Source organism: Loxodonta africana, chromosome 7, assembly GCF_030014295.1.
Source record: "Loxodonta africana isolate mLoxAfr1 chromosome 7, mLoxAfr1.hap2, whole genome shotgun sequence".
NCBI classification, from domain to species: Eukaryota; Metazoa; Chordata; class Mammalia; order Proboscidea; family Elephantidae; genus Loxodonta; species Loxodonta africana.
The window spans coordinates 7,361,253-7,922,600 of NC_087348.1; the positions used below are offsets into that span (position 1 = coordinate 7,361,253).

Genomic DNA, 561,348 nt, shown 5'->3' on the forward strand with positions numbered 1-561,348 from the left:
CACATCAATGGGTAATACTGTTTACAATCCTTCAAAAATAAAACTTATATGTAAATCTAACAAGATATTTGCGTGTTGTTTCTTTTTTTTCCTGCTAAGAATAAAGCAAAAACAAACAAAAAAAAAAGAGCTCAGATTTTGAAAATGTACTAGGTGGGTTACCATTACCCAGCTTGGTTACCGTTAACCCAGCCAAACCCACTGCCATAGAGTCGACTCGGACCCAAAGCCACCCCATAGGGTTTCCAAGGCCATAAATGTCTACGGGAGCAGACTGCCCCATCTTTCTTACGGAGCTGCTGGTGCTTTCAAACTGCCGACTTTTAGGTAGCAGTTGATCACTTTAACCGCTGCATCACCAACATGCATGCGAGGCCAATGGAAACTCTTAAAAAGAACCCAAAATCTTTCTCCTTCCAAAAAAGTGGGTCATCTAAAGTCAAACCTAAAATTAGAGTGACTTGAGTTCTCTCATTCTGAACGCTGCCCCCTAGCCCAGTGTTTGATCGTTTCAATGCTGTAAACACTTCCCCTTAAGGAGAACGCTTTAGATCCTGACATCTGGCTGTGGACTATTTGAGCTTTCCCCTTGTGAGTTTTCTTATCTTCATCTGCTTTCTCAAGTCTAACACGCTCAATAGAAAGCTGGCAAAAGTCCCTTTCATTCTTTAACTGCTTCAAATTTATGTCTTTTCATATTTGTCAAAATTTGAATTTTTGTCCTAAAATTATGCATATGCATTTATTCGTTCTATTTATAAGATATATGCATTTCTAGTTCCACAGGTAGTAGCACATGCAAGGAACATATGACACGCTTATAAGAACGGTTTAATAAATCATTGTGTATGCCCGTACAAACATACGTACACTTACTGATAAAGGTTAAAGACTACAGCCTTCAATATGGATTATGTCTAAACGTGAAGAAGGTGAAAATTCTCACAACTGGATAGATAAACATCATGATGAATGGAGAAGAAATTGATGTCGTCATCGATCTTATTTTACTCGGATCAGTAATCAATGTCCATGGAAATAGCAGTCAAGAAATCAAACAATGTGTTACATTGGGCAAATCTGCTGCAAAAGACCTCTTTAAAGTTTTAAAAAGAAAGATGTCACTTCGAGGACTAAGGCAAGCCTGACCCAAGCCGTGGTATTTTCAATGCTCTCAGATGTGTGCAAAAGCTAGACAATGAATAAGGAAGACCAAAGAAGAATTGATGCAAATCATGGTATTGGCAAATTATATTGAAGACACTGCAGACTGCCACATGAACAAACAAATCAGTCTTAGAATAAATTCAACGAGAGTGCTCCTAAGAAACAAGGATAGTGAGATTTCCAGTTTTTTACTTTGGACATGACATCAGGAAAGACCAGTAAGTACAAAAGGACACCATGCTGGTAAAGTAGAAGGACAATGAAAAAGAGGGAAACCTCAAAGAGATGGGTTGACCCAATAGTCACAACCATGGACTCAAGCGTACCAACGATCATAAAGACAGTGCAGGGCCCGGCAACAGTTCATTCTGTTGTACATAAGGTCGCCATGAATCAGACTCAACTTGACAGCAACGAACAATAACAATAACCACAATCCTAAAAGGAACTCTAGACAGTCATTCAAAACAGTGATTTAAAACTGAGGTCTTTGAACTGCAACCTACTGGCCAAATTTGACCTGCTCCCTATTTTTGTAAATAAAGGTATATTAGAACACAGACATGTCCATTTGCTTACGCACTGAGGGTGCTTTTGTGCTATACTGGCAGAGTTTGGTAGTTGCAATGGATACCATCTGGCCTTTATGGAAAAAAAAAGTTTGCCAACTTACTGCTTTAAAGAATCTTTAACGCCATTTGCTTCACAAATATTTCATTCACATAGAATAGATATAAAGCAAAATGTCTAAGACATAATGTTAAAGTAAAAGTGTAAGTTACAAAATGATCTGAATTAAAAAAAAAAATGCAATATATACAACAGAGCCCCAGTGGCGCAGTGGTTAACAGCTACGGCTGCTAATCAAAAGGTTGGCGGTTCAAATCCACTAGCCACTCCTTAGTAACCCTATGGGGCACTTCTACTCCATCCCATAGGGTTGCTGTGAGTTGGAATTGACTCAGTGGCAACAGGTTTGGTTTTTATTTATTTATTTTTTTGTTATGGATTGAATTATGTTCCCTCAAAATGTGTGTCAACTTGGCTAGGCCATGATTGCCAGTATTGTGTGATTGTCCACCATTTTGTTATCTGATGTGATTTTCCAGTGTGTCATAAATCCTGCCTCTGTGATGTTAATCCCCAGCGTGACTGTCTTTGTTGTACTGTGGGGCTTGCGTGTTGTTCTGATGTTGGAAGCCACGTCACTGGTATACCAGTAGGGTCACCCATGGAGGACAGGTTTCAGCGGAGCTTCCAGACTAAGACAGACTAGGAAGAAGGACCCAGCGGTCTACTTCTGAAAAGGATTAGCTGGTGAAAACCTCATGAATAGCCGCAGAACTTTGACAGATGTAGTGCTGGAAGATGAGACCCTCAGGTTGGACTGCCCGAAGAACGAACAAGCCTGTCTTGCAAGAAGTACAACCAGAATGCTCCTTAGAAGATGGTGAGACTACTTCTTACATACTTTGGACATATTATCAGGAGGCATCAGTCCCTGGAGAAGGACATCATACTTGGTCAAGAAGAACGTAAGCAAAAAAGAGGAAGACCCTCTCTAAGATGGATTGACACAGTGGCTGCGACTATGAGGATGGGGCAGGACCGGACAGTGTTTTGTCCTGTTGTACGGAGGGTTGCTTTGGATCGGAACCAACTCCACAGCACCGTACAACAACAACAGCATGATGTTAATAAGGCAAGATTAGAGGCAGTTACGCTAATGAGGCAGAACTCAATCTACAAGATGAGGTTGCATCTTAAGCCGATCTCTTTTGAGATACAAAAGACAGAAGTGAGCAGAGAGACATGGGGACCTCACACTACCAAGAAAATAGTGCCAGGAGATGAGCTTGTCCTTTGGACCTGGGGTTCCTGCACTGAGAAGCTCCTCGTCTAGGGAAGGACTGATGATAAGGCCCTTCCTCCAGAGCCAACAGAGAGAGAAAGCCTTCCCTGGAGCTGATGCCCTGAACTGGGACTTCCAGCCTACTACACTGTGAGAGAATAAAGTTCTGTTTGTTAAAGGCATCCACTTGTGGTGTTTCTGTTACAGCAGCACCAGGTGACTGAGACACCGTCCACTGTGGTATTTCTGTTACAGCAGCACCAGGTGACTGAGACACCATCCACTGTGGTACTTCTGTTACAGCAGCACTAGGTGACTGAGACACCATCCACTGTGGTATTTCTGTTATAGCTGCACTAGGTGACTGAGACACCATCCACTGTGGTATTTCTGTTACAGCAGCACTAGGTGACTGAGACACCATCCACTGTGGTATTTCTGTTACAGCAGCACCAGGTGACTGAGACACCATCCACTGTGGTATTTCTGTTACAGCAGCACTAGGTGACTGAGACACCATCCACTGTGGTATTTCTGTTACAGCAGCACCAGGTGACTGAGACACCATCCACTGTGGTACTTCTGTTACAGCAGCACTAGGTGACTGAGACACCATCCACTGTGGTATTTCTGTTATAGCTGCACTAGGTGACTGAGACACCATCCACTGTGGTATTTCTGTTACAGCAGCACTAGGTGACTGAGACACCATCCACTGTGGTACTTCTGTTACAGCAGCACTAGGTGACTGAGACACCATCCACTGTGGTATTTCTGTTACAGCAGCACTAGGTGACTGAGACACCATCCACTGTGGTATTTCTGTTACAGCAGCACTAGGTGACTGAGACACCATCCACTGTGGTATTTCTGTTATAGCTGCACTAGGTGACTGAGACACCATCCACTGTGGTACTTCTGTTACAGCAGCACCAGGTGACTGAGACACCATCCACTGTGGTACTTCTGTTACAGCAGCACTAGGTGACTGAGACACCATCCACTGTGGTATTTCTGTTACAGCAGCACCAGGTGACTGAGACACCATCCACTGTGGTATTTCTGTTACAGCAGCACTAGGTGACTGAGACACCATCCACTGTGGTATTTCTGTTACAGCAGCACTAGGTGACTGAGACACCATCCACTGTGGTACTTCTGTTACAGCAGCACCAGGTGACTGAGACACCATCCACTGTGGTACTTCTGTTACAGCAGCACCAGGTGACTGAGACACCATCCACTGTGGTATTTCTGTTACAGCAGCACTAGGTGACTGAGACACCATCCACTTGTGGTGTTTCTGTTATAGCAGCACTAGGTGACTGAGACACCATCCACTTGTGGTATTTCTGTTACAGCAGCACTAGGTGACTAAGACTGTATACATATATACAGTCTGATAGAAACCAACACTTCAATAAAAACCAAAAAACCCATTGCCATCATGTCAATTCCAACCCATAGCGACCCTACAGGACAGAATAGAACTGCCCCATAGGGTTTCCAAGGAGCGGCTGGTGGACTTGAACTGCTAACCTTTTGGTTAGTTGCCAAGCTCTTAACCACTGCACCACCAGGGCTCCCAACATACCAATAGGTTGATAGTTTGGTGGAAAGACAGGTGATTTTTTCTTTCATTTTTGAAGTTTTTTTTTTTTTTTTTATCTTTTTCATATATTGAATCTGTTAGAAAAGTTTTGGCTGCAAGTCATAAAAACCTGGATTACTAGTCTAAAGATGTGAAAATTTATTGTTCACTTAACAAGGAGCCGGGCATCCAGGGTTCATTCAAAGTTATAAAATGTCATCAGGGGCTGAGGTATGCTCCATACTCTTATAAAAACCTAATTTTAGAACAGGATGAATATTTAGGTAAAACGAAAAAAAGAATAGATTTGAAAATGTTCAGAGACCACAGACATGGCAAGATTTCAGAATAATTACATTTGCGTGTCAGCTTGGATTGTAGAGTCAGAATGACTCATCAAATTCGCCTTTCTTTTCCTGTGTTTGCTGGCTGTGGTCTTGACGGCTCCAACTCATGGTGGCCTTATGTATAACAAAGCTAAAATTTGCCCAGTCATGGGCCATCTTCATGATCGTTGGTATATATTTGCTGACAAACTTGGAAAATTTATTTACCTCCCTCAGTTAATAAATCTGTAAAATGAGCTTAACAAAAGAATGCCTTACAGATTTCCTTTGTGTACAAATGTTGGAGAAATGAAGAACAAACATCTTCCTTCGATTTCAAGATTTTTCTTGCCCAAGAAACCAAATGCTAACCTTGAAAAAACTCCTCACCACAAACTAATCCTGCCAGCTGTCTTTTTCACCTAAAGTTGCAAACTTTTTCTTTCCTGCTGAAGGCAGTCTTACTTAATTTAAATTTCAAAAGGGCTGCAGGTGGGTGGAGGGCCAGAGACCACCTTGGGACTGGGTTATCAGCTGGTCTCAGCAAAAAGGGGAGGCAGGGTTCAATCAGTCATGCTAAGATCAGCCAGCGGGTTGATCTGGTATTCTTCTCCCTCCCCTTCTCTTTATAAACCTCGTTGTAACCAGCCTACTTAGAGCCATTTGGTTTTTTGGGGGAATCAAAATGGCCTCCCTACATGTGTATAGAATAACTGCTCAGATTAAACCTTAGGTTTCAAGTTCTTTGAGTTTTGATTATCTTTAACAGTAGTAACAAGTTAGCACCAATAAAGTGCTTCTAAAAGTGCCAGCATGTAATAACCACTCAGTGCCTGTTAGGACTTATTAGTATTAATATAAATATTAATGAGAATAAATGGCTTAGTTTCTTAGTCTTCGTACAACAGAAATACCACAAACGAATAGCTTTAAAGAACAGAAATTTATTTTCTCACAGTTTGGGGTGATAAACAAAACCACTGCCATCGAGTCAGTTCCAACTCATAGCGACCCTATAGGACAGAGTAGAACTGCCCCATGGAATTTCCAACGAGTGCCTGGTGGATTTGAACTGCCGACCTTTTGGTTAGCAGCTGTAACTCTTAAGCAATATGCCACCAGGGTTTCCATTTAGGGTGATAGAAGTCTTAATTTAGGGCACCGGGTCTTGGGAGGGTAGGGAAGGGGTGTGGACGGCACCAGGTGACACTGTCAGAGGGGATGATACCAAAATGACTGTCCAATAAAACTTCCGTGGAGTGTTTCAGCAGAAATGTGTTATTTTTTATAAAAACATCTCTGTAGTTAGTCGTAACTGCAAAAACATTTTTCGTAAACCCAGCTTAGCCAAGCCCACTGCCATCCTGTCGAGTGGATTCCGACTCATAACAACCCTACAGGGCAGAGTAGAACGGCCCCAGGGTTTCCAAGGAGCGGCTGGTGGATTCAAACTGCCAAACTTTGGGTCAGCCGCCAAATGCTTAACTTCTGTGCCACCAGGGCCCCAGCTTACATGTACCAATACACCTACAAGGCTAAAACTCTATGCTAATTTACTTTGTGAAAGTTCTAAGGCCTTCCTGTCAGAGCTGTCAGTATTACCCAGTTAAATGACTCCTCAGATCAGGAGATTTCGGCTGCAGGCTGAAGCACGTGCTGTTGTTTTCAGTTGCTGCCAGTGTTTTTATAGTTGCTGATTTTGTCAAATTTTCTGGCATTTTAGCTACGATATTATGGTAATTAGTATTTGTGAACCTATATCAGTAAGTTTTTTTTTAGAATGAAGTAATAATTAAAGGAAAAGAAGCGATGTACGGGAATGACGATATACCGCTAAACATTCGTACAAAAAACATTACTAAGGACTCTGTATGACCTAGTAAGAGAGGAGGCCCAGCGGGGAGGGGGGATGACAGAGTTATGCCACTGGGTGACACCAACCCTAGCGACACCACTGCCCGCTCCCAGCTCTGCACTCTCGTCCCGCAGTGGGATCTCCTTACCCACTCTTGTGCCCTCTGCACTTCTTCCCCAAAGGGGTGCCCTGGGCCCATGGCACTCCACATCCACGCCAGGCCCCCAGCACCCCGGGCACTCACCAGCACTTGTCCCTTACGGGGATGCCCTCGACTCACTGCTTGCACTCTCGTCCCGCAGAGGGCCCCCCGCTGCACCAATGCCTGCCCACAGAGCCACACGCTCACCCCGACAAGGGTGCCCAGGGGCCCCACGGGACTCTGCGCCCACACCCAGCCCTGCATGTCTGGCGCACTCCCCCTGCTCATCCTGCACGGGGACGCTCCAGCTACACAGGTCCACTCCCAGAGCTGCACACCCCACGCACCTGCCCCTCAGAGGGCTCCCCTGGGACCCCTGCCGTCCCACTGCACGTGCAGCCTCTTCCAGCTGGACCACCCCTGACCTTTCTCCCGTGGACGATTTGCTAACTCCCCACTGTGGGGTGTGCGGACTTATGTTAAGGGGTGGGATCTGGGTTCTAGAAGTTCAGGGTGGACAGAGGCTTTGGGGCTTGCCTAGTCCCACCTAGTTCCTAGGCTTGGGTCACACACACAGACACTGGTTCCCACAGACAAAAGACACAAACCAACACTGTACAAAGACACACCCGCCGGCCTGGCCTGTACACACACACAGTAGGTTGTTTTTCCATAAACATCAGCCATTTGGATGCTACCTTCTGATTCTTGTCCTAGTCATGTACCCGGATACTATTTGCAGCTTCTTCCACTCAAGCTTGCTTTGAAAAGATACCTTGTTTCACTGCTTTGCCCCCAAATTGGAAAACCAACCTCAGTTGTTACAAGCAGACAGTAACTATACACATAGTGACAATGACAACAATAAGACAAAGGTCCCCAGGCTGCGGAAAACTCCACGGCCTCAAGCCACTTGCTTAGCCCATCCCAAAGCTTTACATTGGAATCCTGTTTCCTTTGTATGTCTCATAGAGTTTGGATGTGTCATCAGGAGGGACCAGTCCCTGAAGAAGGACACCATGCTTGGTAAAGTAGAGGGTCAGCGAAAAAGAGGAAGAATCTCAACGAGATGGATTGATGCAGTGGCTGCAACAATGGCTTCAGGTGTAACAAGGATTACAAGGATGGCACAGGACCAGGCAGTGTTTCATTCTGTTGTACACAGTGTCCTTATGAGTCCGAACTGACTAATACAAAAACAACCCTCCCCTCCCCGCCACAGGTTTGTATTAGAATCCTGTTTCCTTTGCCTGACATGCCCTGAAACTTTACATTAAAATCCCGGTGATGCAAATAGGGGGTCCCGGACAGGATTGGAGAAAAATGTAGAACAAAATTCTAACTCAAAAAGAAAGACCAGACTTGTTGGCCTGACAGACTGGAGGAACTTTGAAAGTATGGCCCTCAGACACCCTTTCAGCTCAGTAATGAGGTCACTCCTGAAGTTCACCCTTCAGCCAAAGATTGAACAGGTCCATGGAACAAAACAAGCCTAAGGGGCGCACCAGCCCTGGGGCAGGGACAGGAAGGCAGGAGGACACAGGAAAGCTGGTATAGGGAACCCAGGATTGAGAAGGGAGAGTGTTGAGATGTCGTGGGGGTTGTTAACCAATGTCATAGAACAATGTGTGTACTAACTGATAAGAAACTAGTTTGTTGTGTAAGCCTTCATTCAAAGTACAAAAAAAGAAAAAAAAAAAAATCCTGGCAACGCACGAAGTTGTAAGTAAACCCCATTGTGCCTGGGCGGTATGATTGAGAATGTTGCTGATGTAACTCACGTGAACTTCCTACTTGTAAAGTCCCTGAAAGTAACCTTTCCCCTCACTTTCTCTGGGCAGTCTTGGCGGCAGTAGCTCCAACTGTCTCCTTTCCTTGCGCAACAAAATAAAGGTGCATTTCTGCTCTCCCACCTCAGTCTCTTGTTTATTGGCCAGTGTCAGTCACACAGAGTAGAACCTGGAGTTTCCACCCAGCAACAACAAAGTCGTTTTAGAAGTCTGTCTGGACACTGGAGAGAGGATGGCCCTCTGTTTAAAAAGAAAAAAAAAAAAGCATTGTGGAGAAATTGGACATTGCTGATGGGAATGTAAAATGATGTAGCTGCCATGGAAAAGTTTGGGGGTTCCTCGAAAAGTTAAATATAGAATTACCATATGACTCAGCAATTCCGCTTATGGGTACAACTAAAGACAACGGAAAGCAGGGACTCAGACAGATACTTGTGCACCAATATTCGTACAAGCACTGTTCACAATAGCCAAAGGTTCCAACAAGCCCAAAGTCCCTCGACGTATACATGGAAGAGCAAAATGTGAGACTATTACTCAGCCATAAAAGGAATGAAGTTCTGACACATGCTACAACATGGATGAAACCTGAAGACCTCATGCTGAGTGAAATAACTCAGACACAAAAGAAAAATACCCTGTGATTCCACTGATATGAGATACCTGGAACAGGCAAATCCACAGAGACAGAAAGTATAATAGAGGTTACCAGGAGCTGGGGGAGGAAGTAACAGTCACTGTTTAATGGGTACGAAGTTTCTGTTTGCACTGATAAAAAATATTAGTGATGGTAACACGAGATTGTGAATGTACTCAACACAGTTGAATTATATACTTAAAAATGGTGGGATTTTTTGTGTATTTTATCACACACGCACACACACACACACACCACACACAAACACACCACACACACACACAAAGCATGAGCAATTGTTGGAGGTGCCTCTTACATAGTAGCACTAAACCAAGCCAGGTGCCTTGGTGTCATGGGGACTGAAGGAGAATTGCACAGTGCCAGGGCGTGGACTCGACGGCTGTGGTAGCGGGAGGGCGTGATTCAACGCTGTTTAACCCCACCTGTCTGCCCCAGAACCTAATTCCAGGGGATTCCCTCCCATATTCCGGGACCTCCTGACAGCAGTGGTGGAGAGCCAGGGAATGCGGCCAAGCTGCAGTGAGGGGTGGCCAGGCCAACGGTGAAGCTCCCTCAGCAGAGCCGTTGGCTGAGCCTGGAAGGGAGCCAGGCCACCACGGGGGAGATGGCCTGGGCAACTTCTCCACAACTGAATGGAAGCTTCTGGACTTGGTTCCTGCGTAGCTGTGATGACCCCAAGGAAAGAGGCTGTTGGGGTCCAGGGAAGAAGCTCAAGAGAGACCGAGGTGTCCCCTCCTTCCTTGAGCTGAGGGCTCAGGAGGAGAGGCAGAGCTGGGGGAGACACTATCCTCCCTGTCAGGCCTAGTGAGTCCAGGTGCCTGTGGGACAAGGGTGGGAGGGGGTTCCCATGAGGCAGAAAGAAAACCCAGAATGGGGCTCAGCTGAGTTACGTGGTAGAGTTAGAAGAACCTGACTCTTTCCAGAGGGCCGGGCCTCCTTTCTTCTTTGCCCCTCCCAGAGCACTGAGGAGGAAGCTTGAGAAAGCACCTTCAGTGTATATGCTAGTTTTTTATGTGGGCAATGAAGCAAGCATTCTCCTACTGACTCTGGGTGCAGAGGAGGCCTAGCCCCTTGGGGAAGATGGGTGGGAGGAGGCTGGCCCTGCGCTAAAGGGGCTGGCACACTCTGCCTGCCGGAGGGCCTCTTACAAGCTCAGAGGCACCCCAAAGGGCTGTGCCAGGCTGGTGGGGGTCAGACGTGGAGCTTTGGGGTGATGCCCTCCAGACTGGCTGAACCAGAAGCGGTCAGGGCAAGGACAGGCCTTCTGGCACAGGCAGCTCCCTGGGCCACAGATCGTTCTCCAGTTTCCAGCCTCCCCCTCTACTCCCTGGGGCCAATCACCACGTTTGGTTGGGCCTGGAGAATCTTTTGCCTCCCCTCCCCGCACACACTTCCTCCCTCAGGGCTCTCCAACACACTCTTTATCCCTTAACACCCTAATCCTCTTCTCTTTCTTCCGGAACAACTGAGTCTTCTCATTTGACTCCATTTAAAAGCAACAGGGAACTTTCCTTTGTCAGCCCTCAAGTCCTGGTATTCCATGAGCTACAAAAAGGCAAAGAAAAATAAATCCACATTTACACGTTCACAGAGTAAACATGTGAGTTTTCCCTTTCTGCTACATTCTCTCCTTTGAGCAAACTCTGAGGCCCTTTCTAAGACAACACCCCCCTCACACACGCCATCAGTCACACATCCACTTACTCACACAACCCATCCATGCTTGGACACACACACTCTCCGACACTCACTCAATCCTTTCACATACTTACACTATTACTCAAACACACGTTCACACTTTGACACACACTCACTGTCAAACACACTATCACACACACAACCCATTCGTGCACTTACACACTATCACACACACTCACCCAACCCATTCACACTGACACATTCTTACACAAACACACATTCTCACACACACACACACTCACAGGACAGGGACCAAAATCTTCCCGAAATGTCGCCAGACATTCCCTGCCCTCCCCGCACCCCACTTTGGGGATGGCTACTTGTTCTTGCAGGTTTTTTCTCACCCCCACTGCAGGGAACCCCTCTCTCCTCCTCTGCCCTTTCCTCAGGGACTTGATCCTCCCTCCCCCAATGCCCAGACCCCAGGTCTCTGTCTCTTCCTCACATCTCTGATTTGGCTGAGTGAAGATTAGCCTCATTCAGCCTCCCCGTTAGCACCGGGGTGTGTGGGAGCATTGTCCCATCCCACCCTCCGCCCTGTGCCTTGTGGGCCACAAGAGATTTCCATGGCTCCTTTAAACTTGTCCAGCCCTTCTCTCTTCCCCTGCCACGGTCACGGGGTAGTCCTGGCCCATTCCTCCTGTGTGTGTCGGACCCTCGTGTGTGTGTGTGTGTGTGTGTGTGTGTGTGTGTTGGAGGGGGAGGGATGCGTCAACGTGCTCCTCGGTTCCTGGTCGGTTCCAGTTCTGGGTCTGTGCGGGGCCCTCCTTTTCTCCCTGTGTATTTGTTTACTAACTTATGTGCTCTGTTTGCCCCCATGCCCCCTCCCAACCCCTTCCCCACCTCACAGACACCCGCCAAGCTTCCAGCGCCCACCACTGTACCTGACTCTATGCCCCTGTGCCTGTCCCCTCGCAGACATGCCAGCGAGTTGGTTCTGGATGTGTGCACAGGCGTGGAACGGCTATGTCCCGGGTATGTGACATTGGTTTGCATAGAGCCAGCCCAGACTCCCCAGCTGTGCGGGAAAGGCACCTCAGCCCCACATCTTCTCCAATGGGTGGCATTAGCAGCTTTGGGACACCTGCCAGTCCAGTGGGTATGAAGCGATGTGTTTTTTGTTTAAGTTGCATCTCTCTCATTACGAAGGATTTTGACCATCTCTTCATATGCTTATTGAATTTTTTTTTTTCTCTTCTGGAAATTGCCCATTCATAGCCTTTGATCACTTTCCAGTAGTATCAATGGGGGGGGGGTGCGTGGGATGTGGACCACACCAGGTAACAATGTCAGAGGTGGTGACACCGAAATGGCTGTCTATAAATTTTTTGTGCGGTACAAGCTGTGGGTGCTGGTGCGTGAGATGCTGGCGGGCCCCAGGCCAGGCTTGGGTGTGGGTGTCACGGCACAGCGGGGCCGGTGGCCAGGACAGCCCTCAGGCTTCCAGCTCGTGGCATACTGAAGCCTCTAGAGGCAGCCGCACTGAGGTCCTGGGGGCCTGACTGGATTCTGCGTGATCTGGTATAGGGGGAGGTCCATGGGGTGGGGGTGACCCCATGAGCTACCACACGGGGTGACACCAATCCTAGTGAAGCCACTGCATCTTCTATTGGGTTTGCTGCCTACTTCCTGTTGCCTTCAGTTGTTCCGGATATTAATCTCTTGTTGGCTTTAGACACTGCAAATACCTGCTACTGTTCTGTCAACTCTCTCTTAAGTTGTCCTAGGTGTCCTTCATTGAACAGAACCCCTTAATGTTAGTGTAATCAAATTCATCAGGTTTGGGGCAGGGGGAGGAGCTTATGGTTTGTGTTTTTGAAACTATATTTAAGTCTTTTATTACCATCCTGGATCACAACATATTCTCCTACTTTGTCTTCTATTAACTTTATCATTTTACCTTTTCACATTTATACCATTAGTCCATCTAGAGGCCATCTGTGCATGTAGTTTTAGGTAGAAATCCAGGTTTATCTTCCTCCACATGAAGACCCACCTTTCCCAACACCATCTACTGAATGGTCTAATTTACCATATATCACGGACTGAATTGTGTCCCCCCAAAATATGTGTCAACTTGGTTAGGCCGTGATTCCCAGTATTGTGTCATTGTCCTCCATTTTGTGATTGTAAATTTTTGTTTAAGAGGATTAGGGTGGGATTGTAATACCCTTACGAAGATCGTGTCCCTGATCCAATGTAAAGGGAGTTTCCCTGGGGTGTGGTCTGCGCCATTTTTTGTCTTACAAGAGGTAAAAGGAAAGGGAAGCAAGTAAAGAGGGAGGGACCTCATACCACCAAGAAAGCAGTACTGGGAGCAGAGCGCACCCTTTGGACCCGGGGTCCCTGTGCCTGAGAAGCTCCTTGACCAAGGGAAGACTGATGACAAGGACCTTCCTCCAGAACCGACAGAGAGAGAAAGCCTTCCCCTGGAGCTGACACCCTGAATTTGGACGTGTAGCCTACTAGACTGTGAGAGAATAAATTTCTCTTTGTTAAAGCCACCCACTTGTGGTATTTCTATTACAGCAGCACTAGATGACCAAGACACCATATGTTCAGTTCCTATAGATACCTGACTTCTTAACTGCTGCTTCCACGGGCAAGAAATCAAACGACTTATTGCATTGGGCAAATCTGCTGCAAAAGACCTCTTTAAAGTTGTAAAAAGCAAAGATGTCACTTTGATGATTAAGGTACACCTGACCGAAGCCATGATCTTTTCACTCACCTCATATACATGTGAAAGTTGGATAGTGAAAAAAAGGAAGACAGAAGAAGTGATATGTTAGATGCATTGTTGAAGAATATTGAGTATACCGTGGACTGACAACAGAACAAACAAATCAGACTTAGAAGAAACATAGCCAGAATATTCCTTAGACGTGACGGTAGAGAAACGTTGGCTCACTTACTTTGGACTTGTCATTGGGAAAGACCAATCACTAGAAAAGGGCATCACGTTTGGTAGAGAGCCAAGGAGGGATGGAAACCCTCAATAAGATGGACACAACGATGCAACAATAGACTCAAACATACCAATGATCATGACTGTGGAACACGACGGGGCAACGTTTCATTCTGTTATTCATAAGATTACCACTAATCAGAGATGACTAGGTGGCAACTAACAGCAATAGATCCTGGGCCTCTTTTCTCTTCCATTGGTCTGTTTCTCTGTTTTTGTGCCAGTACCATATTGTTTTTTACTATTACGGTCTTATAAATTTGGTAGGTATGAGCACTCACTCCGTTTTTTTTTTTTTTTTTTAAGGTTTTCTTAGTAATTTGTGGATCTTTATTCATCCATAAAAATTTATCACATTTTTCAAAAAACACAAGTTGAATTTTGATTAGGACATTTATATGTTAATTTGGAGAGAATTCACATCTCATAACATTGCCATCCTACCCTGTGTTATGGTTGTTGTTGTTAAATGCCATTGAGTTGATTCCGACTCATAGCCACCCTATGTACAATGGAACAAAACACTACCCAGTCCTGCAACATCCTCACAATCGTTGTTATGCTTGAGCCCATTGTTGCAATCACTGTGTCGATCCATTTCGTTGAAGGTCTTCCTCTCTTTTGCTGACCCACTTCTTTACCGAGCATGATGTCCTTCTCCAGGGACTGATCCTTCCTGATAACATGTCCAAAGTATGTGAGATGAAGTCTCGCCATCCTTGATTCTAATGAGCATTCTGGCTGTACTTCTTCCAAAACAGATATGTTCATTCTTTTGGCAGTCCATGGTATATTCAATATTCTTCACCAGTACCATAATTCAAAGGCATCAATTCTTCTTCTACATGACCTATTCATTGCCCAGCTGTCACATACGTATGAGGCAATTGAAAACATCATGGCATGAGTCAGGCACACCTTAGTCTTCAAGGTGACATCTTTGCTTTTCAACACTTTCAAGAGGTTTTTTGCAGCAGATTTACTCAATGCAGTGTGTCTTTTGATTTCTTGACTGCTGCTTCCATGGGTGTTGATCCGGGATACAAGTAAAATGAAATCCTTGACAACTTCAGCCTTTTCTCCATTTACCATGACGTTGCTTATTGGCCCAGTTGTGAGGATTTTTGTTTTCTTTATGTTGAGGTGTAATCCATACTGATGGCTGTGGTCTTTGATCTTCATCAGCAAGTGCTCCAAGTCCCCTTCACTTTCAGCAAGCAAGGTTGTGTCATCTGCATAATGTAGGGTGTTAATGAGTCTTCCTCCAATCCTGATGCCCCATTCTTCTTCATATAGTCCAGCTTCTCACATTATTTTCTCAGCGTACAGACTGAATAAGAATGGTGAAAGAATACAACCCTGATGCACACCTTTCCTAACTTTAAACCACGAAGCACTCCCATGTTCTGTTCAAATGACTGCCTCTTGGTCTATGTACAGGTTCCTTATGAGCCAAATTAAGTGTTCTGAAATTCCCATTCTTTGCAACATTATCCAAAATTTGTTATGATTCACATAGTCAAATGCCTTTGCATAGTCAATAAAACACAGATAAACATCTTTCTGGTATTCTCTGCTTTCAGCCGTGACTCATCTGACATTAGCAATGATATCCCTTGTTTCACATCCTCTTCTGAATCCAGCTTGAATTTCTGCAGTTCTCTGTCAATGTCCTCCACAACCACTTTTTGAATGATCTTCAGCACAATTTTACTTGTGTGTGATATTAATTACATTGTTTGATAATTTCCGCATTCTGTTGAATCACTTTTCTTTGGAATGGGTACAAATATCTGGATCTCTTCCAGTCAGTTGGCCAGGTAGCTGTCTTCCAAATTTCTTGGCATAGACAAGTGAGCTCATCCAGCGCTGCATCCACTTGTTGAAACATTTCAATTGGTATTTGATTAATTCCTGGAGGCTTGTTTTTCGTCAATGCCTTCAGAGCAGCCTGGACCTCTTCCTTCAGTACCATTAGCTGGACATCAACCAATTCTTTTTGGTATAGTGACTCTGTGTATTCCTTCCATCTTTTGATGCTTCCTGTGTCATTTAATATTTCCCCAGTAGAATCCTTCAATATTGCAACCCAAGGCTTGAATTTTTTCTTCATTTGTTCTTTCAGCTTCCGAAACGCCGAGCGTGTTCTTCCCTTTTGGTTTTCTTTCACCAGGTCTTTGCATGTTTCATTATAATACTTTGCTTTCTCAAGCCACCCTTTGAAATCTTCTGTTCAGCTCTTTGACTTCATCATTTCATCCTTTCGCTATAGCTACTCTACGTTCAAGAGCAAGTTTCAGAGTCTCTTCTGACATCCATTTTAATCTTTTCTTTCTTTCCTGTCTTTTTAATGATCTCTTGGTTTCTTCATATATGATGTCCTTGATGTCATTCCACAGCTCGTCTGGTCTTTGGTCATTAGTGTTTAATCCATCAAATCTATTCTTGAGACCGTCTCTAAATTCAGGTGGGATATACTCAAGGTCGTACTTTCGCTCTCATGAACTTGGTTCTAATTTTCTTCAGCTTCAACTTGAACTTGCGTATGAGCAATTGATGGTCTGTTCGGCAGTTGGCCCTGGCCTTGTTCTGACTGATATTGAGCTTTTCCATTGTCTCTTCCCACAGACGTAGCCGATTTGATTCCTGTGTATCCCATCTGGTGAGGTCCGTGTATGTAGTCACCGTTGATGTTGTTGAAAAAAGGTATTTGCAGTGAAGAAGTCATTGGTCTTGTAAAATTCTATCATGTGATCTCGAACATCATTTCTCTCACTGAGGACATATTTTCCAGCTACCAATCCTTCTTGTTTGTTTCCAACTTTCCCATTCCAGTCACCACTAATTATCAATGCATCTTGGTTGTACATTTGATCAATTTGACAATGCAGAATTTAGCAAAAATCTTCAGTTTCTTCATCTTTGGCCTTAGTGGTTGGTGTGTAAATTTGAATAAAAGCCGTATTAACTGGTCTTCCTCGTAGGCGTATGGATATTATCCTATCACTGACAGCATTACACTTCAGGATAGATCTTGAAATGTTCTTTTTGATGATGGCTACAATGCCATTCCTCTTCAAGTTGTCATTCCCAGCATAGTAGACCATATAGTTGTCTGATTCAAAATGGCCAATACCAGTCCATTTCAGCTCACTCATGCCTAGGATATGGATGTTTATGCATTCCATTTCCCTTTTGAATATTTCCAATTTTCCTAGATTCATACTTCGTACATTCCACATTCTGATTATTAATGAATGTTTGTGGCTGTTTCTTCTCATTTTAAATTGTGCCACATCAGCAAATGAAGGTCCCACAAACTTGACTCCATCCATGTCATTAAGGTCGACTCTACTTTGAGGAGGCAGCTCTTCCCCAGTCGTATTTTGAGTGCCTTCCAACCTGGGGAGCTCATCTTTCTGCACTATATCAGACAGTGTTCTGCTGCTATTTGTATAGTTTTCACTGGTTAATTATTTTCAGAAGTAGACCACCAAGTCCTTCTTCCTACTCTGTCTTAAGTCTAGAAGCTCAGCTGAAACATGTCCACTGTGGGTGATCCTGCTGGTATTTGAAATACCAGTGGCATAGCTTCTAGCATCACAGCCACACACAAGCCACCACAGTAGGACAAATGGACAGACACATGGGGACATAGATATATGTTGTTTTTAGGTACCGTCAAGTCAGTTTTGACTCATAGTAACCCTATGCACAACAGAAGGAAACACTGCCCGGTCCTGTGCCATCCTCACAATCTTTGCTGTGCCTGAGCTCATCGTTGCAGCCACGCATCAATCCATCCTGTTGAAGGTCTTCCTCTTTTTCACTGACCCTCTACTCTACCAAGCATGATGTCCTTCTCCAGGGACTGGTCCCTCCTGATAACACATCCAAAGTATGTGAGACGTACGTTCGCCATCCTGGCTCTAAAGAGCATTCTGGCTCATTTATGCATATAAAAATCCCTTTGCCATCAAGTCGATTCTGACTCATAGTGACCCTACAGGACAGAATAGAACTGCCCCATAGGGTTTTCAAAGAGCTACTGGTGGATTTGAACTGCTGACCTTTAGATTAGCAGCCACCACTTAACCACTGTACCACTGGGGCTCCGTTTGTGCATGTATGCGTGCATAAATATGTACAGGAAGGTATGTTGGAATATATGGATGTGCGTGTATAGATATAACTATAAAAAACAAAAAACCAAACCCAGTGCCATCGAGTCAATTCTGACTCATAGCGACCCTATAGGACAAAGTAGAACTGTCCCATAGAGTTTTCAAGGAGCGTCTGGTGGATTTGAGCTGCTGACCCTTTGGTCAGCAGCTGTAGCACTTAACCACTACACCACCAGGGTTTCCCGATATAACTATAGGCATATGTATATACACGTTTATGTTTGTTGCATATATTTTCAAATACAAAATAAAGCACATTGGGGCATAGTTATGGATACTTCCTAGACACAACCAATCACCTCACAGAATTCTTCTAGGTTTGAGGGTTTAGGACTATAGCTTCATGGGCAGCTCAGTTAATTAATCCAATACGTGGTCCCAGATAGGATAGGAGAAAAATGTAGAACAAAACTCAAATTCCTAAAAAAAAAAAGCCAGACTTACTGGACTGGTAGAGACTAGATGAGCCCCCAAGATTATCACCCTGAGATACTCTTTAAATTTGGATCTCAAACCACTCCCAGAGGTCACCTTTCAGCCAAATGGGAGATTGGCCCATAAAATAAACATTATCACTGTGAATACTGCACACCTCAAAATAATCATCTAAATAAAATAAAACCAAATGGTAAACACTTACCTTAGACCAAAGATGAGAAGACAAGGGGGGACAAGGAAGCTAGATTAATGGAAACGGCACATCCTGAATGGAAATAATGAGAATGCAGACATATTGTGAAAAATGTAACCAATGCCACTGAACAATATGTATAGAAATTGTTAAATGAGAACCAAATTTCCTGTGCAAAGTTTCACCAAAACCTACAATAAAATATTAAAAAAAAAAAACTGCCAAATTGTTTCCCAAAGTGGCTGTACCATTTTATATTCTCACCGTAAGTCTGTCAGAGTTATAGTTGCTACTCCTATTGTCAGTTTTGTTTTGTCTTTAGTCATTCTAAAATGTGTGTGGTGTTATTTAACTGTGGTTTTGATTTGCATTTCCCTACTGACTAATGATGTTGAGCATCATTTCATGTGTTAGTTTGCCATCAATATATTTTCTTTGGTGAAGTGTCTTGTCTTAGTCATCTGTTGCTGCTATAACAGAAATACCACAAATGGATGGCTTTAACAAAGAGAAATTTATTTTCTTACAGTCTAGTAGGCTAGAAGTCCAAATTCAGGGCGTTAGCTCCAGGGGAAGGCTTTTTCTCTCTGTTGGCTCTGGAAGAACATCCTTGTCATCCGTCTTCCCCTGGACTAGGAGCTTCTCTGAGCAGGAACTCCAGATCCAAAGGACACACTCTGTTGCCGGTGCTTCTTTCTTGGTGGTATGTGGTCCCACTTTCTCTGCTCCCTTTCCTTTTGTCTCTTTTAAGATACAAAACGGTGCAGGCCACACCCCAGGGAAACTCTTTACATTGGACCAAGGATGTGACCTTAGTAAGGGTGTTAGGATCCCGTCCTAATCCTCTTTAACATAAAATTACAACCACAAAATGAAGGACAACCACACAATACTGGGAATCATGGCCTAACCAAGTTGACACATATTCTTGGTAGACACAATTCAGTCCATGACATGTCTGTTCAAATCTTTTGCCCATTTTTAATTGGGTTGTTTGTTTTCCAATTGATGAGTTCCCAGTATCCTTTATATATTCTGGCTATCAGTCCTTTTTCAGATATGGGTTTGCAAATATTTCCTTCTAGTCTGTGGCTTGCCTTTGAATTTTCCTAACAGAACTTTTTTGAAAGAGCAGAAGTTGTTGATTTTGATGAAATAAAATTTATCAAATTTTTTTATGTGGTAGCTGAGAAATCTTTGCCTCATCCAAGAACAAAAAAATTTTCCTTTATATTTTCTTCTAGAAATTTATGCTTTTGGATTTATGTCTATGACCCGTTTTTAATTTTATACATGATCCAAAGTATGGGCTGAAGTTCTTTTTTATTTTCTTCTTCTTACATGTGGATGTCCAATTGTTCCAGCACCGTTTGTTGAAAAGACTGTCCTTTCTCTGTTGAATTGCCTTTGCAGCTTTATCAAAAATCACATGACCATACCTGATGTAGGAGTTCTCCCAAAAGATACGTTGAAATTCTAATCCCTGTATCTCTGAATGTGACCCTGTTTGGGGATAGGGTTTTCTTTTATGTTAATGAGGTCGTACTAGAGTAGGGTGGGTCCTAAACCTAATCACTCCTGAGTGGTATCTTGTAAAGGAGAGTACAGATACAGAGACAGACACATGGGTGGAGGGCGGGGGACGCCATGTGACCACAGAGGCAGACTCACCTATAAGCAACAAAGGAACACCAAGGACTGCCGGCAGACACCAGAAACTAGGGAATCAACATGGCTGTGACCCTGATTTGGGCTTGTAGTCTCCAGGACCGTGAGAACATAAATTTCTGTTCTTTAAAGCCACTCACTTTGTGGTATTTCATTAAGGCGGCCACAGGAAACCAAGGCAGTGGATCTATTTCTTGACTTCCTGTTCTGTGTCACTGATCTATGTGTTTATTCTTTTACATATACCATGCTGTTTTTTTTCCTGTAGTTTTATAGTGTCTTAAAATCAGGTAATGTGAGTCCTCTAACATCATTCTTTTTCAAAAATTTTCTGGCTATTCTAATTCCTTCTATTGTACAGATAAGTTTTGGAATAAGCTTGGGATTCTGATTGGGGTTACATTTAACCTCTAGCTCAATTTGGGGAAAATAGACATCTTAACAATATTGTGTTCTCCAATCTATGAACATGGTATACATCTCCATTTGTTCGGGCCTTATTTAATTTCTCTTAGCAGTGTTTTGTTGTTTTCAGAGTACAGATGTTATGTATAATTTGTTAAATTTATCTCTAATTATTTCATGGTTTTTGATGCTGTTGTAAATGATATCTTTTATATTTCTTTTTTTTTTTTTATTATTGCCGTTGTTAGGTGCTGTGGAGTCAGTGATTCCAGTCCAGTGTAGGAGCCATGGAGGTGTTCTTGAAATGTACACCCAGGTGAGCTGGGCATGCAGTGAAGTTACCTCACCCACCTCTAGGCAGATGGAAATAGTTATTGAGCTAACTACACTCAACTGGTTGAGAGCAGACAGAGCTTTTTCCTTCCCACTCTCCTCTTTAAACATGCTCAGTAGAAGGAGTCCTTCTCTCCCCCTGGAAGAGATTGCTGGTGGATCTCACATCTTAGCCAATCACTCAAAAGTCATGAAACCTATTCCAAGCATCTTCAGGTCATAGAAGGGTCTAGTCCCGTGTAATCTTCCAAGTTCTGAGCTCCTTTCCAATTTGAAGTTTCTTCCTCCCCCAACTTGGGTAGGACCCTGGCTCCTTTCCACTCACCACATCCAAGGGTGAGGTTCAGGGACTGCGGGAGCTGGTATAGTTGCCATCTGGCAGAGATGTCCCCTTGGGAGGAGGCTTTTGTGAGATCCTTGGACACACACACACATACACACACTTTGACATGAGTAATGCCTTTCCTCCACCTGGGTACTTAAAACTCTCCCCTCAGCTCCTGGGATTCTGGGGTCCACTGCCGTGTTAGGCTCACCTCTCTAGGTGGAGTCTGCATTCTCAAGACAATTTTGGCGCCAGCTATTGTAGGTTTGGTTCCCCTTAGGAAGCTCTGCAGCAAAAATTAGCATGAACCAGTAAACCAGTTGCTGTCAAGTTGATTCTGACTTATGTGTGACAACGTAGAACTGTGCTCCATAGGGTCCTCATGGTTCTGACCTTTTGGAAGCAGGTCATCAGGCCTTTCTTCTGAGGTGCCTCTGGGTGAGTTCAAACTGCCAACCTTTTGGTTAGTAGCCACCCAGGGACTCCTAGAAAGTAGCATCTTTCCCTGGTGTGGAGTTGATTCCGAGTCATAGTGACCCTATAGGACAGACTAGAACTGCCCCATAGGGTTTCCAAAGCTGTATTCTTTACAGAAGCAGACTGCCATCTCTCTCTCCCACAGATTGGCTGGTGGGTTCAAACCACAAACGTCTCGGTTAGTAGCTGAGCACTTAACCACTGTTCCACCAGAACTCCTAGAGATTAGCATACAGGAAGCTTACTAGGAAATGCTCTTGGGATCAACATCTGTGGAAGAGAAGGGAATAAAATAGGATTGGGCAGAGGGAGAAATTGTGTTGAAGCAGAGTATCAAGGAAGGCCTCCACCAGACCCACCGGGAGCTAGGAACCTGGGATGGTTCTGGAGGGTTGCTCTCAGTTGGACATTATATCCCTTTCTCAACCAGTCATTGGATATGGGCTACCTGGGGAGGGGATGTGACCTTGGTCAGGTGACTGTTGTCTAAAGAGGGCAGACAATTGAAGGCTGTTGTCCAGCAGCACTCCCAGGGGCTGGGCGTTAAGTCCTTCCATTCAGAATCAGGTGGCTCTGGGCAGTGTAGCACAGCATGCCCCCAGCTTAAAAAAAAAAAAAAAAACAGGACAAGAAAGAATTCTTGGACATTCAAAATGATTGCCAAAATAAAAATCTGATTGAAAGGTTGGAATGTAAGGAGAAATATATTTTTAAGAGGTAAAAAATAAGAGAAAAAAGACAAGAGACTCGGAAAAATAAACCAAGAGAGAACAGAGAAAATGAAATTATCGAAGAAATAATGTCAGAGAATTTTGTGGGCTAAAGGACTTGCACCTCTAGATTGAAAGGCCTCAAAAGTCCAGGAAAATGAAGAGAAAAAAAAAAAAAAAAAAAAACTTATACCTACACACATGCTTCAGATGTTTTAGAACCTCAAGAATAAAGAGAAGATTCTAAATGGTTCCCTAGAGATAAAAACAAGCTGTCTGTGAAACAGTAAATCAGACTGGCCTTAGGCTCCATTAAGGGTGAAGGTGAGCAGACCATGAGATCATGGCCATCTAGGTTCTGAGAGGGAAGATTCTCAACCTAGAATGTATACCCTCAGCTAAAGTCTTAGTCAAGTGGAAAGGTAGAGAATTTTCCAGATAGAAGAGTCTCACAAAATTCACTTCTTCCTCATTGTTTCTTAGGAATTTATTTATGGAGTGAAACAAGGGAGTGAAGCAAGAAAGCACAAGGCATGGGATCTAGGAAACAGTACAACCAGACCAGGGACATTCCTGGATGCAGCTGTATAACAAGACCAGAGAGTAAGCAGTCCAGGTAAAACAGAAAGCCTCAGAGGGAAGTTTCTGAGCAAAGGTGGACATAACAGAATATCTGATTGGATGGAAGGGTTGGACAAAAAAAAATATATATATATATATAATATATATATATTATATATATAATACACATAAATAGGACAAGAAAAAAAAGGCAATTATAAACTCCTGGAAAATAAAACGTTGTGTAACAAAGGAAGGGAGTGTAACAATACTTACACTCTGCTGTGAATGATACATGTCATGATACTGTGTCCACTGCTTATTGATATTTCAACTTTTAGAACCAGCTTATAGGCAAAGCACAGAAGTCTTAATTATGGTTATAGAACAGATTATCACTGTTATCAATCTTGACTGTGTAAAGAGTTAATGAAAGAAGTTGGCCAGTGAAAGCTGAAAGGAGAAATAATGGCAAAAATAACTTTGCCTTACAAAGTAGAGAGTTATAAAATAATAACTGTAGTTTACAGTATAAGAAATAAAGTAACAATCTAAGTACCTGTTTCATTTTACTTGGATCTACAATCAACACCCATGGAAGCAACAGTCAAGAAATAAAAGATGCATTGCATTGGGCAAATCTGCTGCAAAGGACCTTTTTAAGGTGTTGAAAAGCAAAGATGTCACCCTGAAGACTAAGGATTTTCTGACCCAAGCCATGGTATTTTCAATCCCATCATATGCATGCAAAAGCTGGGCAATGCATAAGGAAGACCTAAGAAGAATTGATCTCTTTGAATTGGGGTGTTGGTGAATATACTACTGAATATAATATTGAATATACCATGGACTGCCAAAAAGAACAAACAAACCTGTCTTGGAAGAAGTACAATCAGAATGCTCCTTAGAAGCAAGGATAGCGAGACTGCATCTTACATACTTTGGACGTGTTATCAGGAGGGTTCAGTCCTTGGAGAAGGACATCATGCTAGGTAAATTACAGGGTCAGCGGAAAAGAAAAAGATACTCAACGAGATGGATTGATACAGTGGGTGCGGCAATGGGCTCAAGTATAACAATGATTGTGAGCACGGCGCAGGACCAGGCAGTGTTTCATCCTGTTGTGCATAGGGTCGCAATGAGTCAGAACTGACTCCATTCATCTGTTGATGGGCACTTGTTGGCAACAACAACAAACACCCATCAACAGATGAATGGATAAGCAAACTATGGTACATACACACAATGGAATATTACACAATGATAAAGAACAATGATGAATCTGTAAAACATCTCACAACATGGATGAATCTGGAGTGCATTTTGCTGAGTGAAATAAGTCAATCACAAAAGTTCAAATACCGTATGAGACCACTATTATAAAAAACTCAAGAAAAGGTTTACACACAGAAGGAAACAATCTTTGGTGGTTATGAGAGCAGGGAGGGGTGGGGAGGAAAAAACACTACCTAGATAGTATTTGAGTTGTAACTTTAGTGAAGGGTAAGACAGCACACAATCCTGGGGAAGTCAGCACCACTTGAGTAAGGCAAAATCATAGAAGCTTCACAGAGACACCCAAACCCTCTGAGGGACCAAGTTATTGGGCTGAGGGCTGGGGACCATGGTCTCGGGGGACATCTGCTTAACAGGCATAACACAGTTTATAAAGAAAATGTTCTACATCTACTGTGAGTAGCACCTGGGGTCTAAAGAGCCTGCAAGTAGCCATCTAAGGTATATCTACTGGTCCCATCCCAGCTGGCGCAAAGCAAAATGAAGAAAACCAAAGACACAAGGGGAACATTAGTCCAGAGGGCTAATGGACCACAACCTCCACCAGACTGAGCCCAGAATAACTAGATGGTATCAAGCTACCACCTTTGTCTGCTCTGACAGGGATCACAATAGAGGGTCCCAGACAGAGTGGGAGAAAAATGTAGAATGAAATTCAAGGTCACACACACAAAAAAAGACCAGACTTGCTTGTCTGACAGAGACTGGAGAAATCCCAAGAAAATGGTCCCCAGATGCCCTTTTAATTCAGTACTGAAGCATCTGCCAGGCGCTCCTTGGAAACTCTATGGGGCAGTTCTACTCTGTCCCATAAGGTCGCTATGAGTCGGAATCGACTCGACGACACTGGGTTTTTTGGTTTTGAAGTCACTTCCGAGTTTTACCCTTCAGCCAAATTTAGACGGGTCTATAGTGTTGCTGGAAACCCTGGTGGTTAAGAGCTACAGCTGCTAACCAAAAGGTCAGCAGTTCAAATCCAGGTACTCCTTGGAAACCATATGGGGCAGTTCTACTCTGTCCTATAGGGTCTCTATGGGTCAAAGTCGACTCGACGGCAATGGGCTTGGTTTTTTTTATAGGGTTACTATGAGTCAGAATAGACTCGACGGCAGTGGGTTTTAGTTATAGGGCAATCAATAATACATGTGAGGAACATACTTCATAGTTCGATCACGTACATGAGACTAAATGGGCACACCAGCCCAAAGCAGAGGAGAAGCCAGGAAGGGACATGAAAACTGAATGAATGGAAACGGAACCCAGGGCGGAGAAGGGGAGAGCGTTGACACATCGCTTCATGGGGTTGGCAACCAATGTCACAAAACTATGTATTAATTGTTTGATGGGAAACTAATTTGCTCTGTGAACTTCCACCTGAAGTACAATAAGAAATAAATAAAATTTAAAAGTTGTTACAAAGGCCCAAATGAAAAAATAAAGTGGATTTGTTGGGAAAGAAATAAAATTGTTTTTAAATATAATTCTGCAGGAAATAACACTAAATAAGAAAGACAGAGTGGATACAAGGATCTCAGTCACAGTAACCCAGCAAGGAACTAAAAATAGTCTAACTACATCGGGAGGAGGGGTGGCAGCCTCAATGAAGTACATGTTCACCTAATCAAGCAGGAAGTCATTAGATAATGCCCCAAACTAATGGCTTAAGAAATAGCAATCCGAGCACTTATTTAGAGGTAAAGGGGAAACCACCAGAAGAACCAGATAAAACAGCTGAAGTGTTTGCCCCTGGAGAGAGCGCTGGGGAGGAAGAAGTGCTCAGGAAGAATATTTCTATTCGTTAGCTCCTCTATACAATTTGGTTTTTTATAATTATGTTCTAATTATTATTCTGTTTAATTATTTTTAATGTTCTAAGAACTCGTGGCTTTGGGTAGGAATATTGAATATACCCTGGACTGCCAGAAGAATGAACAAATCTGCCTTGGAAGAAGTACAGCCCGAACGCTCCTTAGAAGCAAGGATGGCGAGACTTCATCTCACATACTTTGGACGTGTTATCAGGAGGGACCAGTCCCTGGAGAAGGACATCATGCTTGACAAAGCACAGGGTCAGCAAAAAAGAGGAAGCCCCTCAGCGAGATGGATTGACACAGTGGCTGCAACAATGGGCTCAAGCATAGCGACGATTGTGAGCATGGCGCAGGGCCGGGCGGTGTTTCGTTCTGTTGTACATAGGGTTGCCGAGTCAGAACCGATCGATGGCACCTAACGACAACAATAAGGGCAACAAGAATTTCTGTATTATTGACACAGTTGTGACCTGGTTGGACATGGCTGCCGGTGACAGATGAAAGAACTTGTCCCCAAGGCTCTGTCTTGGGTCCGGTCATCAGGTTTCCCGGATTCGCTGCTCTCCAGAGGCCTCAGGAGGCTGCATGTGGGAGCAGGGTCTCCTCCCGGGTGCAGTGAGCAAAGTGCCAAGACAATTCACATCTTCTTAGGCAAAGGAGCAGGCCCAGCCTAACCCACCAGAAGGACTTTCACTCTCTAGCTTTGCTGGAGCTGGGCCAATGATCCTGGTCTGTCTGCCCGGGGCCGGGATGCTGCGTATCCATCATGCGTGGGGGGAGGTAGGGACAGCCTCAGGCACCACTGACCCCCACATTCCTTCACACTGCTGCCAGAAATTTCCAAACAGACCCACCTTGGCCTCCGCACCGGCTCTCAGGAACCCTGGCCAGTGTTCCACCTGGTTTCCTAAAAGCCTGGAAAGATATAATTAGGGGCCTTAGCTGAGTATCTCCTCAGTGAACTAAGGAGAAAAGAACAAGATAAACAAGTCCCTGACCCCATGGCACTTACACTACTATTTGGCATCAGCGTAAAAGCCCAGGGTCTGGGCCAGGCGGCCCAGGTTCAAATCCTGGGCTCCTCTCTCAGCCCCAGTGACCTTGGCCTTGCCCCCTTGTGCCCACTTTCCTCATTTGTCCACTGAGGATAAAACATGAGGATTAAACGAGTTGATACTTATCATATAAAGAGCACTCAGAAAACTCAGAGCCCTGCTGAGCCCTGCCCCACCAGGAGTGAACCATAGCTTCTCGTCTTTCTGCTCAACCAGTTCGCCACAGGGAAGGTGGTCCAAATCCACTGAGCTGAGCTAAGGACTCTCACCAGGACCTCCGATCTCAACCTGTGTGAGTTATTTTTATATGTCAGTGTTTCTAGGCTACGGTGCCCAGTTGCTTGGTCAAACCCTAGTCTAGTCTGTTTCTGTGAAGGTACTTTGTAGATTAACATGGACAATCAGTTGAATTTAAGTAGATAATCTTTAATAATGTGGGTGGGCGGGCCTGATCCAATCAGTTGAAAGGCCTTTAGAGCAAAAGTGAAGTTTCTCTAAAGAAAAATGCCACTGGTAGACTGCGGTATCAGTTTCTGCCCAAGAGTTTCCAGCTTGCCAGCCCGCCCTACAGATTTGTGCCAGCCCCTACAATTGTGTGAGCCAGTGCCTTGAAATAAATCTGTTTATACGGAGACCCTGGGTGGTTCAAACTGTTAACATGCTTGGCTGCTAACCGAAAAGGTTGGTGCTTCAAGTCCACCCAGAGGTGCCTTGGAAGAAAGGCCTGGCAACCTACTTGTGAAAAATCAGCCATGAAAACTCTACGGAGTGCAGATCTACTCGACACACACGGGGTCACCACGAGTCAGAGTCGACTCAATGGCAACCGGTTTTTCAAAAAAGCCAAACCCATTGCCATCAAGTCGATTCCGACTCATAGCGACCCAATAGGACACAGTAGAACTGCCCCATAGGGTTTCCAAGGAGCGGCTGGTGGATTTGAACTGCCAGCCTTCTAGTGAGCAGCTGAGCTCTCAACCGTTACACCATATATACGTCTGTATGTATACTTTGTTGTTGTTGTTGTTAGGTGCCCTTGAGTCAGTTCCGATTCGAAGCAACACCGTGTACAACAGAACCAAACACTGCCCGGTCCTGCGCCATCCCCACAACCGTTGCTGTATTTGACCCCGTCGTTGCAGCCGCTGTGTCAACCCATCTCCTTGAGGGCCTTCCTCTTTTTCTCTGACCCTCTACTTTACCCAGCATGATGTCCTTCTCAGGGACTGGTCCCTCCTGACAACATGTCCAAAGTACATGAGACAAAGTCTCGCCAGCCTCACTTCTAAGGAGCACTCTGGCTGTAATTCTTCCAAAACAGGTTTACTTGTTCTTCTGGCAGTCCGTGGTATAGTCAATATTCTTTCCAATGCCATAATTCCAAGGCATCAATTCTTTTTCAGTCTTCCTTATTCCTTGTCAAGCTTTCACGTGTATATGTATATATAGTTAAGAACTTGGCTGCTAACTAAACGATTGGCAGTTCAAATCCACCAGCCACTCCTTGGAAACCCTGTGAGACAGTTCTACTCTGTCCTGTAAGGTCACTGAGTAGGAATCAACCCGTTGCTATCAAGTCAATTCTGACTCATAGCTACCCCATAGGGAAGAGTAGAACTGCCCATAGGGTTTCCAAGGAGCGGCTGGTGGATTTGAACTGCCGACCTTTTGGTTTGTAGCCATAGCTCTTAACAACTGTGCTACCAGAGCTCCCAATATATGTATATACACCAGTTGGAAAAACATACCTGTATCTATATCCTACTATTCCTGTTTCTCTGGTAAAACCCTGACTGAGACACCCCGGGATATTCCCAGGTACCCTCTGTGCTCCTAGGATCTCTGCTTCCCCAGGCTGGCACCAGGGAGCGAAGGGTCTGGCATGCTCTGGGTGGCTCTAGTCAATCCCGAACTACCAACCGAGGATCCTCCCACACCTGCTAAGGTCCTGTGGCTCCCTTTGGTATGATGGGCTTCACCCTAGAGTGAGACAAGGAGCTGGGGGTCCGGACTGAAGGCCCAGGCAAGGCTTTTCCCTACCCCTTGCTGACACACAGGGGCTGTCAGGTGCTGGCCTGGGGTGACATCCCACCCACCGTAGGGATATAGTTCAACTTGTTGGCGAAGGCTGTGGAGAGCATCCATTTGGTCACCTCCTCTTTAGGGTGAGGTCCCAGGCATCATCCGTCTCAGACTCAGTCCTGTCTGCCTCCCATCACCCCAAAACCAGACTCCAAATTTCTGGCACTATCTAGAGGCAAAACCAGAGAAGGCAGAGGCCAGGAAGCCAGCTCAGCCCAGAGCTCTGAACCTCGAATGCCTAACGTCAGAGGCATCCGTCATCTCCCAGCTAACTGAGTCAGGAACTTCACTTTTGCTTGAATTGGGTTTCCGTTGCTTGCAACCAGAATCATCCTGACTAGTGCAAAAAGAAGCAAGAGCATTTGGAGTGAGCCCCGCCACTCCTGGGGCATATGACAAGTTGCTGGCTGCAGGAGGTGCTCCTTGCAGGGGGGAGGTGGGGAAGCAATCTATGCTGTTAATCCTGTAGTGTGTCCTCACGGAGTTGGAGTGGGCTAGGCAGACTACCAGAAGTTTCCCCAGGGGCTAGTATGTAACACCACTGAACTAAATCAGCACTGTTGGCATTGACTCGACGCCAACAAAGCAACAAGTCGATGCCAACTCACGGCGATCCCATGTGTGCAGAGTAGAACTGCTCCATGCGGTTTTCAAGGCTGGGAACTTTCAGAAGCAGATCTCCAGGCCTGTCCTCTGAGGCACCTCTGGGTCCGTTCAAACCTCCAACCTTTCAGCTAGTTGTTGAGCTCTTAACCATTCGCACCATCCCAAAACCTACTGCCATCGAGTCAATTCCCAACTCACAGCGACCCTATAGGACAGAGCAGAACTGCCCCATAGAGTTTCCAAGGAGCGCCTGGCGGATTTGAACTGCTCACCTCTTGGTTAGCAGCTGTAGCACTTAACCGCTACGCCTCCAGGGTTTCTGCCACCCAGGAACTCCTAAATCAGCAATAGGGGTCAGCTTACTCACTCCCCCACCCCTCACGATTCCATAAATAAAATTGGCTGAATAGAAATTGCTCCCTCTCCGCCGAAGTACTTAAGAGGAAAGAAAAAAAGGCTTCTTGGAGTATTTTGCGGTACATATTCACTAGAAGTCATTGCCAATTGAAAGTCATAAATTCCAAACCAGATACTGCATGAGGTCATACTGTGTCCTGTCAAGAAATGAGTTATTTCTAAGAAAACATTCTGCATCCCACTCTGGTGAGTGGTGTCTGGGGTCTTAAAACCTAGCAAGCAGCCATCTAAGATGCGTCAATTGGTCTCAACCCACCTGGAGCAAAGGAGAATGAAGAACACCAAAGTCACAAGGAAAATATGAGCCCAAGAGAAAGAAAGGGACACATAAACCAGAGACTCCATCAGCCTGAGACCAAAAGAACTAGATGATGCCCGGCTACCACCAATGACTGCCCTGATAGGGAACACAACAGAGAATCCCTGAGGGAGCAGGAAAGCAGTGGGATACAGACCTCAAATTCTCGTAAAAAGACAAGACTTAACGGTCTGACTGAGATTTTTTTTTTTTTTTTTGAGACTGGAGGGAACCCAGAGGTCATGGCCCCCAAACTCTCTGTTAGCCCAAAACTAAAATCATTCTTGAAGCCAACTCTTCAGACAAAGATTAGACCAGACTATAAGACATAAAATGATGCTAGTGAGGAGTATGCTTCTTAACTCAAGTAGACACACGAGACTATGTGGGCAGCTCCTGTTTGGAGGCGAGATGAGAAGGCAGAGGGGAACAGGAGCTGGTCGAACGGACACGGGAAATACAGGGTAGAGAGAAGGAGTGAGCTGTCACATTGTAGGGAGAGCAACTAGGGTCCCATAACAATGTGTATATATATATATATATATATAAAAGAAATGAGTTATTGCAAACCCTGGAATATACCTCCTGCTGTGGATTGAATTCTGTCTGCAAAAAATATGTGTGTCAACTTGGCTAGGTCATGATTCCCAGTATTGTGTGGTTGTCCTCCATTTTGTGATCTGATATGATTATCCTATGTGTTGTAAATCTTAGCCTCTGGGCCTGTGGTTTCAAACTGCCAAAATGTCGGCAGTTCGAATCCCCTAGGCTCTCCTTGGAAACCCTACGGGGCAGTTCTACTCTGTCCTCTAGAGTCGCTATGAGTCAGAATCTACTCGACGGCAACGGGTTGGTTGTTTGGTTGGTATGTTTGTGGTCATGATCTTATTTGAGAGTGAGCTGTCCATTATGTTAATCAGGCAGGACTCAATCTACAGGATTAGGTTGTATCTTGAGTCAATCTTTTTTGAGATATAAAAGAAAGAAGTGAGGAGAGAGAAGTGGAACCTCCTACCACCAAGAAAGAAGAGCTGGGAGCAGAGGGCATCTTTGGACCCTGGGGGTTCCTGTGCTGAGAAACTCCTAGACCAGGGGAAGATTGATGACCAGGACCTTCTCCCAGAGCAGGCAGAGGCAGAAAGACTTCCCCTGGGGCTAGCACCCTGAATTTGGACTTCCAGCCTCCAAAACTGAGAAAATTAATTTCTTGTTTGTTAAAGCCAGTCACTGTGGTATTTCTGTTATAGAAGCACTAGAAAACTAAGACACTTCCCCAAAAGGTATGGTTCAGAGAACCGCCTTCCTGGGGGCCTTGGAGGGCAGCTGGAGACAGCCTCGGAGCCTGTATCTCAGACGGCTGCCATAACAATATCCCACAAACTGTGTGGCTTAAAACAAGGGAAATTTATCGTCCCACTGTTCTGGAGGCTAGAAGTCTGCAGTTAAGATGTCTGCAGGACCATACTTTCTCTGAAGGCTCTAGGGGAGGATCCTTCCTGGCCTCTCCCAGCTTCTGATGGTTGCTGGCCTTTCTTGGCATTCATTGTGGCCATGTCACTCAAAGCTCTCCATCGTCACACAGCTGTCTTCCCTTGGTGTGTCTGTCCCTGTGTCTTTTCTCTTCTTACAAGGACACCAGTTATACTGGATGAGGGCCACCCTACTCCAGATGTAAAAGTGGAGTGGAAGAGGCGTCTGACCTCCTCTAACATCACATACACACACACACACACACACACACACACACACACACAAAACAAAACCCAAAGCCATTGCCATTAAGTCAATTCCAACTCACAGTGACTCTATATGACAGAGTAGAGCTCCCCCATAGGATTTCCAAGGAGCAGCTGGTGGATGCAAACCTCCTACCTTTTGATTAGCAGACAAGCTCTTAACCACTATGCCACCAGGGTAGAAGGAAAATCAAGATCAAGGGCCCAAGGCTGATTCCTATGAGGCAGAGGTCAGACATACCTTCTCCCTCCACCATCGTTACCAATTCTGACACCAGCCATCCCTCCCATGGCACTCTCTACTTCTCTGCTGAGTTCAATAATTCATTGCAATGGCCACACAGAACTCACAGACTATACTCACGGTTATGGGGTTTTTTAGGGAAGTAACAGGTTGCAGTTCAGATTCAGGAGTGCTCAGGGTACAGTTCTTCCATCAGGGCAGCTCTTCTCAGCCGTGTTCCCAGGCACAACTCTCTCTGACCATTGGCCTCTGCCCTGCTCGGGCAAGTGCCTCAAGGCATCCCACTCCACCAGTAAGCCTCGGCCTGACGCACTCAGCTCTAGCTCCATGAGTCAGCAAACCCAGCTCCACCAAGTGCCCACAGGTACCCTTCTCTGTCAGAAAGCCTCCTGCCTGAAGGTAATCACTTTCTCGCCCCGTGGGCCAGGAAGCCCACAGCTCTGTCTCTTGCCTCTGCTGCCACTGTTTCCTGCCACCGCTTCTTGCCGTCTTCAGTGTTACAGCTCCGTCTCTCAGTCTCTTGGTTCCAGGAGCTTCTCAGCATCGGGATACTGGGTCCAAAGGGTGCACTTCGCTCTGGTACTTCTTTCTTGGTGGTAGTGAGATTCTCCCCTCCCACCTCTGGGGTGGCTGATTTTAAGCCTAGAGGATGGCAAAACTGACCAATCCCTTTGTTAGGCTTCCATATACCTTATTTGCAAAGTCCCACTCAATCACTGTGTGTAAGTCACAAAGACTATGGCTAAAAAAAAAAAAAATGGCTAGAGGGGCCATATTAAGTAATTCATTGCACTACAAGTATGACCTCGTCTAAACTTGATTACATCTGCAAGGATCTTATTTCCAAATAAGGTCACATTCATAGTACAGAGGGTTAGGACATCAATATCTTTTTAGGGGGCACAATTCAACCCATAACAGTCCTTAACGCCACAGGGAGACCACACCAGCCCTGTCCAGATGACACTGAGCTTCTAGCTGAGTGAGAAATAAGTTTCTGTCTTGTTTCACCTGGTGTTGATGGGGTCCTTGTAACCACAGTTGAATTTATGTCTAATTCATACACAAGCTGAAACGAGAACAAGAACTATAGAGAAGTAAGAAAACCGTAAGAGGACTTTTTTCAGCCACTGGAAGTGCATCTGTTTCTCTAAACAATATTTTTAGAAAAGCAGATTCTACATAGTCAAACCAAATCCATGTTGAGCAAATATTTAAAGACTTTGTTTTGAAAGAGAAGCAAAAAAATTGTGATTTGGTCATACATCATACAATAATGAACAAACAAATCTGTCGTGGAGGAAGTACAGCCAGAATGCTCCCTAGAAGCAAGGATGGTGAGACTACGTCTCACACACTTTGGCCATGTTATCAGGAGGGATCAGTCCCTGGAGAAGGACACCATGCTTGGTAAAGTAGAGGGTCAGCGAAAAAGAGGAAGACCCTCAACGAGATGGATTGACCCAGTGGCTGCAACAATGGGCTCAAGCATAGCAACGATTGTGAGGATGGTACAGGACCAGGCAATGTTTTGTTCTGTTGTACATAGCGTGGCTATGACTCGGAACCGACTCGACAGCACCTAACAACAACAACATGGTCATACAACGGAATATTCCATAGCACTGAAATAGGACAAACTAATGTTATGCACAGCAAAGGTGAGCCCTGTGGATGTTGTGTTGTTGTTAGGTGCCATCAAGTTGGCTCCAACTCGTAGCGACCCTATGGGTAACAGAATGACACTTTGCCTGCTCCTGTGCCATCCTCACAATCGTTGTTATGTTTGAGCCCATTGTTGCAGCCACTCGTTGAGGGACTTACTCTTTTTCACTGACCCTCTACTTCACCAAGCATGATAGTGAAAGGAGCCATACAAAAGAAGACATAGTATATCACTCCACTTATATGAAACTCAGAAACAGGTAAAACTATTCTGTGATGTTAGAGTCCGAATAGATGGGACCTCGAAGGGTGTTAATGGGGGGTCTGAGGGTACCTTCTGCAGTGTTAGGCACATTCTATATCTTTACCTGGTGGTGGTGGCGCAGACATATAAACACCCATAAAAACTTACCGACACGTCTGCTTAAGATCAGTGTACTTTATGGTAGGTTGTTAGCTGCTGTTGAATATGTACGTTATACCTCGATATAAATGCTTTTATAGTTGTTGAAAATGAACACAATAAAACATACACTGGTTCAACAATTTCTACATGTATAATTCAGTGACATTGATTACATTCCTCAAGTTATATAATCATTCTCACCCTCCGTTACCTAATAGCTCCTCCCCCGTTAACATAAACTCTCTGTACCCCAAGCTTCCTATCTAACCTTTTGAGCTGCTCTTGTCAATTTGATCCTGTACAGACAATTCTTTAAAAGAGCATAATTCTCAAGGCAGACATTCTTTACTAATTAAACTAAACTACTGTTTGGTTTAAGGAAGACTTCAGGGAATATTTTTGGTTTAAGTTGGTTCCAACTCATAGCGACCCCACGTACAACAGAACAAAACACTGCCTGGTCCTGCGCCATTCCCACAATCATTGTTATGTCTGAGCCCATTGCTGCAGCCACTGCGTCAATTCAATCTTTTTGAGGGTCTTTCTCTTTTTTGCTGACCCAAGCATGATTTCCATCTCTAGGGCTTGGTCCCTCCTGATAACATGTCCAAAGCATGTGAGACCAAGTTTCCCCATCCTTGCTTCTAAGGAACATTCTGGCTGTACTTCTTCCAGGACAGATTTGTTCGTTGTTCTGGCAGTCCATAAAAAAAAAAAAAAAATTAAAAAAAATTTTTTTTTTCTTTTTTTATGTCCATGGCACATTCAATATTCTGTGCCAACACCATAATTCACAGGCATCAATTCTTCTTTGGTCTTCCTTATTTATTGTCCAGCTTTCGCATGCATCTGAGGCAATTTAAAACACCATGGCTTCAGTCAGGCACGCTTCGTCCTTAAAGTGACATCTTTGTTTTTTAACACTTTAAAGAGGTCTTTTGCAGCAGATTTGCCCAATGCTACGTGTGGTTGGATTTTTCGACTGCTGCTTCCATGGGAGTTGATTGTGGATTATATAATTACAATATAGGCTGTCTTTCCTCCATTGAATTGTGTGAAAATAATGTGGTGGGGGAGATGTCTGACCTCCTCTAACTTCACAAGAGGGAAGGGGAATCAAGATCAACAGCCCAAGGCTGATTCCTACGAACCAGAGGTCAAACATGCCCCCACCCTCCAAACTTTTTACCAATTCTGACACGAGCTGTCCCTCCCAAGGTACTCTCTACTTCTCTACTGGGTTCAATAATTCGTTGCAATGGCCACACAGAACTCACAGACCATATTCACAGTTGCAGAGTTTATTAGGGAAGTAACAGGTTACAATTCAGGTTCAGGAACCCTCAGGATACAGGTCTTTGATCAGGACACTTTCTTCTCAGCCGTGCTGCAGACGAGCCTCTCTCTGGCCCTCGGCCACTCAACCTGGCCTCTGTCCTGCTGGGGCAAGCATTGCAAAGCTATTTAGATCCACCAGTAGTGTCTGGAGACATCCCACTCCCACCAGCAAGCCTCCTGCCCAGAGGTGCTCAGTTTTCTCACTCTGGGGGCCAAAAAGCTCACTGTGCGTTCTCTGGCTGGTCTCCTGGTTCTGGTTCCTCTGCGGCTGCTGTTTCTCTGCTGCTACTTCTTGCCATTTTGCCATCTTCAGTGTTACAGCTCTCTTCTGGATCTAGGAAAGTACCAGTGCAGGGATCCCGGGTTCAAAGAACAGGCTCTGCTCCCGTCTCTTCTTCTTGGTGGTAGTCAGTTTCCCCTCTGCTCTGGGATTGGCTCTCTTTTAAGCCTAGCAGATGGCCGAACTGACCAATCCCTTTGTTAGGATTCCATACACCCCATTTGCATGGTTCCACCCCCACAAGGGTGCCATGCACCTTATTTACATTTATTAGCAAGCTATCCAATCCCCTTGGTGGGCCACAAGCACCTTATTTGCATACTCTTACCCAGTCATTTGGTAGAAGTTACAAAGACACTGGCTGTTGTGGTTGTTAGGTGCCATCTAATCAGTTCCAACTCACAGTGACCCTAAGCACAACAGAAGGAAACACTGCCTGGTCCTGTGCCATCCTCACAATTGTTGCTATGCTTGAGCCTACTGTTGCAGTCACTGTGTTAATTCATCTTGTTGAAGGCCTTCCTCTTTTTCACTGACCCTCTGCTTTACCAACCATTATGTCCTTCTCCAGGGACTGATCTCTCCTGACAACATGTCCAAAGTATGTGAGACGCAGTCTCGCCATCCTTGCTTCCAAGAAGCATTCTGGTTGTACTTCTTCCAAGACAGATTTATCCATTCTTTGGCAGTCCATAGTGTATTCAATATTCTTCGACAACATCATAGTTCAAAGGCGTCGATTCTTCTCTGATCTTCCTTATTCTTTGTCCAGCTTTCGCATGCATATGAAGTGATTGAAAACCCCATGGATTGGGTCAGGCCCACCTTAGTCCTAAAGGTGACATCTTTGCTTTTTAACACTTTAAAGAGAACTCTTGCAGCCAATTTACTCAATGCAATGTGTCTTTTGATTTCTTGACTACTGCTTCTATGGGTATTGACTGTGGATCCAAGTAAAATGAAATCCTTGACAACCTCAATCTTTTCTCCGTTTATCATGGTGTTGCTTATTGGTCCAGTTGTGTGGATTTTTGTTTTCTTTACATTAAGGTATAATCCATACTGAAGGCTGTGGTCTTTGATCTTCATCAGTAAATGCTTCAAGTCCTCTTCACTTTCAGCAAGCAAGGTTGTGTCATCTGCATAACACAGGTTGTTAATGAGACTTCCTCCAATCCTGATGTCCTGTTCTTCTTCATATAGTCCAGCCTCTCAGATTATTTGCTCAGCATACACATTGAATAGGTATGGTGAAAGGATACAACCCTGACACACACCTTTACTGACTTTAAACCACTCAGTATCCCCTTGTTCTGTTCAAACAACTACCTCTAGATCCATGTACACATTCCTCACGAGCACATTTAAGTGTCCCGGAACTCCTATTTTCCTCAATGTTATCTATAATTTGTTATGATCCGCACAGTCGAATGCCTTTTCATAGTCAATAAAACACAGGTAAACATCTTTCTGGTATTCTCTGTTTTCAGCCAGGATCCATCTGACATCAACACCACGTACCCCTGGTTCCATGTCCTTTCTAAATCCTGTCTGAATTTCTGGCAGTTCCCGGTTGATACACTGCTGCAGCCCCTTTTGAATGATCTTCAGCAAAATTTTCCTGGCACATGATATTAATGATATTTTTTTATAATTTCCAGATTCGGTTGGATTACCTTTCTTGGGACTAGGCATAAATATGGATCTCTTTCAGTTGGTTGGCCAGGCAGCTGTCTTCCAAATTTCTTGGCATAGACAGGTGAGCACTGGCAGTGCTTCATTGCTTTGTTGAAACATCTCAATTGGTATTCTGTCAATTCCTGAAGCCTAGTTTTTTGCCAATGCCTTCAGTGCAGCTTGGACATCTTCCTTCGTGCCATCAGTTCCTGATCACATGTTACCTCCTGAAATGGTTGAACATTGACCAATTCTTTTTGGTACAGTGACTCTGTGTATTCCTTCCATCTGCTTTTGATGCTGCCTGCAACGTTTAATATTTTCCCTGTAGAATCCTTGCGTATTGCAACTCGAGGCTTGAATTTTTTCTTCAGTTCTTTCAGCCTGAGAAATGCTGAGTGTGTTCTTCCCTTTTGGTTTTCTATCTCCAGGTCTTTGCACATGTCATCATAATACTTTACTTTGTCTTCTCCAGCCGCCCTTTGAAATCTTCTGTTCCGTTCTGTTACTTCATCATTTTTTCCTTTTGCTTTAGCTACTCAATATTCAAAAGCAAGTTTCAGAGTCTCTTCTGACATCCACTTATGTCTTTTCTTTCTTTCATGTCTTTTTAATGACCTCTTGCTTTCTTCCTGTATGATGTCCTTGATGTCATTCCATAACTCATCTGGTCTTCGGTCACTAGTGTTCAACATGTCAAATCTATTCTTGAGATAGTCTCTAAATTCAGGTGGGATATACTCAAGCTTGTACTTTGGCTCTCGTGGACTTGCTCTAATTTTCTTCAGGTTCATCTTGAACTTGTATATGAGTAACTGATGGTCTGATCCACAATCAGCCCTTGGCCCTGTTCTGACTGATGATATTCAGCTTTTCTTTTGTCTCTTTCTAAAGATGTAGTTGATTTGATTTCTGTGTATTCCATCTGGTGAGGTCCATGTGTATAGTCACTGCTTATGTCGGTAAAAAAAAAAGGTATTGGCAATGAAGTTGTCGGTCTTGCAAAATTCAATCGTGCGATCTCCAACATCGTTTCTATCACCGAGGCCATATTTTCCAACTACCAATCCTTCTTATTTCTAGCTTTCACATTCCAACCACCAGTAATTATTACTGCATACTGATTGCATGTTTGATCAATTTCAGGCTGCAGAAGTTGGTAAAAAATCCTCAATTTCTTCATCTTTGGCTTTAGTGGTTGGTGCATAAATTTAAATAATACTCATGTTAACTGGTCTTCCTTGTAGGCGTATGGATATTATCCTATCACTGACAGCATTGTACTTCCGGGTAGATCTTGAAATGTTCTTTTTGATGATGAATGCAACACCATTCCTCTTCAGGTTATCATTCCCAGCGTAGTAGACCATATGGTTGTCCCATTCAAAATGACAAATGCCAGTCTATTTCAGCTCACTAATGCCTAGGATTTCAATCTTTATGTGTTCAATTTCATTTTTGACAATTTCCAATTTTCCTAGATTCATACTTTGTACATTCCAAGTTTCAATTATTAATAAATGTTTGCAGCTGTTTCTTCTCATTTTGAGTTGTGACACATCAGCAAATGAAGATTTACTCCATGTACGTCATTAAGGTTGACTCTACTTTGAGGAGGAAGCTCTTCCCTGGTTGTATTTTGAGTGCCTTCCAACCTGAGGGCCTCATCTTCTGGCACTATATCATACAACGTTCCACTGCTATTCATAAGGTTTTGACAGGCTAATTATTTTCAGAAGTAGACTGTCAGGTCCTTCTTCCTACTCTATTCTTAGTCTTGAAGCTCAGCTGAAACCTGTCCACCGTAAATGGCACTGCTGGTATGTGAATACTAGCAGCATAGCTTCCAGCATCACAGCAACACACAAGCCCCCACAGTACGATAAACTAACAGATGTGTGGGGGCTTGTGTGTTGCTGCGATACTGGAAGACTATTACTGGAAGACTATGGCTAAAAGACCCATATTAAGTAATTCACTACCCTGCAAATTGCTTACGCATCTTTGCTAAAAATTCCATCGAGCGTTTTTGTAGTTTGTCTATTTACTTTTAATTGCTAATACATTTGTGTTTAAATCTATCTTATTTTGTGCTACTTGTCCTGCCTATACTGTTCTTTCTCTTCTTTCTTGGCTTCTTCTGGATTGGTTGAGTGTACCAATTCATTTTTCCCTTCTACTAGTTTACATGACATACTCACTGTATTATTTTAGGATTACCTTAAAAGTACCCGAAGCCCTGGTAGTGTAGTGGTTAAGAGCTACGGCTGCTAACCAAAATGCTGGCAGTTTGAATCTTGGAAACTCTATGGGGCAGTTCTACTCTGTCTGATAGGGCTCTTATAAGTCAGAATAGACTTGAGGGTAACAGGTTTCTTTTTTTTTTTTTTAAAGTACCCACATATTCACCTCTTTTCTTTCTTTTTGCATCTATGTTCTTCCATTTGTGATCACTTACCTTCCACCTGAAGAACATTAGTTACAGTTTGCAAAATGACCACAAATTCTCCCCATTCCTGTACGTAAGTCACTTTGCAATGTGACTTTGCTGTTCCTCTCGTCAAAGAGTGTTGCTCTACCTCCTGAATCTGGGTTTGACCATGTGACCTGCTGGGGTCAACGGGATATTAGTAAAAATGACACAACAGGGGCTTGAGGCTTGCACTCTCATGCGGCTGTAAAACCTTCTGCCACCACGTGATCAAAGCTTAGGCTGACCTCCTGGAAAATGAAAGACAATACGGAAAGAGGTCCCACCCATCCAAGCTGAGGCCCGAGACAGGTGTAAGAGCAATCTAGACCAGCAAGCTCCAATCAAGCTGACCCAAACCAGAAGAGCCACCTGGCCAAATCACAGAAAAATAAGAAATTGTTGTTTTAAGCCACTACATTTTGGAGAGGTTTGTTATATAGCAAAAGTTAGCATAATATTTCTCTTTAGTGCAAGTGAGCTGGTGGAGGAATAGAATTATATTTTCCATTGTGGATGAATCAGTATTGCCACTCTGTCACTCCTTTAAAGCTAACCTGGCCTTTTTCTCTGGTTGCATTTAAAATTTTCTCTTTGATCTAAATTTTCTGAAAATTCACCGTGAATTACCTGTATGTGTATTTCTTTTTATTTATTCTGCTCAGGATTTTTTGGTTTTCAAAAGTGAATTATAAAAGTCTTTGTTTAAAAGATCTTTACTCAGTGAATTGCATCTCATCAGATTAGGAAAATTCCCAGCCATTATCTTTTCAAATATTATCTCTGACATATACTTTCTCTCCTTTTAGGATTCCAATTATACATATTTTAGACTTTTTCACTTTATGTCTCTTACATTCTTTCCTGTATTTCCACCTTTTTGTCTCTCTGTCCTGCATTCTAGATGATTTTTTTCTGTCCAATCTTCCAGCTCATTAATTCTTTCTTCAGCTGTATCTAAACTACTGTTAAGCCCACCCATTAAGTTCTTAATTCAGGTACTAACTTTTTCACTTCTAGAATTTATAGTGGTTCTTTTTTTAAATCTGCTAATATAATTTTATACAGTTTCCTTTGTCCGATAAAAATTTCAAGATTTTCTTCTAGTTTTTGAGACAGAGTAAACACTGTTATTTTATATCCCATGTTTGATAATTTCAAATCTGAAGCATTTGTAAGACTGTTTCAGTTGTCAGTATTTCTGTCAGCTCTTGTTCATAATGTCTTGTTTCTTTGTGTGCATGGTATCTTTGACTATGTTCTGGATATTCTATTTGAAAAGTTATTTAAAGGAAATTTTTGAGGTCTAGGATGAATTAGGATGAATATTTCTCTTTCCAAAGAGAATCTTCATTTTCCTGGAACTGCTACCACTCTATGATCACCTTAATTCAAGTTCAAGGCTTGAGATTCCCTGTATTACCCAGGCAATTTGAAACAGGATTAAAAATCTATGTGAGTGCTGGTTTACTTCTACCTTAACATGGAAGAAATTATCAGATTTAAGGTTTGGCTTTTGTCTTTAACACTCAACAATACTACCAAAACCACAGCTCAGTGTCACAGATGTTTATTCCAAATAGGTAAATCCCCTCGAGGCAAAATGGCTTTGAATTCTGGGTTTTCTTGCCCAGCTCTCACTTCTAGGTTCTTGTCTAATTATTCCATCCTGTTTTGTTAGCTAATCGCTGCTTTTAAGAAAATTCTTTTTAAATTTTTCAGTCAACCTTTTCAGTTTCCTCAACAGGAGGGTTGTCCTGAACTATCTGACCCACCATTACCCGAACAGAAATCCCAGTCAGGAAGAATCAAAGAGAAGAAATAAACTTACGCAACTAGAGAAAGCAAGAAAATCTTGCATTCTGAGTGCTGTCAAAACTTTACTTCCCGTGAGGTTGAGTATAAGACAATGATATCTACTTTCAGCACTTCTATTAGTTAACCAGAAGAATTACATACCAAGGGCCATGTCTGAAAAGATGGCTGTTCAATCTCTTTGATGTGATTAGAATAATCAATTTGATTTTCAGTCTTAAATAACATGTTGGCTTTCAAAATCGAGTAATAAACAAAAAACATTAAGAGAACTTTGCTTGGAGAGGAAATTGCATCCTAATAATTTTTCTTTGTTTCATTCTAGACTCCAATGCCCAATTGATGACTTGGCTGAAAATTTCAAACTTCAAGTTTTTCAAAAAGTCAATTCACCACGTTCCCCTCCCTGCCTTTTGTTTTACTATTTGATGAGATGAATGTGTTAAAGAAGCACACTATGCTTGATTGATTATTTGTATAAAATATATGGCCAAAGAAGAGGTGCTGTTTTCTCAAGCCTTGGAGATAACACTAAAGCTAATGGTGGTGATAGTGTCTTTGAAGCTGAGTTTTTATAAAAATTTATTTCAGTCATTTATTGAGCAGATTGTGTTCCAGGAACTGTGTTAAGTGTTTTTGATGTATTATCTTGCTTCTGTATCTAGCTCAAGGTCATAGAGAAAGTGGCAGAGTTGGCCAGGTCCATCCAAGGTCAACACCTGTTCTCCTAACCACCTTGCTTGCTGACTGACCTTTTCAACATGAATGAGCTGCACTGGAAAACTAATTGTTGGAACATTTCGTCATTGGTGCTCCAGCCACGCTGGGTTCATGATTAGGAGTCTGGGACATCATGAAAGGAAAAGACTCCTGTTTGAAGGATGTGCCTTTATCCTAAGCACTGACCAACACTTCTGCTGAGGGACCTCCGTGAAGACCTTGCCCTCAGAAACCAGAATCTCTGGAAAACAGCTCATTAAACAACACGGTGTCTGTGTTGTTTTGTGAGCCTTGCAAGTCACTCACCTTCTGTCCCATACTGAGGCTTGGTGGGTATTGGGTTGGTTCAGACTCTATTAGTTATCTATTGTTTCATAACAAATTACCTCAGAACTTAGCAGCTAAAATCAAAAAGCATTGATTGTCTCCAGTTCTCTGAGTCAGAGATTCAGGAGTGTTTTAGTGGCTCAGGGTCTCTTATGAGGTTGCAGTTAGGATAGTGGCTGGGGCTGCGTCATCTGAAGGCTTCACTGGGACTGGAGTATCTGCTTCCTACATGTCTCACTCACACAGCTGTTGGTGGGAGGCCACAGTTCTTCATCACATGGGCCTTTCATAGGCCGGCTTGAGTATTCTCATGGAATGGAGGTTAGCTTTCTCACAGAGCCCGTGATAGAAGAGTGAGAACAAGAAGGAAGCCACAATGCCTTTTATAACCTAGTCTTGAAAGTTGTGGACCAAAACTTCCAACACACCTAAGCAAGTCAATAAAGCCTGGCCCACACTCAAGCAGAGGGGAACTAAACAAAAAAAAAAAACCAAATCCATTGCCGTCGAGTCAATTCCGACTCATAGCGACCCTATAGGACAGAGTAGAACTGCCTCATAGAGTTCCCAAGGAATGCCTGGCAGATTTGAACAGTTGACCTTTTGGTTAGCAGCTGTAGCACTTAACCACTATGCCACCAGAGTTTCCAGAGGGGAATTAGGTTCCACCTTCTGGGGGGAAATTGTCAATGAATTTGTAGACATATTTTAAAACTTTCAGACTCTTTGAGCCGAAGGACAAAAACTCAACTTGGAAAGGGAGGTATTTATGGGCCCACATGACCAAATCATGGGAAGGGGAGAGCAAAGCCAGCCTTTCAGGGATCAAGGACCTAAAAATAAAAACCATCTCTCTCTCTCTCTCTCTCACACACACACACACACACTGTTGTGGGTTAAATTGTGTCACCTCAAATATGTGTTGTAACCCTGGTGGCACAGTGGTTAAGCACTTGGCTGCTAACTGAAAGGTCAGTGGTTCAAACCCACTAGCCGCTCTGCAGGAGAAAAACGTGTCAATCTGCTTCTGTAAAGATTACAGCCTTGAAAACTCTATGGGGCAGTTCTACTCTGCCCTATAGGGTTGCAATGAATCTTAATCAACTGATGGCACACACACACAAAAATTTTTTAAATCCTGTGGATGTAGTCACTTTCCATAGTGCAATTTAATGTAATATAATAAATTCATCGAGGTGATACCAGTGTAAAGTGGATCCTAAACCAATCACTTCTGAGTTATACAAACAGCAGCATAGACGAGGGACACGCACACGTGCATGGGGGAAGACAGACGCCATGTGAGGATTGCCTACAAGCCAAGGAGCCAAGGAACACCCAAGACTACTGGCAAGTAAGGAATCCGCACAGCTGAGGCTCTGATTTGGACTTTTAGCCTCTAGGATTGTGAGAAAATAAATGTCTGTTCTTTAAAGCCACTCACTTGTGGTATTTGTGTTACAGCGGCACTAGGAAACAGACACACACACTCAGACACCTCCTTTTTTCTCTGTCTGGGCTCCACTCTCTCAGTTACAACCCACACCACAATCTGCTCTAGACTCACACTCTCACAGCCTCTTGATCAGAAAGGAAAGTTCCCATCCCAGTGGGAGCCCTGGTCAGAGAAGAACTGTGATAGGTCCAGCCGGGTTCATGTGATCACCCCTTGGACCAATCACTGTGACTGGGGCTGAGACTCCGTGATTGGCTGTGCTTGGGTCACATGTCAACCACTGTGTCTGGAGGGCAGGGCCTGGTACCAGTGGGGAATGATGAAGGCTGATGGGAGGTGGAAGATGAGGTGCTCACAGACATTGTCAGACAGAGCTGGTGACCATCCCAGTTGTTGTAGAATTGTTGCCTCGGCTGGATTTATAAGCCCAAGGTCACAGTGGCCCTATTTTTGGAACAGCAAGAAAAAACAACTGCTTCCAACTCTCAAAAACAGCCACTTCCAGCAGGAGTGAGCTAGCTGGGAGCTCTGTCTAAAGACGTGGATGTCCCAAGCCAAAAATTTTGTGAGACCTTCTCACAGTGACACACTTCAAGCCAGAATCCAGCTGGGGACACAGCAAATGGGTGGTAAATAAAAAATTTCTTTGATAAGGATCAGCACGAAGTTGGTTCCTAGGCGGTGGAGGTTAAAAAAAAAAAAAAAGATGTCCCAAATATCCAATGTTTCCACTCCATCATCACTAACGTCAACTACTACTCCTCTCCTCAGCACTCTCCCTCCCATCTTTGGGTTCCTTAATTCACTGCAATGTCTCACAGAACTCACAAATCGTATCAAAGAAATGGCTCATGTGGTTGTGGAGGCTGGCAAGTCCTAAATCCATGGGTAAGGCATAGGCTTCTCTCAACCCACGCAGCTGCAGGGGCTTACAAGCCCAAACTGGCAGGTCAGACCACAGGTTCCTGGCTCACAGGCTTCGGAAGCCGGCAAATCAGATCAGACAGGGGAGGGAGGGCCAAGATGGCAGATGAGTCAGATGCTTCCTGTGGTCCCTCTTACAAAAAAGACCCAAAAAACAAGTGAATCAATTATATATGACAATCTAGGAGCCCTGAACATCAAACACAAAGTAGAGGAGTCAGACTGCGTGGCAGGGGGAGGAAGAGACAGTTCAGAAGCAGCGAGGAGTTGCCAGACCTGACCCAGTGGTAACCAGCATCCTGCAGGCTGGATCAGCTGATGAGCACGGTGAGGCAAGCAGTGGTGTTCGGGATGCCTTTTCCACATCAGGAGAGACCAAGTGGCGGAGAGTCTGCTCAACCCTCCAGAACCAGTGAAAAAAAGTAGCCCTCAATTGGCAAAAGATAAGTATGTGCATCTAACCTACCACACGGGTCAAAAAACACCATGTTTGGGAAGAACCTCTCTCCCAGCTCCATCCCCGCTCTGTGCTGGGTCCCGAGCTGGCTTCAGTGATTGCCAAGCCACACTTCCCCTGGGCCAGAAATAGGCCCTGTTATGTACCCTGAACCATTCTCTCAGCCTGGGAGAGGGAACAAGTTAATAAACAGGAAAAAAATAATCTGCTAGTTCCCCTAAGCCATGAACTCAGGGCAGGTACAACTCCCTTGCCTAGGCACAGGTATAAGGGCTCCACAGAATTTGAATGCCTTTCACCCCTGCATAGAACTGTGTGGGTCCATTTCAACAGCATAAGCCCTCATTAGCACAGTACAACAAGGCATATACCTGAAGTCTAACTTCAGTGTATCAGCTATCTGGTAGAATGGCAGGTTCATGACATTTGACACTACTCTGCCCATTAAGCAGGGTCCTTACCTACCCACATCAGGGGCCTGAGTACTGGTGGCTCCACCCATGACACTAGCCACCTGAAACAGGGGTCCAAAAAGAAGTGATGCCACTCAGTACTTACAGCCAACTGCATTGGGTGCCCATAGTCCAGCTGCAAAACCCACCCACCTATGCACTATAGGGAACAGGAACACACTTTCCTTCCAGGCACTTGGGGCAGCCATCAGCCCCCTGCCTTGCTCAGCGCATTACCCCTTACTACAGCCAGATACCTGTGCCTACTACAATCACCCCTGCCCATTTAGGATGGTAAGTAAGAGCTTGCACCACACACTTGGTGACTGACTATCTGAACACCTGAGCTGAATTCATACAAGAAAAGCAAACGGACTCCTGGGCTCACATACCTAGTAACAGCTCTAACCACCTGGTGACAGTACGTTAGAATGCCAAAGGCACCAACAATCAAACTAGCTCACACAAGCAGCCTACTTGGGCATATCAAAAGAAAACAAAATAAAAACCTAGGACACAGTAAGCAAACATAAAAAGAATAAATATAATAACTTATTGAAGGCTCAGAGACAACAGTCAATATCAAATCACATAAAGTGGCAGACCATGATGGCTTCAGCAAGCTCCCAAAACAAAGAATCAAGAAGTCTTCCAGAAGAAGAGAATTTCCTGGAATTACCAGAGGTAGAATACAAAAGATGAATATACAGAACTCTTCAAGAGATCAGGAAGGAGATCAGGTAAAACACAGAACAAGCCAGGGAACACACAGATAAAGCCATAAAGGAACTTAAGAAGATTATAGAAGACCACAATGACAAATTTAACAGGTCACAAGGACCCAAAGGGAGACAGCAAACAGAAATCCAGAAGATTAACAATAAAATTTCAGAATTAGACAATTCAATAGAAAGTCATAGGAGGAGAATTGAGGCAATAGAAGTCAGAATTAATCAGACTGAAGATAAAGCACTTGACACCAAATTATTTGAGGAAAAATCAGATAAAAGAATTTGAAAAAATGAAGAAACTGAAGAATTACGTACGACTCTCTCAAGAGGAATAACCTACAAGTGACTGAAGTACCAGAACAGGGGTGGCAGGTGAGGGGAGAAGGGGATAACAGAAAACACAAAGGAAATTGTTGAAGATTTGTTGCACGAAAATTCCCAGGTACCATGAAAGATAAGAAGATATCTATCCAGGATGCTCATTGAACCCCACACAAGGCAGATACCAAAAGAAAGTCACCAAGACATATTATAATCAAACTCGCCAAAACCAAAGGTAAAGAGAGAATTTTAAGAGAAACTAGGGATAAACAAAGTCATCTACAAATGAAAGTCAATAACTCTAAGCTCAAGCTACTCGGCAGAAACCGTGCAGGCAAGAAGGCAATGGGATGACATATATAAAGCCTTAAAGGAAAAAATTGCCAGCCAGGAATTATACGTCCAGCAAAACTGTGTCTCAAATATGAAGGTGAAATTAGGATATTTCCAGATAAACAGAAGTTTAGAGAATTTGCAAAAACCAAACCAAAATTACAAGAAATACTAAAGGCAGGCTTCTGGTTAGAAAATCAATAACATCAAATAACATCTGAAGGCTAGAAGACAGAACAGAGCAACCAGATATAAACCTGGATAAGGAAGTCACAAAAATAAATCAAAGCAAAAAGCTGAAAATAGGGAAACAGAGATGTCAATATGTAAAAGATGACAACATTAAAACAATAAAGAGGAACTAAAAAATGTAGTCATAGATCTTTCATATGGAGAGGAAGTCAGGGCAATGTAAAGAAATAAAAGTTTGGTTTACACTTAGCAAAATAGAGGTATAAGATAAACACAAAGGAAACTAGCAATCCTACACATCAAAATAAAAAACAGGAAAAACATAGCAACTCAGCAAATGCAAAATCAACAACAGTAAAAACATGAAAAGAAAATACATAAAGAAAAATGACTCAGCACAGAAGATTAAGTGGAACAAAGAAACTGTCAACAACACAAAAACAAAGACATCGAATGACAGCACTAAACTCGTACCTATCAACAATTATGCTGAATGTAAATAGACGAAATGCACCAGTAAAGAGACAGAGAGTGGCAGAATGGATTAAAAAAAAAAAACACGATCCATCTCTATGCCGCCTACAAGAGACACACCTTAGACTTAAAGACGCAAACAAACAAAAATTCAAAGGATGGAAAAAATATATCAAGCAAAAAAAAAAAAAAGGCAGGAGTGGCCATATTAATCTCTGACAAAATAGATATTAGAGTAAAATCCACTACAAAGGATAAGAAAAGATGCTTTATGATGATTAAAGGGTCAGTACACCAGGAGAACACAACCATAATAAATATTATTCCCTCACCCAATGACAGGGCTCCAAAATACATAAAACAAACTCTAACAGCATTGAAAAGAGAGAGACAGCTCCACAGTTACAATAGGTGACTTCAACACACCACTTTCAGTGAAGGACAGGACATCCAGAAAGAAGCTCAATAAAGACATCGAAGATCTAAATTCCCCAATCTACCAACTAGATCTCATAGACATATACAGAACACTCCACCCATCAGCAGCCAAGTATACTTTCTTTTCCAACGCACATAGAACATGCTCCAGAATAGACTACATATTAGGCCATAAAGCAAGCCTTAACAGAAATCCAAAGCATCAAAATATTACAAAGCATCTTTTCTGACCATAAAGCCATAAAAGTAGAAATCAATAATAGAAAAAGCAAGGAAAAAAAAAAATCAAACACATGGAAACAGAACAACGTCTTGCTCAAAAACTGCTGGGTTATAGAAGAAATTAAGGATGGGATAGATTTACAGAATCAAATGAGAATGAAAACACATCCTACCATAACCTTTGGGACACAGCAAAAGCAATGCTCAGAGGTCAATTTATAGCAATAAATGTACATATCCAAAAAGAAGAAAGGGCCAAAATCAAAACATTAACCCTACAACTCGAACAAATAGAAAGAAAGCAGCAAAAGAAGCCCTAAGGCACCAGAAGAAAGCAAATAATAAAAACGGAGCAGAATTAAATGAAATAGAAAAACAACTGAAAGAATAACAAGAACAAAAGCTGGTTCTTTGAAAACGTCAACAAAATCGATGAACCACTGGCCAAACTAACAAAAGAAAAACAGGAGGGGAAGCAAATAACCCGAATAAAAAATAAGTTGGGCGATATCACAACAGATCCAATTGAAATTAAAAGAATCGTAACGGAATACTATGAAAAATTGTACTCTAACAAATTTAAAAACCTGGAGGAAATGGACAATTTTCTAGAAACATGTTACCTACCTAAACTAACACAAACAGAGGTAGAACAACTAAATAAACGTATAACAAATGAAGAGGTTGAAAAGGTAATTTAAAAAACTCCCAGCACAAAAAAGCCCAGGCCCTGACGGTTTCACCGGAGAATTCTACCAAACTTTCGGAGAAGAGCCAACACAACTACTGCTAAAGGTATTTCAGAGCATGGAAAAGGACGGAATACTCCCAAATTCGTTCTATGAAGCCAGCATAACTGTGATACCAAAACCAGAAAAAGACACCACAAAAAAAGAAAATTACAGACCAATATCCCTCATGAACATAGATGCAAAAATCCTCAACAAAATTCTAGCCAATAGAATTCAACAACATATCAAAAAAATAATTCACCACGACCAAGTGGGATTTATACCAGGTATGCAGGGATGGTTCAACATTAGAAAAACCATCATTATTTATGTAATCCACCACATAAATAAAAGACAAGAACCACATGGTCTTATCAATTGATGTAGAAAAGGTGTTTGACAAAGTTCAACATGCATTCATGATAAAAACTCTCAGCAAAACAGGAATAGAAAGGAAATTCCTCCACATAATAAAAGGCATTTATACAAAGCCAACAGCCAACATCATCCTAAACAGAGAGACTCTAAAAGCATTTCCCTTGAGAACGGGAACCAGATAAGGATGCCCTTTATCACCACTCTTATTCAACATTGTGCTGGAGGTCCTAGCCAGAGCAATTAGGCTAGAAAAAGAACTAAAGGGCACCCAAACTGATAAGGAAGAAGTAAAAGTATCTCTATTTGCAGATGATATGATCTTATACACAGAACACCCAAAAGAATCCACAAGAAAACTAGGAGAACTAATAGAAGATTTCAGCAAAATCTCAGGAAACAAGATAAACATACAGAAGTCAGTTGGATTCCTCTACACCAATAAAGAGAACTTGGAAGAGGAAATCACCAAATCCATACCATTTACAATAGCCCCCAAGAAGATAAAATACTTAGGAATAAATCTACCCAGAGACGTAAAAGAACTATACAAAGAAAACTACAAGACGCTACTGCAAGAAACCAAAAGAGACCTACATAAGTGGAAAAACATACCTTGCTCATGGATAGGAAAACGCATCGTTGTGAAAATGTGATCTACAGATACAATGCAATCCGGATGCAAATTCCGATTGCATTTTATAATGAGATGGAGAAACAAATCACCAATTTTGTATGGAAAGAGATGAGGCCCTGGATAAGTAAAGCATTACTGAAGAAGAAGAGCAAAGTGGGAGGCCTCACACTACCTGATTTTAGAACCGATTATGCCAACACAATAGTCAAAACAGCCTGGTACTGGTACAACAACAGATACATAGACCACCTATGACCAGCTGGCATTTGACAAAGGCCCAAAGTCCGTTAATTGGAGAAAAGACAGTCTCTCTAACAAATGGTGCTGGTATAACTGGATATCCACCTGCAAAAAAATGAAACAAGACCCATACCTCACACCATGCACAAAAACTAACTCAAAATGGATCAAAGGCCTAAATACAAAATCTAAAACGATAAAGATTATGGAAGAAAAAATAGGGATAATGCTAAGAGCCTTCATACATGGCATAAACAGAATACAAAACATTACTAACAATGCACAAACACCAGAAGAGAAACCAGGTAACCGGGAGCTCCCCAAAAATCAAACACTTACACTCATCGGAAGACTTAATCGAAAGAGTAAAAAGACAACCTAAAGACTGGGAAAAAAAATTTGGCTATGACAAATCCTATCATCGTCTAATCTCTAAAATCTACAAGATACTACAAAACTTTAACAACAAAAAGACAAATAACCCAATTCAAAAATGGGCAAAGGATATGAACAGACCCTTCACCAAAGAAGACATTCAGGTGGCTCCCAGATACATGAAGAAACGTTCACGATCATTAGCCATTAGAGAAATGCAAATCAAAACTACAATGAGATACCATCTCACCTCAGCAAGGCTAACATTAAAAAAAAAAAAAACACACACACACACAAAATAATAAATGTTGAAGAGGTAGTGGAGAGACTGGAACACTTATACACTGCTGGTGGCAACGTAAAATGATACGACCACTTTGGAAATTGATTTGGTGCTTCCTTAAAAAGCTAGAAATAAAAGTACCATATGAACCAGCAATTCCACTCCTCGGAATATATCCTAAAGAAATAAGAGCCGTCACATGAATAGATACATGCACACCCATGTTCATTGCACCACTGTTTACAATAGCAAAAAGATGAAAACAACCTAGGGTGTCCATCAACAGATGAATGGATAAACAAATTATGGTATATTCACACAATGGAATACTATGCAACGATAAAGAACAACAATGAATCTGTAAAACATCTCATAACATGGATGAATCTGGAAGGCATTATGCTGAGTGAAACTAGTCAGTCCCAAAAGGACAAATACTGTATGAGACCACTATTATAAGAACTCAGGAAATGGCTTAAACACAGAAGAAAACATTCTTTGATGGTTACGAGGGTGGGGAGGACAGAGAGGGGTATTCACTAACTAAATAGTAGCTAAGAATTATCTTAGGTGAAGGGAAGGACAACATACAATACAGGGGAAGTCAGCACAACTGGACTAAACCAAAAGCTAAGAAGTTTCCTGAACAAACACAAGAGACTGAGTAGCAGGGGTGGGAGTCTGGGGACCATGGTTTCAGGGAACACCTAGGTCAATTGGCTTAACAAAGCTTATTAAGAAAATGTTCCACATCCCACATTGGTGAGTGGCATTTGGGGTCTTAAAAGCTAGCAAGCAGCCATCTAAGATGCATCAATTGGTCCCAGCCCACCTGGAGCAACGGAGAATGAAGAACATCAAAGACACAAGGAAAATATATGAGCCCAAGAGACAGAAAGGGCCGCATAAATCAGAGACTCCATCAGCCTGAGACCACAAAAGCTTGATGGCGCTCAGCTACCACCAATGACCACCCTGACAGGGAACACAACAGAGAGTCCCGGATAGAGCAGGAGAAAAGTGGGGTTCAGAGCTCAAATTCTAGTAAAAAGACCAGACTTAATGGTCTAACTGAGACTGGAGGGACCCCGGAAGACATGGCCCCCAGACTCTATATTAGTCCAGAACTAAAACCATTTCCGAAGCCAACTCTTCAGACAAAGATTAGACTGGACTATAGGACATAAAATGATACTTGTGAAGAGAGTGCTTCTTAGCTCAAGTAGATACATGAGACTAAATGGGAAGCTCCTGTCCAGAGGTGAAATGAGAAGCCAAAAGGGGACGGGAGCTGGCTGAATAGACATGGGAAACCTGGGGTGGAAAGGAGTATGCTGTCACATTATAGGGAGAGCAACTAGGGTCACATAACAATGTGTGTATAAATTTTTGCATAAGAAACTGACTTGAACTGTAAACTTTCACTTAAAGCACAATTAAAAAAAATAAAAATACATCAGATGGTAGGCCAATGGCCCACGGAGCTACAGAAGCTGGCAAATCCTGGAATTGGCAGGTCAAAAGGCAGGCTGCTGTCTGACCGGAGATGAACCAGATACAGGATCCAAAGTGAGGGAGAGAGCCCTTCCAGAGCACCTATATATGTACATTGGATGCACGCCATATCCCAAGGAAGAGCCTAACTTGAGTACTGGTGGGACTTGAGCCACACCGTCCTATAAGGCTGTCACTCAAGATATACTCCATACTAATCCAGCCAGAATGCTCATTAGAAGCAAGGGTGGTGAGACTTCGACTCACATACTTTGGACGTATTATCAGCAGGGACCACTCCCTGGAGGAAGACATCAAGCTTGGTAAAGTAGACAGTCACCAAAAAAAAGGAAGACCCTCAACGAGACAGATTGACACAGTGGCTGCAACAATGGGCTCAACCATAACAACGATTTTGAGGATGGCACAGGACTAGGCAGTGTTTTGTTCTGTTGTACGTAGGGTCACTATGAGTCTGAACTGGCTCAATGGCACCTAACAACAACTAATAATCTTGCCTGGAGGTTAGGATTTACAACACATAAAATGGAGGATAATTACATCAGATCACAAAAATGGAGGACAACCATACAATACTGGGAATCACGGCCTTGCCAAGTTGGCACATAACCCCAACCATCACAGGTTCCACGTACCTTATTTGCGTTGTCCCATTCAATCATTGAGTCACAAAGACCACGGCTGGAAGGGCCATATTAAGTAATTCATTGTACCACCCATTAAAAAAAAAAAAAAAAAAAAACCCATTGCCACGCAAAGTCTTCGTTTTATTTTGTCCACTGTATGGAGCTCTTAAGAACAAGGCTTGTGGAAATAATTTCAAGAGGAAACAAAGCTCACGCAGGAAGAATTCCAAAATCATTTTCCTGAACTCATGACAGAAAAATCACATGTGGGAATGCGGACAGCCCCTCCCACGCCCTGTCCAAAGTGAGTGGTTTACTTGCCAAAAACAACTTCCAGAAAAAGACTCTGCAGTTCTTGATGGTGAAATGTCTCCGTGGGTACAACAAAAGACTTCCTTCTGGCTGCGTGTCTTCCTTCTGGCTGCGTGTCCTGGCCCTGATTTCACCCGCACACATCTGCAGAGCTGGTTTCCAGCCTTCCTGGCCGGGAAAGCAAACAACAAACCAGGCCGGAGGCTGGACAGGCCCTGTCCTTGTACTTCTAGAGTCGCCACGGCTGCGGCTTGATTTCACTCAGGGTGTTTAACAAACGGCAGCGTCTTAGGTTGTAGGAGGCCCTGGTTGGTACAAACGGTCGGCTGCTAGCCCAAAGATTGGAGTTTCAGGGCCACCCAGAGGGGCCTTGAAAGAAAGTCCTGGGAATCTACTTCCGAAAAATCATCGATTTGAAAACCTTATGGGGCACAGTTCTACTCTGACATGACAGCAACTGATTTATTTGGTTGTTTGTTTTAAGGCAGATGTGAGATTTCGGGTTCATCACAAGAGGACATTGGGCTTTAAAGGCTTGAAGATTGGTCCCGAGAGACCGCATGTGCTTGGCCACTTGATCACTTCGTTCGTCCAGAGTGCTTTCCAAGGGTCTTCCCGGGCTGTCTGGGAAAGAATGGAGGCTCGGTGGCCAGCCTGCCTGGGTCGCGTTCTAGCTCTGACCTCAGTTTCCTCATGTGTCAAGGGAATTCTAAGATCAGCCGAGGAACCCTGGTGGTGCAGTGGCTAAAGCACTCATCTGCTAACCGAAAAGTCAGCGGTTCAAACCCACCAGCCACTCCACGGAAGAAAGATGTGGCTGTCTGCTTCCGTAAAGGTTTACAGCTTTGGAATCCCTATGGGGCAGTTCTGCTCTGTCCTGTAGGGTCACTGTGAGTCGGAATCAACTTGGTAGCAGTGGGTCTGGTTTGGTTGGTTTTGGTGTAAGACCAGCCAAGTGTCTGACATGTAGCAGGTGCTGGGTGAACAGCATGGGCACTTTGTGACCACTGAGGTTGTCAGAAGAAGACAAGGACCCACAGACGGCCAGTCGCCTGTGCAAGGCCAACCAGGCTGGGAAGAGAGTCCTTGGGCAGGTCTGGCTGCTGACACAGCGGACCCCACTGAAGCAAGATGGGGCCTCCTCCGGCTACCCAGGCAGGAGAAGGGAGGGGCAGGAGCAGGTAGAGCCCAAGGTGGACCTCTCCCTCTGCCCAAATGGACCCAGAAGCTAAATGGAGCAGAAAAAGGGTCAAAGAGGCGAGAGACAAGGCTGGGAAAGTTCCTGCAGCCTCTCTGCCAGGGAGCGAGGCCTCAGGTGGAGCCCTGACCCCTAAACCCCAGGCCCCAAAGAGCCTCAAGTCCTACCCTGAGGCCTTGGGTCACTCCCCACCCTGACCCCTGGCTGCTGGGCCTGGCCTTTCAGTCCCAGGGCTGCCACTAAAGAACAAACCCCTGGGTGAACTGATGCCAGTCTCCTTGAGTCTGCCCGCTGACCCATCCTAAACGGCCACTGGCCCAGGACCAGGCACTCCACTGACATGAGACCAGAGAGCTTTGAATCTATAACTGGTACATCCAAGTTCTACCTTCCCAGCTGGCAAGCAAATGTGGTCACAAGGCTTTCAATGTCAAACCTTCAAACTGGAACCAGACGGAGCCCTACCCTCAATCCACCTCTGCCCTGATTGGCGGGAAGCCCAGCCTTTCTCTTGGGGTTCCTGTCCCCTGTATAATTAGGAGGGTAACCAGGGCTACTAGCCTCACAGTCACCCTGTACCAGAATACAAAAAATAGTAGCTGGAGCCCCCACCTTTGGCAGAGTCATTACAAACACAGGCGCTGGAGAGGCAGGTTCAAATCTTGGCTCTGCCGCTCACCAGCTGTGTTACTACTTCACCTCTCTAGGCCTCGGTTTCCTCGTCTGTAAAATGGGATGATAATAGCATCTGCCCTGTGGATTCTTTACCAGTTGTCATCAAGCTGACTCTGACTCATGGCAAACCTAGAGTAGAACTGTGCTCCAGAGGGTTTTCGATGGCTAATTTTTTGGAAGTAGGTCACCAGACCTCGCTTCCAAAGTGCCTCTGGGTAGACTCGACTGTTTGTATCACCCAGAGACTCTTTGTTATTGTTGTTGTTAGGTGCCATTAAGTCGATTTAGACCCATAGCAACCCTAAGTACAATAGAACGAAATCCTGCCCGATTCTGTAAGGGTGTTCAATTAGGTAGCTCAGTGGTTAAGAGCTGCAGCTGCTAACCAAAAGGTCAGCAGTTCAAATGCACCAGCTGCTCCTTGGAAACCCTGTGAGGCAGTTCTACTCTGCCCTACAAGGGTCAGTATGAGTCAGAACCAACTCCACAGCAACAGGTTTGGTTTTGAGTTTTCAGGCTTCCTGAGCACTAACAAACAGGTTGATTTCTACAAGTCCTTGTTCATGTCACCTCTTGTGCTCAAGAGCCTGCAATGGCTCCCCACTGCCGTGAGAATCAACTCCACCTCCTTAGTCCAGGTAGCAAGGCCCCCACAGTGGACACCCCATGCCCTGGCCCACTCCACCCCCCACAAGGAGCCTCCAAGTACCCCTCTGGCTCCTGCCTGTACCTGGTCATTTCTGCCACAGAGAGCAGCCTCCTGCTCTCTCCCTGGCCCCAGTCCCCTCCCGTCCTCTCTTTCCAAGAACCACAAATGGAAAAGCCTGGGAGTCTCACGGGCTCAGCTTGAACTCCTCTCTGCCACTGACAAGCTGTGTGGCCTTAGACCAGCTCCCTCACCTCTCTGAGCTTATTTCTACCCCCACTAGATGAGATCATGGTCTCACTCCCCAGTGTGAGGCACCAGACAGGAGACTCGTGTGAGAGAGAGAGAGAGAAACAGAGAGCTACTGAAGCCTGGCAGCCTCCCCTACAGAGGTAGTAAGGTGCGGACATAGACTCTGCTCTTGCCGGGGTTTGCAGACCCATTTCGTGACAGGTAAAGTGAGTCAGCCACGTTGCCTGGGGGCAGGGAAGACAGAAATAAACCAGACTCAGTCCCTACCCTTACAGAAGGAGCATGCAGTCTCGGAGGAGACAAGCCGGAACCCCAAGGAGTGGGGCCCTGAGAGAGGTGGAGGTACCCGAGGCACCTGGGCATTGCAGGAAGACAGTGCTGAAGAGGGGATTAGGTCAGTGGGGGTAGGTAGTAGACGGGCACTGGACAGAGGGACAAGGGCTGGGAGGATGGCCCTGGGTCTCTCTGGAGAGCAGAGTAACAAATCATGGCTGTAAGGGTGAACTGGACAGGGAGGGGTGGAGAATGTTCTGGAGAGCAAGGAGCTCTTATCAGAGAGCCTGGCAGGGCGTGTCAGGACACAGACTGCCCCAAGGGCAGCAGACAGCCACGGAGGGATTTGTACCTGTGAGGTGTTGAGGGACCAGGCAGGCGAGGAGACACTACAGCAGTTCAGGAAGGAGAGGAGGGGGCTTGGACTGTGCGGGCAGGGGCGGGTGGGGAGCTGCAGGAGCCTGCCAAGACCTTAGGGGAACCCCCAAGGGATGCTGGGAGCTGACAGAGGTTCCCCAGAGCTGGTCCAGGCAGCCTCAACCCACCTGAGACCCCCAGCAGCAGGAGGTGGCCGAGGGCTCCAGGCCTGCCTCTCAGCCCCTCAGACTGGCCCCCACCTGCAGCACCAGCTAGGGGGTGTGTGTGTCTGTGAACATGGGTAAAACATGGGAGCAGGCAACATAGACATGCATGTGAACACCCCCCCAAGTGTGTGCCCCCCCAAGTGTGTGTGCACCATCCGGCCAAGTGCATGGGGACCCCATCAGGCCATCCGTCTGCTCTTCTAGAGCTGGAATCCGTCGTTGCTATTATAATCCTGAGTTCCCCATGAGACCAACCTCCTCCTATAGGAAGTCCTACAAGTAGATCCTCGAGGTCTGGAGCCTGACCTTCCTCCCTGGACTCGGAATTCCGGGGGCAGGGTCTTCAAGCCTTCCCCATTCCCCGAGGCTGCCTGGGCAGAGGCAGAGGGTCCCCTAGGTGACACAGCACAACTTTCCTCTCACCGGTTTATTGGTCCCCTGGCGGCAGCCCCTCCCCAGCTGGAGGCCGAGAGGGGCTCATATCTTCTTGCCTCCGAAGACTGGGTGATTCACCTGCTCGGGGGAGGCCAGGAAGGCCTCGAGCTTGGGCTGGGAGCTGAGCACTGAGTTGCACCACATAGGCCGAGAGCAGAGGCAGGGCATCCAGGCAGTGAGGAAGCCCAGCAGGTCGCAGTCGGCAGGGGAGATCTTTGGGGCAGAGGGTGAGGGGGCTTCAGCCGGTGGGTAAGAGTGGGGGCTGCCAGGGCCATAGCGTGGGCTGCTCCAACAAACAAGGCAAGGCCCTGCTGTGGGCTCAGTTTGTCCTTCTGAGAAATGGGCCTGCTTGAGCCTTATGCTCTTTTGGGAACTATCTATACGGGATCAAAGAGGAGCCCTGGTGGCACAGTGGTTAAGCGCTTGGCTACTAACTGAAAGATCAGTTGTTTAAACCCACCAGGTGCTCCACAGGAGAAAGATGTGGCCGTCCACTTCCATTTACAGCCTTGGAAGCCCTATGGGGCAGTTCTCCTCTGTGCTATAGAGTCGTTATGGGTTGGGATCGACTCAGTGACAATGGGTTTTTATATGAGATCAAAATGACAACAGTAACTGGAAAGATTAGAGAGGAACTTCAGGGAGCACTGAGTTTATGTTAACGGAGGAGGAACCACTCAGAGAAGGAGGGCGAGAATGGTGCACAACTTGAAGAATGTAATTAAAGTCACTGAATTGTATGTGTAGAAAACTGTTGAATTGGTGTATGTTTTGTTGTGTCTATTGCCAAAAACAATAAAATAAATTATAAAAAAAAAAAAATCCTAAAGGAAAGAAAGAAAGAAATGGCCTTGGAACGGGGTGGCAGGGCTGGCCCAGCACTCACCTGGTCACCCTCAGTGAAGGCTCGGCCCCCTGGTTCTGGCCCAGCAGGGTCTCGAAGGGCTTCAGGCACCCCGGCAGCTCCTGAACGTACCAGGCCTTGCCCTCCTTCTGCGGACAGTGATGCAGGCTGGGGTACAGCGTAACTGTCCAGGCAACCCCAACACCCACCCTGCGCACCCCGCAGCCCACTCACGTAGTTATGGCAGATGAGGTGGCCATAGAGCCTGTGCAGGTCTTCCACACTGTCGCTCACCATGTCCTGCTGTACAGCCCTGGTCAGCGGCCAGGCAGTTGCCTCAGGTCCCTGCCTTGCCCTCTCCCCCAAGCCCACAGACCTCAGCAACCCTGCCTCAGGCCTGGGTACTGGGACCCTCCCTGGGCCTTGGCTTTAGAAAGCTCACTCCAGCCTCCACTGCTGCTCCCGCTTCTATGGGGTGAGGGGTCTGCAGGGCCAGGGGGACATGCCACCCCCCAGATACCTGGGCTCGGGAAGTCCTCGCCAAATCCCTGAACCCGCTCCCAGGTCTCTCCTCCCGAGAGTGGACCAAGCCTCTGGTGCTCAGGGACAGCTGTGGGGTCTGGACAGACTTGGATGGGTGGACTGGTATGTCCATATGGGTGGAGGTGACAGGATGGTGTTGGGGCAAAAGGAGGTGACAGGTTGAAGCCAGAGGTCTCTGTCTGTTTCCTCACCCAGGGTTCTGCAGATGTGGGGGGTACCCCCCTTTCCTGGTTGCCACCCCCCCGGACCCTGGGCTTTCCCCAGGCCCCCAAACCTGACAAAGAGGAGGCAGCCATTGCCCTCGGCCAAGTTCCTGGCACCTTGAAACCAGATGGCAGGCCGGCTCCCTGGGCACGTGGGCTTTCCAGCTGCAGTGGGGCCAGAGCAGGAGGGCATGGGAAGGGAGGTCTTGGAAGTCAGGCCCCACTGGGGCCTCCGGCTGACACCAGCATACTTGTGGGGATGGGTGGCCCCCTCCAAGCTGCTGTCCAGGAACTGGACTCAGAGAACCCACCTGGCGCTGCCTGTAGCTCCTGGAGTCCACACCTGGGTTTTTCCAGGCCCGCCTGCTTGCCCTTCAGCTGGCAGGACACTGGTGGCTACCTGTGGGCTGCTCAGGCCAGGGTCATCCTGTCAGGGCCAGTTAGGGACCTCACCAAGGGAGTGGTCCAGGTGCTGCAGGATAGCATTAGACCCGTACAGGGTAAGGTCTCCGTCCAGGAACTTAGGGAGCTGCCCATATAGCTGGGGGTGGGAGTACAGTGCAGTGACAGGCACTGAACTCAGCTGCCCCCTCGCAGTCGCAGCTTCCTGGGCCCAGCCCTGTCCCCACCCCCCACCAGGCACTCACCCTGGCAGCCTTCAGCGGGCCCTGCAGCCGCTTTTCCGTGGTCACCACCTCTTCCTGCCAGCTCTGGCCCTAGTCAGCCAGCAGCATGCCCGTAGCCTGGCAGCACCCTGGGAGACACAGGGGTGTGGGGACAGGCCTCCCATCCCACAGCACACTGGGAGGGGGGGTCTGGGGAAGGGGTGGATACTCCGGCCTTTGGGAGCCTCTGAGCAGGGGCCAGGGAAGGAGGCTGGGGCTCAGAGCCACATGAAGAGGGATAGGGGGCCTGGAGTCTCCCTGAGGTGGGTGAGCTGTCCGTGGGCTGCAGTCCCCAACCCCTGCCACCACTCAAAGCTCCCTGGGTGAGGGGAGAGAGGCACAGAGGTGCAGGCAGGGGGCAGAGGCCCCAGCCCTGCATTACCCGGGGGAGGAGAGGAGTGTAAGAAGGGAGATAGCCTCGGGGTCTCCTGGGGAGGGGGCAAGGAAAGAGTGGAGACCACCAACCCACAGTGCCTCTGAGAGGGGGATAAGGCAGAACCCGTTGCGGTAGAGTAGACGTATAGCAGCCCGATAGGACAGAGTAGAACTGCCCCATAGGGTTTCCAAAGAGCAGCTGGTGGATTCAAACTGCTAATGTTTTGGTTAGCAGGCAGCTCTTAACTTCTACATCACCAGGGTTTCCTCCTGCTCACTGGTGGTACTGTACAAGTGCGGCAGGAAGTTGGGAGGAGCCAGGGCTCTGCTCCACTCCCACCACTCCCCTCCCACCCCAGGAATGCGGCAGGCTGGGTGGGCCTGGAGGCTCTGCTAGTGGTAGGCCCACCTGCCCACCTGAATGGGTGGAACTGGCCTTTGGGCAGTGGCTTTGCAGGAGGCACCCACACTTAGCATCACACAGTCACCCACCCCACCACTAAACACACACAGAGCCAGAGGAGGGTACTTGCTCAGAGCTGGGTCCCCAGCACCAGCATACAGTAGGTGCTCAACAAATAGTGGTTGAATGAATGAATGCAATTTCAATCAACAGGCATATCTATTTACACACCCTCTTCCCTTGACGATAATAATAACAAAGCTTTAGGTGGCCAGGAGTGCGCTGAAGATACTGTATATATTACAGCCCTCCGACTAGGGACTGCTCTGATCCTCATTTTACAGGTGAGGCAGCTGAAGCACAGAGAGATTAAGTGACTTGCCTGAGGTCACACAGCAGCAGAGCCAGGATTTAAGCTTGCGTCCGCCTGGATCTGGGAGCCTCGCTTTTAACCCCAATTGCTTCCTCTGCAAGGCTGTAGTCTACAAACCACTTCTTCGACCTCATCTGAGTACTCCGCACCCTCCAAACGCTGGCTGGGGATACGGGTGGATGGAAAGATGGACAGTCGGGAAGAGTCAGGGCCTCCTGGACCTGGGAGGGCTGTGTCCTTCCAGGTAGAGCCCAGCACCCGCCTCAAGCAGGCCCACCTGGCACTTCCAGCCCGTTCTTTTCCGGATGCCCCCTTCCCAAGGGGCTCCCACTGGCCAAAGCCTGATTTTCCTGTCTCCAAGAGAGAGGAAGGCATCCTTCCCAGGTACAGAGCTACACCCCCTCCCCCAAAGCATGGGAAAAAAACAGCAAAAAAGCCAGTGAAATCAGGGGCATCTCTGTGCCGCAGGGGCTGGGGGCCAGGGGTTCTCAGCCTGCTGCTGCCATATTTGAGCCTATAGCTGCCTGGGGCTAGACCTCGGGTGGGGGAGGTGGTGGCTGAGCTGGATTACCTATCATCCCTGACTCACAGCTGGATCAACATCTGCCCAGCAGTTAGCAGCTTACGAAGAGCTTTCATATAAATGATCTCATCTCCCCAACAACCCTGGGAGGTCAGCATCCTTGTTCCCATTACATAGATGCGACATCAAGGCTCAGAACTGGGATTCAAAGCCATCTGGCCAGCCTCCTGCCTGCTCACACCCTCCAGCCATCCTGTAAGGATACCCTGAGTGGGTCGTCCACCAGGATGGCGTGACTGTGTAGTGCTGCTTCTGGCTGCTTTTCTTTGCCCACAGTTCTTCTGGCTCCACAGACCCAGCCAGGCCACTCTGTGGACACCCTCATCTGGAACCCAGAGTGATAGATTTCCCAGCCCAACATGTCAGGCATCTTCCGTTGTCCATCAGCGACCTCCAGTCTTTGTATCCATTGTACCTGTGTATGATGCTTTATTGAGAGAGAATCCACAGATCATGAACTTGACCCTTACAAAGTGTACAACTCCATGGTTTTTAGTATTCACAGGTTGTACAGCCATCACCAGTAATTCCATTTTCATCACCCCAAAAAGAAACCCCACACCCATTAGCAGTCACACCCATTTCCCCCTCCCCACAGCCCCTGGTAACCACTAATCTGCTTTCTGTCTCTATAGATTTGTCCATTCTGGACATTTTATATAAATGGGATCATACAATCCGTGGACTTTTGTGACTGGCTTCTTCCACTTGGCACAATGTTTTCAAGGTTTACCATGTTGTGGCATATTACAGAACTTCATTTTTCTTTACGGCTGAATAATACTCCATTGTGTAGCTACACTTCATTTTGTTTATCCATTCCTCAGCTGGTGGAATTTGGGTTGTTTGCACTTTGTGGCTACTATGAATAATGCCATCTTGAACATTTGTGTACAAGTGTTTGTGTAGTCATGTTTTCATTTCTCTTGGGTAGACACTTAGGAGAGGACTTGCAGGGTCATATGGTAACTCTGTGCTTAGCTTTTTGAGAAACTGCCAAGCTGTTTCCAAAGTGGCTGCACCATTTTACAACCTCACCAACAACAGGAAAGTAGTTGCATCTTCACAGATACTTGCCATGGTCTGTTTTCTTTACTTTGGCCATCCTACCGGGTATGAGGTAGTAGCTCACTGTGGTTCTGTGTATGGTGCTTACCAGTGCTGAATGCTGGGTTTAACTTGTAGAAAACACAACGAAGAGAGAGCCATGATCTTTGCCATCTGACGAGTCACAGTCCAGAGATGAGGGTGATAGATAGACAAATTCTTCATTCATGCACTGAGTAGTGTGAATCAGGCACTGAGTGGGCCAGACACCATGGGAGACATTGAAATAGGTAAGCTATGGTCTCCACCCTAATGCACCTAGTAGCTTACTCAATTAATGAAGATAAGACCTTCACCAGCAGTTCTTCAGTCTAGCTAGCCGTACACCTGTCCATCCGTCTGTTCGTCTATTCATCCATCCACCCAATCATCCACCCAACAAAAATCAGTCACAATCCCATCAAGCCACAAGCCCAGCCATCTACCCACCTATCCACCCAACTGCCCATCTATCCACTCAATCAACCATCCATCTGTCAATTCATCTATCCATCCGCCTGTCCATCCATCCATCCATTTATTCATCCATCCACCCATCTGTTCATCCACCCACTTATCTACCATTCAACTACCCACCCAACCATCTATCTGTACAATCATCCTTCTATGCAACCATTAAGCATTTAATCACCAGCCCGTCAAATCATCTACTAATCCTTCCACCCAGTCAGCCGCCCACCTCCTCATCATTCCACCCATCCATCCATCCATCCATCCATCCATCCATCCATCCATCCATCCATCCATCCATCCATCCATCCAACTTCCCATCTACCCACCCAACTCTCCATTTATATATCCATCCATTCATCCATCTGTCCATCTATCCATTCATCTACTCAATCATCCATCCTTCCAACCACCAGCCCATCAAATCATCCATCCAACCACTCATCCACCCACCCATCCATTCACCCATCTGTCTGCCCATCAGTCACCGCTGATCCACCCACCCTGGACACTGGGCTGGGACCCCAGCTTGGCTGAGTCAGGCTGGGCCAGTCAATGGCCCCATGCTGAGTCCTCTAGGATGCTGTTCATTGAACATAAGCTAAGATAGATTTCCAAGACAGCCTTTCTCCTCCATCTAGACACAAGCCTTTGCTCCCTGGATGAAACTCTTTTACTCACTATGCCCCGACCAGCTAGAGCCCCCAGTACTTTGGAACACACTTTTCCCATACTCCCCACCTTCCCTGATGGCTCTTTGGACATGGAATCATTCTTCACATGTGCAGTCACCATTTTTTGAACACTTCCTATATGCCAGGTCTTTTATCGCTTAATCACAATGGCACCATGAGGTAGATATTGGGGCAACCCCTGATTTTCCAGATGAGGAAGCTGAGGCTCAGAGAGGTGAAATGTCCTGCCCAGGGTCACGCCGCAAGTACATGTTGGAATCCAGGCCTACAGACCCTTTCCTTTGCAGAAAGCAAAGGAGAATCCCCATCCATGGGGGATGTCATACAGGTACTGCCTGGGGTGCAGAGCAACCCTGGCATCTGGGCGATGTGACCCAGGGTACAGAAGAGCTGAAGGGTGCACTGAAGGCTGAGCCTCCAAACTACAATAAGCCCTCTCCTCCTTTTGCCATTTGGCCAGTATCTACTCACCTTTCAACACTGGCCTTCCCTCAGGCCCTTAAACCTACCCGGGGACCTTGTGGAGGCTGTTCCCTTGGCCTGAGTGCCCACCCCTCCCCTTCACTTGATAACTTCTATCATCCTTCCTCAGCACCCCAGTCACTGTGAGGTCCCATTCTCCTTCCTCTTGACACACTTAATGCACTTATCTACCTGCTGTAACTCTGGGTTTGCTGAATATGCATCTCCTGCCAGGTGGAAAGTTCCAGAAGGGAGGGATGGTTCCCAGGACCAAGAAAGACTCATAGCAGATGCTCTACAGGCATCGGCTGAAGATTCAGACCTTCTGAAATTTTTTCCAACTTTTTGCCACCTATGCCTGCTCCGAGGAGCCCTGGTGGCACAACAGTTAAGCTCTAGGCTGTTAACCAAAAGGTTGGTGGTTTGTACCTACCCAGCGGCTTCTTAGGAGAAAGACCTGGTGACCTGCTTCTGTAATGACTACAGCCTAGAAAACCCTAGGGGCAGATCTACTCTGCCATATGGGGTCATTATGAGTCAGAATTGACTCAAGGGCACACGACAACAATACCTCCTTCAGGGGCCTCCAACCCCGCCTTCCCTCCCTCCTGAGGACCGCCACCCACCAGATTCCAGACACCCAACAGCCCTGCCAGACTCCAGCACCTGGGACATTGACCCCTGCCGGGTCCCCAGCGCTCACCCAGAGCCAGGTGTGGATTAAGCACTCATGGGCAATGCCCAGAACTTTGCCCTACTCCCCACCTCTTCCGCGAAGCCTCCCTGAGCCTGGAAAGATGCCTTCCAAGCCTTGGTGGCTGTGAGAGGGCCCTCTAGGTAGGCCTCCGAGACATCTGCAGATGGCATACATGAAAGGATGGCTGAGCGGCCGAGAGCGGCCGGAGCCACCAGCTCAGGTGGCAGGCGTCTGGCGGGATCTGGTTCCCTGGGACAAAGGCCAGTGCGGGGGCAGGTGAATAAATCATGAAGGGCCTGAAGCTAGGCCGGAGCAGGACAACTGACCTCATTCTGGGAGGTGAGGAGCAGGTGGCCAGTGGTGAGTGGGCTGGGGCCGTGGAGGGGGCACGGGAGGTGAGGGGAGCTGTCTGTCCCACCTCCACCCTTTCTGCCTGAGAAACAGGAGGCTGGAGGTCAGCAGGACCCCAGTGGGGCTGCTGGCAGGAGGTGGGGACATGGGAAGTACAGAGGTGCCCTGGGGCTCTGGTGGGACAAGGAGGAAGGTCTGGAGAGAGGGACCTGCCTTTCCAGAATCCTGGAACCACAGGGTTGGTGGGTGGGTGGGGGTATAGGAAGAGACATGAGAAAAAACCTCAGCGCAGCAGACAGAGGGCCACAAATGGGTCAGAGACCCACAGAAACACTGCTAGACAGAGACAGTGGCAGCAGGGGGCATGGAGAGGGGGACCACAGTAACCAGACATGAAGCCACTGCGTAAAACAGACAGAGAGAGACCTCCATGGAGCAGAGGGAGTGCAGATGGAAGGCAGAGCTCAAGACAGAAACCAAGAGTAGGGAGGAACACAGACAGAGTGAGGGAAAGAGAAGAGGAGACCGAGAGAAATAGAGCCCGCGAGCCCATGAGGTAGAGGCAGAAGAGCTGGGGAGGAAGAGGTCAAAGCCCTGGGCAGGAGGGCAGGGGGCCAGGAGTCTGTGAGGATGGTCAGGGGTCCCCGAGGGAGGAGTCTGGGCTCTGGAGGGAGGAGTAAGGGCCCCAGGGCTGGACTTGGAGCGGGGAAGAGCAGGGCCAGCTTCTGGGCTGGAGGGTGGCCACATGGGATGAGGCTAGGACTTTGGGGAGGGGTTGGCCAGGCTGGTAGGGCTGTCCAAGGGACAGTGGGGACTAGGGAGGAGTCGGGACTTTGCCTGTGGGGCCATGGAGGGGAGACAGGGAGGAGAGCAGCAGGAGTCTTGGGGCCATACCCTCAGCTCCCCACTAAGCCAACCTCCCACAGGACCTGGGACAGCAGACAGGGGCACCGCCCCCCCGCCAGCAGGAGGTGCCAACTCCTCATCCTCATGGCCGTGCCCCGGGGCCCATCCAATGGCAGCCTCCCCACTGGGGACCCCAGCCCTTCAGAGGGCACTCCAGGGCCCAGCCGCACCCAGGACAGTTCCGCAGTCAGCAGAAGGCAGGCACTCCTCCAGGAGCTCGAGGCCCAGGTGCAGGCGGCCTACGGGCAGGTAAAGGGTACCAGGGTGGGCCGTCCTCAACTGCAGGGCCCTGCAGGGTCAGCAGAGGTGAGGATAGCCGGCTCCCCACCTCTGCCCTCACTGAGCTGGCTGCTACCCACAGGGCCCAGAATCGGCTCTCTCTAACTCCCCACCATGTACAAAGGTATGGGGTAGTCAGGCAAAGTGCCAAGGGCAAACAGGCTGGTGAAGCCCCCTGGGGTGGGAGGCCTGGGGCAGAGCCAGGGGCTGGCAGGGAGCAGCAGGGGCTTCCTGGGCTAGGCCGAACAGGCCAGTCAGTGGGAGGAGGGTCTGCCATGTTCACATCACTCAGTACCATCTGACATTCTGAGAGGGGAGATACTCCAGCCCTCCCTGGCACACCGGGTGCTTGGTTTCCTTCTCTCAGGACCTGGCCCTGCTTCTGAAGACATTACACCTCTCCTGATTGGGTGAGATTAGGAGTAACGGGGAGGGTTAGAAGGATGCTGGAGGGACAGTATCCAGAAGACCCTCAGGAGTGAGCGTGGGGAGACTGTGCCTTCCTGGGGGCCTTGGGCCCCAAATGGCTCCCCTCTGCAACAGAGATGCACAGAGATTATCCCGGATTAGGGCCCAAGCCCCCCTGCCCAGGGCCCGCCTGCTGCCCACCCGCCCCCAGTCTTCCCCACAAAACCCTGGGAAAATCCCCTGCAGTCCTCTGGGTTCTCAGTGGGAGAGGCTGGGGGCCGGAGGGAGCTGCCCCAGGCCACCCACAGACTTTGGGCCTGGCATGGTGCAGGGGCCCATGGGCAACTGTGCCAAGCGCCCCAGGCGCCATGGGCTTAAGGTAGGAGGGCTTGGGGGAGGGGCCGGGGCCAGGAAGCTGGCTGGACCCCGGAAGGGGTCAAGTGGGTGGGCAGAGGCCCTGTGTGAGGGTGGGTCTGGGCTGGAGGTGGGACACAGCCATGGGATGGAGGGGAGTTGCCCACTGAAGCCCCCAGACTCTGACTCACGCTGGTCTTGGCTCCCAGAGGCCTTTGGGCCTCCCTTACCCGCCCTGCCAGCTCACCAGGCCCTCAGCTGCCCATCCAGCTTCCCCAGCTCTCCTGCGGGTCCCTGCTGCCTGCTAGACAGCCTTGGCCAGAGGAGCGCAGAACCTGAGCTCTAGGTCTCTTTCTGCCGCTGGCTTGCTGGATGATCTCAGTCAAATCCTTTGCCTTTCCTGGGCCTTGGTTTCCCCAACAGTCAGAGGGTGGACCCTTCCAGCCTAAAGTGTCCATGGGTGAGGGCCCCTGTGCGCTGTCCTCCCCACCTCTAGCCTCCGTCCTGTGCAGGAGCCCTGATGGGTGGGTTGGGGAGGGCCGTTGGGCTCATGGCTGGATCTGCTGCAGGACCTTGGCCAGTGGCCCTGCTCTCCCTTGGGGGGCTCCTGCCACAGCCCCAACCCCGAGGACCAGAGGGGCCCTGAGCCTGGGGTACAAAGCTACTCGGTGCTCAGCAGCCTGGTGGGGCCCGCCTGCATCTTCCTGCGGCCCAGCATCGCCGCCACCCAGCTCGTATGTATGGCCGCTGCAGGCCTGCCGCCCAGCCAGTGGCCCCTCACATCGTCTCTGCTTGAGCAGGGACAGAGGACCAATTGGGAACATCACAGCAAGGGCTCACAGCTCCAAGGGTGGGGGGCAGAATGGCGGAGAGAGAGGACCCCAGAAACAGAAACAAGATCAAACATGGGGAGACCTAGGGAGAGACCAGGAAAGAGAGGTCCAGAAAACATCGGAAAGAACCACCAAGGGGTATGCCAGGGAGGTCCCAGGACCCCCAGGGACACAGAGAACAGGAGAGATATCCAGTGGCAGTGAGGCCACCAGGGCCAAGCCTGAGGTTCTGCCCAACCTCCAGGCTCATCTCTGCCAAAGGGAATTCCCAGAGTGGTGGGGTGGGTGGAGGCCCCAGGGAGAGGCTGGGTGTGTGCTGGGAGGGGAACCTGTACCAGGCCAGTCAGCAGAGATAGTGGGAACCAGGTCTGAGCAGCATCAGGCACACACAGGCCCTCTGCATGCCGGCTGTGCAGGGCTGAGTGGGGAGCCCCAAGGAGCAAGAAGGAAGGGGTGCAGGTGTCTGGGTGGTCCAGGGAATTCCTAACCCCTGTGTCCCTCCTCAGGACCGGGAGTTGCGGCCAGAGGAGGTTGAAGGTAAAGGTCTGTGGGATCAGCACAGGGTGGGGGGACAGGATATGGGGGTATCAAGGGCGGGCCAGAGAGCCTTAGCAGTCTCCAGGCAGAACTGGGAGAAGGAGGCTGTAGGCACCCCTGAGGGGAGGTGGGGACAAGACTGAGTATGCAGGGACTGACAGGGTCCCCCACCTATCAGTTGTGCCTGGCCCTGTGCCGAGCCCTGGGAAACATGGCAAATGGACAGAAACAACCCCACCCTCTGAGACAGGCATAATAAGTCAACTCACAAGTACAGAAAACAAACAGTGCAAAGTGCACCAAAGAAAATGTACCAAGGGGTTGGAGGGAAGTGGATTCAGAGGGAAGGCTTCCTGAAGTAGGAGACATAAGGACCCAGGAGGAGGATAGAGTGTAACAGAATGTGAACTCCATGAGGGGGGATTCATTTCTCTCCCTTTTCTTTATTCACTAAAGTGCCTAAAGCAGAGCTTGGCACAAAGTGGGTGCCCCTTAAATATTCGCTGAAAGAATGAATAGAAGGAGCAGCATGTGCAAAGGCCCTGAGGCACCAAAGAGAAACATGCTTAGAAGAAGGCAGTGATGGGACCAAAGGGGGAAGGGTGGGTTAGCCCAAGCCAGTGCTTGGGGGCATATGGGGAAGGACTAACCCCACTCTGCCCCGCAGAGCTGCAGGTGGCCTTCCAGGAGTTTGACAGAGACCGGGATGGCTACATCGGCTACCGGGAGCTGGGCGCCTGCATGCGGACACTGGGCTACATGCCCACAGAGATGGAGCTCATTGAGATCTCACAGCAAATCAGTATGTGCCTCTGACCCGCCTGCACCCCCCCAGTGCCAGGCTGTGGGTAGAACCAGGGAAGCTGGCAGCTCAGACACACAGGTGTCTGCCCAGGTAGGCGTCCAGAGTCCAGGTCCCTGGTCATTCTCAAGGCAAGATCTCTGCCTCCAGAGACTCTCACCATCCTCTATGAGATGGATGAGAACCATTATTCCCACTTTAAAGATGAGGAAACTGAGGCTCTGAAAGGTTAAGTAATTTGCCTAAGATCACACAGCAAGAAAATATTGGGGTCAGGATTTGAACTCAATTCAAACTCTTCAGGAAACTTATTAAAAATAAGGAAAGTCCTAGGAAGTTTCAAGAGAGTGGTTTTCCTGTCATATTTAACCAAATCTATGCTTTGCTTGGGTAGTGATTCCCATTAGGAAACACGAATGACCCAGCCTGTCGGTGCAGGGGGATGTAGGGGCCCAGTTAGTGGGGCAGAGGAGAGGGCCATCGGCCGGGAGCGGAGGGCCAAGGAGGGCCAGGGGTTGGGCGCTTAGGTCTCTGGGGGCGTGTCCCCAGGCGGCGGGAAGGTGGACTTTGAGGACTTCGTGGAGCTGATGGGCCCCAAGCTGCTGGCGGAGACGGCGGACATGATCGGCGTTAGGGAGCTGCGGGATGCCTTCCGGGAGGTGCGGCCGCTGGGGCTGGAGGGCGGGCGGGGGGCGCGTGTCTGCTGTGGGTGAGGGGCTGAATGAATGAATGAGGCCGTCAGCGAGCCAATGCCGCGCCCCACGCCACCACAGTTCGACACCAACAGGGACGGTCGCATCAGCGTGGGCGAGCTCCGCGCGGCGCTCAAGGTCTTGCTGGGGGAGCGTCTCAGCCAGCGGGAGGTGGATGAGATGCTCCACGACATGGACCTCAACGGGGACGGCCTGGTCGACTTCGAGGGTATGCCAGCCGCTGAGTACCACACCCGGGGAAGGTGCCTTATTGAGAGCTCACTGTGTGCAGGCTCTTCGGAGCACTCCTGTGTCCTTTCCCAGTTAATCATCACAAGAACTCAGGAGGAAGCAACTATTATCCCCATACTCAGAAGAAGAAATTAAGTTTTTAGGAAAAGTTTGGGTACTTGGGTAAGGTCACAGAGCAAAAGAAAGTGGGTGAAGCCCAGATTTGAATCTGGGCCACGTGGCCCAGAATCCAGGTTTTTCTCTATGCAACATCCTCATAAAGGAAAAGCAAAGATTACATGATAGTATGAAGCCAAGAAAAATTAGTACATAGAGATGCATGACTTGGTTGATGTAGGCCCCAAAGTTGCTCCTGAGCTTCCTAGTGGCCAAAGCAAAAAGGAAAACAAGTTCAGTTGCAAGGCTTATTTTGTCCATAAGACAAAGCCCCAGTCTTCCCTGGCCCTGAGGCATAGTCCCTAACAGATCCAGGGGGTTCCCTTGAAGGTCCTCCCCTTGACCGCACTCCCTCTCCCTCAAGGCTGTCAGATTGGCCTCACCTCTAGTGGGGCCTAGAGAGCAGACCCATAAACCTCGGCTTTGTCCTGGCAGAGTTTGTACGAATGATGTCCCGTTGAGTCTGGACAGAAACTGGCGGGAGCACACAGGACTCAAGGACTATAACTGATGTCCACCAGGGTGCTTCTTGAAGGTCAAGACCTACAGCTTGGACCCTCCTCTTCTCTCCACCCCCACCGATGTGCAATGCTTCTACCTGCCTTCACCCGCTCCCACTCCTCCACCAGGGCCCCCCTACCCCAACTCTGTTTCTCTGAAATAAAGCATCTGCAAACCTGGGTAGATGGCTTTCACATCTCACTTGCTCACCCCGGAGGCCCCAGGATTTGATCCCCAAAAGATCCAAGTCCTGGGACTGTCCTCTTGGGCCATGGCCAGTTGCAATCAAGTCGATTCCTACTCATGGTGACCCCATGGGTGTCAGAGTAGAAGTGTGCTCCATAGGGTTTTCAGTGGCTGCTTTTTGGAAATAGATTCCCAGACCTTTCTCCCGAGGTGCCTCTGGGTGAACTCAGCTGTCAACCACATTAGATGTTTGCACCACCCAGGGATTCCTCTTGGGCCATAGCCCCCTGGATTATGAGCTCCATGAGAGCAAGGACCCTCTTTACTTTCTCCTGTGGATCCTGGGCCCAGCCCAGAGCAAATGTCCTAAAGGAGTAGGCCAAACCCATTTCTTCCAGAGCACAGGTGTGTGCTGGCCTCAGCGTTTCCTGCCGCTTATCTAGTGAGTGGCTCCTGCCAGATCAATTATGAAATAGAAGGTGGGGAAAGTGCTTTCCTGAGCTTTATGACATTTGCTCCGGCAGCAGTCTTGGGAGTACGCCACTCGGAGTTGCCTTCGAGAAAGAACTTGCTGTTCAGCGTGGGGAGTGGAGGAAGCGGGGTGTGCAGGTAGCTGATGGCCCCCAGCTGTCAGCCACCTTTAGGATAAGCTTTAGCTATTAGACTGATGCCACGCGCTTCCCTGGAGGCCCCCCGCCAATGACTGAGCAAGGTGGGGGGACAAGGACCTGGGGGTTTCTCTATGGGCACTCTGTGTTGCCCTTTAGGTTAGGGGAGACTGTCAGCTTCGTCTCGTGGTCTGAGGCTCCCCTGCCCATCCCTGCCTCCTCACGCTTTATTTTTCTTCTATTGTTAACTTGGCTCAGTGTTTGCTTCCTGGAGGACCCAAGCGACACACCTCCTCACTCTAGTCCTGCCCTCGTCTTCAGCTCCATTTTACAGATTGAGCAAACCAAGGCACTGACGGTCTATGTGACCTGCACGCGCCACCACTGCCACCTCACCCTTCTTAGCTTCACAGCACACGCTGCCAGGTTATTCTTCCTGAAATTCCGTGCGCATTTTGTCATTTTCCTGTCCAGAAACTGGCAATGATTGCCCATCCCCCTCAGGTTAAAGCAGCCCCTTTACCTGGCCCCTGAAGTCCCTGGGAGGGTGAGGGACTGGCATAAAGTCACGTGAGTTGGATGAGGTGGAGGTGGGACTGCACCCAGGCCAGGAAACTCGAAAGCCTCAGTGCAAACAGGGTGGACAGGAACAGGCCTCGGATTATTCTAGCAAAGGCCCAGTCTGCACAGGCATTGACTGACCGACAACAGCTAGGAGGGAGGTTGAGCCCCTGACATCCTGCTCAAGAAGTAGGGGAAGCTTCCAGCACCCCCACCTGGTCCTCACCATCACTCCTGCCAACTAGAGGTCTCTGGGAGAGCGGAGGCAGACGGCTGCTCACGGTGCCCTGACCAGCCTGGGGCCTGGATGCCGAGGTGCCAGGGCTGGCTGTAGCAGCCTCTGCACCACTCGGCCTGGGAGATCCCAATTAATCCCTAATCCTCGATTAGGTGATTTCTCCTGCCAATCTGGCAGGCCTTGGGGATAAGGATGAGTTCTCCCTGGCCCCAGCAACTTCTCTGGGAGCCATGGCCCACCCTCCCTCCATGACTGGCACAGGTGGCATTGCTGCTTCCCCCTCTGCAGTCGAGGGAGGAGTGCTGGCTATGTGCCAGGGGAAGACCAGACCCAGCTCAGGGTCAGCCTCTCCCTACTTGCCCCTAGCCTGGGAGGCTCTGTTGGGAGGCAGTTGGCAGGATGGTCTGAACCAGCTGTAGTGCGTCTGTTGGCACCTGTAGTGCCCACAGCTTCCCCAGATCTCACATACACTCTCCCACCCCAAAAGGACTCTTGGCCCAGAAGGTGCCAGCAGATGATAGCTAGAGCAGGAATTAGGGCTGGGGCGAAAGAGCAGCAAAGTGGAGACTGGGGTAAGTTGAGAGCTCCTTCCCCACCTAAAGGGGGCACCTGCCGCCCAGCCCTGCCATCTAATGCCAGTCAGAAGCAGGCTGGAGCTAGGAGATCTTCTGATTTCCCAAAGGAAGCCGTAAATTCACATTTTTAGATTCACTTCACATTTTGGGGGGTCATTACATAATTCAGTAAAGTCTATAAATCTTAAGTGGACAGCTCAATGAATTTTTACATGTGTATGTTGCTATGGAAACCCTGGTGGCATAGTGGTTAAGTGCTATGGCTGCTAACCAAAAGGTCGGCAGTTTGAATCTACCAGGTACTCCTTGGAAACTCTATGAGGGCAGTTCTACTCTGTCCTCTAGTGTCACTATGAGTCAGAATTGACTCGACGCAATGGGTTTGTTTTTTTTTGTTTGTTCATTTTTTGGTTTTATGTTGCTAAGATGCCAAATAGGTTTTCAGCAGTGCTTCCAGACTAAGATGGACTAGGATGAAAGGCCTCGTAATCTACTCCTAAAAATGAAAACCCTGTGGATTACAATGGTCTGATCCACAACCGACCTTAGGGATGGCCCGGGACCCGGCAGCATTTTGTTCCATAGTGCAAGGGGTGGCCATGAGTCAAGGGCAGCTAACAACAACAGCTATATACACCCGATAGCCATCACCCAGATCAAGATATTACATCCATTTATTTTCAAATAGGAAACGCTGGTGGGGTTGTGGTTAAGTGCTGTGGCTGCTAACCAAGAGGTCTGCGGTTCGAATTCGCCAGGCACTCCTTGGAAACTCTATCGGGCAGTTCTACTCTGTCCTATAGGGTCACTATGAGTCAGAATCGACTCGATGGCAGTGGGTTTGGTTTTTTTTTTTTTTTTCCTACTCTGGTGAAACTGAAGAAAATTAGAACAAGTCCACAAGAGCCAAAGTACGACCTTGAGCATATCCCACCTGAATTGAGAGACCATCTCAAGAATAGGTTTGACGAATTGAACACTAATGATCAAAGACCAGATGAGCTGTGGAATGACATCAAGGACATCATACATGAAGAAAGCAAGAGGTCATTAAAAAGACAAGAGAGAAAGAAAAGACCTAAATGGATGTCAAAAGAGGCTCTGAAACTTGTTCTTGAACATTGAGTAGCTAAAGCAAAAGGAAAAAATGATGAAGTAAAAGAGGTGAACAAAAGATTTCAAAGGGCAGCTGGAGAAGACAAAGTAAAGTATTATAATGACATGTGCAAAGAGCTGGAGATAGAAAACCAAAAGAGAAGAACACGCTCAGCATTTCTCAAGCTGAAAGAACTGAAGAAAAAATTCAAGCCTCAAGTTGCAATATTGAAGGTTTCTATGGGGAAAATAATAAATGATGCAGACAGCATCAAAAGCAGATGGAAGGATACACAGAGTCGCTATACCAGAAAGAACTGGCCGGTGTTCAACCATTTCAGGAGGTCACATATGAATAGGGACTGGCAGTACTGAGGGAAGAAGTCCAAGCTGCACTGAGGGCATTGGCAAAAAATAAGGTTCCAGGAATTGACAGAATGCCAATTAAGATGTTTCAATAATCAGATGCAGCGCTGGAAGCGCTCACTCGTCTATGCCAAGAAATTTGGAAGACAGCTACTGGCCAGCCAGCTGGAAGAGACCCATATTTACGCCTATTCCCAAGAAAGGTGATCCAACCAAATGTGGAAATTATCGAAGAGTAGCATTAACATCACATACAAGAAAAATTTTGCTAAAGATCATTCAAAAGTGGCTGCAGCAGTATATTGACAGGAACTGCCGGAAATTCAAGCCAGATTTAGAAGAGGACATGGAACCAGGGATATCATCGCTGATGTCAGATGGATCCTGGCTGAAAGCAGAGAATACCAGGATGTTTACCTGTGTTTTATTGACTATGCAAAGGCATTCGATTGTGTGGATCATAACAAATTATGGATAACATTGCGGAGAATGGGAACTCTGACACACTTAATCGTGCTCATGAGGAATCTGTACATGGATCAAGAGGCAGTCATTTTAACGGAATAAGGTGATACTACATAGTTTAAAGTCAGGAAAGGTGTGCGTCAGGATTGTATCCTTTCGCCATACCTATTCAATCTGTATGCTGAGCAAATAATCTGAGAAGCTGGATTATATGAAGAAGAATGGGGCATTAGGATTGGAAGAAAACTCATTAACAACCTGTATTGTACAGGTGACACAACCTTGCTTGCTGAAAGTGAAGAGGACTTGAAGCACTTACTGATGAAGATCAAAGACCACAAGCTTCAGTATTGATTACACCTCAACATAAAGAACACAAAAATCCTCACAACTGGACCAATAAGCAAGATCATGATGAACGGAGAAAAGATTAAGGTTGTCAAGGATTTCATTTTACTTGGATCCACAATCAACAGCCATGGAAGCAGCAGTCAAGAAATTTGCATTGGGCAATGCTGTTGCAAAAGACCTCTTTAAAGTGTTGAAAAACAAAGATGTCACCTTCAGGACTAAGGTACGCCTGACCCAAGCCACGGTGTTTTCAATCGCCTCATATGCATGTGAAAGCTGTACAATGAATAAGGAAGACAGAAGAAGAATTGATGCCTTTGTGGTATTGGCGAAGAATACTGAACATACCATGGACTGCCAAAAGAATGAACAAATCTGTCTTGGAAGAAGTACAACCAGAATTCTCCTTAGAAGCAAGGATGGCAAGACTACGTCTCACATACTTTGGACATGTTATCAGAAGGGATCAGTCCCTGGAGAAGGACATTATGCTTGGTAAAGTAGAGGGTCAGTGAAAAAGAGGAAGACCCTCAACGAGATGGATTGACACAGTGGCTATAACAATGGGGTCAAGCATAAGAACAACTGTGAGGATGGCACAGCACTGGGCAATGTTTCCTTCTGTTGTTCGTAGGGTCACTATGAGTCGGAACCAACTTGACAGCACCTAACAACAACAACGACCCTGGTGGCACAGAATTTAAGAGCTATGGATGCTAACCAAAAGGTGCTCCTTGGACACTCTATGGGGCAGTTCTACTCTGTCTTATAGGGTCGCTGTAGTCACTATGAGTAGGAATTGAAATTTGTTTGATTTTTTTCTCATGGTTAGACTGGGGTGATGTGTTTTGGGGAGGAAGATCCCGGATGTAAACTGCCCTTCTCAACACATCACATCAAGTGTTTATGCGTGACTTATCACTGCTGATGTCAGGGTTCTGGTTTGAACCCCTGCTGATGATTTCCATTTCTAACAAGCTTCTAGGAGATGCTAATGCTACTGGTTAGGGACCAATTCTGAGAAGCACCAGTGCAGCAGTGGTTCTCAATTTTTATTACACATAAGAATCACTGGGCGATCTTATTAAAACGTAGATTCAGATTCAGTACATCTAGTGTGGAAATGCGAATTATCAGCAGGCATTCAAACCACAATGAACCAACTTGATGTTGACCTTGATCACCTGGTTGAGGGAGTGGTGGTCAAGTTCCTCCAAGGTAAAGTTATTGTCTTAGTTCTCTAGTGCTGCTATAACAGAAATAACACAAGTGGATGGCTTTAACAAATGGAAATTTATTCTCTCACAGTCTAGTAGCCTAGAAGCTCAAATTCAGGGTGACAGCTCCAGGGTGAAGCTTTTTCTCTCTGTTGGCTCTGTGGAAAGGTCCTTGTTTTAAATCTTCCCCTGGTCTAGGCGTTTCTCAGAGTGCAGGGACCCCAGGTCCAAAGGACATGCTCCCCTACTCGTTCTTCATTCTTGGTGGCATGAGGTTCCCTCCTCTCTGTGCTCTCTTCTCTCTTGTATATCTCCAAAGAGATCAACTACAACCTAATTTTACAGATTGAGTCCTGACTCATTAACATAACTGCCTCTAATCCTGCCTCATTAGCATCAAACAGGTAGGATTTACAACACACAGGAAAAGCAGATCAGATGACAAAATGGCAGACAATCACACAGTACTGGGAATCATGGCCTGGCCAAGGTGACACACATTTTTGGCCGGCACAATTCGATCCATAACAGTTAAGTTTTTTCTCTCCCTTTCCATTCTGTACTCTTTGGAAGAAGGTCACTATGCACAGCTCACATGTAAGGAGGGAGAAGTTATTCTCTGTCTTAGTCTGGGTTCTCTAGAAGAGCAAAACCAGTGAGGCAGACATAGATATATATAGAGAGAAACTGACTTCAAAAAAATGGGTCACACAACTGTGCGGGTTGGCAAGTCCCAAATCAGCGGGTCAGGCGGCAGGCTGAAGGCTTCTCGAACCAGAGACCTGGAGGTCAAGCGACCAGATGAGAAGAGTACAGGATCAAAAAACACCAAGCTTTGCCAGAACATCCATTTACATACTGGAGGCAGGTCCCACTCCCAAGAAAACTGCCTTTTCAACTGATTGGCTACTCACATCGGATCACAAAATGTAAGATGATTAAAGAAAAAAAAACCAAACCTGTTGCCATCAATTCCGGCTCATCAATTCCGGCTCATAGCGACCCTGTAGGACGGAGTAGAACTGCCCCATAGTTTCCAAGGAGCCCCTGGTGGATTTGAACTGCTGACCTTTTGGTTAGCAGCTATAGCACTTAACCACTACGCCACCGGGGTTTCCCATGATTACATAGTGTTTGCCAAACCACTGAGAATCATAGCCTAGCCAACTGGACACATAGCATTAGCTATCACACGCTCCTGGAGAGCAGCATCTCTACGTAAATTATTTCGAATTATTTCTACAGGTGATTTCTCTATCCTCTCCCATTTGTTTATTTATATCACTATGGACTCACGGGTGTTTATTTTATACTTTGGGTTATAAGGAAATATGTAAAGGAAATATTAAGTAGATGGAAAGACCCTTGAAGAAGTTTCATGCACAGATGACGTTTCGGAAACACCGTATGCAGATATCTCTGCTTCCTTATACGCTTGCCACCCAGGTTCTTCTCTTGCCCCTACTGTTATCTCGGCTGCCCTTCCCTGCTTTCCAATGAACCCTCCAGGGAAAAACTGACCTGCTGTTCCCCTATTACCTGTGCTTTCACAGTGCCACACCTTCGCGTGTACCAGTCCCTCCACCTGGGAAAAAGGGGTAGTAATGGAGGAGGGTCAGTGTGAGTCAGAATCGACTCGACAGCAACAGGTTTTGTTTAATGGAGGAGGAGGTCTGAGATCTAGGGTCATGAGAAATGAGATTTGATGGGTACGGGAATGAAAAGGCTTTGAGGTACTGGAGTGAGACAGGGACAAGAGAAATGAAAAAAATAAGCACTTCACATACATCCATTTAATCCACACAACATAACCCTATGAGATAGTTATTTTACAGACGGGGAAACTCAGCCATACTAAGATGAGATGGGTGGTGTTGAGATTTGAACCCAGGCAGTCTGACTCCAGGCTGTGCTCTTGTCTGTGATCCTTTAGTACAGGCATCACGTGCACCAAGTATTCAACCAAGGTCAGCTGTTACTGCTGTTGTCGTTATCTGTAGCAGAGGTGTGGGGTGTCTTGGGTGCAGGTTGAGAGGTCTGTGAGGTTGCCCTGGGATCCAACACCAGCCTTGAACCTGTTGTTGTTGTTAGGTGCTGTCAAGTCAGTTCCGACTCATACCCGAGCCAAACCAAACCCACTGCCGTCGAGTCGATTCCGACTCACAGCGACCCCATAGGACAGAGTAGAACTGTCCCATAGAGTTTCCAAGAACTGCCTCGTGGATTCGAACTGCTGACCTAATCAGCAGACATAGCTCTTAACCACTACCCACAGACTCATAGCAACCCTAAACAAAACAGAAGAAAACACTGCCTGGTCCTGTGCCATCCTCACAATCGCTGGTATGCTTGAGCCCACTGCTGCAGCCACTGTGTCAATTCATCTTGTTGTCTTCCTCCTTTTCACTAACCTTCTACCTTACCAAGCATGATGTCCTTCTCCAGGGACGGATCCCTCCTGATAACACGTCCAAAGTATGTGAGACGTAGCCTCACCATTCTTGCTTCCAAGGAGCATTCTGGCTGTACCTCTTCTAAGACAGGTTTGTTCGTTCTTTTGGCAATGCGTGGTATACTCATTGTTCTTCGCCAACACCACAATTCAAAGGCGTCAATTCTTCGGTCTTCCTTACTCATTGTCCAGCTTTGACATCCATATGAGACGACTGAAAACACTATGGCTTGAGTCAGGCGCACCTTAGTCTTCAAGGTGACATCTTTGCTTTTAAACACTTTAAAGAGGTCCTTTGCAGCAGATTTGCCCAATGCAGTCCCTCTTTTGATTTCTTGACTGCTGCTTCCATGGGTGTTGATTGCGGATCCAAGTAAAATGAAATCCTTGGGAACCCCAATCTTTTCTCCATTCTTCATGATGCTGCTTATTGGCCCAGTTGTGAGGATTTTCCCTTTCTTTACGTCGAGATGAAATCCATACTGAAGGCTGTGGTCTTTGATCTTCATCAGTAAGCACTTCCAGTCCTCTTCACTTTCAGCAAGGCTGTGTCATCTGCATAACGCAGGTTGTTAATGAGTCTTCCTCCAATCCTTGAACTGAGGACCTGCCAATCCAGAGAAAAAGGCTTGGGTGGTGGCGTCGGAAGCTGGACCCGTTGCCATGGGAACGAACGAAGGCTTTAGGCAGCCGCATGCGCAAATCGGAGAGAGGTTATTGAACCGGGAAAAGGTGACGTAAAAGCGCACAGGGTGGGGCGCAGGGCTCGGAACGTCAAAGCCCTGAGTCCTTCGGCGTCCGGAGAGGGGGACAGGCGCGCTTGGCGGCGGCGACCGCGGCGACAGCAGACCCAGCCGAACCGAGACTGGGCCGAGGTCCGGGCGGCCCGAAGCTGACGCGCGAAGCAGCGCTAGTAAGGCGCAAGTAAGGCGCCGAGAAGACCCCTCTGCGCGATCCGCGGCGGCCCAAACCCAGATCCAGGTTCCGAGGCCCCGCCCCGGGAACCCTGGGACTAATCGGATTGAGAGCGCGCCGGCCCGGGCCGCGAACTCGCCAATTGTGGAGGGCCTCTGCCGCCACCCAATCCGGAACAGACAGGTGCGAGGTCCGGAAGACAGAGGCCAATCAACAGCGGTTGCGGCCTGCTGGGGCGGGTCTCGGCCAGTGAGGAGGTTTGAATGACATTTCGGCCTGCCAATCGGGAGTGAGAGAGCCTTCGAGCCCGCCCGCCCTTCCGGCCAGCGCTCTATTTACCAGGGGCGTGCAGCCCGCTTGCCAATCAGCGCGCAGCTGAGCGGCCAGCAGCCAACCCCGGAGCAGCGGCCGGCCGGCGTCCGCCCGCACCCGAGAGTCGGGGATGTCCTACAAGCCCATCGCCCCCGCCCCCAGCAGCACCCCCGGCTCCAGTACCCCTGGGCCCGGCACCCCGGTCCCTACAGGTGAGGACCCAGCTCCACCCCTGCTCGCCTCCCCGGGCGCTCGAGGTCTCCAAGAGAAGACGGCCTGAGTTCTGCAATACCGGGCCTGCCGCCTACCCTCCTGGAGCCTCAGTTTCCTGGCCTGCGAAGTGGGCGTGGTGACGTAAGGGCTTGTAGGTGGGGCGCAGGGGGTGGGGTTTGTCCCTGAAGTTGACCAGCCTGGAATGAAGCATCCTTTTGGAGGGAATCGGAAACACTCGGCCCGGGGCTTGGAACGTTGGGAGGAGGCGTCCCTGCCCCGTGCTGACCTCTTCCTCGCGCCCGTTGCAGCCGGAAGCGTCCCGTCGCCGTCGGGCTCGGTGCCGGGAGCCGCTGCCCCTTTCAGGCCACTGTTCAACGACTTTGGACCTCCCTCCATGGGCTATGTGCAGGTGAGTGGGACGGCCAGCTTGCTTAGGGATGAGGGCTGGTAGCCCACCCGGGGCCTGAGCTCACTGCCCTGTTCTCTTTGGCTTAGGCAATGAAGCCACCGGGCGCCCAGGGCTCCCAGAGTACCTACACAGACCTGCTGTCGGTCATTGAGGAGATGGGCAAAGAGATCCGGCCCACCTATGCTGGAAGCAAGAGTGCCATGGAGCGCCTGAAGAGAGGTAAGCAAGCTCAGGCGCACCCTGCCCTGACGCCGAACAACCTCTTAGGGAAGGAAGGCCATCTGGAGGCCACCTGAGTGGAGCCTAGACCTCGAGCCAGTGTCACTATCCAGAGAGGGGTTTTGAATTAAATTTAAATCGAGACCATTTCCAGGGAGGGGCCTGGGTGTTGGCATTTTAACAAGGAAAATTTGGGGTTTAGCCAAGCCTCCCATCTCATCCAGTCTCTTACTGAAAGGAGGCGCCCTGGTGGCACAGTGGTTAAGACCTTGGCTGCTAACCAAAGGTTTGCCTCTTTGAATCCACCAGCTGCTCCTTGGAAACCTAATGGGGCAGTTCTACTCTGTCCTATAGGGTTGCTATGAGTCGGAATCAACTCCACGGCAACAGGTTTGGTTTTGTTTTGTTTTTTTTAACTGAGAGGAAGGAGCCCTGGTTGCACAATGGCTAACTATTCTGCTAATAACCAAAAGGCTGGTGGTCCGAACCCACTAAGTTTTTCTGTGGAAGAAAGATCTAGTGATCTGTTTCCATAAAGATCACAACCTAGAACATTTCTTTGAGGCAGTTCTACTGTGTCACATGGGGTCACTATGTGTCAGAATTGACTGGAGGGCGCTCAACAACAATAACTACAGACGGGAAGAGGGTGGAGGGGCAGGATCTTCCTCTGGAGGTTGGGGTGGGCTCTGGAGGGTTGCTGAGACCCCGTATGTTACTCCCCCACCCCTCCCCACCCCAGGCATCATCCATGCACGGGCCCTAGTCAGAGAGTGCCTGGCTGAGACAGAGCGAAACGCCCGCACGTAACAGGAAGCGCCTGCACCTCAGCGTCCGGACCCTTCCAGCCACTGCAGAGCACCAGCTTCTCCCTGGCCTTCACCCCGAGTTGCACTCCCCATCCTGGGCCTCCTGTCCTGTGTCCCTTGGTGGGTGCCCTCCAGGAACCAGGGGCAAATCCCACTCCGATCAGCAGCACTAACTGAGGCCCCGTGCAATAGTTAGCAGCAGGGTCACTATGAGATCCACCCATGACCTACCAATAGTGTTGATCCAGCTGGAACGTTCTCCTTTCTGGGGCCTCCACCACTCAGCACTTATCCAGCACTGCTGACCACTTTGTGTCCCATCCCCTTGTCCCCCAGCAGGTCTCGGAAGGCCTGTCACCTCCCTGCCTTGTCTCCTGGGCCATAGCAACTCTTTTCTCAGTGTGTCTTTTGCTAAATATGCCCTTTTTGTATAAAATAAAGATGATTTGAAGTTGTTCTCTCAGCTTTGAGCCTTTCTGGGTCTGGTTCCTCTGCCAAGCCTGGGTGGGCCAGACAAGGAGGGGAAGGGATGGGGCGGGGAGGTGGAGTGAGATGGGGCAGAGACTGACTGAACCTGGCCTGGCCTTGCTTCTGCTGCCCATTGTCCCTTGGATGGGCCCCAGCTCAGGCTCTTGGCCTTCCAGTTGTAGGTGGTGGAAGGGGTTGCAGGAGTTGAGAGCCCTGCACCCCTTCGTGTGGTGCCACGAGGGGGCAGCACAGGGCCTTGGCTGCCCGTACAGCTAGCGGGCACTGCTGCTAGCCTGGGCCTACAGGGCTCTTCTTTGGATTACAAGTAGTGCCTGGCCGGGTGGCCAGTTCACTTCTGCCATTCCGTCATATGCCTTAATGCCCTAACAACATCCTCCACTCTGAATCTGCCCTGGGAGGCTCTGAGTACACCCCAGCCCCGACTCCTTAGAGGAGAGGGGCACTCTCCACTGCCCAGCACTGTTTTCCTGGCAAACAGGGTCAAGGGGAGAGGACTGGCCTCCAGCCTGGGTGAGACCCAGCTGGGTGCTGCCATCCACTGGCCCAGCACCTTCCAGTGGTGCCACTCTGCCTTAGCCTGAGGAGGGGTCACGCCCTGAGTGGATAGTGGGGCAGCCCGTAGACGAGTGGAGAGGCGACGGGGCCGGGGGTCCAGGAAGGATACTGGGGAGGGGAAGTTGAGGCCCGGGCTGCCGGCCAGGCAGGGAGGGCAGGTGGGGACCAAGGGGCGGTCTGACCCTGGAGGTAGGGGCAGATGGGGCTAGGGACCCCGGCAGGGATGCTGACGGGTGGGACGCGCAGGTCTGTCCTCGGAGAGACGCCCGAGGAGACAGGGCTCTAAGAGGATGTCCGAGTGGGGGACCCCGGTGAGCCCACCTGCTGGCCATCTGCAAGTGTCTTGGCCTTTGCCCAGGGTCTGGTATCTGGGTGGCCGGACTTGTGGACCCGGAAGGTACAGGTGGAGAAGGCCTTGGAGTGCCATTAAGGGGCTGACCCAAGAGTTTGGAGTGGCAGCCTATGCCCCGGTCCTAGAGTTGAGCGGGCCCTGAGACCCCAACCCCAGGCAGAGGCAAGTCAGAGTCCCCAGCTTCTGGCAGGACTTGAGGGAGGCACTTCCCCTGCCCTGAGTCACAGGTTCCTGGGGCTGCAGAGGGTGAGGGGCTTCCTGTGGGGATGGTGCAACGCCACAGCAAACTCCACCACTTCATTGTACACTGGAGGGCTGGGCCGGGGTGGCCTGGAAAGCAGGAGTACCTTGGCGGCCCCAAGCAGCACCCAGGAAGTAAGTGCCAGCGTTTGGCGGAGGGCCTCTCCTTGCTGCCTGCTAGTAGGGAAGGAAGGGGCCAGCCCTCCGACGTCGTGGGGAGGGCCAGCGGGCCCAGGAAGGGGGTGGGGCGGCAGCAGTGACGCGGCGGGCAGCGGGGAGGTGACTGCAGGGACGCCGGCAGGCGGACCGAAGGAAGGTCGGAGCCATGGGCCCGCGCTGCTCCTCCGGGGAGGCCGGCCACTGCTGGAACCCGAGGCCGGGGCGGGGGGCGCTCCGGGCTCCTACCCACGGCCCGGCCGCCTCCGCCCGGGTCGGGTGAGGGGCGCCGCTCCCCAGCTAGAGGTGAGCTGGGACGTCAGCGGGCGGGCCAGGAGCTCAGTGAGGGACGGGGACGCCGGGGAGCACAGGGAAGTGGAGACAGCGGGGCCTCCAGCCTGTTCGCTGGGTGCGAGATAGGGAGTGGCGGGGGTGGGGGGAAGTGCCTGCAGCTGAACCGCCGCGCCGGCCGGGGAGCAGGTGGGGGGAGCGGCCCCCAGATTCCGGGGCCGCTGGGGTACCCAGTGGTGCCACTCTGCCTTAGCCTGAAGAGGGGTCACGCCCTGAGTGGATAGTGGGGCGGCCCGTAGACGAGTGGAGAGGCGACGGGGCCGGGGGTCCAGGAAGGATACTGGGGAGGGGAAGTTGAGGCCCGGGCTGCCGGCCAGGCGGGGAGGGCAGGTGGGGACCAAGGGGCGGTCTGACCCTGGAGGTAGGGGCAGATGGGGCTAGGGACCCCGGCAGGGATGCTGACGGGTGGGACGCGCAGGTCTGTCCTCGGAGAGACGCCCGAGGAGACAGGGCTCTAAGAGGATGTCCGAGTGGGGGACCCCGGAACCCCACCGACCCGGGAAAGGGTTCGGGGGGCGGGCCGCCAGGGAAGGTGGGTCCAGAGGACCGGCCAGGGCACCCGGGGCTAGGTTCCCAGGATGCTGCAGAGAGGGGCTCCAGCCGCGGTCACGGCTGAAGGGGCGGGGCTTCCTGGCGCCCGCGGGTCCGCGACGCCGCTCCGGGGGGCCCGCGTCAGCGCACGGTTGTCATGGTGACGGCGGGCGGCGGGGGGGGCTGCGAGGAAACGAGGTCAGCGCTCTGCGGGCTGCGCCCTCGGCCCCCGGCGGTCCGGCTCGCCCCCGCCTCCCCGCGGCCGGCATGGGGTCCGGCGGCCCGAGCCCCCCGGGACGCGCGCAGGGCTCGTGGCCGCGCGCCGCCCCGCACTGACGGCGGTGCCTACGCCAGGCGGAGCGGAGGCCGTGGGCCCAGCGCTGAAGATGCTCATCAAGGAGTACCACATCCTACTGCCCATGAGCCTGGACGAGTATCAGGTGGCCCAGCTCTACATGATCCAGGTGAGGGCAGGCGAGGGGACAAGGGGCCTGCGGCATGACGGGGACAGCGACGGGAGCGCGCAGGCTTGGCACTATCCAGGCGCCGCACCCTGAACGCAGCCAGTCCTGCCCCGGCTGAAAGGGCTCAGACAGAGCCCAGGGAGCAGAGAAGCCCCTCTTCCACGTGGGGTAAGGGCTGTGGGAAAGGGGCAGAAGGGCCAGTGGCGCCTCCCTGCCCCCCACGTGCCCAGGCCAGGTTGGACGCTCAGCCCACGCATGAGCTCTTTTAATCCTCCTCGGAGTCGGTAATCCTGTGGGGGAAGGGGAAGGAGCTGAGGAGGAGGCAACAGTGAGAGGTGGGGGGAGAGGGGGCCAGGGTCCTGGCAGCTGCAAGAGGTCAGGGACACGGGATGAGAGTCAGGCCCCAAAGCTGTGGGGAGGGAAGGGGAAGGCAGGGGCCCCAAAGGGTGAGGGAGCGGTCTGGGCTAAGAGGAAGGGGGCTGGGGCAGGCCTCAGAGAGGCCAAGGCGCTGAGGTCTGTTCTCCAGAACTGTAGGATTGGAGCCTGAGGAGGCAAGAGGGCCCAGATGGGCCTCAGGCAGTTGAGTGGGGGCAAGTCCTGACTCCAGAGATGTAACTGGGAAGGGCCTGGGGTTCTCCAGCTACTAGGGGTATGGTAGGAGCTGGGAGGAAGGGAATCAGGGTCAGGTCCTCAGAGAAGTGGAGTTGGTTAATCGCCTTGATTCTTCCATTCCAGCCCTCTCTAGCCTCCTTGCTGCTACTTGAGCCTGCCCGACACCCTCCCACCTCACGGCCTAGCAGGGGCTTCTTTCTCCTTTGCCTCCAGTACTCAATACCACTCTGGTCCCCCAGCCTGCAGACGTTTTGATGTCTGCATGGCTCACTCCCTTACCTTCTTCAAGTGTTGGGTCATGTTTCTTCTCAACCAGGTCTCCCCTGACCATCATATTAAAACTGCAGTCCTCAATCCTTGAGCCCCCTTTCTTTGTTCCACAGCGCGCATCACTGTTTAACATACCGTAAACCAAACCCGCTGCCATCGAGTTGATTCCGACTTACAGCAACCCTATAGGACAGAGTAGAACTGCCCCATAGGGTTTCTGAAGCTCTAATCTTCACAGAAGCAGACTGCCCTATCTTTCTCCCACAGAGCTGCTGGTCAGTTCAAACTGCTGGCCTTTCAGTTTAGCAGCCAAGCGCTTTACCTCTGTGCCACCAGTGCTTCTTAACACACCATATAATCTGCTTTTATGTTGTCTCTCTCGCTCCACTTGGATGTAAGTTCCGCCAGGGCATGGATCTTTGTTCTGTTTGATATATCCCAGTCAATATAATCCCAAACAATTCCTGGCACAGAGTAGGCACTCAATAAATGTTTGAATGACCGAATAAGTCCCCACGGGGGACTGGGCAGAGGCTGTTGTGATCCTGATCCCAGGGAGCTGAAGGGGCCAGGGCCAGGTTTCAGGGAGTTAAGAGGGCTGGGATTGGGGCTCCAGAGCTGTGCGGGGGGCCAGTCTGAGTTGGGGGTGCCACAGGATGAGTTGGGAAGGGCTTCACTCCTGGGTTGAGATCCCTGTTCTGCTGTGCCCTGGGCTGCAGAAAAAGAGCCGGGAGGAGTCGAGTGGCGAGGGCAGTGGCGTGGAGATCCTGGCCAACCGGCCCTACACGGATGGGCCGGGCGGCAGCGGGCAGTACACACACAAGGTGTACCACGTGGGCTCCCACATCCCAGGCTGGTTCCGGGCACTGCTGCCGAAAGCTGCCCTACAGGTGGAGGAGGAATCCTGGAACGCCTATCCCTACACCCGAACCCGGTGAGCGGGTGGAGCGGGCACGGGCCTGTGGCCACAAGGGGCATGGCCCTGGAAGCCACAGTAGTAACCCTCATCCCTGCCTAGGTACACCTGCCCCTTCGTAGAGAAGTTCTCCATTGAAATAGAGACCTACTACCTGCCTGATGCGGGGCAGCAGCCGAACGTCTTCAACTTGAGCGGGGCTGAAAGACGGCAGCGCATCCTAGGTGAGGCCTGGGGTTAGCAGGGGTGAGGGTGACTCTGGAGCCCACCCCGGGCCACTTGCTGCTTCGATGGGCAGCTCTGGAGAAGTTCCAAGCACTGGCTGAGTGCTTGCTGTCCCCCACCCCAGACACCATCGACATCGTGCGGGATGCAGTGGCCCCAGCCGAGTACAAAGCAGAGGAGGACCCCAGGCTCTACCGCTCTGTCAAGACGGGCCGAGGACCTCTGGCTGATGACTGGGCACGGACAGCGGCCCAAACGGGGCCCCTCATGTGCGCCTACAAGTTGTGCAAGGTGGAGTTCCGCTACTGGGGCATGCAGGCCAAGATTGAGCAGTTCATCCATGATGTCGGTGAGCACCCAGCACATCCCCTCCGCTGGGGAACACCCACCAAAAAGCCCTCATTCCCATTTGATATGGCAAGCGGTGAGCCAGAGGGGAACAGTGCAGCCTGGCTGGGGGTCAGGGGAGCTAGCCTGGAGGTGCAGGTAGCAGTCAGGAGGGCAAGAAGCTGGCCACGTGATCTCTGAGATCCATTCCAGCCTTTGGAGATGTTGCTTCTTCCATGAAGATCCTGAGATTCCATCGCTCCATGAACGGAGCAAGATAGAATCTCAGGGTCATCAGCTCCCAGAGCCCCATCCTCTGGCCTGGGTCTCCAGGACCTCCTGTTCCGCACCTCCCCTTAAACATGACCCCACAGCCCCTGCCCCACCTCCAGGTCCGATCCCTGGATGGGGAGTCCGGGGGCCTGGGTTCTGCTCCACTACTGATCCCTGTGGAACCTGCAGCAAGCCACCTCCCACCTCCACACCTTGATTGTCCCTTCTGGAAATGAAGGTGAGATACTAAGAGTTGTTATTGACTGAGCAATCACAACACGCCCAGTACTTTGTGAATCATTTTACACGCAAGATCTCCTGTAGGTAAGGACTATCGCTATTCCCGTTTTACAGATGGCAAATACAGAGAAGCACAAATAAAGAAAATTAAAATCACCCACATACAATCACCACATATAAATTTCTGATACATTTCGTGCTAAGAGGCCCTGGGTGGCGCAAATGTTTACGTGATCGGCTACTAACCGAAAGGTTAGAGGTTCCAGTCTGCCCAAAGTTGCCTTGGAAGAATGGCCTGATGTTCTCCTTCTGAACAGTCAGCCATTGAAAAATCCTGTGGGGCACAGTTATACTCTGACACACATGGGGTCACCATAAGCTGGAATCGACTTGATGGCAACTGTTTTTTTTTTTTTTTTTTCCTTCCGGAATCTTATACAGTCGTGCACCGCATAATGTTCCTTCGGGCAACGTCCGACCACGTACGTGTCTGTGGCCCCATAAGGTTATGAGAGAATTCAGAGTGGGTTGTAGCGGACGTAAGCAGATGCAATGGGACGAAAGGAATGCGTTGCTTCTCACAGCCAACACGTGTATCTCATGTCTCTTGTGTACAAAGCAATTGCGCTGCCAGACGTATGCAGTAAATCGTAGAGAGAGGCTATTTGTCCCAGCAAATAACATGATATTCACACAACGTCCAAATCACACAACATCCTATTTCACAGCACGTATCGTGGACGTTAAGCAACGCATGACTGTAATTATAACCCAACCGTTATTACTTTATTTTCTTGGATATTGAAGGGTTTCTAACTTTATTCCTCTGCTTAAGATGAAAATATCCCAGAATGGGTATCATCTTTGACTACAACCTTCATTAAGTGCCAACGCTGCCATTAACTGTTAACACCTTCATTAACCATCAATAATTTCATTAACTGTTAACACGTCGAGGAAGTCAGCGGGAAGCCAGCTGAAAGAGAGCAAGAACTAGCATTGCTTCCAGCTTCTGGGGTGAGGGGGTGGGGTCACTGCTCAGAGTTGGGGTGTCCACAGGGATGGAAGAGGCAGTGGGCGGGGAGGGAGGTGGGGCAGGAAGACAGATGCCCCAGTTCCCACTCCCATCCCCTGGGTAGTGCTGGCCCTGCCCTACTTTGTGGCTCTGGGCAAGTGGTGTCCCCAGGGGAGCCATTACCCAACCTCAAGGGCTGGGATGTGACTGTGGTGGCTGGAACCCGGGTGGGGGGGGCTCTGATGCCTCCGCGTCTGCAGGTCTGCGCCGGGTGATGCTGCGAGCCCACCGCCAGGCCTGGTGCTGGCAGGACGAGTGGACCGAGCTGAGCATGGCCGATATCCGGGCTCTGGAGGAGGAGACAGCCCGCATGCTGGCCCAGCGAATGGCCAAGTGCACCACGGGCAGTGAGGAGCCTGAGGCCCAGCCCTCCGGGAAGCCAGGCACCGAAGCCCGGTCTGGGGCTACCCATGCCAGCACCCCCGATGGGCCAGAGTCCCCTCCTGGCCCCGATGCCTCGCCCGACACCAGCTTCGGCAAGCAGTGGTCCTCGTCCTCCCGCTCCTCCTACTCGTCCCAGCACGGAGGTGAGGCTGGGGGCCGGGCCAGGAGGGAGCGCCCCTCTGCAGACTGGGCTCCCAGGCTGTGGCTGAGCCGGCCCTGCAGGGGGCGTGTCTCCCCAGAGTCTGTCCGAGTGGCGCATGCAGAACATCGCCCGTGACTCCGAGAACAGCTCTGAGGAGGAGTTTTTTGACGCCTACGGTCAGCACCAGGGCCCTGGTGGGGGGCGGAGAGGTCATCCCTGGGCAGCTCCCCTCTCTGTGACACAGCCCCCTGTTTTCTCAGAAGGCTTCTCGGACAGTGAGGAGGTCTTCCCCAAGGAGATGACCAAGTGGAACTCCAATGACTTCATTGATGCCTTCGCCCCTCCCACGGAGGCTGAGGGGGCGCCAGGTGAGGACCCCGCATCAGGCCATGGCCAGCGTTGTACACAGTGGGAGGGCTGGGTCCTTCCCATGGCCTGTGAAAGGGACAGTCTGCATCTCGGAGAATTCAATTCAAGTCAATAAAGATTGATTTATCTCTCCCATGGCTGGCTGCCCTGGACACTGGGGACTCCGAGAACAGGTCAGTCATAAGTTTAATGGGGTCCTAAGATGAATGTAAAGGAGCCCTAGTGGCGCAGTAGATAAAGCCCTCACCTGCTAACTGAAAGCTCCGTATTTCGAACCCACCAGCTGCTCCGAGGAAGAAAGATGTGGCAGTCTGCTTCCCCGCGAGGCAGTTGTCTGTCACTTGGGGTCTGTTCTTTCACTTGAGTCAGAATTGACTTGACCGCACCCAACGACAATGAGATGAATGTAGGGGTTCCTCAGCGGCACAAACGGTTTGTGCTTGACTGCTAACCTAAAAGTTGGTGGTTCGAACTCACCCAACGGTACCACGGAGTAAAGGCCTGATGACCTGCTTCCATTAAGATTACAGCCAAGAAAACCCTATGGAGCAGTTCTACTCTGTAACTCATGGGGTCATCATTAGTCGGAATCAGTTCAATGGCAACTAACAACAGCAACGACCCACAAAATAAATGTCAACCAGAGGCAGTGCTCATTAAATACAAAAGCGAAAAATGAATGGACAATGGGTGGAGGGATGATTGAGTGTACACTGGTCCCCCTTATACGTGGGGGATATGTTCCAGGACCCCCAGAGGAGGCCTGAAACTGCAGATAGTACTGAACCTTGTATACACTGTGTTTTTTTCCTATACATACATACATGTGATAAAATTTAATTTATAAATTAGGCACAGTAAGAGTAATAATAACAATAATTAATAATAATAGTTACAACAAGAACTAATAATAAAATAGAACAATTATAATAATATACTGTAATAAAAGTTACGTGAGATGAAGTGAGGTGAATGAGTTAGGCACTGTGACATAGCCTTAGGCTATTATTTTTGGACCATGGTTGACCAGGTAACTGGACCACTGTTGACCAGGTAACTGGACCACGGTTGACCAGGTAACTGAAACCACAGAAAGTGAAACAGCAGATAATGGGGGACTACTGGAAGGGGGACTACTAGATCCGAGGTTCAGACAGAACACAAAGGACAGAAGAGTTAATGTAGAGTTGGGAAGGCTGCATGTGGAAGGTGATGGCTAAGCTGAGTTTTGGAGGACTGGGCCATTGTTATCCAAAGGAACTTCTGTGATGATAGAAATCTTCTATATTTGTGCTGCCCAATCCTTGGAAACTCTATGGGGCAGTTCTACTCTGTCCTATAGGGTCGCTAGGAGTTGGAATCGACTTGATGGCAGTGGGTGGGTCAATATGGTAGCCACTAGCCATACGCGGCTACTGAGCACTGAAATGTGGCAGGTACAAATGAGGAACTGAATTTTTAATTCATTTCAATAGCCACATGTGGCTAAAAAAAAAACAAAAACCAAGCCTGTTGCTGTCAAGTCGATTCCAACTCACAGTGACCCTATAGGACAGAGTAGAATTGCCCCATAGGGCTTCCAAAGAGCAGCTGGTGATTTCGACTGCCGACCTTTCAGTTAGCAGCCAAACGCTAACCACAGTGCCACCAGGGCTCCAATGTGGCTAGTGGCTACCATATTGGTCAGGGTGGAATTAGAAGTGTGTCAAGCAAACAAAGCTTTGTGGGGCAAGGGCCCCCTGACAGCAGGCCCCACAGGGGCAAAGACCTTACAATGTGAAATGATCTGTGAGAACCAGGTGTGGGGAGCAGGTCAGAGAAGAGGTAGGGGGCTCAGGCAGACACCAGAGCAGGGGTGCCCCAGGGCTCCCTAAGCACCCTCTAACTGGCCTTCCCCTGCCCTACAGACCCTGGAACTGAGGCCACTAAAGGCACTGGGGATGCGTCCCGAGCAGCCAGGGATTCAGAGGTGAGCATGGTGGGCCCCTTCAGCTCCGCAGGAGAAAGACCTGGCGATCTGCTTCCGTAAAGATTACAGCCTAGGAGACCCTATGGGCTAGTTTCTTCTACTCTGTCACATGGGGTGGCTATGAGTCAAAATCAACTCAATGGCACTGAACAACAACACGGTTACCACCCCAAGCCCCACATCGCGGTTCTGCCACCTGCTAGCCATCCGCTCTGACACACCTGGTGCCCACTGCACCCCGCAGGGCACAGACGGCAGCGGGGAGCTGGGGGCCGAGGCCTGCGCGGTGCATGCCCTCTTCCTGGTCCTGCACAGCGGCGGCATCCTGGACGCGGGCCCCGGGGACGCCAACTCCAAGCAGGCGGACCTGCAGACGCTGAGCGCGGCCTTCGAGGCTGTCACCCGCATCCACTTCCCCGAGGCCCTGGGCCATGTGGCGCTGCGCTTGGTGCCCTGCCCGCCCATCTGTGCTGCTGCCTACGCCCTTGTCTCCAAGTACTGCCCGGGGGGGATGGGCAAGGGATACACAGGGCCCATAAGGCAAGGACAGCCACCTGGGGGCTTCTAGGATCAGGGAGGCTCCATGCCAGTGGGGGAGGAGGCTGGGAAGCTGGACACCTGAGGTCTTGGCCTACCTGAGCAACCTGGGCCAGTCACTCACCTGCTGGATGTCAGCTTCTAGGCAGTGGCTCCTTTGCAGGGGCCTCCCCAGTGCTGCAGCTCCCCACCACAGCCCACAGGGCAGGAACTTGCTCAGTGGGCCGAGGGGAACTGAGGGCAGTGGAGCGGCTAGAGGCTTCCCACCCACCTGCCCCCTTCTCTTGCAGCCTGAGCCCCTACAGCCATGACGGTGACAGCCTGTCCCGCTCCCAGGACCACATCCCACTGGCTGCCCTGCCGCTGCTGGCCACCTCATCCTCCCGCTACCAGGGTGCTGTGGCCACAGTCATCGCCCGCACAAACCAGGCCTACACTGCCTTCCTGCGCTCACCTGAGGGCACCGGCTTCTGTGGGCAGGTCAGAGTGTAGGGACGTGCCCAGGAGCGTGCTGCCGGAACAGCCCCCGCCTGCCCTCTGCTGCAGCCCCAGGCATGGCCTGGCCACAGGCCCCTCCTGAGATTGCCCCCCCCGACCAGGTGGTGCTGATTGGGGACGGAGTTGGCGGGATCCTGGGCTTTGATGCACTCTGCCACAGTGCCAGTGCGGGCACGGGGAGCCGGAGCAGCAGCCGCAGAGGGAGCCTGGTCAGTGGGGGGCTGTCTCTCTCCCTCTCCAGGTCTCTGCCCCGGAGTGTAGCCTCTCTGTGGGCAGGTCTGCCTACGGCCTTGTTCCTGTTCCTCCCCAGTGTTGCTCTGCCCAACCCCCGAGCCTCTCTCCTTCCTGTTTCCAAGTAAGTAGAAACTGAAGGGTCTCCAGGCCTGAGAATGTTTGTCTTCCTTGTTTCATCTAGAACAACGAGCTGCTATCCCCTGAGGTCGGCCCAGTTCGGGACCCCTTGGCAGACGGGGTGGAGGGGCTGGGCCGGGCCAGCCCAGAACCCTCAGCCCTGCCTGCCCAGCGCACCCCCAGCGATGTGGCAAGCCCTGAGCCCGAGGGTGCTCAGAACAGGTGATTTCCCTGTCCGGTCACCCTGCTATGCGCTGGTGCTGAGAGCAAAGGCAGCTGAGCTAAGCACCTCCCTCCCCCACAGCCTGCAGGCTGCCCCAGCCACCTCCTCCGGGGAACCCTGGCGGCCCAGCACAGCCTCCTGCCCCCCTGCTGCTGGCTCCGAGGCGCCCGATGGCCCCACCAGCGCTGCCCGCCTTGACTTCAAGGTCTCTGGCTTCTTCCTCTTTGGCTCCCCACTGGGCCTGGTGCTGGCTCTGCGCAAAACCGTGATGCCCGCCTTGGAGGGTGAGCCCTCAGTGTGGGGCGGGAACTCCTGGTCCTCTGTCTGATCAGCCCCCACCCCCATCCAGCCAAACTCATCTGAGCTTCCATCTCACCTGCGATCCCCCACTGTACAAATTAAACGACCTGGCTAATGGAGGGGAAACTAATGGAGGCCCAGAGAGACGGGAACTGCCAAGGCCAAGTTTCCCAGAGGAACTTCATTCCTTGATGCTCTGCCTGAGAAGGGGTCCAACAGGTTTGGGGAATGTTGAGTCCTGAACCACGTAAGCCTATCACAGGCTCTGAGAACACCTTGGCCAGGAGACTTTACACAGGACCCTAGTGGCCACCCAGGGAGTGCTGGGTGGGAACGCTGGCTCAGTGCCACAGCATGTCAGGGCGCCACTTCTCACACACCCTCCTCCCAGCATGCATGCTGAGCCCCTCCCCACCTTTCTCTATCTTCTCGGTACCCAGTGGCCCAGATGCGCCCAGCCTGTGAGCAGATTTACAACCTCTTCCACGCAGCCGACCCCTGCGCCTCCCGCCTCGAGCCCCTGCTGGCCCCCAAGTTCCAGGCCATCGCCCCACTGACAGTGCCCCGCTACCAGAAGTTCCCCCTGGGAGATGGCTCATCCCTGCTGCTGGGTACGCCCCAAACAAGGAGAGCACCTGCAGGGAGGGACGTGGGTGGGTCCCCTTCACCGAAGAGGACATGAGGTAGTTCCCACATCATCAGTAGCCCTCTCAGTCACCACTCCCAGGACCAGAGAGCCCTACCCTGGTCCCTTGGGGGTTCTGGAGCCTCAGTTCCCTCTGACATTTCTCTGTCCAGGAGTAGGGTGCTGTGCAGTGACTGAGCTAGACAGAGGAGGCAGAGCGTCCCTGGTGTGCCAGTGTCTGAGTGTATGCCACTGTGTGTGTGTGTGTGTGTGGCTGCTGTGGGGGGGCTGCTGTGTGTGAGGGGGGCTGCTGTGTGTGGGGGGCTGCTGTGTGTGTGTGTGGCTGCTATGTGTGTGGCTGCTGTGTGGGGGGGCTGCAGTGTGTGTGTGTGGGTGCTGTGGGAGGGCTGCTGTGTGTGTGTGGCAGATGTGTGTGTGTGTGGCTCCTGTGTGTGTGTGGCTGCTGTGTGTGTGTGGCAGATGTGTGTGTGGCTGCTGTGTGTGTGGCTGCTGTGTGTGTGTGTGTGTGTGGCAGATGTGTGTGTGTGGCTGCTGTGTGTGTGTGGCAGATGTGTGTGTGTGGCAGATGTGTGTGTGTGTGGCTGCTGTGTGTGTGTGGCTGCTGTGTGTGTGGCTGCTGTGTGTGTGTGGCAGATGTGTGTGTGTGGCTGCTGTGTGTGTGTGTGTGGCAGATGTGTGTGTGTGGCTGCTGTATGTGTGTGTGGCAGATGTGTGTGTGTAGCTGATGTCTGTGTGTGGCTGCTGTCTGTGTGTGGCTGCTGTGTGTGTCTGGCTGCTGTGTGTGTGTCTGGCTGCTGTGTGTGTGTCTGGCTGCTATGTGTGTGTGGCTGCTGTGTGTGTGTGTGTGTGGCAGATGTCTGTGTGTGGCTGCTGTGTGTGTGTGGCTGCTGTGTGTGTGTGTGGCTACTGTCTGTGTGTGGCTGCTGTGTGTGTGTGGCTGCTATGTGTGTGTGTGTGGCTGCTGTGTGTGTGTGTGGCTGCTGTGTGTGTGTGTGGCTGCTGTGTGTGTGTGTGGCTGCTGTGTGTGTGTGTGGCAGATGTGTGTGTGTGTGGCTGCTGTGTGTGTGTGTGGCTGCTGTGTGTGTGTGTGGCTGCTGTGTGTGTGTGTGGCTGCTGTGTGTGTGTGTGTGGCTGCTGTGTGTGTGTGGCTGCTGTGTGTGTGTGTGGCTGCTGTGTGTGTGTGGCTGCTGTGTGTGTGTGTGGCTGCTGTGTGTGTGTGGCTGCTGTGTGTGTGTGTGTGTGGCTGCTGTGTGTGTGTGTGGCTGCTGTGTGTGTGTGGCTGCTGTGTGTGTGTGTGGCTGCTGTGGGGGGGCTGCTGTGTGGGGGGCTGCTGTGTGTGTGGCTGATGTGTGTGTGTGTGTGGCTGCTGTGTGTGTGGCAGATGTGTGTGTGTGTGTGGCTGCTGTGTGTGTGGCAGATGTGTGTGTGTGGCTGCTGTGTGTGTGTGTGGAGGAGTGTACTGTGTCTCCATATGCGCTCGTGTCCATGTGTTGGTGTAGAGTGCGTACAGGTATGCACGCAGTCAGCTACCTGTGCAGCCCCATGAGACAGGTGGGCATGTGCTTGTGTGACTGTGGCAGCATTCTGACAGGAATGCAGCTGGCTGCTGGGGTGAGCTACGAGGAGGCTGCTCCCTACTCTGCACCCCACCCAGACACAGGGCAGTCCAGCCTCAGCCAAGCCCCGGCCAAGAAGGGGAGGGCAGGCAGGGTGGTGGTGGGAAGACAGGAGGGCAGGCCTGGCCTGGCTAGGGGGGCTGCTGAGGCTGCCCGTCCTCCCCCAGCCGACACTCTGCAGACCCACTCAGGCCTCTTTCTGGAGGAGCTGGAGATGACGGTGCCCTCAACGCCCACCTCGGCCAGCGGTGCCTTCTGGAAGGGCAGTGAGTTGGGCACCGAGCCACCTGCCCAGCCAGCTGCCCCCAGCACCACCAGTGAGGTGGTCAAGAGTAAGTCAGCCAGCCCTACCTGGGCAGTGCAGTCTGTTGGGGTAGGGGACACTTCCTTTGTTCCCCCAGCACCGAGCCCAAGCTCGGCAGAGAGCAGGTTTGGCCAGAAGGAGGGAGGGAAGAGCGCCCTGGCCGACAGGGGGTCACGGGCGGGAGGCCCCTGACTCACTCCCACCGTGGCCGTACAGTCCTGGAGCGCTGGTGGGGGACCAAGCGGATTGACTACTCATTGTACTGCCCCGAGGCGCTCACGGCCTTCCCCACCGTCACGCTGCCCCACCTCTTCCACGCCAGCTACTGGGAGTCGGCCGACGTGGTGGCCTTCATCCTGCGCCAGGTGGGCCGGGGCGAGGGGCTGAGATGGGAACGGGAGGGGGGACGGAAACGCGGGCGGGGTTGATAGGGGCAGCCCCGGGCCCCGTTCACGTGGTCTCGCCCCGTCCCGCCGCAGGTGATCGAGAAGGAGCAACCCCAGTTGGCCGAGTGCGAGGAGCCGTCCATCTATAGCCCGGCCTTCCCTAGGGAGAGGTGGCAGCGCAAGCGTACGCAGGTCAAGATCCGGGTACGCGCCCCGGCCGTTCTCAGTATCCCCCTCGTCACGACCGCGGTACCCGCGCTCCGGCATCGGCCCTGTTTCCTCATGACCTCACTCCCTGGCACCACGGTTCCCTTCTTAAGTCGGGGTCCTCAAACGGGCGTGCAAATGGGCGTGCATCCCCGCTCCCAGGTGACCAAGCCCCTGAGATCCTGGCCCCGCCCCCTCCGGGCCAGGCCTCGCCCCCTGAACGAAGTTCCCCTCCCCAGCTCCCCTGCATCCCATTCTCTCCTGGCCGCGGCCTCACCCCGTCTCCTCCCGCCAGAACGTCACTTCCAACCACCGGGCGAACGACACGGTGGTGTGCGAGGGCCGCCCCCAGGTGCTGAACGGGCGTTTCATGTACGGGCCCTTGGACGTAGTCACGCTTACCGGAGAGAAGGTCAGGACCCTGCGGCCTGTCCCCGCAGATCCACCCCCATTGGACCCTCCTGTCCTCGGAATGGCTCCGGTCTGGCGGAGTTGAGCACCAGCCCACCCCCGACGACAGGCTTGCCCCCCTTCTGAGTCGGGGGTGCCCGGGGCACCTCCTCATTGGCCCTCCCGCATTTCCCCGCCAGGTGGACATCTACGTCATGACGCAGCCGCTGTCTGGCAAGTGGATCCACTTTGGCACTGAGGTTACCAACAGCTCGGGGCGCCTGGCCTTCCCGGTGCCCTCAGAGCGCGCGCTGGGCATCGGCGTCTACCCCGTGCGCATGGTGGTCAGGTGAGCGAGGGGCGGGCCCCTGGGGGAGGGCCTCCACGGGGCCCGGTCCCTGCGCTCACGACCTGTGGGCCGTAGGGGCGACCACACTTACGCCGAGTGCTGCCTGACCGTGGTGGCCCGCGGCACGGAGGCCGTGGTCTTCAGCATCGACGGCTCCTTCACCGCCAGCGTCTCCATCATGGGCAGCGACCCCAAGGTGCGCGCCGGCGCAGTGGACGTGGTCAGGTAGGAGCCGTCCTGCCCCCGCGTGCTCGCCCCGCCAGGGCCAGGGCTGACCAACGCCCCGCCCGCAGGCACTGGCAGGACGCGGGCTACCTGATCCTGTACGTGACGGGTCGGCCCGACATGCAGAAGCACCGCGTGGTGGCCTGGCTGTCGCAGCACAACTTCCCCCACGGAGTCGTCTCCTTCTGCGACGGCCTCACTCACGACCCGTTGCGCCAGAAGGCCATGTTCCTGCAGAGCCTGGTACAGGAGGTGCGCGGCGGGGAGGGTCCCGGCCCCGGCCCGCCTGTAGAACGGGAGGGCCATCCGGTCCTGTCCCTTTGCTGCCTGATGGGCCTCCTGCCCGACCCTTCGGTCCGAGGGCCCCTTGCCCTGAGTGCCATCGCGGGAGATCGGACGGGCCCCTCCCCGTTGGGACCCGGCGAGTTGAGCACCTTGTGGCCCCGCCTCTGTCCTACTAGCCCCGCCCCACACAATCAGTCTCGGGGGGAGCCCGGCAGACCCCACCTCCGGTCTCAGAGCCCCGCCTCCTGCGGCGCTGACGGGCCCCTCCTGCTATAGGTGGAGCTGAACATTGTGGCCGGCTACGGGTCCCCCAAAGACGTGGCGGTGTACGCGGCGCTGGGCCTGCCGCCCAGCCAGACCTACATCGTGGGCCGCGCAGTGCGGAAGCTGCAGGCGCAGTGCCAGGTGAGGGCCACGTCGAGGGGACAGGGGCCCTGCAGGGAGCAAGGACGGACTCCCAGGCCATAGTAGTAGCACCTGTGGGCGCGGCTCTGAGATGCTCTGCATGCCAACCCTTTGTGTCTCAGGCCTCAGGGGATCTGTGGTCCTCCTAGGGCTGGGGTCATGAGCAGCTTGGAACTGTGTGTCAGAGCCGGACAGTTGGTGGGGGTAACTAGAGTGTGCTGGAGAGCCTGAGTGCTGGCCGCACTCCAGAATGGCCTCGACCTGTTTCCTCTCTAAAATAATGGCACCTACCATGCCTCCTCAGCTTATCAGGAGGATCCAATGATTTACCACACCTTAATGTCACAGAACTGAGCCAAGGCAAAGCCCAAACCCAAACCACTGCCGTCCAGCGGATTTGGGTTCACAGCGACCCCACATGACAGTGTAGAATTGCCCCGTAGAGTTTCCGAGGCTGTTACCTTTAGAGAAGCACACTGCCACATCTTTCTTCCCCTGGAGTGGCTAGTGGGTTCGAACCACGGACCTTTTGGTTAGCAGCCCAGCACTTTAAACACTGCGCCGCCAGGGCTCCAGGTCAAAGGAGGGGCTTGCTAAATGTTAGCTGCTGTTATTTTTCCCCTAAGATTCCATGTTACAGATGAGGAAACTAAGGCCAAGCGGTAGGAGTAAACCAGTGGTGCCCTGGCTTCCAGCCTGGGGTTCCTACCAGCTGAGAAGAGTCCGGCTCAGGCTGTGCATGGCCAGCCATTCCACCAGTGCTGACAGTCCCCACGCTGCCTCAGAAGCCTAGGAAGGACAGGTGGGGACAGCGTGTGGGGCCAAGGCCAGCCATCCCCTCATGCCTGCCCACCTCTGCCTGCAGTTCCTCTCCGACGGCTACGTGGCTCACCTGGGCCAATTGGAAGCGGGTTCCCACCCTCATGCCCCCACGGGACCCTCGAGGGCCGCCTTGGCCAAGAGCAGCTACAGTGTGGGCGCCCCTGTGGACTTCTTGCGCAAACAGAGCCAGCTACTTCGCTCCAGGGGCCCCAGCCAGGCAGAGCGCGAGGGCCCAGGGACGCCACCCACCACCCTGGCGCGGGGCAAGGCCCGCAGCATCAGCCTCAAGCTGGACTGTGAGGAGTGAGGCCACACTGGCCAGACCTGGGTTATTTATTCACACCCTGCGGGGCCCACATGGCTGCAAACAGGAAGCTGGGGCACAGCCTGCCAGCCCCGCCCAGCCCACCAGCCCCACACTCTGCATCCATCTGCCTCTCCGTGTTTCCTCCTTTCCAGGTGGGGGACCCAGCCCCGGGAGGGAGGAGGGTGTGGGCGTTGGCTAGAGCCTTCCCAGTGTGTGTGTGTCCACGAAAATAAACCACCTGCATCCCACGGTGTGCCCACCTGCCTGGTGTCCCAGGGCAGCTGAGCACAGCTGACCATTTGATGGGGAAACAGAAGTGCAGAGAGGGTTGGGGACCTGCCCAGGGTCATTGAACAGGTCAGGTGGAGCCAGGATGGGGGCCCGGAACTCCAAGATCTCAGGGTCCTACATAGTCACCCCACCTGGACCTTCCCCTTGGCCCAGACATGGCATCTCACAGAATCCCCTGCCCCCAGAAGCCAAGTCCAGGGAATGATGGGGTCAGAGGTGGTGTGGAGGCTACACTGGAAGAGCGCCTCACTCAGGCACCAGCCCCCCCTCTTCTCTCCTTCCCACCCCACCCAAGTTTCCAGTGGAGACCCCTCCAGCAGCCACCTCTCAAAGCTCTTCCTCCCCAGCAGGTCTCTAATGTCCTCCCCACTGGCCAAGGTCCCCCCATCCCTGCATGATCTGTTGGGTGTCCACCCTCCTCTCTGAGAACCCCTTCCTCTCCCACACTGGCCTTGTCACAAGGCTCAAGCCCCAGGCCAAGAGGGGACCTGGATGTACCAAGACCACCCTCCAAATGTGGCCTGCCCAGGCTGTGTGTCCCACATCTTACAATCCCTTGGCCTACCTCCCCACAGCCCCTGTCCAGGGCACCCTCTCCTCCAATGCGCCTTCCTCAGGTCCCGGTCCCAGCTGCCCAGGCCACATCCTCCCCACAGCTCCCCATGATTCCTGGGACAACCCCAGGGCCCTCCCCCGGCCCTGAAGTCCATCCAGTCTGGGCCCCAGCCCCCACATCACACAGACACAGTGCCACCATTCTGCCCCTCGCCCAGTACTCTCTTTACCTCCCACACCCTTCAGGACACTGCTCAAGTCCCTGACCCTCCCAGTACGAAGCCTCCCCAGCCAGCCCAGCCACCTGGCTTGTGCCAGTTCTAGCTCCCCTCCAAGACTGGGGGCTCCCAGGGCACCCCAGCCCTGACCAGCCAAAACCACTTCCTCCCCAATAGAGAGCACTGTCCCCATTTCTCTCTCAGGGCCCAGATACTCAGGGCTGGTGACTGGGGAGCTGGGACTAGAACCCTGGTCCTTTGCCTCCCCAGGGCCACCCAAGAACCAGGACATACAGGGAATGACCGCAGATCTCCAATGGCTCAGCTCAGCAGACCAGAAAGAGATAAATAAGGCCTTTATACAGAAGAACTGAAGTGTAGTCGGGGCAGGTGGCCTGGTGGGAACAGCATTAGGGTGGGCAGGGCCAGGGACCCTGTCAGTGGGAGAAGATGCCCCGGAAACGGGCCTTGTCCTCCTCGTCCTTCTGCCGGATCCGTGCCTCCAGGGCCCGAAGCTCACGGCTCACAATTGGCCCCAGGGCTGGGTCCAGCTCCAGCACCTTGGCAAAGTCAGCCTGGGCCTCCTGGGCATTCCACACGGCTGCATGGGCCTTGCCCCGCTTGAAGTAGGCTTTGACATTGTCTGCAAGGTATACCAATGCGCAGGAGGCAACAGCGTGAGCCTGATGCCTGGCTGCACTTCTGCCACCACGTGCCCATGGAGAGCGTGCCCTCCTGACCTGAGGACGCCAGCCTCCCTCCCTGTTACACCATTCAGACCTCACTGGCACAGCAGGGCTCACACCAGAGATGTGGGCATTTGGTGGGGCTCCTGTGAGACCTTGGAATGGGGGGATGCCAAGGCTAGGTCTTGAGCCCAGTGCTCAGTAGTGACAGGGAGGGGGAGGTAGCTCACCGACTGCCCGCCACCCACCCCGCAGCCCAGTGCTCACCATCATACTTGTTGAGGATGGAGGAGCAGTGGTCCAGCACCTCGTAATACTCCTCGGCCACCAGCTTGCACTGGCAGTAGTTGAGCAGCAGCGGGGTGATCTGCTGGTCCAGCTGGATCCAGTCAGGGGACCCAGGCTGTTCCTGGGGGCACGGGGCCCAAGAGAAGAAGGGGTGAGCCCACAGCTCCCTGGCCCCCCCTGCCCCACCCCCAGCAGCCTCCGGGCAGCACCTTCATTTGCAGGTTCTTAAGGCAGGCGATGGCGTCGTAGTACTTGGTGGCAGCCTCCTTCACGTGCCCCTCACGGTACAACCGGTTGCCCTCCTGGTGGATGACTGGTACTGCCTTGGCCTTCTCCTCATCCGTCATGGCCCATGGGTCCTGCTGGTATGTGCCGGGGTTCTCCACCTGCCAGGGCGCGGGTCAGGTCAGCTTCTCAGCCCCAGACTCACCAGCATCTGAGCCAGCAGGTCCCTAGACCTCAGACACTGGCGGCAGAACCCCTTGTTTTTTCATCGACTAGTTAACCAACACTTGTTGAACAACATCTCCTACGTGCCCGGCACTGGGCTAGGTGTCAGGAACAGAGCAGTGAGCAAGAGGGTCAAAACCCCTGCCCTCGCAGAGCTTCAGTTCCCTGGGGACCACCCCAACAGACAAAGAAATGCATACTCCTAGGTGATTTCAAATCATGGCTGGGCCATGAAGGCAGTGACCACACAGGGACAGAGAATACAGGACCCAGGGCGGGAGGCAGTCCTGTTGGAGGTGGTGTATTGGAGACCTGGAGGAAGAGGGGCACCAGGTGGACTGCCAGGGGTCCCAAGCAGGCCTTTCTTGCACCTGCCTCTGCCTGCCCCCCTCAGCAGTCCGTCCACCGATTCCACTGCCCCGGGCAGGCCGGCAGGGCCGGGCAGTGGTGGCCTGGCGGCCCTCACCTTCAGCATTTCAATGTCAAAGATGAGAGGCCGGGGGTTCTGCTGCAGGGCGTCCAGGTCGGCGTGGCCCAGAGTGCTGTGCTCGTGCATCTGGGCGATGCCACAGCAGTGCCGCTGCCCCTCCAGGGGGTCCTTGCCGGCAGCAATGTTGCGCAGGCTCTTGGCCACCAGTGGGTACAGGACCACGTGCTGCAGGAGGGCAAGTGGACGCAGGGGCTGTCAGTGCAGGTTGGCTGCTCACCGCCCCAGAGGCCAGCCCCCGCCCCATCACCGTCTGAGAAAGGACGCAGGCCCAGAGAGGGGAAGCCAAGGGCTCAGGGCCCCCTGACCATGTGGGGGTGGGGGCCCTAGGACTCCCCACCTCCCAGCCTCTCAGTGAAGCCCCAGCTCCTGGCATACTCTGGATGGCAAACCAAACTGAGTACCTACCACACACTCTCACACACACACACACACACATATTCCTACCATCCTTCAGTCTCGCCTGTGCTTAAAGGCCCATTGAATTCTCACCTTACCCTCCTCTTCTTCCCTGGGATGCAGACCACAAGCCAGGTTCCTCTGCTTTACTGGCGTCCCCCCCACGTTCTGTTCCCTGCATCTCTTCTGTCTCCCCACTCCACCCCACCCCACTCAGGGCCTAGCTCCGAGCTGGGTCCAGGGCAGCCACTTCAAAACCCTCGCAGAAGGGCGTAGGGACCTGGGCTCTGGTCTCTCCCCTGAAACAGCTGTGCAGATGGTGGCAATCAGTCTAACTGAGCCCTCTCACTTGCCCACCATCTGCACAGAAGCTGACTGCTCAGCTATGGGCCATCTACACAGCAGGCATTTCCTGAGCTTGGCTCTGGGTGAAGCCAGAGGTGAACCAGGCCAGCTCCCTGCCCTGCAATAGCTCAGGACCAGGCAGGGGACCAAATCCTGGCCATGCAGAGCATGAAGGCCTGGAGGACCCAGAGGAGGGGTTCAAGCCTCCCACCAGCAGTCGAGGAGGGCTTCCTGGGGTGGTGATCCAGGAACTGGCCTTGAAGTATGGGGGAGGATCTTGGCCAAGAAAGGAAAGGCAGGGAGGTGAGGGGACGACTGGCAGGGGCCAGACCCACAGAGCCATGAGAACAGCTATAACTTCCGCTCTATCCTGCCAGCAAGGAGCCAGGTTGGTTTTAAGCAAGGGGTTGTGTGGCTCATTTGCATTTGACAATGAATCCCCTGGCTGCAGTCTGGCTAATGGACGGGAGAGGGCAGGAGAGGCCAGAATGCCAGCCGGAAGGCAGGTGTGGAGCTGGGGGCAGCCCAGCCAGGGCGGGCGCTGGCAGGTGGGCGTAGGCCAGGCACCTTGACATCGCAGAGGAACTGGGCGATCTCCCCTTCGCGCATGGTGCACACGATGGTCTCCCACACGGGCAGCTTGAACTTCTTGCCAATGATGAGCTCCATGGGTTTGCCACGCGCCCGGCTGTCGTCCAGCACGGTGCCTTCATCATCACTGTGCAGTGTCCGGTAGTGGAAGGTGGCCTGTGGGCCACACAGAATCAGCAAGGGCCCCACCCCACCTTGTGGGGACACGTCTTACCTAGGGTTCTCCATCTGACCTTACACTTGACACCACCCCTCCCACGGGTAAAGAAACTAAGTCATGTAGTTAGTGGGTGGCCGGGCTGAGACTAGACACCAACCCATCTACCTCCAACCATTCCTTCAACAAGCATTTACGGAGCACCTACTGTGTGCTGAGCTCTGTGCTACATGCCAGAATAGAAAAAACCAAGGCCGTTGCCATTGAGTCGATTCCAACTAACAGCACTCCTATAGAACAGAGTAGAACTGCCCCACAAGGTTTCCTATGCTGTCATCTTTACCTTTCTCCCAAGGAGTGGCTGGTGGGTTTGAACCGCTGACCTTTCAGTTAGCAACTAGCTCTTTAACCAAGGTGTCACCAGGGCTCCTTTGCCAGGATATAAAACCAAAAAAAAAAACAAAAACCAAACCCAATGCCGTCGAGTCGATTCCGACTCATAGTGAACCTATAGGACAGAGTAGAACTGCCCCATAGAGTTTCCAGGGAGCGCCTGGCGGATTTGAACTGCTGACCCTTTGGTTAGCAGCCATAGCCCTTAACCACTACGCCACCAGGGTTTCCTGCCAGGATACAGTAGTGAGCAAAACAGACAAAAGACCCTGCCCTTGTGGTGTCCACGTCTAGAGAAAAGAGACGGCATCAAACAAGGCCGTGTATGACGTCAGGTGGAGCTCAGTGCTATGGGTCAAACCACAAACTACAGCAGGATGAGAGAAGCAGGAGGACAGGTCTACACCAAGCTGTCAGGGACGGCAGGTCTACACCGAACCGTCAGGGAGGGAAGGTCTACACCGAGCCATCCGGGAGGGCAGGTCTACACCGAGCGGTCCGGGAGGGCAGGTCTACACCGAGCCGTCCGGGCGGGCAGGTCTACACCGAGCCGTCCGGGCGGGCAGGTCTACACCGAGCCGTCCGGGAGGGCAGGTCTACACCGAGCGGTCCGGGCGGGCAGGTCTACACCGAGCCGTCCGGGCGGGCAGGTCTACACCGAGCCGTCCGGGAGGGCAGGTCTACACCGAGCGGTCGGGGAGGGCAGGTCTACACTGAGCCGTCCGGGAGGGCAGGTCTACACCGAGCCGTCAGGGAGGGTAGACCAGAAGGGAGGAAGGAACAGAGACATCTGGGGCAGAGAGGGATGTGCACCTTCTAGGCCAAAGGGATAGCAGGTGCAAAGGCCCTGCAGCGAGACTGTGTTTGGTGTGTTCAAGCAGCAGCATGGCAGCCAGTGTGGCAGACGCAGAGGGGAAGGGGGCACAACAGGGGTCGCCAGGATGGACCCTCGAGGGCCCACAAGCTCTGGCCAGGGCTGTCCTGACGCAGTCAGATGGGAGTTTCTGGGTGGCACCGAGCAGAGGAGGGCCTGGGCCCACCTGAGTTCTGCTGTTGGAATGGACACAGATTGTAGGGGAGCAGGCAGGGCAGAGAGGCGAGTTAGGGGGTCGCTGCAGCAATCCAGGGAGAGGCGACCGTGGCCGGAACCAGAGTGGCAATGGTGGCTGTGGTGAGAAGTGGCTGGATGCTGGCTGTATTGGGAGGACTGGCTGTGGAACGGGGGAGAACGAGGACCCACCGGGACTCCGAGTTGGGCCTTGGAGAGCAGTTTTTGCTTTCACTTGGAAAAGCTGCCAAGTGGTGGGAATCAGACCACCCCCATCCCAATCTAACCAAGCCCTCTCACGCCCCGCATGGAGTTTCTAACGACCCTGGGTGGGATCATCTGAGCGTGAGCACAGACATACGGGCGACAAAACATGCAGAGAGGAGCCCACACTCCCATCCACCACACCAGCTGCCCCTCTGAACTCGGCTTCCACATCAGTAAACGAACTGACAATAGTACCTACCACCGATGTGGGAATTCCAGGGAATACATTTGTGAAGCACTCAGCGCAGCGCCCCGCACACAGCGCGTACTCATTGGGGGTTGGTTATGTGCTATCACCTGTGCCTGTTCTTACGGAGCCCTGGTGGTTGAGCCCCTGGCTGCTAACCAAAAGGCTGGCAGTTCAAACCCATCAGCCACTCCACAGAAGAAAGTTGTGGTAGTCTGCTTCTGTAAAGATTAACCAAACCCAGCACTGAGGAGTCGATTCCGACTCGTAGCGACCCTACAGGACAGAGCAGAACTGCCCCATAGAGTTCCCAGGGAGCGCCTGGTGGATTTGAACTGCCAACCCTTTGGTTAGCAGATGTAGCACTTAACCACTATGTCACCAGGGTTTCCTCTGTAAAGATTACAACCTTGGAAACCCTATGGGGCAGTTCTACTCTGTCCTATAGGGACACTGGGAGTCGGAATCACATTTGGGTTTGGTGCCTGTTCTTGTGATGCCTCTGTTCACAGACCTTCACCACCCTTACAGTGTTCTCTCCTTTTGTTTGCTGTGTCCAGTTTCGCCTCTGTCAGGCCCCCAGCTCCACTCCCTTCTTCCAAGACCATCACCCCCCAGCATGTGTGCCCATGCACACATGCCCGCACACCTCTCTCTTCTCCAAGAAGTTCCCTGTTAATATACCAATGATCCATAGAGCTGTGGAGCTCGCTCCCGTCTAGGGCATTCACACCAGGTAGAAAGCTTCACGTGCCAGCCCTTGGCACGGGGCTGGACAAGAACATGCATCATTCACCAAAAAAAACAAAAACACAAACCCACTGCTGACCAGTCAATTCTGACTCATACTGACACTGCAGACTAGAACTGCCCATAAGGTTTCCAAGGCTGTAATCTTCATGGAAGCAGGCAGCCACATCTTTCTCCCGAGGAGCAGCTGTGGGGTTCCAACCGCCGACTTCTTACTTGGCCGCCAAGCGCTTAACCACTGCGCCACTAGGCCTCCTTTTCCGTCATTCGCAGTAGCTGTTTGTTATCTTTTATGTCCCCAGTACCTGCCAGGATCTTGATCATTAGTTCAAAAATCGTCTCGTTCGTGACTGCGCTCCTTATTCTACCGACAAGCATCAGCAGGGAAAGGCACTCCGGGCGGAGGGAAGGGCACAGGCAAGGGCAGGGAGCCCAGGGGAAGCAGGAGGCTTGGGGAAGGGGCTGTGAGGGACGGGCTGGGGGCCTGGACACAGAAAAGGTGAGCGGTTCTTCACTACCAAGCCCCCATTTGTCACCAGCCGCGTCACGTAGCAAAGCTGGCCACGGGCTCCCGGCGGGCAGATTGGACTCCTGGGCCCATCTCTGGTTTGCCTTAGGGCCTCAGTTTTCCCATGTAAATAATGCCAGTTGGTCGAGGTGTTCTCAGGAGGCCTTTGCATAATAAAAGACCTCGAACCTGAGACCCAGAGGACCCGCGGCCCCTCCCCGGTCCAGAGTTTTCGCCCTACGGTCTGCTCCAACCCTGAGGGTCAAAACGCCGCACCGTCTTTGTGATGACTGACGGCCTCTCCGACCAATGAGGCCACACGGCCAAACCTGGGGGCGGGGCACACGTATCTGACTTTATCCTCCACTTAAATTCAGACCAATCAGCGTCGAGCGTCGCACGTGAGTGGTAGGGTCAGTGCCCGCCGCTATCTGGGCATGCGCAACCTCTCGCCTAAGGCCTCCTCCCGCTTCTCAGGCGCAGCGCGCCGCACAAGGGAAAAGGGGAAGGGGGTAAACACGAACCTTGGTTCCATCCTCAAAGTCAGGGAGGTCTCCTCGGCCCTCTTGTATCACACGCTTTTGGATCCCGTCCTCCCGGAGTCTTGCGATGATATCCGCCATCCTCCTTCCCCGCTGCTCTCTTTCGGCAACTTCCGGACTTGCTCGGTAGCTTCCGGACCCGCTTCGGTAACCTCTAGGGCTTCGGCAACTTCCGTGATGGCGCCATTTTAACTAAGGGAAGAAGGCAAAAAGGGACTGAACGCGGGGAAACGTATTGTGACTGGTTCTCTGCGCTGCGGCTGCGCGAACGGACTGGACTAGGCGGCTCTTGAGAACGTCTAGGGGAAGGACGGGAGCCGTCAGAGAGGCGGGGCCTCGGTCTGCCCGGATGGGCGGGGCAGGGCTTCCCTAGCGATTGTGTGTGCGATTGAGTCGTTTTAGACAGCGTTTGGTATGCTGCTCGATTTAAAATTGTAAAAGTAAATATAACGACATTACAGAGAGTTAGGAAAATGAAAATATAGCCTAGTCGTAATGCCACACGCTAAAATAACTCTCATTTTTGTGTATTCCCTTCCAACTTTTTTAAAGTATAGTGACGTTATGCATCCGGTATTTTTCTCTCAAAAAACAGGAGGTAGAGGGAGGGAGGGGAAGGGGAAAGGGGAGGGGAATTTCTGTATCTCTGCAGGACCCGTAAACTTCCCAAAACACTAAGAGTCTTTTGTGGGGTCGGGGGAGACATAGGCGCCCAATGAATATTGGAGAATGAATGATAGAAATGAGGTCCTTTGGGGGCTAAAACAACATTTCTCCCCGCTTCTGGAAACTAATTGTACAAAACAACTATAGGAGTCTTCTCTTCCCCTTTCAGGGTTTAGGTAACGGAGTAAGAGGAATGTCTTGGGGCCTCTGCCTCTGCGCTGTTTTCATCTCATCATCATAGAGCTGTCAAGGATTAGTGCCCGTCGCCTGTGACCCAGGTGTTAAGCGCTTTGGGTATTTATCGTGGTTAATTTTCCAACAAGAAGCTCCCTGAGACAGTCAAGAGGAAACATGTTTTTGGTTTCGTTTTTTACCAGTATAGAAAGTTTTATAGGCAAGTTCTACCAAATTTTGAGGGAACAAGTATTCGGTATCTTATACAAATTGTTCCAGAAACTAGAAAAAGAGGGAAAATCGGCCAACATATTTTATGAGACTGGTTTAATCTTAATTTCTAAATCAGATAAGCATACCACAAGGCAAAAAAAGTATACATCTGTCTCACAAATATAGATATGAAACATACTAAATTAAAATATTAAGTTAATTGAATTCAGTGTGTATTTACAAGTACATCAAGAACTAGTAGGATTTTTTCCAAGAACATAAGAGTGTTGCAACATCATGGACTAAAGGATAAAACTTGTGTTTTTATCATAAACAATACAGAAAAAAAAGCATTTGATGAAGTTCCATGACTTTATGATGAAAACTCGGAGGAATAAAAAAGAACTTCCTCAGGTTGATAAAAGTTTTGTACAACTAAGTGTGATAGAGCAAGTATTCATATCCTCTTTAAAATCAGTAACAAGACATGGATTCCGCCCTTTCCGTGATGCCATTTGTCATAGCGTTAAAAGTCCTGGACAAAGCGGTAAGATGAGAAAAGGAAATAAGTGTGCACTGTCATTATTAGCAAATTGTATAATCATCTACAGAGAAAAATCTAACAAAATAAGCAGGCTATTTTAACAAATTAGAGAGCTCAGCAATGTTAAACGTTGTCATTGTTAGATGCCCTTGAGTCTGCTCCAACTCATAGCAACTCTGTGTGTAACAGAAGAAAACACTGTGCGGTCCTGCATCATCTGCACAATAGTAGGTATTTTTGAGCCCATTGTTGCAGCCACTGTGTCATCCATCTCTTTGAGGATCTCCCTTTCTTTCCCACTCACCCTCTACTTTACCAAGCATGACGTCCTTCTCCAGGGATTGGTCCCTCCTGATAACATGTCCAAAGTAAGTAAGACAAAGTCTCACCATCTTGGCTTCTAAAGTTACAGGGATTTAAAATAACAAAACTTAATAACATTCTTCCACATCAATTCAAAAATATCATTCCCGTTGCCGTCGAGTCAACTCCGACTCATAGTGACCCTATAGGACAGAGCAGAACTGCCCCAAATGGCTTCACAGGAGCACCTGGTAGATTCAAACTGCCAGCCTTTTGGTTAGCAGCCATAGCTGTTAACCAGTATGCCACCAGGGTTTCTTTATTCAAAAATATAGTAGTCAATAAAATAACATTCACAACAGCAAGAAAACCCATAAAATATTTAGGAAACCAAAAGACAGCACAGAATTTTTTGGAGGAAAAAAAATATTTTAACTTTACTCAAGGACATAAAAGAAGACATCGATAGTTGAAGCGATATCCTTGTCAACGAATAAAACAACCTAACATTTAAAGATGTCATCTCTCCCAGTACTAATCTAGAAATTCAATGAAATCCCAGTAAAAATTGAGATGATTTTTGGAGAACTTGGACAACATTTTTGTAATATTCCTATAATAGAAGAATAAAAGTCCACAGAAAGATAAGTGAAATTTGAAAGAGATGACCAAATAGGAGTGGTTTTCCCTAACATATTAAGACACACTACAACCCATAGTGATAAAAAGCTTGTGATACAGGCCTAGAAATAGTCCAACAGATGAGAGGAAGCAAAAAAAAGTGCTTAGAACAGATGTGTAGATGAGCAACTATATAGCTGATATAAAGGTGGCACCACAACTCAAAGGAAGAACTGATTGCCAGGTGGTGGAAAACTGGCTCATGCTACATTGAAAGAAACCTAGATCCCTCCCGTCATATCCACAGATGGACTCCACAGAGTTAAGGACCTTATAGTAATTGGAATAATACCTAACATTTATCCAGTGCTCACTATGCGCCAGGCACTGTTCTGTGCTTATTATGCATTAATTCATCTAATCCTCAGTTAATGCTATGAAAAAATAATTTGTTACCGTGGAGTTGATTCTGATTCATGGTGACCCCATGTGTTAAAAAAAAAAAAAACACAGTAGAATTGCTGTATAGGATTTTCTCGGCTGTAATCTTTATGGAAGCAGATCACCAGGCCTTGGTTCCGAGGCACCACTGGATGGGTTCAAACCACCAACCTTTAGTTTAATAATCGAGTGCAAACCATTTGCACCACCAAGGGACCTAAGGGAAGCACTATTATTAACTCCATCTGACAGATGAGGAAATCGAGGCACAGAAGAGGTTATGGGGCTTGTGGAAGGTGGGTGAGATGAGTCCTGTAAGTGCAGGGTGAAACCTGTCTTTATTTAGCATTTGATATTTTGCTTATCACAGATTTTTGCATTTATTTGCATTTTTAAATATCATTGCATTAAGATATTATTCATCTTGCTTACTCAGTTTTTTGTGTCCCCTTAAATTTTGAACCTGAGGGGAGCGTCTCATGCCCTGCCCCCAGCCCCACCTCCCAAAGCTAGTAAGGGAAAGAGTTGGAATTCCAGCCCAGGCAGCTTGGTTCATAACTACTTTGTTGCAACTGTCTTTCTAGATAAGTAAAACAATGGCAATGGAATAAGATGTTAGAGGACATATTTGTGACCTTGGAGTGAGGAACCAGTTTAAGCAAGACTCAGAGAGCACATACCATGAGGCGAAAAGAATATGGATTTGGCTGTACCAAAACTAAGGACTGATATTTAACAAAGGGCACTTTAGACAAAGTAGGGAAACACAGACAGGGAGGAGATATTTGCAACATCAAAAACCAGCAAGGGATTTAATAATTAAATATGCACGGACATGCAGATTAGCAGGAAAAGAACTGGAAACCCAGTAGAAAAAATGGACAAGGAGAGGAACAGCCAGTCCACAGAAGAGGGAACTCAATGGCTGGCAAGTGCAAGGGCTGCTTGAACTCTCCACAGTGGTCAAAGAACCCGGGAAGAAAACAAGGGACCAGTTTATATTCATCAGATAGACAAACTGTTAGAAAACTAGGTGATATAAGTGCTGAGGGAAAAGCAGACCCCTCGTAGTGGGTGTGTGAACTCAGGAGAGCATCTGTGGTATACTTTATGAAGTCCTGGGTACGTGCATTCTATGGCCCTGGCGTTCTGGTCCTGGGTGCCTTACTCCAAGGAGAATTCTCCCACCGTCCATAAGGGGGCAGTATGAAGAGTCGCTGGGCAGTGCAAAGGGACCAACGTGCTCTGCTGCTAACCGAAAAGGTAGAAGTTTGAGTCCACCCAGGAAAAGGTAGAAGTTTGAGTCCACCCAGAGGCACCTCAGAAGAAAGGCCTGGCAATCTACTTCCGAAAAATCAGCCATTGAAAACCCTGTGGAGCACAGTTTTACTCTAACACACACGGGGTCACAATGAGTTGGAGTCAACTCAACAGTAACTGGTCTGGTGTACGAAGACATTCATGGGGGCAATGGGGGTTCAATGGTAGAGTTCTTGTCTTCCATAAGGAAGACCCAGTTTCAATGCCCAGCCAATAAACCACTTGTACGGCCACCACCCATCTGTCAGTGGAGGCCTGCGTGTTGCTATGATGCTGATCAAATTTCAGCAGAGCTTTCCAGGCTAAGACAGACTTGGAGGAATGACCTGGCGATCTACTTCCAAAAATCAGCCAGTGATCCACAGCTAATCATGGGGCTGGCTCAGGACAGGACAGTTTCCTTCCTTTGTGTATGGCATTGCCATGAGTCGGCGGACTCCTCGACAGCTAACCGCAATGACGGTGAAGATGTTCACAGCAGTGAAGCATGTGATAGGGTGTCGAGACCAACTAAGTGTGCATCACTGTGGGTGGGTGGGTGGGAGGGGTGGTGGTTAATAAAAGTGGTGGATGTTCAGCATGGTCTACCGTGCCTGCAGCTAGTAGAAGCAACAGACGAGATGCACGCAGAGAACCTTAGTGCCGAGTGGAAAAACGTAAACGACAGAATAGGTTTTACATGATGACATCCTGTTTGTAAACTGGAAACACATCTACATGTGAGACAATGCCACGTGCCATACCGGGCCAGGCAGCACACAAGGATGCAGACTGAGCACGCTGAGGTGGGGTCTGATGGAAAGGAGGGGAGAGGACAGGAGGTGGGCAAGGTGGGCAATATAAAAAGCAATGAAAGAGGAAAAATGAATGAACAAAACCAGAGAGGAGCCTGTTTCGTTGTGATGGTGTGTCACATACTGAGAAGTAGGATTGACTCAACTCTCTGATCTGAGGAAGGGTGAGGAAGAGGAGGGTCCTCCTGGGAGCTTGGGAGATCTGGGTTCAAATCCCAGTTCTACCACTTGCAAGCATCTAGGGCTTTGACAAACCACTCAGTCCTTCCACAAATATTAATTGTGCATCTAGTGCCACTGTTCTGCGCTGTAGACATTATGGTGAATAAAACAGTGTAAAATAAGATAATTTCAGGTTAAGTGCTGTATGATGCAGGACTGACGTTAGACTGCATTGTGGGGACAGCCTTTCCAAGAGCGAACATTTGAAGAAAGGAGCCAGCTGTGAGAAGAGCCAGACTAAGAGCTTTCCAAGCATAGGGAGCAGCACGTGCAAAGATCCTGAGGTGGGCATGAGCCTGGCCTGTGAAGGAAGACTGAAAGAAAGCCGAAGTGTCTGAGTGGGGTGAGTGAGGGGCAGAGGGGGACTTCATGAGGTTAGAAGAGGCAGGCAGGGGGCAGAGCATTCAGGGCTTTGTGGGCCTTAGTAGAAGAGCTTAGATTTATTCAAACTGCAATGGAAAACCAAGATTTATCCCAACTCAAGGAAAGATTTTAAGCAGAGGAGTGACCTAGTCGCCTACTTGGGAAAAAAAGTTGTATTTTTAAGAATAACACACACGGAAAAAAGATCAGGATTGTTTTAAAAGATCACTTTGGCTGCTGCCTGGATTGGAGAAGAGAGTGGAAGCCACACAAGATCTGTGAGCCTGTTTCCACGTCCGTAAGACGGGGAGAATACTACTTTCCTGCAGGCCCGTGGTAAGGAAGGGTAGGGAGACTGAGTTGCTGGAAGGCTCTTTGGCCCTCGGGGGCCCCATGTCCGGCTGGGAGACATACGCGGGAAGCCCCTCCGCGCCCATTTTACAGACCGAGCGGTTGCGCCAAAGGGCAGCACCCACTGCTGGTCGCCGAGGCGGCCGCTGGGCGGGGCCGCGGGGCCGACCTGGTCCGAGCAGGAGGAGGCCCCGCCCACCAGCCCGCTCTGCGCTCGGCAGCTCCAGCCTGCTGCGGGCGGGGGCCGGGGCCTGGCCTGGGGGCGGGGCCTGGGCGGGGTGGGGCCTGGGCGCGGGGGCGGGGGCGGGGCCGCGGCGACGCGGGGTAGGCGGTGCGCATGGCGGCGGCTCTGGGCGCCTGAGCGGGCCGGGGCCATGAGCGCCGCCCGGCCCCAGTTCAGCATCGATGACGCCTTCGAGCTGTCCCTGGAGGACGCGGGCCCTGGGCCGGAGCCCAGTGGGGTCGCCCGCTTCGGGCCGCTGCACTTCGAGCGCCGGGCCCGGTTCGAGGTGGCCGACGAGGACAAGCAGTCCCGGCTGCGCTACCAGGTGAACGGCCCGGCCCACCTCGTCCCCCGCCCGGTCGGGCCAGACCCCAGGCGGGACGCGGAGAGCCCGTCTCTGGGGAGGATCTGCCGGGAGACCCCCAGCCGGAGCGGGAGACCCCCCGGACGACCCGCAATCTAGAGCCCTGCCCAGACCCTCCCAGCTCAGACTTTGGTCCCCAGCCAGCACTGGACTCGGGGGCTCATCTCCCACCCCCCAGGTGGAGATCCCACTTAGAGTCCCTACTCACCCTGGACACTGACTCCTCCCACCCACCACTGGGCTTGGGGAGCCCCTCTGTACCGTTCGGAGTCAGAGCCTTGCTCATACTCAGTAGCACCCATTCATTCCCAGGCCAGACCATCTAATGGGAACGTCTTTTCCCCCTCCTCAGTCGTGAGAGTCCCCTCCTCATCTTCCCTCCACAGCTGGAAGCCCCCTCTCACAAGAGGAGTCATTGCCCACCCCTTGACTCCCACTAAACAGGGAATCCCGACTTTCCCAGGAGACTTCCACCAGCCCCGGGATCCTTTTCTTGGACACCTGGACCAGATATCTGTGACCCAAACCTGGGAACCCTGAGCCTGTCCAAACCCAGCCCCCGAAAACCAGAGCCCCTGCTCTGGACCCCTGAAATACCATCCTGAGAGCTTCACCCTGACTCTCCAACTTGGGAGATCATCTGGTCCTAGAAGCATGCTGGGAGACCTCACCCAGCCCTGCCAGCCCCTACTCCCCAAGCCCCCCAGCACCATCCTCCCACCTGGGTTTCGGTTTCTGTGAGTCACCAAACCCGTTCTGCTGGGAGGGCCCTGTGAGCAGCTGTCAGGCCAGTGAGCAGCCTCAGGTGGAGGAGGGCAAACAGCTGTGTGGACCTTTCCTCCCCACCCACGGTCCCCAGAGGGGAGTGGGGAAGGGGCTGAGCCTGGCAGCCTCCCTGACTCCTGCCTTCTGGAACAGAACCTGGAGAATGATGAGGATGGAGCCCAGGCCTCTCCGGAACTGGATGGGGGAGTCAACACCAGGTCAGGGCCAGGTGGGGAACCGCCCTTGTACCCCCCAGCTCCACACCTCTGGCTCCTGGCCTCCCAGGAACCCCACCCAGCCTTGCACCCCACCTCAGCTCTCTCACATCCTATCCTGCGCTGGCTCCCACTCCTGGGCCCCCCTGTCCTATAGAATCACCCTACCCTACTCCCCAGCCTCGTACACCCACCCCCACCAGGCTCCCCATCCTGAAGGAACCCCTAGCCCTAGCCCCCATCCCCTCTCGGGGCCCCTTCTCCTGCAGGGACACCCTGCCCCAATCCCTGCACTGTCCCAACACTTCATCCTGACTCCTGCTCCACAGAGGCACGAGGCCCCAGGGGCCTCTCCTCACCTCCCTGTTCTCTCACTGGGGCCTCTGCCCTGCAGGGATTCCACCCGAACCTCCATTCGCAGCTCCCAGTGGTCTTTCAGCACCATCAGCAGTAGTACCCAGCGTTCCTACAACGCCTGCTGCAGGTGAGACATGGCCCTGCTTGGGCCCCACCCCCTGGGCTCCCTGCCAACCCAGCACACGAGGCCTGGCTCCCCCCGCTTCCCTGCACCCCTTTCACAGCCATCCTGCTTTCCTGCCCACCAGCTGGATACAACACCCTCTCATTCAGAAGAACCGCCGGGTAGTGCTAGCCTCCTTCCTGCTTCTGCTGCTGGGGCTGGGTGAGTGCCCTGGGCCCCCTTCCCCCCAGGGGGGGCCCACCCTCCTTTATGTGCAGGTTCTGAGTCCTCCTGGGTGCCCTGAGCCTCCCAGCATCCCAAGAAGGCAGCTGGCATCACCCCACCCATTTTACAGGGTGCTGAAAGGACCAGGTGCTGAGAGAACCGGGCCCCGGTTCCTGGTCACACAGCCAGGAGATCAAGTATAACTGGAAATGGGACCTGGCTCAGCTCCAAAGAGCCATGGACTTTTCCTTTTTAAAAACATAGCTTATTTATCATTCAGCCAGCACAATACTCTGAGCACCTGCTGTATTCCAGGCCCTGTTTCAGCCCTGGGGATACAGCAGAGAGAAGAACAGATAGAGACAGAGTGGTCCTTGCCCTCAGGAAGCTTTTGTTCTGGTTCACCTTGTGATTGATTACACTGTGGTAGACGCAAGGGGTTACGGAGGACAGACAAGTAATAACTAGAAGAACGACAAATCTGTCCGGGAAGAAGTACAGCCAGGTGCTCCTTGGAAGTGAGGATGGCGAGACTTCATCTCATGTACTTTGGACATGTTATCAGGAGAGACCAGTCCCTGGAGGACAACATGCTTGGTAAGGTAGAGGGTCAGTGAAAAAGAGGAAGACCCTCAACAAGATGGATTGACATGGTGGCTGCAACAAGGGGCTCAGACATAACGATGATTGTGAGGACGGTGCAGGACCAGGCAGTGTTTCATTCTGTTGTACGTGGGGTCACTGTGAGTCGGAACCAGCTCGATGGCTCCTAACAATAACAACAACTCTGTGTCTGCTCTGGGCCAGGTATGAGGCAGGCTCACTTTCCCCGCCTTACAGACGGAGACCTGAGACTTAAGTGAGAGGGAGGGCCGCTACCCAGGACCCGAGGCGGGTGGAGGGCTGCTCAGTGAGTGCCCTCCCAGCCTCATCCACTGGGGCACCTGTCACTTCCCCCTTCCTGGAGTCTGAGACCCAACAGGACCTCCCTCCCACCCCCATTGCCCAGACAGGAAAACTGCAGCCCAAAGCAGGTAGATCTCACAGCCAAATGTTTTCTGACTCCTAGGCTCCTCGTTCTTTGGGGCTAAGGAGGCAGGCTCCCCAGAAAAGATCTAGGGTTAGGGTCAGAGGGACCCATAAGGAGGGGGCAGGCTGTGGCTCCTGCCGCAGCTCTGCCTCTCTCCCCGAGGAAGGTCCAGGCCCCCAACCAGCCAGACCTCCTGGCCAGAAGGGCAGGCAGCATCCATGCCTCCTCCCGTGCTCCATGGCCTGAGCCCTGGGTGTCTGGGTACAGGGGAGGGAGCTACTCCCCTCCCCCAGCCCTGGTCATGCTGGCTGCCTGCCTGTCCCTCACCAACCCAGCAAGGCAAGCAGCCTTACCACCTGGTTTCACACATGGGAACACAGGCTCGGGCCACGGCTGGGAAGTGGAGGAGCTGGGATTTGACCCACAGGAGTGAGATTGCTGGGCTGTCCAGGGCCTTCGTAGGAACTACAGGGAAACTTGTGGGAGCTGGAACTCGACCGACTGCCTTGTTTTTGCGGGTCTGGCAAGTTTTCCGCCTTTGACAGGATGCAGTCTTCCTGCTTTTCTATCGCTCTATTGTTGTTAGGTCAAGTGGGTTCCGACTCGTAGCAACCCCACGTACAACAGAACAAAACACTGCCAGGTCCTGTGCCATCTTCAAAATCATTGCTATACTTGAGCCCGCTGTTATAGCCACTGCGTCAATCCATCTTGTTGAGGGGCTTCCTCTTTTTCACTGACCCTCTACTTTACCGAGCATGGCGTCCTTCTCCAGCCAAAGTACATGAGACTATTATTAGTGGAAAATACTGAGTTTTCCTTCTCCGACAGGTTTCTGCCTTACACAGGTTCTGGCTTTCGTAGGTTTTACCTTAGAAACAGGTGCCCCCTGGGTGCGCAGAGCCTGCAGGCAGCCCTCAGCCAGGTACAGGGAGCAAGTGTCAGCACTGAGCAAGCACGAACCACATGACAGTCCGTGGTGGCCCCACAGCCTCCACACTGTACCCCATGCTCGCATCCTGCAGCCCAACTCCCCACTTCGCCCTGTCCATCCTCTCACTAGGGACTCAGACTCTCTGGGTCTGAAGAGTGGATCCAGCCGTGGCCTCTCCATCTTCCCCAATGCCCCTGTCACATCCAAGTCTGCATCCCTCCCTGGGGCTTCTGGGCCAAACTCCTCCAGCTGGACCCTTGCCTCTCCAGTCTCCCCAAATGCTGGCAGCCCCTAGAAAGCCCCGAGTTCCCTCCAGACTCCAGGCCTTTGCCGTCCATTCCCTCTGTCTGGAATACCTCTCTCCCCCTCTGCTGGATGAGGCCTGTGCAAAGCCCTAGGGCCAGACCACTTCCACCCTCCACCTGGAGCAAGTCACTAGCTTCATTACCTCTTTGGCTAGATGGGCGTCATGTACTACCTATCTCACCGTGCCAGGGGACTGTTCATAAGCCAGCGCACGTACCACGCTTACTCCAGTGCCTGGCTGCCCTGGTAGGTGGCCAATAGATGCTAACTACTAGTGCCACTGTTACTACCACTATACAACCACTATTATTACCACTATGCCGATTACACTACCACTATGCCGATTACACTACCACTATGCCGATTACACTACCACTATGCCGATTACACTACCACTATGCCGATTACACTACCACTATGCCGATTACACTACCACTATGCCGATTACACTACCACTATGCCGATTACACTACCACTATGCCGATTACACTACCACTATGCCGATTACACTACCACTATGCCGATTACACTACCACTATGCCGATTACACTACCACTATGCCGATTACACTACCACTATGCCGATTACACTACCACTATGCCGATTACACTACCACTATGCCGATTACACTACCACTATGCCGATTACACTACCACTATGCCGATTACACTACCACTATGCCGATTACACTACCACTATGCCGATTACACTACCACTATGCCTATTATACTACCACTATGCCTATTATACTACCATTGCACCGCTGTTACCGTCAGTATACGGCCACTGTTCTACCACTGCGTCACCGCTGTTACCGTCAGTATACGGCCACTGTTCTACCACTGCGTCACCGCTGTTACCGTCAGTATACGGCCACTGTTCTACCACTGCGTCACCGCTGTTACCGTCAGTACACCGCCCCTGTTCTACCACTGCGTCACCGCTGTTACCGTCAGTACACCGCCCCTGTTCTACCACTGCGTCACCGCTGTTACCGTCAGTATACTACCACTTGGAAACCCTGGTGGCCTAGCGGTAAAGTGCTACGGCTGCTAACAAAGAGGTCGGCAGTTCAAATCCACCAGGCGCTCCTTGGAAACTCTACAGGGCAGTTCTACTCTGTCCTACAGGGTCGCTATGAGTCGGAACCGACTCGACGGCAGTGGGTTTGGTTTTGGTTTTCTTTAGACTACCACTGTTTCTACCAGCACATCACCACTGTGCTACCACTGCACGACCACTGTGCTACCACCGTTACTACTACACTGCTGTTACCATCACTGTACTACTGCTGTTAACTACACCACCACTATTACTGCCACTGCACGACCACTGTTACCACCACTATGAGTATCACGCTCCCATTACTACCATTATGCTACCACTCTTACTGCTACACTACTATTACCATGATGAGTATGCTACCACTATGACTATTTTGCGGCCCTGCCGGCGCAGTGGTTAAGTGATACCGCTGCTAATCAAAGGTCGGCAGTTTGAATCCTCCAGCTGCTCCTTGGAAACCCTATGGGGCAGTTCTGCTCACTCCTACAGGATCAATGGCTATGGATCTGTTTGGTTTTATGACTATGGCACTACCACCGTTATTACCACTGTGCTACTGTTACTATCTGTATACCACCACTGCACCACCGTATTATTGCCACTGTCTCTGTACTGCTGCGGCTGCTGCCACCCCTGCCCCTGCTCAGCCTTCCAGTCTCAGCTCAGATGTCACAGCCTCCAAGAAGCCCCTCCCTGGTCTCTGAGGCTGAGGAGGGCCGTCTCCCTGGGTTTTCTTCCTCCACTGTATCCTGATCACCTGGGTGTAACTTCAAGGTTGGTGTTGGTCTCTCAGCTAGTCTGTGGAGGAAGGGCCCTGAGGGCAGGGGCCTTATCTGCCTTTCCGAGGAATCCCCGGTACCAGACGCACAGTAGGTGCTCTCTGAATGTCTGTTGAGTGAATGAAAGGCCACACCAAGGGACAGGCAAATCTCTCCTTTCATAGACCTTTCCCAGGGCCTGCTGTTCTGAAATCCGAGCTTGGGGGGGAGGGGTCTCTGCCAGAGGACCCTCATTCCGCTCAGGTGGGGGACCATTCCTCAGGCCTGAGCTGGGCTGGGGTCGGGTGGAGGCCCCAGCCCAGACGCCTGTTCCCCCCTCACCCTTGCGGCTTCGTCTGTGTGCAGTGCTGATCCTGATCGGCGTGGGACTGGAGGTGTCCCCTTCTCCAGGTGAGGTCCCCCTGCCACCTGCACGCGCAGCGCTCACCCCTCCTCTCTCGTGCCCAGGGCTCCCTGACAAAACCGCCCACGTCCCAGCGAGCACTACCGTCCCAGCGGGGCTGGGGAGCCCCGGGACCCCCCACGGCCCCGCCCCGGCGCCCTGCCCTGCCCTGACCTGACCCGGCCCCTTCCCTCCTCCCGCAGGTGTTTCTAGCGCCATCTTCTTCGTGCCAGGCTTCCTGTTGTTGGTCCCGGGAGGTGCGAGCGGGCCAGCGAGCGGGACGGGCGGGCCGAGATGAAGTGGGCCCTGGGTGGGCGGGGCAAGGGGCGGGGCGGGCGAGGGGCGGGGCCCTGGCACTGACAGGCCCCGCCCCACAGTCTATCACGTGACCTTCATCTACTGCGCCGTTAAGGGCCACCGCGGCTTCCAGTTCTTCTACCTGCCCTACTTCGAAAAGTGATCGGCGGCAGGGCGTCGGCCCGGAGCGCGCGCCCCTCGGAACCTCATCTCACGGGAAGGACCCTTAAAACAGCCCCCTTGGGAGTTGGATCAGGAAGTTCCATCGGACCTGGAAAGATGCCCCGCGTCTGCTCTGTGCCTTAACTTATTCCCGGGCCCGGGGCTGCTGGGTCCGTGTTATTTTGTGCTAATAAAAGGATGGTTAATTGTAGCAGAGATAGTTGCTCTTTCCTTCCTGTCACCCTGGCCAACCATCCACCCTGGCCATGGCCCCCTTCCAAAAAGTTCCTCCCTCCTTCACTCATAGGACTTTCCCCAGGGCTGAGGGCCTTCAGGACCACAAACCTCCCCATAGTAGAAAAGAACCCTGATGCTCCAAGACTTGCCGAAGGTCACACGCATGTTAGGGACAGAGCTGGATGGAACACACGCCCTGTCTCTGCCTGGAAAGGCAGGTTGGCGCTTTCCCTGGTGGCCCTGACCAAGGGCACTTGAAGATGATGCAGGCCTGCGGCTTGGAGGCTGGTATCCCGGCTTCAGCCCGGCTCTGGAGCCCTGGGCTGCCACAGCCAGCCCTGAATGTGGGCCATGACAAGGCAGCGGCCCAGCCACCTCCGCCCCATTTGCGGTGAGGTTGGGAGAACTGGAAGGCAGGGCCCTCCATGAGCAAAGAATCCTGGAACCACAGAATGTTAGAAAGGGCCATCTCAGAATCTAGGGAAATGAGAGCACCTTGGAATCTCAAGAACCAAGAAAGAGGCTTTGCAAGAATCCCAAAATCTGAGATTGTAACATTATTTATCAAGTTCTTATAAGGAACCAGACCCTCTGCTAAGCAATGAATCCTGTAATCCTTACTACCTCAGTCTGTTTTACAGATGAGGAAACTGAGGCTCGGAGAAATTTGACTTGCTCAAAGGCAACCGTGAGTCACATATAGAGTTAGGAACAGAACCCAGGGCTCCAGCTCCCTGGTTCGGGGCCTTTTCCGTGGCACTTGGGGGAGGGAGGAGAGGGGCATACAGCCAAGGTGCTAACTGAACAAGCAGCGCAGGCCGACGCGATCCTGTTCATACCCACGTGTTCATCTCCCTCTCTAGAAGATAAATGCCATCAGGATAGTCCACTACCCATCAGTTTGTCATACTGTAGTGGCTTGCATGTTGCTATGATGCTGGAAGCTATGCTACCAGTATTTCAGATACCAGTAGGATCACCCATAGTGAAAGCCTAGGAAGGCCTGACAATCTACTTCCAAAACTTAGCCAACTGAAACCCACAGAATATTGTCCGATACAGTGCTGGAAGATGAGCCTCCTAGGTTGGAAAGGACTCCAAATGCACAGTGGCTGCAACAATGGACTCAAGCACACCAACGATCTTGAAGATGGCCCCGGACCAGGCAATGTTTCATTCTCTTATACAGGGGGTTGTCATGAGTGGGCGCTTACTCAAAGACAGCACTAACAAAAACGACCAGAAAGGGCCTTGGCCTGGCCTGGCCGGGCTTCCCCTGTGTCCACAGCAGCCAAGCTGGTGCCTTTCGAGTTTGTGACTCTTTGTCAAATGAACACTTAGACCCCTGCTCTTGCTTCTGCTCTCTGGCCCCCTACTAGTGCTTCCTCAGTCAAGGCACTTTTGGTGGTACCGTCTGGAGGCCGGAACTCCTAAACGGGTAGTTCTCAAGCTACGTATGGCAAAGGGCCCGTTTAGTTTCCAATCCGTGATGACCAATACTTTTGGAAAATAAAATAAAAACTAAAAACAAGGAAAATGAAATAAACAACATACAGAATACACACCCAGGTTTTTTGTTGTTGTTTTTTTTTTTTAATCAGATAGAAAACCACGTTTCAATAATCTGATCACAATAAACACGAAAAAGAAAAAGAATTACAAAAGCCATTCATTGAAAGTGAGCAAACAGGCAATACAGAGGGTCATGAGGACGCTCACTACTTGTCACCCCACACCCTTAACTAAGCAGAAAGCTGTTCCGGAAGTGGTGATTCTGCCTGTTACAGGCCTCTATTAGGTGTCAGCAAACTATAGCCCACAGCCCAGATATGGCCACAGCTAAGAATGTTTTTTTACATATTTAAATGATTGGGAAAAAAAAAAGTCAAAGAGCAATAATATTTTGTGACTCATAAAAATTATATGCAATTCAAATTTCAGTGTCGATCAATAATGTTTTACTGGAACACGGCCACCCCCACTTGTTCACGTGTCTGCGGCTGCTTCACGCTAGAAGCCGCAATTGCAGAATCGAGTGGCTGCTGCAAAGGCAGTGTGGTCCTCAAAGCCAAAAATATTTACTATCTGACCCGTTACAGAAGAAGTTCGCCGACCCTTGTTCTAGGCCTCCCCCTTAAATGTGTATTTGAACACACCGAAGGAGCCCCGTGAATATCACGTGAGTTTTAACGTGACCAGTGAGCTTGCTGCTCGTGGGTGAATGTATCTCAGCAGCTTGGACTGGCAGCAACACTATTCACAGGGAATAACGATGCCTAAACACCCTCACTGTACCTAGCTGTATATATTGTGAAAGACATTTTGTTTTTAGTTTGAAGACCCACTCATAGGACCTTACAGACTAGGAACGTTAGATTTCCTTAATCAATTGTGACTCAGTTTATCCCTAATGCCTTTTGCCTCAAAGTCTGTTTTTGTCTGGTATTCCTGTCGTTGTACTAGCTTTCTTTCGGTCAGTTTTCTCCTAGTAAATCTTTTACCCAAGCCATCAATTTTAACCTTTCAGTTGTCACTAGGTTTTGAGTGTGTCTCCAATATCCTGAGTTCAGCTGTGGGGAAAAGTCGGCTATCTACCCCTTGGTATCCGTTCTCCCCTTCCTCCATAGTACAAGAAACCTCGGTTTTTAGCTGGGCACAGGGCCACCCAAAATGAAGAGTACATTTCCCAGCATTCTTTTCAGCGAGGCATACCGCATGCTAAGATCTGCCTAGTGGAGTAAGAGTGGTTCATACTCTTTGCCCCCTTTCTTCTTTGTTCCTACCTCCATCCTGCCACCTGGAAAACAAATATGACCACACCCTAGGATGGCAGAGCAGCAAATCAGAGGAGCCTGGGTCCCCAAAGCCCAGTGTATAGCTGCACTCCACTTCCAGACTTTCCCTTTCATGGAAATAAACTTACATCCAGTTCAAGACATTGTTATTTGGGACCTCTGTTACTCACAGGGAACCTAATCCTAATTCTGATATTAAAAAAAGAAAAAAATCTGAGTCTCTCTGACTTTTAACTAGAGAACTTTATCTGTTTGTATTTATTGTAAGTATTGCTTTTTTAAAGGATTATTTCTGCCTACTGTTTTAACTTTACTCTTTTTTTTCTCTTTCCCCGCCTTCTATTGGCTTAATCCTGAATTCTTTATTTCCCTGTTTTCCTCCTCTATTGATTTGACTATTGAAGGGAATATTCCATCCTGTTATTGGTCACCCTTACGTGGTTAACCGAGTCTAAGGTTAATCAATGAATCCTCTAGAACAGCAACAACCAAAAAAATAATTTCGGCATGCCTAAAGCATCCTCTCCCATCTCCTGTTTGATTTTTGCCTATTTTAGTCCCTCCTTGTTTTTAAAATCTTCCAAATTAATTTTTTACAGTTAATGCTTCTTCAGCTGTACAGTATGTTTACCAATGTGTTTCCTAACCATGGTTTATCATATACCCCGCCTTCCTTCTAGATCCCACTTCCTTCTGGCTAAAGCCACCCCCTCAACGAGAGTGCGCAGGTGGGAAACCCTCTCAGCATCTGTTGAAAAAGATCTATATGTCACCGCCTTTCTTGAAGAATAGTGACTGAGGTGGGTATAACCTTCTTGACTGACAATTATTTTCCCTCTGCACTTTGACCAATTTATTCCATTTCTTCTGGCATCTATTGTTGCCAGTGAAAAGTCTTTGGTAAGTTGAACTGGTGTTTCTTTGAAAGTAATCTCACTTTGCTCTCAACGTTTTAAAAGGTTTTCTTGTTGTATTCTGTAGTTTTACTAGTATGTATCTAGGGAGAGACTTATTTTTATTTATTCTGATGTGGTTTCAACATGCTCCTTCAATCTGGGGACTTAGGTCTTTGTTCAGTTATGGAAAAATTTCACCATCATCTCTTTGAATATTTCCTCATGTCCATATTTTCTATTTCTGAGATCCCTAATGACTTTTAACTACCTTTTAATTTTTTTTTTAATATACTCCACTTTTTATCCCTTCAGTGCTACATTTTGGGTGACTTCTCTGATGTACCTTCCTGTTCATTAAGTTTCTCTTAAATTGTGTTTAATCTGCTATTTAACTTATCCACAGAAATTTTTTTTGTTTTAATTCCATTGGCTATAGCTCTTCTTTCTAGAAGCTCTATTGGACTCTTTTTTTAAATATCCCTGTTCTTTTCTCATGCTATTCTGTTATCGCTTGTTGGCCTCTCTTCCTTCTCAAAAATTTTTTTACATTTATTTATTTGTACTTACAGTTAAATGGTTTAACTCAGGATGAGGATCAAGAGGCTACAAGTGAGGATTAGGAAGCAGGTAGACAAAGTCTCCCTTCTTCAGTGCAGGACAGTTCTCTCTGATCCAGCCATGCAGGGCTCCTCTCAGTTACCCGAGGGCAAGTTTCTCTTGGCCCCTTGAAGATGGGCCTCCTCTCGGCCTTCTCAGGACAGGTTGCTCCCAACCCCTTCAGGACAGGCTTTTCCTGGCCCTGCCATTTGTCACCCCCAACTCTGCCATTGGGCCCAGAGGGCTTGTTCTTTTGTCTAGGTTGATTGACATTTCCTGGGTAAGATGTGAACAATTTGTGGTTTGATACTTTTTGTCTGATCCTAGGCATTTCCCACACTGAAGCAGTAGAAACTTTTATTAATTTAGTTTTGCTTTTTTTTTTTTCAATTGTGCTTTAAGTCAGAGTTTACAATTCAAGTCAGTTTCTCATATAAAAACTTATACACACATTGTTACGCAACCCTAGTTGCTCTCCCTACAATGTGACAGCACACTCTTCTCTCCACCCTGGATTTCCCTTGTCCCTTCAACCAGCTCCTGTCCCTCTCTGCCTTCTCATCTCCCCTCCAGACAAGAGATGCCCACATAGTCTCATGTGTCTACTTGAGTTAAGAAGCACACTCCTCACCAGTATCATTTTATGTCTTATAATCCAGTCTAATCTTTGTTTGAAGAGTTGGCTTTGGGAATGGTTTTAGTTTTGGGCTAACAGAGAGTCCCGGGCCATGTCCTCTGGGATCCCTCCAGTCTTAGACCATTAAGTCTGGTCTTTTTACTAGATTTCGAGGTCTGCATCTGCTTTTCCTTCTGCTTCATCAGAGATTCTGTTTTTACATTTATTTTATGGTCTCTTTAGGCTGTTCTATTATTTACACCTTGGGGTGCTAAATCTCCTGTTTGCTGTATCTGCTGAGTCTCCTTCATGGTGGCTTATTGCCTTTTGTGATTTATAATTTTTAATAACGACTTCATCTTCAGGGGTGGTGGGATTTTTTTATTTTTAGTTTTAGTTTTTGCTGGCCTGGGTTAAAACACTGCCCCCTCCTTCTTAGTTTCCAATTTCTTCAGCTTTTCACACCATGGAGGTAGATTACACTCCTGTTTAGAGTTTCAGGTTTTCTAGGGTAACTTTTTCCCACCTAAGGCCCTGGACATCTAGGCAAGCTTCTTTGCCACTTCTCAGGCTGTTAGGTGGAGACGTACTTTAATCCTCCTTGCAGGAGCAGGGTAGCCCTTTGAGGCCCTGGGCTGCACTCAGGAGGTCCATTTCTGGCCTCCTGAACTCTTACAGGTCAGAAGTCATGTCCAGCTTGCAGAGCCTCTATCCAGGTCTGATACCCCTAATGCATCAGCTCTCTTCTACCACTCAGCTTTCATTTCTCTCTTTGTCTTTCGTACCTGGGGTCACTCCTTTCTTTCAAGTTTAGCCATTTTTTACATTTCTAAGTTGTGGTCCCTCTGGGTCAATCCTTGAATGCTGCCAGTGCCAGGGGACTTCCCCTCTCCTAAGGGGCTGGAGAGAGAGAGCCACATCTTGCTCACACTGGGTGTTATGGATTGAATTGTGTGCCCCAGAAATAAGTGTTGTAAATCCTAACCCCTATACCTGTGGTTGAAATCCCATTTGGGAATAGGTTTTCTTTATTATGCTAATGAGGCAATATTAGTATAGGGTGTGTCTTAAATCAGTCTCTTTTGAGATATGAAAGAGCAGATTAAGCAAACAAGCAAGCACAAATGAAGGGAAGAAACACACCACATGATCACCAAGGAACCTAGGAACAGAAGCAGAAAAGAGACAAGGACCTTTTCCCAGAGCCAACAGACAGAGAGCGAGAAAGCCTTTCCTTAGAGCCTGGCCCTGAATTTGGACTCCTAGCCTTCTGAACTGTGAGAAAATAAATTTTTGTTCATTAAAGCCACCCGCTTATGGTACTTCTATTACAACAGCACTAGAGAAGAAAACTCTGGGGAATGGAGGGTGGCTGAGGGCGAGATCCCTCCAGGCAGCTCAGGTGGGGAAGTTGGGGTGAGAGTGGGCAGTGACCTCAGGAGCAGACGCTCTGGCCAGGGTGGTCAGGGGTAGAAGCAGGGGGAGCCGGGTCTCTTCCATCCCTGCGGTGGTGGGTGTTTGCCTCTCGGAGGCTCCTGAGCACCAGGAACCGAGCAGCTCTCTGGGACAACGCCGGCAACCGACTCGGCCTCCTGGAGCCTCAGTGGGTGGAGAGCATCATCACAAACTCTGCAGGAGAAAGGGGGCGGGGCTTGGCCCGAAGAGGCGGGGCCTGGGCCGAAGAGGTGGGGCGGGGGGAGGGTCCGAGGACCCTGGAGGCGCTGGGCTCACCCTGCCAGCAAGGGGAGAGGGGGCTGGCCGGGAGGGAGACTCACCGTCAAAGTCTACGATGCCATCCCCATTGAGGTCTACCTCGCGGAGCATCTCGTCCAGCTCAGTACCCGCCAGCGGCTCCCCCAACAGAGCAGGCGCTGCCTGCCGCAGCTCCGCCACCGTGATCCGTCCGTCCCTGTCCCTGTCAAACTAGGATCCCGGAAGGGCTCAGCGCTCCCACCCAAAGGGGCCTTTGCCTGCACCCGTCTCCACTCCTGCCACTTCCTCTGCTCAGATGCCCCCATCTTTGCCCATCCAAGCCCTCCCCGTCCTCTCACGCTAAAACAGGGTGCCCCCTCCTCCAGGAAGCCTCCCTGGATGGATTCCCCAGCTGAGAGTAAGCCGAACCCTCTCTGACCCCTCCCTGCAGGGCTGTGACCCCACCTCTCGGAAGGCGACGCGCAGCTCCCGCACACCCAACATGTGGGCCGTCTCTTCCCGCAGCTTCGGGCCTATCAGTTCCACGAACTCCTCGAAGTCCACGCGGCCACCCACTGTGGACCCAGGCAGAGCGTCACAATGGTAAGGCCTGGGGCCCAAGGACAGAGAGTCACAGGGCCAGTGCTTCCTGGCTCTGCATCCGGGAAGGAACAGGTCGGAGTCCACACCCGCAGGGCGCAGGGACTGGAGCCTCCTTACCCGAGCTGCGGGGGCCATAGCTGTTTCTGCTCTCAGGATAGGGGAAAGAAGCCAGGCTCTGAACCAGGCAGCCCCAGGCTCGAGCCCTGGCTCTGCTGCTGACCGTGCATGACCGTGGGTAACTTACTAGACCTTTCCTGTGCTCGGGTGGGGCTGATAGAGCCTGCTCCTGGCGGTGTCAGAATGAGAGCTCATGGCTATAAAGTGCCAGAGCCCATTAAACCAGCTGCCTTAGAGTCAATTGGGACTCGCAGCCACGCCCTGTGTGTCAGAGTAGAACTGTGCTCCATAGGGTTTTCAGTGGCTGATTTTTCAGAAGTAGGTGGCCAGGCTTTTCTTCCGAGGTGCCTCTGGGTAGACCCGAATCTCCAACCTTTCAGTTAACAGCCAAGCGCTTACCCATTGGTCCCACCCAGGGACGCCTGGAACCCATTAGGCCATGGGCACGGAGTCCCTCGGTTCTAAGATACCATCAATTGTAAAAAGCACCAAAGGCCCAATTACACGGATGGGAGAGAAAAGCAGTGCTGCACTATGTTCCCATCAATTGTAAATCACACTGATGTTGAAAAGTGTAAGGAAAACAAATGCAGGATTCCCAGGATGCGTGAATAGGACCTTTATCTTGGGACAAACTAGCAGATGAGAATCACATAAGTGCCCACCAGGCATTTAGTCCAGACAGCCATGGTCCGGCTCAACAGGCCCACCTGCACCCCCCTGCCCCAATTGCCAGCCTGCCCATGGGCCTCTGTGACCCCAGCATTGCCCCCTGGGTGGATTAGTGGGAGCTCCAGAAATGGGGCTCATGGACCCTCAGGAGACACTTTTCTTCCACCCAGGGTGACTTCAATTCAGGCAGCAACCACCAGGGCACGGAGAGTGGGAACACGCTGGCCCACAGCCTCCTCAGGAAGAGACCCAATAGGCAGGGTCACAGAGGAGGTGGCGGGAGAGAGAAAGACAGTGAGAAGGAGGCAGATGGCTGGTACAAGCCAAGAGAGCACTGGGCCAGTGTGCCGGGAAGGGGCCCGGGGGGAAGGGAAAACTAAGCAGTGGCGGACCAATACCCGAGCCTGAGGCCCTTCTTGAATCACCTGGATGCCTTCCTTACCCCCTTGTAGCACCAGGTGGCGGGAGCTTGGATGCTGGTGTCCCCGCCTCTGAGGGACCCCTGGAAACTGTCACCTCCCTCATCCCCATCACCACCCATGGTGGATCCCAGAGCCACAAGGGCCCATCTCCCACCCCCCAGCTGCCCCCCGGAGGTGGGAGAGGCAGAGAGGACAGGGCTGCCTGACAGGGGCCACACTGACTGCGCATCTTGACATGCTGTGAGATCTCAATGAGCTCCATCTCCGTGGGCATGTAGCCCAGCGTCCTCATGCAGGCGCCCAGCTCCCGGTAGCCAATGGAGCCGTCCCGGTCAGTGTCGAACTCCTGGAAGGCCACCTGCAGCTCTGTGGGGAGGCGGGGAGGTCAGGCCCCAGCTGCTGGGCTCAGGGACACCCACCACCAGCCCCAGCAGCAGCAAAGGGCCACTCACCATCCAGTTCCTCTGGGTCCAGCTCACGGTCCTGCAGGGGGACAGCCAGCAGGTCCCCAGGCCAGCCACAGCTCTGTCCCCACTGCGTCCTTCCCCCGCAGCCACCACCCAGGCCCTGTCCATGATGGCCTCAGAAAAGCCCACTGGCAAGGCCATCTCATAAAGGCAGAGGCGGGGGCTTGGATGCTGGTGGGCCCCAGGAGGACAGAGCCCACCATTTCTCCCTGACAGAGCCTTTCGCTCTTACTCAGCCCTGCTGCCCGGGCTGGCCGGAGACCTACCTCCCATAACTGCAGTAACTCTGCCCTCGGAGTCCAGGCTCCCCCAGTCTGGGCAGGAGGCCTGAAGACTGGGGCCAGCAAGGGCTGAGCTCAACGGCAGGAGTCCCCCCCTCACCCAGGCCCCAGCCCCACCCAGGTCCTGCCTAACCTTCCCGAAGACCCGGTTGAGCAGGGGCCCGTACATCCTCTGGGCAGCTTCATGCTGGGGGTCAGGACGGTGCCGGCGGGACTGGCGGCGAGGAGGAGCAGGCCTAGGGGCTGCAGGGAGTAACTCCTCCTGTCCCTCCCCAGGCCTAGGAGGCATCTTGCTGCTGCCCAGGGCCTCGGGGCCCTGGATGGCGGTCTGCTCCCCAGAGCCGCCAGTGCCCTTCCAGGACCCTCGGTGCCTCCTCTCCTTCTTGCTCCTCCTCCTGGTCAAGGCTAGACCCTCAGCACCACCCCTGGGGTCCACCACCCCCGCAGGGGGCTCCTGGGGGCAGGGAACTGAGCCCAAGCCTGGACAGCCCCTCGCCTGCTTTGTGGCCATGAGGGGAGGGTGGCAGGGCTCCAAGATGTGGCATGAGGGGCACCCTTGGCTCTTAGGACCCACAAAGCCGCTTATGACCCCCTACTCTGAGAGCCAAAGGGCTGGGATCAGCCCTGAGGGGGATTAGGGTAAGCGAAGCTGGCAGTCAAGGCCCTAATCCCGGCCCTCTGCCGGGGGTGACTGGGGCAGAACCAGGTAGGTCCAGAAAACTGTTCGAAGTTAACAGCAAGCGGCTGGGTGGGGGGGGGGTGGGGGGGGGCGGGGAGAGAAATCAGCCTCGAACTCCAGCTCTGCTCTGCCACTTATTCCCTGGGAGACCCAGCAAACTAACCTCTCCAAGCCTCAGTTTTCCTCATCTATAAAATGGGGAGAATATTTCTGAAGAGTCAGGGCCTGCTCCTTAGGAACTGGGCAGGGCTTCGCCAGGAGAGAGGACAGCATCTCAGGCAGGTGGAAGAGTGTGGGCAGAGCTGGGCGGTGGGAAAGGACAGAGCCATTAGCCTACTGGGACCCCTCATGGGTGACATCCTGGCTGGAGCAGAAAATAAACAAACAAAAAACTAAACCGGTTTCTGTGAAGCTGGTTCTTACTTGGGGCAGCCCCATGGGTTTCAGAGCAGAACTGTGCTCCGTAGGGTTTTTTTTTTTTATGCAGTAGGTCACCAGGCCTTTCTTCCAATGCACTTCTGGGTGGACTCAAACTGCCAACCTTTTGGTTAGAGGTTGAGCACTCACCCTTTGCACTACCAGGGAGTCAGCTGGAACAGAGGATGCGTGAGATTGAAGAAAAGAGGCCCGTTCACAGTGCCTGGAATGGAAGTTGAGGGGTATGGGGTGAGGTCAGATGAGGTGGGTGCTTGGGGCCCCAGAGCATGCCCTGGGTTGGAGGCCCCAGGGTGAGGGAGTTCTCGCCGGCGCTGTTGGGGGTAGGTGGGCCTGGCTGGTCACTTGGCCCTACTGGCCGGGGTTAGGGTTTCCCAGAGAGCAGCCCCATGAATGATTGATGTCCCGCAGGCTTGGGTTTCATGCCTGCGCGACTTGGAGCCACCGGGAACCACGTTCCAGGCCCCGGTGTGGGGCCATGTGGAAGGCTGGACCTCTGGGCAGGCAGGCATACCCTGCTTCTTCCGGCCATTGGCCTGCGCCTCACAGGTAAGCCAGGCCTTGCCACTCCAGGCCCAGGCCCCACGTTTCTGATCCAACAGGGGCTGGAGCTTGCGGAGTGAGGTCTGCCTAAGGGAGAGCCCTGGGGGGTGCTGGGCTGAAGGCCAAATGGCCAGAGCCAGGGCTACAGGGCAGGACACAGTCTTTCTGGGCCATCAGCTTCCTCCCCCCTCAGAGGGTGGCTGAGGCAGCAGATCACTTGGGTCCCAGGCCTGGTGTCCCTCAGCCCCCTTCACCCTCGTCTTGATGCTGAGCAACTGCCTCCTTCTCTATTTAGTAGCCCCCCAGCAGGGGAGAGAAAGTCGCAGGGAAGGGGGGCTCACCCTGAGCCCATGAGTTGCATTTGCCGTGGGGGAGGGGTCTGCTGCTGCCCCAGACTTCCGGTCCACCCTCAGACTCCTATGGGCCCACAGGACCTCTGGCCTTCCCCCTGGAATTGCAAACCCTTGAACCCCAGGGTACCAAAAAAAGGGGGCTTCGCAATGAACTAGCCAAGTGTCTTCAGACTGTTCCCTGAAACCCTAGCTGGGACTCTCTCCTCGTTCAATCTGCACACCCCGTTTCAGTTCATATATGAGTCCTCACTTCAAGAAAAGACTCAACAGCTTTACAAATACGTGTGAAAGCCTCTGGTGGAGTCTAGCTGGGCGCCCTGGGTTTCACGTGGCAGATGGTCAGGTCTGGGTTTGAGTCTTGGCGTCTCCCTTCTTACCTGTGATCTTGGGCAGGTCACTGACCCTCCTCTCCTCACCTGGATTGTATGAGGCCTGTTTAAAGTTTGTGGCATACACTAATTAAGGTGATGAAGACAGCCCAGAGAGGGGCAGCCACTTGCCTGGAGACACACAGTGCCCTCTCTCTGATAAGCATTCATTTACCCTCTAGGTGCCCACTCCATGCCCCGCTATCTGCTGGGGACCTCAGATGAACACTGCTATGGGAGCCAGCCTGGGCGCCACTGGCCGAGGGCCCCGCACAGAGATTGAGGACGAGGACTCCTACCCCCAGGGTGGCTGGGACATGGTCTTCCTGTTGGCCCTGCTGCTCCTGGGCCTACCAGCCAATGGGCTGATGGCGTGGCTGGCCGGATCGCAGGCCCGGCATGGAGCAGGCACACGGCTGGCGCTGCTCCTGCTCAGCCTGGCCCTCTCTGACTTCCTGTTCTTGGCAGTGGCGATCTTTCAGGTCCTGGAGATCCAGCAAGGAGGGCACTGGCCGCTGGGGACGGCTGCCTGCCGCTTCTACTACTTCCTGTGGGGCGTGTCCTACTCCTCTGGCCTCTTCCTGCTGGCGGCCCTCAGCCTGGACCGCTGCCTGCTGGCACTGTGCCCGCGCTGGTACCCAGGGTGCCGCCCGGCCCGCCTGCCACTCTGGGTGTGCTCGGGGGTCTGGGTGCTAGCCACACTCTTCAGCGTGCCCTGGCTGGTCTTCCCCGAGGCAGCCGTCTGGTGGTACGACCTCGTCATCTGCCTGGACTTCTGGGACAGCGAGGAGCTGCCGTTGAGGATGCTGGAGATCCTGGGGGGCTTCCTGCCATTTCTCCTGCTGCTGGTCTGCCATGTGCTCACCCAGGCTGTCGCCTGCCGGCCCTGCCGCCGCCAGCCCAGGCCCCCGGCCTGCCATGGCTTCGCCCGTGTGGCCAAAACCATTCTGTCGGCCTATGTGGTCCTGCGGCTGCCCTACCAGCTGGCGCAGCTGCTGTACCTGGCCTTCCTGTGGGACATCTACCCCGGCTACCTGCTATGGGAGGCCCTGGTCTACTCTGACTATCTGATCCTACTCAACAGCTGCCTCAGTCCCTTCCTCTGCCTCATGGCCAGCGCCGACCTCCGCGCCCTGCTGCGTGCCATACTCTCCTCCTTCGCAGCGGCGCTGTGTGAGGAGCGGCCCGGCAGCGTTACACCGGCCGAGCCACAGACCCCAGTGGACTCTGAGGGTCAGACGCTGCCAGGGCCCACGGCTGAGGCCCAGCCACAGCCGAACGCCACAGGCCAGCCACAGGCAGATCCCACGGCCCAGCCACAGCTGGATTCTGTGGCTCAGCCTCAGCTGAATCCCATGGCCCAGCTGCAGGCGAACCCTGACACCCAGCGGCAGGTGACTCCTGAGGCCCGGACCCCTGGTCCTGATGCCAGCTCAGCAGCCAGCACCGGTGATGAGACCTGTCCTGCCCCATCCACCCCAGGGGGCCCTGAGACTTCAGCCATGCTTGCTGCCTCTGAGGGAGAACGCCCTGGCAGTGCCCCCCCAGAGGAGGCCCCCAGCGCAGGGCCCACGTGAGGGCTTAGGAAAGCCCAGGTCACCAGGGCAGTGAAGAGCCAGAGGGAGACAGAGAACAGCCGGCCACTGGAGACAAGGCCGTGGATGACGTCACTGTGGAAAACCCCACTGAGTCTCTGGGCCTGGGAGAAGGACTTGGGGAAGTGAAACCAAGGCAGCCAAAAGTCCCAGACAGCCTGGGGTGAGAGTCTCCTGTCCTGGCCCCCCAGGCTCTTCCCTAGTTGCCCCCAACAAACCCCTTCGCCCAACAGCCCCTGAACCACAGCTGACAGTATCCTACTGGGTTCCGCCCTCCAGCACCCTAGACCCCATTGGCAGTTTCCCCCTTAGCCGGATCCTGCAGCAGGAAGATAGAGAGGAAGGACTTCCCCTGGGCTTAACCTGACCTCCTTTCATCCTTCCTTCCTCCCCTTCCTCCCCATCTGTGCTCCAGACTGAGCACAAGGAGACTAAACTAGAAAATCTCTGCAGAGAAGAGAGACAGCCCTTCTCAGCTCCAAACAGGAGCCTGAGGCCCTAGTGGTCCACAAGCTGAGCTGGTATGCTCAAACCCTCTCCACCAGCTCCCTACCCCTGGTGAGACTGGGGCGGGACTTCCCTCAGCAAGGTGGCTGGGAGCAAAGGCAAGAGCTACCAGGTCTGGATTCAAATCCGGCTCTGCCACATCCTTGCTGGGTCACTGTGGGCAAGCTCCTTCACCTTCTGAGCTCCTGTTTCTGCATCTGCAAAGTGGGCTGTTGTGAGGATAAATGAGAACATGCGAGAGGCGCCCAAGAAGAGCCCAGCATGGGGGACGGGGGGCTCAGTGAACAGCTGACTCTTCCATCTTCATCGGCACACAGGGCTGCCCTTCAGGGACTGAAGAAGGGACGGGCTGGGGGAGATGGCCAGGAGAGCCATCACCAGCCTGAGCATCTGGGATCCTGTGAACTTCAGGACAGATCACCTGTGCCCATGGCAGACACCCAGGTGGCCTGAGGGAGGGTGGGACTACTTCTGTGCTTTGGGGGAGCTCCATAGGACTTCAAAGTCTGACTCTAAGGCTCAGCCGGGGTCCACTGCCCCACAGCCCACCACAGTGGGTGCAGAGTCCCTGGTCTGCTGGGGTGGCAACCCACCCTCCATCCAGGCTCCTATGCACACAGTCCAGGATGTCCAGACACAGAGAGCTCTATGTAGCAGGGGGTCCAGAGAGGGCAAAGCTCCCCTCAGAGGTCACACGGCATTCCCAGGCAGAGCCCGCCTCTTCCTGCTCAGGCTGCTGATGCTACAGTAAAAACTAGAAAGTGCTGAAGGTGCCACTCTACTTCCCTCTCCTGGTACCCACCCCGCTCACTTCTCTCAAGCCCCAGTGCTCCAAAATCATGTCCTTTCCCCCGCCCTTGCCACCAGCACCCCTTCCCTTCCCATTATCTAGTCATCATGACTCTCAGCAGCTGAGAAATGCCCTCGCTGCAGATGTGATCGATGGTGACATTCTGTGCACTGCCTTCCCAGGGGTATTTCCATCTTAAAAAGGCAGCCAGCTGGGCAGGCAGCCTGGAGCAGTGCAGTCTGGTCTGGGCTCAGGTGCCCAGCTGTGTCAGAGCCTCAGTTTTCTCCTCTGTAAAATGGGCGTGATAGCGTTTACCTTGCAGGGCTGCCTGTTGTGATCATTAAAGGGGCTCCTGGATGGAGAGCTGCTGGTTGGTGGCGGTAGTAATCCTAGGAGCACTGTGGTAGCACTTCCTAATGGCGGAATTTTAGGCACTGAAGCAGGCAGGAGAGAGATTTCTTGACAGGCATGAATTTGTTAGTTCAACAAATCTTTATTGAACACTTCCGTTTTGGAGGCATGTGAGTAGGGCAAAGGATGTGGTCTCTGGTGCCCTTCAGGATTCCTCTGAATCGTGGCTCCACCTCTCACTATCAGTGTGACCTTCAGCTTGTCACTTGGCCTCTTGGTGGCTCTGTTTCCTTATCCACAAAATTGTTGTTGCTGTTGTTGTTAGGTGCCATTGGTTCAGCCCCAACTCATTGTGACCCCATGTTCAACAGAACGAAACATTGCCCCGCCACGTGCCAAACTCACAGTCATTGCTGTTTGAGCCCATTGTTTCCGCCACTGCGTCAATCCACCTTGTTGAAGGTCTCCTTTTTCGCCTGCCCTCTGCTTTACCAAGTGTAATGTCTTTCTCCAGTGATTGGTCTCTCCAGATGACATGTCCGAAATAAGCAAGATGAGGTCTCACCATCCTCCTTCTACAGAGCATTCTGGCTGTACTTCCTCCAAGACAGATTCGTTCGTTCTTCTGGTAGTCCATGGTATATTCACATTCTTTACCAACGACACAGTCCAAATGTGTCAATTCTTCCTCAGTCTTCCTTACTCATCGTCCAGCTTTCCCATACATATGGGTCCTTGTCTGGCACATAGTACCGTTGCTGAGCCCATTGCCACCGAGTCGGCTCCGACTCATAGCAACCCTATAGGACAGAGTAGAACTGCCCCATAGGGTTTCCAAGGCTGCAAATCTTTACGGTTCTTTTTGATGATGAATGAACCTTCCCTGGAGAAGGACATAATGCTTGGTAAAGTAGAGGGTCAGTGAAAAAGTGGAAGACAAAATGGACTGACATAGTGGCTGCATCAATGGGCTCAAATTTAGCAATGATCGTGAGGATGGCACAGGACTGGGCAGTGTTTTGTTCTGCTGTACATGGGGTCGCTATGAGTTGGAACCAACTCAATGGCACCTAAAACAACAACAATCTTTAGGGAGGCAGACTGCCACATCTTTCTCCCACAGAGCAGCTGGTGGATTCAAAACACTGACATATCATTTAACAGCCAAGTGCTTAACTCCTGCGCCACCAGGGTCCCTGGCACATAGTAAGTGCTCAGTAATTGTTAGCCATTAGCTTGATTTCACCACTGGGCACCCCCAGTCCTCACCTAGGCATGGGACCAGTGCTGACCCACAGACCAGAGCCCACGTGGAAGGTATCCTGTCTACCAGAGTTGTCCTCCTGACCTCACTGCCTCCTCCTGGACGGTGGACACTTTCATCCTCCACCTGCTCCCTTGTTGGAGTGCATACTCCCTGAGGGCAGGGCTAGGGCTACGCCCCCCTGTGGCATTCTGTGGTGCTCCTCTTCTTCCTGGCAGGAGCCTCAAAGCCTTTTCAACATGGCAGGCAGACGAAGCAATGAAACTTCAGTGCCAGCTGCCTTCAGCTCTGGTCCACACTCCAAATCATGCCCCTGGGGAACAGGCCAGCCACACCTCCAAGGTCCCTGAAGGGAATCACACCCATAATGGTTAATTGCTATGCAGGGGAGAGCAAGAGCAGCAGCTAGAAGAAATAGTGCCCTGCAGGGTTTTGCAGGATGAAGAGGAGTTCTCCTGGTGGTCCATGGAAGAGGGCTTCGGGTTGGAGGAAACATGTGCACCCAAGCTCAGGGTGCATGAAGGGAAGAAGGCTCACCTCCAAGACATTTCACAGTCCCACTTCACCCCCAACACACCCCATGGAGCAGGGTTCCTGTTGCCCTCTGAGAAGCTCACCTCCCTCCAAAAAAAAAAAAAAAAAAACCCAGTGCTGTCGAGTTTCCGACTCACAGCGACCCTATAGGACAGAGTAGAACTGCCCCATAGAGTTTCCAAGGAGCACCTGGTGGATTCAAACTGCCAACCCTTTGGTTAGCAGCCGTAGCACTTAACCACTACACGACCAGGGTTTCCCACCCCCCTCCAGGTGACAGCAATCCCTCTCTCTCCATCATCAGGACAAGACACTGATTCTGAGAACTGTGAACATGAACATTTTTCAATTCCGCATTCAAGGCTGCTGTTCATTCATTCGTTTGACATCCATTAATTGAGTACCTACTACGTGCGGGGTCTTGTTTTAGGTGTCGGGTATATAGTAGGGAACAAGGCAAAGTCCTTGTCTTCAGTTTGCTGATATCCTGTGTAGTGAGACAGACAAAAAATAATAAAAGTAAATACACTAATAATCATGTAATGTACCGTCATAATGTAAGGTCTAGAGAGTGACCAGTTGAGGGGGATGGTCAGAGAGGGTCCTTGAGGAGGTGACATTTGAACAGAGACCTGGAGGAAGTGAGAGATGGAATCTTTTCAAGGTCTGGGAGAACAGCTTCCAGGCAGAGGGAACAGAACGTGCCAAGGCCCTGGGATGGGAATGTGGTTGGTGTATTTCAAGGACAGGAGGGTCAGTGTTGCTGGACCACATGCAGGAAAGGGCAGCAGTAGGTGATGAGCGTGGTAGACAGGGATGTGTTGGGGTGGGGTAACGGGGCTGTGGATTTGATTTCAAGTGTGGCAATGGGGAGGCATTGCAGGGTCTGGAGTAGGGGAGTAATGGGATCTGGTTGGGCTTTACAGACTTCTAGGTGTTACCTGGAGACGCGATGGAGCGGGAGGCTGTCCCCTTTTCCCTCCTCTGTTCCCAGGATTTATGGAGCAGTGGGAAAAGCGAGGACTTTGGAGCCAAACAGATGGGGACTGGATCTGGACCAGGTCATCCCAGGCAAGCACTCGACTCCCTGAGCCTGCGCCCTCAACATGGCCTGGGGAGGGGAATGAGCCTGGAATTTGAGCCCCAGCCACAGGAGGACACACAGTCGGGCGTTTGTGCAGCACCAGGCCAAGTTCTTTGACTTCTGCTCTCCCCTGCTCTTTAGGGAAAGGGGACTGGCCTATCAGCCCTTGATCACCCAGGCTGGTGGCCGCTCAAGGAAGGAGAGAGGGAGGTGTGGCCAAGTGCCCCAGGGCCCTCAGCTCCAGGGGGAGGGGGCAGACTACACCTGTGGGACCTACTGTCGTCACCATTAGCTGCCGAGGAGTCGACCCTGACTCATTGCAACCCCAGTCACAGGACGGAACAAAATGCTGCCCCATCGGGCACCATCACCACGATGGTTGCAGATCCGACGATTGTGAGCCGTAGAGTTTTCATTGGCTGATTTTCGGAAGTAGATTCCCAGACCTTTCTTCCTACTTCATCTTAGCTTGGCACCAGATTTTTCTTCCCAGTTCACCTAAGTTTGGCCACCCGTCTCCTCTGAAATCTGAAGCCTGTGCAGCACCGCAGCAAGAAGCAAGTCTCCGCTGACAGACAGCGGTGGCTGTGCAGGAGATTTACTGGCTGGGAATCCAACCCGGGGCTCCCTCATGGAAGGCGAGAATTCTTCCAGGGAACCAGCACTGCCCTCAGAGCCGGTTGTCATGGAGTCGGCCCCAACTCATGGTGACCCCACGTGTGAGAGAGCAGAACTGTGCGTCACAGGGTTTTCAACGGCTGATTTCTCAGCAGATCAGGAGCCTTCCTTCTAGGACACCTGGGTGGACTTGAACCTCAAGCTTTCTAGCTAGCAGCCGGTGGGTTAACCATTTACACCACCGGGGGAATCCTTGGGACCTCCAGGGACACCTAAACCCACCAGGGTAGGACGGGATGGGGCGAACGCCGATCCTTTTCACAAAGAGCTGGCTAGAAGGAGAGGGTCGTGGACTGGCCGCCCCATCCTCCACCCCGGCCTATGAGGAAGATGTTGAGGAAAGAAAGAAAGGTTTGGGCACCTGGGGGGCAGGACCCCGTCTATTTATAATAAGGAGGCCAGCAGGACCCACCCCTGTATACCAGGAAGAACGGGGTGCTGGGGGCTTCCGCTCTCTCCTTAAAACACTGCTGTTTTATTCACCTTGTTAACCAGGAGAGTGTACGCTTATAACTTAAAAAGAGGCCCGTGAATACATAAACCGTCGGTGTAGACCTTATTTTGGAGTCGGCGGTGGACTGGGGAGGCCCTAGAGGTTTGCACTGGGGTTGGGGATGGGGAGGAGGAGCTCGACCCAATCCGATGGAATCCCGAGGCTGCCGCCCTGGGGTGCTAGCAGGACAGGGGAAGGGGCCCGGGGTCCGCGGCCAGGCAGCACCCCGCCCCCGCGACCCCGCCCCGGCCCCGCCCCTCCGCTCCTGGGGCTACCGAGGGGCTTCCACTCGCGACTTCCGGTTTAAAAGTGCCGCGGGGCCTGGGTCTCTGCGGGGGCGTGGCCCGATCAGGCCCCGCCCCGGTCTCCCGCCTCGGCCCCGCCCCCCCGCCCCCGACTCCTCTGTCACTTCCTGATTCCCGCTTCCTGCCTCCCAGAGGCCGGGATCCGGAGCCGTCCGAGGCCGGTGCTGCAACCCACGGCTCCCCCGGTGAGCGCGGTGGGGCCGGGCTGGGGGCACGGGCTGGGGGCTAGGCCGCTGCAGGGCGGAGGGCAGGGGCCCGAGGTGGGGGTCGCGGGGCCGAGGAGTCCTCTCCCGGGCGCCCCACCCTCGGTCCCCGCTCTCCGTGGCCGCCCAGACTCTCCCCTCCTGGGCCGGGATCCCTGGAAAGTGGGCGCCCGGTTCCCCTTAGGCCGGCCCAGGGATGCTCTGCAGATGGGAGCGGCGTCCCGATCCCGCCCCGCCCGCCCCCCCCCCCCCCCGCCGGGCTCCCTGCGGCCCCGCACTTCCCTGCAGCCGGGACTGGGACTCAGAACTGGGGCCTAGCTCGGCCCACTGTGCAGGCCTGTCCTGCCCCCTCCCTCCTTCCTCCCCATCACCCGGCCTCCAAATCCCTGGCCAGGAAGGAGCCCGCTCCCGACTGGGATGGTTACAGAAGAGTTAAGCTTCCTCTGGCTTTGGCCCCTGTGCCTCCCACCTCCCCACTCATACCGCAGCCTGGGAGAGGCCAGCAGGCTTCTACAAACCCCCTCGGGACTCTGCAGTGGACAGGGCCAGGGGTTAGTGTGTTTCCCTCCAGATGCCCTCGGTCCGCCCCTGTGACCCCATGCTGTACCTGGGAACACTGAAGCCCAGGCCTCCAGCTGCCTCCTCCCCACTCCCTTCACACCACCCTGGGAGGGCTGCTGGTTGTTGGGACAGGCACACTGATCCAGGCCTCTCCTCCCTGCAGACATGTCCTTCCGCAAAGTGGTTCGGCAGAGCAAGTTCCGGCATGTGTTCGGACAGCCGGTCAAGAATGACCAGTGCTACGAGGACATTCGAGTGTCCCGTGTCACCTGGGACAGCACGTTCTGCGCTGTCAACCCCAGGTTCCTGGCAGTGATTGTGGAGGCCAGCGGCGGGGGTGCTTTTCTGGTGCTGCCGCTGGGCAAGGTGGGCCCCTCGGGAAGTACCTGGGCCACACCCTCTGGACTGTTCCACACACCTCACACCCCCCATCTCACCTGTCCCCATGCCGCACAGCAGGTGTCATAATCAGATTTATTGTTCAGGAGGTGTTAACCTAGAGCAAGTGTTTTATTGCCTCAGTCAGGGTCAGAGGCAACAAGCCCTTCCTGCTCAAGTGGCAGGCTGGTAGGGCACAGTCAATCATGCCCCAGTGACCCTCAAGGGGGCCACCTGTGGGGCAGACCAAGCAGGTCATCCCTACTCCATGGAGGGGAAGACTGAGGCTCTGGGAGGGATGAAGCCTGGGGGTCTTGGGTCCCCCATGACTGTCCCCCCGTGCCTGCAGACGGGTCGCATTGACAAGGCCTACCCAACGGTATGCGGACACACTGGCCCCGTCTTAGACATTGACTGGTGTCCCCACAATGATGAGGTTATCGCCAGCGGCTCAGAGGACTGCACCGTCATGGTGAGGCTCAGGACTGATGGAACGGGCGGCAGGGGTGTGGCAGGGGCAGGCAGAGGCCTCAGCCTGACATCGTCGCCTTCCCCCAGGTCTGGCAGATCCCCGAAAATGGGTTGTCCTCACCGCTGACGGAGCCGGTGGTGGTGCTGGAGGGGCACACCAAGCGAGTAGGCATCATCACCTGGCACCCGACAGCCCGCAATGTGCTGCTGAGCGCAGGTCAGCACCCCACCCCCACACGCGCTGCTTGAGACATCCCAGTGGTCCCTCCCAGGACCATCCGACAGAAGTTGAGGGGTGGGGTCCGACCTAGGAGGGTGGGCAAGCCTGGCCTGGCGAGCTGACTGTTCCCACCACCTGCCCACCAGGCTGCGACAACGTGGTGCTCATCTGGAATGTGGGCACAGCGGAGGAGCTGTACCGCCTGGACACCCAGCACCCGGACCTCATCTACAACGTCTGCTGGAACCGCAACGGCAGCCTCTTCTGCTCTGCCTGCAAGGACAAGAGCGTGCGCATCATCGACCCCCGCCGGGGCACCCTGGTGGCAGTATGTAGCCCCGGGGGTGAGGATGGCGGTGGCCAGGCCCAGGGGCCTGATGGGGTGCTGCACTGACCACCTGTGTCCCACCCCCAGGAGCGAGAGAAGGCTCACGAGGGCGCCCGGCCCATGCGGGCCATCTTCCTAGCGGACGGCAAGGTGTTCACCACCGGCTTCAGCCGCATGAGCGAGCGGCAGCTGGCGCTCTGGGACCCAGTGAGTGGCTGTGGCTGGCCCAAGGGGCAGGTTGAGACTGGGTCCTACCTGGGGGCTCCACTGGTTCCCCGCCTGACACTCAGGCCCTCAGGAGCCCCCTGTTCTCTGGCTGTCTTTGACTCTTCCCCCGTTGCCCCCAATCTACCTCTGTGTCTTTGCCCATGCTGTTCCTTTGCTTGCTTGTTACCATCTGGCCCAGCAGAGGCCCCCTCCTCCAGGAAGCCTTCCCAGCTTCTCCCCTGAAGTGCTTTGTCCCACAGCCCTGTGCTTCTGCACTGTGGCCTCTGGGGACCCCCTGAGGTAGGGGCTGGTACTGCCTGGTACCTCCTGGCCCCGTAGGGGGCCCTCTCAGCCCTGGCTCAGTGGTTCTAAGATCTGGAGCAAGCTTGGACAGCCAGCCCTGGTTTGGGCAGGAGCTGGGAGGGCCTGGCAGGGCACACTGGGTGAGCAGAGGCTTAGTGTTGGGAGGGAGCAGCCAGCGTGTTAAGGGCTGACATGTAAGGCTGGCTGGGGCCTGTCCTGACATGGGGGGCTCCCGGCCTGACTGCCCCTCCCGTGTGCCAGGGGAACCTGGAGGAGCCCATGGCCCTGCAGGAGCTGGACTCGAGCAACGGGGCCCTGCTGCCCTTCTATGACCCCGACACCGGTGTGGTCTACGTCTGCGGCAAGGTGGGGCTGGGGCTGGTCAGGGGTGGGGGCAGGAACGGAGGGGCTGCCGCATGCTGATGCCCCCCCACTGCAGGGCGACTCCAGCATCCGGTACTTTGAGATCACAGACGAGCCCCCCTACATCCACTTCCTGAATACGTTCACCAGCAAAGAGCCCCAGAGGGGCATGGGCAGCATGCCCAAGAGGGGCCTGGAGGTCAGCAAGTGCGAAATCGCCCGGTAAGAGGGGCACCTGGTAGCTGGGGAGGTAGGGTTCAGCTCAGCTCAGGACCGGGGCAGCCTGGGGGCAGGCCGGGTGAGAGGTCAGCTTGTGGGAGGCGACTTAGGAGCAGGAACAGCCTTCGGAAGGGGCCGGGAGACTCTGGGAGCCGGGAGTCAGGATGCAGCCTGGGAGAGGGGCCTAGGGGTCAGAAATCAGCCCTTAGGAGCTGCCCAGAGATCAGGGGTCAGTCTATGGGAGTGGATGATGGGGGAGGTTGGTAGATCCAGTGGGGCTTCCTCTCCCTTCTCCAGGTTCTATAAACTGCATGAACGCAAGTGCGAGCCCATTGTCATGACTGTGCCAAGAAAGGTGAGGCCACCCCACCCCCTTCTCAAGCAGATGGGTCCACAGGTGGCCTGGGCTGAGGCCTGTGAGTGGGAGGTGCGGCCAGTGGGCGGGCAGATGCCAGCATGCCCTGTGTCCAGCCCAGCGTTTGTGCTGGGTGGGAGGCCAGCAGGGAAGGGAGGTGGGGTAAGCTGAAGGGCCCTGTCCTGGGGGAGCCACAGGAGGGTTGTGGAGGTCATGCCAATCATGGAAGTCTTCCCTTAGGAGGAAGAACCATCCAGTGGGGGTGGGAATGGAAAGAGGGATCGTGAGGGGCGGGGTCTGGCTGGAGGAGAGTCCTGTGGCGGGGAGCTGACCTGCACGTGACCTGTGACCTGGGCGAACTTCCATGAGTCTTGTGCCGGTGTTTACTGAGGGCTTCAGTCAGCGAGCCACGCACCTTCTCAGTGAGCAGATCATGATCGAGGCTGGTGGGGCCTGCCCCGGGAGTTCCTCATCCATGGGACGCACACATGGCTCCCACAAAGCCCTGGAGCTGGCCCTGCAGCCTACAGGGGCAGATGTGTCACAGGCCCTGCTCAGGGAGGCTAGGGGAAATTTGGGGGAACTGTTGGTGATGTCCAGAAGGGAAGTGAAAAGACAGCTGAGCTTTAGAAAGGTTACTGAGGGCCAGGCCATTGTAGGGTGGGTAGGCAGGGTGCCAGCCTGGAGGCCAGGAGACTGGTGAGGAGGTGGCCACCCAGGGTCCCACTGAGAGGAGATAAGGCTGGAGCCAGGACAGGGGCTATGGGTCCAATGGGGGCTGGGGAAGGCACCTGGCCTCAGGGACCATAAGGAGACAGAAGGGGCACAGGGCCCAGTGGCTGAGGTTCCCCTGCCACCCCCAAGATAAGCTCAGGAGAGGTCAGGGCTGGGAGCCAAGACTGCTGCAGCCAGTGTGGTTGGGAAGAGAGCTGCCACTCCCCCACCCAGGGTGGCTGGGCCTCCAGGGACCATGGTGATGGGTGAGTGACAGCATTGGTGGTGGGGGGGGACATGGCTCCCTCCCTGCGGCTCCTTACCCAAGGCTGCAGGACCCCAGCTGATCCTGCCGCCCCCCCGCAGTCCGACCTCTTCCAGGACGATCTATACCCTGATACGGCTGGGCCAGAGGCAGCCCTGGAGGCGGAGGAGTGGGTGAGCGGGCGCGACGCTGAACCCATCCTCATCTCCCTGCGAGAGGCCTACGTGCCCAGCAAACAGCGGGACCTGAAGGTCAGCCGGCGCAACATACTATCCGACAGCCGGCCCGCTGCCACCCCTGCCCGCTCAGGGGCCCCCACACCTGCAGCCACCACTGCTGTGACCGCTGCTAGTGGCAGCCTCACCGGAGCAGCGGTATGTGCCTGCGGTCAGGTGGGGGTAACGGGTGGGCCCTGGGTGCTAGGTGGGTCTGGACCACTGGCTGCCCTCTAGGCCCCAGGCCCTGCCTGGTGGTCGGTTTGAGGAGGGCTGGCCTCTGACCCGCCGGCCCTGCAGGAGGCCTTTAAGCTGGAGGAGGTGATGCAGGAGCTGCGGGCCCTGCGAGCGCTGGTCAAGGAGCAAGGTGAGCGCATCACCCGTCTGGAGGAGCAGCTCTGCCGCCTGGAGAACGGGGACGCTTAGGACTCTCCCCGCCGAGGGACGCCATCCCACCTTCTCCTCTGCCCCCTTCTCACTCAGCTTCTGCTGGCAGGTCACACGGGGCCTCCCTGGCTGCCAGGGCCTCTGAGGCTGGTTTAGGAGCTGTCCCCTGCCCCGGGCCACCCTGTGGGCCCCAGCTGCAGCCCCTGCCTGGCTCTCGTCATTGTTACTGTGGAAGATTTTTGTACCAAGGCAAGCTCACTTGTACTCTGAGGGACCATCTCCTCATCCCTGCCCGGCCCCCCGCCCCTCCCCGGAAGAAGTGGGAGGGATGCGCTCTATATTTTCATTCCAAATAAAGTTCTCTTTCTAAAAGCCAGGTCTGACCTCCTGCTGCAAGGGTGGGGCTGGGAAAGGAAGTCTGGAAACGTGGGGACAGGTGAGGCCCACAGGAATCAGAGACGGGAGATGCACCTGAGGGCCGCACACATTCCCAACAGTTACCTCCCAGAATCCTGCCAGGCAGGAAACTGAGGCAGGAGACCTGTGGACGCCTCTGAGGCTGTGCCCTGCTCTTGGCTGGGTGCCCAGTTCCTTGTGCCCAGTTCCTCCTTCTGGAGGCCTGGCCACAGGCCCTGTGGCCCTAGCCACAACCTTTGAGGCACATACCGATCAGGTCATTTGTGGATCCAGATGGGCCTTTGGGGCCCCGGGGACCACCATCAGGGTCCTGAGCAGGGAGGGCGGGGCCGGGTGTTTGGGCAGGAAGCGGAAGAGTTGGGGCACCCCTACACACTCTACATCCCGGCGGGGAGAACAAGAGCTCACTTCTCGCTCAACACTGCCAGGGCTGGAGGTGGGCGCCCGGCGCCAAGACAGCCGACCCATGGTGAGCGTGGGAGCCTGCAGGGATCCTGGGGTGTGGGCAGCAAGAGGTCAGGGCCCAACTTTCTGGGCCCCGGGAACTAAGGAAGGTGCCCCATGGGGGCCCAAGGGCAGAAACAGGCAGGGCAGAGGCAGAGACCTAGGAGGCGAGTGTGGGGCGGAAGCCAGGCCTCCTCCCTCCCGGCTGTGCGTGGCACCCACTTCCCACTCTAGGCCCCGGGATGGGCCTTCTCACCCCTCCCCTTGGGAGCTGAGACTTGGAGACAGTTTCAGCTTGCATCACTGTAGTCGGGGCAGGCAGGGCCCAGGGTGGGGGGGGAGGTTTGCACCCAGCACCCCTCCCCACAACACCCCCACCTGCCTTGTTCCAACCGCAGGCTTCCTCTGGCAGCTGCGTCCGCCCCCCAGCCCCCAGCGCCCCTGCGCACCGAGGGCCCCGGGGACCTGTAGCTGAACGGAAACGCTGCAGCTGGGGCAGCCCCGTGCCTGGGAGAAAAGGAAGAGGGGCCTTGGGGACCCCCACTCTGGGAGCTAGCTAAGCACGGGTGGAATGGTTTTCTCCGTCCAAGGTCTCAGGAAGAGCACCTAACACTGGCCTGTAGGGCTCCTTCCTTCCCTCCCCTTCCCAGCACCCCCCAGGCAGGCAATCTCAACCCAGTCAACCAGTATTTACTGGGCACCTGCTAGGTGCCAGGTGTGGGTGTAGGTGCTCAGTGAACAAAACAGACCTGAAACCCGTCTTCCTGCTGGGGGCTCCTTCCTTCCACATTCTGAGAGGGGACGGGAGACAATCGGCAATAGATAAACAGGATGATCTAGTGGGTTAGTGCCGGGGGAGAGAAGAACAGAGCAAGTTAAGGGGCCTGAGGGCAGGTGGGTGGGTGGGCTGCAGACAGAGACCAGGTGAGTAAGGGAGAGCAGGTGAGGCTGCGCCAAGGCAATGTCTGAACCAAACCTTGAAGGAGGTGGTGGGTGGCCTGTGGCTGTCAGGAGAAGTGTCTGGGCAGAGGCACAGCCACAGCAAAGGCGCGGGCAGGAGCAGGTTCAGTGCTGGGACAGTGAGGCGAATGGTAGGAAGGCAGCCAGGGCCTTGTTGGCTGGGGAAGGACTTGGGCTTTTCTGCTTGACTGTCCCCTCTCTGAGACAGGAAAGTGGCAGGTCACCCAGACAGCCCATGGCTTGGTCCCCACCCCAAGTGATGAGACCCCCTGTCTCCACAGGCTCTGCCCGGCGCCCTGGGGCTCGGGACCCTGCTGGCCCTGCCGGGGGCACTGGCCTCAGGCGACAGCACAGAGGATGTGTCAGGCTCCAGCTCTGTCACCATCGTCTTGCTGCTGCTGCTACTCCTGCTGCTGGTCACTGCCCTGGCACTGGCCTGGCGCCGCCTCAGCCGTGACTCAGGGGGCTACTACCACCCGGCCCGCCTGGGGGCTGCGCTGTGGGGCCACACGCGTCACCTGCTGTGGGCCAGCCCCCCAGGTCGCTGGCTTCGGGCCCGGGCTGAGCAGGGGTCCCTGGACAATGACCCCGAGCAGCAGGAGGATGAGGAAGACGCCGAAGACTACATCATGGATGGCGGCCTAGGGGTGGCCGGACCCCAGGAAGAGCAGCAGCTGTTTGGAGGGGGGCCCAGCCCAGGGCAGGCCCCAGAGAGGGCGGAGGAGGCCCATGACGGCGATGCCGAGGGGTGCCTGGGCATCCAGGGGCCGGTGGGCTCGGGAGGCAGCGCCGAGGCCCTGCTCAGTGACCTCCACGCCTTTGCTGGCAGCGCAGCCTGGGACGACAGCGCTAGGGCAACTGGGGGCCAGGGCCCCCACGTCACCGCACTCTAGGGGCCAGGCTTTGTCCCCATCACACCCAAGCTGCCACACCTGGACACAGCCTGCCCTGGACCCACGTCACCCACACCCCGCAAGGACTCTAATGCCCCCTACAAGTTCCTGTCCCCATTCCCCCACTCCCCATCCCCAGGATAAGAGAACAGCCTTTAGAAATAAAACTCTCGTTTCCAGCCCAAGGTGCTGTGGTCCTGTGGCCACCCCTCCAACCCCCAGCAGGGGCTCCTCCTGGCACAACCCTGCCCACTTCTGCCCGTGTCCAAAGGAAGAGCCAGGTCAGTGCCATGATTCATACTTTAATTCCCCAGGGGCACAGCTTCGCCCAGATGGGCAGCAGTCCATCCCCGCAGCTGTGGCCTGTGGCCTGTGGCCCTCCACACTCATGATTCAGGAGCCACCACCACCCTGACAAAGACACACACTCTCACCTGCACTTACTCCCCTCCGCCAGACATGCCCTAGGTCTCAGCAACTGGCCCAGAGTTCCGCTGCCCTCAGAGCCTGCAGGGAGGGGCCTCCCCACCCTCCCTCCTAGCGCCCAGAGTGCCCACGGCCCCTCTTGGACTTCTTGGTTCCTGAGGGGGGACGGATAGGGAGGGGGGCAGTGCTCGAGGGTGGTGGTGGTGGTGGCAGGAGTGGAGGTAGAGTTGGCTCCATGGGCTCCGGTGGGCCAGGGCTGGGCCGGAACCCCTCAAAGGGGGAGAACTTCAGGGGGCTGCAGGGGAAATCAAGGCAGAGTCAGAGCCCCACAGGCCCAGGCAGGGGCCTGCTGGCCCGGGGTCAGAGAGGGCAGACTTCCCTACCCATTCTGGGTACACAGCTGTAAGGCTCCCACACTGCAGGGACTGAGGCCTCCAGGCACAGATGAGGAAACCAAGGCCACGGGCAGTAGCCCAGCGGCTCATGGTAGAGCCAAAGCTAGCCATGGCCTCCTGCCCACCAGCGCCCCCACCCCAGTGGCATGACCCTCTGCGTGCAGTACCTGATGGGGGTCCGGGGGCTGCTGTTGAGCCGCCTGGGGGAGCGCAGCTTGGGCTGGAAGGAGAAGCCCTCCTTGATGCTGTCCAGGACGGAAGGTGCCACGTACGTGAAGCCCTGGGGCAGAGGCCGGGCTGGCTCAGTGTCCCGCCTTCAGCCATGATCCCTGCCTGGTCCTCATCAGCCTCAGGCCCCCAGGACTCACCAGGAAAGCCTGGTTGGCACTCTCACTGAGGGCTGAGTCGTCAGGACTGTCCACTGGCGTCTGCCGCGTGAAACGGGTGTCAAACTGACTCACATCCTCCTCTGACTGCTGTGGGCCGACCACGGGGGCAGGGGTCAGGGGTCTCCGAGACAAGGGTCCTCAGCCTGCCCCTGGGCTCCCCACTCACCAGACAGGGCCTGAAGGGAGGGTCCACACGGCGGGCTAGGAGGTCGTCCCAGTGGATGTGCCGGAAGAAGGGGTGCCTCTGTGGGTGGAGTGACCCCAGATACACCAATAGGTCAGGCTCCTGGCTCCCTCAGTAACTTGCTGCCCTCAGTACCACAGCACCCCAGCACCCCAGCACCCTTGGAGACAGCCCTGCCCCCTTATGGTGGTCCCAGGCCCACCTGCACGTCAGCGCCATCCCCTGGGCCACCCCCAATCCGCTGGCTGGGATTCCGCTTCAGAAACTAGGGAACAAGGGCAGAGGGTGACGGCCAAGGCGAGGTGGTGTGCTCCCCCCATTCCCAGGGACTGGCAAGGGAGGAGGAGGGGGAGGGTAGGGAAAGCTCAGCGGCCCCTTCTCCAAGAAGCCTTCTCACCACCCCAGAGCACTTTACTGGAATTCCAGCTCCACACCTGGACAGAGCACCTACTGGGTGAGCCTCCCCTGTATACTGCCAAGAGCTGCTTTTTGGGGGATGTCTTAGGATGAATGAGTAGTGAGCTCCTTGTGAGTGCTATGCTGATTGGGCTTAGACGAGGGCCCATCCAGGGTCAGCAGCCAGTCCGGTCAGAGCTGTGCAAGAGGAGTGCCCGTCCACTCCCCAAGGGAGACCACAGCCAAGCAGGGGCAGCGCCAGCTCCCCCACAACCAGAGACTAAGGAAGCCACACACAGCAACAGGCAGGGAGAAGTGGCGGGGCCCTGACCAGAGGCAGGAGGCAGTCCCACCTTTTTGACGAGGTCCCGGGCGTCTGGGGTGAGGTAGGGGGGCAGCACTAGCTTCCCCTTGACGATCTTGTCCATGGTTTTCTTCCGGTTCTCTGCGGTGAAGGGTGGCTGGAGGAGGCAGAAGGTGAGAGGGGCCTTGTGGGCCTCCCACCAGGCCCTGCCGCTGCCCGTGCCCTGGGATGGGGGGGGGTCTCCTCCCGCTCCCCCCAACCATGAAGGGGCTGGACTTGCCGATCCAGTGAGCATGTCGTACATCAGGGCCCCCAGGCTCCACCAGTCCACCGCTCGGTTGTGGCCACTGCGTACCAGAATCTCTGGGGCCCTGGGCCAGGTGGAACCCTCAGTCAGGCCAGGCCCCTCTGGCTGTCCCCCTGGCCCCTGGAACTAGCCAGCGGCTGCTTACATGTACTCGATGGTGCCACAGAAGGTGTGGGTGACAGCACCCTCATGAATCGACTCCTTGCAGAGTCCAAAGTCTGTCAGCTTGATGTGCCCTGAGGAAGCAGATGGAGGGAGGGTCGGGCCAGCCTTCCCAACCTGGCCCGTGGGGCTCCGCAGCCCTCCCCGAAGTCTTCGGACCAGTAAACAAAGCTGCACGCGCGCACGTGCACTCGGGCGCACCCTGACTGTTGAGCATGATGTTCTCAGGTTTGAGGTCGCGGTAGATGATGCCTTGGGAGTGCAGGTGGCCGAGGGCCAGAGTGATCTCTGCCAGGTAGAAGCTGCAGGGCCCAGACAAGGTGAAGGGCAGCGTAGGGCAGCAGCCGGGCCTGGGCGTCCCTGGAGCCCCCTCGGAGGAGATAGAGAGGCAGGAAGGCACACTCACCAAGCTGTGTCCTCCAGGAAGATGCCTTCTCGCTCCAGATGTGTGAAGAGCTCGCCGCCTGTGACACAAACACCGCTGTGGCTCTGTGCCAAGACCAAGACCCTTTTCTCTCTCTGAGTCTGGGTTTCTTCTCGGGAAGAGTCGGGCACGGAAGTCCCGCCCTACCTGCCTCCCAGAGCTGCCGTGGGGATTCAATTCAATTCAGCAAACATCTACCGATGCCTACTCGGTGCCTGGCCCTGTGCTGGGTGAAGCTGGGGACAGAGATGAAGAGACCCAGCCATTGCCCTCAGGACCCTCAGTCAGAGGGGAGACAGACATGCACGGACTGCTTGGATAGGCCCAGACCGAGGCAACGGTCCTGAGAGCTTAACCCAAAAAATCTCAGGCAGAAGACATGGGGAGACAAATTAATCCCAACACAAGGGAACAGAGAAAGTCTCATGCAGATGAAGGAGCTCTGAGGGGGACGCTGAAATGGCAGGAAGCGTGCAGCGTGTGGAGGAGAAGCTCACGAGGCTCGCCTGGTACAGACAGGACAGGTGGAAAACACAGGCCTGGACCACTTCATGGCGACCCAGCATGCCAGGCTTTGTCTGGGTGGTTACAGAGAGCCATGGAATTCTAAGCAGGAATGGTGAGAGTAAGCCGTGCTCCAGAAAGACCCTGGCAGCTGGTGGAGGGGACGTTAGAAATGGGTGAGCTGCAGGCCTCGAGCCCGGTTAAGAGACAACTGCAGCTCCCGTTCCCCTGCGAGAGTGCAGAGGATGGAAGGCGCTGCTGAGAATGACCCGCTGGACTGGGACCTAGCTGGATGCAGGGCACAAAGCGGAGAGGAGCAGGACATGAAAGTACAGGAGAAATGGACAGAACAAGCCTCCAGGCATCTACACATGCCCCCACCACTCCCCGGAGCCGTCTACCCCACGACAGAGGTGAGGGACACAATAGGCCCTGGACAGACGTTTGCTGAATGAATGAAGGGAAGGACGGGCGGATGGATGGATGGATGGATGGATGGATGGATGGATGGATGGATGGATGGATGGATGGATGGATGGACAGAGGGGAGTGTGGGCCCCTAACCACTCTACAATCATGCCTCCTCAGGGCTTCCCCCAGAGCTCCCATACTGCCTGCACCCAGCCTCCTGCCCACACCCCTGGCTGGGCCCCCACTCCTACCACTGAGGCACTCCAGGATGAGGTAGAGCTTGCCACCAGTCTGGAAGGCATAGACCAGCTCCACAATGAAGGGGTGCTTCACAGACTCTAGAATGTTCCGCTCTGCCCGTGTGTGTGCTGTGTCCTTAGCATTACGCACAATTTTGGCCTGGAGAGGTTAAGGGCCAGTCAGAAGGAGTGCTCCTTCAGGTCCTCCAGCCATCACCCTTCTAAGTTATCTCTCTCTAGGTTTTAGTTCTGTGTAATTCCGCTGCTCTCAGCAATCGTTCTTTTCCAGCCTGGTCTATCCTCTAGCACAAGGTCTCTCAGCCTTGGCACTACTGACATTTGGGACCAGACGATTCTGTGTCATAGGGGACTGTGCTGTACACTGCAGGGTGTTTAGCAGCACCTCTAGCCTCTACCCACTAGATGCCAGTAACATTCCCCAGTCATGACAATCAAAAATGTCTCCAAATGTTGCCCAAGGCAAGATCACCCCCAGCTGAGAACTACTACAGAGCAATATATATCACAATAGACAATAAGCCAGCAAATGCCAAAAACACGGGTCACAAAGTCAGGGACCAGCTCCGTCATGGCCTTGCTGTTCTCCCAAAGCCTTGGACGGTGCATTGGGAATGGCAAGCGCTCAGTAACTCCATGTTGGCTGAACCAATGACTCACCTTCCTCAGGACTTTCATGGCATATATTTTCCCCAAGTTGGTACCTTGTACTTTTCGCACCTGGAACACCTGTAGAGCAAGGGAGACTGGATCGACTTCCCTCTCCACATCTTTTCTTCATGAAGCCCCACCCTGAAGCTCTGGCATTAGGACCAAGAGGCCTAGGCCCACCTACGGGTGGGGCAGGAAAGGTTTCCAGTCAGATTCTGAGAGGATCTTCCTTCCCTTTTTTGTTTCTAGCTCTGAATTCCATCTGAGGCTCTGCTGGCTGACAAGCCTAATTCATCCCAAGAACCCTTTGCCGAGGCCACCCTGGGGCTGTGAAGCCGGCGGCTAGGAGAGGTGCTGGTACCTTGCCATAGCCCCCCTTGCCCAGTACACGCAGCAGTTCAAAGCAGTGGGGCCCAATGCGCTCAGGGCCGGGGTTGACGCTGGTCTCGGTCAGCTCCACCTCCTCATAGTGTCCCACAGGCCTGTGGACACAAAAATGGATAGGGGCAAGGCTCCAGTACTCCCAGGGTCCCTTCCCCGGCCAACCCCTCCCCCAACGCGACCCTCACTCACTCCAGGCCAGCCGACCTCAACTCGGCAAGGGGACACACGTCCTGTGAGAAACCGAGGGGGTAAGCGCCAAGGGAAGTGCCAGGATACCGCTCCCTGCCCGCAGCTGGACTGCTTGGCCCGGGGGGGGGGGGTCCGCGATGGGAGCTGGCAGGATAGGGGCCAAGGAGCGAGGAGGAGAGGCGGGGGTCAGGAGAGGGAGAATCGGGGGACAAGGCTGGGGAGAGGTGAAGGTGGGGTGAGACAGGGACTGGGGCCTGAGAAGGACCGGAGTCTGCAGGTGTCGGAGCCCACTCCGGGTGCGGGACGCCGGCTGCGGTCGAAATCGAGTCGCGCCGAGCGGGGAACTCACCGCGGGGCTGAGCTCTGGCTCGCCCTCGCCCTCGCTGCCCTCCTCGGTCTCCAGGTCCAGGTCGAACACAGCTGCCATGGTGGCGCCGGCCCTGGGGGCCTCGCGGCCCGTACCTGGCCGCGCTCTGACTGACAGTCGGAGGACACCCCGATCTATACGTCATAACTCCGCGACGGTGGTCGCGCGCGCCGATGACGCACGCGGGGCGACTCCCTCCCACGAACAGGCCGCTCAGCCGGGCGAGGAGTAAAGATGGCGTCCGTCACAAGGTCTTTCGGGAGTTGTAGTTGCAGAGTGCCGCGGAACCAAGCCTCCAGCCTGCGGAAACCCCTTCCGCGGGATCCTCTTAAATCATCCCTGCTTCACGGGGGTCCTCACCGGACACGGGCGGACTGAAAGGCGCTCGTCTTGGCTCTGGAGATAATTCGGGTCTAGATGGGGCAGGGTCGGAGGTGCATGCTGGTGGGACTGTAAATTCAGTCCCCATCCCTGTTCGAGCCGTGCGCGGCCAGCCTGGCTGGGTGGGAGAGGCGATCGCGACCGCGTCCCCTCCCTGTTCGCCCCTGAAAGGCTGGCGGCTGCATCAGGCTCCCCCTAACGTGCCTCCCGGCGCGAAGACTCTACAGTGAGAGCGTTTGCAGTGAGAGCAACTCACGAGCAGGCTCTGTTGCTAGGTTCCTGCCCGAAAGGGGTTTGGGCCTCATTCCATACACCCGCAGATAAGGATTTGTGCCGGAGTTTGTTCCATTGTCAATTTAAGCACATTTAGTAAATCCGCCGCCTGGTAATTAGTTAAAAATCCAAACGCAGACGTGGAGTGGATTCCGACTCATGGCGACCCCACGTGTTACAGAGTAGAACAGCTCCACAGTGTTTTCTTGGCGGTAATATTTACAGAAGCAGACTACCGAGACTTTCTTCTGCAGCTCCACTGGGTGAGTTCAAATCGCCAGGGATTTGCACCACCCAGGGACGAGGGACCTAGTGGAAACCCTGGTGGCGTAGTGGTTAAGTGCTACTACGGCTGCTAACCAAAGGGTCGGCAGTTCGAATCCGCCAGGCGCTCCTTGGAAACTCTATGCGGCAGTTCTACTCTGTCCTATAGGGTCGCTATGAGTCGGAATCCACTCGAGGGCACTGGGTTTGGTTTGGTCTGGGTTAGGGACCTAGTACACAATAAAGACCAAACCTGTTGCCATGGAGTTGATTCTAACTCATACCGACCCTATAGGGTTTCCAAGGTTGTAAATCTTTACTGAAGCAGACTGCTATATCTTTCTCCTAAAGAGCAGCTAGTGAGTTTGAACCACCAACCTTTTGGTTAGCACCTGAGCGCTTAACCACTGCGCCACCAGGGCTCCTTGGTACACGATGTTGTCAGATGCTGAGTTGGTTCTGATTCGTAGTGACTGTTATGGACTGAATTGTGTCCCCCCCGCAAAATATATGTAACAACTGGACTAAACCAAAAGCAAAGAAGTTTCCTGAATACACTGAACACTTTGAAGGCCAGCATAGTAGGGGCGGGGGTTTGGGGATCATGGTTTCAAGGGACATCTAAGTCAATTTGCATAATAAAATCTACTAAGAAAACATTCTGCATCCCACTTTGGAGAGTTGTGTCTGGGGTTTTAAACGGCAGCAAGTGGCCATCTGAGCTGCATCAATTGGTCTCAACCCACCTGGAGCAAAGGAGTCTGAAGAACACCAAAGACACAAGGTAATTATGAGCCCAAGAGACAGAAAGGGCCACATAATCCAGAGACTACAGCCTGAAACCAGAAGAACTAGATGGTGCCCTGCTACTACCGATGACTGCCCTGACAGGGAACACAACAGAGAACCCCTGAGGGAGCAGGAGAGCAGTGGGGTGCAGATCTTAAATTCTCATAAAAAGACCAGACTTAATGGTCTGGCTCAGACTAGAAGGACCCTGGAGGTCATGGTCTCCAGACCTTCTGTTAGCCCAAGACAGGAACCATACCCAAAGCCAACTCTTCAGACAGGGATTGGACTGGAATATGGGATAGAAAATTATACTGGTGAAGAGTGAACTTCTCGGATCAAGAAGAGACATGAGACTATGTGGGCAGCTCCTGTCTGTAGAGGAGATGAGAGGGCAGAGGGGATTGGAAGCTGGGTGAGTGGACACGAAAATAGAGAGTGGAGGGAAGGATTGTGTTTCTCATTAGAGGGAGAGCAACTAGGAGTATATAGTAAGGTGTATATAATTTTTGTATGAGTGACTGACTTGATTTGTAAACTTTCACTTAAAGCAGAATAAAAGTTTTTTTTTTTAATGTGTGAACTTGGTTAGGCCACAATTCCCAGTATTCTGTGGTTGTCCTCTATTTTGTGATTGTAATTTTATGTTAAAAAAGATTACAATAGGATTGTAACACCACCCTTACCCAGGTCACGTCACTGATCCAAGGTAAAGGGAGATTCCCTGGGGTGTGGCCTGCACCACCTTTTATCTCTCAAGAGATAAAAAGGAAAGGGTAGCAAGCACAGAGTTGGGGACATCATACCCAAGAGAGTAGCACCAGGAGCAGAGTGCATCCTTTTAACCCAGGGTCCCTGCACCTGAGAAGCTTCTCGACCATGGGAAGATTGAGGACAAGGACCTTCCTCCAGAACTGACAGAGACAGAAAGGCTTCCCCTGGAGCTGACGCCTTGAATTTGGACTTTTGCCTACTTTACTGGGAGGAAATAAATTTCTCTTTGTTAAAGCCATCCACTTGTGGTATTTCTGTTACGGCAGCACTAAATGACTAAGACAGTGACCCTATGTACAGCAGAATGAAACACTCCCAGTCCTGTGCCATCCTCACAATCATTGCTATGTTTGAGCCCATTGTTTCAGCCAGTATGTCAATCCATTTTGTTGATAATCCTCCTCTTTTTCACCGACCCTCTATTTTACCAAGCATTACCTCCTTCTCCAGGGACAGATCCCTCCTGATAACATGTCCAAAGTTCCTGAAATGAAGCCTCACCATCCTTGCTTCTAAGGAGTATTCCAGCTGTACTTCTTCCAAGACATAATACATAATTAAAAAAAAAGTAACTAGGAGGCAGGGCCAAGATGGCGGAGTAGTCACACACTTCTGGTGATCCCTCTTACATCAAAGACCCCCAAAAACAAGTGAAACGATTATATTTATGACAAGCTAGGAGCTCTGAAGATCAAACACGAAGTTAGGAAACGGACTGAGTAGCAGGGGGCAGGGAGAGACGGTTCAGAAGAGAAGAGGAGTTGCTAAACCTAAACCTCCAGGAACCCTCAGGCACCATTCCCCGGAGCAACCATGGTGGGGCATTATGGGCACAGTTTCCTCAGGGAGAGACAGCCAGCCACACAGCCTACTCACACCTCCAGAACCAGAGAACAGCACTCTCAGCAAAAGCTAAGTACTTGTGTTTATATTACCATGTCCCTAGCCCCCAAGCTGGCTTCAGTGGCTGTTGATTTCCCTGGTCCTGAGATAGGTTCTGCTGCATGTCCTGAGCCATTCTCCCAGCCTTGGAGAAGATAAATTCACAATTGGAGGAAAAGATAATCTGCCAGCTTCACTAAGCTGGGGAGCTCAGAACAGAAGTGGCTCCTGTCCAGGCACAGACGGTCCATGGACTTTGAATACCCTTCCCCCTTGCATGGACCCATGTGGGTCCATTTCAGGAGAATAGGCCCTTGTTGGCAGACTACAAGTGTTTCAGGGGTGCGGTCGAGAGGTGGGTGTTTGATGTTTGACACTGCTTTGCCTATTAAACAAGGTCCTCACCTACCCACATCAGGGGCCTAAGGACTGGTGGCTCCATCCACGTCACCTAGCCACCCGCGACAGGGGTCCAAGGATAAGGGGTACCTTCCGGTCCTTACAACCAAAAGCATTGGGTGACCATGGTCCAGCTGCAGAAGCCACCCGCCTGTGTGCTCTAGGGCACAGGGACATGCTTTCCTCACAGACACTCAGGGGATGGTTGTCAGCCCCTTGCCTTGTTCAGAGCATGACCCCCTGCTGCAATCAGATACGTGTACCTACACCAATCACTCCTGTCCCTCTAAGACTGTAGGACAGAACCTGTACCAAACACTTGATGACCAACTACCTGGACACATGAGCTGAATCCATTACAAGAAAACTGAAAGGACTTCTAGGTTCATATACCTCGTTACAGCTCTAGCCATCTGGTGACAGGACATTAGAGCTTCAAAGGCAAAAATGATCAAGCTAGCTTACTCGAGCAGCCTAATTGAGCATGTTGTTGTTAGGTGCCATCGAGGCAGTTCTGGCTCATAGTGACCCTATGCACAACAGAATGAAACACTGCCAAGTTCTGCACGATCCTTGCAATTGTTGTTATGCTTCAGCTCGTTGTTGCATCCACTGTGTCAATCCACCTTGTTGAGGGGCTTCCTCTTTTCAGCTGATCCTGTATTTGCGAAGCATGATGTCCTTCTCCAGGGACTGATCCCTCCTGACAACATGTACAAAGTATGTAAGACGCAGTCTCGCCATCCTTGCCTCTAAGGAGCATTCTGGCCACAGTTCCTCCAAGACAGATTTGTTCGTTCTTTTGGCAGTCCATGGTATGTTCAATATTCTTCACCAACACCACAATTCGAAGGTGTCAGCTCTTCTTCAATCTTCCTTATTCATTGTCCAGCTTTCACATGCATATGATGTGATTGAAAATACCACAGCTGGGGCCAGGCACACCTTAGTCTTCAAGGTGACATCTTTGCTCTTCAACGCTTTGAAGAGGTCCTTTGCAGCAGATTTGCCCAATGCAATGAGTCTTTTGATTTCCTGACTGCTACTTCCATGGCTGTTGATTGTGGATCCAAGTAAAATGAAATCCTTGACAACTTCAATCTTTTCTCCATTTATCATGATGTTGCTTATTGGTCCAGTTGTGAGGATTTTTGTTTTCTTTATGTTGAGGTGCAATCCATACTGAAGGCTGTGGTCTTTGATCTTCATTAGTAAGTGCTTCAAGTCGTCTTCACTTTCAGCAAGCAAGGTTGTGTCATCTGCATAATGCAGGTTGTTAATGAGCCTTCCTCCAATCCTAATGCCCCATTCTTCTTCATATAGTCCAGCTTCTCAGATTTTTTGCTCAGCATACAGATGGAACAGGTATGGCAAAAGGATACAACCCTGATGCACACCTTTCCTGACTTTAAATCAATCAGTATCCCCTTGTTCTGTCTGAACAACTGCCTCTTGATCTATGTAGAGGTTCCTCATGAGCACAATTAAGCATCCTGGAATTCCCATTCTTCACAATGTTATCCATAATCTGTTAAGTTTCACACAGTCAAATGCCTTTGCTTAGTCTATAAAACACAGGAAAACATCCTTCTGGTATTCTCGACTTTCAGTCAGGATCCATCTGACATCGGCAATGATAGCCTGGTTCCACATCCTCTTCTGAAACCGGCGTGAATTTCTGGCAGTTCCCTCTCAATATAGTGTTGCAGCCATTTTTGAATGATCTTCAGCAAAATTTTGTTCGCGTATGATATTAATGATATTTTTCTACAATTTCCACATTCGGTTGGATCAGGTTTCTTGAGAATAGGTATAAATATGGATCTCTTCCAATCAGTTGGCCAGGAAGCTGTCTTCCATATTTCTTGTCACAGACGAGTGAGCACCTCCAGCACTGCATCCATTTGTTGAAACATCTCAGCTGATATTCCGTCAATTCCTGGAGCCTTGTTTTTTGCCAGCGCCTTCAGAGCAGCTTAGATTTCTTCCTGTAGTACCATCAGTTCCTGATCATATGCCACCTCTTGAAAGGGTTGGACATCAACTAATTCTTGTTGGTATAACAACTCTGTGTATTCCTTCCATCTTCTTTTGATGCTTCCTGCGTCCTTTAATATTTTCCCCATAGAATCCTTCACTATTGCAACTCGGGGCTTGAATTTTTTCCTCAGTTCTTTCAGCTTGAGAAACACTAAGCATGTTCTTCCCTTTTGGTTTTCTATCTCCAGCTCTTTGCCCATGTCTTTATAATACTTTACTTTTTTGGGGGGGGGGGCATATCAAAACAAAATAAGCAAGAAGCTAGGATACAGCAAGCAAACACAAAGTAAACTAATACAATCACTTATAAAGGGCTCAGAAACAACAGTCAATATCAAATCACATAAAGAAGCAGACCATGATCGCTTCAACAAGCTCTCAAAACAAAGACTCAAGGAATCTTCCAGATGAAGGTATATTTCTGAAATTACCAGGTGCAGAATACAATTAATATACAGAACCCTTCAAGACATCAGGAAGGAGATCAGGCATTATGCATAACAAGCCAAGGAACACACAGATAAAACAGTTGAAGAAGTTAAAAAGGTTATTCAGGAACATAATGAAAAATTTAATAAGCTGCAAGAATCCATAGAGAGACAGCACTCAGAAATTCAGAAGATTAACAATAAAATTACAAAATTAGACAACTCAATAGGAAGTCAGAGGAGCAGAATTGAGGAAGTGGAAGGCAGAATTAGTGAGATTAAAGATAAAACACTTGGCACCAATATATTTGAAGAAAATCAGATAAAAGAATGAAAAAAATGAAGAAACACTAAGAATCATGTGGAACTCTATCAAGAGAAATAACCTATAAGCAACTGGAGTATAAGAACAGGGAGGGATAACAGAAAATACAGAGAGAATTGCTGAAAATTTGTTGGCAGAAAACTGCCCTGATATCGTGAAAGACAAGAAGATATCTATCTAATATGCTCATCAAACTCCACATAAGGTAGATCTCAAAGGAAAGTCACCAAGACATAATCAAACATGCCAAAACCTAAGCTAAAGACAGAATATTAAGAGTGGCTAGGGATAAACAAGAAGTCACCTACAAGGGAGCGACAATAAGAATAAGATCGGACTACTCAGCATAACCCACGCAAGAAGGCGATGGGATGACTTGTATAAAGCATTGAAGGAAAAAAAAGGAGTTCTCTGGTTAGAAAATCAATAATATCAGATATCAACCCAAGACTAGAACACAAGACAGAGCAACCAGCTGTCAACCCAGATAGGGAAATCACAAAAATAAATCAAGATTAAAAAAAAAAAAATGTTCAAAACAGGGAAACAGCAATGTCATTCTGTAAAACGAAGACAACCTTAAAACAATAAAGAGGGATGAAGAAAAATGTAGTCACAGATCCTTCATGTGGAGAGGAAGACAAGGTGATGTAAAGAAATAAAAGTTAGGTTTAAACTTAGAAAAATAGGGGTAAATATTAAGGTAACCACAAAGGAGACTAACAATCCTACTCATCAAAATAAAATACAAGAAAAAAATAAAGACTCAGCAAAAACAAAATCAACAACAACGATTAAAAGGAAAAGACAATATAAACTCAGCACATAAAATTAAGTGGGAAAATGAAACTGTCAACAACACACAAAGAAAGACATCAAAATGACAGCACTAAACTCAAACCTATCCATAATTACACTGAATTAAATAGACTCAGTGCATCAATAAAGAGACAGAGAGTGGCAGAATGGATTAAAAAAAACACAATCCGTCTACATGCTTCCTACAAGAGACACATCTTTGACTTAGAGACACAGACAAACTAAAACTCAAAGGATGGAAAAAAATATAGCAAGCAAACAACAATCAAAAAAGAGCAGGAGTGGCAATATCAATTTCTGACAAAATAGACTTTAAAGCTAAATCCACCACAAAGGATAAGGAAGGACACTACATAATGATTAAAGAGACAATATTCCAGGAGGATATAACCATATTAAATATTTATGCACCCAATGACAGGGCCCCAAGATACATAAAACAAACTCTAACAGCATTGAAAAGTGAGATAGACAGCTCCACAATTACAGTAGGAGACTTCAACACACCACTTTCAGTGAAGGACAGAACAGAAAGAAGCTCAGTAAAGATACGAAGAGCTAAATGGCACAATCAACCAACTTGACCTTATAGGCATATACAGAACACTATCCTCAACAGCAGCCTAGTATACTTTCTTTTCCAGCACACATGGAACTTTCTCTAGAATAGACCACATATTAGGTCATAAAGCAAGCCTTAGCAGAATCCAAAACATCAAAATATTACAAAGCATCATCTCTGACCATAAGGCCATAAAAGTAGAAATAAATAACAGAAAAACGACTGGGTTATAGAAGACATCAAGTGTGGAATACAGAAATTCATAGAACCCAATGAGAATGGAAACACTTCCTATCAGAACCTTTGAGACACAGCTAAAACACTGCTCAGAGGTCGATTTATATCAATAAATTAAAAAAAAAAATGCACACATACAAAAAGAACAAAAGGGCCAAAATCAAAGAATTGTCCCTGCAACTTGAACAAATAAAAAGAGAGCAACAAAAGAAACCCTCAGGCATCAGAAGAAAGCAAATAATAAAAATTAGAGCAGAATTAAATAGAGAACAGAAAAACAATTGGAAGAGTTAACAAGACCAAAAGCTGGTTCTTTGAAAAAATTAACCAAGTTGATAAACCACTGGCCAAACTGACAAAAGAAAAACCGGAGAGGAAGCAAATAACCTGAGTAAGACACAACTGAAATTAAAAAAATCATATCAGACTACCATGAGAAATTGTACTCTAACAAATTTGAAAACCTAGAAGAAATGGACAAATTTCTAGAAACACACTACCTGCCTAAACTAACACAAACAGAGGTAGAACAACTAAATAAACTCATATCAAAAGAAGAGATCGAAAAGGCAATTTAAAAACTCCCAACAAAAGAAGCCCTGCCCAGACAGCGTCACTGTAGAGTTCTACCAAACTTTTGGAGAAGAGTTAACACCACTACTACTAAAGGTATTTCAGAGCATAGAAAAGGATGGAATACTCCCAAACTCATTTTATGAAGCCACCATATCCCTGATACCAAAACCAGGTAAAGACACCACAAAAAAAGAAAATTATAGACTTATATACGTCATGAATGTAGATGTAAATATCCTCAACAAAATTCTAGCCAATAGAATTCAACAACATATCAAAAAAATAATTCACCAGGACCAAGTGAGATTCATACCAGGTATGCAGGGTTGGTTCAACATTAGGAAAACAATGAATGTAATCCATCATATAAATAAAACAAAAGACAAGAACCACATGATCTTATCAATCGATGCAGAAAAGGCATTTGACAAAGTCCAACACCCATTCATGATAAAAACTCTCAGCAAAAGAAGAATAGAAGGAAAATTCCTCAGCATAATAAAGGGCATTTCTACAAAGCCAACAGCCAACAACATCCTAAATGGAGAGAGCCTGAAAGTGTTCCCATTGAGACAGGAACCAGACAAGCATGCTCTTTGTCACCACTCTTATTCAACATTGTGCTGGAGGTCCTAGACGGAGCAAATAGGCTAGATAAAGAAATAAAGGGCATTCAGATTGATAAGGAAGAAGTAAAATTATCTCTATTTGCAGATGACATGATCTTATACACAGAAAACCCTGAAGAATTCATCAAGAAAACTACAGAAACTAATAGAAGAGTTCAGCAGAGTATCAGGTTACAAGAAAAACATACAAAAATCAGTTGGATTCCTCTACACCAACAAGGAGAACATCAAAGAGGAAACCACCAAATCAATACCATTTACAGTAGCCCCAAGAAGATAAAATACTTAGGAATAAATTTTCCCAGAGATGTATAAGACTTATAAAAAAAAAAAAAAAAAAACGCTTCTGCAGGAAACCAAAAGAGACCCACCTAAGTGGAAAAACATACCTTGGTCATGGATAGGAAGACTTAACATTGTAAAAATGTCTATTCTACCAAAAGTGATCTGTAGATACAAGGCAATTCCGATCCAAATTCCAATGACATTTTTTAATGAGATGAAAAAACAAATCACTAACCTCATATAGAAGGGAAAGAGGCCCTGGATAAGTAAAGCATTACTGAAAAAGAAGAAAAAAGTGGGAGGCCTCACACTACCTGATTTTAGAACCTATTATACCACCACAGTAGTCAAACAGCCTGGTACTGGTGCAACACATACCTAGACCAATAGAACAGAATTGAGAATCCAGACATAAATCCATCCACATACGAGCAGCTGATATTTGACAAAGGCCCAAAATCAGTTAAATAGGGAAAAGACAATCTCTTTAACAAATGCTGCTGGCATAATTGGGTATCCACCTGCAAAAAAATGAAACAAGACCCATACCTCACACCATGTGCAGAAATGGACTCGAAATGGATGAAAGACCTAAATATAAAATCTAAAACGATAAAGATCATGGAAGAAAATTAGGGACAATGTTAGGAGCCCTAATACACGGCATAAACAGTATACAAAACATTACTAACAATCCACAAACACCAGAAAAACTAGATAACTGGGAGCTCCTAAAAATCAAACACCTATCCAAAGACTTCACCAAAACAGTAAAAAGATTACCTACAGACTGGGAAAAGTTTCTAGCTATGACATTTTCGATCAGCATCTGATCTCTAAAATCTACATGATACTGCAAAAACTCAACTTCAAAGAGACAAATAACCCAATTAAAAAATGGGCAAAGGATATGAACAGGCACTTCACTAAAGATGACATTCAGGTAACTAATAGGTAAATGAGGAAGTGCTCAGGATCATTAACCATTAGAGAAATGCAGATCAAAACTACGGTGAGATTCCATCTCACTCCAACAAGGCTGGCATTAATCCAAAACACACACAATAATAAATGTTGGAGAGGCTGTGGAGAGACTGGAACACTTATACACTGCTGATGGGATTATAAAATGGTACAACCACTTTGGAAATCGATTTGGCACTTCCTTAAAAAACTAGAAATAGAACTACCATACGATCCAGCAATCCCACTCCTTGGAATATATCCTAGAAAAATAAGAGCCTTTACATGAACAGATACATGCACACCCATGTTCATTGCAGCACTGCTTACAATAGCAAAAAGATGGAAGCAACCAAGGTGCCCGTGAATGGATGAATGGATAAATTGTGGTATATTCACAAGATGGAATACTATGCATCAATACAGAACAATGATGAATCCTTGAAACATTTCATAACATGGAGGAACCTGGAAGGGATTATGCTCAGTTAAATTAGTCAGGTGCAATAGGACAAATATTGTATAAGACCACTATTATGAGAACTCAAGAAGTAGTTTAGGGAAGAAAATACTCTTTGATGGTTACCAGAGTGGGGATGGAGGGAAGAGAGGGGTATTCACGAATTAGATAGTAGACAAGAACTATTTTAGGTGAAGGGAAAGACAACACACAATACAGGAGACGTAGGCACAACTGGACTAAACCAAAAGCAAAGAAGTTTCTTGAATAAACTGAATGCTTCGAAGGCCAGCGTAGTAGGGGCGGGGGCTTGGGGACCATGGTTTCAGGTGACATCTAGGTCAACTGGAATAATAAAATCTATTAAGAAAATATTCTGCATCCCACTTTGGAGAGTGGCATCTGGGGTCTTAAACACTAGCAAGGAGCCATCTAAGATGCATCAGTTGGTCTCAACTCACCTAGAGCAAAGGAGAATGAAGAACACCAAGGACACAAGGTAATTATGAGCCTAAGAGACAGAAAGAGCCACATAAATCAGAGACTACATCAGCCTGAGACCAGAGGAACTGGATGGTACCTGGTTACAACCGATGACTGCCCTGACAAGGAACACAACAGAGAACCCCTGAGGGAACAGGAGAGCAGTGGGATGCAGACCTCAAACTCTCGTAACAAGACCAGACTTAATGGTCTGACTGAGACTAGAAAGACCCCGGAGGTCAAGGTTCCCAGACCTTCTGTTAGCCCAAGACAGGAATCATTCCCAAAGCCAACTCTTCAGATAGGGATTGGACTAGACTATGGGATAGAAAATGATAATGGTGAGGAGTGAGCTTTTTGGACCACGTAGACACATGAGACTGTGTGGACAGCTCCTGTCTGGAGGGAGATGAGAAGGCAGAGGCGGACAGAAGCTGGCTGAATGGACACAGAGATCAGGTTGGAGAGAAGGAGTGTGCTGTCTCATTATGGAGAGAGCAAGTAGGAGTATACAGCAAAGTGTATATAAATTTTTGTAAGAGAGACTGGCTTGATTTGTAAACTTTCACTTAAAGCACAATAAAAATTAAAAAAAAAAAGGAATCAAACCCAGTGCCATCCATTTAATTCTGACTATAACAACCCTATAGGATAGTGTAGAACGGTCCCATAGGCTTTCCAAGGAGTGGCTGGTGGATTCAATCTGGTGACCTTTTGGTTAGCAGCTGTAGCTCTTAACCACTGCGCCACCAGGGCTGCTAATACACAATAGGCTCTTAGTAAAACTTTGTGGACAGAAGGAGGGTATGAGCACACCAACAGTGGTCTGTGACTTTAGATTTGGGAGTGGATTCTTGTTGAATGAAGCTCTCTAGGGGTGAATTTGGGCCAGACCAGGCTCTGAGTGTGAGTTTTGATTGTTGGAGCTGTCTGCATGTACATTCCAAGTGGATGTGGGAGGCTGGGTGTGAGTGGATGGAGCTCGGGGTATCCAGGCTTGCAGAGGGTTACCTGGTTGAGTATGGCCCTTAGGATGTAATTCCTGGTACAGGTGTAGGGCAGCCCCAGCTGAAGATCAGCCCAGAGGGTTGGCTGGCGGAGTGGTTTGTTCTTGGCTCCAGATGCTATAAGCGCACGCTGCCCGCATCTCAGCACCTCCACCATCTAGCTGAGCCTGGAGGCATTGTCCCAGTCAAGAGAACCTACCCCAGACTCGAGACACATCACTAGTCTATAAGCTTTATTGGGGGTGGGGGGTGCGTGGAGAATGCCCATGGAGCTGTCCACAGCTCCTGTGCTGCACGGAGACGGGAGTTCTCACAGCAGCCTCCCTGAATCTGGAAGGGTGTGTAGACTCTGCTGCCAGCTGCTGCTTCTTCAATGCTAGTTAGGTGTGCCAGAGGCCAAAGCACCAAAGCTTCATGGGGATGGTGCATGGGAGGAGTGTTCACGTGTCTCAGGGCAGGGCGGGGAGAAAGGCAAGGGAGCCTAGAAGCTGAGTGGGCATGTAAGACTTAATTAAAGCAGAATCCTGGACCTTGCACTGTACCCCTCGGCCCTCCACCCACTGTGGTGTGACCTTGGGGCAGTCATTTCTCCTCTCTGAGCCTGTTTCCTCATCTGTTAAATGGGGACAACAGTGTCTGCATAGAGGTGTGACTGCTGACCCCAGGCCACCGCCTTCTATTGCTCAGGCCAAATGAGCCAGGCGGGGCACTGCCAAAGGGCATTGGCAGCGGGTTCTAGAGCTATCCTGGAACTTGTTAAATGAGGGAGTCAGGGTAAAAGGGCAGGAGGTTTAGTCGAGGGCTTTCTTGGGATTTGTCTAAGGCCAGGGACCCAGTCAGGTAGGTGGCAGGAAGAGAGAGAGACCTGGAGGGGTTAGGGGAGGGTCTGGGTTGGGGCCCACTCCCACTTCCCAGGGGTTAGGGGGTACAGCTGTTGTTACTTCTCCCAGGCCTGAGTTCTGGGGCCACTGTGGGCTGGGCTGGAGACTTTGGGAGGGCAAGAGGGCCCTGCGGTGTCCCCACCCCAGATCCTTTCTTCTGAGGCAGATGAAATCTTGGTGTTGAAATGGCTCTGCTGACCTGGCACTGACCTGAGGCCTTGCAGTGGACCAGGCCGGGTGGGGCAGGGCAATGGGGAGATAGGCAGGGAGAACCTCAGGAGCAGAGAGCACCACAGCCCCCTCCCCCTAGGCACTCTGCCCCCTGCCCCCTTACCCCAGCGCTATTTGAAGTGGGACAGGAAATGGGCGATGGGGTAATGGGGTCCATCGATGCCCAGGCCCTGGCAGAGGCCCAGCAGGCGGATGCGGGCCTCAGCGGGGCGGGGCCCAGCACAGGCCACACTGCAGTAGGGCTCCTCGTACTCGCCGGACATCAGGGACTCCTCCAGCATGTTGAAGCGCAGCACACCCCGGTCGTGCAGCGCCTGCAGGGCCTCGCGGCTGGCGGTGGAGCTCAGCGCCTGCAGGTGCTGGGATACCAGGCACATGACTCCCACCAGATGGCCTCGGGCGCGCGGGTGAGCAGGCAGGGCAGGCCGGAGGCCACAGGCCACCATGGCGGCAGCCAGCAGCAGGTCCACGCCATAGAGCTCCAGGATCCAGTCCCGCAGGTAGAAGCCGCCCATGCGGGGGTTGATCTCGATGAGCCGCGGCCCAGCCCCAGTCAGCTTGAGCTCGACATTGAAGACCCCATCCAGCAGCCCACAGCCCAGGCAGCAGCGGAAAGCTGCCTGCACCAGCTGCGCCTCCTGCTCGGGGACCAGCCCAGTGGGCATACAGGCTGCGGTCTCGGTAAAGCCGGGCAGCCGCGTGGGGCCATTGTCGGAGACGAAAGCTGCCAAGAGCTGCCCACGAAATAGCACCAGGTCTACATCGTGCTCCGTGCCCTCCACGAACTCCATTAGCAGCATGGCGTTGCCCCAGCCCAGCCCGATGCCTGGGTGGTCAGCTTCGCCCTGCAGGTCGCGGGCGATCCGGGAAAAGTGCTCACGGCACTGCGACGCATCCTCCACCAGCCGCACGCCCACCGCGCCTGCCCCAAACTCCAGCTTCATGACGCCGGGCAGAGGTACCTGGCGAACAGCTCGCTCCACGTCTGCCTCACTCTCCAGTGGGCAGCAGGGCACTGCATGCAGAGAGGGCGCTGGCCAGGGTGGGCCTCGGCGGCACAACAGGTGCAGCTGGGTGCGGCTCTTCTGTTTGGCCAGGCGCATGGCGGCCGGCGGGCTGCAGGGCAACCCCAGCTCCTGGCAGAGCAGGGCCGTGAGCACCAGGCAGTCGTCCCAGTAGGAGAAGCAGCCGTCAAGTTGCAGGCCGCGCGCCCGCACCAGCTCTGCTAGCAGCCGTGCATTCTCCTCATCCCTGCGGTGTTCCGTCATATCGAAGTGGATGAAGGTATGCACCAACTGGGAGGCGAAGTGGTTGGGATCTGACTCCACCAGGTGCAGCTGCAGAAAGCACAGGAGGGGGTGCCAGGGACACACCCAGGTCAGCCCATGTCGGGTGCCGGCAGGAGGGAAAGGGGCCTAGGACTTGGCCTGGGACCTTTCCTGCCTTGTTCTCCGCAGCATTCCTCATGCCTAGTACACCACCTGGTACACAATAGGTACCAATGAATAAACGGAAGGTGCAGAGGTGGGACAACTAACCCAGCTGGAGGGGAGGGAAGGCATCTGTGAGGAGGCAAGGCTTAAGCTGGGAGCTGAAGCATCAGAGTCAGCCTGAGCAAAGGCCAGGAGCAGTGATCTGAAAGGCGCCAGAGGGAGAGGGCGAGACCTGGGTGGAGTGGCCAAAGTGCAGAGGAATGGAGCCCATGCCCACAGCCAGCCTCTCCCTGGCCTGGGCGTGCAGAGAAACCAGTTGGTCTCTTTAAGCATCATGCCCTTGGTGGTCATCCACTCGCCATGCACGGACACTGGGAGGTGTCTGCAGAGGAATCCCATGGAGTCCCAGACACAAAGAGGCAGGTGCCCAGGGCAGAGGCAGCCCCTGAGGAGGGAGGGTAGGGTGACTGACTGCATTGGGACTATAATGCTTGGCAGCTGAGGAGTGGAGTGATGTTCTAGGGGAGAACATAAGGTCTCAGGCAGGGAGCAAAGGGGAGCAGGAAGGGCTGGAGGGTAGGGTTTACCGAGGGGTGTTGTACTGTGGGAGGGGAGAGGAGGCCACTGTGGGCAATTAGGGCTGGTCTGAGAAGAGTGTAGACATTTGGCCTCAGTTTTCTCATCTGTTCAATGGGAACAAGAATGTCTACCCCATCTGCATGGCTAAAGATTCTGCAATGTGAGGCCACTGCTGTGAAACTGGGTGACAAGGGTCAGGAATTCAACCTCAAGGATCCACCCTTTCCCCAGGATGGAGCTAGGATCCTTAGCCTGGCGTTTCAGGCTTCGGCTCTGAGGCTAAACCTAAATGCTGTCACCGCCTCCCCAGCTCGTCCACCCCGGGCTCCTCTTCTCTCCCGAAGGGGTCTCTCACATCTAGCGGGGACAGAATTCATTGAGAGGCCAGGGTGAGTTTAGCCTCCCACTCCCTTTAGGGTAGAGGACCTGGCTCCCACCCCAGGCTCGCGTTCTTTCCAGGACATTCCTGCGCAGACCCCGCCCCTACCAGCGCAGGCCCCACCATTACCAGCGAAGGCCTCTCGCCAAGGCCCCGCCCCACCCCCTGGACAGACCCCGCCCCTCTCCCGCCCCTGTCCGCCCTCGCCACGCCCTTCGTCCCGCCCCGCCCCGCCCCTCGCCCGCCCCCGCCCACCTTGAGCCCGTAGTCGCGCGCAGCATCCCACACGAATTTCTTGCTGACGCCGCCGGCGCCGACCAGCAGCAGCTGCTTTCCCTCCATGAGGCAGCGCGCCGAGCGCCGGAGCATGGTTTCCACGAGCGGCGCCGCCGCCGTCGCCTCGGCCGCAGGCCCCATGCGCGGCGCGGCCCACAGCCCCTCGAGCGCGCCGCACGCCTCCAGACACAGGGCGCCGTTCAGCTCCAGGGCCACGGGGGTCAGCGCGCGGCCGGTCACGGTTAGCGCGAAGTCCACGCCTGGCGGGCGGAAGCGGGCTCAGCGCGGCGGCCGCGGCTCGGCCCCGGCCCCGGCCCCGTACCCGTACCCGTACCCGTACCCGTACCCGTACCCGTACCCGTACCCGTACCCGTACCCGTACCCGTACCCGTACCCGTACCCGTACGCCCGCGCCCGCACTCACCCAGCACGTCGGTGCGGACCTGGCGCCCTCCGCGCTGCTCGGCGCTCAGGCCGGCCTCCAGGGCCAGCACGGCGGCCAGCGCGGCCTCGGCCGCCGCCTTGACGCTCTGCTGCACGGCCTCCACCTGTGCCGCCTCGCCCAGGCCGCACTGGGCCAGCGCCACCTCCAGCGTCCGCGGCAGGGAGCTGTGGTGCCGCAGCGGCCGGTCTCCACGACCCACGGCGCACACCACCTGGGCAGGGCACGGCTCTGGGGCATTGACCCGAGAGGGGCCCTCCGAGGACCCTCCTCCCCCTGCACACACACACCTCCCCTAACGCCAAGACCCAGGCCAGATCCTTCACCAGACATTCCAAAATTCCCATCCCCCAATGCGACTTAAGCTACACAAACCACCCACCCTTGTTGCGCCCCAGACCTCTTCAGGGTTCTACCCAGGCTTCCAGGCCCAGCTGGGGTTCCTGCTCCTAGCTCCTGCAGCCCTGGGGGCCTGAACCACCCTGCTGTGCCCCAGCCCTAGCATCGCCCCGGGAACCCTCTCCCTGACTCCCGCTTGGAGCTCCCTCAGAGCAAGTACAAAGCCCCCTCGGTTTGGAGAGTCCCCCAAGCCTTCCTGGAGCTCCTGGCTTGGAGACCCTCCTACCGGGCTCCGGGCACTGGAGTTGGTTGGGGACGCTGGGTCGGCCTCCCATGAGGGCAGGAGCTCCCTGGGAAGAGGCTTCCCCTGGGCCCTGGGCCTCAGCTTAGGGCTGAGCACAGGGGCAGGGGATCCCGATACAGGAGAAGTGCAGGAAGGGTTGCAGGAGAGGGAGAAAGTGTCAGACCCAGGAGGCCCCCCTGCAGGCAACCAGGAGCCCCCAAGATTTTGCCCTCCCCTCTCTGCCCAGAGACTGCCCAGGGCCTTCATCAGGTGAGTAGGGCTGGGCTGTGATGTGTCAGGTAGGGCCCCCACCTAGCCCAGGCCTTGCTCACCTTGCTCAGCAGGGGCCTGTCCCCCTGTGTGCGACATACCACAGCACAGATGCGAACAGCCAGCTCAGGGCCTGGCAGGGTGCTGCCTGGGGGAAGACAGGAGGCCTGAGCCCAGCCCAGAGCGGCCAGGAGGCTGGGCCCCGCCCTCACCCCAGAAGCCCACGAGGCTCTCACCTGGGCTGGGCAGCCGGACAGGTGGGCACACAGCCTCCACCAGGACACTCTCCTCCTCCTCCAGCTTCTCCAGTAACGCCAGCACCGTGTTCACTACTGCACCCAGCTCCACCCTTGGGTGCAGACGCAATGCCTGCTGCCCCCGCCAGCGCCAGCCACTGAGCTTCACGGCCACCTGCAGCAGGGAGGGCAGAGGGGCTGCCTCACCACCACCCGTGTGCTTGCAGGTGGGATGCTCAGACCCCAGGAGCCAGGAGTAAACGGCTAAAAAGACAGGGGTTGCCACAGCAAGATGGGGCCACCTTCCCAGGAGGACTTGGAAACCATCCCTAGGGCCCGTATCTGCCCAGGCTTTAGGGTGGGCAGAGACCTGTTACCTGCAGGGTGTCCCCCAGGGCCTCCGAGTGCAGAAAGGCCTCCACTTCCTCCTTCACTAGGACCTCCTGGCCCTCTTTGCCGCTCAGCTCTACCAGCCGCAGTCCTGGGCTGGCCTCCCCACCCCACAGCAACCCCAGTGGCTTGTAGGTGAAGGCCAGGGTAGCTGGCACAGCCACACCCCCCTGCCGGCTCAGCAACCCCCTGGTCAGCAGCCGGTCCTCCAGCAGCCGGGCCATCTCGGCCGAAGTGCCTGTGGGGCAGGCCAGGTCACGGGCCAGCTCTGCTGCCTCTCGACTCCGGCCAGGCCCTGGCCCCAGGTCTGCCAGAAAGTAGGTGACCCGGCGTGGGGGCACAAAGTCGTCCAGGAATGTCAGGCCCCCCTGGTGGAAGCTCACAGCTTTGGAGACCAGCAGGGCCGCCTCTCCCGGCTGCCCGGGCACTGGCACCTTCGTCAGCCAAGCAGGGGACAGGCAAAGGAGCATGTTTCCTGTGGGCAGAGGGGGCAGGCAGCTGGCCAGGAGAGGCCTAATGCCCCCACGTCCTCCACCTCCAGCCCAGGCCCGAGGAGTTGGGGGGCAGCTGCTCTCAGAACCCACCCCCACCCAGAGCCGGGCAGCTGTCTGCTGGAATGCAGGCCGTTGCCAGGGTCGGAGGGTATTTTGGGATGCGGCCGGGCCAGGGCAGGGCTGCCCTTTCTGTAGGAGGGGGTGGGGGAGCTCGGGCACACACTCACCCGGGCTCTGGACCCCACCGCCCAGCAGCACAGACAGGAAGGTGCTGGGGGATCCCAGAACGCACAGGGTCACCTCTGCCCCTGGGCAGCCTCGGGGGAAGAGAATAGGGCCCAGCTCACCAGGGGCTCTCCTTGCTGTCTTTCTGCCCGCCTCCCCCCTCCATCCCTCTGCTCTCACCCTTGGGCCTCTGGTCCTTCCTGGGATTGGATGAGAGGCATATGGGGGACAGAAAGGAGACTGGATAGGGAAGGGGGAGCCCTCCACACCTGGAAGGCTGGGTTCCTTCTCTGCTGCCCATCTGGACGGCTCTGGAGACTGGGTGTCAGGAGACCTGGATTCTAGCCTGGGCTCTGCCAATACTTTCTGTGTAACCTTGGAGGAGCCACTGTTCCTGTCTGGGTCTCAGTTTCCCGGTCTATACAATGGGACTAACTGGGATTCTCATGTGTTCTAGCTGTGAACCCTCTGTCCAAGCAAACTCTTTTGTGGCCATCGGCTATAGCAAGCAGATGAAACAGGGGAGGAGCCTGGGGTCCTAACTTCACAGCTGCTAGAAGCTTCAGCTCCCCCAGAACCTGGCTGGCAAATCACAGGGCTGGATCTTCTGGGGTGGATGGGGGACCTCAGTCACTGCCTTTATTGGTGCCCGGTGTTCTTGGAAACATGGCCTGCCTGCCCAGGGTGAATGGCCTTGCTGCCCTGGCTTCAGACAGACCCAGAGCAGGGGAGAGGCCACTCTTGGCAGGCACCCCTCTGCCCCTCTGGAATGGGAAGCAAGGTGGGTTGAGGGCACCTCCCTCCTCCCCAGAGTGCCCCCCTCCGTGGAGCCCTTGGGCACCTGTGCGGGGCACCTGGCTGCGGTCCTGGGTCTCGGGGAAGCCAGCGTGCTGCAGGCAGGTCTGTAGGAGGCTGTAGTAGTAGGCCGTCCAGGCCTGGGCCTCGGCCCCCTCAGGGGAGCCCTTACAGTCCAGGCCCACGTCCTGGCACCAGGGACCAGGGAGGCAGCCTGTGGGCGGCAGACCAGAGGCCCCTCTCCACGGGCCTTCCTCGTCCTCCAGGTCCTTGGAGCCCAGGGGGCTGTCCCAACCGGGACACAGCGGATCCAGGGAGAGCTGAGGGGGCAGAACGAGTGGGCCTTGGGTGGGCAGGGCCAGGGGGCACATCAAGTCACCCCAGAGCCCAGATCCTCCCCCTGCCCCTCAACCTCGAGTTATATTGGGGACGGACACTGCCCAGTGGGCCAGGAGAGGATGGAGTAGATTGGGGGAGTGGAGGCTTGTCACTAGGTCAAGCGTGTGGGAGTGCTTTGTAAACTGTTGCCTGCAGTGCCCTGGGTCAGGGGAGGACAGCCGTGTCCTGCTGTGTGGACCACTGGGTCCCTCCCCACACACAGGCGCTGCCCTGGCTTGGCTCACAGGTGGAGCTTTTTGTCTGTTTTGTTCACTGAGGCAGCCTCAGCACCTCAAACCGTGCCTGGCACACAGGAGCTATTCCAGAAATGTTTGTTGAGTGAAAACTAAATAAACATACACCAATTTAATGACCCTGGGCCGCTCACTGTTCTTGGGGCCTCAGTGGCCCATCTGGCATCATGGAGTTCTGTGGGACCAAGTATCCCCGGAAGCCCCACTGCACACCCAGCCTGGTGCAAGGCATGGGGAGGACAAAGGCGGGTGCCCCTGTTTTAAGATGGTTCAAGTCAAGGGAACACTTTATGTCAGTGAGGTCTTAGCCCCTTGCCCCTCTCTGAGATATGGGGTGGCTGTTCCCTGGCTGACAACCTCACAGGACTGCTGGAGGCTTAGTGCGAACACAGGTGGGGACACGTATTCCTTGCTGTCCCCCAGCCTGGAACAGGAGGCCTGGCAGCCGGGCACGTTGCCACCTTGGGCATGTTGAGAGGTGGGTACCTGGCGCCTGCCCTGTCCAATCGTGGGGTGCTGTGGCTTGGACCAAGATCACCTTGGTTGCTGTGGCTGGGAGGACAGAGGTCTGGACCTCAGGCCTAGGCTTGAATCTCAGCTTGCCAGAGCAAACCTCTGAGCCTCCACCCTGCTCAGAAAGTGGGCTCCCTGCTGTGCCCCCAAACCTAGAATGCTGCTGGGTGCACAGTAGGTGCTCAGGACGTGTTGCTGGATGAATGGGTATGCAGGGAGACTAACGGTGCCCACCTCCCAGGGCTAGTGGAGAGAAATGAAGGCTGCTGCTCCTATGGGAGGCAGAGCGAGGAATGACAGGGCAGCCGCAGGGTTAGGCTCTGGGTGTCAACCGCTGCCCTCTGGGCCCTCCCTCTGTCCATGGTCTTGGGTCTTGGGGGGAGGGACCAGAGGGGACTCACCATCTCGCAGGTGGAGAGGCTGAGAGACTGATGGCAGAGACAGAGGGACAGAGAGACAAAGGAGGGGGTCAGGGCATCTGAGTCCTTACCCCACCACCCAGTCCCAAAGAGTTTGGGGGTAGACAGGTGGCTGCCACCATGCCTCTGTCCTGTCCCAGCCAGGAGGGTTCCAAGGCTGCCCTACCCCCACCCTAAGGAGGCAGAGATTTCTGTGCCAGGACCCCAAGGTCCTGCACCCCAAGGGTTCTGCACCCCTGAGCTCACAGATCCAGGGCTACACAGGGCAGCACAGGGGTCCCGACCCAGCTGAGCCCCTCGAGTGGGGGCACCCCGTCCCTCTGTGCTGAGGGCAGGGCTGAGGACCCTTCTGGGGCCGGATGCTCGGGGTCCCTGTCCCCACAGCCCCTGCCCCAGCAGCCCCCCTTCCTGGCTCACCCGTGCTGGGGGCCGGAGCTGGGGTACCTGCGGGTGCAGCGGCTCGGTGGGCAGCAGGGCTCGGCGGGCGGGCAGGCAGCGGGTGGCTGGGTGACAGCAGCGGCGGCACAGCACCGAGCTGGGGCGGTGCCACCTTTTATAGCAGCCCCTGGGGCATGCCCAGTGCGCCGTGGGCGGAGCGGGCTGGAGGGGTCAAGTTCAGCCCTGCCGCCGGCTGGACAAAGGGACCACGCCCGGGCCAGCTCAGATCCCTCCCGCCAAAACCTTCTCAGCCAGTCCTGAGACCTGGGGCACTGGGGGGCTGGGGGACCTCGGATAGGCCAGGGGCAGGGCGCCACTGCGAGAGACAAACTTGGAGGGACAGGCAGGGATGTTCAGCAACAGTGAGGGGAGATGCGGGACCAGGTACAATGAGCAAGGACTGTCCGAGAGGGTCACAGACACAGGTCTGGGGATGGAAAAGACAGGGCTAGGGCCAAGGACAGTTTATGGGAGACAGAGGTGGGAGGGATGGAAGCGGGAGGGTGGAGGGAGGGGGCAGGGAGAGTCAGAGGCTGGCGCGGGCAGAGACTGGTACTAGAACCCGCCCTTGGGGGTGAGGTGGCCCTAGGAGCGGGTGACCAGGGCACACAGTCAAGCCTGCTCTTGGACCACAGCTGTCTGACCAATGAGCACTTGGCCCCATTGTAGCTGCTCCAGGAAAGACCCCCCTCTCCAGGTCCTCTAAGTCTGTGGGGTCCCCTTGCCAGAGTGGGGGTGTCTCAGTTCAGTCCGGCATGAGGGCAGTTCCAGGTCCCAGGGACACCCTCTGCCTTGCAGGGGGCCAGGCGAGGGACTGGCCAGGCTCACAGGGATCCCAGTGGGTCTGAGCAGAGAAGGGGGTGTCTGCATGATCACCTGGCCAGGAACACACAGGTCAGCTGCATGCCGCAGTCACACCCACAGTCGCCACAAGACACGACACTTCCACCCAGTTACACCCACCCGTATACACAGAAGCACACCCCAGAGACCTGGCTCACAGCCACCAATTCACCCAAATAAACACACCTGGAGATGCCCACCTTCTCCTGGAGTGTGTCACGCCAGCTGGGTTCCAATCCTAGCTCTGTCTGGGGGCCGGGGCACCTCCCTTCCAGATCTAAACCACACTTTCTTGTCTCACAGGGTCTGGCACCCCACATGTGAGTGGTCGCAGCTTCCCCACCACACACCCACAGCTCCCACTCTCCCTGACCGTTTCGGACTTGGATCCCCTTGGCCTGTCCTCTGTGAGCCTCCTGGGCTAGGGGAGAGGACTGAGGGGCTGGGGACAAAGCCAGCCAGCCCAGGGGCACCTGTGGCACTTGTGGGGTGCAGGAGAGGGGCCAGGTTTGGGTGCTTTCTGCAGCTATATACAGATTAGCTTCTGAAGACCCACCCCTGCCACCACTGAGACAAATCGAGGGCCCTCCCGGCCCCAGATCCATACACAGCCTTCTTTGTAGGGGGCCTGGCTCCTGGATTGAGGTGCAGCCCCCTGGAGATCCACTCCCAGCCCCCCAAAAGATCCATGGCCTGCTGTCTGGGTGGCCTGAGCTCTAGTTGATCTCACGGGGGAGGGGGGCAGGGTCGTTGCCCAGCTGCACCCAAAGAGCATGAGCTTTGACATCTAACAAGCTATGCAGCCTCTGGGGACCTCAGTTTTCTCATCTTTGAAATGGGGATTACAATGCCTACTTCAGCCCAGGCTCAGGTGGGCAGGGCGCCTGGCAGGTGGGCGCTCAGTGGTAGTATCAGCAGCTGCTGCTTGAGCTTGTTCCAGGCCCTGTGCAGAGGACTCTATGGGAGTGTGGCATGTGGCCCCCTGAGTAGCAGTTATTCTCCTCTACCTTTTACCTCTTGTCATCGAGTCAGTTCCGACTCAGTGATCCTATAGAGTAGAACTACCTTAAAGTGTTTCCAAGGAGTGGCTGGTGCATTTGAACTGCCAACTTTTTGGTTAGCAGCCAACCTCTTAACCACTGGGCCACCAGAGCTCCCTCTGCCTTTTACAGGTGAGGAAATTAAGGCTCAGAGAGGTGGTGTGACTTACCCAAGGTCACATAGCTGGGGAGAGCCGGAACTGAGGTCTTCCCTCTGCCAGAGCCTGTGTGAAGTGCTGGGTCTGTCCGCCTCCAGGCTCCTGCCCCGCACAGCATCCAGTGCAGGCCAGGAGGCCGAGTGTGTCTGCTGGCTGGGCCCTGGGTGCCCCCACCCGCCCCACTCTCTCCCCTGTGCACACACACTGTGCAGAGAGGACAATGGGGTTTGTGCCCACTCCCAGGTCGCCCTGGCTGGGCACTGGCATGCTGGTGGTTGCCCTGTGGACCCCTCAGCTCAGGCCCCCCATGGAGATGGCTGAGAATGGAACTGGCAGAGGGCTGCCCAGAAAATGCTTCCAGAAGGCAGAGTCCCAGCCCTAGATGGGCCCAAATGCAGGGCCCTGCTGGAGACCACCTGCCCCTAGGGTCTGTACCCAGGTGACCTACTGCCACCAGGGCCTCCCTTCCAGCCACATGGCTGTATTCTCTGTCCCCTACTCTCCAGCCAGGCAGGAGTGGCACAGGGGCTGAGTGCTGGGGGGCAGGGCGCTTATGGCAGACTCCAGGGGCAAGTCTCCCCCTAGCTGCGATTGTGCCTGGAATCCCACCCCTAGTCCCCCTCTAGAGCTGAGGCTTTGTCTCTAGAAGGCACAGAAGGTCTGCTTCGTGGCCAGCTATGCCTCTCACCATGCTCCTGGGCTGGCACCCAACCTCTCTGAGCCTCCATTCCGCCTTCCTCTACTACGGCTCTCAGGGCCAGCCACAGAGAAAGGGTGCCGTGGGGGGTCGTTTGAGAAAGGATTTAGTGAGCTGCAGAGAAGCGAGTTTTTAAGTGACAGGTACCCCAGTGGATGTGGAGGAGCAAGGGAGGGCTTTGGAGCCCTCAGGGGCCTCAGCTGCTGCCCACATTCAGGCGAGGTGATGCAGGGCTGCAGAGTGGGGGGCAGGAAGGAGAAAGCCCCAGCAGGGAAGGCCAAGGTATAGCGGGAACTGCTGATGGTGAGGGTCAGAGGAAAACTTTGGGTCTGTTAAGGGACGTGAGGCCTTGGCCAAGTCCTTCCCCTCCTGAGCCTTGGTTTCCCTCAGGGCTGGCTCTCTGCAGATATGGGTCGGGAAATACCCGTGATTCCCTACTCTAGACCGCAGGCTACTTGGGAGTGGGACCGTTCTTCTCCGGGCCCAGGGCTTGGCCTGGCACTTAGCGGGTACCACAGAACTCGTGTAGAGTGAGTGTATTCTGGAAGCCTGTGGCCCTGTCGTTAGAACATTCCAGATCTGGGCTCACTGCCTTCCAGGATTTGACAGGCGGCCATGCCAATGTTCCAGCTCCGTCATCGGGACATTTGGGATGAACACTCCACCTAATGGTCTGCCACTGAAGCGTGGGACTCTACATGCTTTCTGGTGGTACTCTAGAGTCCTGCCATGTGCCCCCACACCTGCCGGAGAAGGTGGCCTTGGGAGGCAGGGACACTGGGCACCTGGGAATGGGCACTGCAGGGATGCAGCCTGCAGCAGAACCAGCGTTGTCCTGGCAATGGCTCACGTCCCAGGCACCCCAGGGCCCTGCGGGGGCAATTAGAGAGTGTGGGAGGGGGTTTCCATGGTGGCAGTCCCAGGGGGGTGCAGCTAGGGCTGAGGGAGGGGCAAGGGCCGGCGGGGCCTTTCTCCTTTGTCCTGGGCACACTGGGCCTTTGTTCCTGCCTCACTCCCTTGGAGAGGCGGGACCAGGCCCATGGGTAGGGGGGTGTGTACTTGAGTTACAGCCCCCCACCCCTAGGGGCCCTGACTGGCCTGGGGAAGAGAAGGAGAGGCAGAGTAGGGGATGGGGCCCCACTTCTGGGCCCAGCATCCACCTGGGGCACTCTCCCACAACAGGTTTGACAGCCCTACCTGCCCCCAGAGGCTGGGCAAGGCGGCCTACCGCAGGCTCTGGTAAACACCTTCCTGTCAGCCACTGGGCAGTCTCCTGGCACTCCTGGGTGGGGACCAGGTCTGGGCTAGGGTGGGGCGAGGCTACAAGGGGGGAGGGGGCAGCACAGGGGACATTTGATTCAACCTAGGCTTCTGCTCAGTCAGACTTTATTCCAGGCCTCCCGGTTGCCCAACCAGCTGCCCTCACCCCACCTTCCATGGATGTAGGAGCCCAGGCACCAAGACAGCTCCGTGGGCAAATGGCGCTGGTCCCAGCAAGTCCCACTCTGTTACCTTCCTTCACCCTTGTGCCCGGTGTGGGGTCAGGTATGAATCTGTGAAATGGGAAGCCCCTGCCCTGTTGGGTAGGGAGCTGAGGGAAAGCTGACTACCATGTAAAATGCAGTCCCCGCCTTTGGGGACCGCCATTCAAGGGCCTCCAGCTGGGCACAGAGTTCACAGAGCCCTCAGAAGCGAGTGTCCAGGAAGGAGGCTGAGCCCCGGTGAGCCCTGGAGGGGCCCTCAAGGGGCGGGCCCCGGGCCCGAGTCAGGAGCCCATGAAACGTCTTGCCACGGGTCTGGGGCTTGCGCCGAGGTGTCCTGGGCTCCTCCGGGGGCTGCACCACGATGCGGGGCACCTGAGGGCCAGGCCTGGTACCTCCCCGTGCCCCTGCCAGCTGCTGGGCCTCGAAGATGGCTGGGGCTCCCGCGAGGCGGGCCTGTGGCCGAGGTGGGGGACCAGGAGCCGACTTGGGCAGCTGGCCCAGCTGAGCCCGAATCTCACGCTGCAGGTCACGCTCAGACAGGGCCACGCTGTGTACCTATGGGAGAGGCTGGTGCTGAGTTCGCCCAGGCTGTGGGGTGGGGGCAGGAAACCAGGAGGCCCCCTCGGGTAGGCAGGACACAGCTCCAGGAAGTGGCTGAGGGCTGAGGGGCTGACAGACACCCTTGCACAGGGAGCCACAGAAAGCCACTTGAGGCCTGGGGCTTTCACGTTTTCTGCAGCTCAGAGGACAGAAACTGAGCCCCGGTCTTCACTTTGGTTTCCTGCTCTGTGGCTCAGTTTCTCCAGTTGTGTGACAAGGGCTGGGCTGTTGAACAGGGTGGCCAGGGAGCACCCACCTGGGACATGAAGACCTCTTCCTGAAGCTGGGTGGGGGGAATGGTCCGAAGGGCACCGAGCGTCTCCAGGAGCCCCGGGCAGGCCAGGCGCTGCTCAGCAGTACCCAGCGCCAAGCGCACCAGCGTTAGCCCCACACGGAACAGCACCTTTGCACCTGCAGGCCAGGGGCTCCATCAGCAGGAGGCCAGCCTGGCTCCTCCTGCTGTACCTGAGCCCACCCTCAGACAGACTCCTCCCACCTGCCTGCAGCTTGGCCCGCCCAACTCAGACCAGGAGAAAGTGCTGAATTGGACTGCAATTTGGGGGTCACAGGCCTCTGCACTGGCTGAGCAGTTTCAACAGCCCCAGACACTTATCGGCAGAATTGCCTACCAAGAACCAGAAGCTACTGAGAAACTTCAAGCCTTCTCTATCTGGGCCTCAGTTTCCTCGTCTCTACAAGAAAAGTTCAAGTGGGTGCCTTTAAGGCCTTTCCAGCTTGGGCCTATGACCCTGATTCTAGCCAGAGTCTAGGTGGAGCTCCTTACCCCTAGATCAAGGGCATAGTGGGTGTGTGTGCATGTGCCTACACACGCATACGTGTCTGCACACATGCACGCATGTGCACAGATGTACGTGCACACATAAGCACTCATGTACACACATGGGTGTGTGTGACCCTGGGCCAGTGCCCCTCTTGGAGCCTCAGAACCCCTTCTGGCGGCATCAGGTCTGCTGGGAAGAGCAACCCGGGAAACAGAGAGGCCTAATGACGACAGCAGCTTGTGACCAGAGAGACGTGAGTACTAGTGCTGTTGTTATTAAAGGGAGTTTGTGGCAAGGTTTGGCTTCAGCCCCTCCTTGTCACTGCGATGAGAAGGTGTCAGGGATCAATCAGTTCAGCCACACTGATCAGGCCCCACTTGCCCGGCCCTCGGGGCCTAAGGCTGCAGATGACTTGTAGATGGCGACTTGGACACGGCACAGCTCTAAGCCAGCTCGAAAGTCTCTCCCTGGGGAAAGGCCTGGATTCAGTGAGTGTGCTGATTGATTTCTACCCTTTTTGAGGTGTATCCACTGGACATTCCATACAGATCAGAGTGAGGTTTACACGCAGGGGGCTACTGAGGGGGTGGCAGAGGGTCCAGCTCAGCTGCCCGACTCCCCCCATTCTGTCCCAGTCCCCGACGTTCACCTCTGGCTTCACATCTCTCCACCCCCCTTGTTCTCTGTCATCTGGTGCCTAGGCCCGGCACACACCCTCCTCCCCGGCCTCCCCAGAGTGGCCAGAAATGCCTCTAAAGCAGCATGGTCGCCACTGCTCCCATGACAGTCTGTCCTGTCCCCTTGTTTTATTCTCTTCCTGGCGCTGAGGATGACCTATAAATATCTTGGTAATGTGGTTCTTGGCGCCTCCCACCCCCACTAGAATGTAGGCCTTGCTCCCAAAGGTGGTCCCAGCTCCCAGAGCAGGGCCTGACCCCAGAGAGCCTCAGCAACGCCACGGGCTCTGAGGTGAGGGCCTCATTGGTCTGCTGAGCCCGCCGCCTGCCCCCATCCTGGAGCCAGCCATGCCTCACGCCTTGGCACTCGTAGGCTCCTGCCCCATCGGCTGCCTGTGGAAGCTTCCCTGGCCCAGCCTCCCATGGTCGGGGGGAGGGGTACGCGTCATTACACTGCCATTGCCTCCCCCGCGGGACCAGGCACAGGGGCAGTGAAGGCGGAATAAATGAGTCCAACAGATGGGCTGCGGCACCTGCACTGCCACCGCCATCATCCCAGCTGGCCCCTGGGTTTCAGGGCCCACGAGGACCAGGGTTGGCAGCAGCAGAGCTGCTGGACCCCGAGCTGGGCAGCTCACTCCCTGTGTGCCCCGCCAAGGCTTCCCCGGCCAGCGAACGCCAACCCCACTCACCCTCGCTGAGGAAGGCGTCCCAGATGCGCAGCACCGTGGGGAAGGGCAGGGAGCGGGCGAAGAGGCACAGGAACCACTCGGGCAGGTAGAGCAGGGGCCCGACGCCCACCTGCTGTAGGTGCTTGTGCACCCTCGGGAGAAGCTTCCGCAGCAGAGCCGCAAACACCTCAGCATCCAGCTGCACTGCCTCCTGCAGCCCCGTTGTCAGCCAGCCATCAGTCCCCCACCCCAGCCCAGGCCTCCTCTGCCCCCAGGCCCTCCCCCGGCCTGCCCGGCCCCTCCTAGCCATGCTGGCTCCCCATCGCACCCTCCCCAGCCTCGGGGGCCCCCATCCCACCTCTCACCATGTGCGGCCCATAGTAGCCGGGGAGGTAGACCTCACAGATCTGCACCAGGCACCAGAAGGCCTCCTGAGGAGGAGGGCCAGCCATAAGTGTCCGCCTCAAGAGGAACACAGGGCAGGAGGAAGGGGAATGGGGCCTAGAAACCTAGGACTGAGGGACTCAGGGCTGCCCTTACCCTGCTCAGTGCCTGGTGGGCTCTTTCCCAAAGCCTCCCCCTGTGCCTAAGCTAGGGGCCTGATGATAGCTTTAAGGGGTTGGAAGTCATAGGGCTCAGGGTGTTGAATTTGAGGGTACCGTGGTTGGAAGGGTCCCAAAGTTCAAGTCCTGGGTTCCTGGGGTCAGGGATCATGGTCACAGGGTCACAGGAGTCATGAGGTCAAGGCGATAAGGCCCAGACTCCTGGATCACTGGGGTAAGGGTTAGGGCTCAAGGATCCCAGGTTCCTGGAGTCAAGGTCATTGGGGTTGAAGGTCCCTAATGTTGGTAGTCATGATGCCTGGGCCACGCAGACAGGGTCTGGGAGTCAAAGATCCAGGTACCTGAAGCCAGAGGCCCCGGGGTTGGTGGTCATAGGTCCAGGGCTCAGGACCACGGGGGGCCTGGATCACTAGATTTGGGGTCAGGGTCTCAGGTCCCTGGAGCAGGGCCCAGGGCCACTCACCTCCGGAGGCAGGTGCATGAGCAGGACGGCCGCCACAGGGCCCTGGGCCTGGCAGTAGCCCTGTTCTGGCCGATACAAGGTGTAGGCCTTGAGGACCTGCAGGAGCCCCTGCTGCCTGTGCCAGGAGACCTCGTTAGGGCCAGTCCCCAGACACCCTTCCCCCCCGGTAGCCTCTCCCCAGGCCTCAGCCTTCCTGGGCCTTGCCAGCTCCCCTGAGATGCAGGGGCAGGGGGCTGGGGTGGGGTTCCTGGACATCACTGGTTCGTACCCATGACCCTGGGGTGAGACAAACATCTCGTGCAGAGGGAACTGGCGGTGCAGGTCCCTACCGATGGTCTCCATCCACTGGGGGTCTCCAGGGGCCGAGGCCAGCTCCTGCGGTGGGCAAGCAGGCAGGTGGGTGTGAGGGCTCAAAGGAGCTCTGGGAAGGGGAGGCAGGAGCTCAGCCAAGTCCCTCACCTGATAGGTTCCAGGGCTGTTCTCCTGACAGATGTGGGCCCCGCACAGCAGGGGCCAGCACCTGGCCCTCAGGGCTGAGGGGATGCCTTTCCGGCACTGTATCTTCACCTGTGGGCAGAGGCTGATTAACCAGTAAGCAAGGTACACGCTGGCTTACAGTAAGCAAGGTATCCCCTGGCTTAATTGTGTTTACTTACTAATCTTTAGTGCACAATCTCACACAGGTTTCACATGTGAAGTGGCAGAAAGGCCAGTGCTCTGTACAGAGACCCAGCCTCATGAGAAACTGAACACTACAGATTAGTAAATGAGCACCAGTAAGCCCGTGTGTATCTTTTTATTGGGTAATCCGTCCCCTCCTGTGGGAGAGGCCTGGGGTTCCATGAGGCCACATGACTTGTTGTTGGAAAGGGGCCACTTTGGGTGGTTGGGAGCAAAGATAGGAGACGCTGGGTCACAGGATGGGTACCTTTTGTGGGGGTGGGGGCAAGTGAAGCATAGGGGGTCGGATAAGGAGGCCTGGGTGGACCCACTGTCCCCCTCACCTTCTTGTACCGCCGGGACATGGTCTTCTCCCAGTGCGAGGTCATCTCCACCCACTTCATCTCCCGCTGGCGGATAAGGTCTGCAGGGGGTTGGCCTGGCCTGGGGGCACATGGCACAGTATCCAGACGCTGGACAGCTGTTCCCAGGAGCCCACACCACCTGCCACCCTCTATGCTACCTGGGCAAGCCCAGCTCCTGGGCCTGGGATCTCTCAGGAGCCCCAGGGAGTGACCTGTGACCCAGGAGTTGCCAATGGTTGTCATGGGGATAGGAAAGGATGTGGCTCTGATGTGGGCGGAAACAGGAGAGACTGAAGGGGTGTGGGAGTGCCTGTTGGGGGAAGGGTTGTCTAGCTTTCCCCCCAGGACAGGGACAGATAAGTCACAGGGGAGGTGAGTTGGACAGAGCCCTGGACTGGATGCCAGGAGTCCTGAGTTGGAGAGTTTAGGTCTCTAATCTACTGTGTGACCTCAGGCAAGTACCTGTCTCTGGACTGGTTTTCCTGTCTGTACGTTTAGGGGAAGGAGGAAGGAGATATTGTGGGTTCTTTGGTTTGGATCTGGGATTCTTGTGCCAGAGGTTAAAAGCAGAAGGATGTTCAGCCCCAGTGGTGGGTGTCAACCCTCAGAGATTTGGGAGGGTACAAGAGACATATAGGGATTTCCTCCCAGCCATTCCTGCCTCAGGGTTCTACCTGGAGCTTGAAAAGAGGTGATACCGACTGAGTCCCATTCCCTACTGCCAGATCCTCCCAGGATGCTCAAAGTTGGACGTCATTCCAGAATCCAGCCCTCAGGCCCCATCCTCAGCCCCGGCACTCTATACCTCCCGCCCCCCCGCCCCCCCCCCCCCCCCACTTACCATGGCTCTGCTGAGCCTCCGCCGATGAAGCCATAGCGGTCAGCCTGGCGATATGGGCCGGGCCCACTCAGCTCTGAGTCGGACCCCAAGGAGCTGGAGTCATCCTGCAGCTCGGTAGGCTGCACCAGGTCCTCCCCTAGGGCCTGGGCCATGCTGCCCCCGACCCCAGATGCCACCGGCTGCAAGATGCGGGGAGAGCCAGGGTAAAGGGCAGTTCCCGACCCATCTGGGTCCGGGGCTCACAGCCAGCCAGGCCCCAGCCCCAGGGCCTAGATGTTGAGTCGGAGGGGTAGGTTTCAGGGTATCTCACCAAGGCCCCTGGGTTCCCTCTTTTTCGGAGTCAGGGGCTGGTGACTAGGCCCTGAAATGGCAGCAAGGCCAGACCTCTGTACAAAGATCCAGACCCAGGCCCAGCTGCTGCCCCCACCAGCCCAGCTCACCTCTGGGCTGCACCTCACCTCCTCCTCTCACTTCCTCCTCAACCCTAGCTTCAGCAGCGCGCTGAGGGGCCCCTCCCAAGTAGGGAGGTCACCCCTTCCTCTCTGAGGCTCTTCCTGCCTGCCCTGGTGCCCTGTGAGCCACGGCCCCTCCCAACCTCCCACGGGGCCGCAGATGTGGGTTTCTATGCCTTCTGTGTGGCGCGGGTCTGCTAGGTAGAGAGGTAGAGAGGAGGTGTCGCCTCCGATTTAGATTCCTGGCATGTAAGACGTCCAAGGTGGGGCTCCAATGAGAATTAGGGCTTATTTACTGTTTGCTCTTTACAAAGTTACGCTTTTAACACGTACATAATGCGTGCACATTGTTTAACTGTGCTACTCACAAGGTAATTACTCACAAGGTAATTACAAGACTTTCATTTAGCCAGCACTACTCTGGTTCGGTGTGGACAAGAATGGGTTTGAAGGTCAGTGACAGGTGGTCTTCGGGCTTGGTCGGCCGCCCGGGGGTTGCCAGGGAGACTTAGGAGAATGAGACCCTCCGTGAATGTGAGGTCACTGTCTCAGGTCAGCCCTTTGCTATCTCGAAGCCTCAGTTTCCTTTTCTGAACTTCTGGGACTTAACCCGCCACGTTTGGGGAGACGGACAGGGCTGGGTTTGTCGCGGTTATTAATGCGCTCGCACCACCCTCGCCCCAGGGCCAAACCACCACAGGGCAGCGGTGGAAAAAGGGCTGTTCAGTCTGAAAGGGAAAAACAACTTCCATAGGACTTCTGGTGAGAGACCTCAGAACCGGGCTCCGTGACTCCTCGGGGGGCGGGACCAGACGTGGCCACGCCCCACAAACCACGCCCCCAAGCCCCAGCCAGGCTCCACCCCACCCCGCCAAAGCCCGCCCACCGCCGAGGCCCGGCCTCCAAGGCCGTGGCGGCGCCGCGCCTCCCGTCCGGAGGGGGCGCTAGAGCGCGGGGCGCGGGCGCGGGCGCGGGCGCGGGCGGGGCGGCGGCCGAGGCGGGGCGGGAGGCGCGCGGGGGCGGCCCGGGCGGGCGGAAAGAGCGCCAGGCCGGAAGGAGGCAGCAGGAGGGCGGGCGGCAGGAGCGGGCCCGGAGCGGCAGGGTCGGAGCGGCGGCGCCGCCATGTCCGACACCGAGAAGCTCAACTTGGACTCCATCATCGGGCGCCTTCTGGAAGGTGAGCGGGGGCCGGGCAGGGTCGCGCCCGCCCCGCCTTGGCCCCCCGCCCGGCCCGGAAGTGGCGCGCGGCGAGCCTGCCCCTCCCGGGCCTGCGTAGCCTGGGCGGGGACGCCCCGAGGTCCCGGCCCACCGCCGCTCCCCCACGCGCGGGCACGCCTGGGGGGTCCGAGGCCCGCTCCGGCTCGCGGAGCAGCCCCCTCTCCAGGGCCGGGGGTCTCGGGTGCGTGCGGGACCTGAGGCGCCTAGACCGGGGTGGGGTCCCGCGCTCTGAGGTGTGGGGCGGCGGGCCTGGCGCACAGCAACCCCATGTACAAGGGCCCTGAGGGTAGTGGGGTCCTGTCTTGGGGGGCTTGAGGCCGAGGTCCCAGGAGACAGCAACATCTGTCCCTGGGCCAGGAGGGGTACCGTGGGACCCCGTGTCGCCCACCCTCCTGCCTGAAGACCCAGAGTCCTGACGCCCTTTTCTCCCCCAGTGCAAGGCTCACGGCCTGGGAAGAATGTCCAGCTGACAGAGAACGAGATCCGTGGTCTGTGTCTCAAGTCCAGGGAGATCTTCCTGAGCCAGCCCATTCTTCTGGAGCTGGAGGCGCCCCTCAAGATATGCGGTGAGCCCCCTGAAAGTGGCATAGGCCCCTCAAGTGTCTGGGTCCCTCCTCTCTGGAGCCTAACCTGACCCCGGTTCACTTGCAAACCCTGCACCTGGCACTGACGCGATTCCCGGGGTCACAGGTGACATCCACCGCCAGTACTATGACCTTCTGCGGTTGTTTGAGTACGGCGGCTTTCCTCCGGAGAGCAACTACCTCTTCCTGGGGGACTACGTGGACCGGGGCAAGCAGTCTCTGGAGACCATCTGTCTGCTGCTGGCCTATAAGATCAAGTACCCCGAGAACTTTTTCCTGCTCCGTGGGAACCACGAGTGTGCCAGCATCAACCGCATCTACGGCTTCTATGACGAGTGTGAGTGGTCCGGGGTCTGGGCACTGCCCAGCTCAAATGCCCTCCTCTCTGTTCAGCGGAACCCTCATATTGGCTTGGCGTTAGCCATACTGCCTGCCAGATTCCCGCTAGACTGAGCTCCGCGAAGGCAGGGTCTGGTTCACGGCATGTCTGCCTGGCCCGCCCTCCCTGGAGGGGATACACTCAGGAGGGGCTTGGTGAATGGTTGCTGGCAATTTGAATTCTTACTGCTTTTCTTGGAGGCTCTGCCTGGTGACACTCCCACCTCCAGTGCACCCATTACTTAAATACTCAGGACGTCTAACTGGCTTGGACTCTGCTGGCCAGAAGCTGAGCTAAACCAGATCAGGTCTTGCCTGGCCCTGGTCATGGGGTTGGGGTGGGTGGGTGTGTGTTAGGCGGAGGATGTACCAACCCTGAGGTTCTGGATTGGAACTTAGGCGTTCCTGTGGACTCTGCTGTTTTAGAACTCCATCCTGGAGGAGTGGTAGGCAGCGTGGGGAATGTTAGCCCCCTTGCCTTTCACTCTCTTCTCCCAGCTGGGTCTGGATGGCCCACGCAGCACCCTGGGGGGCCCAGAGACCCAGGCTGGGGTGGGGTGGGGTCAGTGAACAGCCTCCTCAGAGCCAGCCCTTTCCTCCAAGCAGGCAAGAGACGCTACAACATCAAGCTGTGGAAAACCTTCACCGACTGCTTCAACTGCCTGCCCATCGCGGCCATTGTGGATGAGAAGATTTTCTGCTGCCATGGAGGTGCGGGCCTGGGGGCTGGCGAGCGCCTTCTTACAGCCGGCGTCGTGCTGCTGAGGGAGTGAATGCCTGCGAAGGCAGGGCCAGCCACACCGCCTTGGGATGAAGCATGGTTCGCTGGAGGGCGAGTGTCCTGTCGCCTGGAACGGCTTGGGTGTTGTCTTAGATGTCACTTTTTCCAAGAAGTTGCCTCACCACCCTCTGTTAGGGTGCACTGTGGTGGAATTTGCTTATCTCCTTTTTCCAGAGAGCTGTGGGCATTCCTTGAGGGCAGGGAATTCTTGTTTGTTTGCCCCTGTGCTCAGCGATTGGTAAATGCTGAGGGGAGGATGAAGAGGCCTGCCTGGGCCTGGTGGTGGTGGTGGTGGTGGTGGGGAAGGTGAGGTGGTTGGTGCAGCTGCCTGGAGGTGGGCTCCCTTGTGGAGGCTTGTTGAGGCATCGAGCCGCGTGTGTCTCCCAGGCCTATCCCCAGACCTGCAATCCATGGAGCAGATCCGGCGGATCATGCGGCCCACCGATGTGCCTGACCAGGGCCTGCTGTGCGACCTGCTGTGGTCTGACCCCGACAAGGACGTGCAGGGCTGGGGCGAGAACGACCGCGGTGTCTCCTTTACCTTCGGGGCCGAGGTGGTGGCCAAATTCCTGCACAAACATGACTTGGACCTCATTTGCCGGGCGCATCAGGTGGGCGGACAGTGCTGGGTCCGCAGGGGGTGGGAACGGGCAGGGCACTTCCGCACCAAACTCCTTATCCCTGCCCTTGCCCAGGTGGTGGAAGACGGCTACGAGTTCTTTGCCAAGCGGCAGCTGGTGACACTTTTCTCAGCTCCTAACTACTGTGGCGAGTTTGACAACGCTGGTGCCATGATGAGTGTGGATGAGACTCTTATGTGCTCCTTCCAGGTGGCTGTAGGGAGAGGGGGTGACCTCATGTGCTTCTCCCGGGGGGGCGGGGAGTGATGGGCTCTCAGGTGCGTCTTCCAGGTGGCTGTAGGGGTGAGCACTAGGCCCTGTGGCCCAGCCCGAGAGTCTGACTGGTTCCGTCTCTTGTAGATCCTCAAACCCGCCGACAAGAACAAGGGGAAATACGGGCAGTTCAGCGGCCTGAATCCTGGAGGCCGGCCCATCACCCCACCCCGCAATTCTGCCAAAGCCAAGAAATAGCCTCCCTGTGCCCACCCCTCTGCCCCCAGATGTTGGATTGATTGTACAGAAGCCACGCTGCCACGAGGGGCCAGACCAGCCTCTTGGGCCCACCCATCACGGGAACACGGAGCCTTGGTCTTTTTTCCTTTTTTTAATGAATCAACAGCAGTGTCTGATCCCCAGGGTTCCCTCCTGCGTGCGCCCACAGGGGCTGCAAGCCGGATCCTGGGGCTGAGGCTGCAGCTCAGGGCAAAGGCAGGCCAGGTTGTGGGTCTCCAGCCGTGCTGGGCCTCCGGGCTGGCAGCCGGATCCTGGGGCAACCCTTCTGGTCTCTTGAATAAAGGTCAAAGCTGGATTCTTGCCACGGCCTCTGTCTCCCTTGTCCCAACGCTGGGCCTGGCAGCCCTTCTGCCCAGAGCCACTGGGAGGGAAGCCTTGCTGGGCACCAGCCCCACGGAGGCGGTTGGAATTCCTAACGAGGGCCCGAGAGTACTGGAAAACCAAGAACAGCAGTCTGTGTGGACCACAGGGGTTGCCAGTGTGTCCAGGATGAGAGCAGTTGAGTCATGATCGGCTTTCAGGGTCCCAGGGCCAACAGCCCTTCTGGGACTCTTTGTGGAGGTGGGCCTGAGGCTGCCTCCAGCCCTGGCCAGATGGTGGAGTCCGCCTGAGGCCTGTGGTGACTGAGATGTGGGACCTCCACTCAGGTGGCAGCTCAGCACCAGGCCTGGGAGCAGGTGTGATTGGCTGGGGCAGGGGGAGAAGACAGGACCCAGCACTCGATAGCGGATGGTAGGTGCAGCCCCAGCACAGCCTGTCACCACCCCCCGCCTGGGCCTGGACTCTGAGTGGCTCTCCAGGTGGCCTAGCCACTGGGCTGGGGTGGGCGGTGGCTGTGCTTCATCTAGTCCAGGGAACCTGGACGCAGCCTGGTCCCGGCTCAGCCCTCACCCTCACTGTCTTCAGCCAGCACAGGGCTGGGGGCCTGGGGGGAGTGTACGGGGGCCAGGATGGAGCCAAAAAACAGCGAGCGGAACTGGAAGAACAGAGAAGGCCCCAGTGAGTTCTGGAAGCTGCTCCCCCTCCCCTGACCCTCTCCTCCCCCACCATACCTTCTTCGGTGGGGGGGTCCCAGGAACTGTGCTGGGCTCAGCCTCATCGTCCTCTGAGTTTGGGCCAGGGCTACAGGGGGGCTGGGGGCCTGGTGAGATGGAGAAGGAGGGCAGTGCCCGAGAGCCCTCACTGGCCAGGGTGGTTTCCATGGCGATCATGTAAGAGTCAATGTCATCGTTGGTGAAGTCGTCCAGGTTGGGCGTGCTGTAGGCAGAAATGGGGCATTACGAAGAAGCAGAGAAGAACTACAGAGGCAGGGCCCCACCTTGAGGCTCCGAAGGGGCTGTGGGCTGGGACCTCTTTTGGTTTTATGACTTCCTGATTCATTTGGAGGGGAGAGGAAACGGGGGTTAAGTGGTGGCTTCCTGGAGGGAGTAGGCCTGGAATCTGTTTGATCAGAGTTTAGGTAGGGGTCTGGGGAGAGGTGGTCTGGGGCTGGTCTGGCCTAGCTGGGGGAGGGGAACAGCAAGCCTTGCTAGCTAGGCCACCTGGGGCCAGAGCCCGCCCCTACCCCTTTCCCAGGGGACAGAGCTGGAGCTCGCTGGGGCCCAGTGGACATGCTGGGCGGGCGGCCAGGCCAGACTTCCTCTGCTTTTGCTGCACTGGGCCCAGCCTCCCAGCCCACCTGCCAGTCCAGCCACCTGCCTCTCCACCCCGGGCGGCGCCCTGCCTCCCAGCAGCCAGCTCCCTCCTCGGCCTGGGAGGAGGTTCACCGGGAGGCCTCAGCCAAAGAAGGAAGCAGCTGGGCCTTGGGGACGGTCCCTGGGTGGGAGGGGTCTCTGAGCACAGCTGACCATGATGAGTCTGCAGGGCTGGAAGCTAGGAGCTCCGTGGGGCCTGACAGGAAGTATGTGTGGGGGAGGAGCAGGGCTGGCAACAAGGCTCGGCCAGGCCAGGGTGCACAGCGCAGGGGAGAAGAAGGCAAGCGTAGCGGGGCCCTCACCTGTGAGCCTGGAGTGGAGGCTCTGGCTGGCGGGGCTGCTGGGAGCTCAGGTCCTGGGACTGCAGGTCTGGCTCTGACAGCGTGGCCAAGACAAAGTGGCCGTCAAGCAGGGAGTCCTCGATAGTGAAGATGGCTGGCCTGGGCAGGGGACCAGCCCAAGGACAGTCAGAACCTGTAGGCCCGACATCCCCTGTCCCCTGTCCCCTGTCCAGACGTAGGACCTACCTGCCCGGAGTGTCAAAGTGAATACTGAGAGACAGATTTGCTGACTCAGCAAAGCTCAGAAGCCCCTGGGAGGGAAGAAGGAGGGTCAGGCCCTGTGCTGGGCTGGGCAGGGAGGTCGGGACAACGCGTGCATCGGGGACACCTACCCGGAATTCCTTGAGGCAGAAAGTGACGGCCACCCCTTCCTGGGCCTGCAGCTGCTGGAAGTCTTCCTCCGCGATGCTCATTTCTGTCACCATGGCTCTGACGGTGCTGTCTGGGGTGGGAAGGAACAGGAGGAACCTGGGTCCCGGCCCCTGCCCTTGCCTGCCCAGCTCTGCTCCCAGCCCAGGATGTGTCCCTCCCAGGCTGGCTCCCTTACCTGCCTCCTCCTCCTGGTAGCTTCGCAGGATGACCCTGCGGCCATGGCTAACACCCAGCGTCACTTCAGCCAGCGCAGGGGGGAATGGCAGAACAGCCTCCCCCAGGACCCTGTGAGGACAGGCAGTGTTATCCCCAGGCCAGGCCAGCCCTGCCCGGCAGCCTTGCTCTCAGAGGACTAGAGGACGGGGGGCTACACACACACACTGGCATCTAAGGAGAACTACACCTGGGCCAGGCCAGCACCCTGGGAAGGAGAGGGCAGGATGAGCAGGCCTGGTCCTTCCCTGCCACAGCCCAAGTCCACTGAAAGCAGGACGGGGTCGGGGGGGGGTGGGGGGCGGCGGGACAGACAAAGGCCCACACAGGGCGGGCAGCACCAGCATACAGGATGGGAGAGGGCTCTCCCGCGGGGAAGGAAGAATGGGGTCCAGAGGTGGGAAGCCACACCCATACCGTCCCAACCAACCGGCCTTCAGAAAGAGCCCCTCCCTAACTTCTTGTCTTTGACCAATACGTGTGATAAATGAAATAACACCTGGAGTCCGCCTCAGAACAACGGGACACAAGCTGGGGGTGATGGTACAAGGAGTCAGCATACTATGTTCTACTTTTTTACGTGTTTCAGACTGTCCATAAGACAAATGTTCATTAAAAGGAGTGATTTAAATTGTCACAAAACTCAGACCAAAAGGGACGGCCTTCCCCCTTTCTCTATCCAAAGGAGCCCTGAGGGGAGCTCTCTCGACAGAACTCAGGGAAACAGACTCTCAGACCCAAAGGGAACCTCACACAACCATGTCCTAAGGCTACCAAGAGAATGAACGGGAGCTCGGCCACTTGGATGCAAGCAGTGCCCAGGGGCCACTCCTCTCTGAGGTGGTACTTGTCAGGGACCCCTGCCTTCCCTGGCATCCCCACCTCCCTCACCCTGCAGTGCCCAGAATACTCCACTCTCCTGGACCACAACCTCCCCGTCTGGCCTTCTGCCTGGGCCTGGGGACTCCACGAGCCAGCGCCAGGGCAGGCGATAGTCAGTGCCCACGCTGAAAGGGGGAAGACCCCCAAAGTACGACTGGGCCCTGCAGGGAGCTGAAACCCTGAGCCACCAAGGTTAGGGATGGCCCTTCAGCTGCTCAGGCTAGAGAAAGTGACTGCTAGAAGAGACATCAGGCTAGGTCTGAGGCTCCCAGAGAGCCAAGTCAGGCCTGAGGTGTGGAAAACACAGGGGTGTAGAAATAGTAAGGAAATGGAGGAAGGGACACCGATGCACCCCCTTTGCTCAGCCCCTACCTTCGAAGAGTCAGACAAGGGCTGGAGAGCACACAGGGCTGGGATCCACAGAAACCCTTTACGGAAATGGAGAAGGTGCCTCTCAAAGAATCCAGATGGGGGACTGTGCTCGAGGTGAGGGGGAGGGGGTGTGCTCACTTGGCCGGGGCACGGAGCACATGGGGGCATGAAGCTGGGTCGAAGACGGCCTGTAGGGACTCGCAGTCCTGGAAGGACAGGTTGTGAATCTTCCTCACCCCTGTGTGGGCAGACAGGGTCTCAGGGGGGCTTCTCAACCCCCCATGCCACACCCCAGGGCCCCCGAGTCGGCACTGCCCACTCACCATACTTGCAGTGCAGCTGGACCACTAGGCGGCTGCTCCTGCCATTCAGGGAGATGTAGCACTTCTCCACTGTCTTCTCCAGCAATGCCAGCGAGCGAAAGACTGACAGGAACGACTAAGGGGAAACGTAAGCCAGCGCTATGCCTCCAGCTTGTGAGCCCCAGCCCAGCCCATCAGCCAGGACAGGGACCGCCACAATGTGCGTATGTTCACACGCGTCCAGGCCTTGGTTCTGGCTGTTTGCCCTGTCTGGAGTGGCCCCACCCTGCAGGCTCACTTGGATTCCCCATCAGTCTGCTGCTGTTCCATATGCCCCCACTACTCTCCGAGAAGGTCTTTACTGAGCCCCTTTCTCTACCCGGTTAGCAGCTACTGAGTGCCCAGAGTGGAGGCCCTGCAGGTGGGGGTTCCTGCCAAGAGGGGGCCTTACCTTCATCAGGATCTTACAGCGCACGGGTTCCTGGGCTTGGGTGGCTGCCTGGTACTGCTGGAAGAAGAGCGGGGCGAAGAGGAAGCAGGCATAGGCAGAGCGGGAAGAGTTCACCGTCCGGAGGGAGAGCTGGGCCAGGTGAAGCAGGGTGAGGGGGACGGGGGACAAGGTCAGGGGCAGTGACAGGCTGGCCCCATGGCCTGCCTCTGCTTACAGAACTGCCCTGATGTCCTCCACCACCACCACCCCCGCCGCCAAACCAACCAAACCTACTGCTGTGGAGTCAATGCCAACTCATGGCAACCCCATATGTTACAGTGTTTTCTTGGCTGTAACCTTTACAGAGGGAGATTGCCAGGCCTTTCTTCCTTGGTACCACTGGGTGGGTCTGAACTGCCAACCTTTAGATTAATTGTTGTTGTGATGTTGTTATGTGCCATCGAGTTGATTCTGACTCACAGAGCAGAACTGCCCCATATAGGGTTTCCAAGGAGCTGCTGGTGGATTGGAACTTCCAACCTTTCAGTTAGCAGCCCAGCTCTTACGCATTGCACCACCAGGGCTCCTCAAGCGCAAACCATTTGCACCACCCAGGAACCTACCACCTCCACCATCACCTGTTAGATCTTCCCTCTCCTTCAAGGACAGTCTCAATGGGTCCTTCCTTGGGAAGCCTTCCCTGACCCTTTCTCAACCCTGCTCCCACCTTCAGCGCTGTCCCCACACTCTGCCTTTCTCCCTGCTTATCTCTAAGGCTAAGTCGCCCCCAACCCGTCACCGGCCACTCCAGGGAGGGCAGCTGCTCTCCGCTCACACACCAGGCTGGGAGGTTGACAGGGCCCAAGACGAGCTCCAGCAATGGGGCCGAAACTGAAAGAGCTGACAAGCCCGCCCGCGGCCACCGTGCCCGGGGAGGCGGGATCCTCCCCACGCCCCAGCCCCTCACCCCGTCCTCCAGGGGCTCCAGGTAGAGCTCGTCTCCGATGCGGGACAGGGAGTGGACCGCCTTGCCAAGCACTGCAGGAGAGCAGAGAAGGGTTAGGTAGGTGTCTTGGCCTGTCCTACGTGTCCCCGCCGCCCAGACTCACCCTTTACGTTGCCGCCTGTCACCAGACACTTCATGCTGCCCCAGCACCGCACCGGGCTGATCCTGCAAACCCACCCGCGGAGCCCCCGCAACCGGCCCGGCTCGGGGCCCCCCCGCCTCCACGGAAGCCTGGGCGCCCTTCCCGCCGCCGCCCCGCCGGCCCCGCCCCCGCTGCCTCATTGGCCTGCGAGCGCGCGCCGCCGTCACGTGAGAAACGCTCCCGGCCCCTCCGTCACGTGACGCAGCCGTTCTCAGGCGCAGGCCCCTATCACGTGGGCCGGAGCGCGGCGGCGCTTGCTGTGCTCGCTCCTTGGAGCCCTCCCGGCCCCTCCGTGCCGTTGGGTGCTAGGCCACTTGGCGGGGCGCACGAGCGCGGGGACACTGCTCCAGGGCGGGAGGTGCATGGCGCAGTGGAGCGAGCCCCGGGCTCGCAGGCCAGAGCCCGGGGACGAGCCCGCCGGGGCCCTTATTTAGTACAGACTTTCGGGCGTGTCTGGGGATACAGGGTGGAAAGCAGACCGTCCGCACCCAGTATGGGCTGAGGACTCGGACACACGCAGCAACCACCACCTCTCAAAAGATGTGAACGCGACGCGCTGCAGGAGCCAGGGGTGGGCGGTGGCTGCTCGTTCTGGTTTCAAGGGGTGGCACCTCATTGATTCAGGAAGAGAAAAGATTCTCCTGACAAAGGGGTAGAAGAGCAAGAGCGAAGCGCGTGGGGATTGGCACCGGGGAGAGGGAAGGGGCGCCACCAGACGATGAGGCCGCTGCTGGGAAACACAGGAAAAGGTTGACGAGGGTAGAGTCGTGGTTTTGAGACTATTTTTTTAAAACCCAGCATTGTGCGAAAGGAGGCGTTCATCAGCCGGAGGTCCTCCCCTTGCCCTGCACCTCAGTCCCACGTGTATGGAGTGGAAGGCAGGCCAGGGTGGGAGCCCTGACCTCTAGCTCCCGGCAGCACCGAAGTTTGGCCGTTCGAAGGGTCTTCTGCTTCCCTTTAGGGTCAGCCAGTGCTTGCCCCCCTTGGCCCTGTCTGTAGGGACGCGGCTCTTTTGTCTCCTGGCGCTGCACTTCTGCACCCGCTCTCCTTGCCCTCAGCTCCCCTGCCTCACCAGCCCTCACCCCCTCCCTAGAGCAACGGGGCAGGAGATTGTAATTCCCTTTCTCCTTCCCGGGGATCAGTGTCAATGACACTACCTCCACCTGGGCATACAGGCCAGTAAACGGAGTCCCTGTGGACACCACCCTCTTCCCAGATGGGCCAATCCTGCAGTAAGTCTTGACAGTCCTAGCTCCCAATCAGATGGCAAATTTGCCCCCCTCCCCTGCCCCGGTTCTGTCCCTGCTGCCACCGTCCTGGTTTGGGCCACCATCCACTCTCCCTGGATGGCTGTTAACAGCTCTCTGAGTGGTCTTCTGCCTCCACACTGTCCCCCGCCCCCATCCACCCTCCATACAGCAGTTAAAGTGACCTTTCTAAAATGTCCATGGAATCATGCCACTCCCTGTTTAGATCCTGCAGTGGTTGCCAACTACTATACTTAGCGTAAGATCCCAAATCCTTACCCAGCCTGTAGGAGCCGGCCCAGCATCTCTCCACCTATCTCCTGCCTTTCTCTCAGTCACCCTGCCTTGCCCCACAGGCCCTGTTGGTTCTCTGAAAGGGCCACATCCTTTTCCCCTCGGGATCTTTGCACGTGTGTTTTGGTCATAGCAGTTATCACAAGTCTTGTACATGTGTTTACTTATTTAACGTCTGTCTTCCTCACTAGTACATGAGCTCCACAAGGGCAGGGACCTTGTCGGTTTTGTTCATTGCTGTTGCCCTGTCTCTCACACAGGGCCTCAGTGGATGGTCAGGAAATAGGTGTTAGTGAATATGCCATCCAGATAAAATGGCGCTGCCTGTGAGTTGCCCTTAGCATGGTGCTAGGGTAAAAGCAGCAGGCCAACCTGACCTGCCTAATTCTTCTCTTCCCATCTCCACTCTCTAGCAACAAAACAAAACCCAGCACCAGCTATTCTCTTTCTTACCACCCCCTCCCCCCACCCCTAAGGTAAATCGGCACAGCCTCAGGGCTTCTCCACCTCCACCCTGTTACCACTGAAGACCTATTACCTGGAGTAGGAGAGCATCCCAGTGCTCCTGTCTCGAAGGCCAAAGAGGGGACAGCTGTGGATATTCCCATGGTCAGGTTAATTTCCCTGACCCCTGTGGGTCTGTAGGGCCCTGTGGCCTTGGGGTTTTGCATCAAGGCCCAAGGGAGAGAGAAACACAAGCTCTCTAGGGCTATTTTTTTAAATAATTAATTTTTGTTGTTGAACACACCAACAATTTCTCCATTTACAATCTAGTGGCATTGACTACCTTCTCTGTAGGACTCTTTAATGAGTCTTCATTCACCCTCCCCCCAAAGTCAGGAATCACTGGAAAGCTCTCAAGGACATGGAGCTAGGCACCAGGAGGCTGGGTCTCTGTCTGGGCTTCAGCGCTGATTTGCTGTGTGACTTTGTGCAAGTCCTTCCCTGTCTCTGGAGCTGTTCCCTCGTCTAGTCAAGGTGATGACGGAGCGCTGCTGGCACAATGGTTAAGCACTGGGCTGCTAACCAAAAGGTCAGCAGTTCAGACCCACAGCCTCTCCAGGGAGAAGGATGTGGCAGTCTGCTTCTGTAAAGACTGCAGCCTCGGAAACCCTATGGGGCAGTTCTACTCTGTCGTGGAGGGTCACTGTGAGTCGGAATCCACAGCATCAGGTTTATAATGTGTTTGATGGGGGGTGAGATGCCCTCAGAGACCCTTCCAACCCTGACACACTGAGGTTCCCTGTGCCCCTCATCTGTCCACAGCACTGGAGAGGAGCTGCCATTGGCTAGTCTCACCAAACTAATGTAGCTATTACCATTAAGCTGCACAACAGGAAAAGAAGGGGGGGGGGGGCAAAATGGCAAATAAAGCATTTTATATAATTTATAACTACAACAGCAGCCAAAACAAAACGGGGGAGGGGAGCTGTGCCTGTTGATGCTATCCACTGCCATAGACTTGGTTCTGACTTAACAATCCTGTAGGACAGAGTAGAACTGCCCCATAGGGTTTCCAAGGGTGTAAATCTTTACAGAAGCGGGCTACACATCTTTCTCACACGGAGCAGCTGGTGGGTTCAAACTGCTGACGTTTCGGTTAGCAGCCAAGTGCTTAACCTTGCTGAGGGTTCCTTCCTGTTGATACTACTTAGGTACAATGAAAAACTTCATTAATTCTCTTGGTTCAAAAGTTTCGGGTGGTGGCTTTGTGGGTCCATCCAGTCAATTGGCCTAACATTGTTTTCAGAGTTTCTGTTCCACCTCCTAATTTGGTGAGTAGCACCTAGGGTCTTAAAAGCTTGTAAGCAGCCACCCAGAATACCACAATCGGTCCCTATTTGCCTGAAACAACAGAAAAGAAGGAGATTCAGGAATAGGAAAAGGAAATGGACTGCAGGTTTAACTGTCTCCATCAACTACTACCTCTGTTACCATGAGACCAGGAGAAGTGAATGGTGCCTGGCTACCGTTACTGAACATTTTGATCAAGGACTCAACAGCTGGATCCTGATCAAAAGGGGGGAATGTGGAACAGTCCTCTCCCGTGCTGGAAGGCTACGGAGCCCCTCTAGGCTTGCACTTGCCAGAGGCAATGAAGCATTGCAGGTCCAGAGGGAGGAGGGCACAGAGAGGGATGAGAGACATGGAGCGACCAGGGCCCCTTTGAGAGCAAGGGGAGGGCTGGGCAGGGGACGGGTATAGGGACCCAAAGTGGATGTCGGGTCTGCACTGGAAGACGGGAAGCCTGTGGGTGGGAGCTCCAGCCCTACTCTGGGCCTCAGTTTCCTCAAAATGAAGGGCTGCATGAGATGCTCTCTTAGGACTCTTTAAAACCCAAAGTTTGTATACTCTTTGCCACCCCTACGTTAGAGGTGGCCACCTATCAGTAGGTAAGTGGGAGGGGGGAGCCGTGGTAGACACTAATGGAGGAAGGTGACAGTAGTTACTATTTCAAGCTTTTAAAGTAATTATCTGTTGGGAAATTTCTTCCCTTCAACCACCACTTCTTAAAGCCACCGCCCAACTAGTTAGGTTTGAAGTCACAGCAATCACCACTGCTGGGGATGTTAACAACAACAAACCCCACTGCCGTCGAGTCGATTCTGACTCATAGAGACCCTATTGGATAGAGTAGAAACTGCCCCATAGAGTTTCCAAGGAATGCCTGGTGGATTTGAACTGCCGACCTTTTGGTTAGCAGCCGTAGCCCTTAAGCACTATGCCACCAGTGTTCCCGATGGGGACGTTGGAACTCAGTAATTCATTCATTCCATGCGTGTTTCATGCACTTTTCTAAGCACAGGAAATGGAGTACAGAATAGAAAATCCTGCTCTCAAGTGGCTTCTACTGAGTGGAGAAAGAAAGACAACCAAAGACACAAATAAATGTATGTTGTTGTTGTTGTTGTTAGGTGCCCTCGAGTTGGTTCTGACTCACAGTGACAACAAAACAAAGCACTACCTGGTCCTGCACCACGCTCCCAATCGTTGTTATGCTTGAGCCCATTGTTGCAACCACTGTGTCAGCCCTTCTTGTTGAGGGTCTTCCTTTTCTTCGCTGACCCTCTGCTTTACCAAGCATGACGTCCTTCTCCAGGGACCAATCTTCCTGATAACAGGTCTAAAATATGCGAGATGAAGTTTTGCCATCCTTGTTTCTAATGAACATTCTGGCTGTACTTCTTCCAAGACAGATTTGTTCGGTCTTCTGGCAGTCCATGGTACACTCAACATTCTTTGCCAACACCACAATTCAAAGGTTTTAATTCTTCTTCGGTCTTCCTTACTCACTGTCCAGCTTTCACATGCACATGAGGGATAGAAAATGTATGTTAGAAGGTGATAAATGGTATAGGGCAAAACATGGCTGGGAGGGAGGGAGACAGGAGTGTGGAGAGAGAGGGCTGCAGCCAGATGCTTACTGAGAAGTCCCCATTTGAGCAAAGGCCAGAAGGAAGGAAGAAAGGAAGGCAGGGAGTGAGCCCTGCAGACTCTTGGGCAAGCACATTCCAGCACAGGGAACAGCTGACGCCAAGGCTGTGCAGAAAGCTTGCCTGGCTGTGTAAGGACCTGTACCCCTGGTGGCAGGTGCCATGCTAGGCCCTTCTGGTAAAGTGGGGAGGGCGCAAAAAAAAAAAAAAAGAATTGAGGCTCCTGAGCTCAGGGGGTACAATCTAGTGAGGAAACACATTAGTCAAAGAATCACCAAGGTAAATATAAAATTACATCTTTGAGAAGGACCAGGAACAACGAAGGCCTGGGCTATGAGAGCTTGTCATTAGGTAGACAGACCTGGTCTTGGCATTGGGGATGGCTTCCTGGAGGAGGGAGCCAGCCAAGGGAGGTGTGGCATGGAGAGTTTGTTGGCGAGGAGAGCATATGCACTGAGGAGCCATTGGTGGCGGTGAGGATAATTCAGCAGGTACCATCTGTCCTGCCTGGGCACCCTCTGCTGCCCTCCCTGTAGATACTAGAGCAGAGGTGGGATTACTCACAGCTGGGGTTTTGCCAAGTTGGAGTAACTGAAAAGCAGAAGAGTAGAGGAGTCTGGGGTTTGGGAGATCACTCTGGTTTGTCCTGATCTGGTCCCTAAGGCAGCACCTCCCTGCCTTCCCAAGACACTGCACGCACAGGAAATGGTACTTGCTGGGGGGCACTCGCTGGCCCCTTGTGTTGCCTTTGTGGCACATGGGGGTGCCGCTGGCTTCCTATTGGCAAGCTCTGCCCACATCTTTCTTGTTCCCCAGCGTTTATCCCCACGACCAGAACAAGGCTTGGCCATTGTTGTTATTGGCGTTGTTAGGTGCCAGTGCCATCGAGTCAGTTCTGACTCATAGCGACCCCATGTACAATAGAATGAAACACTGCCCAGTCCTGCACCATCCTCACAATCATTGCTATGTTTGAGCCCATTGTGCTTGGCCATAGTAATGCTTTAATAAATATGTGTTGAATGACTGAGGAAAATGGGACTCAGAGAGGCTAGCAGATTTGAACCCAGGATTATCTGATAAGATGGCAAGGGGCCCTCGGCCCAGCCTGCCTGGGTCAGAATTCTGCCTCCATCACTTAAAAGTTGTATGAAAACTGGAGACGCTGAGTATGTTCTCTGAGCCTGAGTCTCCTCGTCTGTAAATTGTGGGTAATAGTAGCAGTCCCCACCTCAGAGGACTGCTGTGAGGATGATACCTAATGTATACGGCTCTAAGAACACACAGTTATTGTCGCTGTTATTACTGCTGGGTCCTCCTCCTTCTGGAAGGGCTCCCACAGTATCCCAGGGTCAGTACTGGGGAGAGAAGAAACCATCAGCTTGGACCAAGCCCGGCAAGTCTACATGAGGGGCCTGGAGGAAAGGCCACCCAGAGAAATGTGAGAGATGAGGCCTGGAAATGTGACAGAGTCTAACCAAAACCAAACGCCCTGCCGTTGAGTCGATTCAGACCCATAGTGACCCTACCCAGAACCTAGAAAAGACTGAAAGGACTCTTGGGTGGGGGCAGAAGAGCCAGCCCAAGAGGAGGAAGTGGCATGGGGGAGAAGGCTGCTGTGAGCCCCACCATGAGCCAGCTCTGCCATTCTGGCCTTCAGTATCCTCATCTGAGTGCCTGGCACCGTGCTGGGCCCTTCCCGTAAATGATGAGGAAGATAAAGAGTCCAGGGGAGGAGGACATAAGCTCTGGCTTTCCTTGCCTGAGCTGGTAAGTGCACTCGTGGCTGAGCACTGCGAAAAGCTGAGAGAACAGGCCTCTTCAATCTGCAGGATGGAGGGAACAGGGATGGAATTTTTAAATCCACAACTGGAATGGGAGAGGGAAGCTCAGGCTTGTTCACCAGAACCTGGCATGCTGGAGTTATAGGGCCCCCTCAGAGCACAAGTGAGGTAAGTTTAGGACAAATCAAAGGCAGCGCACTTCACCCAGCAGGGGAGGACACCGATGGAACTCATTACCCCAAGATGTGGGCTTGGCTGGCAATAGAAACTGCTTCACAAAAGGTTTAGATAAATCCAAGGATGACAGCTCCATTCATGGGCTCCACAGGGAAGGGGGCTGTTTGAGGCCTGTTGTTCCCTGGGGATGGCATCAGAGAGGCGACCTGGCCTCCCTCAGACCAGCCCTTGGTACCCCTGTCAGAGGCAGGCTCTGGCTGCAGGGACCCTGAGAGGCAGTGCTGCTGTTCCTGTCACTGGAGCCTGGCCTGAGTCCCTGGGCCCTGTCCTCATACCCAACTTCCGCATGTACTGTTTGGGGGTGACGTGGGCACCACCAGCTGTGGGAAAGCATCCTGGCCAGGCTGTCCCCTCAGGGACCAGCAGAGGGAGACAGACACCGCGTCCAGTCCCGGCTCCCAGGACTGAGGCCTGGCTGCTCCCCCTCAGGTGGTAGGGTTCAGTCAGTCTCTGTGGGTGCCAGCTTTGTGTCCCACGCTAGGCTAGGGGCCCGCAATGGGGATGGCCGCATCCCCCCAGTTGAAATGGGGTGACTAGTCGTGTCAGGGTACAGAGATTTCAGGGATGGGCAGGTACCAATTAAAAGCAGGGTAGCTCTGAACCAGGACTGCTGGCTCCATCATTCACTAGTGTGACCTTGGGCAAGTAAGTTACTTAACTCTGTGCCTCAGTTTCCCCATGGCAAAATCGCAACTACAGCAGCAGGAGAACTGTGGGATTGTCTTTGTGAAGTATGTCAATGCAGAGCCAGGCAATTAGTAAGTACTTAGTGAATTAAAAAAAAAAAAATCTTTTTTTTTTTTTTTTTTTTTAGTAAATAGCAGCTGTAGGACCTGGAAGAGAGACCAGAAATTTCTCTGGGCAACTCAGAGCTTTGCAGCTTGCAAAGCCCTTTTAGTCCTTTGCCTCATCTGAGTCTCCCAACGAGCCTGGAGGGGTGGCGAGGCTAAGAACCTCACTTATAGGTAATTCTGAGGCCAAGGATCTTTCTAGAGTTTCCTGCTAAGTGGAGGTGGAGATAGTTGCCTCTGGTGCCCTGGTCTTCAGTGAGCCTCCCCGCAGGCCGCCCACACCTCTGGTCAGTACTGATGTCTCACTGGACTCCAACCAAGCTCCTGGTAGGCAGGGCCTGCATCTCTGTCAGTCCACACGACGCAGCAGCCTCGTCTGTACACAGCAGGTGCTGCCTAAAGCTTTTAGGACTTGACTTGCCCCACAGCCTGAGTGCAGCCTCTCCCAGCCCCAGCCCAGGCCAGGGAGGCTCTCCCTTCTGCCACTCACATTCTCTCCAGCCGCTGGGAAAGCCTTCTCTAACATCTTCTACCTTCTTGCGCTGCCCTCCTCTCTCTCGGTGCCACAGCCCTCTGTATCCCTTCTAAAGTGCCCGTTTCGCCTAAACACATCAGCAGTGGTCAACCGCCAGAACTGAGATCCATACAAGCTGCTCTGGCAAAGCCCAGGCGATGGGCCTAAGAAGACACCTGGGGGTGTGGCGAGTGGCCAAGCTCTTCAGGTCCAGACCATCGTGTCTTCAGACAACAGGAAGCCTGGATGGGGGCTAGCAAGAAGGACGGTGGGGATTTTTGGACCCTCTTCTCATCTCAGAGCTGACTGTGCCCTGAGGACCTGCCCGCCCCCTCCAGCCCTCCTTCCACACCCTGGACTCCAGCTCCCACGAGGATGCTGTCTGGGATGCAAAGTCAAATCCTCAAGGGTGTTTATGGCTGGAGGATGGCGCTCATAATACAAGAGGACGGTGGTAAGGACCCTAGGAGATCTGTCTGTGTCCTGTGGTGGGGAGTCCCTGGGGGTGATGAGACAGGCTCCAGAAGAAGGCAGAATAGGAAGAACAGTTTAGATGTGTAGGCAGAGGGGTTCTGGTGGGAAGGGGAGAATGGCACTCCAGAGAGAGGGGACAACATTAGCAAAGACAGGGGGACAGGGCATGATGGCAGGTGGCAATAATATTCAGCATGACGGAGTGCTTCCAAGTGCCAGGGACTTGACCTGTGCTGACTCAGTTGTCCCCCACGTGGAGGAAGGTGCTAGTATCATCACCTCCTTTTGTAGACAGGGGTTAAGTGACTTACCCAAGGCCCCACAGCTAGTGAGCACAGAGCCAGCAGGCCCTGTCCTTATCCTTGAGTCCCCCCACCCCACTCTCCCAACAGCGCTGCAATGGCAGGCACGTGGGGTCGGATGGCATCTTGGGATGGCCCCAGGGAAGGTGACATTGGTCCTTTGCCCTGCCCCCCTGCCCCTGTGGAGGAGCCCAGACAGTCTGGAGGAGGCTGTGAGAAGCCTGAGGGAGGGAGGCTGGTGGGGAGAGAGGGGAGAAGGCGGGAGGAACCGGCAGTGACTCAGCAGGGCAGGATAAGGATCTTGAAGCCCAGGGAGAGGTAACCCCACTCCTCTGCCAGGGGATACGGAGTCACGGGGCCCGGGGCATGGGTTGGCCAGGGCAATGGAACATCCTGGAGAATAGCGGTAGGGCTCCTGGCGGGCCAGGGTGGAGCTGAGCACCTGGGGGTATCCCTTCTGCCTCTGCCCTCCCCACACACCCATCACCCAGACATCCTTGCAGATGGGGAGATAGAGCCCAGGTTGGGCAGGCGAGAGGCACAGCAGGCCTTGGCTCCTCTCGGCTCCTCTCTCACTTCATAGGAAGGCAGAGGGGTGTCCTCTGGGAGGGCCTGAGCTGGTTCAGGTGTGGGTGGGGGACCCAGGGCAGGGCAGGCCTTTCTGCCCTGGGGTTTCCGCTGACATCACAGCCAGCTCAGGGTGAGCCAGGGCCCTCTGGGCTCCTGCCCACTGAAAGAAAAGGGAAAGTGCACGCCTGCTGCCTTCCTTCCCCGCCGATGCTCCGCCTGGTGTCTGCCCACTGCATCCTGGAGCGCACACACTGGCAGAGAGGAGGCGGCCTCCTAGGGATATGGAGTCCAGGGGTATCCTAGGTTCATGCCTCCAACCTTGGGGGGGCCTCTGAGCCCACCTAGATCCTCTCTCTACAGACACACAGCCAAAAGTAGAGGGAATCCCTGGGGGGGCTGGAGGGTGGCCTCTAACTCCAGGGTCACCGCTCATTCCGGGATTCCAAACTCCCTGCTAGTGGAATCTATAATTCCAGCTGAGGGGACTCAGTGCTCATAGTCTTGCCCCCACCAAGCTTGGAGGGGGTGATGTGGGCAGCTGGCCAGCATCATACAGCCAGGTCCTGTCAGTGGTGGGTGGCAGGAGAGCCCAGTGCTCCACTCCAGGCAAACAGGACCCTCTTTGAGTCCCAAGAAAGGACCAAGTGTCCTGAAGAGACCCACTGTGCCCAGGCTTTCACTGAAGTCTGCTCTCTACACCCAGCCTCTTCGCTGCCCAGGAGCCCCCTGCCTCCACGCCCCACCCCCAGGCCTGCCGCCACATAATGTAGTTTAAAGGGCTGAAGTCAAACAGCCCTGAGGCTGAGTCCTGGTCACTTGCCTGTGGGACCTTAGGCCAGTGACTTCATCTTCCCAGGCCTCAGCTTCCTCACGTGTGAAATCCGGAAATAGTCGTTCCCGGTCTCAGGGTCATTGGAAGAGTTCAATGAAAGCGAACATGGAAAGCTTAGCACAGTGCCTGCTACAGTCCTAGAGCTCAATACATTTAAGCTGCCATTGCTCTTTAAGCCTTTCAGGTCCAAAAGGGCAAAACTCCCATGCGAAATGCGGGCACCGACAGGCCCCTGGCATGGAATAGGCACTAGGGGAATGTTCGGTGAACGAATGAATGAACTAGCAAGTGTGCTTACTCAGCTCCAACGTCCAATGCCAGGCCTCTGCTCATCCGTTGGGAGGAGACCAGACTAGAGGCTCCCCATGTTCAGAAATCCAGGAGGCCCTGGGCCTGGGCCCCACAGCAACAATTCTGCAGCTGCAAAGGACCAGGAGTCCTGGGCATCTGGGGAGCCTTTCCTGGGGATGCCAGCTGTGGGGGACAGAGGGGAGGAGGGAGGGTGGGTGGCCACCAGCCCCTCCCTGAGCTGACACTGACTCCCCCCCACCCCCTAGGAGGGCAGCTCAGTCATCACCTGGTACCAGCCCTGCCCCCACCTGGCCACACTCCTTGGGGGCACCTGCCACCTACAAAAGCTCTGGCGCCTGTGGCTTGTCAGCCAGCACCTGGAAGGCCAGAAGTGGCGGCTGAAAATTCATTCCCTCCTCCTCAGCTTGCTGAGTACTCTCACTATCCTGAGGGCTAGGTGGTCCACTGAGGGGTGAGGGGGAGTGTCCCAAGGCCATCCTGAGTGAACTCCCACTGCAGGGAGCCACAGGAGCTCTGCCTGGTCGTCTCTGAGCATCTCTGCCTTCAACTACCAGTCCTCCTCTTGGAAGCTCTCCTACCTCACCACCCTCTTGACCCTAAACACATGCTGCCACCTAGGGCTGGGCTCAGACAGTTTAATGCCTTTCCAGATGGAAACTCTTGAAGGCAGGGTGGGGTTTTCCTTGGCCTCTCTGCCCTGTGCAGGACCTTTCACCCAGGAGGGACTTGGCAAAGGCCTGCAAAACGTACTGAGGAACAGATGGGTGTCCTCCTCCTGAGGATGCTTTTCTGGAGCTAGCTAAGTGGGGTGGTATCTCCTCGAACCTCTGCTCGCTCCCTGCCAGTAACCCCAAACTGTTAGAGCTGGAAGGGCCCCTAATAAGAATCCATTTCCAAGGCCCAGAGGGGAGCCACCTGTCCCAGCCCACCCTGCACAGACCCTGGAGGTGGGAGTCCTGCTCTGCCTCTCCTTTCTTCCTTCTCTAGATTCCAACAGCCCACCCCTATTTGGGGATTTGGCAGAATAAAAGCACAGTCTTTATTCCTGCCCCCACCCCAACCCAATTGGCAGCTCCCAGCCCGCTGTCTTTGCCCAGACATGGCAGAGGGGCACTGGCAGCTTGGAAATGGAGTTGATTTTCCCCTTGGCAGGGTGGCAGGTGGGGGAGGGGAGAGGCTGGGCCCCCACTAGGTGAGGGGAGAGGGCAGGGAGGCAAGTCCAGACAAGAGGCAGAGGGAGAAGACGACGTTCCCAGTTTGTAGGGTCACAACACCAAGGTTCCAAGACAACCTGGGGGTCTGGAGCTGTGTGTACAGCCACTGGTGCCCATACTCACCTGGCCTGGGTCCCCTTTCAGAACTGCAGCCCCCAGATCCTGCAAACTCACGCTTTCTATACTCCCAAAGTGAACGTTTGCAGGGGGTGGGGGCAGCATTGTCAAACTTCCCCCTTCTGCTTCAGAGCCCCTTCCTCTTCCTCAGCTGCTTCTCCCCTTCCTCCCTCTTCACCCTTGCTCCCCTGTCCTCCCACTCCCACCCTGTTGCCTCTTTTTGTCTCCTTTTCCCCTCCCTGATCCCCTCTCCTTCTCACTTCTCTTCCCAGTCCCCCCACCCTCTTTCTTCAGCTCCCCCTCTCCCCTCTTTCCCTTTGCTCTCCCAGCCCCCTCCTTCTCCCCCTCCTGTGTGGGGGCTGCTTTCTCCCTGACTCAGCAAGGTGCTTTATAAGGTGCTGAGGGGCTCAGCCAAATCCAAACCACATTGTCTGTGTAGGCTGTCTCTATAAGGAGCAGCGGCTGCAAACCAGAGAAGAGAAGGCTGGGGCCACCCCCCTGCTTCCTCTCCCCTTCCCGGCTCCCTCTCTCCCAAAGGACGGCTGCAGGGCTCTCCTGGCCAGCCTCAGTGCCTGTCGCCCACTGGACATCTGCCTTCTTGACCTTGGCATGGGCATCAAGAGTTGGTCAGGCTCACAGGCCTAGTGTCACTGAAACCCAGAGCCCTGGTTTATTGGGTGGGGGAGCGGGGAGGAGGCCCAGAGCCCTTCTCTAAAAGGCCCTCCAGTGTAGGTTTCATCAGAGATGCTACTGGTGTCCCAGGAAACCCCTGTCCCCAACCCCAGGCCAGCTCTCCTTTCCCAGCCCTTTTTCTCCTTGTTTAGGGGAAAAAAAAAAAAAAAAAGAAGAAGAGAGGGAAAAAAAAAAAAAAAACCAACAACAAAGGCTGTCCCACTCCAGTGAGGTAATTGAAAACAAACTTCTTCCCCACCCCCCCACCCCCCCACCCTGTTCTTGAAGTGCAGAAGAGGGAAGCGCTGCCCCAGGGGCCCAGGCCCAGCTCTGACCCAGGGGCTGAAGGGGCTGCCATCAGGCTGGCAAGGCACCCCCTTTCTTGGGGGGCACTGGAACGACACTTCCCTCTCCTGGGCAGGAATGGGGGACAGACAGAGGTCTCACCTTCCAGGTCTGGTCCACCACCCACCGCTTGCCATTCGGAACAACAAATCAACAACAAATGCACCTTCTTACCGAATGATTTAATTGGTGGCCTGACTCTACAGCACCCAAGCCTTGGAGACCCAGTGTCTCTCCCCAAGAAAAGTCATGAAGTGGCTTTGTCTACAACCCCAGAGTAGGAGAGCTGCTTCCTCTCATTTCCCTGGCAGCCCTTTATGGAGGCAGGGCCGGAGAAGGGAAGGAGACCCTCCAGGGAAGGTCCAGGTTTATTGGTCCCTTAGGTATCCAGCCCAAAGGCCCAGCCCAGGCCTGAGGGAAGGGAGCGGGGAGGGCACTCCACAGCCAGACCACCCCTACCCCACCACCGGAAAAAGCCACAACCCGAAACCCCAAAGGAAGGAGAATGCCAAATGGCTTTGCAGGGAGGCAGTTCACAAAGGTTGGGGGACGGGGCTCTGGGCCATCCATCGCTGGAATCGGGAGAGTCCTCGCTGAGTCACCCTCGAAGCCTCTGGTGTTGAAACTGGTCCGGTGCCTCGTGCTGATTAATGAATTACAAATCCCCCGCCCCGTGTGCACTCCATCGCCCTGGTCACTGAGAAGAAGAATGAAGAACCTTGTGCACTGGAGAGGAAAGCCTCGCCAAGTGCCCTCTTTCCTCCCCCACCCCGAGATGGGCAGTGGGCCTGCAGGGCCTTTGGCCTTCCCCCCAGGGGGCACTGTGGGCCGGTTAGTCACCTGCCCCAGCCCCAGCGCCTCACTTAGCCCAGTTTCTGGAAATGGGACAAGCGGCGGGACAATAGGCAAGGGGGGCGGTCGGCCCAGACAAAGGGCAGCAGGAAAAACACCATCACTTGCTGCGAGGCCAGCTCGCTGGCATTTGGGAAAATGTGTCATTACATTTACTCAGGGGGAGGGGAGGGAAGGTTGGCGATGAAGAGGGCGAGGTAGGGTGGGAGCAGGGGACAGCACCGGGCCATGGCCGGGGGGCAGGCGGCCCTCGGCCGACACCGAGGGAGAAGAAAAGCAGGGGACCGGCGCACCCCCTTGGCTCGCTGCCGGAGTTTGCAGACGGACTGATGTCCTCCCCGCCCCCTCCCCCAGGAGGCCCAGGGTGGTACCGCCGCCGCCTCGCCTCACCTCACCCCCCCTCGGTGCTGTGGGAGGGAGAGAAGCCCCAGAAGCCCTCCCTTTCCTCCTCCCCTCCTCCCCCCACCCCGGGGAGGGCCGCTACAATTTGTGGTTACAGCTTTACACGTCAGAAAAAAAAAAAAAAAAGTTTGCAGAATGTCCCACACCGAAAAAAAAATCCGAAACCGAGCGAAAAAAACCTGCGAGTGGGCCTGGCGGATGGGATTATTAAAGCCTCGCCGGAGCCGCGGCTCGCCCTCCCACTCCGTCAGCCTCGGGAGAGGAGCCGCGCCCGCCGGCCGCCCCCAGCCCCATGGACCTCCGAGCAGGTAGGAGCCCGGGCGAACCCCGGCCGCCGCCCCCGCCCCGCGCCGAGATCCGGGTCCGTCCTCCCCCGGGAGCCGGGTCGGGGCCGGGCCGGAGCTGCCCGCCAGCCGGGCTCGGGCCGGGGAGGCGCGGCCGGGCACCCCTGAGAGGGGCCGGGCGGGGACGCGGCATTCCGAGAGTCCGCTCGGCGGGGCAGGAGGTGGCTCCGGGCGCGGGGAAGCCCGCGAGCCGCAGAGCGAGAGGCGGCAACCTGGAGCCCCGGCGCGGCGGGGTCCCGGGGAGGCCGGCGGACTGAGCCCCACGCAGAGGCGCGAGCGGGTCCGGCGGGCGAGGGCTCGGCGGGGACCGCGCAGGGCGAGGGCACGGCGGGGGAGGGGACGCGGCGGTGGCGGTGGCGGCGGCAGAGGCCGACACCTCGGGCTGCGGAGCGAAGCCGGCGGGGGGGGGGAGAGGGCGGAGGGCGGAGGGCAGAGCGGGCCGGGCCGGGCGGGCCGAGCCGCGGGACTCGCACAAGCCGCCCGAGCCCACCGTGCAGCCCGTGGCCGGCGAGCAGCCGGCGGCAGGTAGGGTCCGGGCGGTGGGCGGCCGCGGGGGCCTGGGAGTGATTAGTGCGGGGGGCGGGCGCAGCCCGGCTGGACTGGCAGGAAAAAGTCCGTCACCGGCCGGGGAGCGGCAGCAGCGCCGGCGCCGGAGCCCTTACGCGGCACGGGCCGGGCGGGGAGCGGAGGGCGGGCTGGGCAGGGAGCTGGCGCGCGGGAAAGGGCAGCGACCGGGCCGGGCCGGGCCCGGGAGCCCCGGAGCCGCCCCCGCCGCCGGGAAGGGAGCGACCAGGCGGGAGCGGGCCAGGGGTGCTGGGGCCACACAGGGGGAAGGCGCCGCCGCCGCCCCCCGGGGTGGGGGCCGGGAGCGAGAGGTCACCACAGAGAGGGCACCCTTCGAGGAAGCCCGGGTTGCCAGGTCCTCCCCATTTCTGCTTGCCCTCCCTTCCTAACAGGCAACGCAACACTGAGCTCATGGAGCCTTCCCTGCAGACCCCTAACCCCAGGGGCCACTGCCCTGTTTCCTCAGGGGCCCCGCCTGGCCGTCCCCTGTGGTAGGAAGGGGCTGCCAGGAGAGGAAGGGATTGGACTTAGTGGGCAGCAGCTGACTGAGTCTTGGAGGGGTACTAGACAGACTTCTCTATCGTGGTCACTCTGACCCAGACCCAAGCAGATGTCATTTGCGGGCTTTCACTGCCCTGACCCCTGACCAAACATGACACAGGGACATGGCCCTGTGTACCTAACAGGCCATCCCCACTCCTCCCACTGGCTCATACTCGCAGCCTTCAGCCACACAGCTAACCAGGCACCAGGCGGACATGACGGCAGCTGTCCCCCCCTCCACCCCCGCCACCTCAGACTGGTGTGATGGCCCCTCTCCCCTCCACACACACAGCCCCACTCGCCTGTCCCGTCCCACATGTGCACACCTCTGCCCCAGCTCCTCAATTACCACACTTCACATTCCGCCCCACAATCCCACCTGCCTATTCCCACCTGGCTCTGACCTTGTCCCTCTGAGCCCCTCCCACAGCCTCCTGCACAGTCTTGATAACAACACCCTTTCACATGCCCCCACACACTTCCACTGCTTCACTTCACTCCCCTGCGCTGGCTTCACGCTGCTTGTCCTGGGCCACCCAGGGTTCCTCCCAGGCCCAACAGAGGACACTCTCATTCAAATCAAAGCCCACTCCTGTCTCAGTTACTGACTTCCCAGGGCAGGAGCTTGGCCCGCCCTCTGCTTCTTCCGCTGGGCCTCAGTTTCTTCTTCTGTTTAGTCTGGAAGAGCAGGGCAGGGGGGATGCTGAGGAGATGGAGCTCCACATGTCTCAGCTGAGAGGAACTTTGGCGCACAAGTCCAGCGTTCCCCGGGTTTGGTAGCACCAGCTGTCTCCAGCCTCCAGGCCCTTGTTTCCCCACTAGCCTCTAAGCCACTGCTCAGCAGTCTGGGGAAAAGGGAACCAAGAAGAGGCTGGTAGGGAGAGAAGAAGTGAGGGGGAGAGCAGCCAGCCCAGAGGAGCAGGATAGGTGGGTGTTTTCTGTGGGCCCTTCCCCTCTGCCCCTCTTGGGCCTTCCCTGAGAAGGCAAAGTGCCTGGATCTACACCACAGGGTACATAGCACCCCTCACCCACTCTCCCCCACTTCCCCTCAATACACCTCTCCAAGGTCACCCACATGCTAGTCCTGGCTGGCCCCATCTTTAGCCCAGTCTGCAGCTACCGCACCCACACCTCTGGAACTCTCTCTCTGGGGCCTCCCTGGCTTAGCTGCCTGTCTGACGCACCCTGGCATGTCTGCATTGCTGAGCCCCCACCCCACCAAGTGAGGCTGCCTGGGTCGGGGGCGGTATGCAGGCCAGGCACTGAGGGCGAGTGCGCCTGCCTGGGCAGCAGGGTCAGTGGCTGTGTGCTTTTGTGGGCCGAGTGTGTATGTTCATGAGAGGGGCCAAGGTTCCCAGGGCCCAGGGATCTGGATGGAATTAGGGGCTGGCTGGGCGGGGGCCAGGATGGGGATGGGGGGGCTGCAGCAGGAAACGTGAGCTGCACTCATTAGCTTCTCACGTGCTCAGCAGATTTATAAACACAGGGAGAAGACGGATGTAAACAATCGGTGGGCAGCAGCCAGAGCAGGGCCGGGGTGGGCGGGCTGGGGGCCAGTATTGGGGGAGGGGGCTGTGACAGGCCCCGCAGGCCACCTGCGAGGTCCACCTGTGTGTGCCCTGGAGAGGAGTCTGCCCACCACATACTCCCTGCAGGCACACTCCCTCCTGTCTGGCTCCAGGCTACACCCCAGGTGTTTGCTGCCCAAAGACTATAGCGTGCCCAGCCCCTCCCCCCCGCCTCCAGCTAGGGGGACAGGGACTGGGATGCCTCCTGGCCCTAAAGTGGGAGCTCGGTAGGGGGGTGGAGGCAGCGCCTGTCCTTGACTTCCCACTCTCCTGCTTCTTCTCCCTCTGGCTTCTTAGACTCCTTTCTCTCTGGTGCTCCGTGGGACAGTCAGTCGGCTCCTCTGCTCTCTGCCCTGCCCCCCCCCCCCAACAAGCCTGCAGTGACACAGTTACCTCAGAACTGAAATATTCCTGGAAACACCGGCCTCGTCTGGTTAATTTCATGAGCCGTTTTTCTGCCCAGATGACTTAGCTCTTGTTTATCCAAAGGCCTCTCCCCCTGCTGTCCCATGTAGGGAGCTGGTCCCCCCAGGATGTCCCACAGGGCCCAGAAAGGGAGGGGGCAAGAAGGGCCAGAGAAGTTGCTGACCACCACTCCTCTGTGAGAGAGGCAGAGCATTCCTGAACCCTGGCTGGCAGGGCTGTCCCAAGGCAGGGTGGGGACACAGGGGAGCCCAGCTCCCAGCTTCTGCTTCACCAAGCCCCCAACATTGCCACTAATGGTGAGCTAGGCCAGACTCGGTCCTGAGAACTACCTCAAGGCTGGCAGGGCTGCTTCCTCCCTTAGCAGGTCTCCACCCTACAAAACTAATCCCACGTGGTACCCACAGGATCTTGGAGTTAACCCAGCCAGGTCCCCAGTGGAGCTGGGCTGAGGAGGGCCCGAGGCTTCTTGCATAGGAGGATCTAGAGCTGGTCTTGAGATGTGAAGAACAGGGAGAAGAAAGGAACTCAGACAAGAGCTAGGCATGGAAAGGAAGGATGAGAGGAACATTCAAGAAGGAAGCCACAGGTTGCAGATAGGAAGGAAGAAAGCAGGGCAGTTATGTGCCTGGCCCTGGTCTCTCTCCTAAATATACACACACAAACCTACTCTCTCTCTCTCACACACACACACACCCTCAAACCAAGAATGCTTCACCTAGAGAGCAGTGTCCCTGTGACTGGGAACCCCTACTCCCACACTGCGTCAATAAAGTCAGCTAGTCAAGCATCTGAAAGAGTCAACTTGGCCCAGTTGGCCCACTGCAAAAGCCTCCACCTGACCCCTATACTCTATTTATAAGGGACATCGTTATACAGTTTGAGTCCTAAACCTCTCCTAGTTTGTGACCATAACTAAAACCTTAAGCTAGCACTATGACTAACCTAAAGTCCAACTAGTCTTAATTCTTTCTTAACTCCAAACCCTATGCTAACTCTGTTGTTATTGTTGTGTGCCATCGAGTCGATTCTGACTCATAGCGACCCTATATAATAAAGCAGAACTGCCCCAATTGCCTAGGGTTTCCTAGGCTGTAATCTTTACAGGATGGAGTCCTGGTGGCACAGTGGTTAAAGACTTGGCTGCTGACCGAAAGGCTGGCAGTTCAAAACCACTAGCCGCTCCACAGGAGAAAGATGTGGCAGTCTGCTTCCGTCAAGATTTACAGGGTAGTTCTCCTCTGACTTATAGGGTCACTATGGGTCAGAATTGACTCAATGGCAATGAGTTTTTAATCTTTATGGGAGCCGATCGCCAGGTCATTTCTCCCACGGAGCTGCCGGGTAGGTTCAAACCGCTGACCCTTCAGTTAATAGCCAAGCGCTTAACCGTTGCGCCACCAGGGCTCCTTGTCCTAACTCTCGTGTAGTCAAATTGCAAACCTACCAAACTGATTTTTAATTATCAAAGCAATCTCTGTCATTGCAGAAATATTTGAAAGTACAAAATATAAACTAGAGGAAAGAAATCACCCAGAACTTCACACCTATCCAAGCTTAAAACCCCAGCTAGCCCTTGTAATGACATGCCAAGGCAAAGACTTAGCCCCGGCTAACCCTCTGCCTGCCCTCTAACCTAACCACATCCCCTGCTGGACTCAAACCTCAACCAAACTCAATCAACCAAAGCCCAAGTCTAAAACCCTGAAACTTTAAAAAGTAACCCAGTCCTTAAACCTAACCTAGCCAATGCCAATTTTATCCCTACCCTATCCTATCCCTAACTGCCTTTACCCAATCTCAATGCCCACTGAATCCGGGCCTAGTGCTCTTGACCTTGGACCTCACCTAAAAGCCTAGAAGTGCATGTTTCCCAGCTGCCTACATCCCTAGCCTCTGGCCCCTTTCAAAGACCTCTAACCTCTGGCCCCCTGCATTGACCCCTGGCCCCCTGCACTGACCCCTGACCTCTGGCCTCTGCATCCTGGATGTCCACGCTCTCCAGCACCATCAGCTGACAAGCCCAGTTCATCGAATGCATCTGTCTCTGTTCCCTCTCTCCCCACCCCCTCTGTCTCTCTCAGTCCCCACTGCAGGCTGATCGAAAGGCCTCACTCAGGTCGAACTTTCCTCCATCCAAAACCCTAGGTAAGAATGGGGCAAACCTCCACACTGCAGCTAATCCCTGAGAGTGCACACAGAAGATCCTTCAATCTAACACTACCTACACTTCCCACGCCCAGGAATCACATTCTAGAGTATACCCGCCACCAACTCCAGAAGCCAGCCCCAGTGGTCTCTCCCTAAATCTGCAGCCCCTCTGTTCTGTTCTCAGCCTGCGGCCCTCCCTGCCGCACCCCCACCCTCAGCCTCAGGGTGGACGCCTCCCTTGCCAGCTCTGAAAGGTGCTGTTTCCCCTCTGCTTGGATCCCCTCATGCTGCCATGGGATGGTGAGACTGGGAGAGGAGGCTGAGGTACACAGGGAACCCAGGAATGGTCCCAGCCCGCCTTGTACACACACATACATGTTGGCACACATGCCGTGGCAGACATGCCAAAGAATCTTTCTTAGCTGCCACACAAACATACTCTTAAATATCTGTTGATACACACAGATACACACACACAGACACGGACACACACACACACCAAGCCCCATCCTCAAACACATACATGCCTCCACACACACACTTTCTCAGGCCAGGAACAGTCCACCTCCTCCATCCCCTCCGCCTCCCATCTGGCGTCCCCCCTCCCTCTCACCCCAGCCCAAGGTGGGGACCGACACTTGAGGGGCTGCCAGCTGCCTCCTCGCTGGGCCTGGCCACCTCATGCCCCTGCCCTCCTGCCCACAGGGGACTCGTGGGGGCTGCTAGCTTGCCTGTGCACTGTGCTCTGGCATCTCCCTGCGGTGCCAGCCCTCAACCGTACAGGGGACCCAGGGCCCGGCCCGTCCATCCAGAAAACCTACGACCTCACCCGCTACCTGGAGCACCAACTCCGCAGCTTGGCTGGGACTTACGTGAGTATCAGGGCAGCTTAGGGGTCTTTTTTTTTTAGGGGTCTGGGTGCTGGGCAAGAATGAGAAGAGGAGCTGGGGGGAAAAGAGGTGATGAGGGGCCTGGTGAGTGATGGGGTGCTGAGGAGGGGCCCTTTGGCTCCAAGCAGTCTCCCTGTCTGGCCTATCTCCTGCCCTTCCCTCTTGGTGCCCCCCTCCTCCCTATCCCTGGCCCCAGGACTAGGCATGTGGGCAGGCCTCGCACCCGCCTTGGCCCATTGCCCCACTGGCTGCCAGCCCAGCCACCCACCTCCCCCTGGGGGCTGGGGAAGTCTCCTCTGTTTACACCGTGTTGTGGTGTCTCTCACACGGGCGGGGCTGGGTGGGGATGAAGGGGCCCCACCTCCCAGGCCTGTGTTCCAGCTCGCCCCTGCCCCCAGTCCTGGGCCCCTGCTGCTCGGGACCCCTGGGCCTCCCTTCTGTTTGCCTCTTCCATCCTGGCTGGGCTTCTACAGGGGTCCTGGGGGAGGGGGGGCTGCAGGGACCCAGGCTGGTGTTGGCAGGGGCGTAGGGTGGGGATGGAGGCTGTGCTGGAAGTGCTTGGGGATGGTCCAGAGGTGTTCAGACAGCCCAGGAGGGAAGGAAGAGGTCAGAGAAGCCAAGGACCGTGGGGAGCTGGCCCCTCTTCCCGAGTTCCTCTTCCAATCCCAGACCCTACTCTGGAGCCAGGGAAGGAAGGGGAGGAGGGTGGCGGGGGAGCTGGCTCCAGCCCCAGGATACACCGAGGAAATTAGTTTGTCTCTGTGCTTGTCAGCGTGTGAACCTCCCCCTGGGCCCTCGCCTATCCCAGGCCTCGCCCCTCTCTTCTCTCCCTTTCTCTCTGCTGACAGGGCCCTCGGCCCTTTGCTTGGGCCCCAGGCCTCTCCCTGAGGACTGGCAAGGGCCCTGCCCTCCTCCCTATATGCCTTCCAGACCCTTCCTCCTGCCCCACTCTTGGAGTTTCTTCCTTCTGCAGCCCTGCTCCTATTAGCCAAGCCCCTCCTTGCAGTGTCAGTGAGTACCCATCTGTCCCCTGTCCCTGCAGGTGAGTGGGACCTGCACGTCCACGCTGAGTGAGGCTGCGCGATGTCTCCCTGGCCAGGAAACCTCTGCTTGCTTCTACTACCCCCTCTAGTAGCCGACCCTGTTTCTCTCCTGGTTTCCCCTGCCAAATTTCTCCAAGGAGTGGTCTACACCCTCTGCCTCCACTTCCTCTCCACCCACTCACTCCTTAACCCCCTGCAGTCTGGCTTCCAGGCTACCACGGTGGCCCTCTCCAAGGTCTTCAGTCAGGCCTTCTCCCGCCTCCTCTCCTCATTCTCACTCTGTTTTGCAGCCACACTGTTGCGCTCTGCTCCCTTCTTAGGTCCTCTTCCCTGGCCTCTGCCTCTCCAGCCTCACCACCTGGCGCCTTCGGTGGTGGCTCCTCTTCCTCTCTAGCCTGCCCTGACGGGGGCCCCCACACACCCAGCAGTCAGTGTGTCCTGACTGAGCATCCACTGCGGGCTTTCTCTTTCTGTACCTCTCTGTAGAGCTCATCATCCCCGCTGCTTCAACTGTCACCTCCCTACAAATGACATCCTGGTCGGAGAGACTTAGGGAGGCCTGAACAGAGAAGCATAGCGTTGCCGGGGCCAGTCAGAGCAGATGCGAAGTAGACACTTTGGGGCAGGTGGCCACTCACGGAGCCGCTGCTCCGCCCTCCCTCCCCATCGCCCTCTCCTTTCCACAGCTGAACTACCTGGGCCCCCCTTTCAATGAGCCTGACTTCAACCCACCTCGGCTGGGGGCAGACACTCTGCCCAGAGCCACCGTTGACCTTGATGTGTGGCGGAGCCTCAATGACAAACTGCGGCTGACCCAGAACTACGAGGCCTACAGCCACCTTCTGTGCTACCTGCGCGGCCTCAACCGCCAGGCTGCAACGGCCGAGCTGCGCCGCAGCCTGGCCCACTTCTGCACCAGTCTCCAGGGCCTGCTCGGCAGCATTGCTGGCGTCATGGCAGCTCTGGGCTACCCATTGCCCCAGCCCTTGCCTGGGACAGAGCCCACCTGGGCCCCTGGTCCTGCCCACAGCGACTTCCTCCAGAAGATGGACGACTTCTGGCTGCTGAAGGAGCTGCAGACCTGGCTGTGGCGCTCAGCCAAGGACTTCAACAGGCTCAAGAAGAAGATACAGCCTCCAGCTGCTGCGGTCACCCTGCGCTTGGAGGCCCACGGCTTCTGATCTCTGCCTTACCACCCTCCTCCTACCCCTCCCCACTGAAACCGTGCTCCCTTCTGGGAGAGAGAAACCTGTATGCCAACATCTGTTGAGCCAGGAGACAGAAGCCATGAGCTTCTGGCCCTCCCCTGGATGAGACGGGGTGTGATGCAGTAGCCCCGTCTCCTCCCCGCCTCCCCAAGTCCTACAGGTCTGGGGAAGAGGTGCAATAGGCCCTATCCCATTTCTACAAGAAGTACTGCTCAAGGGAGCCCCAGGTGGTCTAAGTTGGCTCGCAAAGGTCTCACCATCTCCTGTTGCCGGCCCACCACTGCCAGTGCCTCCCAGCCTCTCAAGTGCACTTCCAGGAAGCGTGACAGTAGGTCAGGGATCGGGGCCACCACAGCAAGTGCCTTTCTCGGGTGAAGCCCTTTGGCTGGCCCACTCTCCTTGGATGTGTGTTGTTTCCCTACCCCCAAATAACTCTCTATGTCCAGTTCAGGAAACAAACATGGTGGCGCAACTAAGCAGGAAGAAAACGGGATTAAAAATAGAAGAGGTGGGCTCTGCATTGGAGGTGGCCTGTAAACCAGACAGGTAATACCGAAAGTGGAGGGGTGGGGACAGACGTGACCCAGGGGCCACCAAGGCAGTCAGTGGTCCAGGGTGGCAAACGAAGCCATGGTGAGCATCGGCACCTTGCCTTGTGGTATTTGCCGGCATCACCATGCCTCCTCTCACCCCTTCCCCAGGGTATCTGTGGGTTGCCCAGGCTTGGGAGGGCAACTACAGCCACAGCCACAGGATTTCCTGAAAGTTTACATTGCAGTAGCATTTTGGGGTGTGGGGGGCAGCTTCCCCTGGCCTGGGCCCTCAGCCCCACCCACTCATGACTCTAAGTTTGTTGTATTAATATTTATTTATTTGGAGATGTTATTTATTAGATGATATTTATTACAGAATTTCTATTCTTGTATTAACGAATAAAATGCTTTCCCCAGAACTTATGCTCTTTGGTGGCCTCGCCCCTCCTCCTGTTTCTTATTCCTTGGTTCTCCTGGCCCTCCCCAGCCCCTGGCTCCCATTGCCATGAGTGGAGGGCCCAGAGCCCCAGGGGCTCACCCAGGAAACACAGAGCTGGCGGGGAGAGACTCTCCTCTCACCCTCCCTCCCCATGGAGAGACGAGCAAACGCATCTCTGCTCCTGCTCCCCCAACCCTCCTCCTGCTCCCCCTACCCTCTTCCTGTGCCCCCTACCCTCCTCCTGATCCCCCTACCTTCCTCCTGCTCCCCTTACCCTCTTCCTGCTCCCCCAACTCCCCTCCTGGTCCCTCTGCTCCCTCTACCAACCCTGTCAGGTAGTCCTCCCACATATCTCTGTCTGTCCCTTCCTTTCTTCCTCCCTGCTTTTGCTCTGTCCTCCTCACCCCTCCGGGTCACTTAATGGTTTTACAGGTTTGGCTCCCCGCTATGAAATTCTCCTTTCCAGCCCACCCTCCACATCAGAGCTGTTTACTTGCTCCTCTGGGGCCCTCTCCTAAGTGGTCAGCCCCTGAGCACTAAGTCCCAGTTTCTCCAGGACCCCCATCTGCTGCCATCCACTTGGGACCCCAGAGCAGTGCTCCTCACCTTCTCCTCTATACCTTCATTTTCTAGGGAGAGTGACAGACAGCAGCTAAGTCACAGTTCTCAGCTGTGGCTCCATTCTCTCTCTAGTGTAAGGAAGTATGGGGCGGGGGTAGGAGGGTGGGAGACCTCCTTCTGGGCTGGAAGGGAGTGAGATGGATTGATTCAAGGGATGACCTAAGCCCAAACTGCAGCTTCATAACCTTTTAGCTGAATAATCTCAGACATTACTTACTCTCTCTGAGCTTCAGTTTCCCCATCTGTGAAGTAAGGGTAGTACCCTGACAAGATCGCTGGGACGGAAACCAGAAACAGTGAAGGCAAGTGCTAGGCTGCAGCAACAGCAGCTGTGGCACTTACAGATGATGTGGGACATAGTGTGTCATGACACTCTAGTTAAGAACCACTGGGTAAATGAATGGGTTACCTGCCCCCCGGGTAGTCCCTGGATGTTTTACAAGGGCCTCCTGCGACAGTGCCTTAAGTCAAGGGAGCAACAAATGATGGTAATGTCAGTTGACAGCTATTTTAAAGCCTTAAGGACCTGCCCATCACTGTGCTAACTAGAATAGGAAAGCCAGGAGCCCAAAACTGAGCTTGGTTCCTGCCCTTACAGCGCTTTCCATCTACTTGGGAAGAAAAGACCAGCTTTCCTGAGACACTAAGAGGGAAAAGCATACCCATGTCAGATGGCCTGGGAGGAACCAACATGTGTACACCCCATTGGGAAGAGGAGGCCGGGGTGGAGAGGGCGCAGGAGGGGCTGGACCTGCTTGTAGGCAGAGCATATCAGGCTCTGCTGAATGTCCCTGGGTCACCTGGCCCAAGGTGGAGGGCACCTTCCTGCCCTGAGGGGTCCAGGCTCCTGAGGCAGAGACATCTGCTGGCCATGGCCAGGGGGACCCTCAGGCCCTGCGTCCTGCCTAACGACAAAAGAGGGGCATCTGGAACTCTCTCCATGCATGAGCAAAATATCTGTCATATGTAAGGCACAATACAAGGGTCACGAGGAATATGGAGAGAAATGCTCACCCCCTCACCCAACAGTGAGCTTCTTGAGGGCAGATTCTGAGTCCTCCTCCATCTCCCTATCTGCAGCACCCAGCTAAGGCCCTACCCAAAGAAGGCGCTCAATAAATGTGTGTTGGACAAAATAATCTAAAGGGAACAGGTCACTCTCCGGCCATCCAGTGCTGAAACACACGGCAGAATTTGATTAAGTGCAGAAAGAAAGATGCAGGAAAGTACTATGGGCATCGAGAAGGTGTGACCCCAGCTGGCTGAGTGAAGGCCCTGCTGGTCTGCCAGAGGGGAGGAGGTCTCCAGTCTTCATGTTTCCAGAACCTAGCTCATAGCAGGTACCCAATAATCACCTTTTGCATAAATGCATGAGGTGGGATTAGACACTGGTCTTGGAGGGTGGGCAGAATTTTGAGAGATGGGACAGGATCATGGCTAGCTCAGTCTGCCTCCCAGTCAAGCAGACAGTGTCAGAGGGCAGGGGCCAGCCAGGACTTACTCATCTCTGCACCCCCCCAGCAGTGGGCACAATAACTGGCACCCAGTAAAAGACTTGGTAGTTTGCTGAATTAAAGTAATTTAAAGAGTATCAAGGTCCTTGGATGGCACAAACAGTTTGTGCTCGACTATGGTTGGCAGTTTGAACCCACCCAGGGGCCCTGTGGAAGGAGGCCTGGCAATCTGCATCCATAAAGATTACAGCTAAGAAAACCCTATGGAGCAATTCTATTCTGTACCACATGGGGTTGCCATGAATAGGAACCAACTTGTCGGCAATGGGTTGGTTTTGGTTTGAACAAGTATCCAGGTAACAGTGTAGTAGAAGTCAGGAGAAGAGAGTTTTAAGGAGCCGTCTGATCAACAGTCTCAGCTGTCCCCGAGAAACTGAGAGAATACTAAGAGAAATCCACTGGCTTTGGTCATTAGGCAGTCACAGGTGACCTTTGAAAGCAGTTGTGAGGCAGACACAATTATGAGATTAAACGGTACGGTGGAAAAGGAAGGGGGTCACTGTATTCACTCAAGAGTTTGGGGTAAAAGGAATATCTAGCAGGACCAAGGAAGAGTTTTTTTTTTGTTTTGTGTTGTTTTTAATCCAAGAAGCTGGACTGTATGAAGAAGAACAGGGCATCAGGATTGGAGGAAGACTCATTAACAACCTGTGTTATGCCGATGACACAACCTTGCTTGCTGAAAGTGAAGACGACTTGAAGCACTTACTAATGAAGATCAAAGACCACAGCCTTCAGTATGGATTGCACCTCAACATAAAGAAAACAAAAATCCTCACAACTGGACCAATGAACAACATCATGATAAACGGAGAAAAGATTGAAGTTGCCAAGAATTTGGTTTTACTTGGATCCACAATCAACAGCCATGGAAGCAGCAGTCAAGAAATCAAAACACGCACTGCACTGGGCAAATCTACTGCAAAGGACCTCTTCAAAGTGTTGAAGAGCGAAGATGTCACCCTGAAGACTAAGGTGCGCCTGACCCAAGCCATGGTATTTTCAATCACATCATATGCCTCTGAAAGCTGGACAGTGAATAAGGAAGACCGAGGAAGAGTTGACGGTTTTGAATTGTGGTGTTGGCGAAGAATATTGAATATACCATGGACTGCCAAAAGAACAAACAAATCTGTCTTGGAAGAACTGTGGCCAGAATGCTCCTTAGAGGCAAGGATGGCAAGACTGTGTCTTACATACTTTGGACATGTTGTCAGGAGGGATTAGTCCCTGGAGAAGGACATCATGCTTGGCAGAGTACAGGGTCAGCGGAAAAGAGGAAGACCCTCAACGAGGTGGATTGACACAGTGGCTGCAACAATCAGCTGAAGCATAACAACGATTGTAAGGATGGCGCAGGACCGGGCAGTGTTTCATTCTGTTGTGCGTAGGGTCGCTATGAGTCGGAACCGCCTCGACGGCACCTAACAACAACAACAAACATGCCACTGGCTAAGTGCAGGGTGGTGGGTGGGGAAGAATAGAGAGGCCTGGGGACTAGAATAAGGAGACTACTGGAGGAGATTACAGAGGGCTGCCAGTCAGCATGGAAGGTGACATTCTCCAGTAGCAGAGAAGGGACAGGTAAAGATAAGGCATCATACAAGGCCTGAGTTACTCGCAGGGCAGGAAAGACAGAGAACCATCAGGGGTGAGGGGTTCTAGGGTGCTGGATTGCTGGCTGGCTGTGAGCCACAGAGTGCTGGCAGGTAGCAGTGAGGGAAAACTGTGGCAGATAAGGGTGCTCCAGGGGGAGGGAGGGGACGGCCGGAGGGAGGGCCGCAGAGGAGAGTGCCACTTGAGAGGGCATTTCCGAGTTTTCATTCGAAGTCTCCCCCAGACAGCTCCCTAATGAGCTGTTGGGGGTATGAACCCTCCTTTGAGTTCTGCCACTGTGTTCCCTGGGCCTTCTGTGAAGATGCTAGCTAGCTCTTTGGCACAGGTCTGCTGGCCAGGGATGGCTCATCAGTCTTTTCTGTGAGTGAGTTTGTCCTTAGTTCTCTGTCCACAGCTGTCTTAGGAGATGCAGTGAGGGGCCGAGTGAGCTTCCCTTGGTTATCTGAGGTTCCACCACACAAGTATGGCCTTACAGTCAGGGGCCCAGGTATCCTAAGAACCTTGGCTACCTGGTACCCTGCAGAGTCCTGGGGGATGTTATCTCTAGAAGTCTATGTTCCCAGGAAGGCTTGGGAGAATGGCGCGAGGGAGAGCCGGCCCTCCTCACTGTCCTCTCCAGATGCCATGCACTGGGGATTAGTTGCACTATCATCTAGGGTGCCCAGAAGTGCACCTGTGCTCAAGAGGATGAACAAGATGGGGGTTGGTTCCCTGAGGGCAGTAGCTCTGCTGGGGTGGGGTAGGAGTGGATATGGAAGAGGGTTCGGTGATGGTGGGAACAAGGTTTGCTGGCACTTGGCCCAACACCCAGGACTCAGGGATCTCCTCGGTATGTGAGGGGATTAATTCAAGCATTCATTTTACATACACACACACACACACACACACACACACACACTCTCTCTCTCTCTCATCTACCCCAAATGGGGAAGAGCAAAGCAAGGTGTCTGTTCCCCTTAACCTAGAGGGCAAGGGCAGTGATTCAGGCCCCCGAGCACTCCAACAGGCGGCCCCCTCTCAGCCCCCCTTCTTCTCTGGAGCCACAACTGTCCCTGCCTTTGTCCCTTCAGTCCTTGAGTTCCCTGACTCTGTCTGGGTCCCCCCTTTACGAGCAGTGGACAAAGCCCTTGTCAGTGGGGTGGGGCGGCAATGGAGGGACTGTGAGAAAACTTCAGGTCCAGCCCTTTCTCAGTCACAACTATTGTTGGGTCCCTCAGCCTCGCCAGGTCAGAGGTCACCCCTAGGCCCCTCTCCAACTATATCTGATCTCCAAGACCTGGCTGATGGGGTGGAAACAGTTAAGGAGGACCTTCCTTCCAGCTAGACCAAGTCTGACACCTGGTGGCCAAGGTGAAGAATGGCCAGAAGGGCCCCAGGACTTCTCCAGAGCAGGATGGTCAAGGTAAACCGGGAGGGGACTGGAGGAGGTATGGAGGGTGGTAGTTGGTATGGGACAGAATAGACATCCTGTGGCAGAGAGACCCTGAGGAACCTTTACCTCGAGCAGGCTCCCACTGGCCCTTAAGCCCACTCGACTCGGAGGAGGGGTGTCTGGGAGTGCAGTGAGGAACTAGGAGGAACTGCCAGGAAGAATGCTGGCCCACAGGGCGAGGAATGGGGCCTCAGGCATGTGAGTATGTTGGGGGCTGAGATATCAGTCTGGCTGCCCAGAATCCCCTGAGCTCAGAGTGGGTGGCAGGGCCTGGGGGCCTGAGCAGGGGCTGCTGCGGGAGAGGGAAGAGCAGGGTACGCCCCACAGCCTCTGGGCCACAGGCAGCTGCTTTCCTCCCTCACCTGCCCCCACCTTCCCAGCTCTACCTGGAGTTCCCCACAAGCCCCATCGTGAGCTGGGGGCAGGGAGGGAGCTTACCAGGCGCAGGCGCAGCGCTGAGCCCCCCCTCCTGTCCTGCCACATTGTCTGAGCTAAGTCAGGCCTAATCCCCTTCCCCTCAGAGCAGCCAGCCGCAGGATTCGGCTCTCAGGAAGGTACTGGGCCCCTTCACGCTCCAGCTCTTTTCTCTCCTGGGCTCCCCTTGAGGGTTCCCAGCCGAGAATCAGCGGTCACTCCCGTCAGTCCCATCACCAGCCTCTGGGTGTCAGGGTGAGCCAAGGAACCTGAGCTTGAGTCTCAGGACATGCCTCAAAAGAGAGAGAACTTAGTCCTCAACTCAGACCTCAGCTGGCCCTTCAGCCTGAAGCTGCCACTGTGAGAAGCCCCAGGCCAGCAGTTTCGGGGATGGGCCTAGGACGCTGCCTGGGTAGGAGAGGAATTCAGGCAGGTAGGTGATATGAGGCAGACAGGTAGGGGGCAAGGAGGAAAAGACGGAGGTGGCAGCTGGGGGCTGGCCTAGTTGCCAGCGAACCTTGGGGTCCAGATGCCGAGTCAGGGAGTAGGCCCAAGGGACAAGGATGACTCCGGTCATGAGTGCACTTTGCCTCGGGGCTATCCCACTGATTGATGGAGCAAGGCCAAGGGACAAGGATGGCTCTGGTCCTGAGTGCCCCCTCCCCTTGTGGCTTATCCTGCTGTCTGATGGGAGGAGAGGCCGCTGCTGCCTGTGGAGAGTTCCCTCACTCTGGCCAGAAAGCCGGGCCTCAGAGTCCTGTGCTCAAGCTGACCACTCTGATTCTCATTCTTGTGGCTGGGGGGCGGGGGTGAAACCCAAGGGAGACATCTTCTGGCTGGGTGCAACAGGCCAGCAGGGTCTGAGCCAGGCAGAGCTGGAGGCTGCTGGCAGGGACAGCCCAGGCAATGCCCACAGAGCAGGCTAGAGAGCCAGAGGCTGCAGACGGAGAGGAAGGCATAGGCCCAGGCTGCAGGAGGAGTCGCTGTGGCTGCCCAGCGGCACACCCCATTTCACGCTCCCTGGGCGGTGGCAGGGCCCCACGGCTATCAGCTTTCAGGGGTGGGAGGGATCAGGAATGAGGAGGGGTCTGCCCCACCCATGGCTCCCTACTCCCTCAGGGCTTTGTGGACTCAGGAGGTGGGTGGTGGCAACAGCTGGGACCCTGGGTGCAAGTGTACCTCTGGGAGCAGTCCAGGAGGTTCTTTCTGAGGCCCCCAAGAAGGGGTGGCCAGTCCCCCGGAGCCTAGCACTGTCCCTCCACAGGGCACTCAATGCGCAGCTGGACACAACACCTGAGCCCTTCCCAGCCCTGTGGAATGGGCTTCCCTGCTCCCGCCCCAACTCTGCCGGGCCCCTGCCTCCCTGGATGTGGGCCCCACTTAGTCCATGAGGCAGATGGGGGGATTAGATGGCCCAGCCCAGACAATAAAGGAGGGAAGGGCCTCCACCCCGGTGCAGTGCACCCACAGTGCTCACTCCCCGCTCAGCCCCCCTTAGGGAAGCTGATGGGGAGCCAGGCAGGAGGAGGCCCCTGAAGGATGGCCTGCTCCTCCCCACTCCCCCTTCTGGTGTTCCCTCCAGAGCATTCACTTCTCCTACTTCTACAAAGACCACTGGCCACAGGTCCCCCAGGGCCCAGCTCTCTTCCTCACACAGTGCACCCAGAACCCAGAGCCTGGGAAAGCAGAACCAGAGTCCTCTGAGCTGGCCTCACCCTCCAGCCCTTTCTGGGGAGTGGAAAGAAGGGCCCATGGGATCCCCCCAGGGTGATTAGAGCTGTGCTGGGCCTGCTGCAAATTCCCAGACTCCCACTGGCTAGCACTTTCACCCGCTGCCAGGAAGTTGGTGAGGGGGAGGCGGGAGTAGGGGTGAGTCAGCGATGACAGGAGACCGAGGGACAAAGGTCATGGGTGGAGAATTGGGAGACACTGTTTACAGCAGCTCGCATCCTCCAGGAGGTCTTCGGATGCTAGCCCAGCCCTGGGTTCTACAGTCTCTGACACTCCTTTTCTCTTTTTTTTGTCTGTTAGGAATCATATCCTGGCCTTGATGATTTGCATGCTTTGATCGCCCTGACGGCCTGTGAGCTCCTGGAGGGCATGAAGGCCCGTGGTTAACAGCAGTGACCATAACGTATCCACACTTCCTACTTTGGAAAACATTCTTACATCTATTTAATTAATACGTGGGAAAGTGCTTGGAATGGGACTTGGCACATTGTTAGGACTGTTGTATTTTCTGCTCGCTTCCTCACCTGACTGCGAGAGACGTGGCAGCTTTCCCCAGTGAAGGCCTGGGGACCCAGGCAAGTTAGGAGAGGACTAGCACCTCAGCTCTGCCTCCTGCGCAGTATGCCATTGTCCTGACTAGTGGGGCGGGCGGGCTGGGGGCCCCAGGAGGGCTGACAAGACAGGCGCTGGACTGGACTGAGGGTGGGCAGTCTCTGGGTTCAGACTGTGAGAAAGGAGCTCCAGAACCCGCGGGCTCTTCCAGCCAGGTCTCCTGGGCCCATGGGAACGGGGTGGGAGCAGAGAAGGGGCTGGATTAGCGCGGACTCTCCTCGGACCTCCAGAACTGCCCCCACAACGCGCCTGGGCCAAGAGGCCGGGCGGAAGCCTCGCGTGGGGCTCTGGGGAGTTACAAAACGGCCACGGGGATTACTGAGGCTGAAAAGATTTGCCTAGGAAGGACAAACGGGAAGTGAGAGGCCGAGGATAACGCTCCGCAAGTCCCTGGAGACCCCGCTGCGGACAAGCGGGGACAAGGGGGGCAGGCCGAGGTGGGGAAGTCTGGGGCATCTGACAGTTCCTTTGGCCCAGCCAACGTGCCCCCTCCCGCGCCGCCCGCCATTGGCTGGAGCCAGGGCTCCGCCCTGCAGAGGCGGCCTGCCATTGGCTCAGGCTTTTCCTGTTTGCGTGCCTGTGGGGGTGGTGAGGGGCGTGATCCCTGGAACCTGCCGGACTTCCTCCCTCCGCTCGTCTGGGTCACCGTGTCTGCCCGTCGCTGGCCGCTTCTCCCTCTCCGCAGCTGTCTCTCTCGCCCTGGCCTGTCTCGCCCCTTCCCCGCAGTCGCCTCCTTCTCCGCCTGCCTGGGTGGCCGCCATGGGCCGGAAGCGGCTCATCACTGACTCCTACCCCGTAGTGAAGAGGCGGGAGGGGCCCGCCGGGCACAGCAAGGGGGAGCTAGCACCCGAGCCAGGTCTCTGAGGTGTGGGGCGGCGGAGGAGGGGGAACGGGAGGGAGGGAGGGTGTAGAGTGTGGGCCACTCCCCGCTCCCGGTCTGGCTGCAGGATGGCGGGGGCAACGGGCTGGAGAGGCCTGGGGCAGCAGATGGCCGGGAGGCAGGGGCGGCCTGGCCTGAGTACGGTTTCGCCTTGCAGGCGAGGAGCCCCAGTCCCCCAGCGGGGATGTGGACGAAGAGGAGCTGGAGCTGCTGAGGCAGTTTGATCTGGCCTGGCAGTACGGGCCCTGCACAGGTGAGCACCCACTCAGGCCCCTCGAGGGGCCCTCCTGAGCCAGCCCTGAAGCCACCCGAGCCATGCCTGCCTCTCTGGGGCACTGCTTCCTGGGACTAGGGTGTGAGGCTCTGGACACACCCCAACACACATTCTCTAGCCCTGACTCTCCCCTGCCCCGTGAAGTCCCTGTGTCTTCTTCCCATTGGCAGGGATCACACGGCTGCAGCGCTGGCATCGGGCAGAACAGTTGGGCTTGGACCCTCCCCCAAAGGTGCATCAGGTGCTACAGACCCACCCCGGAGACCCCCGCTTCCAATGCAGGTCAGAGACAGGTGGTGGGGGACACCCAAGGGAGCCAGGACCTTCTCCAGGCCCACTGCCCTGTTGGCCTGGGTGGGGCTGCCTGGCCTCAGGAGAAGGGGATGCAGGCCAAGGGACAGGACCCTCCAGTTGTTGCTGAGCATACAAGAAGGCCCTGAGGTCGTGGCTCAGGAGGGCAAAAGGTTGAGCTGATGTTGGGGGAAAGGGTACACCCAGGGCCCAAGGACTGTTTAGGACTGAGGGGCTGGTCAAGGGCAATAGCCAACGGTCAAGGACTGGAACTGGTCAGGTCAGATCACCAAGGGACTTAACTGACTCTCTCTTCAATTCCCCTCCCTCCCACGCACCTTGCCCAGCCTCTGGCATCTCTATCCCCTTTGAGGCACCGCCTGCTCAGGACCGCCCGCCCAGGACCTCCTGCCCTTGGCAATCCTGCAGCCATGGAGAACTTTGGGACAGATGGAAGAGGCAGTTGCTGCCCTCGGCTCAGCGCTGCTGTGGAGGAACTTGTGGCAGGAAAAGCCTCACGGGGAAGGCAACATGCTGAACCTGGAGGTCTCCACGGCCCAGCCCCTCCATGTAACCATCAGGCTCCAGGAGCCCCCCTCAGAGACTATGCAGAAGAAGCTGCACCTCTCCTAGATGGAGGCTGGTCTGTCTGGACAAGGACCTGGCCATGACCCTCCTGAGCCTGCCACATGTCACCCTAAACACTAGGGCTCCTGGGGACAGTGTGGCAAATTAGGCACAGCCTTGGCGGAAGCAGACTTGGGCGGCTGAGGCAAAGATGCACTTCCTGATAAGGTTGGCATCTAAGGGCAGAGACTGGCTGAGTTCACAGGGCAAGGAGTTCACTAATGCTTATCAATAAAGAACCTGGAATCCTGACCTCCAGTCCCTTAATGTGACCTTGCTTTGGCTGGCAGTTCCCAGCAAGTGGGTAGGTGGGAGCAGGCCCATACCAGGCCTTCTCTTTTTCTCCAAGTCTCCTGGGTGCCTATACCTCTATGCTGCCGAAGCCCCAGGGCTTAGAGGGAAGGAAGAGTGCTTTAGGAGACATGGTCCAAGCCAGAGCTGAGCAGCCTCTGGCACCCCCTAGTGGTGCATAGGGAAAGTACTCTTCTTTAGTCATTTCATTGACCAGCCAGGGGAAACCTGACTTGTGAACTACCTAGCCCTGCCCAGTGTTGCCCACTCCAGAGGTAGGTAGCTCCTTTGACAGAGAAAGATCCATGGACCCATGGCTCACACGTCCAGACAGATCTACACATTCCCAGCATGCACCTCTGCTTCCCACGTTGGGGCCTACCTGGATCCAAAGCAGGGGTGGGGGAGGGTCTCAACCTGCAGGACCTGCTCAGAGGTGGCCACCATCTGAGGGGGCTATGGTAAGAAACTGGCTAGAGCCAGAAACAATGATTAGGGGGCCCTAGGACAGGGTCTGACAAGGAGAATGAATCAATATCCCTTATATAGTGCTTCCTTCGTTTGACACATCTGCCCTCCATCCTGGGGCAGAGAGAGATGAGATTATTAACTCCTTGGAAACAGGCCTACAGAGAAGCTATGTGGCCTCTGTAGCCTCCATTTCACTGAGTGTTGACTATGTCTCTGGTACTTAAAACGTATTACCTCTAATCCTCCTAAAAAACCTTCACAGTAGATTTTACAGAGAGGGGAACTGGAGATCAGAAAGGTTAAGTAAAGTCCAATATCACATAGCAGCGAAGTGGCAGGGCAGAGACTAGGGTCTTCACTCAGGCTCTTCCAGGCTACATACCATGTCCTCGGCCCATCTACTGAATACCTCCTATGTGCCAGGCACCAAAGGTCCTCTGTGTTATTATTAGTGATGAGGAAGTGAACAAAAACAAACATGTAAATATCAGGCCAGTGGCAGTTAGTGGTAGGAAAAATAAGGGCTAGGGACAGAGGGTGCCAGGGTGCCATTTCAGAGTGGTTGAGATGGCCTCTCTGGTAAGGTGGCATTTGAGCAGACCTGGAGGAAGTAAGGGAGTGAGGCTACACCTACCTGAGCCCTCCAGGCAGAAGGAAGAGCAAATACAAAAAGCCCAGGGCAGGAGTGCTTTCGTCCTGCTCATGGAACAAAGCAGAGGCCAGTGTGGCTAGGCAGAGTGAGCAAGGAGAGCGCAGTGGGAAACGTGGCCAGAGGTAACAGGGCTGGTCACAGCAAGAAATTTGGATTTTATTCTGAGGGAAAGGAGAAGACGTTGGAGGGTTTTAAGCCAAAGAATAACATAATCAAACTCTGAAAACATGACTCTGCCTGTGGGTGGAGAATAGATTGCAGGGGTGGAGGAAGAAGGAGGCAGTGAACCCACTCAGGAAGCACTGGGTTTGCCACGTGGGAGGTGATAGTGGTCTGAACCGTGGCAGGTGGAGGTGGTAAGAAGTGGCCTCATTTCCTGTTCTGAAGGTGGAATTGACTGACAGGATTCGCCAATCTGTTCAGCTCTGAGGTTTAAAAAAGAGAGGAGACAAGGACACTCCCGGGGTTTTGGCTTGAGCAATTGGAAGGAGAGATAGTACCCAATACTAAGATGAGAAAGTGGTGGGAAGGGCAGGAGCTGGACCGATGAGTCTGGAATGCTGGGGAAGGTCTGGATTTGAGACATAAATGTGGGCATTTTTTAGACAGCATTTAAAGCCACGACAGTGGAGGAGATCACCTGTGCTCTAATGTAGATGGAAATGAGAAGCAGTGGGAGGACAGCCCTGGGCCCTCGACTCTCAGAGGTGAGGGAGAAGGAGGAGCAGGGTTGTCCAGCACAGGAAACGGAGGACTAGCCGGTGGTAGGACTGGAGGAAATCCAGGACAGTGCGGGTCAGGGGGGTCTGGGCAGAAGGTGCTTTAAGGAGGCAGGACTCATCAATGGTCTCAGGTGCTGCTGAGAGGCTCAGCGATATGTAGCCTGAGGACGGCACGCTGGACTTGGCAATGGGGAGCCCATTGGAGACATTTCAGCGGAGTGACAGGGATCAAAGCCTGAGTGGAGAGGGCTCAAGAGGGAAGAGCAGTACAAGTGGGCGCAGTGCATATGCTAATTCTCTCAGGGACTTTTTTCACTGTAAAGGGAGCAGAGAAATAGAGTGGTAACTAGAAGGAAGGTGGGATCAAGGGAGGGCTTGTTGTTCAAGTAGAGCGATATTACAGCATAATTACACGCTGAAGGGAGGAAGACGGACTGTGCGGGATAGTGTGGAGGCAACTGCATGAGTGGGGCCTTGGGAAGGTAAGAAGGGCCAGGGACTAGCCCACAGGGAAGAGGGTGTCCCCCACACCCCCTGGAACAGGAAGGAAGGCAGAGCATGTGGGTGCAGATGCCAGGTCTAGGAGGTACCTGGAGGTGGGACATCCTGAGGTACATGTTTACTGAGTGCCTGGGGCTGCTGGGGAGAGATCTCATGTCTACTAAGTGCTTGCCAATGCCATCTGCTGGGCTGAATGTGGCACATACGATATCTAGTTGAATCCTTAAAACCATCTCATTAGGGAAGTATTATCCACAGTTTAGAGATAAGGACCAAGGCTGAGAGGTAAAGTGACTTGCTCAATGAGTAAACACCAGGGCCTGAATTCAACCCCAAGTCTATCTTCCACTGTATTATAGCCCCGCCCATTCTGTGCTCCAGGTGCTTATAATTTTATTGAAGCGATAAGCCCTACTTACGTGGGAAATTAAAAGACAAGGTAATACAATTGCTACCTGCAAGAGGAGCTCCTGGGTGGTGCAAGTGGTCAACATGCTTGGCTGCTGAATGAACGGTTGGCAGTTTGAGTTCACCCAGAGGCGCCTCTGAAGAACCATCTGGCGATCTAATTAAAAAAGCCAGCCACCGAAAACCCTATGGAGCACAGGTCTACGCTGACATGCAAGGGGTTGCCATGTACTGAAGTCAACTCGACAGCAACTGGACTTGGAACCTACAAGAGGCAACTGACGAGTGGGGTAGACACAGAGCCCTCTGAGTCCTTGGGAAGGAGAGGGTGCCATGGGCTAAAGGGACCCTCCCAGCAGATGCAGGGGGCTGAGTCCAGGACTGGCACCATCCCTGGCCACCCTCACACATGCTTGGTCCTGGTGCTGACGATGACTGGGCTTCTCAGGCCTTTCCCTGCAGACCCCACTGGGGTGGGGGTGGCCCAAGATGCCACCACTCTGAAAATTTTTAGTAGTTTTTGCATTTTATTCTAAAAATCTTTCGTCCGTTCTGTACTCTACTCCATGAGCTGTCTGGAGTAGTTGTTTTAACATAAAAATAGGGAAAATTACTTAGTAACAAATAAAATTAGCCTTCCATGTATGGCCTGCGGCTGGCTTCTCTCAGAAGAAAATGGGAGGTAACTGTCCCGTGAAGGATGACTAAGAGTCAGCATTCTAGACCAAGGGAATGGGCTCAGCAAAGGCAAGGAGGAGGGGAACAACGAATGCACCCAGGGGGCAAGTGCGCAGAGAGGTGGGGGGACAGGTGAGCAGAGAGCTGGGGGACAGGTGTGTGGAGAGATGGAGGGACAGTGTGCAGAGAGGTGGGCAGTGGGCAGAGCACTCCCTCTCTGAAAATCACTGTACATCATAAAAAGCTAACATCTGAGTGCTTACTATGTATCCAGCACTGTTCTAAGTGCCTTTTGACCTCATGGCTACTTTACCCCACCCCAGTGCCGTCGAGTCAGCTACCCTAGAAATGATTATTGTCCCCATTTTTAAGAAGAGGACACTCAAGCACATAGAGGTTAAATACGTGCCCAGAGTCACACAGCATCTTTCTCCCCATGGCATCATCATTCTCTCACCCACCCAAACTCAAAACCTGAGTCATATATGACGTCTTCTCCCCATTCATCCTTTCCAAGCACAAGTCTTGTCAGCTTCCTTCGTAACATCTCTTGCTGCTCTATCCTTTCCATTCTATCTGCTAAGCCAGGGTCTCGGGGATAGGATTTGGTCCCAGAGAGTCTGGCTCCAGAGCCTACACTCTTAATCACATGAAACAATGTCAGTGAGGCACGCAGGCATCAAAGGGTCTTGGGCCTAAGCCAGGGAATATGGACTTTATCTGTGGTGATGCAGAGCTCCTGAAGGTTTTTGAACAGGAGAGACAGGATTAAAATAATGATTCTGGAAAATCAGTCTGGCCAGGTATGAAAGAAAGACTAGAAGGAAAGCTATTTCACATTCACGGCATGGGTGTTGAGACCCTGGCTTAGCAAACAGAATGGAAACAACAGAGCTGTAAGAGACATTATAAAGGAAGTTCGCAAGACTTACGCTTGGGAAGGACGAATGGGGAGGAGGCGCCATATATGACTCAAGGTTTGAACTTGGGTGGGTGAGAGAATGATGCCATGGGGAGAAAAATGGAAATTGGGAGGGGAAAGACAGTTCAGTTTTCTATATGTTTAGTGTGAGGTGATGGCAGGACACCCAAGTGGAAACACCTAGTAGGCAATGAGACATAGAGCTCAAGTCCAGCAGAGAGGTCAAGGGGAGTGTGGTACCCGGGGCTGAGGGAATCACTGGCATAGAACTGACTCTTGAATCTACGATCATGGATGAGTTCTTGGAGAGTAAGAGACAGGCAGAGGGTGCACAGAGAGGACCAATGATGGCACTTTGGAAAATTCTCTCTAGAAGAAGGTGAAAGGTAGACGCAAAAGGACAAATACTGTATGATCCCACTTATGTGAAATATCTAGAACTGGCAAGTACATAGAGACCAAAGTCTACTGTTGGTTACCAAAGGTGGGTGGAATGGAAAAGGGGGACTTGTTGCTTGGGGACGCTGAGCTTCTGTTCAAAATTTGGAAACAGATAGTGGTTTCCAAACACAATCAATGTCACTGGACTGTACGTGTGAAGAATGTTGAAAAGGCAAATGTTTTGTTACATATACATTTACCACAGTAAAAAAAAGAAGAAGAAAATGAAAAGGTTAATAATACGTACACTAAAAAACTTACGATAAATGGACTTTTCATATTGAGAGAAAAAAGATTAAAAAAAGAAGGTGGAAGAAGGTCCAGCAAGAGAGCTCAGGGCTGTCAGAGGGCAGGAGACTTAAGGTTGAGCAGTGCCAAATGGACGGCGGGGGGAGGCCTCCGCGTGGTGATGTGGTGCTGCCGAGATTGCAAGGAGAAACGAGGAGGAAAGTCAAGGGCCTCACAGGCAGAGGATGGCTCACCCTGATTCTGTCCCTGGGTTTTCTACTTCCCCCTCTTCCAGCTGTTCAGTTCTCCCTGGGCTCCCCGGCTGTCATAGTAACTACCAGTGCCACACCCATCAGTGAGGGCCACACTGATTCATGCTTTATTGACTCAGGTGTGGCAACATTTATCCAGCCTCAGACAAACTCACTAGTAGCTTGAAGGTTTACGAAGCTAATTTACCAAGAAACTAAAGTAAACGTGGGAAAAGAATAAGTTTCTGAATTGGTCTAGAAGCCGAACAAAGCTACAACAGTGCCAGCTTGAGGCAGACGTGGGGTAACACCACCTCAAGGACGTATAGGATCCTCAAAATGATTCCTGGTTTTCTTTGCAGGCAGGTCTCTGGTTCATCCACCTGAGTCCTAAACTAGAAAACAACTTGTGCTAGTCATTGCAGGTGCCAACGACTTGAAGCCCAGTCTCTAACCCCGACTGGTCGGTCGGCTGTAGTGGGAGAGAGAGAGGGAAGACGTGGAAATAAATTCCCAACACCATGAGACGGGCGTGAGCTTGACACAATGACACCACGGGGACTCAGCGGCTTCCAGAAGATGATTCTTTAACTGAGTGTTTAAAGTAGGGCTTTTCACACATGGGGTCAGTGTGAGTGGGAACTGACTTGATGGGAACCAGGTTTTATTTTTAGGGGTCTTCCTATAGGGTCGACTCGACGGCACGGGGTTCCCAAGGTAGACAAGTGACTGCGGATTAGGTGTTGGGGAGGCGTGGGTCATGGATCCTTCTTGAGCCCTACTCTGGCCCTTTGTCTCTTGACGGAAAAGGCATTTCCTAGAAACTCTCGTTTGGGGTGCGAGCCTTCTCGTACTGACCATCTCACCTCGAGGTTCCCATGGTTCCTAGTCCTGGAAGTCCTCCCCGTGATTGCACGATGTGGAGTCTCTCTGCAGCACCTTCCCTAAGGGGAGTTAAGGGTTCCTCTTCTGTTCCCCATGATAGCTTGTTTACAGTTTATTATATCGGGTCACATTGCTACAACAAGAAGCTTCACTGTCTCCTTGACAAGTATTTTCATCTTGTCAATGTCTACCTAGCACAGAGCAGGCTACACAGTAAGCATGCAAAGCTGACAACCTTCCCACTTCATTTGCACCTCTGTTTTGGGTCTTTGGTCCTGTCCAGCCTATGGACATCACTTATGTACCTGGTGTGAAGGCCAGTCCTAAACTCCAGTGAACTTTGGGCTCTCTCTGTCACTTCTCTTAGGGGTGTGGCCTGGGTGGTAGAGCTGTCTTTTCCTAGAGCCTCTCGGCAAGGCATCAAAGCTGTCCACTTCAGATGCAGGTCCTTTTCATTTCCTGTTCTGAAGCCTGTGTCTCTGTTGGACTAGCCCCCTGAGCGCCCAGCTGAGGCCTTCTCCAAAGCAGAACAGATCATCATATCAAGAGTTCAGCAATCATCTGGCCCACTTTTCTACATGTTCTCAGGATGGCTGGTCAGAATCCTACTATAAAAATCCTATATTGCTGGAGTGTAAACTGGTACAACTCCAACTGACCAAATACGTATAGGTCTACTGCTAAACTCTGTTGTGTTCCACTGGTGATTGTCCATCCTTATCACAATGTCATACTGCCTGGGTTAGTGTAGCTTCGTGATACATCTTTAAATCAGGTAGCATTAGTCCTCCAACTTTTTGTCTTTTTAAAAATTGTTTTTGCTCTTCTAGATTCTTTTTATTTCCTATAAATTTTAGAATCTGCTTGTTAACTTCAACAACAACAAAAATCCTCCTTGCATTTTCATTGAAATTACATAGAATCTATAGATCAATTTGGGGATAACTCCCATCTTAACAACATTGATTCTTCCAAACCATGAACATGGTATACTTCTACATGTATTTAGCCTTCTTTGGCTTCTTTAATTTCCTCAGCAACGTTTTGTAGTTTTAAGGGTAGAGATCTTACCTGTCTTTGGTTAAATTTATTCCTAAGAATTTAATTTTTGTACTACTGTAAATGGATTTTTAAAAATTCATCCTCCCATTATTCGCTCCTAGAATATAGAAACAATTAGTTTTTATTATGTTGACCTTGTATCTTATGACATTTATTCTAATAGTTTTCTTAATAGATTCTCTGGGGTTTTCTGTGTAAACAATCATGTCATCTGTAAATTATTTTACTTCTTCCTTTCCAATCTGTATTCCTTTTATATCTTTTTCTTACCTCAACAACCCAGTACAATGTTGAACAGAAGTGCTGACAGTGGCTATCCTTTCATTCAACATATCATGATTTAATATGATGTTAGCTGTTTTTCATAGATGCCCTTTAGCAAATTAAGGAAGCTCCTTCTATTCCTGGTTTGCTGAGTTTTTGTTATGACTGGATGTGGCTTATCATTAAATGGTTTTCCTTCATCTATGAGATAATAAAATGAATTGTCTCCTTTATTCTGTTAATGTAATATATCAATTCATTCACTGATTTCTGAAAAATGAACAAACTTTGCATTCCTGGGGGAAACAACACTTGGTCATAAACTTTTATTCTATTATTGTATTTTATTTGCTAATATTTTGTTGAAGATTTTACACCTATGTTCATAAGAGATGCTGGTCTATAAGTTTTTCTTGAAATGTCTATATTTTAGGTTTTGATAATCAGGGTTTGCTAGCGTCATACATTGAGTTGGGAAGTGTTTCCTCCCCCTCTATTTTCCAAAGGAGTTTGTGTAAGTTTAGTATTTTATTCCTTAAATATATAAGTAACTAGTGACATTATCTGGGCCTGGAATTTTCTTTGTGGGAGGAGTTTTTTAAAATAGAAATCCAATTTATTTAATAGTTTAAGAGATATTTAGATTTTTATATCTTTTTGTGTCAGTACTGGCAAACTGTTTTTCAAAAATTTGTCTATTCATCTAAGTTGTCAAATTTATTGGCACAAAGTTGTTAATGATATTCTTTTATTAACTTTTTGGAAACCCTGGTGGAGTAGTGGTGAAGTGCTACGGCTGCTAACCAAAAGGTCGGCAGTTCGAATCCGCCAGGCGCTCCTTGGAAACTCTATGAGGCAGTTCTACTCTGTCCTACAGGGTTGCTATTAGTCAGATTCGACTCGAAGGCAACGGGTTTGGTTTTTTTGGTCATTAACTCTTTTTTAATCTTGCTTTGTTTTTTTGATTCCTCTGTGTGGGTTGACTTCTGATTGCTCTGCCCAGTGTTCTAGTCTTGGGTTGATACCTGATATTATTGATTTTCTAACCAAAGAGCTTCCTTTAGTATTCCTTGTAGTTTTTGTTTGGTTTTTACGAATTCCCTAAACTTCTGTTTATCTGAAAATGTCCTAATTTCACCTTCATATTTAAGAGACAGTTTTGCTGGATATATGATTCTTGGCTGGCAATTTTTTTCGTTCAATTTTTTAAATATGTCATCCCATTGCCTTCTTGCCTGCATGGTTTCTGCTGAGTAGTCTGAGCTTATTCTTATTGGCTCTCCTTTGTAGATGACTTTTCGTTTATCCCTAGCTGCTCTTAAAATTCTCTATCTTTGGTTTAGGCAAGTTTGACTATAATATGTCTTGGTTACTTTAACATCTACCTTATGTGGAGTTCGATGAGCATCTTGAATAGATATCTTCTCATCTTTCATGATATCAGGGAAGTTTTCTGCCAACAAATCTTTAACAATTCTCTCTGTATTTTCTGTTACCCCTCCCTGTTCTGGTACTTCAATCACTCATAGGTTATTTCTTTTGAGAGTCCCACATGATTCTTAAGGTTTCTTCATTTTTTTGTTTTGTTTTGTTTTGTTAATTCTTTTATCTGACTTTTCTTCAAATATATTAGTGCCAGGTGATTTATCTTCAAGTTCAGAAATTCTGGCTTCTACTTGCTCAATTCTGCTCCTCTGACCTTCTATTGAGTTGTCTACTTCTGTAATTTTATTGTTAATCTGAGTTTCTGATTGCTGTCTATGGATTTTTCCAGCTTATTAAACTTTTCTTTATGTTCCTGAATAATCTTTCTAATTTCTTCAATTGCTTTATCTGTGTGTTCCTTGGCTTGTTCTGAATATTGCCTCATTTCCTTCCTGATGTCTTGAAGGGTTCTGTGTATTAATCTTTTGTATGCTGCCTCTGGTAATTCCAGGAATGAACTTTCATCTAGAAGATCCCTGGATTCTTTGTTTTGAGAGCTTGTTGAGGCAATCACGGTCTGTTTCTTTATGTGACTTGATATTGACTGCTATCTCCGAGCCATCTATAAGTCACTGTATTAGTTTACGCTTGCTTACTGTGTCATAGCTTCTTGCTTTGTTTTGTTTTGATATGCCCAAATGGGTTGCTTGAGTGAGCTAGCTTGATTATTTTCACCTTTGGAACTCTGACATCCTGTCCCCAGCTGGCTAGAGCTGTTATCAGTTTTAACAGTCTAGGAGTCCATTCACTTTTCTTGTATGAATTCAGCTCAGGTGTCCAGGTAGCTGATCATCAAGTATGTGGTACAGGCTCTGTCCTACAGTCTTAGAGGGGCAGGGGTGATTGGCGTATATAGCAGTATCTGATTGCAGCAGGGGGTCAGGCTCTGAACAAGGCAGGGGGCTGAGAACCAACCCGCGAGTGTCTCTGAGGAAAGTGCGTCCCTGTTCCCTAGAGCGTGCAGGTGGGTGGGATCTGCAGATGGACCATGAACACCCAGTGTTTTTGGTTGTAAGGACTGGGAGGTACCAGTTATCCTTGGACCCCTGTCAGGGGTGGCTGGGTGACCTGAGTGAAGCTATCAGCCCTTGGGCCCCTGATGTGGGTAGGTGAGGACCTTGTTTAATAGGCAAAGCAATGTCAGACACCCACCTCTTCACTGCACAGCTGAGATGGAGTCTGCCAACAAGGGCCTATTCTCCTGAAATAGGCCCACATAGGTCCATGCAGAGGGAAAAGGTGCTCAAAATCCACAGACCGTTTATACCTGGACAGGAGCTGCTTCTGTCCTGAGCTCCCCCAGTTAGTGGAGCTGGCAAATTACCTTTTCCCTCAATTGCAAATTTTTTCCTTCCCAAGGCTGGGAGGATGGCTCTAGGTGCTTAACAGTGCCTATCTCAGGCCCAGGGAATTCAGCTGCTGAAGCCGGCTCGGGGGTGGGGGTGGGGGGGCAGTAAAATACACGCAAGTCCTTAGCTTTTATCAAGAGCGCCATTCTTCTCAGGTTCCGGAGGTGTGAGCAGGCTGTGTGGCTTGCTGCTTCTCCCTGAGGAAACTGCGGCAGAACGCTAGTACCAGCCCGCGGCCACCGCTCCGGAAATGGTGCCTGAGGGCTCCCCGTGATTCAGGTCCAGTAACTCCTCTCCGCTTCTGAACAGTCTCTTCCTTCCCCTGCCCCTCAGTTCATTTTCTAAGCTTGCCTTTGATGCTCAGGGCTCCCAGCTTGTCACAAATACATTTGTTTCACTTGTTTTTTTGGGTCTTTGTTGTAAAGAGGGCTCGAAGGAAGCGTCTGTCTATTCCGCCATCTTGCCTCCACCTCCTGGTCATTAACTTTTTAGTGGCTAACTATCTACAGTGGTATCTACTCTCTCATTCCTGATATTTGGTAAATTGTATTTTCTTCTTCTGAATCAGTTTGGCTAGTGTTTTATAAATTTTATTAATTTTTTCCAAGAATCAACTTCTGGCTTTGCTGATTTTTCCTATTTTTTGGTCTGTTTTTTGTTTCATTAATTTCTGCTCTTCCTTATTTCCGTCCTTTGGGTTTAACTTGTTCTTTTTCTAGCTTATTTTTATTCTTTCATTGAGATACTATGCACATAACATAAAATTCATCATTCTACAGTACACAATTCAGTGATTTTTTTTTTTTAGTATATTGACCATGTTGTGCCATCATCACCACTATTTAATTCCAGAATATTTCCATCATCCTAGAAAGAAACCCTGCACCTATCAGCAGTCAGTTCCAATTCCCTTCCCCTCGCTCTCTGGCAACTACGAATCCACTTTCTGTCTCTTTGGGTTTGCCTCTTCTGAACATTTCATATAAGTGGAATCAAACAATATGTGGCCTTTTGTGCTTAGCTTCTTTTACTAAGCATAACATTTTCGAGGTTCATCCATGTTTAATATGTAACTACTTCATTCTTTTTTATGGCTGAATAATATTCCATTGAATGGATAAACCATATTTTGTTTATCCATTCATCAGCTGGTGGACGTTTGAGTTGTTGCCACTTTAGGGCTACTATGAATAATGATGCTGTGAACATTTATGTAAAAGTTTTTGTAAAAATATGTTTTGTATTCTCTTGGGTATGTACCTAGGAGCAGAACTGTTGTATCCTATGGTAATTCTACATTCAACTTTTTGAGGAATTGCCAAACTTCTTCTAGTTTCTTAAGGCAGAAACATAGAATATTGATTTTTAGCTTTTCTCTTTTTTCTGATATACACATTTAAAGCTACACACTTTCCTTTAAGTACTTCTTTGACTGCACCACACAAATTTTTAAAAAAATTTTATTGTGCTTTAAGTGAAAGTTTACAAATCAAGTCAGTCTCTCATACAAAAATTTATATACAACTTGGTATATACTCCTAGTTGCTCTCCCCCTAATGAGACAGCACACTCCTTCCCTCCACTCTCCATTTTTGTGTCCATTCGGCCCGCTTCTGACCCCCTCTGCCCTCTCATCTCCCCTCCAGATAGGAGCTGCCCACATAGTGTCAGGCGTCTACTTGATTCAAGAAGCTCACTCTTTACTAGTATCATTTTCTATCTCATAGTTCAGCCCAATCTCTGTTTGAAGAGTTGGCTTTGGGAATGGTTCCTGTCTTGGGCTAACAGAAGGTCTGGGGACCATGACCCCTGGGGTCCTTCTAGTCTAAGTCAGACCATTAAGTCTGGTCTTTTTACGAGAATTTGAAGTCTGCATCCCAGTACCACACAAATTTTGATGGACCGTGTTTTCGTTATCACTCAGTTAAAAATACAGTGAAAACTATGAAAGCTGAACTTAACGGGACTGCCTTGTTTTTCCAGGTCTTTCAAGTTTTCCGCCTTTGACAGCGTGCAGTCTTAGCACTTTTCTATCGCTATTAGTGGAAAATATTTGCATTTTCCTTCTGTCAGGTTTGCGGCTTATACAGACTTGACTCTATTTTCTAACTCCATTTGTGCTTTCTTCTTTAACTCAGTTATATAGAAACATATCGTTTAATTTGCAAATATTTGGTGATTTTCTAGGTATGTCATTATTATTTACTCCTAATTTAATTCCACTGTAATGAGGCAGTCTCAATAAATCTTTTGAAATCTATTGAGATTTATTTTATGGTTCAGGGTATAATCTATCTTGGTGAATGTTCCAAGTACGCTTGAAAAAGAGTGTGCATTCTACAGTTAGTATGTGAAGTTTCTTTAACGTCAAATATATCAAAGTGGTTGATGATACAGTTAAAAATTTTTATACTCCTACTGCTCTTTTGTCTTAATGTTTTATCATTTATCAATACAGAGGTTTCCAAATTTCTAAATGTGATCGTGCATTTGTCTGTCTCTCCTTTTAACTGTCATTTTTTACATTATTTTTTGTAGCATATAGATTTAGGATGGCATCTTCCTGCTTGATTGACCCTTTTCTGATTATGAAATGTCTCTACCTCTCTGAATACCCCTTGTCTTGAAGTTTACTTTGTCCGATATTAATATAGCCATACCAGGTTTTTTGTGCTTTTCATTTGCATAATGTATCTTTTTTTTAATCCTTTTACTTTCTATCTATCTGTGTCTGTATATTGGAAGTATATCTCTTTTAGATATTATACAGCTGGATCTTGATTTTTTATCTTGACAATCTCTGCCTTTCAATTGCAGTGTTAAATTCATTTATATTTAATGGAATTACTGATATGGTTGGGCTTAAGGCTTATCAGATTTATACCATATGGCTTTTGGGCCTGTTCCTCTTTTCCTGACTTTGAGTAATTTAATGTTTTTTAATATTATATATTATTTTCTCAATTTGCTCTTCTTTTCCCCTTGATTATGGGCCAGTTGGCGCACAGTTTGCATTCAACTACTAACCGAAAGGTTGGCAGTTCAGACCCACTCAGCAATGCCACAGAAGAAAGGCCTAGTGATCTGCTTCTGTAAAGATTACCACCAAGAAAACCCTATACAGTTCAGTTCTACTCTATAACATGTGAGGTCACCATGAGTTGGAATGACTCAACAGCAACGGGTTTGGTTTTTGGGTCTTTCCTGCTCCCTTGAATGTCTAGCAATTTTTTACTGTTTGATGGACATGTTGTTGTTGTTAGGGGCTGTGGAGTCAGTTCCGACTTATAGTAACCCTATGCATAACAGAATAAAACACTGCCCAGTCCTGTGCCATTCTCACAACTGTTGCTATGCTTGAGCCTGTCATTGCAGCCACTGTGTATTTAGGGTCTTCCTCTTTCTCACTGACCCTCTATTTTACCAAGCATGATGTCCTTCTCCAGGGATTGATCCCTTCTGATAATGTGTTCAAAGTATGTGAGACATAGTCTTATCATTCTTGTTTCTAAGGAGCATTCTGACTGCACTTTTTCCAAGACAGACTTGTATGTTCTTTTGGGAGTCCATCGTTTATTCAATATTCTTCACGAACACCACAATTCAAAGGCATCAATTCTTCTTTGGTCTTCCCTATTCATTGTCCAGCTTTCACATGGATATGAGGTGATTGAAAATACCATGGCTTGGTCAGGTGCACCTTAGTCCTCAAGGTGACATCTTTGCTTTTCAACACTTCGCAGACGTCTTTTGCAGTTGATCTGCCCAATGCAACGCGTCTTTTGATTTCTTGACTGCTGCTTCCATGGGTGTTGATTGTGAATCCATGTAAAATGAAATCCTTGACAACCTCAATCTTTTGTCCATTCATCATGATGTTGCTTATTAGTCCAGCTGTGAGGATTTTTGTTTTCTTTATGTTGAAGTGTAATCTATACTGTAGGCTGTGGTCTTTGATCTTCATCAGTAAGTACTTCAAGTCCTCTTCACTTTCAGCAAGCAAGGCTGTGTCATCTGCATAACACAAGTTGTTAATGAGTCTTCCTCCAATCCTGATGCCCCGTTCTTCTTCATACAGTCCAGCTCCTGGGATTATTTGCTCAGCATACAGATTGAACAGGTGTGGTTAAAGGATACAACCTTGACGCACACCTTTCCTGACTTTAAACCATGAGTTATCCCCTTGTTCTGTTTGAAAAGCTGCCTCTTGATCCACATACAGGTTCCTCATGAGCACAATTAAGTGTTCTGGAATTCCCATTCTCTGCAATGTTATCCATAATTTGTTATGATCCACACAGTTGAATGCCTTTGCATAGTCAATAAAACACAGGTAAACATCTTTCTGGTATTCTCTGTTTTCAGCCAGGATCCATCTTACATCAGCAATGATATCCCTGGTTCCATGTCCTCTTCTAAATTTCGCTTGAATGTCTGGCAGTTCCCTACTGACATACTGCTGCAGCCGCTTTTGAATGATCTTCAGCAAAATTTTGTTTCCATGTGATATTAATGATATAAAAATGATATTCTTTGCTAATTTCCGCATTTGGTTGGATCACTTTTCTTGGGAACAGGCATAAATATGGATCTCTTCCAGCCAATTTGCCAGGTAGCCGTCTTCCAAATTTCTTGGTATACATGAGTGAGCACTTCCAGCACTGCATCCATTTGCTGAAACATCTGAATTGGTATTCCGTCAATTCCCAGAGCCTTGTTTTTTGCCAGCGCCTTCAGTGCAGCTTGGTCTTCTTCCTTCAGTATTATCGGTTCCTGATTATATGTTACCTCTTGAAATGGTTGAATGTTGACCAATTTTTTTTTGGTATAGTGACTCTGTGTATTCCTTCCATCTTCTTTTGATGCTGCCTGCGTTGTTTAATATTTTCCCCATAGAATCCTTCAGTACTACAACTTGAGGCTTGAATTTTTTCTTCAGTTCTTTCAGCTTTAGAAATGCTGAGCATGTTCTTCCCTTTTGGTTTTCTATATCCAGGTCTTTGCATATGTCATCATAATATTTTATTTTGTCTTCTCAAGTCACCCTTTGAAATCTTCTGTTCAGCTCTTTTACTTCATCATTTTTTCCTTTTGTTTTCGCTGCTCGACGTCAAAGAGGAAGTTTCAGAGTCTCTTCTGACATCCATTTTGGTCTTTTGTTTCTCTCTTGTCTTTTTAATGATCTCTTGCTTTCTTCATATATGATGTCCTTGATGTCATTCCACAACTCGTCTGGTCTTTGGTCATTAGTGTTTAACGCATCAAATCTATTCTTGAGATGGTACTCAAAGTACTCAAGGTTGTACTTTGGCTCTCCTGGACTTGTTCTAATTTTCTTCATTTTCAACTTGAACTTGTATATGAGCAATTGATGGTCTGTTCTGCGTTTGGCCCCTGGCCTTGTTCTTACTGATGATATGGAGCTTTTCCATTGTCTCTTTCCACAGATACAGTCAATTTGATTCCTGTATATTCCATCTGACAAGGTCCATGAGTGTAGTCGCCATTTATGTTGGTGAAAAAAGGTATTTGCAATGAAGTCGTTGGTCTCACAAAATTCAATCATGCGATCTCTGGCATCATTTCTATCACCGAGGCCGTATTTTCCAACTACTGATCCTTCTTCTTTGTTTCCAATTTTTGCATTCCAATCTCCAGTAATTATCAATGCATACTGATTGCATGTTCGATCAATTTCAGCCTGTAGTTTGATCAAATGCAGAAGTTGGTAAAAATCATCAATTTCTTCATCTTTGGCCTTAGTGGTGGTTGGTATGTAAGTTTGAATAACAGTCATATTAACTGGTCTTCCTTGTAGGCGTATGGATATTATCCTATCACTGACAGCACTGTACTTCAGGATTGATCTTGAAATGTTCTTTTTGACGATGAATTCAACGCCATTCCTCTTCCAAGTTTTTGTTCCTGGCAGAGTAGACCATATGATTGTCCAATTCAAAATGACTAATACCAGTCCACTTCAGTTCACTAATGCCTAGGATATCGATCTTCATGCGTTCTATTTCATTTTTGATGATTTCCAATTTTCCCAGATTCATACTTCATACATTCCATGTTATGATTATTAATGGATGTTTGCTGCTGTTTCTTCTCATTTCGAATCGTACCACGTCAGCAATTGAAGGTTCTGAAAGCTTGACTCCATTCATATCATTAAGAAAGGCTATACTTTGAGGAGGCTCTTCCCCAGTCGTATTTTGAGTGCCTTCCAATCTGAGGGGCCCATCTGTCAGCACTGTATCAGAAAATGTTCTGCTGCTGTTTGTAAGGTTTTCACTGGCAAATTCTTTTCAGAAGTAGACCGCCAGGTCCTTCTTCATGGTCTGTATTAGTCTGGAAGCTCAGCTGAAATCTGTCTGCCATGAGTGACCCTACTGGTATTTGAATACTAGTGGCATAGCTTCCAGCATCACAGCAATACACAATCCCCCACAGTACGACAAATTGACAGGCACATGGGGTTTGATGGAATTGTCTGGATGATAACGTCTTCCTTTAAAGAACATTGAGTTTTGCTCTAGCAGGCAATTCATTTCTGGCAATTCTCCTTAATCTTTCTGAGACTTGGTTTTAGACTTTATTAGGCCAGGTAAAAAAAAAAAAAAAAAAATTTTTTTTTTTTTTTTAGAGTGCTCTGAGTTGGAATCAGCTCAATGGCAATGGGTAGAGTAGCCCTTACTCTAAGGAAGAGGTCGTCAAAGAGCTGACTTTGTAAAGAGCTAGATTGTAAATGTTTTCAGCTTTGCAGGCCATATGGTCTCTGTCACAACTCAGCTCGGCTACTGTAGTATGATATCGGACATAGACAATATGTAAACAAACAGGAACAGCACTGTTTGGCCTATGATGGGTAAGATTTGGCCTGCAGGGCATGATCATTACTCCTAAGGCATGGCCTTTCTGATATCTCAGCACTATGTCTGGATCTTAACGAAGTATTTTCACTCTGGTTAGGCCAGAATTCAAAGTCTCACTGTCTAACTTTTAGTATGTCTGTTCTACTCCCTAGCCCATAGCAGCAATTCTCTGCTAGGTCTTGCAAAGTCTCACCTTGCACATCTATAGCCCAGAGCTCAGCTTAGGACCAGAGAACCCACATACAGACTTCTAGGCATACCCACTGTGTACAGCTGCCTCCTCTCCAGTTTCCTGCCCTACAATTTCCAGCTGTTTCAGCAGCCCTCAATTCTGATCTCTGCTTTATCAGCTCAGCAGAACTGCTGTGCTCTGCTTGGGCTCCACTTCTGTGCTGTGGACAGCAAACTGTCCCCAGGTAGGAGGTCAGGGGCCAGAGTTAATGTGGGGTTCACCTGAAGTGTTCTCCTTCTCTAAGGAAGCACAGTCCTGCCTATTGTTCAAAGCCTAATAATAGCTGCCTTATCTTTTTTATCCAGTTTCATAGTTGTTTACAATGAGACAATTCCAACACAGTTAGAAGCAGAAGTCCTGGAAATCAATGAGTAAAGACAAACAAATAAAATAATCCATTTTTTTCCACTGAAAAGGCCTGGAAGCAATAAAACCCTAGTAGCAATGAGCACAGCTAGAACCCTGATTTTAGTTTCTAAATATCTTTCTCCACTTGAAGAAACTAGGGCTCACTGGACAAGTGGCCGGTTCCAGGTGCATTTGGAAAACTATGTTGTGCTAGAAAGCAACGAAATGCTCAAAGACTAATAGGAACATGACAAAAAGACTTGGGACCAGCTTGAAGGCGCTCCTGCTGGCCAAATATGAGAAAATTCAAGGATGAGAAAGAATAATGACAGTAATGGCTTATAACACATTGGATTAAAAAAAGAACACATGAATCTAAAAGGGGGAGAGGAAAACTCTTTACTGAAGAATAATAGCTTATTATACTAAATGTACAAATACATGTAGAAAGAATGACATAATTAAAAAAAAAACACAATGAAGTAATTTAGGCAAAGATCATCAATTGATGCTGAAATCAATGTTGTTGGGGAATAGGATATTCACATGATCTCAACTCACTACCCAGCAGATTACTTAAGGGTTCTTTGACAATGGAGAGATCTAGCAGATACCATCTTAACCAAGTAATCAAACTTAGTTATCACCAATAATCGGATAAAACATTATATGACTATGGAAGTAATGCAACAGCAAGAAATGTCATTTATGTAGTATTCATGCAAAAAGGTTTAATCTGAATCTAATTGTGAAGAAACACTGAAACAAACTGAGAGATATTCTGCAAGACAACTAGCTTAGACTCAGTGTCATGAAAAATGCCGATGTCATGAAAAACAGAAAACGCAGGAGGACTATTCTAGATTAAAGAAAAAGAGACATGACAACCGAATGCAATCTGTGATTGCTGACTGGATCCTGGGTCAATTTTTTTTTTTTTAAAGCTATAATGGAAAATTTGGGGTAAGTTAATTACGGTCGTAGTCTCAATAATACCACTGCATCGTTGTGAAACCTTCTGCATATAATAAGGATATTGTGATGATGTAGCAGAATGTCCTACATTCAGGAGATATGTGCTGAAATGTTTAGGGGTGAAGCATTATAACATGTGCATCTGATTTTCAATTGGTTCAAAAAAAATACAAGACAAAGAAATATGGCAAGAGATTCACAACTGGTGGAGCTAGAGGTAGAGTACATGGGTGTTCATTATACTATCCTTTCAACTTTCCAATAGGTCTGCAATTTTTCAAAACAAAAAGTTGGGGAGAAAAAGAGCTTACAGCCTAACAGACCCCATAAGGGCATTACAGTACGGCTTCAGTACGAATGACTACGTGGAAAATCTTCAGAGTACTTCCACCAATCTAGTTTAATCATTAAGAGACTACTGATAAATGCAGTAACGCTGAGTTTTCTACATTGTCTTATATGAGGTAGAAACCAACTGCATGGTATAAATGTTTGCCTATAAAAGGAAAATACGTATTAATATTAAAGTTTCAAAAAAAAAGACTAGTCCTTTATTAAATTTTAATATTAATGTGTATTTTCCCCAGAGGAAAACGGTATGTATTTTCCCTAGAGGAAGCAACTAGGAACAATTTAGTGGATGACACGGTACTTAATCAGGGTGCTGAAGAATGGCTAGGGTTTTACTATGTACAACTGGGGCCGCCTAAACTCCCTTGGCAACACTCCCATCGTCCCTTCCTGATTTTTCTCCACGCCACTTATCGCCATCTATTTCCTCTCAGTAAGGTCCGTGAGGGTTTTTGTTTGTTTAGTTCTATATCCCTGGCACATAGCAAAGTGCCTGGTAAACAAAAGATACTTAATAAATATTTTTAAGTGAATGAATGCAAAGGGACCCTCCCAGGTAGAGAGAACAGCATGAGCGAAGGTAAAGAAATGGAAAAACAAGGGGTGCTTTGGGGGAACAGTTAGTAGCCTAATTAATTAGAGTGAAAGGTATATATTAGGATGTTCTGGGAGATAAAGCCAGAAAGGTAGGCTGATGCCAGATGGGGAAAGGCCATGAGCACAAGAACAGAGTTTGTCCTGTACTTGGCAGGCAATGGGGAGCACCACCAATGGCACGTACCACGGGAGTCCCATGTGTGAAGTGATGTAATCCTTCTGGCAGATTAATCTAGTCATGCTGTCCTGGACAGTGAGGGTAACCAGGCAGGAGGCTATTACAATAGTCCAGGCATGGAGACCAGGAACTTGGCTAGGTGCAGGAAGTGGGAGAGAAAGGCAGTTTTGTGAGAGATCATCAGAATTTGACCGTTGATTAAATGTGGAAAGTGAGCGTTATCACCCCAAGGCTTTCACCTGGGTGTAGGAGGATAGAGGTACCATTAAAGGAAATGGGAAAGTCAGCAGGAGGGGCTCAGGACTCAGAAAGATGAACTGTGAGAAAAAAGAATGAGTTTCATTTCATCATAGCCTTCCTGTCAAATGGCTCCTTCAGTCCCTTAGGCTGTCAAACGGGGGTCCAACCACAAGCAGCTCTCCTTTCAAGGACAGCTCCTCCTACAGCCTCACCTGACCTGCGTCCATTCCAGGGACCAGCAGGCCGGACAGCTATCACAGGTGCCTGATATCTACAGCTCTTCTCTGGAGCATCCCTTCAACCCATTTCCTTCCCACGTAGCCTCCATGTAGTTCCTAGCCTCCTTGTCCTGACCTCCCTCTCTTATCTGAGTCCTTCTTCCTTCATAAAAGAAGAAGAATTAGAGATATCTGCCCAGGAGTACCAGTCTTGCTGGCTGCAGGTCAGATGGGCACTCCTAAGAAGCTCATGTGTGGTGGGACAGGCGGAGATATGCCCCTATGGTCAGCAGCTGTTGCTGGCCCTCCTTAGAGGGAGAGCAGGAGGAGGAGAGGGAAGACATGAAAGAACAGGGCTGAGGTGGAGGGTGGGGCTGCGGCAGGACGCTGGGGTGGGGCAGGCATGGGGCAGACAGATGCCTACTGCTCCTCGATCTCAGCCTGCAACTGTGGGCACATCTTGCTGCGATCAGATAGCGGAGGCCATGCTCTGTGCCAGTCCCACCCACCACACAGGATACACCACGCTACCCAAGGTTGGGGCGGTCTCAGCTTACCAACAGGGCATCCTACTGACCCCAAACCACTTACTCTATCCTCATGGCACTTAGCCTCCCCCTCCCCAGTGCCCATTTCTGTATAGAAAATAAAACCTTTAGGCTGGCAGAGTATGGGAATTCTAAGGGGGCAGAGTTCAGCCTAGCAGAGGGACATTTGGGACACTGAGATAACTGGATTGTGGAGAGGGCTGGCGGAAGCATCTGGCTGAGCTTCAGTGAGGGTGGAGGGTAGAGAAGGTCCCCTGAGGACCTTCAGAGGAGGAGAGCCAGTCCACCAAGCGCTGAGCTGTGCGGCAGTGCTGTGCTGCCTGGGAAGACCAGGGCACACCTGCCCAGCTCCGAGCCTTCTCAGGCCCATGTAAAGACAAATCATGTAGGATATGTACCATCAGCTCCCTCTCCCCACCCCAGCCTCCAGGAGCATCCTCCTTCATCTGGGCCTATCCTCCACCCCGACAATGATCTCTGGCTTGAGTTAGGCCAGCACTTGGGGCCTAGTTTTAGCCTGGGCTTGCTCCTTGTTGCCTCTCCCTGCCACACCTACCTCCCCACCCTCACCGTTGAGTCTCACTGAGCTGCTGCCAGGGGTGCCAGTGGGGTGGGGTGTGGCATTACTACCTAGGGCAGGGAATACCACTGGGCAAAGTTTCGCCAACTTCCCTCCCTACCAGTGCATCAGCTTTCCTCTGCTTGGTCCTCTCACCTAGAGACAGAATCCCCTAAGTATCCCAGCTCTCCAGGTGCCTGCCTGGAGCCGCCAGACTGGCAGGGTCAAGGGGAGGAGCACTAGTACTCTGAAGGGAACCTGCTGCCATGAGAACAAGTCAGTCTCAGCAGTCAGTCTAGTGGGGGCATGAGAGCAAGAGACTGTCAAATACGTCTGATGACAGAGAGAAGGTGGGCTGGGATGGAAAACAGGCAGGAAATTCTGGCTGAAATGGGAAAAAGGGAGAGTCTGGGCCTAGCTTCAAGTTAGCAGAGGATGAGGCTTCACTAGTTGGCAGATGGTACTCCTTCCATGATAACTGAGGCAGTGGAAAGGTCACTGGTCTCAATGCCACCATTCAGCTCTTTGGCCTATAGCCTAATAACTCGGACCCCACATCGAGAAAAGTAAAGTTGTGATAAAAGAGCTTCCAGCTGTTGCAAAGATAAAATGAGATCTCCTGCAAGTGAAAGTGTTCTGTCAATTGTAAATGATGGCAATCCCCCCAATGTAGGCAGTGAACGGCTGTAATCTCCTCTCAAGTGTCAGCTCTGGAGTTCTTAGGCCCTCGCACAGCACTTAGCTAAAAAGGAATCTGGGACACCCAGATGGCACTTACCTGTAGCCAGTGAAGTGGGAGCGAACTGGAGAGGCAAGATGGAGAGGAAGAGGTTCGGGGGTGGGAGTGTGCGCTGCCAGAAGGTTGGGTACAACAGCTCACTTTGGGTCATGTCTCCAGGAAAAGGGACTTTTATGGCCCCCAGAAGTCCTGCAGGGCTCCACGCCTAGGGATGCAAAAGGCAGTCAGTTGTGTCCCATCCTTCCCCTGGCTGTACTCACTTAACTTCTCCTCACTTCCTTGTTCTCAGGGTGGCTGCACCCTCTATGAACAACAGGGGGTCCCAGGGGAAGCCTAGGCCTTTGGTGAGTCCCACAGGGCTTGGGAAGCTCTGCCCTGTTCTCAAGCCATTCTCCTTCCAATCTTCCCTGCTTGTGCCCTCCTCAAGAGTACCCTCATCCCAGGCCTTCATCCCAGAAACGACGGCTGAGACTTGGAGCAGCAACTATGTGCAGGCTCTGTGCTAAAAACTTGCCATGCATCCTCTCATTTAATCCTCAAAAACCCGAGGTAATAGTAGCATTGCCTCCCATTTTGCAAACGAGGAAACTGAGGTTCAAGAGATGCAGTAACTATGCCCAACGTCACAAATCTGGCTTTCGCTGACTCTAGATCCTCAGCTGAGATTCTTGGTCCAACATTCCCAGTCCCCTTTTTTCTTGCAGGGCCGTCGAGTCGACTCCAACTCATAGCGACCCTAGCCGTATGTAAAACACAGCGCTGGAAGGGACTTTGAGGATCACCCACTTACCGAGAAGGAAACCTGGGCTCCTAGCGATGAAAGGACACGTCCCCCAGGTCACACAGAGCTAGGGCTGCTCTGCAGCGGAGTCGCCACGTGCGCTACAATTCCAGACAAGCCCTCATTTTACATGGGGGCCCCTGAAGCCCAGAGGGGCTGGGACCTGCCCAGGCCCCGAATCCGTTCGAGACCGGAGGGAACCCCGGCCACGCTCGTGGGCCTGCCCGCCGCGGCCTCCACGTTCACCTGCAGCGCGAACCACCCCGCAGGCGGCCCCGGGAGTACCTGTCGGCGGCGCAGGCCCTCGGCTGGGGGCGACCAGGCGCTGGCGCTGAGCCGGACACCGGCCCCGCCACCTCGGGCCTCCGGGCCGCTCTGCCTCAGAACGCTGAGGCCCCCAGAGGGCGCGGACGCCGGGACGCCAAGGAGAACCGGGGAGCGCTGGGCCCGGGAGGCAGGCCGGCCTGGCCTCGTGCCCTCGAGCCCCCTATTTCGCCCCCCAACCGTCTGCAGACCCCGCCGTAGCTCCAGCGCACCTCAAGCCGAGCAGCTCCGGCGCGCCCCGGAGTCTAACTGCCCCGACTCCGGGGGCGAGGTTCCCATGGAAACGGGAGGAAGCCTTCTGCGCCTGCGTCGACGCGCTGGGTACGCCGGGAAGTGTGGTTTCCGAGCTGTTACCGGAGGCCGGAGGCACCGACGCAAGATGGCGCCCGAGCGTCGCGGTCGGATCCGACCTGCCGGCCTCCCCGCCCCGGGCTTTTGCGGGCGCTGCTGCCGCCGAAGGACAGGCCGCGGAGGCCTGGAAGGTAGTTTCTCTCTGCAGCCGCGGCTCTGAGACGCCTGGAATGCGAGGTGAAGGGCCCTTGGGAAACTCGTCCTAACGAGGGGCTGCCCTCGTGCGGCGCGAGGGGCGGCCGCGGCGAGTTCGGCGGAGGGAAATTTAGAACGGCGGGAGCTGCCCCGGGATGGACCGACTGCCCGACGGACGGGAGCTCCTCGTCGCAGCTGGCGTTCAAGTAGGGCCTGGGCGACCTCTCCCGTCCCGCAGAGCTGTCGCGTCGCGTGGGGGTTGATTTCGAAGCCCTGTCACCCTGACACTCCCTCCGGGAACTTGGGGTCTGTTCCCGATCCGGGGCCCGCCATGGGGGGCTGAGCTGTAGTGTCAGCGAGCTGACTTCCCCGGAACCAGCGTCTCCACTTTCAGAGCTAGGCCCCTGGACTGAGAACCTAGAAACCTAGGATCTAGTTCAGACCCTGTTAGAGACTCAGTTACTTCTCATTTCTAACAGGGAGGTGAGTATGACGTCTGCCCTCTCTCCTTCTGGGAGTCTTACCGGGTTCTTATGAGATGTCATTGACGGGGAGGCCCAGCAGTCCTTTAAAGACATAAACACACATTCCATTCGCTGTCAGTTTGGGGCAACTTCTTTGGAAGGAAATGAAGCAATGCCTTTCAAAATAAAAAATGATTCAGCAATTCTAGAAACATGCCCTACGGCTTTAGTGGTCATGTGTGCCTAAGAAAGTATATACAAGGGTTATTTCATGATCCATTATTTGAAATGGGGGAGAAAAATCCAACTTGTCAACAACCTAAATGTTTATTGACGAATGACCACTTAAATAAATGACAGAACCTCCATAAAACGGAATATGTGCTGTTATTTTTTAAATGAGGCAGACATTTATGTACTGATGTGGAACGCTTCAGGTTATGAAGAAATTTTCAAAGCATACAACAGTATGTTCATATACTCTCATTTATATTTAAAAAAAAAAAAGATTACACACACAACTATTTGATTACATAAGTATGGAGTGTTTTGAAACAAACAAAAAAAAGCCCAAACCTGTTGCCCTCAAGTCGATTCTGACTCATAGCGACCCCATAGGATGGAGTAGAACTGCCCCATAAGGTTCCCAAGGAACCACTGATGGATTTGAACTGCTGACCTTTTGGTTCCCAGTCGCCGCTCTTAACCACTGCGCCACCAGTGCCCCAGAGCGTCTTTGGAGGGACTGAAAAGAAGCTGGTAATAGTTGCTGCCTGTGAGGGGTGGAAGTGAAGGAGTGGAGAATGGGAAGGGAAGCTTACTTTGCATTTTATACTCTTTTTTTTTTTTTGTCCCTTTAGCAGTTTGTGAGCTTTGTATACATGTAGAGTTCTTAGTCATTTGCTTGCCCTTTTTTATTACTTGTTTTCTATTATGGTGAAAACACATACCAAAACATCCTCCAGCCCAGCAGTGTCCACATGTACAAGTCAGTGACATTGATTACATTTTTCGTGTTGTTTGCCTGCATTTTTGGTGCGAGTAGTTTCCCCTGGAGTGCTCGTTTCCCAGGGTACTGAATTCTTCTCCAAGTCCTCTGTGGATTCTCCTTGGCAGATTGGACCCTGCCTTCTGAGCTATACAGTCTGCAGGAGGGCAGGACCTGGCCTTGGCTTCTCTCTTGACACCCCCACCTCCAGCAGTCCCAGCCCCAGCCGAGGACTCCTAAAATGGCAGGCTGAGCAAGAGTCCCAGCTGGCTGTAGGGTAGCAAGCAGTCCCCAGTGTTTATCCAGCAGGGTGGGCCGGCCAAGTGGATAAAAAATCAGAACTAGCTTCTCTGGGCCCACCTAGTGACTCTAGGCATGCTGCCCATAAGCCCCTTGACTTCTAGTTGATTCCAACTTGTAGGACCCTATAGGGCAGCGTAGAACTGCCTCATAGAGTTTCCAAGGCTGTAATCTTTACAGAAGCAGACTGCCACATCTTTCTCTTGTGGTTAGCAGCTGAGTACTAAACCACTGCGCCACCAGAGCTCCTATGCTGCCCACAGACAGGTGCAAATGATTCCTGTTCTAGGGAGCACGCAGAGGCTGAATTCTAGCAGGCGTTGGTGACACAAACGTACTGCCATTGAGTTGACGCTGGGCACTTTAACCACTGCTCCACCAGGGCTCCTTGTAGGTGACATGCATTGTTAAAAAATATCAAAGTTGGAGGGGCAGTAGGGATTTCCTGGTCTAATCCCTTTGTTTTACAGAAAGAGACTCAAGGTGAATTACTGGTAAAGCCAGGACTAGAAGCCAAGTCTTCTGTCCCCCAGGACTTCAGGGTTAATGCTGGAGGCACACCAGGGTCGATGAGAGAATCATTCTTAAAACTGTGTATGTGGCCTCGACCAGTGAGGAGGTTTGATGCCAGCTTGTACCTCTGAGTCGGCTTGGAGCAGTACAGCCCCCTCTCCCTCCATACACACAACCCGTGTAGTGTGTCATAGGGCAGAGGGTATGATCCTGGAAAGAGGGGACAGAAGTGACAAAGAGGGAGCCACTTAACTCTCCAACACTAAAATTCAGCAGAAGGACCCCCCCCAGGGAGAAGGGGTGGGGCTCACAGAGGGGCCTTCTTCCCTGGCAGCAGTGGGCTGGCTTAGAAGGTCAGGCTCTCTTGCCTATAGCAGGAGGCAGGAACCAAAGAACTAGGGTCAAGTGTCCAAGTGTCTTCGTTTCTGGAACAGGCTTGGTCCTGTCCAGGCAGGCAGCAGTGGCAGTGGCAGCTTCCCCTTCCTCCTGGGTATCTCCCCTCAGCCAAACACACCTGCTACCTGGTGCCTGGGGCTGTGTGGGCAGCTCACTGTTTGCTCAGGCCCTGCCCTAGGAGATGAGGGAGATGGCGCCCAGGCTCCTCTCTTGTCTTCTCTTCTCCCTTCCATCCCCTCCCCAAGACAGCCACTCCCTAAAAACAGGTCTGTCTGAGACACCCAGGAACTCTGAGGAGTCTTTACTCTGAGGAGTCTTCCTTCGAGGGCCAGGAGAGGCCAACCTCTTCCTGTAACTGGAGAAGGACCTGACTGACAAATCATGGCTCTGTCATCAAATTGAAACAATTTAATATGAAAATGATTTTTATTTCTAAGTACAAAGGCAGATGCTATCAAGACTATGAAAAACTGGCCAGAGGCCGTGAAGAACAAAAAGAAGACTGTTTGGCCCGGTGTTCTGTGACCCTGTGCAGTGCTGTGGGCTGGGGCTTGGGCCACAGCAGAAGACTCGGCCAGTTGTGAGGTGTACAGGGAGGCCAACCTGCCAGCTCCCCAAAGGGGCCCAGCTCTTGGCACCCTAGAGCCTCCCTGGATTGGGGACTGAGGTACCATCTGCCTCTGGGGTCCCCAGGAACTAAGGGAGCAGGGGGTGGGTAGATAGGACTGGGGCGGGGAGGGAGACATGAGCCTTCCCACACAGGAAAACTTTCTTTTAATTCCTATGGCTGCAAGTGAGTGTTTAGGGCAGGGGTTGAGAGTGAAACTAGGGTGCTGTTGCCCCCAAAGGCACCTTCAGGCTCTCTACCACATCCCAATCATAGAGAAAAGTCTTGAGCCCTTGGACAGGTGGACATGGATCTGAAATTTAAGGCTATAGGTGGTGAGGCTGTGGGGACAGAGGCCTAGGGACCCTGGGGGGCGACTAAGAGAAGCATGTACGGGCTGACAGAAGTGAAGAATGTTGGTTGAGAAGCCGTGCTTCAGTTGTCTCTGTTTAGTGTCTAGGGAGTGTGGGCATGTGGGGGGCTCAGGCCTCACCCTCCTCGCTGCTGCCATCCACACTGGCCTGCCTCACTATCTTCCGGACCCTAGGGGTGGAGGGACAGCCAGCCTCCCCCTGCTCCTGCTCCTGCTCCTGCTCCTGCTTCTGGAAGGCCTGGGTCCTGCTGGCTACCAAGGCAGCGCTATGGAGGGCAACCACAGACTGGCGGGACTTCAGGGCAGGCCACGGCCCCTTCTGGGCCCTCTGACGCCCCCAGACCCCCTTGGCCCTTGAGGGCTGAGGGAAGGGCTGCGGAGGGTCTTCATCTGAAGACTCACTGGAAGAAAAAACCTAGATGGTGAGAGGACAGGGAAAAGTCATGGGGACGTCTCTCAAAGGCAGGGCCTATCCTATTTATTGTTTTGCCTGAACATGGAGCACAGAGCCTGGTAAAGGGTAGGCACATAATGTTTGTTGAATGAATGCAGAAAAACTGAGCTACTTGTGGGTCCCACGTGCTTAGAGGGAAGGCAGCACCCAGCCCTACTGGTCCTGCTCCTTACCTGCCTATCACTTTCTGCTGGCCCCCAGCTCTCCTCAGTTCCTCCTATATCTGCCTCCCTGCCCCTCTGCTCCTTCTCTTGCCCTCCCCCGCACCTTTGTACTTGGTCCAGTGAACCACATATGATATGCCTTTTGGGTACCAGGCCCTTAACTGGGCTGCGTGTGTGTCTGGCTGGGTGATGAGTGAAGACACCCTGCCTTTGGGAACATCCACACCCATCCATCCAACCTATCCTTCCACACACAGTGCTCCCTCCACCAGGAAGCCCCTTCCAATCTTCCCATCCTCCTTGAGCTCCCCACTCCTCCCTGTGGGTCAGCCACCTTGGCTGAGAGTCATGTGTGAGGCAGGTGTCCTGAGGCAGGTGTCAGCTTCTGAGGTCTTATACTTGGGCCCTGCGGCACTCAGCTTGGAGAGTTAGCTGGCTTTAGAGGGCGGGTCCTTTGGTCACACTGAAATCTGCTGCCTCTCCAGCCCTGGATGGGTTGGCCTGAGGAGCCCACTCAGAACACTGCCTCTCTTCCCTGACCCCTGACCACGCTTCTGCCCTGAGATGGTGAGGTGCCTGCCACCCCTGCCCAGGATGTGACCCTGTCTCTTTAGAGACACACAGGACATACTTGAGAGGCCTGGTGCTGCAAGGTGTGGATGGACAGGGAGGAGGAGGCAGGACCAGCCCTCAGGGGCCCCGATCTCTCAGGAGACCAGGAGGGGAGCCAGGTTGGGTCCAGATATCCCCCTGCTCAAGGACTAAAGTCGAGCCCCAGTTCTGGTCTTTCTCCATCCTCCCTGCTGTCCTCCTTTTGCCCCCACCTCCACCCCATCCACCTCAGATGGGGCTTCTTCCCCGGGCTCAGTCTCACCTCTGACAGGTCACCAGACCCTGAGGTGCTTTCCAGCTCCGAGGGAGGCTCCAGAAGACTGATGGACCTCATGACCCCGCGGAGGTTGATACGGGCCCGGGGCCCAAGCTCTTCTTTTGGGGCTGCCTGGTTCTCCTCCAGCCCTATAGCCTTTACCTCCCCACTGCCCCCAGGTTCTTGCGGAAGAGCTGGGAACAGCGTAGAGACTTCTGGGGCCAGGGGCTCCTCTGAGGAGACCCCACCCACTTTCTGCTCCCAGACCTGGCTCTGCCGGCTGTAGAGGGTGGCTCTGAGTCAGCTTGAGTGACCCAGCAGCCACCCCCCCGGGCATGTGCCCACACACCTTTTCTCCTTGTCTCCCTGTCCCGTACCTGGCAGTCAGGATGCCCTGGTAGGTTTGCAGCTGGCGCAGGAAGCCGGGGTTGGGGCGGGCGATGGGCCGGAGCTCCTGTACATGCCGTAGGGCCTGCTCCAGGCCCCAGCCGTACTGCTTCATGGCGTAGGCCATCACCGTAGCAGCTGAGCGGCTGACGCCCATCTTGCAGTGGACTAGCACCCGGGTACCCTGGGCTCTGTTGAGGCAGGACAGAGTCAGCTCAGCCCTTCCCACCCAGTGTCAGGACAGAACTGATGGCGGAGTGGGCAGGAGGAGGGTGCCGGGACCACCCAAAGCCCAGGTGGGGTGGGCAGCTGGAGCAGGTGGCCCTGACCTGGCGGCCTCAATGAAGCGGTGGGTCTCCTTCCAGTGGGGCAGCAGCTGGGCCGACTCCTCGTCCCAGACGCGTACATTGTGGTAGGTGAAGCGCTCAGGGTAGAAGTTGTCGATCTCCCGAGCCATGTTTAGGATGTGGCTGACCCTGTAGCAGAAGGGCCAGGCTGACGTGGGCAGGGCCACTAGGCCCAGTGGCCACTGGAGCTGGTGGCCACTGGGCTTTTCTGTTTGGTTCTTGGTTAAGAGTGTCAGGTGGAGGCCATGCAGGTAGAGTGGGAGGAGGTGGAGCTAGATCTCAGGTGACTGTGACCGTGAGCAAACCCTTTTGCTCAATGGGCTTGTTTCCCGCCTAGCCCACTAAGCCTTGTGTTCATCTCTGACATTCGTTAGAGAACAGTTTTTGAGCTGGATCTGTAGGCGCCGGGTGAAAGGGTCATACGGGTTTCCCAGAAGCACCAACAACAGGTCCTATCAGGGCAGGCAGCCGGGTCCCTACTGGGAGGGGAGCAGCCCCTTCTCCTGAAACAGGATCGGTAGAATGGGGCCCTTTTTGATTGGAAAAGACATCCCTGGCAATGCAGCGCCTCATTTCTGCATGGAGGAGGCTGTTTTATTTGCTCTTGGTCTCCATGCAAGAGAACAGCCCTGGGCTGAGATGGGTCCAGGCTACCTACTGGGGGGAGGCCGAGAGAAGCGGGGCACAGAAGGGCAGTCCTGAGGGGGTACTACGCTACCTGTTCCTCTGCAGCTCCTCCAGGTTGGCTGCATTCCACTCGGAGCCCTGTGGAGATGGGGAAGGAGAGGCACCGTTCCCCTCCCTCCAGCCCCTGCCCTCAGCACCACTCAGTTCCCCCCTGCCTGGCTGGCCACTCACCAGGTAGAGGTGGGGGAAGATGCGGGAGGCCCGGTCTTGCTGAGCCATGAGCAGCAGCATCTGGTTGTCAATGAAGTCGCGGTACTGCTGCAGCGGGCGGCCCAGGCGCAGCTCCAGGGCCTGGCGGATCTGCAGACAGAGCAGAACGGGGGAGGGTTCAGGTGGCTTTCAAGGATCCTGACTCCCTATCCTTCCCTGTGGGCCTCAGCACCCTGTCCCGTGGAGGCAGAGGAGCCGAGACCAGGACTGGGCCAAAGCCAGGACATCTGGGTTGGGCCCAGGCCAGGAGGAGATGGGTGGGAAGCCCCGCCCACCTCCTTGGAAGTGATACTCTCCAGGTCACTGGTGTCCAACACCTCCCACAGCTCTGCCCGGATCGCCTGCTCCATCTGCTCCTGCTCCAAAGACCTGGGGGCCGGGCCTGTCAGTTAGGACTTACTCCCGGCCAAGCACGGCCCCCACCTGCCGCCCTCCCCACCCACACTGACCGGCCAGGCTCGGTGCTGGGAGGCCGCAGAGACTCCAGGTCAGTCATGGCCATCCACTCGTTGAGGCAGCTCTGGTCAGAGCTCACTCTCTCCTGGTAGTGGGCAGCCCAGGTGAGGGCAATGCCCCCTGGCACCAGGCCGCTGCCTAGAGCTGCCTCACATGCCTGGTGCAATACTTGGAGCGTGGCCCTGGGGACAGGAGGAGGGGCTGGGCTCCACTGTCCTCCCTGCTGCCCCTCCCCAGGCACGCTGACATCTCCCAAGACAAAGCCGGCCCAAGTCTGGGCGAACCCCCTCCCAGCTCATCCTTACCACATGGTTTGGATGGAGATGGGCTTGAAGATCCGGCTCTGTCCGCCAGACGTCACACTGAAGCCCCTGCAAAGACCAGCGGCAAGGAAGTCAGAGGCCAGAGGCCCACCCACTGCCACCTCATGAGCCTGCTCTCAGAATAATGGCCACAACATTTGCCAGCTATGGGGAGTGAGCTGGCCTGCCCAGGATCACAGAGCAAATCTGAGGTAGGGTGGAGTGGGCCCCAGACTCCTGGCCTAGGGGTCTGCTGCTCCCCAGTGCCCCACCACCATTGCACTGGTCACACTTGGTTATTACACCCTCTTGGCCCCTCCTCTCCCCTTGCTCCTCCCTCCAGTTACCACCTCTTACCCGTCCCCATCCAGATACACCTGGGTGTCACTCCAGAGGGGCAAGACCAGGCCCAGGGTGCAGCTGAGGGAGCTGGCAGGGGACAGAGGAAAGCCATCATCCCCCAGCACCTCAGTGCCTTGCCCCCTCCCTTCTTCTCCCTGTTCCCACCTGCTGTCAGGGAAGTCTACCCCCAGGAGGACTGTCTCCTCCTGGCTCAGCTCTTCTCTTGTGGACACTACCAGCAGGTAGCGGAGCCGGGGCGGCCGGGCTGCCTCCAGCTGGACCGCCTGGGGGAGATGGGGAGGGAGAAGCCCAGAGTCACAGTGGTCCGGAGCACCCTGCTGTCCCCAAACCCCTGGACATACACCCAGGCGTAGAACAGACATCTAACAGCTAAACTCTCAGACCTGGCTGTACCCCCTCCATCCATTTCTGCTCTTCCCAGATACAAGATCCTCGAATCCAGTGGTTCCCAGCCTTTGGATCTCATGGCCCCACAAACATAATGTTTAAGATTTTTTCTTAAAGAGGAGGGTATATGGTAAAAAGGGACAGTGGGACTGACATAGAATCCCCATTTTTTATTTCTGCCTAGTAAAAAGGTTAAAAAACACACACGCACAAACTACCCTAACTCTTGCTATCGTCATTTCATTAAAGAAATGTTTTGTCACCAGCGAAACAGTAAGGACATAATCTCAAAACAAAGGCCAATACTTCCGTTGAGTGGGTTCAGCTTTAGGAAAGACTTGTTGCATCTTATTTCCACATTTTGCTGCAGACAGCGAGAAGTCTGCACAGGCGTTTGGGAACCACCATCCCGGATGTGGGACTCTCCCTTCCTTCTGTCCCCAACCCCCAGCACATCAGCTCCCAGTGGGGGCCTGCTGAGCCCTCCCTAAGCTCTGGTCAGTTTATGGACGACTCACACGACCAAAAAGGTCTTCTGTTGGTTGAACAGAAATTGACCTCTGTGTAATTCCCAACTCTGGACCTAGCTTGGCCCTGTGGGCTCACAAAGAACAAACCTCCCTGTCCTTCTACAGCCCCCAGACACCTGAAGCCATGAGCTCGCCCTGTTAACGCTTCTCTGGCTGAAAGAGCAGGGTCCATCGGGGTTTAAGCAACTCCTATGCTCCCCAGGGTGTGCCCGGCCTCACCCGTTGTTCCCCAAATACTCACGCGCACACACTCCCTGTGCTCCCCCGCCCCCTCATGGTGGCTCTCCTCTCTGGGGCCCCTCACCAGGCGGATGTTGTCCTGTGGCCTCAGCAGCTCCACCATGAGGTGCAGGTGCTGCCTCTGCTCCTGCTTCTGGGGACTCTGGGCCCCGTGCCCGTCATCCGTCTGGTCCCCATGGGCTTGCTCCACGCCTGGGGGCTCCTCCGAGGGCTCAGGGCTGGTCTCGGCTGCATCTCCATCATCCCCTGCGTCCTGCAGTCCCAGGACAGCCCCCCGGAGCACTGCAAAGCTCTGCCTGGAAGGGTGGTAGGAAAACCAGGATGGCCACTCCAACCTCCTAGAGCAGGGGTTCTCAAACAAGACAGAACCGCCTAGAGGTCTTGAAAAACAGACTTCTGGGCCCACACACAGAGATTCAAGAGCTCTGTAGTGGAGACCTGAGAATTCTCATGTCTAACTGGTCCCCAGCAGATGTTGCAACCACACTTTGAGAACTGACCACACTTTGAGAACTGACCACACGTTTTGAGAACTGCTGCTTTAAAAAAAAAAAAAAAAATTGCTGCTTTAGAGGCTCTCAAAGCTGCCAGCCCATCTAGTCTCACTTGTCTGGTAGGGAGGAGGTGCTGCGCCTTTTCCTTCCTTCCTAAGTCAGGAGATGCTGTAACTTGGTGAGGGACCCAGGAGTCCTCAGGCTCTGTCTTCGCATTATGCTCTTTGGCTTGTGACCATTGGCCTGAGCCACGTCCAGCTTGGTGAGTGAAGGAGCCCCAGCTGACCAGGGGGAGGGTAGAATCAAAGGCAGTCAGCCATGCCCACCAAGACTGACTTTGGCTGCAAGTCCTTCAGGGGGCCTTCTGGCCCTGACACCTGGAGTCCAAGATGGCAATGGCCAGGCCTGGGGCTGGATAGGGGTGTCTCTGTGTGTGGGAGCTTACCGTCGCTGCAGCCGGCTTCTCCGTTTGGATGCCCGGTCCTGCTGAGAAAGGAGTGCCCAAGAAAGAGTGAGAAAGGCAGGAGGGCTCTTTTCCCCTCTCTCTCTCAGTGGTACTGGGGGATGGGGGGCTCAGGGGATTCTCCCGCCCTTCCTACAGGGGCGAGGCTTCTCATCAGGGGCCATTGGCTAGAAAATGTGTCCGACGCCGCTCCTCTTCCAGCCCCAGTTCACACGGCTCCCGGAGGAGCTGGGGGCGCCCGGCCCAAGTCCAGGTCCAGGGAGGGAGACAGGGAGGGGTCCGTGGGGCTGGCCCAGATTCTGGGCCCAGAAAGAGGGCGGGCTCCGCAGGCCAGACTGGCTCAGGGCTCCGGATCCTGCCTCGGTGCCAGTTCCAGGGAGCCTCAGGAACCCCGCCCCCTCCAGCCTGAGTTTGGAGTCTCCCTCCGAGCCACCCCCAGGCTCGAGGAGAGGCTTCGCGTAGACAGGACGTGCTCCCCAGGCCCAGCTGGCAGCCAACTGCATGGGCAGGACCACAGCAACGCCAGACTCACCGTGGGCCCCACGGGCGTAGAGTGACCGCTGGCGGGAGGCGAGCGACTCACTGTGACCAGGGCCATGGGGCCAGGCGGGGGCACCTGGGTTGGCGTTGGGCACGGCCACCTCCCTCAGCCCCACGTACAGTCCGTGCCCCGCAGGACCAGGAAGGAGAGACCGGAGCCACCAGGGCCTGGTACCTCCCCGGGGGCGGCCCTTAAAGGGCCAGACGCCTGCCCAGCCGGCCCGCGGAGCCGGCACCGAGCGGCCGCGGCCCCTCCCTTCGCGTCTCTGCCGGGTCGGCCGCCGCGCCCCGCCCCACTTCACCTCCGGGGGCGGGGCCGCGGCACAGGTGCGGAGCTGGGGGCGGGGCGCAGGTGCGGGCCGGGGGCGGGGCGCAGGTGCGGGGCCGGAGGCGGGGCCGGAGTCTGGGCAGGGTCCGGGCCGGGGCGAAGGAGCGGCGCCGGCGGCTGGGAGGGACTCGCCGGAGGTCCCCGCCGCCCTGCAGTCCTTCCCTGGTTCCTTCTCTGCGCCCAGGAATTGCCCTGCCCTGGCCTCCCTAACCCGCCATTAGGTCGCCCGGGCACGGCTCCACGACTCCCCTGTTCTGCTACGGAGCATGGTGGGTCTCAGAGAGGATCAGATCCCGCGGGTCGGTGGGCCCGCCCAGAACCGATTGCTCCGCGCCGGAGGACCCTCATACCCACAGCGTCTCCTCTCTGCATTTGTCACTGGGGAACCTCGAAGCGTCAGGGGAAAACAGGCGGGGATTTAGAAACCACCCATGAAGCGCACCCTGGATTCCCGGGACCGCCCTGGAGGTCGGCAGGGCAGGGCGGAGCCGCCTTACAGAGCGGCAGGGGGTGACTCGTCCAGTCCCTCCGATGCAATATACTGGAGCCAGGCCTGAGCTGGCGGGGTGGGGGGGAGAGGGAGGGGGCCGGGGGGGTTGGGGGGCGGTTTCCAGCCGGCTGCGAGTAGAACCTGGAGGCCCAGCCGCCCTCCTCTGGTTCTGGGAAAGCAGACTAAGTGGCAGCGGGAACCTGGGCCTGGAGTAGGTGGCAGGGCTCAGAGGAGGTGACGCTGTGGAGCACTTGCTCTCTAGGGGTACGTCCCCATGGGCTCAGCTCAGGCTCCCAGCAGCCCTGGGAGGTGAGGGGTGGCCTCCTCATTCTACTGCTGAAGAAACTGGCCCAGAGAGACCAGTAGGGGTGAAGCCAGGATTCCAGCCCAGGTCTGGCCCCCCCATGCCTGCCCCTGGCTGTCCCCTCAGCACCTGCCCCCCAGCTGTCCCCGGGCTCAGGCCCATTGAGCAGAGCAAGCCTGCTGCTGAAGGTCTCTTTATTTCCATCTTGGCCTCCATCACGCACCCGCCTGGGCTCCAGGCCCCAAGCCAAGCAGCAGACAGTTTATAAATAAATAAATTATAAAAGCAGAGGGACAGCGGTCCAGCCCCCCAGGCCCAGTGCTCAGTGCTCCGTGAGCGACAGCTGCAGGATCCGCTGCAAGTCTTCCTCCTCCTGCTGCCCCCGCCGTTCCCGCTCCTCCTGCTCCCGCGAAGACAACTCCAGGGCCAGGCGTAGCTGCTCCTCAAAGCTTGGGGGTGCTGGGGAAGGGGGCGTCCTGTGCGGGGATCCTGGGCCCCCGGGCTCCGTGCACAGTTGCAGGCTTTCCTGGAGGGCCCTTCCAGGTTTGGAGGGAGAATGAGAGCAACTGGTGAGCCTAAGGCTGGGGGAGGTGGCTTAGGGCCAGGCCAAGGGGCTGGGAACAAGTACAAGGACACAGTAGCTGGCTGGAGGAGGGAACAGACAATCCCTCACGCTACCTGTGATGGAAGGCAGCACTGCTGACGAAGGCAGCCTTGGAGAGGGCGTGGGGTCCTGGGCCCACCACCTCCCTGCTCCCCACCCACCCTGTCAGCCGCTGGCTCCTCCAGGCACAGTGGGGCCGAGCACAGCCTGAAAGGTCCTCAGGGGGCCTCACCGCTCCAGCTGAAGCTGCTCCTCATACACTGTGGACTGGGGAGGAGGGTGGGTGCCGGGCCGGGCATTGGTCAGGGCCTCCCAGACAGTCACCTGCAGCAACGGAAGCCCAGAACTACCACCTGTGCCCTGTGGCTGCAGAGGCTGGGCCCCCTGCTCACACCCACCTGCTCCGCTTCTGTGCCAGCCTCCAGCAGGCTCTGTTGGATGGCAAACTGCAGCAGGTCGTCGTCCTCATCTCGGAGGGGCTCATTGCGCTCTGCACCCAGCACGCTGTAGCCCTCAGGCACCTCAAACACGGCAGGGTCCACCTCGCACGGGAAGGGGCTCCCTGGGCAGATGGTGCCAGGCTTAGGCTGGGGCTCAGAGGCCACTGAGCCGAGTCTCCTGCCCCCTTCCGGCAGGGTACCTGAAGCTGCAGAGCCAGGGGCTGGCACCCACACGGAGCTTAGGGGCTCATCACAGCCACACAGATTGCTGAAGGTGATGCGGGCATTGAGCACGTGGAAAAGTGGGATCTCTGTGGGAGACAGATGAGCTTGATCCACACCCCAAGAGACCCAGACACGAGTGGTCTGGTCTCCTGAAGCCCCTCATCCACCCCTCCTGGCCAGAAACCACCCTGAGGGGAGGGTACCAAGCCTGGGGTCCTCCTGCTGCCCGGCCATCCTGCCTCTGGCTGGCCCTCTCACCAATCTTGACGGGGAAGCCAGGTGGGAGGCGCAGGGTGATGAAGTCACGCAGCTTGGCAAAGTGGGCGTTGCTGATGGCCATGAGATCGATGATGGGCGTCACCTGGTCCCCCAGGGACAGTGGGTGCTCCTCGCTTAGCCAAAGGGTTGCCTTGAACCTGCCCAGCCAACCGCCAGGTGAAATTGAGGCCCCTCTGCTGAAGGCCCCACCCTGCCTGGGGCACCCTCATCTCTGTTCGGCCACCTCACCGCCCCCAAGAGCTAGTGTCCTTCCATCCCGCCAGCCCAAGCTGCCCCCAGACCTGGGCCTGGACTGAGGCTCATGATGGTTTTGTGCCATGCATCTGAGTGAGGAGGGCAGGAGCCAGGCAGGGGGCTGCCCTCTGGCCTCGTCCACACCTCCAGCCTCTTCCTCAGCCTGCAGCCACCAGCGCCTCACATTCTGCTGTAGGTTCATGGACAGCACAGCCCAGAGGCCAGGACTGCTGGGGTTCAAATCCTACCCGGCTCCACACTGGGCAGCAGAGATAACCCATGTGAGGCTGCCAGGACAGGGCTCGGCCCGCAGTAAGCTCTCGACGTGTGGTGATGCCATCACCGTTACGGCTCAGTGGGCCCTCACGATGCCCACGTGAGGCAGGTGGCCAGTCTGTTCTCACTTCACTGAGGAGGAAACCAGACTGGAGAAGGGAGGCTGTCTCCTTGGGCAGGGCTGCGGTTCCCGGCACCGAGCCCAGTGTCTGTCCCCCTCTGCCACGTGCTGGCCCACAATAGCAGCTTAAAAAAGACACACTGAATTGACCCGAAAACTAAACATGGGTTTTTCATTCATTCATTTACTCATTCGTTCATTCATTAGGGAAGGGTGGCTAGTTCTCTCGGCCATGCCCAGGCTGGTGTTGGGGTCACGGATAAACCAGACCTGGCTCCTGCCCTCAGATGTGGCATCTAGGGGAAGCCACCTATATGAGCAGGTCCCTCATTCCACTGGGCCCCATGAGTGACAGGAGCCTGAGGGGTTTAGGAGGTCAGGGCGGGGTCCCCATCGCTAAGGTGAGTCCCCAGCCAGCCCCAGGCCTCACCTCTGTACTTTGCTGGACATCTCGATGGGACGGCCGATGTTCCGTGACTCCAGACTGAAGCTGGGGTCGAAGTACTCGTCGGGGGAAATGGCTGTGGGGTTGGTGGGGCTGGCTGCCTGCTGCACAGAAGCCTGGGGGGACCCCCGGACCCAGCTGAGCACTCAGGAGGGGACATGTCCAGCCCAGCCCGTCCTGCCTGATGCTCCCCTCCCCAGTCCAGCCCCGTCCTGGCTCACCCCATTGTGGGAGTGCTGCTGGGCCATCCCGAGGAAGGATTGGAACGGAGTCTTCCCTCCTGAGGAGAAGGGATGTGAGCCATGAGGGGACTTTGGGCCACTGTCCCCAGACTGCCCCTACCCCCCTTCCCATGGGCACTCTAGGGTGCCAAGATGGAGCCTGGGAGCCTCCTGTTGGGTGGGAGAGGGACAGACGGAAATGGGTAGGCCTCCCAGCTTGTCCTGGGATACTCCGGCCCCTGACCTCAGACCAGGGTGACCCCACCACGTGGTATGACTGGGCAGCAGGCAGGCGCACCTGGGTTTACCTTTGCTCCTCGACTTGTCTTGATCGGAGAGGTGCTCGGTGCGGGTGCGTGTCACCAGCTCCACATTGGTGGCACTGTACACCTGGGGTGGGGGGACACAGGGGAAGCTGGGGGCTCAGATCCTGTACCCACACTCAGCCTCAATGACACAGGATCTGAGTCCTCTTATTCCCAGAGACAGGTGAACTCTCGCTCTGATGATGAAGGAGGTGGCAGGGCCTGAACCCTGGGGGTCACCAACAAGGAGCTGCAGTCCCTGGCCCCTTCCCGGTGCCCTGGGTGGGGGCCCACGTTGGGGGTGATCCTGCCATGCTCAGCAGGGGCTGGGCACCCAGGCCCCATTGAGTTCCCACAGCCGCACAGGGCTTCTGGAAGCCCAACGGCTCTTCTGTCTCTCCCCTTGCACTCTGAAGTGGATGTGGGGAAGGAGACGAGTCCCCAAGCCTCACGTCTCCCACCCTGAGGTCCCTGCCGCTAGTTTCTCCTGCCTTGGCCTCGTAGCCGCTAACGGTTTCCATCTTCTCAGACCGCCAGCCCCAGATACCACATTTGTTCCTGAAACAGACCAAACAGGAGCTCGTGAGGACCCATACCCCTCACCCTCTGGCCAAAGCCACCCTCCCCACTCCAATTAGCCTGCCCTGACTGCTCCCCTACCCCTATGCCAGCCCTGAGGTCACTTCCCATTCTGAAACATGCAAAGGCCTTGAAAAGGGTGTCTGGACAGCTGAAGAAGGACTGCGGATTAGAGGCTGTTGAGGAATTTACCAATAATTTTGGTAGGTGTAATAATGGTGCCAGGGCTGGGCTAAAAAGCGTCCTTATCTGTTAGTGTAATGTGCAGGAGCATTTAGTGTTGAAATGATACGGTGTCGGGGATGTGCTTTAAAATACTCCAGAAAAGAAAAGAAAAAAAAAAAAAAGATGCACAAGGCTAGATTAAACAAGATTCATAAAATATTGATAAGTGTTGAAGCTGGGGAATGGGTTCATGATACTATTCTCTCTTCTTTCCTATATGTTTGAAATGTTTCACGATAAAAAGTTAAAAATAAAAATGTATCTGATTCAACAGTAATAGCTAGTCTTCCACACCCCACTTTCAATGATGGATAGAACAACTAGATGGAAGATCAACAAGGAGACAGAAGACTGCAACAACTCATAAGCCAGCAGATATTTATAAAACCCTCCACCCAACAACAATAGGACATATATTCTTCTCAAGTATACATGGAACATTCTCCAGAATAGACCATATGCTCGACCATAAAACAAACTCAGTACATTTAAAAGGATGAAAATAATACAAGGTATGTTCTCTGACCACAATGCAATGAAGTTAGAAATCAATGTTGTTAGGTGCCATCAAGTTAGTTCCGACTCATAGCGAACAACAGAATGAAACACTGCCTGCTCCTGTGCCATCCTTACAATTGTTGTTATGCTTGAACCCATTGTTACAGCCATGGTGTCAACCCATCTCACTGAGGGTCTTCCTCTTTTTCTCTGACCCTTTACTTTACCAAACATGATGCCCTTCTCCAGGTACTGATCCCTCTGATAACATGTCCAAAGTATATGAGACATAGTCTCACCATCCTTGCTTCTACGGAGCATTCTGGCTGTACTTATTCCAAGAAAGAGTTATTCATTCTTTTGGCAGCCCACGATATATTCAATATTCTTTGACAACACCATAATTCAAAGGCATCGATTCTTCTTCGGTCTTCCTTATGCATTGTCCAGCTTTCACGTGCATATGAGGTGATTGAAAACACTGTGGCTTGGGTCTGGTGCACCTTAGTCTACAAGATGACATCTCTGCTTTTTAACACTTTAAAGAGATCTTTTGCAGCAGATTTGCCCAATGCAATGCGTCGTTTGATTTTTTGGCTGCTGCTTCCATGGGTGTCGACTGTGGATCCAAGTAAAATGAAATCCTTGACAACTTCAATCTTTCCTTCTTTTACTATGATGCTTCTTATTGGTCCAGTTGTGAGGATTTTTGTTTTTTTTATGCTGAGGTGTAATCCAGACTGAAGGCTGTGATCTTTGATCTTCATCAGGAAGTGCTTCAAGTCCTTTTCACTTTCAGCAAGCAAGGTTGTGTCATCTGCATAGCTCAGGTTGTTAATGAGTCTTCCTCCAAGCCTGATGCCCCGTTCTTCTTCAGATAGTCTAGCTTCTCGGATTATTTGTTCAGCACGCAGATTGAATAGGTATGGTGAAAGGACACAACCCTGACGCACACCTTTCCTGACTGTAAACCACACAGTGTCCCCTTGTTCTCTCCAAAGAACTGCCTCTTGATCTATGTACAGGTTCCCCATGAACACAATTAAGTGTTCTGGAATTCCCATTCTTCGTAATGTCATCCATAACTTGTTATGATCCACACAGTCAATAAAACACAGGTAAACATCCTTCTGGTATTCTCTGCTTTCAGCCAGGATCCATCTGACATCAGCAATGATATTCCTGGTTCCACGTCCTCTTCTGAAACCGGCCTGAATTTCTGGCAGTTCCCTGTTGAGATACTGCTGCAGCCTCTTCTGAATATCTTCGGCAAAATTTTGCTTGCGTGTGATATTAATGATGATGTTCGATAATTTCCACATTCGGTGGGATCACCTTTCTTGGGAATAGGCATAAATATGAATCTCTTCCAGTTGGTTGGCCAGGCAGCAGTCTTCCAAATTTCTTGGCATAGACGAGTGAGCCCTTCCAGCGCTGCATCTGTTTGTTGAAACATCTCAGTTGGTGTTCTGTCAGTGGCTGGAGCCTTGTTTTTCACCAGTATCTTCAGTGAAGCTTGGACTTCTTCCTTCAGTGCCATCGGTTCCCAATCATACGCCACCTCCTGAAATGGATGTACATCAACCAATTCTTTCTGTTATAGTGACTCTGTGTATTCCTTCCACATTCTTTTGATGTTTCCTGCATCGTTTAATGTTTTTTCCACAGAATCCTTCACTATTGCAACTTGAGGCTTGGATTTTTTCTTCAGTTCATTCCACTTGAGAAATGCTGAGCGTGTTCTTCCCTTTTGGTTTTCTATCTCCAGGTCTTTGCACATCCTTTATAATACTTTGTCTTCTCAAGCTGCCCTTTGAAATCTTCTGTTCAGCTCTTTTACTTCATCATTTTCTCCTTTCACTTTAGCTGCTCAATGTTCAAGAGCAAGTTTCAGAGTCTCTTCTGACATTCATTTTGGTCTCTTCTGACATTCATTTTGGTCTTTTCTTTCTTTCCTGTTTTTTTAATGACCTCTTGTTTTCTTCATGTATGATGTCGTTGATGTCATTCCATAACTCGTCTGGTCTTAGGTAATCAGTGTTCAACGTATCAAATCTATTCTTGAGATGGTCTCTAAATTCAGGTGGGATATACCCAAGGTCGTACTTTGGTTCTCATGGACTTGTTCTAATTTTCTTCATTTTCAGCTTGAACTTGCATATGAGCAACTGACGGTCTGTTCTGCAGTTGGCCCCTGGCCTTTTATGACCGATGACATTGAGCCTTTCCATTGTCTCTTTCCACAGATATAGTTAATTTGATTCCTGTGTATTCCATCTGGTGAGGTCACATGTATAGTCACCGTTTATGCTGGTGAAAAAAGATATCTGCAGTGAAGAAGTCGTTGGTCTTGCAAAATTCTACCATGTGAGCTCCAGCATCATTTCTATCACCAAGGCCATATTTTCCAACTACTGATCCTTCTTCATTTCCAACTTTCATATTCCAATCACCAGTAATTATCAATACATCCTGATTGTGTGTTTAACCAATTTCAGACCGCAGAAGTTGGTAGAAATCTTCAATTTTTTCATCCCTGGCCTTAGTGGTTGGTGTGTAAATTTGAATAATAGTCGTGTTAACTGGTCTTCCTTGTAGGTGTATGGATATTATCACTGACACACTGTTATGAACATGGACATAAAAATCCTCAACAAATCCTAGCAAAGCAAATCCAGCATCAAATAAAAAAAAATTTTACTCCATGACCAAGTGGGATTTATCCCTGGAATGCAAGGTTGGTTCAACATCCAAAAATCAATTAATGTAAAAGAAAAAAAAAAAAAAAAAAACTTTTCTTTTTCATCATATCAACAGAATAAAATATAAAAATCACATGATCATCTCAATAGACACTGAAAAAGCATTTGACAAAAACCAACACCCTTTCATGATTTATAAAAAAAATACTCAACAAACTAGGAATAGCAGGATCTTCCTTAACCTAATGAAGGGCATCTATGAAAAACCCACAGCTAATACCATACTTAGTGGTGAAAGACTGGATGCTTTCCCCCTATGATCAGGAACAAGACAAAGATGTACACTTCTGCCACTTCTAATCAACATTGTATGGGAGGTTCTGGTCAGGGCAATTAGGCAAGAAAAAGAAATAAAAGACATCCAGATGGGAAAGGAAGAAGTAAAACTATCTCTATTCACAGACAATAAGATCTTATGTATAAAAAATCCTAAGGAATCCACTAAAAAAACTATTAGAGTAAAAGTTCAGCAATGCTGCAGTATTCAGGATCAATATACAAAAATAAAAAATCAATTGTATTTCTATACGCTTGCAATGAATACAAAATAAAATAAAATAAACCCACAATTCCATTCCCAATACCATCAAAAAGAATAAAATACATTGGAATAAATTTAACAAATCGTAAAAACCCATTACCATTGAGTCCAACTCATAGTGACCCTATAAGACAGAGGAGAACTGCCCCCCAGAGTTTCTGAGGAGTGGCTGGTGGATTCGAACTGCTGACCTTTTGGTTAGCAGGCAATCTCTTAACCACTGTACCACCAGGGCTCTGTAATTTAACACAGGAAGTGTAAAACAAATATTCTGAACACAACACAATGTTATTGAAAAAAATAAAATAAATGGACAAACATCCCATGTTTATGGATCAGAAGACTCAGCATTGTTAAGATGACCATATTTTCCAAAGTGATCTTCCGATTCAATACAACCCTAAACAGAATCTCAGCTAACTTCTTTGTAGAAACTGACAAGCTGATTCTAAAATTCAGATGGAATTGCATGATACCTAGAATAGCCAAAAGAATCCTGAAAAAGAAGAACAAATTAGGACTCACAAACCCAGATTTCAAAACTTACTACAAAGCAATGGTAGTCAGGCAACGTGGCAGTGGCGTAAGAAGAGACATACACATCAGTGGAAGAACTGAGAGTCCAGAAACGAACCCGTACATCTATGGCCAACTGATATTTGACCAGGGTACCCAAGACCATTCAACGGAGAAAGAGTAGTCTTTTCAACAAATGGCGCTGGAACAACCGGACCTCCACATGTAAAAGAAGGAAGTGGGATCCATACTACACAGTATATAAAAAGTGGATCAAAGACCTTCGAAGAACACACAGGGGCAAATCTTCCTGACCTGGGATTTGACAAAGGATTGTTAGATCCGACACCAAAAGTGCAACCAACAAAAGAAAAAAATAGATAAATTGGACTTCATCGAAATTAAAAACTTCTGTGCTTCAAAGAACATTATTAAGAAGTAAAGACAACCCACAGAGTGGGAGAAAATATTCGCAAATCATACATCTGATAAGGTGCTTACATTTAGAATATATAAAGAACTCCTATAACTCAATAAAAAGACAAATAATCTCATTTAAAAAATGTGCAAAGGATCTGAACAGATACTTCTCCAAGGAAGATATGCAAACGGCTAATAAGCACATGAAAAGATGCTCAACATCATGAGTCATCAGGGAAATACAGATGAAAACCACAATGAGGTCCTACCCCACACCGCCTTGGACAGCTAGAACTAAAGTCAGATAATTTTAAGTGTTTGCGAGAATGCGGGGAAATAGGATCCCTTTTACACTGTTGCTGGAAACGTAAAACGGTGTAGCCACTTTGAAAAGCCATCTGGCAGCTCCTCCAGTGATTATACACTACCCAACAATTCTACTCCTAGGTATCTACTCCAGAGAAATGAAAACGTACGTCCACACTAAAACTTACATACAAACATTTATGGCAGCGTTATTCATAACAGCTAAAAGGCAGAACCAACTCAAATGTTCACCAAAGGGCAAATGGATACACGAAACGGGGGCTGTTCATACAGCAGGATATTCTCAGTCATAAAAAAAATGAAGTACTGATTCATGCTACAACATAGCTGAATCTCGAAGACACCACGCTCAGTGAAAGAGGCCAGCCACAAAAGGTGACGTATCGTACGATTGCATTTACACGCTCAGACCAGGGAAATCCACAGAGAGAGAAAAGTAGATTAGGGATTGCTCAGAGCTGGGGAGCCGTGGTGGGATAAGCGGGTGACAGCTAAAGTGTACGGGGTTCCTTTTGGAGGAGATGATAATGTTCTAGAATCGTAGTGATGGCTGGACATATCTGTGAATATACCAAAAACTGGTGAATTGTACACTTCAAATGGATGAATTGTATGCTATGGTATGTGAATGGTATCTCAATAAAGCTGTTTTTTTAAAAAAGTGTCTGTAATACAGGGGATGTCAGCACAGCTGGACCAAAGCAAAAGCTAAGAAGTTTCCTGAACACATCCAAACACTTTGAGGGAGAGAGTAGCTGGGGCTGGGGCCTGCGGGACGATAGTTTGTTTGTTTTTTTAAATTGTGCTTTAAGTGAATGTTTACAGTTTGTTAGTTTCTCATACAAAAATTTATACACACACTGTTATGCGACCCTAGTTGCTCTCCCTATAACGTGACAACACACTCCTCCTTTCCATGGATTTCCCATGTCCATTCAACCAGCTCCTATCCCTTCTGCCTTCTCATCTCGCCTCCAGACAGGAGCTGCCCATTTAGCCTCACGTATCTACTTTTTTTTTTTTTTTTATATATACTTGAGCTAGGAAGCACACTCTTCACAAGTATCATTTTATGTTTTAGAGTCCAGTCTAATCTTTGTCTGAAGAGTTGGCTTCGGGAATGGGTTTAGCTCTGGGTTAACAGAGAGTCCGGGGGCCATGTTTTCTGGGGTCCCTCCAGTCTCAGTCAGACCATTAAGTCTGGTCTTTTTACAAGAATTTGAGTTCTGCATGCCTACTCCGTCAGGGACCCTCTGTTGTGTTCCCTGCCAGGGCGGTCATTGGTGGTAGCCGGGCACCATCTAGTTCTTCTGGTCTCAAGCTGATGAAGTCTCTGGTTTATGTGGCCCTTTCTGTCTCTTGGGCTCATATTTTCCTTGTGTCTTTTGATGTTCTTCATTCTCCTTTGCTCTAGGTGGGCTGGGACCAATTGATGCATCTTCGATGGCAGCTTGCTAGCTTTTAAGACCCCAAATGCCACTCACCAAAGTGGGATGGAGAACATTTTCTTAATAAACTTTGCTATGCCAATTGACCTAGATGTCCCCTGAAACCATGGTGCGGACCATACAAGACTACAAAACAAAAAAATAATACACGTGAGGAGTGTGCTTCTTAGTTCAGTCAGATACATGAGACCAAGTGGGTGGCTCCTGTCCAGAAGCAGGATGAGAAGACAGAAAGGGACAGGAACTGGCTGAATGGACACAGGGAACCCCAGGGTGGAAAGGGGGAGTGTGCTGTCACATTGTGGGGACTGCAACTAATGCCACAAAACAATATGTGTGTAAATTTTTGTATGAGAGATTAAAATAAATAAAATAGCTATAGGGGAGAACAACAGTAAAAAAAAAAAAAAAAAGAGGTCTCAAGTCTGTTACTGGATGGGGGCATATGTTCTCAGAGAAATGGCCCTTTTCCCAGAGGTCAGGCTCCCAGGTCCGAGAAGGACTCTGCCCCAAACACCGTCTTACTGACAGGAAGCCAAGCGTTGGTGCAAACAGTGCTTAGGGGGCCAGCTGCCCTAAGCCACAGCCAAAATCCTTGTTATGGGAAAGAAGGAGAGGTCAGAGGTCAAGAAACTGGGGATACCCTGCCCAACTCCCTACCCAGGAGCACAGCTGCTAGGATAGACAGGCACATGGTGGATCACAGGGGCCCAGGAGGCCCCATCACCCACAGGCAGTCTGGGTGAGACCCCTGGCCTCTGGTCACCCCTCCCATCTGAGCCACCTCCGGTGACCATCCCAGCCTCCTGGAGGCCTGCTGTCATTCCTAGAGGCCACTGTCACCTGCCCCCTGTCCCACCCACGATGGCCAGGCCCAGCTGACCTCTCGAAGGCCACGTTGCGAGTGTCCAGGTGGGTGGAGACAATAGGAGAGGTCAGGCGGCTGGCCACATGCTCCTCACTGGGCCGCATGGCTGCCAGCAGCACTTCTGGGTCGTGAAGGGTGAGCCCCAGCATCTCCGTGTGCACCACCTGCCGGTCATGGTCCACCTCCATCACCAGGGCTCCTGCCTCTGCCGGCCAGCATGGGTGGGATGGGGTACCAGTCAGTCCAGGCCCCAACCAGAGGTGAGAGGGCCATTGCAGTGCCCTCAGCCCCCCTCCACCCCTGCCTCAGTTTCCACATCTGGGGAGTGGAGAAAAAGGACAGCATCATTCTGGAAAGCCCAGTGGCCCTGGGCTCACCCTGGCCCTTGAAGATGAAGCTCCTCCGGCCACGCTGCCAGGTCATGTGCTCGAAACCCAGGAGGCTGGTATCCACCCTCAGGCTCTGGCCTCGCTTCCACACGCGGTACACGTCGCTTGGGCACATCTTAGACACGAGCGGCACTGTGGGGCACCGGGGTCACTATGCTGCTGCCCCAAAGCCCACCCCGAGCTCCCAGGGCCGGGTCTCACTCACCCCAGCTGGTGAACTCCCACTTCATCTCCACGTAGAAATCAGGGGCCTGAGATGGACCAGAGTTGCCGTCAGGGCCCCTCCTGGTGCTCGGTGGCCAGTGGGCTGAGGGCTCCCTGTCCATACCCCCTTTCTGGAGCCAAGCCCTTCACCTGGCCCTGATGTGACACCCCCGCCCCGATCAAACCCTGCCTGGAAAAGAGGGACCAAATGGTGCCCTGAGAGGGTCTTTGGGGATCAGGCTATAGCAACTGGTGGCCTGGGGGTCAGTCTCAATGGCCACTAGTTGGCTGGGGGTCCTGGGGGGCTGCCCCTCTGGGTCTGAGTCTTTCTCTACAAAGGGGGCAGAATGACCTCCTCTGGGCCTGGCCCTGGGGTGGGGAGCATGGGGGTCAGCATGTGCCCTAGCAGTCGGGCCCCTCTGCCTACTTTGAGATGAGTGGTCCCCAGTGTCTGGCACAGGATCTGGCCTTCCAGGAGCGCAGGCCACATCAGCCGAGTTGACCTGACGCTCCCCCTCCAGGGAATCTGCACTTGCCAGAAGGCCAAAGGCCCGAAGTGCCAGTGCTAGGGGACCCTTGACACTGGCAAAGGCTTTCCTTCCAAAGGGTCCAGTCTCATCCTCAGGTCTCCTACATGACCCTGGGCTAGGGGTCAAGAGAGCCAGACCTCGTCCACAGTGGTGGGAACACCAGGCCCAGCACAAATGACCGGGGTGGCCCCCTACACCTCTGTGCCCACTGTACCTGGCGGAGTTTGTTGAGCAATTCTGGAATGCCAGCTAGCCTCTGTGTGGCCCGTTGGTAGTCACGATACTGGAGCACCAGCTGCACCATCTCAGGGTCCCCTGTGCTGACGGCCTCCTGCAGGACTTGGGGGCACCAGGCTGCTGAGGGGGGCTGTCTTGACAGCCCCAGGCCTGCCAGCTCACCCCTACCCATCCACCCTGCTGCCAGCTTCCTGGGGAGCCCCTTTGCCTTCTGCAGTACCTGCCCAGCCCTGGAGGCTCTCTTTGCCCACGTTGGCATTGTGTCGAAGGAGGACTCTTACAGACTCCAGGTTCCCCAGGGACACTGCCAGCTCCAGAGGGGTCCGCCCCCGGGGGTCCTCCTGTTCAATGTCATGCTGGGGGTGATGGGAAACTCAGCAAGGTAAAAGAGGAGGGGCTGAGGCAAGGGGGGCACTGGGCTGAACAGGGTTGGGGATAACTACAGGAAATAAGGACAGCTGACAGGCTAGGGAAATGGCAGAGGGTGGCCGGAGTGTTCTGGCAGGGAAGGGGGAGGGCCTGCCCACCGCTCCCGCCCTCTCCCAGGGGTGGAGGTGCTGGCCAGGCAAAGGTGCAGGTACTGGGTGTTAGGAGTTTGGACCAGCCTGGGGACCAGGACCAGATTGGGGACCGGCCAGGACCGGGTTTCTCGTTCCCAGCCTAGCTCAGGGGCGATGCGAGTCGGGGGCTTAATGCAGCGAGAGGTGGGCAGGCGAGGCGGGGAAGGCCCAGCCGAGGGAGAGCCGAGCTGGGAGCCAAGGCCAGAGGCGCGCGCGGGGCAGGTGGCCTAGGTTTCGGATCAGGCCGGCAGTGGAGCCCGGCTGCGGCTGCTGAACTCCATGGGCCGGCGGCCTCCAGGAGGGGCGCCGCGGCTTGGGGCATGGGCCCAAAAGACGGGCCGGTGCCCGGCGGGCCTCACCTGGCGGCTGTGCAGCGCGGCCTCCAGTTCGCGGTGCCGGTTTGCCCAGACGAGCCGGTGCAGCGGGAAGGTGGGGCCCGGGCCGGCCATGCTGGCCTCAGCGCCGCATCGTGGGCGGGGGCGGCCCCGCCTCGCTCCGGGCCTGCCGCGGCCCCTCGCCTTCCTCCGAGCCGGCGGAGCTGCGCCCCCAGCGGCCCCGCGCCCCCCCCCCCGGCAACAGCGGCAGCGGCGGCTCGGGCGGCGGGAGGCGAGGCGGGGCCGGGGGCGGGGCCGCGCCTGCCGGGGCGGGGCCGAGGGCCGCGCGTTCTCGCCCCCCCGCAGCCATGGCAACCGCTGCCGGGCAGACCAGCGCTGCGGGGCCGCCGGGGCCACGGCTCGCGCGGGAGAAAAGCCCGGATCTGGGTCTCCGAGCCGCCCGGACCAGCAGGGGTCTGAAGGGAGGCGGGCCGGGGGCGGGGCTGGCCTGCAGCTCCGCCCGCGACCTGCAGGGGGCGCCCCAGGCCCGGTGCAGACCCCTCCTAGTGAGTAGGGAAGGGGAAGGCGGGGGCCGGGGGCGGGGCGGCGGGCCGGGGGCGGGGCGGCGGGCCGGGGGCGGGGCGGCGGGCCGGGGGCGGGGCGGCGGGCCGGGGGCGGGGCGGCGGGCCGGGGGCGGAGATCGCACCTCCCCCGGGAAGTGTGCGGCGAGTGCGCGTGCGTGCGGGCGGGTCGGGGTCCTGCGGCCTCGGGCAGTCCGGGAGTTCACGCCCCAGCGCGCCTTCTCGCCCCTCCCTTTCGGGGCCCGACCTCTCCACCTAGCAGGTGTGTGCGGATGAGGCGGGGGCCCTGGCTCCCGTGCCGCCCCCGGGTTGCCCGCCGAGCGTCTCGCTCAGAACTGGGCGCCCCGCAGATGCCCCCACATGCTGGCATGAAGCGTCCTCCCCCAGGGACCCGGGCTGTGTCTGGAGGCCGCCACACCCCGGGCTGGGCCCCGCGATGCGGGAGGCGGCCCAGGGCGCTGTCATCGGGGATGGGAGTACTGGGTGGGAGATAGACCCGGCCAGGGCCTGAGCTCTCCGATGGAGGCGGGTCCGCGGTGACAGCCACCTTTTCACCGCTCGCAGCCCTTTGCGGAGGCTGCACTTTGCTGCTGGTGTCAGGAGAGGAAGGAGCGTTTCGAAATCGGGGCGGCCTCCACCCACACCGGAACCAGTGCAGGCCTCCTTCGGCTTACTTCCTGCCTGGCCCTTTGGTCACCCAGACCTGGCCTGGGGTCTCCAACCGTGGTCCTGTTAGGCGGTGAGTCAGCACTAGGCAGGAGCTTGGTCAAGGCTGACCCTCTGGCCTCATTTTCCCTATCTGAAATGACTGGATAGTTTGATCTGGAAGGGCTTCAGGTGGTTGGACTGTGGCCTGAGGTCACCTCCTGCCCAAGGTCTTCTTCCTTTCTGAGTCACTGGGCTAGGAGGCTGCATTCCCATTGTGGGCAGGTGGCTTCCGTGCCATCTGGGGTCACTGCCACCCCACTCTGTGGTGTCATCAGGTCACCTGTGCTGTCCTGGGGTCTGCAGCAGCTCAAAGGCCTCAATGCCCAGAATGCCAGACCCCGCTGGCCATCCCTACCGCACCCTCTCTAGCCTCCAGCTTTCTTACCCTTCCCAAACCCTAATCTAGCGGATTTTTTCAGGCCTACCTTCTGATTTCTGCCATCAAAAATACATCTCCCTGCCGGCCTTAATTCCATGACATCACCTTCTCAACCCCCTCCCCTCTTGCTCCCTGCCCAACACCCTCTCTGTCCCCCATCACCCTCATGCGGCCTCCAGGCCCATATCTCAGATCCTGGCGGTCATCTCTGTGGCCAGGTATCTGAGTAACCCCACTCAGTGTGTCCTGAACCAAATCCAACCATATTCACCCCGTCCCCTCACATCAGCTCTGCTTCCTGGCTGTTCTCCCTCAGAATGGTACATGGACCTCATCACCCAGCTCCAGCCCTGAGTGCCACCCTGGGCTCCCACTCTCTCCTCCCCAAGTCTTGCCCATCCTGCTGGGCCATGTTCTTCCCATCTGACCTCTTTTAGTCTCTTCCTTCACCACCACCATCTTGATGCCATCTCTGGCCTGGGCAGAAGGAGTAGGCTCCCAGTCTCCCTGCCTCCTGGCTCTGCCTCCCTCCACACGCCCTGCACAGTCATCAGTGACTTGCTTTAGCGCCAGCTCTCACCACCCCAGCCTGTTTGGAGCTTTCATGGCTGACCCAGAGCCTATCAAATAGAGGTCAGCCTCCTTGTCCACTCATGTCTGCCTTCTGTAATCACTAACTACACGCCAGGCTCAGCTTGATTGATTCTGGCACTCGGGACTCCATGCCATGGCTCCTCCCACCGTGTTCCTGCCAACCAGAGCCCCTCTTGACCGCCTGGCCCCTCCCCACTGCTTCTAGAGCCTGCAGCATCCCCAGCAGCCTTCCCTCTCCAACCGGGATGCTGTGCCCTGGCCATGGGTCCCTCAGCCTAGCTGATGAAACCCTGCATGGGGTGGGCGGCCACACACACCCACTCCATTGCCTGTGGGGGAGCCCGTAGGGCAGCGGCAGGGGGAGAGGGAGTGCGGCAAATCCTCAGGTGGTTTAGAGGCCTGGTGCTCCGGACCCCTCAGACCTCAGGGACCCTGACTGGGGCGCTAAGTGAGGCCATAGGGGAGGCCAAAGCCAGTGGGGGCCAAGGGTCCAGGGTCTGCAGGGAGGCCTGGAGGCCAGAGGACCCAGTTACAACTGGCCATGGGGGAGGGGTCCTCAGCACAGGGCCTGGCATGCAGGGGTGCTCGGTCAGGCTAGGAGGGTCCTGGTCAGCCCCAGACATGACTGTTGGCACCTCCTGCTTCCCTGGGAAGTGGGCAGGACACTCCGGAGGAGGGGGAAAGGGTATTGCACAACCACCAAGAGGGGACGGGGCTGCTGGGTGCATGGTGGAGGGGCGCCGAGGGAGAGGACCCTGCCCAAGGAGGGCCTGGCCCCCCGCGGGCTGGCCCTGGATGCCCACCATGCGGTGGAGGGCCCACCTGGCCTCCCGGCTGCCTGCTGGAAGACCCTGTTCCCTCAAGCCCCAGCTCAGTGGAGGCCGAAGAGCGGGTCACTGGGCCCAGTAAGAGTCGGATACAGCCAAGGAGTCAGGCACCATTTTTTATAAAAACGCATAGTCTCATTTTCCACTCTTTAAAATCACATTCAAAAATCCGCAAAGAGACGCACCAGGGAGTAGATGGGGGAGGGGCGCCGCCCCAGCCCCGGGGGAGGCGGCACCACACAAAGTATCGCGACTGGCACGAGGGGGCATGCGGCGAGGTGGCGCTCTGCGGGCGTGGCACTGACGGACGGGGAGGGGGGTAGACAGCCCGGGGAGGCACATGGACCATGGGGAGAGGGCTGGTCCCACCGTGTCCCCTCCCTGCTGTTGCCTGGCCCCAGGTTGGCCCCTCATCCTGGGCAGGGGAGGCTTCGGCCCAGCCCAATGTTTGGCACGTTCCGTAGTGGCCTTTCTCTGGTCCCTGAGCCCGGGCCTGCAGGGAGGGCAGCAGCACCCACTGCCATGCCACCACCTGGCCGAGGCCCACAGTGTCCAAGGAGGCAGGAACAGAGGTGGCCAGGGACACAGGAGCTTTTTCCAAACAAGGGCAATGGAGCCCAAGTCACTGTGGGTGGCCCTGGGACCAGGGAGACACGGGCCTTTTCCTTCCTCCAGCTGGCCGGTGTGCAGTATAGCGCGGGCCTCCACCGCTCTGGGGTTGATTCAAGTAGCATCCCTGTGCCTTGCCCTCCCCTGGTTGCGCCTCCCAGCGTACCCGAGGCACAGAGCTCGTGGGACATCACCACCAGGGAAGGGGCTGGAGGCTGCCCAGGGCCGTTGCTCTCCCCCAACAGGAAGACACTAGAAGCAGGCGACCCCTGGAGGGGCCAGGCTGGGGGCGGCTGGGTGGGTGGCAGCAGGAGCTGAGGCAAGCGGACCCCTCCCAGGGGGCTGGGCCAGGTTGGGGCCACAGGAAATCACAATAATTACAAAATAAAACCTTTCCGCTTTGCGGGAAAACAAATAATAAAAATTGAACAAAATAAATTAGAGGTTTATAAAAGGCGGGCGGGTGGTGGGCAGGTGGTCAGAGGCCATTGGCGCTGCCGCGCTGGATCAGCGGCACCTTGCTCAGCTCCACGACCGGCGAGCGCGGCTTGTTCTTCATCTTGGGTACCCGCTGCACCAGCTGCTGGGCCTCGCGATAGGCGTCCCGTAGCTCCTTCTTCCACTGCACCAGCTCGGGGTCGCTCTGCATAGCGCCGCGCGTAGTCAGATGGGGCGACCCTGCAGGTGCCCACCCGCCTGCCTGCCAGCCCAGGGCCCACTCACGTCACACTGCAGGACAAACTGCTTCCCGCCGCGGATCTTGAGGAGCAGGCACTTGCGCTCCTTGATCTGCGTCTCCTCCACCGACTGGATTTCCTCCATGGTGAGCAGGCTCTGCTGCAGGGCAGAAAGGGCAGTGAGGGGCAGAACAGGGCCGCCAGCTAGCTGCCCACTGCCCTGTCCCCTGCCGTCCCATCTACCAGCTGCCCTGACCCTTGGCTGCCCTATCTCCAGGCCCCACCATCCCAGGCTCCCCACTGTCCCCATGCCCCACGTCCCCAGGTCCCCGTCCCCAAACTCCCCCTGTACCAGGTACTTCCCCCCCCCCGCCCCTGGGCTCCCCACTCCTTACTGGGGCCTCGCCCTCGCCCCGCCACTCCAGCCGGTTGGGGAATAGGTAGAAGTACCGCCGCTGCCACTGGGTCAGGAAGGGGTTGCCCATCTTAGACATGTAGCCATGCATGATGCAGTCCTTGCCCAGGGCGTAATCTGACCGACAGAACAGAGACAACTCAGTCCCGTAGGCTGCTGCTGAGCCACGTGCACCCATAGCAGCGACAAGCCCTCACCCTCCTCGTGGCCCAGCTGCTTGTTTTTAGCTTTCTTGCGGGCCTCCAGCCGGTCTGTCTCCACATTGATGGTGTCAAACACGGTCTCCGCCACCTCCTGCTGCCACCGCTCCGAGATGGTGAGGGGGAAGTTGCGGTAGAGCTCCTGGTCACTGTCCAGTAACTTCACCCAGACGGGCAGGGCAGGGACACACACACACAGGAAGGTCCCAGGACACCCATGAGCTGCAGGCCTGGCTGGAGCCCGGCCCAGGGCTCTGGGGCAGGGAAGGTCTGGGCCAGAGCCACCCCAGGGACATTTGGGGAGGAGGGACAGAGGCCCAGCCATCAAATGGGGCTGGTGAGGGGTCCGACCCTGCTGGGCTCAGGGCTCAGGCAAGGCCCAGTACCTTGATCCCCTTTGTGTCCTCTTCATCAAAGGAGCCAATGTCGAAGGCGTCGGCCGCGTTCACCTCCCCCCGTGGGGGGATCAGCGGGGGTGGGTACTGAGAGAACAGGGGTTGGCATTAGGCTGGGGAGGGGCTGCAGGCTGCCTTCCTGGCACTGCCGCCCGCTCAGTTACCTTCTGCAGGAAGACCATCTGCCAGTCCAAGGAGCGGAAGAAGGGGCTCTCCTTCACCTCCTGAGCCCTGTGGGGAGATGCCTGTCACCTAGGCTGGCCGCTGCCTGTCATGGGGGCTAAGTCTAGGCCACAGGGCTGATGGCCCAGGTCTCCATCCTGGTTCGGCTGCTTTCTGGCTCTGCAACCTCGGGCAAGTTCCTTAGACCTGTACCTGTTTGCTTGTCTCTAAATGTGGTGAACAGTCATTCCTACATCCTGGGGTCAGGTGAGTTTCAATACTTGTAACTCCTTCAACACAGTGCCCAGCTCAACATGCGTAAAGAGCTCCTATCATCCTTGTCATCATCACATTGTCTCCTCTGTTACAAGCCACCAGCTGGCTCGAGCAGCCCCACCCCAGGCTTCCCCTCCACCCTAAGAACACTCAGTGGGGCTGTCCCTGCCCCCTCCTGTAAGCTGGGCCCACAGAAGGTGCTCCAGGTGACAGAGCCAGCCCTTGTCCTCAGGGGGCACAGGTGGAGGGCTGGACGCAGCAGCCTCTGCATGCCCGTGGTGGGCTGCATGCTCACCCTCGGCCCAGGCAGCCCAGTCTCCGGTTGACATCCCGCTGAAGCAGCCCCTCCAGCAAGGAGCGGAGTTCGGGGGAAAAGGAGTCAGGCAGCTCCACAGCCTGCAGGGAGGAGGAGTGGGCCGTTGGCAGGGCCCCCGAGGCTGCCCGGGGTCTCCAGGCTCCCAGCATGGGGCACCCAGGCCTAGCTTCCCACTCTGACCCCGTCCAGTGTGTCCAGCCACACAGGGAGACAGATGCGGGGCAGGGGCTCAGGCTCCCAAGGCCAGAGTGGGGAGCAGTGCCTGAGAGCTTGGCTGGTGGGTTGAGATCCAAGAGTCTGTGACCCTGGAACCTGAAGGGGGATCCCAGCCCCAGTGTGGCCCCCCAAGGGCTCCATCCAGTGTCCCTGGATGGGGACCCCACACTCACCATTGTCAACGTCATCCGATCGATCTCGTGCTTGTCTTTGGTCTTGTGTTGCCGGAAGGGGCTGTGCCTGCAAGAGGCCAGAGCCCACGGTCAGAGAACAGGCAGCATGACTGAGCCTTGTCCAAAGCCAGGACTGGTGCCAGCCCTAATACCCAGGATCGGAGGACAGCCCCACTCTGCCCTCTGCCCACCTGGGGACCACTCACCCCCGGAGCAGCTTGAAGAGCATGCAGCCCAGAGAGAACCAGTCGGCACTGCTATCGTAGGCCACGCCCTTCTGCAGGACCTCGGGGGCCATGTACCCGTGGGTGCCCCTGTGGAGTAAGGAGGCATAAGCAGCTGGGTGGGGGTTGTGGGAGGGGACGTGGGAGCGTGGGGTGGGAGGCAGTGCTCACACGCTGGCGTGGGGCTTCTTCTTGGAGAAGTCACAGGCCAGGCCCAGGTCCGAGATGCGCACGTGGCCATGTTCGTCCAGGAGGATGTTGGCTGGCTGTGGAGGGAGCCCATGAGCTGCCACCCAGGTAGCGCAGATGGAGCCCTAGCTGGCCAGCGGCAGCCAGGCCAGCGTCTTTGTTGCAGGGGATTATGGGTGCCTGGGGGCCAGGCGTTGCGGGGGGGGTCTCCCTTCCCCCAATTCCAGCCTCAACACAAAGGTGGCTCAGGGTGAGAGGGGAGGGTGAAGAGGGGAGCAGTCCAGTTGGCCCTGTCCCAGAACAAGGCTCTCTTGGCCTGGTGGGCCAGGGCCTGGAGGGGGGCTGGCCAGTGGGGTGGGCAGGCGGGTGGGCTCCGACCTTCAGGTCCCGGTAAACGACGAAGCAGTTGTGCATGTGCTCCAGGCCCAGGATGATCTCGGCCGCGTAGAAGCGCATGTCGGCCTCAGAGAAGACCCCATGCTGGGACAGGTGGTAGTGCAGGTCCCCACCTGAGGGAGGAGGCAGCCGGGGAGGTGCTCAGCTCCTGGCCCTGCCCCCTGGGCTCCACCCCGGGCTGGGCCACTGGTGGGGCACTCACCGTTCATGAGGTCAAGGATGAAGCTGAGTTTGTCAGGCGTGTGGAATGCGTACGACATGCAGACGATGAAGGGACAGTCCTAGGAGGGCAGGGGTCAGCAGAGTGGGTCTCGGGCTCTGGGGCTGGAGGCTGCCCCACCAGCCTGGCCCCACCCGGCTCACCCCGGTGCTGACGAGGGACAGCATGATACGCTCGTTCAGGGCCAGTGTCTCCCCCTGTTTCATCTTGATGCGCTTCTTGTCCAGACACTTCATGGCATACCTGCATGGGGGATGGAGGTGCTCAGGCCAGCAGCTTGGCACGCAGAGCCCAGGCCTGGCCAGGCTGGGAGGCAGGCAGTGCGCTCAGCTCTTGTCTTGGGGGCCCTTTGGGGGAAGCTAGACTCCACTACAGATGTGTGACACACCTCAGAGACTCAGGGAGGGTGGGGAGCACCGGCAGGCTGGGAGCTCTAGGAGGGACCTGCAGGAAGGGTACCGCACAAGCAAGGACAGGAGGGAGGGAGACAGCGGTGGGAGGGAACAGTGTAGGCAACAGCTTAGGGAACAGCATAGGAGCCTGTGTCGGGGAGACACTAGCCTGCCCATTTAGGACTTGGCCCTGCCACCTGGCTTAATCCTGCAGCACTGATCCCCTCAAAGCTCTTCCCATGGGATGTTCCTGCCTTCTGAGCACCCCCAGGGGATCCTCCCACCCCCAGGCACCCCACCAAATGCCATGGAATGGGGTGCTCACATCTTGCCCGTGTCAGCCTTGCGGCACCCATAGACCTCGCCAAAGCCGCCGCGCCCGATAATGCGATGGACACTGAAGTCGTTCATGGTTAGCTGTGGGGGAGGGGTGGGGAGCAGTGACCACTGGGGTCCCTGCAGGCTTTCTTGGCCTGGCCCCAGAGCAGAGGCATCCAGGAAGCAGGATCCTGTGCTAGGGGTCCATCCTAGCTCGGTGGGTCCTTCCTGGTCAGCGACGACTGCCCCCTGCATATACCCACCCGACTACGCTGCCCCTACTGGGACCCTGGTGCCAACCCCACCCGTGGCCAGCCCCATGCCCGGCTCCCGGAGAAGACGAGCAGGGAGCTGGCTCCCCACACCCGCCACACTCACATGGATGTTGAGCTCCACGTTCTTCCACTGACAAAACCGTGTGAATTTATCGCTGTAAGAGAGAATGCCAGCTCAGACAAGCCTCGGGAAGGGGGCAGAGTTGTGCTGCAGGAAGCCTGTCCCCCCTCCAGTGCCACTGCCTGGGGTCCCTGTCGGGGCATATGTGGCAACACCCAAGCCCGAGTTTCTGCATCTGCAAATAGACTGGCTCCCAGCTCTGGGTCAGCCCGGGAGCTCGAGCACTGGGCAGCCCACCCGGAGCATCGGCTTACGCTCTGCCGCCTACTTTTGGGTTCCTGCTGGGATCAGACAGACTAAAGAGTAGGCCGACCAGTCTAGCCCAGAGTTGCTGATACCAAGTCCTCGACAAGTGCCTTCTCGTCCCTGCTCGTGTGCCTCCAGCAACAGAGCACTCACTCCCTATGAAGCCATGCTGCAAGGCTGAGTGGCTCTGACCCTAAGCCAGCCGTTCCTACAACAAGCTGAAATCTGCCTGCAACTCTCACCTGGCCAACCAGCTCTGCCTGGGACCCTACACCCAACCCACCACAATCTGGATGCTTCTCTGCCCATGTGGGTCTAGCAAAGGGGAAGACTGTCCGTGGGAGGGAAAGGCACATATGGGGTCCCGGGACAGACTCTGAGATGCCTGGTACTGACGAGGGTGGGATGGGCCATGTGGAGGAGGCGGTGACTGGGAGCCTTCCTGTCCTCCCGGGAGTCCCTGCCCCAGGGACCAGACAGTGCCAAACCCAGGGCCCAGATACCACCTGCCCCGGGGCCCAGGTACCGTCTGTCCCCAGGCCGAAAGCAGGCTGGTTTCGCTCCTTCTCCATGCCATCTGTGCCCCTCCTTGCTCAGAACACCTCCTCCTCCCCTTGCCCTGAGCCCTGTGCCCAGCACTCACCTCTCAATGAACTTTTGGAACACATCCCCACGGAGATTCTGACAGATCTCTTCAATATAGGGCTGAGGGAGAAAGCCGGAAGTTGGCCAGCCCGGCGCGTGGCCCAGCCCCTCGCCCACGGATGCCCCCAGGTGGCCTGGCATGTGGCCCAGCCCCTCACCCAGGGCTGCCCCCAGGTGGCCCCGGCGTGTGGCCCAGCCCCTTGACCAGGGCCGCCCCCAGGTGGCCCGGCATGTGGCCCAGCCCATTGCCCAGGGCTGCCCCCAGGTGGCCCTGGCTGGGCAGGCGGAAGCTGTGAGGGGGCAGAAAGCAGTGGGGAACGAGGGCAGTACACACCTGGAAGAGGTCTGGAGGCACCTGCTTCTTCACCAGGTGGCCCTGGACGTGCTCAGTGGCACTTTTCGAGAAGGGCTGGGGAAGACAGAGGGGCTGTGAGTTGTCAGCTGGGTCTTCTTCCCTTCCCAGCTCCCGATCCCCTCCAGGCCCACCCTCAGGTTCCGGCCTAGGGACCACCCAGCCGGTGGCTACTCACGTGCGAACAGGCCAGCAGCTCCTTCATGATGTAGACATCAAAGATCTCCCGGCTCCGAGCCAGGCGCTCCTCCTCGGTCTCCAGCTTCTCGTATTTCTTGATCTAGAAGACAGGATTCCCTGGTGTGGCCTTGGGCCCTACAGTGTGAGCCCCATGTCCCAACAGCCCTCCAGCACCAGGGTGTCCCCTCTTACCTCCTCATAGAACTCCACCAGGGGCCTGGCCTCCTCTAAGTGGTTCAGGCAGAAGTCTCGGAAGAGCAGGTACCCTGAAAGTAGGTGGTTGGGGGGGGGTCACACGGTGCCACACCTCCACCCAGAGATACCCTTCACCCTAAGCAGGGCCTGGAGCTCTGTGGCAGACCTGATAGGCAGACAAAGCACCCCTCTCCCAGGGAGGGGCGCCAGAAGCCCGCCCAGAGCAGCCCACTGCTGGAGGGCAAGTAGAGCTAAGGGGCAACCAGGCTCTCACTGGGTGGCGTCCTGCGCCTCCTAAGGCACTGCTTGGGGCACGCCCTCCAATTCCTGGCACTTTGGGCAGAGTTGGTGGCCATCATATCTGGAAGAGGGGCCTGACCTTTCAACACAAGGACGGATGGGGACCTTGAGTAACTTGTGAACAGGGCTTCCCATGAGATGACCTGCTTTCACAACACCTCACCTGACCCTCCTACAGTCCTGGGCAGCAAGTGCTTTTCCCGCATAAAGAAACCATAGGGTTCAGAGAGGGGAGGCAACTTGCCCAAGGTCACACAGCACGTGCCCGCGACCCAAACTGTGCTCCCCACTCTGGCACACAGGCTTCCCAGGGCGGATCACCAACACCTGAGCCCCCCAGGCCAGGCCAGGCCAGACCCTCCCCTTCACTGAGCAACACATCACAGCCAGAGCCCTTCTCTGGAAGGCCAAGTCTGAGCGGGTGTGGGCCACAGCCTGCTCCCCTGAGGCCCACCCGCCTGCCCCTGCCCCACGGGCCGAGACCACAACATGGGCGGCAGGACACTTCCAGGATAGGGGGTACCAGGAGGAGTAGGACGGAGGGCCCAGGCTGCAGGGCGGGGCAGGCCGACCACAGCTCCGAGCAGGCGCCACAGGAAGGGCCCCGCCCCTTCCTGTCAGTTCCACCAGCAGCCCAAGCAGCTGTGGCCTGGGCCAAGGGGAAGCTGCAACTCTCAAAAACAAAACCCCAAACGAGGAACTTCCCTTGCGGCCCTGGAAGTCTGCTGGGCCCCACCCCCGCATGGGGCTCCCAGGGCCTGCAGCCAGGGGCAGGGAGGTGCGAGGGTCACGGCCCTGAGCTAGAGGAGGACCTCCTTTATGGGGCTGGGCAACCAGAGCCCTCGGAGAGTGGGCACAGCTCACGGCTGGAGTAGGGGCAAGGGTCAGCCTGGGGTTCCCTGGCCTGGGCAGCAGGAAGTCTTTGGAGCTGGCAAAGCCACCCTCTGTACTCACCCAGCTTCTGGGAGAAGATCTTCTCAAAGGCCACCTCGCCCCGGTCCTCTAGGTACTTCTGCATGACGCTGCGGATGCTGCCAGAGAGGGACAAGGTGAATGGAGCCCAGGAGCCCCTATGCCTGGCACAGCTGCAGTCCTCTCCTTGGCTGGCCGCTGACACCTTGCCCAGGGACTGGAGCTGAAGGCTGGAGGGGCCTGCTGGGTCACCGCTCCCTCCAGGAAGGCAGGGCACACAGTGGCACCCAGAGAGCTGATACCTGCCATCAACGTCCTGCCCAGAGCAGCCAGGATCGGGCCCAGGTCCCCGGAAGCCCACCACCCACAGAAGTCTAGTCCTAGCACTGCCACGTGCCAGCTTTGGGAACTTGGCCAAATCCCCAAAGCCAGGCCCACTGGTGAATGGATAAACACAGTGTAGCCCATCCATACAATGGGATATTTATTCAGCCGTAGGAGAGAACGAAACACTGATATATACCATAACACAGGTGAACTTCGAAAGCATTACGCTAAGTGAAAGAAACCAGTTACCAAAGATCACAAATCGGATGGTCCTATTACACGAAGTATCTAGAACGGCAAATCCATCGAGACAGAACAAGACTGGGTTGTCAGGGGCAGGGAGGAGGGAATGGGGAGGGACTGCTAATGGGTTTGGGGATTCTTGCTGGGGTAATACGAATGTTCTGGAATTAGATAGTGGAGATGGTCGCACTACGTAGTGACTATACTAAAATCACTGAGTTGTACACTTTAAAATGGTGAACTTTACGTTGTGAATCACATCTCAATTATAAAAAATGGAATCATGAAAAAAAAAAAAGACTAGGCCTCAGCTCTCTTGTCCCTAACACCCACTGGTGTTGAGTCGATTCCAACTCATGGCGACCTCACCTGTCACAGAGCAGAACTACACCGTAACATTTTCTTGGCTGTAACCTTTATAGCTTGGGTCACGTGCACCTTACGTCCTCAATGTGACATCTTTGCTTTTTAACACTTTAAAGAGATCTCTTGCAGCAGATTTGCCCAACATATATTGCCCAAATCATATTGGTATATGATTTCTTGACTGCTGCTCCATGGGCAATGATTGTGGATCCACGTAAGCCATGGTATTTTCAATTGTCTCAAAAGCATGTGAAAGCTGGATAGTGAATACAGAAGGTCAAGGAAGAACTGATGCCTTTGAATTATGGTGTTGGCAAAGAATATTGAACATACCGTGGACTGCCAGAAGAACGTACAAATCTGTCTTGGAAGAAGTGAAGCCAGAATGCTCTTTAGAAGTGAGAATAGTGAAACTTCTCCTTGCTTACTTTGGGCACATTATCAGGAGGGATCAGTCCTCGGAAAAGGACATCATGCTTGGTAGAGGGTCATCAAAAAAGAGGAAGACCCTTGATGAGATGGACTGACACAGTGGCTGCAACGATGGGCTCAAATATAGCAATGATTGTGAGGATGGCACAGGACCAAGCCGTGTTTCGTTCTGTTGTACATGGGGTTACTATGAGTCAGAATGGATCTGACAGTGCCTAACAATGACAATAACAATCTATATGAAAGCAGATTGCCGGGCAGTTCTTCAGCAGCACTGCTGGGTTTGAACTGCCAACCTTTAGGTTAGTAGCCAGTGCAAACTGTTTGCGTCAATATTGATTAATGACATACCCTTCCTCCACCCGACTCCCGGGGTTGTGGGGGTACCACAGGGGAGCAGCTTGTCATATGACCATTGAGGCCCAAACTCCCTGCCTCCCACTTATGTCACCCACCCACCCACCCACCACAAGCACACTCTGGGCCTTAGATCCCACCAGCACATCTGGCCCTCGCTAGCCTGGACTCCTGGCGTGAGGCTCACAGCTGCCCACCTGTGGGGTCACCAGCAGGCCCCCAGGAAGGGATGGCAGCTGGTGGTCAGTGACCTGCCCCGGCAGAGGCAGGATATGGGTACGGAAGTCCGTGCCCCCTGCTCCGCACAAGGCCCCATCTCTTCACATCCCTGCCCTCACCTCCAGGGCCAGGCTCCGGCTGGATGCTGTCCCCCAAGCAGGCCCCTGGGGTTCTATGGTGTTAGACAAGCTGTGACAAGCCACGGGCAAGACTGAGAATGTACAGGAGATATGGGAAGAGGAAGCGTCTGGGCTTTCGGAGAGCTATGCGGAGCAGGCAGGGTGTCACCTGGTTGCTGCAGCACAGACAGGTGTCAACAGGTGGTGGGGCTCTGGGCAGGTGGTGGGCATGGGAGGGCCAGGGAGGCCCACCAGGGACGAGTAGGAGGCTGCCTGGCCAGAGGGCTCAGCCAAGGACACGGCAGGAGAGCCAGCGGACGGGAGCAGGGCTGGAGTGCCCAGGGATGGGGCCTCTGAGCCAGGGAGGCAAGCAGACAGACTCCACTGGCAGTACCCATGGGAGGAAGAGCAGGCAGATAGGAACCTGGGTTGGGATGGGGGCGCAGGGTGAGGGTCAGCTGCGCAGATGGATGGGGAAGCAGCCCCAGGCCTACTGGGAAGGCCAGGTCTCAGAGGCTCTGGGCCCTGGAGTCTGGAAGAATGGTGGTTCCAGGGTCAGAAAGGGGCCTTGAGCTCCAAGGCGGCGGGGGGGCGGGGGGCCTACCCTTTCCGCTCGGCACTTTCCTTCTGAGAAAGTCTGGGGTGAAATCCTAGGCCCCAGCCCTCCCAGGTCCTTGCTTGGGTTCGAGCACTACTCAGGAAGGCCACACAGATAGGCTGAGAGCAAGCACAGCTGTCGTCAACACAGCCCTAAAGCCATGACCCCACTGCTGCCCCACCAGAGGCTTGGCCCTGGCCTGGGAGATGGCGTGACCTCCTTGGAAAGCTGAGTCCAACAGGAAGTCGGACGGCTGATGACAAGGACAGCCCTTGGTGAACCCTGTGTTCCCACCCTGCAATTCCTTCAGGCCAGGCCCTGCCCACCAGCAAGCGACAAGCCCTGGCCTACGCCCAGCCCAGCCCAGGTGCATGTCCACAATGTGGCTGCTCCAGAGCCGGCCCCTCTGAGACAGAAGGACCCTCCACAAACCAGCCCTGTCCGCTCTGGGACACCCTCGCCTGCTGGAGCCATACACCAGCTCACGTCCAACGGCCAGGCCACGTTCCCCTGGCCTCATGGGATGCATGGGGACACGGGAGGCAGAGGACAGATCCCGTTCACACATGGCAGGAGCTTGGAGAAATCGCAAGATGGAGGCTGACACAGTCCTGCCTTGGGGCCCACAGACTGGAGACCTGGGTCCAGAAGGCCCGCCTTCAGCTCTGTGGCTCTGTGAGCGCTGGTTGGGACCTCCTGGCTGAGCCATGAGAGTCGTAGGCTGGGCAGAACCCGGGATAGGCCAGCTGGGCTGGGTGGACCGGTTGTGAGCAGGCCCTGGCCACAAGCAAAGGCCTGGTGGCTCCCACCGAAGACCAGGCAGCAGGGTGCAGTGTGTGGGGCGTGGAGCCCAGGGACCCTAAAGGCCATTGCCCGGACCCAGCTCTGAGGTGGTCCGTGGCTGGGCCCGCACCCCCTGCTCAACTCTTGGCACTCTGCCTTTCAAGAGCATTTTGACCCCTGGACAGGGATAAAATAAAGCAATAAAGAGGGAAAATATCACAAAGTGTCAACCTCCCATGAAGGTGCGTGGTCTAAGGTACAAACAAGCAGGTGCAGGTGACAGGCAAAGAGAGTCACCCACCAGGTGTGAGCCCTCCAGGTAGCTGGGCCCGCTCACTGTGAAGCCCATGAGCCCCAGACTCCCTTCCTGGGGGTAGGCTAGACCAGTGCCAGCTTGGGAAGGGCTTTGAAGTAGGAGGGCCTACCCAGGGAGTAGCCGCTCTACCACCAACCACGACATGGTGCAGCGGACCCCAGAGAAGCAGGCACACTAAAGGGGCAATGTTCCCAAATGCTCCCAGAGAGCCTGCCTGTGCAGGTTGGGCAGAGCCTTCTTCCTCCTGGCCACTCTGCTCAGGAGCAGCAGGACACCAGGCTGGCTCCAAGGTGGCCTTGTGGCCCAACCCTCAGAAACCAGCCTGGCCTCCATGCTCTTCCCGGCCCACAGCATTGCACTTTCTTCCTTAAAAAGAAAAAAATGTGTTTTAAGTAAAATAAACACTCCCCCGCCCCCAAACCAAACACGAGGTCAAGCCCAAGTGGAGTCCTGTAACAGGAGGTCCCCGAAGTAGCAATGTTGGGGTTTCCTGTCTATTCCCTCGGGGCTGGTGACCAGGGGAGCTGGCAGATTGGAAGGAGGATGCCGGGGTGGCAAGTCCAGGCTGGCATGGAGGCAGTGGTGCCTCCCGGTGGGGTCACCTTCATCTCAACACCCTCTCTCGAATACCAGCAGAGTCTGAATGGCAAGGGGCCTAGAGGCCACATTCCCACCCTCACTGGTGAAAAGCCCTGGTCTGCGGGAGGATGGCCTTTGAATATCACTCTGGATTTTCGAGAAACAAACGCCAGAATATTCCCAGCAGAGGCTCCTGAGAGCCCCGCCCTTTGGGGAAGGACCTCACCCCCTCTGGCCTGCAGTACCAGGAGCCCAGGCCTGGCTTCCAGTGGGCCTCTCCCCACCTCTCTCCCCAGGAAGCCTGGCAGAGCCACCAACCTTAAATGCCTAGTTTCCCCATTTGCAAAATGAGGATGTTGACAAAATGCTGAGTTGCCCCAAGTGCACCGGCCATCTAAGAAGCCTGAGAGGCCACAAGCAGAGGGAAGGTCCTAAGATGCCTGTTTTGCTGAGATGGCCTCAGCTGGCGTCCACTCCTGCAGGGGGCACTCCTGAGTGTGATCCTGCAGTTCGCTGATGGCTGTACCGACCCTTCTAGAACGCAGTCACGTGCTAGGCAGGCTTGTCAGATGTCTGCTCCACACACATCACTTTCTCAGGATGGGGCCTGTCCCGGGCTGACCCACGACACTCGCTGAGCCAGGCTACGCAGCTGCAGCTCCACTCTGCTCAGACCCACCTGAGGCATGGCGTTGCTCAACGAGAGTGGCCTGGTGGGTAGTGCCCTATACTTGCCCTGCCACAGTATTGAGGGCAGCTTGGAAAGTGCTTGGTGCTGGGAGGCCCACCAACCCGGGGCCTCGCACCCCTGCCATCAGAGGGCTGAGCACACCGGCTCGGTGGAGCAGGCCTGACACCTGGGGAGAGAAGGCTTCCTCCTACCTGGCCCCGTGTGCAGCTGAGGTGTGAGGGCTAGGTTGAGTAGGCAGGCAGAGAGGAGGTGAGTGCTGAGGGGGAGAACTTCTAGCACCTTCTGGTACCACGCGGTCTGGAGGGAAAGCCAAGACCCACGCTCTGTGGTGCAGCAGTCTGGCACATTGGTCTGGGCCCACACAGGTGACCCCACTCAGGCCAGAGACTGGAGCTGGTGTGGGTAGAATGGGGCCTCAGGGGTCAGAGGCAAACATGCTCATTTGGATAGTGAGGCAATGGAGGCAGGAAGAAGCTGAGCAGCCTGCCCAGTACCCCACCATTGGTTAGCGGCCAAGAAAATACCCAAACCTCCCTGAGAAAACAGCCTCCCTCCAGGGCAGGGGCTCAGGGTGTGGGAAAGCTCAGGCCCAACCTTTGCCCTGGGTGCCTGCACGGGCCCATCCCACCCCCACCAGTGGCTGGGAGCCCACCAGCCAGCACCCAGCAGGCCAGTGCCATGCTTCCCACTCATCATTTGACAGCAATGCCAAATCCCAGAACACTGTGAGCTGGGTCTGGCAGCCATGCTGGGTACCGCCACACTCCGGGAGGTGACAGTTAAAGAGGCCAGCAGAGCAGAGCCGTGGCTGCAGCTGAGACGTTCCTCTGTGGCATTTCCGAGAAACCTAGCACGGAGACAGCAGCTGCAGGTGGAAGTCCCCTGGGGCCTCATATTAATATTTCTCAATGACTCTCCCTGGGGTTGCCAATGTCCTCAGGGCTCAAGGACGGGGCCACATACCAACGGCAAAGACCGACTCAAACCACCAAGTCTAGAGCAAGGCGAGGGTGGGAGAGAAAATGACAGCCCCTCCCACGTTGCACACATGAGCCACCACAATGCCTGCAGCGACCGGTTCCTGAGGGCCACGTGTGCTGCAGCAGCTCCCTCGCTGGGGGTGTATGGGAAGGGACACTTTAGTGGCTTGTCATGTATCTGGGCTCCTGAACGAACATGCCACGAGCACAACCGCCCTGTGACTCCGTGCAGACATGGAAGCCACAGTTGCCGTCACATTAGAAAGTACCAAGAACAAACTTCCAGAACTCCTTGCCCTGTAGTCTGAGGGGGGAAGAGTCTGTCCCCCCTCCACTAGGATGGCTTCCAGGGTTAGAAAACCCCCTCTGTGAACAGGGCTGCTAGCAACCTGACACCTGAAAAACCACTTCTTAGAGCCTCCTCTTCGCCAGCACACTCTACCCTGCGGAAGTGGCGATGTGGAGAAGGACGCTGTTGTTTTAGAAAGACGCTGCAGCCCAACATCTCGCTTTCGGCATCTCTGGTTTAGAACAGATGGGCACCGACTTGAGTGCCCATGGGCCGTGCAGATGGGGAGGGGGCCTGGCAGAAGGGGCAGGAGGGACGGAGGCGTTGGCTCCCCAAAGCAGATCACGTGCTCTTCTCTCAGAGGCAGGAGCGGAACAACATGGAAGCACCAGCCATGCGCAGCCACGGAGCCCAGCTCCCCAGACCCCTCCGCAGAGCAGGCCCGGGTGGGGAGGCAACGCTGGCAGCCTGCGGAGTGTGCCGGCACCTGACGTCACTGGGAATTTACTACGAAGCTCACCGTGCATTAATAGGACGCATTATTCCTGGGCTGACAGAGCCCAGGTTCCTTTGCACGGATTCCACCCTGAGGGTTCTGTTCCCTTCAAATCCATTTACCAAGGGAACAGCCGCCAGTGGGCGGTGAGCAACTTAATGGCACGTCTATGAACCGCGGAGCTCTGGAAGGGAGAGCAGATGGGAAAAGGCATCCCAGAGACCCATTCCTGGGGTGAAGCAGCGGCTTCAGCAGTCCAGAGGGAGTGACTACCGACAAGGAGATAATTTGGTTTTCGGGAGCTGGAGGGGGGAGTCAAGGATGCTACTGGGGTGGAAAGTTCTGGGTGGAAGGATGAAGGCTGCAGACAGCAGGGGTTCTGCTGTGATGGACAAGGAAGGGAGGGGGAAGGGAGGGAGCCAGTCCCTGCACCCTGCACCCCTAGGGCCTCAAACCAAGGACAGGAAGTCCTGGATGCAAAGGGTTAACAGGAATGAAGATGCAGCGAGGAAGAGGAAGAGCCAGAGCCAGAGCCGCAGGTCTGGGGAGGCAGGAAGGAGGAAACACACAGTGGGGGAGGGACCAGGAAACAGCCAAGAACATGGGGCTGCAAAGAGGCCCGCTCCAGTCAGTCTCTGGGGCTGCCACTGCCCCGGGAGAGCAGGGCCTCTCCTGAGGCACCCCGGGCGGCCTCCTCAGCCAGGAGCCCAGAGAGCAATTACCCAAGGCCTCGGTGGTCATATTAAGCGAATGACGATAATTACAGGACTGTCGCAGCTGCTGGAAAAAGGGAGAGCGCTGCTCCTTCCAAAAGCCCACGCAGAGCGCAGAGGGGCACTGAGAGGTCACGGGGAAGAGCAGCCTCCTCCCATTTTACAGAGGTGCAAAGTGAGGCAGGCCGAGAGAGAGTAAGGGTCTTGCAGGGGGATTACAAGCCAGGTCTCCTGTTTCGCAGCTACGCAGCCCTGCCTTCCTTTACGAGACAGTCGAGAAGTGGGTCCCTGTCCTGGGCTTCTGTAGGGTGACACCCTATAGAAAGTAACACCATGCCCACCAGATCCCACTCCCCAGGGCTGAGAAGTGAGAGCTGTGAAGCCAGGCTTAGGGCCCAGCCAAGCCACAACCCGGGCACCAGCCACAGAGAGGCTGCCAAGATGTACCATCCTGAGGTGGACACAACTCCAAACAGCACCTCATGATGCAAACAAGCCACGGCCTTCCTCCCTGACTCTGACCTTGGGGTGGGGGGACCCCATGTCTGTGAGACCCCCAGTGCTGGGCTGCCTCCTCCATGTCCAGCTTGGCCAGGGCAGCTTTGCTCTCAGCCCCGGCCGACGGGGAGGGGGCTGGACTCCACAAACCATGCCAGCTGATGACACTGGGGGCTGCCCTGCTGCTTCCAGGCCCCCGCCCTGACCCATGGCTCTCAGGACAAGAGTTGTCAGCCTCACACTGCATAAAACGTGGGCCGAATAATAAAACCTATTAAGAAAACATTCTGCATCCCACTTTGGAGAGTGGCATCTGGGGTCTTAAATGCTAGCAAGTGGCCATCTAAGATGCAGCAATTGGTCTCAACCCACCTGGAGCAAAGGAGAATGAAGAACACCAAGGACACAAGGTAATTATGAGCCCATGAGACAGAACCAAAAAAACCAAACAAACCCACAGAAAGGGCCACATAAATCAGAGACTACATCAGCCTGAAACCAGAAGGTCTAGATGGTGCCTGGCTACAACCCTGACAGGGAACACAACAGAGGATCCCTGATGGAGCAGGAGAGCAGTGGGATGCAGACCTCAAATTCTCGTAAAAAGACCAGACTTAATGGTCTGACTGAGACTAGAAGGACCCCAGTGGTCACGGCCCCCAGACCTTCTGTTTGCCCAAGACTGGAACCATTCCAAAAGTCAACTCTTCAGACAGAGATTGGACTGGACTATAGGACAGAAAGTGATGCTGGTGAGGAGTGAGCTTCTTGGCTCAAGTAGACACATGAGACTATGCGGGCAGCTCCTGTCTGGAGGGGAGACAGAAGGCAGAGGGGGTCAGGAGTTGGCTGAATGGATGCGGAGACAGAGGGTGGAGAGGAGTGTGCTGTTTCATTGGGGGAGGGTGGCTAGGAGTATATAGCAAGGTGTATATAAAGATTTGTATGAAATACTGACTTGATTTGTAAACTTTCACTTAAAGCACAATCAAATAAATAAACAAACGTGCGCCGAGGTGACAACAGAGGTGTTCGGGGTGGACAGAGAAGCATAGCGGGAAAGCAGCACTGGCCAGAGGTCCAGAGAGCACGGTTCAAATTCCAGCTCTTCTCTGATACCAAGTCTCTCTCCCTCTGAGTCTCAGTTTCTTCAGCTATTAAATGGGGAGAAAACCACCTGATGTGCTGGCTTCCCACCGTCGTGGAAAGGATAAAATGGAGTCAGAGCGCTTTGCAAACTGGGAAGTGCCAGGCAAATGTGAGCTATAGTCACATCGCCCCTGAGGGCCAGGAGACACTGGACCCACTGGCTATAGTGTCATCACACACCTAGGCCTGGACTCCTGGGTGTCGGTGCCCTGCCATCCAGAGCTAGCGCCTCCGGCCACCTCATGGGTGTGGGGGATGTACCCAACATCCTGCTGCCAGATGGTGACCCTATATGAGAAGCCACAGCACCTGGCTCTCAGCCTCCAGCTGCTCCCTTAGCACTGCCTGCCTGGTCTCCACTTAGGAACAGGGCAGCCAGAACACAGCCCTCCGGGATTTCCTGAGCAACTATTCCATGCAAGGCACAGGCCTTGCCAACTTCACAGGTTTTTTTAGAGCCAACTGAGATGACAGATGTCAAAATCAGTAACAACTTGATTATCATTTCCATCCTGATTCCTATCACCACGACGATCACCACCCTGGACGGCAAAGGAGACAGGAAAAGAAGAACGGCTTGTTTCTCAGGGTTCTAACACCTGCACGGCCAACCCAAGGCGGGGCCCCATCATGAGCAATGCATTCTGGGGTTAGATTACCCAAACACAGAGAGTTCCAGAAAGGGCTCCACCTCACACTTCGCAGAACTCCAGCCTGCAGGAGGGTCTTGAGGCTGCGGCCACCGCGAAGAGCCATTGCGAGCCCTCGAGGTTGGCTCCCCCCATTTCCTCTCTCGTGGCTTTGTCATTTCTGAACTCATTTTGTTCTAACTGTCTCAGCTCCCTGGTCAGCCCCCAGCTGACAGTCAGTTCTGGTTCCTGTTTTGAGAAATCTGATAGCAAACGTCTTAGAAAAAAAGGGGCCCTAACGGCCTTTTCAAAGCGCAGGCCCATTTTCCTCTCTCTCCCAAGCTTGGTGTTCAGTCAACGTGAAACCCAGCAAAAGGGCAGGGTGGAGGGCACCATTGGGAGACTCCTGCAGCTCCAGGCCGAGGCAGCTGCGGCCCTGCTCGGGGGCCTCAGGACACCACAGAGCCACAGCCCTCATTTCACGTCATCCACATTTCACAGATGAGAGAACCGAGGCCCAGACATGGGAAGGGACTTGCCCAGAGTCACAGCAGGCCCGCTCCCAGGCATCGGAGGAATGGCTGGGACTGGCCACGTGACATAAGGAATCACGGTGGGCACACAGCCCTCACAGATGCAGCGTGTCCAGGCAGTAGACGGAACGTAGAGCTAGAAGCTAGAATCCCTGAGGTGGTGGCCGGGTTCCACCCTGTGTTATCTGTGTATCAGTGGGCAGGCCACTCACCTCTGGAGCTTCTGTTTCCCCACCTGTTCCACAGGAATGAATCCACACCTGTCCTACCCACCCCACGAGCTGCTAGGAGGCCCGTACAATGGGAAAGCCATAAAGTGCTGGACAGACTGAGCCCTCTGCATACCCTGTATACCTGCAGCTACATCCTGAAAAGTTTTAAACTTTGATACCAAGCATGGTGACATCAGCTGTCTTACAGAGGTGGCAACCCTGGCCCAGCTGCCGCAGGGCTGCTGGAATGTCCCCTGGTCAACAGCACTCAGCAGGGCACACCACACGCAGGGCCCACCAGAGAAGGCATGCCAAGGGGAGAGGACACAGTGGGCAGCCCAGCCAGCACCCGAGCACAGCCCACCTGGACACCGTGCACAGATCCCACCGGGCTCCCCCTACACACCTGCCCAAAAAGCACTCCCAGATTCAGCCCCCGGACAGTGGTCCCATGACAGGAGTGGGAAATATCCCCAGGAAGCAGCCCCAAGACTTGTTGCCCCCCACCCCAACCTCCAACAACTGGCAGGGGTGGGGGAGAGGAAGCGGTGCTGGGGGTAGGAGCAGTCCAAGCATGGGCGATAGCTGATAGCGCCGGCCAGGCAAATGACGGCAGGCCGAGGAGACCCCGCGGGGACCAAGGGCTGCTCAGAGGAGTAAGAAGGGGAGAAGGCAGCAGTGTGGGGCTGACAGGGAGGGAGGGAGCCCGGAGTGGGCCACGGGACGCTGGGAGCGCCTGGGAGACAGTTGAGCTGGGAGCCCGGGGGCCCCAGGTTCAGGTGCACGGGGCCTCGGGACCCAGTCGGAGCCGCTCAGGGCTGCTGGCCCGCGAGCAGCGGCGGGGCAGAGGGGGTCCCGAGGGCCAGCGCTGGGGGTCTGGGGCTGCGGGTCGGGACTCGGGGCACGGGGCTGCGGTGGGGTCGAGGCAGGGGCGCCCCGCGCGCGGCCTCACCTGGGCTCGGGCAGCAGGATCTTCTTGCTGGCGCGCGCGGCCGGCGTGGCCTTGCTCTTCTCCATGGCCATCAGGTAGCTCACGTCGGCCAGCACCGCCTCCAGGTCCGCCATCTTGGCGGCGGCGGCGGCCTCCTCCCGCCGCTCCGCTCCCTCGCTGCTCGGCGCGCTCGGCCGCCCGGCCGCTCCGCTCGGCTCGGCCGCCGCCGCCGCCCGCTCGGCCCCGCGGCCCCGCTCGCCCGCTCACAGGCGGCGCCGCCCCATAGCGCCGGCTCGGCCCGGCCGGCTCGCACTCCGCTCCCGCCGGGACTGCAGTCGGGGCGCCGCCGCCGCCGCCGCCGCCGAAGCCGCCGCCGCCGCCGTCGCCGCCGCCCGCGCCCCGGAGCCGCCGGAGCCACCGCCGCCTCCGGCCCCGCCTGCCGCGCACAGCGCCAGGAGCCGCGAGGGGCCGAGCCGGCGGCGGCGGGGCGCCCCCTGGAGGCTGCGGGCCGCCTGGCCTGACCCCGAGCCAGGCTTGGGACCAGGAGCCCAGACCCCGACCGTGACCTTGGCTCCAGGCCCGAACACCACAAGGGCCTGGGACCGAATGGGACCCCAGACCCAAACCTTGACCACAACCTCAGATCCCAACTCCAGACTGGGCTCCCCAGGCTTGGCTCTGACACTGACCACGACCTCAGACCCAGACTTCAGAACATGATTTCCAGGACTTCAGCCTCAGACCCTGACGGTAGCCCCAGACTCCCTGACCCAGGACTCAGTCCATGACCTGGATAGCAGTCCTGACCCCAGACTCCAAAACAGGAACCCCAGACCCAGACCTTGGGCCAAGACCTCACACACTGACCACAGCCTGAGATGACAACCCTGGGCAGCCGACTCCACACCCAGACCTTCACGCTGACCCTAGAGTCCCCAGTAGGACCCCCAGATCCAGACTTTGGACCATGACCGCAATCTGGTTACTGACCCCAACCTTGATTTCAACCCCAGAACCACACCATTACCGTAACCATGATTCCTGGACTTGATGTCAGGGCCCAGACCTGGATTTGAACCATCAAGACCGGACCAAGGTCCAAGACCCAATGCCCGGGACTCTAGACACACAGGACACAGGACATTCAACCCGGACCCAGAACCCTGAACAGGTCACCAGGACCAAGGACCTGGGACTTGACAACTACAGCCAGACTCCAGACTTCTCCCAGCCCCATTCCGGCCTCAGGACCCCCAGACAGGATCAAGGACCCTGCACCCAGCTCCACCCACTCTGGATGAGCCCAGCCCCCTTCCCTGCACCCCATCCTATCCAGAGGCTGCTGTTCATTCAGATGACTCCACAACGTGGGATCAGACAGACAGGGCACAGGGGCTTCAGCACTGCCTGGCAAAGGAAACCCACCACGCTGAGAGCCCACTCCCAGGTAGGGAGGAGCCGTGTGGCTCCAGGTAGCACCACCATCTCAATGTTCCCCTCTTCAGAGCCCCTCTGTCTTTCTCAGGTGACAGGACCCACTCCCAGTCCTGGACATGTGGAGCTCAATCTTCAGGCCAGTTCAGCAATCAGGACCCTCTTGCAAAACAGGGGCCCCCTCCCCGGGGACTTCTCAGGGAAGGAGGAGGCCACAGCTACTTTCTCAGATCAGCCCCAGCAGAGCCTAGAACCAGAGCACCTCAGAGAGGGCAAGGTCCCGTTCTCAACGAGTGACACCCCCATGCACCTAGATACCCAAGTCAGGACTCCAGGCATCATTCCTTGATTCACTTCACCATTTTTTTAAATCACCATACCCTCTTATCTGGCCCCCTGAGAATCTCCTTGAAGCTGTTCGTGTCTCAGGATCCCCATGACCACTGCCCTGGTGCAGGCCCTGACCAGACTTGCCTCTCCCAAATCTATATCTAACCAGGTCACCACCTGCTTAGCATCTAGAAGTGGATTTCTAGGCCTTCTGGGGCTGCTGAGAGTCGGGGACCCCAAGGGAAACTGCAGACCCCCACTCCACTTTGTTCAAAGCAGACCAGGTTAAGATGCTCTTGAACCTGCAAGTCAAGGTCTTGGGTGACTGGGCCCTGCTCCCCTTTTCCCCATCCTCTGCACCTGGGGTCCCTCCATCAGCCTACCTATGACTCCTCACCTCCGTGCCTTTGCTGTTTCCTGTGCCTTCTTCCTTGGCTAACTCCTGCTCATCCTTTAAGACCCACCTCCTCCAGGTAGCCTTCCCTGACCCCGTGACCTGAACTGGGTACATCTCTGACTCTGCATTTTTACCACCTGTTGTTGTTGGATGCCTTAGGGTCCATTTCAACTCATAGTGAGCCCATGTGACAGAATAGAAGAGCTCCATAGAATTTTCTAGGCTGTAATTACTACATAAGTAGATCCCCAGATTTTTCTCCCGCAGAGCTGCTGGGTGGGTTTGAACTGCCAACCTTTGGGTTAGCAGTTAAGTGCTTAGCTATTGTACCACCAGGGCTCCTTACTTACTTATGAGAACCAGTTTCCTTGATTTGAAATCATCAATAGCAAGGTGCACCATTTCACGTTTTTGACCGTGGGGGTGGGCTTTATCAAATGTTTGCATCAAGTGGAAAATGCATCGTGATGTTGGGAATGCTCAGTTCGAAAAAAAAAGGAGACACTGCATCTCCCGTGGTACCGAGGCTCCAGGTTTATCTCTTGCCCCCGGTATCTGGCACAGGGCCCAGCACAGGGACTGACACAGACAGGACGTTTGTCAGTATCTGATGAATAAATGAGCTCCCTACCCAAGGTGTCGTGTGGAATTGGGGGCAGAACAGGGCCAGGGGCACACCAGGAAACCACAACAGGAGGCCCTGAACCCTCTCCCTGACCCCAGCCCCGAATCATGAGGACTGTGAGTACAGCCGTGTGCTGGCCTGGGTTTTCTGGGACAGGCTCCGTTTAGGAAATTCCTCCTGAGGAACTTATCAGACCAGGGGCTGCACGTGGGTTCTGGGAGGCAGCCCTGCCTTCCTCCACCACTTGAGAACCCAGATGGCCCCTCCTGCCCGCCCACAGCTCAACCCACATCCCGGGCTAGGCCGGAAGCCCTCGAGGGAGCCTGTCTCCTGGGTGCCCCTCAGTGAGTCCAGGGGCCCAGGAAAGTGGGTCCTGGAAGCCCGGGGTTAGGAATAAAGTGGTGCCAGTACCTGACCCCAGGGAGGCTGATTTTTGGAATGGTGCTGCCCTCTGGTGGTATGGGAAGGCCGGTTGCTAAGCTTGCCTTATCTCACAGGCTTCAGGCATTCCTTCTCTCAACAAACCTCGCTGGTGCCCAGAAAGTGCCAGGCTTTAGCTGGGATGCTGGGAGTGCAAAGAGGAAAGGAACCCCAACTCCACCCAGCTGGCAGACTCGTAGACACATGGTTACTTGGTATCTGCACCGATGACTAATGAAGTTTTGCAAACTTAACACATCCCACACGGGGCTCTGGCTCCCGCTGCCCAGCTCTTGCCTAGCCTGTTCCTCCTGCCTCCGCATCTCAGTCATGGCTCCTTCACCTTCCAGAAACTCTGGAGTCATCCCAATTTCACGGTTCCTTCATCTCCCGCTTCACCTCACATACACGCACGCTGTCAGCCAGCCTGTCCTGTCGGCTACCTGGTGTGTCTGTCTCTAAAATATACCCTGAATCCTTCCACTGTGGCCTGTGAAACCCGGGCCTGAGTCCCCATCACCTCCCTCCTAGATGCCCACACCTGCTCCTGAGGTCTCCCTCTTGTCCTCGAGCCCATCCGTCCACTCCCCCAGCAGTCAGCCAGAGTTTTCACAGACCACAGTCAGACCTGCCTCCAATAGCTGCTCCTCGCATGTAGGGTAAAGCCCACCCTCCTTTCTGGGACCTGTAAAAGCTGTGTGGCCTGGCCCCTGGCCACTGCTTTAACTCCTTCCCCCTTCCTCTTGTTCCTTGGTGTCTGACCTCCCTGGTCTTTCTGTCGCTAGGACAAGCCGAGCTCAGGTTCACCTCTGGGGCCTTGCCTCTATGGCTCCCCATGCCCAAACACCTTTTCCCCCACTTCCGGCATGGTGGGCCCCTGCTCAAAGCTCTCCCTTGGAACTTCTCTCTGTGGTGGTCACCATGGCACCTTTCATACCCAGCATGGCCCCTGGCACAAAACTGGGGCCACAGAGAGAACAGGACTCAGTGTCAGCCCAGTCCAGTGGGGAAGAAGATCCTTAAACGCACACCTCCAATTAACCAGGCAAGAGCTATAATACAGGTAGGTGGGACACTCAGGGGAAAAGTGTGGTCAGCTGGAGGGTCAGGGAAGGCCTGAGCGAGGTCTTGACTGTGTGTGCACAGATGAGGTCTGGGATGAGGACCAGCACACACCAAGGTCCAGGAGGGGGTGTTCCCGCCTGCTGGAGCCTCATGTCTGTCTCTCCATCCCTGTCCTGGGCTTTGAAGATCTGGGAGGGTGAGCTTGGGGGTGTGCCTGTGAGCCTTGGCTTGTCATCTCTAGAAGGAAGTGTCTGCCTCCGGAGGGCGGGGTGTATGTGTGACATGCAATGGTGTGTACGCAGAGAGGCTGGGTAGAGCAGTGGATAGGGCCCACTCTGGAGCCAGAGTCTAGGTGTTACTAACCAACTCACTTTGGGCAAATTATTTGACGTCCATAACTCTCTTTCTCCTCTGTAAAATGAGGGTGCGCAGGGTGAATCACCACCTCACAGGCTCACTCATTCATTCGACCGTATTTGTTGAGCACCGACTACATGGCAGGCCACTGTGCTTGGTGCTGGGGATCCAATCTGGGCAGAGTTGGACAGTGAACTAACTTGTGGACGAACTACACATAATAGTAATAACCACTGACATTTATCAGGAGCCTGGGTAATCTCACTGAGTGCTGGAAACACCCCTATAAGGCAGTGACAAGTTACTATGAGCAGGCACCTCCGCCCACAGGGAAGTCAGGGAAGCCTCGAGGAGGGCGTTTCTGCCAGAACCAGAAGGATGGAAGGGAAGAGGCTGTTGGGGCAGGACCAAGAGCTTTGCAGGCATGTGGAACAGCAAGTGCGGAGACCCTGAGGGAGGGGAGGGCCCTGGTTATCTAGGGGGCTCCCCCGCATTGCCAGGACGCCGTCCTTTGCGCTGCCCAGGGACTTTCAGCGGCCCCTTAACCCCTCAGGCGCCACTCGCATCGGGCTTCGAAGGCCGTAGCTCCGCCCGAGCGCTGTCCTGGAGCAGCGCCTCTCCCCGGAACTTTCCGGAAGATCGCACAGTCCGCGCCCCGCTCCGGGCCCCACCACAGGCCAGCCCCGCCCCGTCAGCCCAGGCCCCGCCCCGGGACACGCCCCGCAGACGGCAGCGCCCCGCCCACAGGCGCCCGCATGGAGCCGACCCAGTGCGCATGCGACTCGGCGCCCTAGGTCAGCTTGGCCCGGAGCCTTCTGTGTCTCCCGGCGCGCGCGTTTGTGCCTTGACGCCCCCAACCGGCCAGTGTATCTGAGTCACGGTCTCGTAGCCCCTACCAGACCCACACTGTGGCCCCTGGCATCTGCCATGTGGGGGTGGCGGTGGTGGAAAGCCTTGAGCTCGAATCCCAGCACCACCTCTTACTGCCCCAGCTGAGTGCCCTGGGCAAGCTCCTTAACCTCTCTGAGCCTCGCCTTTTCATGTGGACACTGGTTTGTTTTGAGGATGAACTGAGAATGTGTGTGAAGGGCTGGGCTGAGGGCCACGCCCACTGAGAGTGTCTGAGCCTCCGTGTGCCTTCCCTAGGCGTCCTCCACGGGCTCTTCCTTCATTTCTCTTCTCCCTTCTCCCTTTCTCTACCTCTTTCTCTGCCTTTTCTTTTCTGGGTGTTTTTCTGTCACTGCATCTCTGTTCTGTGTCTCCCTGTGTCTCTGTCAGTTGCTGTCCTTCTGTTGCTGGCACCCTCATGGCACACCCCTAGGGGGCAGCAGCTGGCGCTTCCTGCCCCCTGTGCATATCGGGATTGGGGTTGGCAGGGGGCTGCAGAAGCTGGGTGACAGCGCCAGGCAGAGGGGAAAGCCAGGTGCTCCCCCCCACCACCACGCCTACTCTCGCTGTTTCCTGTCCATACGTGGGTGTCTGGGTGTCGATGCTGAAGTTTCCTTCCGGGCCTGGGCTCTGAGAGCTGCTGCTAGGAAAGGTGGTGGGAGGATGGGTCTCCCCAGCTGGCAGGTGCCAGGCCTGCTCTGCTGCTGGCCACCCCACCCAGATGTGCTTGGCACAGAGCCCGTAGGGGAGCTGGGAGTGCCACTCCCCAGGACTGGCTACATAATTTGCAGGGCCCAGTGCAAAATGAAAATGCAGGCCCTTGTCAAAAATTACTAAGAATTTCAAGACGACAGAGCATTAAATTAAGCATGAGGCCCCTCTGAGTGCAGAGTCCATGAAGTTGGCTTACCACCTCACCTCCCGTACACCCACCTTTCATCGCGCTCACTGAATTTCCTCATACCCCCACTCCTGGGGCAGATGGCAGGGAAGTGGGGGTGGAAGTGCTAGCTACGGCCAGCTCCAACCTCAAGGAGCTTCAAGTGCCGTGGAGCAATGGTGCAGGGCAAGCACCTGGCTGGGCCACTCAGCAGCACAAGAGGGCTCCGGAGTCACAGGCCGAATGTTCAGGGATATCCCAGCTCTGCCATGGGCACTAGGACCATACTTTCACCTCTCTGAGCCTGGGCTTGTCCACTCCAGAAGGAAGACATCTGCTTCCCAAGGGTGGGGGTGTACGTGTGACATGCGATGGTATGTATCAGAGAGGCTGGGTAGTGGATGGCTAGGGCACTCCGGAGCCAGAGTCAGGGTTTTACTGACAAAATCCTTTGGGAAAATTATTGAATGCCCAGGACTCAGTTTCTCATCGGTAAAATGGGAGTGATCTTAGCAAGGCTGTTGTGAGGGTGAAATGAGTTACTCCAGGTAAAGTGCTTAGAATAGCAGTCAACACACAGTAAGGCCCAGTGGATGGCACCTGTGACTACATTGTCGTTGCCTATGTGGAGCAGACTCTCCAGGTTAGTCCCTTCTGAGGGAAGAGAAACGGGACAGGCTGCTAGAGGAAGAGGTATTTGAATAAGGGACAGATTTTCACGGACTGCAGCAGGGGTGCCACAGCCTAAGCACAGCAAGCTTGGGGACCAGACGGGTGTCCGTTAGCTAGAAGCACCTACTACATGCCAACCACGGTGCCTTTCATTGTACAGATGCCAGTGGTGGGAGTTTGCTGTGAGTTTAGATACGGCCACGGAGGGTTATTGAAGAACTTTGTGTGTGCCCAAGGAAGATGAAGTCATAGCAGAAAAAAGAGCCTGGGGGTATTGACACAAAAAAGGAGGAGAAAGATGTATGAGGGGGAAGAAAAGGTGGATTTGGAGACCCTGGTAACAGGCTGGGTCTCTGGGGGAGGGGGGGGCCTCTGGTATCTGGGCTGCTGGGGATGACATGGTGAGCAACACACACCCATCTCTGCCCTCATGGATGTCTGGGTAGCAGGGGAGACAGGCTTTAAGGAAGTTTTAAAAACCAGCAGGTACTATGGGAGCATGCCATCCAGTCTTGAGCAGAATGCGAGATGGTGTCCCAGGCAAAGGGAATTATGTATGCAAAGGCCCAGAGGGGAGGGGAGAGCAGTCAGCTCTGACTCCTGGCGACTTTGTAACAGAACAGGAGAGGGGACATGGCCAGCAATGAAGCAGGAGGACTTGGCAGCCTCTGGTCCACGTTACAGTGCATGTTCAGACTTTATTCGGAGATGAAGGTGCTGAGGAGTTTTAAGCAGGGGAGGGAGGCAGTCAAATGCATCTTTTAAATGTTCTGGTGGTCAACATGGAGGACAGGGGTTGGACTGGGAGGCCACTCAGTAGACTGACGATGCGGTCTAGGTTCTGAACAATGGTGACTCAGACTAGGGTGGCAGTGATGAAATTACCAAGAAGATGGGTTTCTGAGATATTTAAGAGGCAAATTTGACACTCTTCCTCTAAACATGGCCACATTCACATCCATCCTCGAGAAAGCAACATTAAGTCAGCGCATCACCAAGGCGTAGCTCTTAACCACCACGCCACCAGGGTTTCCAAAAGATGGGCAGGGGTCCTGCATTAACCTGGATCCCCCTGAAAGCAGCGATGAAAGCCTGCTCGGGTCCTTCCAGGTGGGACTTGTCTTTGGAGACAGCTGTGATCGGGTGAGGGAGTGCTTGGGTGGCACGCTGCTTCCTGGCCAGATGAGGTTGAGGTTGTACTCAACATGCCGAGTGACACACACACAAGTGCGATGTGATGGGAAAATGCCGACTGGAGCCCGATATGCCTAGAACCTGCTTGGTGCCCTTGAGGACTGCACGAGGTGTCTGTTCCACAGCTTTAGCAGACAGAAGTTGGCCTCAGTGGGGACAGTGGGGATGGAAGATTCAAAATCCCCAGGCCCATTCTCAGGAGAGCAGAGGCCCCTTCAGCCCTGTCTCCAAGCACCGTTTTTTTCTTTGCGATGGTGGGAAGGGGAGGAATGAGGCAACCTCAGACTTTAAAATTCTCACTAGACATCCATTAAAAAGTTCACCGCATTGAAGTAAACTTAGTTTCTAGAAGTAAGTGCTACTTTTTGATGTTAAGGAAAAAAAAAAAAAGAGAGAGAGAGACAAAGACTGTAGGTTCACAGCAGGCCCACCGCAGGGTGTCCTCGGCCATGGCCACTAGCACTGGAGAGTCTGGGTGACCTTCTGACTCACGTTCTCGTGCACGCACACACCAAGGCAGAAAAAGTTTTGTTCTTGTTTTTAAAGCCTTTTTATTAAAAACAAAACAAAACAAAAAAACCCAAATCAAAGTATTTCCCACTGGAGGCTATTTCTTTTTTTGTCTTTTTTAAAAATTTTATTACACAAATATCTCCCATTCCCACGTGTCAGAGGAAAGATGTCCTTGCTCTTTCTAAAACCAATAGTGGAGAAGCTTCCCTCCTTCCCTGGCCCAAAATAACCCCGATGTGTCAACTGAGATAGTGTAAGACTTACCCCCTTAATGCTTACATTTAATTTAAAATTTTTAGCACAACATTGGAGATGGACTCTAAATCAGCAACAAAAAATATATATTTACAATTTCTCCGAAAAACAAACAAAAAAACACAACCAAACCCTTTAAACATAGTGACTTTAGGAGTTTTATTTATGGAGCAGTTATTTTTTTAATCACCAAGTGATTTTATATTATATATATATAAATTTTCTTCCTTTCCTCTGTGGCTTTTCACACCGGTGCTTGGAAAGATGGAGGCAGGGTGTCTGGTCCTGTGCTGGGAGGGCAACCTCTCCTGGCAAGGACGGAGCTAAGAGCAGACCGCAAGAAATGCCCGGAGCTCCCCAGGTTCCTCTTCTCTGCGCAGACCAGACCATTCTCCCCTCACAGTCCCAAAGAAAAGTACAACCCAGCAGGGCATCGGTCCAGCTGCCACTCCCGGGCTCCCTTTTCTGCTGACCAATTTACGTGCACGGAAAAATGCTTGTTTTTCCAAACCAAAAAACAAACAAAACTCAAAGCAAACTATCAGCTTGGAAATTTCTGCGGATGAAACGTCCCAAAGTCAGAGGCACTCTCCCGGCACAATCCCTGCTCTGAAGGGGTCTCTCCACCTCCCCTTTTATCAAAAGACAAAAAAAGCAAATGAAAAAAAAAAGGTCATCTTTTCAGTATTTTCCACAGGAGCAACCAAAACAAGGCAGGAAGCTTCCAATTATAGGTCATTAACAATAATATTAATAAGGTTTTTGCTCAATACCCAGGGTTCTTTACAGAGAAGTCCCCCTAACTGAGGCACTCTGGAATAAGTCACTGGCATTTCCTCGGAGTTACAGCCCCAGATTGCTGGGGCCTGGAGACCAACGGAAGGGGCAGAGGGTCGAGGGAGCAGACTGGTGTTTTTAAGGTGCAGCCGAGATTCAGCAGATCGGAAGGAACGGACACAATGCGCCCCCCTCCCCGACCCATTTTTCTCTCAGGAAGCCGGTCAACGCCAGGGTCACAGCTGGGCGAGGTGGCAGAGGGGACTCTGCTGCTCTCACTTCTGGAAGGGTGTGGTCGTCTCTCCTCTGACGCGGCTCCTGGCTCCCCATCCCACAGGGCTCAGAGGGGAGGAGAGTCTGACACTGGGCTACGGGACAGGCGAGGAAGGGCTGGGGCTGCAGGACGAGAAGGCGGGGGCTGTGCTATCAATACCCTCACAGATGGGAGCAGAGTGCAAATTGGCATCTATTGTCTCTAAGCTCTTGCCACAGGCTGCTGCTATGAGCATCTCCTCACACACTTAAATATTGACCCAGAAGAAATTCCGACCTTTCTTTCTTTCTTTCTTTTAAAGTGCAAAAAGCTCTCTGCTGCCCTAGAGAGAAGATCTTTGGACAGGCCGTTCAATGCAAAGTAAAAGGGGGCAGCCATGGGGACTCACACAGGGCGGTGGAGCGGGAAACACAAGTTCCCTCCCTCCCCAGACACACACACACACACACACACACACACACACAGAGGCACATGCACACCCCCTTCCCTGGCTGCAGGCAGAGGGCAGGTGACTGGCTTGTAAGCAGGACCCTGCCCAGAGGTGCCAGGTCAGTGAGCCACTGGGGCAAAACACAGCCTGGGCCCTGGGAGTCCCCAAATCGGAGGCCTGGGGCCTGGATGGGAGGCAGGTAGCCTCACCCAGTCCCCTGCTCCCTGAGGCCATGCATCTGCATCCTGGGAAAGCCCCACACAGGCAGAACCAAGGACACTGGCAAGGGGTCATGGGGGGCAAAACAGGGAGATGGTGCCTGTCTCAGAATCTGCCTGGGAAGCAATAGAGTGGGGGTGTCCCTGGGGCGGGCAGTTTCAGCTCCTCTGAAGAGCCTCAGCCCCAATAAGTGCAACACGGACCTCAGAGAGACTACTGGGGAAGTCTAGGGGTGGGCACAGTGGGCTTGGGAAACCTCACTGTTTGAATTACCACGAGCGTTGACAGCATCAAGCTAACGGGAGAGGAGGAGGGCGCACACAGACGTGGACAAGAGATCTAGACATCTCAACAGCACCAGTGTGATCTGCATGGGTCTGGCATTCCTGGGGCTGCTGGCCCCTCCTACGTAAGCCGGGAGAGTGTGACGGAGGAGAGACACGCGCTGGAGACCATAGGAGAGCCAGTCCTCGGCGACAGGGCCACTTTCTTCCCTGGAGACCACGGGAGGAAGGGCCCAGGGCCCAGTGCAGATGAACCTTGCACAAACACCCCCAAACTGCGACCCCGGCCTCCTGGCGGGCTCGCAGGCACCTTGACAGCACACAGCCTGTGCTTTCTTTCCCACTGGATCAATGTGCCCTCCTTTTTCCTTAGGAGGGAGAGGAGCAGGCAGGTGAGCCTGGTGTCCATCACCCTCTCTGCCCCGCCTGTAGGGGACGGGCGAGCAGAGAGGGAGTGCGACGCTGGCCTTGGAGCCCGTGCAGGGTCAGAGCCCGTGCAGAGTCGGGCGAGAGGCCCTCCTGGCAGGGAGGCGGGGAAGGCCGGCTCCTGCTCAGTCTGGGCTGGGTCGGGCGAGAGGCCCTCCTGGCAGGGAGGCAGGGAAGGCCGGCTCCTGCTCAGTCTGGGCCGGGTGCGTCTTAGCTGATTTTCTGGATCAGCTTCTCATCAGACAGGCAGTAGAGGCTGTTGATGGACAAGTCTGAGATGAAGTGCTCGCAGGCTTTCCGAGTGATCTGCTTGCATCCTCGAAGGTCAATCAAAGTGACATTGGCGATACGCCGTAGGTAGATCAGGGTCTGGTCTGTCAATTTATTGCAACCTGTGGGGAAAGGGATGAGAAGAGAGCTCAAAACGTAGCCCTACAAGCCTTCCTCTGCCACTCGTTTCCCCTCGCCGCCACTGCTGCCTCCTTCCCTCTAAATGCTCAACAAAAGCCCTCCTTGTCCCTAACCACCCGGCTCCTAGGCCAGAGTGCTGTCAACACTGTGGCCCCACTGCCCCCTGCCGCCTAGCACCATGTGACAGAGAGCACAAGGGCCACATGGCTGCTCCAGCTGCACCTGAAGGGTGGCTGTGCATATCACGCCAGCCCCAGGCCGCTTACCTGCCATGTTGAGCTCAGTGAGGGAGTAACGAGTGGAAGACCCGACGGCGGTGAGCAAATTGGAGGACTGGTCTGTAAGGTGGCTGCAGTGACTGAGGTCGAGTCGAGACAGGAGGGGCATGTGGCGGATGATGAGGCGAAGCGTGGCATCCGTGATGTCAAGGCCTGCCAGCCGGAAGTCGGTCATGTTCCGGAGCTTGCTGCGATTGTCCTGGCCTGCACGGGCAAGAAAAGGAGCCTGAATCAAAACTCTTAGCTCTCTAATCCATCTCCAGAGCTTGGGGCAGCTTCAGCTTCATCCCCTTGAAGCCACCAGTGTTGAGCAGAACTGCCCACACCCAGCCCTGCCTTCAGGGCGTTAGCAGTTTCTAGGAAACCAGGCAGCTTTTCCTTCTTCCCAGCTGCTAGGTTATGTCCCACTCAGACCCCAAAAGGGTAGGTGTGGCATGCCCCGGCCCTTCCCAGGCCCCCACTCTGCTCCAGATTATGCCCAACTCAGAGGGCAAGAGGGTAGGTGTGGCATGTCCCATCCCTTCCCAGGCCCCTACTCTGCTCCAGACTTTCCTGCCAACAGCTTTTGACACTCCACGTCAACCAGGAAGCCTTCCCAGACTTCCTCAGGCCCCAAACTCCACTGACCCACAAAATGGACTCACTCCCTTGTTTGGAGAAAGTTATTTGCTTGTAAATAGTTAACCTGTACTTGTACACAGTCCACCACTCTGCTCACGTTCTATTCTTGCACAGTGCCTTTCTGAGACTGCTTTAGCTTCTGAGGACCAAGTCTGTCCAAAAACAAAGCTACCCCAAGACCAGCACAGAGAAGTCAGGCCCAGAGTCTACCTGGTTTATCAGCTGGTGGAGTTAGCAAGTCCCGAATTTGAGGGTCCTTGATTCCTACTGCCCACCGAAGATCCAGGGTCCTGAGAAGGGGGCAGCTGGACGTGCTGAGGGCTGAGACGGCAGACCAGGAGCAGCCCGCCAGGAGGAGGTCTTTCAGTCCTGCCACAGTTGAAAACAGCAACACACAATCACATACTCTGTCATACTTTGTCTACCAACACGTTCAAAGCCTCCACAACCAGCTGATCCTGGGAGGCAAATGGATTTCCAGCCTGATGGGAGATTCCCAGGGTTTCTACGTTACATCCCACAGCTGCCGTGTTGAAGCTGATTCCTTGTTGCTTAGTTCCTACCAGAGCAACGCAAGTGGGAGTGACTGTCTATCTTTCTGAGACATCAAAACGCTGAAGGAAACGAGGGCTTGCAAGGGGCTAATGAAGGTAACGTGTGCCTCAGTATCCCCTCCAGGGGCTCTGCTAAGACCTGCAGACTGGCAGCAGCACAGGGTCCCATGCTTTTTGTTGTCTAGTGCTGACGCCTTGTAGACTGGCAGTGAAGGTGGCCCCAGGTAAACCTCTAAGCAGAAAGGCAAACGCCTGAGACCTGAATTGCCCTAAAGCAATTCTAAGAAAGGTGCCAGTGCTGCTGCTTTCCTGGCCTGCTTCCTCTGAGCCCCTGGCAGGACAAGGGTAGGGCTACTCACCTGGCAGCCTGTTGACAAGCCACGTCAGTTGCTTTTTGGAGATGTTGGTCCAACTGAGGTCGAGGCTGACCGGCTGCCTCTTGATGATGCCGCTGAGAGCCTGGGGTACAATAGCCTTACACCTGCTCAAGTCAATTTTTGTCCAAAGTCTCTTGTCGCAGCACCTGTAACACAGGGGAAGAGAGCTAGCTGTCACGAACCTGATAGCCCTGTCAAAGGTGCTCCCATCACAGATTGCTGGGAACTTCTGGGAAAAGCAGAGCACCTGGAGCATCCCACACACCAGGCTTCTACCACGATTGTGTCCTGTCATCTTTTGCCCCCTATAGCAATGAGACACCGTGGAGCCCTATATATTAGTGTATAACATGACCAGTTTACCCTGACTGACTGTGGAGAACACGACAAACAACATACCACAGCCCCTTTATCTACACTAAAATGGGAAGGCTCACAGTGTATACAAGGAAGCATTTAAAAGTTGCTTGACTTCTTATGCTCCTAGGCTTGCCTCCATCTCTCCCTTGTCAGTTACCCCCAGCTGCCTGAGACACAGCGTGCTACTCAGCACACCACAACTCACCCTACCTTGAGCTCTAGAGACAGGGTTCAAGCCTGGGTCAGGCCTAGAGAGGCTTTGCCGTCAGCCTAGAGCCTCACCCACCATGGCTTTCTGCCTCAGTGCTCTCTAACTCCTTGCCAGTTCACACCAGAACTGAAAGGGAGGGGCCGCCTTTTGGCTTCAGCACACAAGTCCACAGGCCACAAACAGCACTGCCCTACTGCTGCAGCTGACGACTTTACTGCCCCGCCCTCGGCCGGGCTCGGAAGCTGGCTGGCAGGGACAGGGAGTGGGCAGATAATGGGAGTCTTACATGCTTCAGCCTGGACAGCAAGGCCTACTAGCCCTACAAAGAGAAATATTGAGAAAATTTGGGTGGATCACATTAATTCATATTTGGGATATAAATTCATGTTGCAAAGAATAGGTTTTTTCTTTAAAGACTGCAAAAATGTCACCAATCACACCTGAAAATTCTAGGGTAGAAATGAACGGCTTACAAGAGCAGTGGTTCTCACATGTTAGCATGTATCAGAATCACTTGAAAGCTTGCTGAACAGATTGCTGGGCCCCACCCCTGGAGATGCTGATTCCAGAGGCCTGGAGCAGCCCGCGAGAATCTGCTAGGGAACCACAGTGAGAGCTACTGCCACAGGGTGCTACCCCAGTAGAAAGGGTGTATATTTTCTGGCCCAGAAGATTAAGGAACGGCCCAGCAATGCCCCAGGGAGACCTCTGGGAATCATCACTAGGAATTTTTCCCTCTAGGTCTCTGCTGAACCTGAGAAAAATGACAGGTCTCGGTAAGAAGGAGATCTAAGTCTTGGGAAGCTTCAAAACTCGATTCTGCTTATTGGAGAAGGGGACTCTGACCATCCAGGTTTGGGGGATGAGAATTAAAGTCATGAGCACCTTCACATGTTCATTTCGGAAAGCACGTTTACTTCTCGTTAGATAAGAGAGATAACTGAAGGTAGAGACTTAACCGTAGACACCTGTGTCACGAGCACAGGAGCGTGATGGGCACATCACAGGCTCTCACAATATGTGCCGAGTCCAGCTGACTTGGGAGAAAACTTTCAGCCCTTAGGCTCTGCAGTTTTGGCACTATCCCCCCAAATAAGCTTCCCACCCCCAATAATGACAGAGGTAAAGTACAAAGCAGGGAGAGGAGCAAAGGCTGAATTTCTCCAATGATGGCATCTTTACAGGACCCACTGTCTGCGGGCAAAACCGGACCTGTCTTTACAGGACCCATTGTCTGCAGGCACAACTGGTCTCGTCCTTACAGGACCCAATGTCTGCAGGTACAACCAGCCCCGTCTTTAACAGGACCAGGACAAATGGTCTGGGAAACAGACGGAGGTGATTCCCTCCGTACAGGACCTGGCAAGTCTTCAGATGCCAAGGGGCATGCTGTCCTCTTATGGAAAACCTTCAACCTGCTCCCGTGCCCGCTCCTGAGCCCACGTATCCCTGCTCACCATTTATACCACGTCTTGCACACGCGCATACATTCACAAAGTTCTCTGCGGCTGAGGTAGCGGAAGACAGACATCCAGACCTCCCGCTGCATCCAGCTCTCGTCTCCGTCCTGAGCCCAACTGCCCCGGCCGTTCAGCCTGGCCGCACCCCCCTCCTCGGCACTGTCCTCATCCTCTTCCGCCTCCTCCTCGTCCTCCTCCTCTCCCCCCAGCCCCTCCTCATCCCCACGCTGGGGGGCTCGGGCTGGGCAGTGCTGCACCAGCACACGGGGGGAGTGGCGAAGGTTGGCAGAAGAAGCCGTGATGGCCTGCAGCTTGGGCACAATGGATGTCCCATGGAGCTCTTTGGTGGGCCTCTGTAGCGTGACAGTTAGGTACGATCCCCGGATCTTGGCTTTCTCAACTTCAGACAGCTCCTTTTTGCCACTGGGATTGTTCTCCTTTTCCCGTACCATGGTGCGCTCTGTGGCCTGCAGTCGCAGCAACTGCCGCCGTTTGAAGCGCTCATCGCGGCTGGCACTGTGGTGGTCACTGGGGCCAGCCCCAGGTGATGACCGAGTCACCATACCCCGGGGAGAAACCGGGTCATGGATGAGCTGCAGCATGGAAGTGGGTGAGTGAGGCGGGGGCGTGAGGGGCTCATCGCAGCTCCGCAGAGGCCGCAGGACTTTGGCTTGCACGGCTTCATCGTCACTCTCTTCCATTTTCCGCTTCTGCAAAACAGGCCCGAGAAAGCAACATCAGGGCCTCCTCCCTTCCAAACCCTCAGGATCGACAGGGTGAGTCTCACTGTGGCACTCAGGGTACCCAACAGAAGACTGACCACTGGTTCTCTAGCAGGGCGGGGCATCGGATGCTCGAGAAAGCTGATTATGGAACAAAAACCTCCAGAAGGGTCATTTGGGAAACCTACCTGTGACAAGGAAGGCCCGTGTCCAACTACACAGGATGGGGACCCAGATTTGGGGCTACTGGGTTCCATACCCATTCCATCTTATTCACCTCTTGACCCAACTTCTGAATTTTAATTTCCTGAGTAAAAATCTTCTTTAAAGAGGCCGCAACTCTACTACTACGTTACCTGGCAATTTTCAATCCTGTCTCATTTCAGTGGTGGCGGAAAAACAGCAGTCCACATGTACCGTGTGAACCAAGATGCCGAGTCTGGTAGCAGTCAACACTGCTGACTTTCAGCTCTACTCTTGCCATCAGCACCTACCCTGTCCCTAGAGAGCACCCACGTGTGAGAGAGAAAGCAGAGAACGAGAACCTGTGAGAAACCGCACTGGCACCAGAGGACGTCTACTCAGGATGAGAATGAGGAACTAAGGCCAGCACTCCCATGAAGGACCACAACCTTGGCTTGGGGCCCACACGCTCCAGAACTCCTCTTTTCCCAGGGCCCACCCTGGATAGGTTGTGACAAAGTCTCATCGCCGTGTTCCACCATGGACCACATCGTAGATCAGATTTTCCTTAAGGAGAGCCTTTATGTCCCTAACCGGCAACCCTGGTTTCTATTCCTTTCTGCTTATATTCTTGAGGTCATTATGGTGGGAGGAGAGGGATCACCTGTCAGCCATGGACTTTTATAAGCCAATACTAAAACATAGCTCTTGCCAACCCACCTGTGAACAGCAAGGAAGCAAACACTCATCACCAACAGTGACGATAAGTGTAAAGCCACTGGAATAACAACTTGGAGTAAGGGGACCTTGAGCACTAGTGGACTCTAGAAATTCTTGCCCTGAAACATATTTAGACTGAAAATTCAACTACCTCAGTTGCCAAGTGGGAAGAAGTGGCAGGAACACAGGGCAAGTCCCCGAGCCCCTTGTCCACTCCCACGCAATGCACCTGGAGGAGTCCTGCGGTGTAGTGACTGACACTAGTCAGCCTGCCTTTCTGCATGTGTCCTTAGCAGGTCTTGTCCTGACAGGACCAAGTAACCAGAGTCTTTCTGGCCTTTTGATCTTACTGGTGGCCATTATGGCCAGCAACAGCAGCTGCTCTGGGCCAAGGTCATGGCATTGGTCCCCTCTGGGGGAGGGGCTGCCCTCATAGGACTTATCCAGGCACACGTGCAGGGCTTTGTGCAAGGCCACTAAGGTGAAGACGACAAAAACGTGAACCTGCTTAACTGGAAACTCCAGTACACCCTTGTATTTACCAGCTGCCTTAGGCCATGGCCTCCCCTCAAGTTTCATTCCTCAGAAGCTGAATGTCCCTCAACAGCCCAATTGGGGTCTCTTTCTAGGGTCCCAGAGTATAAAAGGACTCCAGGAATTTGTAGATCCCAAGTGGAGTGATATTCAGTAGTAAAACAAAACAAATCAAAAACAAAAACATTAAAACAAAACAAAAAAAAAACAAACCCAGTGCCGTCCAGTCGATTCCGACTCATAGTGACCCTATAGGACAGAGTAGAACTGCCCCATAGAGTTTCCAAGGAGCGCCTGGCGGATTTGAACCGCTGACCCTTTGGTTAGTAGCTGTAGCACTTAACCACTATGCCACCAGGGTTTTCCATTAAAACACAAACAAAAGAAAAACATGAATTAACCAGGGAATAAAGAAACAAAACAAAAAACAATCTGCCCACGTCAGAGAAGCCACGTCCATGACACTGCAAAGGCAAACGCAGAGCAGCCTCCTCCACTTGCCACTTCCCCTCTCACAGGGCAGGGGTGGCGAAGTCCCCTCACCTGGGCTTTCTCAGAGCTGTCCTCCTGGTAGCATTTCGGACACTCCCAGCAATTTGGCAACTCCTCGTTAAGCAACCCCTCTCCATCCATCTGTAGGAAAAGAGGAATGTTAAAAAACTCGTCTCATTAAGAAAACAGTATGCTTTTTCAGCCTTCTTTATCAAACGATAACACAAATCACAATGACAAAACCACAACCATTCCTAAACACACTGGTCCATAAAGGGAGAAAAACTGAGAGCCATTCCCGGGTGTGTCAGCTGTTGGGCCTCATGGAGGGGCCCCAAAGGGCATGAATACCTATTCCCAGCCATTGGGAAACTGGTCACCCTCATGCTTGGCTGCTCGATCAAAATTAGGCTCCATGAAGGGAATCCCAAGAGCCTAGGTCAACCGATGCCTTCACGTCACTTTGCAAAAGAATCTGGACACCCAGGGTTTACAGTAGCTACAGGGGGCATGGGAGTTATGACGGCTTGGGTCCAGAGGCCAGTGGCCTAGTCTATGACTTGCTGTTGTCAGCTGTAAAATGGGGATAAGTAACAATATCTACTTCATACGGTTGTGATGAGGATGAAATCAATCATGTATTATGTAAAGTGTTTAGAGCAGTGCCTGGCTCACGGTAAATATTTCATATCACTGTCAGGTGGCAGTCATGACACAGTTGACACCTCCTGGGAAGGCCAAGAAAGCTCCAGCATCAATGCACTTTAAATAAACATGCAGAAATTAGGTAGCTCAACTTCATAAGGGCGTCTGAAAGATTCAACCAGAGAATCCATGCAAAAGAGCGGTTCTCCGCGCTGCCTGCACATTACGATCACCAGGAGAACTTTTGGAGAACACCGACCAGTTGAATCAATCTCAAGCTGAGGTCTGAACTGCCTCATGTTTTTAAGCCCCTCAGGCGTACACTAAGCTGGATACAGACTGAACACTCATTAAACGTTAGCTCTTATCTTTATCCTCACCATCTTTCAGGAACTATCATTCAGATGTATGCTATGCTAAAGTTAGCAGCGATCAGCGATACCTAAAGGGTTGAGACATCCCCAAGTAGACTAGGCAGTTCCATGATGGCCTGAGGACTCCAAGCCAGGGTTTCATTCCATTTTGCACCACCGCCCCCGCTGAGAATTTGCATTTCCACCCAGATACTATGAATCAGAATCTCCATTCTAACACGGTTCTGGGAGTGATTCTTATGTATAAATAAGGATCACCTGGCAATCTTGTTAAAATGGAGATTCTGAGCCAGTATATCTCGGCGGGGGGTGGGGGGGTGGGGGGGTTGGGGGGTGGGGTGGGGAATGCAAATTCTCAGCAGGGGCAGGAAGCAGAATGAAATGTTTAGAGGCCCTGCTCCAAACACACCCTCCAGAGGCCAGACAATAAGCTCCAGGAGGGCTTTACTGTTCTGTCCTTGGGGCTGAGCACAGTGTATGACGGATAACAGAGAACTGAATAAAGGGCTGATATTAGACCTCTCCAGAATCACAGAGCCTACTTCCCACAGGAGGGATGCTGGCAACCTCTCATTAATGGTGGCCCACTCTTTTGTTGCTCCACTCAGTATCTTTAGACGGTCCATCAGCAGAGACTTCAGGGGCCTCTTAGGCCTCTGCTCACCTGGAGGCAGCCAGGATGAACTATCTCGTTGCAGATACAACATTCCATGAGTTTCTTCTCAAAGTCCTGTGTCTCTTCATTCTGATCCACCTCACCACAGAGGGAACACGTGACGGAGTGAGGCAGTCTAGGCTGAAAAAGGAACAAAGATAGAAACTGAGGAGACTTAGATCCTTATCATTTAAGTTTTCCTTTAAACTGAAGGTGAGTGAATTAGTTCTTGTAATTCTGTAACCAAAAAAAAAAAAAAAACAAACTACCAAACCAGGTGCTGCTGCGTTGACAGCAACTCCTGGCAACCCGATGTGTGTCAGCATAGAACTGTGCTCCACAGGCTTTTCAGTGGCTGGGATCTTTTGGAAGGAGATTGCCATGGCTTTCTTCAAACGTGCCTCTGGGTGAATTTGAACTGCCAACCTTCCAGTTAGTAGCCAAGTGCTTAACTCTTTGTGTCACCCAGAAACTCCAGTAAATACTTTGTTCGTAGGAAAAATGAGGAAGAAGATGGGGAGAATCAGCTGCCTGGGCATTAGAGACCACCAGGGACTAGTTTATTTTTCAACTGTCGTTTTAGTTGACCTGTCCTTTGTCTGGCAGGTCCTTTCTAATCCATTTAAAGAGGGGACAGAGGGCACTGTTTGCGCTTCAAATGCTGGCCTCTTGTTTGAAAACTGGGTGAGTAAGACCAAAAGATTAGATCATCTTTAGTGCTAGATACCTCCCTTTTGAACCCAGGGAGCTGAGGGGCAAAATGAAGAAAGAGAAAACAAAACAAAACAAAAGAACATAATCTTTCCTTTTCAATTCTGAATGTGTCAGAGTCTACACTATGTGCTTTTCAGCCCCCTTGGCACTGCCACCCCACCCCCAGATTCTTTACCCAGCACATCACTCACTGCCAAGCATTGCCGGAGGACACAGGACTGCTTCATGCGACCAGGCCCCCCAAACTTCTTCATGTCCCTGCAGTAGTGGCAAACGCCACATTCTCCTTGCACACAGGCTTTGCATTTTCGACACCGCACTCGTCTCCGTCTGGCTCCTGATACAATGGGGGAGGCAGCAGCTGGCCTCACAGGTGTTAACCGCGGAGCTGGCTTCATAGTGTGAGGCTTTGTGATGGGGATGGTAGGAACCCGCACCTTTGGCCGGGTGGGGAATTTAAGCTGGAAAGAGAAAACAGTGAGGTCAAATGTATCAGGTGGCTTTACAGACTGGAGAGGGTAGATTACATGGTAGTATACCTTGCTCAGGAGCAGGCAAACTACAACCCAGGGGCCAAATTCGGCCAACCACCTGTTTCTGTAAATGAAATTTTATTGGCACATAGAGAGGCTTGTGTACATACTTGTCTATGGTTGCTTTCATGCTACAATGGCAGAACCGAGATGTGGCAACAGAGACTGCATGGCCTATAAAACCTAAAAGTATTTACTATCTGGACTTTCACAGAAAAAGTTTGCCAGCCCTGCCCTACCCCTTCAGTCTACTACTTCAGTCCCATCCCTCTTACTCTGCTAAGCTGTAAGAGTCACCCCTCCCTGAAGCTTTCTGGATAAGCACTATGTACTGTCACTCCAATATTTCCTTATTCTGAATATGACGACTCCGAACTTACTCCTAAACGAGACAGTAAACTACTGGAAGGTGAGACTGGTCTCGTTCATCTCTTTAGTTCTCTGAGCCCAAGCATATGACCTTGAACATAGCAGACACTCCAATAACACTGAAGTGTGGAATAAATCTCTCCACTATTTTTAAAACAATTTTAGCACTTATATTTACCCTTTTCAAGGACAAGGACCATGTCTGTTATGAGTTCTTTTATTTCTAGTCATGTCTTAAACACTTTTCTGACACAAAATACTAAACAGCCAAAGGTGACTGGATTGTTTTGAGGCAGGTCCCATGTGGCCAAGCAGAAGCCAGGTGGGACTCCTCCGTCTAGGAAGGACGACGTGGTTCTAAAAAGACATCTTTCAGCCACACAGCTTTACATTCTGCCTAAACCCCCTTGGAATGTGATGGCTTTGCAAGTTTCTGCTGCGGAACACCAAAGAGTGGCCTAATTTACTTGCCAGACTCACAGCCAGGATCAGAATGCTATCACTTGCTTTCATTTAATAAATAACCTTGATGGAGGACAACATGGGAAAATATTACCCAGGCTCTACCTGAAAACCAAAAAAACAAAACCCCAAACTCATTGCTGTCGAGTCAGTTCCAACTCGTGGTGACCCGACAGGATAGAGCAGAACTGGCCTTGTAGGGTTTCCAAGAAGAGGCTGGCTGGTGGATTCGATCTGCTGACCTTTTGGTTAGCAGCCATAGCTCTTAACTACTACGCTACCAGGGCTCTGACCTGAAGAGGCCTTAAAATTCACAACTGACAATTTATCAGCTGATGGGTTAACTCCTTTCTTCTCTCTTTTAATTCCATGCTGAAAAGTTCAAATTCTGGGGGCTCTCAAGAGCATGGACTCACCACAACAAAGAAAAACCCTGGCCTTTTTAATAGATAAGTAATTAACTCGTTTTAAACCCTATCTATGAGGATAACTGAGTCACCGGGTCAGAGGACAGAAACTGGTCCATTGTGGGGACCAAATGCACACCTTGGCATCTGAATCTGGAAGGAGGCCTCCCAGTGTGATAGTTTTGTTAAGACAGTCACCTCCAAAGATAGCCAATTACCCTGACCAAAGAGTCATCGCTGAACGGCTTAATGATTTTCTGTCCGTTTCTATTAATGCGCCAAATGCTGTCTGCTCTCTAGTTGTTCTTTTTCTTTCTGGAATGGCACTGGTCGGCCAGCAAAACACTTAAGCAGCCTGAAGATCCAGCAGAATAGTTTCTTACCTTATCCCTTTTTGGCCACTGTACTATGGGGACTCCAGTGAGGGCTAACTTGGGATCACTGTTGGCAAGCTCCTCCAGCAAAACCTAAGGGTGGGATAGCAGAGAAGAGGGAAAAGCAGGCCATGGTGAACAAAGAGCCAACAGTCCCAAGAGGTGACACAGCATCAGTCCCCCAAGCACCAAGAGGAGGGCAGGCTGTATTTTCCCTCTATATAGAGACTGACTGTAAACAAGGAAATCAGAGGTGAAATAGAAAACACAAACTTAGACTGGTGTGGTCCTACCAAGACTGCACTTCCCTTTGCTCCCAACCCCTTACTTGTGCATTCACTGTATATTGTATACACTTATACTCAAGCAACCAGGTACTGTGGTGAAAAGTGCTACTTCTGTAGCCGACAATGAACCTTCATCCGCATCACCCCTTCACTTTTCCACATCACTTAATGAATGTTATCAGGTAGTAAGTAGTGCCCTCATTTTGTAGAGGGAAGCAAAGTGGCATAAAGATGATTGGCTAATACAGAATTAACGATACGAACACCAGAGCCTTAACATCCTGATTCAACCCAGGCCTGTTCCTCTAAGGCTGATTACAGGTATCTCAATCTCAAAGCAACCTTTCTCTGCCTCCCTCCCTCGTTCCCTTCCTTCCTTTGCCTCTCGCTCGCTGAAACACACACACACACACACACACACACACACACACACCACCACCACCCCCCCCCCAGCTATTTACCTTTATTCCTATAAGTGGGGCAGGAACGATCTTTGGGGTAACAGTTCTCACGGCTTCAGCCAATCTAGTCCGAATGACTTGAGGAGCAACGCCACAGTAAGAAATGCCACTTAAGTGAATCACACTCGCTGAGTGTTATTTTGAAACAAACCTTTTATGTTTTAGACAGAAATTTCTGAAGCCTAAACCTCCTAGCCACTGAAATCCCTCGTCCTCTGACCTCGGGAGCCCTAAGGCAACGGCATCTGCCACACCGAAAGAACGCCGACCAGGAGATGAGTTACACCATCCCCTTCCCAGCTGCCTTGGGTGTGTACAGGATATTAACTGTTTCAGAGAAAACTACCCTTTGATCCTGGACAGGTCAGCATGCCTGGGCCATCTCTAACAATCATTCTCCTAGTCCTGTGGGCTCTGCACCTGGAGACCAAGACTTCCTGAAGCAGGAGGTATTCCCCTACCAAGCTCTTTCATCCAAAGCCTGAGGATCAGGTCCCAAATCCAAGCCGGGACTGGGAAAGACCCTCTAACTCAAACGCAAGAAGCTCCTCCACGAAGACTTCCTTTGCCAAGTCTCCAGATGCCTCGCCCTCCCCCAAACGGATTTCAATTGCAGCCCTTTTATTTACTTGGAGTTGCTATGGCACCCCTATTCTGGAGCCTCCCGTTAGCACCACACTGCGTGGGGGTGAAGAGGTGGGGTGTGTGCCACGTGGGACAAGGCTCTGGTATGGGCTCCCGAGCTCCCTAGGGTGAAAATCCAGGTCCATTCAAAATGTGTGCTGGGAGCGCCCAGCTCCCCTCCCCCTCCGCCTGCCCATTTCCTCTGCCCGAGAGCCGCGCTATCCACAAACAGGGACTTTCCACTCTCAGCAAAACAGACCGCACAGAGTGGGAAGGAACTTCGCTGTTCTCACCAAGAGCGGTCTAACTTTACCTGCAGAACTGGCGGGGGATTGGGCCGGTGGGTGGACAACTGTCTGCTGGGGGCAGCTGTGCACACACCCACGACTCAGTGACGGGGTGTGGAGGGGAATGCAGGTTTCCTCCCAAGCCCGATTTCACTGGGCCGTTCAACCAAGCACGCCCTGCTCTCAGGAAAAAAGGCAGACTCCAGCTGAGGCCCTTCCAGAACCATATAAAGAAGCCACCACCCTCACCAGAGGAGGCCTGGGGTGGGGGCATGGGGGAGGAGTGCGGAAAGGCAGCCGCCTGTCTAGCCTCCCGGCATCTGGGAGAACATTCGAACCCAAGCTCACACACCACAGATCACAGGAAGGGGACGAGACAGAGGCTGTCTGGGCAGGGAGGGGGAGAAAAGTCCCCAAAGCTGAGCAACCCAATTCAAAAGCACATTCCACCAGGTGAGGAACAAGTGCAATGACGGCTCGACCACCAGAAGTCACACAGCATTGTCCTGGACCAGCCCAGCAGGCAGTTCTTCCGCCTCTTCGCCGAGACACAGCCCCCACAGTCACACACAACACCCTGAACCAGAAAGGGCTGCCGCCCGCCTGCCTGACCTTGCGTCTCGTCACTCCGGAGCTGCCGAGGCTCTTGGTTGAAGTTTCCCCAGCGTCTTTGTTTTGTTTTCTGTTATCGGAAGTTGTGCTGAGGAGTTAGACTGTCTGCCTCCAGGAAAATCCTGCTTTACTTGAACATTCTGGAACCTCCCGGAGCACCAAGGCAGGGCAGCCCAGCTTAAGCCCTGCAGGCTCCCAGCAGAGCAGCGCGCAGCCCAAGCTCCCTGCCAGCCCTCAGCTCGCGCGGCTTCCTGTGCCTGCGAACAATGCTGCTGCGTCACCCACATGCAGCTCCCAGAAATGCTTTGCAACGGAAGGCGGCAGGCGGGGAGCCGAGCGAGCCGCGGCCCAGGCTGCTGCAGCCGGGAGGGGGAGGAGGGGGAGGAGGGGGAGGAGGAGGGCGGCGTGCTCAGGGCGCCCCCTCGCCATTGGAGGAGCCACGGGAGGGGCCCGCCCGCCGCCGCCCTGCAATCGGAGAAGCCGGCGGCCGGGCTTGGCCGACTCCACCAGGCGCCAGCGGGGAAAGGGCTGGCTTTAACCCATTCCGCATCTCGTCCCACATTCGTCCTTGTCTCGTCCACACACTTCCCCTCAGGGCCACCTCTTACTGTCACAGCTACAGCTTTCTGGTGGCTGTACACACTCACTCCTCTCTTCTCACACACCTGGAGGTGCCCAAGTCCAGCTCCCGAGGGCGAACTAGGCGCCCAAGTCCGGTCCTCCGTGGGTAAACTAGCTCCTGAGCTGCCTTCTCTTCCCGGGCACACACACTGGCTTTGCCTGCCCACACTGACTCCGTCCCTTTGCCGCGGCCCAAACTGTTCCAGAACTGGCATATATGCCTCCGGAAATACCTTCAAAAATGACATTTCAACCAATATTGACATATTAAAGAAAATGTCTATTTAATATCAACGACCTCGACAACAGATGCCTCTGGTTATGACTAGGACTTCGACCTCCCTGGGAAAGAGAAATGCCTGTGCAGTGCTCAAGGAGCCCTGGTCGTGTAGCGGTTAAGCGCTTGGCTCCTGGCCGGAAGGTCACTGGTGGTTGGAACCCAACAGCGGGAGAAAGATCTGGCAATCTGCTCCCGTAAAGATTACAGCCCAGGAAACCCTATGGGGTAGTTCTAACTCTGTCACATGGGGTCTCCAAGAGTTGGAATCAACTGGGCACCTAACAACAACATGGAGCTCTTCTCTCGAGGTTCTATCATGACAAATTCAGATGAGCTGGGGCACCGTGTAAGGTCTAGCTGGCTCAAGAACGTGCCCTCTGACCCTGACACAGGAAGCCAGGGAACAGGCACTCCCCAGTCAGCCTCCTCTGACCACAGTGTAAGATGTTGACTTTCCCCACCAAATCATCCCGCCCTTCAGGACAGGACTCCCAGGATTTCCTGTTCTATTCAAATGCATTTCTCTTCCCTCAGGCAAGGAATTCCCTGCATTCCGTCAGGCCCCTCAACACCACTTTCAGATAGCCACTTGACAGACATGCGCTCACAGCCAGGACGGAGTCCACTGAGGTTGGCACTGTGTCTGGGCTAGCGAGAGAGGAAGGTGCCCCTCAGATGGAGTTATAACCTGCTGCGATCTACAGCGTCATGTCGGTCAGTATGGGAGAAGCTCAGCAGGAACAGAACTCTGGGAGCAGCATTTTGACCCCAAGTTTATGTAATCTTTAGACCCTCACAAAAGTAACTTGGTTTTTTCTGGAAATTACAGATGCTGCTTTGACATAAATCTCCAGCATCAAAGAGCCTAGCTTTTACCACTGGCAATGTTCTTATTTATTTCCAAGGCAGTTTGTTGTCTCAGCAAGTTTCTGGTGGCAAGTTTAGAAGCCTAATAAGCTTTCTGGGGCCTGGGGTCTTCCGCCAGGCAGGGGCTGTTAATTTTTACAGTAGTTTACCAGTGTTAAGGGTGACTTCTGTGCTTTTCCACTGAGATCTTCCTGGAAATGTTTATAGGGTGACCTTATGCCTCTCCCTTGCACTTTATCTTAAGGCGCAAAGACCCAGGTGCAATTAGCCTACTTACTATGCTTGAAAAACTTATTTTTCACCTTAGTATTGATAGGTCTTCTCGGAAAATGCTTGTTTTGGTGCTCAGTGCTATCCAGAGCAATGATAAAGTACAAATACTTAGGAGAAACGTCACTCCAAGACACAAGAAAAGTTCAAGTTGTAGCAAGTGCAAATTCTACAGGCCATCAGGAAGAAACAAAAACCAGGTAGGGCACTAAGAAGCTCTCGGTTTTCGAATCACAATGTAACAAGGCCTAATTCCTTACTCCATCACTTTTCTGTCAGTGTGTCCTACTGGCTTGTGAGCTGCTGTGATGCTGGAAGCTATGCCACCAGTATTTCAAATACCAGCAGGGTCATCCATGATGGCCAGGTTTCAGCGGAGCTTTCAGACTAAGACAGACTAGGAAGAAGGACCTGGCTAGCTACTTAAAAACTGGCCAGTGTAAACTTTATGAACAGCAGCGGAACACTGGAAGGCACTCAAAATACGACTGGGGAAGATCTGTCTCCTCAAAGTAGGGTCGATCTTAATGACGTGGATGGAGTCAAGCTTTTGGGACCTTCGTTGGCTGATGTGGCATGACTCAAAACGAGATAAAACAGCTGCAAATATCCACTAATAACTGGGACATGGGATGTATGAAGTATAAATCTAGGAAAATTGGCAATCGTCAAAAATGAAATGGAATGCATAAACACCAATATCCTAGGCATTAGTGAGCTGAAATGGACTGGTATTGGCCATTTTGAACCGAACAATCGTATGATCGACTACGCCGGGAGTGACGAACTGAAGCAGAACCACCGCCACATTAATTGTCAAAAAGAACATTTCAAGATCTATCCTGAGGTACAACGCTGTCAGTGATGGTATCATATTCATACGCCTACAAGTAAGACCAGTTAATATGACTATTATTCAAATTTACCCACCAATGACTAATGCCAAAGATGAGGAAACTAAGTATTTTTACCAACTTCTGCAGTCTGAAACTGATCAAACATGTAATCAAGATGGACTGGTAGTTGCTGGTGACTGGAATGCAAAAGCTGGAAAAAAAGAAGAAACAGCAGCTGGCAGATATGGCTTTGGTGACGGAAACCATGCTGGAGGTCATGCACTAGAAATTTGCCAGACCAACAACTTATTGACTGGGAACAGCTTTTTTCAACAACATCAACAGCAACTATACATGTGGACGTCACCAGATGGCATACACAGGAATCAAGTCCACTAAACATACCGAAAGAGATAATGCAGCAGAACAAGGTGAGGGGCCGACTTCCAAACAATCAGTTGCTCATATACAAGTTCAAGTTGAAGCTGAAGAAAATTAAACAAGTCCATGAGAGCCAAGGTACGACCTTCAGTACACCCTACCTGAATTTAGAGACCATCTCAAGAACAGATTCGAGGCACTGAACACAAATGACTGAAGACCGGAGTAGCTGTGGGATGACACCAAGGACATCATACATGAAGAAAGCAAGAGGTCATTAAAAAAACAGGAAAGAAAGAAAAGACCAAAGTGGATGTCAGACTGAAACCTGCTCTTGAACGTAGAATAGCTAAAGTGAATGGAAGAAATAAAGAGCTGAACAGAAGATTTCAAAGGGCAGCTCAAGAAGACAAAGTATTGTAATGACATGTACAAAGTATTATAACGACAAGTGCAAAGACCTGCAGTTAGAAAACCAAAAGGGAAAAACACAGCCAGCATTTCCCAAGTTCAAAGAACTGAAGAGAAAATTCAAGCCTTGAGTGGCAATACTGAAGGACTCTGTGGGCAAAATATTGAACAATGCCAAGAAGCATCAAAAGATGGTAGGAATACAGAGAGTCACTGTACCAAAAAGAATTGGTCAATGTTCAACCATTTCAGGATGTAGCGTATGATCAAGAATGATGGTACTAAAGGAAGAAGTCTAAGCTGCACTGAAGACACTGGCAAAAAACAAGGCTCCAGGAATTGATGGAATACCAATTGAGAGGTTTCAACAAACGGATGCAACGCTGGAAGAGTTCACTTGTCTATGCCAAGAAATGTGGCCAACCGACTGCAAGAGATCCATATGTATGCCTATTCCAAATTAAGGTGATCCAACAGAATGTGGAAATTATAGAACAGTACCATTAATATCACGTACAAGTAAAATTTTGAGAAGATAATTAGAAAATGGTTGCAGCAGTACTTTGACAGGGAACTGCCAGAAATTCCAGCTGGATTCAGAAGAGGACGTGGAATGAAGGATATCATTGCTGAAGTCTGATGGATCCTGGCTGAAAGGAGAGAATACCAGAAAGATATTTACCTGTGTTTTACTGACTATGCAAAGGCATTCGACTGTGTGGATCATAACAAATTATGGATAACTTTGTGAAGAATGGGAATTCCAGAACACTTAATTGTGCTCATGCGGAACATGTACATAGACCAAGAGGCAGTCGTTCAAACAAAACAAGGCAGTACCGCGTGGTTTAAAATCAGAAGAGGTGTGCGTCAGGGTTGCATCCTTTCACCATACTTGTTCCATCTGTATGCTGAGAAAATAATCCGAGAAGCTGGACTATACGAGGAAGAATGGGTCATCAGGACTGGAGGAAGACTCATTAACAACCTGGGATATGCAGATGACACAACCTTGCTTGTTAAAAGCCAAGAGGACTTGAGGCCCTTACTGATGAAGATCAAAGACCACAGCCTTCAGTATGGACTGCACCTCAACATGAAGAAAAAAAAATCCTCACAAATGGACCTATAAGTAACATCATGATTAATGGAGAAAAGACTGAAATTATCAACCGTTCCATTTTACTTGGATTCACAATAACGCCCATGGAAGCAGCAGTCAAGAAATCACAAGATGAACTAAAACGGACAAATCTGCTATAAAGTGTTAAAAAGAAAGATGTCACTTTAAGGACTAACGCATACATGACCTAAGCCATTTTCAATTTCCTCATATGCATGTGAAAGCTGGACAATGAATAAGGAAGACCAAAGAAGAATTGATACCTCTGAATTATGGTGTTGGCCAAGAGTATTTTATCTACCACGGACTGCCAGAAGAACGAACAAATCTCTCTTGGAAGCACTGCCAGAACGCCTCTTAGAAGTGAGGATTGCGAGTCTACGTCTCATGCACTTGTTATCAGGAGGGACTAGTCCCTGGAGAGGGACATTATGCTTGGTAAAGGAGAGGCTCAGTGAAAAAAGACCAAGACTCTCAACCAGATGGTCTGACACAGTGGCTGCAACAATGGGCTCAAACACAACAATTGTGAGGATGGCCTAGGACTGGGCAGAGCGTTTTCTTTCTGTTGAACACAGAAAGGGTTGCTAAGAGGTAGAACTGACTCCCAGGCACCGAACAACAACAACTCTTTTTTTCCTATTAATTTAGAATTAAAGACAGGCAAAAAAGATCAGAATTAGCAAAAACATGACATAATATCACACAGGAATATAAAGAAAATATTTTAAAGAATTATAAATATTTTAACCTAATCTTATATGTCCCACAGTTGAGTTAGAGTACTTAAAACTTTCTACTCAATAAAAATGTGTGAATTATTACCTTGTTAGTAAAATCCATAAATGAAGTTCTATTTATACAGGCTACTTTTTTTCTATAAAACATCTGGTTTAATGGATTAAGAGCTCTTATCCTGGGTCTTCCGCTAGTTCTTCCCTTTATTAATGCCACACTCACCCCCTAAAGTATCAGATGAAGAAAATTTCTGATTAGTATTTCTGTATATACTTATTACCATAACTGCTTCAGTCTCATCATACTCCTGAGATGAAGCCCAGTGTAAATTTTTAGATCACAGTTACAAAATAAATGGTTAGAGTTTTGCGTAAAAGCAGCAGTAGCCTATTGTACCACAAAGAACAATTTGCTAGTTTATAAATTGAGAGCTTTTCCCATTTACATAATGCTGTAGTCGTCAACTGTGTCATCTAACAGGTAAGTTTATTAACTGATGCATTAAGCAGGCTGGCGTCCCCTCTCTCAGGACAGAGCTGACCACCTTCCCCTGAGTGTTCCCTGGGCGCTCTATGTCACGTACAGTACCTGAAAACCTCTGATGCTATTTCAATACCTGTTCCCCCCACTGGACTGTGAGCCCCCTGAGGGCTGGGACCACAGCCTTGTTGCCTATTTCCCATCAACTCTAAGCCTAGCTTCTGGCACAGAGTAGACAGGCATCGCAGTGGCGGAGAAGTGAATTTCTTAGATTTGTAACTTTTTTCTGTAGTAATGTTACCGTTTAGTAAGCACCTTATTAACATCATCAGTAATTTTCACACTAACTCCACTGAGGCAGATACTGTTTTATAGAGGAGGAAATAAGCTTTGACAGCAACACAGTATCACCGGCAGGCTCCTCCAAATGTTCTAGAGAAAACAGGAAGTAGTAAAGGAGTCAGGAGCAGTGAATTTGTTTCATTAAGTGAGCTGGGTGGCCAGATACACTGACACATTAAAAGCTTCTTTTTATATATGTATATATATGAAAGACTTCTTTATTATCAAAATAAACACGAACAAAACAATAAAGTCTGATCAAAAACGCAAAGTCTTCCAGGTGCCACCCGCCACCCTGCTGCGACTGCTGTCAGAGCTAGTGTGCACCGCTCCCGGCGCCCTGAAATGCACGGCAAACACAGCTTCCTTCCTTCTGTCAACGGGACTGCGCTATCCGTCCTGCTCCATGCCCTGCCTCTTGCTTCAACTGGCATCCAGGACACAACCTCTCCCATTCTACTTTCTGTACACTTTTAGGAGACAAGGTCACCCATGCCCCTCCCAAACAGAACTTTACGCATCCGATTACTTTCTTCTGAGCTTTACCCATTAGTCAATACTTTTTAACGTCCCATGTTTCATCTAATCCCTTTCCAATTCTGTATTCCACAATTCTTTCTTTAATAATGCAGAACTTAACATTTTAGTATCTTCAAAGCCCTTCTACCAGGTTATTAAAATTTCTTCTAGGGTGTACGTAAATACGGTTATCCCACTGCACCGATCTTCCTTTCATCTCTTCTACTAGCTATTTCTGAGAGCCATACAGGTTGCAACAGGAAACAATCCCTCTCTCTGCCGGAGAGAAGCGGCTGTGCTTGCTTGCCTCTTCTACGGCAGTGTCGTCTTCAGTGCCATCGGCTCCAAGTCCTCCAGCACTGCAGAGCCCCCAGCTGTGCCAGGATTCGGCACCTATCCAATCCAACGCTTTTTTCTTCTGAGTGATCCTCAGATTCTCTAAGTATTCAAGCTCTGAACTCACTGTATCTGAACCTCAGGTTAAACATGACTAGTCAAATGTTGGAATAATGAATTCACTGAAGTGCAACTACTTGCAGAGCTCGGTCTTCTCACATGGCTGTATTCTGACTAGGGCACGGGATGAACAAAAGAAGGTGTGACAAGTCTCTGCAGGGAGAGTCCCAATCTAACCCCACTGGCCGCTTGTCCATCATGGTCCAGGCTCCTGTGCCGTGATAGCTTAGTGATGGCAGCCATCCTTTTTGGTGATCTCAGATAAACACAGGGAGTTCTTCACAGTGCTAAGAATCCTCTTTATATGTTTCTTAACTCATTCCCTTTCTCACTGCCTCTTTTTACTCTGCTTAATATTGGATCCCCGTTTGTCTGCCTTTTCTGCCCAGTATACCACTGTACAATTCTGCTTCTTCAGAAACCCCTACTTAATTACGCTGGTTGAACCACCTCAATGACTTTACTCAAGGGAGTCTGTGTATTTCTATCATGACACTTGGCCCTGCACAACTGATTAAACCAAACCAAACCTGTTGCCACTGAGTCAATTCCGACTCCCAGCGACCCTAAAGGACAGAGCAGAACTGCCCCATAGAGTTTCCGAGGAGCGCCTGGTGGATTTGAACTGCCGATCTTTTGGTTAGCAGCCGTAGCACTTAACCACTGTGCCACCAGGGTTTGCTCTAGTGGACCGTAATATGGCTTCTGCTTCCTACAACTGCTATGGAGTCAAATCCATCTATAGATGCCCTTTAGGACTAAAAAGATATTTTTCTTTGTTAAGCATTAGAAATACAGGTATCCAGGCCAAAACAATGTTAGTGTGATATAAACTTCGAACTCTTTTCTTTTAGGGTTCCTAAAGGTGATTACCCAAGTTAACAAATTCTCAAAGTCACGAAGTCACAAATTAACTTTTTTTTTTTTTAAAACAGGCATCCATAATGGAACAGCTACATAAAAATAAAGACTTCTGCAGAAAAGACGACCTTACACCCTTCCAAACTCCCAGAATTATAAACGCCCTATCACATGGAAAGGAAAAAAATGTAAATATCCTTTGCTCACTCAAGGGCAGGAAGTGAGTTTGGGACCTAGTCTGTGAGTCTAGAAAAGTACAGCTACGTTTGTCTTGTTCTCCATTAATCATTATAGAAATGGGACCACACCTACTTGGAACTTTGTCATTTCCTCCCCTATGCTAACAAGCCATGGTGCCACCATATGCTTCTTCTACAGCAAACCTTATAAAAACAAACTATAAAATCAACTGTCCAGCTTCTATCACTACTGAAGCGGACCAACCTCACCAGATTACCAGTACTTTTTTTAGCCTCTTTAATTTTTTAGCTTTTCAATGATGTATAAATATCAGATAAAATTAAAATGTCAATTATAAAAATAAAAAAATTTAAACGTCAACTGTAGCTAAATAAGTTCGAGTCACACCCCAATCTTTGGAATTCTTTCCTGAGCTGGCTGGCAAAAGCTGGGGTGCACCTCAGACGATTATGTGACGGTCAAGGAAAACCTGAACCAGAAATGAGGGATGGAAGGGACCAACTATAACACATTTAGTATGTTTTCCTTGAGGTCGCATAAAATTATTCCCCATAAATTCTTCTGGGACTTAAAATAATCTATGTGACATGTTTTTAAAATAATACAAATTACAAATTGTAGACTAGCCTTCTAATACACATAGTCATGTTCTGCACCCAAGACACAGTTCCAAACACCTAGTTGATTTAAAAAGAAAACTGTTATTCCCAGCTTTACGTTTTCTGGTGTTCACATTAATGGTCCCTCCCTTATGAGGAAACCTCAAAAAAAAGAAAAAAAAAATTTTTTTTTTTTTTTTTAATGAGGAAAGACTTAAAAGAACTCCCTCCAATTCAGACAGCTCAAATATCTGAATTTCTGACAAATAAGCTCATTTCTTTGAGAGCAGTACACGAGGAGTGGGCTAGGCTGTGGTGATTACAGATGCTGGGGGACCTCTTGAAAGAGAAAAATATACAATATGAAGAAACTTCCTAAAGTAAAAGGATGGAGTATGCTTAAAATACTTTTCTCAGAAGTTATTCCCATGTATTTAACTCTTAAAAATAGCTAAATTTGTAACTAAAAGATGCTAAACCTACTCTTAATGTAAGCCTGCATAGAACAATATCTTTCCTCTCAGTCTGCTTGGGGTAAGACAGCTAGAGACTGTTATCAGCTACTTTTGCCCTGAAATAGGCCTCTTTATCTACGGGTAACTTAAGTTTAAATGAATATTTCTTACTACAAACACTTCCTCTGGTTCTCCTTTATTTGGCAGGTCAGCCTGAAATCTGTTTTTAGAACGAAAAATTCCTAACTGAAGATACAAATGTTATTATTTTCACAATGAGGAACTGAAACACTGAGCAACACTAACACACAAGCATGTATTAGCTTCTCTCTGGTTGAATCAAAGATAATCTAAATTTCTGTACCTTCTCCCTCTAAACCCTAGCGAGTCGGGAACTGTCACTCAGTACAACAAGCCCTTACCTTTACATCCGCAATGAGGGCGTCTTCATCTTCTATCCCCGTGGGGACACACTTCTTGTGCAGTGGCAGAGACTCCAACTTATCTACAAGGCAGCGAAGCCCTTCAAGCTCAAAATGGGTCAGATGCACCTGCCTGTCCTTTCGGGGGCTACACTGGGGGTCCCACACCTGGCCATTGTGGGAACCCCGGCTAGAGTCAGAGGATGTGTCACCGGCCAAGGTTTTCTTCAGGCTTGGAAGACTTCGGCTGGCTTTGCCCAGTCCGTCATAATCCAGGTTGACCCCATTAGCTACAGGGCTCGTCAGAATAGAACGCCTACTGCTCAAGCGCCGGGGTTCTCGATCCGCTGCAGCGTCCTCATCCCCATTTCCGGACTCCAACCCATTTAACTCCAAATCTGCAATGGGAAGGAGAAAATGCAGTAAGAACATGCTGCTTGGCCATACGACCAACCAGACAAATAGATGGCATAGAAGGAACTTGGACCTTATGAATGACTAAGTGGTCCCACTGAAAAAATCGCTCTTCCTTATTCCAACCCATTTTCCTAGGTGGCTTTTTTCTCCCTGGTTTCACATATCTTCTGCATATTCCTAAAGCATTCATAGGTGCTGTTTAGTCCAGTGCTGAAAATCACAGTGAAAGGAAGAAGTGGGCTCCTGACTTGGCAGGACAACTGAAGTAGTGGTCAATTGGATTTTTCAAAGGTTGGGAAGGGCTCACTCTTTGAACTGTGTACTAGGAGCAAGTTACCTATGAAGGTGGCTATAAATAAGTTTCAAGCTTAAATTTGGGATTATGATTTCATTATCTCTTAAAAGAGTAGACAGTATGAAGCACACAGATTTAAAAAGTAGCTCTGTCCAAAGTTTTGGTCATAAAACTTAAGCTTTGGAGTTTGGCAACACAGGTAACAAAACAAAACCAAGTGAATATTTTTGAAAAGGAAGATTTTGATATCCAAAAGAAGTAAAAATAAAAGTTTTATGAAAGAATTTGAAAATGTTCACCGACTTTTTATGATGATAATGATGAAAGTAATACATGTTCACTATCAACAATTCAGAAAATGGAGGGAGGTGCAAAGAAGTAAATACATCCTCCCTTACCACCTCGCCCCGCCCCGTCTTGGGGGGAGAATTAAAGAGTGTGCTGCATTTTCTTTCCATCTTTTTCTATGCATATGTGTATGGCTATGATTAGACATTTTTAAACAAGATTGGGATCATGCAAAATGCACAATTCTGTATATTGCTTTCACATAGTTGGGTGAACATTTTTACTTACAAATGAGAACATAAACATGAGTAAAGTTATGTAGTAAGAGGAAAATACTAGGTCAAAAAAGTACATTGCTTGGGCTGAAGATTCCATTGAAATATGTGACTACAGGACATTACAATTTTGGCTCCTCTCCTTTTAAGGCATGGAACAGCCTAAGTGAAAAAGTGTTGTTGAAACAATCCTGTCATCCAATAGGATATTTTTCTTGATAAACGTGGGGAAACATTAAAGAACAAGGGTTAAGAGCATAAATTTTAAGGGGCTGACCAACCTGGGTTCAAGTTATTTATGGCTTTGCCATTTACTAAAAGTAGGATTATGAACAAGTTTTTTAACCTCCTTGAGCCTCAATATTCCCATCTGTAAAATGGGGATAGTAACACCTACATCATAGGTAATTATACAAATTTAATGTATGTAAATTGCTTAGTGTAGTGCCTGGAATATAGTAATAAGAGTTATTACTATAATAACACAACCCTCTTTTTATTGTGCCAAATACCATTCTTAATCCAACAAAACACATTATAGACAAATGATCATCTTTTTAGAGGAGCTAAGTACTGATAACTCAGACAGAGATAAGATCCAGAGAATTTAATTTAGTCCAGTAATTCACATCTGGGTAGGAGATCAGCTATGACTAGTGCTCAGTTCAAATGAATGAATTTTGACACTTCTGAGTAGATTAAAAAAAAAAAGAAAGAAACCAATAGAAAACAAACAAAACTAAGCCATCGAGCAATGTGGCCCACTCAACATTCCCGGTCTCACCTTCAGTCCTGAATGTTGTAAACAGTGTCTTGGTGTGGAAGTTCAGGCAGGTGGGGCACTTACCCATGCTAAGGGACTCTTTCTGAAACTCCTTAGTGAGGTGGGAGCGGTTGGTTATGCAGTACACGTAGCGTTCCAACACGTACCAACACATCTCATAGTAGAATGGGTAGCGGAACTTATTTGGAACCTACATAGGAAAAGAAGAGTAAGAAAAGTCAGCCGGTGACAATTTTCAAGGAAAGAGAGTAAGACAAACTAAGCCACTGCAATAATTAACCCAGGAAGAACTTTTGTCTAGTCAGCCTGTTGGCATTTGAAGCAAGAATTTACGTGGATTGGTCACCTTAGAAAATGTCGGTCTTGGGACACGTTCACTAAAGGTAAGAGGTACCTGGAAAGACCATTCAAAGCCACCAAGATGTTGTTTAGATTGAATGGGCAATCATTAAAAAGAAAATTCTGGGTTTTTGGACAGAGGAAAATATTGGAATAAGGTACAATATACTTAATAGAGAAAATTGTTTTAGAGTTCTTAGGACACAAAGGCAGGACATGCGCTCTTGCCTTTATTATATGGCTTTACCCTGAATCAGAAGGCAGCGGAACACAGGAACTAATAGAAAAACAGGACATGAGTTGCAGTTCTATGTTCTTACAATGTCCTTACATATACGAAAATACAATTAGAGACTCTGTCTCAAAATGGGTCAAGTCTAGGACACGAGACTATTTTCCCCACTATCGACTCTCAGCTTGTCTGCCTAGTACTTTGTAGTTTGCCAAGACGGTGTGTTCACAAATCAGATTAGGGTTACATATGACCTAGTCAGTCACTGCCTTTAGTGTTCTCTTTTCCTTCTCCCCCAAAGTAGCATGAGATTATTCCAGCTGAATAATAATAATAGCAAGTGCCTTTTAGATCTGCCAGTCAACGACAAGGAAAATCAGCTGGACTCATCAATGAGGAAGACCAGTGATGGGGATTATCCTAAACATATTGTGCTGTCTTCTTCTAGAGAGAAGCCAAACAATTCATTTCAGATTGCTCTGAATATGCAGCCCTTGAGAATATTCCCATCTCCTCCCATCTTGAAGAGATGATTTCACCTACCCCTTCTCAAAGCCCCATGTCAGGTAGTCTTCCTGAATCAAGGAGAACTGGATGGGAGTCCCTTTTCAGAACCCTTCACCAGGTCACAGGGCAACACTGTGGAATGAGGAGACCACTTTCCTCATCGCGAGGCAGGAGAGGTATATACTTTTCATCATCAGCCTCGTTAGTTTTCCAATGCAGAGTAGCCAGGCCCTGAGTCTGGGGCTCTTACATGGCTACAGCTGTAACAATTAAGTTTCTCCTCCCTTACTTTAAAAGTCAAATTGATTTATTTCTGGTAAGTGGGGACAAGAATTAATAGGTATTTGGTTAAAAAATATATATATATCTATATTACACACTGTGCCTCTCCACTAGCCTTTTAAATATATCAGCACTTTCCTAGAAGGATCTCTATTAGGAGTTCAGGACAACTCCAATCTCTAAAGCCCTCTGGAACTCTGTTGAGAGCTTGGTAATAGAAAGGAAAAAAAAATATATACATATATATATAACAAAACCACTGCCGTCAAGTCGATTCTGACTCGTAGCGACCCTATAGGACGGAGTAGAACTGCCCTATAGGGTTTCTAAGAAGCGCCTGGCAGATTTGAACTGCCGACCTCTTGGTTAACAGCCATAGCACTTAACCACTACACCACCAGGATTTCCATATATATATAAGGGCATTAAACTTTTGACTTTTTTACTTCGAACTCATCAGACTGTATTAACAACAGCCAAAATATTGCACACCCGATCTGTTCCCACTACAGTTTACCTATACTGGTCAAACACCACAGAGCAGATCAATTTCTAAAACTGGGTTAGAATTTCTTGACTTTTTTTTTAAATCTTCATACAAAAACTTTGAGATGTTAAACATTACCAGTTGAATAATTACCAACACTCAAGTTAAAATAATAAATTTCTACATTGGTATGACTAAACCATAACACTGCCTTGAATTTACAACTTTTTATATTTCTTCTGTAAGATATTCTCTATATAGTTTCTTTTAAATTAAACTGTAAGTTTACAGATATTAGTATCAGTTTTGGCATATAAAAGTTCAGGGTGGAAAACCTCTAAAAAACCAAACCCGTTGCTGTCGAGTCAATTCCAACTCACAGCAACCCTATAGGGCAGAGCAGAACTGCCCCACAGGGTTTCCAAGGAGTGGCTGGTGGATTCGAACTGCTGACCTTTTGGTTAGCAGCCGTAGCTCTTAACCATTGCGCCATCAGGGCTCCTTGGTGTGGAAAGCAATAAAAAAAAAAGAAAGAAAGAAAAAAGCTGTGTGTGTGTATATACGTAGGGGATCCAATGAAATTTTTTTAGAAAAACATAAGAATTCCTTTTTTGGAATGAAAGAATTAAGCCATACTTAGGAAAAATAGAATAATATGGTGGTTAGATACGGAAATTTGACATTTTCTGATATAAAAAGTCTAGAAATGACAGAAATCAAGATGTGTTTTTACCAGTTTACCAGCCTGCAGGAAGCTTCATGCAAAGGTAAGATGCCCATCTTATCTCTGACACTGACATGTATCTCCCTGCAGTGCTTAGCTACACCCTACAGTAAGGCCTAGTGGGTATCCTGGTCCCTGAGACTGAACAGCCAACTAAGCCACAGGTACAACAATTACCTTTAACCACAATGGTATGCTTTCTAAAAACTGATTTTCAGACCACATCTCACTGCAGGTAGGTGATATTACTTTTTAGAATGATTCTGAGTTAAACAACAAAATTATATATTTTTTCTTTTGAAACATTTTGACTCTTTTTATAGATACACCTTTACTACCACTTCGAACTTACGGAACCACTGATTATCTCTGGCAGTTTCATTACTCTAACAAACAAGCAGCAATGCACTTTTATAGAATTTATTGCGGAAGCACTGATTCCTCTAACTCTACTACTGGGGTAATCCCCCTAACATCACCAATAATACCGGCCTGTGTATAAGGGGCTAGCTAGCTCCTAAACTAAGAAGATGCTTCAAAGAAAGGCACCAGATGGTTAACTGATCATGTTCACAGCATATGAGTAAGTGAGCATTCCTTCTGAAAGTTGTGAATTCTCACTAATTGCTGTTTTTTAATTCTGAAAACTCAAATTTACCAAAAAGTTTTACAGTATCATGAACACTTGTATACCCTGTTCCTAGATTCGCTGCCAACATTTCTCTCCATTTGCTAATCTCTATTCATAATATAGTATTATTACTTTTTTCTTGAACTATCAGTAAGTGAAAACACCAGGACTCCTAAATACTCTATTGTTGTTTTAATGTCAATACCATCTAGACTTTCATCGTATGTTATTTAGCCCTTACCAACCAGGATTCTGATAGATAATTAAGCTATAATTCCCTAAGCCATGGCTCAGCAAACAACAGTTAGTGGATTTGGTCTGCTGCCTGTTTTTCTAAGGTCTCTGAACTAAGAATGGTTTTCACATTTTTAAACGGTTTAAAAAAATTAAAAGAATAGTTTGTGACACCTGAGAACATGAAATTCGAATTTGTGTCCATAAATAAATTTTGTTGGAACACAGCCACGCCCATTCGTTTAAGTACTTTGTACAAGGCAGCATTAAGCAGTTGTGACAGATGCCGTGTGGCCCACCAAGCCTAGAATATTTGCTATTTGGGTCTTTACAGAAAAAGTCTGCCAATCACTGTCTTAAGGCCTCCATTGTCTGTAGTGGATTACCTTCTCCTCTCTGCACCTAGAAAGGTAGGCGCTGTATTATATCACATCCTTGGGAAAACAGAGAAAATAAAGACACGCAAGTCATTTCCTGAAGGCCTTAATTTTCTCATGGAACCCCAGTTAAGAAAGGTATGTATAAATGTACATATTAAAGTAAGACAGTTCAAATGTTACATAGTAATCAGAATAAAGAAACATATGAATTTAAAGTTGTGAATCTTGAGTTGATAAATCCCATTATACCAAATTATTCTAAGAGCATAAGAATGAAAAATACATGGTTCAAGAGATTACCAAGAACCTCAAATAACTGGAATCCCCAAAACCAACCACGTAGATCCCACTAAATTTAAAATTTTTCTCAGTGTTCCCAAAATGCGAAATTGCATTTTAACCCAGAAAAAAGTGACATTTTAATAAACTATCAATGGATCTCTTCACATCTGTCTTAAACGGAGTAAACCTCTTCACAACCGATTGTTACAGAGAATTACTTACCCGAGTCCGATCTTCAATGTTGTATATTTTTAATTGCATAGGGATATTGAAGCTATGCAGAAAATTGCCTCCAAACACTAATGTATCTGTAGGAGTATACACAGCATGAATCCATCCTGTAAGAAAGGGAATGGAGAGCGGTGGCTGAAAGTACGCATTATAAGGCGGCTCCCTCAGAGTACCAGTACTAGACTCCTGGACCACACTCTCTTCTGATTCTGCCTCTTCTTTTTGGCTGGTCAAGTTACTTAATCTTGCAAAGCCTCTATAAAACCAGGATAAATTATATCTCAACTGGTTGCTGGTGAGCATTAAATGAGAAAACGCATATGAAGTGCTTAGCACGTAATGAACTTTTAACAAGTGCTGCTACCATTAATTGGAGCATCTACCAGACTGTGCAAGACAGTTTACACACACTCTTATTTTCTCTTCACGACAAAACGAGACACAGAGATTTAAGTATTTGACCAAAATGGTCTATAGCAGGTGAACAGACAATCAGAATCCTAACACAGGTCTGTGACTCCAAAACCGGGGCTCCTTACAGTGTTTCTTTTGTAACCGGTGACTTGATCGAAATTATCACTGACTCAGCATGCTAGCTCTCACAACCATGCCTTTGTTGTTCAGTGCCGTTCAGTCGGTTCTGACTCACAGCAACACTAAAGGACAAAGTAGAACTGCCCCACAGGGTTTCCAAGGAGCGGCTGGTGGATTTGCACTGCCGGCCTTTTGGTTAGCAGCCTAGCTAGTTAGGTGGTTCTTAACAACGGGGTGTGTATCACCTGTAGAACTAACTGTCCCTATTCCTCGAGATTCTAAATTACTAGGACGAATGTGGGGCCCACACGTGTAGATCTGAAAAGCCTCCATTGGTAATTCTGATGTACACCTTCCGTGGAAAATCACTGCCTTGTTTTTTGTTTTTAAATAAGTTCTCAGCATCTGTTCCATAAAGACAAGAGAGGATACCATTGTTTTTTCTGCCCATCCCAGCATCATAACCATTCTTGGTGGTAATCTACCAATTTCTTTAAGTTTAAGAAAAGACAGTGGCTAGAGTAGATAACTACTTTTCCCCAACCTGCTTACCTGAGGGAATGACGAAGGTATAGCCCTGCTTGAGCTCAATGCGCTGGCAATCTGACACCCGGTCACCCAGAAAGATGTCTCCCTGTTTCCCTGACAGCAGCCAATTCTCGTACAGCTCCAGGTTGTGGGCTGTAGGGGGGATGAGCCAGAAGACCTGTGAGTTAAAAAACTTCAGTCTGTTAACAGCCATTGACATGACCCAGTCGTCTCCCTTAACTGATAAATAGGTACAAAGTTAAGACCACCAGGTAGAAGAGAAGGAAGCAATTCTCCCAGCCTACAGACCTTGACTATTTGAGAAACTTTAGAGGACACAAAGAGAAGATATTTCTTGTCTTCCACTTGATCAAACAGCATTAGGGCTTCCCTGCAGTTTAACTTGTAGAACCCAGAACCCACCCAGGATTCAGAGAAAAAAGGGTCATTTGGCTTGTTACCTGGGCAGGACCTTATACGCCCTTGGCTCTCTGGCCTTTATAGTCCTACTAAGAGGCACAGTTAGTTCAGTACAATATCTTCAAGAGACTGCCCTGGGTTGCTTTGTTCCAAGGTGGTAATAGAGACCACTAGGACAAAGCTTCTTAAGGTACCGCTTGAATGCATCCCGAGTAAACAAAATGACTTTTGTATTCAAAGGTACAGCTGTACTAGATTAGGACCTCCCATTCTAAATGCATTATCTACTTTCATTCAATTTCTACTTTCTCTCAAAGTTCGATGCACAAAAACGCATTCACTTTTATGAAGGAAAAAAGGTAACAATAGAGTATAATACTGTAAAACTCTGCTGTTAATTCTGGAGTTCCATTTTCACCCAGCATCCAGAAACACTCTGACATTCATTCCGGATGAGGATGATCTGTCAAAGTCCACTGACACCCTCAGAGAGAACACAAAGGCTCCCTGTGGCTGCATTTTAGACCAATGCCTCTAAAAAGGCAAAGAACCTCATTTGTTGATTTCATTGTGAATCCATCCAAAATTTGTGTTCCTTTCACCATTTTATTATATTTCCATGTAGAAAAATTATCTTGTCCTCCTAAAAACAGCTCCTTGCATTCATGTGGAGAACCCTGCTTTGGGAATCTAGAAATAGACTATTGAGGTTTACTAAGTACTGTGCCAATACTGGTGTCACGACAGTAGTCCAGATGAATATTAATGCCTACTGAACTCTAGCCAGGAAGCTGAACTTCATCTATAATCCTCCAGTAAGGGTTGGGACAATTTCCTAACAGATTCATTTTCAGGGTATATTAAGCATGCATGAACTGAAGCCAAGCCATAAAACCAGCTTCAGAGTCCAAACCCCATTACAACTATGACCGTACCTTTCCCCCTTGATGGATATGGTACCAAACAGAGGTACCACCAAAGTCCACGTGGAAGTCAGTATAGCAGCCTCGAACACTCATTAGACAGTACCTGACCCAAAGAAAGCAGCAGCATTAGTGTACTGATGAGAAAAAGAGGTCCTGCCCCACCACAATGCCGTATACTCTCCCTGTGGACGCCTCCTCTACCTTGAACCCAGTCACTTCCCAGTGTGTGAAAGGAATGCAGTTTTGAGTCATCCCATTGCCAGAAGGATTCATTCTGGTGCTCTTACATACACTCTTCCCTTTGGAAGGTAAAGCCTACTCTTTCAGTAGTCATCTTTTGATCATTTGGGACATGGAAAGAGGCTCCTGAGGTAGCAGCCACTCCTCGCTGTCACTGTGCTCTCTGTCACTGCACTCTCCCAGAGCACCTTACGGAGACACAGGGAGTCACTCACTTCTGTACTTTTGGGTACTGCATCTCCAGAATGGCGTTTGTTGATTCAGTCTGACTTTCCTTCAAATGCCGTGGCCACATGTTGTCTACCCAGTCAATGAGATCCACCTTTAGAAAGAAAGAGAAAGCATTTAGGGTTCGAAGGAAGGGTTAGAGTTACAGAGAATTTAAAGTTAAGAAAAATAGAATCTCTCAAAATATATATTGAAAGACTACAATAATAAGCAAATTAAAACATCTGTTGGTGAATCTTAGTGTTAATAGTCAAACGTTCTAGAAATAATTATTGAATGAGGATCAGACCAATGGTTCCATCAACATGATTAAAAAGACAGTATTAATCAAAATGGAGTAATTAAATGATGCAGTCACGTCCAACCAGGGCCACTCTTCTCTATCAACATCAGTATAATTTGTTTCTTTTTTGATCCAGTAAAAGGTGCTGTCTGAAAGGTACTTGTAAAGTTACCAAAAGACATACCACTGTTAGTGCAGTTAAGGAAACTCAAGGTAGAGAGAGCAGAAGAAAGAGCAAGAGAGAGAGAAGTTCAACAGTTCGAAACCATCAGCCACTCCTTGGAAACCCTATGGAGCAGTTCTACTCTGTCCTATAGGGTAGCTGTGAGTTGGCATCAACTGGACAGCAATGGGGCTGTTTGTTGTTTGTTTGTTTGGTAGGGGCAATGGGAGAAGCCTTAGGGGCACTGTGGTTAAAGTGCCTTGGTGGCATGGCGGTTAAAGCACTCAGCTACTAACTAAAAGGTCGGTGGTTAAAACCCACCAGCTGTTCTGCGGGAGGAAAATGAGGCAGTCTTCTTTCATGAAGATTTATAGCCTTGGAAACCCTATGGGGCAGTTCTACTCTGTCCTTATAGGGTCGCTGTGAGTCAGAATTGACTCGACAGCAGTGGGTTGGGTTTTTTGGTACGGGCACTGGCCTAGAGAAACTACTAGGTTAGGAATCAGATACCCCAGGTCTATAATGTTTCCTCACGATCATCCAGTTCCCTGAAACTCATCTGTACAATGAGGACAAATACCTCAAACGGATGCTGGGAGAATGAGATGTAAATATATGTAAAAAAAAAATTTGAGATAATGTTATTAGTACTTGGGAAACTGTTTTAAGCAGTATTTGCTGAAAGAAATGAGAAGGAAAAACAGTAACCACTTAGGTGAATGCTTTACTCGGAATTGTAACACGTCCTGTATGTGCAATGTCAGTACCCAATCACTGAACTCCAAGGGACAGTCTCAGGTGGATAAAGTGTGCAAGCCAAATACCACGAATCCAGTATAGTGTTGATGTTGCAAATATCTAACTTATGGCCTTAAGAAATATGTACCTGGTGAGCTTTACAAGAAAATTTATATATTTGAACAATTATTCCTTACAACACATACCTAGACAAATGCATATGATCTGGTCAAAATGCTATGATGCAGGAGTCCAGTGGACACCCAGGTGCTAACCATGGGCATGTACAGAAGGGAGCACCAATGGCTTGGAAGAAGCAGGCAAGGCGAAGATTAACTACTAAGGTTAACCTGCTGCCTCATGTCAAAGGATTTCTGCTCAGGGAGCCAACAGTTTTAACCTAGTATCCACTGGACCTGACCCACTGTGTCTGTATAAGGAGAAGATGGGTTGGGGACACAGAAATTTTTTTTTACCAAGTTATTCATTTAGAGAAAGTGAAATTTATCTGGCTAGAATTTCTAAACTGTAGCAACAAGCCAGTCATTCTGGCCTCTCTATCTGACACTATCAGTATCATCTGACTACAAAGAGAATATTATGGTAATGCATTCATATTTTTCTTCTTAGGTTAAACTTTAGTGTTTGGATAAGCCTGTTTTGCTAAATGGCCTGATCCATATGAAAGCTAGTCTCCTCTAAGAATAATCACCAGTTTCTACCTGTTCTGCACCAATACCATGACTAAACTGGGAAGAAGTTCAATACCCTGGACTTAATATACCCATAAGGAGACCTGGTGGTGCAATGGTTGAGCACTTAGCTGTTAACCAAAAGGTCAGCAGTTTGAATCCACCAGCTGCTCTGCGAGAGAAAAGACCTGGCGATCTGCTTCTGTAAAGATTTCAGCCTAGGAAACCCTACGGGGCAGTTCTACTCTGTCCTATATGGTCGCTATGAGTTGGAATTGACAGCACGTGAACTATAACAATATACCCAAGTTGTTGTCGTTAGGTGCTGTCCAGTCCGTTCCGACTCATACTGACCCTATGTACAACAGAATGAAACACTGCCCAGTCCTGCGCCATCCTCACAATTGTCATGCTTGAGCCTATTGCTGTAGCTACCTCGTCAATCCATCTTGCGGAAGATCTCCCTCTTCTTCACTGGCCCGCTAGTCTACCAAGCCTGATGTCCGTCTCAAGGGACTGGTCCCTCCTGATAACATGTCCAAAGTACGTGAGACGAAGTCTTGCCATCCTCAGTTCTAATGAGCATTCTGGCTGTACTTCTTCCAAGACACATTTCTTTGTTCTTCTGGCAGTCCATGGTATATTCAATCTTCTTCTCCAACACCATAATTCAAAGGCATCTACTCTTCTTCAGTCTTCCTGATTCACTGTCCAACCTTCACATGCATATGAGGCTACTGAAAACACCATAGCTTGGGTCAGGCCCACCTTAGTCCTTAAAGTGACAATGCGTCGTTTGATTTCCTGACTGCTGCTTCCACAGGCATTGTTTGTGGACTCTAGCAAAATGAAATCCTTGACAACTTCAATCTTTTCTCCGTTTATCACGATGTTCCTTACTGGTCCGGTTGGGAGGATTTCTGTTTTCTTTATGTTGAGATGTAACCCATACCGAAGACTCTAGTCCTTGATCTTCATCAGTAAATGCTACAAGTCCTCTTCACTTTCAGCAAGCAAGGTTGTATCATCTGCAGATTGCAGGTATATGGTCTTCCTCCAATCCTGATGCTGTGTTCTTCTTCACATAGTCCAGCTTCTCAGATTATTTGCTCAGCATATAAAACGTATATAACCCTGATGCACACCTTTCCTGACTTAAGCCACTCAGTATCCCCTTGTTCTATTTGAACCACTGCCTGCTGGTCTAAGCACAGATTCCTTGTGAGCACAACTAAGTGTTCTGGAATTCCCATCCTTCGCAATGTTATCCACAGTTTGTTAAGATCCACACAGTCACATGCCTTTACACAGTCAATAAAACTCAGATAAACATCTTCCTGGTATTCTCTGCTTTCAACCAGGATTCGGCTGACATCAGCAATGATATCCCTTGTTCCATGTCCTCTTCTGAATCTGGCTTGAATTTATGGCAGTTCCCTGTCAATGTACTGCTGCAACCCCTTTTGAAGGATCTTCAGCAAAACTTTACTTGTGTGTGATATTAATGATATTGTTGGATAATTTCCCCATTCTGTTGACAAAATATACCCATACACTGTGCAAAAACATTTTATGGCCTTCTATGAACTAATTTCTCCCCATCACTAAATGAATTTGCATATTATATCTGTTGCCATATTCCGTCTCCCTTTTAGTACTGCTGGAATAACAGTAAATGATCTCGCCTCTCACCAGGAAACTCCACTTTATGCTACCACCCATAATGAGCAATTAAAAGTTGCCAACCTTCCTTTCCCTGCACCTACTTTTATACATGCTATTCCTTCTGCCTAGAGAGTTCTATTCTCCATGCTCTTTGCCTCTTTATTTCCTTATGTCAAACTTAGGTACCATTTTCTCCAAAGAGCTTCCTCTATTCTCCTCCAGTTTAGGTTAGGTGGACAATTCCTATGCACTCCCACAACTGTTGTTCTTGTTGTTAGGTGCCATTGATTTGGTTCCGACTCACAGCAACCCTAAGTACAACACAACAAAACACTGCCCGATCCTGGGCCATCTGGACGATTGTTGAAATGTCTGAGCCCACTGTTGCAGCTACCATGTCAATTCACCTCATTGAGGGTCTTCCTCTTTATTGATGACCCTCTACCCTATCAAGCATGATGTCCTTCTCCAGGGACTGGTCCCTCCTGATAATATGTTCAAAATACATGAGATGAAGTCTTGCCATCCTCGCTTCTAAGGAGCTGTACTTCGAAGTACTTCTTCTGGCTGTACTTCCAAGACAGATTTGTTCGTTTTGGCAATTGATGTTATAGTCAACATTCTTCGCCAACAGCATAATTCAAAGCCATCAATTCTTCTCTGGTCTTCCTTATTCATTGTCCAGTTTTTGCATGCCTATGAGGCAATTAAATACCATGGCCTAGATGCACCTTAGTCCTCAGAGCGACATCTTTGCTTTCGAACACTTTAAGGAGGATTTTTTGCACCAGATCTGCCCAATGCAATACATCATTTGATTCTGTGACTTCTGTTTCCATGCACGTTGACTGTGGATCCAAGTAAAATGAAATCCATGACAACTTCAATATTTTCTCCAGTTATCATTATGTTGCTTATTGGTCCAGTTGTGAGGATTTTTCTCTTCTTTATGGTGAGGTATAATCCATCCTGAGGAGCCCTGGTGGCACAGTAGGTAAGAGCTCAGGCTGCTAACCAAAAGGCTGGCAGTTTGAATCCACCAACCACTCAGTGGAAACCCTATGGGGCAGTCCTACTCTGTTCTACAGGGTCGCTGTAAGTTAGAATCGACTCGATGGCAATGTTTTTTTTTTTTTTCCCTTGTTTAATCCATACTGAAGGCTGTAGTCTTTGATCTTCATCAGTGAGTCCTCTTCATTTTCTGCAAGCAAGGTTGGGTCATCTATCACAGGTTGTCAATGACTCTTCCCCCAATCCTCATGCCATGTTCTTCTTCATATAGTGCAGCTTCTTTGATTATTTGCTCAGCATCGGATTGAGTAAGAATACAACCCTGACACACACCCTTTCTGATTTTAAACCACTCAGTATTCCCTTGTCCTGTTCAAACAACTGCCTCTTGGTCTAAGTACAGATTCCTTGTGAGTACAACTAAGTGTTCTGGAGTTCCAATTCTTTGAAATGTTATCCACAATTTGTTATTCTTCAGAATATTATCCACAATTTATTATGATCCACACAGTCGAATGCCTTTACATAGTCAATAAAACACAGGTATTCTCTGCGTTCATTCATGATCCATCTAACATCAGCAATGATGTTCCTCATTCCATACCCTCCCCTGAATCTGTCTTGAGTTTCTGGCAGTTCCCTGTTGATGCACGGCTACAACCGGTTTTCATTTATCTTGAGCAAAATTTTACTTGTGCATGATATTAATGACATTGTTGGGTGGTTTCTGCATTCTTTTGGATTGCCTTTCTTTGGAATGGGTACGAATATGGATCTCTTCCAGTCAGTTGGCCAGGCAGCTGTCTTCCAAATTTCTTGGCATAGGGAAGTGAGCGTTTCCAGCGTCGCATCCATTTGTTGAAACATCTCAATTGGTATTCCGTCAATTCCTGAAGCCTTGTTTTTCACCAATGCTTTCAGCGTCGCTTGGACTTCTTCCTTCAATACCGTCGGTTCTTGATCAATTTTTTCATCTTTGGCATTAGTGGTTGGTGTGTAAATTTTAATAACAGTCATATTAACTGGTCTTCCTTGTAGGTGTATGGATAATACCCTATCACTGACAGCGTTGTACTTCACAATATGCTGTATTATTTATTCACTTTTGAAGCATTTACCATACCTCCTAAAATGGTTGAACGTCGACCAGTTCTTTTTGGTACGGTGACTGTGTATTCCTTCCATTTTTTTTTTTTTTTTTTGTTGTTGTTGCTTTCTGCGTTGTTCAATATCTTTCCTGTGGAATTCTTCAACACTGCAACTCGAGGCTTAGATTTTTTTTTTTTTGCCCCCAGTTCTTTTAGCTTGAAGGATGCCAAGCATGTTCTTCCCTCTTGATTTTCTAAGTCTAGATCTTTGGACATTTCATTATAATACTTCACTTTGTCTTCTCAAGTTGCCCTTTGAAATCTTCTGTTCAGCTCTTTTACTTCATCATTTCTTTCACTTGCTTTAGCTACTCTACATCCAAGAGCAAATTTCAGTCTCTTGTGACATCCATTTTGGTCTTTTCCTTCTTTCCCGTCTTTTTAATGACCTTTAGCGTTCTTCATGTATGATGTCGTTGATGTCATTCCACAACTGGTCTGGTCTTCGGTCATTAGTTTTCAATGCATCAAATCTGTTCTTGAAATGGTCTTTAAATTCAGGTGGGGTATACTCAAGGTTGTACTTTGGCTGTCACAACAACTTGTTTTAATTTTCTTCAGTTTCAACTTTAACAGGAACTGATGGTCTGTTCTGCAGTCAGACTATGGCCTTGTTCTGACTGATGATACTGAGTTTCTCCATCAACTCTTTACACAGATGTAGTTGATTTCATTCCTGTGTATTCCATCTGGTGAGGTCCACATGTATTGTCGCTGTTCATGTTGCTGAAAAAAGGTGTCTCCAATGAATAAGTCATTGGTCTTGCAAAATTATATCATACGATCTCTGCTGTCGTTTCTATCACCAAGGCCATATCTTCCAAGTACTGATCCTTCTTTTTTTTTCAACTTTCCCTTTCCAATCACTAGTAATTATCAATGCATCTTGAGTGCATGTTTGATCAATTTCAGACTGCAGTTGGTAAAAATCTTCAATTTCTTCATCTTTGGCATTAGTGGTTGGTGTGTAAATTTTAATAACAGTCATATTAACTGGTCTTCCTTGTAGGTGTATGGATAATATCCTATCACTGACAGCACTGTACTTCACAATATGCTGTATTATTTATTCGCTTTTGAAGCACTTACCATACTGTAGTTTATATAAACACTTATTTTCTTGTCTTTTTTCCCCACGAGATGCTAAGCGTTTTGAAGACAAGATGATTGTGTTTTCCACTGTCTCTTTAGCACCTAGCAGTGTGCTTAGCATCTGGCAGACACTTAGTGAACTAATAAGCTAACTCTTATGGGGGTGGGGGGAAGGTGAGGATCATAAGAAATAAGTCAATCTAGATTTGAGAAATACCAATAGGAAATTTTCTATATCTTGATGGTGGTGGTGGTTACATAAGTGAATACATTAGTTATAATACACTGAAGTGTACACTTAAAATGGACACACTTTATCGCATTGTCAGTGGTACCTCAATAAAGCTGACTTCTATAAAAGCATTACTGAGATCCATTAGAGAAGGCCGAGATAAACGGAGGGATACACTTTGGGAAAACAATACCAGTACCATAAGCATGTTACTGCTTATATAGCACGGTCATAAAAAGCCTGCTTGCTTTCAGGAGCTAGCCTTGCCAACAGCTCACTCAATCTTATTGTATGTGTTTAGGAACCTGAAAGATACCAGCGCACTGTGGTTTCCGTCCCCTAGATAATTTTCTATTTCCGACCCTTTCATAAGTTCTGATGCTCGATTTTTATAATTTTACAAAACGATGTAGCATTTTATCATTAAAAGTAAGGGCAAAATGAACAAACTCAGGATGCTACAAAGAAGGCAAGTTGTGAGTCGTCATGTATTTCTAAAATTTAAGAAAGGATAAGTATGATTCAGGTCATTTTTTACTTCTATAGTTATGTTCATTGTACTTTTAAACTGAGATTCAACAAATACATATTTTTCCATAGATTTACTTTTTACTGAATTTGTTACTGTTACAGAGTTCTCGCATTGCCAAAATCAAGACTGAAAATCCAAAGAAAGAAATGGTACAATGAACACCCTCATCTACCCATCATGTTGCTGTTGTCAGGTGCTGCCGAGTGAGTCGATTCTGACTCATAGTGACCCTATGTACCACAGAACGAAATATGGCCCAATCCTGCACAATGCTCACAATTGTTACTATGCTTCAGCCCATTGTTGCAGTCACTGTGTCAATCTATCTTGTTGAGGGTCTTCCTCTTTTCTGTTGACCCTGTACTTTACCAAGCATGATGTCCTTCTCCAGGGACTGATCCTTCCTGACAACATGACCAAAATATGTAAGACGCAGTCTCGCCATCCTTGCTTCTAAGGAGCATTCTGGTTGTAGTTCTTCCAAGACAGATTTGTTTGTTCTTTTGGCAGTTCATGGAATATTCAATATTCTTCGCCAACACCACAATTCAAAGGCATTAATCCAGCTTTTGTAGGCACGAGGTGACTGAAAATACCCTGGCTCGGGTCAGGTGACATCTTTGCTTTTCGACACTTTAAAGTGGTTCTTTGCAGCAGATCTGCTCAAGGCAATGTGGCTTTAATTTCTTGACTCCTGCTTCCATGGGTGTTGATTGTGGATCCACATAAAATGAAATCCTTAAGAACTTCAATCTTTTCTTCGTTTATCACGATGTTCCGTATTGGTCCAGCTGTAGGGATTTTTGTTTTCTCTATGTTGAGGTGTAATCCATACTGAAGGCTGTGGCCTTTGATCTTCATCAGTAAGTGCTTCAAAGTCCTCTTCGCTTTCAGCATCTGCATATCACAGGTTATTAATAATTCTTCCACCAATCCCGATGCCCTGTTCTTCATACAGTCCAGCTTCTTGGATTATACAGGTTGAATAAGTATGGTGAAAGGATACAAACCTGACGCACAACTTTCTCGACTTTAAACCACACACTATCCCCCCGTTCTGTCTGAACAACTGCCTCTTGATCTATGTACAGGTTTCTCATGAGCACAATTAAGTGTTCTGGAATTCCCATTCTTCTCAATATTTTCCATAATTTGTTATGATCCACACAGTCGAATGCCAACTGCACAGTCAATAAAGCACAGGTAAACATCTTTCTGGTGTTCCGTGGTTCCATGTTCTCTTCGGAATCTGGCCTGAATTTCTGGCAGTTCCCTGTCAATATACTGCTGCAATATACTGCTGCAGCCGAATGACCTTCAGCAAAATTTTGCTTGCGTGTGATATTAATGATATTGTTCGATAATTTTCACATTCAGTTGGATCACCTTTCTTTGGTATAGGCACAAATATGGATCTCTTCTAGTCGGCTGGCCAGGTAGCTATCTTCCAAATTTCTTGGCATAGATGAGTGAGCACTGCCAGCACCTCATCCATTTGTTGAAACATCTCAATTGATAATTCATTAATTCCTGGAGCCTTGTTTTTTGCCAATGTCTTCAGTGCAGCTTGGACTTCTCCCTTTGGTACCATTGGTTCCTGATCACATCCTACCTCTTGAAATGGCTGAATGTCGACCAATTCTTTTTAATACAACTCTGCATATTCTTTCCATCTTTTTTTTGATGCTTCCTGTGTCGTTAATATTTTCCCCATAGTATCTTTCACCATTGCAACTCAAGGCATGAATTTTTCCTTCAGTTCTTTCAGCTTGAGAAATGCCGAGCGTGTTCTTCCCTTTTTGTTTTCTATCTCCAGCTTTTCGCATGTCACTATAATATTCTACCTTGTGTTTTAGAGCCATCCTTTGAAATCTTCTGTTCAGTTCTTTACTTCATGATTTCCTCCTTTTGCTTTAGCTGCTCGATATTCAAGTGCAAGTTTCAGTTTCTTCTGACATCCATTTTGATCTTTTCTTACTTTTTAATGACCTCTGGCTTTCTTAATGTATGATGTCCTTGCACAAGTCATCTGCTTTTCAACCATTAGCGTTCAACGCATCAAATCTATTCTTGAGATGGTCTCTAAATTCAGGTGGGATATACTCAAGGTCGTATTTTGGCTCTTGTCGACTTGTTCTAATTTTCTTCAGCGTTAACCTGAACTTGTGCAGGAGCAATTAATGGTCTGTTCTACAGTTGGCCCCTAGCCTTGTTCTGACTGATGATATCGAGCTTTTCCATCATCTTCCCACAGATATAGTTGATTTGATTCCTGTGTATGCCATCTGGCGAGGTCCACGTGTACAGTCACCATTTATGCTGTTCAAAAAAAGGCATTTGCAATGAAGAAGTCATAGGTCTTGCAAAATTCAATCATGCGATCTCCAGCATCGTTTATAGCACCAAGGCCATACCCTCCGACTACCGATCCTTGTTCATTTCCAGCTTTCGCATTCCAATCACCAGTAATTATCAATGCACCTTGACTGCATGTACGATTGATTTCAGACTGGAGAAGCTGGTGGCAATCTTCAATTTCTTCATCTTTGGCCTTAGTAGTTGGTGCATAAATTTGAATAATAATTGTATTAACCGGTCTTTCTTGTAGGCGCATGGATATTATCCTATGTCCGACAGCATTGTACTTCAGGACAGATCTTGAAATATTCTTTCTGATGATGAATGCAACGCCATTCCTCTTCAAGTTGTCATTCCCAGCATAATATGCCATATGATTATCCGATTCAAAATGGCCAACACCAGTCCATTTCAGCTCCTCACTAATGCCGAGGATATTGATGTTTATGTGTTCCATTTCATTTTTAAAGACTTCCAATTTTCCCAGATTCATACTTTGTATGTTCCATGTTCCGATTATTAATGGATGCTTGCAGCTGTTTCTTCTCATTTTGAGTCGTGCCACATCAGCAAATGGAAGTACTGAAAGCTTGACTCCATCAACATCATTAAGGTAGACGCTACTTTGAGGAGGCAGCTTTTTCACAGTTATCTTCTGAGTGCCTTCCAACCTGGGGGGCTCATTTTCCAGCACAATATCAGACAATGTTCTGCTGCTATTCATAAGGTTTTCACTGGCTAATTATTTTCAGAAGTAGACTGCCAGGTCCTTCTTCCTAATCTTAGTCTGGAAGCTCAGCTGAAACCTGTCCTCCAGGGGTGACCCTGCTGGTATCTGAATACCAGTGGCGTAGCTTCCAGCATCACAGCAACATGCAAACCCCCACAGTACGAGAAACTGACAGATACGTGGGGGCTACCCATCATACAGTATATGAAACCTGATTTATGTGCATTTTCATAATTTCACAATCTTTTAAAAAGTTATAACAATAATTGGAATTTTAAATCTGCTGGAAGTCTTCAGATTTCTACTAGAGTATGTCATTAAATAACATGTCTATATATTAATCTGAGTTCATTCCCAATAACATAACCCCCAGTATGTAACATAACCCTCAGTAAGATTTTGCTTGAAAAGATGCATACTTCTCAGGGAAAATTTGTGGCTCAAGGTACAAGAGATTATTCGTTAAGGTTTTTGGTTCCCAAATGAAGTCATCAGTTTAACCAAGAATCCCTTGTTTCTCTATGAATCATCCAACTCCCCTCGGCTTGGCTACTCACCCAAATACATCAGAGAGCATGTATCCTGCCTGCTACCTCAAATAACGCCAACGTTACTGCCCAGAAGTGGCTGGGAAGTCCTGTCAGGAGATACTGTAACCCTCCTAAGAGTCCAACTCCTACACTGACATCAGGGCTTCAAACTGATTCAGACCGGTTCAGTCATGGCCAAGGAGGTGAAATAGGAACAGATCCGAAGTATCCTAAGTTTTACAATTTGGCAGATTCAGCACAGTACCCGGAACAGGAAAAATTACAGGTCGAAGCCCTGGAAAGGGAGACTCAGAAGAGAGGAGTGACACACATTCACAGTGACATGGTTGGCTGCCATCTTTGAGCAGGCCAGGGCTGCTCTGGACTGTGCTCAAGAGATCTGGTTGCTATGCAATGCGTATGATGCCCTTGTTCTCTAATACAGAGATTAAGTTTCTGGCAAGGCTTCGCCCCGTAATTCTTCCTGTTCAGGCTATTTTTCCGGTTCACTATAATTTCAAAATTCAGGTCTGTTCCAGTGAAGGTCCCTCAGCCATAACTGAACTGGGCAGAACAGGTTTGAAGATCTGACTGGCACTTTCATCAAGACTGAACTCCTATAGGAAAATATTTCCCTGTCAGAATAGTTTTACTTGCCCATTTGCTTCACCCTTGCCAACAGCAATTCTGCAACTCCTGCATTTGGTGAAGGGATTTATTATAGAGATACCCAGGCTCTACATCAAGCGGTCACATACCACTTTGAAATATTTCTATTGAACCAAAAAGACAAAACTAGAAAATTACCAGAATATCTTGTTAGATGGAAGAAACTTTTCAATAAGCCTGGGTAGCTTCCTCAAGTCCCTTTAAGGACTAAAAATTACTGGATAGTTTAAGCTGTAATCATTAAAAACAGAAGTGCTACATCACCTGTCTTTTGCCTCTGACTCCCCAAATGGACAATATAAAGACACACCAAAAGGTTGATAACAGTGTCAGCTGGGACAATCACTCCATCTACAGACTGTCTAGAACATTAAAAAGTTGGGCACAAGTATGATATCTGGAATTCTTGTAGAAGATCACACAAGATTCATGAAACTTAAATGGGTTTTCAGTGAAGTTCTGCTTACACTGCTTTGAATTTATAAGGACAGGTAAGTGAATCCTTTAGCTTGCCATTTACTACACAATTTAGACCTGACTAGAGACTTTAGGGAAACCCTAGTGGCATAGTGGTTAAGTGCTACAGCTACTAACCAGAAGGTTGGCAGTTTGAATCTACCAGGCGCTCCTTGGAAACTCTATGGGGCAGTTCTCCTCTGTCCTAAAGGGTCGCTATGAGTCAAAATAGACTCGACAGCAATGGGTAATGGGTAGAGGCTTTAGCAGCACCTGAAGTAGAGCCCCCCAGCATCCACTGTCCTTTATATCAAAGGCTTTTTGGTTCCACTCTAGGGGTTGGCAAATTCATGAAACACCTCACAATCCTACTGCATACTTTGGGTTGCTTACCCAAATAATATGGTCTGTCAAAAAACCTGTTCCAAGTCAAAGCAAAAAAAAAAAAAAAAAATTTGTAGAACATAGAAAAAGTACTACTCCCCAGAGTAGCAGGGGTTGGGGGCTGCGGACCACGGTTTCAGGAGACATATAGGTCAACTGGCATAACAAAGTTTATTAAGAAAATATTCTGCAACCCCCTTTAATAAGTGGTATCTGGGGTCTTAAAAGCTAGCAAGTGGCCACCTAAGATGCATCAATTGGTCCCAACCCACCTGGAGCAAAGGAGAATGAAAAACACCAAAGACCTAAGGAAAATATGAGCCCAAGAGACAGAAAGGGTCATATAAACCAGAGGCTCCATCAGCCTGAGACCAGAAGAACCAGATGGTGCCCGGCTGCCACCAGTGACTGACCTGACGGAATATAACAGAGAGTCCCTGATGGAGTGGGAGAAAAGTGGGGTGCAGAACTCAAATTCCAATAAAAAAGACCAGGCTTGATGGTCTGACTGAGACTGGAAGGACCCCACAAGACACAGCCCCCGCACTCTCTATTAGCCCAGAATTAAAACCATTCCTGAAGCCAACTCTTCCGATAAAGATTAGACTGGATTGTAAGACATAAAATGATACTGGTGAAGAGTGTGCTTCTTGGCTGAAGTAGATACATGAGACTAAATGGGCAGTTCCTGTCCTGAGGCAAGATGAGAAGGCAGATGGAGACAGCAGCTGGTTGAATGGACACGGGAAATACAGGGTGGAGAGGAGGAGTGTGCTGTCACATTGTAGGGAGAGCAACTAGGGTCACACAATAAGGTGTGTATAAGCTTTTGTATGAGAAACTGACTTGAATTGTAAACTTTCACTTAAAGCACAATAAAAAAAAGTACTACCTCACCAAAAAAATGACTAATGAAACAAGATTATTCCCCCCTCCCCATTCCCTTTCCCACTTGGTGAAATCAAGCTTGGTTTAATTTAATTTGTGGTTACCTTAGAATATAACTTTAAGGTTTAAACTATAAATCACAGCCCCACACAGATTATCTGAACATCAGGTCTTTTGTAAGTGGCATGTTCCAGGAAGTCTAACATAGTCACAGCCTACTACAGAAAGTATTCCTCAAGGGTGGGGCACGGGACCGGTTAATTAAGGTCACGGAAATCTTTGTCTTTTACAGCAGATCAGAACCCAGATGGCTGACTTTCAGCAGAATCAAGAGATATTATGGAAATAAATTTATAAGCAATGTTATTGTAATTCTCGTATCCATCTCTTAGTGAATTCCTTATTTTTAAAGTAATTAGTTTAAGTGGACCATGTTTGGTTAACAAGAAAGCTAAATGCTAACCATCTATCTTTGTATGGAAACCCTGGTGACATAGTGGTTAAGTGCTACAGCTGCTAACCAGAATGTCGGCAGTTCGAATCCACCAGGTGCTCCCTGGAAACTCTATGGGGCAGTTCTACTCCGTCCTATAGGGTCGCTGTGAGTTGGAATTGACTCAACGGCAACGGGTTTGGTTTTTTTTTATCTTTTTATACTTTTACATGATCAAACAATGATAATATTAGAAAGAGCTCTAGTCATTTTGAGACCGCTGAATGAGAAATTCTACATTTAGTTGTAGCGTCTCCAGTAACAAGAATCAACAGCAAGAAATTCAGTCTCTTCAGACAGCGAGATACTGAGAATGTTTCCCCCTTCTGTCTGTACACATCAGTGTGTTAGTGATAATAACAGCACAACATATTAGCAGGCAATGATGTTATATGCAACTACCATATTTCAACTTTGAAAGTCAAAGGGTATAATTAGAAAAATTTGAATGGAGCTGGGATAAACCACTGAGATCTTGACTTTAATAAAATGACAAGGCCATTCCATGTTCCACTGTTCCAGGTGTAATACTTGGCTTAAGGTCGTTCTGAGTTAGGAATTGAATGAAGAAAAGGGAAATTATAGGTGCAAATATGACAAGGTATATTCCAAAAGTGAAACCAAGCCCCTTCAAGGAACTTGAATTCCCAGCATCCTGTAGGCACTCACTGCTCTGCCATCAGATGAGTTAAACCAGTATCTGCCTTCAGGAGAGCTAAGGATCAAAACCAAAGTCAACTAACTTTCCCTCAGGATGGGCCGACAATCTATTGCTAGTAGTCATCCACTAACATCCTTCTCAAGCAACCATCTCATAAAATGGTCACTTGGCTCTAAACCGATTTTCGCCCAAGCTTCTTGACAATTACAAAACTACAGGATAGAAATTTCTTAGGCAAACTTCCTACTGACAGCTCTTATAAGACTGGATTTTGAGAGTCTTCTCCATTACATGCCAAGGCCAAATCAAAAAACTCAAACCCATTGCTGTGGAGTTGATTCCAACTCAAAGCAAGCCTACAGGACAGAGCAGAGCTGTCCCACAGGGTTTCCAAGGAGCCGATGGTGGATTCGAACTGTTGATCTTTTGGTTAGCAGCCGAGCTCTTAACGCCTGCGCCAGCAGAGCACCACGCGAAGGCCAATGCTCCTGAAGTAAGTTATCGCCAGCGAGACTGTGCAAATCAGAATGACTCCTCCCTACACAAAATTAAGTGATTTTGAAAAACGAGGAACCCTCTAAAACTACCAGTTATTCTTGTCAAATTGTTTTACTCATCTTAATCTTAGCGTATACAGAAAGTTATAAATTCTTCCAGTATATAAATAACCTTCTTGGTGACAGTAACCACGTGGAAAAATGATCGGACTAACCGTGGAGGGCCTCTGCACCATGTTCTCCAGCCTGGTGTGGCTAAACTCCAGGCTGATGACATTATAGAGTTTCTCTCGTTCCTCCTCTGGGGTCTCATAGTAGCGTGTCCACTGAGCCATGGTCATTTCAATGCCCTTCTGTGTGTTCACATCCATGACATCCACCATGCGACGGCTCCCTGCCACAAAAGATGCATCGATCATCTCTACTGAGCCGCTAATATCCTTAAATACATTAACAAAGTAAAACACTAGTGGAAGGAAATCAATTATCCTTTCTTACTTAAGGTATTCAGTAGTAGACAAGGACATAGTTCCTACTAGAGACGTATCATCAACAGAAAATCAAATCACAGAGAATGGGAAAGACAACAAATAATATTAATCACTCCCTATGACATGTCTAGCATATGGTCAGGCATGAATTTTATATTCAGTATCTTACCTAATCCTAACAAACCTAAATGCTAAGTACTAATCCTCATCTCATAAAGGAAACAGGTGTTACGTTACTTGCAGGAAAGAAGAGGACATACCCCAGGCAACCCAGCTTGAGTCAATGCTCTTATCCACAAAGCTATACTAGACTGATTTTCAGTCTGTCCATTCTTTTGTGAGAAAGGGCTATTTCTCAAACCTGTCAATAAGTATTTACAATATAAAACCTCCTTTTCATTCATCCTACAAATACTTACTGAATGATAAAGATACCATGATTCTCAATCTGATAAAACTACAACAAAGGGCAGAAAGCCACGGAGGTAGCATAACTCAGTAGAGGGAAAAAACAACAGCTTTGGAATCAGAGACCTAAGTTTAATTCTCAGCTCCAATACTAGCTGGGCAAGTTATTTAACTTATCTGAACCTTAATATCTTCTTCTATAAATTGGGGATAATACCACCTTGTGGCCTGTTGTGAAGATTTAATAAAGCAGAATGCTTAGTACACAGTAAAAAAAAAGTGCTCAATTAAACAGTGGAAATATTTTTTTACTAGAATGATCAGAGAAGGTTCTGGGAAAAAAGGGAGAAGAGATACTTGAGTTGGGCCTTGAAGAATAAAGAGATTTAGAATACAACTGCTGGTCTTTAGTCATCTGAAACAAAAAGAGAAGGAAGCCCGATAATCAGACAAGGAACTGGACTACAGGACTGACTGTCTACATGAACCACTGCCTCCTCCACCTTGAGACTAGAAAAACTAGATGGTGCCCAGCTACCATTATTGAATGTTCTGATCAAGAACATAATAGAGGAATCCTGATAAAAAGGGAAAAAATGTGGAACAAAACTTTCATTTCTTATATCAGGCTTACTATACCTACTGAGTCTGGAGGAGTCCCCGAGACTATGGCCTTGAGTTTCTTGTCAAACCTTGATTGAAACTATCCCCTAAAGTCACCTTTAAGCTAAGTTTTAACAGCTTAGACCAAAGAATAAAGATCGTCACCTTTGAGTATTGTGTCACTTAAAAAAAAAAGTCTGTATAAAGCCAAAGGGTCAACAGGTATTTACAAGCATAGATGACAAGGTTGGGGGGGCAGGGAGATTAAGTAAATGGAAGTGAAACAACTAGAACAGAAATAACTAGAATATTGACCACAATGGGAAGAACGTAACCAATGGCACTGATCATTACGTCTAGACACTGTGGAACGTATGAGTGGGTTTTGCTGTGTATGTTTACATCAAAAATAAAAAAGAGAGAGAGAATTTCGACAGGGAGAATTGCAAGCAGAGGCAACAGCTTAAGAGAAGACATGGAGAGGCAGTATAGCTAAATATTAAAAATATGGTGGTCAAAGGATAAAGAAGGAAAAGCTACCACTGGAACATTAAGACTATTGTTCAACCTGTAAGAAACTAATGAACACCTAGTACATGCCTGCCTTGTTCGCTATACCAAGTAGTATGAGAACCTGGTCCTCTGCCTTCAAAGAGTTTACAGTCTGATTAGAGAAAAGAGGGCAAGAATACGGCCACAGTGAAGTAGGATATGGCAGAATACATATAAAAATATAATGTAAGGCAGTGGACTGAATCTACCCTTTATATTTTAAAATAAGTGAATGCTAAATCAAAACCACAGTGAGAAACTACTTCATACTCATGAGGATGGCCAAAGTAATAAAAAGAAAGTTAAGTGCTGGCAAGGATGTGGGGAAATTGGAACTTTCAATCACTGCTGGTGGGAATGTAAAATGACGCAGCCACTTCGGAAAACTCTGATAGCTCCTCGACAAGTGGAACGTAAGAGTTATCATCTGACCAAGAGATACTATTGCTAAGTGTGTACTCCAAAGACCTGAAAACAGGTGTTCCAACAAGAACTTGTACATCAATGTTCACAGCAGCGTTATTCATAATAACCAAAGGGTAGAAACAACCCAAAAGCCCACCAAAAGATGGATAAACAGGATCATGTTTGTATCACTGCAATGGAGTATTATTTAGCCATAAAAAGGAATGAAGTTCTAATACATGCTATAACATGGATGAACCTTGAAAACATCACACTAAGTTAAAGAAGCCAGACAGAAAAGGCCACGTACTGTATGACTCCACTTATACGAAATATCCAGAATAGGCAAATCCACAGAGACAGAGAGCAGATTAGTGGCTGCCACAGGCTGGGGGAAACAAGGAACCAGGTTTCTGTATGGAGTGATGAAAAAGTTCTGGAACTAGAAAGTGGTGATAGTTGCACATTATGAATGTACTTTATGACACTGAATTGTTAAAAAAAAAAAAAAAAAGAAAAGATTCCAGTGATTTTTTTAAGTGAATGCTTTCCTTCAAGAACGCAGAGCTGAGCAAAAGCAATGTTTCACTCTTCTAAAGCTCCTGATATTATCAAGGGTTTAGGTACCAGAACATTCAGATAAAATAATAACTACAGTCATAATGAGAGCTAACACTTATTGAGTACTTACTACATACCAGACAGTTCTAAGAACTTCATTTAAGTAACTTGTCTAAGGTTACACAGCTACTAATTGGTGGCACTGGGGTTTGAACCCAGGCAGAATCCATACTTTCAACCAATATATCCCACTGCATACAATCTACATGACAAAATGGTTTTCTTCTTTTGGGGACATAAACCCACACTGGAAATGAACATTCTACTTCAGGTTTAAAAGAGGAATGGATTAGCAAAAGTACATGTGGTGGTAATGGATTCTGATAATTGCCAATATTTTGTTTGTTACATTTTGACAATCATTAGTTATCTAAGAAACAAACAAAAAATCTAGACTTCAAAAAACCTGGACATACAGTTAGGCATCCGGTAAAATTTGATTAGTGTTAAGTTAAATATAATCATTGCTTTATTTTAAATTGCAGCTGTGACAACTCATCACAGGTCTATTTGGAAAATAAAAGGTTATGAAGGGCTTCCAAAAGATCACTAAGCAGTAAACAGATTATTGAGGAAATGAGAAAATGGTTAAGGAAGTGGGAAAAAAATCAAAAAAATCTGTGATTGAATTAAGTCCTTATATTTGCATAGCTCAGGCATTTGGATACCATAAGTCTATGATGGGTTCTAGGAATCTACATTCTAAACAAGCACCACACGATTCTGCAGCAGGCTGTCTGGGGAACACACTTTGAGAAACCGAACACTGTAACAGTGCCTGACCGACAGAGGAAGGCTGTGGTGGTCATAAACTATAGGTCCAGACTGCCCTGTCCTGGAGGCCTGCTAAGGGAAGAAGTCGTGGACCGGGAAATATTCAAGTCAGTTTGCTGAGGCGCCCAGAGAGAGCTCTGCCTTATGAGCAGTGGGAAAATATTTTAATTACCCCACAGATTACTGAGCACCTACTATACTCTAGGAACTGTACTAGGGCATTAGGAAATAAATGGCGACAGGCAGATGGCTGGAATCTAACACAGAAACAGTGAGATATTAAAGAAATTTCCTCTACTTGGGCTACCTGTGACTTTCACCTTAGATTAATAGACAAGTCTCCAACTGTCTAGAAAGTGCCCTCGAGTGGCCAAGAGATAGTACTGCAATACTTAATTTCCAAAGCAAAAAGATGGCACTGGAGCTTCAGGGTAGATGATATAAAATATTAAAAGTTTTAATATTAGGAGGAAAGAGTCAGAAAAGTTCCTTTGTCTCAAGTCCTGCTGGAAACATTTCTAAAAGATCTTATTCCACCTTACTGCCTTATCGTGCACAGGAGAGGGACCAGGATCCGGAAACGTCTCAGGGCCGTGATGAAGATCAATGGTCTGTAGAAAATCAAGCTGAACTTTTACTGGCCCCAGAAAGCCTTCTTCTTTAATCGTTGGTTGCCGTCAAGTCGATTCCGACTCACGGTGACCCACATGTGCAGAGTAGAACTGCCACAAGGGGTTTTCAAGGCTGCGACCTTTTAGAAGCAGACCGCTAGGCCTGTCTTCTGAGGAACCTCTGGGTGGGTAGTTGAGTGCTCAACCATTTGCGCCACCCAGGGACCCCCTTCTTTAATTAGGTTGTTCTGATTTGCTTTGCTTTCCTAAATTTTGAATATAATAACATACAAATCAGATTAGGTAAAGACTCAAGTTAACCACTCACTGATTAAGAGAAATTTTAATGTATCCACTTCACAGTTTATATAGTTTCAAGTCTTGGCCAAGTTACCAAATGTAGCACTGGTGAGAATTTCCTGGAAATTTCTCTATTGTCTTTAGGGAAAGGAAGGGAATCACAGATATAATGAAATATCAGTCTTAGCTAAGACACATAATTTTTCACTTTCCTGGGTAGGCTGCCCTGGAAGGCATGCCCCTTCATGGAGAGAGAGTGGGGTATACTGCAATAAAATGGTAGGTAGGAAAGAAATGAAGGTTCAAATGTTCTGAGTCTAATAAGTACTAAAATGAAGCAACTTTTGGAACGTCCTTTGAGAAAATTCTCAGTTGCTCATGAAATAGTAGTTTCTAATCAAGTATATACCGCAATGTTTCTAAGCCTTAAATCTAAGTCACTGCCTCAAAGACATATAGAGGGCAACAGCTGGCTACTTACCCACACACATTTTGACATCATTCACAGTGAAGTCTGGATCTGGCATCCTAGGAGACAAACGCCAGGGAGTATAAACGGGAAGCACAACTTCTCTAGTCAGTCTGAGTTTTTTCTTAAAATATCGAGAACCCCCCTGATCAGACACACTGATCTCCACGTTTTGATTAGAAATATACTTTGAATAAAAGTAACAACACACAACAAAATATTCATAGCGGTAGATTTCAGGAGACGTAAATTGGTTTTCTTTTTAGCTCATCTATATTCTCTCATTTATGTTCCAACTCATAGCAACCCTATAGAACGGAGTAGAACTGCCCCATAGGGTTTCCAAAGCTGCAATCTTTACGGAAGCAGACTGCCACATCTTTCTCCCGGGGAGTGGCTGGTGGATTCAAACTGCCAACCCTTCAGTTAGCAGCTAAGCACTTAGCCACTGCACCACCAGGATGCCTTCCTATAACAAACATGAATCATTTATTTAACAGAAGAAGAAAAAGACACACTTTTTAAACTAAATGGGAAATTATTTACAATCATCTACCGCTTTGGGCTATCAATACTGCCACTGTCTACAGCCCTGAGTATAACACCGTCATTTCCCAACCACGGCCAACCAGGCTGAGAACACTTACTTTATTCCAAGGCCATCAGAATTCTTGAAAATCAGAGGGTCTCTCAAGCCACCCCGCTGGATATATTCTACATTAAAATCTGTCACCATAGGAAAACAATTGTTAGAAAGGCAAGAGGTATAGCTGGAAAAAGGTAAGAGGACCATAAAAAGATCCCTAAGTAATAAAACAGAGATGGTATTGGTGAATCTGAATTACGCTCTGTTAGACAATACGTGCTTGTTACTAAGAAGCACCTCTTACCATACAGGCAGAGTAAGCTGAGAAGCAGGACCTGAGGGGCCAGTTTGCTGGGTCTATATTTCCACAGTAAACGTGGAACTTAACAAGGGGAGGGGTGGGACTATCAGTGAGTCACCTCTGTCTCTTTCTTAGCAGCCAAAATGAACGAATGAATGAATCAGTAAGTAAATAAATTCATTCTGTCCATTACAATGTATACCACAGCACTCGTTAGTCTGCCAAGGGGCAAAGCTGCAGGGTTCACACAAGATCCCACGGCAGTTGTGGAGGAGTAAGTCATATATATAGAAGAGCTTTTATTGCATTATTCTTAAATAAACCCAAATTAAGGGTTGGAAGAAGGAAGAAGCATTTAAAAAAAAAAAAAAAAACAACTCCAAAACACCGTTGCTGCTGTTGTTAGCTGCCACTGAATCAGCCTCTGACTCATGGTGACCCCACGCACAACAGAACGAAATGCTGCCTGGTTCTGTGCCACCCCCGTGATCGGTTGTGGATTGGCCTGCTGTGATTTTGTGACCCATGGAGTTTTCAGTGGCTTACTTCCCAGAAGTAGATGGCCTGGCCTTTCCTCCTAGTCTGTCTTAGTCTAGAAGCTCTGCTGAAACCTGCCCAGCATCACAGCAACACACATGCCTCCGCTGACAGTGGTGGCTGTGCATGGGGTACGCTGGCTGAGAATCAAAACCAGGTGTACTGCATGGAAGGGCAGAATTCCACCACTGACCACCACTGCCTCTCAACACTACTGCTCTACTCTAGTAAAAGAGCAGAACTACAGTTCTAATACAGCAGAGAGTGACTCACTGCGGGAGGGTGGGTATGAGGGGTTGCAAGCATCAACAGGCAATATTTTAGCCGCATACATACTGAGCCTACAGTCCCCAGTGTGTTGTTGCTGTGTGCCATGGAGTCGATTCTGACTTATAGTGATACCACTGGACTGAACAGAACTGCCCCATAGGGTTTTCTAGGCTGTAATCCTTATGGGAGCAGACTGCTAGGTCTTTTCTCCTATGGACCAGCTGGTGGACTCGAACCATCAGCCTTTCAGTTAGCACCAAGCGCTTAACTACTGCGCCACCAGGGCTCCTTCCCAGAGTCTACCCCTTCCCAATCAGGGGGCTACAGGTCTGAACCAAAGTGATACTGACCTTTTCCCTCCATAAAAGTAACAAAATTTGCGTTGTATTTGTTGGTGTGCAGTTTCTCTTCCAAGTCAAAGGTTCTCTTCCCTTCAATCTCATCATCTGAAATGCCGTCATCCTCATAGCGCCGCCTCATGGTGCCACGCTGGGGAGAGAAGAGACATGAGGCTGAAACCACGGGCTTCTGCATGCCTCCCTGAAAGTGCTCGCAGTCCCCTACATGTGTGAAGTGCTACTTCCAGCGTCAGTGGCTGTGTCAAGCATCAATTCTCCTTTTCTTTCTCTCAGCTGAAGATAAGCTGATGTTCTCAGAATTCATAGTCTAACAAAGTTTTCGTGAGCCACTGGGCTCCTTGTGAATTTTACCTGTGCTCTTTGAGCCTAGAGACATAAGTTCACAATAAAAAACACGACCAGATAGGGTCTAGTAAACATTTTATTTCTCTATCATTACCTATCAGAGTGGGGACAAAATTACTTTATGGACAATTCAAGCTGGGATAAAAGTATATATATATACACATATATGGTTTTTTTTTATATAGGGGAAGGCTATAATCCACTAGATCAGTTTTCTAAAACTACTTTCAATATACACCAAAACATTTTTAGTGGGTCAAAACCTCTTTTACCTCAGCTGAAGGAGGAAAGGTGATCTCAACAGCAGCAATCCAAACAGCTGGCCATCAATACTTACCTTTAAAGAAAACATGTCTCTCCAAAGAGATAGACAAGTGGCCAATAAGCACATGAAAAGATGCTCAACATCAGGAGTTGCTGTTGAGTCAATTCTCACTTGTGACAACCCCATGTGTGCAGAGCAGGACTGCTCCACAGGGTTTTCAAGGCCTTTCGAAGCAGATTACCAGGCCTGTCTTCTGAGCTGCGTCTGGATGTGTTTGAACCATCAACCTTTCGGCTAGTAGCTGAAAGCTAGCAGTTGAGTTAGGAGTCCCGATGGCACAATAATTAAATGCTCAGCTGCTAACCAAAAGGTCAATGGTTCAAATCTTCCAGCCCCTCCAAAGGAGAAAAGACCTGATAATCTGCTCCCATAAAGATTTCAGCCTAGGAAACCCTATGGGGCAGTTCTACCCTGTCGCACGGGGTCACTATGAATCCGAATTGACTTGGCATCTAATGACAACAGTAGTTGATTATTTAACCGTTACGGAAACGCCAATCAAAACCACAATGAGCTACTACTTCACACCCACTATCATAAAAAATTCAGATAATTTTAAACATCAGTGAGGGTGTGGAGAAACAGGATCCTTTGGACGTTTCTGGTGGGAATATAAAATGGTTGAGCCCCTTTGGAGAATAAGCTGGCAGTTCCTCAGAAAGTTAAACAGAGCTACACAGCCCAGTAATTCCACTCCTAGGTATACACCCAAAAGAACTGAAAAGATCTGTCCATAAAAGACCTGTACACAGCTGTTCACAGCAACATATTCATAGTGCAGAAGACAGAAACAAGCCAAATGTTCATCAACCAATGGATTAACAAAATGTGGTATATCATCTAATGTAATGTTGTTTGGTCATAAAAAGGAATAAAGTACTGCTGCATGCTACAACGTGGAAGAACCCTGAAAACATTACACCAAGTAAAAGAAGCCAAACGCAAAAGGTCACATGGTGTATGATTCCATTATATCAAATATCCAGAATAGGCCAATCCATACAGACAGAAAGCAGATTAGTGGTTTCCAGGAGTCGGGGAGGGAGGGACATGGGGAGTGACTGCTAATGATATGGGCTTCTTTCTGGGGGGATGAAGATATTCTAGAATCAGACAGTGATGATGCTTGCAAAACTCTGTGAATCTACTAAAAACCACTGATTGTACAATGCAAATGGGTGAATTTTACGGTACATGAATTATATCTCAATAAGTTATTACTGGAGCCCTGGTGGCGTAGTGGTTAAGAGCTCCGCTGATAGCCAAAAGGTCCGCAGTTCGAATCTACCAACTGCTCCTAGGAAACTCTATGGGGCAGTTCTGCTTTGTCCTATAGGGTCGCTTTGAGTCGGAATTGACTAGACAGCAACAGGTTTTTCGGGTAAGCTATTGTTTAAGAAAATGTTGCTTATGATACAAATTTACCTTTTAATATATTTTACTTTAGCCAGTATTAAAATTTGCTGAAGTTTCTCGAATACACACCCATGCGGCAACAGGGGGTGGGAACAGTGGATGGTAAGGTGTTATGGGTTGCATTATTTTCACCAAAATATGTGTTATAAATCGTAACCTCTACGACTGTGGTTATAACACCATTTGGGAATGGGCAGTCTTTGTTATGTTAATGAGGCAGGATTAGTGTAGGATGTATCCTGAGTCAACCTCTTTTGAGATACAAAAGAGATTACTGTAAGTAAGTGAGCAGAGGAAGGATGAGGTAAAATAGATGCCAAGACTGGGAGATCTCCAAGGAACCAGGAGGGAGAAGCTGAAGAGACAAGGACCTTCGGACCTTCCTCCAGAGCTGAGAGAGAGCAAAGCCTTTCCCTAGAGTTGGCACCCTGAACTTGGACTTCTAGCCTCCTCGATTTTTGTTTGTTAAAGCCATCCATTTTTGGTATTTCTGTTATAGCAGCAGTAGGTAACTACGACACAAGGGTAAAGAAGTCCTACCCTAGTATGTGCTGAGACCAACTAAATCTGAAATTTAAAGCTAGGTATGATGATTCAGAATGGATTATACACAGCACCTCAATTTACAGAAACACGTTAAAAGAATGAAGCACTGAAGAAGGTCTCTTAGGGAGCAGGGGGGTCAGGGAATGGACAGAAATAAGCCACAGAAAATAAAAATTATAGGAAAGAGATCTGGCTGTTACATATCAGAGAAGGCAAGATATAACTCATCCTTCAGTTTTAGGCAGGAGCGCCGAGGGGTGCTAGCTATCTTTTCCATGTTTGGCAAAAAGCCTGGTAACACTCTTTTTACCTAGTACCTTTGGTGCCATAACTCACAGTGCAGAGACCAAAATGGAGACCCAGTTTTAGGAGATCTTTCACTTACTCTAATAATGCCATCACTGCTCAAAATACTTTTAGATTTTTTTTGGAGGGCGGGGGGCACAGAGGATATCTTCACTGACAGTTTCTCACACGGACTAAAAAAAAAAAAAAAAAAGACACCACCCAGTTCTCTTTCATCTTACTTTGTACATGTCTCTGAAGAGGCTCCGAAGTCAAGTTCCAAGTAAGTACTTCACACAGCGAAAGTAACAGCATTAGAGTGAGTGCAGTCCCCCAAAATAATGACTTTCAGAAAGCATCTGTTTGCAGGGTAAGCTCTAATACACTTGTCAAAAAGCCCCCGTCATGTTCTCAAAACTCAGCCTCTCCTAGATCTAGTACTACTGATCCTTCTTCAGTCAGAAGAAAATAAGCGTTGTCATTATCCCAACATCTGTGATACGGTAGCAAGAAGTTAAGGAGCCCTGGTCACACAATGGTTAAGCCCCTAGTTGCCAACCAAGGTCAGCAGTTCAAATCTACCCAGCTGCTCTGCGGGAGAAAGACCTAGCAATCTGTGGCTGCAAAGATTACAGCCCAGAAAACAGTTCTACTCTGTCACATGGGGTCCCTATGAGTCAAAAATCAACTTGATGGCACCTAACAACAACAGCAAAAAGTTTCTCTGTCCTTTTCTTTTTACGTGTCTTTCTTCTGCCTATGTCAAGAATTCTTCCATTCACACTTTCTATACGCAAGGGAAGGAAACCCTGGTGGCACAGTGGTTAAGTGCTACAGCTGTTAAACCAAAGGGTCAGCAGTTCGAATCTACCAGGTGCTCTCTGGAAATTGTATGGGACAGTTCTACTCTGTCCTACAGAGTCGCTATGAGTCGGCATCGACTCAATGGCAACAGAAGAATGATGGACAAGGGTCCACTGTGAGTCAGAATCAACTCAACGGCAATGGGTTTGGTTTTTGGATACAGAATTGGTAAGGCTACAGGTAAGGCTTCTGCTCCTTCTAAGCAATGCCTATTAAAGATAACAGACAAACAAATCTGAATTCCTGTTTTCTTTTTGACTATTGCAACTGGGAAGTCAGCAATAATGTGAAAATTACTGTCTCGGTTTCAACACTGTCAAGAGTAGGGTTGTAAACCCTGATGAAAGCAAACATCTACAGCATATCTCGTAAGTGCTTTAAAAACATATTCAATTCTCATAACTCTGGAGATCAGCAGGCAGTAACACAATCTCTGTTAAAGGTGAAACCCAAGAGACAAGGCTACTTTAAAACCAAGGAAAGCTGCCGTCAATCTCTCCAGTCCACCAACATTACCAAATAATTCAGACTGGATTACTAGCTTGCTGTGCTTTTTATCAGTGCTGCTTTTCACGCAGGTGATTTTAGGCAACCTAAATGAAGTTACTGGCCTCGCACAGACTTCAGCCCTCACCTCGCCCAGTGTTACAGTAAGCAGCCAGCACAAACTGAACACTGAAATCGATTCCAATCAGCTTTTCTCTCAAAGGCCATTTGCACTCACCAGGGTTACCAGTAAGTGCTGTACTAGGAACTGCACTCCTGAATGACCACTGACATACCATGGACTTAAAATATTAAATTTTATATAAAGAATTAGTTATTGTTAGCTGCCACGGAGGCAACTCCAGACTCATGGTAACCATGTACGACGGAATGAAATGCTAACCTGCACAGTACCATCCCCATGATGGTTGACGATCGAACCATTGTGATCCACAGGGTTTTCACTGGTCAATTTTCAGAAGTAGATTGCCAGGCCTTCCTTCCTAATCCGTCTTATTCTGAAGGTTCCACTGAAACCTGTTCAGCATCATAGCAACACACAAGCCTCCATGTGAGGTACACTGGCCAGGAATAGAACCTGAGTCTCCTGCTAGAAGGTGAGAATTCTACCACTGAACCACTGATGCCCCCAGAATAAGTTACAGAAACATCTAAATAGCAACACAATACTACCAACAATCATGAACTTTTCCGTTCCTGTTTATACGACACCCAAAGGCTCTTAACGCTTTGGTCTCAGGACTCCTATACATTCTTAGAATTTGACGATCCCAAGCAGCTTTTGTTTATATGAGTTATACCTATAATTATTTTTAAAATAAAACATTTATCTATTATTTAAATATAATCTTAAAAATTACATTTTAACATAAATAACTTTTTTAATAAAAAATAATTATTTTCCAAAACATATCAGTGAGACAGGTAGCACTGCTTTACATTTGCAAATCTCTTTAAAGTCTGGCTTCACAGAAAACAGCTCAACTCTCATATGTGCGTCTGCATTCCGTCCGTTGCGACACCACACATCACGTAACCTCTGGAAACACCCCTGTACACTCATGAGAGAACGAGCATGAAAGAGATCAATAACATCGCAGGCCTTTATGAAAATCTTGCGGACTCCCTACAAGAGTCTCAGGGCCCTCCAGGGCTCCAGAACCACTTTACAATTCTACCATTTTATAATTTATATAAAATAATTTTTCTTGCCTAAGATTATCACCCTGTGAGAGTCAGGACATATCACAGTATTATTTTACAAATGAAGAACAGAAAGGTAAAGCTGATCTAAATGAGTCTTTCAAGGTAACAGGAGGAAAACAAGCAAGGAAGACTGTCTGAACGGAGAACTTACATACCATCAATTCTACAATTACTACCTTGCTGCGTGAGCTTGGGCAGTGAATCATTTAACCTCTTTAGATCCGAATTATCCCTGTGGGGTTAAATAATTTAAGGTCTGTCTCTGTTCTAAATAAAGTCCTCCACAATCTGATTCCAACTTAGTTCTTCTCAGTCTCATTCTCATTTATGTCATACCATATAGAAAATGTGCTACATACCAGTCCCCAAGGTCCACCTGGACAGTATTCAAAGAATATCACATTGCTGCTCAGCCCCTCTGTCCTGATCAGGAACTCTGAGGGAGACCTGGTGGTAGGCTGGCACCACCCCACCTTGCACAGGCACTGGGCAGGGCAGCCCTCCTGAGGACTTCCACAGCTTCTTCCCATCCTTCCAGAACCCCTCCCCCTCAAAGTTAAACCTCCAGGTATTTCAATCAACAAGATGTTAGAGGCAGTTGAGAGCTTAGGCAACTGCCATTCCTCAAGGAGTTCTGCTTTGGATAATCTTTGGCAAGAAAAATTATTTTATATAAAATATAAAATGGTAGAATTGTAAAGTGGTTCTGGAGCCCTGGAGGGCCCTGAGACTCTTGTAGGGAGTCCGCAAGATTTTCATAAAGGACTACGATGTTATTGATTTCTTTCAGAGAAGGAAGAAGTTGTATAAAATATGAAAAAAGTTGCTGCTATTTTTATTAATAACACCCGAATGGGTTACTGCTCTGAAGGTAACCTGTAAGGCCAGGGCAAGATAATAACAGTAACAGCAGCTAATGTTGGAGAGCTTATCATGTGCCAGGTGCTGTGACAAGCACTCTGCATATATTAACACATTTAAATTCAACATCCCTAAGAGACATTATCATCCTCCCTACACACAATGAAAATGAAGGACAGAAATAACTTGTCTAGCCTAAATACAAAGCTAGTAATTGGTGGAGATGGAATTTGAACCCAGGCAGTTTGACTGAAGACCAGACAAGTTGTGGAATGACATCAAGAACATCATACATGAAGAAAGAAAGAGGTCACTAAAAAGACAGGAAAGAAAGAAAAGACCAAAATGGATGTCAGAAGAGACTCTGAAACTTGTTCTTGAACGTTGAGTAGCTAAAGCAAATGGAAGAATGATGAAGTAAAAGAGGTGAACAGAAGATTTCAAAGACCAGCTTGAGAAGACAAAGTATTATAATGAAATGTGCAAAGACCTAGAGTTAGAAAACCAAAAGGGAAGAACACGCTTGGCATCTCTCAAGCTGAAAGAACTAAAGCAAAAACTCAAGCCTTGAGATGCAATACTGAAGGATTCTACAGGGAAAATATTAAATGGCACAGGAAGCATCAACAGAAGATGGAAGGGATACACACAGTCACTGTACCAAATAGGGACTGGTTGACATCTAACCATTTCAGGAGGTAGTATATGATTAAGAATCGATGGTACTGAAGGAAGAAGTCAAAGCTGCACTGAAGGCACTGAAGAAAGACAAGGCTCCAGGAATTGACAGAATACCAACTGAGATGTTTCAACAAACGGATACAGCACTGGAAGCACTTACTCATCGATGCCAAGAAATTTGGAAGACCTGGCCAAGTGACTGGAAGTTGTGCCGAGTTTCAAAGAAAGGTGATCCAACAGAATGTGGAAATAATTGAACAATATCATTAATATCACACACAAGTAAAATTTTGCTAAAGATCATTCAAAAGCGGTTGCAGCAGTACATCAACAGACAACTGCCAGAAACTCAAGCCAGATTCAAAACAGGATGTGGAACAAGGGATATCAACCCTGATGTCAGATGGGTCTTGGCTGAAGGGAGAGAATACCAGAAAGATGTTCACCTGTGTTTTATTTACTATGCAAAGGCATTTGACTGTGTAGACCATAACAAATTATGGGTAACATGAAGAATGGGAATTCCCTAATACTTAATTGTGCTCATGCAAAACCCTGGACATAGGCCAAAGAAGCCATCCTTCAAACAGAACAAGGGGACACCGAGAGGTTTAAAGTCAGGAAAGGTGTGCGTCAGGGTTATATTCTTCCACCATACTTATTCAATCAGTATGCTGAGCAAATAACCCAACCCAAGAAGCCGGACCATATGAAGAAGAACGGGGCATCAAGATTGGAGGAAGACTCATTAACAGCTTGTAATATGCAGATGACACAATCTTACTTGGTGAAAGTGAAGAGTACTTGAAGTACTTATTGATAAAGGTCAAAGACTACAGCCTTCAGTATGGATTACAACATAAAGAAAACAAAAATCCTCACAACCAGACCAATAAACATCATGATAAATGGAGAGATGACTGAAGTTGTCAAAGATTTCATTTTACTTGGATCCACAATCAACGCCCATGGAAGGAGCAGTCAGGAAATCAAACAATGCATTGTATTGGACAGATTGATCTACTGCAAAAGACCTCTTTAAAGTGTTAAAAGTAAAGATGTCACTTTATGGACTAAGGTGCGTCTGACCCAAGCCATGGTGTTTTCCATCACCTCAAACGCATGCGAAAGCTGGACAACTAATAAAGAAGACTGAAGAAGAACTGATGCCTTTGGATCATGGTGTTGGCGAAGAATACTGAATATACCATGGACTGCCAGAAGAACAAACAAATCTGTCTCGGAAGAAATACAGTCCGAATGCTCCTTAGAAGCAAGAATGGTGAGACTGTGTCTCACGTGCTTTGGATATGTGATCAGGAGGGAGGAGTCCCTGGAGAAGGACATCATGCTTGGTAAGGTAGAGGGTCAGCGATGAAGAGGAAGATCCTCAATGAGATGAACTGACACAGTGGCTGCTACAATGGGCTCACGCATAACAATTATGAGGATGGCGCAGGATCAGGCAGTGTTTCGTTCTATTGTACACAGGGTTGCTATGAGTCGGAACTGACTTGACAGCTCCTAACAACAAAGTTTGATTCAAGAGCCAAGAATTTTAACCACTGCTCTATACTACTGGAATCTATTTGAAATGAAACTTGAGCTAGACTGGTAGCTTGAGGCAGCTGGAAGTACGTGTCAAAGGAGGGCCACTTCAGAGACCTGAAATGGCTCTGGCAGAGAGGTAGGACCACTTGGCAACAAAAGAGAGCATCTATAAATCAGAAAGTGGTGCTTGGTAGACAGGGATCAGCAAAGGATCTTCCCCAGGGTGGGAGGTTTCTGACATGTACTAAGGGACACTACATTTCTAGCTATGTCACTGTTTAATATCCCACAACTCTTGACTCCTAATTTTAGCTTTAAAAGAGGAGCCCTGGTGGTGTAGTGGTTAAGCACATGGCAGCTAACCTAAAGTTCAGTGGTACAAACCCATCATGGGAGAAAAAGACCTGGCAATCTGTTGCCATAAAGATTACAGCCTTGGAAACCCTATGGGGCAGTTCTACTTTGTCCTATAGGGTCAATTCACTGTAAGTCAGGATAGACTCAAGAGCAATGGATTTAGTTTTTTTTGTTGTTTAATTCCAGCTTTTACTTACCAATTATTTTTTATACTGGTCATTCAATAAAAATACTGCTGTTCCTAACCAGACACCCTTTATACCACAAAGTGCTTTGAACTCAGTATGTTTATTATGTGTATGATGTTAAAATCTGTTCTCATTTTCTACATTTGCAGTCAAAGTGACAACTACTGCGTACCTTCTGCCAAGATGAAATTGCCTATACATACATATACACACATATAAAACAAAAAACCAAACCTGTTGCCATGGAGTTGACTCATGACGACCCTATAGGTCAGAGTAGAACTTCCCCATACAGTTTCCAAGGAGCCGCTGGTGGATTCGAACTGCCAACCTTTTGGTTAGCAACCAAGCTCTTAACCACTGCACCAGCAGGGCCCTCACATACATACATACATATATGCAAAGATACATATTTTTTATGCATGTATATATAAATATCATTAATTTTTTTTTTTAATTGTGCTTCAGGTGAAAGTTTACAGCTCAAGTTCGTTTCTCATACAAAAACTTATACACATATTGTCATGTAATCCTAGTTGCTCTCCCTATAACCTGACAGCACACTCCCCTTTCCACTCTATATTTCCCATGTCCATTCAACCAGCTCCTGTCCTTTTCTGCCTTCTCATCTTGCCTCTGGACAGGAGCTGCCCATTTAGTCTCCTCAAAAAAAAAAAATTTTTTTTTTTATCAACTTGAACTAAGAAGCACACTTTACGCGAATATTATTTTATGTTTATACTCCAGTCTAATCTTTGCCTGAAGAGTTGGCTTCAGGAATGGTTTTAGTTCTAGGTTAACAGAGAGGCCAGGGGCCATGTCTTCTGGGGTTCCTCTAGCCTCAGTCAGACCACTGTCTGGTCTTTTTATCTGAATTTGAGTTCTGAACCACACTTTTCTTCTGCTCTGTCAGGGACTCTCTGTTGTGTTCCCTGTCAGGGTGGTCACTGGTGGTAGCCAGACACCATCTAGTTCTTCTGGTCTCAGGCTGATGGAGTCTCTGGTTTATATGGCCCTTTCTTTCTCTTGGGCTAATATTTTCCTTGTGTCTTTGGTGTTTTTCATTCTCCTTTGCTCCAGGTGGGTTGGGACCAATTGATGCATCTTACATGGCCATTCACTAGCTTTTAAGACCCCAGACACCACTCACCAAAGTGGGATGCAGAACATTTTCTTAGTAAATTTTCTTTATGCCAACTGACCTAGAGGTCCCCCGAAACCATGGTCCTCAGACCCCACCCCTGCTACTCTGTCCCTCGAAGTGTTTGGTGTGTTCAGGAAACTTCTGGGCTTTTGGTTTTAGTCCAGTTGTGTTGACTTCCCCTGTATTATATGTTGTCCTTCCCTTCACCTAAGATAATTCTTGTCTTCTAGCCAGTTAGTGAATTCCCCTTTCCCTCCCTCCCCACCCTCGTAATCATCGAAGAATGATTTCTTCTGTGTTTAAACCTTTTCTTGAATTCTTTTAATAGCGGTCTTATACAAAATTTGTCCTTTTGCAACTGACTAATCACACTCAGGATAATGCCTTCCAGATTCATCCATGTTGTGAGAAGTTTCGCGGATTCATCATTGTTCTTTATAGATGCACAGTACTCCACTGTGTGAATATACCATAATTTCCAACATTAATTTCTTTATCTCCTATTTTCTCTAAAGAATTAGAGATTCTAACTTATTTTACCCTACTGCCTGAGAAGAAAATTTTAACTACAGAGCCTCTTGCTGGCAAGGATATAAGGAGCCAAGTAACAACCAGGTTTTCATGCCTCACATTGTGATACTGCTAAAAAAAAAAAAATGGAGCATCTTCTGAAAAATTTATAGGGCTGTACGAGTTAAAGCTCAATCCTTGCAACGTATCTACACTTCACAGCCTCATCCACACTTCACAGCCTCATCCACACTTCACAGCCTTATAATGCACATATCCACAATTCACGGCCTCATAATGCACACATCCACACTTCACGGCCTTATAATGCACACATCCACACTTCACGGCCTTATAATGCACACATCCACACTTCACGGCCTTATAATGCACGTGTCCACACTTCACGGCCTTACGATGCACACATTCGCATTTCATGGCCTTATAATGCACGTATCCACACTTCACGGCCTTACGATGCACGCGTCCACACTTCACGGCGTTATAATGCACACATTCACATTTCACGGCCTTATAAGGCACTTATCCACACTTCACGGCCTTATAACGCACACATCCAGACTTCACGGCCTTGTAACGCACATATGCATACTTCACGGCCTTATAACGCACATATGCACCCTTCACGGCCTTATAACGCACACATCCACACTTCACGGCCTTATAACGCACACGTCCACACTTCACGGACTTATAACGCACACATCCACACTTCACGGCTTTATAATGCACATATCCACACTCGACGGCCTTATAATGCACATATCCACACTTCACGGCCTTATAACGCACATGTCCATACTTCACAGCCTTATTATGCACTTATACACACTTCAAAGAAGCAAGCTCAGTCTCTCTACACCCCCTCCGCAAACATATGAGTGTATGCATATCCCAAAAATCAACTTCACTTTAAAATGTTCTTATTTTCTTTTTAAGTTTTTGAAAACCCAACATTACTGCAAAGACACATTTTGAAGCAGATATATATGTAGATCCTGTTTCTCTGACATCTCTCCTCCCTCTCTCCCTACTGTAAAAAAATTATTTGAACACTTACTCATTCATATAACAAGGACACACTGAGTATGGAATAACAGCCATATATTCTACCATCTAAGGCTAAAAGGCACAGTCCTTGCCCTCAAGGAAACTGCTGGCCAGTAGAGGGAGACAGGCATGTAAATAAAGTCTAGCACTACAATTCAATGTGATATGTACTACCCATTGCCACTGAGTTGATTCTGACTCATAGTGACCCTGTAGGACAGAGTAAAACTACCCCACAGGGTTTCCAGTGAGTGGCTGGTGGATTCGAACTGCTGACCTTTCAGTTTGCAGCCCAGCTCTTAACCACTGCACCACCAGGGCTCCAGTGCTGTGTACTAAGACAGGTAAACAGAAATTTATTATTAAAACATACAGACGAAGCAGAATAACTTAAGAGGGACTGGCAAAGGCACCACATAAGAAATGACATAAGAAAAAATGTTTACTTAGTCAGTATAACTTTACTGAGCACTTATTAAGTTCCAAGGACTATGAATTCAGGTGGGCTCCTTCTACTTTTCATGTTGTTCCTCTACAGCAGTGAACTCTTCAAACTTTTGGGGGGATTTTTCTTCACCCTACTGGATTTCTCACATGTATATGTAGTAAACATTTTTTTTCATAAATGAAAGGTTATTAAACTTCGTTTAGAAACTGTGATAACTGCATTATGCCTCTTGAGACATTTCAATGGGAACACCCTAAAGTGCTGCAAAAACAGTGGAAATCACAGCCTCACAGCGACTGAACCCTGTGCCCGAATTTTTATCTCCTGATCTTCTGACTTATTGCCCCTAAGTAATAAAAGAAGAGGCCTGAGCACAGGGATAAAGGATGAACAGGTGCTTAGTTTTAACATCACTGTTTTAAGACATTACAAAGGCGGCACACAGTATGGGTCAATCGAAATGGCTAAAAAACCCTGCATTTCTTTTGTTGACAGTTCAGCTGGGTCACAGCCTTCAAATATCTTCTGGGCCAAGTCAGATCACCTTCTGCAGAGGTCAACATAACAAAGAACACTTTCCACACACAAAAAAGTTTAGCAGATCACGGTAATTCCAACAAAAACAAGACAGTACGATCCATAAAAGGAAGGCATCATCTATAGAATTTGGCTAGCAACCTAACAAAACCATCAGAGAAACCAAAACAAGCAACAGCATTTGTCAACATCCAAGTCACTGTGAGAAGTAAAGACGTGTGATTCCTCACTCCACCCTCTGTCCCACTGTTCCATATCTTCACTTCCTTTTTGTATCTTCAGAAAAAAAGTAAAATCTAGCACCCTTAATATCTGACATTTAAAACAGTCTGACTTAAAAGAAATCATAGCCCAAAAGAAAAATAAAGTGTTTGCCTTTTCTAGTTATTCACCCCCAAAGCAGAAAAGTGGGGAGCTTTGGGAGGCCTGATCACTAATAATCTTTAAATTACCTCCGCACAACGAAACACACCACCCACTAAAAATGGAAAAAATGATAACTGAGAAATATTCCGTTTCTCAACTCAATGAATTTCTTAACTTTATCTTCATGAGCCAATGAAAAACCCATTTAGATTTGAACACTTCTGTTTACTGCCTGATTTGTTTCTACAGCAACAGATACACCGAACACAGACACAAACGTAATGCCTAGTTTTTTCACCACCTTCTGTAGCTGCTGCAACTGTAAGCCATTAGTATGACAGCTGCATGTTAATGCATGATGATACAGGCCGTGGTTATTCTGTTCCTAGAAGGTAAAGATTAATATAATTAATATATTTGTTAGGCAAGAACAAGTTAAAAAGCCAAAAAACAAACAAACAAACAAAGCCCTGAAAGTTTACTTAAATCTCAAGGATGACCTTCCTTTCTCCTAACCCAATCAAAAAACTTTCCTTTCTCCTAGCCACTGGGAAAGGTACTGTGAACCTTGAAGGACAACTTGTCCTGAAAGACACAAATTCTAGACATCTGCTCAGTAGATGGTAAAATCATGAACTGTGTCACACATGCTGCTTCTTCTAAGTCTTTAGGTGAGTTCAGAGAGATAGCAAGTAATCACTTGAAACCAGAAGATATTACATAAATGCACCTATTTCCAGCTTCGCTACATTCTTCCCATTAGGATGCGTTCCTCTATGACCCTTCTTTCCGGAGTTGTGATTAATGTTTTTATTCACAGGCAAGTCAACCTCTTAACCAACATATGACCTCTTTGGCCAACTGTCAAACTTAAGATTTAAAGGAGGTCATGAAACTCACATCTAGCAGTAGAAGCTCTAGAAGCAGAAGGCCTTGCATTAGGCATTAGGTCAGGAGTTGGCATTTTAAATTAGGGCCCACAAATGCACACATTCCCCCCTCTTCCCACTGCCACCACCATGCACTACAGTCCTGGCAAGACCTCTTTTCTCCTAAGCTTTCAGTCACTCACTCTATCTGGTAAACTGACCTGTATCATTAAAAAAGTTCACTAGCAAAAGGAATATTTAATAAGTCAGTTATATTCTAGCCATCAGAGAAAATAAGAACAGAAGTTATGATCGATCATGTTTTTGCTAAATTTCTCCTGACGTAAGTAAATATCACATCTAAATAATTACCAAATCACCTTCTACCAAGGTAAAATTCTTATATATGAAATAAAAAATTTAGCTTCAGGTACGACCTGGTTTATTATCTTTAGCAAAAGCACATAAAGAGAACATAGGAACTGGAGTTAAAAGTACGTCTGGTCTGGTTACTGGTATTTGAGCTTCAAATTCACCAAGTTTCCATCCTCTCGTGTGATAATGCAAAGCAACCCTATGTACAACAGAATAAAACACTGCCCAGTCCTGCGCCGCCCGCCCTCACAACGGTTATGTTCGAGCCCACTGTTGTAGCCACTGTGTCATAAAAAGTCTATATTCTTAACCCCTACATGAACGGTTGTTGAGTTGCCCCCCAACTCATGGCCATGTCACGTACAGGCTGTACCTGAGGTACACTGGCCAGGAACTAAACCCAGGTCTCCCACATGGAAGGCAAGGGTTCTACCACTAAACCACCACTGCCTCCACAGGACTCCTTTTTAAAAATTACTGAAGACCCCAAACGACTTTTGTTTAAGTGGGTTATATCCATCAATATTTATGGATTAGAAATTAAAACTGAGAGGTTTTCTAAGTACATTACTGCAAAACAAACTGTACTTCATATTGTGTTTCCACACAGGCTCAAGGAAAACTTTGAGATTTCAAAGTAATGATTCACTGGCACATAATGAGGTTATAGAGATTACAGCAGGTACAACCGGAGATAGCTATTAGGGACACAATATGAGTACTGAGAACTGAGTTAATCTCTAAAAAAGAACATATTTATACTCTAAACTTACTTCCTTAGAAAACACAAGAATAAATAAGCACACATTCCATTAGCGCTGAGAGCAATGTTACTACACATCTATAGTTCTAGAAAACTCTACTGTACATCCAGGAAAGGATGATAAAGAAAAGGATAAATAACATCTTAGTATTATGAAAATAGTTTTGATGTCACAGACCTCTATGCAAGGATTCTGAGTACGACCCTGGGCCACGTTTTTGAGATCCATTGTTCCACACCAATGTTTTGTAAACCATGGGCCATAAAATCAACTTAGGTTTCAGTATGTGGTTTTTTGTTTTTCTTTTTTTTTAAGCTAAACAATAGAACAGAATGGAAAATATCAGAAACCACAGTATGGGTAAGTTATCGTTTCCTGAAACTTTTGTTACAGTTATGTATATACATGTATAGGAGAATACTGGGTCATAAAATAAAATGTATTTTCTACTGCAGGTCAAGAAGTGTGGAAAACGTTGTACTTCGATATATTAATTTCCCTACTGCCAAAGCAAAGGCGACACACACACAACCTATAATCAATAAACTCAAAACTGAGAATTTAAAATAAAGTGGACACCCTACGACATGAAAGCAATTAAAGGTTTCAGGTGGATACAGCTTAAGAAAGTCGTATTTCAGCTACCCATAACAGCATGCTATTGCCACAGCCATCACTAAAGCCCTTCCTACTACTTTCTCTTCCACAGTCAATTCTGGGAAAAGGCAGGCAAGAAAAGTTATCCAAGCTCCATCAGCCAGAAATAAAAGGGTTCTTTACTTTCCTCTAAACAGAACTCTGGGTGTTAATGGTAAGGTCTACTGCCTAAATGAAGGGTCTGCCTTCCCAGCAAACTGGTCAACAACAATGTTGCTGCTGGCATTACAATTACTGCTCTCAATCTGGCTCTACAGGATTTCTAGGGTCAAAACTGCAGCATTGAAACAATGGTTCAAGTTGTGGATCTCTCTGTATCCTGGCAAAGGCAGGCCTACATCTGGCACATTGCAACAAATGGAAACAGCACACAGTGAAAGGGAGAGCCTGTCTTCACCAACAGCTGAAGTTCCACCCGCAGCCTGAGCACACTTCAGGACACCCAAGACATCGCAACAAACTCTACTGGTGGCTGTGGCTGAAATAGAACATCACTGCCTCTTCCTCTCTACCAGAACTAAACTACAGAATTTTATTTCAGGAAGAGTTTCTCTCCCAATTATACCCCCAGGAAGCCTCATGGAAATTATCAGATAAAGAAAAGGGCAGTGAGGCAGAGCTAAATTCAGTGAAAAATTACAATGGCATATACTTTTTCACTGATCCTTTTTTTCTGAAATCAACATAAAGCTGCAATGCAAATGCTCCTACCTCCAGGGCAGACCCAGTCCCACTGTATCGTCCTCAAACTTGGGAGGGAAAAAGAAACAGGGAAGTTCTGTGAGAGGAATCCTTCTCCATTGTCTCCCAGTACCTAGCACATGCCTGACAAATACTCGAATATTTACCTGCTATGTGGCCCAAGTATCACCCACAGATTACTTTCTAACTGCAAAAGAAAAAAAAGTACCTTTACAATGGACCAATCTACTAGTTGCCACCTTAGCCAATCTTAGCCATCACTAATAAAGGGACAACCTAGCTTTACGTACTTCCAGACCTGAAACAACTTGAGGTGCTCAATCACCTAGGATTATTCTTGCCTAGATGTTTTACCTGAATCTAATATTCAAGACCTAACTTCCAGTTTTCCCCCAAGTGTCTGTCAGTCTGTTGTACTGTGGGGGTTTGTGTGTTGTTGTGATGCTGGAAGCTATGCCACCAGTATTCAGATACCAGCAGGGTCACCCATGGAGAACAGGTTTCAGCTGAGCTTCCAGACTAAGACAGACCATGAAGAAGGACCCAGCAGTCTGCTTCTGAAAAACATTAGGCAGTGAAAACCTTACGAACAGCAGGGGAACTTTGTCTGATATAGTGCTGGAAGATGAGCCCTCGGGTTGGAAGGCACTCAAAAGATGACTGGGGAAGAGCTGCCTCCTCAAAGTAGAGTCGACCTTAATGACGTGGATGGAGTAAAGCTTTCGGAACCTTCATTTGTTGATGTGGCACAACTCAAAACGAGAAGAAACAGCTGCAAACATCCATTAATAATTGGAACCTGGAATGTACGAAGTATGAATCTAGGAAAATTGGAAATCGTCAAAAATGAAATGGAACACATAAACATCAATATCCTAGGCATTAGTGAGCTGAAATGGACTGGTATTGGCCATTTTGAATCAGACAATCATATAGTCTACTATGCTGTGAATGACAACTTGAAGAGGAATGGTGTTGCATTCATCGTCAAAAAGAACGTTTCAAGATGCATCCTGAAGTATAACGCTGTCAGCAATAGGATAATATCCATACGCCTACAAGGAAGGCCAGTTAATATGACTATTATCCAACTTTATGCACCAACCACTAGGGCCAAAGATGAAGAAACAGAAGATTTTTATCAGCTGCTGCAGTGTGAAATTGATCGAACACGCAATCAAGATGCCTTGATAATTACTGGTGATTGGAATGCGAAAGTTGGAAACAAAGAAGAAAGATCAGTAGTTGGAAAATATGGCCTTGGTGACAGAAACAATGCCGGAGATCGAATGATAGAATTTTGCAAGACCAATGACTTCTTCATTGCAAATACCTTCTTTCACCAACATAAACGGCGACTATACACATGGACCTCACCAGATGGAACACACAGAAATCAAATTGACTACATTTGTGGAAAGAGATGATGGAAAAGCTCAACATCATCAGTCAGAAAAAGGCCAGGGGCCGACTGTGGAACAGACCATCAACTGCTCATATGCAAGTTCAAGCTGAAATCGAAAAAAATCATAGCAAGTCCATGAGAGCCAAAATATGACCTTGAGTATATCCCACCTGAATTTAGAGAACATCTGAAGAATAGATTTGACGCACTGAACACTATTCACTGAAGACCACTCGAGTTGTGGAATGACATCAAGGACATCATCCATGAAGAAAGCAAGAGGTCACTGAAAAGACAGCAAAGAAAAAAAAGACCAAGATGGATGTCAGAGGAGACTCTGAAACTTGCTCTTGAGCGTCGAGCAGCTAAAGCAAAAGGAAGAATTGACGAAGTAAAAGAACTGAAGATTTCAAAGGGCCTCTCGAGAAGACAAAGTGAAGTATTATAATGACATGTGCAAAGAGCTAGAGATGGAAAACCAAAATGGAAGAACATGCTCGGCGTTTCTCAAGCTGAAAGAACTGAAGAAAAAATTCAAGCCTCGAGTTGCAATAGTGAAGGATTCCATGGGGAAAATATTAAATGATGCAGGAAGCATCAAAAGAAGATGGAAGGAATACAGAGTCATTATACCAAAAAGAATTAGTCAATATTCAACCATTTCAAGAGGTGGCATGTGGATCAGGAACCAATGGTGCTAAAGGAAGAAATCCAAGCTGCTCTGAAGGCACTGGCGAAAAACAAGGCTCCAGGAATTGATGGAATATCAATTGAGATGTTTCAACAAACAGATGCAGTGCTGGAGGTGCTCGCTCATCTATGCCAAGAAATACGGAAGACAGGTTCCTGGCCAACTGACTGGAAGAGATCCATATTTATGCCTATTCCCAAGAAAGGTGATCCAACTGAACGTGGAAATTACAGAACAATATCATTAATATCACACGCAAGCAAAATTCTGCTGAAGATCATTCAAAAACAGCTGCAGCAGTATATTGACGGGGAACTGCCAGAAATTCAGGCCGGTTTCAGAAGAGGACGTGGAACCAGGGATATCATTGCTGATGTCAGGTGGATGCTGGCTGAAAGCAGAGAATCCCAGAAGGATGTTTACCTGTGTTTTACTGACTATGCAAAGGCATTTGACTGTGTGGATCATAACAAACTATGGATAACACTGCGAAGAATGGGAATTCCAGAACACTTAATTGTGCTCATGAGGAACCTTTACATAGATTAAGAGGCAGTTGTTAGGACAGAACAAGGGCATACTGATTGGTTTAAAGTCAGGAAAGGTGTGCGTCACGGTTGTATCCTTTCACCATACCTATTTAATCTGTATGCTGAACAAATAATACGAGAAGCTGGACTATATGAAGAAGAACGGGGCATCAGGATTGGAGGAAGACTCATTAACAACCTGCGTTATGCAGATGACACAACCTTGCTTGCTGAAAGTGAAGAGGACCTGAAGCACCTACTAATGAAGATCAAAGACCACAGCCTTCAATATAGATTACACCTCAACATAAAGAAAACAAAAATCCTCACAATTGGACCAACGAGCAACATCATGATAAACGGAGAAAAGACTGAAGTTGTCAAGGATTTCATTTTACTTGGATCCACAATCAACAGCCATGGAAGCAGCAGTCGAGAAATCAAGACACACTGCTTTGGGCAAATCTGCTGCAAAGGACCTCTTCGAAGTGTTGAAGAGCAAAGATGTCACCCTGAAGACTAAGGTGCGCCTGACCCAAGCCATGGTATTTTCAATCGCATCATATGCATGTGAAAGCTGGACAATGAATAAGGAAGACCAAAGAAGAGTTGATGCCTTTGAATTGTGGTGTTGGCGAAGAACACTGAATACACCATGGACTGCCAAAAGACCAAACAAATCTGTCTTAGAAGTACAGCCAGAATGCTCCTTAGAAGCAAGGATGGCGAGACTGCATCTTACGTACTTTGGACATGTTGTCAGGAGGGATCAGTCTCTGGAGAACGACAACATGCTTAGCAGAGTACAGGGTCAGCGAAAAAGAGGAAGACCCTCAACGAGGTGGATTGACACAGTGGCTGCAACAATGAGCTGAAGCATAACTACGATTGTAAGGATGGCGCAGGACCGGGCAATGTTTCATTCTGTTGTGCACAGGGTCACTATGAGTCGGAACCAACTCGACGGCACCTAACAACAACAACCACAAAAGTAATTTAAGTACACTTGAGGATCAATGATTTGTAAACAGTAGTTTCAAATACTATTCTTCCCTACTACACCACCATCCCTCCCTTATCCCAAAAAGGTCGTGGCAAATTTTCATGTTTCTGAGAAAGAAAACATCTTTTCTTACTGTCAGATTAACAAATGTTATCATTGACCTCTAGTTGTAGAATATAAGGTAAACTGAGAGACTGCGAATTTCTTAAGTTCTGATCTATTTACTGTCCAGAAAAGCAAACGTGTATTTTTGAACTAAAGGACTGAAGTTATTTATTATTTCTTCTAGTTTTTTTCCCTTTGATTAAACCTTTCTAGGGTTATACAGAAACCCTGGTGGCACAGTGGTTAAGTGCTATGGCTGCTAATGAAAAGGTCAGCAGTTCAAATCCACCAGGCGCTCCTTAGAAACTGTATAGGGCAATTCTACTCTGTCCTATAGGGTCACTATAGGACACTGACTCGATGGCAAGGGGTTTGGTTTTTTTGTTTTTAGAGTTATACAGAATTCTATCATTTGGCCCCAGATTTGTTACCACATAACCCATTGGGTTTTTTTTCGGGGGGTAACCAATTGCTAAATTTTCCTATCCTTTGGTTACTGAGTCTGTAAAATACAGATTCTAATTAACTAATAATTATATTTACAAAAATCACTAGCTTTTAAAATTCTTAATCCATGAAGTAGAAAATACATATATGCATGTGTGTGTATTTTTAAAGGCAAAGAAAAAGACATGGAAGGATGTGAAAACTGACAAAATGTTCACCTCTAAGAAAGCAATGGGGCTTGAGAGAGATGAAGGGGCTCTTTAGCTTTATCTGCAATGTTTTACCTTCATATGATAACGCATTCATGTGTTTTTGGTATAATTAGAAAAAAATCAGTCGAATTTTTAATCTAAAACTGTAAAAATGGTTGGTTATATAAAATAAATTATTGAGCTTTGAGGATTATAACAGATGCCGTTTCCTGAAAGTTGACTGACTGCAAAGCAGTCTACATTCATTACCCCATTAAATCCTCAAACAAACCTAAAAAGGTAGGTATCATGACTATTACCCAACTTCCAAAGGAGTAAATGGAGACTAAGTGGTCAAGCAGTCCTCTGTTCTAGGTTGAACAAGTGCTGGGGCCTGGAAGGGACTCCGAAGTCATCCTGAAGCAAAGCCCCAGAGAGTTTAACACATTGATTACAGCCCTGCTGAGGGGCACTGGGGTGGGTGAGGGGATACTCAACTCACTCTGAAGTAAAGAGGAAACACTTTTACCTTCTTCCACTGTCGAACAGCTCCGGGGCGGCGGGGGGAGGCGGGGGTTACTGTTTGTTTATTATCTTCTAGCCTTAGTAAAGAATCAGAATGAACACAGTGCAGTAACTCCCGATTGGCTTATTACATTGAACATGGTTATAATGTCCTGAATGCATACAAAATATAAGACGTTTAAGTAGATTTGTAGTACTGAGCCACCCGTCACCAGTGCCTACTCCAAGTTGCTCTTTTGGTTAATTCTAGGCAAAGTACAGTAGACAATTTCAGATAAACTATACAGTAAGGATATGGCTTATATGCTTCTAATGGGGGGACAAAACATGATTGTTACCTACGATTTAAGTTCTATCTACAAACAAAAACCTAATTTTCTTAAAGGACAATGATAATGACAAATACTTGCACCAACTATAAGGGATCCAGTAAAGACCGTAAGTCAGCCAATCGATGCGTACACACCGAGTCAGTGCACACCACCACTAGACATCAGCTACAGAGACCTTGCTGCAAGCATCTCTAATGTACAGGGTCTGCGTGGTCCCTCTGGGGAGAGCCCCTGATCCTTGAAATTCTCTTTCCTTCCTACCTTAGTAAGGTTTAGCAAGGTTCACTGACTCTCGAAATCCAGTGAAAGGCACACCTTTTAACCTGACCTATCCCAGGATGGCACAAGAGATCTGATTATGCCTGAATGAAATACAAACAAGGCTTATTTCTACGTTCCTATACCAAACCTTCGACAGCAGCGCTTGTTTTTAAGTTGATTACACACTCTGGACTAATATGGCAGACACCTTCATAAATCTTAACTCTGCTTCAGCTTGCACGGTAGACAGCATCTCTGGCTACTTCTATGTGGGGTTCAGGGACTCTTAATTGCTATTGCTACAAATTAATCTTAGTCCTCAGCCATGTTCTGAGGGAGTTTCAAACATATTTACATGACCACAAATGAGAGCAGAAAGCTATGTACCTTTGCTAAACTTTTATAGAATACTTTTATTCTCCAGTTAAGAAATAGATAAAAGCCACAAAATGAGGGAGAAAGCATGGCATATTAGTTTATATCTTATCAATATTAAACTAAAGAGTTTTCTTCTACAGCAAAAAAAAAAAAGGCAAATAGAGCAAATGGCTATTTTCCACGCACTGCTTCGATTCTGCTCATTTTGTGTTCGGTGGCCTAAGTTCATAATCACACATGGTGTTTCGAGTTCCTTTTCCAAACTTCATCCCCAGTTCTACCACTGTGGTGCAATGGATTGCTCTTACATGACCCTTCTCGCCATGGTCTTGAAACTACCCCCCAAATGACTGTGTGGAACTACCCAAATAAGGTAACTGTGGCCAGCTAAGGGGGCTGGTCAGTTTTGTCATCCTGTTAGGCTTAAGACGAGCCATCCCAGAGGCAGGAAGAAAAGGTCTCAACACAATCAAGAGAGAAAGCCAGGAACGGAGCATGTCCTTTGGACCCGAAATCCCTGCGCTGAGAAGCTCCTGGAACCAGGAGACAGAGAATGAGAAGCAGCGGCAGGGAAACGGCAGTAGGCGGGAGCCCTGTTACGGGCCTGCGGAGTGAGAAAGCTGAGTGATTTTGGGCAGCAAGTTTGCGGGCAGAGTACGGTGTCTCTGGGCACTTGACGGAGCTAGTAGTGAGTGCCTTGGGACTGATGCTTACTGGTGGAGTGGGGTGCCTCCAGGCACTTATGGCAGAGCTAAAAGAGCTTTGTAACACTTGCCAGAGCAGAGCAGAGGCTGAAGGCCAGAGAGAGGGTGTGCCTATGGGCACAGTTGAGATGACGCTGTCCTGATTAAGAACTATATCCTCACTGTTCCTGAACCTGCAACTGTAACCTGTTACTTCCCTCATGAACTTCAGAACTGAGCATGGTCTGTGACTTCTGTGTGGCCACTGCAATGAATTAATGAACTCAGCAGACTAGAGAGTGCCACGGCAGGTACGGCTGGTGTTGGAATTGGTGAAGATGGCAGACAGAGGAGGTACATCCCTTACCGTTCGACATCTCCCATTTCCAGACAAGCCATTATTTAATCTTGCTTCCTGAATTCCCAGCATCACGAACCACCCAGTTCCATCTACTTATAACCATGAAACAACTCTTCTCTTTCCTTTGCCACTACATCCAGACCAACCAAGGAGATCGCAAATTCTGGCTTCTCTTCAAAGTCTCTGCAATTGAGTGCTACGTTCTGCTAACCGATACCAATTTAAAAAGAAAACTCAGAAAAGTCTAACAGGCCAAATGTGTGTACGTGCTGTATTACAGTGTAATTACTCTGTAGTCATTAGAATATAGAACAATGCCATGACAAACCTTGCACAGCAGAGTACATAAAAACAAAACCTGCTGCCACTGAGTCCATTTCGGCTCATTGTGACCCTGTAGGAGAGAACAGAACTGCCCCATAGGGTTTCCAAGGAACACCCGGTAAATTCAAACTGCCTATCTTTTGGTTAGCAGCCGTAGCTCTTAACTACTACGCCACCAGGGTTTCCAGCAGAGTACACAGTTCTAAATTAATTTAAGAAGTGTGAAGTCCTCTATTATAAAAGGCTAAAAGTTCAACGGTAGCTTTACATCTTTTTTTTGGGGGGGGGGTTACCTATTCTTTTTTCTGCAATAAAAACAAAACGTTATTTGCTTAAACAAAACCAAAACATTATTTGTGTAATTTTAAAAATCTTGATAATAAATTTTAAAGATAAAAGTACATCAGAACCAACAACAATCAAAAAATGTGTGCGGTTACACAAATAAATATATAGCCATATATGAGTATGGTATGAGCACAGATACATTACATATATATATATATATATATATATATATATATATACAGGTATGTGTGTGCATGCATGTATATCTGTATATATAATAAACCATACAGGGAACACAGTCACGGGTACTTCTTAGATAGAACCAAATACCTTGCAAGATTGGTTTTCAGAGTTTGAAGGCTCAGGACCATAGTCTCATGGGTCAACTCAGTTAAGTGGCACAATTAGAGTTCATAAAGTATATGCTCTACATCCCAGTGTGGTGAGTAGTGTCTGGGGTCTTAAAAGCTCTTAGGTGGCCATTTAAGATACAACTATTAGTCTCTACTAGTCCTGAATGAGAGAGAAAGAAGGAAACCAAAGACTCAGAGAAGAAAGGAGTTTACAAGACCAACAGTCTACACAAACCACAGCCTCATCTACCCAGAGACCAGAAGAACTAGATGGTTCCCGGCTACCACTACTAATCATTCTGATCAGGGCCACAACAGATGAATCCTGATACAACAGGAGAAAAATGTGGAACAGAACTCAAATTCTTAAAAAGTCGAGACTTACTAGACCGGTTGAGACTAGAGGACTCCCCAAGACTAACACTCTGAGATACTCTTTAAACTATGATCCCTGGTGGTCATCTTTAGTAAAATAACAGATTAGCTTATGAAATAAATATCACGCATGAGTTATTAGCTCCTTTAAAAAATCATTTAAACAGGGAACCTGGGGTGGAAAAGAGGAGAGTGTTGTTGACACATGTGGCAAAACAATTTGTGTATAAACTGTTGAATGAGAAACTAATTTGCTCTGTAAACGTTCATCTAAAACACAATTTAAAAAGAATCATCTATACAAGACCAGTCAAAAACTACTCTAAAGCAAAGATGAGAAGGTAAGGGGGCAAGTAAACTAGAACACTGAAAATGGTACAAGAACAGAATGAATGAGAATGATGATACACTGTGAAAAGTGTAACCAATATCACTGAATAATTTCTGTAAAAATTGTTAAACGGGGATTTAATTTGCTGTGTAAACTTTCCCTTAAACACAATAAAACATATTAAAAAAATAAAATTTCTAAAACTTTTACATTAAACAGAGTACACCATAGCAATGTAATTAATGTCACTGAGTTGTACACTTAAAAATGGTTAAAATGGTAAATGATTTCTTACATGTATTTTATTATAAGGCAGTTATCTTTAAAAGTGCACAAGAGCAACGGCAATTGCTGGATGATTGGTGAAAGGCTGTAGGGAAAATCTCAAAGTATCTACAAATTATTTCCTAAATACAAAAAAGGAGAATATTTTTACAGGAAAGATGTGGCAGTCATACTCTTCACCAAGTGATCAAACCTAGCACCACCAAGAGTGAGACAACGTGACAGTCTCCCGAGATGAAAAATAAGTATCCATCACCTGTAGTATTTTTGCCAAAATGTTTAAACCAGATCCAATCACCAAAAGCTCCATAAACTTAAAAATATACCTGAAATACTCCTTTCTCACATTTTAGTTTCAACTTAGCGACTATCAAAGGCTTTGGGGAGGACACTCAACAATCACCATCAAAAATGGAGTAGTACAGCTTTAGGGCCAGGCAGACCTAGGTTTGCACCCTGGCTCTGCTACCTACTGAGATAAGCCTTAGTTTCCTCATCTGTGAAATGAGACTACCACAACAACTTCAGAGGGTTGTTAAGAGGATCAAATGGCATACCTAATATACATAAAGTATCTAAAATACTGCCTGGCATGTTACAGTCAATGGTTGGCTGCTGTTCTCTATAACGTTACCAGGGTTAACAAAGAACTTCTACATGGTCTCATCTGATCATCCCCGTAGACCATAGCTACAATCAGTAAAAATGAATACAATGACATAAATCCTCCTGCAAGGAGTGAATCTTCTAACACAAAAATTAAGGCATTTGCGCTCAATCCTGCATTCTCCGTATAGGCGTCCCTTGCTTTGCATGGTTCCAGTATGCACAAATTTCAGTTACCACTAGTTAAATAAGACCAGTCCCCCAACAACAGTTTGAATTTTGGTATCTAAGCGTATGAACTGTAAATGCATGAAATACACACTTTGCTACTAGCTCTTCAGTCCACAAATCACTACGTAAATAACAAAATGCACATCGTGATTGGTGACCAATCACAGCACTTCTTCCAAAGTCTGTCTGTGACCGGTCACTGGACATTGTTCAGATGACAATCCAGACACCAAAGGGGGTAGCTGAGTCTCCCAGTGATAAACCCATGTGCCATTTTACAAAAATGAATAACCAAAAGAGGGAGCTGGCTAATTTTCAAAGATCAAAGTGCAGCAACAAAACAAAAAGTGCTAATGCTCCAAGTGAAATGCGAATGGAACAAAAATGGAGTTCCATGCAGCCAGAGGAACTTGGAGAAGAACTTGTCAACATAAACGAGGAAAGTGATTGTGTGGAAAGGGATGAAGATGTCCCGGAGGAAGTGACATCAGCAAAAAACTTAAAGGAACTCTCAAAGAGATTTCATGCCACTGAAAGTGCAAAGGATAAAATGTCGGAAGCTGATCCAAACCTAGAATGGAGTATGACCATTCCAAAAGACAGCCAAAAGATATTCACTCCATATCGTAAGTTATATGACAGCAAGCACACCAGCACTGTTCAAACAATTCTTGCTAAGTTTTTTGCAAAAGCATAAAACACTTTAATATTCAATGTTTCCAATGGTTTAAATTACAATGTATTAAATAAATACTAGTTTAACTATTTCCTCATTTCTTATATATTTATAACAATAAAAGACTTCACGGTTTGATAAAAAAAGTTCAGAGTTCACAGAACCATCACCATTATCCCACCAATTATCAAGACCACTTTGCACGGATGCAGACTGCAAGGTCATTTTTACAGTCCCACGCCACCATGCAAAAAAGAAGACTGCCTTACATACGCATGTGGGGGAAATTATTGTGTGAAATTAATAGTTTTTCAAATGTAGTATCTCTCAGGCGATTATATAGTTTAACTTCGAAATTTAAGACATTGTCAATAGTAAAATAGATAAAAAGAAAGTAAATGAAAACTTTCTACAAGGTAATCAAATATTCATCTCAATAATTTTTAATACTTGATAGATATATGTATACATATATGCATATACATATGTATGAAAAAAAATGTGTGTATATATATATGCACCAAACCAAAGAAACCAAACCCACTGCCACTGAGTTGATTCTGACTCATAATGACCCTATAGGACAGAAGAGAACTGTCGCGTAGGGTTTCCAAGGAGCATTCGGTGGATTTGAACTGCCAACCTTTCAGTTAGCAGCTGTAGCTCTTAACCACTACATCACCAGGGTTTCCACATATATACACACCAAACCTACTGCCATCAAATCAATTTCAACTCATGACAATCCCACGTGTTACAGACTAGAACTGCTTTTAGGGTTTTCTTGGCTGTGGTCTTTACAAAAGCTGGTCACCAGGCCTTTCTTCCACAAAGCCGTTGGGTGAGGCTGAACTACCAAACTTTAGGTTAGCAGACCATCACGAATTATTTACGCACCAGGGACCTCTGGTAGGCATATATTGTTGTTACATGCCGTCGAGTAGGTTCAGACTCATCGCGACCCTGTGTACAAAGAACAAAACACTGCTCGGTCATGCGCCATCTTCACGATCGTTGCTATGCTTGAGCCCATCATTGTAGCCACTGTGTCAGCTCATCTCGTTGATGGTCTTCTTTCTTTGAGCCCCTACTTTACAAAAGCATGATGTCTCTCTCCAGGGACTGATCCCTCCTGATAACATGTCCAAAGTACATGAGACTAAGTCTCACCATCATCACCTCTAAGGAGCATTCTGACTGTACTTCTTCCAAGACAGATTTGTTCATTCTTCTGGCAGTCCATGATATCGTCAATATTCTTCACCAGTAGGCATGTAGGGTAAGTACATAAAAAAAAATATATATATATATATTTTTTTTATATAAATTTTTATAACCTCCATTTGAAAATGTTACAGTTCCTTCAGGAATTCGGAAACCACAAACGGAACATAATGATGCTACAGAAAAATAAAAATGCTAAACTAAATACACTGTGGGGTTTCAGCATACAGTACAGAAAATCTGTCATAAGTAGACAGGGAGAGAACTCTATTCTATTTAATCCATTATATTTTTTTAGCACCTACCACGTGCCAGACATTGTCAATACTTGGGTAAATAAGACTGCCACGGTCCCTGCCCTCAGAATCTAGAGGGAGTAAGTGGAAAGGCACTACCACAGGGCATAATCCACTATGACAGCAGAAAAATCACATGCTAAATGGGAAGAATGATCACCTTATCTAGCAAGGCAAGGAGGACGTGAAAGATTTCCCAGAGGATACGATATTCTAAGCTGAAGCCTGAAGGATAAACGGAGATAAAAGAGGAGGAGGGAAAGTGTTCAATTCAGATGAAACTGTATATGCGAAGGTCTGAAGGTAAAAGAGGGCATGAACTTTAGGAAAAGAGAAAGTAACTGAATAAGGTATCATTTTCAGGTAACGAGAAATGAGAAAGGGAGGTTATGGTGAAACCAAAAAACCAAACCCACTGCCACTGAGTCGATTCCGACTCACAGCGACCCTACAGGACTGAGCAGAACTGTCCCGTAAGGTTTCCAAGGCCGTAATCTTTACCGAAGCAGACGGCCACACCTTTCTCCTACAGAGCTGCTGGTGGGTTTAAACCACTGACCTTTTGGTCAGCAGACAAGCGCTGAACCACTGTACCTCCTAGAAAGGGCGATTATGGTACAATGAAAAGAAACTCAACCTGAAGTAAGACCTGGTTTCTAGTCTTTGCCACACTGCTTACTAGATGTATAGCTTTAGGGCAGATCATTTTACCTCTTTGAATGCCTGTTTCTTAATGAACAAAATGGAACTGCTACCATAAGCAGTCCCCAGTGACAAACACCTTGTAGTTAGGCACCAATCCCCGTAAAGACTACCACATTAAAAATTCAAGGTACGTACAATGGGTTGTAATAATAACTGGGCAAAACTCTGTGATATGCGTCAAAACATTATTATTATTACTACTGTATTATTATTATGTTAAAGATGTTTTAGTGTATTTGAAAATGTTTCTTGAATGTTTTTTACACTATATACTAAGACAAACATTTGACTGACATTAGATACAAACCATACCTGTTTCGAATAATGTACAAATTTGAATTAAAGAGGCTTAGGAATGGAACTCATCTGTAACCTGAGGACTGCCTGTATATTCTCCCTCAAAGGAATGTCCCAAGGATCAAATTTTGACAAGCATGTAACAAACCACAAAAGAAAACAATGATTTAAAAAGTTTCTGCTCATCGAAATACACCTATAAGAAAATAAAGGCCTGAAAGACTATTGCCCTGAGATACTCTTTAAACCTTGAAGCAAACTATCCCCTGACATCACCTTTGAACTAAAGAGCAGTTTAGCTTAAAAAGTAAAGAATGTTACCCTTGAGTACTGCGCTCTTAAAAAAACTATATGAGACCAAATAGACAACAGTTACCCTAAAGCATAGATGAGAAGTTTCACGGGCAGTGAGTCTAAGTTATGGCAATGATACAACTACCAGAAACAACCAGAACAGAATAATGAGAATGTTGAAAAATGTGAAGAATATAATCAATGTCACTGAACATTATGTATAGAAATTGTTGAATGGGAACATGTTTTGCTGTGTATATTTTCACCAAGAATAAAATATAAAAAAAAGAAAGCAAAGAGATGAGTCACATTAGGAAAAAGTAATTACAGTACGTATGCCTGACAAAGAGCCTGTATCCAGAATATATAAAGAACTACACACCAACAATAAAAAGAACCAAGCAATTATTTAAAAAAAAAAAAAAAAAAAGGGCAACTCTTGAACAGACACTTCAACCAAAGATACAAGAATGGCCAATAAACACACGAAAACATGTTTCACACCATTAGTCATCAGAGAAATGTAAATTAAAATCACGATGAGGCACGACTTTCCGTGCACAAACATAGCTAAAATCAAAGACGAAATGTTGGCAAGGATGTGGAGCAACTGCAGCCCTCACACAACACTGGGGCAAGTGTAAAATGGTATAACCATTTACGCAGGGTGGCAGTCTCTCCTCAAGTTAAGGATACGTTACTGTATGACCCAGCAATTACACCCTAAATACATCTCCACATCAAGACTTGTACCAGAATATTCTGTTGTTGTTAGGTTCCGTCCAGTAGGTTCCAACTCACGGTGACCCTACGTACAACAGAATGAAACACTGCCCGGTCCTGCGCCGTCCTCATGATCTTTGTTATGCTTGAGCCCATTGTTGCAGCCACTGTGCCACTCCCTCTCACTGAGGGTTTTCGGCTTTTTTGCTGACCCTCTATCAAGCGTGCAGTCCTCCTCCAGGGACTGGTCCCTTCTTATAACATGTCCAAGGTACGTGAGACGAAGTCTTGCCATCCTTGCTTCTAAAAAGCATTCTGGCTGTACTTCTTCCAAGACTGATTTGTTCATTCTTCTGACAGTCCATGGTATGTATATTCAACATTCTTTGCCAACACAGTAACTCAAAAGTGTCAGTTCTTCGGTCTTCCTTATTCACTGTCCAGCTTTCACATGCATATGAGGCAACTGAAAATATCATGTCTTGGGTCAGGTGCACCTTAGTCTTCAAGACGACATCTTTGCTTTTCAGCACTTTAAAGAGGTCCTTTGCAGCAGATCTGCCCAATGCAATGCACCTTTCGATTTGACTGCTGCTTCCATGGATGTTGATTATATATATATAAAAAAAAAAAAAATCCTCGACAACCTCAATCTTTTCTCTGTTTATCATGATGTTGCTTATTGGTCCAGTTGCGAGGATTTCTGTTTTATGTTGAGATGCAATCCATATCGAAGACTGTAGTCTTTGATTTTCATCAGTAAGCGCTTCAAGTCCTCTTCACTTTCAGCAAGGTTGTGTCATCTGCGTACTGCAGGTTGTTAATGAGTCTCCCTCCGATCCTGATGCCCCCTTCTTCTTCATATAGTCCAACTTCATGGATTATTTGCGCAGCATACATACTGAATTAATATGGTGGGAGTATACAACCCTGACACACACCTTTCCTGACTTTAACCACATAGTATCCCCTTGTTCTGTTCGAATGACTGCCTCTCGGCGTATGCTCAGGTTTTTCATGAATACAATGAAGTGTTCTGGAATTCATTCCCATTCTTCTCAATGTTATCCATAATTTGTTATGATTCACACAGTCGAATGCCTTTGCACAGTCAATAAAACACAGGTAAACATCTTTCTGGTATTCTCTGCTTTCAGCTAAAACCCATCTGACATCAGCAATGCTATCCCTGGTTCCACGTCCTCTTCTGAAACCAGCTTGAATTTCTGACAATTCCCTGTCGAGGTACTGCTGCAACTGCTTTTGAATGATCTGCAGCACAATTTTACTTGTGTGTGATATTGTTCGATAATTTCTGTATTTGGTTGGATTGCCTTTCTTTGCAATGGGCACAAATATGCATCTCTTCCAGTCAGTTAACCAGGAAGCTCTCTTCCAAATTTCTTGATATAGATGAGTGAGTACCTCCAGTGCTGCATCCATTTGTTGAAAAATCTCAATTAGTATCCCATCAATTCCTGGAGCCTTGTTTTTCACCATTCCCTTCAGTGCAGCTAGGAAATCTTCCTTCAGTACCATCAGTTCTTAATCATAGTCTACCTCCTAAAATGGCTGAACACTGCCCCTTTTTTTCATTGTGCTTTAAGTGAAAGTTTACAGTTCAAGTTAGTTTCTCATACAAAAATTTATACACACATTGTTATGGGACCCTAGTTGCGTTGGCTATTATGTAACAGCACACTCCTCCTTTCCATCCCGGATTTCCCGTGTCCATTCAAGCAGCTCCTGTCCCCCTCTGCCTTCTCATCTTACCTCCAGACAGCTACCTATTTAGTCTCATTTTATCTACTTGAGCTAAGAAGCACACTCCTTACAAGTTATCATTTTATGTCTTATAGTCCAGTCTAATCTTTGTCTGAAGAGTTGGCTTCAGGAATGGTTTTAGTTTTAGGCTAACAGAGTCCGGGGGCCATGTCTTCTAAGGTCCCTCCAGTCTAGACCACTTAGCCTGGTCTTTTTACTAAATTTGAGTTCTGCACCCCACTTTCCTCCTGCTCCATCAGGGCAGTCATTGGTGGTAGCTAGACACCATCTAGTTCTTCCAGTCTCAGGCTGATGGAGTCTCTGGTTTATATGGCCCTTTCTGTCTCGGGCTCATATTTACCTTGTGTCTTTGGTGTTCCTCATTCTCCTTTGCTCCAGGTGGGTGGGGACCAATTGATGCATTTTAGATGGCCACTCACCAAAGTGGGGAGCAGAACACTTTCTTAATAAACTCTGTTATGCCAATTGACCTAGATATCCCCTGACACCATGGTCCCCAGACCTCCACCCCTGCTACTCTGCCCCTCCAAGTGTTTGGTTGTATTCAGGAAACTTCTTAGCTTTTGGTTTAGTCCAGTTGTGCTGACTTCTCCTGCACTGTGTGTTGTCCTTCCCTTCACCTAAGATAATTCTTTTCTACTATCTAGTTAGTGAACAACCCTCTCCTCCCTCCCCACCCTCGTAACCATCAAAGAATGTTTTCTTCTGTGTTTAAACCTTTTCTTGAGTTCTTATAATAGTGGTCTTACACAGTGTTTTTCCTTTTGGGACTGACTAGTTTCACTCAGTATAATGCCTTCCAGATTCATCGCTGTTACGAGAGATGTTTCGTGGATTAATCACTTTTCTTTATCGTCACTTAATATTCCATTGTGTGAATATACCATAATTTGTTTACCTGTTCATCCGTTGATGGACATTTAGGTTGTTTCCATCTTTTTGCCATTGTGAACAGTGCTGCAGTGAACATGGGTGTGCATATGTCTATCCGTGTGAGGGCTCTTATTTCTCTAGGATATATTCCAAGGAGTGGGATTGCTGGATTGTATAGTACTTCTATTTCTAGCTTTTTAAGGAAGTGTCAAATTGATTTCCAAAGTGGTTATACCATTTTACATTTCCAGCAGTGTATAGGTCTCTCCATAGCCTCTCCAACACTTATTATTTTGTGTTTGGTATATTCACGCTAGCCTTGTCGGGGTGAGATGGTATTTCATTGTAGTTTTGATTTGCATTTCTCCAATGGCTAATGATTGAGAGCGTTTCTTCACGTAAATAAAGAATGTTAGCCACCTGAATGTCTTCTTTGGTGAGGTGCCTGTTCATATCCTTTGCCCATTTTTTAGTTGGGTTGTCTTTTTGCTGTTGAGGTTTTGCAGTATCTTGTGTATTTTAGAGATTAGACCCTGATCTGATTTGTCGTAGCCAAAATTTTTTTCCCAGTCTGTAGGTACTTTTTTTACTCTTTTGGTGAGGTCTTTGGATAAGCGTAAGTGTTTGATTTTTAAGAGCTCCCAGTTATCTAGTGTCTCTTCTGGTGTTTGTGTATTGTTAGTTATGGTTTGTATTCTGTTTATGCCATGTATTAGGGCTCCTAGTGTTGTCCCTATTTTTTCTTCCATGATCTTTATCATTTTAGGTTTTATATTTAAGTCTTTGATCCATTTTTAGTTTTTGTGTATGGTGTGAAGTATGGATCTTTTTTTTTTTTTTTAATTGTACTTCAGATGAAGGTTTACAGAACTAGTTTCTCACCAAACAGTTAGTATACACATTGTTGTATGATATTGGTTAACCACCCCACAACATGTCAACACTCTTTCTCAACCCTGGGTTCCCTATTACCAGCTTTCCTGTTCCCTCCTGCCTTCCCATCCCTGCCCCAGGGCTGGTGTGCCCCGTTAGTCTTGTTTTGTTCCATGGGCCTGTTCAATCTTCAGCTGAAGGGTAAACTTTAGGAGTGGCCTCATCACTGAGCTGAAAGGGTGTCTGGGAGCCATATTCTCAGTCTCTGTCAGGAAACAAATCTGGTCTTTCTTTTTGAGTTAGAATTTTGTTCTACATTTTTCTCCAGCTTTGTTCAGGACCCTCTATTGTGATCCCTGTCAGAGCAGTCAGTGGTGGTAGCCAGGCTCAGTTTGGTAGAGGCCATGGTAGATGTGGTCCATTAGTCCTTTGGACTCATCTTTCCCTTGTGTCTTTAGTTTTCTTCATTATTCCTTGCTCTCGAAGGGATGGGACCAATGGAGTATCCTAGACAGCCACTCACAGGTTTTTAAGACCCTAGACACAGAATGTAGAACATTTTCTTTATGAACTATGCTATACCAATTGAGCTAGATGATCCCCGAGACCATGGTCCCTACAGCTGAGGTATGGGTCTTGTTTCATTTTTTTGCGTTTGGAAAAATATGGAATGCTTCATGAATTTGCATGTCATCGTCACACACAGGCCATTATAATCTTCACTGTATCATTCCAATTTTAGTACATGTGCTGCCGAAGCGAGCACCAACCAACTCTTTTTGGTACAGTGACTCTGTATATTCTTTCCACCTTCTTTTGATGCTCCCTGCATCGTTCACTGTTTTCCTCATAGAATTCTTCAGTATTGCTACTCGAGGCTTGAATTTTTTCTTCAGTTCTTTCAGTCTGAGAAATGTCGAGCGTTTTCTATCTCCAGGTCTTTGCACATGTCATTACAATACTTTACTCTGTCTTCTCGAGCCACCCTTTGAAATCTTCTGCTCAGCTCTTTTACTTCATCATTCTTCCATTCACTTTAGCTACTTAACGTTCAAGAGCAAGTGTCAGAGTCTCTTCTGACATCCATTTTCATCTTTCCCATCTTTTTTTTTTATAATTTTTATTGTCCTTTAAGTGAAAGTTTACAGATCAAGTCAGTCTCTCACACAAAAACTGACATACACCTTGCTACATACTCCCAGTTACTCTCCCCCTAACGAGACAGCCCGCTCTCTCCCTCCACTCTCTTTTTTCGTGTCCATTTCGCCAGTTTCTAACCCCCTCTACCTGCTCATCTCCCCTCCAGGCAGGAGATGCCAACATAGTCTCAAGTGTCCACCTGAGCCAAGAAGCTCACTCCTCACTTGCATCCCCCTCCAACCCATTGTCCAGTCCAATCCACGTCTGAAGAGTTGGCTTCGGGAATGGTTCCTGTCCTGGGCCAACAGAAGGTCTGGGGGCCATGACCACTGGGGGCCTTCTAGTCTCAGTCAGACCATTAAGTCTGGTCTTTTTATGAGAATTTGGGGGTCTTCCTTGTCTTTTTAATGACCTTTTTCTTTCTTCATGTATGGTGTCCTTGATGTCATTCCACAACTCGTCTGATTTTCAGTTATTAGTGTTCAATGCATCAAATCTTTTCTTGAGATGGTCTCTAAATTCAGGTGGGGTATACTCAAGATTGTATTTTGGCTTGCATGGCTTTGTTCTAATTTTCTTCATCTTCAACTTGAACTTGCATATGAGCAATCCACGGTCTGTTCCGTAGTCGGCCCCTGGCCTTGTCGTAACTGATGATATTGAGCTTTTCCACTGTCTCTTCCCACAGATGTAGTTGATTGATTCCTGTGTATTGCATCTGGTGAGGTCCATGTGTACAGTAGCCATTTACGTTGTTGAAAAAAAGTGTTTCTAATAAATAAGTTATTGGTCTTGCAAAATTCTGTAACACCATCTCTTGCGTTGTTTCTATCACCAAGGCTGTATTTTCCAACTACCGATCCTTCTTCGTTTCCAGCGTTCACATTCCAATCACCAGTAATTATCAACGCATCTGGATTGCATGTTTGATCAATTTTAGACCACCTAAGTTGGTAAAAATCTTGAATTACTTCATGTTTGGCATTAGTTGTTGGTGTGTAAATTTTTAATAATAGTTGTATTAACTGGTCTTCCTTGTAGGTGTATAGATATTATTCTATCACTTACAGTGTTAAACTTCAGGATAGATCTTGAAATGTTCTTTTGATAATGAATGTGATGCCATTCCTCTTCAATTTTTTGTTCCCAGCATAGTAGGCCATATGATTGCCCGATTCAAAATGGTCAAAGCCAGTCAATTTCAGTTCACTAATGCCTAGGATATCGATGTTTATACATCCCATTTCATTTGTGACAACTTCCAATTTTCTTAAATTCATACGTCATACATGCCACATTCCGATTATTAATGGATGTTTACAGCTGTTTCTTCTCATTTTGAGTCATGCCACCTCAGCAAACAAAGGTCCCAAAAGCTTTACTTCATGCATGTCACTAAGGTTGACCCTACTTTGAGGAGGCAGATCTTTCCCAGCAGCATTTTGAGTGCCTTCCAATACTATACCAGACGATGTTCTGCTGCTATTCATAAGGTTTTCACTAGCCAATTTTTTTTTATAACAGCCAAAAACTGAACAAAACCCAAATGTCCATTAAAAGGAGAACAGATAAACAAATTGTGGTATATACACACCATGGAACGCATTCAGCAATAAAAGGAACAAGCTGTGGAAACACATGGACAAGCCTCAAAATATAATGTTAAGTGAAAGACCACCAAAGCAGAGCACACACTGTGTAATTCAAATACATGCAAATAAAACAGGCAAACTTATTCCCGGTGATAAGTCAGATATGCGGATGGAAGGAGACACTAACTGCAGGGGGTCCAAGGGAGCTCTCTGTGGGGATGGAAATGTTCTCTATCTAAATATTTTTTTGAATGGAGACTACATTGTCAAAACTCACCAAATTGAACAAGTAAGATCTGTGTGTTATTATTGTATGTTGCCTATAACTCAGTTAAAAAAAAAAAAAAGATACCATGAGTATGCCATCAGCAAAATCCAGAAAGTGGGAAATTCTTCAGAACGAATGACAAGAAGATAGTTTCCACAAGAAAAGAAAAAGAGGGGGCCTACAGATTAAGATAGACATCATACACACATCAACCAAACACAGTGTGTGGATGTGGGGATGGACCTTCTACATCTCGTGATTAACCACTTAAAAAAAGGAAACAATTGGGAAAATTTGAACAATAAAGATATTAAGAAGGTATTCACTGTTTTACTTTGACAATAGTAACGCAGTTATGCTTTTAAAAAGTCTTTATATTACAGAGCAACATGGATGAATCTCACGATGTTGAGTAAAAGACACCAGACACAAAAGAATATACACTGCATTATTCCACTTTTTTAAAAGTTCAAAATCAGGTAAAACTAAACTACAGTGTTAGAGGTCTACGCTAGGAAGGAAAAAGGAACTATGATTGGGTGCAGCACGAGGAAGTTTGCTGGCAATCTCAAATCTTAACTGAGTGGTGGTCACATTCGTATTCGCTTTGTGATATTTGCTGAACTATAAATTTACGTTCTACGCTCTTTTCCTTATATGTTATACTTTACAAAAATAAATTTTACTGAAAACTTAAGATGTATAATTGAAGTATTTATGAATGAAAAAAAAACTATGTGGGATTTAACTCAAAATAACGGAGAGGGAGTGGGAGAAATAGATGAAAGATGTCCACGTGTTGATAAATGAAGCTGGTGATGGGTATATCGGGTTCATTACACTATTCTGTTTATTTTGTATATGTTTAAATTTTTTCATAAGAAAAGTTTTTTTTTTAATGTACATAACCTTAATCAGAAACACAGAAAAAAAACAAATACACAATTGAGCTCACTGCATTTTTATTATGGCCCCAAAAAGTGGATATACGTTAATGCTCAATAACAGAGAAGTGGGTAAGTAAGCTATAGAAAATCACAGCACAACCATTAAAAATTACTTTTAGAAGAGTTTTTAATGACATGGAAAATGCTGATGATAGATTTGGTAAGCAAGATATAAAATTATATCAAGCATAACCTCAGCTACATAAAAAAAACCCAGTGCATATATAGAAAAAAAAAAAATGAAGAAAATATGCTAAAATAGTAGTGACGGTTAAATATGGGATTAAAAAAAAAAAGTTAAAATTTGGGATTATGAGTGACTTATTTTCTTGGACTTTGTTATATTTTTCACAATCAGCACATACAACTTGTATCGCTGGGGATCATTTAAGGTTCTTCCTCATTCACTACCCAAAATACGGATTCTATCAAAGTTGGGAGAAAGGAAAATCACTAATAAACTGTAGAAGAGTGATTAATATTACATTCCAAAAGACTGATCAGTATTGAAAAAGGTAAATAAAACTACCCGTGAGAATATGCTACTTGAATTTTCCCCAAGTCCTCTGTATTATTCTTTTACTTGACTATAATTTCAATAGGAGTCTTTTTAATATCAAACCAATCCCAAAGTATAACTAGCCAATAAACTATTTTTAGAATCTAATGGCATATAAAGAAGGATTATTCCCAAAGGAAACTGAATACAGACTATTTCACACAAAAGCCAGTGCTCCTACTTTTAAAGTCCTGTGGCAACGAACCTATCAGATGCTTGTGAAATGAACAGACAGATTTTGCTTCAAATGGACATGTGTCAGCTTGTCATTCTATTCCCAATAGAGCTTTACAGGAGCCAGTGAATTGGATTAACATGGGTAGACATACATAAATCACTCAGATGATTGTTCTAATAAAACAAGATTGAGAAATTTCAGCCAATAGTTCTGCTTTCGGGATAGGTCTTAAAACTAAGTGTCTTACCAGTTAAAGGAGTATAGCCAGATGATTAGAAAACTCTCAAATCTATGAAAAATGAGAGAGAAGGTTGTTCTTATGTAGCAAAGACTGAGACGTCTAGAGGTGTGATGCCTTCCCACTTGACACTTGACTGCGGTGCTGGAAACTCCTACTCCGCTTTTACTTAGTTCCTTGGTTCATGGCTGGTAACTGAGAGCTCTCAAAGTTCCCACTTAAAAAAAACAAACCAAACCTGTTGCTGTTGATTTCGACTCATAATGACCCTATAGAACAGACCAGAACTGCCCCATAGTTTCCAAGGGGCGCCTGGTAGATTCGAACTGCTGACCTGGTCAGCAGCTGCAGCTTTTAGCCACTGTACCACCAGGGTTGGCACAAAAATCAACAGGGGCTTTCCTGAATGTGCTACTGTTATACTGGCCACAGGGATTTCATAAAGGGATATAACTTACTTAGAATTATAAAAACCTTTAATAAGGCTTCTCTATAGAATTTTTAAAATAAAGAATCTGAAAAAATTCTGCATCACATATGAAAAATGGCAACAAATAAAAAGGGACAAAAGTAAATAGATGTCTCAGGAAGTTGTATTCTGGCCAGTTTCTAATATTTTCATAAATGATTGAGAAGACAATATAGAGCCACATTCCAAACAGAGGGGGCGAAACTACAGAAAGAGCTCACAAAGCTAAGTGAATCAGCAGTACACGCCAACAAAACCTGCAAAGCTGGAACCTGCGTAAGGTGGAAATCTGTCACAGAAGGAAAGCTCTAATATTTTCTACCAAAATACGCAATAAAAAAGTGGTAAGACCATACCCTGTCAAAGGACGGAAAACTCGTGAGACCTGGAAAAACAAGGCGGTCTTGTTGAGTTCCGGCTCTCACGGGTTTTACTATATTAACTTTTGACTTGGGCAAGCATAAGGTAAAAGGCTTAGAGATAAATAAAGTAGCCTATCTGGCAAAAAGTCATCCAAATCAATGTTGACACCTCATGACGTGTGCCCAGAATCTCCAGCAGGGTTCTTAAAGATAGACTCAATACATAATTGGAGGATTAAATACGCTACTTGAGGCACAAAGGCTAATATAAACAAATCAAAAGCATCTTCTTAGCTTTGTATAAAACCATGGTATTCTTTCTCAACTAGTGGCACCGCTCACCAACCGGGAACTCAAGTCAGGAACACAGGAGTCATCCTCCTCTCCAAGGACACCTCCCAGGGTTCACCGAGTCCCAACGCCTGCTGACGCAGTCTCTCCTCCACCTCCATTCTTGTCGCCATGGCTTCAGTTACCACCTCTTTCTAAACTAAACTAGTACAATAAATTCTTATCTCATTTCCTGGTCTCTTTGAGTCTTCCTTCGCTAGTTTATCTTCCACAATACCTCCAAGGGAGATGGGAATATGATTAAGTCTCCACCATGTTTTTTTTTTTTTTATGTTTACAGTGCCTCCAGTGTCACCCCATGAGCTACTGGAAAAGTTTAATCAACTCATTATGACTCAGACTCTTCACATCTCAGATCCCCTCCAATTCTTATGTCAGAATAACACGGAGCTGCTGGCAATGCTGTTTTGACCTTGGGGTTTTCATACTTGTGTCTGGACATGCTGGTCCCTCTGCTGGGAATTTTCTCCCTAACTCCCTAATCTTCCAATATTTAACTTAACAGTTGTCTCCGCTTTGAAGACTTTCTTCACTCCTCAATCACTCCCTCCTTTTCCTTGCCTCTGTACTTTGTACCTACTAAATTTTACTTACCACCCAATAGCATAATTATTTGTTTATATGGTTTCTCTTATCAAACTATGAGGACAGGGTACAAGATATTTACTTTTGTATACTCAGCAATTCATTAAACACCAATGGTACACCCAACAAAGACTGCTGAATAAGTGAATAAGCAAAAGATCAAAAGGAACAAAGCTTCCGAATCTACAATAATTCTTGTAGTTTGATAATCCCACCAAGAAATCATTAATAGCTAGAAAAGGTTTGGAGAAAAGCAAAAATAATAAGAAAAAAGCAGCAGCAGCTTCTATATAAGGAAAGGCTAAAGAAAATAGGCTTCTAAAGATATGAGAGGTAAATGGAATAAACAAGATATTGTTTGCTAAATCCTAAATGCAGCATCACTGGATCTTAAATGTTTCTTATAGAACCTCTATTTCCAAATGGTTCCCTTTACTTGTTGCTGTTAGTTGCCGTCAAGTTAATCCTAACTCATAGCGACCCCATGTGTGCACAGTACAATTGCTCCATAGGGTTTTCAAGGCTGGGACCTTACAGAAGCAGACTGCAAGGCCTATCTTCTGAGGCACCTCTGGGTGGAATCGAACTGCCAACCTCTCGGGTAGTACTTGTGCTTAACCATTTGTACCACCTATGCGCAAAGTAAAGCTAACTTTACTTGACAAACATTAAATTTAAACTCAAGATGTTAAATCAAAACAACAATGGTGGAAGTGGATCACATATAAAGCATTTGGCAGAGTGCCAAGCACAGAACAAGCACTTGCTGTACGTTAACTGTTATTATGGCTTCCATCAACGAAGTGTACAACGCCCTCTACAGGAAGCAGACAAGTATCAACACTAATCAGCACTTTTCAGTCTGCAAAAACCACCGGTATGTCTCAGATAACAAAACACTGAGGCAACACCTATCGCTAAGAAAACTTACCTGTATGTTGTTGTTAGGTGCTGTTGAGTCGGCTCCGACTCATAGCGACCCTATGTACAACAGAACGAAACACTGCCTGGATCCCTAGTATAGGAGGTAATTAAGTATGTGTATCTTCTGCTGCAAAAAGCAACCTCCACTTTCTGATACTTCTTATTGTGCCATATCACTCATTCAAGTCTGCCTAACAAAGACCTGTACTTTACCTTTCCCTTCCCTTAACAGCTCATCACTGACACGTTTCCACTGATAGGAGAGAAAACCACATATATGTATATATGTAGCTACACACACACACACACACACACACACACAATTTTGCTTTGTGCAAGCAGCATTAAGAAGCAGTTTCCAAAAACTTCTGAATCTAATGCCTCTGATTCCAGGATACTTTGCCTATTATCAGAATTGGTTTAGAAAAAATGTCAGCAAATTCGATTGGTAGAAAAAACATATGAAGAAAAAGTTTTTAAAAAATAACTTTAAGTTATGCAGTTAGAGGGAACCCTGGAGGCATAGTCATTAAGTGCTACAGCTGCTAACCGAAACGTGAGCAGTTCGAATCTACCAGGCGCTCCTTGGAAACTCTATGGGGGCAGTTCTGCTCTGTCCTCTAGGGTTGCTACGAGTCGAAATCGACTCGACGGCAGTGAGTCTGGTTTGGTTTTTGACACAGGAAGAAATTAAGGTACTGACTCAAGTTTTTTTGTTTTGCTCAAACACAAAAATAGACAGACCACTAAAACCTGGAGGGTTTATTAAAACACAGATTGCTGGGTCCCACTCCCAGAGTTTCTGGTTCTGTAAGTCTGAGATTAGACCTGATTTCTAACAAGTTCACAGAGGATGCTGGTCAAGGGACCACACTGTGAGGAAAACTGGCTGAAGTTATTAGAACTGAGAAGGACTCTGCAGATGAATAAACTAAGACTTAGATAGCTAACCGAGGCTCCCTGATTACAAGTGGAAGTTTCTTTATATCATTAGGGTTCAGTTATTACATTCCATATATTTTATGTACGTTTCAAACCAAAACCAAATCCACTGCTGTCAATTCCACTCATAGTAACCCTGTAAGACAGAGTAGAACTGCCCCATAGGGTTTCCAAGGCTGTGATCTTTACGGGAGCAGACTGACACATCTTTCTTCCATGGAGTGGCTCGTGGGTGTGAACCAGTATACTTTCTGTTAGCAGCAAGCGCTTTAACCACTGTGCCACCAGGGCTCCTTATATATGTTTAGTAAGTATGTAACACATTTTTGTTCAACTTCACACTTGAATAAGACACGATTCTTGCCTTAAAGAAGTTTACTCTAGCTGGGTGAAAAGAGACTTGTGGTTAACTACGATATGATAGAACTTGACTAGTCCTACAACAGAAATACATGTAGGTGCCTTAGGAATGTAACTGAGGAAAGCTCAAGTGAAGGACACCTTTTGGGGACTGTGGAGGATAATCAGGAGTTTACCAAGAAGACAGAATGGGGTGGGAGGGACAGCATTTTAGATACGGACTTACACAGAAAAAAAAAAAATCCATTAAGCACTTACTACGGACCAGGCTGTAGACCAGGCTGTAGGAGAAAGATGTGGTGGTCTGTTTCCATAAAATTTATGGAAATCCTCTGGGGAAGTTCTACTCTGTCCTACAGGGACCCTATGAGTTGGAATCGACTCAATGGCAGTGCGTTTTGGTTTGATGGACCACGTATAGGACCAGGCAGTGTTTTATTCTATTATACACAAGGAGGCCATGGGTCAGAGCCACTCAACAGCAACTGACAGCACCACGGACCAGGCAGGAATCTCTGGGTGCTGCAAACGGTTAACACCTTCTGTTGCTAGTCAAAAGGTTAGACGTGTGAGTCTACCTAGGAGTACCTAGAAAAAAAGGCGCAGTGATCTACTTCCAAATAATTGGCCACTGAAACCCCTATGGAGCACAGTTCTACTCTGACACACAGAGGCTCGCCATGAGTTGGAATCGACTCAGCAGCAACTGGTTTCTGGACCAGGCACTGTACCAGGTAAGTATAAAAATGCAGTTTGGCTAAGTGCGATGCTTAAGAGGTATTCTGTGCCACAACAGGAAGATCTGACCTAGTCAAAGAAACGCTCCTTGGAGAAAGGGGCTGAGCTGAAAAACGGTACCTGGGCATCCCACACGGAATGTTCAAATGTCCTTCACAGAAGCTGTAGACCCTTTGCACATACTATTGCTGTTAATCGGACATTCTCATCTTCTTCGAAGTTGTTGTTATAGCTAGAAAAACTATGTTTAAAAAAAAAAAAGGAGGAATCTCGGCAGCCCAGCGCTTAACTGCAGGACAAAAGGACTGTCAGTTGCCTTGTGGTGCCTGAGAACGCTCCTGCATGTCATCCCAGGACCCCACTGCCCAGTGTCACGGAACCGGGAGAAGCCAAACTAATTATGAAAGTAGGCTGGTGAGCACAGTGCAAGACCAAGGGTAAGTAGATCATCTCACGGGACATAAACTGGCCCTCCTTTCTCTAACGACCGGAAAAAGTGGGGCAAATTCTTGGCTCCCATTCTCTCTGACTGTTCTGACTACCTTTCTGATAGTTATATTACTTTCAGCACTCAACCACAGAACGGAGCAAGTTAATTTTAGTACATTCTACTTTGTCTTTGTGAAATCGTCCATTCAGTTAACCAACCAGCAATATTAGTGTCTCAATGACGTGAACAGTACTATGCCCTCTATGTGCCACGAAAGAGTCATGCCTTGCCCTCAAAGAGCACATAATCTAGACAGGATTAAATTTTCTATCCTGTATCCAATTAGATACCATGAGAGGTGGGAGAAAAATTATGATTCAGAAGAGAGGTTTCCATCAGTACATGGAATTAGGAAAACAATACTACAAATGAGAATGAAAACCAGGACACAGACAGAGAAACAGGCTATCACGGGCGTGTAGGGGAGAAAAAGAGTAGCTTGGTTTACTGGGACACAGGGTCAGAGCAGGAAATAAGGCTGTAGAAGACAATCAGGGCCTGAATATCAGGCTAAGGAGTTTGTATCTACAATGGCAAAACCATTAAAGTCAACCAAGCACTTATAAACTATTTCCAAAAGGTGAATTTTATTTTCATTAGTCCACAGAAGAAAAATTAAAACTCACTGAGGCTAAGCAACTTGCCCAAGATTACACAACTTATACGATAAAATTCAAAGCCAGTTCTCAGAAACCAAAGGCCAGTGTTTGTCCCACGCTATCCCTGACTCTACAGAGTGGGAAAGTCACAGAGGAAGGGAATATGATCAGAATTTCGAAGCACAACATAAGGCATAATGAAGCGATACCTGAAAATACAATCTAATTATTTCACTCAGCATGTTTTCAAGGTTCATCCACTTTGTGGCATGCATCAGGACTTCGTTTCTATTTATGGCTGAGTAGTACTCCATTTTATGTATGGACCATGTTGTGTTTACCCGTTCATCTATTGATGGACACTGGGGTTATTTTCACTTTTTGTGAAAAGGGCTACAACGAACATTGGTATACAGGTTTCTGTTTGCATTTCTGCCTTCACTTCTGGGTATATACCCTGGGATTGCAGTTCCTGGGCCATATGGTAGTTCTTTTGTGTGTGTGCTTTAGGTAAAAAGTTCACAGAGCAAATTCGTTTCACATCAAACAGTTAATACATACATACACACACACACAAACACAAAAGACAAACTAAGAAAAAGGCAATTTTAAGAGATCTAACTAAGGGTGAGAACTAGGAGTTACAATGGGAACGATGAGGAAATGAATATTAGAAATCTAGCAGGTCTTAGCAACTGATTAAATACGAGAGATAATAGAGAGAAAGGAGTAATAATTGATAATGCCATTAACAAATAATGCAGTGGTCTCTCCCATCTTAAAACAGAAAAAAAACAACCACCCTTCTCTGGATTACAAAGGAGTTCCGTTCCTACATCTGTCTTTAAGTCTAATTTGTACATAACTCAGAACAGTTGGGTACAGTTCATATCTCATGTCAGTCAGTCAAATGTCTTAGTATGCAGGATACGGCATAGCTTTCTATGCATAAAAAAAAAAAAGAAACACTTCCCAATGCACGAAAATATCTCTAACATAATAATAATAATGTTTTGATGCATGTAGCAAAGTAGCACCTGTTTTTTATTACGAACCATTGTATGTACCTCAAATTTCTAATATAATAGGCTTTATGGGGTTTTTTTTGTTTTTGTTTTTGTTTTTATGGGGGTTGGCTGGTAACTATGGGTTGTGCCTAAGTCAGACACTCGTAACCTGGCAACTGCCTGTACAAACTGGTGGCAGACAGCCCTGGGTTCAATACCCAACTTTTCCAGTTACTACCTGATCTTGGGCAAGTTATGTAGTCACTTCTTGTCTCATTTTCCTCATCTATAAAATAGAGATAATAAATGCACCTACTTCATAGGGTTCTTCATAGGGTTATGAGCATTAAATGAGTAAAAGACAAACGCTTAGAACAGTGCTTGATACACTGTAAAACCAGTTCCTGTCAAGCTGATTCCAACTTACAGTAATCCCATGTATGTCAGAGCAGAACTGCGTTCCGAATGGTTTTCGATGGCTGATTTTTTGGACATAGATCACCAAGCCCTTCTCTCAGAGCACCTCTGGGGCAAGCACCTTAACTGTCTGCACCGCAGGGACTTCAGTAAGTGCTACACAGTCCCACTTTCCTGGTTTTGCTCCTACCTCGCCGGCCCCTCCTTCCCACTCCCCTTTGCAGACCACCCATATCCACCCAATGTCAATTACCACATATGCTACTGAGACCCAGCTGTATGCCAACAGGCTCTTCCTAAGGTCCAGAATCATACCTAGTTACCTACTCAATAGTTCTCCTGGGATGTCTCACAGGTGCCTCACATTCAACCTGTCCAAACTTTCCCAAAACTGAACTTAATCTCCTCTACTCAATCCTCAAATCTGCTTGTCCTTCAATGAGCCCTATCTCAAGAAAAGGACTGAACCACACCTACTCACTTAAGAAAAACTTGGGAGTCACACACGTTTATATGTATCTCCTGTATGCTCACCTTCCGCACATGCAATGAACCAAAGTCCTACGATTCTATTTCTTGAATATTTCTCAAATCTCTTCTCTTATTCCACTGTCAGCATCCTTGCCATGACACCATCATATCCTACTCAAACCACTGAGTAGCCTCCTAACTGGTCTCTCCAGATCTATTCTTGTCTTCTCCCTGATCCTTTCTCTATACTGCAGCCACTGGTATTATTAGTCCAATCACATCACTCTTCTGCTGAAGTCAATAGCTTCCCATGTTTTCCGGGTAAAGCCCTACTTGGCCTGACTCGACTACCCCATCAAGATTTTAACTCTCCCTCCCACTCATTGTGTAGTTACACTGGCCTTTTGGTTTTTTGTGTGGGTAGTTGGCTGGCTCCTCAAATATGTCAAATTCCTTCCAACCTGAGGGTCTTTCCATATGCTAATCACTGTCTGAAAAACTCAGACCCTCCCCTGCCTGGTTACCTCCTACTCTCTCAGGTTTCAGCTTTAAAGGCTTCTCAGAAAAAGTGTTCCCTGATGCTTCCTCCCACTCCCAAAGCCTAGATTAGCTCACCCTATCATACACTCTCTTTGCATCCTGTATTCTTCTTTGAGGCCCTTTGTGTAACGATAGTTGACATCACCAGTCTAAGTATTCAAGGACTGGCTCCTCCACCAGATTGTAAACTCCATGACAGATGGACCTCACTGATCTTGTTCATCATCGTTATCACCAAGAGCCTTGCCTGGTGTCTGATGCACGGCTAAGCACCTCATAATGCCTTCTCATTCCTAACTCAGGGCTTTGCGTTAGCTGATGTCTCTTCCTAGAGCTTTCTCTTGACAAAACCTGTTCCCTTGAGCCTTGAACTTCATGTGACTGGCTCCCTATCACTCAGGTCTCAGTATAAACACTGTCTTCTCAGGGAGGCTTTCACTGAGCACCCAATCTCAAGGAGTGATCCCCTCCTTATAAATATCTCATCACCCTCCTAATATCTTCCAAGCATCCTGCACTATCTGAAACCACATTATTTGAAAGTTCTGAAAAAGTAAGGCTCAAGTAAAGTGCCTGGCATTGAGTAAGCCATCAACAAGTAACCTAAGTGAATGATTCTCCTGAATGAAGGATTATCAGATGGATCCCGGCTGAAAGCACAGGACACCAGAAGGATGTTCCCTTGTGTCTTCTTGACTACGCAAAGGCATTCGACTATATGGATCCTAACAAACTATGGATAACATTGCGAAGAATGGGAATTCCAGAACACTTAACTTTGCTCATGCGGAACCTCTACATAGATCAAGAGGCAGTAGTTTGAACAGAACAAGGGGATACTGCGTGGTTTAAAGTCAGGAAAGGTGTGCGTCAGGGTTGTATCCTTTGGCCATACTTAGTTGAATCTGTATGCTGAGCAAATAATCCGAGAAGTTGGGCTGTACGAAGAAGAACAGTGCGTCAGGACTGGAGGAAGACTCTAACAACCTGCGATATGCAGATGACACAGGCTTGTTTGCTGAAAGTGAAGAGGACTTGAAGCACTTACTGATGAAGATCAAAGACTACAGCATTCAGGATGGATTACACCTCAATATAAAGAAAACAAAAATCCTAACCACTGGACAATAAGCAACATCATGGTAAGAGGAGAAAAGACTGAAGTTGTCAAGGATTTCATTTTACTTGGGTCTCCCACCGATGCCCATGGAAGCAGCAGTCACAACCTTGACGCCCACCTTTCTATGCCTTTGCATAGTCAATAGAACACGATAAACATCTTTCTGGTATTCTCTTTCAGCCAGGATCCATCTGACATCAGCCACGGTATCTCTAGTTCCACGTTCTCTTCTGAATCCGGCTTGAATTTCTGGTCGTTCCCTGTTGATATACTGCTGCAACTGCTTTTGAATGATCTTCAGCAAAATTTTACTTGCATCTGACATTAATGATATTGTTCAATAATTTCCACATTCAGTTGGATCACTTTTCTTTGAAATAGGCATAAATATGGATCTCTTCCAGGGTTGGCCAGGTAGCTATCTTCCAAATTTCCTGGCATAGATGAGTGAGCAGTTCTAGCACTCCATCCATTTGTTGAAACATCTCAATTGGTATTCCATCAATTCTTTGAGCCTTCCTTTTCGCCAATGCCTTAAGCACAGCTTGGACCTCTTCCTTCAGTACCATCGGTTCCTGATCATATGCTACCTCCTGAAACGGCTGAACGTCGACCAATTCTTTTTGGTACAGTGACTCTATGCATCTTTTCTTCTTTTGATGCTTCCTGCGTTGTTTAGTATTTACTGCAGTTGTCCTTTATTCTTGCCTATCTATCAGTGTTCATTTACCTTGGTCATATTGTGCTGACTTCCCCCATATTGTAGAATGCCCTTCCCATCAACAAAATTAACACGCGTCTAAGTGACTCCTTCTCCTTCCCCCTACCATCCCTGATAATCGTGAAAGAAAGTTGCTTTCTGTGTATATACCTATTCTTAGCTTTTTTTTTTTTTTAACTGTACCTTAGATGAAGGTTTACAGAGCAAATTAGTTTCTCATTAAGCAATACACATATTGTTTTGTGACACTGGTTGCCAACCCCATGGCATGTCAACTCTCTCCCTTTCTCAGCCTTGGGTTCCCTGTTACCAGCTTTCCTGTCCCCTCGTGCCTTCTCGTCCTTGCTCCTGAGCTGGTGTGTCCATTTAATCTCGTTTTGTTTTGTAGGCCTCTCTAATCTTTTGGCTGAAGGGTGAACCTCAGGAGTGACTTTAGTACTGAGTTAAAAAGGTGTCCAGGGGCTATACTCTTGGGGTTTCTCCAGTCTCTGTCAGACCAGTAAGTCTGGTCTTTTTTTGTGAGTTAGAATTTTGTTCTGCATTTTTCTCCAGCTCTGTCCGGGACCCTCTATTGTGACCCCTGTCAGAGCAGTTGATGGTGGTAGCTGGGCACCATCTAGTTGTGCTGGACTCAGTCTGGTAAAGGCCTCGGTAGTTGTGGTCCATTAGACCTTTGGAACTAATATTTCCCTTGTGTCTTTGGTTTTCTTCATTCTCTCTTGCCCCAGGCGAGGTCGGGCCACTGGAGTACCTTAGATGGCCGCCTACTCTTGACTTTTTATAATAAAAGTGGTACCATGCAATATTTATCCTTTTGCGCTTGACTTACTTTACTCAGCATAATGTCCTCCAGATTCATCCATGTTCTGTTTCACAGACTTACCATTATTCTTTATCACTGCATAGTATTCCATTATATGTATATACCACAATTTATTTAACCATTCATTTACTGATACGCATTTAGGCTGTTTCCATTTTTTTGTTATTGTGAATAATGCTGCAATGCACATGAGTGTGTACGCTGCCTACTTTGAATCCTGGCTCTGTCCTTTCTTAGCCAGATAACTTTGTACAAATTACCTAACTGCCTCAGTTTTCAAGCCTGGAAAATAGGAATCATATAATCTACCTTAAAGGGCTGTTGAGAATTAGTTAATATAAGTGCTTGAAGCAATACCAAGCACATAGTATGTACTCGATTTACGTGTGCTATTATTATTATCCATCAGATTGGGCTTTTTTTCTAGTTTTAAATACGCAAGATGACGTTTCCTTTACTTCACCTACCCACCATATACGGTCACACTGGCTATGCACTGCACAACTCCAGGGGGATCTCTCACATATATGAATGGAACTGTGCAACATGGCAACACTGTCCGCAAGTTCTAGCAACCTTCAGAATTGTGTTAAGATGACCAAAAGACACAGGAGACACAAAAGTGCTTTGGAAAACGTACGTTGTTGTTAGCTGCCATTGAGCCAGCCCCTGACTCCTGGTGACCCATGCACAAGAGGAAGAAACAGTGCCAGTCCTATGTCACCCCATGATCAGCCATGTGGCCCACAGGATTTTTCATTGGCTGATTTTCAGAAGTAGGTTGCCAGTCCTTTTTCCTAGTCCATCTTAGTCCACGGAAGGCTGTTCGGCAGCAGGGCAACATGCAATCCTCCACTGACAGACAGGTGGCAGCTGTACAGGAGATGCACCGGCCAGCAATCCAACTCGCATCTCCCCTATGGAAGGAGAGAAGTCTACCACTGAACCACCACTGTCCCACATAAAACAAACAAAAACCCTAACCTGTTGCCATCAAGTCAATTCTAACTCATAGAGACCCTACAGGACAGAAGAGAACTCCCCCATAGGTTTTCCAAGAAGCAGCTGGTAGTTAGCAGCCAAGCTCTTAGCCACTGCATCCCCGTGTAAGTACTATAAAATGATTGATATATTTAAGAAGGTACATTTTCTTGAGGTCATTATCAGAGACAAGAGTGGACTGGAGAGATTACGGCCCTAACACAAGAGTTCTTAACCTCTGTACTCCATGGATGTAAAGAGATGGATTAAGTTTGGGGGCTACCTGAATTCATGCTTAGGGCCATATCCAGCTCATGAGGTAGCTCTCAGAAATGGTCACAGAGTATCTGGCTATATATAGTATTTTAATATTTACTCAAATCAACACTACAGCTTTTACCTCCTCACTTTTCCATCCTCCAAAGAGAATATCGAAAGGAAATTAGTTACTATAACTTAATTCATGATCTCAAGACAGCGAATTCTCACTTAGTTACCCAAATAACTTGATCTTAGGAGATGTTAAAAGGAATAATAAAGAAATCTGCAGTTGGGCTGAGAACTGCCATGACTATGAAGTTAGTTTTGTGAAAATTCAACAACAACCAAAACACAAAAAACCCACTTTATGCTCACTTTGGGCAAAGCCCTGGGAAACACAATCTGAGACTGCTTTTCAAATGTTCTGTGTTAGAGTTAAAACTCTAAGATGAACAGTAGAACAGGACAGAAACACAGACAGAAATCTATCTACTGAATATTTCCCTTTAAATCAAGGCTTTTCAACTTCAGCACTACTGACATTTTGGACAAGATAATTCTTTGTGGTAGAGAGCTGTCATGTACATTATAGGATGTTTCATCAGCATCCCTAGCCTCCACCCACTAAATACCAGTAGCACTCCCCTAGTCTGACAATCTAAAATGTCTCCAGATATTGCCAAATATTCCCTGGAGGGCAAAACTGCCCCCAGTTGAGAACCCCTGCTTTAAATGAATCTGCTAACATCTCCAACTATCCAAAACATTCACCCAAGTTCTCTCCTCCCCCTTTAAAAAAAATCTCTCCCTCTGATCTTCCTGGTAACCCAGATATAATCCCAGAGTCCACCTTAATCCTTCTTCGGTCTTTGCCTCCAAAATCTTCAGAAATCACTTAGTCCAATTCCCTCAATGACAGGTCAGTTAACACTAGAACTCAGGGCTCATGATCCCCAATCAAGCATTCTTTCCATCATGACATCCTACTCTGCAGTCGGTAACCAAGTTTTGTTAGTCCTTCACTGCCAATGAGTCCTGTTTTTATCCCTTCCTTTCCATTTCCACTACCTATTTTTTTTTTTTATACTGCAGAGTGGTGGCTCTCAAACTTTTAGATGCTATCAGAATCACCTGACTTGTTAAGATACAGACTGCAAGGCCTTAACCCCGGAGATTCTGATTTAGTAAGTTCGGGGTAGGGCCCCAGATTTTACATTTCTAACATGTTTCCAAATAATGCTGATGCTGCTGGTAAGGGGAGCACACTTTGAGAAGCGCTGCCCTAGAATTCAAGTATCTATTGCCTCAAACCAAAAAAGACCTTCAACGAGACGGGCTGACACAGTGGCTACAAGGGGCTCCAGCATAGCAATGACTGTGAGGACAGCGCAGGGCTGGGCGGTGTTTCATTCTGTTGTACACAGGGTCGGTACGAATGGAAACAGATTCCATGGCACCTAAGCAACAACATTGCCTCAAAAGTAATCTTACTTCGATACTCTTCAGACACCTTTCTGAAACTGCAGAAATGCTACTCTTAAAATACCACTTTGATTAAATTACTGTTCTATCCAAAACAAACTAGTTCTAATGGCTCTGTATTGTCCACACCTGGCTTTCGAAGTTGTTTAAAATCTGTTCCCAACATTATCAACAGTGTTTCCCCAAACAAATCTACTTTAGTTCTGCTAACCTACAATGTCCTCAGGATAGGCCTTAGAGGATTCCCACTCCACAGAAAGCTTACACTGTCTTTACCTCCTGGAAGGCCACCTTCTTCCTGCTCCTCTCTACCTATTAAAGGAGGCCTTCACCACCGAACTTGCCAAAACAACTTGTTTGATCCCTAATTTGCTATCTTTTATCTTCAGACTTTAAATTTTTACCAAGTACTCACACAGAAAACCCCCAAGAATCTACAATTTAAAACAGAAAGCAATGATATGAGTGACATGGGTAAATAAAAGGTCTGACATACAAACCATACAAATACTGTTGTTTTAATATATTAAGTGTAATAAATTCAAAGTTCACAAAAAAAAAGATCGTGCCAAATTTTTTAAACATACCAAACACCAGCTATCAAATATCTGTAGCTATCTCAGGAGTCCTGGTGGCGCAATGGTTAAGCTGCTAACTTGAAAGGCCGGCAGGTTGAACTACCAGTGGCTCTGTGGCAGAAAAGACCTGGCGGAGCTGCTCCCATAAAAATTATAGCCTAGGGAAACCTATGAAGCAGCTCTAGCCTGTGCTATAGGGTTGCTATTGAGTTGGAATCAACTCGAAGACACACAACAACAATCTCGTTTAGGATGTTAAGCGGACATCTGCTAAGGAAGAAATTTTAAAAGTAGCCTCAAAAAAAAAAAAAAGAAAGTACTCAGACTACAACTTGCTACAAAAGTAGTAGATATCATTTGTTTTCTGTATAAAATACACAAGAGACAGGGCGACATGAGAGAACAGACATGGGATTTGGGGTTAGGGTACCCGGGCTCAAGGTTGGTTTCCACTCTGCCACCTTTGTGACTTTGAACAAGTCACGGCCCCTCCTAGAGCCTCCATTCCATTATAAAAAATTTAAGGTTTCAAACTATACCACCTACCTCAGGGTTGTTTTGAGAATTAAATAAGGCAATGTATACAGAAGAGCCTAGCCTAGTTCATAATAAATGTTTACTAAATTTTAACCTTTGATGATGTGAAAATACAATGCAAAAATAAAATACTATCCATAAAAAAGATACACAGAGAAGATTAATGAAACCTGATTAAGGATGCCCATTTCCCAAGCAGAAAAGTATAAAAGGACATAAAATAGAGAATATACGCATTTGTTGTTGCTGTTGTTGTTAGGTGCCGTCGAGTCAGTTCCAACTCATAGCGACCCTATGTACAACAAAACGAAACACTGCCCAGTCCTGAGCCGTCCTTACAACTGTCGTTATGCTTGAGCTCACTGTCGCAACCACTGTGTCAATCTACCTCGTTGAGGGTCTTCCTCTTTTCCGCTGACCCTGTACTCTGCTAAGCATGATGTCCTTCTCCAGGGACTGATCCCTTCTGACAACATGTCCAAAGTGTGTAAGATGCAGTCTCACCAAACCTTGCCTCTAAGGAGCATTCTGGCTGTACTACTTCTAAGATGATTTGTTCGTTCTTCTGACAGTCCATGGTATATTCAATATTCTTCGCCAACACCACAGTTCAAAGGCATCAACTCTTCTCTGGTCTTCTATATTCACTGTCCAGCTTTCACATGCATATGATGCTACTGAAAATACCATGGCTTGGGTCAGGTGCACCTTAGTCTTCAGGGTGACATCTTTGCTCTTCAACACTTTAAAGAGGTCCTTTGCAGAAGATTTATCCAACGCAACGCGTCTTTTGATTTCTCGACTGCTGCTTCCATGGCCGTTGATCGTGGATCCAAGTAAAATGAAATCCTTGAAAACTTCGATCTTTTCTCCGTTTATCATGACGCTGCTCATTGGTCCAATTGTGAGGATTTTTGTTTTCTTTATGTTGAGGTGTAATCCATACTGAAGGCTGTGGTCTTTAATTTCATTAGTAAGTGCTTCAAGTCCTCTTCACTTTCAGCAAGCAAGGTTGTGTCATCTGCATAACACAGGTTGTTAATGAGTCTTCCTCCAACCCTGATGCCCCGTTCTTCTTCACATAGTCCAGCTTCTCGTATTATTTGCTCAGCATACAGATTGAATAGGTATGGTGAAAGAATACAACCCTGACGCACATGTTTCCTGACTTTAAACCAATCAGTATCCCCTTGTTCAGTCCAAACAACTGCCTCTTGACCTATGTAAAGGTTCCTCATGAGCACAATTACGTGTTCCGGAATTCCCATTCTTTGCAATGTTATCCACATATGCATAGAATACAGTAAATCTATTAATTCTCTGACTTAATGGCCAAAACCAAGCCCTGAGAATAACACAAACACCACCACTTGCAACTTCACAGTTTGAAGGTTGTCTAAAGGTCAGCCAAAACCCTGATATACAGGGCTGAGGACAGGGATTAGAAGTAGGAGAGCCTGAAATTCAGACTTAGCTTTTAAAAGTCAATGAGATATTTATTTGTTCTAATAGCCCAAGCACTGCAATTGTACTCATCTGGCAGGTGTGCTAAGCAGAAGTTTTGATTCATTATAGCTTAGACCTTTTGGTTTATATCCACTCTGCAAGACCCAATATCCAGATTTCCTGCTCATCCCTGTACACCAAACTGTCCTCCATATTAGGGCCCTAATCTTATATATATGACATAAGAAGTATATGTCAGGGCTTTCAACATTATCAACAAATACTTATTGTATTTGATACTTATTGAGCACTTTCTATGTGCCAGGCACTACTTCAAGCATCTAGTATACAACATAAAAGCAAACTGTCCCAACTATCATGGAGCTTACATTCTAGAGGAGATACACACACAAACAAACACAAGGTAGTGACTGGTGTTCAGCAAAATAAAACAGGAGAAAGTGACCGGGCTTAAATACAGTCCTCACTCTGAGTCCCCAAAATACAGCTTATTGTGGAAGAGCGACACAGAAGAATAAAAAATTGGCTCCCTCATTACCTGCATTTTGAATTGCCCGAAAATAGGCAACAAGTTTTTCCTACATCATCAGGAAGGAGGCCACAACAATCAGAACAGCGGACTCCTCCACCAACATAGAAGACCAAGTCTAAGGAAATAATTATAAATAAGCAAAGTGAACAAGTTAATATAGCCACCTATAATTTCTTCCTAGTTGCTAACAATATACTTTCACGCTAGGAGAAATAAAATGGCTCAAAATCAGGATTCCACATTGCCTAATTAATTTCCGGGCAGAAAGACCTGAGAGTGAGGTCCTTCCAAATGGGGCTGCTTATAAAAGGGATAACATGGTAACTGCTCAATCTGGGCAGACAGTTTCAAAGGAAACCTAAAGAAAGGTGGGACTATCACCAAGGCTTCAGTGTCACCAGTTCCTTGAAACAGATAAGTGATTTCACTATTTCAGAGAGCATCATACGTTAGGCTTATTCACAGAACTGAACGTCCGACAGTATAGCAACATCCTTCAGAAAATCTCTTAATCTCATCATCAAGATTGACAAGCAAACTGAATTCTCAAGTAAATCAACATCCCCCCCTTCAGGTAACACCACCAGGTTTAGGTAACTTTGATTGAAAAAAAAAAAAATTCAGGTTACACAGCTTCTTTCATCCTGAAACATTGTCTCCACTTTCTTTTACACTGATTTGACTAATTCATCAGTTTCTACAATTGCATCCGCCAGGGGCTAGTAAATTTTTTCCATACTAAGTGTACATACATGTGCAATATACTATACAGGTTGGGGATTGACATTATAATCCAGTATGTTATAAAATATGATAAAGGACGGACACCTTTTCCAGTGAAAATGACAAAAGTCCAACGTTAAAACTGAAGATGATCTTACGGCATGGTATGGAAATTTTAACTTTATACAGCTTCTTTAGATATACATTATTTTGCCTCTGATATTCTATACAATAATAAGGATTACTCGGGATTGGTGTCCTTTCAAAAATCTAAAAGGTTACCACCGGATATAATTGCTATGCACCTGACACTTTAGATTAAGAAACCCTAAGACATTATGCTGGGTTTTTAAGACATTATGCTGACATTGCCCATAAGAAATACACGGGCAGTAATAAAAATATAAAGTGACTGTAACACTCTGGCTCCTGAAACTAAATGTTGATAAAAGTTCCATCTCTAGTACCTATCCAAGTTCCTGAATAAAGCCTTCCATCTAAATTTACTAGATGTATAGAAATAAATCATCTTTATCACAGGACAACCAAAAATCCACCTGATAGCCAAAATGAAGCTTCTATCCCACTTGAAAAAGCGGAAGACCCTCAATAAGATGGACTGACACAGTGACGGAGACAATGGGCTCAAGCTTAACAATTGTGAGGACGGAGCAGGACTGGTCAGTCTTTCATTCTGCTGTACATATGGTCACTAAAAGTCGAAACTGACTCGAGGGCACCTAACAACAAAAACATCCCACCTGAGCATCTCCTAGGTATATAAACTTGCATCGAAGGTCTGGCTCTGTTCTAGGAATCCATACCCAAAGGTACCAATCTTTTCATTAAAAAAAAAAAAATCTATGTCTTGTTTAAGAAAAGCCGAACATTGTTTACCAACCCTTGTCATTTCCTGGCTGTTCAGTCCAACTCCAACAATGCAAAATTAAGTACTGTAGTTCCACGAAGTAAAATTTTTTATCCCAATCTTCACATACACACCACCTTCAAAAGTTCAATCCTCTTCCACACGAATAGGCAAATAATAACGTATGGCAAAGACAAGCAACTTTTTTTTTTTTTTTTTTTTACTATTTCTAATTTTTAAAAAACGGCTTGTCACAAAGTTTACCTAAACATATCAAAATTTGCTTTACCAAATTCAGCCTGTACACCCGAAATAGCTGCATCACCATAAAGCACTAAAAGAACCTATTCAAACATAAAGTTCTTATTAATAAGACCAGAACGTTTTTTGTTTTTTGTTTTTTTTAAGATAGGTAAAGGATCCTGAATATAAAAAAGTCATTCTCGTTCCAAAACAAGTTCGGCCTCAGATTTTTAATACTAGCGCTGTTTTCTCGCCCAAGGGACTCTTATGAAGGCATGTCACAGGGGGACAACCATTAAGGTTTTGTCCCCCAACACAAAATGGAAGTAACAGTCAATAACACCACACTGCAATGTAGTAGGTGATTCAATTCAACCTGACAAATATTTATTGCATGGGACCACGTGAACTTTAACCACTAAGCCAAATTAATCTGTCGTTTTGTCTCTCTTCCAAACTTTATGTTCCACAGCCAATAACTTCAAAACAAAAAGTTCTATACTTTAACCTACTTTAAAAACAGACAAGTGTTAGAAAGAAATTTAAAAAGTAGTTAATACTATTAAAGTTAATGTAAAGTATAACTTCTGAAGACAAGGAAAAATGGAAAACAGCTTCACAGTACTTTCATTTAAGAAGTTCCTTATCCAGACTTTATGCTAGTCTTAAAACTTCTCAAATAAGATCTAACTTAATCAACAGAGAATTCTCAAATATGAGTAATCACCACATGGACAAAAATGAGCTTACATTAAAAGTCTGCAAAACAGACTGCCACCCAGTAAGCAACCAACATGCTCTTATATCAAAAGTACATTAGGAAAGGGATTTACACTCGAGGTAGAATTTTTTCATATAATCTTAGTAGGGAAAACAGGTATCAGTCACCTTAAACTCCAAGATTATAACCCAAAGTCCAAAGTAAGAAAGATCCCCCAAAATATATGATGTATCCTCCTACACAACACTTCTACAACAGCACATTAACCAAAAGACAAACATAACGCTAGATGAAGGTTTAATGTGTGCAACAGGTAGCACTCATCTTTGTCAATTAACAACAACAACAAATCTTAACAAGTCACAGATCCCTCGGGTTTCCTTACCACTACTCTCTACCTGGTGGCCTAGTGGTTTAGAGTTCAGCTGCTAACCAAAGGTTCAGCAGTTCAAATTCACCAGGCGCTCCCTGGAAACCCTGTGGGGCAGTTCTACTCCTTCCTATAGGGCCACTATGAGTCAGAATTGACTTGACACCAATGGGTTTGGTTTTTTTTTTGGTTTTACTCTCTACCTTGTAAAAAATGTGAAAACTTTTGCGTGCTAAAAGGCAATTCCTTGGAAAGATGGGATCCCAGAACCCTTAGATATCTATGCAGTAACTTAACAATTCTACAAGCTTGCATGACAAAAATGCATTCCATTTAGCAATGACAACCTGCGGAGGGCATGTTACAGCATCCTCTCTCTTTCTGTTCCCAAAGAAAAGTTTAATTCAAGAAATGTCAAAAATAAAACTAAATTGTAAACATACAAAACTCTTGTCACTGATATACTTTATTTCTAAGAGTTAGAAAAGAAATGTAATCTCAACACGTGGATTGAGAGACAAAATGCCAATCTCTGAAATAAGGCTTGCCAGAATATATGCCTGCTGGATATTTTGCCAATATAGCCCAAACCATTTTAATAGCAAGATTAAAAAATAATAAGTATCTCTCTCAAAAGGAACAGAATCATCAGAAAATAGAAGAATTAAGAACCACTCTTTTTTTCCTCCATACTCAGTCTAAAATGCAGAGCCAAATAAAACCGCCATAAATTCTTTCAGTAATCTTCTAGGCCTTTCAGTTCAGCAAATTTCATGCAATACATACGGTTCTGTGGCTTTCCTCATTTCCCACTCTACAAACACAAATTCAAATTTTTGAAATAAATAGTAAGAATATTAATAAAGCTCTCTTTGACTAAGGAAAACAAAAATCAAATTCTTAAACTCCAACAGGGAAACCTTGAAAGGAAAGCGGGGCCTGGAACGAACAAACATTCGTATGTGCATAGAAGCTAATTCCCTCCAAATCGTTACTAAGTAAAAATTTATTTCAACAAGATTGATTTCATATACACCTCCCAAAATACAGAACATTACAGCATTCTACCTGTCCTCTACATTCCTCCCCCAACAACGACCCTCCGAACCTACCAAAGTGTTAACTTACTTACAAAATAAAATAGTCCAGTCTTCTACCCTCCACCCCAGAGTCACAAACCCTGGCACAACATAATCAAAAAATTACATCCAACTAACCTTCCTCAAACAGTTCTGACCCTCCAGGCTTACAAGGCTTTTATTTACAATGTCAGTATTGCAAAATTAGGAGTCCCTGTCACGTTGTAATCCACAAAATCCTTTGATTTACAATGGTTTCTGAAGAAGTTAAAGACAGCATACAACTCCACTTCCAAAACAGGATGGATATTAAGGCTCTAATTGCTTGGTCTAAAAACCAAATGAGATTATATACCTTCCTTCCTCCTCTGGTAAAGCCTCCAGAAAAGTTTTAATCACAGTATGTTCACAAATGGAAACAAAATAATTATTCTGCTTCAAATTTGAAAATAAAAAAGTGAGAGGAAAATACTAACCAATCTCTGGCTGTAGCGAATCCTTTCTTCTTCGGGTTCCATCTCTCACTCTTCTGTGGAAATTACTGTAAAGAAACCACTCCAGGGCTGCCTTCCTCTTCCTCCTTAGGAACCAGAATGCAACACTAAAGAATAATGATAGGAGCAGAGGTGAGAACTCATCCTTAAACTCATCTTTTCACTAAAAGGAGTCTTTAAGGTAAGTGTAAATTAAAGGCTCTCTGGGAATTTAGGTTCCTCTCCAGGAGTCTAGGGCCTTTCTGCTCTTGTGCAAGTGGCTCCATGTCACCATCAACATTAATCACCACATCACAACTGTCCAAGGCCTAGGCAAAGCGAGATGCTGGTTTCAGTTCCTTGTGGACGAGTAACACCACTTGTTTCTCCTCTCAGGATTGCAGTGAGCAAGACTCCCCCCTTCATGGCAGCATTACAAAAAAAACGAACCACCACCACCACTACCACCCAGGACCTTTATCTCTAGGGAGCTGACCAGGTAGAGCACAAGACTGAACTAGTCTGGATCCCAACCAAATTAGTTCTCACTGGTAGGGAGAAACTAAGGGGAAAGAAAAAGCCCAAACTAATTAGGTAAAAAAAAAAAAAAAATCCGGTTTAAAGCAAGCCTCCAGAACAATCCCCACAGCTCTCCAATGAAGCCACACACAGTCGTCGCCCGCCTTCCAGGACTCCCTGGACCTCCGCACTCCCAAACCTTCCCTCCACCCCAGCCCAAGATCACGTCCAACTCTGCAGCTCATGTAGGAGAGTTGCCACTCAGGGCCCAAAATTCCACCCGATCCTTTTGTATAAAGTCATAAAATACACGATTCGATCTACGGGTACGAGCAAAACATACATCTTTCCCAAACGTGAAATAAAGACCGGTCGGCGCGACGGTCGATCTAAAAACACCAAAAAAGGGTTTTCCTCTTGCTAAAATTTCTCACGGATAATGGCTTCCCTAGGTAATGGAGTTTTTTTGTCTTTTTTTTTTTTTTTTTTCCTCCTTTTCGGTAACTACACGACGGCCACGTTAATAGCATCCTTTCCAAACTGCTCCGAGAGCAGAGGAGCCGATGACATAGTTTGGGAGCAGTTCGCGGCAGAGCCCTCCCGGGGCAAGTCCTCGCCCCCAGTCGGGGGGAAGCCGTGCCTGCACCCCCGGAGCGAGGCCCGCCCGGGCCGGCAGGAAAATCGGCAGCCGGAGCCGGCCCCCCGGGAAAGGCGCTTCGAGGGGTCCCCCCCGGGAAGAAGAAACTTTACATTCAGTCCTTAGCTAGCACCTCGGGCCAAACTTCCACATGGGGGAGGGGGAGGCTCACCGGGGGTTCGCTGCCGAGTTCTCGTCCAAGTGAGAAGTGAAAGATTCCCAGAACTGAGAGGAGAAATGAAATCCCGAAAGGCGTCTTCGGTTTTTCCCGAGGATCAACCCAGTATCCAGAGCGGGTCAGAGCGACCCGGAAAACAGAGGAAACAGTTGCTGAATAAAACCTCCTCTTCTGGCTCGGGAGCCGGGGATCGGCGGCGTCAGGAGCGGGGAGCGCGGCCCCTCGGCGCCGAGCCGGGCGCCCCCACCTCCCCCGGGCCGGCGGGCAGCAGCCCCAGCCCGAGCCCCGGCCGCGGGGAGCGCCCTCCTCGCCGTGCCCTCGGCAAGCAGCCGCCCGGCCGCCTCCGGAGCCCGGGAGCCGCAGCCGATCAGCTGAGACCGGCCGGCCCGAGGCTCCCCGCGCCGCCCCGGCCCCCCGGAACGCGGGCCCCGGCCCCGGGGGGCGGAGAGGGCGGGAGCGGCGCGGTGCGCCGGGCTGGGGGCCCGGGCTCCCCTCGCGTCTCCCCTCAGCCGGGGCTCCGCGCTGCGGGACGAGCCCCCGGCTACTCCCCGGTCGCAGAGGAGGGATTCCGGGGGATGGGCCCCCTGGCGTTGCCCCTCCTCCCGGAGCGCCCCCTGCCCAGGATAGACAGAGCGGCGACAGGCCCAGCCGCTGGGAAGGTGCTCTGCGAGCCGCCGCCGCCGCCGCCGCCGCTGTCGGGGAGGGGTGTTGTTTCCCTCACACAGGAGGAGCCGCTGAAGCAGCCGCCGCCATTTTGAACCCGTCAGACTCTCACATACACACAGCTCCTCCGCGGCGCACTGCGCAGGCGCCGCCTCTCCACCCCTCCTCCGGCTCGCCTCTCCACCCCCACCCCCTCCAAGGCTCCCTCGGCTTCTTACCGCTCTCCCGGGCGCACGTGAACGCGCACGCGTCACTCCCCTCTAACGCGGACACTTCGCTGGCGCGCGCACGCGCGAATGCGTCGGCCTCGAATCGCCCGCGCCCCGCGACGCCGACGCGGCTCCCCGCCCCCCTTCGCGTCAGCCCGCCCGCCCGCCCTCCCGCCGGCCTACCGCCCCCGCTCCCCGCCGGCCTTCTAGGGCTCGGGCCCGGCCGCTCCTCGCGCCTGCGCGCAGGGCCTGGATCCTCCTCCGCGCGCCCTCCCCCCCACAGCCTCGCTCGAACGCGCGCACACACACACGCACACACACACTTTGCCTCTGTGACCCCGCCCCTCGCTGGCCAGCTGCGTCGCGGCCCTCCCCCACCTCTCCTGGGAGGGTGGTGACCCCCGACCCCCCACAAAGCACAACAAACTCCCCCAAGCCGTGGGGGCAGCGCCCCCGTCCCCCTCAGCCGCCCTCGGCCCGGCTCGGCCCGTCACAGTCACACAGCCTGAAGGCCGGGCCGCCTGGGCCAGGACGGCCGTTGCCCGCCTCAGAGCGGGGTCTCCCGGGGTCAGGCCGCCTGGCCGCGCCGGCCGCACCCGGGCGCCCCGCTCGGGCCTGCCCAGACTGAGGGGGCGCAGGCCGCAGGCGCCTTCCCGCCGGCCGCCCTCCCCTCGCACGCCGGCCGGTGGGCCGAGGCCCGCCTGCCCGCCGTCCCGGGGCAGGCCCTGGCGCCCCCGCCGTGGGGCCCGTTCGCCCCCGGCCCGGGGGCTCCTCTGTGCAGCGGCCCGGCCCCGCCTCACCCACTCCTCGCCGCTCCGAAGGGGCAGGAAACGGGAGTAGCATGTCTGTCCTGGCTCGGCTCCCCCGGGGAGCTCAGGCGTGTAACAGGGGCGTCCACAGGCACCGGGCGCGGGAGTGGTCTCCGCGACGGCCCGGGGGCGGCGGCGGCGGCCGGCGCGCCCCCCGCGGCCCGCAGGCGCCCGGGGAGGTGGCCGGGGAAGCCCCCGCTCCTCGGCCACGCTCAGGTTTCCGCGGCGCCGGTGCCCCCGGCGGCCCGAGTGGGAGGTGACCCCGCCCCCGGCGAGTGGGGCGCCCCCCACGGAGGGGTGCGCGGGCTGCCCCCGGCTCCGGGCCGACCCCGCCGCCCCGGGCCGCAGCAGGCGCAGGAGGCCCGGCCGGGAAGATGTCTCCTCTCGGTGCGCGCAGCTTCGCGCGAGGGTCAGCGACGGGGCAGCGGCCGCCCGAGCCGCGCCGGCCCTGCCCACGAACGGGCTCCCGCGGCTCGACAGCTGCCCGACGGGCCGCCGGGCTCGGGACGTCGACGGAGCTCGGCCGGAGGGATCCGAGCTGTGCCATGCGAGCAGCCCCATGGCGAGCGGGGCAGCTCCCCAGCCAATCTCGTGCCTTGGGCCCCGTTGAAATGATAAATCCCATCGGAGTCGGCACTATTGGCTTCACTACGTGCGTACTGAGTGAGGTCACACCGATCTTTTCCTCCCTGCCTTGGTTTCCCACTTTTTAACCTCTGATTCTTGGAACCTGGGGCTAGAGGAGAAAGAGAGTCAGGGCATGGAGTGAATCACAGAACTTCTATAAACAACCTTGGACTCTTTTAGAAAGACATTCCAGAGAGACAATTGAAATAATGATACCTTCTATTTCTATCAAGGTTTGAACTCTAGGGTAAAGGCACTGTATGAAAACCAAGGTATTATTATTGATTACCACACGAGGTTTTTCCACATGCAAACTTAGGGAGTTTTAAAGACACTCTCTACTTTGTTTCACAACATCCTCGGGAGATGAGCTGAAGTGGCTGGTAGCATTATCCTCGTTTTAAGGATAGACGATTGAAGTATGGAAAGGTTAAGCAGCTTGCATAATTACTCCAGCAGAGAGGAGTCCAGGGCTCTGCCAAAGCAAACTGAAACATCTCACTAACAATAGCAACAAGGTTTGTTAATAGGGTATCTCCCTCTTGTATTGGGGTCACTGAGAAATATTCCTTATTGGAACGCCGATTTTGTTCAGACTTCTTAGAAGATTTTCAGAACACTGATACAAAGAAGCTGATCACCCAAACGTTATCGGTTCTAAAGCCTTTTTCAGTCTTTCAGACTACAGTAAAATATATTTTAAAGGCATCAGTCTTTCACACTGGCACTACCAGGTGTGGTCCCCTAGCTCTCAGCAGGTGTAGGAAAAGGCAGCAACTTCCCCTCCACCCCACCCGCCCACCCCCACCCCCACCCCCACCCCCACCCCCGCCTTGTTTTAAGTAGGAGAGAAAGACTTGTCAGATACAGTCAGTGTTGGGCCTTATGGCAACTTACAGAATAAATGGCTTTATTTCTTCCCCACAACCTAGGGGATACTTGGAGCTCCGACATGGCCTCGCCCTTTTTCTTAAGGCCCAGAGCCCTTAAGTAACTAACCCCTTCAGTAACTAACCCTCAACGAATTGTGTTGCTCACCTTCACCACGCAGATGCCTGCTATAGGTTTCAGTGGTTTCACTCAGATGGGTGTGTTGGGAGGGAACCTAAGAAGACTCCGAGAACTGAACTGGAAGAAGGGCAATTTTTGTCAGACTGCAGCCAACACGTTTCCAGTAGAAAACCATTTGTTAATTAGTCAGCATGGGGGGAAATGGGTGTTTAAACAGAGATACACAATGGTTTCTCCACAGGCAGGCTTTGATAATATTCCAAAACAGATGTGAGATAGGTCCGTGACTAGCGATTCCTCCCACAATCAAAATGGCTTTGGCTTGCAAGGGCAGATCCGTGAGCCTCATTGCTTTGCCCTAAAACCAGGTTTCAAGGGGAATACAGTTTGGAGGGCTCCCCAAGAAGGCCACCAAAAGACTTCAGTTCTATTGCTTGAATAGCAGTTGCAGAAGATGGAGAGAAGGGAAGAAGGAAAGAAAAGTTCCTGCTAGAAGCATTGATTGAGAAGAGGGTCTCTGGCTGGAATAAGCTGATGCCTCAGTAAAATATTAATAAATCTGTGCCCTCTTGAATGAAGCTAAGACCCAGCAAATGCTGGCCCACTGCTAAGAGTCAAAATCCATCACCCACTTCTTTGGGGAGACTTTAGTGGGTGAAAAGAGATCTCTGCCGTCTGGTCAACTAAGCTAAACTATTTCTAATTTCTCCTCACTCTTTAAATGTTAAGGAGGAAGTAGGGATGTCCAACCAGTGAAGGTCTTAACCAGAATAGAGAAGTTGGTCTTGAATGTCCCCCTGGGGAGGTAGCGTAACCAGTGCTTAAAAACTTTGGCATCAGAGACTGAAGGTCTGCACTGCCGTTGTCTTAGGCTCATGGCCCAGCCAGGCCTAACCATCACAGCCATCTACTAGCGATGTGATCGTAATGAACTCCTCTAGCGTTTTTTTTCCATCCAGAAAGTAGGAAAAGTAACTCTCAGGATGAAATGAATAACGTCCTGAAGCTCACTGCCTGGCACGTAACGTTGCCACTGTTGTTGGTCGCTGTTGAGTTGGCTCCGACTCGTGGCGACCCCATGTACGATAGAACTAGATGTTGTCCCATCCCGCGTCATCTTCATGATCATTGGTATGTTCAAGTCCATTGTTGTAGCCACTGTATTCTGAGTGCTTTCCAACCTAGAGGGCTCATCTTCCAGCACTATAGCAGATGATATTCTGTTGTGATCCCTTGGGTTTTCATTGCCTAATCTTCAAAAGTAGAGCATCAGGCCTTTTTTCCTGATCAGACTTAGTCTGGAAGCTCTGCTGAAACCAGTCCGCAGTGGGTGACCCTGCTGGGATTTGAAATACTAATGGCATAGCTTCCAGCATCACAGCAACATGCAAGCCACCGCAGTACGACACATAGACCCAGAGGGTAGCGGCTGGCACATAATACCAAAAACCAAACCAAACCCACTGCCGTCGAGTCAATTCCAACTCACAGTGACCATACAGGGCAGAGCGGTATTGCCCCAGAGAGTTTCCCAGGCTGTAATCTTTACAGAAGCAGACTGCCACACCTTTCTCCTGCGGAGCCGCTGGTGGGTTCAAACCGCCAACCTTTCAGTTAGCAGTCAAGCACTTAACTAGCGCGCCACCAGGACTACTTCTGGCACATAATGACTGCCATCTATTAAGCATTTACTATGTTTCTGACTTTACTTTTTAAGAAAAACCTTGAGAAAAATGCTTCAGTATTTAAGCAAATTGACGTTCTCACGTGGTTTTCGCGAGTTTACATAGCGCTTAAGCAGTGGCTTTTTCCCAGCTTCTCGTCTTTCCCTTTCTAGCTCCTCCTCTCTCTGGTCTCTGGTTTTCTCTCTTCCCTGGCTCTGTCTGCCTTCTCTCATCGTCACCTTCCCGTGATGATGGAAGGCCTCTTTCTTTCCATCCTTCCCTCCAGCACTCTGCCCACCTCCCACCTCCTGTCCCTTCTGCCTTATGGCAGGCCATGACCTGAGCTCCCTCTTCCCTTTACTAGCCATGCTACCATCCATTCGGTACACGTGGTTATGAGCCTTAAGGGATAGGAAGTCTTAAGAAATGCAGTTTTTATTTGAACTGGAAGTAAAATGCTGAATTGGTCTGGGGAAAAAGGAAGCCAGAAATGCCCTATAGATTTTTGTATCACTGAACGTGGATGACACATGAGATTCTGTGTCACGGGGCCTGGTTGAGCCTTTCTGTGGGCCCTGGGACCACAGCCCTCCCTGGCCCAGTGGCTTCTTGCAGCCATCTTTTCCAGGTTCATGGCCTTGCTTCCTGCAGACTCGCCTCTCCTGAGTCAGGGGGTTGATTTCTGCTGTGGGGGCAGCATCTGGAACCCACCTGCTCTGTTAGCAGCCTGCGCTTCGTTCATCTTGGGGACAGGCCACGCTCACTTCCCGCTTCTGAAAGGGTGGGACTTCCTGTCTTGCCCTGGAGTGGGGCTGAAAGATGCACAGCCCTGTGCCTGTGCTACACCTGTCCTCGGCAGGGGAAGGTTTCTGGCACCCAGGGGGTTTCAGGGTCTGTTTGCAATCTTGTCCCGGTTTGCTGGCTTGGGTTGGTGACAGTTGTGCACTGCTCCATCCGCATCCCCAAAGGGCCAGTTGCCTGAACACAAAGCTGCTCCTAGACCCTCCCTGTGGGTCTGAGCTTTGTTCATCTTCTTCGGCTGACATTGGTGTTGGCTGCTTTGTGAGGGGTGCTTACCAGCGTGGGCTGGTGGCCCAGTCCCTTAACCTTTCCACAGCTCAGTTCTCTCTTTAATAAAACAGAGGTCATGAGGACTGCCCTGTTTCCTCTTAGGATGGTTGTGGAACCAAATGAACTATAGGGAACAGAACATATTTAGAAAGGATTGCTGGTTCTACTACTTCTTTTTATCTCTGTTTTTTCCTACATGAAAGATTTGGGTACTTACTGAGTGCCCTTGGGCCCAATACTAAATTAAATGCTTGGATGGAGAACAGAGATTTAAAAAATAGAAAACTTGGCTTTTACACTTGGAGACGCCACATCATTGAGGAAACACCATGAATACATACTACCACATACTTAGAGAATGACAAAGGAAAACCAAACCAGTTGCCACTGAATTGATTCCAACTCATGGTGACCCCATGTGTTTCCGAGTAGAACTGTGCTCTGTAGGGTTTCTAATGGTTGTGACCTTTCGGATGTAGATTGCCATGCCTGTCTTCCGAGGTACTTCTGTGTAGATTCGAATAGCCAACATTTTGATTCGTAGCCAAGAGCTTAACTGTTTGTACCACTCAAGGACTAATTCTTAGAGAACAATCATCATTAAAATGAATTATTGAAAGATAAGGCAGACAATGCCAAAAAGCCCACTGCTATCGAGTTGAATTCGACTCATAGCGAGTAGTAACTAAGAACTCCACTTAGGTATAGGCCCCATGGGGCAGAATTTTTGTTCCTTTCCTTCATTGTCGCATCCCCAGTTCCTAGAACAGTGCCAGAAAGAGCTGGCATTGTTTGTGGTTGTTGAATTCATAAATAAAGTAGCGCAATGATGCTTTTGAGGAAAGCAGGCGGGTGAAGGCTGGAGGGCTTTAAGCCCTCGCAGAGAAGTTTGGTTTTGACCGAATGAAAGAGGCACATACATTGTTGAGCAGAGAGTTGATGCGCTAGCGAATAAATAAAAAAACCAAACCCAACCCAGTGCTGTCGAATTGATTCCGACTCATAGTGACCCTATAGGACAGAGTAGAACTGCCCTGTAAAGTTTCCAAGGAGCGCCTGGCAAGTTTGAACTGCCAACCTTTTGGTTAGCAGCCATAGCACTTAACCACTACACCACCAGGGTTTCCCACTAGTGAATATTCCAGGTAAACTCTTCCTGAAGCTATTATTTCAGCTGGAATGTAGGCGGTGGAAACTAAGACCCCCACAACTGCAAGCCAAGCCCGGGGAGTTCTTCACTCGTTCTTTTTATTCCAGTTTCTCTTGTGATCTAGCCTTTGCACTCTGCTTATCTCTGCTGTCTCTGGTTTCTGGGTCTTTAGCGTCCACATGGAGGGCAGCTTTAGACACCATGTTATATACTTTGTGTCCAGTCGTTTATTTATTTTTTTCAAAATGCCTCTTTAATTATACTGCTCACTATACTTGAAGTGCATTGTTTAAAAATAACAACTTTCTTTGTTTTCCGAAAATGCTGGCTAAATATTTAAACACTGAGATGTACTCAATCTTTTTTTTTTTTTTTTTGGCTAAATCTATTTGCACACTCTCTGGGAGACTTCAAGAAAATATTGACTACATTAAAGGTGAGATTACCGCGTTGTGTTTTTTGCAATTATACTTGATTTTCCCCGAGGTTGGAGTTTATGTTTTGATTTGGTCATAATTACTGGATCTGATTCTGCTGTTGATCTAATTATCTTCTCATTGATGAGCCGCATATCCTTCGTTCACTTTCCATTCCTGCATAATTTTATTGCTGTAAGGGATGTGGGAGACCCTACATCCACACCTTAGTCTTTTATTATTGAAATTGATTACAAGATTTATCCATCTATGTATTTAATGCATGTGTTTATATTGGTGAAGGTTTATGTCTTGCATAAATGCTAGTATGTTCCAAGTTTTAGCATTTCCTATTTCCCATAATATATTTTATGCGTTTTGATAGTCAACAAATGTAGAAAAGTAGTCAAAGCAATTCTCAGTTCCGATATGCTGGGAGATAATAGAGAATCTACAGTGGCTTCCTTTTTCTGAGTCTACATTGCTCCTCTTGAAAAGACCATGTTTCTTTCTGTATACACTTAGATAGGTCCTTAATACAAAAAAAAAAAAAACAAAACCCACTGCCACCGACTCAATTCTGACTCGTAGGACCCTATACAACAGAGTAGAACTCCCTCGTAGTGTTTTCACATCTTTCTCCTTCGGAGCGGCTGGTGGGTTAGAACTACTGACCTTTTGGTTAGCAGCGGAGCGCTTAAACCCTGTGCCACCAGAGCTCCTTGTTCCCTAGTGCACAGGCATGTAGTTCAACTGCTATTGGTAGTAGAACAGTGCCCCATCTCTCACTGCTTTCTCCCCTTTTTCCCGTGTCCTTCGGATGAAACCTGCCCCCACTGTCTCATGCTTGATTGGGTTTCCGTACAAGCAGTATCATCATCAGCCACAAAAAAGACGACACTACTTGCTATGTCTTTGGGATTTTAAGTATAAGACTTGGACTCTGCCTCAAGAAGCTTACAGCCTAGTGGAGAAACCAAAAAACAACTAACCACTTCAAAAATGCCAACCTGCGTCTGAGCCAAGGGACAGACAACACCATGACAGAGTTGGAGGAGAAATACAGACAGTCCTGGCCAAGTGTCAGGGGCTGCAGCAACACTTTCCTTTTCCGGGACATCCTAGAGTGTTCACCTGGTGCTGCACGGCTTGGTCCATACGATATCCGCTATATCCTCCTCTTTTAAGGGATTGCTTTTGTTGGAGCCCTGGGTGTGCAGTGGTTAAGAACTCAGGTGTTAAACAAAAGGTCAGCAGTTGGAATCCACCAGCCACTCACTGGAAACCCTATGGGGCCGTTCTACTCTGTCCTACTCTGAGTCGGGAATTGACTTGACAGCAATGGGTTTGTGGTTTGGTTTTTGTTGTTTGGTGCTGCCGAGTTGATTTTAACTCATAGTGACCCCATGTGACAGAGTAGAGTTGCCCTATAGGGTTTTCTTCGCTGTAATCTTTACGGGAACAGATCACCAGGTGTTTCCCCTTTGAAGCCAATGGGTGGGTTCAAACTTCCAACTTTTCTCTTAGCGCTTAACCTTTGCATCACCAGGGCTCCTTTATTAAGGGGATATTATCTCTGAATCACAGAATCTTAGAGCCAGCATGGAGCTCAGAGGTCATTTAATCCAACCTGCTCATTTTAAAAACTGGCAATCTGATGCCCAAAGATGTTGAGCAGCTTGGCCAAGGTCATGCAGCTAGTTAGTAATGAAATTGGAACCATAACCATGTCTCCTGATAGCTGGTCCGGTGCTCTTTCTGCTACTCTTCAAATTGATGACATTTTAAACCATCAGAGCGAATGTTCCTTCCTACCTTCCCCAGAAAGTGCGCCTGTCTGTTCCAGGACTGGGCTTGGCACTGGGGTTCCAGCATGAGCTCATAGGAGGCCATGTTGGGGCATGGGGCAAGTCAAATGGCCATATACATTGACCTCTGAACTGAGACCCTTTTGAAAGTGAAAGGCTCTGATATTAACTATGCATGCGGTGGGGGTAAGCCAGGACTGTGTGCCATGCAGGACGTGGGCAACCAGGATGTAGTGAGGGCACAAAGGTGGGAGGGGCCAGTTCTGCTATAGGCGAGGGGTATCCAGTCAGGGAAGGCTTCAAGGAGGAGGCGATGCCAAAGCCAAGTCTTGAAGGTTACTGGTTTTTGGTGTTCACCAGGAAGACAGTGGGGCTGGGCATTCTCAATCTTGGCATGCTTTGGGTGCAGCTGGACAGGCAGCAAGAGCTGACCTGCAGAGGCAGAGCCAGTGGGGATCCTGGAGGACCCATGTCACCATGTCAACTTTGTCTTTTGTAGGGCATGAGCATTTGATCCTTTAGGCAACAAATATTTGAGCGTCTTCTATGTGGCAAAGGGCCCTGATGGTGCAGCGGTTAAGTGCTTGGCTGCTAACTGAAAGGTTGGCAGTTCAAACCCACCCAGACTATCCACAGGTGAGAGACCTGGTGATCTGCTTCTGTAGACTGGACCCAAGAAAACCTTATGGGGTAGTTCTACTCTGCTACATGGGGTAAATATGAGTCGGAATCAACCTGGCACCCAACAGCAGCACTACGCAGTGGGCACTGCTATGGGCGCTGGGAATATTTGGAAGGCGATAGGCAGATCCCAGCTCTGAGAGGCAGCATAATGGTTAGAGCAAAGACCCTGGGGACACACCCTTGAAGGTTACTGGGTTTTTAGTGTTCACAGCCCTTCCACACTATGCAATGACCGTATGACCTTGTGCAAACCATGAGGTTTTCTGGGTTTCAGCTTCCTCACTTATAAAATGGGGTTAAGAATCCTTCTCTCGTTGGTTAAAGGGGCACAACAGCCCAGGGGCAAGGACTAGAAGGCAGGAGGGGACAGGAAGGCTGGTAATAGGGAACACAAGGTTGAGAAGAGAGAGTGCTGACATGTCATGGGGTTGTTAACCTATGTCATAAAACAATGTGTACTAACTGTTTAATGAGAAACTAGTTTGTTCTATAAATCTTCATCTAAAGTACAATTCAAACAAACAAACAAGATTACAGTCAATAAAGCCCTAAAGAAGGAAGAGTCCCTCTCTTGTAGGATGTTGATAGGAACTAAATGAGTTACTATCCACAGTAATGTAGTAAGTGCTCTATCAGATTTGCCAAATAAAACTGAGCACACAATTGGGGGAACCACAATAAATTATAAGTTCTATGAAGAAAATAGAGAAGGCTTCTCTGAGGAGGTGGCATTGGAGTTGACATTGTATGACAAGGAGAAGCATTCCACGTAGAGGGAATAGCTTGAGCAAAGGTCCTCAGTGGGAATGGGCGTTGGTGTATTCCAGCAACAGCAGGCCAGTGTGCCCGAGGCAAAGTGACCAAGTGCGAGGTGAAGTCACAGGTGACCAGGCCGAGACATGCCAGGCCTTGCAGCGAGCTGAGTGTGTACACTCAGGGCAGGAAGAGCCCACGGTGGGCATGGAAGCAGGGGAGTAACAAGGTCAAATTTATGTTTCAGAAAGAACTCTGATACAAAAGCAGATTGTCAGTGAGAAAACTAAGGTGTTCTGTTGATACCCATGAGAGAAGTTGACGAGGTGGCCTAAGGCAGTAAAATAAAAGGGTGTGGAGAGGAGAGAAGAGACAAGAGGTGGAGGAAGACAACTCCACAGGATCTGGTCGCAGATTGGGCCTGTAGGACGTGAGGCAGAGGGAGGGGGTCGTGATTTCAGCTTCTGTCTTAGCTGGCTCCGCTGTGCCATCCTCCGAAACAGGAACTGCAGGGGGAGGAGCAGGGGTCGGGGACAGGGGCTGAGTTCTTGTCTGCACACATTGAATCTGGGGGCTCTGAGACCTCTGCCTTTGGTTCCATGGGATTGGATGGTGGAGGGCAGTCTGCCATGAAGTCAGACGTCTGAGAATCAACAGCACAGGAGGAAGACCACGGGAGGAGCAAGATGGTGCATGGAAAGTATGTAGAAGAAGGAGGCCAGAATCCCAGGGACCGGGCCTCAGAGACAACAGCACCTGGCCCACTGTCGGTGCCCAGTAACTGAAGAATAAATGGGTGGACGAAGTGGTGGGAGAGAAGGAACCTGTGAACACAACTGAGAAGGGCAGGCCAGAGGCAGGAGAGACAGAGGCAAAGAACAAGAATTGTCATGGAGGAGAGTGTCAGGGAGCAGGGAGTGGACAAAGGGTAAGGGTAAAGGCCCTGGACAGGGCCATTATGACATCACTGGTGGCCTTTGACTGCAGTGTCAGTAAGGTTGAGGGGTGAGGCAGAAGTCGGAATACAGTGGGCCAAGAACGAGCGGGAAATAAGAAAAAATGACAAACATTCTCCTTCTTTCAAGGGGCTTGGCTGTGCAGAGAAGAGTAGATTTGGGGCCAGAGCAGAGGGGAGACAGCCGCTGTGGAAACCATGAAGCCAGCACACTTGTGGCAAGCCCCAGTCTTCAGGAAGCTTACTCCACTGGAGGGAGGAGACATACTGGGAGAGAAATGAGCTTGTGTGGGGCCTGTAGGAAGGTGTTAGCAGAAAGGGAGGCCTTGAAAAGAGAACATAGAAATGTGGGAGAAGGGACAAAGCAGGGGTCTCAGTGCGGGAGCAGTTAGGAGAGGGACTAGCCCTGAGATCAGCTTCAGTCTGAGAGGAGACATGTCTTCCTCTGAACCTGGAGGGAGGGTTGCGAGGGCGGTGCACAGAGGTAATTTTGAGGGTGTGGGGGCAGGAGGCTGAGAGAGTTTACATTTGCTAACCCCTGGAATATTCTCAAGGATGGAGAAGGCAGCATAGTTTAAGTAGATTTCGAATTCTACCCCATTTTTCTCTGATAAAAGCTCATTCTAGCCATGTTCTATTATCTTTTTAACTTCCTAATTTCTGTCCACAGTCTGGTATCCTGCAGAGGTGGAGGGAGGAGTGGGTGGGTGGGAAGCAGTGTATGGTTTCAGGAAGCCGACTTCCTGTGCCCGCTGGTCACAGTAAAGGTCAGTGAGGACGCAGGGCAGGCCCAGGCACTGCCCACAGCTGCCCTTCACAGGAAGGAGAGCTTGGAGCCCACAGCAGGCCTCATGGCGCAAGCGGTCAGACTGACAGGAGTTCCTGCCACCCTCCGCTCAGCCTTTGCCTCTCTCCTCTCAGGCCTTTCTGCAAGGCCTGGTCCTCAGGCCTCAGCTCTTCTCATTTATTGTCAGAACTTCAGATATTCTCTCTGTGGGGGTGATTCCTATGACTACCCCAGCCTTGACCTCCCCTTGCCACCTGGCCAACAACTTCTCTGTTGGAAATTTCCCCCGACTCTCCTGAGAAGGAAGAAGCGTGGTCTCTGTACTAACCTCCCCTTCATACAGGCTTGGGCTATGCCCGCTCCTCTGCCCCACACGTGTGTACCAGGCCTGCCCTAGGAATCCCATGAATTTCCCCAGCACTGCAGCAAATGCCATCCAGTGTTTCAAAATCTCCCATGCGTATGCCTCCTCCCTCCAGTGGAGTAAGCTTCCTGAAGACTGGGGCTGGCCCCATGCTTGCTTCATGGTTTCCTCCACAGCGTCTGTAATAAGGCCTTGACAACCGTTACTTCCTCACTCCTAGATGCTCTTGAAGGATCTTCCTACAAGGGGGGCTTGAGTGCCGCCCAGGCAAACCTGCTGGTCTGTCTCCGCGCCCTGGGCCAGGAAGGAGATGGAATTTGTCAAAGTAACTACTGGGGGAGGCAGGTCCAAGCACAGCAGATTTCTGGAGCCCGGCATCTGAGTGAAGACCGGGATGGGAGTGAAATGATGGCAAAATGAGATGTAGAGTCACTTTGCCAGGAAGGCTCAGCCAGTGGACAATGGAGCTAGAGGGGGAAGGGGAAGCAGGAGGGCCTGAGGAGAAGGAACTTGTGGCAAGTTTGGAGCACAGAATGGGAAGAGGTTGGTCACTCGTAGCCCCAAAAAGGCTCTAGGAATAGCAGTATCATGTGCTCAAAGCAGGAGATGGAAAAGGCAGCTCTGGCACCAGTGCCAGGCACCTGGCAGGCAGTGGCTGGAGGCCGGATGACTGGGGGAAGGAAGTGATGATGGTCAGAGGCTAGAGTGAGACAGGACTCAAGGAATGGGAAAAGGAATCCCAATGGGGCAGGGCGAGAGCCATGTTTGGCAGACAGGGTGGCATGTGGAAGGAGGAGGTCGGTCTGATGGTTTAAGCCTTGATTGGAAGAGAAGAAACAAAGGCGAGAGAGCATGTGCATTTCTTAGGGGTCTGCATCCAAGCCCTATCCTACTGGTAGGTACCCTAGTCCCTCCCTCGGGGGTCCTTCTGGATGCTCATGACGGGGAGTAGTATCATTATCCCTTTGTGGAGGCTAAAGGACCCACTCCTCCCCTCCTCTGAAGAAGAAGTGGGGGTGGGAGGTGACAGGCTTGGCCCTGCAGATCCTCTTTTTCAGGATGTTGATTCCCAAGAAGTGATCTTAGGATGTGGGTAAGGTGGAGGTCATTCTTACTTAGCTGGTAGCCTGCTCCTATTGAGCCACGAGCAGCAGGGCCTCAGAGCTTCCTGGCTTTCCATCTGTATGAGTTTCCTATCACTGCTGTAACAAATTACCACAAACTTAGTGGCTTCAGACAACACGAATTTATTCCATTACAGTTCTGGAGGCTAGATGTCTAAAATGGGCCCATGAGGCTATGTTCCTTCTGGAAACTCTAGGGGAGAATTTGTTCTCTTACCTTTTCCAAATCCTAGAGGCTGCCTCCATTCCTTAGCTCATGGCCCCTTCCTCCACCTTCAAAGCCAGCAGTGCAGCATCTTCCCTTCTCTCCTATCTCCTGCCTCCCATAAGAAACCCTGTGATGACACTGGACCCACCTGGATAATCCTGGATCATCTCCTATCCCAGGATCCTTAATCATGGTGTAAAAAGATCCTTTTGCCATGTTAGGTAACATATTCACAGGTTATGGGGATTAGGACGTGGACATCTTTGTGGGGACCGTAATTCTGTCTACCACACTGCCTGTCCCAAAGCTGGTCCTCCCCCTACACACACACAGACAGTTCTAGGAGTCATTCCCACCACATACACACATGCACATATGTGCACACACACACGCTCTTCCATTAAATTCCTCTCTGCTTCGGTTAGCCGAAATCAGTTTCTGTTGCTTGCAATCAAGAGCTCTGACTAATCAGAGTTCGTTCCCGTTGATTAGGAGTTGAGGATGCTGTCAGATCCCTCTGGAGGTGTGGATTCTGTGGAAGAGTGCAGAAGAACCATCTACTTAGAGTTTCCTATGTGCCAGATGGAGCCCTGGTGGTACAGTGGCTAAGTGCTCAGCTACTAACCAAAAGGTCAGCAGTTTGAATCCACCAGCCGATCCTTGGAAAGCCTATGGAGCAGTTCTACTCTGTCCCATAGTGTTGCTAAGAGTCAGAATCGACTCAACAGCAGTGGGTTTGGTTTGGTCGTGGTGTGTGCCAGATGGAACCTTGGTGGCACAGTGGTTAAGCGCTCAGCTGCTAAATGAAAGATCTGCAGCTCAAACCTACCAGCCGTTCCACAGGAGAAAGACATGGCAGTCTGCTTCTATAAAGATTTACAGCCTTAGAAACCCTATGGAGAAGTTCTACTTTGTCCTATAGGGTCACTGTGAATCGGAATTCACTCCACGGCAACAGATTTGGTTTTCGTGTGTGTCAGATTTTGTACAGGGGATTCAAAGACAAATATGACAGTTCCTTGCCTTAATGCAAACGAGTATGTTTTAGAGTTCACCCAAAAGCAAACTTTGAGATGAGGATTCAATGCAAATAGTTTATTTGGGAAGTGGTTCCAGGAAATACTAATAGGAGTGTGGGGAAGGAGACAAGGAAAGGAAGAAAGCCCACAAAGAGTATATTATCCAGCAAGCTACTGCGGTAGGAACTGCTGGGAGACAGTGTTGAACAGGCCTCTGCATTTTCATTTATCCATCAGCTCCCATCTGTCATTGGGTGGGAGCTTCTTCTGGGGGCTGTCAACTCCCTGGCAATGTCACTGCCCCATACATGTGCAGAGTGGGCTCCAGTGGCCCGAGGATCCCTGAGACAAGCACAGAAAGGGGACTGTTGAAGGGCCAGGGGCAAGGCACCATGTCCGGTGCTATGGGTGCTGTAAAATTTCTATAGGTACTAGGAGAGAACTTGGAGGAAAAAAAAAAGAATGGTCAGTTCCAGGAGAGAATAATGCTGTCAGACTTGAGCAGCCTTGAGGGATGATGGGCTTTGAGCTTGAACCTGCAGGTATGGTAAAGGTAGGACAGCTGGCAAGAATTCAAAAGGGCAAAAGTCCTCCCTGCCCCCCCGCCCCGGAGCGAGCTGGCCTGGGGGCAGGCAGGTCTGCTACGCTATCATGGAGAGTCAAGAGGGAAGGAGGCCAGTGGTGCGCTTTAAACCACTTGCTTTTATTGAGGGTCCAACCCAGTGCCAGCCCTTTACACTGACTCCTCGAATCCCCAGTGAGGACCCCCTGTGAGGAAGGTGCAATTACCACCCCTCTCCCCACCTGTAGACTGAGGGTAAAGTACCACAAGGTTAAGGGCGTTGCCCAGGGTCATGCGGCTTGGACAAGACAGAACTAGTTTTGAAGCCCAGCAGCAGAACCGTCAAGGGCTTCGTCCCTCACTGAGGTGCCAGCTGTTCTGACCTTGGCCCGCGTTCCGACTTCCATTCCAAGCCACACTGGCCTCTTCAGTGTCCCTCCTGCCGGCCAAACACGCTCCCATTCCAGGGATTTGTATATACTGTATTATATCATACCCCCAAAAAACCCAAACCCATTGCCGTGGAGTCAATTCTGACTCATAGCAACCCTATACGACAGAGTAGAGCTGCCCCATAGGGTTTCCAAGGATCGGCTGGTGGATTCACACTGCCGACCTTTTGGTTAAAAGCTGAGCTCTTAACCACTGTGCCACCAGGGCTTCATTCCACCATACAGTAGATGATATATACATTTGGGTAGTACAAAATGGCATAAGAAACAGTCCCCGCCTTCCAGGAGGATACACTGCATCAATTACATTTTCCCACCAGAAGAGAGCTCCCTGTTTTGTTCTCCCTGTTGTGTCCCCCAAAGCACACAGTGTTGTTGTTAGGTGCTGTTGAGTCAATTCCAATTCATAGCAACCCCACGTGACAGAGCAGAACTACTCTCTAGGGTTTTCTTGGCTGTAATCTTTACAGAAGTGCGTCGTTAACTCTTTGTCCCACAGAGTCACTGTGTGGGTTTGAACCGCCAACATTTTGGTTAGCAGTTGAGTACTTAACCATTGCACCACCAGAGCGCCTTAAGCACATAATAGGCATTCAAAAATATTCAATTAATATGAAATTAAGTTCTAATCCTGGGTATATAAACCCAAAACCAAACCCGTTGCCATCAAGTCAATTCCAGCTTATAATGACCCTACAGGACAAAGCAGAATTGCCCTATAGGGTTTCCAAGACTATACTCTTTACAGGAGCAGACTGCCACATCTTCTGCCCATGGCGCAGCTGGTGGCTTTGAACCACAGACCTTTTGGTTAGCAGTCTAACGCTTAACCACTGCACCGCCAGGGCTACCTCCTAGGCATGTATATACCCAAGAGAAGTTAAACATGTCCACACAAAAAATTGTACATAACACCATCATTCATAATAACCAAAGAGCAGAAACAACCCAAATGTCCAACTGAGAAGTGGATAAAAAGAATATGCTGTGATCACATAATGGAATATAGTTCAGACATGTAATGGAATGACGTACTGATTCATGCTACAACACACATGATCTTGAAGACATTGTACTAAATGAAAGAAGCCAAACACAAAAGGCCACACATTGGATGATTTTATTTATGTGAAATTTCCAGGATAGGCAAAGCTATAGAAGGTAGATTAGGGGTTGCCTAGGGGTTGGCAGGTAGGGGATGGTCAGTGACTGCTTATGGTATAGGTATGGGATTTCTTTTTGGAGTGTTGAAATGTTCTAAATTAAATAGGGGTAATAGATGCACAACTGTGAATATACTAGAAATCACTGGCTGTATACTTTATGTGGGTGAATTTTGTGGTGTGGGAAATATATCTTAATAAAGCTGTAAAAAATAGGAAATGTAGTAAGACAAAGAGTGAAAGCATCTTTACTGCTTCTCTTCTACCTCCTACTTCACTGCATAGTGCCTGGGGTCTTAAAAGCAGCTATCCAAGGCACAACAATTGGTCTCTATTTGCCTGGAGCAACAGATGAAGAAGGAGAGTCAGGAATAGGAAGAGGAGATGGAATGTGCTGCTAATTGCCTCCATGAACAATTGCCTCCTTTGCCATGAGACCAGAAGAAATGGATGGCTCCTGGCTACCATTTGGAAACCCTGGTGGCATAGTAGTTAAGAGCTATGGCTGCTAACCAAAAGGTCGGCAGTTCGAATCCACCAGGAGCCCCTTGGAAACTCGTGGGGCAGTTCTATTCTGTCCTATAGGGTTGCTGTGAGTCAGAATTGACTCAGCGGCAATGGGTTTGGTTTTTGGCTACCATTACTGAACATTTGGATCAAAGATTCTATAGAAGAATCCTGATCAAAAGGGGGAAAATGCAGAACAGAATTTCAAATTCTCAAGGACTCCAGACTTTCTGGAGCCTTGGAGGCTAGATGAACCCTCAGAAATATTGCCCTGAGATAACCTTTAAGCCTTAAACCAAAAATATCTGCTGAAGTCTTAAAACCAAACAACAGTTTAGTTTAACTAGTAAAAAGAAAAAAGTCTATCTTGAGCATTATTAAGATCTATCTATATGGGATCAAATTGGCAACAGTAACTTGAAAGATTAGATAGGAACCTTAGGGGGCAGTGAGCTTATGTTAATGGGGGAGGAACAAATCAGAAAAAGAGGGTGAGAATGGTTGCACAACTCAAAAAATGTAATCAATGTCACTGAATTGTACACGTGGAAACTGTCAAGTTGCTGTATGTTTTGCTGTGTATATTCTCAATGACAACAAAATAAATAAAACAAAAAATAATGTGAAAGCATTAGAGTGCAATGTTAAGAACTTTTGAGCTCAGGATGGAGAGATTTGGGTTCTAGCTCTGAGTCCTCTCCAGGAGCCACATGGCCAGACAGGAGCAGGAATGAGAGCCTTGAGTTCACCACAGGCTCTAAAGCATACATCCCCTTCCTGGCCACGAGCCCTTGGGAAAACCTTCTTCCTCATCTTTGTTTTCTCCAACTGTGAAATAGGGATAATAAAAATGGCTCCCTAGAAAGGTTGTTGGCAGGATAATTGTCCCAAACTACAGATGAGAAAACTGAGTCTCAGAGCCTGCATGAGCCATACTGGAGCCTGGATTTGAACCCCAGGCCATTTGAGTTTCCCCACGAGAGCTCCAGGAGGGCAGGAACTTCGGTTTGTCCACTGCCGTATTTCCAGTGCCCAGAATGATGCCAGCATATGATGTGTGTAGTGGGGTGAACGGTGACCTTCCAAGTTCATTTTCACCCAGAACCTCAGAACGCGACCTTATTTGGAGATACGGTCCTTGCAGGTATAATTAGTTAAGATGAGATCATACTGGATTTGTTGTTGTTGTTAGGTGCCGTTGGCTCTGACTCATAGCAACCCTATATACAACAGAATGAAACACTGCTGGGTCCTGCACCATCCTCACAATTCTTGTCTGAGCCCATTGTTGCAGCCACTGCGTCAATCCATCTGTTTCGTGTCTTCCTTTTTTTCACTGACCCCCTACTTTACCCAGCGTGGTGTCTTTCTCCAGGGACCGGTCCCTCCTGATAACATGTCCAAAGTATGCCAGATGAAGTCTTACCATCCTAGAGTCCAAGGAGCATTCTAGTTTTACTTCTTCCAAGACAGATTTGTTTGTTCTTCTGGCAGTCCATGTTGTATTCAATTTTCTTTTTTTTAAACTTTTATTGAGCTTAAAGTGAACGTTTACAAATCAAGTCAGCCTGTCACATATAAGTTCATATACACCTTACTCCATACTCCCACTTGCTCTCCCCCTAATGAGTCAGCCCTTCCAGTCTCTCCTTTTGTGACAATTTTGCCAGCTTCCAACCCTCTCTACCCTCCCCTCCTCCCTCCAGACAGGAGGTGCCAACACAGTCTCAAGTGTCCACCTGATACAAGTAGCTCACTCTTCGTCAGCATCTCTCTCCTACCCACTGTCCAGTCCCTTCCATGTCTGACGAGTTGTCTTCGGGAAGGGTTCCTGTCCTGGGCCAACAGAAGGTTTGGGGACCATGACTGCCGGGATTCCTCTAGTCTCAGTCAGACCATTAAGCACGGTCTTTCTGTGAGAATTTGGGGTCTGCATCCCACTGATCTCCTGCTCCCTCAGGGGTTCTCTGTTGTGCTCCCTGTCAGGGCAGTCATTGGTTGTGGCCGGGCACCAACTAGTTCTTCTGGTCTCAGGATGATGTAAGTCTCTGGTTCCTGTGGCCCTTTCTGTCTCTTGGGCTCATAGTTATCGTGTGACCTTGGTGTTCTTCATTCTCCTTTGATCCAGGTGGGTTGAGACCAATTGATACATCTTAGATGGCCACTTGTTAGCATTTAAGACCCCAGATGCCACATTTCAAAGTGGGATGCAGAATGTTTTCATAATAGAACTATTTTGCCAATTGACTTAGAAGTCCCCTTAAACCATGGTCCCCAAACCCCCGCCCTTGCTCCGCTGACCTTTGAAGCATTCAGTTTCTCCTGGAAACTTCTTTGCTTTTGGTCCAGTCCAGTTGAGCTGACCTTCCATGTATTGAGTATTGTCCCTCCCTTCACCTAAAGCAGTTCTTATCTACTAATTAATCAGTAAAAAACCCTCTCCCACCCTCCCTCCCTCCCCTCTCGTAACCACAAAAGAATGTGTTCTTCTCAGTTTATACTATTTCTCAAGATCTTGAAATAGTGGTCTTATACAGTATTTGTCCTTTTGCCTCTGACTAATTTCGCTCAGCATAATGCCTTCCAGGTTCCTCCATGTTATGAAATGTTTCAGAGATTCGTCACTGTTCTTTATCGATGCGTAGTATTCCATTGTGTGAATATACCACAATTTATTTATCTATTCATCCGTTGATGGACACCTTGGTTGCTTCCAGCTTTTTGCTATTGTAAACAGAGCTGCAATAAACATGGGTGTGCATATATCTGTTTGTGTGAAGGCTCTTATTTCTCTTGGGTATATTCCGAGGAGTGGGATTTCTGGGTTGTATGGTAGTTTTATTTCTAACTTTTTAAGATAACGCCAGATAGATTTCCAAAGTGGTTGTACCATTTTACATTCCCACCAGCAGTGTATAAGAGTTCCAATCTCTCCGCAGCCTCTCCAACATTTATTATTTTGTGTTTTTTGGATTAATGCCAGCCTTGTTGGAGTGAGATGGAATCTCATCGTAGTTTTAATTGGCATTTCTCTAATGGCTAATGATCGAGAATATTTTCTCATGTATCTGTTAGCTGCCTGAATATCTTCTTTAGTGGAGTGAGTGTTCATATCCTTTGCCCACTTCTTGATTGGGTTGTTTGTCTTTTTGTGATTGAGTTTTGACAGAATCATATAGATTTTAGAGATCAGGCGCTGGTCGGAGATGTCATAGCTGAAATGTATTCAATTTTCTTCACCAACGTCACAATTCAAAGGCATCACTTCTCTGGTCTTCCAACTTTGGCGTGCATGTGAGGCAATTGAAAATACCATGGCTTGGGTCAAGTGCACCCTACTCCTTAAAGTGACATCTTTGCTTTTTAACACTTTAAAGAGGTCTTTTGCAGCAGATTTGACAAATGCAACAGACTGGAAGAGATCCATAGTTGTGCCCATTCCAAAGAAAGGTGATCCAACAGAATGAGGGAATTATTGAGCAATATCATTAATACTGTTCGAACAGAACAAGGGGATACTTCATGGTTTAAGGACAAGAAAGGCGTGCATCAGGGTTGTATCCTTTCACCATACCTGTTCAAACTGTATGCTGAGCAAATAATCCCACAAGCTGGAGTATATGAAAAAGAATGGGGCATTAGGATTGGAGGAAGACTCATTAACAATCTGAGATATGCAGATGACACCACCTTGCTTGCTGAAAGTGAAGAGGACTTGAAGCACTTACTGATGAAGATCAAAGACCACAGCCTTCAGTATGGATTACACCTCAACATAAAGAAAACAAAAATAGTCACAACTGGACCAATAAGCAACATCATGATAAGCGGATAAAAGACTGAAGTTGTTAAGAATTTCATTTTACCTGGATCCACAGTCAACACCCACGGAAGCAGCAGTAATGAAATCAAAAGACACATTACGCTGGGCAAATTGGCTGCAAGAAACCTCTTTAAAGTGCTCAAAAGCAGAGATGTCACCTTGAGGACTAAGAAGCTCCTGACCCAAGCCATGGTGTTTTCAATCACCTCATAGGCATGTGAAAGCTGGACAATGAATAAGGAAGACCGAAGAAGAATTAATGCCTTTGAATTGTGGTGTTGGTCGAGAATATTGACTATACCACAAACTGCCAAAAGAACAAACAAATCTGTCTTGGAAGAAGTACAACCAGAATGCTCCTTAGAAGCAAGGATGGCGAGACTACTTTGGACATGTTGTGGGGAGGGATTAGTCCCTGGAGAAGGACATCATGCTTGGTTAAGTAGAGGGTCAGTGAAAAAGAGAAAGGCCTTCGATGGGATGGATTGACACAGTAGCTGCAAGAGTGGGCTCGAGCATAACAAGGATTGTGAGGATGGTGTAGGACCGGGCAGTGTTCCGTTCTGTTGTGCATAGGGTCACTGTGAGTCGGAACTGACTTGACGGCACCTAACAACAACAACATCATTAATATCACACACAATTAAACTTTTTGGTGAGGAAAATTAAAACATGGCTGCAGCAGTATGTCAGTCAACAGGAAACTTCCAGAAACTCAAGCCAGATTCAGAAGAGGATGTGGAATGAGGGATATCATTGCTGATGTCAGATGGCTCTTGGCTAAAAGAATACCAGAAAGATGTTTACCTGTGTTTTATTGACTATGCTAAGGCATTCGACTGTGTGGATCATAACAAATTATGGATAACATTTTTTTTTTTTTTGCAAAGAATGGGAATTCCGGAACGCTTAATTGTGCTCCTGAGGATCCTGTACCTAGACCAAGAGGCAGTCTTTCAAACGGAACAAGGAGACACTGTGTGATTTAAATTCAGGAAAGGTGTGTGTCAAAGTTGTATCCTTTCACCATACTTATTCAGTCTGTATGCTGATCGTATAATCTGAGAAGCCGGACTATATGAAGAAGAATGGGCCATCAGGATTGGAGGAAGACCCATTAACAACCTGTGTTATGCAGATGACACAACCTTGCTTGCTGAAAGCAAATGGGCCTTGAAGTACTCACTGTTGAAGATCAAAGCCTAGAGCCTTCAGCATGGATTATACCTCAATGTAAAACAACAATCCTCACCACTGGACTAATAAGCAACATCCATAAAGATTAAACCCAAACCAAACCAACTCGTAGTAACCCTATGAACAGAACCTTGGAATCCCTAGGGAGCAGTTCTACTCTATCCTGTAGGGTTGCTAGGAGTCGGAATCAACTTGATGTCAATGGGTCCGTTTTTTCTTTTTTAATCCAGTGACTAGTATTATAACAGGAGAAGAGGACATGCAGAGAGACACGCTGGACGACGACAGCAGTGTGAAGACGGAGGTGGAGATTGGAGTGACGCAACCATAAGCCGAGGAACACCTGGGGCCACCAGAAACTGGAAGAGGCGAGAAAGAATCCTCACCTAAGCCTTCAGAGGAACGTGCTGACACCTTGATTTTGGACTGCTGGCCTCCAGCACTTTGAGAGAATAAATCTCTGCAGTAGTAAGTCACCTGGTTTGTAGTACTTTGTTACAGAAGCCCTAGGGAACTTGTTGGATGTCTGTATCAAATGACCATATCTGATTCTAGAGGGCTTTCGATGCCTCCCCACCTCTCCAGAAGCTTCCAGTTGGGGTGGGTACATTCCTCTGGCCACAGGAAAACAAGGCTAACTATCCACGGAAGGAGTTCCTGGGGGGCCACCGGCTGCTCCCATGTCTGCGGAGGGGCTCCCCCAGGAGGTGCACTTGAAGGATGGAGGGCATGGGTGGAGCGCAGGTGCACAGGGTCACAGGTGGGGCCTGCAGGGTCAGGGGGGAAGGGCACGGCCGCAGGTGAGATGTAGCCACAAGGTGAGACATGGGGACCAAGGTAGGAGTTACTGTCAGTCAGGCACTCACGGGGTCTAGGGGTTTTCAAAGAGCAGGAAGATGTGGCCCCCTCCTCTCTAGCAGCGCTACAGCCCAGTGGAGGAGATCCAAAAGGCTGCAGCAAATGGCAGAAGGAGGTGACAGCTGTGGTGCAGGGCGTGCCAGCAGTCTGAGAGTCAAGAAGGGACCTAGGAAGCAGAGAGGGCAGTGGGTCCGGAATCTTCTGTTGAAAGGCAGGCCCTGCCTCCTCCCGCATCCTCATCTCCCATACATAGCACAGAATCCTGTCTTCTGTCCACTGGCTCCCATCTACCAGTGCCCAGGGTCCACCTGCTGGCCCCTCAAACGCACACCCCCGCCTGCCTCTCAAGCTCTCCTCTGCTGGTCCCTCGCGTTCTTCCTCCTTGCAAGGTTCTAGAGGTCAAAGTTAACAGAAGCGGGTGATATGCTCCATTTGTCTCCTCATCAGCTGAAAAGTGTGCCGTTCCACGCCCGACCCCACCCCGCCCCACCCTACCCCACCCCACCCCACCTCACCCCACCCCAGCCCACCCCACCCCACCGGATGTAGGTGTTCATGGTTCTTTCTGGCTCTGACCATGTTGCAGACAAGACAGTGCACTTTCAGACCGCACCAGTGGTGATGTGCTCTCCCAGGCCAACCTGGGGCTCCAGTGCTTGGTGCTTAAGGTAAGTCTGGTGATGGCGATCCCTCTGGACGGGCCCTGCACCCTGCCCAGCTTTAGCTGTGCTGGGGTGGCACGTTGCCTCTGGGTGCAGAGGTGAGGTACAGGATAAAGGCGCTATTTGGTGCAGGATACGTCCTCTCGAGCGACTGTGGAACGCTGGTCTGTAAGCCTTGCTTCTGCCTCAGGATTCTCCACAGTGGACGTGAGGCCAGATTGTTCAAGTCAAGCTCTGATCACGTCAGTAGGCTAACGGGCCTGTTTTTTCACCCCCTCAGAGATGACGCCAGGGTGGGCCTTGGTTTACAGGGGTTGCAGGGAAAAGTGGGCAGGCCCAGAGGGGGCCCTGCTGTGAGGGGCCTACTCCTTGTCCAAGGACCCACGGACCCCCAGCTGCTCACAGGGGAGGATCCCAGTAGCCTCCCCTGCAGCCAGGGAGCTGGGGCCCATCCTGCCTTCTCCACGGAAGAGGGGAGGGAGCTGGGCAGGGACGGTGGGCAGTGGGACCTCTGGGAACAGAGAGGCTTGTGCGTCTGGAGCAGGAGGTTCTAGAGAGCAGTTGAGGGGCAGGGACTTGGTCTTCACCCTTAGGTGAACCAGTTCTCAGCCTGAGCGGTGGGTCCGCAGGTCTGTCTTCCATCTCTGCTCCACCCTCAGTCCAGCTGTGAAAATTCTCCAGCATCCTTCAGCCTGCCTCAGCCCGCAGTCTCTCCCTCATTCCCGCCACGACCTAGCCTTCTGCGACCCAGTCCCAGCCCAGTGAGGCTGACTGGAGAGAACCTCAGCCAGAGGCTTTGGGAGGCCAGGGGCCAGGTAAGTGGAGGACTCAGGGCCCCTTCTGCCTGGTGGATAGCTGTGCCTCAAGTCCCCGCAGGTGCCCAGCGGCACCACCACATGGGCTCTGCAGTCCCCGCCTGGCACAGGCAGGATTTAATACCCACCCTAATCTCCTGCTGGTGAGGCCGGTTTAGGGGTTTAGGGTGGGAAGAGAGCCCTGGGAGCTGCATGAACAAGGAAGAGTGTTCGGCCCCTCAAAACCAGGGTCACTTAGTGGATTGTTGGTGCAGGAGCGGCACTGTGCCCCAGGGCTCTGAATGAGGTTGGAACGAACCCAAACCAAACCGAATCCGTTTTGTCCATTCTGACTCATAGCGACTCTATAGGACAGAACAGAACTGCCCCATAGGGTTTCCAAGGAGTGGCTGGTGGATTGGAACTGCTGCTCTTTTGCTTAGCAGCCAAGCTCTTAACCACTGTGCCACCAGGGCTCTCCTGCTTAATTCTGGTTTGAGACTGTGTTTGGGTAATTTACTGAGCTGATCCGGCTTCCCAGGCTTATTGGGCTAAGGGAACTTGGGCTAAGGTGCACCAGGAGGGAAAAAGTGCGAGCAAACTCATCAGGGGCGTTTTACATCTCTATTGTCAGACGCCTACTTGTTTAAACCTCAGGCAGTCTCCCCTGTTAGTGTCAATTGTTGAGCTCATTGACAGACTGGTGCTGAACTTGAATTTCACGAGTAGATGTGAATTTCACCTGTCCTATCTGCTCACCTGGAATGGGGCAGTTTAGGTCCTCCAGAGCCAATGAGCATCTGCTGAGCACTGTTCTGAGCTGTGACAGTCGTCATGTATCTGGGACCTACCCTCAGCTGATTTCCCATCTGGACACCTGTCACAGGCGCCTCTGGGGGCCCGCCCAGCCAGGCGGTGCAGTGGGGCCCGGAAAAGGAGCTCAAGTGTTCAGCTCTGGTGATTAGGGCTCTCAGTGCTAAGGAGATTATGGGGCCCCACCCTTGCCCAAAAGGAGCCCTGGTGGCGAAAACCGTTAGGGACTCAACTGCTAACCGGAAGGTTGGTGGTTTGAACTCACCCAGCGGCTCCATGGGAGAAAGACCTGGTGATCTGCTTCTGTAAAGATTATAGCTCAGAAAACCCTGTAAACCGAAGAACCATTGCTGTTGAGTCGATTCTGACTAATAGCGACCCTATAGGACAGAGTAGAACTGCCCCATAGGTTTTCCAAGGAGTGGCTGGTGGATTTGAACTGCCGGCCATTTGGTTAGCAGCCAAACTTTTAACCACTGTGCCACTAGAACTCTAGAAAACCCTATGGGGCAGTTCTACTCTGTCACATGGGGTCACTATAGTCAGAATCAACTCAATGGCAACTAACAGCCACCACCCTTCGTCAGGTAAGCACAACAGAAAAACAGAACTAACTACACGAAGTGCTGGTACGTACAACCACCTCCAAAGACTTCTCATGGTGATGACCTTGATTAGCTTTTTAAAATAACCCTTTTATTTGAGAACTTCAGGGTAGGACTGTGCTCAATAGGGTTTTCATGGCTGTGATCTTTTAGAAGCAGGTTGCCATGCCTTTCTTCCGAGGCACCTCTGGGTGAGTTTAAACTGCCAGCCTTTCTGGCTTTGGAGTCGCACTGAGCTGACCTCGACTTGTGACCCTGGGTCGCTATGAGCTGAAATCGACTTGACAGCACCTTTTTTTTTTTTTTTTTTTCCAGATAAGAATGATACTCCCCCAACGTCTGGGGTCTTAAAAGCCTGTGAGCAGCCATCTAAGATACTCCATTGGTCTCACCCCTTCGAGAGCAAGGGAGAATGAAGAAAACTAAAGATATAATGGAAAGATTAGTCCCAAGGACGAATAGACCGCAGCTACCACAGCCTGCGCCAGACTGAGTGCAGTACAACTAGGTGGTGCCTGGCTACCACCACTGACTGCTCTGACAGGGATCATATAATACAGGGCCCCAGATGGGGCTGGAGAGAAATGCAGAGTAAAATTCGAATTCACAAAAAAAAAGACCAGACTTACTGGCCTGACAGAGACTAGAGAAACCCTGAGAGTATGGCCCCAGAACACCCTTTTAGCTCAGTAACAAGTCACTCCTGAGGTCTCCCAGTCAGCTGAAGATAAGACAGGCCCATAAAATAAAATGAGACTAAAGGGTCACACCAGCCCAGGGGCAAGGAGTAGAAGGTAGGAGGGGACAGGAAAGCTGGTACTAGGGAACTCAGGGTCAAGAAAGGAGAGTCATGGGGTTGTTAACTAATGTCATAAAACAATCTGTGTACTGTTTAATGAGAAACTAGTTTATTCTATAAACCCTCTTCTAAAGCACAATAAGAAAAAAAAATGATACTCACCTAAATGAAATCTAGTATTCTGTGTTGGATCCTGGGATAAGAAAAGGACATCTAGTGAAAAAAAACTGGTAAAATCTGAATAAAGTCTGGAGTGAAATTCACGGCATTAATGTTAATTTCCTTGTTTTGGTAAGTGGATGTTAACATTAGGGGAAGCTGGGTGAAGGGTATTTGGGGAGTCTGTATACTGTTTTTGTAATTCTTGTCTAAATCTAAAATTATTCCAAAATAACATTTTTAAAAATAATATTCACAAATCGTACAGAATATGGGAAAGTTTTGGCTAAGATATTAAGGGAAAAAAGCAAAATTCAAAATTGCATAACAGTGTGATTGCAATTATGCAGAAAATTTATTTCATAGGAAAAAAGACAAAAAGAAAATATGCAAATTATCAACAGTTGTTGCTTGGAACCATGAAACTGAGAGTAATTTAAATCCTTTCTTTTTTTTTTTAACGTTTCCCAATTTTTCCTTGATATGGGATCTGAACTAGTCAGAGCTCTTAAGAGGCTGCAAACATCAGAAGGGGCTGGTTAACTTCCGGACAAAAGGACTTTAGGGAAAAGTCAGGGATTCAGGCCCCCAAAATGGGCAGGGCAAAGGGAGGGTGGCAGCAAGCCCACGCAGCCCAGGCCACAGGGCCGCCACCTGCATCCACTGCCCTGCTTGTATGACTTTGGGGGCCAGGTTCAAATTCTAGATCTTGGATAAGTTTTTTTTTTGCTTATTTTATGTATTTATTATTATTGTACTTTAGATGAAGGTTTACAGAATAAACTAGTTTCTCATTAAAGAGTTAGTACACATATTGTTTTATGACATTAGTTAACAACCTCACCAAATGTCAACACTCTTCCTTCTTGACCTTGGATTTCCTATGACCAGCTTTCCTGTCCCCTCCTGCCTTCTACTCCTTGCCCCTGGGCTGGTGTGACCGTTTAGTCCCTTTTTGTTTTATGGGCCTGTCTAATCTTTGGCTGAAGGGTGAACCTTGGGAGTAACTTCATTTCTGAGCTAAAAGGGCATCCAGGGGCCATACTCTCAGGGTTTCTCTAATCTCTGTCAGGCCAGTAAGTCTGGTCTTTTTTTGTGAGTTAGAATTTTGTTCTACATTTTTCTCCAGCTCTGTCCGGGACCCTCTACTGAGATCCCTGTCAGAGCTGTCAGTGGCGGTAGCTGGGCACCATCTAGCTGTACTGGACTCAGTCTGGTGGAGGCTGTGGTAGTTGTGGTCCATTAGTCCTTTGGACTAATCTTTCCCTTGTGTCTTTAGTTTCCTTCATTCTCCCTTGCTCTTAGAAGGGTGAGACAAGTGGAGTATCTTAGATGGTTGCTCACAGGCTTTTAAGACCCCAGATGCTACTCATCAAAGTAGAATGTAGAACATTTTCTTAATAAACCTATGTTATGGCAATTGACCTAGATGTTCCCTGAGACCATGGTCCCCATAACCCTCAGCCCAGCAATTCGGTCCCTCAGGGAGTTTGGATGTCTATGGAGTTTCCATGACCTGGACAATTTTCTTAACCTCTCCGCCCCCTCAGTTTCCTCATCCGTACAGTGGGGCTGCTGTGACTGAACCTTCCTTATAGGGTTCCTATAAGGATTGTTGTTGATTTTGTTATTGTGACTTAGAAGACCCCATGTATTAGAGAGTAGAATTGCTCCATAGGGTTTTCTTGGCCATGATCCTACGAGACGGTTCTACTCTGTCGCATGGGACTGCTATGAGTCGAAATCGACTCCAGGGCACCCAACAACAACAATAATAGTGTTTATGGAAGCAGATTCCCAGGCCTGTTTCTTCTGTGGTGCTGCTGGGTAGGTTCAAATCCCCGACATTTTGGTTACCAGCCCAGCTCAAAACGTTTGTGCCACCAGGGACCTTGGCTATAAGGACTGAAGGAGTAAACATTAGAAGTGTCTGGCAGGTTCCATAAACCCATTGCTGTCGAGTGGATTCTGACTCATAGTGACCCTGTAGAGCAGGGCAGAACTGCCCCATGGGTTATCCAAGGCTGCAATCTTTATGGAAGGAGACTGCCACATCTTTCTCTCACAGAGTGGCTGCTGGGTTCAAACCGCCGACCCTTCGGTTAGCAGTCGAGACTGTGCCACCAGGGCTCTGGCTCATAGTCAGCTCTATATACGTGTTAAAGAAAAAAAAAATGCTGCCACTATCACTGGACTGGATTTACACACTGATTTGCGTCTCTTGCCCCAGATTCAGAGTCCTGATGGGGATGGGGTGGGGTCGATGTTGGTGACGTCCTAGCTGCTGGATTAGGAGAGTGGGGTCTGGAGGGCTGCCTCCCTGCTAGGCTGCAGGAGGACAGTCCAGGGACCGGGGGTCCACGTGTCAAACTGGAGGTACTTTCGTAGTAAGGGCTCCATAATTGGGGGTTGAATGAATGACCAGGCAACCAAAACAAACACAGCAAAGGCTACAACAAATGCCCTCATTTACTGGGGAGGAGATCCCAGGATGCAGGAATGAAGGGGCAGGGAGAAGGAGATGGGAAAGAGGAGAAGCGGTGTGTCCATGAAGGGGACTCGCTGCTGGAGGCCGGGCTATCATGGCCACTCCTATCCCCAGTGGTCAGGGTAGCCCCCAGGGTATAGAGTCCCTCGAACTCCCAGGCTATGTGCCTGGAAGTGGGGCCGTAGGTGGATCTCGGGAGGGATGGTGACAACAGTGCTCTTCACCTGGCCATGTTTTTTTATTTGGGGGAGGAGTTGAGGCGGGAGGTGAAGAGCTGGAGGGCCTGGGGTGTTTAATGTGGCTGGGCTGGGCCTGACAGCAGCCCCCAGGAGGCAGCTTTCTAGCAAGAGGGAGCACCAGAGAGGAGAGTTCACGGCTCACCCCCCCATCACAGGGCCTGGTCTCCCCGTAGTGCAGCGAAAGGAAGAGCCACCAACAGGTTGTCCTTGCTCCTGGGCTGGGGTGGTTGCCACAGACCCCGCTTGGGGTCACAGAGAAGCTTGTTCTCCAGCAGGCAGATCAGCAGGCAGTGTGCTTGTCCGCAAGGCCCCTAAAACCCTTTTCTCCCCTCTCTCCTCCCCCTGCCAGCCTCCCCCCTGCCCCAGAGTTCTGGCCACACAGGCATGTCCCATGGTGCCCATTTTCTGGGAGTATCCCCTTAGGGTCCCCCGATGCCCAAGTATTTTGATCATCTCCCTGAATTATGATACAAATTCGGTGGCGCAGGGGAGGGGGTATCAGGGGAAAGGAGGGCAGGGGCCTCCCACTTAGGCATCCCACCTGTAGAGCAGCACAGAGAAAACTGTCAGCCTGGGTTACTCAGAGCTCACTAGGCACCTGGCCCACTGGGGGTGGGGTGGGCTGGGGGGCGATATTTCCTTTGATCTCACCAGTCCAGCGAACAAGAGACCTGAACCTCCACTTCAGTCACTTGGCTATAATCAGGTGAGTTTTGGTAAGTTCAGGATCAGGTTTCAAACCTGGGTCTCTCTGACCCTAGAACCAAAGTTCATTCCCAAAACCAGTTGCTGTGGGGTCGATTCCAACTCGTGGAGACCCCATGCATGTCAGAGTAGAACTGTGCTCTGCCATAAGGTTTTCAATGGCTGATTTCTCAGATGCAGATTGCCAGGCCTTTATTTTGAGGCGCCTCTGGGTGGATTTTTTTTTTTTTTTCTGGGTGGATGCAAATAGTCAACCTTTCCCTTAGCATTTGAGTGTGTTAACCTTTTATACCACCCAGGGACTCTCTGAAACGGACTCAGGACAGCACGATTCCCCTGCTGGGTCTGCCCAGACTGGCCACTCTGGGCCTTGGTCTGTCTTCAGTAAAATGTTGGGTGGGCTCGGTTCAGTGGGTGGAGTTCCAGGCAGGGAGGTTGGGGCAGAAGATCCCATGCCTGCCCAGTGGGCCTCTCAGAGGGGCCGGGAAAAGCTGCGCTCCTTGCGCCCTGCTGCCCTCTGCTGGTCAGTCCCCCACCGCCTGGACAGTGCCCAGGGATTTAGAAGCCGGGCTGGGAGTACTGGGCCTGGCCGTGTCTAAGAGCTCAGCTCTGCCCCTCACTTTTGGTCCCACTCTTTATCTTTCTGAGTCTCAGTTTCTGCACCTGTAAAGTGAAGGAACTGTGAGGACTGAACGAGGCAGGGTGTGCGGAATGTGCCTTGCAGCACCTGGCCAGGCACAACTGTGGGATGCAGGAAGAAGTTGTGGTTGCAGAAGAATGAGGTTTCAGAGGCATGAGGGTGGCTGGGCAACCTCCCGCATCGGTCGTTCATTGGGAAGCCCCTCTAGCACCCCCCGGCTCCCCTCTGGTTTCTCTCAGCAGTGGGGTGGGCACTCACGCCTGGGGCCCATACGTGAATGTGGGCAGTCTCCCTCCCCTGCTGGTGGTGTCATCAGAGCTCCACAGAGGGTGGAGCCCTGGTGGGCATGGAAGGCAAGGAGCACCTCTCACCTCTGTACCCCGACCCACCTAATCCATCCTACCCCCTAGCTTGGTGTTCAGTAGAATCAGAGCCTAGTACAGGAGTATGTGGTGGTGGGTGTTGGCTCCTGAATCATGGCAACCCCACGCACAACAGAATGAAACACTGCCTGGTCCTGCGCCATCCCCGTGATTGGTTGCAGGTTGGATTTGTGATCCATAGGGTTTTCATCGGCTGATTTTCAAAAGTAGATTGCCAGGCCTTTCTTCCGAGTTAGTCTCAGTCTGGAAGCTCTGCTGAAACCTGTTCCAGGTCACAGCAACACACAAGTCCCCACAGACAGACGGGTGACGGCTGCACGCGAGGTGCACCGGCCAGAAATCAAACCCGGGTCTCCCGCGTGGAAGGCGAGAATTCTACCCCTGAACCACTACCACCCTCCTGCCTGCGCTTGTTGCTGGTCGCTGTCCCATGAGCTCGACTTACGGTGACTCCAAGTATGCAGAGCGGAATGGCTCCGTAGGGTTCTCAAGGCTGTGACCTTTTGGAAGCAGATCACCAGGCTTGTCTTCTGAGGAGCCTCTGGGTGGGTTTGAACCACCAACTTTCTGGCTCATAGTTGAGCGCTTAATTGTTTGTGCCACCAAGGGACTCCTCCTGCAGAAGCTAGGCAGTCGATAAATATTTCCTAATCAAACATATTGGATGCCACCCTGGGCTCAGCACTGGGTCAGGCTTGGGTAGGGTCTGAACTTGCTCTCCTCCATCCAGGGCTTGATGACCTAGACCAGGGGAAGGGAGCCAACACTGACTGACACTTACATGCTTGCTGAGGCTTTGCACATCAGCAACAAGCTTGCAGGTTAAGCAGTTATTATACTCGACGTATACTTCGTAACTGTATTAGTTCACAATTATCAAGTAAGACTAGCCACATTAGCCCGTCAGTCTCCCGACCGCTCCAGCAAGTGGTACTATTCTTACCCACATTCTACAGACGAGAAAACTGACACAGAGAGAGCACAAGTGACTCGTCCAAGGTCACACAGCTGGGAAACTACACAACCAGAATTTGAACACAAGAAAATCTGCTTCTGTCCACAACTTGACATGTTTAATCAGAAGCTCTTAGCTTGGAGATAGACAGACAAATACATTGCTGCTTGAGTTGACTCACGATGACCTCATGTACAACAGAATGTAACACTGCCCGGTCCTTCGTCATCCTCATAGTTGCCAGCATGTTCAAGTCCATTGTTGTGACTATTGGCCAATCCATCTCACCAAGGGCTCCCTTGCCCTCCACAGCCCTCTGCTTCACCACACATGGTGTCTTCCTCCAGCGATTGTTATCTCCCAATGTTGTGTCCAAAGCAAGTGAGTCAGACAATGCTCTGTTGTGATCCATAAGGTTACAGAGCCCTCAAATGTCGGGGTGAGCAGTCAGCCAGTTCCCTTTGTCCCGGATGGCTCTGCCTTGCCATCACTGGCTTCCCGGGTTCCCCAGCCAGGGGCTTCGTGATGACTTCCTGGGGGCTGTGAGTTCTTACCTTCCAAAGGAAGGGTCCCCAGGTGCCAAAGGCATCTGGAGGGAGAAGTGGGGTGATCTGCCAGCCACCATCCCTCCCTGCCCCCAGATGCTGGGGCCCAGGGTACCGTCCAGGCGGAGAGGGAAGCTGTATGACTCACAGACAGTGTGCGCCCCACCCTCCCCACCCAAGGATGCCAGGGCGGGGCCTGTCCTGGAGGGCATGACATGCAGTCCCAGCCCCCTGCTTTCCCGGCAGACAGCCCAAGGCCGGGGTGAGACATTGTGGAGAAGGAAGACACTGTGGCTTGTGGCCGTGGCTGTCCTCTGGGCTGGGTCTCCTCCCGGCTCCTGCCAGTCTGGCCCCACTGCCAGGCGGGGCTGGGGGAAATGGAGGAGCAGAAGGAGACTCGTTGGAAGTTGAATCCTCCCTCCCGGGCCGGCGCCCTTCAAGGCTGCCGCGCACCGAGCTCTCCTCTGATACCTGGAATGGCTGAAACGAAACCGCTCTGACTCCAGTTCCTGCCTCTCCCAGGCCAGGCAGTTCTGGGCAGGTGCCTGCCCTCCACGGGTTCCCACGCGGGGGGCAGGGTTGCATTCCGGTCCCACCCTCCCACAGTCCACCCAGAAGTCACCCACCCTCGACTTGTGGTGGCTTGTTTCTTGTGTCTGAACAGCTGCAGCTGCCCAACTGGTCTCCCTGGCCCGCCTCCACCCTCCCCGCCATCCTCCCTGGTCCTGTCGCCAGACCTGTCATCCCTGGAGTCCACCCTGGCCTTTCCCACAGCCTGGGAAAAGCAGCCCAGCTCCTCAGCCAAGAGGCCACGCAAAGAGAATGGGTGCTTTGGTGTACACGTGTGTGTATGTATGCACACATGTGTGCATGTGTGCTATGGTGCATGTGCGTGTGTGCACTGTGCATGTATTCTCCAGCGTGTGTGCATGCGTGTGTAGTGTGTAATCCCACAGATCCACAGGGCTTCTTGGAGAAGTTGGTGTCTGAGCTGGACCCTGAAGGATTTTTGAGGAGGGGGGTTGACCAGGCAGTGGTGGGGAGGAAGGGTGTGAATGGCAGGCAAGAGTCTGAGCGAAGGCTCAGAGGCCAGCACGGCGCTAGTGCTCCCCGGGTGTGGCTGGAGTCGGGTGTCCTGGGGCTAAGGCTAGGAAGGCGGGCTGGGGCCACACCACCACCATCTTTGACAAAAGGAGGTGAGGCTGTAAAGACTGGTTTGCCCAGACACCAGACACCTGGAGAGCTCAAGGCCCCAGCTGGGCAGGGGAGTTGGGGGGGATGTTGAGGCCGGATTCATGCTTTTGAAGCTCCCTCAAGGGATGGTGGGAGGAGGAGGGGAGAGGCTGGAGGCTGGGAGACCTGTAATCCAGGCAAGACATGGTGAAGGTCTGAAGTGCACCATCATTTATAGCACTCATCCCATATTTATTTAGTGCTTACTAGATGCCATGTAAGGAGCTCTGGTGGAGCAGTGGTTAAGTGCTTATTTGCGAACAAAAAAGTTGGCTGCTCAAGCCCACCAGCTGCTCTGTGGGAGAAAGATGTGGCGGTCTGCTTCCGTAAAGATACAGCCTCGGGAACCCTATGAGGCAGTTCTGCTCTGGCCTACACGGTCGCTATGAGTCGATTTTGTTGGTATGTCCCAGGCGCTGGTTTAAGCACGGGGGACTCCAACCACACCCAGTACATGCTCTTGAGGAGCTGGTTCCAGGGGAGACAGGCAGGACACTTGCAAATGGGGAGGCGCCCTAGAGGAAAGGAAGGAAAGTGGCCCTTGCTGCCACAAGGTTGGCTGGAGGGAAAGTCGGTACGTGTATGTCCTGGAGCCTGCTGCTCCCCATAGGACCCTGCTCTCTGACCACCCACGTGCCCACTTCCCCCTCTTGCCTTGGCCCCAGAAGCTCCTTCCCCTGCTTCTGCACACCTCTGAATCCTCCACCTCCCAGACCCCCCTTCTGTCTCTCCACCACCTCAAAGCCCTCCCCAGGTCGCTGTCCACGGAGACCTGGACCTTCTGACTGTTAGAGGGCCTGCGCTGAGCTCAGTCCTACCTCTGGCCATGTGACCCTCATCAGGTCACTTTATCACCCCGGTCCTAGTTTGCTTCTTCTGTCAAATGGTTCTAATAATGCCATCTTGTAGGTCCAGGCCTGGCAGGAACCCAGTAATTCCAGCTCCCACCCCTTCTGCTGGGCTCCTGACCCACCAGCTGCCTCTCCTGGAAGCTGCTACTGTGGCTGGTGACTGGTTGAACCATCTGGTCCCACAGCCTGGCCCCACCTTGTTGAGAATGGTTGTGATGGCTGTGGTGAGTGGGGGAGTGAGCGAGGTGGGGCTTTTCCGGCCCTGTGACTGCTGGCTTTCTGGGCTGGGCTTGGGGTCAGGAAATACTGGTCCAAGGCAGGGGGCTGGGGCAGGGGTCCAGGTAGAGGATCAGAGGAAGGGGGCCTGGGCCAGGGCAGGGGTCTGGGCCATAGTGTCCAGGGAAGGAATCTGGGGCAGAGGTCTGGGGCGGGGGTCCAGGGCAGGGATCTAGAGCAAGGGCAGGGGTCCAGGGCAGGGACTCTGGAGTCAGATTGTTCTAGACTAGAATCTTGGCCCTTAAGATCTTGTGCAAGGTACAGAGCTCTCTGTGCCTCTGTCTTCTCATCTGTGAAGTGGGTGCAATAACAGGGCCTAGCTCGTTGGGGACAGAGAATGTTAAATGAGATACAGCCTGGGGGATGCTGAGCAGAGAGCTGACGTTCGGGGAGTGTTGGGCAAATGTTAACCACTGAGTGATTCTGTGAGAAAGCCCGGCCTGGCGCCTGCTCTCCCTTACAGCACTAAGAGCCTTGCAGGGCTTTGTGTGGGGAACCATTTCCTGATGGAGACCCCAGGGCTGCCCCCTGCCAGGGTGTGGTCTGAGCACCCTCCCAGCTATCCGCCCCTCCGGCAGAGCCACAAGCCGAGTGGGCCGTTTATGACTCAACTGCCGTGGCGTCCCCTCTGGCCTGAATGAATAACTTCTCCTGGGTTTACTCTGAGCCAAAGCAGCAGCCAGAGCCCCAAAGAGTCACCTCCATGCTCCAGAGCACAGAACTCAGACCCAAATGTTTCTCAAGTGTAACATGAACTTACTCACAGCTCTTGGTAAGCCCCTCCTGACCCAAACCGTGTGTATTTTCTAACATCGCTGAGCCAGCACAAACCTGAAACATCAAATTATACCTTGAACTTGAACCCGGCCGTTTCTTTCAGGCTGATACAGATGATACCTAATGAGAATCAGCTCTGCCCTCCCCACATGGTAGTTTCATCAGAAACAGCTCAGGTGAGGGACAACTTAGGCCAGGTGAAGGCTCACAACTGAGGTTACAGAGCTGAGCTGCAGTGGGTGGAGCAGTGTTAGGCACCTGTGTGGAAAACCCCACCTAGACTGCAGGCCTCTGGACCCTGGTTCCTACGTTAAAAAGAAAAGACATCACCTTGAAGACTGAGATGCGCCTGACCCAAGCTGTGGTGTTTTCAGTCACCTCATATGCATGCAAACCTGGACAATGAAAAAGGATAGACCGAAGAATTGATTACCTTGGAATTGTGGCGTTGGCGAAGAATACTGAATATACCATGGACTGCCAAAAGAACGAACAAATCTGTCTTGGAAGAAGTACAACCAGAGTGCTCCTTAGAAGCAAGGATAGCAAGACCATGTCTCACATACTTTGGACACGTTATCAGGAGGAACCAGTCCCTGGAGAAGGACCTCATGCTTGGTAGAGGGCAGTGTTTTGTTCTGTTGTACGTGGGGTTGCTATGAGTCGGAACCAACCTGACGGCACCTCACAACAGACTGCAGGTCCCACGTAGGGTTTTAAGTATAAGCTGCTCAGGAGTGGGAAGCAGTTTTTCCTGGCCTGACTGATCCTCCTCCAAGCGCATTGGATGCCTGGAATGTTCTTCCCTATTCTCCCCTTCCTGCCTTCCCAAGCCTAATAAGTCAAGCCCAGCTCAAACATCCCCCTTCTCTAATTTCCCAAGACGCGTGCTCCCGGAGCCCCGGGTAGGATTTTGCAATAATGCTCTTCACGCTGACTTATTTGTACATCTGTCTGCTTGCCCTGGACCTCGACTTCCTTCAAGTCAGGGTCCTTGTCTCCGTCATTTCTTCATCCCCAGCCCCTGGTTTAGCCCCTAGTAGCTTGGCCTTTTGCATTACGGTGTTCCAGGTCTAGGGTCAGCAGCAGATCTGGGTTCGAATCTCAGCCCTGCCATGTTCCATCACTGATGTCAGGCCAATTACACCCTTTAAGCCTCAGTCTGGCAACTGGGGACAACCGTGCTCATCCTATCCGGTTGCTGTGAGGCTGAAGTGACAAAATGCTGGTCAGGTACCAAGCATGGTGTTGGGCATGGAGGAGTGTACATGAACTGGAGATAAACTGCACGGAGCAGAGCCAGGCTGGTCACTGTGTCCTGTAAATGGAGGTGACATGCTGAACAGGATATCAGGAGACCCGGGTGCTGACCAGGCCCCTTCCCTGAGAGGACCAGGGGCTTAGTCATTTATTCCTCCAGTAGCCTGGTGTTTAAGGAGCTTTCTAATGTGCCGACGCTATGACATGAGCTAGGAATACGACACAGGGAACCTGCAGTTTGCAGCCTCAGAGCCTAGTGGATCCAAAGCACAGGTCCACAGGTAGCACACAGGAGGGGTCCTAATCAGCCTGCGGGGAGGGGAGGTTGAGGAAGTTACCAGAAAAGATAAGGCACTTCCCTGGAGATGAGGAGTTCCATCACAGCAGCCTGAGAGGCCTGTGGGACACTGTGTGAAGTTTTGGAAGGCAGGTGGGACAGGAGGATGCAGGCCAAGGGGGCTGAGAGTTTTAATGAGAGATTGGATGAAGAGAGAGGCTTCATGCTGGTGGGGAGGGTGGGGTGCCTCAGTCTTCTCATCTGATAAATGGGAGGAATGAGTTCTGCCCTGTTGCCTCCTATCTCTGAGCAGTGTTATGGATATTAAGTATGAGATGATAAAACAGATAGAGATATAAGCAGAGAAATAAATAAACGTAGTGTTTGTGAAACTTTCATGAGTGCTTACTGTGTGCCAGGCACTCTTGGCATGCATTGATCCTCACAATCCTCTAGCTTTATGATATAACCTGTGACTGGTCCCATTTCACAGACAAGAACACTGAGGCCCAGAAAGTTCAGGTAACTTGCCCAATGTCCTGGAAGTGATAAAGCTGAGTTTGGATCCAAGCAGCCCCACTCCAGAGCCTGCATGGGGCAGGCTGTTATTCTCTATGAAACAAAAGGCATGGGAAAACCTGACATGGGATGCCACTTTAGTTGTACAGTTACCACGGGGCGGGTAGGGTGTAGGCGGAAGGAGCAGGGTGCGGATTTTGGTAAGGATGGTTCGAAGATGCTCAGTCCAGGGAGGCTCCAGGAACAGCCAGCAGGTGGCGCCAGGCTTCACGCAGCCTCTCTGGGACGTGCGGTCCAGGGAGTCTGTTAAAGGTTCCAGAGACTTGAGGACTAGACCTCCATAGGGCTGTTGGGCCTGGGAACTTCTTGCTCAAACCTCAGAAGATTTTGCTGCACTCCAGGGATCCCAGGCCCGGGCCAGCCTCGGTGGTGCCCATCGGTTTGGGGTGCCGTTCAGCGGTCCCTGACCACAGGTAGCTGGGTCCAGCCCAGCCCAGCTGGCAGAAGGTCAGTGCCCAGATCCTCCCCTCACTGCTTGGCGGGTGTCTGTGAGCCCAGGCGGCAGTGGAAGTAGGCTGGGCGGCCGGGGGTAGGTCAGGTCACCACACAAAAGTTCCTCGTAATCCGCCTCCAGAAGTTGCGCCTGCGGCTGCTGAGAGCCACCTTGGCCGCTTCCTGGAAGACGGTCTGGACGTTGTCGTGCAGACGGGCTGAGCACTCCAGATAGGCCACTGCACCCACAGACCTTGCCATCTCCTGGCCCTAAAAAGGAGAGTGAACGGGACTGCTGTGAGGTGGGGGCCTGCTGAGTGGACCTCACACCCAGCCTCCCTCAGCCCTGACCCAGGAGGTCTCCAGGGCAAAATGATAAGATGCGAGTTTTCCAGAGCACCAGCCCCCTGCCTCTCTCTTGACAAGGCCCTCATGCGGGTCTCCTACCTCAGCGCCAGGCTGGGTCTCTGTGCCTCTCAAGGCACCAACTAATTAACTTCACGGACTAACGCAGGCCCCCGTGAGAGAGCTGGGTGACCTCTGGGCCTAAAGTTCCCCCTCTGTGAAGTGGGTGGAGAGGAATAACTTCCTCCTTCACTCTTCCTTCTACAGGTGGAACTTTCTGGAGTACTCTGGTAGCTCTCGACCCATGACAGCCTGAGCCCCGTACCCTGCGCTTGCTGGCCACCTGGAGCCTCAAAGGCTGGGCTGGAACAGTGTATCTCAGGGGTTCCCTATCCCAGCTCCCACCCACCATGCCCCAACCTACCACCCCTGCTTGGGCTTCCTACCCTGTTGTAGGTCACCGGCTCCAACCCATTTTTCCGTAGCTTTTTCACCAGTGACTTGTCCTTGCGCAGGTCTGTCTTGCAGCCCACGACCACGATGGGTGCCTCCTTGCAGAAATGACTCACCTCCGGGTACCACTGCAGGGGTGGGAGCCATCAGGAGTGCTGTCCCTCCACTGGGGGTGATGCGAGGCAGCACTCTGGTCCTACACTACCCTCTTGCTTCCGGATTCAACCCCAGCAATGCCAGTCAGCACACCCAGCGTTTAGGGAGCACAGACTTTGTGCCAGGCACTAATGGAAGACTTCACACGGGTAAACTCATTCATCCCCCAAAGCCCTGGGAAGCAACTGGAATCAACCTTATTGTACAGATACAAGAACTGAGGCACCGAGAGGTGATATAATTGGCCTTTGTCACACAACTGGAAGTGGCAGGATTTGAGCCCGGGGGTGAGGCCCTGGACCTCTGCTTCCACCCACTGTAGAGCCCTGCCTCTTGGCCAGGTAAGGGCTCTCGCCCCCCAAATTGGGCAAAATATGTAAGAGAATAACCAATCCTTTAAAAATAAAGCAGCTCTGAAAATTCTGAAAATGGCCACAGCAGCAGCTTGCCTCAGGCGAGGTTTTGCAGGCCTGTGGGAGGGAGTGCTCCCATCCTGTGTAGCTGCTCAGTGGAGTGTTCTCACCTGGACTATAGTAGGGGAGCTGGGAAGCTGGGGCAGGGGCCGGGGGTGTACATCTCCAGGAATGCAGCCCTGCTCAGCTTGTCTGTTCAGGAGAAATCAACATCCTACTGCTGGGCTCAGACAGGGTCCTGTTAGAGATGCCAGGAGACTCCAGAACTAACCGTCCACAGGGCTGGTGGGCCTGGGAACGCTTTGCTCAAGCCTCAGAGGGTTTTTCTGCAGCCCAGTTTACCTGGGTGGAGCCCATTTGAGGTGCAGTTTGACCTCATGTGGCTGGTCAAACCAAGGTGGTGGGTCAGCGCCTTTGCTCCTACAACCCATCCCTCCACCAAAACTGCCCTTGAAGAGGTCTCCCCTGGTGCCTCCACCTTGCTAAATCCATCAGGAAATTCACACCCTTGGCCCTCATCGGCCTGGCCTCCTCTGGGACCCCGTCTGCACTTCACCGTGGGGCCCTACTCGCCTGCTCTCCTCCGGTCTCATCAGTCCTCTTCTCCTTTCCCCACATGCTCTCTTCTCTACAGACTCACTCCCCAGGGGACCTTTCCAGTCTGGGGCTTTCGCTGCCCCACTGATGCTCCAAATGCCTCTTGCCAGCCTGTCCTGCCTTGCCCGGAGCTGTAGAAGGTGTCTGCTTCTAACCGCCCACCTGACACCTCCCCCTGGATGTCCAGCAGGCCTGTGGCCTCCCTGTCTCCCCGTGCCCCTGGCTTGCCCCTCTCATCTCAGGAAATGGCAGCTCCACCTTCTAGCTGCTCTGGTCTGGTCTCCCTCCCACCCAGGTCCAATCCATCAGCAAGTCTTAATGCTCCGCCTTCAAAATAGATTGAGAACCCACCCGCCTCTCACCTCCCACTGCTAGGACCCCAGTTCCAGCCACCACCATCTCTTCTGGTCCCCCATGCTCAGAGCAGAGCCTGGGAGGAGGTACAATCCTCCAAAAAACCAAACCCATTGTCATCAAGTCAGTTCTGACTCCTGGTGACCCCCGTGCGTTACAGAGTAGAACTGCTCCATAGAGTCTTCTTGCCCTGGTGGTGCAACCGTTAAACGGTTGGCTGCTAACTCAAAGGTTGGCGGTTTAAACTCCCCCAGCTGCCCTGCGGGAGAAAAGACCTGATAATCTGCTCCCATAAAGTTTACAGCCTAGGAAACCCTAAGGGGCAGCTCTACTCTGTCCCATAGGGTCGATATGAGTTGGAATGGACTTGACGGCATGACGACAGCAATTTTTACAGAAGCAGTTCTCCAGGCCTTCCTTCTTCGGAGCCTCTGGGTGGGTTCAAACCGCCAACCTTTAGGTTAGCAGCCAATCGCAAACCACTTGCATCACCCGGGCTCCTGGCGCATGGTAAGTTCTCAATAAATGCTGCTGTCACCGTTATTATTGCTGTCACCACCTATGTTCTGAGGAACCCTGAAGTAGGGGACAGACAGGGGCTGTGCCACAAGGCACTGGAGCCAAGAACTCAAGGGACCTCAGCCCTGGCACCTGAAAGGCAGCTTCAGGACCTCTGACATAACTGGGGAGGGGGTGCTGGGAGGCCGATGAGACCCTGCGGTCACAAAGAGGGGCTGGGAGTTGCCAGAATCAGACGTGAAGGTTCAAGTGACCTTGCTGTCCAGGTCTGGACAGGCTGGGGACATGCAAGGGCCTCTGGGCCACTTGGCACGCTCAGGGAGCGGTGTCAGTGAAGAGCCAGCATGTTGAGTACAAACTAGGGCTGTCCGAGGAAAACTGGACTGGGGGTCAGATCCCTGTGTGCCCTGGTGAGCTGCTGCTCCCCAGGCCTGTCTCCCCATTAAAAAAAGAAAAGAAAAGAAAAAAAAAACATTACTGTTGAAAAGCAGAGCTGCCCCATAAGGTTTCCAAAGAGCAGCGGGTGGATTCGAACTGCTGATCTTTTAGTGAGCAGCTGAGCTCTTAACCACAGTTTCCTACATACATATGCCAAAGGCACTGGCCTCAGTGTCATCCAGGGCTGGCCCAGCTCCAGCTCCAACAGTCGCCTGCATTGGGGTAGGTGTGGGGCAGGTGCCTGGCTGTGGGGCTGTGCCTCCTGGTCCCCCAGGACCTACCCGGTCGAAGACATTGTTAAAGCTGTAGGGGCTGGTGACGTCAAAGCAGAGCAGCAGGACGTTGGCATCAGGGTAGAACAGGGGCCGCAGGCGGTCATAGTCATCTTGTCCTGAGCAGAATGTCACGGTCACTCCCTCCCCAGACCTCCTGCCCACTGTCGGCACCTCCCAAATATCAGGCGGTGTCACCCCACCAGATGGTAGGATGGGGAGCTTCCAGAGGGCAGGGCTTGGTCCTGGGCCTCAGGGTCCTGAACGAAGCTGGCACTTATAAGGAGGCTGCACTGGGTGAATGTCCCCCTTGGCAACCCTGGCGTGGGCAAGATCACTTGCTGAGAGAGGACTGTTCTGGAAAGAGTGGGGCGAGGCAGGGGCCGGGCCTGGAGGAGCGAGGGCCAGCACCCAGGAGCCTGGTCTGCCCTTGGCTTGGAGAGTGAAGGGTGAGGGGCAGGCAGGGGTCCTGGCAAAGGCATGTGAGGCCGCCCAGGGTCAGGGGGCTGGTGGGATTTCCCGTGCTTAGCTTTGAACTCTGGTATAGACTTGACTGAAGCCTTGTATGGGCAAGGTCAAGAGGTTGGAAAGCAGAGGTCAAAGTCAAGGTCAGGAGAACCTCACATAAGCTATAGCCAGGGTGGCACGCTTAGGGGGCTGGACACCATCCACCCCTTGAGAGCAAGGCAATCTGGACTCCCCCTTGTCTCCAGGACGTGGTGGCTGCCCTGGATGGGAGGGGCAGACAGACAGGGGGCAGAAACAAGGAGTGAGGTTCCTGGCGACCTCCCAATCCTGGCGGACACCTGTCCCTTGGAGGCTAGTTCACTTCCCTGGGGCAGGAAGGGCCAGGGCTTTGCTCTCCAGCATCTGGGGACCATGGACGCCCCTCCTCTCACCGCACACTCCCCCAGCCCCTGGCGCACTCACCTGCCGTGTCCCAGATTTGGAGGTGCACGGGTTTGCCCTTTATTTGTAGGTTGACATTGTACCGCTCAAACACTGTGGGGGTGTAGTTCTGAGGAAGAAGACAAAGGGGGAGGCTGTAAGGACAGCTGCTGAGAGGGGCGGGGGCCTGGGGCACAAAGGCCAGAGCCCCAGGAATGCCCCCTGCATCACCCCCAGTTTGGAGATGGTATAGAGGTTTTTTTTTTTTTTTTTATAGAGGTAGTTTCTGGAAGGCCCTGAGTTGGCCTGCATAGGGTCGAGGCCAAGAGCCACGATTTCCTAGCTGTGGACCTTGGAAAGTACTAAACCTCCCTGGTCCTCATTCTCCTCATCTGCAAAATGGGCATAACAAAAGTACCTACGTAGAGTGTTGCAGTAAGGATTCAACGAGACACTCTGTGTAGTCCCCAGCACTGTGCTGGGCACAGAATAAGCACTCTGTCTGTGCAGGCTACTGTTACTTTTATCTTTGCTGCCCCTGGACAGGGGATTCTCCCGTTTCTGAGCCTTTGTTCTTGCTGTTTCCTCCTCCTGGAATAACATTAACCTACATCCTTTCATTCGTTCATTCATTCGTTCACTCACTCAACAAACATTAGCACCTTCTCTAGGTGCAGTTCTGGACACTGGGGATCAAGTAATAAACGAAACCCACCCCTGCTCTGGGAGCTCACAGCTTTGTGGGGTCCCTCCTTTGCCTCTCGGCCTCTCACAGTACTGCCAAGACCCCTGCCAAATGCCACCTTCGCCCCATGCCTTTCCTGAACCCCCCACGTCCCCCAGTCCTGGACAAGTTCTGCCTCAGGGTTATGTCCTGTAGTCTCAGGAGTGGTCTCCAGGGCAAGGCCCCCACCCAACACAGCCTGAGCTCGGCTCCTGCTCTGTTCAGCCTGGAGGGTTGGGAAACACAGATGGAGATGTGGGAACCAAGAAGGGGCACTTGGCAAAATGGCGTCCGAACAACTGAGTGAGGAGTTTTCAAAATGCCCCACCATGCAAGCCCTTTGCCCTGAGGGGTCCCCAGGCCTCGCTCCTGCTGAGGTTTGGTGGGGCCACGACCTGGGGGGACCCCGCCCTCCCTTTCTTCCCATGCCAGGTCGGGCCTCCGCCTGCCGGTGACTCAGGAGAACTTCGAGCCTGATCAGCTAGGAGGGGCAGCCCTTTGGAGGTGGGCACCTCGGATGCTGCTGGGGGTGGGGTGCAGCAGGGAAGGGGGGATGGAGAAGTTGGGGATGGCCTAGCCACCCTGTCACTCCCTCTATCAGCAGGAACAGGCGAGGACCCCACCCACCAGCCCATGCTCCCCCTGCCTGCTCCAGGGCCCCCTTCCCTCAGACCCTCTGCCTGGCGGGGGAAGGCGTAATGGAGTGGCTAGCAGTGCTGACTCCAGAATCACAAGACCCCAGCGCTCGCCGACTGTGTGACCTCGGGCCAGTCACCTGGTTCCCTCACTGGTTAAAGGCGAAGATGTGGTGGGGAGACCCACAGTCAGGGGAGGCCCTCGGCACGAATGCCCAGCACCTAGAAGGCTGGTAGCCAGGGCAGTGTCCACACCAGCACCGTCCAACCCCTCAGGATGGTGCCCCCTCCCCAGCGGCCCACCTTTGCCCTGGAGCAGGGCCCTGGCATCTGGAGGGCACGGATGCCAGCATCGAGCTCCCAGCTTTGTGACTCCTTCACCAGCAAGGGTCCTATGGCAGGACCCTTGTGATCCAAGCTGGAGGGTGGGCTGCCACAAAGCTCTCCGGAGACTGCGTGTCAGTGGTTTATAAATGGCTGTGGTGATGACACCACCGCCCGCCCCTCTCTAAGGACTTACTGCGAATGGGCCCTTGACTGGCACCGTCTCTAATCTTTGCAACCCGGGGGGTCAGTAAACCCACTGCCATCGAGTCTACTCTGACTCATGGCGACCCCATGTCTTACAGAATAAAACTGCCCCATAGGGGTTTCATGGCTGTAATCTTTGGAAAGGCAGAGAGCCAGGCCTTTCTTCCATGGTGCTGCTGGGTGGGTTCAAACTGTTAACCTTTAGGTTAATAAACCCAACCAAACCCAACCCATTGCCATCAAGTCGATTCCAACTCATGGCGACCCTATAGGATAAAGTAGAACTGCCCCGTAGGGTTTCCAAGGCTGTAAATCTTTGCAGAAGCAGACTGCCACATCTTTCTCCCGTGGAGTGGCTGGTGGGTTCAAACTGCTGATCTTCCGGTTAGCAGCTAAGTGCTTAATCGCTGCACCACCAGGGCTCCTCTTTAGGTTAATTGTCGATGGCACACCGTGCCACGCAGGGAGCTGGGAGGTCAGCACGGTCCTCATTTTCCTGATGGGAACACTGAGGCCCAGAGGGGAAAGCGACCTGCCCACGGTGGCACAGCTGGACAGCAGGTTAGTGACTGGACAGGTCTCTCTGGCTCCAGAGGCCAGGCTCTGCCCCTTGCTCTCTACCTCCCTGAGGTCACCAACTCCAGCTTCTGCCTGACCCTGGTGCCAGAAGTCAGTGGGAAGGTCCCATTCCAGGGCTTGGGCTGGGGTCTTCCTCTAGCTTGTGACTGTTACAGCCACCTCCCACCCCCTCATTATGCTGGAACATCACCCTGGAAACACGTTTACACCTCCTGTTGTGTTCTTTGAACCCCCAGGCAGGTCACCCCCTGCCCATGGGACCAATGACACCTGATCTTATTTGTGGAGCTGTTCCCAGCCGGAAGGGCAAGGTTGGCCTGTGCTAGACCTGGGCAGAGATGACTCATCCTGGGGTCGGCCCTCATGGAGCTCACAGACGGATCGTTACCCATGGGGGACATAGTTTGAGGGAGGTGTCAGGGGTTTCCCTTAGCAGGACACTCATGGGAGTCCCCATGCAGATCAGGAGGGCTCTGCTGGCTCTAGCAGGCAGGGCTGGATGCTCCCTGCCCCCTCCTCTCCCCACCCTGGTATGGGTGCGGCTGGTCTTGGGCCCTGTGGGAATAGCTGCCCCCCAAATTGCATCCAAGGAAGGAGCTCTCCCACCCTGCTCTCCCTGAACTGAAACTCAGATTGGGCCACTGCCAGACGAGGATAACTGAGGCCCCTCGAAGTCCCCAGCCTGCCCTCTGCCCTTTGCTGCATGTGGGGGCCTGGGAGATGGGGCCCTAAGCCTCCTAGCCGCTGGCTCCCTGGGCTTGCAGGGCTGCCTGGAGGAGGCATCTGAGCTAGGTCAGGAGCAGCCCGAGTCCACAGACAGGGCACTGGGGGCTGTGGAGAGTGCCCTAGGGGGCAGGCTGGGACACCTAGGTTCAAGACCAGCTCTGCAGGGCTGTGTGCACTGAGGCAAGACTCTGCCTCTCTGCTCTCAGTTTTTCCATCTGTAAAATGAAGGTCTGTCTGGCTCTCTGTCCCTGCGTCTGTTTAACAGAAGAGACTTGTCTTGTGTCCAGAGTTAGATGGGCAACAGGGAACTCATGCTCCAGGCAGGGAGGAGGCTTCATGATGCTAGGCACCCCCCCCACTCGTTGACAAGTACACCCTCCCCTCCCCTGACAGCCCCCTGTGGGTGTGAGGTGCCTGTTCTCCACATTTTAACCTCTCTCAAATTGGGACGGGCCTGCCAGTAAGGTTATCTCAGGCCGAGAATACTGGTAATGAGGCATTCCCCTGCAGCCACAGGCAGCCAGGGCCCTCCCCTGGGCCCGGCCTGGCCCCTCTGAGGTGCCATAATTGTTGGGTTCCCACATGGGCAGCATCTGGGGGCCCGGAAACACGTCTCCCCCACAACTTAAAAAAATGTGTGGCTGGCCAAAAAGGATGTGAGTCAGCTCCATAAGCCACAGAACAGGAGTCAGGCTGGACTCTGCCACAGTGTACAGAAAGGCCCAACACTGTTAGCAGCCAGCCTCTCCTGCCTACCCCAGTAGACTTACCAGAGCCCCACAGCCCCAAGGGTTCGAGGATGTTGGGGAGGGAGGGAGGAAGAAGAGACACGGAAGCGAATTCATGGATTCCCCTCCCACCCCCCACAAGCAAACTCACGAATTTCCCACAGAATGGTCTGAGAAGAGGCATAAGGGGGGCTGCAGCCCCTGCCCCAACCCTTGCCCCTGCCCCAGCCCAAGCCCTTGCCACTGCCCTTGCCCCGTCCCAGCCTCTGCCCCCCACCCCAGCCCCAGCCCCAGCCGCTGCCCCTGCCCCTTTCCCAGGGCCTGTGGAGTCCACCTGGACATTCAGTGCTTGTGGGGAAGTGAAGGGCTGAATGTCAACTTGCCCAGAGCACCAATGACATGCCGGGCACCTTGTGGACCCATCATTTATCAGAATTTCCTGATTTCCACCTCCACCCCATGAGGTTGTTGTGAGGAAGCCGAGGCTCAGAGAAGCTAAGCAAGTTACTCAGGGCCACACAGTTAGTTACAGGTGAGTCAAGGTGCCAACCCAGAGTTCTGACTCCAGAGCCAGGGCACTCTTGTCCTCAGGTAAAGCCCACAGGGTGCCCAATGTATGGGTGAGAGCTCGGGGGCGGGGTGTGGGAAGCACCAGTGTTTCCCAAGAATGGCCTTCACCAACCTGCTTTCTGTGCGCAGGCTTAGAGCTGAGGCTTGACCTGTATTCACCCACTCCCCACAGTGACCCTGTGAGGCGGTAAGAGGCTTGGTCAAAGGCACACAGCTGTAAGTGGCAAAGTCAGTCTGGCTCCTGGTGGGCCCCCTAGGCCGTGCTATGCCTCCAAGCGCACTTTGAGGGCTGGCTAAGTACCCAGTGGGTGCCATTCTCCCCACTTTACAAACGACATCCCTGAGGCCTGATGGCAGGGAGAGAAGGGAACTCTGGCCTTGGCCCCAGGCTTCGGGGGACCCTCTGGGAGGCCAGGCGGCGCACCTCCTGGGCAGCTTCGCCTTGGGAAGGAGCGGCACTCACCTCGGGGAAGTCCCCTTCCGCGAAGACCATCAGCAACGACGTCTTCCCGCAGCCACCGTCGCCCACCAGGACCACCTTGGCGGACTGCACGCCTGGCGGCGCCTCCTCGCCGGGGGCCTGGGCCGCCTTCATGCCGGGCCGCGAGGTCCGGGCGCGGCGACCAGCGGCTGGCGGCGCAGGCACGGGCGCGGGGACTGCGCGGGGACGGCGGGCAGGAATGTGGGCGGGCCGGGCGGCGGGGCGGGGCAGGTGAGCCGGGCGGGCCTCCGGGCGGCGGTGGCGCGGGGCTTCACACGGCTTCGGCCACCAGGAAAGACGGTGCATGCGTGGGCGCCGAGGCTGGGGGGGACGGGCCTCCGCCCCGGCCCCCCTGCACCCCCTGTGGTGGGAGACGCGCGGTTGGACGGGGACGGGGGGCGTGTCTGCGGAAAACAGCCCCAAGGCCAGCAATGACACTGCGCCCCTGTCCAAACATCTGACATTCATCTTAAATATTTAGCGGCATCGTGCACCTTGGACAATTAACCCAACGATCAAAACTCTGCCTTGGGGGCTCGATTTTTCATTTTCATGGAAGACAGACCCTTTTTTAAAAGCCTGCTCTCGCGGGAACCCCCACGGCCCTGGCCCTTCTCCGACCTGGAGTAAAGTCTCCCCAGCCCCCAGTTTGGTGGAAGGTTACAGTTGGGGAAAATAGTTCCCGCCGTCTAGAAGTTTTTCCGGGGAAATGAAGGGGTTTGACGTGCGGCGGCTGAGTGGGAGGCCTGGCTGCGGGCGCGGGGCAGGGCGGCGCTTAGGGATGTGGAGACCCCAGGCGGGGACCGTGGGGACTGGGCGGGAGGAGAGGGCGGGCGGAGAGGAGGCAGCCAAAGAAGAAAGCGCTCAAGTCAGGAAAGGGCTATGAAGTAGGAACGCATGAGTTTTAGTTTGCTGAATGATCTCTCACAGCTGGCGATGGACACTGCCATGGTTAATAGCAACTGCTTGGTGGCACCTCCCTTCAAGGGACCGCCGGCCGTACCATACCTTAGGTGCAGGGGTGGTGGTTGTTGGGATCCCAGGAGTTGATTTTGACTCTTAGTGGCCCCAGGTAACAGAGTACAACTGCCACATAGGCTTTTCTTGGCCCTAATCTTTACCGGCAGCAGATCGCCAGCTTTCTCTCCTGTGGACCCACTGTTGGGATCAAACCATGGATGCTTAGCAACCCCGTGTTTAACCACGGAGCCACCAGGGCTCCTTTACAGGAGGGAGAATGGCAGAGAGAGGGGGCACCTGGCCTCTTCCCCAGGGTGGAGGGGCTGGGGGTTAGCCTCTTTGGCCTACCAGCTCTGTGGAAACAAGACCTGGGTCCCTGGTGCCCAGCACGGGCCAGGCACAGAGCAGGAGTTAGTGACCTTGAACGAATGAGTGAATGAATGTGCATTTCCCCAGGACCTACACCACAGCCTTCTCTCCAGGTGTTTCCGGTCAGGTGGGAGGGAGCGGACTGGGCATGACTTTATGGGTCAGTCATTGGCACTGCGTGGCCTGGCTTGCCCCTCCCACTGGCACCAGGAAGCTTTGCTGCAGGTGGTTGACCACCTGTCTCATCTCCGGCTAGGTCACAATGTAAGGAAAGTCCTTAAGAGATTTATAACTGTAAGGAAAGTGCTTAGAACAGGGTCTGGTGCATGATTAACGTGAGCAGTTCTTATTATTTAACAAACACAAGGAGCCCTCTGTGACCAAGAGCCTGGGGACCCTGAAATGTCCAAGAGGAAGTCCCTGCTGTGAGAAGCCACAGCCTAGATGGGACGACAGGCAGGGAACCCATAGGATAAGAGCTACAACAGAGGCCGGGAGAGGCAGAGGGAGGGGAGAGGGAGTGGGAGGCTCCTCACCCAGCTTTGGGGGGGTGTCAGGAAACCCTTCAGAGAAAAGGGGCCATTGGTCAGAGTCTTGAGGGAAAAGTGGGACACAGTTAGACGGAGGAGGAAGGGTGTTCCAAACCAAGGGAACAGCACTTGCGAAGGTATGGAGGCAAGAGAGGGGTGCTCTGGAGGCCCTGCCCTTCCCTGTGCAGGACGGTGAGGTTTGGTTGGGGAGCCAGGGTGATGCCAAGGGTTGAGGAGGGCCTGGGTGGTGGAGCACTTTGGATGCCAGGAATAAACACAGAATTGAGCTGGAACACCCTCCTCCCCTTTCCTCTCCCCCTCTAAAGTTAGCGGCGCTGTTTTCCGGGACTGATATCTTTTTAAACTGAGTATGAGGGCCTCACCAGGTCCTGGACTGCATGTCTCATTAAAACTTTAAGGAACTAAACGAAGCCAGAGAAGTCTTTGAGTTTCACCCCCTCCTCTATGCAGGTCACGAAGTCAACCTCGGTGGAGTTCAAAGCCAGGCAGGTGCAAGAGTACCTTCACCCCTTTGAACCTCACTCTAGCCAGGGCAGGAGTCAGGACCTCCACAGCACAGGGACAGAGTGACTTGCCCAAGGTCACACAGCAGATGTCCAGGTTCCGAGACTCATTCCAGTGCTCCCCTACAAGGCCATGGTCGGCAGGCTGAACGGAGCCTCGCCTGGATGGAGGGAGAGTCCCCAGGACATCTCCACCCTTCAGGTACCCCTTCCTCCCCGAAACTGCCGTGGGGCTGGGCAGTGACTTGGCACTGGGCTGGGTGTGTAGCCGCTGAGTCGGGCTCCCCGCCCAAAGGAGTGGTGGGGAGGAGCCTATCCCCCATTCCTCAGCTGTCAGCCTCGCTATCCCGTCATCTCCACTGACACTGTCATCAGGCCTTGGGTGGCAAGGCTGAGAGCCAGGTGGGGCCAAAACTGGGGGCAAGGAGCTACGAGTCAGGCGGAGGAGTTTGGCCTGGGTTGCTATAGGGATAATCACACTAATGACACCCCTGATGTCTGTCAGGCTTTACAGTTTCACTCAACATTTCCTAACAATAACAGCACCCACGAATGGATTGCTAGCCATGTGCAGGCACTGTCCCCTCGGGGTAGGGACTATCAGCCCCATTTTACAGATGAGAAACCTGAGGCCCAGAAAGGTGAAGTTCTTTGTCTAAGATCCACAGAGGCAGAACTGGAATTTGAACCCATCCATCTGACCCCAAAGCCAGGCTCTCTCCCCAGCATCATACCTCATTTGCATTATTTCATTCAGCTCTCGGAGTGTGAGGTGAGCAAGGCCAGGTGATATACCCCTCCCATTTTCCATATTTAGGAACGGAGGCACAGAGAGAGGAGTGGAGGAGTGGCTTGCTTCAGGCTAGCAAGACGCAGAGCAGGATTTGAACGCCAATCTCCTGATGTCAAGCCCCAGCCTCACCTCCACCCTATGCTCATACTGCAAGTGGGATACTCGTCACTGGGCCGTGGAAATCTGTGCTGGTTGGCAGGGAATGTCCCGGAATCTCAGACATCACTGGACCCTAGACTGCACTGTTTTCCTGGAATTTACTTTTGGAGTGGGGAGGTGGCCCAGGTCACAGTCTGCCTGGCCAGGCACCTGGTGTGGCTGTGGTTTAATACTGGACTGTGGGTGACTCAGCCCCTTCGAGGCCCCACCCAGGCTGAGTTCAGAGTCCTTCTGCAACCTCACACAGCGGTCACTGCCCTGTGGACCCCAGAACAGCAGAGATGGTCAGGCCAGCCCTTGGCCTGATGCAGAAGTCCCTCCCCGGGGATGCAGGTGGCCAGGCAGGGTCTCCCAGCTCTGAGCCAAGCCTGAATACCCCAAGACTGACCCATCTCTGTCCCCCAAGAGAAGTGCCTGACCCAGGTTCACACTGGCAGTGGCTCGGGATGCTATGACCAATGACTGCCAGGCTGGACAAACAAGGGGAGGGAAGGAAAATGAGGGAGGGAGTGAGCAAAGGAGGAAAGAAGGAAAGAAGATAGGCTGACTCAGGGGACAAACTGAAGAAATGACGAAAGGAACAAATGACTACATGCATGAGTGAACACAGCACATGACCTGAGTGTGGGTTCTGGGGACAGGTGACCACGCCCTAGCCACCATCTGCCCAGGCTTTAGGCCCTCAGCCCCCCTGACCTAAGTCCCTCTGCCCCATTTTTCTGACCCCCACCCTTCTCTGACGGATCCCTGGTGGTACAGTGAGTGGTTAAGGGTTATGGCTGCTAACCAAAGGATCGGCAATTCAAATCCACCAGCCGCTCCTTGGAGAAGCCCTATGGGTCAGTTCTACTCTGTCCTATAGGGTCGCTGTGAGTAGGAGTCACTGGATGGCAGCACTGAAGGTATAGGGTACCCTCCCCTGGGGGGCCAAGAGGCCCCTCAGTCCTGGTGGGCTCTCTGCTGCCCCCGTGTGGCCACTCTGCTCCCTGCACTATCATCACCCTGGGCTGCCTGCTTTCCTTGGGGTTCCTGGCTTGGGGATGTGGGGTGTTTGTGGGTGGCCGGACAAGGGGGGAAGTGAGTGTCAGGGGGTAGAACCCCGGAGGTCAGGCTCTGCTCTTTGAGATGCCTGCGCGGGACATACAAGCCTGCAGTATATTTCCTGAGGCTCTTTGCTCCTCATTCAGCCCTCTTCTCCGTCCCAAATGCTCCCAGGAGCCTTTTGTCCTTGGCTCTTCTGCCCCAAACCGGGGTCACATGTTTACCGAGCACCTATTGTATGCAAACACTTTGCATGCGTCATTTCATTGCATCCTCTGAAGTAGGTCCAAGGCTTATCCTCCTGCCTGGAGCCTCTCTCCCTCCTTCCCCACGTCTAGTGTCGCAATCTTCCCGCCCAGAAAGGCCAGTTCTCAAGCTGCACCTCCCACAGGAAGCCTTCCCTGGTCTTGCCTCCACCCCTTCAGCGGCCTGTGTCCTTGAATACCTTCTCAGCTGGTGGCCAGCTGGGAGGGGGCGAGGTGGGTATGGGAAGCGAGAGGTGAGGAAGGGGGGAGCGAATGGGCATCGAGGGAGGAAGAACCCACAGAGCCTTTCCACAGTCAGCCCCTGTGGTGGGTGGGCTTCCTCTGCCTGGGAATTCTGTCCGGATTATCTTTGCTGTGCTGGGGCAGGGGACGGGTGAGAGGGGCCCAGTGCAGCTTGGGATTCAGACGGGCTTCTCTGTTCCCCCTCAGCCCACATTCAAAGGGGCAGGAGCGGGGGCAGTGTTGCCTAGTGATTAAGAGCATGGGCTCTGAGCTAGGCAACCTGGATTTGAATCTCAGCCCTGCAACTTTTTGGCTGTGTGATCTTGGGCTAGTTACCTAACCTCTCTGAGCTTCAGGTTCCCCACTTGCAAAAAGAGATTCCAGCAGCACCTACCTCTACTGGTTGCAGCCTGGGTGCCAGTACTCCATAAACTTTTAAGGCCCTTCTCTCCTCCAGGCCTCTCCCCTGCCGCCCCTCCCCCTGCCCCCTCTTGCTCTATTGGCTAGAGTCTAGCCATTGGATAAATAGGGCAAGTTTTTGTCCACTCTCATCCTCTTGGATATGCTGTTCCCTCTGCCAAGAATGCCTTTCCTGCCTTGTCCACCTGCTACTCTCCTTCTTGCCCTGAAGCTCAGCATCATCGCTGGGAAACCTTTGATGTCCCGTTTCCCTACCTGCCCCCCAGGCTGGCTCAGGGACACCTCTTCTGTGCTTCCCAAGCAGCCTGATGGCCTTGGTCCTCGTGATGGTCCCCCCAATAGACAGGGTCCCACCTCCTCTGGGCACCAGCAGCAGAATGGGAAGGAAGGGGGCAGGCACACAGTAACGGCAAAGAGACTTGGCTCCCTGATTCCAGGAGAAGAAATGAAGGTGCTTCACGCTCAGAAGGAGCTCCCCAGAAGCCCCCTCCTTCCTGCGCCAGCTTTATTTTGGTTCTAGAATCATTCCAGTTGGCAAACTTGGTCCCCACCATGCCCCTCCTGGGTGCACAGCCCACATTTCATGCAGTGAGAGGGAGAGAACACAGGAAAGAAGGAGGTGGGGAAACAGCCTGCCCTGCAGGACCACTTGGTGGAAAGAGTCCGGGTCTGCGGTGGCACAAGCTTGCCCAGGCTGGCCCCAGCCTGCGCTTCCTGGTTGGGTCTGGAGAGGGGAGCCACAGTCCTGCCTCCAGCCCCACGGCCACCCTGGGTCCCATTCCAGCCACCATCATCAACCCATTTTGATAACTGACTGGGCTGGGCTGCCACAGCTCACCAGGGCCAAGGGGCCAGGGCAGCTGACCTAAGAGTCCATGCTCTCACCTGTGGGCAGCCCTGTAGAGTGAATGCACTCCCCATCTCTTTGAGCAGCCGGGTGCACCCACCCCCAGCTGTGAGGGTGCCCAGCTGTCTGCTTCTCAGGAGAGCTGCCTCAGCCGGTGACACCTGGAAGAGAACTCGAATTCTCCAGCCCCCTGCAACTATGAGTGGGTGGGAGCCAGAGCCTGACTAGTGTGGAAGGTAAGAGCCCAGCCCCTTTGCTTCTGGGCAGGACAGGCTGTGAGGGGCCGCTTATGTGCCATTGGGCTGAGGCCAGACTTCTCCTGAAGCCACAATTCGCCCGGTGTCTTCCCCTGCCCTGTCTGCTTCCCTCTCTCCCTTCTGGTTGCTACCAAGGGCACTCCCCAATAAACAACTTTCCCAGGAACCCCTGCCTTGGAGTGTGCTTCCAGAAAACCTGACCTAGGGCACCCAGGGTTCCAGGGCTTTGAGCTGTGCTCCAGAGCCCCCTTCTTCCCAGTCTGGCATTCGAAGCCTCCTGGGTTGTCCCTCAAGCCACCCACCCTTCCAACCTCACCGCCCCATTTCCCATCATGATGTGGAAGAGAGGAGCCCCTTAGAGCCACCTGGGCTGTGCCCTGCCTTCATGACCCACTCAGAGCCTCCTTCTCCACTGCAACATTGTCCCAGATGTGTGCTACCAACAAAGCTCCCTCCAGCTGCTGTGGGACCCCTGGGGTTTTTGTTCTGTGGGCCCCACCACCTGCAGCCCCGGGCAGGCTGAGGGTACCAACAAGTGCTTTCTGAGCCAATGCCTGACTTGTGCGGGACTGAATGCAATGACCAGGGCCTGGGCCTCTTTGGATCTCTGGGTCTTCAGCGATTGAGGTTCAGGGGAGCAGATCCCACAGAGAATAACTCGGAGCTGGCTCTCCATGTGGGCCTCTGTTTGGGGCTGGTCTCGTCTTCTGCCCAGAGACAGGCTTATGTCCACCGGGGGGGCTGAGGTCTGCATTTGGAACAGGACACTCATCCTTCTGTCCCTATACCAGCACCGGCCAAGTTCATGTCCCTGCCATTGCTTAGGGGGCCTCCTGCCTGGGACACTCTCACTTCTTTCCCTAGCTGTCACAGCACAGCTCCCATGTGGCCCAGGGGGCCTTCCCTGTGTCCCCCAGTCCCCAGAGTGTTCCCCGAGTCTACTACGTGGCTGAGCCATCATTCAGCACCGGGCAGATGGACATCCCTCAGCGACAGGGGCTGTATCTGGTTCACGTCACCCCTGCCGGTGCCTAGCATAGCATGTGGGTCTCCAGGACTCGCTCAGTTCCTGCGCACAGACAGCTCAGTGGCTGGACTCCCAGGAGGAGTGGGCTGGGGAACTCGCTGGCTCTGAGAGGCCAAGTCCCCCTCCCAGGGGAGGGACAGAACCTTTGGGGACCTCAATATGGGAGTGCAATTGGCCAGGGCCCGGCTCCTTGCTTGGCTGCCCTCCCTGGGGCCTGGCCCAACCACAGCTGGTCCTCCGTGGGGGAAAGCCCTGGGTCCCTGGACAGATGGTTAGGCCAGCCCTCCACCAAAGTCTGGACAGAGGACCACGCTGGCCTTGGGGGACTCTGCCGCGTGGCCTTCGTGTTCATGGCTCCAGCTGGACTATGGAGAAGGGCATTGGGTGGAGCTGAGTTTGCACCAGGCTCCAGGCAGCTCCAGTGCCCACCCCGACCCTGCCCTGGCCACTAGTTTCGCCGGACCGGGTGCCACATGGACACAGGCCTGCGCAGTGTGGCCAGCATCTGGTTCCAGTGCGTGGTGCCCATGCCACTGGCCGACGGCCCGATGATGACGTGACCCACGTTGTCCCCACGGCCATCACTGCTGCTCTCAGCCACCGTCACACGGAGAGACAGGTCCTGGGGAGGAGGTGACATGGGCGCTGGGGACCAGGAGCCATGACTGTGGTCCTTCTTGGCTCCCAGGTCCCAGCCTACAAATGCCAGGCCCCTGCAAGGTGCCAGGTGCAGCCCCCTGCATCCTTACCTCCACCCTGGGAAGTAAAGACACTTGTCCGAGGCTGCCTGGTAAATAAATGGCGGAGCAGGGATTTGAACTAGGTCGGCCTAACGCCACAGCTTACACAGTGGATAAGAGCCAGGCTGGCCAGGTTCATATTCCACCTCACCACTTCCTTGCTGTGTGTCCTTGGGCAGGTGACTTGGGCGCTTGCTAGCTCAGTTTCCCCATGCGTAAAATGGTGATAATAATAGTTCCTATCTCATAAGGCTGCTCTGAGAATGAAATGAGTGACAGTGTGTAAAGCGCACTCCTGTTTGCTGCCTGAGTTGGCCCCCGCCTCGTGGGGACCCCACGTGTTACAGGGTAGCACTGCTCCATAGGGCTTTCTTGGCTGTAATCTTTACAGGAGCAGTTTGCCCGGTCTTTCTTCTGCAGAGCCTCTGCGTGGGTTCGAACCACCAACCTCTGGGTTAGCAGCCGAGAGCAAACTGTTTGTGCCAGCCAGGCTCCTTTTACTTAGGATGATGCCTGGGGCTTTAAAAAGCTCTGTTGTTACCATTACTAAGATAAGCATTACGGCGGACTCTCAGCTGATGAAGGAAAAGAGCCTGTTTGAGGTCAACGTGGTGAAACCGAAACCAGAACTCAGCCCAGCTTCTCTCCCTTGCCCCCCTGTGGCCCCAGGAAAGTTCCTGGTCTTGGAGGCTGTGGAGTACTGGCACTATGACCACCCAGGAGGATGCAGGGGACAAGGGGCAGCTGTCCCCTGGGGGTGCCAGGGCCGGGCCATGAGACCTAGGACTGAGCAGAGATGCTGGCACATTTGCCTGAATTAGGAACCCCCAGAGTGAGGCGGGGTTCGGGGCCTTCAAACCAAGATGGGGCATTCCAGGGAGGGGGGATCAGGTAGGTTCTGTATAGCCCCAGGGCTATGAGGGTAGGTTTAGGGTTGAGGCACAACTCTCACTGCCAGGATTGCCCGAGGATAGGAGAAGATGGTCAGGGGAGGTAGTGAGCTCCCCATTCTCTGAGGTATGTAAGCAGGGCACTGGTGTGGTCCAAACCATAGTATCCTCTGCCGGCCCCCACCTTTGGTCTGTGATGTCCCTGCTGGGAGGGGCTACCCTGGGACTCACTGCTTTCTGAGAGCCACGGGCTGTGGAAAGCCCAGAGGCCTCTGTGGGTGGAAGCTTGGGGGATTCAGGGCCAGAGGTCTGGGCCCCTGGGCTATCTCTGGCTCATCTCCAGACCTTAACACATGCAGCTGCTTCAGACCTCAGCTTAGCAGCCTCTCCTGCAGGAAGCCTCCCCTGACTGCCATGTCTGGGTGGATTAGGATTGTCTGGGGACTTTGCTGCCTATCCCTTGTGAACACCTGTGTCCCCAGCACCCACCATCGAGCGGGCAGACAGGCACCCACTGGGTGTGCAGTAAATGCTTCTCGACCTGACAGGTGATGGCTTGGGGCAAATCAGCACCTGCAGGAGCTCCGGGAAGAGAGGCTGGAGGGACGGAGTGGTCCCAGGGCCCTGGGGGTGACCTGGTCCAACCCTGACCCCCCTCACCTGGAGCACAACGGCTGGCACCGAGAAGATCATGGCCTCATTGAACACTGGGTTGGGGTCATCCCTCTTCACAGCTGTCTTCTTTTTGCTCATCTTCCTCCCATCCTGCAGCAGGTACACCTTGACGAAGGGGTCTGTGGGCAGGCCAAGGGGAGGGGGCTGAGAGCCAGTGCCACAATCGCCTGTCACAGCCCTGCCCATCTGGCTCACCCACTGGCTCCACCCCCCCATCTCCACTATTGCCATTATCTCCTGTCATCCTTTATGACTCACATTTTACAAATGAGGAAACTGAGGCTCATGCAGGTGTTGGGATAAAAATTGGGCATTGGGCTCAGGCAGCCTGCCTTATGGCCCACACGCTCCCCTCACACAGGGCTTTGGGACCTCAGGAGACCCAGCACTTTCCATTCTAAAAATGGCCTGAGAGTAGACGTCAGCCTGAGTAACCTGGAGCCTGCTGAGTGGAGCTTGACTCACGGCACGTGCAGTTCTGAAATAACAGTCGCTGTCTGCCCATCACTTACCACCCACCAGGTGACCGTGCCACGCCTGCCGCGGACCTGGTCCCCCCAGGCTTGCACCTCCCAACAGGTGGGGTCCCCCAGTGCTCTGGTTTCATGTACCCAGGTCACAGCTGCCTCCATGGTTGTGACTTTGTCGGGGGGATGGGGGAGGCTGGAGGCTCCTGCAGACCCAGCGCCCACACCATCCTGGGGGGCCCTGGTCCCTGTTTGGGGCTGCAGGGCTAGTCTGTCTCTGGCCACAGAACCTCCATCATGAACCCCAGTCCTGGGAAATGGGCACCCATCTTGGTTCCCTGCCCAGTGTCCCTTGCCCTAACTGCTGCCTCCTGCCCTCAGACTCTCCATCACTCAGTCCCCCTACCATCTCCCTCACAGGGGCTCCCCGCCACTCTCCATGAATCCCTCTTTCCCCATCTGGATTCATCTTCCCATGGTGCACAGCTCCTGAGCTCAGCGAAAGCTGTGGGGCCCAGGGGCCTGGCACTGTGCCCCATGCCACCTAGTGTCTCTGGATGTCTAGGGCACAGCACCTGGGCCACAGCTTCCACCCTGCCACCCAGAGGAGCCAGGCAGGCCTCAGGCAGCCAGGGGGACCTTCCTTACCCGCCATGGTCTTATCGTTGGTCCAGATGAGATTCTTGGCCTTCACCACAACCACGGTGAGACGCTCAGCTGTGGGGAGGTAACTGAGGGACAGCAGGATCTCACCAACAGCATCGGCAGCCTGGGGACAGGTGGGTAGCTCAGGTGGCTTTTCCTTCAGGATTTGAGGGGCCCATGGAAAGGCCTCAAGTGCCAGAAAAGGGTGAAAGCCCCCCCTACCCCCAGAAAAGGAGCTGTTGTTAGAGCTCCAAGCTGGCACCAAGCTGCTAGGATCAGGAAAGGGACTCCCCCTCCATAGAGCATACGCCACCCCTCCCTGCCTCCAGGGTAGGCTCTGCCTTGGAAGGTGGACCAGAGGTTGCCTGTCAAATGTAGCAACCAGGTGCAGTTTTGTTCCCAATTGCTCTTTCCAGGCCAAGGCAAACATTCCATGGTAGTGGTACATGGACGTCCAAATAGACAAGAAAGACTGGAATTAAATCATTTGCTTCAACAACACTGATACTTCCCAAATACTGCTACACTCAAAAAGGTGAACTTCAGCTTAGCCTCTGTCTGAAATAACCCACTTTAGAGCCAGAGTAGTGCTTCCCTGCCAGAAGCCCTGTAGGAGCAGAGCCTCTGAAGGTTTGGTGGTAAGAGCAGTGGAAGAGCTATAAACAGTGGTCAGGGTGTTTTTCCTTTGCGAGTAGTAAGCAGAGTTTCCTCCAGTGTGGCTCAGGCCTCTTTCCCTGCTCTCCCCCAGTTATCAGGGTTCTGGTTGTTGCAAAGGTAGGCTGAGGCAGCTCAGGCTCACCTTGTTCTGGTCCTGTAAGTAGAGCCAGCCACTAAAGGGCTGCAGTGGGAGATCAAGCACAGAAAGCTTCAGCTCCACCACCCCTGTGCTGACATTCCGCTCGTCCTCATCAATGCCAAACACGGAAAACCGTAGGCTCTTCTCCTCCAGGGCTACAGGGTCTAGGGGGATGGAGAAGTTCTCATCGAAGGAGATAGAGTAGGCATTCCTCTGGATCTGCAGAAAGAAAGGGGCATGAAGGAAGCTCCAAAGTTGGAGAAGAGGTGGCAGCCAGGGCCTGGGAGGCCACAGGAGGGAGAAAGCACTGGACAGGGAGTCCAGAGACCTGGGCTGGAGTCCTGGTTCTCTTGCCTCCGCAACTTCATTGGTTATCCTTCCCTTGGGGGCTCAGCCTTGACCTTCCATGGTTTAAACGTCCTCTGTGCCCCCCTCAGTGGTGGTCAGTCTGGTGGCCTGGCATTCGAAGCCTCCACCATCTGACCTACTCTCTCGTATACTTCATTTCTGTCTATTACGTGTTCCCCTTCCACTAGCTTCAGGAAACCCCTGTGATTCCTGACATCTTTTTCTTCCCCTAAGTCTCTCCACGATACCTTCTGTGGCCTGGAGGCCCCTGTGAGGCCAACTCTTCCTCATCCTTCAAAGCCCCACTGAAGTGTCACCTCACTCTGGGAAGCTTTCCCGAGGCCCCAGGCAGAAGGTATCACATTTCCTGATCTGCCCCATGCACCTCAGGACTGTAACTATTGGCTTTGGAGTTTGCCGCCCTGGACCCTGAGCAGCTCTCAGGCAGTAGGTTTCCGTCTCCCTTGCACCTGCTGCAGCCAGGTCCTGGGCCAGGCACGTGCCAGTTGTGGGCTTGAGTGCTGTTGATGCTGAGTGGGAGTCAGGATAGTGCTGCCCCCGGGCCTGGGTTGAACCTGGGCCCTGCTGCTTTCCAGTTGTGTGGTCTTGGGCAAATCCCTTAACCTCGCTGAGCTTCAGTTTTCTCATCTGTAAAATGGGGATAAAGGATGGTACCCAGCATGATACAACTTATGTACATTTCCTAGTCTGATGGCTGGTGCAGTGGGAGAGCCTGAATGAATGCTGGTTATTTGGTACACAGCCCTTCACCCAAAGGGCCTGGCACAGTCTCAGATTGAGCCCTGCGCCCTGGCAGCCCTGAAATGGCAGGCCAGATCACACGAGATGCCTGCTGGTTCATGATGATGAAGCCGATAGTCAATGCATGAGAAAACCTATGTCTTTCTCTTCTCCGTGGTTGAGTAGCGGACACACTTCAGCTGGCAGAGTGGGGGTCACAGCATTCAGAAGCAAGGCAAAAAGAGCAACATCCCAATTTTTCCCCCTGAATTATAGCTTGCTCTGTCCAAAGACCGTGCTGCCTGTGGTCTTCTTGAGGTTCTGGTTCAGCCTAAATAGCTGGGGTCCAAGTGGTAGCTAGTGTCCAGGGTCCCAAAACCAGCCAGTAGCATAGCACCAGAGCAGCTTGGGGTGTCCTGGGCGTTGGGCCTGCCTGTGGCTTACACAAACGGTCCCTGGGCATCTGATGGGGGTGGGGCCTGGGAGGGCTCACATGACCAGAGCAGCCAAAAGTCCCCTGAGCAAGACTCCAACCAGTGGCTAGACCCATTTTAGCCACCTGACAGGTAACGTTTTGTCTAGCCAGGGTAACCTTTTGTATGCAGATCTGATCATGTCGCTCATCTACTCAAGATCCTTCCATGGCTCCCTATCACCCTGGGACAAAATCATTTCCATTGCCAGGCCTCTGCCCAAGGCATCCCCTCTGCCGCCATGCTCCCCCCTACTCCTCCATCTGACTGGTCCCACTCACCGTCTGAGGCTCAGCTTGGGTACCGCTTCCTCCAGAAAGCCTCTGTGGCCCTCAGGCAGGACCAGGTATTCCACACCAGGCCACCAGCCTCCCTAGGGGCCACCTCTCCCTTGTCCTTACCATTTTTTATACAATGGCCTCTGTACCAGCTCCCCCAACACCTGCACACCGCGAGGCTAGGTCTGTGCCCTATGCCCTAGCCCACTGCAGAGCACAGCCCAGGACCCCCTGAACACTGTGGGATTGGTGAATGGATGGATGGACGGATGGACAGATGGATGGATGGACGGACGGACAGACGGACGGATGGATGGATGCAGTGACTAGGCAAGGCTGGGCCGACTCCATTTCCAAGCTCGGTCCTGCCAGGTGGGCACCACTGGCCTCCTCCCAGGAAGCTGTGGGCAGGCCCCTCCAGGAGCTGCACCCACAGGCACTGCTCCCCCTTCCATGGGTGCTACCTGAGTCACTGCATGGTAGTATTTAAAGACAGGGGCTGTTATCCTGAGCACCTGGCCTGAAGCTGGGGGACTGCCCAGTCTGGGGGTGGCCACCCCCTCAGTGGGATTGGCTGGGCTGTGATGGTAGGAAGCCCACCTTCCCGCCTCCAGGGGCCCTGAGGCACTCTGCAGCCACTGCCTGGGCACTGGGAAGGCTCCTCTTGCTGTTCTCTGGGGGTATGCACCCCACCCAGCCCCTGCTCCAGAACCTTCTAGGGCTCCTTGCCCTGTGGGATGAAGCTCCCCCCAAGCCCACCCCCTATCCCCTGACCTCAGCATTTATGATCAGATCCTCCTGCCCCATCTCTCCTTGCTCTGGCCAAACTGGCCTCTTCGCTGTCCCCTGCTGTGGGGTCTTGGGCTCCCAGCCCACCCATTCTCCTCCGGGCTTTCTGAGCAGACGGATGGAGGAGGAAAGGAACCCCTGGTTTGAATCTCAGATCTCTTGCTTACTCACTGGGGTTGTCTTGGGCAAAGTGCATCCCTGAGCCTCAGTTTCCCCATCTGTAAGGTGTCCTAACAGTCTACCCCATCAGCTCCAGGAGGCTAACGACAGGCTCACAGTTGTGGGGGGCTCTGTGAACTGGTTCTCAGCATGCCTCAGGCTTGGGTGGCGGCTGTCTGCCAACGTCCAGAACCACCCAAGCTCACACTGGTAGGAAGTGGTGGAGCCAGGATTTGAACCCAGGCAGTTAGGGCCTGTGTTCTGAACCACCTGCTACACTGCCTCTTGGAAGCTGGGCCACCCCTGCTCAGTCCCCACATGCACATGGCTGGTGGTAGTTTTAGACCTTCCTGGAGTGATGGGGGTTCGGTGGGAGTGGGAGGGCACTGTCTACTGTCCCCCACTGAGGGGCAGACAGCATTCAGCACAGTCCAGGTGAGCAGACACAGGTGGGTCTCTGAGGAGTAGGAGGCACTTCTGGTCCTGTAGGTCCTCAGGCCCCTCTCACTCAGGTCAGAGGCCACACGTCACCCGGGCCCATCTTAGAGGTCTCCCAGCCCAGCCACCTGGACCCCCCACCCAGCCCCTGTGTGTTGCTGGTGCTGGGCTGTAGGGTATAGCTCATGTGGCTTTGCTCCCTCTTGGGAAGGCAGAGGCACCAGCCTGCTGGGGTGTGGTGGGTATCTCCCATTTTCTGGTTTCTCTCTAGGGCTGGCCTATCTGCAGGCTGCACCTACAGCCTCCTTTGGCTTCAGATAAGGTCAGCGGGTAGGAGTCACTGAGGGAGATAAGGTTGGAGAGAGAGGGTTCCTATCCCTCCAGCTTTCTCTCTTTTGTATTGCGTGGGCTGACCGTGCCCTTGACCAAATGTCACAGCTCCTGCCAAGGTGGCTCTCCCAGGAAGCTCACCTTGCCTTCATCCCCTCAGACCTGGCATGGTACCACCCACCCACACCATTGTGAACGGTGCTTGTTGTTAACACTTCTCGTATTTGCCAACTTGAGCATGCCAGCCTTTCCTGCAGGGACCCCACGTTGATCCAGGGGACAGAGTAGCACAGGCTGTATTCAGTGCCACATCAGAACTGAGAACCTCCTCCAACGGGAGCCCTGAGATGGAGGCCTCAAACACCTGGTCGGTTCTTGCTGTAGTCCACACCTTCAGTCCAGGATCAGTGTCCAAACCTGCTCTCTAGCGCCCTCCCTGGATCCGATCTGGCCCTGCAGACTCAGCCGCCTAGGGGGAACTCCAGTGAGCCCCCACCCACCTCCACCAAGTGCATCCGGGTCCAGTCCACGTGCAGGAGGTCCCGCCCCGTGCTCCCGGCACCCACTTACCCGGGAAATGCCCACGATCTGCTCGTCAGGCAGCAGGCTGACACGCATGAAGCAGGACTCAAAGCTGGCCTCCTCCCGCTCCAGGAGGTCCTTGCCCTGCAGGAGGGCCACGTGGAGGGTGTGCGAGGCGGCATCGTAGTCCATGTTCACCTCTACCTGGCCCAGTGTGAAGTCCTGCCCGAAGGTGTTGCTCACGGAGGAGATGGAGTTCAGGGAGTCGGCTGACTGGGACTTCCGGAGGGTCCCATAGGGGGCCAGGTCCAGCTCCCGGCCCATCAGCTCCAGGGGCCCCAGCTCACTGATGCTCTGGAAGTTGTCCTCAATGCTGAGGCTACCTTTGCGGCTGGGTGGTTCCCGCGCAGCGGCCCGCTGGCCGGTCCAGGCAGCCACTCTCTGAAGGTGAGGAAAAGGGAGAGGGAAGTATCACGTGGGCAAGAGGCACAGATCTTTAGGACAGCAGAGATAAGTCCTGTTTATTCAGGCCCCTCTAAGTTCCCATGACACAAAAACAGTGCATCCCTCCGTTAGCAAGGCCCTTGCTGGACGCTGTTTCATGTCACTTAGTTTTCTCCCCCTAACCAGGATGGAAGAAAGCTTTATCTCAACTTGTTTATTTGTATGGACACAGTTCCATACACAAAGATGTCCAATGCAGTGATGTTTATAAAAAGGAAAAGTAGTCAGCAACCTAAGCGTCCAGCAGGAGGAGAATGTCAGAGAACGAGGGTATAGCCACTTAATAGATGCTCAAGCAGCCTCAAAGGGAGTTTACAAAAACCGTTTACAGCCTGAGAAAGAGCTCATGTTGGATAACGCTCACCCTGATAGTAAGGAGCCCTGGTGGCGCAACGGTTAAGTGCTCAATTGCGAACCAAAGGTTGGCGATTCCAACCCACCCAGCAGCTCTGCGGGAGAAAGGACCGGTGATGTGCTTCCGTAAAGATTACAGCTAAGAAAATCCTGTGGGACAATTCTACTACATCACCTCAGGTCGTCAGGACCTAACAACAACAATTACAGCAATATTCAAAGGTTTATTTCCTCTAAATTGACATTGGGATTTGAGAAAGCAAATGCCTTTGTGCCATAAGCATCTCCTATGTTGCTATACTGTCTTGGTTACCGTAATTTTTAATGGCTTCCCACCTACCACTGAGTGGATAACCATATTTTATTATTCCCCTACTGCTGGACGCTTACGTTGTTGCAAAATTTTCACAAATACAAATCCTGCAGCCTGAAATCTTGTTACCTACTTAGCATTCTGAGTCAGAGGACACAGGCCTTTGGAAGGATTTTGATACTGTTGCCAGAATGCTCCTGGAAAAGTTGTACCAATTTACACTCCCCCCAAACAGAGTGAAAAAGCCTCGCCTAACATCCCGAGTGAGTGAGCAGGTGGGAGGGACCTCGACCTGGTAACACACTCCAGTTGTGCTCCCTGGAACCTGACGTGAGGTTAGAAGAACTCTCTGCCAAGTCTTAAAGAATGAAACATTCAGCAGTACAATGTTTGTACTGCCTGACACGGTAATTCCACATCTGGGCAGCCATCCAAAGTCCATAATCCCAAATGAAGACAAAGTTTTACATACAAAACATTGATGGCATTATTTATAATGGCATTTAGTAAATCATGGCTCATCCATAAATGGTAATCTTACATAGCCATTAAAACGCTGTTTACGGTGGGTGTGCAAACATACGGGAAAATGCTTCAACTATGAAATGAAAAGAGCAGAGTGTAAAAGTCTATGGACATATGACATCATTGTGTGAAAACTATACATGGAAGAAAGACTGGGGGAGGGGTACCTGACTGAAAAAGTTGGAAAGAGATGTATCAGACCGTAACAGTTAAAAAACAGTTAACAGTTGCTTGCCTCTGGGCAGCGGTATTTTGGATGTTTTCCTTCTTATTTATGCTTTGCTGTACTGTTCCTGGGACGGTTTTTAAAATGGAAAGCATTCACTCATTCAGCAAGTATTTACTCATTACCTAGGACAGGGCTAGGAGCCCCGGTGGTACAATTGTTAAGCACTTGGCTGCTAAGCAAAAGGTTGGTGGTTTGAACCTACCAGCAGCTCCATTGGAGAAAGACCTGGCGATCTGCTCCCCAAAAGACTAAACCAAAAAACCAAACCCACTGCCTTCAGGTTGACCTGGCTCACAGCAATCTCACAGCACCGAGTAGAGCCGCCCCACAGGGTTTCTAAGGCTGAAATCTTTATGGAAGCAGAGAGGCTGGTAGGTTCCAATTGCTAACCTTTTGCTTAGCAGCCTACAGCTTTAACCACTGCGCTACCAGGGCTCTTGGGTAGAAATTACAGTTTAGGAAAACCTATGGGGCAGTCCTGCTCTGTCGCATGGGTCACCATGAGTAGGTATTGACCTGATGGAGCCCAGCAACAGCTCAAGGCTAGGAATTGGAGCTGTGGGGGTGGACAAGTGCAGGCTGGCCCCTGTTCACAGGGAGGAAATTCACCAGGAAGGAGGGAGGGAGGGAGTGACAGGAAGGAGCGGAGCCCACCCTGGGAGTGGACGGTGGGTAGGGATGAGGAGCACCCTCCTAAAGCCTCACCTTCTGCCTGGCCTCCGCGTAGGTCTCGCCATACTTCTGCTGCAGGTACCTGTAGTCATAGTTTGGGAACGGGGAGGGGCTGGGGAAGCTCCCCGACGTCCAGAGCTTCCACAGGCTCACAGCTGCGATTCCCAGCAGTGCCAGGGCCCCTGCGGCATAGACACCCACCTCCCAGCCAGGGGGGCTCTTGATGACTGCAAGGCAAGGGAAGCCCTCATCACTGGTTCCCGGGAACCCCCAGTGGTTATAGACCTCCACCCCAGGAAGCAGGCATGACCACTGCCCCACCCAGCCTGGGCCCAGTGTGGCTCCTGAGTAAGCAGGGTGGAGAGAAGTGGGGAAGTCATTTCAGGGCTGGAGATTTATCATCACACATCCGTTGAGCACCTGCTGGATGCCAGTACCCTGTAGGCATAGGGAGATGTGATAGGCGAGTCTGCCTCAGCCCCAGCCCCTGTGCTTAAGTAGCTCACAGTCGGGGGACAAATGGAGAAAACAGGGTGACAGGAGTTGAGTTGGGAGCAGCCCAGGAGGGCTTCTGGGGGAGGGACATTTAAGTTGAGCTATGAAGGCGGAGAAAGTAGTGTGCCAGCCCAAAGCAACAGGGACTGGGAGTTTAGGGCAGGAAGGGTGAAGGGTGTGTAAAAAGCTGAGCGTGAGCAGAGTGTTCGGGGGGGCACTTTGGGCTGCAGCGATTCTGTGCCTCCCCCCACCCCCCCCACAACCGTTCCCCCAGCCCGGCCACACAGGGAGGAATCAGCAATGGCTGCCACGCTGCAGCAGGAGCCTCTGCCTGCCCTGCTCTCCCCCAGCCCAGCTAACCACAGCTGGGATCCACAACATAAACTCACTCCGGAGAAGGGCAGGGCCCCACTTTCTGCCACATTTACCAAGCACTATGAGCATCCCGGGGAAACCCTGGTGGTGTAGTGCTTAAGAGCTATGACTGCTAACCAAAAGGTTAGCAGTTCAAATCCACCAGGTGCTCCTTGGAAACCCTATGGGGCAGTTCTACTCTGTCCTATAGGGTCACCATGAGTCGGAATTGACTGGAGGGCAATGGATATGAGCACCCTATGAGGTCCCTACCCCCATTTTCTAGAGGAGGAAAACTGAGGCTGAGACAGATCAAAGAACACATCTATTTATCTGCTTCGTTCCTCAGAGGTAAGAGACAGCAGAAGCTGGGTGCAGGCACCTGGGCTCCTGGCAAGCCACCTAGTCTCTCTGTGCTTCGGTTTTCTCCTCTGGGAAATGGAGATGATGAAAAGGACATCTCCTGCCCAGTGGTCCCACCCCGGGGTATTTATTTGAAAGGAAAAATCCCAAGAAGCTTTTTTGTCTGTCCTGAGTCATAGAGGCTGTATTTAAATAGCAGGAATCTGGAAACAGCCTGAAGGCTGGGCTGGTGAGGGCTGGTGCTGTCTTAGGGGAGAAATTCTCTGGCCTTCGAGAGTGACAATTGAGGTCATGAAGATTGCACCTTGGCAAAGTGGGGAATGTTTCTGGCATTGTTAAGAGAAAAAAATCAATCCCCAACATGGTATGACCACACAATTTTGACCTAGTAAATCACACGGTAACAAAAGATGGGGCCTGGGGGGACCAGGGACAAACAAAAGCAGCAGATAATAAGGATGGAGGGACTGTGAGCAATTCCTCTTTGTGCCTGACTTCTCTTGTTGATGGAATGTAATCTGTGGGCTAAACAAAACCACAGCTAAGAGATCTGTGGAGGGTCCCAGGCTCAGCCCTGACAAGGCGCTGGGAAGTTCTGGAAGTTGGGTGAATCGGGGATAGTGGAACTATAGTCTGTGGTGCACACATGAGGGCTCCTGCTGAGACGTGCAGGACGTGAGGCTGGGCGCTAGCAGGCGGCTGGCCAGAGGGAAGGAGCTGAGGTCCAAGCAGGCGCTGGGCACAGCTGGGGTGGCAGACAGAGCCAAGCTCCCCAGAGAGGGCTCCAGGGCACTGAGGGATGGAAGCCAGCTGTCTGGTTGTCAGAAAAGCAGGACAGGGCTGGGGACACAAAAGGACCAAGTCCAGGCCCTCTCAGAGTGGGAGAAAACCCCGGGAAGGTGACATGACACAATGACAATTAATGCTCATTTATTTATTCATTTTATTGAGCACCAGACTCGGGCTGGTATGGGAAGAATTCCCAGGGGAAGTGAGGTCTAAACTAAGACCTGAGAAAGAACGGTTGCAGTGGTAGCGGCAATAGTCACTCTCCTTATAAAGCACTTCCTCTTTACTACTTACAGGGCCCTGGGCTAAGCAAAGCGCCCTGGTGGTGTAGTGGTTAAGTGCTACAGCTGCTAACAAAGAGGCTGGCAGTTTGAATCTGCCAGGCGCTCCTTGGAAACTCTATGGGGGCAGTCCTACCCTGTCCTATAGGGTCTCTATGAGTCAGAATTGACTCAATGGTGGTGGGTTTGCTTGGTTTTAGTGCTCAGTAAAGAGCCCTGGTAGTGCAGTGGTTAAGTGCTTGGCTGCTAATCAAAAGGCTGGCAGTTTGAACTCACCAGCCACTCTGCAGGAGAAAGAAGTTGCAGTCTGCTTTTGTAAAAATTACAGCCTTGGAAACCCTAGGGGGCGGTTCTACTCTGTCCTACGGGGTCGCTATGAGTCGGAATTAACTCGACAGCAATGGGTTTGAGTTGTTCCAAGCACCTCACATATATTAACCCACTGGCTCCAAAGAACAACCCTGGGAGGTAGGGTCTATTATTATCTCCATTTCATAAATGAGGAAGCTGAGGCCAGACAGTCTGGCTCCAGGTCTGCACTCAAATCCTCCACATGAGACCAGAGGACTTAGCCAGGCGTCTACAAAGGACTGCAGCTGGGAAAGAGTTGTGTTGGCACTGTCGGGCTCTTATATGTGTTAGTTAGATCACTGAATCTTCCCAAAACCCCTCGAGGAAGGCCTCATTGGCCCCATTTTACAGATGAGAAAGTAGAGGCTCAGAGAGGTCTCATCACTGGAGAGAAGTGAGGATCCTTGGCTAGGGAGGGAGATGGGATTGGGAGAGGTGGTCCCTGATACAGCCTTCAGCCCAGTGCTGGGCTGCCTGGGGGCTATGTGAGGTTAGGGGTTATTGAGGTGGTGAGCCCTGGGCTGGGAGTCAGGAGACCTGAGTTCTTGTCCTGACTGTCACTCGTTTACTGTATCTTTCCCTGGCTGAGCCTCACTTCTCCCATCTGTAAATGGGGGGGGGGGATGTCTGTTTCAGCTGTGACACCACCTACCATTGATTGGCAGGGCTGCAGGAGTATATCTGGTGTCTCCATGCCATCTCCAAGCTCAGTGATCGATTAGTTATGCCTGCCATGGCACCAGATGAGAAGGTGGGAGCTACATCCTTATATTTACCATCTAGGACTGGGTGCTCTCTGAGCTTAACATTCCATAAATCTAACACCAACCTTCCTGGGTTTCCTTGGCTACTTGCCAGGCTCTACAAACGGACCCAAGTGAGTAGATTCCATGTCACAAACTTGTCCTCAAGGAGCAGTGGGACAAAGGTCTCCAAGGGGAATCTCTCAAGTCAAATTGGGGGGAGTTGCTTCAACAGGAAGAGACCACTGGAGTGGAAAAATGAGACCTAGAACAGCCCAAGCTTGGTGTCCCCAAGACTACGTGACCTTGGGCAAGTCAATGACTGTCCTTCCTAGTAAAATGGGACCATTATTCATGCTGCAGTGACACCCCTACCCCAGGGCAGGTGCAAGGGACCTGAAGATGGCATACAGGTGTGGTAGAGGGGAAAGGCTGGCCACTGAGACTCACCGCTCAGGTGGTATTCTGCCACGTCCACAGCCATGACGCTTGCCACACTGGCTGTGCTGGAAGGGAAAAGAGAGTCAGCAGGAAGGGCTGTGCAGGGCCACCTACCCTGACCCAATGCCCTGAATTCCAGGCACCTGTGTGCCTGCCTGTCACCGTGGAATTCCCTCAGCTGTGAAGGGAGCCCAATAAAAGAAAGGCGCTTTTTAAAATGGCATTTAAAACTCTTTTCAAGCACTCTAAGACCTCATTCCAGCACTGCCAGATGAAATACAGAAAATCTAGCTACATTTGAATTTCGGATTTTTTTTTCAGTATAAGTATATCCCACATGGAGCCCTGGTGACACTGTGGTTAAGAGCTTGGCTGCTAACCAAAAAGTCAGCAGTTTGAATCCACCAGCTGCTCCTTGGAAACTTATGGGGGCAGTTCTACTCTGTCCTATATGGTAGCTATGAGTTAGAATCAACTTGACGGCAATGGGTTTTGGTTTGGTTTTCTACATACCAAATATTGCATGGGATATACTTATGGTAAAAAGTTATTCATTGTATACCTGAAATTAATTGAATTGCAGATTATTTTTTAGTATAAGCATGTCCCAAATAAGGAGCCCTGGTGGCACAGTGGTTAAGAGCTTGGCTTCTAACTGAAAGGTTTGTGGTTCAAACTCACTCAGCGGCTCCTTGGGAAAAAGACTGGGTGATCTGCTCCCACAAAGATTTACAGCCTTGCCAAGGTCATGGTAGCTCCATAGACACATCCAGACTCCCTGGGGGACCGAACTGCTGGGCTGAGGGCTGTGGGGACCATGGTTTCTGAGAACATCTAGCTCAACTGGCATAACATAGTTTATAAAGAAAAGGTTCTACATTCTACTTTGGTGAGTAGCATCTGGGGTTTTAAAAGCCTGAGTGGCCATCTAAGATAATCTACTGATCTCACCCCTTTGGGGACAAGGGAGAATGAAGAAAACTAAACATACAAGGGAAAGATTAGTCCTAAGGACTAATGGACCACATCTACCACAGCCTCCACCAGACTGAGTCCAGTACAACTAGATGGTGCCCGGCTACCACCACTGACTGCTCTGACAGGGATCACAACAGAAGGTCCCAGACAGAGCTGGAGAAAAATGTAGAACAAAATTTTAACTCACGAAAAAAGATCAGCCTTACTGGCCTGACAGAGACTAGAGAAACCCTGAGAGTATGGCCCCCGGACACACTTTTAGTTCAGTAAAGAAGTCACTCCTGAGGTTCACCCTTCAGCCAAAGATTAGACAGGCCCATAAAACAAAACGAGACTAACGAGGCACACCAGCCCAGGGGCAAGGACTAGAAGGCAGGAGGGAACAGGAGAGCTGGTAGGTAATAGGGAACCCAAGGTCGAGAAGGGAGAGTGTTGACATCTCATGGGATTGTAAACCAACATCATAAAACAATATGTGTACTAACTGTTTAATGAGAAACTAATTTGTTCTGTAAACTTGCATCTAAAGTACAATTAAAAAAAAAAAAAGATTTTCCACCTTGGATACCTTACGGGACAGTTCTACTCTGTCCTATAGGGTCACTATTAAGTCAGAATGGACTTGATGGCAATGGGTGTGTTTTTTTTTTTTTTTGGCTTGAGGTCTGACGAAGCTGTTCTAGGAGATCTAGGAACTCATGCAAGCCATCCCCTGAACCCAGATTTATGATCATTGTTGCTAAGAAGTAAATCTAGCTCACGGACATGTTCTGAATGGGGAAGGGATGTTTGAAAGGAGTCTACATGAGCGTTTGGGCTGTATGTAACCACTACTCTCAGCTCAAGGGGCACAGAAGGCCTGGTAACCCTTCCCTCCCAACCTCTGGGCTTCCTCACAGTTCAGAGAGGCTGTGATAGGCTGCGGGTCCAGGCAGTACAATAAAGGGGCGAGGCCAGGGGAGAACAGGGGGAGGCGGTACAGGAACTGCAGACGCTCACCCAGCCCAAGGGCAGTTGCTCCTCTGTTCCAGCAGAAATGTGGCTTCTTAAAGAAAAGCCAGACACCTGGATTTTTCTACGAGCAGTTTCTTGATTTTCAAACGTCGCAACCAATTCACAAAACATATCAAACCCTGTCTAGGTACAGGGTAAGTCCCTCCGCGCTGTGGCCCTTTGGTTTGCCACCGCTGGAAGCATTCTGGAGTCTCCCTTTGGGACTGGAGGGAGAGTCTGGGACCCAGCATTTCAGGATCCGGGGACCCTCTCCAAGCTGGGGCTTTGGAGCCAAGAAGTTGGGATGCCTTGGTCCAGGAGATATGGTTGTCATAGTGATGGGAAGGCGGCGCTAGAACAAGAAGGGCTTTGCCCATCCTGACTTGAGTGAGCTCATTCCTGGGACCTGGGCTGGAGGTCAGGATACTAATAGCTAAACTTGCTGAACACTCCCTCTGCGCCAGGCTCGGTTCTCAGCACTCTGCATATATATTACCTCACTAAGTCCACCTAACAACCCCATGAGGTAGATACAATTATTATCTCTGGTTTGTAGATGACAGTGCTGAGGCCTGGCAGTAATTTGCCCCGGCCACGCAGCTAATAAACCTTCTAACCAGAAAGAACTGTAGCCCAGGCTGCTGGGCTCCACATTCCTAACCACTGGGCCTTACTGCAAGCAGGCATATGGATTCAAAGCAGTTTCCTAACAGTCTGCAGGCAGACTGCTCAAGTGTGTACCATGCCACCTGGTAAGCCCCAGGTGGCACTAGCTCTTGGTAACGGGGGTCTGGACACCTGAACACACCTGCCAATCTGACCACACATGCCCCAGCCTGCCCTGGCCTTGCCAGGAATACAATAAACAATGCCAGCAGCCTTCTTTTTTTGCTTACCTGGCACAGGCTGTCCTAGCGAGAGGGAGGCCCAGCTGGGACAGCCGATGCCAGCCCTGTGGACTGGTTAGACCCCTGCGGCAAGGTATACGTGGTAGGGACAGGACAGAACCACAGGCTGTTTCAGACCTCTGCTGTTGAGGGGCCCCCATCCTGCCAAGGTGGTCCAGCCCAGACCACAGACTCCACATTGCCCCCCATCACAACACCCTTTCTCAGGGGCTGGGATTTCTGTGAAGGCACGAATGATTGCTAGGCACACCCCCGGCCAGAAGTTCCAGCTGTGGCCCCCTGTCAAGTGTCAGAGCTGGAACACACTGCCTGAGTGGATGGAGGCAATTTCTAGGGGGAGATGTCAAAGTGCAGCGTGTGGGTGGGGGGCTGTGAAGGCATGAACAAAGCAAGGCTGCTTGAGTACAGGGTTTGGAGTCAGACACACTCAGCTCTGAATTCCAGACCTGCCCCTTCACTAGCTTAAGTGACCTCGGGCAATTTTCTTAGTCTTTCTGAGCCTCGGTTTTTCCATCTGTAAAATGGAGCCTATAGCTGACCCATGAGGGTGCCAGGAGGGTGGAACGAAAGGTGAGTGTGGTTGGGTTTGGCAAACATGAACTGCTGTGGTTATCAGCCTGGCGATGGTCCACACAGGTCCCCTGCCCCTAGACTGAGCAGTGAGATTGCGCGGCAGCAATGCCAGCCTGCCACGTGCCTCCATGGTCTTAAACGAAACTGATCTGACCATAGTTAACAACTGGGAAATTTCCCACTCGACATGGGCCCTAACCTGTTGGCCCCTGGCGGCCTCTGCATTCACAAGCCTGGTAACCTGGCCTTTGGATGCGGAAGTTCAGAGAGGGTAAGCGACTTGCCCAAAGCCACACAGTCAGCAGGGTGGAGCTGGGCCTGGCAGCCGGCCTGCCTGCTGCTGGGTCCAGCGCTGCTTCTGTTAGGAACGACAGCCTCTATGCCCAGGACTTCATGCCCGTCTTCTCCATCACCTCCCCTGAGACCCCCGGGGGGCACATCCTGTTACTACACCCACTCTGCAGAGAAGGACAGTGAGGCTCAGTGAAGGGCAATGAATTTGCCCAAGGTCACCCACCGAGTGGCCAGGGAGCTGAGACTGAGCCATATTGAGCCAGATCTGGGTCTGCAGCAAGCACCCTTCACGGCTCTCCTCCCTGTCCCCATGACCCCCTGACTCTATCTCCCTGCTGCCCACCTCAGCACTCTGCTGGCAGCCTGGAGGTCGGCCAGGTAAAGGGGCTGCGGCTGCGGCTTGGAGCAGGATGCTGACAAGGCACCTCGGAGGCCAGGGAGCCTGGGGCCAGAGCTTCCCCTGTGCTTCTGACAGACAGGAAACGGAGCACAGTGGGGCAAGCAGGGGAGCACGGAGCTGCTCCAGATCCACGCCTGAGCTCCTCGGCACCCCTCCCCACCTGACCTATTCACGCTTGCCCCTGGCTCCAAGCCTAAAGCCGCGTGGAACTCACTCACTGCAAACAGCTCTAGGTTCAATTTCTGGCTTAGTAAATACAGACCTAGCAAAGTTGCTGTAGGAACTTGGATACACTATGTGCTTAGCAGGGTGCCTGGCACACAGTAGGTGCAACATATAGACCTGACGATTGTATGGATAATTGGATCGCCATTTTACAGGTGAGGAAGATGGGGCCCCGGGCCACTCGGAATACAAGTAGCAACACTAAGGTCAGTACCAGGGAGGGTAGATCCAAGCTCTTGGCCACCACTAAGCCTCCTGACCAGACTCTGGGGGTAGGGACAGCTGCCACCCTGCCTTGCTGGAATCTGATCACGGTGGCGTCCCCCTCTTGGGCTTGTCAGAGAAACAGCTTTCCAGGAATTCTGTGCCGTTGCAGGGAGAGGGGGCTGAGTCCCTGCTCTCTCCACTCCCTTCCCCCATCATTTCCCTGGCCAGCAAGGTGCTGGCTTCTTCTACCTCACCCTGGGGCCAGCAAGGAACAGGCAAGAGCAGGAGGGCGACCCAGGGGAGCTCTCGAACCTCCCAGGTGTGAGCCTCTTAGGACCTAAAGGTTTGAAATCCTTTTTGAGCACCTCCCCCAGTTTCTGAGATAACCACAGCCTGCTGCCACCCCCAAACAGCCCACAGAAACCACAGCACAGACTGCGAGGCTGGCATTTCTCGGGCACCTACTTTGTGCCAGGCACTGTACAGAGGTCTTGCCATGTGCTTTCTTAGCAAGTCCTCCCCGTAGCCCTCTGAGTGGCTCTTACTCTCCACATTGTGGTGATAAGGAAACTGAGGCACAGGAAAATGACAAGAGGCAGGGTCTGGACTTAAACCCCAGCCTGGGAGTCTCTGGACTGGCTGTGTTAACTTGGGTGGGTCTCCTTCCCTCTCTGGGGCTCAGTTTCCTCATTTCTAACAAGAAGGGGGACTCTGAGGCCCTTTCTAGCACTGCCGCTGTGGCTCTCCAAACCTGTAACCCCCTGATGGGATAGGGCCTGACATTCTGGGGTGCAGGTTTCCAGGCTCTTTGGGCTGGGGGTGGCATCAATGACTGGCAGGGCACGGAGTCCCTCGGTTGCCCTTGGAAGAGGGGGTCACTAGGATGGCCAGCTCCCAGCTCCTCCACCTACAGCGTGGCTCCGGGCTCCAGGTTCAGCCCCGCTCCCAGCTCCTCTTCAGCCCAAATCTATGGCCGGCCCCCGAGGTCCTGGATCTGGAGCGCTTCATACTCCAGGGAGCTGAAAAGTCCTCTACTCAGGCCGGGCCAGTGCCACCCGAGCCTGGGATTCCTCTCCGAGCCCTCACTGAGCCCGGGGCCCCCCCGGGGATGGGGAGCGACGTGCCCCTCAGGATTGGGGAAGCTCCGGCATCCCGGAGCCCATGTCTCGAGGACCCCCAGAGTATACAGGGCCCGGAGTCTGGGAGGCTGACTGGGGATGGGGGCGTGAGGCCAGGGCAGACGCAGTAGGGAGGGTTAGGGCACCGAGTGCGAAAGCGAGGGGCGTGTGTGCACGCGGGTACAGGGGAGGCGTGTAAATGGCGGGCGATGGCGTGTGTGCACACGCAAGGCGGGCGTGCGGGCGCGGTGGGTGCGCAGTGTGCGGAGAGCCCTTGCGGGGAAGGGCGCTCGGCGTGCGCGGTACCCCGCTCGCTTGCAGCCGGCGCGGGGCTGCAGCCCATAGGGTGCGGTGGTGGAGTGCCCGGGGCCGGGACCAGGGCGCCGAGGGGCTGGTGCGTCCGCGCCAGGCGCGCATCCCGGCCAGGCGGGCGAGCGGCGGCACGTACTCACCGGCTCCGCAGAAGGGCCGCTGCTGTGCTCGGGCTCGGCTCCGGCCAGGGCTCCCGGCGGTCTCCCGCAGCGCACGCCCACGCGCCAAGCCCGGCTACTGTCGCCACCCCGCCCCTGCAGTGTCCCGGAACTCGCCTCGGAGGACGCGGCGCGGGCTGGGGGCTCGGCGGGCCAGGCGGCAAACGGGAGCTGCGCCGCAGTCTGGGCACGCTCCCAGGAGCCCGCCGCGCGCTCCCTCGCGCTCGCCGCCCGGTCCCTCTTTAATTTAAAGTGACAATCCCGAGCGCGCCCTCCGCTCCCGGGAGCGGTGCCGCGCTTCCGGGGTCTCGGCTGGAGATTTCCAAGCGTTCCCCGGGGCCCGTAGGGGCAGCCTCAAGGCCGGGCCCAGCCCCTCTCTCCCAGGCAGAGGGACGAGGGTGGCGTGGGAATGAAGTGGGGTTGGGAGTGCTCACCCGGGGCTCTGAGAGGCAGCACGAGCGCTGGACGCTGCCACAGCCTGCCGCACCACGTGATGGCGACCCCAGGTTGTCCTGTTCCCCCTTTGGGCCTCAGTTTCTTTCTCTGTACTGCTCGCCTCCCGGGAGCCCAAGAGAAAACAGACGCACAGGCGTGCGAGGGGTGGGTGTTCTCTTCCCCCCCATGGCTGAGCTGTTACAGTGGGCCGGATCTGTGCTGGTCCCTCGCAAATCATCTCAGTCCTTACAATGGCCAGATGGGATCATGATCACCCCATTTTATCCATGAGGAAACAGGCTTAGAGAGGCAAAGTCACAGAGCCAAAGGTCAGAGTCAGGACTTGAACCCAGGTCTGGGGGACTTCAGATTCCATACTCTTAACCACTTAGGGGTCCTGCCTCCTCTCCCAAGGAATGAATGAATCATTCAGGAGATATTTACGACGCCCCCACTGGGTGCTAGGCACAGCGCCAGGTGTGGGCGATCTTCCGGGAACAGGGGACAGGTCCCTCCCTGCCCGTGCAGTCTGGCAGGGAGGCCCGGCACACATGAGGAGGGGCCAGGGTGTGCAGAGGAAGGTGCCACGTGCTGTGGGCACAGTAACTAGGAGAAGAGGCTGGTTGGGTGACTGTGTGGTGCGGAGGGGGGGGTGCAGGCTGAGGATCCGGGGTGGATAAGGTAGAGGCACGAGGATCCCAGTTGGGGAGCAGGTGGCAAAAGCAGCTGAAGTTACTGGATCATCTGCATTCTGGGCCTTTGGTGCGGAGAGCAACCTGCGGGCACTGCCCTCTCAGTAGGGGCTGACCTGTGCTGGCCTTGCAGAGGGTCTAGAAGCAGGACCCTGGGGAGCTGGGGGAAGGGAGGGCTGCAGCTTCAACCTCCCCCACCCCCGGGGGTGGGGGCTGATTTCCATTTCATTTCCTGGACCTGGAAGAGAAAGGAAAGCCCCGGTGGCAGGTGGCACCGTGGGGAAGGGCTTGGCTGATAACCAAAAGGCTGATAAACCCACCAGCTGCTGCATCGAAGAAAGATGTGACAGTCTGCTTCTGTAAAGACTAACCAAAAACCAACCCCAAACCCAGTGCCGTCGAGTCGATTCCGACTCATAGCGACCCTATAAGATTACAGCCTTGGAAATTCTGTGGAGCAGCTCTACTCTGTCCTATAGGGTCACGACTATGAGTCGGAATCAACTCGACAGCAATGGGTTTGGTTTGGCTTCGGTGTGGCAGAGCAAGGAGAGAGGCCCAGAGTTAATTATGTGCCTAGGGAGGTGGGGGGAGGCTGGGCACTGGGCTTTACCTGCCACTATCCCATTGAACTTAATCCTCATTGCTACTTGCAGCTTTGGGGTGATTGAGCCCATTTTCCAGTGAGGGCACTGAGGCCTAAGGAATGAGGGGCCTCCTCATTTGGGAGAGAGTTGGGGGTAAGAGATGCCATCAGCAGACCACAGGGCAGACTCTGGTAAGGGCATCTGTTGGAGCCGAAGAAAGGTTAAGTTGGGGCTGGTCCACTTCTGGTGCCAGTCCAGAGTCGAGCAGTACCTGGAGTGAGCTTGGAATGAGATTTTGTCAATTTCCTGATTCAAAATTCTTAATGAACAGAAAAGCATACATACGTGCACCGAAAGACAGGGATGAGAATGTTCGAGTAGTCCCAGACTGGAAACCACCGATGCTCATCCTTAGGGTGAACACAGAAGTGCATTGCGTAGCATCACGCAACGGAATACCGCAACCGCCTGCAACGAGCTTGGTGAATCTCACAAACACATTGCTGAGCACAAGCAGCCGTATGCCGGAGAACATGTGCTGTGCGAGTCCAATTCTGCCAAGTTCAAAGCCAGGCCAGACTGCTCTCTGCTGTCAGAAGTCAGGATGGGGCTACTACGGGGTCGGGGGTGAATGAGAAGGGGCCTAAGGGGAATTCTGCGGTGCTGGTCACCTTTTGGTTTTGATCTCTGTGCTGGCTTCCCGGGCATGTTCACTTTGTGAATATCTGTGTAGAGTTATGATGTGTGTACTTTTCTGCATGTGGGATACGCTTCAATACAATTTACAAAAACACCTCTTGTGCCTGCTGTGTTGGGAATAGAAACCTGCATGATCGGCCCTCTGGCCTCTCTGACCTGTCACACTCCGTTCCCCGAGCCCACTGCACTCCTACCTTGGGCCTTCTGGTGTTCCTGAGGCCGGCTAAGCCATTTTCCACTGCAGGGACGCTAACTTGCTGGTCCCTCTGCCTGAAAAGCACTTTCCCTGGCTCTGCTACTTCCCAACTGTGTGACCATGAACAGATCACATAACCTTTCTGAGACCCAACTTGCTCCCTCTGTGTCAGGAACCTCTAGACGGATTTCTCCATTCTCTCCACATCACCCTAAAGAAGTCACCTCCTCAGAGAGGCCCTCCTGACTCCTGCCTAGTGGAGCCCCTCCACTAATCTCATCTACAGCGTGTGGTTTATTTCCTCCAAAACACCAGCCATAACCTGGAATTCTGTGTTTGTTTACGGTTCAGTTTCTGTGTCCCCCACTAGACTAATAATCATAAACATATGGCACGCTGTCAATGCGCCACGTGCTTTTCTCACACTGCACTAGTGCATTGAATCCTCTCCCCAACCCCATTGGGAGATACAATTCTGAGCTCCATTTAACAGCTGAGGAAGTGGGGCCTCAGAGAGGTTATGTAACTTGTTTATGGTCACACAGCTGGAAAGTAGCAGAGCCAGGATTTGAACCCGAGCAGCCTGGCTCTGGAGTTGCTGCTCTTAGCTCTACACTTATAGGCTAGGTAGACTCTGTCTGTTTTCTTCTTTGTAGTATAATGCGATAGTGCCTAGCATGTGGGACAGTCCTTGGCACACAGTAAACCAGACCAGTTACCATCTAGTTGATTCCAACTCATGGCAACCCCATGTGTGTCAGAGAAGAACTGTGCTCCCTAGGGTTTTCAATGGTTGACCTTTTGGAAGTAGCTTGCCAGGCCTTTCTTCCAAGGCGCCTTTGGGTGGACTCGTGCCTCCAACCTTTTAGTTAGCAGCCAAACTCTTAACCATTTGCACCACCCAGAGACTCCTGGCACACAATAGGCGCTCAGTAAATGTTGAATGAATGAATGAAGTGCTAGTGGCTGAGAGAGGAGGGGGAGAACTTGGACACCAGAGTGATGAATGATTGTTTGGTAAAATGAAGAAAGGGTTCTGGGCAAAAATGAAATTTGAAAACAACTAAAACGATTGTGAGGAGCCTTAAGACCTGACCGTCCCATTTCTGTGGCCTGATTCCCTCTCCCAGCTGTTCAGCATCCCACCCCTCTGCCAGCTCTGGCCTCTCCCCTCCCCAACCCTGTACTTCTCCACTCCAGCATCACGGCTGCCACTCCCTTGCGGTGTGTCATGGAGACCCAGGGACCGTGGGCTCTAACCTTGCACTCTCCAGCATTTCCAATGTGAACCCAGACAGGCCTCTGGCTCCTGGCTCCCTCCTCCCACTCCCCACTCCCAGCCCCGCCATGATCTGATCTGAGCAGCAAAGGTTGAGAGCCGTCCTGTGGACACGTGCATTCACATTTTTCTGGTCAGGTACATGGAGGAGCTTCAAAAAGATCAACGCTAGACACCTGATGGGCTCCTAATAGCAGAAACCACACAGCTGGGATCTGCTTGGCATGTTTCAAAGCTCTGTATTCATTATCGCATTTAATCCCGTGAGGTTGATGCTGCCACCAACCCCCTTTCTATGAGGAACTCACTCCACAGGGAACCTACCAGCCCTGGCTCCTAGTCCTGAGCTCTATCTCTCTCAAGGTGTCCTAGAACTTCCTCCTTCTCCCAGCAGGACTCCCATCATGACATGATCTGGGGCACCCACCCAGCCTGACCCTCATGCCTCCTTCATCACACCAAATTGAGGAAGTGCCTGGGAGCAGCTGTCCCTGCACAGCTCCTTGGAGTTACCACCGGGATAAAGAGAGCATGAGGCCACCAAGGGGCTGGGACCCAGGGTGGGTGAGTGCTGATGGGGGCAGGCTGGAGAAGGCCTGGAAATGCTGGGGTGACAGGTGTGGCAGGGCCTCATTCCCCTAGCGCTGGCCTCCGCCTCTCTGCTCTCCTTTTGCCCCTTGCCCCCACCCCAGGGACTTCTGGTCTCTACACTTACAAGGGCCTGGCCTGCCTCCTTTCCCTGTAACTAAGAGTCCCTCAGTGGCGGTGGGGGCGGGAGGGGGGGCGGGCGATGAGGACACAGAAATTTCAAGAGGGAGTTGCAGCTCTGAATGTGGGGTGAGGGGGCCCTGTCCCAGACACCCTGTGCGTACCCAGGGCAACCTGTCTGCCAGCCCCTTCTCCTCTGTCCATCTGTCCATCTGCCTCTGTGGCTCAGTGGCCTATCATTGGTGTCAGCTTGAGTCTGGCTCTGTGGCTGTCTCTCTGCCCCCTCCCAGACCCATCTTCTTTCTGGCCCTGCGTTCTCTGGCTGAGAGATTGCCCTTTCACGGGCCTTTCTGTATCCATCTGTGGCAGTCCCAGCTTTCACAGAGTGTCAGTATGGGGGTGGGGCCCATGAAGGTCCCTGCTGCCAGTGGAGGGCAAGACAGAGCACCCGGCCAGGCTTGTGGGCCAGAAAGAGCCCACCAGGGCATCTAGGCCCATCTGTGCCCTCAGACCCTTGTGCCAAGCCTGGCTGCTGCCTCCATTTGAGTTGAAACTACTGTGGGGCCAGCTTCCCACCCACCACCGCCACTCCCCTCCTGCTGCAGTCCCTTGGCCCCTTATTCCCAACCTGGCTCCTACCCACAGGGCCCAAGCTCCCACCGGGCCCCAGGTACTGGGTGCCAAGACTGGCTCACAGTCCAGCTTCAGGGCCCTGGCAGAAGGCAGCCTGGCAGGAGCCCCTTCCCCAACCCTCTCCAGAGAGGCTGGTGCTGGGTTGGGGGCAGGGAAGTTTGCCATGGTATCTGTCGGGTCCTCACCTGTGGTTCCTCCACCATTCCATCCACCCCGCCCCCAAAGCCCACCCCCCAGGCATTTGCTCTGGACACATTGTTTGGATTCATGCCATAGAGTCTGTCGACAAGACCTTCATTTCTTCAAACAAGCAGTTTCTATGGGAGCATGGAGGTGAGGAGACACTGTTCCTATTCCCTGAGTGCTCCCAGCCTGGCGGGATGGCATGACCCCCAACCAGAGTGCCACGGGGGTCTGAGGGCAGAAAATCCCTGGCCTGGGGGTCAGTCAAGGTTTCTCACCCAAGGTCACATGTGACAAGGCCTTTAATCTCACCAGGAAGAGACAGGGAGCAGAGAGGACCCCAAGGCATGAGCCCACGGCAGAACCACTTGGCATGCTCCATGCCCAGCTGATCAGCTGGGGAGCCCCCAGCCCTGGGAGGAGGTAGTGGCTAGGAGCCAAGAAGGGTGAATGGGAGGGCCCTAAGGGCTGAAGGCCTTGAATGTCAGGGTTGGGGATTAGGGCAAAGAGGAGAGAGGCAGGAGCCTCAGCTGAAGTGGGTTGAGTTCATCCTTAAGGGACTGCCCAAGGCTCCCTGAAGACATTTAGCCTCAAGATCAGAAAGACCTGGATGGCTTACTCAGTTCCCTAAAGGGCTGAGTGGAGACAAGGAAAAAGGTGCAATCCAAGAAGCTCCAGGGAACAGGTATCAGGTCATCATCAAGAACATTTTCATGTTCAAGGCGCCACATGCTGAGAACTTTCCCAAGAGGTAGTGAGCTCCCCATCAAAGGAGGTATGTAGACAGGAGTGCCTGGCAGGGGTATCAGGCCTGAATAAAATTTGTTATGGGTGGTCCCTAAGGGCCCCTTTCCATCCTGAGACCCCACATATTGCCTGGCTGGGCCTCTCTCCCCAGAAGCTGGCCCTGGACTCCTCCCTCCTCCCTATTCCAGGAGTCAGTTACACTGAACTGCTCTGGTTAGAGCCACCCACACCCTCTTCCTGCTAAACTCTGGAGCCTGGCACCTGTGCAGGCATGATGCTTCTCCTTGAGGTTTAACAGGCAAATTCTCACCGCTCCAAAGGAGAGGCTGACCCTCCTGCTCTTCAAAGCCCCAGATTATCTCTGGAGAGCCCCCTCTCCCTGGGGGAACCACCACTGCAGCCCCCTTTAAGTGAACCTTAAAACGGAGGCCCTGACATAACTGAAATAGGTAACTTCAGGGCTAAATTAAAACTCCATTTGGGATCAAACTGCAGTTTGGTCTGGAGTCTTTGCTCCTGCTCTTCTAATGAGAAAATTTAGCCTCTTGTAAAAATTTAACTACATGTAACACAAAGAGAGCAAAGATCAGGGCTTTAGCTTATGTAAAGAGTAGTTTGTTAAAAGTTGTCTGTTAAGAATGCTTATGAAGCTAGCCTTAGAGAAAATACGTTTAGTGACCAGGAGATTTGGACATAGAACTGATAATGGTAAGTAAAGATGGAGCCCGTGACTGTCTCATAACTATAACCAAGAGGAGGTAAATGTCAATTAACCAAGTCTTAATCAAACTTCATTTTCACTCACGGGGATTTTCCACTTCTGCTGACTCTTTGGAAACCCTGGTAGCAGAGTGGTTAAGAGCTATGGCTGCTAACCAAAAGGTCAGCAGTTCAAATCCACCAAGCACTCCTTAGAAATGCTATGGGGCAGTTCTACTCTGTCCTATAGGGTCACTATGACTCGGAATTGACTCAACAGCAATGGGTTTGGTTTGGGTTTTGGCTGACTATTTGCAAACCTGTAACTAAGTTAAAGACATAAACCTGTTACCTTAAGATAAGAGGAAAGAAGGCGGGGCCAAGACGGCGGAGTAGTCAGATGCTTCCTGTGGTCCCTCTTACAATAAAGATCAAAAAAAATAAGTGAATCAATTATATATGACAGTCTAGGAGCCCTGAACATCAAACGCAAAGTTGAGGAATTGGACTGAGTGGTAGGGGGAAGGAGAGACAGTTCAGAAGCAGCAAGGAGTTGCCAGACCTGACCTGGCGGGAACCAGCACCCTGCAGGCTGGGATTGCCTGACACTAGCGGTGAGGCAAGTAGTCGCATTTGGGAGGTGTTTTCAACATCGGCAGAGACCAAGCAGTGGAGAGTCTACTCATGCCTCCAGAATCAGCAAAAGCGGTGCTCAATTGGCAGAAGATAAGTACATGTGTCCAACATACCGCATGGATCAAAAAACACCCCTTTAGACATCTAAGTCAATTGGCATAATAAAATCTATTAGGAAAACATTCTGCATCCCGCTTTGAAGAGTGTCATCTAGGGTCTTAAATGCTAGCAAGTGGCCATCTAAGATGCATCAATGAGTCTCAACCCACCTGGATCAAAGGAGAATGAAGAACACCAAGGACACAAGGTAATTACGAGCCCAAGAGACAGAAAGGACCACATGAACCAGAGACTACATCATCCTGAGACCAGAAGAACTAGATGGTGCCCGGCTACAACCGATGACTGCCCTGACAGGGAGCACAACAGAGAACCCCTGAGGGAGCAGGAGAGCAGTGGGATGCAGACCCCAGATTCTCATAAAAAGACCAGACTTGATGGTCTGACTGAGACTAGAAGGACCCTGGTGGTCATGGACCCCAGACCTTCTGTTGGCCCAGGACAGGAACCATTCCCGAAGCCAAATTTTCAGACATGGATTGGACTGGACAATGGGTTGGAGAGGGATGCTGTTGAGGAGTGAGCTTCTTTGATCAGGTGCACACTTGAGACTGTGTTGGTATCTCCTGCCTGGAGGGGAGATGAGATCGTAGAGGGGGTCAGAAGCTGGCGAAATGGATACGAAAAGAGAGAGTAGAGGGAGGGAGTGGTCTGTCTTATTAGGGGGAGAGTAACTGGGAGTATGTAGCAAGATGTACGTAAATTTTTGTGTGAGAGACTGACTTGATTTGTAAGCCTTCACTTAAAGCACAGTAAACATTATTTAAAAAATAATGGAAAAAACCTCTCTCCCACTTACCTATCCCGTTCCTACTCTGCACTGGGTCAGAGCCAGCTTCAGAGATTACTACATCCCCTGGGCCAGAAGTAGGGCCTGTCACATATCCTGAGCCATTCTCCTGGCCTTGGAGAGGGAACAAATTAACACACAGGAAAAAAAAATCTGCTGGCTCCCTTAAGCAGGGAACTCAGGGCAGAAACAGCTCCTTTGCGTACGCGTATGCATAAGGGGTTCATGGACTTTGAATGCCTTTCACCCCTGCATAGACCTGTGTGGGCCCATTTCAACAGCATAGGCCCCCATTAGCACAGTACAACAGGGTATGTACCTGAAGTCTAACTTTAACTGTTTCAGCTATATGGTGGAGAAGCAGGTTCACGACATTTGATACCACTCTGCCTATTAAGCAGAGTCCTCACCTACCCACATCAGGGGCCTGAGGACTGGTGGCTCCACCCATGCCACCTAGCCACCTGCAAAAGGGGTCCAAGAATAAGTGGTGCCTCTCAGTCCTTACAGCCAACAGTATTGGGTGCCCATAGTCTGGCTGCAAAACCCACTCACCTATGCACTCTAGGGAACAGGGACATGCTTTCTTCAAAGACACTCAGGGGCAGTTGTCATCCCCTGCCTTGCTTAGCATGTGACTCCCTACTGCAGCTAGATACCTGTGCCTACACTAATCACCCCTGCTAGTCTAGGAATGTAGGTGAGAGCCTACACCACACACTTGGTGACTGACTACCTGGACGCCTGAGCTGAATCCATACAAGAAAATTAAACAGACTCCTGGGCTCACATGCCTAGTAACAGCTCTAACCACCTGGTGACAGGACGTTAGAGCTTCAAAGGCGCCAATAATCGAACTAGCTCACTTGAGCAGCCTATTTAGGCATATCAAAACAAAACAAAACAAGAAGCTAGGACACAGTAAGCAAACATAAAATAAATAAATACGATAACTTATTGATGGCTCAAAGACAACAGTCAATATCAGATCACATAAAGAGGCAGACCATGATGGCTTCAGCAAGCTCCCAAAATAAAGAATCAAGAAATCTTCTGGATGAAGAAAACCTCCCGGAATTAGTGGAGGTAGAATACAAAAGATTAATATACAGAGCTCTTCAAGAGATCAAGAAGGAGATCAGGCAAAACGCAGAACAAGCCTAGGAGCACACAGACAAAGCAATAGAGAAACTTAAGAAGACTAGAGAAAAGCATAATGACAAATTTAATAGGCTGTAAGAATCCACAGAGAGACAGCAAACAGACTTCCAGAAGATTAACAATAAAATTTCTGAATTAGACGACTCAATAAAAAGTCATAGGAGCAGAATTGAGGCAATGGAACTCAGAATTACTGAGACTGAAATTAAAGCACTTGACATCAACATATATGAGGAAAAATCAGACAAAAGAATTTTAAAAATTGAAGAAACCCTAAGAATTATGCGGGACGCTATCAAGAGGAATAATCTATGAGTGACTGGAGTGCCAGAACGGGGCAGGGGGAGCCTGGGATAACAGAAAATACAAGAGAATTGTTGAAGATTTGTTGGCAGAAAACTTCCCTGGTATTGTGAAAGATGAGAAAGTATCTATCCAAGACACTCACTGAACCCTACACAAGGTAGATCCCAAAAGCAAGCCACCAAGACATAATCAAACTTGCCAAAATGAAAGATAAAGGAGAATTTTAAGAGTGGCTAGGCATAAACGAAAAGTCACCTACAAAGGAGAGTCAATAAGGCTAAGCTCTCACTACTCAGCAGAAACCATGCAGGCAAGAAGGCAATGGGATGACATATGTAAAGCTTTGAAGAAAAAACAATTCCAGCCAAGAATTATATATCCAGGAAAGTGTCTCTAAAATATGATGGTGAAATTAGGACATTTCCAGATAAACAGAAGTTTAGGGAATTTGCAAAAACCAAACCAAAATTACAATACTAAAGGGAGTCCTCTGATTAGAAAATCAATAACATCAGATAACCCAAGACTAGAACTTTGGACAGAGCAACCAGATATCAACCCAGACAGGGAAATCATAAAAATAAATCAAAGCTAAAACACTCAAAACAGGGAAACAGAGACATCATTATGTAAAAGATGACAACATTAAAAAAAAAAAAAAGAGGGACTAAAAAATGCAGTCATAGATCTTTCATATGGGGAGGAAATCAAGGTGACATAAAGAAATAAAAGATTGGTTTAAACTTAGAAAAATAGGGATAAATATTAAGGTAACCACAAAGTAAGCTAACAATCCTACACATCAAAATAAAAAACAAGAAAAACATAGATTTAGCAAATACAAAATCAACAACAATGAAAAAGAGGAAAAGACAATACATCAAAAAAAAAGTGACTCAGTGCTTTGTTCCACAAAGTGGAACAAAAAAACTGTCAACAACACAAAAAGAAAGACATCAAAATGACAGCACTAAATTCATACCTATCAATAATTATGCTGAATGTAAATGGACTAAATGCACCAAAAAAGAGACAGAGAGTGGCTGAATGGATAAAAAAAATGATCCATCTATATGCTGCCTACAAGAGACACACACGCACCTTAGACTTAAAGAGACAAACAAACTAAAACTGAAAGGATGGAAAAAAAATATATCAAGCAAACGACAAACAAAAAAGACCAGAAATGACAATATAAATTTCTGACAAAATAGACTTTAAAGTAAAATCCATCACAAAGGATAAGGAAGGGCACTGTATAGTGATTAAAGGGTCAATACATGAGGAGGACATAACCGTAATAAATATTTATGCACCCAATGACAGGGCTCCAAAATACATAAAAACAAACTCCGACAGCATTGAAAAGAGAGATATACAGCTCCACACTAATAGCAGGAGACTTCAACACACTACTTTATGGAGAAGAACAGAACATCCAGAAAAAAACCTCAGTAAAGACTCCCTAAAAACCTAGTGCCACGGAAGATCTAAATGCCACAATCAACAAACTTGATCTCATAGACTTTTACAGAACACTCCATCCAACAGCAGCCAAGTATACTTTCTTTTCCAGCACACATTGAAAATTCTCCAGAATAGACCATGTATTAGGCCACAAAGCAAGCCTTAACAGAGTCCAAAACATTGAAATACTACAAAGCCTCTTTTTGACCATAAAGCCATAAAAGTAGAAATCAATAACAGAAAAAGCACGGGAAAAAAAAATTAAACACATGGAAACTGAACAACACCTTGCTCAAAAACTACTGGATTACAGAAGAAATTAAGGATGGAATAAAGAAATTCATAGAATCCAATGAGAATGAAAACACATCCTACCAGAACCTTTGGAACACAGCAAAAGCAGTGCTCTGAGGTCAGTTTATAGTAATAAATGCACACATCCCAAAAGAAGAAGGGGACAAAATCAACGCATTAACCCTACGACTTGAACAAATAGAAAGAGAGCAGCAAAAGACGCCCTCGGGCACTTAAAGAAAGCAATTAATAAAAATTAGAGCAGAATTAAATGAAAAAGAGAATAGAAAAACAACTGAGTTAACAAGACCAAAAGCTTGTTCTTTGAAAAGATCAATAAAATCGAGAAACCATTGGCTAACCTGACAAAAAGAAAAACAGAAAAGGAAGCAAATAACCCAAATAAGAAATGAGATGGCTGATATCACAACAGACCCAACTGATATTAAACAAATCGTAGCCGAATACTACGAAAAATTGTACTCCAACAAATTTGAAAACCTAGAGGAAATGGACAAATTTCTAGAAACACACTACCTACCTAAACTAACACTAACAGAGATAGAACAACTAAATAAACCTAGGACAAAAGAAGAGATTGAAAAGGTTATTTAAAAACTCTCCCCTGCCCCCTGGCAAAAAACAAAAACAAAAAAAGCCCTGGCCCTGACAGCTTCACTGGAGAATTCTACCAAACTGTCAGAGAAGAATTAACACTACTACTACTAAAGGTATATTAAAAAAAAAAAAAATTTTTTTTTTTTTTTTTTTTTGAGCATAGAAAAAGATGGAATACTCCCAAACTCATTCTATGAAGCCATCATAACCCTGATACCAAAACCAGGAAAAGACACCACGAAAAAAGAAAATTACAGAACAATATCCTTCATGAACTTAGACGCAAAAATCCTCAACAAAATTCTATCCAGTAGAATCGAACAGCATGTCAAAAAAAAATTCACCACGACCAAGTGGGATTCATACAAGGCATGTGGGTATGGTTTAACATTACAAAAACAATCAATCTAAGCCATCACATAAATAAAACAAAAGACAAGAACCACATGATCTTATCAATTGATCCAGAAAAGGCATTTCACAAAGTCCAGCACCCATTCACGATAAAAACTCTCAGCAAAATGGGAATACAAGGGAAATTCCTCAACATAATAAAGGGCATTTATACAAAGCCAACAGCCAACATCATCCTAAATGGAGAGAGTCTGAAAGCATTCCCCTCGAGAACAGAAACCAGATAAGGATGTCCTTTATCACCACTCTTATTCAACGTTGTGCTGGAGGTCCTAGCCAGAGCAATTAGGCTAGAAAAAGAAATAAAGGGCATCCAAACTGGTAAGGAAGAAGTAAAAGTATCTCTATTTGCAGATGATATGATCTTATATACAGAAAACCCTAAAGAAACCACAAGAAAACTACTCACATATATTCATCTGCCTATGAGCAGCTGATATTTGACAAAGGCCTAAAGTCCATTAAATGGGGAAAAGGTTTTTTTTTAAAGTCCATTAAATTGGGGAAAAGGTAGTTCCTTTAACAAGCACTGGCATAACTGGCTATCCATCTGCAAAAAAATGAAACAAGATCCATACCTCACACCATGCACAAAAACTAACTCAAAATGGATCAAACACCTAAATATAAAATCTAAAACAACACAAATCATGGAAGAAAAAATAGGGACAATGCTAGGAGCCCTAATATATAGCATAAAGAGTATACAAAACATTACTAACAATACACAAACACCAGAAGAGAAACATATAGATAACTGGAAGCTCCTAAAAATCAAACACTTATGCTCATCCAAAGACCTCACCAAAAGAGTAAAAAGGCAACCTACAGACTGGGAAAAAATTTTTGGCTCCGACAAATCCGATCAGCGTCTAATCTCTAAACTTGACAAGATACTGCAAAACTTCGACAACAAAAGACAAATAACTCAATTAAAAAGTGGGCAAAGGATATGAACAGGCATTTCACCAAAGAAGACATGCAGGCGGTTAACACATACATAAGGAAATGCTCATGATCATTAGCCATTAGGGAATGAAAATCGAAATTACAATGAGATACCATCTCAGCCCAAGAAGGCTGGCATTAATTGAAAAAACACAAAATAATAGACGTTGGAGAGGTTGTGGAAAGACTGGAACACTTATACGCTGCTGGTGGGAATGTAAAATGATACAACAGTTTCGGAAATCGATTTGGAACTTCTTTAAAAATCTAGAAATAGAACTACCATACGATCCAGCAATCCCACTCCTTGGCATATTGTAGAGTAATAAGAGCCTTTACCCGAACAGATATATGTGCACCCATGTTCATTGCAGCACTGTTTACAATAGCAAAAAGATGGAAACAACCAAGGTGCCCAGCAACAGATGAATGGGTAAACAAATTACAGTATATTCACACAATGGAATACAATGCTAGGATAAAGAACAACGATGAATCTGTGAAAAATCTCATAACATGGAGGAATCTGGAAGGCATTACAGTGAGTGAAATTAGTCAGTCACAAAAGGTCAAATATTGTATGAGACCACTATTATAAGAACTCAAGAAAAGGTTTAAACACAGAAGAAAACATTCTTTGATGGTTACGAGGGTGGGGAGGGAAGGAGAGGGGTGTTCACTAACTAGATAGCAGACAAGAATTATTTTAGGTGAAGGGAGGGACAACACACAATACAGCGGAAGTCAGCACAACTGGACTAAACCGAAAGCTAAGAAGTTTCCTGAATACAACCAAACACTTTGAGGGACAGAGCAGCAGGGGCAGGGGTCGAAGCACCATGGTTTCGGGGACATCTAGGTCAATCGGCATTACAAAGTTTATTAAGAAAACTTTCTGCATCCCACTTTGGTGAGTGGTGTCTGGGGTCTTAAAAGCTAGCGAGCAGCCATCTAAGATGCTTCAATTGGTCTCAACCCACCTGGAGCAAAGGAGAATGAAGAACACCAAAGACACAAGGAAAATATGAACCCAAGAAATAGAAAGAGTCACATAAGCCAGAGACTCCATCAGCCTGAAACTGGAAGAACTAAATAGTGCTGGGCTACCATAAATGACTGCCCTGACAGGGAACGCAACAGAGAAAACCTGACGGAGCAGGAGAAAAGTGGGATGCAGACCTCAAATTCTAGTAAAAAGGCCAGACTTAATGGTCTGACTGAGACTGGAGGGACCCCAGAGGTCATGGCCCCGGGACTCTCTGTTAGGCCAAAACTAAAACCATCCCCCCACCCCGACGTGTCTGTGAGTTTGTCATACTGTAGGGACTTGCGTGTTGCCTTGATGCTGGAAGCTATGCCATCGGTATTCAGAACCAGCAGGGTCACCCATGGAGGACAGGTTTCAGCTCAGCTTCCAGGCTACGACACACTAGGAAGAAGGACCTGGCAGTCTACTTCTAAAAAGAATTAGCCAGTGAAAACCTTATGAATAGTAGCAGAACATTGTCCGATATAGCACCAGAAGATGAGACCCCCCACGTTGAAAGGCACTCAAAAGACCACTGGGCAAGAGCTGCCTTCTGAAAGTAAAGTCGACCTTAATGACGTGGATGGAGTCAAGCTTTCCAGACCTTCATTTGCTGATGTGGCCTGACTCAAAATGAGAAGAAACTGCAAACATCCATTAATAATCGGAACCTGGAATGTATGAAATATGAATGTAGGAAATTGGAAGTCATCAAAAATGAAATGGAATGCATAAACATCGATATCCTAGGCATTAGCGAGCTGAAATGGACTGGTGTTGGCCATTTTGAATCGGACAATCACATGGTCTACCATGCTGAGACTGACAACTTGAAGACGAATGGTGTTGCATTCATCATTGTATGAAAAAAACATTTCAAGATCTATCCTGAAGTACAACGCTGTCAGTGATAGGATAATATCCATATGCCTACAAGGAGGACCAGTTAATACGACTATTATTCAAATTTATGCACCAACCACTAAGGCCAAAGATGAAGAAATGGAAGATTTTTATCAGCTTTTGCAGTCTGAAATTGATCAAACATCCAACTGGGATGCATCGATAATTACTGTTGATTGGAATGCGAAAGTTGGAAATAAAGAAGAGGGATCAGTAGTTGGAAAATATGGCCTTGGTGATAGAAACAAAGCCAGAGATCCAATGATAGAATATTCACGACCAACGGCTTCTTCATTGCAAATACCTTTTTTCACTAACATAAATGGCGACTATACACGTGGACCCCTACAGATGGAACACACAGGAGTCGAATCAACTACTCCTGTGGAACGAGACAGTGGAAAAGCTCAATATCATTAGTCAGAACAAAGCCAGGGGCTGACTGTGGAACGGACCATCAAATGCTCATATGCAAGTTCAAGCTGAAACTGAAGAAAATTAGAGCAAGTCCTCGAGAGCCAAAGTATGACCTTGAGTATATCCCCCCCCGAATTTAGAGACCATCTCAAGAATAGATTTGACGTGTTGAACACTAACAGTCGAAGACCAGATTAGTTGTGGACTGACATCAAGGACATTATACATGAAGAAAGCAAGAGGTCATTGAAAAGACAGGAAAGAAAAGACCAAAAGGGATGTCAGAGGAGACTCTGAAACTTGCTGTCGAACTTCGAGCAGCTAAAGCAAAAGGAAGAAATGATGAAGTAAAAGAACTGAACAGAAGATTTCAAAGGGCAGCTTGAGAAGACAAAATATTATAATGACATGTGCAAAGAGCTGGAGATAGAAAATCAAAAGGGAAAAACACGCTTAGCATTTCTCAAGCTGAAAGAACTGAAATAGAAATTTAAGGGCTGAGCTGCAATAATGAAGGATTCTATGGGAAAAATATTAAGTGATGAGGAAGCATCAAAAGAAGATGGAAGGAATACACAGAGTCATCATACCAAAAAGAATTAGTTGACATTCAACCATTTCAAGAGGTGGCATATGATCAGGAACCAATGGTACTGAAGGAAGAAGTCCAAGCTGCTCTGAAGGCATTGGCGAAAAACAAGGCTCCAGGAACTGATGGAATATCAGTTGAGATGTTTCAACAAACAGATGCAGCGCTGGGAGTACTCACTCGTCTATGCCAAAAAATTTGGAAGACAGCTACCTGGCTATCCTACTGGAAGCGATTCATGTTTATCCTTATTCCCAAGAGAAGTGATCCAACCCAATGTGGAAATTACCTAACAATATCATTAATATCACATGCAAGCAAAATTTTGCTGAAGATCATTCAAAAGCAGCTACAGCAGTATATTAACAGGGAATTGCCAGAAATCCAGGCTGGATTCAGAAGAGGACGTGGAACCAGGGATATCATTGCTGATGTCAGATGGATCCTGGCTGAAAGCAGAGAATACCAGAAGGATGTTTACCTGTGTTTTATTGACTATGCAAAGGCATTCAACTGTGTGGATCGTAACAAATTATGGATAACATTGCGAAGAATGGAAATTCCAGAACCCTTGCTTGTCTCATGAGGAACCTGTACATAGATCAAGAGGCAGTTGTTCGGACAGAACAAGGGGATACCGAGTGGTTTAAAGTCAGGAAAGGTGTGCGTCAGGGTTGTGTCCTTTCACCATACCTATTCAACCTGTGTGCGGAGCAAATAATCCGAAAAGCTGGACTATATGAAGAAGAACAGGGCATCAGGATTGGAGGAAGACTCATTAACAACCTGCGTTATGCAGATGACACTACCTTGCTTGCTGAAAGTGAAGAGGACTTGAAGCACTTACTGATGAAGATGAAAGACCACAGCCTTCAGTATGGCTCGCACTTTGACATAAAGAAAATGAAAATCCTCACAGCTGGACCAATGAGCAACATCATGATAAACAGAGAAAAGATTGAAGTTGTCAAGGATTTCATTTTACTTGGATCCACAATCAACAGCCATGGAAGCAGCAGTCGAGAAATCAAAAGACGCACTGCGCTGGGCAAATCTGCTGCAAAGGACATCTTTAAAGTGTTGAAAACCAAAGATGTCAGCTTGAAGACTAAGGTGTGCCTGACCCAAGCCATGGTATTTTCAATTGCATCATATGCATGTGAAAGTTGGACCATGAATAAGGAAGACCGAAGAAGAACTGACGCCTTTGAATTGTGGTGTTGGTGATGAATATTGAATATACCATGGCCTGCCAAAAGAACGAACAAATCTGTTTTGGAAGAAGTACAAACAGAAAGCTCCTTAGAAGCAAGGATGGCGAAACTGCATCTTACATACTTTGGATGCGATGTCAGGAGGGGTCAGTCCCTGGAGAAGGACATCATGCTTGGTGGAGTACAGGGTCAGTGGAAAAGAGGAAGATCCTCAATGAGATGGATTGACACAGTGGCTGCAACAGTGGGCTCACCCATAACAATGATTGTAAGGATGGTGCAGGACTGGGCGGTATTTTGTTCTGTGGTACGTAGCATGGCTATGATTCGGAACCGACACGATGGCACCTCACAACAACAACAACAACAAAACCATTCCCAAAGCCAACTCTTCAGGCAAAGATTAGACTGGACTATAAGACAGAAAATGATACTGGTGAGGAGTGAGTTTCTTAGCTCAAGTAGACACATGAGACTATGTGGGCAGCTCCTGTCTGGAGGCAAGAAGAGAAGGCAGAGGGAAACAGGAGCTGGTTGAATGGACAGGGGAAATACAGGGTGGAAAGAAGGAGCGTGCTGTCATATTGGAGTAAGAGCAACTAGGGTCACATAACAATGTATGTTTAAGTTTTTGTATGAGAAACTGACTCGAATTGTAAATGTTCACTTAAAGCACAAAAAAAAAAGTAAATAAAAAAAACTCTTACTCATATCGAGAAATGTGAGTAAATCACATAGAGAAATGGTATATTCTTCCTATCATTTTGTTTCATTTTTGGCCTTAGGTTAGAGAGAGGAATCAGTCTGGAAATTAGAAATAAACTTCTTTTAAGCATGCAATCAGAAAGAAAATTTACTCTTGCTCAACAATGTTTTAAAACTTTTTATAATGAAAAACTTTGAACATAAACAAAACGAGAGAAAAGAACATAACGAACCCTGGAGAGTATTATGTACTCAGTTTCAACAATTATCAACTCATAGCCAATCTTATTTCTTGTGTACCCCCACCACTTCCCTCCCTCCCGTGTTGTTTTGAAGCAAGTCTCAGACATTTTATCATCACATCAGTGAATGTTAAAATATGTATTTCTAAAAGATAACGACTCTTTTTATTTGAATTTTTTAATTAAATACAGCAAAATTGCCAAAAAAAAAAAAAAAAGCCCACGTTTATGAAGCCTTTACGGGCCAGGTACAGTCCTCAGTGCCTTGCACGTATTGGCTCATTTATGCTCCCAACACCCACCATGGTGAAGATTCCTTTGCCACCCCCACCCGGCTTTACACACTCAGAAAAGGAGGCATAGAAAGGCTAAGAAATGAGGCCTACATCAAACACTAACAAGTGGCAGAGGTGGGATTCAAACGAATTAATGATAAGTCATAATAACAAATAATGAGTTGATGAATAAATAAAGGAGTAAAAGAGCAGAAAGGAGGAGAAAATCAAATGAAGATGGGACTTCTGCAGAGTCGGGGGAGGTGCTCCACCTTCAGAAATGAAGAGAAATCCTTCAACCCAAATCCAGTCTTTTAATAAAGAAGTATATTCTTCTTTCTTCCCCTCCCACTCTCTCTTATTCCTGCCTCCCACTCAGGAACTGAGAACTCTCCCTATAAAAATAGCAAGCATGAAGGAGTTTGGCGGAAGTGCTTGGCAGAGAACCCCACAGATCCTGGGGCCCCGGAAGTGGGTGGCTGCTGAGGACCTGCACAACCTGCAAGGAAAGCCCCGAGAGGGCCAGGGGCCAGGTCATATAGCAGTCACTGGGATGGCCCTTTGCCCACAGGCCCAACACGGGGGATGGAATTTCCTCAGCCTCCCCGTGGAAATAAAATAGGCCTCTTGTCCCAGCCCCTCTGGGCTGTCCCTTCCACATTGCCAGTCACCAGAGCTGTGGTTCAAAGACCCTGCCGTGGTCGTTTCCGTCTCCTATTCGGCCTACCCAGTCTCTTCATCACCTGTGGACTTGGCCCCAACCTGCTTTCCCGGTGTTCACTCCCCCTCTGCCCCACCAGGAACCCCACTCTCCCACCATGTCATTACTCCCTATTTCCTACTCATCCTTTAGGGACCAGCTCCTTTGTTCCCTCTTCTGTGAAGCCTTTCCTAACCCCCAAACAAGGAAAAGAAACCCACTGAAGCTAGCTGAAGGAATGGAGGAGGATTTATCATAAAGATCCAGCATTTCGAGGCACCCCAGCGTAGCACCGCAGCCAGATGTTCGTAAAGGACAAGGATCAGGAACAGAGAAGCTGTTGAGAGCCCAGGCTCCTTTCTGCGGCTCAGCTTCCTTCTTGACGACCCTATCACAGAGGAGTATGCCCTCCCACAGCTTCTGAATTAACATCATCTTCTACAATCTCAACCTGTGCCACATCTTCAGGAGAGAGATCTGATTGGCTGGCTTTAGTCAGATGATTGGCCCTACTCCAATCAACTATGGCCAGGAGATTTTGGTCACGTGGTCCAAACATGGCAGCGGTAAGTTTGCTTTGGAGGATAAAGGGGAAGAGTAAGGGATGTTAACCTCCAAGAGGACATCCCTAGAGGCATCTCTGACTTCGTTTACTCTTCGCCCACATTCTTCCTGTGGATTTAATGTCTCCCCACCCATGCTTAGTGTACTTCCTTGGCAATTCCTTTTAACCTCCGATTGCATTATTGGCCTACCGTTGGAGTTGGTTGTGTGTGCCCGTCTTCGTGTACAAGCCCAGGCCAGGTCCCCAGCCTGACACCTGTATCCGGTTTAAGTTGTGTATCCTGCAACTCTATTCAGACTGGGTTTGTGGGTCTGCGACCTGTGCTTACCCACAGAGCCCCGTGTGTGGTGTTAAATAAAAATGGAGTGTATGGTTGAGAAAATGACAAGTGGAAAGACCTAGAGAATTAATCATACAGCTTTTAAGGATTAGAGCTGCTGACAGCCACTTTCCCCTATTAGTAACATCTTGCATTAGTATGGTACATTTGTCAGGATTGATGAACCAATATTGACACAGTATTGTTAACTAAAGATCTTTCTTTATGCAGATTTTTTTAGTTTTCAGCTAATGTTCTTTTTCTGTTTCAGGATCCCACCCAGGACACCACATTACATTTAGTCATTCTGTCTCCTTCGGTTTGTCTTGGCTGTGACACAGTTTCTCAGACTTCTCTTGTTTTCATGGACCTTGACAATTTTGAGGAGTGCTGGTCAAGGATTTTGTAGTATGCCTGTCAATTGGGATTTGTTTTTCTCAGACATTATGGGTTTTGGGGGTTCCTGCGTGGTGCACTTGGTTAACATCCTCAGCTGCTAAGCAAAATGTTGGTGGTTTGAGTCCACCCAGAGGCCCCTTGGATGAAAGGCCTGTCAGTCCACTTCCAAAAAAAAAAAAAAAAAAAATCAGCCATTGAAAATCCTGTAGAGCATAGTTCTACCCTGATACACATGTGGTCACCATGAGTTGGAATTGACTCAATGGCAACTGTTTTTTTTTTTTTTTAATGGGTTTGGGGAAGGAGGACCACAGAGGTAGAGTGCCATTCTCATCACATCACATCAAGGGTACATACTATCAACCTGACATATCACTCTTGATGTTGACCTTGATCACTTGGCTGAGGTAATGTTTGTCAGGCTTGTCCACTTTAATGTTACTCTTTCTTCGTGCCATCTCTTGCCTTTTTAAACTGATTGGTTTAAAGTCAGGAAAGGTGTGCGTCAGGGTTGTTTCCTTTCACCATACTTATTCAATCTGTATGCTGAGCAAATAATCAGAAAAGCTGGACTATATGAAGAAGAACAGGGCATCAGGATTGGAGGAAGACTCATTAACAACCTGCGTTATGCAGATGACACAACCTTGCTTGCTGAAAGTGAAAAGGACTTGAAGCACTTACTAATGAAGATGAAAGACCACAGCCTTCAGTATGGCTCGCACTTTAACGTAAAGAAAATGAAAATCCTCACAGCTGGACCAATGAGCAACATCATGATAAATGGAGAAAAGATTGAAGTTGTCAAGGATTTCATTTTACTTGGATCCACAATCAACAGCCATGGAAGCAGCAGCCAAGAAATCAAATGACACATTGCATTGGGTAAATCTGCTGCAAATGACCTCTTTTAAGTGTTGAAAAGCAAAGATGTCACCCTTGAGGACTAAGGTGCGCCTGACCCAAGCCATGGTATTTTCAATTGCATCATATGAATGTGAAAGCTGGACAATGAGTAAGGAAGACCAAAGAAGAGTTGACGCTTTTGAATTGTGGTGTTGAAGAATATTGAATATACCATGGCCTGCCAAAAGAACAAACAAATCTGTCTTAGAAGAAGTACAACCAGAATGCTCCTTAGAAGCAAGGATGGCGAGACTGCGTCTTACATACTTTGGACATGTTGTCAGGAGGGATCAGTCCCTGGAGAAGGACATCATGCTTGGCAAAGTACGGGGTCAGCAGAAAAGAGGAAGACCCTCAACGAGGTGGATTGACACAGTGGCTGCAACAATGAGCTCAAGCATAACAACAATTGTAAGGATGGCGCAGGACCGGGCAGTGTTTCGTTCTGTTGTGCATAGGGTAGCTATGAGTCGGAACTGACTCGACAGCACCTAACAACAACAACAACAACTTGCCTTTTAACTGTGTATGGTGCCCTTTTTAAAGAAGTTTTACACATTCAGCCTGTTTAGAGCTGGGAGCACCTTCGGCTAGGGGACAGCAGCCAAGGCAAAGCAATTCCTCTGAGCACCCAGCCCTCTGAGCACCCAGCCCCAGCTAAGGGCTCCACACATAAGGTTGGTCCCTTTATTGTCTCCATTTCATAGCCGAGAAAGCAGAATCTTCTGGTGATTAGCCACACCAGGGCTAGAAAGTGGCAAAGCAGGATTCAACCTGGGTCTGTCTAGCCCTGCTTGTAACTGCCTTGATGTAGAAACCAAAGTCCAGAGAAGAGGTGCTTGTCTGTGTCCATCAGTAAGTTGGTGGCCTCTGTCCAGAGCCCTGCCTATGGCTGGGTCACCTCTGCCTCCACATGTCTGCGGTTGTTTACCCTGCTGACCTGCCCTGGCCTCACCCCTGCCCAAGCGCCCACTCCTGATCCTTCTCCAGTTTGTGTTCTTTGGCCACTCTGGCTTCTGTCACTCCCAGGGGAAGGGACCCAGACTTCCCAGCAAATAAACACCGCCTACAGATTTCCAAATATATAGAGTTAAGTGTTTCCTCCTGTCTCAGCCGTGGCTGGAGCTTCAAATATCCCAGCCAGCGTCTTCTCCTCCTGGTGACAGTTTTGGGTCCCAAGCCTTCATCAGAACGGCAGCATCTCCTCCCCTGTCATGGCTGGTGGAGGTGAAACCTGCATCATTGTCGACAACAAGAGCAGGAGTAGCAGTAGCTAATAGCCACAGGATTAGTTTGGGTATATCTTCCACTCTCACATTTTACAAAACAATTGTAGACAATGTCTTCACAAACGTCTTGGACAAGAGTGTCTTCATCATCAAACAGAGCCCTCTGTGTGACATCTAACAGGCTTGCCCCAAGCACCTCACCCCAGTCTCACTTATATCCGGGGGTGGGGGTTAGTTTGAAAAGACTTGATTGTGGAGAATTTGGAACATAGACAAAATTCGGTAGAGCTCCCATCTCCACCACCCACTTCAGCAGTTCAAGGCTGACCTTGCTTCATCTATATCCCCATTCATTCCCTGCCCCCCCAAAAAGATTGCTGTCGATTCAATTTCAACTCATAACCACCCTATAGAACAGAGTAGAACTGCCGCACGGAGTGTCCAAGGCTGTAATCTTTACAGAAGCAGACTGTCACATCTCTCTCTCATGAGCGCTGGTGGGTTTGGACAGCTGACCTTTTGGTTAGAAGCTGAGTGCTTTAACTATGGTGCCACAAGGGATCCTCCACTCCCCCCACCTGTACTAATCGAAGCAAATTCCAGATAGCCAGATAGTGCCTCACTTCATTCATAAAAGATAAGACTAAAAAATAAGGAGTCTTTTATTAATATAACCACAGTATCATTTTCAGCTGTGGTTGTGGAAAAAGGAATAGTTTCTATAATATCATCATATATCTGGTCAATGTTCAAAGTACCGACTGTTTCATAAATATTTTCTTCTTTTTACTGTTTGAAATTGTGTCCTAATCATGATCATACATGGTGGTTGGTTAATATGTTAAATTTCTTTTAATCTAGAGCTTCCCCTCCATCTCCTTGTTTTCTCTTTGCAATTTATTTGTTGGAAAAAGAAAACAAAAACAGCAAACAACTGGGCTGTTTGTCCTGTCGGGATCCCTACCATCTGGAGTTTGTTGATTGCAGCCTAGTGATGGAGTTTAATGAGCTTCTCAGTTCCATTGTTTTTTTTTTTTTACCCAATTTTTTAAATCGTACCTTAGATGAAGGTTCACAGAGCTAACTAGCTTCTCCTTAAACAGTTAGTGCACATATTGTTTTATGACATTGCTTAACAAGCCCGGGACATGTCAACACTCTCGCTTCTTGACCTTGGGTTCCCCATTACCAGCTTTCCTGTCCCCTCCTGTCTTCTCATCCTTGCCCCTGGGCTGGTGTGCCCATTTAGTCTTGTTTTGTTTTATGGGCTTGTCTAATCTTTGGCTGAAGGGTGAACCTCAGGAGTGACTTCATTACTGGGCTAAAAGGGTGTCTGGGAGCAATACTCTCAAGGTTTCTCCAGTCTCTTGTCAGGCCAGTAAGTCTGGTCTTCTTTTGTGAGGTAGAGTTTTGTTCTACATTTTTCTCCAGCTCTGTCCGGGACCCTCTATTGTGATCCCTTTCAGAGCAGTCAGGGGTGGTAGCTGGGCACCACCTAGTTGTACTGGACTCAGTCTGGTGGAGGCTGTGGTCCATTAGTCCTTTGGCCTAATCTTTGCCTTGTGTCTAGCTTTCTTCATTCATCCTTGCTCCCAAAGGGGTGAGACCAGTGGAGTATACTAGACAGCTGCTCACAGGCTTTTAAGATCCCAGACACTACTCACCAAAGTAGACTGTAGAACATTTTCTTTATAACCTATGTTACGCCAATAGGTATAGATGTTGCCTGAACCATAGTCCCCACAGTTCTCACCCAACAATTCGGTCCTCAAGGAGTTTGGATGTGTCTATGTGTCCCTGACCTTCCCTTGGACAAGTTGTGTGGGCTTCCCCAGTATTGTGTACTGTCTTACCCTTCGCCAAAGTTACTACTTATCTATTGTCTGTTTAGTGTTTTTCCATCCCCACCCCTCCCCTCCCTTGTAACCATCAAGGATTGTTTCTTTTTGTGTGTAAACCTTTTCATGAGTTTTTATGGTAGTAGTCTCATACAATATTTGTCCTTTTGTGATTGACTTATTTCACTCAGCATAATGCAGTGCAGATTCATACATGTTGTGAGATGCTTTGCAGATTCATCATTGTTCTTTATTCTTGCGTAGTACTCCATTGTGTGTATGTACCATGGTTTGTTTATCGATTCACCTTTTGATGGGCACTTACGTTGTTTCCATCTTTTTGCCACTGTGAACAATGCTGCAATGAACATGAACGTGCATATGTCTATTCATGTGACAGTTCTTATTTCTCTAGGATATATTTCTAGGAGTGGGATTGCTGGATCATATAGTATTTCTATTTCTAGCTTTCTAAGGAAGTGCCATATCATTTTCCAAAATGGTTGTACCATTTTGCATTCCCCCAGCGATGCATAAGAGTTCCAGCCTCCCCGCAGCCTCTTCAACATTTCTCTTTTTTTTTATTAATGCCACTATTGCCGGGGTGAGATGGTGACTCATTGTGGTTTTGTTTTGGATTTCTGTAATGGCTAGTGATTGCAAGCATTTCCTCATGTGTCTGTTGGCTGCTTGAATTTCTTTGGTGAGGTGTCCGTTCATTTCCTTTGCCCATTTTTTTAATTGGATTATTTGTCTTTTTGTTGTAGAAGTGTTGGGTTTTCCTGTAGATTTTAGAGATTAGACCTTTGTCGAATTTATCATAGCCAAATTTTTTTCCCCAGTCTGTAGGTTCTCTTTTTACTCTTTTGGTGAGGTCTTTTGTTGAGCATACGTGTTTAATTTTTAGAAGATCCTAGTTCTCTAACTTATCTTCTGGTGTTTGTGTGTTGTTAGTTATGGTTTGTATCCTGTTAATGCCCTGTATTAGGGTCTCTAGTGTTGATCCTGTTTTTTCTTCTATGATCTTTATTGTTTTTGGTTTTATATTTACGTCTTTGATCCATTTGGAATTAGTTTTTGTGTATGGTGTGAGGTATGGGTCCTGTTTCATTTTTTTTTTTTTGCAAATGGACACCCAGTTTTGCCAGCACCATTTGTTAAAAAGAGTGTCTTTTCCTCATTTGATGGACTTTGGGTCCTTGTCGAAGATCGGGTGACTGTAGGTGGATGGATTTACATCTGGGTTCTCAATTCTGTTCAGTTGGTCAATGTATCTGTCATTGTACCAGTACCAGGCTGTTTTGACTATCGTAGCTATATAGCAGGTTCTGAGGTCAGGTGGTGTAGTGGTTAAGAGGTACGGTTGCTAACCAAAAGGTCGGCAGTTCAAATCCACCAGGTGCTCCTTGGAAACCCTATGGGGCAGTTCTACTCTGTCTTGTAGGGTCGCTATGAGTTGGAATCATCTCGACGGCAACGAGTTTGGTTTTTTTTTTTTTTTCCTGAGGTCAGGTAGTGTGAGTCCTCCTGCTTTATTCTTCTTCTTCAATAGTGCTGGGGCCTCTTCCCTTTCCGTATAAAGTTAATGATTAGTTTTTCCCTCTCTTTAAAGAATGTTGCTGGTATTTGGATTAGGATTGCATTGTATTTGTAAATTGCTTCGGGTAGGATGGACATTTTCACAATGTTGACACTAACTATCCATGAGCATGGTATGTTTTTCCATTTATGTAGATCTCTTTTGGTTTCTTGCAGTAGTGTTTCGTAGTTCTCTCTTTTTTTTTTTGTATAGGTCTTTTACATCCTTGGTTAGATTTATTCCTAAGTTTTTTTTTTTTTTTTTTTTTAGGGGCTATTATAAATGGTATTGTTTTCCTGATTTCCTTTTCATCATTCTCTTTATTGGTGTATAGGAATCCAACTGATTTTCATATGTTTATCTTGTATACTGGTACTCTGCTGAATCTCTATTAGTTCCAGTAGTTTTCTTGAGGAGTCTTTTCAGTTTTCTATGTACAGTATCATATCTGCAAATAGGGACAGTTTTACTTCTTTCTTACCAATTAAAAAAAAAAAAACAATTTAGATGCCCTTTATTTCTTTTTCTTGCCTCACTGCTCTTTCTAGGACTTCCAGCACAATGTTAAATAGAAGTGGTGATAAAGGGTATCCTTGTCTTGTTCCTGTTCTCTAGTGGAATGTTTTCAGCCTCTTTCCGTTAAGAATGATGTTAGCTGTTTGTTTTGTATAAATAAAATAAAATAAAGGTGCCCTTTATTATGTTGAGGAGTTTCCCTTCTATACCTATTTTATTGAGAGTTTTCATTATGAATGGGTGTTGGACTTTGTCAAATGCCTTTTCTGTGTTGATCGAGATGATCACGTGATGCTTTTATTTATGTGGTGGATTATGTTGATTGATTTTCTAAAGTTAAACCATTCTTGCATACCTGATATGAAACCTACTTGTTTGTGGTGCATTATTTTTTTGATACGATGCTGAATTCTATCAGTTAGAATTTTGTTGAGAATTTTTGCATCTATATTCATGAGCCCACACACGTCTGTCAGTTGGTCATACGATTTTCTTTTTTTGTGGTATCTTTTGTTTCGGTATTGGGGTTATGAAGGCTTCATAGAATGAATTTGGAAGTATTCCTTCCTTTCTTATGTTCTGAAGTAGTTTGAGTAGTACTGGTGTAAACTCTTCTCTGAATGTTTGGTAGAATTTTCCAGTGAAGCCATCTGGGCCAGGGCTTTTTTTTGGTTGGAAGTATTTATTACCTTATCAATCTCTTTTCTTGTATGGGACTGTTCAGATTTTCAACATCATTTTGTGTTAGTTTGGGTAGGAAGTGTGTTTCTAAAAATTTGTCCATTTACTCTAGGTTTTCCAATTTGTTGGAGTATAGTTTTTCGTAATACCCTGTTATGATTCTTTTTATTTCAGCTGGGTCTGTTGTAATGTCCCCCCATTTTGTTTGTAAATTGAGTTATTTGCATCATCTCCTGTTTTTCTTTTGTCAGGTTCACCAGTAGTTTGTCGATTTTCTTGATCCTCTCAAAGAACCAACTTTTGGTTTTGTTGATTCTGTTGTTTTTCTATTCTCTGTTTATTTCTGCTCTGATCTTTATTATTTCCTTTCTTTTGGTAGCTATGGGCTTCTTCTGCTGTTCTCTTTCTATTTGTTCAAGTTGTGTAGCCAATGTTTTGATTTTGTCCCTTTCTTCTTTTTTGATGTGTGCATATATTGCTATAAATTGACCTCTGAGCACTGCCTTTGCTGTGTTTTCATTCTCATTTGATTCTAGGAATTTTTTTTATTCCATATTTGATTTGTTCTATTACCAAGTGGTTTTTAAGCAGGATGTTATTCAGTTTCCATGTAATTGATTTTTTTCCCTTGCTTGTCCTATTGTAAATTTCTACTTTGACGGCGTTGTGATCAGAAAGGATACTATGTATTATCTCAGCATCTTGGATTTTGTATAGGGCTGCTTTGTGGCCTAAGATGTGGTCTATTCTGGAGAATATTCCATGTGCGTTGGAAAAGAATGTGTACTTTGCTGCTGTTGGGTGGAGTGTTCTATATATGCCTATAAGGTCAAGTTGGCTGATTGTGCCCTTTAGATCTTCTGTATCTTTGCTGAGTTTCTTTCTAGGTGTTCTGTCCTTTACTGAGAGTGGTGTGTTGAAGTCTCCTAGTATTATTGTGGAACTGTCAATTTCTCTTTTCAGTGCTGTTAGAGTTTATTTTATGTGTTTGGGAGCCCTGTCATCGGGTGCACAGATATTTATTATGGTTCTGTCTTCATGATGGATATTCCGTTTAATCATTATATAGTGCCCATCTTTGTCTTTTATGGTGGATTTTGTTCTAAAGTCTATTTTATCTGAGATTAGTGTTGCCACTCCTGCTCTTTTTGGTAGCTATTTGCTTGATATATATTTTTCCATCCTTTATTTTTAATAAATTTACATATTTGTTTCTAAGGTGTGTCTCTTGGAGACAGCTTATTGATGGATTCTGTTTTTTGTTTTTAATCCCTTCTGTCACTCTCTGTCTCTTTATGGGTGCATTTAGGCCATTTATGTTCATTGTCTTGGATTTCTTCCTTCAGCACCATTGGTTCCTGATCATATGCTACCCCCTGAAATGGTTGAAGGTTGACCAATTCATTTTGGTATAGTGACTCTGTGTATTCCTTCCATCTTCTTTTGATGCTTCCTACAAGAAGAAGGAAGCAAGTCCAAGGAAGAAGCCCAAGCTGCACTGAAGGCATTGGCAAAAAATGAGACTCTGGGATTTGACAGAATACCAGTTGAGATCTTTCAACAAATGGATGCAGTGCTGGAAGTGCTCACTCATCTATGCCAAGAAATTTGGAAGACAGCTACCTGGTCAACTGACTGGAAGAGATCCATATATATGCCTATTCCCAAAAAAGGTGATCCAGTTGAGTGTGGAAATTATCAAACAATATCATTAATATCACATGCAAGCAAAATTTTGCTGAAAATCACTCAAAAGTGGCTGCAGCAGTGTACTGACAGAGGACTGCCAGAACTCAGGCTGGATTTAGAAGATGACGTGGAACCAGGGATATCATTGCTGATGTCAGTTCGATCCTGGTTGAAAACAGAGAATACCAGAAGGATGTTTACCTGTGTTTTATTGACTATGCAAAAGCATTCAACTGTGTGGACCATAACAAATTATGGATAACATTGCAAAAAATGGGAATTCCAGAACACTTAATTGTGCTCATGAGGAACCTATACATAGATCAAGAGGCAGTTGTTCAGACAGAACAAGGGGATACTGAGTGGGTTGAAGTCAGGAAAAGTGTGCATCAGGGTTGTATCCACACCCATGGAAGCAGCAGTCAAGAAATCAAAAGACATATTGCATTGGGCAAATCTGATGCAAAGGACCTCTTTAAAGTGTTGAAAAGCAAAGGACTAAGGTGTGCCTGACCCAAGCCATGGTATTTTCAATCACATTATGTGCATGTGAAAACTGGACAATGAATAAGGAAGACAGAAGAAGAATTGATGCCTTTGAATTGTGGTGTTGGCAAAGAATATTGAATATACCATGGACTGCCAAAAGAATGGACAAATCTGTCTTGGAAGAAATACAACCAGAACCGCTCCTTAGAAGGAAGGATGGTGAGACTGCGTCTTACATACTTCAGACATGTTGTCAGGAGGAATCAGTTCCTGAAGAAGGACATCACGCTTGGTGAAGTACAGGGTCAGCGGAAAAGAGGAAGACCCTCAATGAGGTGGATTGACACAGTGGCTGCAACAATGGGCTCAAGCATAACAACAATTGTGAGGATGATGCAGGACCGGGCAGTGTTTTGTTCTGTGGTACATAGGATTGCTGTGAGTTAGAACTGATTCGATGGCCCCTAACAACAACAACCTTCAGTGTAATTATGGATAGGTGTGAGTTTATTGCTGTCATTTTGTAATTTTTCTTTTTTTTTTTTTGTGATGATGATGTTTTCTTTGTTCCTCGTACTCTCCTGTTCTGGATTCCTTTTTGTTTGTGGATTTAAAAAAATTTTTTCTTTTGTTTTTGTAGATTTTGTTTTTACTGAGACTTTATGTTTTTCTTCTTTATTTTGATGAGTAGATTTGTTAACTTTCTTCTTGTTTACCTTGGAATTTACCCTTATTTTCCTAGGTTTGAACCAGTCTATTATTACTTGGTATTGCCTTGCCTTCCTCTCTATTAGAAAGTTCTATGTCTCTGCTGTTAATTCCTTCTTTTATTATTCTGATGTTGTTGTCATTTACAGATTAACCTGTCTGGTTCCCTGTTGTAAATTTTTTGGTTTTGAATAGTCCTTGAGAGTTCATTTTTTAGGTTGTCTTCTGATGTTTGTTCTCAAATCGAAGGGCTCCCTTTAATAATTTTTGTAAGTTTGGTTTGGATTTTACATATTCCATTAATTTCTGTTTATCTGGAAATGCCCTAATTTCACTGTCATGTCTGAACAAGAGTTTTACAGGATATATTATTCTTAGTTGGCAATTTTTTTCTTTCAAGGTTTTTTATATGTCATCCCATTGCCTTCTTGCCTACATGGTTTCTGCTGAGTAATCAGAGCTTAGTCTTATTGTTCCCCCTCTGTATGTGACTTTTCATTTTTCTCGAACTGCTCTAAAGATTCTTTCTTTGTCCTTGGTTTTAGCAAGTGTGATTATGATATGCCTCGGTAATTTTCTTTTGGGGTGTATCTTATGTGGGGTTTGTTGAGCTTCTTGGATGGTCAGCTTTTCATCTTTCGTGATATTAGGGAACTTTTCTGTCAGCAGTTCTTCAATGATCCTGTCCGTGTTTTCCATTTTCTCCTCCTGTTTTGGAAATCCAATCACTTGCAGATTTTTGCTTTTGATTGTATCCCACATTATTCTCAGGGCTTCTGATTTTTTCCTCAAAATGGTATCCAAGTATTTGTCTTCAATCTCCCTGATCCTGTCTTCCATTGCTTTAATCCTGCTCCTCAGATCTTCTATGACAGTGTCAGTTTCTGAAACCTTGTTGTTTATCTTTTGGATTTCTAATTGTTGTTTTTGTATGATTTCTAGTTGTGAATTTATTTTGACATTTTGTTCCTGTATTATTTTCCTGAATTCTTCCATCGTTTTGTCTGTATTTTCCAGGTACTTGTCTGCCTTTTCCATGAATTTGTCTATTTTTTCCTCATTTTTGTCTGCTTTTAGCTTCAACCCTTGGCTAGCTCTGAATATTAGAGATTCGAATTCCTAATCAGGTAGTTCCAGTGCCTTTTCTTCTACTAGGAAGTCATCTGGTGTTTTATTTTGGACACATACTGGGACCATCCTGTCCTGTTTTTTAATGTTTTGATATTGTCTGCTGTCTTCGGGACATTCAGTAGTTATTTCTTCATTTATTGATTGTAGATTTGTGTGTTTTGTCCTGCTTTTTTGTTTTATTTGGTTATGTCTGAGCAGGCAGGCTGTGTGTTCTTTGTTGTTTGCTCATCTGTGGGCATGGTACTTTTCACCTCTTTGTCCAGTGGGCAGGGCCAGTCATTTACAGATTAACCTGTCTGGTTCCCTGTTGTAAATTTTTTGGTTTTGAATAGTCCTTGAGAGTTCATTCAGCTCTGGTGCGGCAGGGCATGTACAGCTGAAGGGGAGGGGCTGGAATGGGTTGTTTGTGATGTGTACTGGGGCCAACAAGGTGGGCTGGGAGTCAGTGCAGAGCAGGTTCTTGTAGGCTGTGCCTGTGCTGCTCAAAGGTGCCATGTTCAGTGCACAGTGCAGATAGGCAGGAGGGAGGGGAGAACTTATGATGTGTGGAGCTAAGTTGAATATGAGAAAGAAGAAAGAGAGGAGAGAGAAACAGAAGCTAAAAACAAGTGCTGAGGAAGCCTGTCATTGGAGTGGAGAGACGAGAAACCAAGAAATGAAGGAAAACGAAAAGAAAAAAGTAAATTAAAAATTAAAAAAAAAAAGAGAAATGCTCCTCAAGATCCCACCAGCAACCAGGGAAGTGGCTTCTGGGCCTCAGGGCGTGGTCCATCTAGAAGGGGTGGAGATGGCACACAGCATCAGGTATTTAGGAGACAGGAAAAGAAGGAAAGTCGAGAGAGATGAGAAACTGAGAAATGAAGAAAAACAAAAAGGAAAAGTAAAATAAGAAACACCCCCAGGGATTCCACCAAAGTGGCTGTGCAGACCCAGGAAGTGGCCCCCAATCCATGCAGTACAGCCTGGCTAGAAGGGGCAGAGATGGCACACAGTGCCAGGTATTCAGGAGACAGGAAAAGAAGGTAAGTAGAGAGAGACGAGAAACTGAGAAATGAAGAAAAACAAAAAGGAAAAAAGAAAGAAAAGAACAACAACAAAAAGGCCCCAGGGATCCCACCAACATGGCAGTGCGGACGGAGGAAGCAGTTCCCCAGCTGAGTGGCGATTCACAGCCCGTCAAGAAGAAGCAAAGATGGCAAGTGGAGCCAGGTGTTCGAGAGAAAGGTGGGGGAGGAGCTGAGAGGCAGCAAACAAACCAAAAGAAGCCGAAAAAAGCAACATCACTAACTAACAAATGGCACTGAAGTATGGGCGAGGCGAATCCAAGCGGCACAGAGCTGGCGCCACCCTGCCCAGTGACCTTGGCCTGCTGGGAAGCAGGAGAGTCCAAGCAGAAGGAACAAGGCTGGCGGGTGGGAAAGTCTATATTGCTGGTTACCATGTGCTCTGTCTCCTGCTTGGAGTTTCGTGAAGCTGCTTTCCAGTATACCCTGCCCACCAATCTCCAACAGGAGTCCAAAATGGTGTATCTGTGCTGTGTTAGCTGATGGGGACTTCCACTCATATCTCTCCTCGCTCTCTGTTCTCTGTCAGTTTCTTATTCCATTTGGTGCTTGGTTGAGTTCTTTATCCCTTCATTTGACTCTTAGGGTTCCAGGATTGATGTTTGTTTTACTCAGTTTTTCAGGTCTTTTCTGCAGAAGGACACTGTGGTGCTTCTGTTGATATAGCCATGTTGGCCCTGCCTCCTCAGCCCCATTGATTTTTGTAAAGTAGGAGTTGGATTTAGGGGCTTGAGAAGGTGTAGGCTCAACTTTTTTGGCCAAAGTATTTCATAGGTGGTACTGTTTCTTCCATCAGAAGGCACATACTGTCTCATTGCCTCTCCTTCTGTGATGTTATCATATTGCTTTATTTACTTTTTTACTTCTTATTTTGAAAAAATTCAAACCTATGATAAGTTGCAAGGGTAGTACAATGATCTCCCATACACCCTGCACCTTGACCCTCCAATTGTTGCCATGTTTCCCCATTTGCTTTCTCATTCACAATTTTTTCATATAGATATAGATAATCCATCTTAGAAGAAATACAACCAGAATGCTCCTTAGAAGCAAGGATGACGAGGCTTAGTCTTGTTTACTTTGGACATGTCACCAGGAAATACCAATCACTAGAAAAGGACATCATGGTTGGTAAAATAGTTGTTGTTGTTAGGAGCTGTCGGTTCGGTTCCGACTCATAGTGACCTCATATACAACAGAACGAAACACTATTGGGCCCTGCGCCATGCTCACAATCATTGTTATGCTTGAACCCATCGTTGCAGCCCCTGTGTCCATCCATTTTGTTGAGGGCCTTCCTTTTTATCGATGATCCTCTACTTTACCAGGCATGATGTCCTTTTCCAAAGTACGTGAGCTGAAGCCTTGCCACCCCTGCTTCTAAGGAGAATCCCGGCTGTACTGCTTCCATGACAAGTTTGTTCATTCTTCTGGCAGTCTGTGGTATATCCAGTATTCTTCATCAATATCACAATTCAAAGGCATCAGTTCTTCTTCTGTGTGGTAGAAGGCCATTGAAAAGGAAAGAAACCCTCAATGAGATGGATTGACATAATAGTCACAAGAGTGGACTCAAATATACCAAAGACGATGAAGATGGTGTAGGACCAGGCAACATGTCATTCTGTTATACATAGGGTCTTCATGTGTTGGATCCAACTGGACAGCAATGAACAAAAACACAGACTTGCATCTCTATATTTATCATACATATGTATGTATATGTACATATATGCATATATTTACTACTAAATCATTTGAGTACATTGCAAGCATCATGCCCCTCCACCACTAAAAACTTCAATATGTGTCTCCGAAGAACAAGGACATTCTCTTCCACAGCCATCACATTCAGGAAATGTTACAGTGATACCATTCCATTATCTAATATCTAGATCATGTTCCAATTTTGCCAATTATCCTGTGTTGTTTTTTGAAACAACCTTTAAAAGACTTATTTCCAAAACATCTAATACTTGAAGTCATGAGGTCATACTCTCATAAATAATTTATAAGTCTATGTTGAATTTATTTTTCTTTTTTATGAAAGCGACACATATATGTAGTTTTAAAATCAAATCATCTAAGACTTATAAAGAAAACCAGCAGTCCTCCGCCTCACCCCCCCCCCACCCTCAGTGCAGCCCCAGTGACAGCTGGCTTCAACTCTGTTAAGTGTTTCCTCAGGGGTTTATCTCTGGATTTCTAGATATTACGCTTGTGTTGCCATTTCTTTTCTTTTTTTTCAAATTTAGACATTATACGTTGATTTCTTACTAGAGAAAATGAGGATTTTTCCCCCCGTGAAGTCCCTGGGTGGGGCAAATGGTTAAGCACTTGGTTACTAACTGAAAGACTGGAGGTTCCAGTTCACCCAGAGGTGCCTCAGAAGGAGGACCTGGTGATCAGCTTCTGAGAAGCAAGCCGTTGGAAACCCTGTGGAGCACAATCCTGCTCTGACACACCTGGGGTGGCCATGACGTGATGGCAACTAGTTTATATTCCCCTGTCTCTCTCCACACGTCTCCCTCCCCCTCCCACCACCCAGTAGGATCGCATTGTGATTTTTGGTTAAATTAGTATTTGTTGATTATTTTAATTATGTAAATATTATTCACAGCTGAATCATTTAGTATTCTATGTTTTCATTTCCTTTCTTGTAACTTTTTGGTTTTGTTTGTTCACATGAGGACAGGGCCAGGGCTCGATTTCTCAGGCTCCCAGGACCAGCCCAGGCCCTTCCTAGAGCAGGAGTGAGTACACGTTTGCTGAATGAATGAATGATGTTCATTTAAGGGTCAGGGTAGACACATGCCAGTAAATTCAAGAGATTAGGGAGGAGACCCCAAGTTCTTAAGTTCCCTTACCCAACTCAAGCAAGCCTACCCAAACCAAGAGAGCCTTAGTGAATGAGTCACTCTGGAGCCTGGAACCTTACTGCATGAGTCATTCATTCATTCAACAACTATGAATTAAGCACCCACTATGTGCCAAGGCCCTATGTGCCTGTCAGTTTTTCGTACTGTGGTGGCTTTTGTGTTGTTGTGATGCTGGAAGCGACACCATCAGTATTCAAATACTAGCAGGGTCTCCCACGGTGGATGGGTTTCAGCTGAGCTTCCAAACTAAGACAGACTGGGAAGAAGGACCTGGTGGTCTACTTCTGAAAAAAAATTATCTGGTGAAAACCTTATGGATAGCAGTGGAACACTGATATGGTGCTGGGAGATGAGCCCCTCAGGTTGGAAGGCACTCAAAATACGACTGGAGAAGAGCTGCCTCCTCAAAGTAGAGTCGACCTTAACGACGTGGATGGAGTCAAGCTTTCGGAACCTTCATTTGCTGATGTGGCCTGAGTCAAAATGAGAAGAAACAGTTACAAACATTCATTAATAATAGGAACGTGGAATGTACGAAGTATGAATCTAAGAAAATTGGAAATTATCAAAAACAAAATGGAACACATAAACATTGATATCCTAGGTATTAGTGAGCTGAAACGGACTGGTACTGACCATCTTGAATTGGACAAACAAATGATCTACTATGCTGGAATGACAAATTGAAGAGGAATGGCGTTGCATTCATCATCAAAAAGAATATTTTTAGATCTATCCTGGACACACAAAAAATAAAAAAAAATAAAAATAAATTTTTATTTTTTTTTGGACACAACAGAGGGCTCCGGACAGAGCTAGAGATAACTGTATAGCAAATTCTAACTTAGAAAAAAAGACCAGACTTACTAATCTCACACAGACTGGAGAAACCCCAAAAATATGGCCCCTGGACACTCTTTTAACTCAGTACTGAATTCACTCCTGAGGTTCACTCTTCAGCCAAAGATTAGACAGTCTGTCTTAGTTATCTAGTGCTGCTATAACAGAAACATCACAATTGGATGGCTTCAACAAAGAGAAGTTTATTCTCTCACAGTAAAGTAGACTAGAAGTCCAAATTTAGGGCGTCAGCTCCAGGGGAAGGCTTTCTCTCTCTCTTTCGGCTTTGGAGGAAGGTTCTTGTCATAAATCTTCCCCTGGTCTAGGAGCCTTTCAGCACAGGGATCCCAAGTCCAAAGGACATGCTATTCTCTTAGCTCTTTTTTCTTGGTGGTATGAAGTCTCCATGTTTCTCTACTGGCTTCTTTCTTTTATATCTCAAAATAGATTGGCTTAAGACATAATCTAATCTTTTAGATTGAGTTCTGCCTCATTAACATAACTACCACCAATTCCGCCTCATCAACGTCATAGAGATAGGGTTTACAACACACAGGAAAATCACATCAGATGACAAAATGGAGGATAATCACACAACACTGGGAATCATGGCCTAGCCAAATTGATACATATTTTGGGGGGAAACAATTCAATCCATGACACAGGCCCATAAAACAAAATGAGACTAAGTGGGCATACCAACCCAGGGGAACTGATGAGAAGAGAGGAGGGAAGAGGAAACCTGGAAATGGGGAACCCAAGGTCAATAAGGGAAGACTGTTGACAAGTCATGGGGTTGGCAATAAATGTCACAAAACAATATGTGTATGGATTGTTTAATGAGAAACTAATTTGCTCTATAAACCTTCCTCTAAAGCACAGACAGACAGACACACACACGCATGCAAAAGATCCATCCTGAAGTACAATGCTGTCAGTGATAGGATAATATCCATATGCCTACAAGGAAGACCAGTTAATATGACTATTATTCAAATTTGCATACCAACCACTAAGGCCAAAGATGAAGAAATTGAAGATTTTTACCAACTTCTGCAGTCTGAAATTGATCGAATATGCAATCAGGAAGCACTGATATTACTGGTGATTGGAATGGGAACGTTGGAAACAAAGAAGAAGGACTGGTAGTTGGAAGATATGGCCTTGGTGACAGAAATGATGCTGGAGATCACATGATAGAACTTTGCAAGACCGATGACTTCTTCATTGCAAATACCTTTTTCACCAACATAAGCAGAGACTATACACATGGACCTCGGCGGATGGAATACACAGGAATCAGATTCACTACACCTGTGGAAAGAGACGATGGAAACGCTCAATATCATTAGTCACAAAAAGACCAGGGGCCGGCTGCAGAACAGACCATTAATTGCTCATAAGCAAGTTAAAGTTGAAACCGAAGAAAATTAGAACAAGTCCATGAGAGCCAAAGTACAATCTAGAGTATATCTCACCTGAATTTAGAGACCATACCGAGAATAGATTTGACTCATTGAACACTAATGACCGAAGACCAAACAAGTTGTGGAATGACATCAAGGACATCATACATGAAGAAAGCAGCAGGTCATTAGAAAGACAGTAAAGAAAGAAAAGACCAAAATGGATGTCAGAAGAGACTCTGAAACTTGCTCTTGAACATCAAATAGCTAAAGTGAAAGGAAGAAATGAAGTAAAAGAGCTGAACAAAAATTTTGAAAGGGTGGATCCAGAAGACCAAATGAAGTATTATAATGACATGTGCAAAGACCTGGAGTATGAAAGCCAAAAGGGAAGAACACACTTAGCATTTCTTAAGCTGAAAGAACTGAAGAAAAAAATCCAAGCCTTGAGTTGCAATACCGAAGTATTCTATGGGCAAAATACCGAACGACACAGGAAGCATCGAAAGAAGATGAGGAGTACAGAGAGTCATTGTACCAAAAAGAATTGGGCAACGTTCAACCATTTCAGTAGGTAGCATATGATCAAAAACCAATGATACTGAAGGAAGAAAAGTCCAAGCTTCACTGAAGACATTGGCAAAGAGAAAAGGCTCCAGGAATTGAAGGAATACCATTTGAGATGCTTCAACTTCCAGCACTGGAAGTACTCGCTTGTCTATGCCAAAAAATTTGGAAGACAGTTACCTGGCTAACTAACTGGAAAAGATTTTATTTATGCCTATTCCAAAGAAAGGTGATCCAACAGAATGCGGAAATTATGGGACAATATCATTAATATCATACGAAAGTAAAATTTTGCTGAAGATCATTCAAAAGCGGCTGCAGTGGTATGCTGACAGAAATTTAAGCTGGATACAGAAGAGGACGTGGAATGAGGGATATCGTTGCTGATGTCAGATGGATCCTGGCTGAAAGTAGAGAACACCAGAAAGGTGTTTACCTGTGTTTTGTTGACTGTGCAAAGGCATTCAACTGTGTGGATCATAACAAATTATGGATAACATTGGGAAGAATGGGAATTCCAGAAACTTAATTGTGCTCCTGTGGAACCTGTACATAGACCAAGAGACAGTCATTCCAACAGGACAAGGGGATACTGCGTGGCTTAAAAATCAGGAAAGGTGTGTATGAGGGTTTTATCCTTTCACCATACTTATTCAATCTGTATGCTGAGCAACTAATCCGAGAAGAAGGACTATATAAAAAGAACGTGGCATCAGGATTGAAGGAAGACTAGTTAATAACCTGGATAATGCAGATGACACAACCTTGCTTGCTGAAAGTATGGAGGACTTAAAACACTTACCGATGAAGATCAAAGACCATAGCCTTCAGTGTGGATTACACCTCAACATAAAGAAAACAAAAATCCTCACAACTGAGCCAATAAGCAACATGATGATAAACAGAGTGTCTTGGTTATCTGGTGCTGCTATAACAGAAACATCACAAGTGGATGGCTTTAACAAGCAGAAGTTTATTCTCTCACAGTCTAGGAGGCTAGAAGTCCGAATTCTGGGCACCAGCTCCAGGTGAAGTCTTTCTCTCTCTGTTGGCTCTGGAGGAAGTTCCGTTTCATCAATCTTCACCTGGTCAAGGAGCTTCTCAGCAGAGGGACCCCAGGCCCAAAGGACGTGCTCTGCTCCTGGCACTACTTTCTTGGTGGTATGAGGTTCCCCTGTCTGTCTACTTGCTTCTCTCTTTTATGCCTCAAAAGAGATTGACTCAAGACACAATCTAATCTTGTAGATTGAGTCCTTTCTCATTAACATTATAAACCCAATAGGAAAATCACATCAGATGACAAAATGGTGGACATTCACACAATACTGGGAATCATAGCCTAGCCAAGTTGACACACATTTTTGTGGGATACAATTCAACCCATAACATGGAGAAAAGATTGAAGCTGTCAAGGATTTCATTTTACTTGGATCCACAATCAACACCCATGGAAGCAGCAGTCAAGAATTCAAACAATGCATTGCATTGGGTAAGTCTGCTGCAAAAGACCTCTTTAAAGTGTTAAAAAACAAAGATGTCGCTTTAAGAACTAAAGTGTCCCTGACTCAGGCCATGGTGTTTTCAATAGTTTCACATTGTTGTTAAGTGCCGTGGAGTCAGTTCTGACTCATAATGACCCTATGCACAACAGAAGGAAACATTGCCCGGTCCTGCGCCATCCTCAAAATTGTTCTTGTGCTTGAACACATTGTTGCAGCCACCGTGTCAATCCATCTCGTTGAGGGTCTTCTTCTTTTTCCATGACGCAATACTTTACCAAGCATGATGTCCTTCTCCAGAGACTGATTCCTCCTGACAACATGTCCAAAGTATGTGAGACAAAGTCTCGCCATCTTTGCTTCTAAGGCACATTCAGGTTGTACTTCTTCCAAGACAGGTTTGTTCATTCTTTTGGCAGTCCACAGTATATTCAGTATTCTTCGCCAATACCACAATTCAAAGGCATCAATTTTTCTTTGGTCTTCCTTATTCATTGTCCAGCTTTAGCATGCATAGCAGGCAGTTGAAAATACCATGGCTTGGGTCAGGCGCACCTTAGTCCTCAAAGTGACATCCTTGCTTTTCAACATTTTAAGGAGATTTTTTGCAGCTGATTTGCCCAAAGCAATGTGTCTTTTGATTTCTCGACTGCTGCTTCTATGAATGTTGATTGTGAATCCAAGTAAAATGAAATTCTTGACAATTTCAGTCTTTTCTCTTTTTATCATGATGTTGCTCATTGGTCCAGTTGCGAGGATTTTCGTTTTCTTTATGTTGAGCTGTAATCCATACTGAAGGCTGTGGTCTTTGATCTTCATCAGTAAGTGTTCCAAGTCCTCTTCCCTTTCAGCAAGCAAGGCTGTGTCATTTGCAAAACCAGGTTGTTAATGAGTGTTGCTCCAATCCTGATGCCCTGTCCTTCTTCATATAGTCTAGCTTCTCGGATTATTTGCTCAGCGTACACATTGAATAGGTATGGTTAAAAGATACAACCCTGACACACACCTTTCCTGACTTTAAACTATGCAGTATCACCTTGTTCTGTTTGAACAACAGCCTCTTTATCCATGTACAGGTTCCTCATGAGCAGAATTAAGTGTCTGGAATTCCCATTCTCCACAATGTTATCCATAATTTGTTATAATCCACACAGTTGAGTGCTTTTGCATAATCAATAAAACACAGGTAAACATCCTTCTGGTATTCTCTGCTTTCAGCCAGGATCCATCTGACATCAGCAATGATATCCCTGGTTCCACGTCCTCTTTTGAAACCGGCCTGGATTTCTGGCAGTTTCCTGTTGATATACTGCTGTAGCCGCTTTTGAATGATCTTCAGCAAAATTTTGCTTGCATGTGATGATATTAACTATATTGTTCAATAATTTCTGCATTTAGGTGGACCACCTTTCTTGGGAATAGACATAAATATGGATCTCTTCCAGTTGGTTGGCCAGGCAGCTGTCTTCCAAATTTCTTGGCATAGGACAGTGAGCACTTCCAGCACTGCATCTGCTTGTTGAAAGATCTCAATTGGTATTCTGTCGATTCCCAGAGCCTTGTTTTTTGCCAATGCCTTCAGAGCAGCTTGGACTTCTTCCTTCAGTACCATCGGTTCCTGATCATATGTTACGTCCTGCAATGGTTAAACATCGACCAATTCTTTTTGGTATAGTGAGTCTGTGTATTCCTTCCATTTTCTTTTGATGCTTCCTGCATCGTTTAATATTTTCTCCGTAGAATCCTTCAGTATTGCAACTCGAGGTTTGAATTTTTTCTTAGTTCTTTCAGTTTGAGAAATGCTGAATGTGTTCTTCCCTTTTCGTTTTCTATCTCCAGGTCTTTGTACATGTCATCATAATACTTTACTTTGTCTTCTTGAGCCACCCTTTGAAATCTTCTGTTCAGCTCTTTCACTTCATCATTTTTTCCTTTTCCTTTAGCTACTTGATATTCAAGATCAAGTTTCAGAGTCCCTTCTGACATCCATTTAGGTCTTTTCTTCCTCTCCTTTTTAATGATCTCTTGCTTTCTTCATGTATGATGTCCTTGATGTCATCCCACAACTAGTCTGGCCTTTGGTCATTAGTGTTCAATGTGTCAAATCTGTTCTTAAGATGGTCTCTAAATTCAGGTGGGATGTACTCAAGGCTGTACTTTGGCTCTCATGGACTTGTTCTAATTTTCTTCAGTTTCAACTTGAGTTTGCTTATGAGTAACTGATGGTCTGATCCGCAGTCAACCCTGGCCTTGTGCTGACTGAATATTGAGTTTTTCCATCGTCTTTTTTTCATAGATGTGGTTGATTTGATTCCTGTATATTCTGCCTGGCAAGGTCCATGTGTATAGTCACTGTTTATGTTGGTGAAAAAAGGTATTTGCAATGAAGAAGTCTTTGGTCTTGCAAAATTCAATCATGGGACCTCTGGCATCGTTTCTATCACCAAGACCATGTTTTCCAACTACTGATCCTTCTTGTTCCCAGTTTTCACATTCCAACCACCAGTAATTATCAGTGCATCCTGATTGCATGTTCAATCAATTTCAGACTGCAGAAGTTGGTAAAAATCTTCAATTTCTTCATCTTTGGCCTTAGTGGTTAGTATGTAAATTCGAATAATAGTCATATTAACTGGTCTTCCTTGTAGGCATATGGATATTATCCTATCACTGACAGTACTGTACTTCAGGATGGATCTTGAAATGTTCTTTCTGATGATGAACACAACACCATTCCTCTTCAAGTTGTCATTCCCGGCATAGGAGACCATATGATTGTCTGATTCAAATGACCAATACCAGTTCATTTCAGCTCACTAATGCCTAGGATATTGATGTTTATGCATTCCATTTCTTTTTTTCAATTTTTATTTTTTTATTGTGCTTTAGGTGAAGGTTTACAGAACAAGCTAGTTTTTCATTAAACATTTAGTACACATATTGTTTTATGACATCGGTTAACAACCCCACAACAAGTCAGCGATCTCCCTTCTCAACCTTGGGCTCCCTATTACCAGCTTTCTTGTCCCCTCCTGCCTTCTAGTCCTTGCCCCTGGGCTGGTGTGCCTCTTTAGTCCCCTTTGTTTTATGGGCCTGTCCAATCTTTAACTGAAGAGTGAACCTCAGGAGTGGCTTCATTACTGAGCTGAAAGGCTGTCCAGGAGCCATCCATTTCATTTTTGATGATTTCCAATTTTCTGAGATTCATACTTCATACATTCCAGGTTCTGATTATTAATAGATGTTTGTAGCTGTTTCTTCCCATTTCAAGTCATGCCATGTAAGCAAATGAAAGTCCTGAAACTTGACTCCATGCATGTCATTAAGGTCGACTCTACTTTGAGGAGGCAGCTCTTCCCCTGTTGCATTTTGAGTGCCTTCCAACCTGAGGGGCTCATCTTCTGGCACTATATCTAACAATGTTCCGCTGCTATTCATAAAGTTTTTACTGGCTAATTCTTTTCAGAAGTAGACTACTGGGTCCTTCTTCCTAGTCTGTATTAATCTGGAAGCTCAGCTGAAACCTGTCCTCCATGGGTGACCCTGCTGGTATTTGAATACTGGTGGCATAGCTCCAGCATCACAGCAACACACAAGCCCCCACAGTACGATCAACTGACAGACACATGGGGTTTCATATGCATGTGAAACTGGACAGTGTATAATGAAGACCGAAGAAGAATTGATGTCTTTGAATTACGGTATCGGCAAAGAATATTGACTATACCATGGACTGCCAAAAGAATGAAGAAATCTGTCTTGGAAGTACAGCCAGAATGCTCCTTAGAAGCGAGGATAATAAGACTTTTTGTCTGATGTACTTTGGACATGTTATCAGGAGGGACCAGTCTCTGGAGAAGAACATCATGCTTAGTAAAGTAGGGGGTCATGGAAAAAGTGGGAGACCCTCAATGAGATGGATTGATTGACACAGTGGCTGCAATGGGCTCATGCATAACAATGATTGTGAAGATGCTGCAGGACCGGGCGGTGTTTTGTTCTGTTGTATGTAGGGTCACTATGAGTTGGAACTGACTTGAAGGCACCTAACAACATGTGCCAAGGGGCAGCTGGTTGGCACAAATGGTTAAGCGCTTGACTACTTAAATGAACATGTAATCTTTTTAGAACCAATGAGGCTTTGCAAAGATTTCTGAGACAGAGAAAAGCACTCTTTCCCAGTGGACTTTGAGAATATAAGGGCTGGAGCTGTTGCAGCTCCATGAGACCATGAGGAAAGAATTGTGAAAGAGAGAGAGAGAGAATGAAAGAAAGAAAAAGAAATAATACTGGTCCTAGAAATGGTTTTGAGCTCCCTGATCAAGCTGTATCTGAAGGTGGTCCGTGTCCTAGATGATCTTCCCTCATAGGACACACTGAGCTACAGTTTGCAAAGCTTTGCCCACTCAGCATTTCGTCTGCTCTTCAGCCCACAGGACAGGTAGAGAGCATGATACCCATTTTGCAGAGGAGAACATTAAGACCAGAGGAAGGTAGGGATCTGCCCAAGGTTGCTCAGCAAGGCAGTTCCTTTTCCCTCAAGCTAGTTTGGGTTTAGTTTCCTGTTAATCGAACCCAGATAAAAAAGGTGAAACCCTGAAAAGACAAAGGACTTTCCCAAGTCCCAGAGCTAGTGAGTAAAATGGTAATTGAGTAGGCTGAGCAGACCAACCAAACCTGCGCTCAACATCTCTGAAGAGCCAAGATTCCTGGTTGGAGCAGGTATCTAGCCTCTATTCTGGGAACGGGGAGTCCCTCACAGAGTGACTTACAAGTTTCTCAGGGGACTCTGCTGGCTGCAGGATGCCCACCGGTCCTATTAGCCTGCTCATGGGGCAGTTATCCCAGTCCCTGCACCTGTTCTTCTGGGGGAATACGGAGAGGTAGACATTCTTCTGGGGGAAGGCGGACAGGTAGACATCAGGAGCAGCTTGAAGTCCATGCTTCTGACTATCTGGTCTGTGAGAATTTCATGTAATCACCCCAGCTAGCACTTGTCTGGTGTCTGTGTGTTCTGGGAGGCAGGAACCCCACAGGCAGAGTTGGGACATTTGGCTCCAGGGGGCAGTAAGGATGGAAGCAGGGGAGGCTGGGGAGAGATTTGGGAAAGTATGCAAAGCCAGAAGAATCCATGGGCAGAAGCAGCAGCCCAGGCCAGCAGCTGGCCCTCAGCTCCTGTCCTCACTGACTTGTTCCCCCACTCCCAGGGGCCAGGGCTAAAGCCCACCACTGGGGAAGGGAGGCCTGAAGCCCCAGCCCACTGGGACATGCTACTTGGAGAGGTGAGCCCCAGCCAGTAGGAAATAGGACAAGGCGCATTGTGGGCACTGGTTCTGGCGGGAGAGGAAGCGAGTGGGGAATCCAGGGTAGCTTATCCTGGGTCATCTCACTGTGCGTGATCTAATCAAGCCTGTCCCTGCTTCTGGGCCTTGAGACCATCATTTGTGAAATGGGAGCACAGTTTGTCTGCACTCTCCCAGTGGGCCCCCACCCTTCCTCTGTGCTTGGGTGGCCACAGTACTCTTTCTAAGTGATTCCTCTCTCTCCTGATGAAAACCCTGCCACGGCTCCCCAGTGCTTCTTGGGGGAAGACCAAATGCTCAGGCTTACCATCCCAGGTCCTTTGAGCCTGTCCCTTGTCCCTGTCTGTCTTCATCTCTCCACTCCCTCTTTTCCACCACAAAACTGCATTATGCCTGGTTCTCCCAGTGTTCCAGCTGTTTTCCACCCCTGGGCCTTTGTACATGCTATTCCCTCTGCCTGGCACGCCCTTCAAACTCCTCCACTGAGGCATCTCTGTGCATCCCACCCTCAGCCCTGCTGTCCCCTCCTCCAGGAAGCCTTCTCTGATCCCCACACCTAAAAGCCAGGCTTGCCCTTCTCTGTGCACATCTGAACCCTGAGAGAGCTACTGGGATGCCCTGTCTGCGTGGCTATCACCCGCTCCTAAGAGCTGAGGGCTCAGGCTCTAAGTACTTCACACGTATTTGTTCAGGTAATCAAGTAGGGAGGACTGTTACCACTTTTATTGAACAGATGAGGAAACCAAGAAAAGAGAGATTAAGCAACTTGCCCAACATCACCCAGCTAGTAAGTGGCAGAGCTGGGATTCAAACTCAGGCAGTTTGGCCGCAGAGCATTTACCTGCTTTGTTCTCCAGCTTGATGATGAGGGTGATGAGGAGGGGGGCAGGGATGATCTTCCCTCATAGGACACACTGAGCTACAGTTTGCAAAGCTTTGCCCACTCAGCATTTCGTCTGCTCTTCAGCCCACAGGACAGGCGGAGAGCATGATACCCATTTTGCAGAGGAGAACATTAAGACCAGAGGAAGGTAGGGATCTGCCCAAGGTTGCTCAGCAAGGCAGTTGCAGGGTTTGGGCCTGGGTCTGACCCCAGGTCTGGCCCTGCCCTGGCTCCCTAACTGGCTGAACACACTGAGCTTCGGGCCTCTGAGGAAAGGGGCTTATGGCACCCAGTGTAGGTAGGGAGTTCTGGGCTGGGAGGTGGGGGGTCTGAGAGTTCCTGCATTGCCACCAGCTTGTGTGGGCGCCTCAGTTTCCCCATCTGTGAAATAGAAGGGCTGGATCTGCTGGAAGCTGAGGGAGGCCCTTCCAGACAGAATAGTGGCCTCCCTCCAAGAGGCACTGGGCGCACTGCATTCTGCTCACCTTGCTGCTTCCCCGTTCCTGCAGCTGTATTTCCCCTGTGGGGTATTTTTTCCACCTGCTCCCAGCCTCCTTCCATCTGGCAGAGCTGCAGGTCGGCACTAGGGAGGTTTTCCAGCATAGCCCAGAGCACTGCAGAGGTGGGGCTTACGTCATGTCTTCCTCACCACGCCGCCCCTTGAGCACTGACTCCACTCTACTTCCTGGCAGAGAAGCCCTGTCGTCTGTCTTTCTGATCATCTGTCTGCTTCCCTGGCCAGACCGTGAGCTCCTCGAAGGCCAAAGTCACGTGTAAAGATCAGAGCCTGATAAGTAGTGAGCTTCCCAGTCCTGAAAACAGCCAAGGAGAGGCTGAGTGTGGCAGAGATGTTGAGCAGGAGAGAATGAGGGGAGCCCAGCAGGGTGGGGCAGGGGGTCTCAGGCCCCCTCCAGCTCCTGGCTCTAAGGTGCTGAGACCCCATGGCAGGGAGAGGAGAGGGTGGCTCTGTCCGCTGGGGGCCCCTAATGTAGAAGAAAGAAGCATAAAACCAAGACACAGTAAAGATGTCTTTATGTGGCCCCAGGGCAGACGCTGGCCTAAGGGTGGATCAGCCTGGAGAGAGACTACAGGCTCTGGCCCTGGTGGGTGGTCCCTCTGCACTGGCCATGCTGATCACCACCATGAGCAGGCCTCTGTGGGGAGCCAGGTCCTCGCAAACACACTCGTGATGTTGGGAATGTCTGAGGGGTGGGAGTGTCCTCTGAGAGGTTTGCTCACTCAGTGGCTCAGAAGCTGACCCACCTGGAGCTGCCTGACTCCTGTTCTTTCCCACCATTTTGAACCTTGCCTCGGCTGTGGCTCTGGCTCAGCTCAGCCTCCTCCCATCACCTCACCCTACCCAAATACTAGCAAGGCAAGGTTATCATCCCCCTTCAGCAGTTGAGAAAAACTGAAGCCCCGAGGGGGTATGCATGTGTGTGGCAGTCAAAGAACCTGGTCTGAGGCCCAGGTATCCTCAGTGGCCTGTCCACCCATGGAGTGAAGTCTTCATAGGCAGACAAACCCAGGATTTATGATAATTTGTTATAGCAGCCCGAGGAAAGGAATATAACCCCAAATAAACGCATCAAACGTTTACTATGTCTCACAATTCTGTGGGTTGGTTGGGCTCAGCTGGGCGGGTCTTCTACATGGTGTCATCTGGGGTCACTCATGTGGCTGCAATCAGTTGGGAGCTGGTCTGGGGCCTCACTCACATGACTGGCAGTTTTGGTGGTGGCTGTTGGCTGGGGTGCCTCTGTTCTCCTCTATGCGGCCTCTCTGGTAGGATAGCCTGGACTTCTTTACATGGCAGCTGGATTCCAAGAGGACAGAAACAGAAGCTACAAAGTCTCTTAAGGCCTAGGCCTGGAAGTCGCAGAACATTAATATCCACTGCATTCTATTGGCCAAAGGAAGTCACAGGACCATCCCAGATTCAAGGGGAGGAGAAATAGACTCTGCCTCCTGATGGGAGGTGTGGCCAAGGTGTGTGTTTGTGTGTGTGTGTGTGTGTGTGTGTTTTGGCAGAGTCCTCTGCAAGGGGCCCCAGAGACATGCTCCCTGACAGTAGGGTTGCTGATGAGGCTGAGATAGGAATTGCTGTGTCTCTGTGCCGTCACCCAGGTGGTGTCAAGGAGGCCAGACCCAGCTCAGTCATTAACTGGGTGACCTTGGGCCTGTCCTTTGTTCACTCCATAGTAATTTATTGAGCATCTACTGTGTGCCATGCCCGGAGCTAAGCACTGGGGTCCCAATGGTGAACTAGGTCCCCACCCTTGTTGAATTTTCAGTCTAATAGGAGAAAAAAAGCACATAACTAGACAAACCCATCACAGAGTGTGGTAAGTAGAGGAGAATGGCAGGGAGCTGGGCTGGAGAGTCCCAGAGGACAGAGAGGCCAGGCTGAGCCTCGAGGACCAAGACCTGAGGATGGAAAGCCCTGCCCCATTCTGAGCCTCAGTTTCCTCCTCTGGACATTGACAGGGTTGGTCAGAGCTATGGACTCAAACTGTGTTCCCTGGGTCCTAGGATTCTCCGCAAGTACCCCATGGGTCTCACAGAAAGTGGGCTGAGCGGGGGCATCTAAAGTTGGAGATCAATGAGCTTGAAGCTTCCTGCTAGCTCCCACAGTCCAGCTGCCAAACCAGAATCCCATTGTCTGGGGCAAAACTCTCCCAGGACCCCTCTGTTCCTGAATGGCTCTGTTGGGGTGCTGGGCTCTGGGAAACAGGGAGCTCACCTTTTATCCAGGGACCCTCAGGTCCCCGTCACCCCAGAACATGATGCTTGGGGCCATTCCCTCACCTTTGACCTTGGGCCTGCCTGAGCCAGGAGAGCCCCAGCGACCACACAAGTGTCCGTGTCTCTTCAGAGAGCTAATACTCTTTGGGGCCAGATCTTCCCCTGCTGTGTGGCCCTGCGCAAACCCTGGGAGCCTTGCCTCACTGGCTGATCACAAGGACGGGGCAGTGGTGAGGGCAGAGTCCTCCGGAGCTGGACTTGAGGTCAGCATGGGGTAGGGTGGGGATTCCTCTGGGAGTAAGGTCAGGAGAAGTAGCAGGAGAGGCCCAGCCTCCTGGGGTACCCATAGGGGACCTGGCCCTGGTGTCCCTGCCCCACCATTCTGGAAGCTGTGGGCTCAGGATGCCCCCATGAAGTTCAGGAAAGGCTCTGAGACAACAAGTTAGTTACCAGGTGTCTCAGTCATCTAGTGCTGCTATAACAGAAATACCACAAGTGGATGGCATTAACAAAGAGAAATTTATTCTCGCACAGTCTGGTAGGCTACAAGTCCAAATTCAGGGTGTCAGCTCCAGGGGAAGGCTTTCTCTCTGTGGGCTGTGGAGGAAGGTCCTTGTCATCAGTCTTTCCATGGCCTGGGAGCATCTCAGCGCAGGAACCTCAGGTCCAAAGGAAGTGCTCTGCTCCTGGTGCTGCTTTCTTGGTGGTATGAGGTCCCCATGTCTCTCTGCTCACTTCTCTCTTTATATTTCAAAAGAGGTTGGTCTAAGACACTATCTAATCTTGTAGATATTATCACTAATCCATCTCATTACATCATAGTGATAAGATTTACAACACATAGGGAAATCACATCAGATGACAAAATGGTAGACAATCGTACAATACTGGGGATCATGACCTAGCCAAGTTGACAGATATTTTTGGGGTACACAATGCAATACATGACACCAGGCAAAGTGGTCCCTTCAGCTCAGCAACTCTTTATTACTGTGCTCAATGCCAGGCTGGGCACTGGACAGGTGGGGGGTGGGACCAGGGATGCGAAAAACAATAAATCCATCCCCTTGGCCTCAGTTTCCCTATCTGTCACATGGAAAGTGCAAGGCTTTCCCTGCTTCTTCATCAGGGTGGTGGGAGGATGGAAGATAATATACTGAGTGCCTGCTGCTGAGGGCAGCCCAGATGTGGTCCTTGCCCTCAATGGGCTCCCCATCTGGGAAGGAGACCTAGTGTCCCTGCCTACCATTAGCAGCTGGGGAGAAGCATGGTTGGGCCATGGTCTGTCGACCAGATGGTGTCTGAGAGGCTCTCAGCCATGGGTCTGGCTTCACCAAGCTCTGTCCTGGACGTTTACGACTCGTCTTGAGGAGGGGCCAAAGACATCAACACCCCCACTTCTGGGCAGGCTTCTCAGACCCTCATGCATACCATAGTCCAAGGGGTCTCCATGCCCAGAATCCCTCAGGGGTCCGCTTCTTCTCAGTCCTGTCAGCGTCTTTGTGGAGAGCTAGCCTTGGGGTGGGAGGCCCAGAAAGTTGGCATAGCTCACACAGGGCTTTAAGTGAGCTAGTGGCCAAGGTCTCCTCAGGCCTCATGGAGGAAGCCAGAGCAGTCCACATGGAGGAGGTGCTGCATCCACAGTCCAGAAGCTCTGTGAAGAGGTAGGTCAGCCAACACTGGATCTCCTTTGGGTGCAGAATGGGCCCACCACCACTCCCAGCATCCTTAGCTCGTGGCGTCCAGTAGGGGCTCTGGGGAGGCTGGCTGGCTCAGGGTCACACTGGGGAAACTGGCGACAAAGCTTTCCCATCTTCTTCTTACCTGCTGGGAGACAGGTGGGGAGGTCAGGGCCAGGGAACCAGGTCCCAGAGGCTGGGGGGGGGGGGGGTGTTGTTCCACCTACAGCCACCAGGTGGTGCTAGACCCCAGAGAGAGAAGCGCTCCTCACTAACGACCCTTTTCCCTAAGGAAGAAGGGGGAGCCAGGAGCAAGCAGCTCCCACCAGAGGGGTCCAGACCTCCCCGCTCCCTTACCCCGGGGGAGGGGCTAAGATGCAAGATATAACTTTTGGGAGGTTGTACTGGCTGATCACCTTGCCTCTTGTTCCATCCACCCCTCCAACATAAACTCCTTGCTGTCGTCTATTACAACTCATAGCAATCCTATAGGACAGAGTAGAACTGCCCCGTAGAGTTTCCAAGGAGTGGCTGGTGGATTTGAACTGCCGACCTTTTGATTAGAAGCCAAGTTCTTAACCACTGTTCTTAACCACCAGGGCTCCATCAACCCCCTCCAATATATTGCCAGATTAATGATCTCCAAGCAACTCTGATGGGTTAAGCAACTCTGACCACATCACCCCCGCCTCCACCCCGGTCAAAAACCCTCAATGACTCTCTACTGCCTGTAGGATAAACCTCAGACGCCTTCAGGACCCTCTGAAATATGGGTCCTTTGTATCTCTCTCTCCAGCCTCATCTCTACACAGCCCTGTTGACTTCTTGGAATGTGGCCTCATATGTCTCTGAACCTCTGTGCCCTGGCTCTCCCTGCTTTGCGTCCCTACCCCCTTCCCTATAGCATCCCTCCGTCCTTCAGCCGTCAGCCATACCTGCTGGTACTGCCTCATCCACCGCCGGCTGCCTCTTCGCTGGGCTTGGATCAGCTGCTCTGTGTCCCCCAGGCCGCCTGGCAGCCGCTCCTGACTAGGGCAGTCCAGTGCTTCTGCGCCTCCATCGAGGCTCTGGGGCCTGGATTTCTCTCGCCCCTGTCTGAGGCTCAGCGCCCGACGGAGCCGGCCCTCCTGCGGCCTCCCCCGAGGGTCCTGAAGCTTGCCATAGGAGGTCCGGGGTCCGCGCAGGGACTGGCTTCGGAGTCCTGTTCCCATGGTTCTGGAGGCACAGACTCAGCACTGCTTCTGCCCCTTGACAAGCCACTCTGCCTCTGAGATGGCCTGGCATCTCCACCCATCTCATGGGAGCTCACTTGGGGTCAAAGGTTGTTACTGCTGAGGTGGCCATCATAAAACCAAAGGGCAAGCCACATGGGCTGACGCATCCTGAGTCAACCTCCCCACCTCCAACCCACCTTGTGGGCAAAGGGCAAAGGCCAGGACCAGATCATAGTGCCTCTTCCTCCTCCTCCAGGCAGCCCTTCCTGACTAGCTGAACCCTGAAGAGCTTCTCTTTTCTCCTGAACTCTGGCAGCCCTGGCTGTCTAAACCACTCCATTGACACTGAGCACAGACAGCTACTGAGCAAAACAGACATGGGTTTTCAAGAAACAAGACAGCTCCAGGCTGGGAGTCAGGCTGCCTGGGTTTTTTCCA

At 50.3% G+C, this 561,348-nt stretch overlaps 23 protein-coding genes, 2 long non-coding RNA genes and 1 other non-coding gene across 97 annotated transcripts; 12 read left to right on the forward strand and 14 right to left on the reverse strand.

Annotated features, from left to right (window-relative positions):
- The first annotated feature begins 19,184 nt into the window (after nt 1–19,184).
- LOC111753169 (uncharacterized) lies at nt 19,185–44,485 on the forward strand. The gene is made up of 3 exons (XR_002788043.2): nt 19,185–19,565; nt 21,184–21,251; nt 42,863–44,485. It is a non-coding gene; the product is annotated as an uncharacterized LOC111753169 (long non-coding RNA).
- A 23,922-nt stretch (nt 44,486–68,407) lies between these two features.
- CABP2 (calcium binding protein 2) lies at nt 68,408–72,604 on the forward strand. The gene is made up of 7 exons (XM_003419543.4): nt 68,408–68,464; nt 69,009–69,173; nt 69,779–69,809; nt 70,477–70,611; nt 71,161–71,270; nt 71,385–71,532; nt 72,147–72,604. The coding sequence occupies exons 1-7, from the start codon at nt 68,408–68,410 to the stop codon at nt 72,170–72,172; spliced, it is 672 nt and encodes a 223-aa protein (XP_003419591.2). The 3' UTR covers nt 72,173–72,604.
- Nucleotides 72,605–81,154: 8,550 nt separating this feature from the next.
- On the forward strand, nt 81,155–83,666 carry CDK2AP2 (cyclin dependent kinase 2 associated protein 2). Of its 3 annotated transcripts, none has more exons than XM_064287683.1 (4): nt 81,155–81,765; nt 82,075–82,175; nt 82,262–82,394; nt 83,137–83,666. In XM_064287683.1, the coding sequence occupies exons 1-4, from the start codon at nt 81,684–81,686 to the stop codon at nt 83,202–83,204; spliced, it is 384 nt and encodes a 127-aa protein (XP_064143753.1). In that variant the 5' UTR covers nt 81,155–81,683; the 3' UTR covers nt 83,205–83,666. The 3 variants fall into 3 exon arrangements, with proteins under 3 accessions (XP_064143753.1, XP_064143754.1, XP_064143752.1); XM_064287684.1 differs by having other exon boundaries at nt 81,167–81,907; XM_064287682.1 differs by having other exon boundaries at nt 81,167–82,175.
- Nucleotides 83,667–84,476: 810 nt separating this feature from the next.
- On the forward strand, nt 84,477–101,242 carry PITPNM1 (phosphatidylinositol transfer protein membrane associated 1). 12 transcript variants are annotated; one of them, XM_064287673.1, is made up of 24 exons: nt 84,477–84,974; nt 86,232–86,341; nt 87,943–88,157; nt 88,242–88,363; nt 88,489–88,713; nt 90,480–90,806; nt 90,886–90,981; nt 91,066–91,173; nt 93,082–93,143; nt 93,388–93,638; nt 93,971–94,160; nt 94,280–94,387; nt 94,594–94,751; nt 94,834–95,036; nt 95,493–95,663; nt 97,482–97,646; nt 97,835–97,983; nt 98,098–98,208; nt 98,507–98,623; nt 98,802–98,950; nt 99,026–99,146; nt 99,244–99,418; nt 99,737–99,865; nt 100,731–101,242. In XM_064287673.1, the coding sequence occupies exons 1-24, from the start codon at nt 84,866–84,868 to the stop codon at nt 100,985–100,987; spliced, it is 3,828 nt and encodes a 1,275-aa protein (XP_064143743.1). In that variant the 5' UTR covers nt 84,477–84,865; the 3' UTR covers nt 100,988–101,242. The 12 variants fall into 12 exon arrangements, with proteins under 12 accessions (XP_064143743.1, XP_064143744.1, XP_064143741.1 ...); XM_064287674.1 differs by having other exon boundaries at nt 99,244–99,427; nt 100,492–100,846; XM_064287671.1 differs by having other exon boundaries at nt 84,478–84,974; nt 99,026–99,175.
- Nucleotides 101,243–102,397: 1,155 nt separating this feature from the next.
- Nucleotides 102,398–109,365, reverse strand: AIP (aryl hydrocarbon receptor interacting protein). Of its 3 annotated transcripts, none has more exons than XM_003419546.4 (6): nt 109,139–109,360; nt 105,281–105,460; nt 103,949–104,137; nt 103,242–103,418; nt 103,012–103,153; nt 102,398–102,701 (listed from the first exon to the last, which is right to left on the reverse strand). In XM_003419546.4, exons 1-6 carry the CDS (start codon nt 109,235–109,237, stop codon nt 102,496–102,498), a joined length of 993 nt encoding a protein of 330 aa, XP_003419594.1. In that variant the 5' UTR covers nt 109,238–109,360; the 3' UTR covers nt 102,398–102,495. The 3 variants fall into 3 exon arrangements, with proteins under 3 accessions (XP_003419594.1, XP_010597299.1, XP_010597300.1); XM_010598998.3 differs by having other exon boundaries at nt 102,512–102,701; nt 103,020–103,153; nt 109,139–109,365; XM_010598997.3 differs by lacking the exon at nt 105,281–105,460 and having other exon boundaries at nt 109,139–109,365.
- Nucleotides 109,366–115,488: 6,123 nt separating this feature from the next.
- Nucleotides 115,489–122,586, forward strand: TMEM134 (transmembrane protein 134). 6 transcript variants are annotated; one of them, XM_064287695.1, is made up of 7 exons: nt 115,489–115,716; nt 116,674–116,738; nt 117,130–117,219; nt 117,317–117,417; nt 121,880–121,924; nt 122,120–122,173; nt 122,294–122,586. In XM_064287695.1, the coding sequence occupies exons 1-7, from the start codon at nt 115,543–115,545 to the stop codon at nt 122,374–122,376; spliced, it is 612 nt and encodes a 203-aa protein (XP_064143765.1). In that variant the 5' UTR covers nt 115,489–115,542; the 3' UTR covers nt 122,377–122,586. The 6 variants fall into 6 exon arrangements, with proteins under 6 accessions (XP_064143765.1, XP_064143762.1, XP_064143763.1 ...); XM_064287692.1 differs by having other exon boundaries at nt 122,329–122,586; XM_064287693.1 differs by having other exon boundaries at nt 117,341–117,417; nt 122,329–122,586.
- CABP4 (calcium binding protein 4) lies at nt 122,580–141,658 on the reverse strand. Of its 10 annotated transcripts, none has more exons than XM_064287689.1 (9): nt 139,594–141,658; nt 137,356–139,001; nt 132,613–133,089; nt 131,904–132,013; nt 131,475–131,505; nt 131,245–131,388; nt 129,674–129,783; nt 129,292–129,439; nt 122,580–129,108 (listed from the first exon to the last, which is right to left on the reverse strand). In XM_064287689.1, exons 3-9 carry the CDS (start codon nt 132,635–132,637, stop codon nt 128,915–128,917), a joined length of 762 nt encoding a protein of 253 aa, XP_064143759.1. In that variant the 5' UTR covers nt 132,638–133,089; nt 137,356–139,001; nt 139,594–141,658; the 3' UTR covers nt 122,580–128,914. The 10 variants fall into 10 exon arrangements, with proteins under 10 accessions (XP_064143759.1, XP_064143761.1, XP_064143760.1 ...); XM_064287691.1 differs by lacking the exon at nt 139,594–141,658 and having other exon boundaries at nt 132,613–132,751; nt 133,017–133,089; nt 137,356–137,389; XM_064287690.1 differs by lacking the exons at nt 137,356–139,001; nt 139,594–141,658 and adding an exon at nt 134,448–135,373 and having other exon boundaries at nt 132,613–132,751; nt 133,017–133,089.
- GPR152 (G protein-coupled receptor 152) lies at nt 134,029–136,680 on the forward strand. The gene has a single exon (XM_003419397.3). It carries the CDS (start codon nt 134,370–134,372, stop codon nt 135,723–135,725), a length of 1,356 nt encoding a protein of 451 aa, XP_003419445.1. The 5' UTR covers nt 134,029–134,369; the 3' UTR covers nt 135,726–136,680.
- A 186-nt stretch (nt 141,659–141,844) lies between the features above and the next one.
- On the forward strand, nt 141,845–147,310 carry CORO1B (coronin 1B). Of its 2 annotated transcripts, none has more exons than XM_003419547.4 (11): nt 141,845–141,934; nt 142,677–142,879; nt 143,241–143,363; nt 143,450–143,579; nt 143,729–143,910; nt 143,998–144,117; nt 144,682–144,786; nt 144,860–145,005; nt 145,300–145,357; nt 146,438–146,710; nt 146,852–147,310. In XM_003419547.4, exons 2-11 carry the CDS (start codon nt 142,679–142,681, stop codon nt 146,975–146,977), a joined length of 1,464 nt encoding a protein of 487 aa, XP_003419595.1. In that variant the 5' UTR covers nt 141,845–141,934; nt 142,677–142,678; the 3' UTR covers nt 146,978–147,310. The 2 variants fall into 2 exon arrangements, with proteins under 2 accessions (XP_003419595.1, XP_064143768.1); XM_064287698.1 differs by lacking the exon at nt 141,845–141,934 and adding an exon at nt 142,396–142,503.
- Nucleotides 147,311–147,429: 119 nt separating this feature from the next.
- Nucleotides 147,430–149,837, forward strand: PTPRCAP (protein tyrosine phosphatase receptor type C associated protein). The gene is made up of 2 exons (XM_023559543.2): nt 147,430–147,824; nt 149,041–149,837. The coding sequence occupies exons 1-2, from the start codon at nt 147,822–147,824 to the stop codon at nt 149,650–149,652; spliced, it is 615 nt and encodes a 204-aa protein (XP_023415311.1). The 5' UTR covers nt 147,430–147,821; the 3' UTR covers nt 149,653–149,837.
- Nucleotides 149,838–149,938: 101 nt separating this feature from the next.
- On the reverse strand, nt 149,939–155,547 carry RPS6KB2 (ribosomal protein S6 kinase B2). 3 transcript variants are annotated; one of them, XM_010599001.3, is made up of 15 exons: nt 155,385–155,544; nt 155,036–155,076; nt 154,824–154,944; nt 154,472–154,540; nt 153,806–153,953; nt 152,622–152,679; nt 152,417–152,517; nt 152,199–152,289; nt 152,027–152,117; nt 151,796–151,903; nt 151,249–151,311; nt 151,029–151,106; nt 150,842–150,901; nt 150,641–150,753; nt 149,939–150,373 (listed from the first exon to the last, which is right to left on the reverse strand). In XM_010599001.3, the coding sequence occupies exons 1-15, from the start codon at nt 155,460–155,462 to the stop codon at nt 150,190–150,192; spliced, it is 1,404 nt and encodes a 467-aa protein (XP_010597303.2). In that variant the 5' UTR covers nt 155,463–155,544; the 3' UTR covers nt 149,939–150,189. The 3 variants fall into 3 exon arrangements, with proteins under 3 accessions (XP_010597303.2, XP_003419447.2, XP_023415310.2); XM_003419399.4 differs by having other exon boundaries at nt 150,842–150,949; nt 155,385–155,543; XM_023559542.2 differs by lacking the exons at nt 152,417–152,517; nt 153,806–153,953 and having other exon boundaries at nt 150,842–150,949; nt 155,385–155,547.
- Nucleotides 155,548–168,018: 12,471 nt separating this feature from the next.
- CARNS1 (carnosine synthase 1) lies at nt 168,019–177,416 on the reverse strand. The gene is made up of 7 exons (XM_064287703.1): nt 175,278–177,416; nt 173,705–174,528; nt 173,328–173,502; nt 173,154–173,239; nt 172,182–172,413; nt 171,737–172,017; nt 168,019–170,427 (listed from the first exon to the last, which is right to left on the reverse strand). Exons 1-7 carry the CDS (start codon nt 175,600–175,602, stop codon nt 169,201–169,203), a joined length of 3,150 nt encoding a protein of 1,049 aa, XP_064143773.1. The 5' UTR covers nt 175,603–177,416; the 3' UTR covers nt 168,019–169,200.
- Nucleotides 177,417–181,340: 3,924 nt separating this feature from the next.
- Nucleotides 181,341–188,328, reverse strand: TBC1D10C (TBC1 domain family member 10C). Of its 5 annotated transcripts, none has more exons than XM_064287702.1 (10): nt 187,536–188,328; nt 187,078–187,256; nt 186,216–186,315; nt 185,671–185,778; nt 185,480–185,586; nt 185,212–185,322; nt 184,551–184,647; nt 184,207–184,396; nt 182,312–182,466; nt 181,341–182,010 (listed from the first exon to the last, which is right to left on the reverse strand). In XM_064287702.1, exons 2-10 carry the CDS (start codon nt 187,227–187,229, stop codon nt 181,657–181,659), a joined length of 1,374 nt encoding a protein of 457 aa, XP_064143772.1. In that variant the 5' UTR covers nt 187,230–187,256; nt 187,536–188,328; the 3' UTR covers nt 181,341–181,656. The 5 variants fall into 5 exon arrangements, with proteins under 5 accessions (XP_064143772.1, XP_064143771.1, XP_064143770.1 ...); XM_064287701.1 differs by having other exon boundaries at nt 187,518–188,328; XM_064287700.1 differs by lacking the exon at nt 187,536–188,328 and adding an exon at nt 187,388–187,529.
- Nucleotides 188,329–188,572: 244 nt separating this feature from the next.
- On the forward strand, nt 188,573–191,923 carry PPP1CA (protein phosphatase 1 catalytic subunit alpha). The gene is made up of 7 exons (XM_010599007.3): nt 188,573–188,706; nt 189,182–189,313; nt 189,438–189,668; nt 190,316–190,420; nt 190,878–191,101; nt 191,186–191,320; nt 191,471–191,923. Exons 1-7 carry the CDS (start codon nt 188,652–188,654, stop codon nt 191,579–191,581), a joined length of 993 nt encoding a protein of 330 aa, XP_010597309.2. The 5' UTR covers nt 188,573–188,651; the 3' UTR covers nt 191,582–191,923.
- Nucleotides 189,217–197,471, reverse strand: RAD9A (RAD9 checkpoint clamp component A). Of its 3 annotated transcripts, XM_003419549.4 has the most exons (11): nt 197,339–197,471; nt 197,197–197,267; nt 196,251–196,379; nt 195,821–195,935; nt 195,636–195,735; nt 194,206–194,315; nt 193,991–194,100; nt 193,845–193,909; nt 193,620–193,757; nt 192,676–192,880; nt 189,217–192,599 (listed from the first exon to the last, which is right to left on the reverse strand). In XM_003419549.4, exons 1-11 carry the CDS (start codon nt 197,370–197,372, stop codon nt 192,504–192,506), a joined length of 1,173 nt encoding a protein of 390 aa, XP_003419597.1. In that variant the 5' UTR covers nt 197,373–197,471; the 3' UTR covers nt 189,217–192,503. The 3 variants fall into 3 exon arrangements, with proteins under 3 accessions (XP_003419597.1, XP_010597304.1, XP_010597308.1); XM_010599002.3 differs by having other exon boundaries at nt 193,845–194,100; XM_010599006.3 differs by lacking the exons at nt 197,197–197,267; nt 197,339–197,471 and adding an exon at nt 197,069–197,190.
- Nucleotides 197,472–198,755: 1,284 nt separating this feature from the next.
- On the reverse strand, nt 198,756–266,239 carry SSH3 (slingshot protein phosphatase 3). Of its 7 annotated transcripts, none has more exons than XR_010322383.1 (16): nt 266,079–266,239; nt 265,529–265,569; nt 264,654–264,885; nt 263,577–263,695; nt 263,427–263,498; nt 263,073–263,138; nt 262,761–262,949; nt 262,587–262,680; nt 262,273–262,401; nt 262,133–262,179; nt 261,397–261,543; nt 261,058–261,258; nt 260,687–260,960; nt 255,280–258,028; nt 254,002–254,167; nt 198,756–202,219 (listed from the first exon to the last, which is right to left on the reverse strand). XR_010322383.1 is itself a non-coding variant. In XM_003419551.4 (14 exons), exons 1-14 carry the CDS (start codon nt 266,142–266,144, stop codon nt 259,304–259,306), a joined length of 1,980 nt encoding a protein of 659 aa, XP_003419599.2. In that variant the 5' UTR covers nt 266,145–266,239; the 3' UTR covers nt 258,056–259,303. The 7 variants fall into 7 exon arrangements, 3 of the variants coding, with proteins under 3 accessions (XP_064143774.1, XP_003419599.2, XP_010597310.2); XR_010322384.1 differs by lacking the exon at nt 198,756–202,219 and adding an exon at nt 210,501–211,213; XR_010322385.1 differs by lacking the exon at nt 198,756–202,219 and adding an exon at nt 232,269–251,793.
- On the forward strand, nt 211,903–229,882 carry CLCF1 (cardiotrophin like cytokine factor 1). 6 transcript variants are annotated; one of them, XR_010322388.1, is made up of 5 exons: nt 211,903–212,078; nt 218,069–218,235; nt 219,983–226,630; nt 226,736–227,507; nt 229,106–229,882. XR_010322388.1 is itself a non-coding variant. In XM_064287705.1 (3 exons), exons 1-3 carry the CDS (start codon nt 212,063–212,065, stop codon nt 220,475–220,477), a joined length of 678 nt encoding a protein of 225 aa, XP_064143775.1. In that variant the 5' UTR covers nt 211,903–212,062; the 3' UTR covers nt 220,478–229,882. The 6 variants fall into 6 exon arrangements, 1 of the variants encoding a protein (XP_064143775.1); XR_010322387.1 differs by having other exon boundaries at nt 226,736–226,858; XR_010322389.1 differs by having other exon boundaries at nt 219,983–221,050; nt 226,446–226,630; nt 226,736–229,882.
- POLD4 (DNA polymerase delta 4, accessory subunit) lies at nt 230,000–231,741 on the forward strand. Of its 2 annotated transcripts, XM_003419550.3 has the most exons (4): nt 230,061–230,273; nt 230,455–230,550; nt 230,742–230,853; nt 231,210–231,741. In XM_003419550.3, the coding sequence occupies exons 1-4, from the start codon at nt 230,177–230,179 to the stop codon at nt 231,232–231,234; spliced, it is 330 nt and encodes a 109-aa protein (XP_003419598.1). In that variant the 5' UTR covers nt 230,061–230,176; the 3' UTR covers nt 231,235–231,741. The 2 variants fall into 2 exon arrangements, with proteins under 2 accessions (XP_023415312.1, XP_003419598.1); XM_023559544.2 differs by having other exon boundaries at nt 230,000–230,273; nt 230,742–231,741.
- Nucleotides 266,240–267,371: 1,132 nt separating the features above from the next.
- Nucleotides 267,372–280,945, reverse strand: ANKRD13D (ankyrin repeat domain 13D). Of its 7 annotated transcripts, XM_003419552.4 has the most exons (15): nt 280,822–280,945; nt 280,123–280,258; nt 279,880–280,004; nt 279,137–279,182; nt 278,920–279,063; nt 278,558–278,747; nt 270,850–270,916; nt 270,362–270,443; nt 270,054–270,112; nt 269,818–269,948; nt 268,736–268,893; nt 268,453–268,563; nt 268,211–268,374; nt 268,045–268,136; nt 267,373–267,744 (listed from the first exon to the last, which is right to left on the reverse strand). In XM_003419552.4, exons 1-15 carry the CDS (start codon nt 280,909–280,911, stop codon nt 267,531–267,533), a joined length of 1,809 nt encoding a protein of 602 aa, XP_003419600.1. In that variant the 5' UTR covers nt 280,912–280,945; the 3' UTR covers nt 267,373–267,530. The 7 variants fall into 7 exon arrangements, with proteins under 7 accessions (XP_064143777.1, XP_064143776.1, XP_023415314.2 ...); XM_064287707.1 differs by having other exon boundaries at nt 267,372–267,744; nt 268,211–268,563; nt 280,123–280,243; XM_064287706.1 differs by having other exon boundaries at nt 267,372–267,744; nt 268,211–268,563; nt 269,818–269,936.
- Nucleotides 280,946–283,967: 3,022 nt separating this feature from the next.
- Nucleotides 283,968–303,902, reverse strand: GRK2 (G protein-coupled receptor kinase 2). 2 transcript variants are annotated; one of them, XM_064287711.1, is made up of 21 exons: nt 303,751–303,902; nt 292,312–292,388; nt 291,055–291,128; nt 290,861–290,962; nt 290,665–290,739; nt 290,329–290,390; nt 289,422–289,473; nt 289,051–289,142; nt 288,477–288,576; nt 288,316–288,394; nt 288,096–288,226; nt 287,700–287,794; nt 287,511–287,618; nt 287,305–287,371; nt 286,895–286,995; nt 286,326–286,392; nt 286,153–286,248; nt 285,764–285,926; nt 285,547–285,683; nt 285,198–285,308; nt 283,968–285,117 (listed from the first exon to the last, which is right to left on the reverse strand). In XM_064287711.1, the coding sequence occupies exons 1-21, from the start codon at nt 303,861–303,863 to the stop codon at nt 284,953–284,955; spliced, it is 2,067 nt and encodes a 688-aa protein (XP_064143781.1). In that variant the 5' UTR covers nt 303,864–303,902; the 3' UTR covers nt 283,968–284,952. The 2 variants fall into 2 exon arrangements, with proteins under 2 accessions (XP_064143781.1, XP_064143780.1); XM_064287710.1 differs by having other exon boundaries at nt 285,198–285,311.
- Nucleotides 303,903–312,601: 8,699 nt separating this feature from the next.
- Nucleotides 312,602–432,302, reverse strand: KDM2A (lysine demethylase 2A). 13 transcript variants are annotated; one of them, XM_064287714.1, is made up of 23 exons: nt 432,042–432,302; nt 430,717–430,820; nt 384,041–384,124; nt 370,523–370,661; nt 369,126–369,204; nt 368,491–368,537; nt 363,460–363,638; nt 348,010–348,116; nt 347,564–347,657; nt 346,233–346,386; nt 345,138–345,253; nt 340,881–341,007; nt 338,759–339,156; nt 334,511–334,648; nt 326,635–326,718; nt 324,672–324,941; nt 323,776–323,907; nt 322,144–322,233; nt 319,439–320,151; nt 317,393–317,556; nt 316,690–316,848; nt 315,847–316,062; nt 312,602–315,561 (listed from the first exon to the last, which is right to left on the reverse strand). In XM_064287714.1, the coding sequence occupies exons 2-23, from the start codon at nt 430,756–430,758 to the stop codon at nt 315,380–315,382; spliced, it is 3,714 nt and encodes a 1,237-aa protein (XP_064143784.1). In that variant the 5' UTR covers nt 430,759–430,820; nt 432,042–432,302; the 3' UTR covers nt 312,602–315,379. The 13 variants fall into 13 exon arrangements, with proteins under 13 accessions (XP_064143784.1, XP_064143783.1, XP_064143786.1 ...); XM_064287713.1 differs by having other exon boundaries at nt 430,717–430,841; XM_064287716.1 differs by lacking the exon at nt 432,042–432,302 and adding an exon at nt 426,243–426,351 and having other exon boundaries at nt 430,717–430,841.
- LOC111753211 (U6 spliceosomal RNA) lies at nt 405,217–405,323 on the reverse strand. The gene has a single exon (XR_002788098.1). It is a non-coding gene; the product is annotated as a U6 spliceosomal RNA (small nuclear RNA).
- A 24,208-nt stretch (nt 432,303–456,510) lies between the features above and the next one.
- Nucleotides 456,511–460,605, forward strand: LOC135231616 (uncharacterized). The gene is made up of 3 exons (XR_010322392.1): nt 456,511–456,599; nt 457,223–457,408; nt 459,121–460,605. It is a non-coding gene; the product is annotated as an uncharacterized LOC135231616 (long non-coding RNA).
- Nucleotides 460,606–469,341: 8,736 nt separating this feature from the next.
- Nucleotides 469,342–480,931, reverse strand: RHOD (ras homolog family member D). 3 transcript variants are annotated; one of them, XM_003419553.4, is made up of 5 exons: nt 480,795–480,931; nt 475,881–475,968; nt 474,960–475,069; nt 472,195–472,329; nt 471,415–471,673 (listed from the first exon to the last, which is right to left on the reverse strand). In XM_003419553.4, the coding sequence occupies exons 1-5, from the start codon at nt 480,924–480,926 to the stop codon at nt 471,506–471,508; spliced, it is 633 nt and encodes a 210-aa protein (XP_003419601.1). In that variant the 5' UTR covers nt 480,927–480,931; the 3' UTR covers nt 471,415–471,505. The 3 variants fall into 3 exon arrangements, with proteins under 3 accessions (XP_010597312.1, XP_003419601.1, XP_023415320.1); XM_010599010.3 differs by lacking the exon at nt 474,960–475,069 and having other exon boundaries at nt 469,342–471,673; XM_023559552.2 differs by lacking the exon at nt 472,195–472,329.
- A 7,744-nt stretch (nt 480,932–488,675) lies between these two features.
- Nucleotides 488,676–502,975, reverse strand: SYT12 (synaptotagmin 12). The gene is made up of 7 exons (XM_003419554.4): nt 502,942–502,975; nt 499,149–499,342; nt 496,567–496,959; nt 492,444–492,659; nt 491,648–491,768; nt 490,518–490,651; nt 488,676–488,849 (listed from the first exon to the last, which is right to left on the reverse strand). Exons 1-7 carry the CDS (start codon nt 502,973–502,975, stop codon nt 488,676–488,678), a joined length of 1,266 nt encoding a protein of 421 aa, XP_003419602.1.
- Nucleotides 502,976–559,137: 56,162 nt separating this feature from the next.
- Nucleotides 559,138–561,267, reverse strand: C7H11orf86 (chromosome 7 C11orf86 homolog). The gene is made up of 2 exons (XM_023559784.2): nt 560,632–561,267; nt 559,138–559,844 (listed from the first exon to the last, which is right to left on the reverse strand). Exons 1-2 carry the CDS (start codon nt 560,905–560,907, stop codon nt 559,746–559,748), a joined length of 375 nt encoding a protein of 124 aa, XP_023415552.1. The 5' UTR covers nt 560,908–561,267; the 3' UTR covers nt 559,138–559,745.
- Between the last annotated feature and the right edge of the window lie 81 nt (nt 561,268–561,348).

Coding starts and splice junctions, on each gene's coding strand:
- CABP2 (XM_003419543.4), top strand. CDS start 68,408: ATGGTGCAGGGGCCCATGGGCAACTGTGCCAAGCGCCCCAGGCGCCAT. Junction 68,465..69,008: donor CCAGGCGCCATGGGCTTAAG/GTAGGAGGGCTT, acceptor GATCTGCTGCAG/GACCTTGGCCAGTGGCCCTG. Junction 70,612..71,160: donor TGAGATCTCACAGCAAATCA/GTATGTGCCTCT, acceptor GCGTGTCCCCAG/GCGGCGGGAAGGTGGACTTT.
- CDK2AP2 (XM_064287682.1), top strand. CDS start 81,969: ATGAAGCATCCTTTTGGAGGGAATCGGAAACACTCGGCCCGGGGCTTG. Junction 82,176..82,261: donor CCTCCATGGGCTATGTGCAG/GTGAGTGGGACG, acceptor TCTTTGGCTTAG/GCAATGAAGCCACCGGGCGC. Junction 82,395..83,136: donor CATGGAGCGCCTGAAGAGAG/GTAAGCAAGCTC, acceptor TCCCCACCCCAG/GCATCATCCATGCACGGGCC.
- PITPNM1 (XM_064287670.1), top strand. CDS start 84,866: ATGGTGCAACGCCACAGCAAACTCCACCACTTCATTGTACACTGGAGG. Junction 90,807..90,885: donor CTACTCGTCCCAGCACGGAG/GTGAGGCTGGGG, acceptor CCGGCCCTGCAG/GGGGCGTGTCTCCCCAGAGT. Junction 98,951..99,025: donor CCCGTGCGCATGGTGGTCAG/GTGAGCGAGGGG, acceptor TGTGGGCCGTAG/GGGCGACCACACTTACGCCG.
- AIP (XM_003419546.4), bottom strand. CDS start 109,237: ATGGCGGATATCATCGCAAGACTCCGGGAGGACGGGATCCAAAAGCGT. Junction 105,461..109,138: donor ACTTTGAGGATGGAACCAAG/GTTCGTGTTTAC, acceptor TGTGGCCCACAG/GCCACCTTCCACTACCGGAC. Junction 102,702..103,011: donor CATCCTCAACAAGTATGATG/GTGAGCACTGGG, acceptor TATACCTTGCAG/ACAATGTCAAAGCCTACTTC.
- TMEM134 (XM_064287692.1), top strand. CDS start 115,543: ATGAGCGCCGCCCGGCCCCAGTTCAGCATCGATGACGCCTTCGAGCTG. Junction 116,739..117,129: donor GATGGGGGAGTCAACACCAG/GTCAGGGCCAGG, acceptor TCTGCCCTGCAG/GGATTCCACCCGAACCTCCA. Junction 122,174..122,328: donor CCTGTTGTTGGTCCCGGGAG/GTGCGAGCGGGC, acceptor TGCGCCGTTAAG/GGCCACCGCGGCTTCCAGTT.
- CABP4 (XM_023559536.2), bottom strand. CDS start 132,281: ATGGCCACAAAGCAGGCGAGGGGCTGTCCAGGCTTGGGCTCAGTTCCC. Junction 131,389..131,474: donor GGACCCAGAGGAACTGGATG/GTGAGTGGCCCT, acceptor GCCTCCCCACAG/AGCTGCAGGTGGCCTTCCAG. Junction 129,109..129,291: donor TGGCATCGTAGACTTTGACG/GTGAGTCTCCCT, acceptor CTGAGGCTCCAG/GAGGCCGAGTCGGTTGCCGG.
- GPR152 (XM_003419397.3), top strand. CDS start 134,370: ATGAACACTGCTATGGGAGCCAGCCTGGGCGCCACTGGCCGAGGGCCC.
- CORO1B (XM_003419547.4), top strand. CDS start 142,679: ATGTCCTTCCGCAAAGTGGTTCGGCAGAGCAAGTTCCGGCATGTGTTC. Junction 142,880..143,240: donor TGGTGCTGCCGCTGGGCAAG/GTGGGCCCCTCG, acceptor CCGTGCCTGCAG/ACGGGTCGCATTGACAAGGC. Junction 143,364..143,449: donor CAGAGGACTGCACCGTCATG/GTGAGGCTCAGG, acceptor GCCTTCCCCCAG/GTCTGGCAGATCCCCGAAAA.
- RPS6KB2 (XM_003419399.4), bottom strand. CDS start 155,462: ATGGCAGCTGTGTTCGACCTGGACCTGGAGACCGAGGAGGGCAGCGAG. Junction 155,077..155,384: donor AGCCAGAGCTCAGCCCCGCG/GTGAGTTCCCCG, acceptor GGTTTCTCACAG/GACGTGTGTCCCCTTGCCGA. Junction 150,950..151,028: donor CTCCCTTCAGGCCCTGTCTG/GTGAGTGGGGAG, acceptor GTCGGCCCACAG/CAGTCAGAGGAGGATGTGAG.
- CARNS1 (XM_064287703.1), bottom strand. CDS start 175,602: ATGTGCCCCCTGGCCCTGCCCACCCAAGGCCCACTCGTTCTGCCCCCT. Junction 173,503..173,704: donor CCCTGGGGGACACCCTGCAG/GTAACAGGTCTC, acceptor TCCCTGCTGCAG/GTGGCCGTGAAGCTCAGTGG. Junction 170,428..171,736: donor CGCGCGACTACGGGCTCAAG/GTGGGCGGGGGC, acceptor TGCTTTCTGCAG/CTGCACCTGGTGGAGTCAGA.
- TBC1D10C (XM_064287702.1), bottom strand. CDS start 187,229: ATGGCCCAGGCCCTAGGGGAGGACCTGGTGCAGCCTACCGAGCTGCAG. Junction 185,779..186,215: donor TGTCCCGGCGGTACAAGAAG/GTGAGGGGGACA, acceptor CTCTGCCCACAG/GTGAAGATACAGTGCCGGAA. Junction 185,323..185,479: donor GTCTCACCCCAGGGTCATGG/GTACGAACCAGT, acceptor TGGCACAGGCAG/CAGGGGCTCCTGCAGGTCCT.
- PPP1CA (XM_010599007.3), top strand. CDS start 188,652: ATGTCCGACACCGAGAAGCTCAACTTGGACTCCATCATCGGGCGCCTT. Junction 188,707..189,181: donor CATCGGGCGCCTTCTGGAAG/GTGAGCGGGGGC, acceptor TTTCTCCCCCAG/TGCAAGGCTCACGGCCTGGG. Junction 189,669..190,315: donor CTACGGCTTCTATGACGAGT/GTGAGTGGTCCG, acceptor TCCTCCAAGCAG/GCAAGAGACGCTACAACATC.
- RAD9A (XM_010599002.3), bottom strand. CDS start 197,372: ATGAAGTGTCTGGTGACAGGCGGCAACGTAAAGG. Junction 195,936..196,250: donor GCTGTAAGATCCTGATGAAG/GTAAGGCCCCCT, acceptor GTTTCCCCTTAG/TCGTTCCTGTCAGTCTTTCG. Junction 192,600..192,675: donor GGACCCCCCCACCGAAGAAG/GTATGGTGGGGG, acceptor CTGTTCTTCCAG/TTCCGCTCGCTGTTTTTTGG.
- CLCF1 (XM_064287705.1), top strand. Junction 218,236..219,982: donor GCAGCTTGGCTGGGACTTAC/GTGAGTATCAGG, acceptor TCCTTTCCACAG/CTGAACTACCTGGGCCCCCC.
- POLD4 (XM_023559544.2), top strand. CDS start 230,177: ATGGGCCGGAAGCGGCTCATCACTGACTCCTACCCCGTAGTGAAGAGG. Junction 230,274..230,454: donor GGAGCTAGCACCCGAGCCAG/GTCTCTGAGGTG, acceptor TTCGCCTTGCAG/GCGAGGAGCCCCAGTCCCCC. Junction 230,551..230,741: donor GCAGTACGGGCCCTGCACAG/GTGAGCACCCAC, acceptor TCCCATTGGCAG/GGATCACACGGCTGCAGCGC.
- SSH3 (XM_010599008.3), bottom strand. CDS start 266,144: ATGGCCCTGGTCACAGTGAGTCGCTCGCCTCCCGCCAGCGGTCACTCT. Junction 263,139..263,426: donor GTGTATCTGGATGGGGACGG/GTAAGAGGTGGT, acceptor TGGTCTTTGCAG/GGGCTTCAGTGTGACGTCTG. Junction 260,961..261,057: donor CAGGGCATCCTGACTGCCAG/GTACGGGACAGG, acceptor CACCCTCTACAG/CCGGCAGAGCCAGGTCTGGG.
- ANKRD13D (XM_023559546.2), bottom strand. CDS start 280,911: ATGGCCGGCCCGGGCCCCACCTTCCCGCTGCACCGGCTCGTCTGGGCA. Junction 279,183..279,879: donor TGCTCAACAAACTCCGCCAG/GTACAGTGGGCA, acceptor GGTCCATCTCAG/GCCCCTGATTTCTACGTGGA. Junction 268,894..269,817: donor ATGTCCAGCAAAGTACAGAG/GTGAGGCCTGGG, acceptor TTGGCTGGGCAG/GTTCAAGGCAACCCTTTGGC.
- GRK2 (XM_064287710.1), bottom strand. CDS start 303,863: ATGGCGGACCTGGAGGCGGTGCTGGCCGACGTGAGCTACCTGATGGCC. Junction 289,143..289,421: donor ACGTGGAGCTCAACATCCAT/GTGAGTGTGGCG, acceptor CCTCCCCCACAG/CTAACCATGAACGACTTCAG. Junction 285,118..285,197: donor AGTTTGTCCTGCAGTGTGAC/GTGAGTGGGCCC, acceptor GGCGCTATGCAG/AGCGACCCCGAGCTGGTGCA.
- KDM2A (XM_064287712.1), bottom strand. CDS start 385,975: ATGGATCTCAAAAACGTGGCCCAGGGTCGTACTCAGAATCCTTGCATA. Junction 363,639..368,490: donor TGATGTCAAAATGTGTGTGG/GTAAGTAGCCAG, acceptor CTTTTGTGGCAG/GGAGCCGTCGCATGGTGGAT. Junction 324,942..326,634: donor AGTGGCCAAAAAGGGATAAG/GTAAGAAACTAT, acceptor TTCTCTTTCCAG/CTTAAATTCCCCACCCGGCC.
- RHOD (XM_003419553.4), bottom strand. CDS start 480,926: ATGAAGGCGGCCCAGGCCCCCGGCGAGGAGGCGCCGCCAGGCGTGCAG. Junction 475,070..475,880: donor CCAAATCTGGGACACGGCAG/GTGAGTGCGCCA, acceptor CATTCTGCTCAG/GACAAGATGACTATGACCGC. Junction 472,330..474,959: donor TTAACAATGTCTTCGACCGG/GTAGGTCCTGGG, acceptor CCACCCCTGCAG/TGGTACCCGGAGGTGAGTCA.
- SYT12 (XM_003419554.4), bottom strand. CDS start 502,975: ATGGCTGTGGACGTGGCAGAATACCACCTGAGCG. Junction 492,660..496,566: donor AGATCGTGGGCATTTCCCGG/GTAAGTGGGTGC, acceptor TTCTTTCTGCAG/ATCCAGAGGAATGCCTACTC. Junction 491,769..492,443: donor ACTTACAGGACCAGAACAAG/GTGAGCCTGAGC, acceptor ACCTGTCCCCAG/GCTGCCGATGCTGTTGGTGA.
- C7H11orf86 (XM_023559784.2), bottom strand. CDS start 560,907: ATGGGAACAGGACTCCGAAGCCAGTCCCTGCGCGGACCCCGGACCTCC. Junction 559,845..560,631: donor GGATGAGGCAGTACCAGCAG/GTATGGCTGACG, acceptor CCTGTCTCCCAG/CAGGTAAGAAGAAGATGGGA.